Source organism: Scleropages formosus, chromosome 1 (assembly GCF_900964775.1).
Source record: "Scleropages formosus chromosome 1, fSclFor1.1, whole genome shotgun sequence".
In the NCBI taxonomy this organism is placed as follows: Eukaryota; Metazoa; Chordata; class Actinopteri; order Osteoglossiformes; family Osteoglossidae; genus Scleropages; species Scleropages formosus.
Window position 1 is genome coordinate 49,372,386 of NC_041806.1, and position 553,184 is coordinate 49,925,569.

A 553,184-nucleotide genomic window follows, 5' to 3' on the forward strand; every position below is an offset into this window, starting at 1 on the left:
ACATTTTCTAGCTTTGAATATTTTACGAAAACGCCAAACACAGGAAAGTGCGCAAGACAACCGAACGTTCGAGCCGAGTGCCGAAGACGTGTGATGCAGACTCTCTGCAGTCCTCTTGCGGCTACACTTCCTGCTGAACCCCGGTCATGTGGCACTTTGTACCCGCTCCAGGGAGTGGGCAGCGAGAGCCCGCCCACCTGATGACGTCTCATCTTATTAACATACAATTACCATACGCCATCCTGTTACTTTATTACTATAGTTCACTTTGGTTCGCAAATGAGAATTATAAAAGTAATTGAGAAGTGACATCGTCTTGAATTCATTTCCCCGCATATAGATTTTTTTTTTCAGCATTGCTGAAGTTACTGACTTCTAACTCTTGAGTGATATTTTGATTCATAACTCGACTTAAACACGTCTTCAGCAACGCACAAAACATCTAAGCACATTAAACAAGTTCAAACAAAAAGTTTGAGATTAGGTATAGTTTTGGCTGGAAAGTGAAGCAGTGTGTCATTCTGAATCTACAGAGCTTCCTGAGGACATCCATCCACATGGGGATTAGAGGTACCAGAGCAGGATGTTTGTCTTTCAGCTTTAATAAATTCGCATTTCAGTAAAATGCGATATCATAAAATCATAAAAACAACATACTCCATTTGTTTGTTTCAAATTGATTTGAAGCATACACAAACTTTTCCAGAATCAATAAAGACCTGTACATTTTATCTTCATATAAAAATGAACTGATAGTTTTTGATTGATACTTGCGGACACTTGCACAAGAAAATTCTCATTATAAAGATGCTCCAAACCTTAGAAAGATTCACGTACATTAAAGCATATAAGCAAGAAAGCATTAATTTTTCAGGAATTAACAAAATTGCAACTATGATTCTTAGATATTTGAATGCACTCAAACCACAGCATTCCTGTACTTAGTGTGCACATTGTGTTCTACTGTGTTGTTAATGTTACCCTGCCAACAAGGATGCAACAAGCTGCGATACCAACAATGCTCAATTTAAAAAAAAAAACAAAAAAAAACAAAAAACAAAAAACTGAGTGGACATACCAGTGACTCCCTCCATTAAATTATTTTGCAGCCCAAACAACAGAAGGCCTTGGTTACTTTATTCCAGAGTTCAGCACCTGGGCTCTGCATTGGGGTAGGGGCTTGAATGTAGTTCAATCTATGGACTTGGCATGTTCTCCCCCTCTGGAGGAGGAACCCAGAAGCTCTGAGGCACCAGTGCTACCCGCTGGTCCACCGTACACAAATGCTGGGGGGCAATTAAACTTGACTCAGTATTTGGATGACGCATCCTCACCTTGCTACACCTATTCATTTGTATGATATTTCACTTTTTCCTGGCACAAGTAACCAAATTCACAGCATAACCTTTAGGACAAATGGTAATTTGTATGTTCTATGAACATTTTTCAAAGTTCTTAGTTATGTTGATTTTTGTGTCGATTATGAATAGCTAAAGTTTAGTGATTACAAAAATACCACTAGCTTTTCTAGAGTGTTACTTCTGTCTAGGTACTTTACAGCTGTTGGAAAAGTACCAGAACATTCTAGAAAGCATCAGGTCCAAGAAGGTACTGGAATATTGGGTGTTTGGAGCCTGGTGCCAAAATTTACTAATTTCAAGAATGTGGAATATTGTCCCCAAAACTGACATATGGTACAAACTAACACCAAAAGGATGTTTAATCTAACAAAACTGAATGGAAAAGGCAAAAGAAAAAAAAAAAACGTTACATTGTGTTGTTTACATAAAGATAAAAAGACAAGAATTCTATATTTTATCTACATGTAGTCAGGATAATCAGTTCAGTTTAATAATTAGTTGGTATATATTGAGTGCATTTCCGGAGCTAAGGTAGAAAAAGGCCGCAGTCCACAATTTTACAGGGCTGCGTGGGTCTCTCGTTGGAGGTGGAAAGTGATTCCATCTTCTTCAAAACCTCAGAGCCGTCGATCGCTCGTCTGCAAGAGCAGGGACACACAATGCTCTCAGGAAAGCACAGTTTGCAGTCACTTGACAATTTGTTTAAAGACAAAAAGCTTGTTGCCACAGAGGCATTTTAGACCCGGCATAGAAACATACAAATTATAGTTGGAACAGGAAGCAGCGCGGAAATAAGATGGTACAAAACAACACGGTCGCATCGGTACAGCAGGAGCCAGTTTGTGAGAAATTTTGAACGCACCCAAAAGCCACGTAGCTCCTGTCCATCCACGGCGTGGGCTGCAGAGTGATGTAGAACTGGGAGCCATTGCTGTGGGGTCCCGCATTGGCCATTCCCAAGATGCCCCTCTTATTGTGGGACACAGCGAAGCTCTCATCTACAAGAACAAGGCACATGGGGAAACCATACAAAATTAGGTTTGAAGTGTGTAACTGTGGGGGCAGCAGAGTGGTCTAGGTCTGAATCCAGATATGGGATCCACTCCAGCACAGTGTGTGGGGAGTTTACACGTTCTCCCCACGGTCACGTGACTTTCCTCCGAACGCTCTGGTTTCCTCCCACAGTCCAAAAACATGTGATTCAGGTGAGTTGGTAACTCTAAATTGCTCCTAGTGTGTGTTTGTGTAGGGGGTGCGGTGGCGCAGTGGGTTGGACTGCAGTCCTGCTCTCCGGTGGGTCTGGGGTTCAAGTCCCGCTTGGGGTGCCTTGCGGCGGACTGGCGTCCCGTCCTGGGTGTGTCCCCTTCCCCCTCTGGCCTTACGCCCTGTGTTGCCGGGTGGGCTCTGGTTCCCCGTGACCCCGTAAGGGACAAGCGGTTCTGAAAATGTGTGTGTTTGTGTAACTGAAAGAGTGTTTCATTCCCCTGCTGTGGACTGGCATCCCAGAAATATATAAAGCTGAATGAAGAGTGAGAAGGATGGGAGAATTTGAAAACAATGTACATATACATTAATAGCTTTAACTTTTTTCACTTTCCAGATAATGAGTGTGTGGTAAAATATGAGGACATAGGAGGAACATACAGCACTTCACCTTCAAATGTGGGGCCATAAATGGACTCGCCACCGTTTCCTCTGCTTTCTGGAGAAATATCTGGAAGACGGGATTTCCCCAAAATATACTGTATTAATAATATCAATACAAGACTGGAAACTGAAAGATGATACATGGAGTCCCAATTTTAACACGCAGCTTTTACAAGAAACGCACCGAGCATTTTTCCATCAGTCCAACAGCTGAGAAGAATGACTAAATCATTTGAGGAACTGGACATTTACCTGGAGCAGTTCAGACGAAGCAGCCCTTGCTTGAGGGTCTAGCAGAAGTCCACTAGGATTCAAATGTGGAATTACCTCAAGCCCTTAATGACTATATTGCCTGTAAGAAAGTGGGCTTGATGTCTATAATTTCCACGTCCAAAATAGCCTAAATTCAGAAAGCGAGTGTAGTCAGAGCAGCTGCAGTCCTAATCGAATGGACTGCCTCCAAAGTCTGGTCCTAAATTATTGTGTTCATAAATCCAGCAACTTTTACCACTAAGTCACAATCAATCAAAGCATAATAATAGACTTCCCATTTTGTTTATGGGTTAGGTTCTGTAAAAGTCTCAGATATAGCCATAATAAATAACTTTATTATTATTATCATTCTTAACGTTGAGCTACAGTGAAACTATTTTAAATAATTCAGGATGACAATACTTTTGTCTCCATGAACTCCTGTTCGGGACCAATTCATCCTAAATGTGTCCAATGTTCGTCATCTTGTTATCAGACACTGACAGTCGGGGACACCAGATGTACGGAACATTGCGGAAGTGAGTTTCAATAAGATGGTCCTCCTCACGCTCCTGCTCTGCGTGGGTGCTCTTTACTGCCGTCACCTTGGTGGGAAAACACTGGTGGTTTCCTCTCCAACAAGCCGAGATTTTAGGCAACAAAAAGCACACGAAATGAAATAAAAAATGGGAAAGCTTTGACAACATGTAACTCTAACCCTAAATGTGTAAACTCACCGTCTGCAGTACAAGGAGCAGGTTATGTGCACGGTTACATCGGCTGCTCACCTCCACCTTGGATCCAGCCATTTGGAACGACTCGGTGGAATAAAGAGCCCTTGTAAGATAACAGGGTATTACTCTGGGACAACCCTCTCTCTCCAGTGCAGAGCGACTCGAAGTTCTTGCATGTCTTCGGGCAAAGGTCTGAAAAGAGCTACAGGCAAACCGGCTGATTTTAGGTTATAAGGTGCTCGTGAAGATGTGCTCATTCTCCAGGCCAAGCTTGCATTGCTCCTTTCTCTCCGTCTCACCTCGAAGAGTAACCGTCCGGCCGGTTCCCCGCCAATTTCAACGTCCATGTACACAAAAGTGTGCTGCAAGAGACAGCCGCCTTTCAGCGAGAGAATCCCTAAAACCATGTCCTTAGATGGCTCTTAGTCAGGCATATTAACTTCTTATAGCTTAGCGTGGTAAACCCTTAAAGAACCATGCCAGTTTAGTGTCACTGTCTGGGGAAACTGTAATGAATAGCACTATCTGGTGGTGCTTTTCTAACCACAGGATGGGACTGAACAGGAGTGAAAATGATGACTTGCCCCCGTGTTGAGCAGGTGTCTGCGGTAGAACTCTTGGGCGAGGGTCTGGCATTGCTCCTGTGGCCTGGACAAGGTGAAACCACACTGCTTCTCGGCCCAGATTGTGAGATCTCTCTCGTCACCGAGAAGCCGGTCGTTATTGAAACACATGACGGAACCTTTGAATTCCCACACTTCACCTTTCAGCTCCTTGTGGATAAGATCATTTTCAGCCAGTCTCGTTTAGATGTGATGACAAACGACTTCATTAGTCCAAAAATGAATATACCGGTTCTTGATACCAAGTCAGGATATATATCATTTTTCAAATGGATTTAAGAGAGAGCAGTTAGAAACGCACATGACAAAACATGAAAAAGTGTCATTTTTAGAACCTGTTTGAAACATGAAGATGCTGTATGTTACCAACCTGTTTCTTATTATTTAGATACACCAGCCAGTCAAACTCAAGCAGCGGGCGGATTATTGGGTCCCCGAAGGATGAAGGAAACTTCTCTTTCAGCTCCTGATGAAAATAAGCAGTTTCCTAAATTATTAATTGTTTAGAGAATTTGCTCCATTAAAACCACTCACTATTTCCGTTGGAGCAACTGAGGGTAGGTACTTTGGTCAAGGGTCTGACAGCAGTTGGGGGGGACTTGAACCCCAACTATAGGGTTTCAATTCCGTGCCTCTAAGAATCACATCACCTACAAACTTCCTGCCTTGTTCAGTGGAAGGGGGTTTTTACATAAATAATAATACTGGTCAGGATCAGTAACCAAAGTTTATGGTTTTACCTGAAAAAAGGTTTGAGCTATCAGTTAGCATTACAGTTCAAGATGTACATTCATCTCTCATGAAGGATATTAAAACTCCAGCACAATAATCTATCTTTTTTAGTTTGGTATGTTGGTAAGGCACCTCAGCTGTGCAAGCGGCCACCTGGAACGTGTGCTCTTTCGCAAGGCCGACCACCTCCAGCTGGCCTCCCGCCTCCATGACTGAGCAGACTCTGCGTTCGGGAGTTTGGCCTCCTTTTCAGACAAACACAAGCTGATCACTGCAGACCAACATCAGGTTCGAGCGCACGATGCTTTTCGGCCCGTCCGACGCAGCCTTACCTCCCTCTGAATTATCACTCAGACAGAACAGCACATCCGGCATGACGTCAAGATCCTCCATTGCTGCCAGCTGATTCTTGTTCCCCAGGTAGTTATCCAGCATGTTGATGTGGTCTTCAGTATCAGCGGATGCAATCTGGGAAAAAGCAATGCTACAAATAAAATCACTGGAACAACATGTTCATCTTCAATGACTTGCTACAGCGATGTTCCCGGAAGATTTCCCAGGGTTCTTTTACATTTCGAAACACACAGGCTATGAGTTCAACTCACGGGTTGGGAGAGGAGGTCTTTGTCAACATCGTCTTCCATGAGACTATCAAGAGCATCCAATGTGGAGTCTCCTTCATCTAGTGACTCACTAAGTAAGCTCATGTTTTCTGCACACCAGATTGATTTAGAATGAAAATACTGCTTTATAATAATAATAATAATAATAATACTTTATAAAGTAAAAAGTCGACTTACAGACTGATCCAGAACCTTTAAAACCTACTGGTGTGACTCTCTGAATGCTGTGGTTCATATATTATTGTTATAAGCACTTGTTAAAACGTCACACTTGAGTCTTGATCCGCCACTTTAGCGCATCACCGTCCGCCGCGTGTGGTGGTAACCATAGTAACGAGGCGCGACAAGTCGAATGACGAATCTGAATTGATGGTATTCCTGGGTATTTTAAATTGATATATATATAGAAAGTTGAACCGTGGCCCGAAGTTTTATTTTCCCATCACAGTAATGTCTGTATATAGAAGAGGAGGAGATTGTCATTTTTCAAAGTTTTACTCGTTAAGTGTTACTCGTTCTGTCTGTCATCCTACCCTTTCCGTGTCTGCCGGCTCGTGACGGTCACCTGACCGGAAGTGGTACCGCGGAGTGAAAAATATTGCCCTCAGAAATTCCTTTATGACTCAGATAGTTCATGAATTCATTTATCGGGCGTATTTTTTTCCAAAGCAGCGTACAACACAGAGTAAACATAATTTCATCAACAACGGACTTTAGACACAAACAAAGGATTGACACACAGCTTGCTCGATACCACCACGTCGCTGGTTCACATCCCAGCTGCCTGAAGTGATGTTCAAACAGAAAATACATACATACATAGACACTCATATTTAACTGCTCTAAGAAAACATTTTGTTTATAAAGTTGAAATAGCAGAACACAGAAGCTGTAGCCCGGGTAGCTCAGCAGTGAACAGCTTGTAAAAAAGTGCGATATTAATATGGTGTAGTACAGTGTTTGTGTGTGTGTCATTTACACCTGACAGACACATACACGGCACTTAGTACCTCGTTAAAATAATCATAATGTGAAAGTTATAAATGACTACTGGCATTAATGGATTTAAGCTATTATTAAATATAAGGGTATAAAACACCAATTAAGAACTTCCTTCTGTTTTACATTTATTAATTTGCCTGAGTTTTCTCCAAAACAACTTACAATTATTTACCCATTTATAGACCTGGTTCCTTTTTACAGCAAGTTTTAGGTCAAGTACCTAAAATTGCTCAAGGGTACTGAGCTATGATGTTGCTTTGGAGAAAAGCATCTGCTAAATTAATAAATAAACTACAGCTGGGATTCAAACTTCCAACCTTCCGTACAACGGTAGCAGCTCTAACCACTAGGCTCCCATCTCCCTCCTAGTGCTTCTTGAAGATATGTGAACCTTACAGGGATGGTCATTATTCTTGTACAAAATCTTAAAATAAACTTCACTAATTAAATCTAAGTCATACAATAAACTTATAAAATAAATAAATGTTGATTTACTCACCCGATTCTACTTAACAACTTGAGGTTCACCTATTTTTGCACCCGCTCTACCTGTATGTTCCTATCCCCCTACATGATTTCCTCTAAAGCAATGGAATTGCTCATTACACACCTATTATGTCACATGAAAAACATTTTTTGCTAAAACTAAGGGACACGGGGTATTCACATATTACCAAGCAGCACTGTACAAGGCAATGAGTAAGAAGCAACTAAATGAAGTCACTGATAAAATTCTTTTTTAAACAATAATTATTTCTACTCCAGCCTCTCAGCTTGCAAACACACTGGAAGAGACTGGAAGTATGTTCCTAACTCATTTTGTTTTAACGAAACTCACTTTTGCCACTAAGTCAAAATCAAAAGATTAATACATAATGAAGCTCAATATATTTGTCAATTTTGTTCTTCAACATTCCTGCATATAGGCATAATTGAATACTCAAGACTTTTAATTCAATATTTTTATTAACATCATGCCATCTTAAAATGATCACTAGTTTAAAATGACTAAAAATAAAAATACACTGTCCCCCAAAACTCCTTCTTTGCCATGTATTCCTCCCATAAATGTGCAACGTTCCCCATCATGTTATTCATCCCTAACACTCAGGAACTGCAGGCATGAGCTGTAAACACCGTGGAAATGAGTTGAATTAAGGTGGTCCCGCAAGTCCAGTCTGTTTAGGTGCTCTTACTGTCATCTACTGGCTCGACAGGTAAACGGTCAGGTAAAATTCATAACTTTCTAACAGCTGGAACCAATGTATTTGACTGTTAAATCCACTAAAACACTTCATTTACCATTACTGTTGATACGAACACGTGAGCCAATGAACGGGCTGTGAGCTGGGAGCGCCAAATGTTAAATGACCCCTTCTGGGTTGTATCTGGTATGTTTCAGTGCCAGGAAGCGATGAATTTTATGTTCGAAGTCGATGGGCCGCTCTCTGGGCTCTTTGTACTCCTGAGTCATGATGGAGCCGAGGTACGACACGAGCTCACAGTCCTCCTCGAAGTGCCGCAGCTTCTTCTTGTACTTGCTGCGGACGTAGTCGGACTTCCTGGGGTTGAACGCTGAAGGAAGATGACACGATTTCCCGCTGACGCCGCATACTTGAGATGCGCGAAATCAAACGCGGCACACGAGGTCGGCGGCGGACGCACCTTTCAGGTGGTGAGCCATGTAGAGCAGAGCAGATCTCTTGGCGCTCAGGAAGGGAAACTTCGGCTTGAAACATCCCACCGCTGTCAAAGCCCTTATCACCGCTGTAGCCACACCCTGTCGCCAGGCAACAGTGAGCACAAAGAGCTTCTATTTCCCAAGTGTAAAGGATGGGTACAGGTCATCCAACAAAATAGTTAAGATCCAGAAAAATGGCTTGGTCCTTGCCCTGCATAACGGGGCGAATAATAATTTGTATCTCAAGTTCATATTACATTTTCATAATGTTATAGAAGAGAGTTTACACCATTTTTAATGCAGGGAAAGGAGGAGTTTTTAAAAACAATGTTTATTGTGATAAGGATCAAAAACTGATCATTTACATTTATTCATCTGATGCATTTCTCCAAAGTTCCCTACAGCGTAAAGCTACTTACACTGATTTACCCATTTATACAGCTCTAGGACACTACAGCAGGAGGTGAGATTTGAACCCGCGACCTTTGCTTTAGCCACTACTGATCATGGCCGCTGCTCACTGATCATAGAAGTTATGGAAAATGCAGGAGGTAAACGTAAATGCTGCAAATAATGTCTTTGTTATGACCCCATTTCAGCTCACAACTTTACCTGTTCCAGGTATCCCAGCATGGGAAGGGATGTGAGCAGCACCGGTTCCTTAATGGGAGGGAGTTTGTGGGGAAGCTTCTGGTCCCAGTACTTCTCAGGTAACCTGTTCGGACGCATTTACAAGGCATCTCTTCCCAAGACTCAGTGTTCAAAGCTTTCCCGCATTTTACACCAGCTGTCCTCACTGCCTCGAAACGCTGCTATCTTACCTCAGAAACTTCTGGAGCTTTTCTTCGTTCTCAAAGATATAGATCCTTTCCCTGTATTCGGCGGCGAACTCCGAGTTCCCGTGTACCAGAGCCTCATACCTGAGATCGATCGCAGATGAAAATGTTAACGGAGGTTGTTTTTCTCCTTTAAACAGAAGTGTAATCCAACAGCACAGTGAGGTTTGCATCGCAAGCTTGTAGGGTCGGTTTGATATGGTGAGCCTGGCAGTTCTATTGCTAGGAAAGACCTGCAGACAGACAGTCATAGAAAAAATATGTTTATCATCACATTTATCTGACACTTTTTTCCAAAGCAACTTACAGTGTTATGGTACTTAGAATTATTTATCCATTTATACAGGTGGGAAATTCTACTAGAGCCATACAGGGTAAGTACCTTACTCAAGGGCAGCTCTGCCAGAGGTGGGAATCGAACCTACTACCTTTGGGTCCATAGGGAGCAGCGCTAACCACTACGATACCGGCTGTCCTATACGTTTTAGTAAGGCCTGCTGACTGGAAGAATACCTCTGTCCTCCATCCAGGTAGGTGACAGGGCAGTGGCCCTTCATCTCCACCTGCTGGGGGAACCTGGCCTTCACCTCCAGGGCTGTGAGTCGCTGCGGCAGCAGCTCGGGAGGAGGGAGACGATGAGGACATCCTGGGGACACGTACTTCTCTGGTGTCGCAAGGAATTTCTTTCAGGAGATTAAAAAAAACCACACATTGGCTGCGAGGTCAACGATGCCAAAGGGCCAAACAGAGCTGCACGAGGAGAAGGAGGAGAAGGACCTACTTCTAGAAACTCCCTGGAGGCCATTTTGTAGTAGCGCCCTTGGAACTCGGCCGCCAGTTCCAGGGAGGGAGAAAGGGAGCAGTCCACCAGCTCGTGTCGGAGGGCCAGGCTGACGGGGCAGTAGAGGCCAAATTCCCCCATTCTGGCCTGCAGCTCGGTGGGGGTGATGCACAGGCGGTCGATGCAGGCTGCCTGGCCTGGGTGGAGGAGAGCGCGTGAGCTCCGCCACGTGTCACGACGGCTCAAATAACACGAAGCCTCGGCGGCATAAGCGGAGCAGTTCAGCCACTCGAGGTCCTTAGGATTTTTTTTTTTTTTTAATTTAAGCAGCAAACAACAATGACACAGAACACAATACAAAAAAAAGAACATATCGTATTCTGCCACGGGGGGGCGCAGTGGGTTGGACTGGGTCCTGCTCTCCGGTGGGTCTGGGGTTCGAGTCCCGCTTGGAGTGCCCTGTGACAGACTGGCATCCCATCCTGGGTGTGTCCCCTCCCCCTCCGGCCTTACACCCCATGTTGCTGGGTTAGGCTCCGGTTCCCCGCGACCCCGTATGGGACAAGCGGTTCAGACTGTGTGTGTGTGTGCGCGCACGCGCTGCCACCATGTGAAAAAATGAAAAGAATAACATTAGAGGTACATATTTTGATATATATTCCTAATATATCTTTATTATATTTCTGTTATTCTACATTTTTAGCCCACTATATTTTTATTTTTTTAACCACTATATTTTTGTCTTACTCCATTTATTTCATTATTTATTCTATCCTATTTTCATCGTTATATATTCTTCATATTTTTGTGGTATGTTTCCAATGGATGACTCGTGGAATTTTGGAGTAATTTTTCTTTAGGAATTGCATTGATCACAGTGAAATGTTGATTGGAACTAATGGAAGGGTTGGTCCTTACCTTGTCGTATCCTCTCCAGGTAGATCTGGATGTGCCTCACACTGGCGAGCGTCTCCTGCAGGACATTGTTCCACACCATCCACTTGTTCCGGTGTCCGTCCACAGACACCCAGTTCTGGTAGCGCTCCTGGAAGTGCTGCCTCACGGCCTCAGCCTCACGTTGGTAGCAGGAGTGGCGAACGCTGAGGGCGTCAGGGCTGTCAGGCACCAGGTGGGGCCTGCAGGTGGAGAACAAGGAAGGATTCCCTCAACCAGACCTTTAAACCGGGTGTTCAACATGTGCAGAAGGTAACCAGAACTTTCCAGTGGAGGTTGATGGTGCTCTACACATAAAATTAGGACGGCGAGTCTGGTTCTGCTGGAGAAGAGCGGCGGGCAAACCTGGGCGTCATCATTTTGTCCAGCAGACCCCTCTTCAGAGACTCCACCATGTCCACCTGCAGCTCGATTATCCGGAAAGGGATGATGCCGCGACTCTCCATCAGGTCAGCTTGTCTCTTTGTCACGGGGAAGCCGTCGAGGACAAACCTACGGACATGGGTACCATGAGGTGCGTGACACGGGTCAGTTGTGGAATCGCTTGAGGTCGAGAACATAATTGACGATAAACATTGACGCTAAAGAGGGATCAGAGTTAGGGTTAAGGGTTAGGATCTGACTGAAAAACCCTATAGACAGTGAAGCGTTTACTTCTTTCTAGCAGACAAAAGGGAACAAAACTGACAGGGGATGTCTATGAAAATCTGAGATGCCCAGGATTTCAAAGGCCGTAAGAGTGAACCTTGGAGAACAGAACATGCATAAGAAAGCAACCATCACTGTGTCTACAGGTGGCCCTCGCCTTACAACACGCGAGACTTTACCGTTAAACATATTATTTTTCAATTCCAGCGTTTGCTCCGAACATCTAACCACGACCGCTCCGTCCACCGTAAGATAACACGGGCAGGCCGCACCACCCCAAGGCACCATATTTCTTATCGTTTCATATTCAACTAATGGACTTGCGACAGGATCTTGGGAAGGGGTCCCTGTCATAAGTCGAGGACTACTTGTACTTCGTAAGGCAGGCTGTCCACCTTGTTGGATAAATACAGAGTGTAAAACTGTTTGGCATAGTAACTGCTGTGGATAGAGGTACTAATGCGGTAACGATCCCTGCTAGGGGCATCTGAGAGCGCAGCGTACCCTCTGGTGCTGCAGACGAGGCTCATGAGCGCCACCTCCAGGCACTTAACAGCCAGCTCGTCGGGGACGGTCAGGCCCTGCCACAGGTGCTTCAGCATCTGCGCCATTAGCTCTGGGTGGCCCTGATTGGTCAGCACAGCCCTCATGGCACTGCCAATGGATAGACGCTGGATTCCGTACTCGCTGGCAAACTTCTTGGCAACTAAAACAAATGAACAAAGCTCATGACAAGACTTTCACAGCGAGGTGGTTTCCCGCAGATGGCGGCTTGACGTCAGCTGGCACTGTGACGTCACTCAGGATGCCTCGTTCCTTGAGCTTCACCTGTGGTTCTCCCGGATTTCGCTGGGCCAACGATGGCCACTTTGATCGGCAGAGATGGCTTGGGTCTGGGCTGCTTCAGGTACTTGATCGGGTTCAGCAGGAATTTGTTGCGAGTTTCTTTGGAGGCAAAGAAGTAAATGAACTGGTGGAAAAGCACAGGGAAGCTCGGGTTCGAGGGATCCTGTATCGGCTGCATCATCTCCCCTTCGCTCAGCTGCCAGATGAGAGAAATCCTTCAGTTACCAGCCACCACCAAGTCCGCCCAGTGCAAGACTGAACCGCAATTGGCTCCATCTTGGTGGTCCACCTCAACCAATCATAACTCACCTTGACTGGGTCCCACATCCCGAAGTTGCTGTAGTATTTGAAGGAGAGGTGCAGCATCCTGCGAGCCATGGTGAAACTCAAAGGCTGGCCCTTCTCAAACAGCGACTCACGGTACTCTATCAGGTGTTTCAGCTTGTTGTACAGCTGGTAACGGACAATCCGAGGCAACCTTCTCGCAATGACCAAGATCCGGGGAACCCTGTGATCCATCAGGGTATCCTGGAAGCAAAGCCACGGATTCGGGTTTCATCACACAGCTTTGGAAAACTTCCCCGCTTCACTGTCCCGGTCCTGTCAGAACTATGATCACATTTGTAACTCTCCCTATCCATGTGGGAAATCCAGACATGGCAGCAGATAATGGAGACATGCTCATCTCCATCTCATCTTGCAAAGAAAAATTAAAATGACTTTTTGAGCTCAGTGAAGATAAAAGCAAGCCATCCTACTGTGATCTTCTGGAGGTTGAGGTCGTCCGTCTGGAACCTCTCCCCAATTTCCACCTCCAGGCGCTCCACGGCGACAGCCTCCGTCTCTTCATCCTCCTCTTCGTCATCATCCTCGGGAGGGAGCTCCTCCTGCAACATAGCCTCCACCTCCTCCTCGGCATCTCTAAGCGCTTGCTCGAAGTCTTCATCCTCCTCTAGTTCCCGTTCTTGCAGCTGGGCAAAGCGTGTATCATGACGACATTGGTTTAGTGAGGGGAGATAGAAACAGAAACACACAGACACACACACACACTTTGGATGAGCTCTTGTCTTACTTCTGCTGTAACTTCAGCCAAGAGCTCAGCTCTTCTTTTAACTCTTGCTTCTTCCTGCATGGAAACGAAGACCTGTATTAGTATTGTCTTGTCACACTGCGCTATAAAGGATGAGTTCTCGCTGCCCCATTCAGGCCCGCCTGTCCCTGAACAACTCTGCCCATCTTACCCAGGCCTTGAGTCTGATTTCTGCCTCCTTTTTTCGTTGCTCGCGCCTCCGCTTCCTTTTCTCCCTCCAGCGTTCTAGGCGGGAGGGCAGCAGGCGGTGCACGACGTCTATCTCCTCCACCATCAGGATGACGGCTGCGTCCGGGAAGAGCAAGCGGTCCACCAGGTACTGCACGTCCTCCAGGTTCTGGGGGAACCCCTCAAGGATGAAGCCTGTAGATCTGAAGGGAGAGGATGGAGAAGATGGAGATGGAGAGTGGCGCATGGAGCAGATCAACCTGGATAGTCCAGTCGTGGGCTGAAATACATCCATTGCGCTTATGAGAGTTTGTACCTGTACTTCATCTTATAAGGCATTTCTTTGCACTTACAAGGGCCGTGTTTGGATTTTGAGCATCTCCCAACAGCTGAGCGGAGCGAGAAAAGACCCACCATGATTATATTACATTATTATATATTATGATACTTTGGCTCCTGCTCTGTTAAATTCTCAACATCCATTAGCCCTGTTTGCCAGTTTCACCTGTTTATAATCTTGGTATTCATGGCTCCCCGCGTCGAATATCCGAACCATGTCAGCTTCTTCAGTGAGTGTGAATTCATGCGCATTTTCATCGATTCCTTTCATATTTACTGCTGTGTTTCTGCGCTAAAAGCTGAATTTATACATAAACAACGTAATATGTACTGTAGGTAGGTGTGTTTTGTTAGTGAGCATTTAAGCGTACAGTACGTAAGATCACAGAAGGATGGAGGAAAAATGCAGTATTAAAGAGTAATTAATGAAGAGGAGCTGCTTGGTTATGTTGTGTTATGGTAATTAATGTTAAATATTGTAATAGTGTCCTTTTTAAGGGGATTTGGGGATATTTTAACATAAATGGGTGCGTAAACTTTGTTGCTCAGGAAAGGATAAATATTTTTACAGCCGAGACTAATGGTAGTCACTTTGAGTTATGAGAAGGTGGGAAATGCTGTACATTAACATGTATATTTATTCATTTAGCTGATACTTTTCCTCCAAAGGAACTTGCAATTATTTACCCATTAATACATCTTGCTGATTTTTTACTGCAGTAATCTAGGGTAGGTACTTCACTCTAAGGTACTACACCTGGAGGAGGGATTTGAACCTAGGACCTTTGGGTCCAAAGGCAGCAGTGCTAATCACTATGCTACCAGCTGCCCCCTGTTAGAGGGTCCTTTACTGTTTTCTTTACAGGACATTACCTGTAGGGCTCCTGCTCCCACCACTGAGGGACGATCCCGTCCAGCACCTCTGGGAGCAGCGGCTCGCCATCAAACAGGCAAGACTTGATTGCTTCCTCTTCCTCAGTGAGCAAAACCTGCCACTCAGCCAGGGGTCGGGGAGAAGACAGTTCATGTGGGTACAGATACAAAGTGTGTGCCGTCCTCACAGCAGACTGGAGAAACTGAGCGGAGCTGAAAGGACACACCTCCAGCGGAACGCCGTCTTCGCCGCTCTCCAGGGTGCGGAAGGTCATCTCGTCTTCTGATTCCACCTCGTCGCCGTAGGGGATCTTCACCTGGGTCTTGCCAATGATCAGCTCCTGCAGCCGCTCCCGGAACTGGATGTGGAAGATTCCCAGGCGGTCGGCCAGCCACCTGCCCTGGGTGGATTTCCCAGAGCCGCGCACTCCCAGCAGGAATACCCTCAGGGGTGGGGCCTGGAAAGGGTATTAATAAAAAAAATTAAAAAAAAAAAAAAATCAAATATACAGCAGACTGCTAGACCTTTATTTATGGGACACCAGTCCATCACAGGCCAATCACCCACACACTTTCAGCAATTCAGAGTCACTAGTTCACCTGCAATATATCTTTTCACTGTGGGTGGAAACCAGAGCACTGGGAGGAAACCCATGCAAATGTGGGGAGGACACACAAACTCCACACAGCCCGGACAAAGATGGATCCCACATCTGATCATACAGCCCCGGCACTGTGTGGCACCAGCGCTACCTACTGCACCACCGCGCCGCCCCAGTGTGTTCATGTACTTAACTTAATAAGGAATATTAAAAATTCTTACTGAATATTTGTATTGAAGGGGGGCGCGGTGGTGCACCGGGCTTGGCCGGGTCCCGCTCTGTGGCGGGTCTGGGGTTCGAGTACTCCTTGGGGTGCCTTGCGATGGACTGGCGTCCCGTCCTGGGTGTGTCCCCTCCCCCTCCAGCCCTGCGCCCTGTGTTGCCGGGTTAGGCTCTGGTTTGCCGTGACCCCGCTTGGGACAAGCAGTTTCAGACTCTGTGTGTGTGTGTGTGTGTGTGTGTGTGTGTGTGTGTGTGTGTGTGTGTGTGTGTGAGAATTAAAGAATTTGCAGAATCTCAAACAGAGGGAAGTCCATGTTATTAACTTTTTACTGTTTGTGAGACAGTAATAAAAAGGGACTTTGGATTTACAAACAAATTGACTTACAAACGCATTTCTGGTCCCAGCAGTGTTTGCAAACCGAGGCGCTGGTGTACTTGAAGCGGAACCACCGTGCTGAATAGCCTCTTGTAAATTCTGCCACATCTTACATTACATTTTACCATGCCCCAAACCTTGGATGGTCATTTTAGAGTCCCTGACCCCCACTAATGCAGCGCTCACAGGCACTGTTTGGGGGCAGTAACAGATGTTACCGTCTTCCTCCTCTCTAAGAACACGTTATTTCACCCACCACACGGCCCCCGATTCTCACCCGCAGCAGCTGGGTACTGGAGACATGCGCTTCTGCAGCGTGCAGGAACGCGTCCTTGGCCTCCGGGCTGGACAGGTAGTAGGTCTTCTCTCTGTACTTGACCGGGTGGTCGTCGCCACAGGGAAGCAGGACGAATTTCTCCTTCAGCACCACCGGGCAGAAGTGCTTCGTGTCTCCCATAATCCTCTTGGGCAGAGAGGTTTCCTCCTTCCCACAGCAGGAAGAGGAGTATTTGCGTAAGGTTACAGAAACACTGCCAAGGAGATAGAGTGCAATGGGCGGCAAGGGGAGCAGTGGGCACTTGACTGATTAAAGAAGAGGATTTGAAACCAGAACATTTATAGACGCTGCATTTAAATATAAGATCACGGCATGAAGTTGAAATTCATTCGCTGCATATTCAGGCACGATCACAAGGTCTGCGGGTGGATGGCCTTTACCTCGGCCTCCTGTTCTTGCTCCTCCATGTCCTCCTCCTCCTCCTCCACGTCCTCAGCAGTGATGGCATCTGCCATGGCCACGACGTCCTCTTCCTCCTCATACAGGTCCATGTCGGACAGCTCCCAGGCGGCATACCTGAACGGCCCTGCCAACACCGGTGTGCGATCAATGTGTGTGTGTGCGCACTCGCGCGCGCGCACACACACACAGTCCCTCACGGCTCCCGAGACACAAGTAACCTTCCTCCAGGGGAACACTCACTTTCCATGAGGGACAGCACCTCGGACAGAAGGTCTTCCGGAGACTTGCCGCCGATGTTGAGCGCTATGAGGCTGGCTTTCTTCGAAATCGGCATTTTCTCCCAGTCCTGATAAAACTGCTTCACGTTCTTTCTGAAGGCGTCCATTTCTGGGCTGTCGGGATATCCTTTTTCCCAGACCTCCGGCAACAAGACTTCTGGCAAGAGCGACACAGCACAGACGTGAGCTTTTCACAGTGTCGCTACCTTACGGAGTTCTCCGCTTATTTCTTCCTCAGTAGCGCTGTAAAACACCCATATAAAGTGACTGCATTTTAGAAAAATTGACAAATCGGAAGAAGCAAGCAGGAGCGCTACCCGTTGAAGGAATCACTGCTACCTTCAAAAGGTCACAAAGGTCACGGCTCTCCAAAGTGATGATAACTCACAATGACAAACCTCATCTTCCTCTGCATGGTAAAAGGGCCTTAGTTACCTTCCTCAGGAGCAGACCTCGAACCCTCCTCTGACTCCTCCGTGTGCCTCCTAGGGAAACAGGACAGTATCACAGACGCCTGCAGGGAGCAGAAGGTCCAGGGTGGGAGGTGTAACTATCAAGCTGTATAAATGCAATCGGCGCTCATATGAAAGGGTCCCGCAAAACGAAAAACGTCTCTTGAAAATCGATACCCCGTTTTCGAAACAGGTACTTTATTCTGTACAACAACTCAGATGCTTGCATGCGGTGTCTCAAACCCCAAAGGTTTTTTGTCTCTCAGCAGTGTCAATCTGTGTATTTTCTGGCTAAATCTAATTTAGTATCATCTACATTAACATGAAATCAATGATCACGATTGTACGCACTGGGTTCCAGTGCTCATGCGTGGACTCTAACATAGGCACTGGATGGAGACACATCAGCACAGTTACTTTTCTTCTATAAAAAAACCATTTATATATTTCCAACTGCTTCTCTGTAACAGGCACACCGACGGTCTCGACCAATCGCAAGCATCGATTACGATAAATCTAAATCATAACTGGAATAGTAGATTCAACGGCAACTTCCAGATATAAACTGTAAACACGTAACAATGAAATCAGTTATTTAAATCATACAAACAAAGCCATAATCTAGGATGAAATGGGATCATCTAACGTGGAATATTCATTAGAAACGCATTACAGCACCTCCAGTGACAGCGTCTGCATGTTTTGCAGTCATTGTATGAATTTTATTTCTTTATATCATAAACATTTCTGAGCCAAATTATCAAAATAAGTAAATAAATAAAAAGGATGAAAAGCAAAAGTGCGTTGGGAAAAGTTGTCATGCATAAAAATGCCTTTAATTTTGGAGTTTCCGCAAATTTTTTTTGTCTGGGAACCAATTATTTCTGTTCCCATAACTAATACCTGCAAGTCGATCCCGTAACAATGGAAAGTTATCTATCATGGGGATTTCAAGGAACAAATTAACTTTAACTTTTCATGTGAGCGTATGCTGTATAAATTACAATGACGTCCAAAGACTGTTTACTGCTCAACGTGTCTATTGCACTGAACTTGTCCATGTTCTCTTTGTCCAAGATAAAACTCACACTGACTCCTGACCCTTGGGACCTTCCTGGTGCTCCTGGGCTTCCTGGGCCTCCTGGTCCTCCTGGGTCTCCTTGGTCTCCTTGGTGTCCTGGGTCTCCTGGGTCTCCTGGGTGTCCTTGGTGTCCTGGGTCTCCTTGGTGTCCTGGGTCTCCTGGGTTTCTTGGGCCTGCTGGACCTCCTGGGCCTCCTGGGCTTCCTGCGTTTCCTGGGCCTCCTGGGCTTCCTGGGCCGCCTGGACCTCCTGGGCTTCCTGGGCCGCCTGGACCTCCTGGGCTTCCTGGACCTCCTGGACCTCCTGGACTTCCTGGACTTCCTGGACTTCCTGGGCCTTCTGGGCTTCCTGGGCCTCCTGGGCTTCTTGGGCTTCCTGGACCTCCTGTGCTTCCTGGGCTTCCTGGGTTTCCTGGACCTCCTGGACCTCCTGTGCTTCCTGGGCTTCCTGGGATTCCTGGGCTTCCTGGGCCTCCTGAGCCTCCTGAGCCTCCTGGGTCTCCTGGGCCTCCTGGGTCTCCTGGACCTCCTGGACCTCCTCGGCTTCCTGAACCTCTTGCCCCTCCTGGCCCTCTTGGGACTCCTGGGAGTCCCGGGAGTCCTGTACTGCTTGTACTGCCTGGGCTTCCTGAGCTTGGTGGGCTTCCTGCCTCCGTTTCTCCTGCATTCTCTTCAGAATTGCTGCGTTCACCTCCTCTTTTTTGGCATTGTATATCCGTGCCAGTATTGTCTTAGCTTCAGACAACATGAGAAAAACAAACATGCAAACCAATGTAATGCCTTTACAAAGACACCAACTCTAGGTAGAAGAACAATGTTTTGTAGCCTGTCTCATGCAGTCTTACCGTCCTCTGTATTATCTCTCAAGCAGAACAACATGTCTGGCATGATGTCATGGTCCTCTATGGCTACCAGCTCACTCCTATTCCTTGGAAAGTTGTCCAGCACCCAGCCTGTCTTGAGCTGCCCTGGGATGTCAGTGGACTGAATCTGGAAAAAAGCAGTTCTACAAAATCACTGAACCCAAGACAGCGGGGGGCTGCCAGATCTTTAACCACAGGAAAACAGCCAAAGACCTCAAGATGTTACACTGTTTCATGCAGAATGCTGCTCTGGCTTCGTACACTGGTTCTTCAACTTATGAACGCAACAGGGACGAGAAGTCTGTTTGTAAATCGATTTGTTCCAAAATCCAATGCCACTTTTGCCTCTAGGTCACAACTAAATAAAATACAAATTTTCCTTGATTATTTTTATTAATTCCTTCATTACTTAAGGTTCTGTAAAAGTCTTGGATATAGCTATAATAGATTAAAAAATATAAGAAGTCTTAATATTTGTATTAACTTCACACTGTGCTAAATTTACAACTAATTTAACATGACAAAGTAAAAATGCTGATGGTTGAGCAATTTATCCCATAAATATATGCAACGTTTCTCACTTTGTTATTTATCATCGACACTCAAGGACATCAGATACGAGCTGTAAACGGATGTTTGGATCCCTTGGTGAGCCCCTTTCCTACCCCTCCACCACTGGGGCACCTGGGACATGTCTTACATTTACATTTATTCATTTAGCAGATGCTTTTGTCCAAAGCAACATATATCGCAGCAAAAGTACAATTTATGCATTACATTAAGAGAAGGAGACATAGCTGCAGACATGAAAGTCTCAAGCAAACCTAATTCATTACCAACTACTTGCTGCATCAAGGTTCATCAATGTCTTATCTCATGTCAAGTGCTGTGATTCTTGCTTACCTCCCGGATGTGCTTCTCCAGCACGTCCACAAAGAGATCCAACGGCAGTGATGTGACATCCAGCTCCGCTGCCTGTAGAGCCTCCATCACCATGGCTTCAACCATTGGGTGACTTTCCGTTACTTCCATCCCTGGAAAGGCAGCACAACATCCAGACTACATTTACTTTATTCATTTAACTGACTTTCACTTTTCTCCAAAGCAACTTACAATTATTTACCCATTTATACAGCTGGGTAATTTTATTGGAACAATTTAGGCTAAGTACATTGCTCAAGGGTACTACAGCTGGAAGTGGGGATCAAACCTGCGACTTCTGGATCTGAAGTCAGCAGCTCAAACCACTACGCTACCAGCTGTCCCACTCCTAAACAGCCTCCCTTGGGATCGGTGGACCTCCGATATCCCTATTCCACCCCACAGACTGTGGTGCCATCATCCTCAGCGCTTGACATTTGGCTTCAGCTCACCATCGTATGCCTGCTTCTCTTGTGCATCTCCCTCCTGGCCGATGCCTGGCTTTGTGCTGTCTGCAATGACATTTTGAAAATAGCTGGTGTTCTGTGTGATTGTTTTATAAGCTTAATTTTGCTTTGCTTTGCAGCTTTCCCAACAGAACTGATGGAGCAGATTACCTGCCCTGCCAGTGGCCTCCACCCCTAGACTCGCCTTGACCTTTGCTATGGCAGTAGGTGTGACCTCCGCCCGGATCTTCTCCAGCATAGCGGCTCTTGCCTGATCGAGCGCGGGTCTCACCAGGGCCTCCGTATCCACCACCACGGAGGCATAGTGCTTGGCTATGAGCGCACACAGCGTGCTCTTCCCCGAGCACGGGGGTCCCACCACTGCCACCCTGCACGGGCGGCGGGGCATTGGCGGCAGGAGGTAGGGCCGCGGGTTGCGCGTGAACTTCAGCAGGGCCCACTGAGAACACAGCACGTAGATCTTATCCAGGAAGCTGAAGAGAAAGGGCAGATGCTGCGTCAGTCAGCACATTTCCCTTGAGTCCTTTCTTCAGCCAAGCTTCCCAGTTTCAGGAGCGCGTTTGACTGGCTAAGTGAGATGGGCACGTATGCATCCATCGGGCACCCAACGCTCCGCTCTGCTGTGAATTCACAAATTTACTGCAGCTACTACTGCGTTGGACTGGCGGGACGTCCAGGGTGTACCCCTACGAGCCTAGCGCCTAGTGATCTTGGGATGGGTTCCGCATCATCGTGACCCTGACATGGATTAATGAAAGTGAATGAGTGATTTGAATTGCATATATTTATTTATTTGATGCTTTTTTCTAAAGTGAATTACAGTGTTTAGTTACATACAGCGATTTACCCATTTATACCGATGGGTCATTTTCACTGGAGCAATTCAGGGTAAGTACCCTGCTCAAGAGTGCTACAGGAGGAGGTGGAATGTGAACTTGGGTCCTTTGAGCGCAAGGTGGAAGTTTTAACCACTGTGCCCCCGCTGCCCGATATTTCACTGTGACATGCCAAAAATCGGCTGTTGGACGTGGTCTGGAGGTCTGGGGTGCTCACCTGACGGCGAACTCTAGCTTCCCGCGGACGACCTTCCCCTCCCGGAGCGCCACGGGACAGAAACAGGCCCAGCGGCTGCGCCTCCAGCGGAACCCAGGGGCCACCTGCTTGCATATGGACAGGGTTCGCAGCAGCTCTTCCTGTTTGGGGAGACATGCTATGAATGTACCGCGGTACCTCCATCGTTGCCGTGCCTGTCTGCAAGCTCGGGCTCCCTCATACCTTACAGCTGTGAAACTACACTTGTTTTCAAAGCGGCTTGACTTCACATGGTAAATCCAGTCTATCTGAAACAGCTTGACATATAACTAAAACAACACAAGAGTGGTATTTTTTTCTAAGGATACCACAGTAGAGAAACTACTGGAACTGGAACTTGCATCCCTTCAGTTTCAAGTCCGCTTTCTTAATCTCTGCAGCACGTGCCACTGTTCCGTATTCCCGACTGTTCAATTTAACCCATTCTGTGCCAAGGTGGGCGGCTGCTCACGGTCTCCATCTCCTCCACTGGCTCCTCCTCCTCTGTCTGCATGAGCTGTACGGGCACCGCGGCTCTCCGGACAGCCATGGGCTCCAGGCGCGACATCAGCGACTGCGCACACAGCACCGTTTCATGACACCAGGTGAGCACGTGTAATACAAATCCATGGGTGGCTTATTTAACCACGGTATGGATCAAAACGTACCAAAAACAGCTCATCGGGGTCCTTATTTCCATCCAGCTCGAACTGGAAGAGCGGATCATGGCTCATCATGAAGTCCTGCAGATCAAGAACACAAATGTCACACACCGATATAACGTTAATACTGCTCTTTGTGCGTTGATGGGGAAAAAAGGTTGATAGCCACACATTTCTGGAACAGATGTCCTCCTCTATACGCCACAAATACTAGGAGTGAAAGTAAAGTCACACAGTTCAGTTGGAAGCGCAAGTCTTAGACTTGCGGAGTCTGAATGAACGGCTTTTCGGATTATTACCTCTAAGGGTCTGAGCAAAGTGTCTTTGAATAAACGGATTCTTCTGTAAACGTTTTCTGGGAAATTTTCCCCCAGTCGGACAGTTCGTGCGAATACGTCTCTGGGAAGATCCTTCTCATCCGACTGCGAAGAAGAGGGAGACGCCGCTTCAGAATCTGACTGAAAGGGATCTCTCACCTCGACCGCTGTGCTTCGGGACATCAGATGAAGTGAGAAAGCTCAGAAACAGACAAAAGCAAGCAAACACACACACACACACACACACACACACACACACACACCCATCATCTCAAGGGAAGAGCACCTCTTCCTCTGCCTGGTTGTTCTCCTTTCCCTCATCCTCTTCTCCCTTGGCTTTCTCCTTTTTGACGACGTCCCATTCCTCTTTCCAGGAGACCTCTTCCATTCCTAGGTAAAACCGCTGGCTGCAAAGACGCTGGATCAGGACAGTGTCGGGGATCTGAAACCAGAAGAGTGACCACACTTTGAGTTACGCCTTCATCGCTTTATACTGTAGTACACTTCATTACACAGTTATACTGTATACATGCATGCATAACACAGTATGACTTGATACAGGGTGTTTATCCTAAAATTGCATCAGTAAAATCACCCTGCTGTGTAAATGGCTGAAATATTTGTACACAGATTGTGAAACAATGTAAATGGCTTTGGGAAAGGTGTGACCTAAATAAATATCAACCTAAATGACATTTTACTGATATTTTAGTTCTGTAAAAAATACATCTTCGCCGAAGGGAGCAACAGCTGTGACCTTTCTAGAACATCCTAAGGGTGTGTGGGATAGAGCACACACCTTAAGATTTACAATGAAATCTGGTGCCATTTTTAGGTTTTTTATGGTCTCTATTTGTTCGGGTATCTTCAAGTAGTCTTCGTCCATGGAGGGCAGGCAGCTCAGCACATAACCTGTCGAACAACATTTCAGTTTAACCTAACTTTTTATGACCTGTTAACTATAGTGATAACATTACTGTAAATGATAGAATATATATTATATATTATATGAAAAATTGTGAAAACACACACAGGTTACATACCATAATGCTCCACTTCTGGAGACTTGAGCTTGTTGAGAACCATCTCAATGACCGTTTCCTCTGGAATGCTGTTCCCCCTGTTAAGGGTGTCCCTCATCTGAAAGAAAAATGCGAATCTTACAAAAACAGACAGTAATGTGTGAATAAACGGCTATAAGAGAGGACATCATGATAAATTCCTTAATTTATTTGTAGCATCAGTTGAGTACCTTCAAACCCAGTTCTGTACCATTGTTGATGTGGTAATTAAGAAGCTGCGTATCTGTAAGCGACAGGTCGACAGCAGTGAGTGTTCAAAGATTCAAGCCGCATTCAGTGGCAGTTGTAAAGCGACCAGATTGAGATACTCACCATCAACAAGGACACACCTAAAATGCTGAGCGATTCTCCTGGCAAGCATAGACTTTCCTACACCCTAAGATAAAGAAACATTTAGCCAGAGGTTAGACAGAGGCAGGGGTTTTTTCACAGCTCATTTCCATTCTCAAACACTGAGTTCAACTCACAGGTTTCCCAACCACAATGAAACATGTGGGTTTGGCCAGAAGGAACTCTTTCTCAGCCTCATCTTCAATGAGGTTGTCAACAAGTGGGTATGTGGTAGGGTCTCCCCCATCTACTGCTGAGCTCATCTCTTCTGTAAACGGACAAACCATTTAGAATGAAAACACTATGATCTGTGAAACCATACACAAAATAGCAAATTAAACTATCAAAAGAAACGTGAATTTACTGACTCGTTCAGAACTGTCAAAAATAACTCCTTATATAAGTCTCAGACTCATTGAAACCCGTAGTTCTCTATAGATTTACAAGTTACAAGCTACAGTATTTTTAAAAGCCGCGATTCTAGCACTCTCTCAGCTTTGGTCGCGTCCAGTAACCATAGCAACAAGGCGCGACGAGTCGATTCACTTACTCGAGTTGATGATGTGGAAATTAAAAATCTTGTGTTATTTATTTTAAACTGGGTTGTGTGATTTGTAAAAAGTCGAAAACAGCCGACTTGATCTATTTGGCCACTATGAGGTCTGAATGGAGATGGGGCTGTCATAATTTTGAAGTTTTCCTTAAGTGAAGTGACACACAGACTAGAGTGTGTTCCACTGATGTATGGATGAGTGACCCAGTGTTAAGTAGTGTATCTAGCAGTGTAAGTCACCGCGGTGAATAAGGTGTGTAGGCTGATAACACTACATGGAGTTCATTGGAAGTCGCTTTGGAGAAAGAAGAGTGTCTGCTAAATGAATAAATGTAAATGTAATGTTGGGGAAGCGCATTTTCCGACGTCGTTCTTTTTGGCTACCCGCGCTTTCTGTCTCAGCTGGGCTCGTGACAGTCACCTGGCCGGAAGTGGCCGCGCGCTGTCAGGAATACTGAGGGAACCGCTAGTTGTTCCGCGATTATGACACAGTGACGGGGGAGGGCAGTTAGTCAGGTTACCAAGCGTTGTATTCCGTCGTTCGCTCGGTATTTTCGACACAGCTTTGTAGGTGTTATGAGACGTTTGGTTTCCCAGTTCATTGGCTCGAAGAAGCGGGCAGTTCCGAGCCGGGACGCGCCTCATGCTCCTCAGGCTCCTCCACTCTCAGTCTCAGTGACACTGTGACGGACGCGACCGCAGGACCGCAGTGCGACTGCGGCTCTTTCTCTCTTCGCAGGGACCAAGGGCTCCATCATCATCATGCCCTCGTCTGCAGCAATTACCAGCGGAGTGCAGAGACTCGTGCTGTACGAAACCCGAGCTGTGAGTATCAATTTACTACAAAAAACACGCGAGGGACGTCGTAGAGTCTTAGCGAGCGGTAAACCGCGGCGTGAAAATGACTCAGGTAAAAAATAAATACGCGAAGGTAGCAGGTGTATAGCAGAATTATACTATGGCAACGAGTGTACGAACGAGCAGGAATGGCCTGGGAAGCACGAACGCAACGCAGAAGCACAACTACACGAGGTCCTCACATAACGGGGTTAACGTGTTCTGTGACGTCACGAATCCCCGTTGGGCGGATAAAGTCTGACTGAGGCCGGGCTTCACCTGATATTATTTCTTATGGCAAAAAATGTGTTGGTTCCCCCATGAAAAGTTTGTCAGGTAAGATTAAAGATATTGTTTACGAAAGGTAAAGCGCAGAGGTTCTGGTCTCAGTTCTGGCTCCGTTGTGGTGGAATGACCTCCCCCTCTCTCTCAGAACTGCTGAAACTCTGCCTACAGGAAGGTTCTGAGAACTCACCTTTTCCAGTCTCACTTCGCCCATGATCTCTTAAGCTCATGTATGGTGTAAATCAAAATGTTCACGCACCGAGATTTTATGATCATGCCCTGATAAGCCTTTACACAGCCGCTACTCCTGTGTCTCTCTTTCTCTAATGTAAGCCCCAAGTTCTGTTTTCTCTGAGATATACATTGCTTTAGAGAAAAGCGTCTGCTAAATTAATAAATGTAAATGTCTGACAGCTATAGCAACATGTTTTATAGTAGGCTACTTGTAATAAAAGTGATTGTTGCCAGACTCCTTTCCCTTCGTTGTCAATACCAGTGGTACTGCAGGCGGCACCGGTGTATCTCAGCACTTGGGCTGTTTGGTGCCGGGTTTTAACCTGGTTCAATGTCTGTGTGGGTTTCCTCCCGGTGCTCTGGTTTCCTCCCACAGTGCAACCACAGTTGTTTAGGGTGGATTGGTGACTTAAAATTGCCCATAGAGTGAGTGAGTGAATGAATGAATGAATATGTGTGTGGTGGGGGATATGAACTGTGAATGAATGTGGGGGGTTGAACCGGGATGTATCTTAACTAGTGTAGTACCACGTGCTTCCGGAATGTCCTCCAGACCACTGCCATCGGTTCCGTTACAAGGTATTATTAATAATGTATCTATGGAGTGTATTTTTCTCATTTAAGTGCTGATATTTATGGTAAACTTATTTGCTTTAGAATAGTAACCCCCATATATTTCCTTTTTATTGTAAAACAGTTTGAGAAGCTGCTTATAAATGGCATTATGCAATGTAAAAATTGACATTTGCATTTACTTTTATTCATTTAGTAGATGCATTTCTTCAGTTCACTATGTGCAACTCATAGTAAACAAAAGTGCATTTCACAACTGGGTATTATTATTATGACACTATTGTAAGACTCATTATGGCGATAGATGATGATGAAATGCAGGGAGGTAAGAAATGTCTCTCGTTCGAGCACCTGATCTCTGGGTTTTCCCCTTATTGGTTGCTTGCTTTGTAGTAAAGACATTACACTGCAAAAGAAATCTTGGAACCAGGTGTCCTTTTATACAATTTTTTAATGAATTAAAACCCTATGAAGGCACTGTTTGTATTTCATTGTAAGAAGTGCTGAAATTGAGTCCAGTAATGAATTAAACAGATATACTCAGTGGTGCTTAGAGCTGAAGTAACATGTGACCTGTTTTGAAAAATAAGCAGTAATTGAATTATTCAAATTGGCTGGCTGTCACTGATGGGGGTGACCTGTGATTTTTGGGAAAAGCACATTTGGTTCTCATTTTGTATGAATGTGTATGAGAAGGAACTAGTGTCAAATTGTGTTTATAAAAAAGGATTGTAAGGGTGGAACAAAAAGGGGAGTTAATTTGTCTTCAAGTAGAGTTTTACAACAGTGACTGCTGCTGTTCATTCAAATCTATTATTTTCGTTTGTAGATAGACAGGAAGTTCTTTATTTTCCACTCAAATTGTCCAAAAAGGCTCTTGTGAACATCTGGACCTTTCCATGTGGAGGCAGTAGATGGCAGTGATTGCTGGAGGGATGTTCTTCAATATTTGACACACATGCTGACAGCTCATTGTGTTTTACCAAGATGCTACCAGTTCAGAGAGGTTTAAATCCCTTAAAACTCCAGAATTTCAGAGGCAGTGAAAGTGTTTGTTTACTTAATTGCCTTGTGCACATGGTTTTTTAGAGATTAATATTACGTTAAAATAATCCCTATAGCAAAGGGCTCAGTCATCCAGGATCTGTTTAATAGACACCTGCACTTAAAATATACAGTATGTATAAACTTATGTTGTAGCAAAGCACATGGATTGTATGGAATATTATTATTATTATTATTATTATTATTATTTTTAAAAACTGTTTTGTTGTTTTCTGTGCTTTTATTTCCTGTGAATGAACACAGGTACCAGCTACTGCAGAATGTCTTTGAATATTATGATTAATCGACACAATTGGGTTGTATATGTAAGGGCACTTATGTGTGTAAATCTCCTAAGAAAAAAACTGGTGACATGACTGTATGTAAGCAGAACTCCAGTAGCATATGTGTGATAAATGTTCTAAGAATTGCTATAATTTAGTTAAATCAATTTTTGATGGTCTGTTTGTTGAGAAAATTGAACATTTAACTGACACAACGCATTACTGTTTTGATGTGAAATTTTCTTTTTGTCATAACTTTACGAAAACACATTTTGTCCATAGTGTTTTCCCGATGTGCAGCATTATTTGTTATTACACGGTTGACAATTTGTTTTCCAGAGGTATTTTCTTGTCGGGAGTAATGAGGCACAGACCAAACACCGGGTTTTGAAAATTGATCGCACAGAACCTAAAGACTTGGTGATTATTGATGATAAGGTAGGTGCGCAATGCTTTCAGAATATTCAGTGACTAACCCTTATGTAATATGCTCCTGGCAATAATATTGCAGCATGAATATTTGCATGAATAATAACAAGACCGCTCTCTTTATTATTGAAGTGGAGGCGTGAATTCCCATTATTGGAGCATCTGGCTGCTGATTTGTTTTTCCATGCTCACATGATCGAGAAGCATGTTTTAATGGAGCTCCGGGACCCAGCTCTGAGTCCTCTCATTTGTCTGATGTGACCAAGGGGAGTGTGTTAAATTTCCTTACGAGAGTTGGTTACGCAAAACGAAGCCCTAATGGGTCTGGTGGCACCTCGCTTTTGCAGAGCTTGTTTTACCTGTAAGAATTTTTTGTTCCTCCTCTAAATCAACGGTCAGTGAGTTCATACCACATGTATTGGGTACTATATCCTGAATTCCTTTGTTTATTATTTGTGAGTTTCCATTTATGCTGGTGAACAGCTGTGCAGGTATATACTTGAATTTGAGCTGTGGGTATATACCAAACTGACAGCAGCCAACTGGTGAAACAGGAGCAGAAACAGGGTAGTGGCATTCTGAAAGCACCTTGCAGACTGATGTACTTTTGCTTTTTCATCATCTGATGTGACCGAAAGAAAGAAAAGCCCTGTTATTGGACTCTTACCACAGTGAAAGGTGGCAGAGAGATTCCAGCTGAAATGCCCTGACATGTTGAATTGATGAGTGGCTGTGATAGAGGCACGCGGGAAAGGTCGTGGCGACAAGTCGGTTGACTTCCCTCTTTTCTGCAGCATGTTTACAGTCAGCAGGAGCTGCGCGACTTGCTGGATCGCCTTGATCTGGGGAATCGCACCAAAATGGGCCAGAAGGGGTCCTCGGGTTTCAACAGAGCCGTTTCTGCCTTTGGCATTGTGGGTAAGACCTGCTAAGCAGCACCTTCAGTGCTTTTTCTTGTCATGGGACTCTGTCCTCACGATGCATCATTAAGGATAAAAATCAGTGACAGTAATAATCCCTTCCATGTCTTGTGATTTTTACCTGGCTGCGGTACAGATTTGCTCATACAGTGTCTTTCTCAAAGGTACAACGAAAGCTTCTGCAGTTGGAACCGGAAGAGGACTGATTTTAAACTGTTTCTCAACCACTAAACAATTTGCATTTTCCTGAGCGCAGAGCGCTCTGAATATAGGACAGATGTCTCTTCTGCTGCGTTATTGATTTTTTTTCTTAGAATAATTATCTAGGAAGGTTTGTGTAATAAACCTAATTTCTTAATTAGTCACTAAAGCAGATTACAGTGATATATTTTTTTTCCATCGTGGGATTTGCTGCAGAGAGAATGATGGGGGCAGGATATTTCCTTCCAGTGTTAATGACACACTAAAGTGCTTTTAAATTGCGTTTAAATTTCTTAAAGTAAAATTTTGAACACAGACAGGGAAGGAGGTTAAAAGGCAGCAGCATGTTGGATTTGATTCTTGGAAAATGTAGCACATGGTTATGTTAATGAAAGAATAAATAAAAAGGTGAATACATCAAGTAGGCATGATTACATTTTGAGGTACATGAACCTGGATGATTTTGTCAAAGAAATTTTAATTCCCCAGGATTACCCAAGATCGTTACCTAACATTCGGAGCATTTTGATTCAGAAGACCATTTATCTGGGTCACTTGCCCCCCTCATTTGCGATCGGTAAGGAGTGCTCAAGGAGGCATTCATGTCCACTTCATGGGTGACGCGTGTTGGAGAGCTGACTCATTGTCGCCAGGCTGTATTATGGTGCTTGTTACGAACAGAGAGGGGGAATTGGATCGAACGGCAGGGCTTGAGATCACGAACCGGGCATCCGTTACTCTTGTTGGCCCGTTTGCTCCTCCAAGCGCACTTTCATCTTTCAGTTTTTGCTATGTTCTTTCCAGGTCCCCCAGCCTGTGGTGCCCGATTGTTGTGTGTTGTCAAAAGGGGGGTTGCAGGTGTTTTTTCCACTGTAGACTTAAGTATAATTGCTTGGATGACATAATGATGAGAGATTGTTGCCCTCATTGCAGGTGACCTACATTCGCAGAGTTTACACCATGACCCCCCCCCCCCCCACCCCATCCATATGCCCATCTCATGCCATAACAAGGACGGTGCTGGACTCCCTGCCGTCGCTCCCTCAGTGATGAGCACCGGTAACAAGGTGACTCTGGAAGGAAGTGGCTGCGACAAACAGAAGTGTGTCAGAGCTGCGGCTGTTTGACCCCCATGGTTTTGTCTCTTATAAGTTCAGGGAAGGGCATCAAGGTTAGATTCCACGAATATCCACTCTGGGGCTTTGAATAAAGGGGTCTTGGTCCCGTCAAAGAATGAAACAATTTAAAGAATAAGATGGAAGAAGAGAATTGGGGAGGGGGGGGATAGTGAAGTTCTATTAAACTGTTAAAACAGTACTGTGCTTCAGCTGTATAAAACAGCTGGACACTGCAAGAGAAACTAATAATTTAATGAAAATATTACTCAGAGTAGGGAGGGTGATTAAAACAGAAAGAATGGTATTGATGACAAAAGTTGATATAAATTCAGGGTGAGTGGTTTAAAATGATTGCTCAGGAAATTTTTAAGGGGAAAAAGTCAGCAACAATAATAACATAGCTGAAGGCAACAATGGGAAACGAGGCGAGAAACTCATTTCGATACTTGCTGCTGTAATGATTGTGTGGTGGTTCATGTAATTTTTCCTGCTCTTTGTGATTGGTTAGTATTGTGCCTTGTTGTTTATTTGCAGTTTTGCTGACACTTTTATCCAAAGCAGCTTACAGTAACCGACCCATTTATGCTGCTGTAGCCTGTCAGATACTCAGCGGTGGGGCCTGTAGGATCAGCGTTTTGCACCTGGCGCACACGCACACGCACACGCACACACACTACTGCTTTGTGAGACACCAGTTTGCATGGTAATTATTAGGTCAGTTTCCTGGAGGGATCTTGCTATTGTACCTTTGAGAAAGTGGCTCTGCCTACATTCTAGATTCTTCTGAAAAATATAGGTGCTTGGGAGAGTCATGTAGTGAAAGTGCTAATAAGTTTGGTTCGGCAGGAAGGATGCTGGTTGTAGAATTCACTTGAGCACCTGTTTCACACCTGAGACACCAGCTGGGATGACTTAAGTATGGACGTGGCTGAAAATCGGTACGTTTTTGCGCAAACCTGCAGGAGAGCACCAAATGAATATTTAAAATTGCCAGAATTTGAGGTTGCACGTGGCACAGAGCCCAATACATATGCAGCCTTCTGAATATTATCGGTTATTTCTCACAGATGTTGTATGAACCTTGAATGTGCTACAGACATACCAGTGTGCTCTTTGCGCAGGCTTTGTCCGCTTTCTGGAGGGCTACTACATCATCCTGATCACTAAACGGAGGAAGACAGCGGACATTGGGGGCCACTCCATTTACAAGATCGAAGACACAAACATGATCTACATTCCTAACGACTCTGTGCGGGTTGCCCACCCGGACGAGGCCAGGTGAGCAGGTTGCCCTCCTGTTGGGCTGTGAGCGCACTGACTGAACTAGTTGCCAGCAGGTCTCGGGTAACAGCAGATAAAATAAATCTGTAATTAAAGTGACGTCTGAACTGCAATAGCTGTAGTTGCCCCATGGTGCAGACACAGAGTGAGTTTCTTCCAGTAGGGGCAACTTTCTGCAGCTGCTCTGGCTCCTAACCACTGAGCGGAGAACATCGGCACGAAGCTCCATTATGCAGACCTCTGCAGAAACCAGAGCTGGGAGACGCATGGCTCCTGTAGGTTATATTGACCTCGGCGAGTCACGGACACCTGCTAGCCATCGGGAGGGGGTGTGGGATGGGGTGACGTTTTTTCCTGGAATGTTCTCTCTGCCCTCTTTAACCTGCCATGCATTGGCTCCTCGGTTGAGTAAAGGTTTAGAAAACGTACATTTGATAATGGAAGTCTTCTGGATTTTTGAACATGCAGATATTTACAGTTTGCTTATAATGACATTTTCTTCAGACACACACACACACACACACACACATACATGTACATGTGCACGCTGTCCGAAACCGCTTGTCCGAGCGGGGTCACGGTGAACCAGAGCCTAACCCGACAACACAGGGCGCAAGGCTGGAGTGGGAGGGAGCACACCCTAGATGGGACACCAGTCCGTCACAAGGCACCCCAAGCACAACTTGAACTCCATACCCCCCAGAGAGCAGGCACAGGCCAAACCCGCTGCACGAGCTGCCACATGGAACAGGAGCATGAGAGCACCTGAATTCAACCCCCTTCTTCAGTGTTCACATCTTCTGTCTGGTGTCCCAGAAAGTTCGTGGTCATTTCACTTTTTCATGGGATGGATCAATCAGCACTCCTCACTGAATTTTGTGGCGATGGCACATTTTTATTTTCAGGCATTTTAAACTTTGTTTGAATTTACTGAAAATATTTTAAAATCTTATTGAGTATTTTTAATTTATGGCAATGTTGCAGATTTTTAGAGTAACCAACCCATAAATGAATGGAGGAATGTTATTGTTATGCTTAACCCTATATTGATTGGTACTGCATGGTAAAATGGATTTGGAGTTATGAAGAGCCTTGTGATCATTTGCCGTGTTTACAAAAGCTTGCTCTGGTAAAATGTAACCCTCCTTCTTATTTTTTTGAAGATATGTAAGAATTTTCCAGAACGTGGATTTGTCCAGCAACTTTTATTTCAGGTGAGTTTGAGGAATTTGCCCTCATTTCATATTCTGTATCTAAAATGTACCATGACCTTAAAACCTTTAAGCTGCTTTTAACTGTTGACAGAGACTTAAGGCTGAAAACTTTATCGGTCCTGAATTTATATAAATTTTCTTAGTTTTGCTCATTTTCAGAAGACCATAACATTGTAGACTTTGGACAAGGGATGGATAACCTTTTCTGGCCAAGGGCCACACTTGTTTTATTAAAAAAAAAAAAGAAAAAAAAAAAGGCCAGAGAGACACACCAACTCTTAAATGTCTAAATTGTAAACTCAATATTTCGTTGTATTTAGGTATGGCATGTGTCTAACTGTAACTAGATAGTCATGTGATTCAATAATATATCATTTTTATGGCAGTTGTATATATCTATTAATAATTTTAAAATGTTCTTTGGGGCCACACATTAAATACTACCGCGTAACATTTTTGTTTTGCAGTTTCAGACGTGATTAGCATGAGGTGTTTTCACCTTGTAGCTGATTTACCAGATTCTTTTTGTGTTCTTATTTGTTTTTTATCTTATTTATTTGAGCAAAAGAAGAATATGCAGGAATAAAATTACAGAAGTATAAACAGAATGGGGCGGGGAGGTCAAAATACCAGCACGCTTTTCGTAGGACCTCCCCTGAACACGAAAGAAGGGTTAAAATTTGGAGGTGACTGTGGAAATGACATGAGCAGTTGATAAATAATGAACAGGCTGATAACGGAACACTTCTTAGACTCTAAAAGAATTCTTTTATACAGCATAGAATCTAATGCTTTATTCTTTGACTAAAGCTGTCAGTTCAAAACTCAGGAGTAACTCTCTGTTGTGAAAAAGTGGAGAAAATCGATGCCATTGTGGCTGTCATTACAGCTATAACTACGACCTGAGTCACTCCCTGCAGTTCAACTTAACTCTCTTGAGGAACACGTGTGACCTGGGCAAGACGGAGGACGTCCTTCCTCAGAGCCGCCAGGATAGCTTTGACATCTTTGAGGATGAGGGCCTGCCCACGCAGGGTATGGTAGCCTTTCCGTGCCGTGTTTTCGCAGCACGCCTCCACGCTTGACACCTGAAAACCTTTCCACGCCGCTCTCTCAGCTTTCGCTCCTCCTCTGATTCCAGTTGTTCTCGGGGTCAGGAGTGAGCCTTACGCCAAGTATGTGTGGAACAGCAAGCTGCTGGAGAAGGTCCAGGACACTCTCCACCCTGACTGGCTGATGTACATCATCCACGGCTTCTGCGGACAATCCAGTATCCTTCACGTTGCGGAGGTTGAGGTGTGCGGCGAGGTGTCGCTGTCTCCATGACAGTGGGCACGTGCATGTGGTGTCCTTTATTCACTGGTTACGTTCCATAAAAATCATATAGCTGCAATAAATATTTAATTTGCAAGACGTTTATTTAAATTTATTGTCTTCCAGTTACAATAAATCTCTTAAAATATCATCTCTGTAAAGTCCTATTCAGAGCCGATTGCTAACCTATTCATCGCGTAATCATCCAAAATAAATAAATAAATTAGAATATGCACTTTTCTTAACCAAGCACTAAGTGTTTGCTGTTCTCTAGCAGAACACTTCGATGTGAATGCTGTGCAGACAAACGTATCGAAGGGGTGCGCAGTTTCGTCAAGGAGGACTAATGATTACGGGATCTGCTTGCTGCAGCACATAGGACTCATACAGCGAGAGAGAGAGGCTGGAAGTAGGTCAATTAGGAGTTATGGGAAATAATTACTAGTTCACTTAAGATGCTTATCAAGGGTCTTTGGTCCACTTGTAAAACTGAGGAAAACAAAGCTGTCGCCGGCGGAAAGCACTGGAATCGTACACGTCGTCCAATTTGTACCGCGTTAAAAACAATGAGACCGTTGTGAGATGCTGTGTCCTGGGTGCTGCTGCACGTTTAGGTGTGTTGACCACTGCCGGTGCTGCTTCCTGACCACATTGCCTGTACTGTGGATAGGAGTCATATTGCTGGGCTGGGTTACAAAATAGGCCACCATGGGATGTGAATCAATCCCTCATTGGAAACCTGATTGTTACCATGGTCAGGGGGGAAAAAAAAAAAAAACATCATTTCTCCATTGAGGGGAGGGACTCATTTTCTACGAATCTCATGACATATGCAATAGGTTATTTTGCTTCATGGCAGTCGTGTGTAGTTGAGTACTAGCAGTACTTTCACAGTGATCTAGAGGTATAATTCGATCTTTTTTTTTTTTTTCTTTTTGACGGAGGTGAACAAATCTGTTAAACCTCATTAAAAGAATGTGAAAACTAAAGTGCTTGAAGTCACCCTTCTGTTTAGTTTTTTTATTTGCTCCTTTTTTCTGTTAACATATTTAGCAGTTCTTTGTCAGGTGGCTTTTTCGTTAACGTTCACTCACGTTCGCATTCTCCCATAGGAACGTCTCTACCGTCTGGCTTTCGGTTTGATCCTGAAGCTTTATGCTTTCTAGCGCTTCTTTTTTTGCCCCGGAGAGTGACTGGCTGCAGATAAAATTCTTAAGATGAACCGGTGTCCATGTTTGCAATTCAATTCGGTGCCAGGAAGATGAACAGTCATGAGCGGTCACCGGTATTACTTTTTTTCCTTTTCAATCATTTAATGATCGCCTGCGTTTTCGCGTACAGCCGCATCATCGTGTGATTGACGTGACTGAAGTGTGCGTAGTTTATTTTAAGATGAGAAAGCATTGACGGCGAGCCGGGGGATGGTGTCGCACAGGGTTGCTTACTGTGTCGAGAGGTAGTGGGTTTACAGGAGGAGAGATGAGTTTCTGAGAACTGGTCCTCCCTTAACCCTGTGCTTCACAGAGCTGCTCATCTACGGGAGGCCTGTCTACGTCACTTTGATCGCCAGGAGGTCCTGCCGCTTTGCCGGGACGCGCTTCCTGAAGAGGGGTGCCAACTGCGAGGTCTCGTATGCCCTCCGACTCCTTGTGTCGGCGTCCCTGGCTGTAGCCTACCTCTCATTCCATTTCCTTCCTTTCATCTTCGTATTCAGTGTCTAGGAAAGGTTGGGGTTGAGCAGGGTGAACGCGCTCAGCTTGTCCTGCTTTCACACGCTGTTGTAGCGCCTGGGTTGAGTTGAGGGAAGGTTTGGTTCTCTGGGTGTTTACTAGAAATGGCATTTCTGCAAAGCGAATGGCAGGTTTAGGGACGTAATTTGATTTATTACCCAATGAGCCAGTGAACAGCAAAACTCTCCAGCCTCAGATTGACAGCTACTGGATTTATGTCTGTGTGACCGACCTTGTCTTTGTGAAGGGGGATGTGGCCAACGAGGTGGAGACGGAACAGATCGTCCACGACGCCTCGGTGATGACCTTCTCGGCGGGGAGCTATTCCTCATACGTCCAGGTCCGAGGCTCTGTCCCCCTCTACTGGTCCCAGGACATCTCCACCATGATGCCCAAGCCTCCCATTCGCTGTGAGTCCCTTAGCCGTCCTTCAGAGTCCCGTTCGCTCTCCACATTGATTCCCCCCCCCCCCCCTTAAATGTACCTACTGCGGCGCTCCATATCTGCATTTTTTTTTTTTTTTTTACATAAAAATTCTCCCGCTTTGTGAGGACTCCTTTATTAGTCCTGTAATTTTCTTATATTTTTAAATCTGCAAGTGTTTGTGAACCGATTTGCGCCCCCTAGTTTGTAGCAACATTCCGAGGGAAATACGTAGTTATAAACTGTGCAGATAATTATCAAAATTGGACCACTTATGCCAGGGGGTTGCCATTAAAAGGAGAAGTTGCGTCCGCACAGCCCCAGATGCCTGCGGGGATTCGGTTATTCCGGGTCGCTGTACTTGCCATGACTTCTTCTCTACCCTCAAACTACTTTGCACTGGTAATTCATACCATGTCAGAGCTCCAGAGCTCTTTGGCAGCTTAATAAAGATAATTTGGTGCCAACTCTGACGAGTGGGGTATACGAGGTGGGATTTGAGGTTCTGAAAGGTCCCTTCAGGGGACGCTGGAGATGAAAGGGAGCGATGATAATCTCATCAGCTCTCAAGAGGAAGCATCTGCAGGGATTAGACCTGCACACGTTATTACATCTTCAGCAGGTTCCCACACAAGAACTTGTAGATTCTATAGGAGCTGGATGGCCCCAGGCGAACTACTGGAGTTCCCAGCTGCCTCGCTGTCATGTCTTAACTCGGTTGAGGCTTCTAGGGACCCGATGATAGCTCCGCGTGTGCAGTTGCCCTTCTACACCCACCTGTCCCTGCATGTACCACACCCTGGGTACATTAATTCTTGTCATCATTGATAATAAGTGGGTCACTAGTATAACATCTCTCCACAATTTCAAACACAAGTCACCCTTATAGGGCTCACAGCGTATAGCTTATTATAGCTGTATGTATTATGTGCACACAGAATGGCCTTGTTATACAAGATAATGACTTTTCTTCATGGGATTCAATTGTAATAAGGAGATGAATAACTGTGTTAGAGGAGCACTTTCTTAATGCTACCCTTTGCCTTTTAAAAAAGCATTATCGGATGTTTGAATAGCTGATCAATAGTGCACTGAAAATGTAAATGGGCTGCGTTCCAAACGTGGAGGAACAAGGTGGGCTGTGGCCTACATTTTTAAATGCTTTTATTTGTTTAAAGGCTTCAACAGAGAAACAAGATCAATTCTTTGACTTGATATTTGCTGTTCCAGCTTGCATTAAGAGGTCATTTTAAAATAGTCCAATTGCATTGACCTTTTCAGTACATTGCATCACATTGGCACTTAAGTCTCTCATCCTGAGAGAATCAAAAGGGTGGAGTGATATTGGTTCTTCCAACTGCTGGACATAAGGTCGCAGTGACCCTCTCACACAGGATCGAATTTTAGAGCATATTCGAGAAATGCAGCTGTATGACAAAGGAGATCCAGCAAACCATGTCCGAGCTGCTCGCCATGTCCAGGGTTTGAGTGTCTTGCTGTTCTTCCAGTGGACCAAGCGGATCCCTATGCGACCGTGGCAGCACAGCACTTTGACCAAATGCTGAAGAGGTTCGGCTCACCCATCATCATCCTCAACCTGGTAAAGGTGTGTATGGTGTCCAGGAGGTCGTAGGCAGGGGTGGAGCATCAGGGCTATAAATAGCTGCTTCCCCGTTTCCCCTCACTAAGCATGGTGACAGAAAAATCTTTTTTTTTTTTTTTCTTTTTTTCACTCAAATGAAGCTGCTTTTTCCTAATAGGAAATCTATTTTTAAGTAAAATAAGCGAGGTAATGTGCGCAAATGTTACATCAGTACATTTCACCTGATGTGGACCCACATCAATTTGAAACCTGGTACTACAAAGCTCTCAGTGTACTTGCCTCACGTGACTTTAACGCTTTTTTTTTTTTTTCTTTTCCTTTTTGGAGTGGTGAGGTTCTTTTTGTGCTCTCTGTTGGTCAGAGTGGGGAATGGGGCTCTACGTTGTTTTTGTTTTCTTTTTACAGTTACACTTATGTGACACTTTTCTCCAAAGCAGCTTACAATGTTAAGGTACTTGCAGTTCCTTTCCCATTTATCCAGCTGGGTAATTTTCACTGGAGTAATTTAGGGTAAGTATCTTGCTCAGGAGTATTAGAGCCGGAGGTGAAACTTGAACCTTTTGGCTCCAAAAGCAGCAACTCTAACCTGTATGCTTCCAGCTGCTTTTGTTTTTTTGGTTTTTATTTTTTAAACCATTGTGGATGCTGTATTATTATTATTAGTATTGTTGTTGTTCTTGTTGTCATCCTCATTAGGGGGAGCTGATAAGCATGTTGGATATAGCTGTTGCTTTTGAATCCGAAGGTTATCTGTTCAAATCCCACCTCGAGCTGTAGCACCCTGGAGCAAGGTACTTAAGGTAGAACAACATTGTGAGCTGCTTTGGAGAAAAGCGTATGATAAATATGTGTATCATTATTTCTTCATTTATGTGACAGTTTTCTCCAAGGTGACTTACAGTGGTTTGTCCTCTAAGTTAGAAATTATTTTCAGCCAAACAGCGACGGGCTTGAAGGCTTTTATTCTGTTGCAAGCGGCCAGTTTATTAACAAGCAAATTAAGTGAGCTCTTCGAGTGACAACTTCCATTTTTGTTTTCGGAATACTGGTGTTTTACCACAAAATTACTGGCTTTTTTCTGATAGTGCATGTAATCAATATGAACATGCATCAAAGACAGCAAGGTAGTTAAGGGACATAAGTCGCTGTACCTAAAATGAAAAACTTAAGTGAAATAGCCAACTATATGAATGGACAATATTTTGGAGCTTTTAAAGGAACCAAGCTGTTATAATAAACTGAATGGATTCATGGTCATTTATATTTGCTTAATTTATAATTTAGTAAGGATTTATACTGCCTGCAAATATGCGTTTGTTAAAAATAGTTTTCAGTAATGAGTAAAAGGAGGATTGAAATACTTATTTAGGTTGTAAGAAACTCCTATCAACCTGTAACTATATGGCCGGAGGCACGCGTGTGTGTGTGTGTCTGTGAGAAAAAGAGAGAGTGTGTTTTGTCAGGTGGGGTATGTTCCCTCTCACGTTGAAGCTCACGGGCATGGTGGTGAAACATCCTCCGTCTGGGCCGTACTCACACAACAGGGATGGGCATGTGACCCCTGGGTGGAGGAGGGGTTTGGTGGTGGGGGGGGAGGTAGGCTGCTGCTCTGGGAGCGATTTGTGTGTCTGCGGCTGCACATGGCCGGCCACGCCACATGGACGGAGCTTGTTCTTTGTAAACGAGCCTTTTTGCATGTGGATGAGTTAATTTGAGCTAATAAAAGTCGCGAGAAACCCCACCACAGGACCCCTGACCCCCCCCATCATTATTCCTCGGCAATCGCTCATCCAGGAATGATTTCAGTGTGAATCATTGGTTCTCTGTTGTTCGACGACTGCAGAGTATGTGTGTGCGTGCGTGCGTGTGTGTGTATGTGTGTGTGTGGGTGGGAGGGTAGGTGGGTGTGTGTGCCTGCGTTTCTGGATGTGCGTGTCCATGCATCTGTGTTTGGGGCGCATGTGCGTGCACGCTCCTCCTCGGCTGCCTGCCCGTGTGCGAACACACGTGTGTCTCTGTGTGCAGTAACGGCAGACAGGTAGTCATTACAGGGGTCGGGCAGGTGGGACTGCTGATTTGATTAAAAGGGTAAGGGTTCGAAATGCCACTTGACAGCACCCTAACTGCTTGTTATAAATGCCACATAACTCAATACCACTTGAATCAGAACATATTTAATATATATCAGAGGTTCGAGTGGCATTTCTAGCCGGTTGCACATATGCTGCTATTATGAATTAATGTACGTCCCAGATGTGTTTACGTTAATTACATATTTGCATGTGCATGAGTGTGTCTGGGTGTATGTATGTGTTTGGATGTGTGCCCCCCATGTGTGGGGGGGGGGCTCCACCCCCTGCTAATTGACTGTTGCCATAGAAAGTGTGAGTGGATATGAAAGGTCAGCCAGCTGCCTTTTCCTTTGAAAGTAAACGCCTGCAGAGATGAGAGTGGGGCCGAGCCGAGCCGCAGGTTCAGGAATGGTTCAAACAACTTGGTTTCTGTCACGTTTTACTGCTTTGGAGACCAAGTAGCCAGCTGGTGAAGCAGCCCTGTTTGTTTCTCTTAACTTGTACGTGGAATTAAGATGAATCTCTTAATTTTTTCACTACAGGGGAATTTTTTCCTATAATCTTGCCCTTCACAGAGGTAGGCAATAGAGCTGTTTCCTTGCAATGGAAGGACTTTTGTTTGAATCCCCACATCTGCTGTAGCACCATTGATGAAGGTATTTACTCTGAGCTGCAATAGTAAAAAATCACCGTTGCATAAATGGGTAAATCACTGTAAGCAGCTTGGTGTACAAATCTAGCTTTGTCAGCTGCTTTGGAGAAAAGGATCACATAAATAATGATTAATAATAAAATATTAGAAATGAGATATACATAGACCTGTACTTGACCCTTATCAAAAGCTTATTGTTGTGAACAGATATTGTAGGTACTGGTTAATATTTTGGATGTTTTGTCTTTTATAGAACCGGAGGCTTATGCTTTTTGCAAATTGCATACGTTTGTCTTGCATGGTTTGTTTAGGTGATGACCTGTTTATGTAACATCTTAACTTCCCGTACTTGATGGCACCCCCTTTGGACGTGGTCAGGAAGTGCAGGGTGAGCCATCCTGGAGTGACTAACCGCTATTGTGGTGATTTGAAGCGCAGAAACGGGAGAAGCGAAAACATGAAAAAATCCTAAGCGAGGAGCTCTTCCCTGCTGTGACCAACCTGAACCAGTTCCTGCCTCCAGACCATTGCATCGAATACATCGCCTGGGACATGGCACGGTACACCAAGAGGTGGGTCTGACTGGAGCTCCAAGTGCAGTATAGACACACAGTGCTCCTGCTGTGTCGCATCACACACACACACACACACATTTTCAGAACCGCTAGTCCCATACAGGGTCACGGGGAACCGGAGCCTACCCGGCAACACAGGGCGTAAGGCCGGAGGGGGAAGGGGACACACCCAGGACGGGACGCCAGTCCGTCGCAAGGCACCCCAAGCGGGACTCGAACCCCAGACCCACCGGAGAGCAGGACTGCGGTCCAACCCACTGCGCCACCGCACCCCTGTGTCGCATCACCTCAGATCAATTTCTGGTGCTCTATTAAGGAATTGTTTGCTTGTGTTGATTTATTTTTCAAGGCATCTCACAACTCATAACTCGTTTCCCCCACAGCAAACTGTGCAACGTACTGGACCGCCTGGGCCTGATAGCAGAGAGCGTAGTCAGGAGAACTGGGTTCTTCATGAACCGCCCAGACCTCCACTGCCACACCCTGCGGCCCGATGAGAGGTGTTCTGCTCCCTGAGGCTTTTCAGTTCATACTTGTACCCTTTTCCTCCTCTTTTTAGTTCACCCCATGTACTTTGCTGCTGACAATAGACCTACCTTCCTTGTCATGCGTGCAAGGATCCATTTTAGGTAATCTGTGAATTGCAATGTCTCCCATGCACATTAGGTGGGGTGATCTCGGAGGACACGTCACCGCCTATGGGCGCATGCAGGTAAGAGCCGCTGAAGGCAATGTGTGTCCCTTTCAGCTGGCAACGTTATACTGGTATGAGAGAACCTTCAAATACCCCTCCTCCCATCCTTGATCCTTTTGTCCAGATGTTGCTGGCGGGGAGCTTGGTCTGAGTTGGTTCAGCTCTCCGGCTGTGGTTCTTCCCCAGTGTGTCCCACAGCGGGGAAGTAGAGTAGTGCAGCTGTGATGCTTTTTTTCTCTTGTCCTGAAACAGACGGGTGTTCTGCGCACCAACTGCGTGGACTGCCTGGACCGCACCAACACAGCCCAGTTCATGGTGGGGAAATGTGCACTGGCCTACCAGCTATATGCCCTGGGCATGGTGGACAAGCCGAGGCTGCAGTTTGACACCGACTGTGTCAGGTAATGTCCTGCCTCCACATTGTGGTCACTTTGATGGGGTTCCTGGGGGGTATCTTGTGTAGAGTCATATGATAACCCTGGTCCTTCCTGTCCCAGGCTCTTTGAAGAGCTCTATGAGGACCACGGGGACACACTCTCCTTGCAGTATGGCGGCTCCCAGCTCGTCCACCGGGTCAAGACGTATCGCAAGATTGCCCCCTGGACCCAACACTCCAAGGACATCATGCAGACCCTTTCCCGTTACTACAGTAACGCCTTTTCCGGTTAGCCACCCTCACACATTTTACCTAAAACAAATACAGAGTGTATGTGAGGGGTAGGGAGGAACAACACTGCAGGCCCTATCCTGCACCCTTTCAGTTCATCTGACTCTAATATGATAAAGCATGTTATATCAACTTGTATCATGGAATCATTTATAAATTATTTCATAGCAGTGCAGATGTTGGGAAGGTTCTCTTGAGCATTTCCATCGAACTCATTTGTGCTGCTTACAGGAAGGGGATGCAAATATAACGGACGTGAATTTGGGTTCATCACAGGAGAAGAATTCATTACTATCTAATGCTTGTTTCCTGGTGGATAAAGCTTGCTGATTACAAGATGTTCTCAGACTTCTTGCTTGATGTGAAGCCACGTCCTGCTCTTGTTCAGGTTAAAAAAAAAAGAAAACAAAAGCACTGTATTTGTCCAAGTACAGCGCAGCTGCATTGCCAGCTTCCTGCGAGCTCTTTCTGTGGCTGAGTATGTGACGAATGAGTGTCGCTCCGGACCACCTGCTCGTCTCAGTGTGGTACAGTATGTGGACTTGTCGTGGATGGCAGGTCGTACCCTCCATTCTGGTGCCTCCCCATCAGCTGATGTGTTCCCAGCCTGTTGTCAGTGATGAGTGAAGAAAAGCCCAGCGACAACTGCCCATAGTTATACTCAAAAGTGACCGAGTGACCTAAAACCGGGAAGACTAATGGATTGCAACCCCCAGTCCTCTGCCACTGCCTCTCAAGTAAGAAGGTGCCGAATGTTCAAGTTGTCCCTCTCAGCAGGAATGGAGGAAGGCAATTACCAGCTAGACTGAAGAGCCTCCCCTGGTCACGGTGGCCTCAGCAGACGCACCGTCTTCTCTCATTCCGGTGATTACGTTTTTTGCAGCTAATACATTATCCCCTTCCCAGACGGACTGCCGTTCTCATTCACTGAATCATTTGATGCTTTTTGGGCTCTACTTGGATGACTTTGTTATTCCACCTTTGAATTTTCTTTTTTTTTTTTTTTTTTTTTATCCCACTGGTTGTGTTTCCCGAAATGCGCTGCTTTATACAGATGTTGGATTACGTTTTTTCCCATCTTCAGTTGAAAGAGATGACTAAAGGAAGAGCTTTTTAAAATTGCATTAGGAAGGACGCATTGGTAAAGTGAATGTTTCCACACCCACCGGTTGCCGGTTGTCAGCCAGAGGACAATATTTAAAATATATATATATATATATATATATATATATATATAGGAAAAGGCTGCTGGGTTCTTGGTATAAAAGCGCAATACATTCTTTTGGAGTTCGGGACTGAGGAGTGGGCTATTGGGACCAAAGCTGGCGGCAAAGAGATTTATGGGAACTTCCCAGCACAGGGCCCTCCATCAGTGCAGTGACACATTACCTCTCAAACAAGATGTAGAGCCAGAGCAGGCAACTGTCGTCATCACGCCCATGTAAAGCCTGTGTGTATTGTCCCAGGGTGCTGTGCTGTTTGTCTGGTGCAGTGAAAGCAGTAGAAAAAGGCTAATTTGTAGAGCCCGTCATACCAGCGATACATTTCTGAACTCTGTGCCGGGCTGCTTAAGGTTCACACAACTTTTGTATTGTTCTGCCAACTGTGAGGAACCTGTGGAAAAATATTTTACTGGCCTCTCAGCTTATGAACACAACAGGGGACCATAAATCTGTTTGTAACTTGCTTTGTTTGTAACTCCAAAGTCTCCTTTCACTAGAAGCCTTCCCTCAGTTTATTTGCTGATTAAGACCTGCAAAAATCTTGTATACACAGCAATTAAAACAACGCAATGTTTCATATTAAAATGAAAATTTCTTTAAAATGACTGGGGAGAAAAAAAAAACACCACAAACACCTGTTCAATGCTGACTGTTGGCTGATTCATCTAAAAAAAAATATGCGACATTCCTCATGTTGTCCCCCGATGCTCAGACATCAGGCATGAGCTGTAAACACTGTGGATGTGAGTTGACTAAGGAGTTCACACATACCTGTTCTGTTTTGGTACTGTATAGTCCTATCTTTTGGCTCAGTGAGTAAACAGGTTGTGTTTGTTCTGCTAGAGACTGAAATTTTCAAAAACAAATCAGTGAAGAAAATGCAGTGAAAAGTAAATAAACAGGAAAACGTTTCCATCTTCCGAAAACGTGTAACTTGACTGGTCATAACACAAGAAACCAGTGTATTCCTCAAGGTGTCTTCTTTGACCGCTCCATTTTTCATGGCTGTGTTTATTGTTACAAAAGCTTAAAATGTCTTTAGAAAGGTTGTGTGTAAGTTTATACAGCAGGATTTGTGACTAAAAGATTTTGAAGTTAACCTTCTACTGTCTCCCCTTACAGATGCGGATCGGCAGGATGCCATCAATTTGTTCCTACAGGTGTTCCAGCCCTCCGAGTCCAAGCCTCACCTGTGGGAGCTGCCCACGGATTTCTACCTGCACCAGAAGAACACGATGGTGCTGCCACAGGACCGCAGGAGGTACGCAGAGTGGCCGACTGTCTTACTTATCTTTGCCTTTGTATAGAATTTCTGCCAAAGTTCCTCCAAACTGATTCCCCCCCCCCCCCCCCCAGGCATAAATGTAATAAATTCCGACATTAGAACGATCATGTGTAACAAAAGCCATAATAATGAAAATCAGTCGTCATAAAATAAATTTGCAGAGTTAAAAACTCCCTCTAACCAGATACTTCTCATTTCAAACTTACATCCTTTAGAACCTGTCAATTCTGAAAGAATAGAAATTGTTTTTGAAGATTTTTCTTATCAACCAAGAAATTCAATTCAGTTTATTTTTATAGAGTGCTCTTCTCACACTGTGACACAGCACTGAACAAAGGCAAAAGGGCAAAGAAACAAATTTCAGTAAAATCAGTTTTTAAAAACTTAAATAGAAGTATGCAGTTAAAAAACATCTCAGTTCAATGTTAACAGTCTAATATGAAAACAGTCAGACCTTCATAGTTACCCACATAATGAATGGGAGGTCCATCATCCTAGCCTGAGGAATGGCCACTTATACAAAATCAACTATCTGCCACAGCATTATAAATAATTTAAATGCAGTGCAGTATTATTACATTTTCATGCTGCATTTTCTCTTTCATTTCTAAATCTACTCTTCCACAGTTTCTTCTCTGCACCCCCAGAACACTTGTGTTTCCGCTTGCTAGCCTTTGTTAAAAAAAAATGAATTGAATCACAAACAAAACACTTTGTAAGTAAAGCAACGTTTTAGTCAATAAAATGCAATCGGAGTCTGTAAGAAATATGGTGCCTTGTTGTACAGCAGGTGGAGCGCAATTTTTTAGACGTTACAACCAAATATTGGGACTCGGAAATACGGTAATAAGGTTGATGGGATGTCCATCGTAACTCCGGTGGCTGTAAGTCACATATGTCATAGGATGAGGAGTACCTGCAATTCACGTGCAGCATTAAGAAGATGGAATTTCGTATGTCTGCACCCCTCCCTCCCAGTGCCTTAATGAAAAGATGTCACAGGTCACAGTCTGACTTCGACCTACATTCGACAAGTCAAGGCCTTTGTGAATTGCTTGCATAATGGGTGTAATTTAATCAAGCAAATGACATGAAAGTACACTATCAAGTGAGGATGAAAGCTTTGCCATTATAATAAGAAAATGGGAAACCGGTTGAATCGGGACCATTGTGCCAGTACCGTATTCTCTCCACGTGATCGCTGCATGTCTTGCTGATTGAAAAGCATAGCCTTTTTCGTCCTCTTTATTGGATTTTAAATTAATTTAAAGTACTGCTACATGTCGCATGTGTCTGTAACTGTAAAAATGTTTACTCGGGGTTTATATACGTGTGTGTAACCCACTGTAAGGAGGCCAGGAGACTTGTCTTTATCTGCTAATGTCTTCAACCCAGTGTGTTTCTTTTTGCCCTGGTTTGCAGCAGGAGATGATGAAGTGTGTTACGTGTTGTTTTCCTCTGCAGTTACACGTTTTGGTGGTCAGATGGAATACTCTCTTACCTGCCTCTACCCTATGATGAAGGTACTGTCATTTTGTGAACTTGCCGAAACCCCGTCCTCTCAGTTGTGAAACTGGAAGTTGTGATGTAAATTGTGCAGTTGGAGTTTCTTTGTAAAGATGTTGAGCAATTACGGAGAGGAGATTGGGTGTAGAGCAGATCTGAAGTGATATGGGCGCTCGGAAAGTTTTATGGCACCTGCAGGAAAGAATCCTGAGAAAACGGTACAGGCTTTGTCACGAGGTGGACTTGTTGTGTGCTTTTCAGTTCTGTGCGAGGAGAACATGAAGCATGTGAGCCTAAAGAGGCTGGACCGTTACAATGAGAGCATCGACATCTACACAGAGTTCTTCAAGCCCTTCGAGTTGACCTGCTTTGATGACACATACTGCGTCACCATGACTAACTCTGCGAGGTACAGCTCACTTTGCCCAACGAAATACCCTTTTCACAGAAAAACCAACATCTCTGCCCTCTTAAATGAAAAAAGTGCCCTAAGAGTCTTTCCTTTTTGGGACTAGAGAAGATGAACCCACTGTTGGTTATGTTTGTTTGTTTAACATTGAATGGAATAAGAAGTAGTGGAAATGGTATAGTGACACATACAGCAATGGTGATAAGCCTGAACAATATTGATCAGTGATCTCACCACCACATCAACCTGCAGTTTTGATTGGTTATTGCAGTGATGTTTAGGATGAACCTTGAAGAAAAGGAAACTGAAGATGACAAAACACTATACACAGGTGGTTCTCAACTTATGATGGAGGTGCAGTACTTTGAGCGCTGTACTTTTTCGCAGTCTTTCAGATAAACCTTTTTGTTTCATGGCTTCACAGGGACTTCATGCCGAAGACCGTGGGAGTCGACCCAAGTCCATTCACTGTCCGTAAGCCAGAAGAGACCGGCAAGTCTGTGCTGGGGTGAGACTGTCTCCTGTGGTGATTAAACAGGTCGTCCATGTTGTGTTTGTGCTTCACGTTTTGTACTTGTAGGTGCTGGTAAGAAGTACCATCCTTTACTGTTGGTCTTCAGTAGAGGAATTGCAGAAAAAGACAGCTGCAGTTTCATTGCACGAGGCAGACTGTAGAAAGGTGCTTCGACGAGTATTGGTCGCTAGGCCAAGAGACCGGTTTCTGTACAAATAACTTTTGTTGTACACTGGTGCAACACGTCTCTTTGAGATGAATGGTTTTGAGGCATTTCCATTCACTCTTGTCCTGGGGTGTGTTGTGCCCGATACACACACTTTGCTGAACAAAGATATGGAGATACTTCTTTTGTTTCAAAACACAAATATACAATATTCAACTTGAAGTAACGTGTCATATAAATGGTGCAGAGACTTTCATTCAAAGTATTTTGCCCCTTTTGGGAGCCGTGGGTGTGTTTATGAGTTATGCAACATGGGTTTTGACAATGGATGTGTCTATATGGGGTCTGTGTGTGTCTGTACAAGCAATGGATGTGAAAAGGGTGTGGGATAACCACACACCCCGGGTGATGAAAAAGGGAAACCCGCAGTGCATTGCCAGAGATCGCCACCTTGTGCCCCCCAGTAGTAAGAGCAGCCGAGATGAGGCGGTACTCCAGCGTAAGACGGCGGCCAGCGCCCCTCCGCCCCACAGCGAGGAGGCCGTGTCCAGCAGCTCCGAGGACGACTCCGAAGACGAACGGGAAGATGACGGATCTGTGTCCCAGCGCTCCACCCCCATCAAGTTGGCCGAACCAGGCGATGGTGGACGTACCCAGGAGGTAGAAGTTACGAAACCACTAGAACGGGACCTTCTTTCCCACTCTTGTACTGTGCTCGAACTCTATACAGTGGAAACTGTACACTGTCATTGTCATTACATTCTTTTCAAAGTGACTAGCCCAGCTTACTGTTTTTATACTCATCTCTGTTAGGTTCCTCTTAATTATGCGGCATATTTGATTTTATCATGGAGTTGAGGTTAAGTACTTTGCTTGCAACAGCTGGTATTTCAAACCTCCAACCTCTTTGTAAAATCCAGAAAGAACTCAGTTTTTCCAGTTAGCACTAGACCTTCTAAGTAGTGGCCTTTCCTATGGTACAGCAGAAGGGGCTGGGATTTGAACTGATTTGATCTGGCAACCTTGGGGTTACAGGTCCAAAACCACCTTTTTGACCTAATTTTAATGGCATGCTGAGAACTTTTCAAGCCCCGTGTTTAAGTTTGGACTGTGACACGTATCACAGCAACCTGTGAGAATGGTCCAGGCTGGAGGAGGCAGGTCTGAGTAATGCCATTTCTACCAGTAATCATCTGTGGGTCGCATGCAGTGTCTGTTCCCGACCTCCTCTGAAAAACCGTACCTGTGCACTTACGGCTTTTAGAAATGGAAATATTTGCCTGTAGGCTAGATGCGACCAGCAGCACTGCGGCTCGTCATTTGCACAGGAGGATGAAGCTGAAAAATAATGACAAAGGGTGCATCCCTTCCACCCCCTTACAGCCCCCTCCTCCCTTTTCATGGAAATCTCGAAAGTAGCCCCATCTCTGTGTGACTCAAGGTCTCCAAAAGTTGCTATGGCAACAAGCAAATGTTTGTTTTGTTTTTTTTTTTTTCCTGCACATGAAAATAAGTTGAGGTTTCAAAGAGCTATATGCGTCTCACCCCTAAACACACCTTCGCTTACCAGCAGCGTGTTGGTAACACCGCTCACACTCCATGTATGATGGCAGTTCAGTTGATCAGTGTTTGATTTAGGGGCCTTATTTGAGTTTTTCAGCATCAGTTTCTTGTCATGTCCTGGGAATAATGGGGATATGTGAACTTTCGTGAACTGCTGCTAATAAGCGACACAAAGCAATACCCTTCGAAGCTTCCTACCAGCTTCCTGGCATTTATAAAATGCACCCTTCAGGTGACCGACCGTGACCAGGTGGTAACAACCACTCTGCTGTAAGTCAAGGACACACTGCTCAGCTGAGTGTGGTTTGTTTTATGTTGCACATTCTACAGAGATACTAGCATCTTACAGAAACTTCTGGAGCACTTGAAACATGTGAATGTGCATTTGCATCCGGACCCAGATGGAACCTCTGCTGACCCAAGGGCTTTGATCACGTTGGCGAACGGAGTTCCATGCAGTTTCCTCAGCTGATGCGGAGGGCCAATTATATGGCCCCCACTTCTGCACTCAAACACTTCACTTGCCGCCCCGTCTCTCTGTGTCTCTCAATAGATAATTGCACCCATTACACAAGAGATGATCCACCCCCATCCTCCAGTAGTCCTTTGCATTGTTTTGCTTTTTTTAATTTTTTTTGTTTTGTTTTTGATAGCTATACATATCTACCAAGACTCCATCATCGACAGCATGCTATTGTTAGCACCTCACACTATTTAAAAGGCCCATTTTCTCTGGCATTTTGGTTCTGGTGGCCAAAGTGCTTTCATTCTCTGTCTTCTCTGCGTTGAGCCTGCTATGAATATTTGGGCGAGTGTGGACCCCATGTGTGTATGCAACACGTGTTCCGTGTCCAGAGCCTGGAGGTGGGCCAGGGAAATGGTTTATTAAATATGTAAAGGGCTCGCTATGATCATTACCTGGCTTGCTGCGTAATTATACATAAACACACATTTTTGTGGAGTATGGCTGTGTTTAATTAACCAGCAGCTACTGCTTGTTTTTGTCCTTTTCACCAGCTCGGACAGGTTTGGTAACATCGGCATGTAGCTGAGCCGCATTTGGTCCAAAACATATTGTCACTTGAGATAAATCTATCTGTTTGTTGGGATTTTAATTTAAGATGTGAAGGTGGAACATGGATGTTATGTTATTAGCCCCTGGACTGTTAGCTTTTTATCTCGATTCAGTTTGGATTCGATTTGTTGAGCAAGGCTGCACTTAATCGATTGTACCTGTTTTGCATGTTTATTATCTTATTCCCAAGTGTGTACTGTATCTACAGGCTCTTTGGAGAAAAGCCTCTAGTGAAAGAATAAGATATAAGAAGATATAATTTGCTGCACCCCTCTGTATAGGTTTCATTTTCAACGTTAAACTTTATCCCTCTTGATCAACCGGAGCTTTGCTTTTAACACTGTGTAATTCTTGCAATAAAGTTATACACTCAGAATTGAGTGTAACGTGGAAAATATGGTATGAGAAGGATCAGAAGGAAGGAACAAAATCAGACGGAGTGGGCAGGTTTGCTGTTGGTTGTTGCTGCTGCGATGCTGTCAAAGCTATGCCACTCTTTTTAAAATATAAACAGGTGCACGTGTTTGTGTGTGTGTGTGTGTGTGTGTGTGTGTGTGTGTGTGTGTGTGTGTGTGTGTGTGTGTGTGTGTGTGTTTTCGTTCGCTCACTTTCCTCCTTTTATAAACCCAGATGGACCAGGCACAGGTGTTTGTGTTGCAGATGTAGTACTTGTTGCCATGTGGCACCCGCTCGTTTGGAGGACTCTCCCTCTGGTCTTCCAAACCCGTGTCATGTCCATTGTTGGCTGGATGCTGCAGGACCGTTCCAGCAATGCGAGCCGGTCCGCCGTTCCCAGCCGCAGAGCGCAGTCATGACTCTAGTCATGGGGAATTGAATACCAAGTACTCTGCTGCAGCCACAGGCACGTAGATGACTAATATCCTCAGTCCTTGCATTTATCAGTTTCGCCATGGCAACCACAGTCACGTGTCCAGCTAGGCCGAAGACCAGATGAGGGGGATGCGGTCTTGCGAGCCACGTGCTGTAAACTGTGGTTTAAATGAAAGTATATTAAAAAATGTTAATTAGCTTTCCTTTTCTTTAGGCCATTTAGATGAAGATTAAGCCCCTGCATCAGTCACTGAATCTGACAGTTTCTTAAACCAGCAAAAAGATGGACCATCAAATTGTTCCGCTTCAATTATTATTTGTCTTACAGGAGCTTTGCTTACTTATGTCGTGCTGTATTCCTCGTTTGTCCTGAAAAAGTGGTTCATGTCGATCAGGGGGGTAGGGCAAAGCTTGTTCCACATTTGGTCATCATCTCTTTGTGGTAATGTCTAGTTGAACTTTCCACCTTGCAGTTTGGGCATCCCACAATGAGGGGAAAGCAATGCCTCTAGTCAAGGTGGTAATCCTACTTTTTTTTTTTTAAAAAAAAAAAGTGCTTTAGAGATTCTTTTTAACTAGTTTCTCCTGGGCTCTGGAGCATTTGGGAGACATACAGTATAGTCTGGCTCCTCACCTGGCAAACACAGCTGGGACCTGAAGTCTAACTTGCTTTGTTTGTAACTCCACAATTAATTAGTGAATGGTTAATAGTGCAGGTGTGTCTAAATTTATTTGTTGGATATATCTATAATTTTCAAAATACTGCATAAGACTTTTTGACAGTTTTATTAGCCTTGAGCTACATTTGAATGAAACTAAAATTTTAAGTGACTGAAAATATCAGCACAAACTCCTCTTCAGTCTTGATTGTTGACTGATTCATCCAATAAATGTAGGCTGCGTATAAGATAAGTAAATGAAGAAAAGGCATTTGAACATTATTAATTAGCTAGTAAATGTTTGTATCCATAGAATTTGAAACTCCATGTTACGTGAATCCTGAGACTGTAGAAAATAGACATGCCCTTGCTTTTCCTTGGTCTTTGTTCAAAAACTCACCTTCTAGGGCAATGTTCTCACAGACCTCCTACAGCCTGTCTACAGTTCACATCCCTGTCATCTGCTCATTGCAGGACTATCCACGGCAGCCAGCCAGGGAGACCTATGGACTGAGCCTTTCTGATTTCCCCGCAGAGGAAGACGTCATGATCTATCATAGGTGAGCACGTGTGGACAGCAGAAGTGGGGAGATCTCAGTTCACAGCAGCATGCAGACACAGTGGGGAGGAACCCTTCATCACCCTGTTGAAGATGAAAAGTTCACACTTGTTTGCGCTGAGCTATTCTGTAGCCAATGGGGCTGTTAATGTTCTCTCGCTGGTTCTCCTTCATGTAACCTGCAGCACGTAGAGGTTGTGTCGTTTTACACTGTAAACACGGTGTCTTTTCCGCTTCAGGAGCAGAAGGATGAGTGACACTGATGCTTTGACAGATTATTCCGAACCGTCCTGTTGAGGGTCCCAGCTCTTGCTAAGTCTGCAGCAGATGCCAGGCAGACCAATGCAAAGATCAGTCTATGCTCAATCCAGTAAGGTGTAAAAAGTCTCTTTTCCTCAAGGGACACTGGAGTTTCCCACCTAGACCTGCTTCTAATTCTGTTGACCCACCCAAGACTTGCATTGTTAATTTCAGAGTATACAGTGATCAGCCAGGACCAGAACTGTGAATGTCTGCTTACAGGTCACAGGAAATCTGCTCTGGTTCCTGCAGGGACCAATCAGAGTCAGTGTGGCCCCCCCGCACCCTTTTCATTCTTGACTTTGAGTAGATGATAACCCCCCCCATGCCAGAAAGGCTCAGATGAACAGACTATGAAGTGTCTCAGTGTCTGGGATGCCCAGGTATCTGAAGCAAGGTAAACTTACAGATGCTGTTTTTACTTTTTATTTATTTACACTTCCCTAGCATATGACTCTGCCATCTAAATGGCTATAAAATGGTAAAATTGTAATAATAATTTTAGTACTTACACCTGTGACCTACTGGGTGGACCTACCAGTCTCATTCTTCTGATGACTCTGAGAGCTTGGAAAGAGGGTTAAATGGACTAAATGTAAGGAGTAAGTTGAGGGAGGTGGTTTTGTGGCTTTGTTGAAAGTAAGTGTACAGGATTGATGTTATGCTATAAGGTCTCCAAGGGCTAGAAAGGATGGGAAGGTCTGCTAGTAAGGATGTCATGGAGTAAAAGTCCTTAGTGTCACCACTGTTGTAACCCATCAGTAGTTACTTCCCAACGCTATCTCTTCCCTTGATAGTGTCTTGCTGATCTACCGTTTGCAATTTGATCTCAAGAACATGTGTGGAAAATCCTTAATTCTTTGTAGAAGCTGAGGATCCATGAGTGGTCCTCAACTGTGACCATAGCAGCACACGCCACACAGCACAGGTTACCAGAACTGCTGGTGTGTCGGTTCTCTGGACTTAAGCAACTCGACAGCCCTCACCTCCTCAGTTCCAAAGCTTTTTCTGAAACTCAGAGGGTTGCATTGTTCAAGTCATTTGTTTACTCAGTTTTGAAACACCCACAATCTCTGTTTAAGTGCTCCCGAGTTCAATGGTTTTTCCTTTGTATACAGCAGTCTGCTTCCGCAGAAGAGACACTCATGATCTGCTGTGTTTAAACACACCGTAAGGCTTGGCAGGGACTTCTGCACACGCAAGCGTGTCTTCCTACAATTCAGTGCTGTGCCAAACAGCACGTTGCGTTCACACTTTGTAGATCATCGCAATAATGCCACTAGGGACTGCCACAGGGCACCAGCCACACAAGAAACCAGAAAGTCCAGGTTACAGGTGTCCAACAACAGACTGGACAGTGATCACAAGTTAGACTGTAGAGAAATTATTGGAATGATTTACCCATTTTTAACAGCTGGGTAGTTTTTACTGTAGCAGTTCAGGGTGATTGCTTGATCAAGGGTACTACAGCAGGACCAGACATTCGAATCGGGGACCTTCTGATTCCAAGGCAACAGCTCTAACAACTACGCTGCCCACTGTTGCATGTAATGTATGTAATGGGATGCTTGGGATTTCACAACACCATGGAGCAATATAAATGAGCCTGTCTGTTTACAGCCTGGTTACTGAGTTTACTGTGGTTGTGTGTGTTTAGTGTAAAACCGTGTGTAGAGTATTAAACTAAATCCAGGTTCAAATTTTGTCATCTGTGTCTTTCCAGTTTGAACATAACAGTATGTAAACAGTCTTTCCTTCTGTTTATACATGTGCAGGTAGGTGTGTTCTGACCCGGTCAAACCTGGGCAGCAGGTCACTGGTCATCGGGCTTGGTTTTCTGGCTTGGTTTTTTAGTCTCCGTACCATGTTTTTCTCCGGAAGCTGAGCTTTGACTATAGATCAGGCAGAGAAGCCAGAAACTGCCCCACTGAGATGATGGAAAAGTCAAGTTTATCATGACTTGACTGGTGAGCACCATGTTGTTTTCCTGGGTTGCTTTTCAATCCATGCAGGGCTTGCCTTATTCGCTTCGTTCGCTGAGCGGCTCGGCATGCAGAAACGGGTCTCCAAGGCTGCTGCTGCAAGCTGCTCTGTCTCCATAGCAACGTGATGTATTTTCTTTCTGCCTCTTTAGAAATGCCACAAAAAGCATTCAGTAATTAGGCTTTAAAATTTGTCTTTTGTTAAACTTGTGTTATGTAGGAATACTAAAAAATCAGCAGTCAGCTTTTGAGGATGGTTTTTAAGAAAATACTTGGTCATAGTTATGGAAAAAGTTTTTGAAAAGCAGCACAGTAATTATTAATAAAATAAAGGAAAAAAACCATGAGCAAAAAAAGTTGAACAACAGTAGAGAGTGTTAATTTGCTAGGTAGAAAAGCAGCTACAGACGAAAATAGAAATTTTATAACAATTTACAATTAAAGGTGTGCGGTATGTATATTTGAAATAATAATAAAAGAAAAAAAAAACGTTGTGAATTTTCCAAACCCCAGCTAACAACTTCTAAGTGGTGGTTCCCACAATAGGGACAATTGGAATGTTCTGTCCCTCCCTCGATATCTCCTCTAGGGCAAAGTCTGGACGACTGTCACATTGGAGTATTAGATAGGTAAAGGAGAAAAGCATCTGCTAAATAAATAAATGTAAATGTAAAGGGCACCCAAACAGAAGTATTGTAATTTAGCTCATGCACAACATCTGCAGAGTTTACAGCTCATGGCTGGTGTTCTGGAGGGTTGGTGATCAATAACAAGATGAGGAATGTTGCACGTGTTTATCCATCAAGTCGTTGCTGAATAGAAGTTTGAGAGAATATGTTTTTATTTACTGTCATTTTGAATTTGTATTCAATTTCGTGTAACCTGAGTTCAGGTTTTTTTTTTTTTTTTTTTCTTTTATTTATTTAAATTCAGGTTGTGATTTAGCAATAAAAGTGACTTTGGAGACACAACCAAAATGAGTTATGAACAGACTGACATTTGACGTCAAGGTGGAGTTATTCGTTTCCTTCAGGGTGAAGTCACCTCTGGATGGTTTTTTCACCTGGTGGAGCTGCTGTACATCTCTAGGAAAACATATCCTGGAGGTCTATCTTCTAAAGTGTGTGTACTCCATTCTTTAAAGATCGTTTCTAATGAATATCTTATCCCATTGAAAGTCTCTTGATACAGAGTAACTTTCCTGCCTCTTGAACTGTATACAGGGTGCTGAGTTCAGCTAAATTATTTGCTTGATGCCCCGTTAACCCTTTTTGTCTCTTTTGTGTTTGTTCTTCATCACTCCAAGATGTTCTGCTGAGGTCTTCCGTTCTGAATACAATGTATGTGTTCTTCAGATTGCAGCCCCAGACCCTGGTTCCCACAATACACTTTGCCATCAAGCCTCATGCTGAGTTTTGCTTCCTTCCATCATCCTTCTCACATGGCCTCCTATCTCTGCAGGTTTGCCCATTTGGGTCAGAATCAGCACAAAGTGGAGCGGACGAGCCAACTGGCTGGCCCTAAACAGCTGGAGAGTATCATCAACCTGTGAGTCCCCCCTCAGCACTCTTGTTTTATGTTCAGACGATGTTCACCTATTGGTTTTGTGTCCTTTTGCACTTGCAGTCCATTCTGGTCCATCTAAGCTTTGCTGTAGTGGAGTCCCCATAAGCATCAGAAGTACAGTGTCCTGCTCTGCTTTTACTGCTCAGTGTTTTACCGCAGTCCAGGTTAAGTAAAGGTACAACGACAGGGACCCTTCACAGTACTTGACCGGATGACTCTATGATCCTTTATGGCCCACATGTACACCACATTGTCACTCGAGAAGTTTCTTCCCAGTAGCTGAACTTACTATGCTCATGGGAACTTCTCTCGACCTGTAGTGAAAAGCAGAGGGAGCGCTGATGGATCTGGACCTCTGGAGCAGTATTGTACTCTGTATAACCTCAGTTTGGGTAAAGATACAGACCAGGTAGATACAGATGTAGTCATCAATCTCAGGATCACAGTCCTGTGTAATGTAAATGGCAAGTAAAATCAATAAGCAATAGTGTGATGTAGTGTTTCACTAGTGATATCTGTCTGTGTGTGCGCACGCACGAGTGTGTGTTTAAGAATTCGCATGCTTTACTGTAATGTTGACATGTGCACCAGGGACATTAACAAAGTCCATTAACTGTCCATTTGACCTGACATCCCACTCATGTGAACTGTTATTCTAATATGATGAGCTTTCAGAATGCAACACGATCCACTGAACCCCATCCTATCCGGCGTCGTTTTGGGCTGAACGTAACCCTTTGGACCAGGACCCTCCGTCCTCTGCCAGATTTGCTCAGTACCTGTTAAAGCAGATAAAGGAGCAAAACCCCAGAGAGGCTGCACACCTCCTGCTCCAACACGTGTCCCAGCTACGTGCGCGCAGCCTGCAGCCTGCAACCGGAGTGCTGCCATTACCATCTTATTTGGAAGCCCCCGCCACCTACATCACACACTCCCCGCACACCCCCATTCACCAGGCGTTACTCACTGTCGCCCAGCTGTGCGTTCAGGCTTCACTCAGCCTCGTGATAATGCATTATTTGGGGGGAACGTTTTTTTAAAGCAGCAGGGCCGTAGAAGCGGCATTCTGCGGAAGTGCCCCCCCACCCATGTTCACAGCACAAAATACTGATCCTACAGCAGTGAGCTAAAGTTCCTCTGGATTGCACTATGGAGTCTGTTCTGGAATGAATACATACGTGATCATAAGCAATTTATCAAAAATGTACTTACCAGAAATGTGTTCGTTAAGCTTATTATAGTTGTGTCTTTTTATATGTTTATGGACACTGCTAAAATAGTTTGTTTAGTGGCTCTAAGATGGGGAATTTCCTGCTTCCTGAAGTCTCATCAATCCCCAATGTCTTATTCATGGGCTTAGTTCACTCACACTGTGTTTCTCGTGTTTGTCCAATGAAAAAAAAAATGATTAGAAGAAGTTGAGCAGCAGATGGCGTAGTGGTTAGAGCACCAGGTGGTTAGTCCACCACCTTTGGAGTCAGAGCCCTGGTTTAAATCACATTTTGATGTGGTTTGTTGTGGGTGGCACGGTGGCACAGCGAGTAGCGCTGCTGTCTCTCAGCACCTGTGTGGTACGAAAGGACATGGCTTCGATCCCCACTCAGTCTTTGTGGAGTTTGCATGTCCTCTGGGTGCTCTGGTTTCCTCCCACAGTCCAAAGACATGTTGTTCAGGTTCCCTCATAGTGTGTGTGTTCCACTGATGTATGGATGAGTGACCCAGTGTAAGTAGTGTATCTAGCAGTGTAAGTCACCTTGGCGAATAAGGTGTGTGGGCTCATAACACTACATAGAGTTCACTGGAAGTCACTTTGGAGAAAAGTGTCTGATAAATACATTTACATTTTACATTTAGTTAATGAGATGACTTTCCAAAGCTCTTTATCTCTCGGGGAATTTTCTAAGTTTTGCTTGGGATCCATCGCAGTTTTGGAGGCGCTCTTCTTATAACAAGTCACTTCAAAAGCCAGTTGCTATGGGAACGCTTGTTTCCTATTTGCTTTCAAGGTGATACGGGTGCATGGCAGTTGCATGATGAACTCTGTGCCGTTATTGTTCAGAAGGGGATTCAACACTGGCTATAATGTGTCTGTTTGTGCACTCTTTGTGCTAAGTTACATGAACATTAAATTCATCTGGCAGTAAATTAATTTTTGCAGTGAAATGGTAGCGCTGCCCTTCAGCTGAATAGCTCTGAGTAATTTTTTTTTTAAAGATGGGCCCTACATTGGGACACAGGTTCGAATCTGGCACAGTCTGTGTGGACTTTGCATGTTCTTTCCTTTTTTGTGTGCTCCTTGTTCCTCCCACAGTCCAAAGACTTGTGTTTCAGGTGAACTAGTGACTCTGAACTTTCTATTGTGTGAGTGCGTGTGTCAGGTAAACGCTAGTAAATAATCATTGTGTGTCACTATGGAGAAAGACGTTTGCTAAAGGAATAAATGTAAAATGTATTTTCCAAATGCTATTTCTAGAAACAGTGTGTACCATAAAGTGTAATGATTACAGTCATCCCTGTTCTCAGGAAGGGGAAAGAGCTTTGAAAGAATCACTCGGTCTTTAGATATGCTTCTCATTTCAAGGGTATAAATGTTTAATATTTGGTAGCATGATTGCTGGTGATGGTCACAAATAATGGATTCTGATACAGAATGAAAAAGTGTAAAATGTGTGAAATGCTTGTAGTGTACCAAAAAAGTACAATTCAGTAGTGTGCTTATATATGTATGTATAAATAAAAATCAGCTGTACATTTGCCACCGATTCCATTTCAGAACAGGAATTTCAAACTCTTTTTATACTGAAATGTTGTAACTCATCAATCATTAAATCCTGGGTGAGATGACAGTTAAATTTAAAAAAAAAAAAAAAAGTGACCATGGCCCCCCCATAATCATCGGTGAGAACCAAGGAGACGATGTGGGACACATGTCCAGTAATTTCCCCTTTAATGACATGTTTGTGTTCCTGTGTGTACTGTGTGTACCTGTCTGTGTGACCAGTCCTCGGCACCAGGACATCGTCTCCAGAATCACAGAGTTCAGGTAACCATAACATCACAGTACAAAGTGGTAACCAGGGTACCAGTTTCTCAGCGCAGTAGGAACCGTGGTACTGATGATGGTACAAAATAGTACCTGATTACAGCACAAAAAAGAAGAAAAGATGTACCACGGTACTGTATACACACTGTGCACTGGGCTGTACTGACTGACGCCTGCAGGCAAACAAATCTTCTCCCATGTTTTCTCCAAAATATTTCATTTATTGAGCTTATGTTCAAACCCGGGAAATGGGGGCATCATGATCTGGACTAAAGGCTGGACTGCAGTTCCCTCCTGGGCTTCCAGGAGCTGCCATTCTCTTTTCTCAACCGTAGTAAATGAGAAGTTAGATTCCAGCATCTTCTCTACCTGGAAGAATCACAGTAAGCATTTCCTTGTAAAATTATGCTTTATATACAGGTTCCACTGGCTGCTGAATTGTCCAGTTAACATTCTTGCATGCATGATGTGCAAACACACTTGTTGCAGTGTCTTTTCAGAATCAATGCACTTTTGTCATTGATTCAGAACGAATCTTAAAGGTGTGCTTTATGGAAAGGGGGGGGGGGTACGATAGACATTACACGGTCTGATACACACCCTCCCTAACAAACACATTTTCACTTTTACTTCTGTCCACTTCATTCAGTTAATTTTTTTTTTAAAAAAAAAAAAGGACAAAATGCCCATCTTGTTGTAAAACCTGTGTAAGTACACACCCATAACTCCAGGTTTAGTGTAGAGGTCTGTTTAAAAGGTTCTCTTTATATTTACTTAGACTAACAGTTGTGCTCATTTGGCGTCGGGACTCCATGATGTCACTCTCTAAAAACTGACGGAATTGTCGTGTAACCGTGCAGTCGACATCGCTGATCTGTTGGGGCCGGTCCGGGCCGGTCTCGGTCGGTCTGGGTCGGTCTCCTCTCCCGATTGTACTTTGTAAGGCCGAGGGGGAGCGCGTCTCACCTTCCTGGTTAATGCTTGGAGCAGATCTGAGCGTAACCTGCTGCCTAACAGGTGGATGTGAAACCCCTGGGTAGGTGTCACATTTCAGCCCTCGGAGCGCAGCGAATGGGGCTCGGTGGGGGGGGGACAAAAGGGACAGCATGCGGCTCGACATCGTCTTAGCAGGTTCTGTGCGTCTCGGGGCCACGGTCTCTTGAAAGGACCCTTATTACGAGTGTCACAGTGCCGTCACTTGTCTCACCACTACACCGGGAACAAGACATTAGTTACCTGTCTTATGAAACGCGCCGTATCTGTCGTCACCGAGGTTCACTGGGAAGGACGTAGCCGTCGTTCCCGGCTCTGTCACCAGTGGATAATGGCAGTCCTTTAAAAAGCCAGTTGGGTTAAGATTATGAATCTTGACTTGTGGCCGAAAAATGACAGGTTCACATCTCAAGACGGGAAGTGCCATCGCAGCATATAGAAATGTACACCAGCTGAGTTGCAGCAGTAAAATTATGGTGCTGTGTGCTAGAGAGGACATTACTATTAAAGAATGAATAAATCATAAAATGAACAAATATTATTATAGCAGTATTGTTAATAAATGAACAATTAATATTGTTGTAGTTGATGTTAATTTATATCTGACGCTCTTCTCCAAAGCAACTAACAATGTGAGATTTGTACACTAAGCTACTCGCAACGATTTATCCATTTTTACAGCTGAGAACCGTTTACTGTGTTCATTCAGGGTAAGTACCATGATCAAGAAGTGGGACTCAAAGTGGAGTCCTTTGAGTGTGAGGTTACAGCCCTAACCGCTGCACCGCCTGCTGCGCTGAGTTAAGAACAGATTCACAAGTTCATCACGTTTTCAGAAGGGTACAGCCAAGCTCCACTCAATAAATGATATATCGCTACTGGCAGAGAGGTGTGACAAATAAATAATGTATGTAGAACAAAAAATAACCAGGGTGTGACCCTACATCTGTGAGAATGTAGGATCTGATCTGACCAGAAGATCGGTTGCTGGTGCGGTTCCAGGTTTGTTGTCGCTATGGAGTGAGAGAGATATTTATCATGATCCTGAATTTTAAATCTAACTTTTCCAAGATGAGTGAAGTTCTGAATGCCCTTAATGTGGTAAATGTGACTGGAAGCCCAAGAGATGAGTCTAGCCCTAGATGAGTCGTCAGAGGAGAAGATGATCACTGAGAGGCTGGACCACGTCAAGGCCAAAGGCCATCGAAGGCGATGTATCCAGAGGAGGCTCCATCCTTTGCAGTGGTTTAACGAAATGACTAACGCACAGTCCTCCCAAACTGGGCCAGCGCACAACAGAACGAGAACGTTTTCGTTAGCGGACAGGGTCTCGGTCACATCTGCGCAAGTGCCATCATCAACATGCAGTGATGCAAAATATCTTAGCCGTCACCTCCCAGGCATCCACAAAAGTTCACAAAATAATTTAACAAAATAATTTCCTTGAAATTAAAGCCAAGTGCTTGAAGTTGGGCATGTTGCTGGAAGAGTTTTCTCAAAATGATTCTCATAACTAGTTACAGTGGTAGAAAATAGACCCTTAGTTGATTGACGATGCCTACTGCTTGTCCTGCTTACAAGAGGCCCAAAATCAAAAGTCCAAAGGTTGTCAGTTTTTGCCCTGATGTGGTGGAACAAACTCCCTCAGTCCTTCAGAGCTGCTGAATCCTTCATTGCATTGAAGAAGGGTTTCAAACCCATCTCTTTCAGACCCATTTCTCTCCTGATCTCCTGTCAGCTACACAAACGAGTCCAACCCCATCTGCTATGAGTGTCTCTGTGTTTGCTATTTGAATATCACTTCTACAGGCAGCTACTTGAGGGACGCGAACCAGCCACATGGTGGTGCGAGACAAAAGCTGTGTGTCGATAATCCTGTGTCTAAAGCTCTTCTTCTGTATTGTTTGGACGACTTCTCTGAGTTTTACAATTTTCAAATTGATGTATGTAAATTATTAATGAGGTCTGTTCTCTCTCTTCCTCCGTTCCCTTCCAGGTGCCCGGTCTCCTATTTCTCCCAGGACAGCATCTATGAGGTTCAGCCTCCTCGGGTGGACAGGGCAAGTCAGGAAGTGTTTGAGTGCCACATCCAGACAGGCCTTGGCCTGGGGAGGGCGCTGCACCGGGAGGACCTGCTCACGTACCGCGAGTACATTAAGAACCGTTACATGTAGAAGTCAAGAGCTCGCTCATGGAACGGACTTTGGAGAGGAAGCAGGGCTTGAACAAAGTGGGTGGGTGGGGCTAGTGGATGGAGGGTGTGGCTGGTGGCAGGGGGTGTGGCTTCTGGAATTTCACTTCAACTGAATTTGTAACAGGGTTGCTCCACAGAGTTGGAGTTCTGCTACTGTATTACAGTTTCCTGTCAAATAGATGTACAACCTGCTTATATTAATAAAAAAAAAAAAGAAAAAAACCTAGACTCAGATTCTTCAGTCAGCAGCTGATTGAAGAAGCAAACTGGTTTTTATATGAAAATTACCAGTGGTAAAGGTGTGAAATGAGATTGAGTTGGGAGGTGTATCGCATGTGGCCCGAGGAACACAAGCCCCGTGATTTGATTTCCTCGAGACAAGACGTCCCGATGACTCTGCCATCGAACCGTGGACTCTGTAATGACCTCGTAAAGCATACAAATCTGCTGCCTTGCCACTCTGTTGCCCTAATAAAAAAGTTTCATTGATACATTGATCATTAGCAGCAATTTCTAAAGCCAGAATTTCTGTTTGACACATGGGTAGTTAGGTAAGCAGTGCATTGTGGGTAACAGAAGGAAAGCAGGACTCTGCGTTGCGGCGTGTGCCGGTGCGGCTGTGCGGCAGGTGTCTGCCAATGTGAGGAGATGTCCTTTCTGCTGCTCACCCACCCTGCAGACGGTTGGATGCGAAGCCACAGCCTCGTGAGCCCCCCACCCCCACCGCACCCCTGTTCCCACATCCATCAGTGGCCCCGGTGCGCGCGCGCACACACACACGCACACTTGTTCATGCTGGGCTGACCGCTGAACGTCTTAGTAACGGTCACGTTTCGCCTGATCAGAACGTGATGGTAAAGAAACGATATAAGGTTTTCTGATTATCATTATTATATACTAATAGGACTGAGCTGTAGTGCAGCGGATGAGTAATTTTGTGACATAAACACGCATCTTTTCGGTGAAATGACACACCTGGGATGAAAAACCAGCGTGAGAATCGGCGCAGAAAGCCAAACGGAATTAGAGGGAAGCTGTGCGGTGAATGGCGAGAAATGACGGCGAGGGCAGGGCAAGCGGACGGTTCCGGAAAAGGGCCCGTAGCCGGAGGGGAGGGCGGCGGGGGGACGACAGGGTGTCGCCAGATGCTGCCTTTTGACATGGAGCCCTTTGTGATGCGCCCACTTATGTACGTTTTTCTCTCATTACAAATGATGTAATAACGGCATTGATGTAAACAAAAAGTGTTTTCCCCCCAGCAACCTTCCCGCGTGGGGTCGTCTCCCCAGGTGACCCACATACCAGTGACAACAACACCGCCCTCAGAAAAAACACGTACCGGGTTAGAATTACAAAAAACACTACATCTGGGTTAAATTTAGCTGCTCTCCTGGAAACGGGCGAATAGCGGCGATTCCAGTCATTTAGTGTTCGTCAAAACAACAACGGCCATGTGACATGTCGGCCTCCGCGCACACGGCACGGGCACGGTACACACGGGGTAAACGCACGCTGTGGGCGTGGCCGTGTCGTCCCCTGAATGCAAGGATCCTCATGGGCGCCTAGGGAGGATGTTCCCAGTATGTCAGCGCTGCCCCCTACAGGCAGTCCAGGTGCTCGGTAACCCCCCCCCGCGGTGACCCCCACTCCCCCGTTGGAGACGGTGACACTTGGCAGTTATGCTTCCTGCCAAGTCGCTGTGGGGACCTGCCATTGAATCGGGGGGCTCGGCCTAAGGGCCTGGAGGAGCGGCATTCTGGGGTCTAGTCTTTTCAGGAGGACGTTGGACCTTTAGGAACACCCAGCGCCCCCCGGATGATGGAGGTCGTCTCATGTGGATCGTCTGCCGGCGACGAGTTACAACGGAGAATCCGTTTAGCGCTGGACTTTCCTTTGACATTCCTCATCGAGGAGAAAATGCAAGTTGGATGGACGGTTGCTAGGATACCAAGGAGACTCGGACGGAGGTATTGTCCTGCTCAAGCATTTTGCCCTCATTTGGACAGGAAAAAAAGAGCTCGGTTACCTGGGACACGTGTCCTGCTGTCAAATTAGCGTTAATGGACGTGTTTTCTCGCTATACTTGTGCTTTGCTCCATCCAGGTGTCGCTCACCTCGGGTGACACGGGCTCTTCGTACTGCGCTGGACGGAAAGTGTCGGGCGTCTTTTCCGAACAGCGTCCTCTATCGGCACAACCTGCTCTGTCCTCGCTGCATCTCGAAAAACTCATTTTCAGGATGTGGTTTGTACACTTTACTACTTACGCTGATTTACCCAGTTAAACAGCGGGGTCTTTTTTTTTTTTTTTTTTTTTTACCATATCAATTAATTGTAAGAATGTCGATCAACAGCAGGAGTGGGATTCAATCCCATATCCTTCCATGACAAGACAATAGCAATAGCCCGCTGCTTACCCCCCTCCCCCTGACATTTTCCTACATGACTGCGAGAGCACGAGTCAGAAAGTATCCGCAGCGTTTCATAATAAACTTTATTGCCGCGGACACTTTTTCTCTCGGCGTAGCTTTCGTTCTGCTTGCGGCCCGAACGAGGTTTTCAGTCAAAACGTGACGAATCGTGAAATTACATTATTCCGTGTGTGTGGGCGTTGGCCTTTATCGTCCGAGTTATTATCGCGGACGTCTTTTGCCCCGCACGGATGTAAATGGTGACCGCCGAGTTTCCGTGACGAGGACGATGACAAGGGGGACATTTTTAGTGGGGGGGTCTCTACATCTCCACACGTTATTCTGCAGCTCTCTGCTATAGGTGGGGGTGGGGGTCTGAGAGGGGCTGTCTGGGTCACGCCAAACGCCCTCTTGGATTTTCGGTGTCAAAGCGTATCCTCGCAGGACAGGAAGCGTCCACTCAGACGATAAACCTTCGTGGCCCAGCTGCCTCCCAAAAGTCCCGACAAACACGTCTAGAAGCCAAGTTCTCCCACAATCCTTTGCGTTCTTGCAGAGCCGACAGGGTTTCTCTGGGGCATCTTCACCGAGGTGCTGCAACAGAGACGCACCGAGCGGCGCGGATGGCCGAGATCAGGGCGGCTCCCCAAGTGGGCCGACCGGGCTGGTGGGCGGGGCTAACGGGACCACGCCCACCCAGGTGGCCACTCGGTCACCATGGAGATGAGGTGTGTTGTGTAACAGTTTTCGCACCTCGAGGCGGATCTCTTCTTGCTTGATCCGTGGTGCAGGTGCTCCAGGGCTGCGGCGTGTTCGCTAAATGTGATGCCACAAAAAGGTGTGTGTGTGTGTGAGAGAGATCACAGTTCCTGTCACATCAAATCAGGTTTAATCAGCAGACCACCTGGCTACCAAGGCTGCGTCTATCCATTGTCACCCTGCACTAGAAGGTTCTTGGTTCAAATCCCGCCTCCTGCCGCAGAGCCCTGACCAAGGTGCTGAGCCTGAGCTGAAACAGCAGAAATGACCGTGCCTTGTAAATGGGTAAATCAGCGTGAAAAAGGCCCGACGTTCTCCATCGTCCACACTGACAGCCGGCAGGAAGTGAGCGCAGGTGTGGCCCCGCCCCCAGCACATCCCCCGAACCGAACCCCGGTACCAGGCTTTGAAGCCTCGCGACGTGAGTTAGTGACAGGAAGAGGTGGCAAAAGGAGACCACGTGACCCCCCTCGCCGTGTTCACGGAGGGGCCGCTGAGCTGTTCGTCACCCAGCGAGGCTCTTCTCCACCTCTCTCACGTGACGTGGCGTCATCGATCTGCAGGACCCCATCACCAATTTTTCTCTTTCTTTTCCGCACCCCCGAAAAATCAAAGTGAGCCGCCGACACGCGACACCACTCGCCGCGGAGCCGCTCCTCTGAGCTCCATCTCCTCCTTCTCAGCCGGTGGGTGGGGGTGGGGGGGGTTGTTGTTTGTGTGTGTGTGTGTGTGTGTGTGTGTGTGTGTTTGTGCCCCCCCCACCACCTCCTGACGTCATCTGGGTTTATTAAGGGGCACCGCGCGGCCGCCAGCGTCACTCGAGCTCCGCGCGCGGCTTCGCATGAGCATCAGCATCAGCATCAGCATCAGCATCAGTCCGATGAGCGGCCGGTGGAGGCGGGTTCGTCGCACAGAGTCGTTTTGGGAGGGAAATCCGCGGAAACACACAGGTGTCCATGTGAACACGGAGGTGGGAAACGTTTTCTTTTTTCTTTCTTATTTATCTTCTTTTTTTTTTTAAGCACGTGCGCAGGGACGCGCGCAGCGACCATAACGCGCGCAGCGGTTTATGCGTGAAGCGAGGTGCTTCTCCGCGTGTTCGCCTATGAAATGACCGCGCGCGTAATAATTCTCCAACACGCGCCGTATCAATATGTGGGCTGATTGATTGATCGGTGTGTTTGATCGGGCGATTGATAAGTACGTACGTACGTGCGCGCGCGTGTTGTGTCTGTGCTCATGGTCACGTGCCTCATGTTTTGTCCCTCATCCTGCATCTTCCTCCAAACTTGCAAGTCAGCTGAATTAAAAGATGTTGCTTTTGTGGTTTTTCTTTTTTTTTTTCTTTTTTTTTTTTTTGGGGGGGGGGTGGGGTCGTGCGTCTCCCTTCAGCTCCGCGTTGCGCGCAGTTGCAACATGCAGCTCTTCCCACAAAAGTGTGTCTTTGCTAAGACAGCCGACGTCTCTCGGTAAACCATCGCGGCCTCTTAGGGGTCGAGCCCCGCCGACGCTCACGACCCCCCGCTCTCTTCCGCAGGGCGACCCGAGCAGGCGGCCCTGACCATGAACGGCAGCCTGGACTCCAACGACTCGGCGTCGCCCTGGCCGGGATCCGGCGACGCCAACCGCACCCTGGAGCCGTCTTCTCGGCCGCTGGACTTCCCCGTGAACCCCTGGCACATCATGCTGTGCATGTCGGGCACGGCGATCGCCTGCGAGAACGCCATCGTCCTCGCCATCATATTCTACACGCCGACGCTGAGGACGCCCATGTTCGTCCTCATCGGGAGCCTGGCCACGGCCGACCTGCTGGCGGGCATGGGATTAATCCTCAATTTCGTGTTCCAGTACTTGATCTCGTCGGAGACCATCAGCCTCATCACGGTGGGCTTTCTGGTGGCCTCCTTCACGGCCTCCATCAGCAGCCTCATGGCCATCACGGTGGACCGCTACTTCTCCCTCTACAACGCCCTGACGTACTTCTCCGAGAAGACCTTCTTCTACGTCCACGCGATGCTCGTGCTCACCTGGGGCGTGTCCCTGTGCCTCGGGCTCCTGCCCGTCCTGGGGTGGAACTGCCTGGAGGAGCCGTCCTCCTGCAGCGTCGTGGAGCCCCTGACGCGGAACAACGTGACGGTGCTGGCCGTCTCCTTCTTCCTCGTCTTCGCCGTCATGCTCGTCCTCTACTTCAAGATCTGCCAGATCGTGTGCCGCCACGCGCACCAGATCGCGCTGCAGCAGCACTTCTTCAGCACGTCGCACCTGGTGGCCACCAAGAAGGGCGTCTCCACGCTGGCCATCGTCCTGGGCACGTTCGGCGCCAGCTGGCTGCCCTTCGCCATATACTGCCTCGTGGGGGAGCGGCACCACCCGCGCGTCTACACGTACGCCACCCTGCTGCCCGCCACCTACAACTCCATGATCAACCCCATCATCTACGCCTTCAGGAACTCGGAGATCCAAAGGTCTCTCTACGTGCTCTTCTGCGGCTGTTTCCAGACCAACGTGTCGTACCGCTCGAGGTCGCCCAGCGAGGTGTGACCCGTCGGCGGCCGTTTGTTCGAACCGCTCCCTTCCCCCTCCGAGTCCGGGGAGCGACCCCCGGAGCCCGCTGTCCGAAACTGTGAACAAAGCGCCCGGGACACGCGACGCGCGACTCCGCTCCGAACGTGTGCGTGCGTGGAGTACGTGAAGAAGCACTTTATTTCCTGTGTGTGTGTTTGTGTGTCGCAGTTGTGTTGTATAGACCCCCCCCCCAGCCCCGTTCTCTGTGTTCCTTTTATACCTTTCTAACGGTACCAATAAAACCGAGATGCCTAAAGCGGTCTCACGTGCCTCATTGCCGGGGGCGCCGGACCCCCTCCCCCTTTCTTTGCTCATTAGAGCACGGTAACCGTGGCGATGGATCGCTTACCTGCCACTTTTCTCCGAGGTGACTTGCAGTCATTTACCCTTCTGGGGTGATTTTACTGGAGCAATTCGATGTATGCGTGTGACCCATGGTGTATCTAGCAGTGTAAGTCACCACGGTGAATAAGGTGCGTGGGCTGATGACACTACATAGAGGTCGTTGGAAGTCGCTTTGGAGAAAATTCAGGGTAAGTACCTCGGTCAGGGTTACTACAGCACTGGGGGATTTGAACTGGTCACCTCCGGATCCAAAGGCAGCAGATCTAACCGCTACATCACCGGCTGTCCCGGGTTTTTGCGCCACGAGGTGTAGTGTTTACAGCAGTGCCCTGTATAAACTCTCGGGTGGAGAACGGCGCCGGTCCGGGTTCGAGGCCCTCTGGAGCGACCAGCCAGGCTGCGGGTCTGGTCGCGGTGCGTGAGTGACGCTGCGGGCTCAGTCGGAGCCACCTGAGCCACCGGGGTTGCGGTTCTGGACACTTCCGTCGCCTCTGCTTCCTGCTGCCGCCTCTCACCGTCATCGAGCTCCGGGCCAGCGGATGATCCGGAACATTCCGTGGGGGGGGATCTCAAAACGCTGAGCGTGGGTCAGTTGTTCGGGTGACAGACGTGCCCTGCAGGGGGTGTGATGCACCACCATGTGACAGGCAGCAGAGCAGGTTCTCTCGCTCGCCCCTGCTCAATGAGCCGCGGGGCTCTCGGCACCCCCTGAGGGTGACCTCTGACCTCCACCCATCCGCTCTGCCGAGCTCTTCTTCTGACACCGTCTCCCACGCGCTCCACCGCCGGCACGAGGCACAGACCCCCGTGGGAGCGTGTTTGCCGTGTCCGAGCGCAGGTCTGCGCTGCCGCGTCGCTGGCTGAGCCCAAAACATCAAGGAGAGGCGCAAATAAAGGGGTTTTATTACCCAGAAAGCCGAGCGTCCGCCACCATCAAAAGAGACTTGTCCTCATTTATATGTTTGATTGGGATCGACATGACGACTCTGCTCTTAGCAAGATGCAGCGCTGCGTCTCTCTCTCTCTCTCTCTCTCCCTCTCTCTCTCTGCACAGTTCAGAAATATGGTATCTGTGGTTCAGGCCTCCTGGGCGATCAAGGGGTACGGAAGTTTATTCGCTACGTCAGCAGCTTCGCCATCCTCATCGCTTGTGGTTTCCGACAGATGTGAGAGGCTCCTCGCTTCCGGGTTCAAATCCCACCTCCTGCGGCAGTGCCCTCGATCGTGATACTCGCCCCTGGAACTGATGCTGTGAAAATTACCCTGATGTGCAAATCAGCGTAACTTGTTTTGGGGTGAAGTGTCAGCTGACAGAATAAATGTACCGCATTTCCTTCGCCATGCGGAGAGGATATAAAGGGATGAATAATTGTAAGCTGCTTTGGAGAAAAGTGTCCGCAATGTGAAAAAGGTAAAATCCTCACACGGTGGCGTCTCCAGAGAGGGTGGCTCACACCTGGACGTGTTTACGTGTGACCGTATGGTGAGCTGTTTACCGCTGTAATTGTCACCGGGGCTGATGCTCATGAGTGTTTTTCTGATTAAGAGCGTTTTTTTCTGCGCTTCCCAGTGGGATCCTGCAGGTTTTCGCGAGGCTTGTGTGGCCTGGGAGTGAAGAGTAATTCCCCACACGACCGTTAGGGGGCAGCAGAGACAGGCGCGCAAGGAGGCTCCGCACGGCCTCTCTCTGCTTCCCTCTAGCGGTTATGTAAGGAATAACTCATCACTAAACCGGTGACCTCAAGGATGTCGCCGTGTCACGGAGAGTGAGTCCCAACACCCTGGGGAGAAAACTCATTTCGGCCGCTTGTATCCGCGACCTTGTGCTTTCGGTCATCGCCCAGAGTTGATGATCATAGGTGAGGGTAGGGACATCGATCGACCGGTAAACGGAGAGCATGTGGCTTATGGCTCAGCTCCCCCTTCACCGCTACTGTCCGGTGCAGCGACCGCATTACTGCTGCCGCTGCGACCGATCGAAATACTTGAACTCCTCCACCTGGGGCAAATTCTCTCCCCTTACCTGGAGGGGGCATGCCATCCTTTTCCGTGACAGAACCATGGACTCAGACTTTGAGGTGGTTGGGAAGGAACTCGGAGTAGAGCCGCTACTCCTCCGCATTGAGAGAAGCCGGTCGAGGTGGTTCGGGTATCTAGTAAGGATGCCCCCTGGGCGCCTCTCTTTGGAGGTATAGCGGGCACGGCAAACTGGGACGAGGCCCCGAGGTCGGCCCAGGACCCGCTGGAGGGATTACATCTCACGGTCGGCCTGGGAACGGCTGGGGGTCCCCCAGGTTGAGCTGGAGGAAGTTGCGGGGGACAGGAGCGGCTGGGCCTCTCTGCTCTCTCTGTTGCCACCGCAACCCTATTAGGGCAAGTGGGATAGAAAATGGGTGGATAAACCAGTAACTGTTTTATTTTACATTTATTTATCTAGCAGACACTTTTCTCCAAAGCAACTTCCAATGAACTCTATGTAGTGTTACCAGCCCACACGCCTCATTCACCGCGGTGACTTACACTGCTAGATACACCACTTACAAGGGGTCACTCATCCATGCGTCAGTGGAACACACTCTCTCTGTGTCACTCACACACTACGGGGGAACCTGAACCGCATGTCTTTGGACTGTGGGAGGAAACCAGAGCACCCATAGAACATGCACACAGGCTGAGTGGAGGTCAAACCCACGTCCTCTTGCGCTACCCAGGTGCGGTGAGACAGCAGCGCTGCTCACAGTGCCACCAATTTTTCAAAACTCACAAAAAGGCTTCGTATAAAACATTACATTTAGCTGACACTTTCCTTCAAAACATCTCACAGTGAGAAGCTGGTTACATTATTTACCCACTCATACAGCCGGGAAATGTTAGTGGAGCAATTCAGGGTAAGTACCTTGCTCAAGGGTACTATGAAACCTGCAACCTTTGGGACCAAAGGCAGCAGCGCTAACCACGATGCAACCAGCTCTCCCATGATCACATGGCAGTTTTATGGAAAAAGAACATTTGTTTAAAGAAAAAAAAGCCTTGTGCAATGTTCCACTGGGGTTAAAAATTTTTTGTCCATCAATCACACACTTTAGTGACCGAAGACCTGTTCCTATTTCTGTTCTAATGTCGCCCTCTAGTGGTGGAGGGACGTGGCGAGTCCAGCTGCGACAGCCTGGTGACACCTTTTGACAAGTGAGTTGATCGAAGCTCTGATCAGCAGTGGCTGTTTGACACTGTGGACACACTGCAGGAACCACAGGAAAAAGGTGTACGTGTATTCAGACTCATCATCTTACGAACGCTTTTGGTGCCGTTAATGACTTGTGACTCAAGTTCATTGATGGCGCAGCGGGTTTGACCCGGTCCTGCTCTCCGGTGGGTATGGGGTTCGAGTCCCACTTGGGGTGCCTCGCAGCAGAGTGACGTCCTGTCCTGGGTGTGTTCCCTCCCCCTCCAACCTTGCACCCTGGGCTTGCCACGACCCCGTTTGAGATAGGCGGGTTCAGACTGTGTGTGTTTGTAAGTTCAAAATCACGTTCAACACTCGCAGTTAATAACTCAGATGACCACTGATTTATTTACTAGTTATGCTCAGCAAAAGTGTACGATACAGCTGTACTGAATCACGCTTCTTAACTTCGAGTGCTGTTAAACTTATTTTTTTAATGACCAAAAATGAAAATGCATCATCTTCAAAAGACGATGCGTAAATTCAATGTTTATTATCGACCAGCTCCTCCCATAAACATGTGCAACGTTACTCATCTGGTTATTGATCGCTGGCGGTCTGGAACACCGGAAAAGCCGTAAATGCCACGGAAGTGAAATTTTACCCAGTCACAAACAGCGAAGCAGCGGACAGCTGTTTCTCCCTTTTTGGGGCTCATCAGCACTGCTTTGGATTGTGGGAGGAAACCAGAGCACCCAAAGAACGCGCAAACTCCACGCAGGCCGAGCGCGGATCAAACCCACGTCCTCTTGCGCCACCCAGGTGCGGTGAGACAGCAGCGCTGCTCACTGCACCACCAATTTTCCAATAATTTTCACAGCACTTACCGTTATTCTACCACGGCAGTGACTGGAAGAACTGGAATATTAATCCAAGCCAATCCGTTTGTTTGTGGCTAGGTAAAATTTCACTTAAAACATCGCGTAACCCCGATTAGGGGAGTGCTAGGTGCTTGCTCGATTGCGAGTCAACCACAAATGGCCGATCGGTATCGGGTCTCATAACAAAAAAAAGGGAGCAAACAATACTTTACGAACCATGGAAGTGAGTTCAATTAAAGCGGTTCTACAGTTCTGCTCTGTGTGCTCTTTACTGCCATCTATTGGCTTGGGAGATAAACACATCTGGTTCGCTTAACTGCAGCTGGAAATTTTAGAAAAGAAATAGAGTGCAATTAAACCAAAATAATCAAACTGGAAATGTTTATACTCTCTCCCTCACTCACAGTCCTTAACCTTTCATCCATGTCAGGATGGACCGGAGCTTCTCCTGGAAACACAGGATGCGAGGCTAAGCAGGGAACACCCTGTACGTGATGCCACTTGATCACAGGTGAAGGTGTTCGTATGCTGGAAAATTCGTAACTCGCACGTTTGTAATAGGAGGCATCAATCATCATCATCATCATCATCATCATCTTTTTACGCGTAGGACAGCAGGCGTCGCTATATTGATGAACTTGCGCCGTTGGCACCCAGTGACACACGGATGTAAGACTCGTGAAATGTTACATCAGCTTTTATTAATTCAAGCAAACCATTACAGCCATCAGTTACATAAGTTACACGGTTTACAGTATCTGGAAATCGGGGCTCACGTACAAACAACTAATCGTTAAGAGCGCAGGCAAAGTAGTACAGCACAATACATTCATGAGCTAAACAATATGTGTGATACAAACAATAAGGCATAGTAGAAGAAACGTAAGGACGACGTGCGTTTGGACTGCGGCCGCAGAGACGCCTGGTGGTCCTTCTCGACCCGCGAGGCCGCGACTGCGGTACGTCGTCCGGGTCGGCGCCGGTGGGATTCCGCACGGACCACCATCCGGCGGCTGGTAACCATCCGGGGCGGTCCGCTGATGACGCACCCGGTTCGGACACGGGGAACCTCGGGTCGCGGAGGAAGCGGAAGAATCGGACTCGACGGGTCAGAACCCCCACGCGCTTCGGGCTGCGTCGCTACAGTTCGGCACATCATCGTCCGCAGCGACCTTTGCAAAGAAGTTACCCGAACTAGCGTTTCACCTTGCTGTTACATTGACCATTCCTACTTCAAGCACCACACTTTTCTTTCAGAACAGGGAATTGAACATTAATATATTTTATTCTAACAGATATGCAGAACACTTCCGTCCTTCGGAAAGCACGATAACTGCAATTCGAGACGTATGACTTCATAACTTACTTCATTCCAGAAATAACAAGTCCTTCTCAACTGGTAATTTAAAAACCTAAATTTTTCTTCAGTTCCACTTCAGACCAGCAGAGGGCAGGACTGCACCAGAATTGATGATGGAAGCCATTTTTTTTTTTTTTTTTTTTTTTTTCCTCCCCCTCCTCCTCCCCCCCCCCATCTTCATGTGTTGTTCTGTTTTCTCTTAAAATGAACTTGGAAACAAAAAGCGGTTTAGTTATTTCACTTGGAGCTGTACAAGAAGAGCATTTTCTATGACTGAAAAAGATGCAATGTAGAAAATGAGTACAAAACATCCGCAAAAACACGTAATAAGAAAAAAAGAGCCGGAGCCCGAAAGTCGCCTCCTTGCAGGAACCACGAATGAGAACGGCACTCGGGAAGTGAACGAGGAGATGAGAAACGGGAAGGAGCCGAGTGACAAACCCCGCCCGCTCTGCTCCGCCCGGCCGGCTCATTCCATCCAGTCCACTTCGTCGAACTCGGAATCGTCCTCGGAGTCGCTGTACTCGACGGCGATGCGGCGCGACAGGATGGTGGCCACGTCGTTGCCCACGCGCTCGTGCTTCGCCTCCTGCTCCCGCTGCTCCTCCACCTTCCGCAGCTGGATCCCTGGGGTGGGGGAGGGGCGCCACACGTGAGTCGCGCGCGACGGGCGACGCGGAGCCGCGGTCGGCGGTCCGAGGCTCACCTTTGCGGATGGCCTCCAGGAGGACGCTGCGCGCGTCGCTGATGGCCGGCAGGGTGGACGGGTGGCGTTTGGCCTCGTGGGCGGCGTGCGCCGACGGCGAGGACGACGGGAAGGAAGGCACGGGGGGCGGGGCTGTGGGGCAGCTGCCTGGGACAGGCAGCGGGGGCGGAGGCGGCGGCGGGGGGAGAACGGCTCCCGCATCCCCCTGAGGGGGGAGCTGGCCGCCCTTGTCCAGGTTCTGCTGGAGGCGTGCCGGGGAGGCGGGGTGCAGGGGAGGGGCGATCGGGGGAGGGGCGGGATGCAGGACCCCGGGTGCGATCTGGAGAGGAGCGGGGGCCGGCGGGATGGCGGGAAGAGGGGGTATCGGGGGCGGCGGCGTGCTCCGCGCGCCCGAGCCCGGCACGGCGGACGGCAGCGGAGGCGGCGGCGGGGGCAAGGGGGGCGGGGGAGGAGGCGGGGCATTGGGGTTGAGGAAAACGGGCGTCCTGGCCGGGGACTGGGGGCGACTGTCGCTGAACCCAGAGCTGGAGCTGCGGGGATTCGGAAGAGCAAGAGAGAAAAGTCTCGCATTAATCCTCGTTCAATATCTCAGCCTTACGGTTAGAGTCTTGCGCACTAAAGAGAGGACAGGGCAACGGGGTCCCAGCTCTCTGGGACACTCCCTCGCCGAGGTCAGGGTTCAAGAGGGGGGAGCGAAGATCCGCCCTCCGTTTTCATCATTAGTGAGAGAGAGAAGAGGCCCCTCAGTCGATTGTCACGCCGTGCCCTGCGGGGGGGGAGGGACACGCGCGCGCACGCACGCTCCAGTCTCGGACTCGAGGGACCCACCTGATGATGGAGGACGCCTTCAAGTCTCCGATGATGTGAGCAGGCGGCGGGGGCGGGGGGGGCTCGTGGGGCCGGACGTACACCCTGTCCCCGGTCCTGCTCAGGAGTTCATTCATCTGACTGTAGGGCAGGGCGGCCAGGGAGAAGGGTCCGTCCACGTGGTCCATGTACAGGGGATGTCTGCACGTACACGCGCACACACGCACACACGCAATGATAAGCATCTCACAGCAGCGAGGACAAGACATACAATTTCACTCGACACTCCTGTTGGTGGCAGTCGCACGGCAGCAGACGGAGGGGACGGGGGGAGCCGTCGCCAGCGCTCCGAGCGAAGGCGCCTCGCACGCGCTCAGTCGACCCTGACCGTAGGCGCACGCGCACACAAACCTGGAATCGTGGTAGTGGGGGGTGCCGTTGGCGTCCTTGTGTTTGTGCGTGTCGTCGTCATCCTCCGCCAGCTCCACTCCCTGCGCCCGCTTCTGCCATTCCTTGCGCCGGTCAGGAGGGGGTCGCGGCACCTTCTCCGGCTCCTGCGGGCGGTCGATGTTCTTCAGCTGGAATGGAAGCGAGCGAGAGGCCGAGGGGGTCAGCTCCGCGTCCTCGCTACGCGCCGTGGGGGTTCGGGCTACGTGAAGAGCTGCAGCTGTGTTTTCACAACACGGGTGTGAAGACGTAGCAGCGAAACCGGACCGTGGGTTCATATCCCCGATCGTAACTCACCACCTCCCGTAAAAGTGCTCTCTCTCTCTTCCTCATCTACAGCGCTCAGTTCGCAGGATAAGAAGCAGAGCATTTCAGTGCACTGGCTCCTCATATTATAAATTCATTATCCAATGGCAAATAAAATTAAATTTAAAGGAAATCAGGTTGCGGTAGAGAAATCCTGACCTGTGTTTACTCTCTCAGCCAACAGATGGCAGTAAAGAGCACCTTAATTCATCTCATCTCCACAGTGCTGGCAGCTCGTGTCTGGTGTGCTCCGGTGTCGATGATCAATAAGAGGAGGAGGAACACGACACACGTTGACGGGGTCATTCGTCACCTGGCGCTGCATATCAGTCTGCGGATGACTCGTCACACACACGGTGGCTGAAGCCGCTTGTCCCGAGCAGGGGACTTACCGGGAAACACGGGGCGCAGGACTGGAGAGGGAGGGAGGGAGGGGACACACCCGGGATGGGACGCTAGTCCGTCACAGGGCAGGCGGGACTCGAACCCCGGACCCACCGGAGAGCGGGCGCAAGCCGAACCCGCTGCGCCACCGCACCCCCCTTTTACTTTTTTTAAAATTTGCTTAATTTTAATGTAGCTCAAAGTTAATGAAAATATTAAGTCACGCAGAGTACTTATTGTAGCCGTTTCTGAGTTTACGGAACATAACTGCAAATGAATTGAGTTGCGCATCTATTACTGACCTTTTGTGGATCGACTTTGGAGTTATGAAAAAATTAGTTGCAGGCGGACTTATTGCCCCAGTCTTCCTTACAGGATGAGGGGTCAGCGTACCATTTTTACCGTATAATAATTATAACGGGGGCACGGTGGTGCGGCGGGATCGGCCGGGTCCTGCTCTCCGGTGGGTCTGGGGTTCGAGTCCCGGTACAGGTGCCTCGCGATAGACTGGCGTCCTGTCCTGTCCTGGGTGCGTCCCCTCCCCCTCCGGCCCGTTGCCAGGTTAGGCTCTGGCTCCCCATGACCCCGTTTGGGACAAGCGGTTTCAGACAGTGTGCGTAACTATAATAACACTATTATTATTATGATGGCAGGGCCAATACAGCAATATATCAAATCAGATTCTTTGTTCCCATATCCCCGCAGTCAAACAGTGATATTTTCAGCAATGCTGGACCAATTGCCGGAATGGAAAAATCCGCAGGGGTTACTTCGTTGTCCAGTTGTCTGTCGCACATACCTGCCCTCCTGCCCAAACACCACCCCACCTGATGCTGAAACTGGGCTCTGCTCAGTACCACTGCTACTATACTTACTATAAGAGGGACACGGCTCAGGGCAGAGAGGACACGGGGCGTGAACCACGCAGCCCGGGATTCCCGTCCCGCGCTCCGCGTCCGTCTTCGCTCGGCTAATTCGGGTTAACCGGGGTACCGCGGTACGCCGAGCTCGTTTTCCCACATCTACTAACGACGGCCGGGTTCCTTCAGCGGAAGCGTAACGGGTGCGTCCGCGCTAATAAACAGCCAGCGATGCTGCCTTAAGTTGACACAATGTTGGCCAAAGCACCAACAAACATAAACGAGTTTAGCAGTTTCTCAGGGAACCGGAACATTATTCGACACGTTAATTTATGCGTCATTAAACTTAACGCAGTCAAGGAGGCATTACGAGCAATCGTTATTATTGCCATTATCGTTATCGTCAGCTGGTAGCGCAGTGGTTAGAGCTGCCGTCCCTGGACTCGAAGTCATAGGTTTGAATCCCACCCGCAGCCGCGCGTACCTCGCTCAAGGGTACCGCCCTAAATTGCTCCAGTAAAAATTACCCAGCCGTTTAACTGGGTAAATTATTCTAAGTACCTTAACATTATAAGCATCAGACAAATGAAGAAATGGAAATGAGGGGACAAAAACGTTCACTTCTCGTCACGTTCTTCACCCAATATCGCGAACGGAGCCGACGCGGATCGGCGACGTCGCCGCTCCCGCGTACACGTGACGAGCGCTGCTGACGAAAGCCGGCGCTCACGGCGCACGAGGAACCCGCCCGGCGACGCCGACCGATTAGGGCCGATTAGCTGAGCTCCATTACGCTGATTAAGTGCCGCTGGATAAACACACACACACACGCAAATGCCAATTAGAGAAATGATGTGAGAATTGCTTTTCGCTCCACACACACGTTGCGGGGCTCCCCAGGGGAAAAAAAACCGCGATTTAAAGAAAAAACGTGATCGAGTCAGCCAGCCCTTCCCCCTCCCACCTCCTGTTTTTTAATATCTGTTAGGACGAGGTGACCAGACGGTCGCCGGCTGAGCGCATCTCCCACCGCGGCGCTTCGCACTTTGCCGCACCTCCCGAAAGCACTCGGGGGGAAGTACCGCACAGGCGCGTAGCGCACGTAAAAAAAAGGAGGGAAAACTCGAGGGCAGACGGAGGAGTTGCGCGCGCGCTCACGGCGCTCGCCGTCTCGATCTTTAGACGTACCCGAGCTCCTCGGCCTGTCCGGCGTCTCCCTCCGCGTCCACCCGCGGAGCGAGGTGATGCCGAAAATGACGCGTTTTGACCTGGAGCGTTTTCGCAGGAACCGCGCGGCTGCTAATCGGCCGAACCAAGGAGGCCAAAATTTTTGTTTTTTTAAATGCACAACAATTCGAAATGCGTACAGTACGCCGTAGAAACACTCGGCCAAAACAGGCGGTTGTTATTTAGGCAAGGGCTGAGTGGTTAGTCATCGCATCCTCGCCGACACTACTTTTATTTTGCTGGGATTTACGTGAATACGTGTTTTTATTTTTGGGCAGCGCGTTCGGGAGGGAGGGAGGGAGGGAACGCCGCGATCAGCTGGAGCGAAGCTCCGCGTCACTGACATCAGTCAAATTTGAGGTGACTGGATGGGTGGGCATGAACGCACGATGACTCACGGGGAATCGGGCGTGGGATTCGTGCGGACCGGGGCCTTCGCAGTTACCGGGCAAAGCAAAAAAAGGGTGTAAGAATTGCGGTACGACGCTCTACGTAGGAGTCTCCGTCGACGGCACCCCAATCTGGACGGGAGAAGGAGAAGTCGGACGGGCGGAGGATCACTTTCCCCCAACGAAGCTCTTTCGTAAGGGTCAGAGCCGATGACCGCAATTGTCGTTTTCTTGCCCTTCCGACCGCAGCTCATGCGATCAGATGGTTACCCAGACTCTACCGGAACATCTCAAAGAGACACGTCGCCACGAGGACGCGTCAACAGCGCGACTCAACGAAACCGTAGCAAGTCGCGTTTCTCACGACCGCCGCTGAGCTAGCCGTCTTTCCGGCCTTCGGGTTTTCGACGACGGTTAAGTTTCCGGTTCACGTATGCTCTCTGGCAGGGCGTTGTTAACGTTACTGCTGAAATGAGGAGACGTCCAAAAATACACATATTTCATATATACCGAATAGAGGTCTACACTGGCACATCTTCTGGTTGCCCTGAGGAGTCTCCCTTTTTAAAATAAGTGTGCGTAATATGACCACATTTCATTTCGCTCATTACAGCAGTCATATGTTTCCAATTATGAGAACGAATACGACATTTTCAAACCATCTGGTCCCAGCGGCTACGCAGTGTGAATGCGAGCGTGTCGGATTAGCGCACGCTGCCTGGTGTTAGTGGTGGTAAATCGGGGAGGGGGGGGGGAAGGGGGTTAGGGTTAGCCAGTCAAAAAGTGCTGCGCTATAAATGGGCAGCGATGGCGGAGCCCACGACTCAGGTCTTACCTCCAGGCCAAGGTGGGCGGGGCCTGTGCGGGCACAGTTAAAGCCCTCTGACGACACATGAAGAGGAATTTCTGGCTGGAGTCAAAGACATTAGATCAGAGAGCTTGTGAAGAATAGTATGAGACCTACAGGAAAGTGCTGTGTGGGATATCCCACTTCTACCACCAATGGTGCACCAAGTAAGAAAGGGTGGTCGTCATCATCATCATCATCATCATCTCAGTTTCACCACCAAAAATGTGCTTTAGCAAAGAGAAACAGTCATCATCATCATCCCATTCTGACACCAACTATACTTCAGAAAGAAGGGGGTTGGGGGGGGTGGACAATCATGATTTAGCTTAACTGCTTTCCCCAAACCCACTGACACAACCAACTCTTTCTCCAACATTGACATATAGCAGTACGTTCCTGCATATGTAAATCTCCTCCCTGAACGATAGCTTTATTGCTGATTTATTTTAAAAAAAATTCTATAAGATAAAATAAAAAGCTAAGTCAGGTCATTTTTATGCCGGAAAGGCTCGGACTTACGTAAATCCCACTTTGTTGCATCTAGAGTGAAACCCTCTGTGAGCAAAACATGATTAAAAATGAAGCTGAGGGGGCTTGGAATATAACCTATGTATTTATAGCATCTATTTTCTAAATAAAATTTTATTTGTGTATGCTGTAAGCAGGCAAACCCGGGACACGTTATTGGGATTGTTGTCGACTTGCTGAGCGGATACTTTAATCTTTATATAGACGTAGCTCATGAGGCACCTGGATATCGGGACCGATTCAATTGTGCTCCCTTTCCTTGCGCAACACTAAGATCTCTCCGGGAAGTGGAACACGAAACCATTTCGCCACTTGTGAACAAAGACAAAAACACACACACACACACACACACTCCCTCCTTCTCACCCATGCACCAGATGAAACGAAGGAACCTCAGAACCTGCATGGCTCTTCAGTGCAATTCAACTCTTTCTCTGAGCTTGGGGACCCTGGCACCCAGAGCCTTCCTCCAATGGCCTTCCTTCCTCGGCGATGACCCGCAGCGCCCCGAACGATCGATAATATTTTTAATCCGAAATCCAGAAGTCACGACAACAGAGATGCGAACGTCCATCTCGCCGGCCGCCCCCTCTCACCTCGCCGCGGCCACTCTCCACCTGGAAGACGCGGCGATGCTCGGCGCTGCTCGTTTCCATGGCGACGGCACAATCAACCCAACGCTTTAGCCGGTACAGCTGTAAAGCGGAGGGGACCGCGGGGGCCGAGCGTGACGTTGAGAGGGCGGGGCATAGGTGGCAGCCATCAACTTCCTTTAAAATGACATTTTAAAACTGGACATCCTAAACAAAACTTCTCATTTGAGACTCAGAGGCTGTGGGTTCAAATCCTTTAAGGTACCCGCTACACGCTTGAGAAGACACTAACTGCTGTACTAAATATAGAAACTGTATAGAAACTGCTGCAAGGACAAAGATGGACTCTAAAAATAAGATAATTTGCAACTTTTGACTGACACTTTTCTACAAAAGGCTATTTATTTAGAGCAGTTTTGGGGGTATCTTTTTGAACGGTGAAATAGCCGCAGTTGGAATTCGAACCTGCAACCTTTTGGGGCAAAGGCAGCTGCTCTTACTATGACGCCGCCAGCTTCAAAAGATCCGGAGCCTAAGGTTAAAAAAAAAAAAAAAAAAACAACCAGTTTTACTTTAAACTTATGATCTACTTTTAAACAGCTGAACATTTTTTAGGAGGTGCTTTCAGGGCACCTTTTTGAAGGGTACTACAGCTGGAGCTGGGATTCAAACCAGTGACCTCTGGGTCCGAAGAAAGCGGCTCTAACCACTGCACCACCAGCTGTTCGATAAAGTATTTCTTCAGCCGGTGTACTGGTTATAACCGTAGCCTTGAAATCATCACTCCTGCCGCAGCAACAAAAACTGATACGGTAAAAATGACCTTGAATTGATCAATCTTAGTGTGCGAACCTACTATTTAAGTCAATTTGGAGAACAGTGTGTGATAAATTAATAAATAATTGTTTACGGGCTGCAAAGCAGGGAGTCCTGCACCACGTTCTTCTGTTGGTTGTCTCCTACTGTGACACCTCAGGATGCAGCGCTCCTCCCCCCAGGTGCCTTGTTCCAGGACACATCGTCCCAGATGCCCGCGGTATTCTAGGAAACGCGGTAAGGGAACGTGGGCCACTTTAAGGCCTTTTCCGTCAAAGTGTGCGAGCGCGCGCGTGTGTGCTGTAACCCCACGTAGGGCGACCGCTGGTGCAAACGCTGACGTGTGTGAAGGCGTGAGCGAGAACCCCTCCTCTGAGTATAAAACATTTCTTGTGGTTTTTATCATCCATTAGCCGGGCGTTTTGTTTTCTTGCCCTCTCTCACTCAGAACTGCTGAGTCCCTCAACATTCAAGAAGGGTCTCAAACCGTCTCTTTCAGACACACTTTTTGGATCTCGCCTTTCCGGTAAACTCGGAGTATGTCAATTGTCACAAATACCTTGCACTTCCAATCAATTCCATATGCGGCGTTCCAGCCAGCGTATGTTGGCTTAAACAGTGACATCAGAGAGCCTGGCGGAGCAGCGGGTAGTGCAGCGCTTAGAGCTACTGCTTTCAGATTCAGGGGTTACAGGTTTGAACCCCACCTCCTGCTGTACTGTCCAAGGTTCTTACCGTGAGTTGATTCAATTAAAAAAAAAAAAAAAATACAACCGCCCCTTATGTATAAATAGGTAAATCAGTGTAGTTTACCACCAAGTTCACCTAGAAGAAAAGCACCAGCTGAAGGAGTAAATCTAAGATAATGTCTTTATTGCTAGTGAAAATCTCAGCCTCTGAGGATCAGCGGCAGCCCCCCCCCCCCGACCCCCCGAAGCTGACTTTCCATCTATGAGGCCCAGCTGCTGCTTCCAGGGCTGCCCACGCAATACAGCACAGCTTTTCAATAAACCTGCTGCATATGTGATGAAGCCACAAAGGTCAAATAAACTGATTCGGGTCTTCGCTGCAATTTTTAATCCCATAATGCACTCTGGTGAGGTTTCAGATACAGGTCCGGATTCCTACCCAGGCGGACATTCGGTAAAAAGGTGTCGAGGAAGCGGAGGAGCTTCGCGGCCTGCAAATTTGCCGCCCCCGGCACTCACGGCTGTAATTCCCGGCACCTGCGTCACCGCTCGCGACGGCATCGCATGAGCAAATTGCCTGCGTTACTCGCTGTGGTCGCTGTTGGAAAGGGGGGGCATTTACTTTCCATCGGTTTTGCTCCTAAATCCGAGACATCCATGCAGGATCGGTACGGCCCGGCGCGGGGGTAGGGGTGGCACCTGTCTGCTTCCCCTTTCTCACGCAAGAAAGGGAGCGAAACCACGGTAACGATGCCAATTAATGAACGACGGAGGAAACTTTCCCCGACTCCGGCGTGCAGTTTTGTCCAATAAAGCCTGGCGGGGAAGAATGAGGCGAGGTTTGCCAAATAACCCCCGACAGCTCGCCGCGGCACATTACCTACCAGGGACGACCCAGCCTTTTTGCCTCCCCTCATCGAGACACGATTCTGCGGACATCTAGATGTAATCGCACGCTGAGGACAGGAGCGATTCCCCCTCCGAAGCCTCGGCGTTGACGTTCCCTAAGTGCGTGCAGACGCGCTCCCTCGACTCGGATGGGGAAGACGTCCCGAACGGCCGAGGACAGCGCAGCGGTCGTTAAGCAGAGGAAGATGGGTGTTCGTGGACATCTCTCTCAACAATAACCTCGCCCTTTAGCTTCGAACGGCCTGCCTTAAATTGGATGATGGGAAAGGTGGTCAGGCCCCCCTCCGCACAGCGAATGTACTCGGATCCATGGGGGGTGGTGTATTCCGTTTTCTCTCGATGGAGAACAAACTGAAGCTCCGAGTCACCTTGGTGGATCGCGGTCTGCTGGCGGGATCGATGGTACAGACCGTCATCGGATTGGATGGCCGGTTTTAGGGTCAGAGAGAGAAAGACGGAGAGAAAAATACATCCCGGCCATTAGCCTGGGTGCGTAATCTGCAATCAACGGGAGGCTAAATCTTTCGATGCGCTTGAGCCCTTAATAGGAGCGTCGCTCCGACGGTTAATCGCAAGACAAGCGGCCAGCGGCTCTCTGCGACGGCCACCGCAGATGTATGAAAAACCCGAACACGCCGCAAAAAGCGCTTTGTGCATAATTTGAACGGAGCGCTGATTTCCGAGTCCTAATCTGACCGCCCCCACCAGGCGAGAGCAGCTGCAGGAACGTGACTCCTATTCTGATTACAAAGCGGCACGACCGGGGAGCTGACGGAACCAACTGAAACAGCTACAGGGCCCTGACGACGAGGACGCAGAATGCCCGCCCCCCTCCCCCTCCGAAAAGCTCAAAGTGCTCGGATGCCCGCCGCTGTGACGCTGCCTTGTATCAACCCGCGGGGGGGAAGCTGACGAGCCCCAATCATCTAAAGCTTCGTGGTTTCATTCCAATCATAAATCATCTTCTCCTCTCTTTCTGGCAAAAGCTGAATGGCGGGTGTACAAAACATGGGGTGCGGTGAAAATAATTGCTGTAATTGCCGCAATAACTTCTGGCAGCCCCAGGGCGGCCTCCGTTGAGCTCGGCGGAAGGGCTCGAAACCCGCGGTCACGCTGCGGCTTTCAGGGCCCTTCACCATCTGCGACGTGGTCACCCGCTCCGTGCGAAGCGGAGGAAGGCTGCGATCCTGCGAGCGATGCTCATCGAAAAGCAAAGATGACAGGAGAGCAGCCGAGGGGAATCGTCAAAATTACTGGTACAAATCGAACCCAAGGACACTGTCGTCACTATCAGGAAACGAGACGGCTGCCCAGCAACCCGCCTCCGGCTTTGCGACAGACCCCGCCTTCCATTCCAGCCCAGGTTCCCTTCCCTCACCGTATGAGCCACGCCCCTCTCGTAGGCTCCGCCCCATTTGCAGCACCGACCACACCCCCAACCTTAGCCCCTCCCATGCTCCACATCATCCCCTACCCCTGGAGATGCTCCGCTCACCCTCTGCTTCCGCTTCTCCTTCCTCTTGTCCTCCGTGTCCTGCAGCATCTTCTCCCTCCACAGGTCGAAGAAGTAGGACGGGTTGGTGTAGAACTTGAGGCCCTCCTTGCCGTCATCCCTGCAGGACAGAGAGCGCCGGTGAAACGACTTCCCGTTTCACGGGACGAACCGAACGGGCGTTGTCCGGCCTTGACGCGGCTCGTAGTCCTCCTCGAGTCACAGCTGACTCCTCGACGCAAAATCACCGAGTTGTGACTTATCCAACGAGCTGTACGTTTCTGGGGGCGATTTTCTGAATCCATTCAGCAACAAACCTGCACGAATTCATCACGCTACCGGAGCCCCGGAAAACGCACGGCGCCGGTGTACAATTCGCACAGCATTAGCGTGGGCCAACGGTACCGCAGAACCCACTTGGTCTCCAGGAGGACTTCGCTCCTTTGCAGGAGCGCACCACTCATATCTATATAACTGACCAGCAGGATACAAACGTCGCTCTTTCAGCGTGGGAGAGCAGCAAAGTAGATCTGTTTTTTTTTTTTTTTTTTCTTTTCTCACATCGGCCGCATTCAAAAGACCGCCTGTCTGGGTCAGAGGAGGTCTCTCTCTCCATCCCCTCGTACGAGTCTCCTGTACCGTTAGTCGTTCTTCGCCCTCTGTCTCACGCAGCGATGGCTGCACCGCTTCGATTTTTGGAGGTCTCGATTTTTTGGATTCCGATAAAACCAGAGTCCACAAACGGCATTTGTAAAACGAGGGTCTCGGACACATTCCCACGGGTGCCACGCGAAGGCCGCGAGATGCGAATCCCTCCACTCAACGAGAGCTTGTCCTCCAGTCGGGAGGTCGCGGAGACGTGCGACACCACGGCCGACCGCACGGCACACCGAACGCTCCGTCGCTTTGGATACCGAGTTCCCTTCCGACGGATGCAGACGGCGGCCAGGAGCCGGCGGGAGGATCGGCACACGCTCAGTCAACAACAAGGAGCACGTGGACGAGGAGGAAGAGACACAGAGAGGGAAGTCGCGGGGTTTAACGGCGATTCGTCGACACTCGCGCTCCCCCCTCGGTGGGAACCGAGGGCCGCCTCGAGCGCAGCGGAGCGAGGGAGAGCAAGCATCGGTCGCGCTCCGATGGAAGTCCGTGTGACATTTGCCTGCGGAGGGGCTGCTGGGATGAAGGACTCCGAATTCTGTCAATATCGTCTTGCCGGCGTCAGCTCGTCCGGCACGGAGCCGCCTGAGATTTTCGGTGCGGCGGCTGCGAAGGGAAACGAGGAGCGAAACGCAAACCGCTGCACGATCGCACTAGACCTCGAGAGTGCGACCACCCTGCGAACCCAAACCGCATCAACTTCAATTTGTTATAACCACATTTATCCTGTTTTGTAAGTATCACGGTAAGAGAAACCGCTTAATCGCATTCAAAGCATCGTTTTACCGCAAGGGCCTTTGTCTCAAAGCCATTATATATTTTATGTGTATTTTAGCCCAACCCATCTCAAGATGAGATGTCTGACTGTGTGGCGATTCTCGTGGCTCATGATGATTCTGCCGGAAGCAATAATTGCGCAGAAGAAAAGGTAGCAATTATAACGCATAGTTACTTCCTGGCCCCCGACTGGCCAGGCAATAATTAAACTATCCAACGAATGAAAGAATAAACAAGTAATCTATAAATAGTAAAAAAAGAACTAAAGAGCTGAGTCTTCCCCATCCCCTGCCCTGGTGGACAGTGCTCTGCAGACAGCTGTGTTTTAATTCCTCTAATTACCTCACTGCAGACAAAAGGATAAATTTGTCTAATGAGGCGAATGATGAGCTCAATCACATTGTTGAGCGTTCGGGAGGAACGCGGGCCGGCGTAGAGGGCACCCTTGGGCCCTGAAAATCCTGCCGCTCTCTGGTTTCTGCCTCGGCAGGAGGAGCCAGCACTCACGGCGGAAATGCCATCTTCCTCCACTCAGTCGTTTCTCCCCGTTTGATTGACCGCAGAGTTCCCTGAACCCCAACGCGCCACAGGATCTTTTCTCATTAGTTGAAAACCTGTAGGAAGGAGTCATATAGGGCCAAAGGACCACATCCACATCACCGCTTCCGCACTAGGGAGCACACCTGGTGAGGGTCCTCTAACAACGGATCTCCTGGTCATCGCTGGTGAGGACATCTTCTAAAACAACCTATTCCCAAACTCATCCATATAAATCAACCAAACGATCGGCGAAGAATCTGACCTGTAGGGTGTGAGGATGTTGAGAGGAGGAGGCTGTTCGCACAGGTCAAAGGTCTCCTGCATGGGGATGGGCAGCGTCCGCCGGTCGAACAGCTGCTGGTCCTGGATGGTGGAGCTGCGGAAAGCCTTCCTCATGGTGATGTCCTGCAGGGACACTGTCACGAGGACAGGGCAGAGAGCAGAACTCACTTGGATGTGACCATATCATCTGTCAACCCCTAACTCTATGGGATTAAGGGGATCAGTTCCCTGAAAAAGCATGTTGAACACTGTATACTGTATTCTGGCTCCTCAATTTACACACAACTGGGATCAGAAGTCTGTCCATATCTCATTTTGTTCATAACTCCAAAGTCTCTTTTGCTACCAAGTCACAGCCAATAAAAGTTTAATAACGTAGATGCCCCTTGATTAAAATTAAAACCAATTTAAAATGGCTTTAAAGAAAAACAGTTTCCACAAATTCCCATTTCTGACAGATTCATCCGATAAACACGTGCAACGCTCCTCATCTTGTTAGCGATCACCAGCACCCAGAAACCCCAGACATGAGCTGTAAACATTGTGGAAGTGAGGTGACTTTCTTTTCGGGTGCTCTTTACTGCCACCTATCAGCTGGGAATGTAAATGCAGCTCACATTCCAACCAATGTCAATAACCGCTTGTCCGGAGCAGGGTCGTGGCGAGCCGGAGCCTCTCCTAGAAATACAGGACACAAGGCTGAAGGGGAAAGGGGAAATACCCCGGACGAGACGCCAGGCCATCGCAAGGCACCCCAAGCAGGACTTGAACCCCGGATACGGCAAAGCCATTGTGCCACCACACCCTCTCCAGCTCACATCCACTCAACTCAAAGTATTTTTATGAAAACAGGTAAATGAACAACATGCAATTAAAAATGAATAACCTGGGAAAATATTGTACCTTTGAAATTTCTTGACTTTTTGTAATTACAGCATCAATGTGCCAGTTTTGTACAGAAGAAAAATTCAGACCACAGTACATAGGTGTGTAAACCGGTCACCAGGGACTCATCGCTTCCCATCAAATCATCTTATGTTCTTATAAAAAAGACATAATGGCAGAAATGACTGTTACACAATGTATTACCAGCGCAGCGACTGAACGGGTGACTGGTAGTCGAAACTCGGAGTTTGAGGGTCATAATGAAGCCTGAAGAGTGGGAGGGGGTGGGGTGTATTTACAGGTCGTAAAGCAATACTTTGGCTTGCCATTATGCTAAACAATTTTTTTGTTTTAATTTGCTTTTAACCTAGGAGGATTTTATGTGCAGGCAAAAAAAAAAAAAAAAACACACCTCTTGCCAAGCAGAGGGAGAAAAAAGAAATAATATTTATTGTCTTCGGCTATAACAACGATCTTAACAAGAACAGAGAGTCACACACTCCTTCTGTAATTAGTGCTGGAAAAGTGTCTGGTTCATCATCAAATCATTGTCTTTTAGACACTGGAATCTTATTACAGTAATTTGCAGTAATTTGGTTAATTTTACATGCACTCAGCAGCCATCAGTGCCAAGGACACTTTGTCCACAGTGTTTGTCCACAGTAATTGCTTCTCCACCGAAACGACTGACATTTTGAAATGTGTAAAAATCGATGCTTTTCCGTGAATGACTGGTTTAAAATATAGCCTCGCAGGAAAACAGATAAAAGGGCGAGGGGGGGGGGAGCATTGCCAATCTGAAGCAGAGGGAAAAAAGATCTCCCGCAACCCAAGAACAAGGCAGACTCTCAATAATTTATACAAAGCCAACCGTAATCATCTCCGAGAGAGAAAAACTGGCTCTGCCACATCCGAGGGGGCGATTCATCACCCCCCGCGACACGTTATTGATCCGCACGTCAGTTATCATAACCGCCTTATAGTAGTTCTGCGAAAACCTCAGCGACGGAGTGACCCGTGACGACGGGTGTGATGTCGGCGTCCCGGCGGGCCGACGCAAACCCGGGGAAGCGGCACTGCGGTGGAATAACAAGCCAGCGCTCAGAAAGGCCATCGGAGGAGACGTCCTTCGGCGCTCAACCCGTTCATTATTTATTAGCGGCGCTCGCTCTCCTCCGGAGGACGGCCGTCACGCTCCGGGGTCTAACGGAAGCCCCCCCGCTGGGATCCGATCACAAGAAGAGCTCCACGAGCCGCGTGCAGCGCCGGTGCTCTGAAAGCGAGCTCGAAAGCCGCTGTCGAGAAACGGCTCATCTTACCGCTCGCCTTTTTAATAATGCATTTCTACTCAATATATCATGAGATACATAATTAACTTCTTTACAATTAATTCCATCAGGGCAAGCTGGATTCTTCCATTGCTCGATTTTTGTGGAAAATGTCAAGAGGACGCGATTGAATTTGAGCGACGTCTGAGGACATCAGGCCGATGGCCGCGCCGGGGACGTTGACTTCCCGCCCCGGCGAGCATCGCTGAGAAACCAAAGGCTCGAAAATAAAAATCAGCCCCTAGACCAAGAGCTACCGGTGGAATGAAGAAGATAAAAGACTCGTGACAAACCGTGTGTGAAAGGACCGACTGGACGGGAACATTTCGGGATGACTGGGGAACAACTAGGGAGCCGCAGCTGGGATGCCAGCCGAGCCAACCGGTGAGAGCCCATCAATATTCATAACTCGCCGAGTGGGGATAGTAACTTTTAAACTTATAGGAAGATGATGATTTACTGAAGGGGCAAATACGGAGAACGTGCCAAGGTCCGCCTCTACGGCTCGAACCCGGATCTGGCGTCGTAAGGAAACGGACCGCGACCTCTGCGGCCGAGGGTCATCCCGCCGTTTCCCGTCGGCTCCCAGATCCGCCGGTCCTCGGCAGCGCCAACACGGGACCCGCACCGAGTAGAAACAGCCCTCCGGGGGTACGCCGTCGATCCAAAGTGGACACGCCCACTGACACTTAGTACCTAGGACAAGTAGGTTGTTGCAGGCATCTGAGGACAAGAGCGAGCCGGAAAAGACCAAACTGCAGAGAAGGTTGATACTAACCTTTTAAAAGAACCCATCAGCAGCGTTTTGCGTGGACATTCCACGCACTTAAAGCCATTTGCCGAGGTCCATTTGCACGCCTCAAGCTTGAAACGCCCAGCTGTTCCGACTGCCACTGCGATTCTCCGTTCATCGTCTCAAGGTCTTCTTTCTCACGCTCCCGCGACATCGAGCGCCGAAGTGCTCAAGGACGGCAACGGACGCGGAGCCGGTCGTTCGGCCCGTCCGACGTCGTCCCCGCCGGGCGCTGCGGAACCCGGCTCCTTCACCGCTCCGCAGCCTTCATCTCGCAAACTCAGCAAACAAACAGCCGTCTACCTCGAAAGGCCAGCGCGCCACATAGATTTATTACCGCTGCTCTCGAGTTCTGCATCCGTTTCCCGCGTACGGGGCCCAGCAACTTGGGTTTCCGACAAGCTCCGTTTTCAGCGCTCACCGGGGATCTAAACCCAACATATTCCGTTCAGGTGTAGCATTTTTAAAACAAGCGTGCGTCCGCATTATGGGGTGTAATTTCGCTTCCTTCACGCTCAAACGCAGGCGATTATAGAATCAGGGTTGAGTGGAAAAGGGACGTGTGCGTTATGATTAATTTTCAGTTTTGTTGAGAGCTTCTCAGCCGCGGACACCGGTCCTGGTGAGGTTCTCGAAGGCGACTGCCTCACCGTGCTCTCTAGCCTGCTCCTTCCACCTGTCGAAATCCTCCCCCCACCCCCACCCCCACCCCCCATCTCCATACCCAGACACACACCAGCAACGCACACCCGCTCCATGTGCCGCGGCAGGTGAACGCAGCCCTCCCCCCTCCCCCCTCGTTCATCTGACTGAGACGCCGTCCTGACAGCTGCATCTCGAACTGCTTTGTGTTGCTTCGAGCCTCATTTGCAAGACAAACTGCGTTGACTGGAAACTCGAGGAAAACGTGTCCGTGGACCCCGTTCCAAGCTACCCACAATGCAACGTACCGGCGTCATCGACATGCAAATCAGCGTTGCTGGAATGTCTCTCCTCTCCAACAGCTGAAGTCCTCTCCTTTACCAAGTGTCTCCGAACACACCAACCGGCTTTCGATGTCCAGGTGTAACGTGGGATTTTTTTTCCCCTCCGTTTACCTTGAGTTACTGCTGTACAAACCTTAGCCAAAGGTGTCACGTAAATAAATAATTATAAAATAACTGCACGAGGGAGACCGACGCCACCAACGGACAGTGCTGCCGGACCACTGGAAGCATCAAGGACTGTAAGCAAAAGAGAAAAACCCAACGTTTCACTTAAATACATACATACATAAAAAAATAATATACATAAATAAATCACCCCATCTGTTGCTACATTCCTTTTGAATGCTGCGCACTTCAGAGGTCTTTGCTGTAAAGCAGTGAGTCAGACAGCCCTCCGAGTGCCGGAGAAGCGGGGGGGGGGGGAGACGGATACAGGAGAGCGTCGCCGGACCGCCACCGCCCGGCCTTCCCAGCAGGCACCGCAAACCCCGGAACATCACAGGGCGACCTCTTTTCAACGAAACTGAGAGGGAAGCAGAATCACGAAGCCAAACTTCCAGGTCACGATCCTGCAGATTCCAATCAAGTGTTTGACCGAATGGAAAATTTAAAAAAAAAAAAAAAAAAAAAAAAAAACCACTTCATAAAACATTACTGCACTGAAACAAGGTGTTTTTAATTTTCTCCTCTCTTCCCCCAGAGCTCGTGGGGATTTGCTGGTGGAATCCGCCATCGTTACGCCACCAGGGCATCCGGGTGATATAATATGGTCATTAAGTGTGTGATACGGGCCATTAGTTCAGCGGGGAAGAATGATATTGCATCCTGACCGGACAGAAAAGGCATTCTGGGAGAAAGAATCCATCAATCAGAGCGCACGGAGGCCTGACGAACGTCAAGGACGTCCTGGGGTGTTCCTTGGAGGACGGAACCATGCTGCACAGAAGCACTCTGAAGATACGGCAGTGCGGGGGGGGGGGGGGGGGTCCCGTAACGCACCGAGAGCCTCTGCTCCATCTCACCTTGCGCTACTCCTGATGAACAGCAGCCACGGCCCCGCAGCTCCCGGGCTCAGAAAAGCGACGTGCAACCTGATGGCACGAGTCAAAACCCAACGTACAACCGAATGCGCTATAAACGATGAAATAATTCAAAACAGAAACCCAAACGCAATATTAACACGATTTAAGACAAGACAGGGAACTAATAACTATGCCTTGACATAGGATTGACAGTTTCTTTTTGCCACGTTTTACACCAAAACGACATGGCACCGGCTCTGCAGCTCACACACACCAGGAAGTCTGTTCGTAACACCAAGGTCACTTTTACTACCGTCACAGTCAGTAAAACGTTAAAGGACACTTCCTTGATAAATTCATCGGCCTTCGCCAGTCTCAGATATAGCTATTTTAAATAAAATTGCACTGTAAAACATTTCAAGGGGGGGGGCGCGCTGGCACAGTGGGTTGGCCGGGGTCCTGCTCTCCGGTGGGTCGGGGGTTCGAATCCCTCTTGGGGGGCCTTGCGACGGACTGGCGTCCCGTCCCGGGTGTGTCCCCTCCCTCCCCAGCCTTATGCTCTGTGTTGCCGGGTTAGGCTCCGGTTCCCTGCGACCCCGTTGGGTACGTTGGGTTTTGACTCGTGCCATCATAAAACTAATTTGAAGTGACTGAAAAATTGTGTTCAAACTTCTACCCTAGTTCTTGAACGATTTGGACTATAAACTTGTGCGATATTCCCCATCCCATTATGACACTAAGGAACTAACGAACTGTGAACGCCGAGGAAGCGTGTTGAATGAAGGCGGTGCCACGGTCCTATTTTGTGCCGGTGCTCTTTACTGCCATCTATTGGCTGGGAGGGAAAACGCATCTGTTCCAAACAAAAAGCAATCAAGTGAAGAAACAACTAAAAAAAAAAGAAAAAAAAAAAAAAAAAAAAAAACTGGAGAATGTATCTGAAAACACACAGCTTAGCCGACCAACGGGAGAAGGTGTATATAACTATATATAAACGAACTCTCCACAGATGATGAGTCGCGAAACGGAAAAATTACCGCGAGCTCCATCCACAGTGCCGCGAGCCACGAGAAACAAACGATATTGCATCGGGACGATCCCCCCTCGTGCTTTCCAGCCAGCACAATAGAGCTTATCCGCAGCATATTGTGCAGAGGGTCTTCGTATTCAATTACAGGACAGGAGAAGAAATGCTATTAAAATGATAATGACCAGCTAGAAGAGGCGCGATACAGTATTTCTTTAATCCCCCCGAGCCGCAGCCTCTATCACCTGGCAGCGTTATCCTTTCTGAAGAGAACTACAATAGATTCCTTTCTTTTTTTCTTTTTTCTTTCCCTCGCCGACGAAACAAAAACCCATTCAAAGTGGGTTATTAAATCAATGACTCCCCAGATCTCCGGCTCCCTGTAACAGCGCCGAGTTCCGCCGCTACACGCCTAGATTCAAACGCCGCTACAAAATGAAAAATGACACCCGGTTTGCAGGTCTAGCTCACCCAATAAGCCTTTCATAGGCTCAGCGGAGCCCATTTCGCGCGACGGAACTACACGGTGTTTTCCGGAACGTTGGCCTTCCAACCAATGGCCTTCGAATACTCGGTAGGAAAAGAACACAAGTGTCATAACTGTGTAGATGGTGCACGATATTCTCTCTCCCTCTCTCCCCCTCTCCTTTTTCTACCGCTAGTGGTGACGTGACCCGGCGTTCAGGTTACGGAACGAGGGCAGCTCACGGCCCCAAGAAGGTATCTAGTTTGTAACCCTAATACAACAAAGAAGTTCGGACACATCCGTTGGACCACCGAGGACAGGTTTTGCCATGAAACACTTCAGTAAACGTGTCTGGAAATAAAAGTGTGAAGCTGAAGCATCTCTGTCAAAAATGAACAAACATAAATCAAAAAGGGAAACACTTTTATAGTCTCTTTGTACGGCTGAAGATGCAGCGTGGGGCTACGTCAATGAAACCTTTTGAAAAACGTATTTTATTATGAAGCCGTGGCCCCTTTTTAAAGTTCAAGTGGTGTTTCTGATCGGATCTGACAGCCGAACAAGGAAAACGGTGTTCAGATCTTCATCTTTCAGCATCTCGCACATCAAAACGCTCTCTCCTGAGGGCCTGTAACCATTTCCATGTTTCATATCTGCTCAGATACCAGTCACTCGCTGTAAAGACATCGCTTCACATAAGTGTTTTCTGGGGGTGTGTGCGAAAAAAAAATTAATACTGCGCAAACATATAGCTATAATGGGCCAAAGGCACCAGTTCTGGGTGCAGAACTTTTCCTGAACTTATTTGGTAAAAAAATAATGCTTATTTACAGTATATGAAAATAAAGTGTAAAAGAAATTATGTTGTGACACTGAAGTAGGCGAGATGGACAGGTACAGTCAGCCCGAGGTTCCAAGAGAACTCACTCTTCAGTTAATCATTTCTACTTTGATTGATGAACTGATTTTCAGAGATTTTCGCGTTTATTTGTTTTATTGTGGTGTCTTTCGCTTTATTGCATTGATCAACGAATGTTGAATATGACCATTAATTGGTATTCCCTGATGTACATTACTTCTACTATTTGCCCTAACATGAGTGAATTTTGTAAATCTGTGCTTTGTGGGTGTATTTAGTTTTTGTTTGCGTACTCTGTAAATTCTATTCAAAGTATAAGGACTAAAAGTGAGGAATGTTTGGAATATGTAAATCACTGCATCACAAGACATATTAATAATTATCTGAGAAGTACGACAGTTCTGGCTGATCCACGTTGGGAATGTCAGATTTTCCGGATTAAAGATTTATTTGAAAATTCTTTGTATTAATGTTAAATTAATATACTGGTTTTGACACTTGTTTCCTAAGTGGACTAAGTGTGGATTGAGAATTGTTTTTGGTTTTCTTTGATTATGGAAGGGAGAGTGTCTTAGCTTTAAATGTGGGATCGTTGTTTGGGAGAAGGGAGGGGAACAAAAAAGAAAGGTCAGCTGTGGCAGAGGTCAATCAATGGGGCGCGCCGGGGAGTCTGAGCAGAGCGAGTTGCTCTTTAATAGACACTCACACTCCTCTTCTTTGGGATCCAGCTGGGTGACGCTGATGGAGAGCCGGTCCACGCGCTCCTGGAGAGAATTCACCCGAAAGGAGAAGGAGTGCGCCTCATTGAACAGCTCCCCAAACAGGTCCTCCGCATACTTACCTGTGCGGAGAAAGAAGGGAGGATGAGTGGGGAGTGGGCAGGGGGGGGGGGGTTGAAAAGCTCTGGTCATTTCTTGCCGGACACACGAAAAGTGAATTTCAGAAGGGTGCGCTTCTCCGAGGAGACGGCACACATCCCCCGCTGTAAACATAGAAACCCCGGAAAGAGTTTCACGTTACCACTCTGAATGCAAATGAGCGTCTTCCACTGATCAAAAAAAAAAAAAAAAAAAAAAAAAAATACTTTGCTTTCCAAAATCAGGAGAAAATCTCACATGGGGACGGCCCACTCAGAGAGAGGCGGGAGGGGCCAGAGCTGCGATTGGTGGAGTTCGATCATGTGACTGCGAAGCGTGCGCCCAATTGGGTAGCGCAGGGGTCACTCACTGAGGCTGCTGAGCTGACGGATGACGTTGGCCAGGGATATGTTGGTCACGCATTCTAGCTCATTCTTGATGCCCCGAGGCAGCGCTGTGTGGCACAGGTACCTCGGCTCGATGTTCCTCTTCACCAACGGCATTCTGGGTCAGTGTGATGAGCCACGAGACCTGGAAAAAGCACAAAAAAAAAAAAGAGGAGAAAAAAACGGTGTCATTGCAGAGTTGCCTATCATTTAGCATGGTGGAAAACTAGCGCACTGGTTATGGCCCCAAGAAGCATGAGGTTTCCATGGGAACGGCTACTAGACTAGGTGGGAAGTTGCCCCATCTGCTTGGTACTGCAGTGTAGGCAGCAGCCGGCCCTCTGGGAGCGATCACACCCCTCGCACTCAACCTTCGAGGGTACGGTTCTCCAAGTTACCTCGGAACTCGCCGACCGCGACCGACCGCGGTAGGAATGCGGCGCCGCGGAGCCGAAACCCTAAAGTGCGACATTTCAGGAAGCATAACTCGCACGGGTGTTGGTTTGACATTTTCGCTCCGGTTCGGTGGTCCTTACCGAATTCGCTGGAGTCAGGCTGGCCATTCAGCTGCGCGCGCGCGCGCGCACACACACACACACACACACACACACACACACACACACACACACACACACACACTTTGTGCAGACTGCTGGCTAGCGGCTGATCGCTTTAGCAGAGTTTGTCCCGGGATTAATCCTCTTACAAGCTGCTCCTTTAACACCTGGTTCCCCCCGTCCGAGCCGCCGAACAAAACAAATATTTAAGCGCAAGTTTTCCGGAAACTTCAGAACTGCAGGAAACTTCCAACCACAAATCGAAACGATCGCTTTTTTGTACGAATTTACTGGGCGTAAGCCGAATGCTCGTACGCAGCCGGAGAGGACACGTACGTACGCTATAGCTGTGGTCCCCGCCCGAAGGTGGGCGCCCGCATATTTACGGCGGCAAAGTGCTGAACTTTCTTCCAGCAGAAAAATTAACCTTTGATCTGCACGATAATTCAAACCGGAGGAAACAAAAAGGGACGTGGCATTCATTTCTGGGAGGGGGGTCACTATACTGGCTATTTATGACTTCGCAGATTGTCCAACTTCGGTCGTTCCCAGACGGACACCCCGAAAACGGCTTATCTGCAGAAAAACAAGCGAACTGACAGTAACTTTGTCAACTGTAAGATTGAGCAGGGAGGTCTTCTATTTAACAGCAAGTTAAGAAGTTCGGCTCAGCGGTTCGAGTTTGAAGGCCCGGCGGGAGAACCGGCCCTGGGGGAAGCCACCGGAATTGGGACTTGCAGACACAGCCCATTGCCTCCCTCATCAGGACAGACGCCCCGCAAAGGTGCTCTGTCACCCCCAACACGTATCCACCGAAATCCTTTTTATGCCCATTTTACGGCGGGAAGTACGAAGCCCGCCAATGTCCAACGTGGCCTTTCTGAAGACTCTTGTGGCTTTAATTCATCACGATGGCCCCTTCGTGCGCTCTGAAAACGCCCATCCCCCGCAGCGCCCCCTGGAGCTCCGCGAGGGCCGTCCTCACGTAACCTTTGACCTCCCTCTAAGCCTGCGTTCCAACTCCGTCGACGCCTCCGCGTACGATCCGTCCTCATAGGGTGGGACCCTTTGCGTTCACGGGGATTTCGTGGAACGATGTGAAATTTCTGCAAACGGCTCCCTCTTACCCCATAAACACAGTAAACTCTAAAAGGAGGCCACAAAATACCAAATTGTGAACTATTTCTCGATTAATTCTTAGAGAAGGAAAAAGTTACACATAAAACATAACGGAATATTTTGAGAAAAGGTATTTCGCAAAAATACACAAGCATGAAGGGATCTGCATAGAATGTCACACGCAACCACGGTGTGACCAGATGCAGGACGGTCCCAATACAACGGCAGGTCTAAACACCCGGGATAAAACAAGAACGATCCCTCCTGCCTTGGAAGCTTCTGGAAGTGCTCGTCACAGCAAACACATCACCCTTGAACCCTGCCACTCGCACCCTTAACGCTTTCATCCAACGGAAAAGACCAGGTCAGGAAGCCCCGGTTCGGCCAGCAAGGTGGGGGTTCTGGCGCGGCAGGACCCCCCTCCGTCACGTTTACTTTACTTATGAGATCCGGGTTCGACCGCCTTTCCAGGATTTCTCCAAGGCTGAAATTACACTACCTATACCTGAGGAACTCAAACCTGGAGCATCCTGGTCATGAGCTCAGTGCCTTAACCTGCCAACACCCCCTGCCAGCCCCCAACCCTCACCTCCACCTACCGTCAGCACGCAGAAATGGTCATTGATGTACACGATTAAAAAAAAAATAACCGCATTTCTTCAGGAGCTGCAGAGACGCCAATGTCGGGGGACGGCGTGGTGACTCAACATGCAGATCCAGCCGGGTTTCACGCAATCCCATGATCCCACGGTCCTTTAGCCAATTTAGTCAAATCCCTTCGTGTGTGTGTGTGTGTGTGTGTGTGTGTGTGTGTGTGTGTGTGTGTGAGAACGCAAGATCGACGGGAAGGTGTGGAAACCAAGTCCTCGGCCGTGCAACAAGACTCCGATTTAACCCGTCGTTTCTGGAGCTCGGGCCGCATCTAATTCGTGCGCGAATTCATCGACGGTGTTCAGAAAGACGGGGTGTCGGGGCTGGAGACCGAGCGCGCGTCTAAGCGCCGTCAATGGTCCTTCAAGGTCCTGATTTTGTTTGTGCTGCGAAAAGATTAGATTACATGGTTTAAAAAAAAAAAAAAAAAAGAAAAAAAAAAAGGCGCACAAAAGGCACAGACCGCACACCGGGCGATACTTCGGGGAGTTTCGCGGGACTGCGCCGAGGACTTTGATGAAACCCTCGAGCATGTGAATAAAGTAATTAACAGCTCCATTTTACATGAACGCGCTCATAGGGCTCCGTCGTGCCCATTACGAATTCATTACCACGTTTATTAAGTTTAAAGTAGTGGTTCATGGGTGATGCTGACCGGAATGTGGGGGTCGGGGGGGGGGGGGGGGGGGGGGGAAATCGGTCGGTTGGTTGATTGTTCCTGCCAAACTCATTCTTCAGGAACAACCAGCCTAATGTAAAAAATACAACTATATGCAACATTGAAATGCTTTATTTTTGCGCCTTAAAATACAGATTATTAAAATTATTTTGGTCATGCTTAAGTAACCCTGCTAGGACTAAGTAAAGGGTCGGTACCCATAAATAAAGCAAAATAGTGCTTTATTCTGTTTTAGTTTCTCAAATGAGCAAAAGTGACATAAGAGCGCTTTGCCAATAGTTCATTTAATGTTTGGATTTTCCAATAAAATAGCCGCCTTTTCAGTTAAACACTGGGCTGTGGAAGGTGGCGATGGGAACAACTGGAAGCGGCGCACGTTCCCATAAGGAGGGAGGGTGCAGCGTGATTAATGGTTTGCGTAAAACTGAGCGTCACCTCTTCCATCCACCTGCAGGCGTAAAGAACAAGCGGAGGCAGAGTTGCTCGGGCGGCTACTGCCCTGATGGGGGGCACTTGTCTCGCACCTGGACAGGTGCGGGACCCACTCGGCGACACTCTGCTTGTCTTGGCCATGGGCCCAGTTCGAAAGCACCGGCGCGGCGACGGGCCCTGCCTTCCACCGGCGCTTTCCGCTAAGGCCGAGGACGGACTGTAATCTCCGCCAATTCTCCCTGAGCCCAGTTAGTGTTCCCGCACTCCTGGATTACCATGATAAATGTCATTACACTGTAAAAATTCCCCTCTAATTGGGGAGAAGAGGCATAAAGCTGCACCTGTGCTCTTTCGCTCAAGTGCTAGAAGTGAGCAGCGTTGACTTTGCCAGCTGAGCTGGCGGTCCTGTCCGGCAGCGGATCGGCCCGGCGCTGCCAGCGACTCCGCATTCTTGACGGGCGCACTGGGGAGAGAGGAAGAAGAAGGATGCAGGAGGAGAAGAGCACAGAGCCCAGATCCTCCTACTTCTCCTCCATGTGCTCGAGTCCCGTTACGGGTGCTGCCGGTGGCGCTTGTGTGGAACACGTGACCGCACCCACCTGGCACGCCTTGGCAGGCCAACTCCACCCACGGCTGCATGGCCCGCAGCTCTTCTCCCGTCTCCATGGCTACGGCAGCATTACGATGCTCCGCGATCACTGTTCCCCGACACCTCCCCCGACACACTCACACCTTCAGCCCAGCTGGGGTGCTGACTGATCCTCATTTGATGATGCTTCCTAACCCAAACTGCTTGCCCAACTCCCCCACCCCCAGGCTCCCCAGCTGACCCCAAGACACAAAACCCTGCACATCTGAGAGAGACACACATCAAACCACCAGACCCTCAAATGAAGACAATTACCTCAACTACCCCACACTCCCCCCCCGCGGCACAGCCAATAGATCATGAACTGCCGCTCCGTGATGTCGAAGTGCGGCTGGCGAAGGAGCAGCTGAGGCCGAACCTGCGACCGGGGCCAACAGCAGCTTCACACATAATGTACAATCAGGGGTATATAGGAGCACCGACACGCCCACGGTGTCGCTATTGGGCTGGGAATGACACGACTCCCATCCCCCACTACTGGCTCTGAATCCGGTTCCGGGCCTCGGCTGCACGTCGTTCTCTACGTTCAAGAAGGGGAAAGAAAGGAGGGGGAAAGAAAAAAAAAAAAAAAAAAAACTTAATTACAGAGATGAGAAAAACCCAGCACTCAGTTTAGGTCGCCTCTCTTCCCAGATCAGATGTGGATCTGAGAGCGAGAGCTTGATGAGGAACCAGATGGCGCCGCGGGGGCAAAGAAGTGGCGGGCAGGATGCAGGGGGCTTCCTCGGGGGGGGGGGGGGGCAGACTTGGGAGGGCGCCCTGCCTCATCGCAGCAGCCTGGCGATGGTGGATGCTGGCTTTAGTGAAAAGCAGCCGATTGTTGCATTTGTGTCTGACAGTTGCCGCAGCTGTGAACAGGTGGACGTTTAAAACTTTTCTGCGAGTGGAAAAAACACCTAAGATGAGTTAAAACCCATCTCAGCTCAGTCCAGCCCTCTTCATGGTCCGGCTCTGCTGTCAGGATCAGTATTAAGGCCTCTCTAGTGCTCTTAGAATAAGGCTCCCTTCCGACATCCCTATCATAAATCGAAAACTCCCTTTATACTTCATTATATAAACTATTAGGATATGTGGAAAATTAACATGCATGAACATTACAAAGTATAATAGGGCTTTGTTATATTTTTCATTATTCATATTGAAAAAACAGATGATGTGCTCAACAGTGTAAGAATCCAGCTAAGAGCTCGGGTGCTCAGAACCCTCTGGTGTACTTGAAACTAAGGTAAAGGGAGCATACACACACACACACACACACACACACACACACACACACACACACACACACACACACACAACCGTGCAAGTTTACAAAAATAGTTATATTTCTGGTAATATGATGGACATGTTTCAGCAGGATGCCTTCATCAGAGTCTGATCGTGCGCCAAGGATTAAACTAAGGAGTGTGATGGTCACACGAGTGCGAAGAGATGTGAATCGACCCACAGGCCAAAGCTAAGAACGAGGTAAATGACCCAGTGTCCCACCCCCAGTTGGCCAGATCCTCAGTTTGAATAATGTGGGCAGAGCAGATGGGCCTGATTAAAGGTTAGTGAGCAGTCAGAAAAGCCTGGTCAAAGGGTTTCACGCTGTGGTCACACATGGGACATTCCAACCCGGCACAGGTATTTCGCTGCCAACACAAATATTGGTTCACGTGACGGAGGGAATCACCGCGAGTGTGTGGTGTGCTGCAATCTGCTGCGTGTGTGTGTGTGTGTGTGTGTGTGTGTGTGTGTGGACTGTCTGCTTCCCTCCATTGAGCGATTGTGCAGTTCCATTTTCTTTAATCTTCCCATTACTGCTTTTTCTGTATAGATCACTTTCAGACAAAAGGTCTGCATATTACATTGTCAGCACAAATAATTATGCTGTAATATCAAACAAATAAAATTAAACAGCGGTCGAGCTGAACCACGGGAATCTTCCGCAAATGGTTCACCTTACAAAACACTGCTCGAGAACACAAGCAACAGTTTAATCAGGTATTCAGTTTCAGCAAAAATTACGTATTAACTGAGGGGGTCGCACAGTGGTGCAGCGGGTAGGGCAGGTGCTTCACACATCTGGGCTGTGCATTTGGGTTCAAATCCAGCTCGGTCTGTGTAGAATTTACTTGTTCCCCCGTGTTTGTGGGTTTACGCTGCGTGCTCTGGTTTCCTCCCACAGTCCAAGGCAAGTGTTTCAGGTACTTATGATGATCTCACCATTTCATACAGCGGTATTTACTGTTTCAAGGGTCTACAGTAGCAGTACAGGATTCAAAAGCAAGTCCTTCAACTACTATTCAGCCCTGCTCACCACTACACCACCTGCTGCCCCATATAATAAACAACCTGTATAAGCAGGTAATGAGTAATTAGTGGATTTAACACCACAATTAAAAACAAGATAAATTACTTCAAGCTTGGAGCATAACAGCAACTCAGCACGGTAATGTCAAAAGTGGTACACGAGAAAAAGTAAGCAATTTTACCGATTTATGTTCACTTTGTACTCGAGTGTTTGCCAACCAACTAAAGAGCGGAACATTAATGAGATGTTGAGCGAGGACCTCCGTCTGCTTTGCATTCTGCAAACACCGCCAGTCACCTCCTCCATCCCATGGCATTTAAAGAACACCTGTGACGTTCCATTCGCTCCAAAAGCAGACTGTTGTTATGGCAATGCTCTCCGTTGCTCTGCGTGGGAAATTTATTAGCCGTGAGTTTATTGTTAGGGATATTACATCCCCTCCTTCAAGGATGGAGGGGTGGCAAGATTCAATTAACATTTTCATTAGTGTCACTGGCTATAAAACGAGCCCCGCTTCGAATCAGTGCATCCTTCTGGAAACTCGTTGCCTCTTCCTTGCACTTGCAGCAGGGGGCGTGTCCTTGAAGACGCCAGCCGTGACCCCTGGGGTTCTGGAGCTACGACAGGGAGAAGGGGGTGGTGCTCTGGATTCCCTGCGACACCCCTGGACATCACACGATGCTCGGCAACGGCTGAGCGCAGACTGCGGGAAAAATCGATGTCAGCGAATTTGCCGAAGTGGGGCTTTGACGCGTCTGACAGCCCCAAGTCTCGCTCGTAGACCTCCACCTCCGCCCCAGCCCTGAGGTGCACTCGCCTTTTCAATATTCATAAACCTTTTCCCATAAATCAATTTCTCTTGCCCTGTTCTGATCCGTCGACTGGCATCAGCGGAACCAACTCCTTGTGCCTTAACCGCTCCAGACCATGGGATTTCTAAATTGCCCTCTTATCGACTTGTGTTGGTCTCTCCGCGGAAATAATCAATACAGTTTCACACACATTCCAAAGGTATAAAAATGAAGGGGAATGAATGAATGAATAGAAGATGGACTGCGTAGTCCAAGTTTGCTCTGAAATTTCAACTCCCGCAACGTCTCACTTGCACGGTCCGTGTCGTAAACGGCCTCACCTCCCGGGAGAACCTGCTGCACAGGCTTGGGATCACGATCGCAACCCAACAGCCGTCTCAGCGGAGACTCACCACGCGGGGGTCTCAACATAAATCTGTTCCTTTCATAAAATGCATTTGTAACTAGGTTCTGACATTACCCAACACACGATCCTGTTAACACTTTTGTGCTATGTGTATTATTGTGTGTCAAGGGCTCAGAGGGGACCTGCTACTAACCAGAAACCTTGTCAACTGAACCGAACTCGGATGCCCGCGACGCTCCAGCGCAGGTCCAAAATCAAAATCACAAAGGTTTAGCCCCGACGCGGTGGAATAACCTATCTTTCTGACTCAAAACTGCTGGGGATCTGAAAACATTCAAGGAGGATCTCGCAAAATGTCTCTCTCAAACTCACTTCCCCTCTGATCTATGTGCTCCATAAATGTATTATGATATCGGTTAAAGAAGGGGGAAAAAAAAAAAACTCCAGACAGCTACTCATGTAACGTATGCTGGTTTACATTGTGATACAAGATAAATTGACTGTTCAAGAGTCACATCGAGATCTCTCCATCTATCGGCATGACACACTTTTGTCTTTTTGTTCCCTGAGATTTAAGTCGCTTTGGAGAAAAGCGTCTGCTAAACGAATAAATGTGAACATGAACAGAATATGAATGCATTGAGAGGGTGTGTTACTGTGGGCAATGACCATGACACATCTCTGCTGGAGTGTAACTTTGAGCTGCTTTGAAAGGCACGCTGCAGCCCACCCCTCCCTTCCCCCACCACATCGCACCCCACCTCACCAACCCCCTGCTCCTGGAACAGCAATTGTAACTTGAGGAGGAGGAGGAGAAGATGAAAACTTTATGAAATGCAGCCGCCCCAGAAATGTCAATATCTCTGGGTCTCATTTCTAGGCTCCTGAATAGAACATTGTTACAATTCTGTGACAGGCCCTCCATTTCAAACAATTCCCATAATTCCCCATTCCTAGTCCACATTCCACTTTCAGCTTTTGACTAACAAATTTCTGCTTTTCCCTGCCTTGCCTCAGGGATAATGGTAACTCGACAACACTGCAGAATGCAGACCGATAACTCTTGGCAGAAAGGGGGTGGGGGGGGGGGGTAGTCACCATCTTCCTCCATTGTTACACATTCTTTTAATTAGTACAGAAGCAGCCTGTTGACTCCAATCTTGTCCAGACTCTGTTTACAAATCCAACTTGCCAATTTCCTCACTTGCTAGGTCACTAATTCATCTTAAATCAAGTATTTGGACTTGGGAGGAAACCAGAGCACCTGGAAAACACCCACATACCCACCGGGAGAACATGCAAACTCCAGTCTGAATGCACCAACACCACCCTACCTGCTGCACCACTGTGCTGCCTTATAAAATAAAAATTTAAAAAAATAAATGAAACAGGTTTACACAGCCCCAGCGCCTCATATTCCGACAGGAAATACCCAAATAATGAGATAATATGCTGAAGGACTGCAAAAGAACACACTGACAATCAAAAGGGCAGGAGGCAGTATATTGCCTGCACAGATACCGTGGACGTCAGTTGACTGCAAATCGGACACCAGCCCGTGTTTGTCCTCCACGGTTTCCTGCAAGCTGCGGAGAGACGCGGAGATCAGGGATCTCCTCAGCTGTGGCGTTGTTTGTGCTGCTGAGGACAACCCAGCTGCAAAACTACCGAAACACAAGAACAGAGCAGAAGGAGCCAGGAAAACTCCCCAGTGGCATGTGATCTGCCCAAAAAAAAAAAAAAAAAAAAAGAAAAAAAACCCATGTGAAGTACAAAAACCAGCGCTATAAATAATAAATCTGTGCCCTACATAATGAATGCTGCCCGTTTAGTGGCACAACAGCAGCTGTTTGTCTAACAAGCACGAGCAGAACAGTCTTGTTTAGTTTCGGTTCAGGCAGATCCAGAGGACACCAGAATCCCTCCAGCGGAGCTGCAGGGCTCGGCAGTTGTACAGCGGCCCGACACTACAAACCCTGCTCACTGCGCTAGTGGGACCATGGCTACTGGGACTGCTGGGAGACAAGACAAGGGCAAGTGAACGCATTATTGATTTTCTTCCATTTATCCGACTCCTTTCTCCAAAGTGACTTACGGAGCAAGGTTTGCACACTAAGCTACGTACACTGATTTACCTATTTGCACAGCAGGGTTACTTTTCACTGTCAGTTCTAGGTAAATACCTTGATTAAAGGAACTACAAGAGCAAGAATTCAAAACGCAGGACTTTCTAATTCCAAGGCTACAGCTCTAACCACTATGCCACCTGCTACCCTCAGTTATTAACTGATTAATCAATCAGGTCTGAGGAGTGCATTTATTCTCCTTCAAGCAGGGAATCTCATCCTCCACAGAGTCTGAATGCATTGGGAATTTCAAGTCAAACAGGAATTGAGGGGCTACGGTTTCCCCTCCCAGAAACATTCCAGCAAAAACGTCCGGGTGTCTGGCAGGACTGCGGTGCAGAAGCTGGTAATGCAAGGTTATGTGTCTACGCATGTCCGTGTGGTTATGCAAAGGTTACTCAGCGCTGTGGGCTGTACAGCTCAGCGGATGGATCTGTGCTGGCATCCAGAGTAGCGCTGCCCTCCTCCTGTAGATCTCTGCTTGAAGAATGTAATCTCGATGGCCAAACGATGACCTGACTGACTCCCACCAGAAGCAACATTTTCACGAGCCATCGACTGATTAGAACAGTTTCGAAAGAGGGCCGGAGCCTCAAGAAATCATCAGGGTCAAAGGCAGAGCTCATCAGCGATAAGCAACTGGTCTGCAGAGGAGCAGAGTTCTCCACAGAAGAGGGCTGCGCCACCCCATCGCAGTCCTACATCTCGTCGCACTGAAGCCCGTCGTCTTCGTCAGCTCTCTGAGTGACATCATCAGCAGCAAAGTTTCAAGGAGCATTTCATTCAGGGAATCTGGGACATGGCTTCTACGGCACCGGCTGTTGGATTCCTAGCCAGTACCACACTGGGGCACAACTGTGAGAAAACATTCAAAACACTTCAGCAAATACATGATGAAGAACCAGAGGCTCACTGGTGGAAGACAAAAACGACCCAAGGTCCTTTTGTCTCGCCCAGTGCTTGTTCTGTATCTTTGAGAGATTGTGGGGGAGGGGTGTAGGTGACCGCTGCTCATCTTTTCATGTAAGCAGCCAGGGAAATGTAAAAGGAGAGCTGCCACAGAGCATGGGTGTGAGGGAGAAGCTCTGATGTCCCACAGGGAACCAGAGAGAGCTCAACCTGCACACTCAAACTCATATGCCAGAATAGCAGGGTCCCTGATGGTTCAGATCCACACTTCACCTGGTCAGAAATCAGGGAAGAGACACTTGCTAGTAGCGTGAGCAATGAGAAAGTGCTGGCAGAGTAGAGCATTGTGGTTGCACTCTGGCACGCTGATTAAAAAACATGCCGGGCTTGGGGCTTATCAAAAATTCTCTTTCAATCTGCTCTGATATTCACAAAGAGCATAGTCTGTTTGAGGACTCCATAATGAATAGTGCACGAACAAGGCTGGGGAGTATGGGATGCATACCAATGTACAGTGCGTGGATGGGAGGGCTGCCTCAAATCACTTCTCTTCCTTTGAAATGGTGTTGGAGCAACCCGGTGCACTCCGCACTGGATGTCACCCTTGTAACGGCATCTCTCGAATTATGGGCCTCGAGGAAGCGGGATTCTGTGCCTCCACGGATGTTGGAAAGTGCAGAATGCACGACAAGCACTTGCACTTGTCGACACTCTGCAACCAGATGGATGGGCAAGAATTTTGCTTCCTCTCCTTGTGTGCGCCTCTCCCTCATTGAGTCTTCCTCTCTTGGTCTCCCTTTCCATTGCGAGTAGCAGCCTGGCAGCAGATCTGCAGACGTGACTCCCCACGACAAGTGAAGGAACGGGAATGGAGATCTACTTCTGCTACAGGAGGCTGACCGGATTATCCTGCTGGCCAGAGCCCAGCAGTGCCCCGCACGTCCACACCGCGTCTCACATAAAGGGTGCTCTCTCCACGAGCCCTGTGATCTCCCTAATGAGCAGTGAGGTGGCCACAGAACAACCAACTCCTTCCCACACACTCTAGATCTGTGGCCCACTGGGTCTCCACTGGCCCTCCAGCAACAGAGTGAACCCTAATCAAAACAAAGCCAACTAATAATGACATCTTAACCCTCCTCCCAATTTGGTCAATATATTTCTCTAGTCTTACAACACTTTCAAACCCAGTGTGCAACTACACAAAAGTGGTGCATCATTGCTGGGTGGAAGAGGAAAATAAGTGGGCAATTTGAGCAAAAACAGTGTCAACACTGCAGCACAGGTTACTACTCTGAGATGTGGCAGCAAGAGCCAATCCCCAGCTTTGAAGAGGAATAGCATGTAGTGCAGCGGTTAAAGCCATCTACACCTTACAATGTGGAGATCCTCCAATACTTCCAATCATCCCGATTCTTGCACACTCTAGATGTGTGCAAGGACTAGGAGCATCTACTAGAGGAAGCTAGAGGTGAAACTGGACAAAGTCAGACGGTATTTAGAGAGGCTGGCTGAGTCCTTCAGTGGTGCGATGTCCCCACCGTCCCCCTGAAGATGACAGGGTCAGGCACACAGAATGGACTCCATCACAAGGACGCACACAGCTCAGCTAAATTTTCCTCGTGCCTACAGAGAAGGTCATGTGAAAGCTCAATGTTCCCTTTGGCAGCAGGAAGACGGAACTACGCGCTACTGAATGGTGCGAGCAGAGCTGGAGTGGGCCCGCGATGCCAACATCCCATGTGGCACACCGGGCATCAGGGTGCCGACGTTGCTGCCCTTGACCTACCAGTAGAATAGTCATGAAAGCCGGCTGTCATTGCCCAGCCTGGAACGGCGCCGTTCATTCACCCGGGTATACAAATGGCAAGATTCCCTCTGCTGAGGGGGTGGAGTCAGACACAGCTGCGCAGCTCACAATGCGCAGACTGTTCCCCTCGTCATCCACCAAGCAGATCGGCACAGCTCAAGCAGCACCATTTCCACGGCCGAGCGCAGTAGAAACGATGCGGTCCTTGACAGGAAATATGAGGAACGGAACGAGTGCGAAGCACTGAGAGGTACCCGGTACACCGTCTCCACCCACCCAGGTTCGAGCTGCAGTCCTGGTCATTATATATATCACATCCATCTGATTCATCAGCTCAGCGATGGGCAAGCGTACACTATTCTCACACTTCCACCCCATCACACAGCCGAGTGTTTAAATGCCACAGTGTGAGGGAAGTACCTCTGCTCGCATTTGAACCTGCAACCTATTTGCCCTGTCTCACGCATGCCTGCCCTCAGCACTGTTCCTTCACAATAGTGGTCAGCAGGTGGCACAGCGGTTAAAGCACTGAATCAATAATTAAATGAACTGCGTGTATGACTACAAAGTGTGAACTTTTATTGTACGCTTGAGTTCTGGTGTAACAGTGAACACCATTAGAAGGAAAAAAAAATGAAATGTAGCACCTGGGAGTGGCCAGGTTTGCATTAAATAATGTAAACAATGTAATGTAATAAGGCTCTATTGCAGTTGGCAAAATGGCCATGACACCCGTGTGACCTTGTAAGGCCCGAGCGCAGACCTCGCCAGTAACACTACCAGCATGAGCAGAAACCCTAGCAGTGAGGCATGTCGTGACGATTCATAAAACATCCACCCAATTAAAATGTCTACAGCTAGCACCTTGTCCAGTTCCCCCCTCCAGAGGCAGCTTGAGGACCTGCTGAGTCCTAACTTACATTGGCAGAGTCACAAAGATCGCTCCAGTTCCACCACACTGCAGCAGTGCCGTTAAACTGCTTTTTTCAACCTTTGTTTAAGTCTTTCCAAATAAATAAAATATATAGATGACAGATGCCAGCCAAGTGGTGAGAGAAAGAAAGTTAACGTTGACATTGAAGCCACAAAAATCTCGGAGTAAATGGGGTAAAACCTGCAGTTTCTGTTGCCATGACAACTTACACATGGGCACAACCATTCAGTGATTTAGCCACACCCACTACACCTGCTCAGAAACATTCAGTTATTTTAGCCACACCTACAATAATTACCATGTAGTCTCACAGGTTCCATTTTAATGCGCTTACACTCAGCTGACTCAATAGAACCTTCATTTTTAAACACATATTAACTGTAATTCATTGATAAATGGCAAAAGACTAAACATTCTAACCTCAAGGAGTCACTTTTCATATGAAAAATGGTTTTGTAATCCATAAACGCCACGTTGTAATAATCGTCTCCCCATTAGTGGAACAAGTTCTAATTAATGCCAAGACGAATTTAATCTTCAAACAAGTGGTGAGAACGTGGCCCCGCCCAGCAGAACAGGAACTGGGGAAAGAGGCAGATACATGAAATTTTACTGTCTCTCAGCTTTTACAATGAGCAAAAACCAGAAAGCCAGGATCACACAGCATTGACTAATACTAATGACTGTAAGAGGATCCCTTTTTTATTTTTTGATGAGTGAAATACAGAGTGTGCTCCCCTGATCCCTCACAGCAAAGAGCGGAGCAGTCACAGCACTGACACCACCTCCCACAAGCATCCGCCCAGGCGCTCAGTCGCTTTCCATTCAACTCCACCAGCCCCACCCACCATTCGCACCAGGGGCCTGGGGAAGTGGGCTTTACAGAGAACAAAGCTCACATGTTCAGACAAAGCCGGGCCTTTCAGCGACACAAAAGACACGCCTCTGATAAACAACGCAACAAGCCCAACCAACAGCGGTGGCCGTGGCAGAAGAACCAGAAGATTGAGATGCACGCGAATTCATCTCATTGCTATAAACAAGAAATTGAAGTCAGGCAGCACTGTGGGAACACCGAAAAATAACGCCCAAAAGTGTCTGCAGGACAAGAAGCTCTGGGTGTTAACGAAACCAGTGCCCTTCTCCGTACTCATCTTGAACCGATACAATAAAAATTTCCGTGGTGTAAAACTAGGTACAACATTTTACATCACTTTGGAGAGAAGTATCAGCTAAAAGAATGACTGTGAAAGGTAATCAAGGAATATTTTTGTGTCGTTATTTCTACAATGCTCTACGTTTGCCTACACACCCATTTCCACCCCTCTGTCATGAATCGGTGACAGGAAATGCTGCAATTACGGTGGAACTCGTTCCTCTGGCTTTCCCTCCCCTCCTCACTGGAAAGAGAGCAGTTGCCCATTGATGCAGTGTAAATAAGAGGACATCTCAAAGTGACCTGCGCTCTGTCACAAACGGTCTTTTGCATAATGGGACAACTGCAGAGCTGGTTATGCAGGAACGGGCGTTCAGCTCCTGTGCTGTTCTGTGTCACAAGCCACATAGAGGAAGGCCACCTTTCCCGCCAGACAACGTCACATTCTGACCCGGCGTTGGTGACGGCAAAGCACGACGGCCATCTTCACAAGGAAACACACCCCAGGTGACAGGCTGTGGTACGACAGCCTCGTGCCACAGCCGACAAAACTAGCATGAACCCGCTTTTAGGCTGACCCCACTGCACAAGGAGATGTGGCGATACCTGTGTGCACCTGCTTCCAGAGGGACGAACCCAGCAGATGCGCAAACACACAGTCAGCTGCATTTTAATACCAGCACAACAACACAGCACGAGACACCTGGAACCCTGAACAAAGCTTCCATCGTATGAATGGTGACATCTGGGGTGAGAAGGCACTTTTCCCCCTCTGCAGGGTCGAGGGGGATGACACCTCAGGCCGGCACGGGGTCTACAAGACGTCCAGTTGAAGGACACAAGCTGAATTATACATCCGCTCTGCCTGGAAGGGGGACCAGGAACAAAGACCCCCACTGTGACCAGGAGATAAAGCCCTTCATACATCTTCAAATGACCACCAGGACATTCTTTCGGCTGCTTCACATTGGAAAAACGAGCAACCCCCCCGCTGGACAAACTAAAACCAAGAAAACAGAAATAAAGAGGATGCTGAATAATTCATGAAAGAGTCAAAAATACTGCCAAGGAACAGAAATGAGAACTTCAGAGAGAACAAGTTAAAATCATAAACTGGCATGACCAATTCACACATTAGAGCAGATTAATGTGGAATAGACAGACGAATGGCCTCAACTCAACAGAAGACTAAACGCATGAAAACCAAACTCCTTAGTCATACATGGTGGTCTTATATGCTCCACAGCTGATGAAATATTCACCAAGTGGTGTTCTCTTGACCCTGAAGGGTACAACACTCAAAGGTGTGCTTTAACTTGTTCTTAATTGCAACAGTGCACATTTACTGTTGTTAATTCAGAAAAAATAATCACTAACAAACGTCAAAATGTGTCTGTAAGAGGGATCTTCTGAGTCACTGTTAAATGGGAACAAATACATTTTCCCATGAGTCATGAGAGCTCAGCTATGTAGGATGAAGAAGAGGTTTAGTACTGGTACTTGCTATTAACACAAGCATATGATTGTACCACAGGAATGCCATAACTACAGTGGATGTCAAAATCACCTCACTGAATTGTGTGCATGTCTATATTTTTGTTTGTGAATTCCTACTAGGCACCTCTCATGTGCTATAGCAGCATAAACAAGCAAAATATCAATTAAATCTGTATCTGTGAGTGACAGAGAGAGTGTGTGTTCAACTGATGTATGGATGAGTGACCCAGTGTAAGTAAGTAGCGTATCTAGCAGTGTAAATCACCTTGGTGAAAAATGTATGTGGGCTGATAACACTACATAGAGTTCATTGGAAGTCGCTTTGGAGAAAAGAACTAAGTAAATACTAAATAAATAAATCTACTAAATAAATTAACGTAAATCTGTGTTCATTGTCACATCTGGGTGTGGCCACATCCCCATACGGACCCACTCTCATGTGACACCCTCCAGACTGTTGCCCGTCCAAGTGGCATTACACCACTTCAGTAAAGTTGCTCACAGAAGTGTCAAAACTTCTTTCTCAGAGAGTTTTGGCCATCATTTTTTCCACTGTATACATTAGAATAATTAATTCACCTCCATCAGTGAATGCAACAGTAAAGGAAACAAAGGTGGATTTTGGCTCAACTCAGGCCAGAATTCTAATTGGGAACACAAGACTGATGTTGTTATCATTTTGACATGTCACGACAAGGTCTAAATCTCTTGAAAAGATGGTGATGACTGGAAAAAGAAGGATGGACTCAACCACGGTGAAAATCGACACACCCCTTTCAATCCTAATGACACAAGGGAGGACAAAACATTCTGGAAGCACTATGTGGTGAAAAAGGTCGATACTGACAACAAGGCACTTAGCAACACAAAATGAAATGTTGGATTAGTGTTTCTTTTTTGTGAAACGCAATAAACCCAACAGGACTGCTTCTCCTCCTGCTCCTTACAAAGCCAAACAGCGGTTGACCAAAGGAACGCTCATAAAAGCAGGCCATATGAGTCACAGATCACCCAACAAGTCACTGCAGAGGCTTTGCGTTAAAGGCCACGGTTCAGCGGGGGTTGACCAGGGTTCAGTGGAAAAACCTTTTCAGGACAGTACCAAAGACCTCACGATGCTACTCTTTAAAACTTAGCTAGATATACAAGCCACCATTCTTTTCCTTAATTCTACAACTTGGAAGACTTCCTATTTTGGTTCCCTAAGCCTGACACTTTGTGACTTTCCTGTGATTTTTTTATGCGCTTCAACAACACTTTGTCACGCGTTCCTTTGATATTAACATCACTGTTCAAAAAAAAAAAAAAAAAAAAAAACCCCTTTTGTGCCAGCCTATTCTTCAAATACAGTTGCTCTACCCTGGCTTACTCAAAAACAAGAAGAAGGTGGTTTCATTTCAATCTTGACAGAGTTGGTTTTAAATACTGACTTTGAAAAGTCACAACTATTAGCCCACTTAGGCATCTTTCATCATCACAGAGGAGCTATTGACACAAAAAGTGGTCGTCTGCTAGTCAAAGGTTCCCTCGTAATTCTTCCTTCATCTGCCTCGCTCTCAAAAAAAGGGACTTGGTGCAATATGCCCCGTAAATGACTCCAGGTCAGCTCTAAACTGGGGCAAATTCGATAATTCTAATACAAAAAAAGAACATTAATAAGATGGGAAATTTAGTTCCAGCTAATGGGCATCCAGGAGATATAGGTCTTCCTTTAATGTTTAAAGAGACGGAACGGCAGGGCCTGAGCGGCCCTGGAGGTTTCTCGTGTCATTTCAGAGGACTGATCCATCCAACAGCTGCCACAAGCACGCGCACCAGTGAACCTTTTTATAGAAACGTCGCGCTTTCCACGCACGGCCCGGCTCTGCACGCAAGGAGGGATCGATGCCTCAGAAGCACCTACGATCACAATTAGTCCATTGCACGCACGTGCTCCTCGCACAGCGAGCGGACCCGTTTGCACAGACAGGAATCTCTTCCCGTTGGAAATTCACATGGGACACCATGCCCTGGGGTTCAACGGCGGTCCTGGGGGAAGCCCCAAAGCCACGTCCAGCATGCCGCAGATGGCTCCTCGTGAAAAATCACCGTGGTACAATGCACATTCATCACGTTCGAGATAAAAGCGCTAAGAACATACAGTGCTTTTATACTGACTATACATACTGCGTATTTTCACCATTTTGGAATGAAACAAACACTTCCCCAAACCGTAATGAGGTCGCTCTACGAGAAGGCCTTTAATAACTTTAATACCAAGGTTTGCACAGCCTGCGTTTTTAATTTAGCCCTGCAAAATAACAGCAGAAGACACAAAAGGGGGAACAGCTGATATTATACTACCTTATATTTTAAAACTACCACCATCTCATATTACCATAATGTCCACAATAAATAGGTGTATATTCAGCTATTCAATTTAGGTAATTTGAAATTTAACTGGGGAAACAGGAAAAAAAAAAAAAAGACTGCTCAACCTAGACAGTGAGTGAATTCGTAATTCGTAGTGTTTGTTATTTAAAGAATTAAAACTCACGTCCATTTTGGGACAATATTATACACATTACATATGATATGATATGTAACCAGAGGACATCTTTTCTTAGACAGTCATTATTTAGTATTTCTTACTTTTTTTACCTCAGACACACAATACTAGTTGTGTGGACTTGATGGCTTCCAACTATTTTGTGAGATATTAACATTAAATATGTAATTTTACCGTTAATTTTTATATATACTTACATTTATTTGCTAAACCGGCGTTTAGGTTAAATTTCACCACCGACTTCGTGAATTAAATCGGTCAGAAGTACCGTAAATGTAGCACCAGCTTAGTAATATAAACATACCAAAAGCCCTCGGTCAGAAATACTCCGGTATTTTAGAAATTTAACGACACAAAACCGTTCGTCAGGTACCGCAAGCGTCCGACCTGTGGCGCGCGCTCACGCGCCGAGCGCCCAAGGCAAGCGTCGGGAGCGCGCGTAGCCGCACGCCTCCTCAGCGCAGCACGTTGTAGACGAGTTACGGAGCAGAAACGGGGGGAGGAGAAAAACACGATGGACACGATGGAATCCGATCCTGCGTGACTCTCCCGCCTCCTCCGGACACTTCGAGCCCGGAGAGGCCACGCGCGACGACGGTTCCGCCCTTATTTGTGAAGAAGTGAAAAGGGGAAAAATCATGCCGATGGTCCGGAGCGACTGCAAACGCCGCCGGGCAGTAGTACGCGGGGTTTAGACTAGTTAACAAACAAGCAAGCAGCAAAGACAGACAATGACGGCGGGCGACGCGCTGCGTGTGCCACTCTGCTCGATGTGACACCTCGCTGGATGTGGCACCGCAGGCGGTACAATCGCAACGGACGGGGGCTTTTCGCTTTGTCTCCCCGGCGGTGTCACGGCCGCGGTCCCAGACTGAGCGCACAGACACAGATCCACCTGGAGTCGGAGAAGCAGCTCCGCTGTCGGACCACTGCAGGACACCTCCTCGTGGCCCCGTCACTCAGGCACAACCGACTACTGTACATTAAAAAAAAAAACAAAAAGGGAAACAAAATTACGTCAAAATTGCTTCCCGATATTCTAATAATATCGAATACTAACTGAGATGCTTAACTTGTTTGTTACGATTAACAACTCGGGCCAGTACCTTCCTGACTAAAAACTTAAAATTTCCAAGAACACATGCACATGCTGTCGAATATTTGTCTTCTGAAATTTATTTCGTACTTGGGTCTCGTATAAGAATTTCGAAGACGTCCTCGGATATTATTTGGCATAGAAAAAAAAAAACATTATTAATTAACACTATGCGTTTTATTAGGTTTTCCGCTCATCTGCATATTATATATTTGTCAAGATTGCACTAATTATTTGTGTCTTAATTTTTTGGACGTGGCTCTAAGGTCTTTTACGCATTTTACACACTACGTGCAATATTATAAACGGAGTGCATTGTTATTTCGCCCTTTTCACTAAACCCGTGCATCATGCGGTGGACAGCAGAGGCTCGCGGCGATGCGGTGGCCCGTCTCCAGCTGCCTCCATCCCGCACCTCCGTTTGCGCTCATTTTAATAATAATTGCACGGGGGCGGCGATGCCTCCCCCATCACACACAGGCACCGACATCATTCGTGGCTCGCGACCAGACGCGCGGCTCGGAGCGCTTCTTACACTAAGATTAAGAACAAGAATGAACGATCGCGGCACAGGTAGCAGTTTGTCAAGGTGTGTGACCACAGCGCCCGATGCAGGGGCGCTCACCTGTCAGCCGAACCGGGATCTCGTGCTACCTACACACACAGCATCACCTCCCTCTCGCTTAACAATAATCACACACACATGATGATCTGCGCAGGCAGGAAAGAAAAACCAAAAGCTGATCCCACGCAAAGAAGGCAAACTTCTGAAGGCGTACAGACGCACTCCTTCTGGAAACACGCCGAGTTCGGGTGTGGAGAGGACAGGGCCATACCTGATGAATCTTCTATTCTTATTTTCTTGCCATTTCTGTAAATTGTAAAACCTGGATGACCGTAGTCTCCGCAGGATCCTCGGGCTCAAATATGCACTCCCATCCCGCACCGTGGTTGTGTCAGTGGTGAGATGGGGGAAAAAACACTGGTCCGGGATAAGAGCGCAGGAACACTGCACCTTCCCGCCAGCGGGGGAAACTGGTTTAGCGTCCAAAGAACAGTGAGGCTCACATGAAATTAATGTTTTTCAGTCGTGTATTATAATAGAATAACATTGTCTTATCTACATAGACACCACACATATACCATGTTTTTCTTCACAACTGCAATACCAATGACTTTAATCTGATTAGTTTCACTCTCTATTCTTGAAGGTGGTACATCCCACTCTCCATTGTTGGAGGACTGCCCAAAGAGAACGCGACGTAATTTGCATGTCGTGTTCCAATTGAGCAGTTTTACAATAGACACGCCCATTTAACGTATGGGCGTCCAATCAAAGCTGAAGAGGCGGAGCGCGTGAGCGCGTTCTTCAACCCCATAAGAAATTGATCTGGTCGATTGTGTCATTCCCTCCAGTCTAATTACCCGTAGTAGCATATCAGTGTAGAGCAAAACTGCTGATTACTCGTGTGTATGACTGTTTTGTATTTATTTGTCTGTTTTTAGGGGTATGATCACGTTTTATATTGTAATTTAGAAGTATTTAATGTGTTTTGAAGGAAGCATGTATTATGATGATGACTTCGGTTGAGCTGCTACTGGGGGACAGTCCTTTTGGGTATGTTGGTGTGAGGAAGACATGGGTCAGTTATATTTTTTGAAGCCAGAAAGGGATTGTTATGGGAAAGACTTTGTCTTGACAATGTATTTTATGTAATGGTTGTTTAGTAACCTTGTTGACCAACTGTAAGAAAATGGTGTTGGGTTTGTTTGATTGTGGATTTTAATGTATTGTTTTAGTTGTGTATTATTGATAACTTTATCAAATAAAGTTTGGATTAAAAAAAAAAAACTGCAATTCCATTAGTTCTATTTTGGCTGTGACCGATATTGAAACAATTTCCAATTTTACAAGTTAAATATAGGCTTAGTTTATGTAGATAAATTGTAACATTTTGTATTTTTTCTTTAGTTTTGATGGATTTTAAAATGTGAAAACACAGTGAGTTATAATAAACCATAATTATAAACATATATGAATGTATTCTATTGTAGGGTGTCCTTTAGATAGTGCACCAGCATAAATTGTTTCTCTACTGTAAGTAGTAAGCTAGTGGTCTGTCAAGTTTTTTTCTATAATAATTTTGAAAAAAAATGAGCATGTGCGTGCCTAACGCAACACGAGATGCAACTATGAAAGCATTGTTGCAAAACCACCAGTACTTTTCAATAGGTAACATTTAAATCAACGGTTTGTGCTTTCTGCGTGAATTATTGTGGAGTATTAAAAGAGGCTGTTCGATATGTTTGGCAATCCCCGCTATGTTAGTGAGGATTATGGCACATTTGCTAAATTGTCTTTTTTTAATTTTATTTATTTTTTGTAATTTTAATATACAAGTTTACTGGAATCAACACCTTCGCCGAAAATATGGGTTGTTTTTCTCATCGATTATCCTTTTAAGAGGCTTACATGTAACTATTACTCCGTTTAGACCAGTCATTGGCGAGTTCGATGAGAATAGCGCTGGCCAACATTGTCCTAAACGAAACATAAAGCAAAATAATTGTTTGAGCGCATGTTTTATTTTCTGAAATATTTCAAAGTAGAAATATTCTTTATATAATATTGTCTTTTATTAAAATTTGAAAGTGGCTATCACTATAATTTGTTTTCTAAAAATTAAGATGAACCGCTATCACTAGTTACCTTTCAGGACGCTTCCGGTCCGGATATTCACAGTGTCCAAGATGGCGGCGACAGTTGGCTCCCTCGTTTCGTATGGGACGGGTTCTGACTCGGATTCGGATAATGAAGATCGGTCTAGCACGAGTCCAGAGAAGACAGATCCCGACGCTGTAGCTCATCTTCGTCCTTTGAGTTCTGGCAAAAAAACTTCATTAGCTATCCTCAATTCAGCCCCGGAGGTCGCAGTGAAGGTAACTTTGCCGAAATGCTAGTGGTACTAGTAGTGCAAGAATCACAGTCTGACTGAGGCGATAGCCGCGGCAAAATTAGACATATTTTTTGCCAAAAATTTTGGTTAATTTCGTAATTTCTGTCCTTTAAGTTTAACTTTTGGAAACGCCTGTTGCTAAATATAAATTTGGCGGTACACACACACAGTTTACTTGCATCATGTCTTTGTATGCAACATGTGTGTATGAGGATTTATCTGTGAGGTTTATAACTGCAAGGGTCAATTTACTATTGTTGATCGGGTCACCTCTGCTGGAGCAGATAGACCTCTTGGGTATTTTTTTATTCCTTAGTTGACACTTCTCCAAAAGGCAACATGCACTGTGTTTTTTGTATATTAAAGTAGTCATTCAGTTGAGTAACTACTCAGTACAGTACTCAGTAGTTACTCAAGTTTACCACAGCAAGAGTGGGATTCAAACCTGGGTTGTCTAATTAGAAAGCAACAACTCTTACTGCTACACCACCTGCTTTGTGACAAGTCAATAAGTTGTTTCCCTTCATTGCAGGAGGATGTGATGACTGGCTCTCATCTTGATCCTTCGGTCAAGGAGGTCACCTTCAACCCTACATATGAGACAATGTTCGCCCCTGAGGTGAGTGCCCTGTTTCGCACATGTGAGTGGATCAACTTTGTATGACCCGTGTCTTCCGGGTTGTGTCTGCGACACCGTTCATGTCAGCTGCAAGTGATGGTGGCTACTGTTCCTGTGCGTAACTGATTTTGCGCACACGACGACAATGACGCCCCGTTTCTTCTCGCAGTTTGGTCCGATCAACCCATTCAAAACACAGCAGATGGCAGCCCCTAGGAACATGCTGTCGGGCTACGCGGAGCCGGCACACGTCAATGACTTCATGTTTGAGCAGCAGAGGAGGACCTTCTCAACCTTCGGTAGGCGAGAGGAGCTGTGCCATTTAGATAGGGGTGGTTGGGTGGAGTGTGAAATGTGGTTCACGGTCATTACCCTGTAATCCCCATTTACTTTTAAATTCAGCGGGGATATCATAAAGATGTTGTTTTCTGTCCCTTTCCAAAGCAGTGTAGCTCTCACTCCTTTGGTTTCCATGGCAACAAAGTTTTAGAGGAACCAGTTATGGTAACCCTAACCGTCTTGTATTTGTTTGGAACTGTATTTGAAAAAGGTTTTCTTGAAATGCGATGTTGAATGCTGAAGGAGTGTTTTTTCTTTCCACAGGTTATGCTCTCGATCCCTCGGTGGACAACAGTCAAGCGTCCTCCAGCAGCTACATTGGAGACGTGGAGGAGGCGGAGAAAAAGAAAGGTGAGAATCTGTCTTGCTCATCCTATGGTGACCGAGGGTTCTCATCACGGCACTACGGGGCAGAGCACGGAACCTTCGCAGCATTACTGTCATGTAGGGTTTATCTGCTTTTGGATGTGTCCTCTTCAGTTGTTACAATTCGGTATAAATACTTGAATGCGGGTTGTTGCTCACATGTCTTAGTTTAATTTTTTAATCATGTCCTGAAATCCCAACAAAAAGCGATTGTGGACATTTTCTAGAAGATTTTTCTTGTTCTGTCCACAAACATATGTATCATTTAAAATCATAGGATCAGTAAGGTGAAGATTGAGCATTGTAGCATGTACTGTTTAGTAGATATGCGACTCTATGGTGCACGTGATAGTGGTGAATGATATGTATTTCTTCTGATATGCTAATTAGAATATTCCTTTGTCTCATTGCTTTCTGGGCTACAGATGCTAATTAGAAGAATTACCTCACATATGCCTTCTTTAAAAATGAATAGCAGGGTCTCAAGAGGATATTGATTTTTAAATTTCACATTGCATTCAAGATGGGATGGGCCACTATTGTATCCAGCAGCGATGGATATTAGTCTTACACAGTTATGTTGTCTGTCAGCTGCATATGTATACAAATAAACACAGACAGGTGGTCCTTTTTAACCCACTGCTAATTTTTTTTTTCTTGCCTAGGCCTCACTGTGTTTGAAGCGGGTGCCAAGAAGGGAGAGAAGAGGAAAAAGGTAAAAGGCGGAGATGCCTCCGAAATTGATAATTTCCTTGGACCATGGGCCAAGTATGTGGACGAGAAGGAAGTAGCCAAACCTTCAGAGGTGAGTTTGTTGTGCGGAGATGTTAGTCTTGAATGCACGCTGCTAACTGTGGATTTGATTAATCTGTTCAGCGCAACTGCCTTCAATGTGTGCGTCGTCTTTCAGGGGAAAGAACAGGTTAGTTGTAATTCAATGTGATTGTAGAGTCATATAAAACCTCAGTTTGATGTATGGATGGTCACAGTTGGGCGATGCTGGAGATTCACACCACGCTGTGGTCCGTTCTGCTGAAGTGGAAAAAATAAAGCATTTCAGATTCGCAAGCTTTGTTCTCTGAATGCAGTGTGTATTCTTTGAAACAAATCACGTATTTTGGCAGGTATGCCTAAGAGTTTATGATAAAGCAGTTTGCTTTCATTTTTGCTGTTGGTAGCTTAAAGTGTTGTTTGCGCACTTTAGCTGATGTTTTTGTCCAAAGTGACTTAAAATATGAGGATTGTGCACTGAACTACGTAGACTACTTTATGCAGCAGTGTAGTTTCTACAGGAAACTACTCTAGCCCCTGCTGTACCTCCTGGTTATTTAGTTGAAATGTTAATATAAACATCAGTTTATTGATTTTTGATTCATGTGGCATTAAAAGGTTGAATGGGGTGTTGATGTTGGGGCATCCAGCTAAAGTACTGTTGAGGGGTCAGAAAATGGACATATCAGTGAGTGCACAGGAGTCATTTCTCAATAGGATTGAGAGTGGGTGTCCTCGTCAGCGCTCTTAGAAATGATCATGGAGAGCTGTGCTACCTTTGAGTTACCTTTGCCATGTTGCGTGTTGTGTGTCATGTTTCAGTGGAGGGGCTGATGCTGCAACTCTGCGCATGAAGGTTTGCTGAAACATTGTTTTCATAACACTGAAAATGTCTCGTTGAAATATGAAATGCACTCAGTGCTGTCCAGTCCTTGCTCTGTTGGGAAGAATGCAATTAGAGCTTTAGGCCAGTGGGTTTCCTTTTGATTCCCCCCCGAGAGAGAATTTTTAATGCTGTTAAATTGAGTCTTTTACAAAGAATCACTTTGGAATTTTATTTTATCACCTTTTAGTACTACTCATGGTTGAAACATGGTCTCAAAAGTGATCGTTAATTCACGGTACACTGGATTGTAGTTTTGGTGGGTGTTCTGCACCGGAGCCTGTGAACTGGCAGGCAGGTTCTGACTCTAGGATGTGGTTATTTAAAGGACAGTCTTGTCCCTGTTCTTTTCCAAAAGGAGGAGCAGAAAGAGCTGGATGAAATCACCGCCAAAAGGCAGAAAAAAGGCAAAAACGAGGAGGAGGCCCCTGCAGAGGAGAAAACTGTTCTCCACGGTGAGTTGAGTGGGACTTTCGCTGTGGGCAGGTGGTTTAGGTGGGTTGGGCCCGGCTAAGCACTGCACCACTTGGCCCTCCCTGCCAGCCACTTACCTGTCATATCTGGAATAGGTAAAACCCCAGTTTTGGTTCTGTGTTTAGTGCTGACTTTTGGGAAGAATCCGGTGGGCAATCTGTTATTGGTGGATCTGTGTCCCACACATTGGCAGCTGTATGAAATGCCTGTTAAGTTGTTCTCATATACAGGTTGTTTGCACCCACTCAGGTATTGAGACTGAACTTTGCCAAAATTTTTTGAAGCACGCTAAAATTGTTAGCCTTCGGAAGGAGTGGAAAAAAATGCAAAACTGCCAGAGGGAAAAACAGTTACCAGGTGTGGTAGCACCTGAACTGTGATACAGATGAGTGTTAATTACATTCTGTATGATCTCTCATGGTAGTGGAGATTCTGGAGAATTTTTCAGCACATTCCTTCATGCATACTGTATGTATGTCCTCACACGGTGAACTGTCGACCTTCATTTTGTCACACCTGCGTGTGTACTTGTCTCCCGCAGTCAAAGACATGTACGACTACCAGGGCAGGTCGTACCTGCATGTTCCTCAGGACGTCGGCATCAACCTGCGTTCCACGGATGCTCCTCAAAAGTGCTACCTGCCCAAGAAGCAGATCCATGTGTGGTCTGGCCACACCAAGGTAAGACCCTGTCTTCTTTCTCCTTATTCCACTTTCTTTCTTTTGATTTTGACACATTTCTATGGTGTCAAATATTCTTCTTACCTTCCTATCCTTATAAGTCGCTTGTGAGCCCTTTGTGATTAGTTATGTAGATAACTTTGTTTTGGACTCTGAGAAATGGTTTTTTTGGTAGTCTCATAACACATCACTTCTCTCTGTGTGCAGATGGAATATGACGGGTAGTGTAGTTTTACCATGGCATTCAGCTATAGCTGATCTGGCTACAGGGGGCTCACCTCTATAGCACTTGAGTATGGCTGCTCAGTGTGCACCTCCATAATAGGTGTGTGAGAGACTGATATCAGAGACATGTCTTAGGTGCCATGCTTTTTGGCATTTTGCTTTCATTGGTTGCTCTGCAATGTTCTCATTTTGATGGTCAGCGTTTAGGTGACATCTTGGGGACTCTTTGTTTTGCAACTTTCTTATTTTGATTGTGTGGCTTGGTTAAGGGTCTCTGGCCCTGTGGAGAGGATGGTGTGTTGTCTTTTCCGCAGTTTAGCAGTCGCACAGATGTGTTAAAGCAAACTGCAGGGTGCAGTAAGCCGTGTGAGGTGGTGAAGTAGGTGCGGTACAGGCCAATCTGAACTGCTGCTGAGTGTTGTACTGAGTGTGCAGGAGCCGGAGCTGAGCTTTTCACAGCCTTCACAGCAGCTCGGCACTGCTGAGTTTGAGAGCGGGAAACAGTCACCCTGCTCAGCGGAATATTTCTACCAGTATTCCGTTTTTTAAGAATGGTTAAAGTGACAGTTTTGATGCTAATTGGGCACCCATTCAGGAGGTGTGAACTCTAGGGTGAAGAGAGAGATTTCCTTCTCTTTTAACTCACTAGAGCGCTCCTTCAAACCTGCTCTTCTCAGAGCTGGTCCTCACCGGAGGGTGGGCTGTGAAACTCATCAGACATTTCAGAGTCTGAGAACTGAAGTCCCTTACTGTGCTCTTTGAGCTAAAAGAGAATGCAGGCCAGAAACTGACCCAGTTTTTAGAGGTCTTTTTTTTAAAAAAAAAAAAACGAAGGGGGGGGACTAAGGTTTTGAAGGGATAGTGATTTTTCTCTCCTCTTTGGTGTGCTTCAGCATTCTCCCTGTCTCAATTTTGTGGTGTGTGGGTGTTTCTGGCGGTGTGTGGATGAGGTGACAAGTGTTTTGGTCATCTTGGTATTCAAGGTTATAAGTGATATGTCAACTGAGGATGAGGGAGAGAAGAGCTGTCAAGATTTTGTGCAGCTGGACATGACCCAGGGTGGTATAGTGATGAAGTTGGGTAGTGCTGGTGCCTCACAGCTCCTTTGCTGTGGGTTTCAGTCTTTCTCTGTCCTTCTGGAGTTTGAATGTTCTCCCTATCTTTGTGTGGGTTTCCTCCTTGTGCTCTGGTTTCCTTCTATACTCCAAAAGCATGTATTTCTGGATACTGGTAACTCTAAATGTCCTGTGTGTGTGAGTGAGTGAGAGAGTGAGAGAGAGTCCTTTGATGGACCTGTGCTTCTGGGATAGGCTTCAGACTGTTGAGATTGTGATAGACAAAAGCTTTTTGATAATGTATGGGTGAGTGACTACCCCCTTGGTGGCCTCTGCAGGCCTTTGGCTGCCATCCCCCCCATTTGCTTGGGTAACTTTGATAAACTGCCAAGCCATTCCTTTTTCTCCTTCTAGAATCTCCATTAACGTGGATACTAGTTGGGATTCTGTGGGGGAGGGGCTTTTGCAATCCATTAACCGCTTGTTATTTCACTCTGTACTGGTTTGGACAAGCTCCAGCTGGGATATTTCTGTAAATGCGACTCTCTTAGCTGGAACGAGGAGTGCGGAGGTGGCTGTATGGCGCACGATGGCTGCCTTGAGTCTGTGTGTAGATGGAGTCGCTGGCGTCACTGAAGGACCGTAGAGTGTAGGGGGCTGGAAGAGCATCCCGTCCAAGATCAGTTACGGGTATGAGTCTTAAGGGGGTGTCAGATATTCTTCTTCCCTTGGATTTTATTCTCAGCACACGCAACTACTGCTCTGGGCAACACGCGCTTGGAGAACAATGTGGTACTCGCTGTGGGCTGATGATGATGCAGGGGATGCGCATGGTGTGGCTTGGCTCCGGTCTCACACGGGTTCCACTAATGTACCAATCTGGGTTTCTTCTAGGGTGTCAGTGCCATCCGGCTCTTTCCTATGTCTGGTCATCTGCTGCTGTCCTGTTCCATGGACTGTAAGATCAAGGTGAGTGTCATGTGAGCAATGTCATTGGTTGGTCCAAATGCCCCTCAAAGTAAACTTTCCTAACACACTTATTGGGTTAAAAGTGCACTGAGACAGGGTTTCTGAAATTGTCTTACTAGGTGGATTACGTGAAGACCAAACGCAGGAGTGTTTGAGTGACAACCTAAATCTATTTTCTACAATTTCTTTAATGGCGCAAACAGAACCTATTTACCCACCGAGATGATAGACAGCAGTAAAAAGCACTGAAACAGAGTAGGATTATGGCACCGCCTTAATTGAACTCACTTGTACGGTGTTTACAGCTCATGTCTGGTGTGAGGTATGACAGGAAAGAGGCTTGGGGTAGAAGTGAAAATAATATTAGTAAACGAGAAAAGGGATCTCTGTACCATTAACCTTTTATTTATTATGACTTAGTTGTGAAAGTGAATTTGGAGTTACAAACAAAACAAGCTATGAATTGACTTCCAGTTCTATCTATGTTCACAGTGTACTGTATGGGAAGTAAATAAAGGAACTACATGTTTAGAAGTTACACCTTATTTAATATTTATACAGCACTATGGGAGCTGAAAGCACCTTTTTCCATCAAAGGAATTTTGCGCTCAGTCTGTCTTAAGACCAAACAGGAGTTTGTTAATGTCAGACCCTCCCCCCGTGGAGCCGCAGCTCACTGCGGAAAATGTCACTTTAATTGGCTCTCTTCGCGCACCGAATAAGTGGCCCGCATTTCGGGAGATGACCGTTTAGCCCATACGCCACATCGGCACATTACTGGACCCAGCTGGTCACCTGCCTTGGGTTTAATTAGGGGTCCTGCGCTCCATGAAGGAGGGGAGGATGTGAAACCCCGAGGCTAGCGAGCACAACCTAGATACACAAACCCTTTGCCTATAACGATGCTTTTAATCCTGTTTACGATGCAGATCATCAAAATGTCCCTATAATGCCTTTATGTTCTTTCAGCTGTGGGAGGTGTACAATGAAAGAAGGTGCTTACGGACATTTATTGGTAAGTATGCCTCACTTGGCTGGAATTGATGTTGGTATTTATTAATTTAAGTGTTTTTCTGTGGGATGGAAACAGAGTTATAGATTAATTTTGGGCCCGATGCGTGTGTTTTTTTTTTAAATATTTCTTTAAATTTTTTAAATAACTGCATAAAATGATGGAATACACGAGTGGTCCACTTGGGGATGAACCTGAAGGTTTTTGTCATGTCTTACAGAGTGTTAGTCAAAAGCCGAAAGCTTGTCCAATCCGCTTTGTGTGGTGGGTGACTGTCTTCTGTGATGCTTCATCTGTAAAGACCTTTGTGAGGGTCTTCTCTCTGTTCTCCCCATCATTTCTTGAAGCGTACACCTGCTGTGCATGGTAGTGGTGTCAGTAGATAAATGTGAACCACTAGGTGGTGCAGCGATTAATGTAACTGCTTTGTGACAAGATGGTTCTGGGTTTAAATCCCAGCAGGGAGCCTTATGATAGATTTTGGAGGTTTAAGTTGCAGGAAGAGGTTCAGCTGGTTGCAGGTTTAAGTCCAAGGGGGGGCCCTTGTGACAGATGGTTTGAGAACTTACATCCCAGAAGAAGCCATTATGAACAGATGAACAGATGGTGGCAGGTCTGAGGAGGAGCCCTTATGATGTGGAGGTTGCACGTTTAAGTCCCAGGAGGAACACTTCTGTCCAGATTTTTGCGGGTTTCAGTCCCTGGAAGGGCCCAATTGTCTGTGATCTCAGCTTAGCAGGTCTAGGTTCACTAAATACTTGGCATTTTGCATCTTCAGAATGCCCTTTACTGTGATGCCTCAGCAACAGGGACACAACTGTAACCAAATAAAAGGCATGATTTTGACTCCCAGATCTGCACATGGAGGCTAGTTTCTATCCGCCTGCCTGTGGACTACAGGGTTCTGCTGTCACCTTAGCGCTCGGGTTTTATGTCTCTCTTTACAGGATTTTCTCAAAAATACAACCCTGTAGTTGCTGAGATGCTCACTCAGTTTTACACTGTCATGAAATTACCTCCAGATCTCATACCAGCTGAAGTAGGTCACATGTTCTAGCAGATTTTGTTGGTCCCATAATTGCAGCTTCCAGCTATATTATGATTGCCTTCACAATTGCTTGTATTTGTGATTACTGAGGAGTGTTTGTTTGGTTTGTTTGTTCGCTTTCGTGCTGCTCTGTAGACGAAGTGGGGTATTGCCAAGGGGTGCACATTTCCTCAAAGCCACTGCAGGGGGCTTGTGGATGGGGAGGGGGGTGTAAAGAAGAGCAGTAGATGCCCTCCTCAGCGTCTTTCTGCAAGTCAGTGAAAACAGACTTTAATAAGTACGAAGGTAAGCTGCGCTGTGGGTCATGGGGTCACAGTTTACCATGTTACTCTCTCTAGTGTACTAACTAGATTGCTGTTTGCACACAGGCATTTTTAATCAGTGTGCACAGAGGGACAAGAGCAAAGTGTCCTGTAACTGTGTTTCTCTTGTCTAGGCCATAGTAAAGCAGTAAGGGACATCTGCTTCAACAACTCAGGCACCCAGTTCCTGAGCGCTGCCTACGACCGCTACCTGAAGCTTTGGGACACGGAGACCGGTGAGTTCCGCATCAGTCTTGTGACGGACGGCCCCCCAGCCTGAACTCTTGTGCCCAGTTCTCAGCACGGAGGTTGTCCACTCTCCCTGCCTCCCGGCTTCTTTCTACAGTCACCTGCTGTGGAAACCTGTCAATGGGAGTGCTGTGCTGGGGCGGGGAAGGGCCACTCGATCCTTGAGCCACCCTGCTGACTTTCCGCCACCAGGTGGCAGCAAACAGACAAGTCCTCCGAAGAGACACACCCCATTTTCTGTGTCAAGTCACTGTCTTTACTCTGTTGAGCAGCACCGCTGTGTTCCTGTGAACGCCACACAAGTGCTGCTCACACTCTATGCAGCTGTTACCAGTGAATATCAACATGGCAGCATGTCATGTGTGAGTTTAATTATATTTAAAGCTGTGAAAATGTCCTTTCAGAGCAGCATTGCGCAACTCTTCAGCTGTAACATTCCTTCTGAATGGTCGTGCATGAAGGCTGGAATTTGGCCCTGGGATAAGGCATAATGTCGCGGGCAGCGTTTACTTCAAGGATGGTTGTTCTCTCTGCCTTCTGTGGCCCCTCCCACTGTGGTGCAATCTGGCTCCCATCCTTGAGCTGGAGACAGTTTGCCCCTCGGGGAGTGGTGAACAGCTGGGGTCTGTTAGGTGGGGAAGTGTGGTCTCTCTTGCACCATTTCCACAGTCTCTCCCAAACAGGGTTCTTGTTTCTGTCGTGTATTGGAAAATGGCTGAAGGTTTTTTTTTTTTTTTTTTTTTTTTTTTGGTAAATTAACTGCGACACATCACAGAAGCGAACATGACATCAGGTAGTTTTTTTGACACATGCGCTTTAATTAAGTTTTACTTGTAAGCTGAAGAAACTTCTCCAGCTTGAGGTGCCAGGCACCCTGCCTTGAAGTGTGGAACAAGAAATATCAAAAGTATCTTTTCAGATGTGTCTTTATATGCCTTCAGGTTTTATGGTCTGTAACACCCGATGCTGGAGTAGGTTGGGAAACTGATGAAAGTACTGGGTTCTGTGGGAGACGTCCATCCGCACTTCCTCCTGTACTTGCTAACATGAGGAGTCTCTCTTGATTTATTTACAGACTAGTTTCTGTTCAAGTTTGTTACAGATATAATATTTTGTAAGTTATTTTAAGTTTAATGTTTTTATTAGCTTAGTTACATGAAAACTAAAATGGCAGAAAACAAATGTCCCCCTATTCACTGCCAGCTGCTGATTGATTCATTCCATAAACCTGTGAAAAGTTTCTCACCTTTTTATAATGATGACCGACACTCAAACACCAGACACAAGCATGTAAACACTGGAAGGAAGCCGCATTAAGGCGGTCCCACAGTTCTCTGTTTGGGTGCTTTTTATTGCCATCTGTTGGCTTGGAGGGTAAACTAGGATTGAAATTTACTGTGCTGCAGACAGGAGTTTTAGAAATTAAATAATGAAAATACAATTTTCTGTTAATTTTTAATTGCCTCAGAAAATTCACAACTTGTCTATACGTGGAGCTAGTGTTGTGGGTTCTGTGGGATCAGTCTGATCACAGCTCTCCCTCTGTCTCCACAGGCCAGTGCATCTCACGCTTCACCAACCGGAAGGTTCCTTATTGTGTGAAGTTCAACCCTGATGAAGACAAGCAGAACCTTTTGGTGGCAGGGATGTCTGATAAGAAAATTGTCCAGGTAGGATCAGGGTACTTTTCCTCGTTTCTGCTCCCTTTAATGTGTACTTTTTTTGTTCAGAGTTTTACCGGCATTCGTGAAAGATGGAACCATAATAGATTCCACCCTCTACACAGCTGCGTTTTGAAAGGCAACACAATAGAGTGTGTGTGTGTGTGTGTGTGTGTGTGTGTGTGTGTGTGTGTGGAGTACCAGGGCTACATGGGTCTCGGGGTCGCAAAGAGAAATGGATGAGTCTCTTCTCTCGCTGAGGCTGTTTCATCTCTTCTCTGAGACTCAGTGCCATCAGTACAATCCTTTTTTCCAGGAGTGAAGAGACCAGTGTATATATCTTTTTTTTTTTTTTTCTTCTTCATTGCTGAACTGTGAAATTGATGTCTCCCACAACTATTCCCATATCTTTTGAGATACAAGAACATGTTCATATTTTTTCAGACACATAGGCTTAGTTTTGCTTCCATGATTGCATCTAAGTAGCTTAATAAGTTTTCTTTGCTACCATTTTATAACGGTCATATTGGATTGATTGGACTGTGGAAAAACTTGTCTTTTTTTTTTAAAAAAAAAAGAAAAACAGATGTGTATGTAGTATATTTAAACATTGACATCTGTGTGCTGTGAATGAGATGGTGCAGAGGTGACGGTTTCCCATGATGCCTTTGCAGTGGGACATCCGAACAGGAGAGGTGGTCCAGGAATATGACCGGCATCTGGGCGCCGTCAACACGATCACATTTGTGGATGAGAACAGACGCTTTGTCAGCACATCAGATGATAAGAGCCTTCGGGTTTGGGAGTGGTAAGTCATCCCAGCCGTGCCCTGCTTTCAGAGGAAGGAAGCACTTTGTCCTCTGAAAGGGTTACAGTGAATATACTGAATGATACTCACCCACCCTCTGGCGTGAAACAACCAGCAGAGTTTCTGTGATGAGGACAAATATTTGGAAGCTTGATGGAAACAGGAGTTTGTCACGTAATGTGGTACTTTTAGTTCCTCTTGTCTACCAAAAGCTTGTGGCTGCACCATTTTGGAAAAGGGAGAGGAGCTGAGTGCCAGGGAATGTTCTCCGCTCTCTGGAGAACACAGACGCTGGGATCGCTGGCTGGATGTTCAATCTGGACTAGATTCACTGAGGAGCAATAAATATAACAATGGCTGTGCTTGCTTTGGCTCCAGCTGAAGTACATCTCCTGTAAATAGCCACAAAATTGTCTCGTGGCTATTTTTAGAACTCCCCAGCTCACTTCAGATGCTGTGTGTTGTGAATCTCTTGCTTCTTCAGCCCCTCCCAAGCTGCCCCCATGCCAGACCAGTGTAGAGAGGTGAGGGGGGGGTCACAGGGACCTCTTCAGGGCCCAGGCATTGGGGGGTTGGACTAGACTCCTCCTCCAGATGGATCCCTCGCTTTCCCCCCCATCTGTCTGGACCTGCTCAGATGGTAGGATTAAACGGCTCAAGTACCCGAGAAGTTGGGAATTATGACGGAATTAGGCTTGGAGTCTTACTTTGGTCTGCGATAGAAGGAACCGTGTGTAATCTGTTAAAAGAGATATTCTTTTTCGCTTTGTTTGTTAAGTTGAAATATGAGATTCATGGTCTTTAGTGTTACGTGTTAGTGTAGTAAAATAGTGCCTTTGAGTCTCTAGTGCTGCTACAGCTCTGAACTGCATGCAATTAGAGGAACCAGTGGACTCAGCAAGCAGAGATACACTCATGTTGTCCTGAGCCTATTTGTGATCAGAGAGAGTAGGGGGTCTTTGAGTGTTTGAAGGGAGTCTTTAGGATGTGAGGTAGAGGAGTTTGCTTCTAGGGGTTCAAATCCTACTGCTGCTTCTTGTTTGCTTGCAGGTGTGTTGATGCATTTTGCCCAAACTTGTGCAAACCTGTTCCATTATCATAAACACACTCAGCAGAGAGGCATATTTCACCAAAAAAGGTCAATTTTCCATTAGCTTCTTCATCTGCATAACCTTCCCTGTAGGATACGGTTCCGGTAGAGGCGGGTAGTGGGGGCAGGGCTTCTTGTGCCAACTGCTTTCATCCGGTGCGGTCTGGTTCGTCCTACAGCTGGCCTGTGGGAGGCAGACTGTGGATGGCGTCCAGGACCGTGGTGCTTGGAATTGTTGTTGTTGTCTAACTCCCATCCCTGTGAGGTGCCCTGTCGTTCTGCGAGAGTTACCTATCTAAGCCCCCTGTTCCACAAACATCCTCTGGCTCCAGGGAACCAGGAATTGCTCAGACATCCCAGAGTTTATTCTGCTTCAGATGATATTAGGTTTGGGGCCACAACATTCTTTACCGTACTGGAAGAGCACACTGACCGCTGAGTCCCTTCTAGAAACAGTAAAAGTTGGCTCAAGACACTCATCTTCAGTGACTGCGACTATTTTTGTTGAAATAACTGTGTAATGTGTCGGGGGGGGGAATGTTCTTAAAAACATTGCTGTCCATCAGGAAGGAGACCCACCAGAGAGGCTTCACTCAACAGTGAAACTTTAGTTCATGTTTCTGTTAAACTCTGCCTGGTAAATAACACCATGATGGGGCAAAAGAAATACCCAGCTGTATAAATGAGTAAATAATTGTAAGTAGATTAACACTGTAAGTCGCTTTGGAGAAGAGCATCAGCTAAATAAATTAACGTAAAATAGGGTCTAAGAATTAGGAGGGGGCCCAAAGAGTTTTAATGCCTTCTTTCCAGTCCCGTTTCTCCCAGAATGCTTTGCTCTTCAGCTTTCTGCTGAGGTATGGCTGTGTGGCACATTAAAATGGCTACAGTGTCTGTTGCTGCCACACCTCCCAGCATGACAGGTACAGTTGTCACACTGTGGTCACCACTAGTCATTAGCGTTCCCATTCAGCCTCCATGTTGTGCACCTTCCCCACCATCAGATCCCCTCGTGTTTGAATATAAGAGAAAGGGTTAATGGATCACACACCCCGGTATATGCTCTGCGGTGCAGTGCTGGGAACTGTCTCGACCCCCATGTTTCTCCACAAAGATGAATTCTTTTTCTTCTTAGGAACCTCAATGTTCTTTCATTTCCCTTCCCCCAAATGACGAGCTCTCTGCCCCACGGTGTGTTGTGCTCACCCAGTTTCTCTCTCTCTCTCTCTCTCTCTCTATGTGTGTGTCTGCAGGGACATTCCTGTAGACTTCAAGTACATTGCGGAGCCCAGCATGCACTCCATGCCCGCGGTCACGCTGTCACCCAACGGTGAGTGGGATGCATCTCCTGGGTACACACTATGTGAACAGCGTGCAGCTCTCTCTCTCACACACACACACACACACACACACACACACACACTCCCTATCCTTGTTTTAGTCTCACTTTTACATTGCAAATTGGGAGCTGCGTACCACCATTCATATCCATCCCATGTTACTAGCTGCTTTCCCAGGTGTTTAATGTGCTGACTCAACAGGGGATACACACACAACACGGGGAAGACCCCATCATGGGGCATTTTCACTTCTAATAAAGGTTTGAAGAAGTGTGGATACTGGAGTCATTTTCTTCACTCTGTGGATTTTGTATGTCCTCCTTGTGCTTATGTGGGCTTTCTGTCAGTGCTCTGGTTTCCTCCCATAGTCCGAAGATGCATTTCAGGTGAACTGGTGATCTTAAATTGATTGTGTTTTCTGTGTGTGTGTGTGTGTGTGTGAGAGACTGAATGAGTGTGTCTGGTCCTTAGATGGACTGATCTGCTTCCAGAATAGGCTCCATCCCACCACCACTCTGCAATGAAGGAGTGGTTATCTAGATTGAATTAATGCTGGACCTCCTAGTTCTGCAGGCTGTAACCAAAACCCCCCAGGCTGGTCTCCCAATGGCGTTGTACAGAAAAGTATCCAGTGAGACGTGTTGCTTGTGCACACTTTTCCACTAACTGCACACACTGTTTGGATGCCCTCAGGCAAGTGGCTGGCCTGCCAGTCTATGGACAACCAGATCCTCATCTTCGGGGCGCAGAATCGATTCCGCCTCAACAAGAAGAAAGTCTTCAAGGGACACATGGTAGCTGGCTACGCCTGTCAGGTGGACTTCTCTCCAGACATGAGGTATGGCCCCAAACCCTCCCTTCGTGCTTCAGTGAGTTCTCTTATCTTGGCGCATTTGCACAACTGTTGTTAGAAAAGCAGAGACTACAATCGAGTCTTTATGATGGGTTCAGGTTGGTATCCAGTGTTACTGCTTCTCTATCTTTGGTTGTAAAAGTGAGAACTCTACATTTTTATTGTATCATGCTTGTGCTAGAAAGTTTTAAAAACCAACTAATAACAAAAAGCTCCTCAGAATGATCGCTTTGACCTTCAGTGCTCAGCAAACCCTTTTATGTAAGAGTGTATACTATAAATCCTCTGCATTATTGTTTGGGGGATTTATTTTGAAAATGTGACAAGTTATGAATTTTTCTGCCCCTGCTGCATGGCGAGAGGGGCCGATTGGGAGGCGGTTATTGATGGTGCTCCGAGCGGGAGTCTAAATATAGGCCTGACGGGGAAGGTTAACGAGGACATGGTGAGCAGGATCCCCCTCACCCTCCCATAACGTACTGTTTGCCTCCTCAGCTACGTGGTCTCGGGTGACGCAGATGGCAAGCTCAACGTCTGGGACTGGAAGACCACGAAGCTGTTCCATCGAATCAAGGCGCACGACAAAGTGTGCATCAGTGCCCTATGGCATCCACACGAGACATCGAAGGTCATCACCTGCGGCTGGGATGGCCAGATCAAGTTGTGGGATTAGGATTGGGTGGGACAGTACTCCCACCCATGAATCAACTTGTTTCAGATTTAAATCTTTCCATTTGTATGTTCAGTTGTATGAATGTAAATGTAAATTTTCGCCTCTTTGTGACAGTAAAACTTTGTATATTTCCAGTAAGCCTTTACCTGTCTTACTTCAATGACTCACCTGTCAAAAATGGAAGTATTTGCAGAGCTACATCATCATTAGCAGAGGGTAAATAACCAACACGCATCTATTCTTTCAACACTTAAACCACGATAGAGTTTACACTGTTCGTCACCCACTTAATACCAGTATAATAACAATCAAAGGTGAGTACGCAGGACAGTATTTGTATGGGACAAACTGGACAGAAGAATAAGAGCGGGGCAACTCGAGTGTCCCACCTGTCTGGGAACTGCTGAAGGAAGAGCTGGGGAGACGGGGCGCCTCATCGAACTCGTTCACCAAGTGCCTTGTGAAAAGAAACAAGTTCCCAGCAAACGGATGCAAACTTTTCGGTGTGTGGGAGTGTGTGTGTGAGAGTGTTGAAAGTGAACAGTCCCAGCTCCGTATCCTGCTCAGACGCTGGGGTTGTGTTCTCCGTTTTGATTAAATGCACATGGAATCTACTGGCATCGCATCAAGAGCACAACTTCTGCTAAGCAAAGTATAACTTCCATTTGGTCGGCCAACACGAACGATTCAAAGGAGCTGTCAGCGCTGTCCTCGCTCCCCTTATTTTGAAACATCAAAGGATTATTTTTTTTCCACCCAAAAATGTTTAATTAAAAGTAAGTCTTCAGAATGTGGACCTTAATCCTCAAAGTACCCAAAAAAGCATCAGAGCTTCTTGATATTTCAGTATTAGTGACAAAGGAGCATGGGGGGGAGCTAATCCTTTCAGCGGCCAGCTTGACATTTTAATATTCAAAGTCCAACTTAACGATTCCTTGCCCCCGAGGAACCTGTTCTCTCATTTGAGGCCCAGGAACTCACCGAGGAGGGACTGTTCTTCAGCACATAATTAACCAAACTCAGCATGGCATCTCTTAAAGAAAATATCCCCTATATCTACCTCTCAGATGTCTCTAATGAGATTGTTGAGTATATCCATACTCCCTGGGGCGTGCAGTAAAAAATGACAGCATTTTTTCCACTCATGTCCGGTATCTTGTCTCTTCCGGATGAGTAGATGGACGGATCAGCCAAAACCAAGAGATATCTACAAATGACTGAACTTCGCCGCCGAGGACGAACTGGAGCCTCAGCTGCAACACGGTTTCCAAAAAGTGGCATTTACAGCAGGCAGAACCCAACTCGGCATCTCGAGGTTTGGTCTGCGCTTGTGAAAACTTTCTAGAAGGTGACCAGCCTGTTGTCCTGATGCCTGCTCCCCTTAAAGTCAAGAACTCGAGAGGTTAGTCCAAGTATTCGACTGACCTCGTAAAAACCTCAAGTCAAAACGGAGCAGCGAAGGCAATTACCACTTATCCGAACCCCAGAGGTCCAAGGTCAGATAAGGGAGGCTGAGCTGTGCCAGTAGCTGGAGGTCCAAGCGTGCGTTTTCGGTTTGTAAGATTTAGGTTTGTTTGTCGAAGACCTTTGCTTCCATGTGCCTCGCTTGTCGCTCCCAGAATCCAGTTAGAAAATATTAAAAAAAAGCCTTTGAGCCAAAATGCATAAGTTGATAAGTGCTCATGTTTTGCAGGAGTCCTACTGGATTTGGCTCCTCCCCACGGCTGTGTTCAGGACTCTTATGTGGACGGGCTGAAGGCAGTTTGCCAAATTCACGATGAAAATATTGAAGCAGACTCTCCAGTTGGAGTTTTCGGGTGCGTTTGCGCCAAGGCCGTAGCTGTGGCCAGCTGGCTAAGTACACTGAGACAACGTGAGGCCTCGGATGGGCTGAACGAGGCAAAACGTGGCTGCAGGCCACGCCCATAACTCATTAGCCAGTGAGGAGAAGACTTCTTTGATGGTAAAGCCCTCACTGGGAGAGCCAATAAAGAGCATCCAAACAATCTGTATGTTCTCCTTCAGCGTGGCCTCCACTTGGAGTTGACCCAGCCCAGAGTGTAGGCGCTAGTAGTGTTGAAGAGGTTCCTGTGCAGGAAGAGGCGGGGCCTGCCGCTGTACGCGTGGCTGTAGAACAGTCGGAAGTGGCTTCGCTCCAGCTCCTTCAGCAGGCTGTACCAATAACGCACCACCGCCGCATCGTCCCCGCCCACCTCGAACCCGGCCCAGTGCAGGTGGATCTCCACCAGAAGCTGCCCGATGTGCTCCAGGACGTCCTCCAGGATCAGGTTCTCCAGGATCTTCCACTCGGCACTCTCCATATCAGCCTTCAGCACATCGATCTGTACAACAGAAATTAATAGTTTTGGAGTGTCATTGCTGAGAAATGGTGCAAGTCTCCCTAGCGTCTCGTCCAGCTCAAGAGGACTCCAAAATCAAAAGACCATTGGTTCTGGGCTTTTGCTCCAATATGGTAGAACAAACTCCCTGTGTCACTCAGAGCTGCTGAATCCCCCCAGCATTCAAGAAGGGTCTCAAACCCATCTCTTTTAGAACCGCTTCTATCCTGACTTCCTAGCAACTCCAACACCATCTGCTATGATCATCTACGTATTTGCTATTTGAATGTCATTCCTATAGGAGCTACTTGAGGGATGTGAACCAGCAACATGGCGGTGTCAGACACGCAAGCTGACTGTCGAAAATCCCGTGTCTGTGTCTACAGCTCTTTGTCCGTTGTTTAACGCTTACTGATGTTCTCAGCTCGGCCTCTCAGTTGAGTTTTCTGCTGTTCTCTGATAGCAGTTTGAGCTTCGATGGAAATCAGCTGCCAACCAGGGAGCCACAAGATAAAGGACCACCTCATTCTTGGTTGGGCCCCTCAAGGTCCAGCCCAGGCCATGGTGCAGTAATTGGGCCACTTTTTTTTTTTAAAATACTTTTTTCTCTTGTGAAATCCATTCCCTATGTAAGCTGCAGGCCAGTAATTGTCTGTTCCACTTTCCCTTGACCTACAGCGGTAGATAAATTACCACTGCAGTCGGAACGTGTCACAAGGAGCAGCGGAGAGATGCTTGTATTTTTAACCGGTTACGGAGCGAACTCCACAAAGTCACCTTCGAAGTTCTACATGGTGCCCTTCAAGTGGCCAGAGCAGCTGAGCGAGAAGACACCTGGCGTAATACTGACCACAGACATGACAACCAGTGTCTTAATTTAAATCCCCAGACAGTTATTCATCCCTATGGTCCTCAAAGCACAGGTCATTTAACCCACGTGCAGTACAGAATTTACCACAAATTACATTGTTATGTTGAGAGTGTGTTCCACTGATGTATGGATGAGTGACCCCTTGTAAGTAGTGTATCTAGCAGTGTAAGTCACCGTGGTGAATAAGGTGTGTGGGCTGATAACACGACATAGAGTTTGTTGGAAGTCACTTTGGAGAAAAGCATCTGCTAATAAATAAATGTAAAAAAATGTAAATGTAATGTAATATAAACGGGCAGCGGGTCACGAGACCCTCCAGAGCCCACACTGCGGAGCACATCCAGGAATCAGTAACCATTGTGGTTCATGACTCATCTATACAATTTAGAAATAATCCGCAGTAATTTTGCTGATGTTCACTAAAAACGGTGGTGTTTTACACATTCCCGCTGAAACCAGACCCAGCTGGCTGAGGCCGGCATGTCCCTCGTTTCCTGCGAGCGCGGACGAGATCGAGGAAGACAGGAGGGCGAGAGCCACCACCATGTGGTAGGGAGGACATCCAGACCGGCCCCCAGACGTCCCCACTGGAGAGAGCGGCAATATTCAGCACCGCCGCTAACATGTGTCTTGTGAAATAATGTAAGAAATGTGACATTTTTATGCTGCGTCACCCTCTGATCGCTTGCACACACACACACACACACACACACACACACACACACACACACTCATCACGTCTCATCCTTTAGCCAATACAAAAATCATCTTTTTTCTACACATCAAATATTTCAGAGCCAAATGAGAATCATAATGACTTCAGGCTGATGTTTATGACAATAAATTACTTATTTTGACACACAGGACTCTCGGCCGACTGAGCATGTTTGCGCAGATGACCACCATTCACACACCGTCTGAGGCCGCTTGTCCTGGGTGGGGTCACAGCTACCCGGGGCCTAGCCCGGCAGCGCGGGGGACACGCCCTGGCTGGGACGCCAATCCATCACAGGGCACCCCAAGCAGGACTTGAACCCACCGCACCACCACACCCCCCAACCACCATTCAGCTTTGAATAAATTAGTTCCAAACTCATGAACCTTCCTGAAGACTCGGGGGAAAATTAAGCATTTCAATGACACAATGATCCTAAACTTCAAAGCTCTGAAGCAACAATCTAGGGTAAAATACAGTAATTTATACAGACCCTCCTGAGTAGCAGTCCATCACATGTAGCTTGTACAACAACTCAATATCAATCATATTTCAGAATTTCCTTGCAGAAGGAGACAACTGGTACCATAGCAGTTAAAGCTACCTTTGGACCTAAAGCTCACAGGTTTGAATCCCACCTCCAGCTGTAGTGCCCTTGAGCAACGTACTTACTGTCACGTCCGCGTCCACAACTCAGCTGACGGCACCTGACTCTGCTCCAGCACTTGATTAACTACTCACCCTTTAAAAGACCCTCCTCAGCTCCCATACCTTTGCGGAATCTCGTCAGAGACAGCCGCCCTCCCTCATGACGTCCAGCGCACACTCAACACTTGTCCTTCGTTCTCGTTTTCTGGTTTTCGTCCCTTCGCTTCGTTTCCCGACCACACAAACGGATCTTCGTTTCAACGGCGACCACCAATAGACCGACTCTTCCCTTCGTCTCCTGACCTCACCCACGTATCCCCGCTCTGACCCCGACTGCCGATCGACCGACCGTTCGCCTGTCCCCGACACCGACAACTTGCCTGATCCCCTGAATCCAACCGAACGACTCCGCACTTGGGTTCTGCCATCCCGGTTCCCTCGGCCGCCCATGACACTTACCCGAAATTGCTGCAGTAAAATTACCCAGCTGTATAAGTTGGTAAATAATTGCACGTCTCGTAAAGTTGTCAGCTAAATATATAAATAAGAAAAAAACTTACGAAATGGTAACAATACTTCATCTTGGTTGCATCTGCCCAACGGAAGCTGTGTTTTCGCACCTTGGCGCTAACAGCATTTTGAAAAGTTAATCGCAGTTCTATTACTGCAGAGTGCTGTTACATCACCATTTGATACCTGCCAGGACACTCGTTCCAGCTGGTCGCCGAAACACTTTTTGCATGTAATTATTTAACGCAAGAAAATTCACCCACAGAATGTTCGAGGAGAAGAAAAGATTAAGAAACTCTGAAGATCTGAACCCAGCAGGAAGCAGCAGCCCCAAACAAGACTGCAGGATAGCAGAAGACTGAACCACAGGGCAGGATGGGCCTGCATATTTGTTAATTATATATACATGCAGTCCTGGTTGAAAGTATGTGAACCCCTTGTGTCTCTTTGTTTGATCACAAAATGGGTATTTAATGAGAATCAGTCTTTGTCATATGACATAACAGGTGTGTAATGGTCAATTCCATGTGTTGTTTTAGAGGAAATCGTGTGTGGTAGAAACACGCAAGTAGTGCAGGTGTGAAAATAAGTTAAACCCATGTTACGCTGGAAACCAAGTAGGAAAGTAGAATCACACGCAATGTCTACAACCACTTGGGTCACGGAAGCCGGAGTCTTACCCAGCAATGCGGGGTGCAAGGCCAAAGGGGGAGAGGACACACCCAGGGCAGGATGCCAGTCTATCACAAGGAACTTCACTCAGGGCTTGAACCCCAGACCCACCACACAGTGGGCACCAGCTGAACCCAGCTGACCCCACCCCACCCCACCACCATGCCTCCATGCCTCCACACCCTCCCAGCCCCCTGCATTTTGGCATTGTGACTGAGCTATTAGTAACCGAAGCAGTATTTTTTACCCATCGGTATTTACCCATTCATGCACTTGGATTTCCTATGGTAAGTTACATTTACATTTATTCATTTAGCAGACGCTTTTCTGCAAAGCGACGAGCATCTCAGTTCAATGTAGGTGAGGTACTTTGCTCAAGAGTGTTACAGCAGGACCTCCCAGGTCTCAAAGCAAAACCTTTCAGGTCACAGCACTGTCAGTAGTGAAAAACTTGCAGAAAGTTGCCTTTTGCAAGTTTTTCTTGAAATTTCCTACAATGAAATTTTTAAAATGACCAAATAAGTCAGTGGACAATAGGAAACGTAAGGAAGATCCAAGTTCCAAATTTAACTTTGCGAAATATGAACACGCTATTGTTAGCCATGAAGGGAAGAGCTCAGGATCAAATTTCAGTGTTTCACACACAGCCAGGAAGCTTGCCAGGAAACCCCAGTGTACACCTGTCCTCACTTTCCAGGTGATGGTTTAATCCCGATTTAATGAGCACTGACCGCTCGTGCATTCTGCCGCACCTGTCACTGGTATGAGCATGTGCCGATTGGACGGGGGCTCTGCTATTGGATTAATGGTGAACTTGGCTCTGTTGACCCTTTACTCCATCAATGTCCGTGCAGGGATGGAAGATCCCCAGAAGAGCTACTGTACATTTATCACGACCTTTATAGTCCCCCAGTGAAGGACTGGGGACGTCCACATGGACAGTGAATTATCGGCGAGTTCCGGGCTCGGCGCTGAGCCAAACGGAGCCGAGCCGAGCTGAGCCAACAGCCGGCCGGCATTATAAAAACACGCAGAGCTCATTTGAGCCCTGCATGGCTCTCATGAGGAGCCGCACAACTTATGAGTCATTGTTTATTGGAATTTTCTAGGTAATTACTCCCGCAGCACCTCAACCTGTGGAAAACAGTTATAAAAATAATGAATGCCTTCTTTTACTGTTCTCGCCAGTAATACTGGGGGACGGGGCGGGGGGCTCGGAGATTTCTCCCACTGCGGTAATGTGGACGGCAGCAGCCCTGAAACCACCTTAGATTGTTATGCAGCTGCTAATGAAGCCTGAAATGAAAGTTGGGCACTTCATGAGCTCTGGTAAATGCAGAGCACCCAGCAGATGTGTTTCTTCAGGGCCTGCAGTGTCAGCCTGTATCTTATGTGATGTTTGGATGAATCCATCTGTGAAGCTACTAAAAAAAGATGTTGCACATGTCAAACACCTTGGCTGCCGGATATTAAATGAGGCAAGTTTAAAAGGAGGAAAAGCAGGACCCCTCCTGGGGAACTGAATCGACAGCAACCAAGTCACAAGTCCAATTCTGTGCACTTATCCCCCGTAATCTGGCCCAAATTCGTACTTGAAACCATATAATGAAATCACATTCCATTATTTCATGTTTGGAAGAATTATGATTTGTATCAAGCCCATCCCAGGTTCCCACCAACATCATGCTATGCAATGCAATGCAATGCAATTCCTACAACCACTTGTCCCAAGCGGGGTCACAGGAAGCCAGAGCCTACCTGGCAACGCCGGGTGCGGGGCGACGCACCCTGGACGGGATGCCAGTTTGTCACAGGGCACCCCAAGCAATGCTTGAACCCCAGGCCCAGCCCACAGTGGGCATAGGCCAAACCTGCTGTGCTACAACATCATGCTAAATGATGCTTACTATCATAATGAAAAAAGTCATGTAATGCATTAAAATAGAATGAATAACAAGTAATAACTATGAATGTAATTTTATTAAGGAAAAAATCATGATGAAAAGTTAGTATTACAGTCTGCGTGGACCGGCTTGAGGAAGACAAAGACCATATGGCTAATTTACATAAATGAATAATTAGAAATTGAAGCACTGTGGTGCATTACAGAGGGAGCACGGTGGCACAGTGGGTTTGGCTGGTGTCTGCTGTGTGTTGGGTTTGGGGTTTGAGCCCTGGTTGGAGTGCCTTGCGATGGACTGGTGTCCCCTCCTGGGTGTGTCCCTTCCCCCTAAGCCTTGTGCCCTGTGTTGCTGGATTAGGCTCCGGCTTGCCATAACCCTGCTGAGGACAAGCAGTTGCAGACGATGGATGGTGCAAAACAGAGGATCCAGAAGCGATATACAAACATGATTGTAGCACTGCTGAGAGTGTGGGTACATGGCTCCCATAATGCACTGCTTCTCACAGTTTCTCTCACACAGCTGTTATGTTGAATGTTGTTGCCCAGGACCTGATATCTCAGACTAGATACAAGAAAAATTCCAATTGATTAGCAATGACTGCAATTAATAATCACTGAGCAGATAAGGAGGATGGAATGAGAGGGGATATGTGTCCATAACAACAGTATCAGTTACCAGGGTAGAAGTTAAGGGTCATGGATTTTCACTAACGCATACGGCACCGAAGAAGGAGGAGGATCAGCGGCTCCATCGCTGAAGCTACAACGGACCATTTGCCTCAGTACATCAGGATTCTTCGTGGACTCATCGCAGAAACAAAACCCAATGACACCGGTGATAAAGAGTCAACAACGCAATCCTTGCACTTGTGAAGTGCCACTTGAGACGAACGAAGGGAGCACAATAATTTCTCTTCACTGGGGGAGAACAAGTCCATCCAGCCGGAAACCTGCACGGTGGTGCAGCGGGGACTCACCTCGCTGCATTCATCAATCTTGCTTTGTGACTGTCCCAAAGCATCATGGGTCCTGATCACCTAACAGGAGCCACATTCTGGACAGTTAAAATGCAGCGGCAACAAGGGGCTCAAAGAAAACAATCCCAAACAGCCCTGGAGAAATAATGCCTCAAATTCCATGCAAAATTAAAGAAAATTGTTTGGTCTACTTCCTATAATTTTCTCAGTCTTCTTCCTTTCTTCTCATTTCTTCTTCATCACCCGGCATGAGCGGAAACCAAGCACAAGGCATCTATGCAGCTGAAAGTTACCACTGTAACCAAGAGTATTACACCCTGGACAGGATGCCAGTCCATCGCAGGGTATCAGAAGAATAAGGACAACAATTCATCCATTACCTGGGTCCGTGTTAGGAGGTACCACAGTATATTAATACACTGCAGGTACAGAGGCACATTGCCATTCCAATGCCATTCCATTTACCCCAGCGCAGAGTAATTAAACGGTAATTAATGGCCATATCCTGGCAAGCCAAGGGAGCTCGGGTGGCTGGTGAACCAGTTCTGCCGCGCTGCCGGTCATACTTCAGCGGCCAGCGGGATCCAGCGGCCGCCAGCAGGCATGAGTCACCCGCGATTCTGATAATGAGCTCAAAGACATGCAGATTTCGACCTTTCGGATGATTCCGAGGCTGTTATTTCCTGCTGTCCTGCAAGGCGGAACAAATTACTGCGAAAGCCAAGAGCACGCCTGCTTTTTACACCCGGAACATGCAACACACACACACACACACATTTTCAGAACCGCTTGTCCCTCACGGGGTCACGGGGAACCGGAGCCTAACCCGGCAACTCAGGGCGTAAGGCTGGAGGGGGAGGGGACACACCCAGGACGGGACGCCAGTCCGTCACAAGGCACCCCAAGCGGGACTTGAACCCGAGACCCACCGGAGAGCAGGACTGCGGTCCAACCCACTGCGCCACCGCACCCCCTCGAACATGCAACATTAAGGCATCATTATTTGGGTTCCATGGGGGGGGCGTAGGGGCGCGGTGGTGCAGCGGGTTTGGCCGGGGCCTGCTGTGTGGCGGGGTCGGGGGTTTGAATCCTGCTTGGGGTGTCTTGCGGCAGACTGGCGTCCCGTCCGGGGTGTGTCCCCTCCCCCCTCAGCCTTGTGCCCTGTGTTGCCGAGTTAGGCTCTGGTTTGCTGTGACCACACTCGGGACAAGAGGTTGTAGACATTGTGTGTGTGCGTGTGTGTGTGTATTTGGGTTCCGGTGAGTCAGCACGATACTACAACAGGTCAGGCTGACTGCTGGGGTAATGTGCGCCATCCCTCAACCACTTTAACTTCCTCACTCTAGAACTTTCCACAGTACCCCCTCCCTGGATGAGGGGTGCCACTTGGAGGCAAAGGAAGCACAGGTCCTCTGAGCACCTGATGAACTGCCCTTGTGACCAGAAAGGCTACAGGTATTTAAGCACCCGCTGCTTAAAACGGCAGGAACACTGTACCTCTAATAGGTCGGAAAGTGTCCATCAAGCCAAAAAACTTCTGAAACGTTAACTACAAAGTTAAACTGCAAATCTGCAGCCGGCACGGCGTGTAAATGAATGCAAGCCATCTTTAAGCAGTGAGTCCCTCCCACTCAAGTTGGAGGATTAATTATGTGTGCAATCATTTTAATAATCGGGGGTTCTTGTAACTGGAAATGATCTACGATTGAAGAAGTACGATTCAAGAACTTGCCTGCGGGCAAATAAAAGCATGAATATTGAGACGACATGATGGTGACAAAGCATTCCGTTCTCCTCTCGGCGGCAGGATTAGGCCAAATCACATGGTTGGCGGCGCTCAGGGCAGGGGTGTTTGGGTCTTCCTGGCCCATTCCCTTAACCACTTTCATTACACTCCTCAAAGTCTAAGCTCGTAGCTTCCGATTTCTGATTTATAGGCCTGCTGTACTTAATCAGCCTTTTTGTAATTTGTAATTGTAATTTTTCCACTGCAATTTCTTTCCACAAGTTGCCATCAGTTATGAGCAAAAAAGAAACTGTGTACAAGGTCTTGGCACCGTTTTCCTTTGAATCCATGGAAAAGCATTCATGCACCTTTACTACTGCAGTGAAAATTCTGGAAAGGGTCCTCAGATGTGCTCATGTGTGAACAGCATTGGAAGCACAGCAGTGAGACTGAGGTTACCATATCACACTCACACAAACACTGTCTGAACCGCTTGTCCCGTACGGGGTTGCGGGGAGCCGGAGCCTAACCCGGTAACACAGGACGCAAGGCCGGAGGGGGAGGGGACACACCCAGGACAGGACGCCAGTCTGTCTCAAGGCATCCCAAGCGGGACTCAAACCCCAGACCCATCAGACAGCAGGACCTGGTCAAACCCATTGCGCCACCACACCCCCTCGCAAGAAGATTGGATTCTCTCAAAAAAATTAATTTTCAGGAAAGCTGAAGGGAAAAGAAGAAGACATCAACCAAATAGATGGACCCAGTCACAGTAACAATGGACCCCTCTTCTTGCATTAAGGACACGAGGAAGTTTCTGGAAACACTATTTAGGTTTTCGCGACGAGTCGACATTGACTCAACAACTTTTATTAAAAACATTTGGTACAGTATGACCGCGATAATATTTGGCGAGCATTTCAAACAGGTTCAAAGGGATGAGAAGGACAGGTGCATTATGGCCGCTAATCAAGAACTGACAAGATGGCTATCAGAAAGTCTTTTTAGAGACCGGAAAAATGGACAAATGATGAAAATTCATAAATACCTACTCCGGTACAGGATATTATATTAATTAAGCTCAGAAGTAAAAACCCTTGGCATTCTCCCATAAACAGACAGTTAATTTAGCAGTTACCATACAGGTTTGGTGGCACATACCTAGCAGGTAAATTCATGTAAACTGTAGGGACCTGTATGTAATCACACATCGCCTACGTGTCTCCTACACTCCGCACTGAAACAAAACATTTCCAGCACGTTCTCTTGGCAGGGGAGACATTTTGAGCCTTAATCATTTCTCTGGCAAGCGGCGCTTTGAGGTTCGGCCAGAGTCTGGGCTTGCTGAGTCCCAGAAATGTGGGCTCTGTTAAGCGCTCAGCCCCCGGGGACGCGTCCCTCCCCTGGGCTCGGAGTCCCAGCTGCCGAGTTCCTGAGCAAAGCTGGACCCGTGGTGCTCCATCTCAGCAGACGCGTTACAGCAAAATCTACTGCAAAAACAGCGACGTTTGCAAAGCAGGCGAGGTGCTGTGGACGTGGCGCGTGCCATGCTGAAACAGCACCAGAATAACGAAAGGACTTTCTTTGTAGAGGGCCTTTGGGTGCAATAAGCTCTCAAAGTGGTTGGAAGGTCCACCAGCAGGGACAGCTGGCCAGACCAGGAAGCTGGAGGGATTGTTCTTGACTAAAACCACCCCTGCATTCCCCCTCACCCCCCTGCCCCTCGCGCCCTCACCTTCCTGTGACCGAATTCACTGAGGATGGTTGCCAGCTTCTTGGTGGTGCCTCGCCGTCGAAGCTGTGGCACGGCGGGGTTCGGATCCCTCCAGCCCACTGACAAGCTGTGGTGCCACATGGCCGAGTCATGCAGGTGGGCTTGCGAGCCGCTGGGGTCGAAGCGGTGCACCTCGCACCCGACCCGCGCCAGGCTCAGCTCCAGAGCTCTGGCATCCATTCCCAGGCTGCGAACACAGAAACAGGTGAGTTTAGTGGGCCAACAGAGGAGTCCATCATTCACCAGTTAAAGAGAGGAATGTTGGACCCTACAGTTCGCCACCCAAAGTCAGACTGAAGATAGATGAACTAAGGCTCCTGAAACTTTGACATTCGAGGACATCTGCATTCTTTCAGCTCAACAATCACATCAGTACATCAAATGACATTGCAGCATATTCCGCAAATCCTTTATATAGTAATAAACCATTGTTTCACCTCGCCATCGATGCTCCCTCCTCTGCTCCTTCAACTGTATGCTTTCTGAAACAGGGCCGTTTCTTGAGTGCATTTCGGGTTATTGCCCTTTCTCCATCTCACACACTTGTGGTGAGGTACAGTTGGTGACATTTTGGGTGAAACACTAACACTGAGGGACATTTGCCAGCCCCAAGGGATCTGATCGGCTAATGCTAACACTATGGACTACTTGCCAGCCCCAAGGGATCTTACTGGCTAATGCTAACACCATGGGTGTTAGCTTGTGGTGAGGTACAGTTGGTGACATTTTGGGTGAAACACTAACCCTCGGCCACTTGCCAACCCCACGGGATCTGATCAGCCAACGCTAACACCATGGACTACTTGCCAGCCCCAAGGGATCTTACTGGCTAACGCTAACACCATGGGCTACTTGCCAACCCCAAGGAATCTGATCGGCTAATGCTAACGCTCTCGGTCACTTGCCAACCCCAAGGGATCTTATCAGCTAACGCTAATGCCCTCGGCCACTTGCCAACCCCAAGGGATCTGATCAGCTAACGCTAATACCCTCGGCCACTTGCCAACCCCAAGGGATCTTATCAGCTAACGCTAATGCCCTCGGCCACTTGCCAACCCCAAGGGATCTGATCAGCTAACGCTAATGCCCTCGGCCACTTGCCAACCCCAAGGGATCTGATCAACTAACGCTAACACTGAGGGGCCCTCGCCAGCTTCAAGGATTCCGATCCGCTAACAGCACTCAGGGCCACTTGCCAACTCCAAGGGACACTAACACTAACACCGAGGGCTATTATCAGCTACAAAATGGCTATGGCAGTAAACATGAATGTTGTGACAATGAGGCAAATGGGAAACGGAAGAGCAGCGGCAGAAATTTCTGAGCTAATCGTTGGCCATCTTGTTTTAATTACAGGCACAGGATCTGTTTGCAGAAGGGAATATCCACGGATGACATGCTCTCATCCCCTGTGATTCCCCCGTCTAATTAATCTACCACCACAGAGCTGGGGCCCAAAGGGACAAGAAATGAATATGGAGCACTTGGGGACTGTGACAGAGACTGAAAGGCAGGAGAGGCTAGGTTTGGCTACACCGATTAATAGCACATCTGCTTAACTCTTTCGTATGTAAAACATGTGCCTGGGGCAGCAGGTGGCGTAGCGGTTAGAGGCACCGCTACATTCGGACTTAGAGGACCCAGGCTGGAGTCCCAATCCCTGCTCTAGCATGCTTGAGCAAGGGACTAACCTTGAATTTTAACCGAGTAATAATTACCCAGCTGTATAATTGGGTAGATCATTGCAAGTCACTTTGGAGAAAAGTGTCAGCTAAATTAAAAAATGCTAATCCGAAGCATCCTAATGTTGTTGCCTTGATGGACAATTAAAGGAATAATGAACATGTTGTGCCAACTGTTAAGAGACAGTTTTAAATATTTGTTGGTAATTAGGAGAGTCCCGCCTTCTTCTTTCTTGGCCAATTGGGGAAGAGAAAGTTGACCAAACTCCACCCAATTGGCTGCCTGCTGCTCCACCCTCATCCCACTGGGGCCTTGGTCTCAATAGCTGCCCTCCAAAGTGCCTGACCACCAGCGGGACAGATAAGATCAAAGCCAAGTCCATATTTAAATTAATTAATGAAGCAAGCACGGCCCCCTGGTGTGCCTGGATTCTTTCTCGTGGACACGGGTCCCCGGTGTTTGCGGACCCCAGTGGGGCTGTGTCGGCGGGGAGCAGTGGAGGACAGCATGTGGGCACAGTAATTATTTAAACTGTTAGAAAGTGAAACCCAATGGTGTTGAGAGTATTAAAATGGCTAACACGGTCAGTGCATCTGAAGAGATTCTTGTTTGTGTGTTTACACAACGAGGCTGTTGCGGCCGCTATAACAGCACCACGCTGTGCAGAAACACTGAAGTTTCTTTAACCTTCCTCAGAATGTGGGAATCATGTTTTTTGGATTTGTCCTAAACTGGAGCCAGCTGTGTTACACAGAAAAGAAAAACATCTGCAGATGATTTTCACCTTCGGGGGAACTTTGGAGGCCTTGTCAGGGTTGATAGGCCGAAATGCACCTTCAAGCCCTTCAAGGCCAACATGCACCCTTCGAGCCCTTGCAAAATATGAGAGCTTCATTCGTCAGCATTTACAGAGATGCAATGGACCATACCATGGTAATTCTTAAAGAAACAGAGTGAAGGTTTCATTCTTTCTTTTGCTTTTTGTAATATGTCCACACAAGGAATTGCATAAGACACATGAAAACTGAGTGTGGTGGGTATGGGTGGGAAATTGAGAGCGGCACACAGATATGGTGATGCTCCCCATCACGCCAATGATACGAAGTCATCTCCCCAACAGTTGACGCACCCTCCTTGTCCTGCGGGGGCATAGCCAGTATTCAGATGTATTTAACTCATTTCGCTCTTTCCCTGATTTTGTATGGTGGTCCAGAGCAGGCCGTGATCTCACCCCAAGGAGTAGACGCGGCACTGCTTGTTCCCAATGCGCTGGGACAGGCCGTAGCGCTCGTCCAGACACACTTGCCAAGGTCCCGCTAAACCCTGTAGGTCGTCAGCCAGAGCTCCTCCTGCAGGAGGGGCACAGCGCACCTGCGGAGCAGATTACACAGCATCGTTAGAGCAGTTAATGGGAGGTTAGCTAGCAGCCAGCCAATGAGAGACGAGCACTGAATTTGACTCCCAGTGGGCGCTGCTCGATCCCCCCATCGCACCATTTCAGTTGCACATCTCCGACCCCACAGTTGTGGTGACAGGTCAGTTTGACGCACGGAAACATTTCAATAATTGTATTGCTCTCGGTGCCTCGGTTCCCATCAGCGCAGCAGAAACTCAGCAGGAGGTGAGTGAGTGACAGCATGAGGGGAAAAAAAGATTCACAGTCACCCATTCATCTCCACTTGGCTGTGGAATGTTCTGATTGGGAGCTACCATCTAATAATGAATGAGTGAAATGAGGTCCTCTCCAACGTTGTAATAAATGAGTGAAATGAGGGCCTGTCTGTCATAATAATAAATGGGTGAAATTAAAATGTGATCAGTGTAATAATGAGTGAGCGAAAAGAAGGTTTGTCCAGTGTGACAATGAATGAGTGAAATGAGCAGCTGTCCAGTGTAGTAATGAATAAGTGGAATGACGTCCTTTTCATGCGGTAATGAATGAGTGAAATGAGGACCTGTCAAATTCATTAATGAATTAGTGACCCGACGACCTGTCCAATCTAATAATGAATGAGCGAAATGAGGGCCTGTCCAACATCATAATGAATGGGTGAAATTAAAATTTGATCAGTGTAATAATGAGTGAATGAAAAGAAGGCTTGTCCGGTATAATACTGAATGAGGGAAATGAGGCTCTTTCCAATGCGGTAATGAATAAATGAAATAACGTTTGGAGGAACACCGCCTGCGTCGCCGTGTTTCGCACGAAGTCAGGATATGAATACAAATGGAGAGGAGTGCAGAAGTTCGCTAGAGAAATAGAGATCAATCAGCTGCAGAGGCATCCGGCTAGAACGCAAACCACTCATAGTAGGATTCTGGAGCAAACAGAGTGCACCTGACATTACAGAAGGAGACAGGATTTAACCAAGTTTATTTAACACACACACACACACACACACACACACACACACACACACACACACACATCCAGTTGACCCAGAGGAAGGGATGTTGTGAGGTCTCTGCCACAAAAGAATCACAAGGTAACAGCAGAACTCCTAAACTTCTTCCCTCACTCTTTCCTCCACTGCATCGAAGGGACAACAGCAGGGCCTTTGGTGGGTCTGAAACCTGTGACCTACTCGACATACCAGTTAGTCATTAGTCACATACCATTCAGTGCTCCATGAAGCAGGGTACTGGACCCTGCAGCTACGTAGGTAACACTAGAGCACTGTGGACAGACAGCATCGCACTGGAGCACAGTGTATTCCCAACTTGCCAGTGCTGACAAATGAGGGCGTTACCCCACAATGTCAGACGTGTCCCGCTCCAGCCGTTATAAACACAGTTCACAAAACACTGTCACATTCCGTTACAGTCACTCCCCTGAAGCAGTGACAGCGAGGGTCTGGACCCTATACTGATAGAAAACTGACTGTGGTTGGCAGAAATTACACTGTTTATTCACACATTATCACCGCACTTGAACCCTGAATTGCAGCGTTATTCAAAGATTAGTTTATATTCAGTATCACTTCTGTCATACTCCACCCCCACTCAGGGGTGGCATGGAGGTACGGTGGCACCGCGAGTAGTGCTGCTGCTCACAGCGCCTGGGTGGGGCAAGAGGATGTGGGTTCAATCCCTGTTCAGTCTGTGTGGAGTTTGCATGTTCTCCCCGTGTCTGTGTGGGTTTCCTCTGGGTGCTCTGGTTTCCTCCCACAGTCCAAAGACATGCTGTTCAGGTTCCCCCATACTGTGTGTGTGTGTGTGTGTGTGTGTGTGTGTGTGTGTGTGTGTGTGTGTGTGTGTGTGTGTGTGTGCACAAGTGTGGGCCTTCTTCACCTGGTAGAGGAGTGCTGCAAGCTGGCTGGATGAAGAGCTTGTATCTCACTGCTCAAAACCTATAGCCCACCTGCTGTCAAAGTCCCAAAATCCTGTGCATGTTTCTCATACACTTTCCACGCACCAAGAGCTGCTCTGTCTTAATACCAGAACCAAGACTGAGAAGTGCAAGGTAAACATGGTAAGGCCTTCTCAGCGTTTCCCCTTGTTTCCTCTTCTGCTGCTGCCGGGACACCAGGAGTCGTGAAAAACAAACATGTTATTGACCAAATACCAATATAAACACGCCGATCAACCTCGTTCTTTGAGCCTTATCTTTTATAAAGAAATATATTCTTCTTACACCTGTTATTTCTCTCAATGTTCCCGGCAAGATTTGCAATTTTCAGCATAAATTCCATCCATAACATTTTATGTGCCTTACATGCGAATGAAAGTGCAATGATTTGTGGTGTAATTTTATCCTACATTAATCCTGAAATTTTAATTTGTGTTTTTCTCCCTCCTGACTTAGAATAATAACCTCGGTAAGAAGTAATTTAAGGCCATTTAGAAATTTAAGCCCTTGGTGACACATCCAATTTGTTGCTGTTTTGCAGGAAAATTGAATCACAGACAATGTGAATACCTTGTAAAATATTTATGTGTTTTCTCAAGGCTTATGCAAGGTATACACTCGTGTCCCACATGATCATGTATCATATAAAAATTCTTATTTTTTTTTTTTGCAGCCTCTGCGTATAAACAAGCAGTCATGTGCCGAACTGTCTTTAAAAGTATTAAATAAGAGTTCAGCCTTAAGTATTGATTTCGGAATTCTGACTTTGTTCATAAGTAAACCACCCATTTCTCCGCGCTGAAGTGTTCCCCAAAGCGGAGCTCCTAAAAGTTTCTCCTGCTCCTCTTGGCACATAACTTAGGCTTTCAACTCTTTTCAGCTTTGAGGAGGAAAAACTTTCTATCTTCCCCCCCCCGAGGAAAAAGTTGTAAAATTCACCAAAGTAAATACTCTGTCCGTTTGCTGCTCTGGAACGAACATTTTGTTGAGTTAAAGTGCTTGAAATCGGGGGGTCATTTTAATGGGCTTGACGCTGGGAGCTGAGCAATTACCCAGAATGCATCACTGTGGAACGGGGGGCCGTAGTATGAGTGCTATAAATGGACACTGTCTCTTCTTACTTTGACTTTGAACTGGTTATCAAACTAGACCAAGGCCCTCGCAGGGTTGGATAAGGGGTCTCCAGCTCACCTGTGGGGTCTTTATGTATGTAAGGAACCGCATGGCTTCATCCTCCAAGCTGTGCAGAGGACCGGCCCAGGGCTGTAGGTCGATGTGCCAACGGACCGTCTGAAACATAACCGTGGACGTTCATCATTATAAAAAACACTCAGACAAGTTGAAATAAATATATACGCCATCTTCATGACCTTCGACGCCAAAAAAGGCACCACATGTCTAATGCTTGAAAACAATAAAATATCTCACCACACTTTACGCTCAGTGGTACAACCGTCGCCTGCGCGCACGGCGCTTGTAAGGCAAAGATTTAGCGCATCATAATTTGCACAGAGCTTTCAATATGCTCGCATGCATTAGGTATTTGCACATTACCACACAATCATACTGTCTATACCGGTGAGTCCCGGTAAAAAGGCTTGATCCTTCAGCCGAGGTTCCGTGCGCCACCCTCTTGCGGTGCTGTTGCGACCTATAATCTCCTGACAACGGCGGTGATTGGAGGAGCAACAGGAGAAGTGGGACGGCCCACTGTGACATCACTGAATATTTTGTTGCACCCAGACCAGAAGTGACCCTTAGAGGGAAAATTGTTCACGTTGTGGCTGTAGGCTAGAGAAGGGCTTGGGACCTGAACTGTTTCAGTAAATATGTCCAGCTGTATAACAGGGTAAAATGTGTAAGGTGTATCTCTAGCCTTGAACAGACAGAAGCTAACTGAACAACATAATGCAGTGGAACAAACTGCCGTCAAACTGTAGTTTCTCTGCTCACCCCATCATGACAAAGAGGATGGGGCTTTGTGGGATGCTTTTACCATTGCATGGGGTAAAACAAACCATAACAGCGGCTATACACCTGTAATAACTGGTCCATGTGGCCCTGGACCATAGGGGTTCGATGGGGTCAGGCTGCCCCGGCACTCCAAAGCGTGTCCCCCCCCAGTTGAACCGAAAGACACGAGCCACTGTTTCTGACAATGCGTGCCGTGCAAAGGGAGTGATTTAATTTCTGGCATGAATCTGCCTGCTTACGATCACAGAGGCCCTTGGTCCGTGCCAGCACTGCGAGGCATTGTTCGTTCCTGTCGAGCGAGGGGGAAGGATGACGGTTCATAAAAGGCTCCTCTTGTGGCAGACAGAGGCCTGTTTTCCATCAGCTCTTCGTCTCGAGTCAGCATAAAGGGCACCGTTTGCAGCGTGTTCCGTATTTCCGTGCGGAACCATGAAATTCATGCAAAAATGTCCGTATGAAGTTTGCGACTGTTCAGCTAAACTTGCAGCTTTTGGCTGGAAAGGAAAGAGTTTTGTCGTTTGTTTAGGAAGGCCACCTTTTTCACTGGGCTTTATGAACATTCCTTTTCATTCCAGTTTTAATCTTTTAATGAGGAACAAATGTCCTTACTGATGCCTTTTTAAAATTTTTGTTGCCTTCGGATCAGACATTGTACGGGGAATCGTGCAACGTACCGCCAGTCTTGTCCTCCGCGGGTTACAGGTTTGTCCCCATCAGGGCTCAGTCCTATGTCCCCCCTCTAAGAGCTGTAATTGACTGACTGAGTTAAAAACCTGGGTCCACCATCGCAGTGATTTTACACTCTCAGTACAGTAGTACACACTTAAATTCGATATCGTTCAGACGGTGCCTGTGACCTTCTTTCAGTGAACCATAAAAAATTTCCTCTATTATAATGTCATGTCATTATCTGAACCGCTTGTCCTATACGGGGTCACGGGGAGCCGGAGCCTAATCCAGCAACACAGGGCATAAGGCTGGAGGGGGAGGGGACACACCCAGGACGGGACGCCAGTCTGTCACAAGGCACCCCAAGCAGGGCTCGAACCCCAGACCAACCGGAGAGCAGGACCCAGTTCAACCCACTGCACCACTGCGCCACTGTGCCACCGCACCCCCCTCCTCTATTATAATTTCAAAAAATATTTTAACAAACCATGTGACTTGAGTCAAGCTCTACTGTGAAAATGTATAAAAGGCACCTACTAAGCGGCATGACCCCCCCTCCTTGTTGACCAGCCGGCCGCATGAATGTTAGGAACCAACTGGTGAACATTTCCATTTGTCCTGTGCTATGAGCGCCAGCCTCATGTCTACAGGACATCTCCGAAGCCATTAGTCAGATAGTGACATTTCAATTATTCCCTCTGAGCTTATCGACGGAGCCCCGTGATGTGCGCTGGCAAGCCAGGCGAGCCCCTCTTCACACTGCTTCAAATTCCGACTTTAATGAACACTGTGTTATGCCACTGCGTGTGCCTGCCATATTTTACATCCCATATTCAGCGTGGGATGATTGCAAAAATGATGTTTGACCGAGCTCACAGCTCAGTGTTTGAAATCAAGGTGGAACTACAATGACATAGTGCATAATACATTCACACACACACACACACACACACACACATTTTCAGAACCGCTTGTCCCATACGGGGTCGCAGGGAACCGGAGCCTAACCCAGCAGCTCAGGGCGTAAGGCCGGAGGGGGAGGGGACACACCCAGGACGGGACGCCAGTCCGTCGCAAGGCACCCCAACTGGGACTCGAACCCCAGACCCCCCGGAGAGCAGGACCCGGTCCAACCCACTGCGCCACCGCACCCCCCTGCATAATACATTCATACAGTAAATACCAGATATAAAAGTGATGATACAGATGAATACTGATGGTATGAAAGCACCTCTCACCCACCACCAGTACAAGAATAGGAGACAATACTATTATAACCTTACGATCATCACGGCAGGAAGGAGTTTAACACTCTTCTGTATAATTACAATCTAGCTTCCTGTTCACACAGAGCCTCTGCCATCAAGCAGCACATCCACAGCGGAACAACACACCACCGCGGCTTTCCACATTCTAAGGGGCTTACAGCCAACATACACATCACAGTAGGGTGCAAGAAAAAAATCCCGGGTCTGAATGACGACCGGAACCGTTGGGTCCGTGAGTTGCATGCAGGTGGAAAAGGGTCATCACTGGACAGTCTGTCTCAAGCATCTGTAACAGCTTTTGTTCCTCACCATTCTTCACTTGAGAAGAAGAGAGGGTGTAAAGGAAAGCGCCAGAGTAAATGTGGCAGCTGCTGCGGTAATGCTTGTGGGAGAAAGGATTACTCAGCAGCATTGTGGGAGCAATGGCGATGTTGGATGCCAGGGCCGACTCACACAAATAATAAATGCAAAGACAGGGACAGAGAGAAACGCAAAATATAAAACTCAAAGCTCCAGTCTACAGCCGGCGAGGCACACTGAGCCTGCTTGTCATGGATCTCGCAGCCCACGGGTACCTCTGACACGCTCGGCTGTGGCAGCTGTAGGTGCAACTGACAGCACTGCTGGCCTGCTTGGAAAGCAAATTATGGGTGTTTGCAACAAGATTCTACTTCAAGAACTTGCCCAAGAAAGGGTGAAGTTTATTTTCGACTGTGCCAAAAAGATCGGGAACCCAGTTACCAACAAATGGGTGTCCCTCCTTCCAAGAGGGTTGGGTAAGGTAGACATTGACATGGTTGAATGGGAACAGGAGATTAAGAGAAAGATATCGCTATTCACAGGCCCAAGTCAACTGGGAAGGTTAAACATTCATACAGGGGACATATAAGGTTTATGGATATATAAAGACAGCCATGGAAGAAGTGCCATTGACCAATCATGTGCCATTGACTAATTGTATCAGATGGATTGCCCAGGGGTGGGCAGAGTCTGGCGCTAAGGGGAAGGCATGTTCTAGTGACCCGGAAGCTGCTATCTGCACATCCCAGAGTGAAGGACAAGGATGCTTCTCACACAAGTTAGGTGCACCGTGCAAGCCGAATGGAATTGTCTTGTACTCGAAATGCCCTGCAAAACAATTCAGCATTAACCCCCGGAACAGTTTACCTCTGGCATTTTTAGCATTATTGTAACTTCCACTCTTGCTTTGGTGCTATAGTGTTCATATCTAACTGGAGTCTGATATAAATCTTTACTTTAATCTCCTCTTCTTTCATTGCAAATTGAATTTGGGACTGGCAGTCACGGTGAATATTGCTATATTGGTAATATTATGTCTCCACCAATGCTCAGCTGTTGAGGGCACTCAATCTTCTCAACAGGAAACCTAAGCGGCATTGTGACAGCAATAGATCCTGGGAAACAGATGAAGGTGTTTGGGTTAAACAGGTCAGTCAGGATGACCAGAAAACAAGATGATGTTGCAGGGTAAGTTAATGTACGTTTAAGTCAAAGAGTGAACAAAGAAAACATTACACCTCCTCTGGAAGTGTTCATATTGACAAAGATTTTGGAAAAACTTCTCTAGGTTTATCAGTGATCTTTGCTTAAATGATTTTTCTTTACTGTTTAAACATGTACTGCTTGGTTTCTATGACACAGTGTGAAGAATATCAGTACCATCCTAAGCCCAAGAAACCGTAAAGTTCTAAAAACTACTGAACATTGTTCTTAGGCAAAGTTTTTCTGTAATATTTGATCCCCTGGCATTCTTTATTCTCTTTGCATTGTGTTTTTCTTTGTGCTGTTTCTATTGTTGGGACATAAAAAGTCAAAGAGTAACCCTCTAAAGCTCATCTGCGAATAGACACTGCTTTCCAGAAGACTTACTCACTTGCCTCCTTGTAGGAGTCAGAGTTGCAGGGGTCTTAGTTTTCCCTATATTAGCACATTTGCTGTTTTCTGCTTTGTAATTCACTTTGCAATGCATGACATAAAGTACTTTGTCACACGTTGCTTGTAATGACATTTACAAAGTCAGTCTCAACTCAGCACGTTCTTTACTTAGAAGGACTGATTCAATTTTTAATAGAAGTTGACATAATAAAAGGCTGTAGACATATCAAAGATGCACCTTTCGTTGCCGAGCTCTCTTTACCCACTCATGTGACACTCACAAGGAGACAGTTTCTTTACTTTGCTTCTTGCAGGATGACAGAGTAAGAATGAAAGAGACTTTCTGGTGCTCGCTCATACTGACAGGAGGGCTGGAGAGAAACGATGTGGTCTGATCGGAAAGATCCTCTCACGCTTGTCCACATCTGGTCAGCATTGAGATTCTGATGCCCTGCCGACACCCGAGCCGGAAGTTTGAAGCTGGAGGCCTCCGTCTGAGTTCAGAGGGCTCACACCAGGCCACGTTGCGTGTCCTGGGTCTCTAGAAATGCAAGGCTGCACCTATCATGACATGCTCAGGAAGTCACCTTGAGGAGATCCCCATCCCTCATGAGCCTGTGCTTATAAATCACCTGTACAGACACGTTCCATTCTGTTGCTCTTGCACCGTATCTTCACTGGATTCCTTGTTCTGTGGCCACATGACAAGCAAAGCATGCAAAGCTCCTGCTGTAACATCACGAGCAGAACACTGGGCTTCATTTCATGTCTACAGTAGTTCGTACAGCTCACATCCTGGTGCAGCACCAAGACAAGGCGGGGCTCAGTATCCCGCTTTGGAAGGACAGTACAGCGTTGAACCACTGACAGCCAATCAGAATTGTACCATTCAATATTTCTATAGATTAACCTTTAACTGGCAAGTTGCAGGTTCCAACACCGAGTCTTTAACTACTACACTCTCTGCTGTTACCCAGTACAGACATACACAGTCTGAATCCACTTGGCCCAATTGAGGTTGCAGCGAACCAGAGCCTAACCTGGCAGCACAGGGCGCAAGGCTGGAGGGTGAGGGAACACACCCAGGAGGGGATGTCAGTCCATCACAAGGCACGCCAAGCAGGACTCAAACCCCAGACCTGCTGGAGAGCGAGACCTGGCCAAACCCACCACATCCCCTTTGTTACCCAGTAATCAAGTCAAAATGCTTCTTAGATTTTGCAGATGCTTTTCGCTAAAGCAACTTGCTGTGTTAATCGTCTATTTACAATTACTCACTCATTTATACAGCTAGATAATTCTAGTGGAGCAATTTAGGGTAAGTACCTTGCTCACACATACTACAGCTGGAGGTAAGACTTGGACATCCGACTGTTCGTTCTGAAGGTAGCAGCTCTAACCACTACCCTACCAGCTGCCCCATTTAAAAGATAAATACATTTTAATTTCAGATACATTTATAAATTCAGATGCATGAAAAGGGACAGCAGGTGGTGTAGTGAATACAGCACTATATTGTAAGTCGCTTTGGAGTGAAGCATCAGCTAAATGTGAATATATGCATATATGTAGGAATTCAAGTTACATGCGTGCTCATTGTGGGCAGATTCCCTGTTTGGAGGAAAAATTTCTGACTCCTGAGATTCCAGCACAGATTTTATTAATTTTCAGTTTGGACACTGTGGGGCCCAGAGCGACGGGCACCCACTGGCAACACGTGGAGGGACGAGGCGGTGGAGAAAAACAGCACTGCCGGTCAAAAGTGTTCCTCTCAAGTAGGACTAATGAGCCCTAATCGACGGGGGAGCACAGGTCAATCACAGCTATGTGGTTTCCTCCAAAGGAACGTGCGGCTGAAGGGTTTTGAGAGTTTCCCTCGCCGACTCAACAGCAGCTCGAGGATCAAATGGCGGTTAATATCCCTACAGCACGCAGCAGTGGACATGAGGTTTGACTCCAGGGATGGAGAGTCCACAGCGGGAAGACTTGTGGGATGTGGAAGGTCTACGAAGAGACAGTTCGAGGCTACAGTGGTGGTACAGAGGCTCAGTGGGTAGTGCTGGTGCCTCACAGTACCTGGGCTCTAACATCAGTTCAAATCCAGCTCAGTGTACGTGGTTTATGTGTTCTCCATATGTTCACATTAGGTTTCCTCCCACAGTGTAAATGTGTAATGTAAGTGAGCTCTGCCATATGTCTACATATGGGCAACAAGAGCTGGCACTGACTCTATGGCATGTCACAACAGCAAAGCAATAAAGGGCTGAATGAGACTTCAGTGCTTCTGATGGTTTCTACAATCCTGCTGGTCACCTTCTGACGCGGCCGCAAAGGGGAGCACGGTGTTGAGTGCGTTGTGTTTTCAAACAGCCGTGCAATTAGACCGCGTCTCGGAGCGATGTTTCGCGCCGTGCATTAACTGCATTACCTCTCGATTAGTTTCATTTCCTGTGTGATTCTCTTTCATAGGAACGGGAGAAATGGAGCGTTTAGCGGATGCCCCATGCCACGTCTCGCTTCATCTCTCGTCCTCTGATGAGATATTGACCGAGCCCTCGCTTGACCGCTGGGGTCTCCTGAGCGAAGAATTCATGAGCGACAAAGTCATTTAAGCCAAGGTGCTCCATCACGTTTGACCCTCAGGTGCCCACAGTGGGACTGGTCTGGGATCAGTGTTGGTCTCTGCGTTGACATCTTTTTTAGGCCAGAAAGGAAAAGGGTTTGAGATCTCTGTGTCAGCTCTTCAGGGCCAACTCACGATGTACTCCATTTGCATGTATCACTTCAGCACACACTTCACTCCAAAGTGACTGTTACACAGTATTTAGCTCAGCTGTTATCCAAGGTGACTTACACTGTTACATTACAGCAGACTCCCTACAGCCATTCACACACACTTATAAGTTTACATTACATTTATTTATTTAGCAGACCCATTTCTCCAAAGCAGCTTCCAATGAACTCTATGTAGTGTTATCAGCCCACACACCTTATTCACTGCTAGATACATTCCTTACAATGGGTTACTCAACCACACATCAGTGGAACACACACTCTCTCTCTGTCACTCGCTCACACACTATGGGTGAACCTGAACAGCATGTCTTTGGAGTGTGGGAGGAAACCAGAGCACCTGAAGGAAACCCACGCAGACACAGGGAGAACATGCAAACTCCACACAAACTGAGGGGGATCAAACCCATGTCCTCTCGCACCACACAGGTGCTGTGAGACAGCAGCACTATTCACTGTGCCGCCATGCCCCCTGGTGCATCACTCTTCATTATTTTTATACTTATTGAACTCTTCATAATAAAAACCTTAACTCTTGTATTTCATATTGCATACAGAAGGAGCAGCTGTGCAGCTGTCAAACTTTACCCAGAAAACCTTTCAAATGAGTAACACGTTTATAACTTTTTGCATGGTACGGTGAAGGCATCCTGTACTCTGGTCTTCAGCGTCTGAAAAACAGCCCGAGGGAGGAGATGATCCGAAGAGTCAACGACCCACAAAGTCAATGACTCCTCATCACGGTGGGGGGAGGGGTGGAATCCGACAGCATCCGCAAGAGGCTCTTTGAGTAAAATCGGGAGCAGAGGTGCCTTTGTGTATTTTTGTCGAATGTGGAAGGTTGGGTCAGAAGTGACCTGGCAAAAACTAAGTGGAAACACACTCCTGTTGCTGGTGCAATTGTGCATGTGGAGTACTGATCATCTCCTCGAGGTCACAAATTTTTCTGTGCATCCGTGGTCAGCTGTGACACTCGTTGGTTTACAGTCCATTTATTTGCTCTGAACCCTTGAAGATCAACTGCATGTAAAGGTGTTTTTGTAATTTTGTTCTGTAAAATCAGCCTGTTTGGCAAATTCCTGCTGTGATGGGCTCAAATGTCATTTGTTTGGAAATTTCTGGTTGCTAGATGAAAAATATATACCAAAAATTAATTATAAATAAGTGAATGCAATTCATAAAGTTAATAACAAATAAAAAAATTCCCAAATAAAAGCAGCGGCAAAAGCAACTTTGGATTTATGGACAAACTGAATTATGAACAGACTTTTGTCCCAGTTTTGTTTGTGAGCTGAGGAGTCTGTGTACGTCTCACGCGCTGGAAGTGCAACGCAGTGATAACCGTCACGTGCAAAACGGGTGTAAAGTTTCTCCATAACCTGCGATTCAAGGCCAGTTGTTGGCAGAGTCATCCCATAAATATGTGTAACATTTGTCATCTTGTATTGAAAACCCAGCGCTCAAGAACACCAGACATGGGCTGTAAACACTGCGGAAGTGAGTTGAATCAAGGCGATCCCACACTCCTGTTTACCAGTGCTGTTTACCACCATGCGCTGGCCCCGCGGTAAAAGACAGGTTGCATTCGATCTCCTGCGAATAAACAGATGAAGAAAATCGCGCTGAAAAAAAAGGAAAATATTTCACTTCTTGAAAATTTGCAACTCAACTGTTCATGACAGGAGGTGCCGGTGTGTTTTGTCAGCGGAGAATTGATTACCAGAATCTTTCCTGTGTCACACACGGGGTTCTAGACTCCAGAGTGTACAAATTCAACATCTATCGTACAAAACCATGGCCTGGAGGGGCATTATATCAAATCCACCGTAGTTAGTGTCCAAGCGCGTCACCGCGACGAGAAATAAGAGCTCCTTCTGCGGCTGAGCCGCGGAGAGCCGATACACGGAGACGGAGGAGCACGGCAAGCGTCTCTGAATTACAGAACTGCCGCGGTGGATAAATCAGCAGCAGACGCGACTGGAGTAACTGGCCGCGAACCAAATTCCACAGAGCGGTTACGAGAACGGGCCATGGATCAGTTATGCAAAGTGCAGGAAAAACCTCCCTTTAATCACACATGGCACAGTGTGCAGTGCCGCAATGCACAACCAGTTTGTAATCCCAACAGCGCCACACGGTGGCCAGTCTTGGAACATACCGACTGCCGCACATTAAAATCGCTGGGTTGCCACATTAAAAACTCCAGGTCGTTGGGTTGCGTTGGACGGGACCCTGAAAGGCACTTTCTGAGCAGGTCCTTCGACTCTTTAAAGGGACGAAGCATCTAGACCGTAATCCTGAACCCTGCTTGTCAGGACCCATTTTGGCGGCGCGCCCCTCTGCGCTCACGTCCGCGGCGTTTTCAGGCATGACAGCCTGGCGCCGGTCGATACGACGGTCGGTTCCCCTCCGGGTCCGTCTTCATGCCCTGTTCAGGCTGATGGGCCGCTTTGGGGGACTGAACCGAACAGCTCCCGACCTACAGAGCGGCTGGCAGGTAAAAGTCGCGGTGCAGCCATGTACGCCGATGTCTGAACCGATGACTCATAAAGGGGACCCCTGCAGAGATCATCCCATCTGTTTGTAAACACGGTGCAAGGTCCCGGACTGCGTAGCTCCGCTGGGTGCCACTGCAACAACAGATCAACTGCGCAGACATGCCTGGGTGAGTCACTGGGCATGGGGTGGGGGGGGGGGGACTCAAACACGTTACACGTGTCTCCTGTGTGAAATGTAGAACCACAGAGCGCGTCTCTCGCTTATTAGGGCTAAAAATTCATAACGCTCCTCTCTTTTCGTACCTGTACCTCCCACGGGTCAGAGGTCACATTGCCGTAAACCCCCCCCCCCCCCCCCCCCCCCCCCCCCCCCCCCCCCCCCGATTTACAGCTGTGTATTTTTTTACTGTTTTTTTTTTTTACATTATTCGATTTCTTGGAAGAAACTTTTTCCGAGGTGAGTCATATCCCATACCATGTTTACACCTCATTTTTTCCACAAACATTTTGTTTGTTTATCAGATGCTTTAATCCGGAACATCTCACTGGAGTTTATGATCGGACACCACGATATACAATACGACATTATTATTATTATTATTATTATTATTATTATTATTATTATTATTATTATTATTATTAGAAGGACGTATGTGCAGCTCAGTCGTAGAAAATGAAGCTGGGCAATTGAAACGCTGCACTCCGCTGTCTTATTTATGTATTCATATTAATTTTTTTTAACTAATTCATACTCTAATTAGTATTTTGCTGCTGGCAGTTTAGGTCGAGAACATAACGCAGACCTGCATCCCAGGACACGAACCTGCGCAATTCTGATTCTTTGACTACACCTTTTCCTAGCCCACACTGATCGTGCTCATGGTTCCCGATCACGGACCGCGGGTGTGATTGCTACCCATCACCTGCACCCCTCCACAATCCCCGAACTCTTTTGAGGTCTATTCCCCGTTCCCCTTTATGCATATTAATTAGGTGGACATCGAAGGCTCTCGGCAGGGCGGGATCCTCACCCAAGAACACCTGTGCATGTAACTAGAAAGGGGGGAGTGTTTCACACACTCGGACCAATCCGGTTTCATACAGCAGTTCCATGGCAGGGTGGTTATGGAGAATTCTAGAAAACGAACCCAGTGAACAAATTACCTGGGCAGGAAGCGGTGAAATGAATTAAGGAGAAACGGCTCTCTGACTAAACATAGTAAAAATGTCAACAGATGCAGCCCAAGCGCTTCCTCAGTGGTACAACAGTAGGAACCAACCTGGGATTTGAGCCTGAGAGCTTTTGGGCAGTTGAGCAGTTCCTTCACCGCTGCGCCACCTGCTGTTTGACACACCTAATATGGAACAACCCCCCACCCGGCTGTCACTCACCTTCTTGTGGGGCTGCAGAGCTGGGCCCCAGTGGGTGATGGGTTCGTCTTCACCTCTCTTGGCATCCCCGGTTCTCCTGCTGGTCCCCTGCCGTACCCCCCGTGCACTCCTACCAGTGGGACCTGACCCTACACCACCCTGTAGAGGGGGCCGTGCCCTCCTCCCGAAATCCAGGTAGATGTGGAGGGCAAAGCAGAGGGCACCGACGAGGAGACACCCTCTCAGTGCCAGGCCGTTCCACAGTCGATCCCTGGCCATGCCCCTGTCGGGGGCGGGGCTTAGGGCCTCGGAATCGGAAAGGCGGTGCCAGAGGAGGAGGAGGAGGAGCTAGAGGAGGTGGTACCAGAGCACTCCATGGCACGGGCCCCTCTCCTGCGCCTGAGCATCGCTGCCGATCGACACCCAGCCGCTGCGAGGCAACAGATAAAGTGCAGCGCTCCCTCTCAGAGCCTCCCCTCTTCTTCTCTGTATCCCTGCCTGGACCCCACCCCCTCCCGGTCCAGAGGCTCCGGTTTCACTGTAACTGTACACTCCAGAAGCCCATCCGCATGCAGAACGCCTCCAGGGGGCGGTCACACACCCAGTTGGAGGGCAGGGGGGACGAGAGTAATGGAGGAGAAGGGTGGGGGTCCGGTGTGACGTGGCGCTGGGCGATCAGCAGAAACAGTCCATCGTAGGTTCACATCCCCGCTACGATGTGTCCGTTGAAAAAAAAAACCTGGAAATGTTTCGTGTTCAGCACCGCCGAGCGCATAGTGCACACAGTGTACCACACTGACAGAGTAAAGAACTGGTTCCCCAGATGGATATTTAAGCCCCCCCCCCACAAGGGACTATAATCTCATAACCTTTAGTAAACGACCAAGTCTACATAAGATGCCACCCCCACCGCTCCTCTGTCAGCCAAACTCACTCCTTTCTGCCAAATTTGACACAATATGTACTCTGTCAAGACAAGCAATTTGTTATTTTACATCATTTACATAAGCAGTTATTTTACGTACATTTATTTGTAATCAATCTAGATGCAGAATGAGAAAATTAAACTAATACAATTTAAAATAATAAACGAGGGAGCAGTTTAGTCTCTTATTAGATGAGAACAACACGTTTAAATACATGAATAACGCAAGGTAAAACAAAGTGTACCCACAGACGGTACTACACTGCCCCCTACTGGAACTTTCTAGCACTGCAAGTGGACAAGAGGTGAGTTGCGGTCAAGTCGCACCCTGGGCCAACATGACGTGGCATACAAGCGCCCCCTGCTGGAAATAACCTGTAATTTCACAGTGGTGCACTTTTTTGCCCACATTTTCATAGTTTAGGAAAGTTTTTTTTTCCCAGTATGAAAACCTCAGAGAACAAATACTGTAAAGTCCCTGTTAAATATTGTACACCGATTTATTAAATAATGCGGTAAATTTGCACTCCGTGCTTTACAGCGAACAACGAAAATCCTGCCGGAATGTGAGTTATTCACCGTGAAGTTTGCACAGGATAAGGCCGAGTGCGTCGTCAATTCTCTCACAGTCCCCAAGAGGGGTTCGACTGGGTAAAGGTGAGATGGGACCGCGGTAAACACTGGGCCAGCTGGGTAAATATAGCGCAGTCTTTGAGCAGAGCATTCCAGAGATGGATCGGAGTACTGCTGTGCCAAGTGGCCTTCTCCTTTCGACCTGGTGTGCCAGAGCTCGATGGATTATGGCCGACCGGTTGCAGTATGTGTGTGTGTGTGTGTGTGTGTGTGTGTGTGTGTGTGTGTATGTTTGCTGTCTCACTTCTAGACCTGATATACAGCCAATGAAACTAAGTACAGGATGTCCTCAGAGTTCTGGTCACATGCTCATACACACTTACAAACAGTCCCTGAGGAGTACGTTGGGTGCACGCACACAGACACATGCACGCGGACACACACACACACGCACGTGCGGACATAGAGTGCAAAATGCAGCACAGTATTGCCTGTTCAGTGAAATTCAAACGGCTTTTCCGTCGGTCGAGGAATGTTCTCCGATGGAATCGGGTTATCACGGTGGAACGGGGTCACTCCCCTGAGCTCGGCACGCAAAGTGTCATCGAGAGACCATCTGGCACGGGTCTGCGTGCGCAGGAGCTCCTCTGAACATTCGAGAGCCGTTGCTGAACTTCTAAAAGCTTCCCTACTGCCTGCAAGGCGCTATGATTACTTGCCAAGTTTTCTAAACTTTTGACGGGATCTGGAGCCCAAAACCTACAGGACCCGATCATTCCCTCCACCGCAACAAGAGTGCTGAGCTCCTCCCTCTCTAGCCTGCTCAGAATGGGTTCCAATTCAGTTCAGCCTTCTGGTTCTTAGTTTTAGCCCAGTTATACTACAAAGGAGCTCCTTCTGTCCCTCAGAGCTGCTGAATCCCTTCACAGCATTCAAGAAGGGTCTCAAACCCATCTCTTTCAGCGCCGCTTCTCATTTGTTCAACGGCAGGAACGTGCAGCCGGACACTGGGTGGATGGGGACTGGAGAGAGCATGTCCGTCTTCATCCGGATGCCTGACTCTCCAGCTGCCCCCTCGCTGGTGTGACTGGGGGGGCGAAGGGGTCACTTCCCAATTTAGGGCACTGCAAGGGGCCCTGGGACCAGCATGAAAAACACTACTGCTTTGACAGCTGTTTGGACAGTCTGTGGAGTTCAAAGGGCAGTGGGATGTGCCCATGGTGACGCAGCGAGAGGTTTTCATCCCGGTCTAATGAGTTCTGTTTGCACCTGATTTTACTTTCAATACGGTATTTATCACCTGGGTAGTTAGGCTCCTTAGTACTGAAATATGTTTGGAATTGTCAGAGCCGGTGGGGGGCGGGGGTGGGGGCTTTAAATGTACCCAGTTAGGTGGTGTGTTTCTTAGAGTGATAAGTTTCTTACACTGATTTACCCATTAATACAGCTGGAGAGCTTTTACTGGAGCAATTCTGGGTAAGTACTTGATCAAGGGACTGCAGCAGGAGCTGGGATTCAAACATATGTCCTTCTGTTCCAGTGGAAACGGTTCCAGCCATGAGTCACCTTTCCGCCTGGGGGCGGACAGGTGCTGGAAGCCGCACGCGCTCCCTTCTCCAGCCTGTCCTTCATTGAACAGTCAGGTGTGTGAAGCTCCCAGGTGCCACGTGAATGAAGGGTCATTTAAATAAGGTTTGAGAGTGATTATGAAACACGGAGGGACCCGTGTCTACAAGGGGGGGGGTGCAGTGTAAGGGACAGTGTGTAATGATTAATGATTGACAGACAGCACGCGGCCAGAGGTTCACACACCACAAGTTAAACACACCTTCCCGTAAAGAAGGATGTGTGTGTGTGTGTGTGTGTGTGTGTGTGTGTGGTGCGTAGTGTGTAGTGTGTTCTCCTGGGAAGCAGTCGGCCTGCACCTACCCCCCCCCCCCCCACGCCCCCCTTGCCCCTCCCGACCAGTGGAGCTCCGGCTTCAGCGCGCGCTCTCAGTGCCTCGGGTCCGACTGGCGCGTGCGACCACCATGAAGTACGTCGAGCGCGTGTTCGAGCGCCTGGGACACTTCAGGAGGTACAGCGCCGTTATTATTATTATTATTGATTTGTCGCGTGGCCAGAGTCTGTGGCTTCATATGAATCATAGTGATTTTAGTGTCTGTGTTCGTTTCGGGACGCTTATTTATTACTGATCGATCCTTGTATTGATTTTCTGTAACTTTGTGTCACATGTTTATTACACGACTTACAAATATAACCGCGTAAACTTCCCAGCGCATCGTCTCCGTTCCGTCCGTTTCTAAAACGAGACGACGTTTCACTTTTTGAAACGCAACACGCTGCGCGCGCTGCTGGCCTCTCCTGTGAGCCACGAGGGAAGTGCGTGCATTAATTAAGAGTAAAAATAAAAATAATTAAAAAGTAAGTGTCACAGTGTCCACTTTGTCCCCCGTCACTCTGGACTTTTGGAAGCTGTTTGTCCACCGAATGAAGAGATTTTTCTCCGAAACCTCCTTTCCCTGTCCCCATTGGTCCCCCATCCCCATCTGCCCCCATGTCCCCATTTGTCCCCTCCCCCATCCCCCCTTTCCCCTCGTGTTTCATCCCCATCCCCTGTGCGCCTCCGTCCCCGTTCCTCTCTGTCCCCATACCCCTCTCCCCGCCCCCGCCCCCGTCCCCGTCCAGGTTCCAGGCCTGTCTGTACTTCGCCGCCGTCTTCCAGGCCGTCGCCTGCGGGATCCACTACCTGTCCTCCGTCTTCCTGGTGGCCACGCCCAAGTTCCTGTGCGGCGCCCCGGACAACATCACCGAGGTGCTGTACGGGAACCGCAGCGCTTCCTCCCTGGACGACGTGTGGCCCCACTGGGCCCCTGGCAACGGCCCCGTTGTGGTGCGCACGGCCGGCGGCGACCACTGGGAGCTGAGCCAGTGCCGGAGGGCCCTGCGCATCAACGGCTCCGGGTTCGAGTACCACTTCAACGGCAGCAAGACGGTGCAGGCCTGCGGGGGGCGCTTCAGCTACGACAGCAGCGAGGTGCAGCAGAGCATCGTGACCGACTGGGACCTGGTGTGTGAGAAGGAGTGGATGGCCAAGCTGTGCCAGCCCACCTTCATGCTCGGGGTGCTCATCGGGGCCCTCGTCTTCGGGGACATCGCCGACAGGTGAGCCTCGGGTGACATCAGAGAGCGTGTGCCGCTACAGGAAATACAGAGGACCGGATGCCGGGGGGGGTCGGTCAGCGTGACGCTGTCTTTCGGGACGCCGGACCGCGGTGGACCGCGGTGGTCAGTGGTCACGTCCGCCGTGTGAAGTTTAACGTGCACGTCCTGCTGTCTCCTGGGCTCCGCTGGAACGCCTGGGTGACACTGACGCCCATCCTACCGATGCGGGACAATTCGGTCACTCGCAGATGTTATTATCATTATTATTTTAAATTTACCATCACTGCAGCGCAGGTTGTTGACTGATTCATCCCGTAAAAATATGTGGTATCATTTTGTACGGAGAAAAATTACTGGTTGGTGGATGAAAAATATATCAGCAAAAATGAATAAAAACTAAGTTAATATAAGAAAAAAAAAATAATAATAAAATATTAATAAAAATACTCAAATAAAAGAACCTAACTAGTGAATATTTCGAGAAATTTCTGAGTAATTAGCCTTTTATTGATTGTAACGCAGTGGTGAAAGTGACTTTGGATTTATGAACAAACTGAATTATGAACAGACTTTTGTCCCAGTTGTGTTTGTGAGCTGAGAAGTCTGTGTACGTCTCACGCGCTGGAAGTGCAACGCAGTGATAACCGTCACGTGCAAAACGGGTGTAAAGTTTCTCCGTAACCTGCGATTCAAGGCCAGTTGTTGGCAGAGTCATCCCATAAACATGTGTATGTAACACTCGTCACTTTGTGTTGAACATGTGTTGAACAACGACGCTCAGGTACACCAGACACGGGCTGTAAACACCGTGGAAGTGAGTTGAATCCAGGTGGTTCCACACTCCTGTTCTGGCTGGTTGCTCTTTACTGCCATCTGTTGGCTGGGACAGTAAACGTGGGTCACGTTTGCTCTGCTGAAGACAAAAACGAGAAAAAGTGGCGAAAATGTATCTTTGAAAATTTATCATTAGAAAATTTTTGCAATGCGAGGAGCCGGGGAATATCGGTGTGACGTGGGTTCCCTTCCCTTTCTTCTCTACCCAGGTTTGGGAGGCGACCCATCCTCATGCTCACCAGCCTGTGCCAGTTCTGCTTCGGCATCGGCGTGGCTTTCACAGGAAACTACTACTCCTTCTCTGCGATCCGTTTCCTGCTGGCCATGGTCAGTGACCCCTGCAGGTGGCGCTGTCCGCAGCACCCGGGGCCTTCGTTCACTTTCAAATTACTGCAGTCGCTCGAGTTTTGTGCCCAAAAAGCACCAAAAAAAAAACCCTGAGTCTGGAACCCAGAATGTTCGAAGTCCAGCTTCTTAACTGCTACGCCACCTGCTGTACACATGTTGCAAGTACACTGAAGGACACTTGGAGGTGTTTGCAGCCCCTCAGGTGCCTGTCAGCCGGCTGCGTGACACGCTGACGCTAGTACTCTGTCCGGGGGGGTGCCGGAGGGGCGTTGGGTCGACCGCACTGAAAGGCCTTTCATGCAGCTGCACTCGGGCCCACACAGCGTCCCTGTTATTTTCTGACAGCGCGTCCGCACCCGCCTCGTTAATATGCACAGAATGAGTCAGATTGCTCAGTCGCGGAACTTTCCGGTCTGCGAGACGCAGGGTTCGACCGGGGATCCGATCCTCCCGCGTTCGCCGACCGCCGATCGCTAACCCTAAACCTGACCACATCGCAGCCTGGCGGGGAATCGCCGAACGGGGCGCGTGAAATTTGCAAACGGAGAGGGAACGGAATGTGGAGGTGAAAATATCGGCTTTCGGGAAAAGCCGTCACGCTGGCTCCTCGTTTTAAGATCATTCAAGCGGCGAGTTTTTCAAAGAGACAGATATTGGCTGTTCGTTCGTCGCGAAGTGCATCGTCAGCCTGTGTTTACCCTCCGAGTCCACAGGTGGCGCTAAAGAGCTCACCCAAAAATCGGAGTGTGGGACCACCTTCATTCAACTCACTTCCACGGTGTTTACAGCTCATCCCCGGTGTTCCTGAGCGTCAGTGATGAATGACAGCATGAGGGACTCTGGTTATGTTTATGGCATCGAAGAGAAGTTTGTGGCGATGACTTTTATTTTATAAATTTAAAGGTGTTCATTTTAACGAGGACAGAAGTTAAGAAGTTTTTTTGATGCCAGCTTTACCCGAAATATTTTACAGAACCTCTACAGCGAACAGACTGAGGCACATCCGCAGTAGATAGAGTCTGCATTTCTGCGGGCCGGACTTGGCTCCGAGGTGTCTGTGACCGTCTGTGTCGGTGTGTGTATGTGCCGAGTGTGCGAAACACACTACGCGCCTCACGTGTGCTCTGCTGGATTTGGAAATTGCGGACGGTTTCCGGGTCTTTCGGGTCTGGAATTCCTGAGAGCCGTGGAATACGAGTGGTCAGCGAAGCAAACGGTCCATCGCCACGCATGCACATGGATGGGGACACACACACACACACAAGTTGTGTCCTGGGGTGGTGGTGATGAAGACAGGGGTTTTAAAGGAGCCAAAGTCCTTTATGAAAGTATCAAACTGAGGTCTTCACAGAATTTGAGGTTTGTCCAGCAGGTGGTGTAGTGGTTTTGCCCGCCACAAGACACTTACCCTCAACTGATACAGGACAAATTACCCTGCTGCATGAATGGGTAAATCAGTGTAAATAGCTCAGTGCTCAAATCTCACACTCTAAGGCACCTTGGAGAAGAGCGTCAGATTAAACGGATATAGTAACAATTCATCCTTTTCTCATCGCGGACCTTCAGGGTGCGTAACAAACGACTGATCAGAACCCGGTCTCGGCAGGTGTCCAGCGGCTACCTGGTGGTGGTGTTCGTCTACGTGACGGAGTTCACGGGAATCAAGGTGCGCACGTGGACCTCCATGCACGTGCACGCCGCCTTCGCCGTCGGCGTCATGGTGGTGGCGCTCGTGGGCTACCTGGTGCGGGTCTGGTGGCTCTACCAGGTGGTGCTGTCGCTCAGCACCCTCCCCTTCCTGCTCGTCTGCTGGAAGCTTCCCGAGACGCCCTTCTACCTCCTGGCCAAAGCCCGGTACCGGGAGGCCCAGGACCTGCTGGATCTGATGGCTCGCTTCAACGGCGTGGCCCGCGTCAGCGTCTCGGACCTGGTGGAGCCGGGAACCGGCGCCGCCCTGGTGGACGGGGGGTCCGGGGCCACGCGGGAGACCCCCGAGCACAAGCTGAGCATCCTGGACCTGTTCTGCAGCTGGAGGATGACGGTCAGGACCCTGACCGTGTGGGCGGTGTGGTTCACCGGCAGCCTGGGCTACTACGTCTTCTCCCTGGGCTCCATCAACCTGGGGGGGAACCAGTACGTCAACCTCTTCCTGGCAGGTGAGGGGTCACCTTCTCCCCCCCGGCCCCCCACCCACATTTACACGTCAGGTACTGAAACGGGAGAAGAACATCCTTCGGTGTCGGGGATTCCGACAAATCGAGGGCGAAACGCGGGTCCTCGACTTACGACGGGCTGCGTTCCGATGACCCCGACGTGAGTCGGAAACGCCCTTTCGCTGCATCATAGGAACCGCGGAGACACTTAGAGAATGAACATGTGCGAATGATGTCGTATTAAGGCTTTGTTACATTTTTCCCACAGATTTTAGCTATGCTGTTGTGGAATAGCAACGTAAATGCAGTACAGTGTTACGGGTTCCGTTTTATTTTAAAATCGGACTCTTTCACCAACAGGATGCTCTGCTCTTCTCTTGCGAGCCGTTGTGCGGAAAAGTAACGTGGATGGAATCGCAAACGAAACTTTCTGTAAATCAAGCAACGTTTTCGGAAGTAAAAGCAGTGGCTCACAGACACGCGGACTGGATCGACGAGAAACGCGGTGCGTCGTGGCGGCGCGACCCCCTCATATCGTACGGCAGATGGAGCCAGACGGGACCAAACATCAGGACTCGATATAAAAATATAATACGGTTGATGGGGCGGCTGTTGTAAGTTAGGGTGACTCTAAGTCACAGGTGGGTGGCGCAGCGCCTGGGTGGTGCGAGAGGATGTGGGTTCGATCCCTGCTCAGTCTTTGTGCAGTCTGTGTGGGTTTCCTCTGGGTGCTCTGGTTTCCGCCCACACTCCAAAGACATGCTGTTCAGGTTCACTCAGAGCGTGTGTGTTCCACTGATGTATGGATGAGTGACCCAGTGCAAGTAGTGTATCTACCAGTGTAAGTCACTGTGGTGAATAAGGCGTGTGGGCTGGTAACCCTGCATAGAGTTTGTTGGAAGTCTCTTTGGACAAAAGCGTATGCTGAATAAATAAATGCAAATGGGGGGTGTTATGGTTTCCGCAGAGGGAGGAGTTACAAACAGACCCAGAATGTATTTTTACTCCACAAACACGGCTCCCTAACAGCGTTGCCGTGTTGTCCGGAGGGACGCTGGAGGGAGCGTCCCATGGTGCCACCCAACACCGCACGGTCAGGAGCGTAGAGGAGTCGTCTGGCCCGGTGGACCATGCGATGGACCGCTGTCCCGAAAACATGGGTCTTCTTCATTGCGGTCGCTTTTTTTTCACTCTGCCATTTCAGTTTCTGGGGAAGATAAAATACCGCAGTATTCTAATTTCAGCGAGTAAAGCAAGTGGGCTGCTGTTCATTCGGGTGAGAAGTTACAGGGCAAAGGGTCTCCAGGACAAACAGGTGACTGATGAGTGACAGCCATTGAGTGGAGCCTTAATGCCTTATTAATAACAATAATAATAATAAGAAGAAAAAGAAGAAGAGTGAAGAAGAAGAATATTACAGATGTCTCAATTTTTTAACTGGTTTGGTTCTATAAAAATCTCAGATATATAAGGTTGCAAGACAACATATTCATCTTTTTTAAAACTTTGTCTATATTAAAAATGGAACTGCTTCAAAAGGACTGAGATGAAAAACTCTGCAAACGTGTTGAGCACCAGTCGCCGGCCGATTCATACCAAAAAAACTTAAGCGACGCTCCTCATCTTATTGCTCACCGGCACTGAGGAGCGGCAGACGGAAGTTGTAAACACAGCGGAAGGGAGTTGATTTAAGGCGGAACCACACTATTTGGGTCCCGTTTGCCGTCATCTGTTGGCTTGGAGGTTAAATCCTTGTCGCTTCCGCTCAGCAAGAAGCAGGAATTTCAGAGAATGAATGAGGAGCAGGTGAGGAAAGTGCAATTATAAATAAACCGGACAGGGTTCGTGTCCGGTATCGCATCTGTGTGCTTTCGAGAAACTGAGCACGCCGAACAGCAGGCGCTCGTGGATTCGTTTGTGTGGATTTTTACATGAGAAAATCACTGCGCTTCTCAGATGCCGAGACATCTGTGAAGAAACGGTGTCGGCCGCGTCCGTTCCCCGGGGTCCGGGGTGCTGACGGCCCTCCCTCTGTGGTGTCTACCTGTCCCCAGGTGCCGTGGAACTGCCCTCGTACATGGTGGCCTGCTTCGCCATAGATAGGCTGGGCCGAAGGAAGACCTCTGCCTCGGCGCTGCTGCTGGGAGGCCTGGTCTGCATGCTCATCATCGTCGTGCCCACGGTGTGCTCCTCTTGCACCTGCTCTCGGTATAATGATGCCGAGATACACTAACCCTGATCCGTTCGCCGTCCGCATGGCAGATACCTGCAGGTTACTCTGTGAGCAGTAAGACTCATTAACACAGCAGTTTACTAGGGTATCTGAGGTGTGGTAATTTGCTCGAACGGTCAACAGGAAAAAATCTTTATCCTGAGACCTTTGGTCAACTGCTACACCGCCTGGTGCCTCCAACATTACCTTCTGCATCATGACCTGAGCCATCTTTATCTACTTAAACTTCCTGGTACCGAATCACCGTTCTTCTGACCTCATGGAGAGTGTAAGGGGACCCAACCTAAGGTCGCAGGTTCGATTCCCACCTCCGGCTGTAGTACCCTCGAGCAAGGTACTTACCCTAAATTGCTCTAGTAAAATTACCCAGTCGTACAAATGGGTAAATAGCTGTAAGTACCTTAACATTGTAAGTCGCTTTGGAGAAAAGTGTCAGATAAAAAAGCAGAACCTTCAAACCCAACAATTAGCAAATCACAGGAAAACGACTTGCTGGAATGTAGAGGTTCCCTGGAATGAAGGGTAAATCATACATGCGCTGATAGCGGAGTGCTCTGGAGGTCAGATGGTAAACAATCAATCAGTAGCTAAGATGCTCGGCTGGAACAATGACCTGTGCTCGTACTGGCCCTCCTGTACCGGGGTCGCTGTAGTAACCAGGATCTGACCGGCCAATTCCAGCCCACGATACCTGATGGTCCTGGTTATTTGCATCGTGCGGCTTCTGTTGGCTGAGACCGCCATGGATCTTTCTAGTTTCTGCACTCTCGGGTGTCTCTCATGGCACCTTGAGGTCCAGCCAGACGTACGATCCTGGAGCAGACAGGTCGAGGCCCGTGCCAACGAGGAGCGGAAGGAGTTCAACTCGCACGGTCTTGATCGGTTGGTTGTCTTTCCTTCTGCTGAAAGGCTGTGGACGCCCTCGCCATCTTCCTGAGCATGACGGGAAAGTTTGCCGTCGCCATCGCCTTCGGCATCATCTACCTGTACTCCTGCGAGCTGTACCCGACCGTTATCAGGTGTGTTATCAGGAGCGGTATTGGGGTGGCGGGTGAAGGACTGTAAACAAACACGCTCAGATTACCGCGGGAAATCTCCTCCCAGGTCGTTGGCTGTCGGCAGTGGGAGTATGATGTGCCGCATCGGCAGCGTGGTGGCGCCGTTCTGCGTTTACCTGTCCGACATCTGGATTTACCTGCCGCAGGTAAGACTGCGGGAAAGGCGGTGCTCCATCTGAACAGAAAAGGCTGACCAACTGTATGGCAAGAGTCTAACTTCTTGTCTTCTCCACCAGCTCATCGTGGGTGTTTTGGCCTTCACCGTTGGCCTGCTGACCCTCCTGCTGCCGGAGACCCTCGGGAAGCCACTGATGTCCACGCTGCAGGAAGCTGAGGCCTTGACCTCCTCCACCGGCAGGCAGCAGACGCAGAGAAAGGAGCCAGAGGAAAGCAGGGAGCTGAAGGCCACGATGCCCAGTGGCCTGAAAGTGTGAACCTGGACAGCCTTCCAGACCGTGCCCAGTGTGTATGCTCTTTGCTTGAATTTAATTTTCCGGTTTGCACCCCTTTCCTGCATTCTTTAGTCATGACGGGTTACCCAAATCTTAGTCTGCCCAAGGAAGCGTGGCACCCGCCAGCTCCGGGCACGCTCCTCTATGAATGTGCACAATTGGACACCGTTGGAGAAGTGACATTTGGAGAACATGCAGTTCCAGGGCCATCCTCTAGGTGTCACTGTGGGCGGTGAGGGGGAGGGAAACCCGCAGCAGTTTGTTGAGGACGTCGCACGTGCCGAGCTTTTTAACTAGTAGCAGCAACATCTTTCTGACATTCTGCGGCTGAGGGTGAGTGGGAGTTCTGGCTAATTTCGATAGGGTAGTTCCTGTATTGCCCCCTAGAGGCGGGAGGGTTCTCTACGCCGCAGCGCTACACCTCGGGGTTTTAGGTGGATCATTCCGCACGGATGAACTCCGTGGGAGTTTTGATGATTTGAGGATGTGATTTTCGTGTTCGGTCACCTGACAGCCAGGCAGGAATACTCCCGGCACCCGGGCTTTTACTATTGCCCCTTACTAGTGGCTCACACACCAAATGAACAGGGCACAATGTGTGTATGGCACACAGCGAGATGTGAAAGCTTATGTGGTGTATGTGCATATGACTCTGTTGCGCTGCTGTGTGTGTGCAAATTCGGGTGCCTGAAGATGTCACATGAACCTGGAAGTGGATCTTCCCTCCTCTGTTTCGGGTCACACTTGTGACGTTGCCATGGTAACAGCTTTGGTCGTCTCTGGATCTGAGCTCAGGTCTAATTGAAGTCCATCTCGCCCAGAGACTCTCTGTACTTTCTTTGCTTCTCAGGGCAAGTTTCACGATCTGAAATGAATGAAAGTGCTGACATTAAGGAACTTGATATTTTTAAATAATTAGCAAGCATAAAATTTGTCGTTTTATGTATTAGACGGTCATCTTATATTGATTTTTATGGTCTCATAAATTAGGTTATACTTAATCTCATATTGATTTGTATACTCTTATAGATTAGACTATATACAGTCTAATATGGATTTGTATGGTCTCGTATATTAGATTATATATAATCTCATATTGAATTCCACCTCTACTTACTACATGGGTGTTATGCTGCTGTCTGTCTACCCAAGATTCACATATGAAGGTTTTACCTGCTCCCACCTCTTTTATTTCTCTGATGGACAGAATCGTGCTGCTTTCGACTCCTTTTCCGTGCTTCATGTTCTCGCACACTTACACCATCTTTTACGCTACCTTTCACACTGCACTGTTGCCGAAATGTGTCACCCGGCACATCGCCAGCACATCTGGAAACAGAGGTGCTCGGTGACTGGATCCAATTTTCAGTTGCTCTCTTGTTGATTTCATTGTTGAAGTCAAGAAATGGAAATCCCTGCATATACTGTAGGATTCACTCGATGTGTTCTAGAATGTTCCTTCGGGAATGTACAGGTACTGATGTTTTGGACCAAAGAGGTTCCCGAGATCCAGGTTTAGGTTTTTCACATGGTCGAAAAAGACAGAATAGCCATGGAATGGGACTGTGGTGAGAATGTTACACTTAGAAAGGTTAAATGCTGTAAACATTTTCGTTTCTGCTTGTAGGGTTATAAATAGTGAGCGTTATGACGCGCTGGTGAGTGTTTGTCTTGTGTTCGGTTTTCGTTTAACCGGAGAAAAGCAGGTTACACACCTTCCCTTAATATGAGTCTGCAAAAAACATCTATGTGAATGATCTAAAGAAGTTCGAGGGGTTTTAGAGATAATGAAATGATGACATTGTGTGTTCGTTTCAGTTATTCTTCAAATCTTGCACACACACGCACACAGAGCCCATATTCCATTACAGAAATGCTCCTGACCCTCTGCAGCTGAAACTGGGTTATTTTTATTTGCACGTAAAGGGTGCATAGAGGTTGTAAGGAAACTCTGAACCTCGGGTATGTGAGCTCACTGGCGCCCCCTGTCCCCACCTCCATCTCCTTCCTCCCCCATCTCCTGCCCCGCAGCTCATCTACACTTCAAACTTAGTCAGCTGCTCAGTGGTTCGAGTTTCTGCGCTACACCACTTCCCTCTCCTTTTGGTACCGGGGTCGTTGCCCTCATCACTCACATGTCCCGCTACCCCCTGGGGAGGCCCCAGCGTGGCCACAGATCATCTCTCCCCACGACACGACGCACATCGTATGTTTTCGTTATATGGGGAACGACACAAACCTGAGGTTGCAGTCATTACAGCTAAAGGTGACACAACAAGCGACCAATCACGAAAAGGCAATGACTTTCTCGCACCTGTGATCGTCCCACGTTTCGCTGCCTTCCACGCTAAGGAAGCGGCGTTAACACAGCTCCAGTGTCGGTCTTTCTCTCTAAGGCTCCATTCATAAACTGCTGTTGTCATATGTTAAAAATCTGGAAAAAAAAAAAAAAAAAAAACGTGAAAAATTGCAAGAATCCAGCATGGGAAAGAGCGGCTGGTTTCAAGGTGCGTATCCACACACCTCATAGGGTCCCGATAAGGCATACACACCACCGACGCACTCTCCAAAGCGCCGACTGAGGGAGGAAGCACAGGTGGAGTGTCGGCTCGCCGTTGTGTTTCTGTATTCCTTATGTCTCCTGATTAATATGACCCATCTTACAAATTATTGTAACATTTAATATGTTTTACAGTGTTATGCGTGGATGTGTTTTTATTTATTATGATTACTATTAAGATTCTTAATATGACAGTGTGTGGGATACAGTCCAGAAATGTTGGACATGGGCTCCTCCGAGGCACCTTCACGTTAGCTGCAGTTTGTCGGGTAACAGCACTACTCCGGATTGACTCTTGTAGCTACTTTTCAGTTACAACACACACACACACATTTTCTGAACCGCTTGTCCCATACGGGGTCGCGGGGAACCGGAGCCTAACCCGGTAACACAGGGCGTAGGGCTGGAGGGGGAGGGGACACACCCAGGACGGGACGCCAGTCCATCGCAAGGCACCCCAAGCGGGACTCGAACCCCAAACCCACCGGAGAGCAGGACCTGGTCCAACCCACTGCGCCACCGCACCCCCCCATTCAGTTACAATAAATGATTCATATTTGTCTGATTAAAAAATAAAATAAATAAAGCAATGAATTTTTATGGCTATTGAAAAAAACGCCTTATTCGTAACACTGAAGTTGTTGCCCTTCATATCGATCGGCAACATTTTAGCGCTCGGATGGATTACAGGGAGGGAAAACCACAGGTTATCAGAGGCGGTCTTTCCACCAGGGGGTATCTCCAGGAAGTGATTGGTGAGCAAGGATCTGACCCCAGTCAATGGGTATCGCCAGGAAATGGATTACCCCAGATTAGTCTGAGCTCTGTCCCCAAAGGTCACTAAGATTCACTGCATCTCCATGGTAACGGGAGATCTCTGTTCAGTGCGTTTGCCCAGTCAATAGGTAATCTGGTGCTTTAGCCACCCTGCAGGTTAAGAAATCCACAAACCTGGCTAATTTTTTGATACATTCAGATATCAAAAGAAGTCGATACCGTCGAATCGCGATGAAACGAAGCAGGGTGCGTTACCAGGGTGCAAACTGTTTGGGAACTGGCACCATCTGGCCTGACCAAAGGGTAAACCAATGTACAAACCTGGTCGCCTGGTGAAATAAACACTACATCCATGATCAAACTGGATGTCAGTCACCCCAACTGACCAACGTACGAATACAGAGAGCGGCGATGAGCGAGCGTTCACTTTACACCCCAGTGAGCTCGTCCTCTCAGTGATGGCCTTTGTACTACACAGTCAGTGGATTTCTGAGAAAGGAGGAGGTTAAAAACATTTTGCAAAACTAGACTTTTTTCCTGAACAAGTTAATGGAATTGGAATTAACATTTTAGCAGTAGCGCCATCTGCTGGCCACATGCAGGTATTCCTAAAATAAAACCAAATCGTGCATAAAATATGAAAAATTAGTGTGTTCCAGTGGATGGGAAGGAGGACAGACTATAAAAAGCGTCAGTGAACGATGTAAAATGTCTCATTTATCCCGACGTGAGAGAAACAAGTTGAACTTCACCGAAGAATCTGACTGAAGGAGGAACAATTCCAGCAGTAAGAAGTTTTTATTCCGATTATTTTCTATTTAATGACAATTTTTATGCATATGTCATGTAGAAATGGGCCCTAAACAGAGCAGAGGTTAATTGGAACATTAAAAAAATACAAACAAACACACACACACACACACAGACACACACACACACACACACACCCACACCCACCCATTTAGACGCTAATTACAAATTGCCGTCTTACCGTAACACCTTAGATGCAACCAACAAAACCAACATTTTGTTCATTTTTTTTTCCTGAGAAACATATCTGGAAAGCATTTTATGAAAGTAATAAATTACACGGTCAGAACACAGTACAGTTTTTAAATAAAAGTAGCTGTATATTGAGCTGGCAGACCCACTACGTGCACTTCTGTTCACGGTCTGAACCCAAACACCACCTACCCGCGTCAGAGCTGCCCCAGGATGTTCAAAAACATTCAAAAAAATGGTGCGAATATGATTCAGCCCAAGTTTCTGATATCGATCCAACCTTCAGTGCAGCTGCTATTTGTCTCCTACGATGGTACAATACAGTACAATAGCTCCTCGCGACACGACCGAATTTCAGACTGTTGAACATATGAACATTGTACATTTATTCATCTAGCCGACACTTTTCTCCAAAGTGAATTTCAATGTTAATTTACTTACAACAATTTATACAGGGTAATATTTACTGCAGCAGTTGAGAGTATCTTGCTCAAGGGTACTACAGCAGCAGCTGAGATTCGAAGCATCAGTTTTGGATTCAAAGAGGAGCTGCTGCCCCTGGTTAACGATATTTTTTTAATTATTATCATTATTATTGTTATTGGTTATTTGCGTTAACTTCACTCACTTCGGCTCAAATCCATTTTTCTGAAGTTTCTGTGTGCAACACAGTGGATACAACCTGTGTTTACCCTCTGAGTAAAGAGCAGTCGATCAGAACGGGAGCCTGTGCCTTAATTCACGCCTCAATAACCGCCTTAATTCAACTCACTTGCACAGTGTTTACAGCTCCTGTCTGCTGTTCCAGAGAGTTCCTGACCAATGATAACATGAGGAATGTTGAAAGTAAATATTCTTCACTGCCCTCTGTTGCTCGGACAATCGTGCAGATTAAAGTCCGTAAAAATACGTAAGCAAATTCCATATTTTTTAATGTATTAGAACTATAACTTTTTCGCTGAGATTTTTTTTTTTTTTCTCCATAACCTAACAATCAAGGGGCATCTGTATTACTGACCTTTTATTGACCGTTACTTTGGAGTCGTGAACAAAGCGAGTTCAAAACAGACTGCATTTATAAGTTGAGGAGCCATTGTCCTGAATGGGCAGAATTCATATTCCGGGACCTTTGTCTTAAGTTCCAAAGCGCTCCTCGGCGAGCGGATCTCGTCCTCGCTCAGCCACAGTCCTCATGCATATGAACCCATTGCTCCATCCACTACTTCTAGTGGAGGATGGTGAGGGAGACAGCATGAACATGTAGACCAACACACCTAGGTACGCCCAAAGGTGCAACACAGGGGTCTGACCTCACAGAGCCACGCCCACTTGCTCGCAGGTGGGCTTCCTGTCCTTCTCGGGGCCGGTTGGGACAGGTCCGAATGACGGTGGAAGGGACACGACTGACCCTGGACAGAATGTTCTCTCAGACCCGGGTACGATCCCAGAAGGCCTTGCAGCGACCGACGAACCCCCTCGGAGGGATGGTTTCTCCCATCATTACCTCCAACCGACAAACCGTCTATTGATGAAAGTTCACGGTGAACGAGCTCTTTGCCGTCCAGACGGCTTTTGGCGAGTTGTCGCGGGTGTCGTCAACAGCTAGCAAACTCCCAACTCCTGGCAACCAGGGCTGGCCACGCCGCATTCTCCATGGCAGCGCTCAGGGATGCACCAGCCAGCTGTTTTCCTCCTCCAGCTCCTCGTCCTCCGGTTCCTCCTCCTCCTCCTCCTCATCCAACTCCAGAGGCTCCTGGGTCTTGAGCGCCAGGTCCCTCAGGAAGCTCGGCTGCCGGGTCGGGGGCGACGCCGACTTGAGCCCGATCTTCTTCTTGAGCAGGTGGAACTGGTCCTGGACGAAGTTGTAGAACTCGTACTCGTACCTCATTCGCTGGTAGAGCACCTGGAGGGCCTCCAAAGAGGGGGTGTGCTTGCGCACTGTGCCCGTCAGGTTGCCCATCTTCCTGTAATCTACACACACACACACACACACACACACACAATATTTGGCCATTATTTGGTGAACCGGAGCCTAACCCGGCAACACAGGGCGCAAGACTGAAGGGGGAGGGGACACACCCAGGATGGGATGCCAGTCTGTTGCAAGGCACAAAAAGCAGGACTCGAACCCCAGACTGACCAAAGAGCGGGACCCGGCAAAACCCGCTGTGCCACCACGCCCCCCTTCTTTGGCCATTGTTAATTTGTTAATGACCATTATTCATTTCACTCTTTTCTCCAAGCCAGCTTACAATGTTGGGTCTGTATACCAAGTTGCTTACCCTGATTTACCCTGAGCAATTTGTACAGTATCAATTCACGGTAAGTACTTTGATCAAGGGGACTAGGGCAGGAGGTGGGATTCCAGTCCGGGTCCTCCGACTGCAAGGCGGCAGCTCAAGCCCCTATGCCGCCTCTGGTACGCAGAATGGGCGGGGTGTACAGGATGGGGCGGGGCTAGGCAGGGCTGTCTACCTGGGCTCTTGTAGATGGTGAGCACGTCGGAGAAGAAGTGAGGCAGCAGACGTTCCAGCAGCAGCAGCACGTCCTCCAGCTCCTCCAGAACCCCCACGAGCAGGAAGTGCTCCAGTACGTTCTGCTTGGCCCGCTCCAGCGCCCACACCCCCGGTTCCCTGTTTCCAGAGACAGACAGGATGGTGCCCATGGAAGGGAGTTAGTCACACATTGAACCACGCTGCACGACCCCTCCACTCCAAGGAGAGAGAATCTGGGAAATTAACCAGGTTTTTAGTTTCTTTTTGGCTTCGGTGCGGTCGAGGTACGGTCGGGGTGTTACCTGCACTGGGGGTGCTGTCCACAGAAGTAGGGGATGATGTAGAAGAGCCGGGGGTTGGAACACTCTGGGTAGCTCTCCAGAATGCACACGTTGATGTCCTGAAGGAGGGGGATGTCGGTGAAATGTGCACAGTGTAAAATTCTAAGTTGTTTTCAGTAGTGAAAAAAGCCTTTCCCTCTTGTGCAATTACACCTTCAAGCCACTAGCGGGCAGACTTGCCTTTGTCCTTGAAGGACGGCAAAACGTGTCCTGCTGGCAAAATTTACGCTCACATTTAATTTTCACTTTTCTCCAAGGTGCTACAGAACTCAGAGTAAACAAAGTGTATCAAAAACAGATGAGGCTCTTTAGACACAGGGTCGCCGACGCACAGCTTGCGTCTGATACCATCACATCGCTGGTTCACATCCCTCAAATAGTTCCTATAGGAGGAACATTTAGATACATAGATACTCAGAGCATATGGTGTTGGACTCATTTACGTAGCTGTCAGAAGATCAGGAGAGAAGTGGCTCTGAAAGAGATGGGGTTGAGATGAAGGGATTCAGCAGTTTTGAGGGACAGGGGGAGTTTGTTTCAGCACATTAGGGCCAAACCTGAGAACTGGTGAGTTTTTTCCCCATTTTAGATTTCTTATGAGCGGCACCACAAAGCAGCCAGAGGTGGGGGAGCACAGCGCTTTTACTGGGCTGTAGGGAGCGATTAGGTCCAGTAGTTGCGGGGGTACAGATCCTCTGACGGTCTTTTAAAGCAGAGTCGTCAGCTTGAAGCCACTGCACCCAGCTCTGGGAGAGAGAACGGTCACAACGGCTTCCTGGAGTTCGGCTGAGAATTTTTCGATAGCCACAAGGTGGCTGTACAGCTGTAGGGAGCGGAGTCCCACATCGACCGCTTTCACCACGCTCTTACGTAACGCCAGCAGATGGTGATGGATGGATCTGGACCTCCGCTCCCCAACAGAAGTATTTCCTCCTGTGTTCCCTCAGGAGCGCCATAAAGGAACTGTGACCCACGAGCCATTTGGACCCCATCACGCAGCGTGAAGCCAACCGCAGTTAACGGTCTGTGGTCTCCCCCTTCTGACTGGCGTGGACCCCCGCCCCGGAGCACGTGTGGAATGTAAACACATCTCTGCACGCACGGACACCTCGACGAGGCGCCTCACATCGCGATTTTCTCATTTCCGAAAACACACGGGACACAACAGCAACGCTTATGTGAACAATGGAGAAATGCCCCGCCGGGCCCAGATACGGGTTCGAAAACGCAAACACAGACAAACAAGGACGCCGCTGAGACACACTGAAACACACACACACACACACACATTGCGTGTACACGCCCCGCCGCCCCCCCCTCCGAACAGGTCCAGTACAAACTTTTACAAGCCACTTTTCCATATTTCACACAATGTTTGTGTTGAGTTACAGCGGAAGAACAACAAACATTGACATTAAACATTTTTAATATTCCGCCAGTGAATTCTCAGCAAAGCTAATAACTTTCCTGCTGCATCACAGAGGACCACTTATGACCGGGACTAGAACAACACCCCACTGTGTGTGGCCCAGAGCCTCACACACCGCACACCCACACACACACACACACCTCATAGGGCACCACTTTTCTGCAGTACCCTCACCGTGCGCTGTACCGTATGCTACCCATAATGCAATGCAGGAACGGGTTCCAGTGCAAGGAAGCGCATTACCGTTACTTTTAACTGCACCTGGAGACGAATTTCCGGACCCGTCTGGGATCAGCGGAATGGCATGGGGGGGGCGTCACCGACGCTCGCTGGCCAGAACCCTACACACGAGTAAAATGCTGGCAGCGCTACGGGAAAACCAGGCTGCTACCTTCCCAAACCAACGGACACGGCAAGAAATTCAACGTTCGTTCCCAGTTTTAGTCAGCGGGTCTCCACATTGACTTTTGTGTGTTTGGTTGTCCACAGGACAGGTATTCCATCAAAAGTTGCATCTGTGCAGATTCGGAGCACTTCGGAAGGACAAAAATAAGTAGAAGTCCTGGTTTAAAGCACATTTCAATGGGCAGGAGCTCAATGCAAATATTTATTGTTCCCAGGAGGTGGAGACCTTCTCCGATTTGGACCGCTGGTCTTGGGGGTTAGGGCGACGGCCTGTCACCACAGTTCCCAGAAATCCCCGACCCCAGCATGTTCGGGGGTCTCCTGTCCGTCCCCGACCACGAAAGAGGTTTCTCTCCATCGCTGGGCCGATAGACACCCTCGTCGAACCCGTATCCTTATGTGCCCCAGGGGTTTGCTCAGTGCCCCCGCTTTCCAGCTTGTTTATTTAAACTCGTTCTTCTCTCGAATCAGGAGGGGTTTGTTTGTTTACGTAGCTTTGCTGCGTGTTCCCACTTTACTGCCCATCTGGACCTGCCAGGCTTCATCATGCGGCCTCTCGGGGAACGCAGGAAGACACGCAAACCTCAGGGAGTCCGGGAGCACGTCGGAACCTCGTTCAGGGGAGACGAACACGGACCGCATCCTTGCTAAAAATATGAAACGGCGACAAGCGGGGGGCGTGTCGAACCCATTGGACCAGTCAGTCCACTGGGCTGGATCTCGAAATGTGGAGGGGAGGTGAAGGACCACACAGAAAGGGGGGCCCAGGGTAGCGGGAGACAGCGCAGGGAGTGAGGGTACGGTAAGGGATGGAGTGTGTCCAGCGCAGGTTCTTAAACACACAGCAATGCAAAGACAGTTCAACCAACATGGGTGGCACGATAATAGCGCTGCTGTCTCACAGCGCCTGGGTGGTGCGGGAGGACACGGGTTCGATCCCTGCTCAGTCTGTGTGGAGTTCTCGTGTTCTCCCTGTGTCTGTGTGGGGTTCCTCCGGGTGCTCTGGTTTCCTCCCACACTCCAAAGACATGCTGTTCAGGTTCACCGAGAGAGTGTGTTCCACTGATGTATGGATGAGTGACCAAGTGTAAGTAGTGTATCTAGCAGTGTAAGTCACCGTGGTGGATAAGGTGTGTGGGCTGGTAACACTACATAGAGTTCATTGGAGAAAAGCGTCTGCTAAATAAAAGTAAATGTAAGATAAGCGAATGTGAAAGGGTGAGTCTTCAGCAGTAATGGGTAATAACAGGGTGGATATACCCTGTTAATTGTACTTAAGGCAATTTCTGGAGAAGTTTTACGGACTCAGCTGCCCCAGCAAGTGAATGTATGAGTGAGCAAGTGTGTGATGGCCTATACACACACAAATCACCTGAACCGCTTGTCCCATACTGGGTCGTGGGGAGCCAGAGACTAACCCGGCAACACAGGGCAAAAGCCTGGAGGGAGAGGGGACACACCCAGGATGGGACGCCAGTTCGTCACAATACACCCCAAGCCGGACTTGAACCCCAGACCCACCAGAGAACAGGACCCAGGCCAACTCACCGCGCCACCGCACCACCACACCACCACACCCCCTCTGATGGCCTATCATACACTGGCATTTCATTCAGGATGAGCCCTATGTATTGGGGACAAGTTGCAGACCACCACGACCCTACACTGGACAAGTGTGATTGATATTGCCTGAGTAACAGTACCTAGCAGTCTGTGGCCTTTCATTTTTTTTTTGTATTCACTGTATTTTACTTGGTTAAATGTGGGTCAGTTGATAACGGATTTTCCGGACCCATTTCGTCCAAGATCTCTTCAACTCATGTACGGTGTAAATGTTCATGCAGCATAACTTCATGAGCATCACCAGAAAAAGCCTTTATTCAGCCACTACTCCGGCATTGTTTTTGCTTGCTTGTGTATCTTATAATATTATTTTTAAAAAAAGCAAGTGGTAGGCAACAAACTAGGTTTACTTGAGTCACATGTCTGCAGCTATGTCTCTTTCTCTTAATTTAACGCATAAATTGTACTTTTGCTGAGATGTACGTCGCTTTGGACAAAAGCGTCTGCTAAATGAATAAATGTAAATGTAATAACAGTGGTTGGAGCTGCTATATTTCGATCAAATCTCACCTACTGCTGTTGTACAACTGCCAATCAAGGTATTTACCCTAAACTGCGCCAGTAAAATTATCCAGCTGTATAAAAGGGTAAATCATTGTAAGCAGCTTAATGCAAAATCACTTTGGAGAAAAGCGACAGGTAAATGAATAAATGTAGCGAAAATATCTCACTTTCATTTGTACAAGATTTAACTTGCTGAAAAGGTAACGTAAATTAATTTTTTCCACGAGTCAAAACTGAATCTTGAAGCCGCTAATATTGCTAGCAGTTTGGAACAATAAAAAGCTTAATTCGAATCAAAGTGAACTGATACTTGAGCAGTTTTTGGTCTAATTTGTTGTTTTACTACGCTGGATTTTTGGGCAAATAGGCTACTTTGACTTGAGCAAATTTGAGCAACGGTTTTTCATTCCAATGTTCAGTTTTTAACACAATCCGAGCACTTTTTTAACCAAATTGTGGTCTTCAGGGAGATCTTTGGGGTTTCCCTGCAGTTATGGGCAGAAATCAGCCGGCTCACGCAAGCGCTAACGCTAACGCTAACGCTGATGCTAATAATGTTGTAATGATGTAGTGTTGTAATGATGCTAATAATGTTGTAATGCTAATAAGGTAACGCACAAACTGTATTTCTCTGAGATGTACGTCGCTCTGGAGAAAAGCGTCTGTTAAACGAATAAATGTAAATGTGATGCTAACGCTAACGTGTTCAAGTGACCAAAGCAAACGCCGCCAGTGACTAAAACAGCAACGAAAACAATTGCGAAAAAGCTGGTTATTTGGTTGAAAGAGCTATATTAAATTCGTTTCACTTGACTGTGCCCTCTAGGAATTACATAAATCAAGATTTCACGCTAACTGTTGCGCGGATACACAGATGGAAAGCATACCGGCTTACTGGAAAACTGCCGTCAACCGTGCAAAGGGTACGTGGGTTTGAGTCCAAACTAGGCCACACTGTACTGCGACTAAGGTGAAGGGAACACAAACGGTCCAGGGTTCCTTCGGGTGTAGAACAACGGAGTCCCTACTGGGTGAGTAGTTTTTTTTCTTTCAAGAATGTTGCTTCTCCCATATAGGAAGTGTCCAACCCACCGGAGACGGTCCTTGCGTTGCACCACCACATCAGGTTAAAGTACGCCTTACCAATTCATGATGCGAGTTACCAAACTTCTTGAGAGGAAATCGAGGGGCTCACCAGGTATCGCTCATCGTCCTTCATCCCAGGAGTCCGGATCAGGTGATTCTGCTCACCCCTCCAGTCGCCGAAGCGGCGGAAGAAGTAGTTGGACAGAAACCGGCTGATTGGGTCCCGTATGATGTTTATGTACACGGGCTGCTCTATGCTGAACCTGGAACATAAACCATTTATACGACGGGATTTTAGGGGACCTTTCTGGAAGTTTCCTCAAAGCAAACAGAGATTTTCTCACCTGCTAAAGTTTAGAAAATGAACATGTCGGGTGTAGAGGAATGGCTGGGGGAGACTGCTGATGTTCTTCATCAGGTCCATCTGGAGTTGCAGAGGAGAAGATAACATGACTTGGTCACCACATAACAAAACAGGAGACATTTGGACCTGGGTATACCCTACATCCTTGGTCAATACATACCACGGCCCTGAGGCTCAGCTATAGTCTACAGCACAGTATAATCCCAAGAAATATTGCCATCACAGCCCAATCTCATACCGTGGTACCAAGAGGAGAGACTATCATACTTTTGCTGCTGCGATTTGTCTGCCAATAACAACAAATTCAGTCTTTTCAATGACTACATAATGTTCTCAAACTGTGAACTTGTCTTTGTGCTGATGTCCATGTAGGGAACCGAACATGAACACCGAGAGGAAAAAAGTGAAAATCGTGGAACGGGGAATTGAGACGGATCGACCGGTGCCTCGGATTACAAAGCCGGGAGCTCAGTGACGCCATGTCAACTCAATGTGGAAAGTATGTTGGTCATTTCGAGAGCGGCGTCATTATTTTAACATGGCTTAATGAAGGCCACATGTTGGGCCCCTGTTATCGTTGATAAAGCCCAGAGTCGGTCCAGCAGGACCAACAGTCAAAACTAATCATTCCTTCAAACCTTTCCATCAAAGAGAAAAATGGGGAAAACCAATGGCGATGGCTTGATCCTAATGCACCGAGCTCATCGGGTCACGGTTTTACACAGGAAATGATGGTCGGAGGACCACAGCTACCACCCTCACTTTCTGGTTGACACCCAAGACATAATCTCCTACTGGAGCTTCTAACTTAACACCACTTGTGGTCAATCATTGATACATTAGCACCCTTCTGCAATCCACGTCTATAAGATGTCCTACAGCGCCCCCACCTGGATCACATTCCCTCGACTCAACACAGGTTTTTTTAAAGAAAAAAAAAACGTGTGGTGGTTGAGGGTAAGAACTGTTGTTGTGCCATGGAGCAAAAAACCTCACAATCATTCATTATAAAATCCAGCTGTGTAAATGGGTCTCTTTGGACAAAAACATCACATCAACATCTCCTTCCCACACTTTTTTCCAGAAAGAAGTACTTGAATTCTTGTTGACTTTGGGGGTGAAGCCAGTGTTAGCTCTTGCAGCTCTGAGGCACATTCGCATTACAGGGCCGACTCGCCAATCTGCATTTGCTTAACATGAGTGTAAAATTAATTTTAGATACAGCTGATTTCAGCTGCAATCTGTTCTGGAAGTCGGCTCTGCCAGCACTTGCTGGCGGAGTCATTAAACCAACAGAGCCGTTGTTTTCCGCCACTTCAGAACACAAACCATTTTATGGAGAATAAAGCATTTCGCACAGCAAGCAAAGTGGATCGCCTCCATTCTGAGGGTGAGGGGTGTAAATCCTGCGAGGAAATGTCATATTAAAGCTTTTATGGTGTGCGTCCATTAACCGCAGCTCCACTTGCTGGCCTCCCAGTCTGCTCACCTGCTCCTGCTTGGACAGTCTGGTCTTGTTGTGGATGTCTGAAGATACCAGGGTAAACCGGTGCCTCTCAGCCAGGATGCGGAGGAGCAGCACCACGGTGCGGCTGCCACACTTGCCCACTCGGTTGTAGAGCACCTGGCTGGGGAAGGGCAGCACCTGCACATGGAGAGGAGCAGCATCAGCAGCACCCTCCACCTATTTCCGCTGATGTACATCTTCTTCTGATGGCTTTCCGGGTAACTGCTGCCCTCAAGGGTTCAACGCCAGGTCCTGTCCTGTGATTTGTTTTTTGTCAGCGGTGGTACAGATTCGACTGTGTGTGGGTGTTCGATCAGCGCCACTGGACTGCAACAGCGTCGCTAAGACCCTGGGATGTGATGCGTCTATATGGAGCTGAGTCCTTGATGAGCTGCTCATTTGAACCCTCCCCGTGTGGCCCCAGCTGTTGGACCTGCGATGTGAAAAGAAAGCCATCAGCTTGGCACGGTGTGTTGTGAGAAAACACTGCACTCGGTTACCCAACTACACACGTAACTGGGTAACGAAAGGTCCGTGTCAACGTGTCCAGCCTACTGCGGTAGACGACGCTTGGGCGGGAGGGAAATGTTGCAATGCACCAAAAATGTACCTGAGAAACCGAACCCCCAAGAGGAGAAAAGCAGCCTCTCCATTTGGAGTCAAAGGTCACATTCAGCACACAGATGCCACAGTAAAGGAAAACGCCTTCAAGGTGACAAGGCGCATAAAAACAGTTCCTGCGCGTCAGTCCAGTAATCTCTGACCTTTGCCGTTCCTGTGCTGGAATGTCTGACTGAGGAGTGTCAACAGTGGAGTAACTCATGTGGTTGCCTACAGCCGACTGTCTGCCTGGAACATTCCTCCTGCACAGGCTTGTCAAGACAGCTGGAAACCCTCAACCCTCCACTTCCAGTTTGTTGTTCGAATTCCTATCCATTTTTTCCTTCACTCCTTGTCACACTGGTTCCCATTAAGTCACTCAAGAAGCCTCGGTCACCCGGCCTTGCAAAGCAAGAAGCGATTGGGTTTGAACAGGGACCGAACAGGGACCAATGGGGTGCAACTAGGATGCAACAGGACCAATAGAATGCAAAAGAGATGAAACGGGGACCAATGGGAAGCAAGAGAGTTGTAAAATTATCCAATGAGATGCAACAGAGGCCCAACAGGGACCACTGGGACATAACAGATGTGCAACAGGGATCAGAGGGATGCAACATGCTAAAGGGGACCTGCGGGACATAACAGGACCAAGAGGAAACAGCAGAGGTACAACAAGATCAAAGGGATGGATAAAAGAAGAGTGGGACAGATTGAAGACGTCCTGCAAGACTGAACACGTACAAGCTGTTCACTCGGAATCGCTCTGTGAGCACTGCACTTTTTACCGAATAAAGACACAAAGACCAGGTCCTGTGTCCTTCTTTATCCCATACAAACCATACAATCCAGGGCCAGACCGATTCCAGTGCAGAATGGGCAAGTCATCATTACCGTAATGACGCATCTCCCTGAAGTCCATCCACTACTGTAGAACCGGACTTCCCAACAAAGAACAAACCGTATGACCTCTGTGTAATAAAAGACAAAGAAATGCTGCTTGGCTGTGGTGGATGCACGTAAAAAGTGCACTTCTGCAGTTTGTCTGGGTAGATATTGGGCAGCTGTGCTGATGCTCAGACCTTGCTGTGATGAGCACTCCAACGGTAAAATCCTCGAAGACTACATGCACTGTCTATGTCACTGTCTAAATGTAATGTAAATAAATAAATGTAATGTGAATGTATTCACTGCTCTAGATTAGAAGATTAGCAGTGCAGAGCAAGGAAGTTAGGTAGGGTAGTAGTTAGAGCTGCCACTGCTAGGCTCTGGGGTCTCAGGTTCAAATCCCACCTCCTGCTACAATACCCTTGAGCATAGTACTTCCCCAGAATTACTCCAGTAATAATTACCTGGCTGTATAACGGGGTGAATTATTGTTGCTCTGGAGAAATGCAAGTCTGTATCTGCCAAGGGTCCAGGTCTTCAGGGGTCAAACATCTAGACATTTTCTGACAGTATATCATGCACAGCTGTGTAACTGCACTTCCAACACGTTGGCTTTAGGGGCAACCTGTGGATAACAGCTCTCCTAGTGAGCTCCTTCTTTTGGTTTAATAACCTGGTGAAATGGTCAATTTGCTGACATCTGCCTGACTTTGACCAGTATGTATGATTACTGTGGGTGTGTTCACACCAGCTGGTACTTGGGTTTGGGGCGACTTTGCCAAATGGCAGTGAATGCCAATGGAGCATGTTGGCATGTCTTTCTTTGACTGCCCTCTCTAGGTGTCCCTCTGCAGAACAGCAGCTGTGGTTACTAGCCCTGTGGAAGACCTCTCACTGAGTGCCATTGGTAGCATGAGGACCTCAACCCCAGGATGGCAAATTAAGAGACGAAGGACTAAAATGATGATCGTTAGAAGATCATCTCTTCTTTGATACCCCGGATCCCAACCACAAATCACAATTAACCAACAGCGGATGGCAGAGATGTTGGCTATGGATCTTGCTGGATGTCAAGAAATGACCAAAAGTCAGCGGAAATAGACTGGATGATGTTTCTCAGACCGCTTTTCCATTGAGATCATTACTCTTCACTGCGGAGGAGTCTGAACTCTGGCCTTGTCCTTCCCCTGGCAAATGGATGGCATTTAATTTGGGCTGTGCCCAAACCAAAGCTGTTGGGATGCCACCTGTTTGCCACTATCTCCCAGTGAGGCTGATGAAGGACAGAACTACCAACAGATGCACACAGTTACACCACAACCCAATGGATGAATGGAAAGTTAATATGAGAGTTTTAACTATGACATCTACATGTTGCCGTTGAACGCGTTGGTGCACCCATCCAGATTTCCAGTCACTGAGTTTTGAAAATTTCAGATGCCTTGATTTATATCTCGCCCATAATTGACACCACATGGGTTTTTTTTCCCTCCAAAAGGTTCTCATTTCAGCTGAGTTTACGCTCCTAATCAGTTTTAACAGGCCGCCTCAAATGGGCCGCTTCTGCTTAATGTGGGTATGTTCTAAGCTAACAGGAGTGGATGCTACAGGAGGTCTGCGTTCAGCTGCACAGCAGACGAGTGCTAGCAGAGTCTGGGTCACTAAACCTGGAGAACACTAGAAATGATCACTCTCCAGCTGCAGACCTTCTAAGGGTTCCCTCCTACATGGCAACCCCCTCCAAACAGCTCCAAAACTAGTTGCAAACTACTGAAAATTGACTGTTTCCACTTAGTGTTCCTAAGTATACGGGGTCCAGATCCTTTAACATCCTAGATGACGGTCAATGGATCTGATCGCCTGACACCTACAGGACCTGGTCACTCCCTAAACCTCAGTAAGACCGCTATGCAGCTCCACTTCTGGCCACTTGGTGGTTCCGTGCCCAAGAGGTAAAAGAGCGAAAGTCTAAGCTCTCGGTTTGACCCCGGATGTGATGGATCGAGCTCCCTCTGCTCCTCAGAACTGCTGAATCCCTACAACATTCAAGCAGGGTCTCAAACCCATCTCTTTCTAACTCTGACATGGCCTCCGGTATGAAGTCTTTGCATGAAGGACACTGTTCGAAAAGGTAACATGAACGCTCAACACAGGAATTCACGAGGGTCACGCGGCGCAGGAGGCTCCAGCAGCCTTGCTTCAGCAGCATCCGACCAAACACTTTCATACCCAAAACTCCTCGACTCAAAGGCTTTCCGCAGAAAAGCTCTTCAAAAGAACTTGCCAAAGGAACACGCAGCACGTGTTTTCAGACTTCACTAGAATGCTTAGCAGACAAACGGCCAAATTTCGGTAACCGCTGCCACACACTCCCAAGATGCGCATTCCACCAAAGAGCTGAATCCATCTCGCTCCCCTTTTCCTGCTAAAGGCTGAATCGGTTTTTTGACGTGAGAAAAACACTTTTTCGTGTTGCAAAGTCGAGCTGCAAAATTACAAAACACTTTGAGTGTTGCTTATTCTCAGCGGCATAGGCTAAGGAGCAGACGTGACCCTCAGCAGACGGCAGTGAAGTGTTCACAAACAGAATGGCCATGTGGGACCACGGTAATCCAAAGCACGGTCTTCACAACTCATGCGTGGTGGTCCTGAGTGACTGTGGTCGACGACAAGAGGAGGAACGTTGCACGTGGTCATGGGCTTTGAGCAGGAGTTTGTAGAGAAGACATTTTTATTTTCAATCTTTAAATCTGTTTTATCGTAGCTCAAAGTTAATAAAAAATAAGAAAATTAAGCAACCTATGTTTTTTACACCTGTATCTGGGACTTTCACAGAACCTAACCTGCTAATAAAACGAGGGAAATTCGCTGAATTATTATTATTCTTCTATCCTGGGGCAACTGACAGCGTAATGTTTAGAGCTGCTGCCTTCAGATCTGAAGTTCACTGGTTCCAATCTCACCTTCTACTGTAGTAGCCTTGAGGAAGGTACTTAAGCTGAATTAATAGGGCAGCATGGCGGCACAGCGAGTAGTGCTGCTGTCTCACAGGGCCTGGGTGGTGTGAGAGGACGTGGGTTCGACTCCTGCTCAGTCTGTGTGGAGTTTGCTTGTTCTCCCCGTCTCTGCGTGGGTTTCCTCCCACAGTCCCCAGACATGCTGTTCAGGTTCACCCACAGTGTGTGAGTGACACAGAGTGTGTGTGTTTCACTGATGTATGGATGAGTGACCCAGTGTAAGTAGTGTATCTAGCAGTGTAAGTCACTGCAGTGAATAAGGTGTGTGGGCTCATAACACTACATAGAGTTCATTAGAAGTCGCTTTGGAGAAAAGGGTCTGCTAAATAAATAAATGTAGTTGGGTAGTTTAACTTGGGTAGTTTAATGTATTATTTTTGACATTGTGATAAAAGTGACTTTGGAGTTGTGAACAAAATGAGTTGCAGCTGTGTTCGTAAGTCAAGGAGCAGGTAAACAAAAGCAACAAGAATGAATCAACAGTGGAGGGATGGAGTTGGACTGTGCGCCGGGTGGGACGAGACCTAACAACTTTTCGTGGATGTAGGTGGACCATACTTAAAGGAGGCCTCACTCTTACCTTGGCTGGGGGTGGGCCATGATCATCAGCAAAGGTGGACTCCCCTGATGAGAGAGAAGAGCAAAGATCATCACCGAGCAGCAAGACTTTGCTCCTTATGAAAGTGTTTGGAGCGCTCAACCGCCTTCTTGCTACCTAGGTGAACATTTGAAACAGAGCAGACCCCCCCAAAAAAAAATCATATTTGTGGGAAAAAGTTTGATAAAGCTGAAATTTATTTAAAATGCTTCTGCAACACTTATACAGATATGCCTTGTATATATAGCTTATACAAGGCAGTGCCTGGAAGCACAGGGCGTGAGGCTGGATACAACGTAGATGGGAGACCAGTTCATTTTATCATTTCATTAAGATGAAGCCACATTAAAGTGCACTTTAAAATGACTGAAAATAAAATATGCAATATCCACAACCTCCTATTAAACTCATACTGCCCTGCTTTATTCGTGCAAGACAGCGCCGAGGTCCTCCTACGGATCAGGTGGCACAGGGGAGGAGAAAGAAGGGAAAGGAGAACGAGTTCCAGCGCAGTGGTGGAACACAGGAGGAGAACATATTAAATAGTGTTTCATCTTAAATACTGACTGCGTGTCTCACTTGAAGGATGAGAGCAATTCATCACAATCACGTTTGTCGGCATCCGGTCATTTTCAGCTTGCAATGAAAAAGTGCAATAAAAGTGCAACGATCACAGTGGTCTGTGAGCGGCCCTGGTAACCGGATAGTGATATGAGCAGGCAGTGTAGTGCATCAAAATAATTTTTAAAAATATTTTTCAGAATTTCAAGGACAAGTTGAGCACAAACATTAAAAAATACTTTATTTCTCTATTTTAAGTGGTTTACTCGCTTAAAAATTTCCTAAATGAAAATATTTTATTATAAATGCCGATCTTCCAACGTGGCGACATGATTATTAGTATTTTTTTTGTCAAGCGGTTCATTAATTGTGGAAATACAATGCAAATTGTTGCAAAATGCAAAAATAAAAAAAAAAAAAAACAGTTTAATTATTTAAAGTGATTTTAAAGCGTACACTTCTCACTAGAAAATTTTTTTTTGGAAAATGCAGAATTGGAAGGAAAATATCGCATGGGCTGGGGACCCATGTGCTCTTCTTAGAGCCTCATATTTCTGCTGTGGAAAACCTACGGAAGATTCTAGAAAAGGTCGGCCAAGCACCATAGCAGCTGCTCAGGACTGACATGTTACTCTTTAAAATTTCCCAGGCTCCACCTGCTGCCACGCAAAGCGCCACCCTGCAGAGGTAGACCCCCCCCCCCCCCCCCCCCCCCCCCTGCCCTGCCAGCTCCACCCACTGCGCCCCACATCCTCATCGCGTTGTCATGGATACAGTTTCCTGTCAGCAAACGAGAAGTTTGAGTTCCTCCTCTAGCCGGGTGGTCGCGCAGATCTCACCCCCGTACTCAAGCTGCCCCTTAATAGTTTGTCTATTTTTGCCCCAGTGTCAGTGGGTGCGGTTCCAGGGCGAGTTGTGGTCACAGCCTTTCATCCGTCCTACCCTAGAACTCAGACTGAGATTACAGGCTAGCTGTCCTCCACCCGCGGCCTGTAGGGCGGCACCGGTTCCCCCCTCGACCCAGCAGGCCGTGGACCCGGGCGGGGCACCGTTGGGCAGGGCACGCTCGCTGCGGGCTGGGGCACCCTGCCCGGCGTCTGCAGCACAGAGCCAAGAGCGAGTTCACTGGGTACATGACATGAGAAGACAGGGGGTGGCACGCAATTAAAATATATAGACTTATACCCAGAAGGTTGTCAGGTCGAATCCCAGGAGTGGTACTGCTGTTGTGCTTATATACAGATAAAGTCATATCCAGCCTGGACTTCTCCACTATCTGACCCTGGTGTATTAACGCAAGAAACTCTAATTTACTTTTAATGAGCGCTATACATTTAGAAAAGCATAGAATTAATAAAAATGTTTGCAGAGGTGAATCCATGACCTCCTTCCTCTGAGAAGAGCGGAGAGGGAAGACGAACTTCGTGGACCGAAAGCCTGGACTCAGAAACAGAACTTTGTTCCCTCCGGCGACAGATACACAAACGGCACATTGAAGGTGTAACCTGATGCTTGAGGTACCTCCTGTGTACCTGTAAGGATCTGCCCTTAACTCGACGCACTTTGCGCCCTAATCACTGTGGAGCCCCCAGCAAGGGTTCTGTGCTCCTCCACATGTGGTTCTTTGATGGTTCCACTCACAAAGGATCCAGAATCGAAAGGCCACGGGATCTTAGAACACCCACCCCCACTGTGGTGGAATGAACCCCTCTGTCCCTCAGAGCTGCTGAATCCCTTTCAAAAGTCACGAAAGGCCTCACGTCCACTTTTCTCATGACCTCCTACCTGCTCCATGAAATTGCACGACATCATCTGCCATGATCTCCTCTGCATTTCCTCTCAGTAATACTGTGCGTAGCTACTCCTGCAATGTACATCTTCACCTACATTTATTCATTTAGCTGATGCTTCTCACCAAATCAACTTACAATAAGATACTTAAACTATTTACCCATTTATACAGCAGGGTAATTTTTACCGCAGCAATTTGGGCTAAGCACCTTGCTCAAGGGTACTACAGCTGGAGGTGGGATTCAAACCTGTGACCTTTATGATCCAAACATGGCAGCTCTAATCACAACCCGACGTGCCACCCCTACTGGGAAAGACACTTTTCTTTACTCCGAGTTGTATGTCACTAAATGAACAGTGTAAAAGGGGTGTATGATTGCGGTGAAACCGCCACCACAATGAGAAAGCTGGGCAGAGCAGAGCTTCATCTGCTGCCTTCACATGAGTCGCTCTGACTCAGTGACCACGGAGCCACGTACTCGCACTTCACCACAAAGACGTCGTTCGCCCGGCACTCTCACACCGACTACACATCACCGTACCCTGGTGTGACCACGCTGTGCAGAAACGCCACAAGAACACTGCGCTCCACCAACTCTGCCTGCTTCGTGGTCCCATCCACAAAAGGTCCAAGACCAAAAGCCGAAATGTTGTTGTTTCTGGCTCCACGATAGCGTAACGATCTCCCTCTCCCCCTCAGAACTGCTGAATCGCCCTCAACGCTCAAGAAGGGTCTCAAAATGCATCTTCCGGTCCAACATCCCTCCTTGTCTCCCATCTGCTCCGTGAACTTGCATCACACCACCTGTCACCATAACTCGTGCCCAAAAGCGCGAGCAAACGGGCCGCCGGTTCCCCAGGTGAGCTCTTGTGTCTCCCTGCTCTCCGGAAACCACCAGGCTCCTGAGGTTGAGCAAACTCCACAAGTCTTCACTTTGTCTCACTTCTCATCTCCAGCGTGGGGTCCAGACTTAACGTTCATCCGGAACATCCTTCCTGACAGTCAGGGCAGCTGAAGGGCTACCAGGTCCATTCATGTGCAGGCAGTGAACCGACAACCATCGTGTCACATGTGCAACCAGCAGCTATTTGGCCACATGATACATTTAATGTAGCAAAACATAACTAAAAAGCTGCAGCCCGACTGCAGATGGGTGTTATATTTAATAATGTGGACTGACGGTGGGCGGCCGGAGAGCCGGGTGGGGTTGGGGTTGGGGCTCGCGGCACCGGGGACGCATTTCTGCTGACGTCCTCGCAGTCATTCCTCAAACACCACAACTGAGCTTCTTTGCGCAACCCTTCCAGGGTGGGTCATCAAAACCACAGCAGTTCAAACAAAAAAAAAAAAAAAGGAACTGCGCTGGTATAAATTAGGACAGGAAGTGAAACCACAGCAATCGTACTAATTTACCATAGTACATGCGAGTTATTGTCAGTGGGGTCCCCAAGGGAAAACTTTAATCAAGAGTAACTGCACTCTGCACCTAGACAAGCCTTTATGCTGGAGCAATTCAAATTAAGTGTTCTGTCAGGGTCCTTTGTGGGACTCGAACCAGCGTCCTCCTGGTCACATTTCTCTTGCTGGCCTGGTTGGCTCATGCTGACCTGCTCAGGAAATATCTTTTTCTATGGGCTTCAGTGCATGTGTTGTTCCAATCAAATACAAGGCAACAAGATACCAAAATCATAAATGGGTAAATCAGTGTAAAAACTTCAATGCACGAACGTCACATTTTCTCTCACCCTGGAGAAAAAGGTCCAGTCATAGATTGAAACAACACCTGGACTCAACCCCATCGGACGGAGATTCTAAGCAGTTTAGCAGCGATAAGCGTCTCCGAACCAAGCGGTATGACAGAGCTGGCAGGTATTACAGCACCTGAGAAACGAAACCGGAAGGACATTGGTTTGAGCCCCACGAGGGGCCCCGCTGAGCACGGTCTAAACTGCGCCAGCAGAAATCCGTCTCTATGGCTGAGAGGCCAGGTACTCCGGACCAATGCATTCCCTCGAGGATGCTAACACGGCAAACGATCACGGTCGCCGTGGTTTCACTTGCTGCCCCGATTTGTTCCGGCGCAGTTCCCTTTTTTATTTGATCTGGGAAATTTTTACTGCATCCATTCAGGATTACCTTACTCAAGGGTACTACAACAGGAGGAGGCTTAAAACCCAGGTCTCTCGATTTCAAACTACCGGCTCTGAGTACTACACCAGCTGCTGGCCCCGAAGAGCGTAGAGTCCCACCAGGGGGACGGGACCACAACCCCACCGTGTGCTCACGGTGACACACTGATGAGACCCCGCAGCCCAGACACTGAGTCCAGTCCAGGATGAAGGAGCCAGACACGCTCAGCTGTCCTCTAAATCCCCCACACCCCACCCTCACGGACCCCCGACATGACCAGTGTGTGACAGGGTCGATCCTTTAAGCCCCGCCAGCCAATGGGACGAAGCCCCTCGGTGCGCAAACAGGAAATGCTGCGGGGGACACCTGCTCTGCACAGCGGTGCCATTCTGCACCCGCCATTCAGGCCGAGAGAGGCGGTCCATTCAGCGCCAGATGAGTGCCCCCCCGAGCCGCCCAGGGGGCCACGTGCCAGGGTGCCGCAGCGCATAAAGGCGGCTTGTTGGGGCAGAAAGCGCTCGACCGCGACCTCGTCGACACACGGGAAGCGGAAGGCTGTCTCGCACCCCGAGGTCGCGGCGTCCTCCAGGGGGCGCTCTCACCGACCGGCTTCCTCCCAGGGCAACCCGCAAACCCTCCGGAGGCCCGGCTCTCAGCTCCCCTCCCGTTCCAAACAACACGCCCATCCACATCTGTACGGCAGATGCGCGGTCGTCCCAAAATAGGACGCTGCTCGTAACGAAAGTCCTCCTCTGGGGTCCGGCGCCGCAAAAACAAACACCGCAAGTGCGCACCAGTGAAGACCTACGCGATGTCAGCAGGAGGACATGTCCACATTTAAGGTCCTTCGCTGGAGACGGCGCACAATCGCAGTAAAAACACTTTAAAGGTATCGTGGGGTGGGGGAGGGTTCATACTAAGCGATCACGCAGCTGCATTAATAAGGAACTGAGCTGGACACACCTGCATGAAGCCGTCAACGACACACCATACTGTCACTCCCAAGGTGCTCATCTTCGAGACATAAGACGAGGCCCAGTGCCCTCGCGCCCAGAGCCTCTGGTTCCTGAACGTTCACGTTACACGTCTGCTTAAGACACAATCCACCATCTTTTCAAAGACACTCTGTCTCAATTCAATATATCAAAGAAGCACTTTGGGTAATAAAATCCCAGTTGCATGTAATGTAAGAGAAAAAAGGGGGAAAACACTCAAACAAGTATTACATTTAATAATTAACGTCACGCTTGTCGTTCTCCGAGATCGAGAGCGAAGTGAGGTCGGCCTTTTTTACCTTAATTTTTTTCCAAAGCTACCGCTCGAAGATACTACGCTGGAAGGTGGGATTCAAACCTGGGGTCTTTTGAGCACAAAACGGCAGCTGTAACCACTACGCCACCTGCTGGCCCTTTCAGAGTAACACAGTCCCTAAATTGCCCAGCGCAGTGGGATGGCCTGGCAGGGAACCTGCGCTCATCTATAGGGTCGTGCTGATCTCTCTCTGCGAGACAGGAAACAGCCGGTAGCGCTCGCCTGGGCCCTCCTGGGTCAACGTTCCATGAGAAGGACAGAGACGCGGTACTTGAACACCGGAAAGGGATCGCATTCGGGTCTGGAGCCGAAGACCTGCCGGCGTCCCCGCAGGTGGGTCTGCGGAGGACAAACCGACAGCAATAAGAATGAAGTTACGAGTTACGGGAGAGGCTGCCGGGAATTGCTCTGTCCCTAAAAGCCTGGACGCCGACATGCAACGAGAGCCGGGGCCTCGAACCCACCGACGCCACGCATCGGTTGGGGGAGGTGTACACGTTTGCGTGGTTTACTCCCGGAAATACCATGGGAATTACGGGCGCGACACGGGGCAGGGGCAGCGGGCGCACGGCAACAGACTGCCACTGTCCAGCACCTCACGGCCCACGTCTGCGGGAGGGGGCCACTCGAACACACACACACACACACACACACACACACACTCATTCTGAGTCACATTTCTCATAACCTGTGTCCTTTAAAGAGCACAGCTCAGTCCACTCCTTCACAGACAGGCCATCAATCAGGTGTCGGGTGACGGTGGGAAGGTAAGGGGCGGTGGTTCGATTCCCGCTGCGGTCAGAATCGGAGCCACCCGCTGAAATCCACCTTAAAGCCACGGGGCCAAAGCCCGTCTCCGTCCCCGAGATCACGGCCCTCGTTGCGCCAACCGACGCGCGAAGAGCATCACGGTCCAGCGTAGGATGGGATGTCGCAGTTCCCGCAGCTGTCCGAAAACCCCGCGTTTCTTCCAGAAAGTTCTGAGTGACAGGACCGGAGTGAAAGCGCTGTAAACTGGCACGTTCGTCTTCTCGCCAACGCCCACTTCCTGGAACACACGTGCGAGCGCACTCTGCAGAACCGCTTAAAGAAGCGGTAAGTGTGTCGGGGCGTCCCAGGACCGCGTGCCGGAGGAGCTTCCGGACATCGACCTTCACGCTGCCGTGAGCCGCGGGCGCCTGGGTTCGGGAGAAGCCTCCTATGCACGCAGGAGACCATCCCTCCCCTGCAGGGGGTCCATCGGGACACGCTACCCCCCAACGGTGAGACATCCCGATCGCCTCCTGCCCAACCTACGCGCCTTCAGACAGGAAGCGGCAGCAGGAAGCCAGACATCCGTTTCACGCGTAACAAACACGACGCCTCCGAGGAGGCCGCGTCACAGAAACTGCTGCGTCGCAATTTGTCTGAACTCATCCGGGTCGGTCGGTTTAAGAAAAGCTGATTCAGGGGAAAAAAGTCGGGGCCCGAGCTGCACGAAAGGCACCGCGGACGAAGCCTTTTCGAATGTTTTAATGCCACCTGAAGACACAGGAGGATCAACGGTTCGCATCCTGGCAAAAAAAAAAAAGCCCAAGTCACCTATGGATCAGGACAGCAAATTAGTTTTTATTTCATTTTATTTTATATACTTCTCTTGTTAGGGAAAACAATGAATGTACACACATATGTTGCGAGTCAGATATTTCGCACATTTTTCCCCTTTAACCGCCCCCCCCCAAAAAAAGAAAATAAAAATACAGTGGAAAAAGGATATAGATTCCTAATCAATATTCAATATGATATCTTAGGTACCAAGAACAGGTGACGGTCTTGTGCTCTTGGGAAGAAGAGGCTGCATTTTTAATTCTTATTCATTCTCATTAAGCGATTAATGTGGGGGAGGGAAGGGAGGATGGGGGGGTTGGGTGTTTTTCAATAGGACAGTATGGACCCCCCCGGGTTCAAGACACCTTTTTGGTGAACCTCCTAAAGCTGAAATGGTAACTTTTCTAGCAGGAGAAAGTCGGACGTGTGCGAGCTTGCGGTTGACCCACTTATTGCCCCGGTAGCGAGTAACATTGGCAGAAAAGTCCCGAGTGAGCAAGAGGAGGGGACCTTCCGTTGTACCCTTGAGCCAAGATTTATGTAAGAGGCAGCTGTAGAGATGAGAACTAAGCGGAGGGAAACAAGTCGGCGTTGAACTACTAAGTCGCAGAACTGGTGTCGGCAGATTCGGAATCCGGAAGATTCTGGAATGCGGAAGATGTCACCCTAAACGCGGCACGGGGGCGTAACGAGTTCACGGTGCAGTCCAGACGGCATCTGCGCCGAGAGGGGACAGCGTGGGAGTCGCGCGCTCTCCCTCACTTATTCTGCGGTTTATGTTGGCTGCGGTCACCTTGTGGTCCACCTCCCCGCTCGTCGAGGAGGCGCTTCGCCGACACCACGGATTCGAGGCGTCCCGTTCGCGCACAGGTGGAGATCAGGGAGGCCGACGGGTGTCGCGCGACCAGAACTGCCGCACGCGTTTCACCGAGACTACAAATTAAAGACGCGCGGATGCGGAAGCCTGGAGTCGACCCTAAAAAGACACAAACAGGCCGGACGGAGAGACGTGGAGCCGCACATTAAAGGGGTGCGAAGTCTTCTGCGGTGGGAGACCGCCTTCCACGAAGCGAGATCACAGCATCAGCAGAGTGCCACCGCGAACGCGACCGCGAAAGCACGTCTCTTGCATAACCGCGGGCTGTGCTGGCGTGTCCAAACAGCACAGAATCGCCACGGTGGGGAGGGGAATGGGAACGTTGAGGACATCAAAGGGAGCCGAGAGGCGTTCTCCTCATAAAGCTCCTGGTTCCCTCCCCTCTGCTGTACTACGCTCAACGAAGGTCCTTACCCTGCTGTATAAATGGGTAAATCGGGGTACGCTTCATGATCTCTCACCGTGACTCTCTTTGGACAAAGGAGATCAATAACTATAACGATAAACCGCACAGAAGAAAACCAAGAAAAAAAGCCTGGAGGAATTCTGGGAAAGACACTCTTAGGAGATCATACATTCGGGAGTGCAGTAGTTAGCGCTGCTGTCTCTGGACCCAAAGGTCACAGGTTCGATTCCCACCTTCAGCTCTAGAACCCTCGAGCAAGAGACTTACACTGAACTGAACAGCAGACAGCTGGTAGCATAGTGGTTACAGCTGCTACCCTTGGACTCATTGGTTGCAGGTTTGAGTCCTACCTCTGGCTGTAGTGCACTTGAGCAATGTACTTACCCTAAACAGAAGTACTCCAGTAAAATTACCCAGCTGTATAAATGGGTAAATAATTGTAAGTTGCTTTGGAGAATAGTGTTGAGTAACTGTTGTATTCATGATTGTGTGACACCTTGCAGCTTTTGCACACATTTAAAACCATCGGACGCAGGGGAACGAACAGCAGTCGCACACACAGCCTGTCCAGCTGTCTCTCTCTCTCTCACACACACACACACACACACAGTGGGGGGGGAGAAGCTGCAGAAAAAGGAGAGCTGAGAACAGACAGCACCTGACCCTTGACCTCTGACCCCCACCCCAGCTCCAACGGGTGGTGTAATCCTCTAACCCGTGACAAGCTGTGAGACCACCTGACCGGCCACCTGCACACATCTGCTCTCCATGAGAGCTCAGCGCCGCCGGGAACCAGAGAGTGGACCTTAGAGTGAACCGCAGCACGGCTCCGTAAGGACCCAACGGAAGGTTCCGGAAAGAAACCGGATGCAGACTGAGACAGAAAGGTGGACACCGGTTCAGAGCCGTTCCAGCTGGTCCGGGTTTGCGACGAGTGACCGGCCAGGTTTGGACCCGAAGGAGTTCGCCTCCGTCAGTAACCAGGACGGGTTCAAACCAGCAGCAGGAGAGCGGAGAGCCACCCTGGAAAAGCACTGGCTGCTCGCAGAGAATCCGAGGACTTAAAAAAAAAAAACTGAAAGTATGCAGCCCTCATAGGCCGCACGGCGGTTTCGCACCCTGGGCCGGACATGTGCAGCCTATCTGCTCGCCGTGTGTTTAACACTTCTATTTTGGATGCTGTTATTATCGTTTTTTTTTTTTTTCCCCCTTCAGGGGCTTTGAACAAACAACCCGCGCAGCGTCCAGGGTGGACACGTGCTCTTCCTACCCGCGTAAAGATAGACGAGGACACCGGGCGGCGCTCCCACCCTACATTTCCTGAAAATATCCGACCGCACTTTCCATGCAGGGAACGATCAAGGTACCGAACCGCAGCGTAAGCGTACGCGCAATAATAATAATCGTCTAATTTAAGAAACGGAAAACTCAAGCGACGTAAATAGCTGCTCCAGGGAGCCTCTTAGCCGCATTTAGCGATGTGACGTGAGCAGGGAGCTGCTGTTGTACCCTGGAGCTAGGAGCTCCGCCCACTGAGGTTCTCTCCGTCTGCCTGGTTGCCGACATGAGGCACCATGAAAGAAGAGATGAACCATAACTCCGGAGCGCAGATGCCCACCGATACTCGCATGTCAGCGGTTTGAAGGGGTAACTTTTACTGTGTCAGTTCAGGTTAAGTACCCTGATGGAGGTGGAATTCAAACCTGGGTCCTCTGAGTGTATGGCAGCATCTCGAACCAACACACCACCTGGTCCTCCTCGTGTCCAACCACATTGTGGACGAACGCAAGTCAGGCATCACTTCTCGCTGCGGTCACCTGGGTCGGGTTCCGCTGAACGTAAGATCCATCAATCCGCACGATTATTTTTATTAACGCAGCTGATGGAATTCGCGCACCTCCACCCACCGGGCGCTGAAGTCTGAGGAACTCAATGAAACAGTGCGGTCCTGTGAACCGTCGTCACCGGAACCCGGACGTTTCGATAAAAACGGCCCAGTCCGCTCCGAGGACGAAGCGCGACCCCGGTCGTACCGTGTTAGTTCGCAGCTCCGGCCCCTCCATCATTCGGCAGAAACCCACCCATCTGGCGACACACGGGGACACGTGGACCGCGTCAAGGTGACCGCTTTTGAAAGTCGCAGCCATAAATGGCACTCGCCGATTGTTCCTGAAGAAGGAGTCTGACACAGAGGCTCACTGTTAAAAAGCTGGCACGTTCATACGGCCTTTCCTCTCAGGATATGGAATGGAACCCAACCGTCTGACATTTGTGCGCGAAGCGCCCCGCACCATCCCCGCCTCCGTTTCCCAGGGAGATATTCCGCAAGATTTAATCATTGCTCAGCCTCTGGCCCCCGTCGATCACTATAAATCCAGCAGGGTGGGGTCATACCATGCGGCTGCTGCCAGACTCGGCGAGGCCCGCGACAGCGCGCAAACTTTGGAACCTGGATCGGTGGGATTGTAATGGTGAGTCAAGTCTTCGGCGGAGGCTCCTCGAACCCGTCCGAGCCGAACCGTGCCGGTCTCGCGCGACGAGCGCGTGTGGATCGGACAGCACAGCGGGTAGCGCTGGTGCCTCACTGCGCCTGGGCTGCGAAAACCAGACGGAAGTTCGATCTCCTCTCAAGGCCGTGCAGAATTTGCATGCTCTCCACGAGTTCTCTCTGCTTTCCTCCCAAAGTCATGTTTTTCAGGTGGACCGGTGACTCTATATTGCATATTATGTGTGTGTGTGTGTGTGTGTGTGTGTGTGTGTTACATTGCTGTGCTGTACAACTGTGTCAATAACTGCAGGGAGAGTTTAATGTAGTCACCTTGGACAAAGTCGCCGGATAAATATTACTTAATTATTGTGAATCACCTTGAATAGAAATAGAAATATAAAGGCCCATCATTGGTCTCTGGAACGATTTTAAGGCCCCTGCCTCATCCCATCGCTATCATCGTTGTCGTAGCACCTGCAGGCTGCTTTGCTTCACGGTCCACCATCGACTCCCCGAATTATCATAGCAATGTGTTATGCTGACAAGCGAGAAGCGTCCGCCCCACACGGCCTGGAAGTGACCCCCCCAGGAGGAGGAGGAGGCGGAATCACCGCACCGAGAGCCTCGGTCTTCGTCACCCTGCTGATACGCATAAGACAACGCAGAAGTGAGACCGCAGTCACGCACGTTGGACTTCCTTTACTAGCTGCGGCTGCTCGTCTGAGGACACCGGATAGTGTCTCTGAGCCAGGGATCAGGAATAACCGGTTCAATAAACGTAGCGAAATGCCAGATGTTTACCGCCATACAAAGCCTTTAAACCTGAACGTGGCTGAGGAGCTTCGCTGGAAAGAACTTGACATCATAACCGTTCTCCGCTTTAAGCGCAGCTCTTTCCTGCAGACTATACAGCCATTATACAGTTTATTCATCCACTTTCAAGTTAAATGTCAAAAATGTGTCTTTTCCGGAGTTCAAGTCACCACCGTTTCCACGTCCTGATGTTAGCTGGCACTAAAGGGCACTGAAAAGGAGTGGGAGTGTGTGACCGCTATCATTCAGCTCGCTTCCACAGTGTTTACAGCTCGTGTTGAGCGTCAGCAAACAGCGATATGATAACAAGCATCGCCAGTATTCACGGAATAAATCAGTCAACAACTGTATTAAGTATGAATTTATGGAGACGTTTTTCTTTTAATTCATTTTAAAGCACACATTCCTGAACCGCTTGTCCCATTCGGGGTCGCGGGGGAGGGGACGCACCCAGGACAGGACACCAGTCCGTCGCAAGGCGCCCCAAGCGGGACTCGAACCCCCGACCCACCGGAGAGCAGGACCCGGCCAACCCGCTGCACCACCGCGCCCCCCTCATTTTAAAGGAGCTCAAAGTTAATAGAATATTAGAAGAGGTCTTACTGCATATTTTTAAAAACAGCTGTATGTGAGACTTTTGCAGAAATTACCGAGTGAATAAACTGAGGTGTGTCTCTGTTAGTGTACCTTTTCCGAAAGCATGGTATTCCCTGCATCACAGAGCATATTTCCAGGGCGGGCTCTGGAACCCAGCAACTGTGCGTGAGACAAATGGTTGACAGAAGTTTCACACATAAAGGCTTGCACCACATTTTTAATCCACGGCAGCTTCACCTGAAACTTTTACGGAACCTGTTCTAAGGGATGTTAGTATTATTGAGTTTTCGTTAAATGTAATGCGGTGTTTGGATTTAGAAACAAATCAAATTAAGAAGAGACTTCCAGTCCCAGTTGTGTTTGTAAGCTGAGGACCAGGAGCATCTCAAAAAACAAGAGATCTGCATGAAAACAAAACACACCAGAAGACCCAACTCATTACCATACAGTACCGTGCTCTCTCCACTGGTACATTTACATTTATTTATTTAGCAGACGTTTTTCTCCAAAGCTACAGGCATCTCAGAGAAAATACAATTTGTGCATTACATTAGGAGAAAGAGAAATATAGTTGTAGACATGTGATTCTTAAGTAAACCTAGTCTGCTTCTTTCCACTTTATGCACCGATGTTCATCGCACAACTAGCTGCATAAAACTCAGAACAGACTATTCCTGATCACGTTCCTACATTTTTTTTTTTTTTAAACAGTGAAAGCTGATTTTTATATTTGTCTTATTTGCTTATCGAGACAATTGTCTTAGCTGTCCGGTTGTGATTAAATTGTAGAAGCTTTAACAAAATGGATTTGCTGAAATGCTAATATTTAAATCTGTAATTATTCTATGGACCGTTGAGGAGCACAAAAATTAGAACTTGGTAAGCGTGCATAAATAATCAGCACACTTTTTGTGCTCCCTATAGATGCACCTCCACCAAACCAGACCGGAACAGCGACACACATGAAAGCCAGTCTGAACCTTAATAGGCAACGTGTGTTTCACATGATGCAATTTAAACCAGCAGGATGCGAAACGCAGCCGAGCAGAAAATGAGACAAGAAGCAAACTGTGAAGAGCAGCATGGGGTGGGTGAGAGGTCATTCGCCGCTTTTCTTATTATCACCAGTTGGCTGCTCATCACTTACCTGCAGCCACCTGGTCAAGTTGACAAGTGTGTCTCTGGAATATTCACAAGGCAGTGAGGAGCGGGGGACACACTCTCATGACCCCACAAATCCACCTAACACTTACAGAAAGGTATAGTGTACATCCGACCCCTTCAGAATAACTCACGTACACACACGTTGACTGAAACCACTTGTCCCAGGCGGGGGTCGCGGCGAGCCGGAGCCTAACCCGGCAACGCAGGGCATAAGGCTGGAGGGGAAGGGGACACACCCGGGACGGGACAGGATGCCAGTTTGTCGCAGGGCACCCGAAGGGACTCAAAACCCAGACCCGGAGACCGGGTCCTGGCCAAACCCGCTGCACCACCGCACCCCCCCTCAGAATCACTCATTTACCTTGAAGTCGCTCTACCGTTCAGAAAGGGATTAGAAACTGGGGAGTTCACCTGTTTAGCGAGACCATCCAAGACTGACAACCGCTTATAAAAGTCTCTTAAAGCAAATTAGCTGTCGTCAGTTTGACCCTAGAGAGGCTCAATCCGCACTCGTGTCAGAGACACATAGGGACGCGCTGCAGAAGACAGTGGTGAACATTCTAGAGAAGAATGCCCCTCTACCTGCTGTTTCACACAATTGAGAATGCAGTTCTTACATCATATGTAACACAGTAAAATCTGGTGATACAATATAATTATTTTTCATTAAAATTGTGAAACAACCTCAGATGCAATGCAACTAGCTTTAAATTAAAATAGTGAAATATTGATTAAAACAGTGGGGAAAAAACTGTATTATTTTAATCACTATTGACAATTGAACTGCGCTCTTTTAATGAAAGCTACATTGTATCAAAGGTGTGTGACAAGTCAAAGATCGTTACTTCGCAAAACAAGCGCTCTGGTGATACATTGATTGTTGTATCTTTCATTAAAACAGCGAAACAGTGATTTAAAAAGTACAATCAGAGATTGTTTGACAATGTAACGATCTTTGATTAGTGAAACAACCTCTGATGATGAAATCTAACTACTATCTTTCATTAAATGAAGCAGCCTCTCAAAATGTAACTACTGATTAAACGGTTAGTGAACAACCTCTAATTATACAATGTAGCAATCTTTGATTAAACGATGAAAAATCCTCTGATGATACATCATGTAACTTTCAATAAGTGTGACAAAAGTCTGATGATACATTGTAACTTTGAAAGTAAACAGTGTTAACAATCTTGGGATGTAACATCTGAGGGTCTTTCCTATTGAGCGCTGTCGTACCGCAGTACGTACTCACACTGTGCGATCTTACCGCGGTAAGATTCTTACCCAAGTAGTGCCGGATGTCCACGAGGACCCTCGGAGGTCCTCCGTCTAGCTGGTACATCAATGATCCGAGAGTGAGAAGCAGCAGAGCGGCTGTGCAGAACCCGAACCCCCGCAGGGAGAGGAACCAGGCATGACTCCTCTTCATCTTCATCTTCTAGTTCTTCTTCTTCGTCGTCGTCGTCGTCATCATCATCATGATCATCATCATCATCTCCCCTTCCTCCTCATTCTTCTTGTCATCACAGAGAGCCGTTCGGGGCGATGATCACCCATTCGCTTCTGCACTCAAACTTTCCGCATCCGATTTATTCAGACACGTGCCGCAGTAAAACGAGGTAAATCTCGCGGAGGGCAGACGAGCTTCTCCTCCTCCCGCGTCCCGCGCGCGCCTGCACCGCGGAGCTCGCGGAGGTGGGACCCACTCCGAGCACGACTCGCGTTACCGTCCCGAGGAGGAAGTTGGTCCTGGTGACAAACAGCGCCCCCTCGCGGCGGATCACGGAACCAGCGTTTAAATCCCCGTGTAGCAAATTGTCGGGTCTTAATTACATTGTTGACCTCACGATATTAACGGGCGTTACAGTTGTATTCATCTGTACTGTAGTAGGATCCTTGATTTGCATTCAGTTTTGCAGAAAATTTTTTGTTCTACCATTCGAAAGCTGTCATCTGAACTATTAAACCGCGGTTAAACTGATCGATTTATTATACTAGACTTTAAAAAAAATCACACTTCTTTAGCAAAAGAAATTCTGCCACTGAACTTAGAACTAATCGCATTAATCGATCACGTGCTAAAACGTACTAAGTAGATAAAAGAGATTTGTCAAAAAAGAAATTAAATACATCTGCTCATGATGAGGGAAAAGGTGTAAACCCCATCTCATCCCATCCCATCCCATCCCATCCCCCCGCAATGCATGATGGGGAATGTCACTGTATTTCACCTACAAGTTTGGAATCAATGCCAAAGAAATGAAAATATACATATTGCAGGCAACCCGGAGAATGAAATGCTGCTCGAAAGAACATGAACTCTATAGGAACTGTCATCATTCTTGTATAAAGTATTAAAATAAACTTATAAAATATAAATCTTAAACGTATAAAATAAATAAATGACTATGATTTACACATCTGATTTTACTTACTTGCTTGATTTAACCAATACAATTGACACCTGCACTACCTGTGTGTTTCTACTACACACACGATTTCCTCTGAAGCAACATATGGAATTGTTCAATACACACCTGTTATGGCACATGAGAAAGACTGATTCTCATTAAATAACCATTTCATGGTAAAACCAAGGGACACATGGTGTTCACATACTTTCAAGCAGCACTGTAAAACCCTTTATGTACTTAAAACATCACAGTGTAAAAAGCAGTCACTGCTCTGCTGTGGCCCATGACCAGCTGGACACATCTATGAACGACTAACCGAACCGAAATAATTGAGCAGGATATGATTCGAAGTTATATTTTCCAAATAAAAGATAACAGGCGCACATAAGCGACATCGTAAAACGGTCCGTTCCCACGGTGACCCTGAATCCGACCTCTGGGGCCCAAAAGTCATTGCACCTACGTACATTATTATAATAGATAAAACAAATAAATGACTAAGAAGCTCAAAGGGATGCCAAGAATTTTTTTTTAATTATATTTCAGAAGGACAAATAGTTCTAGACATTTTATGCTTCAATACACAGGCATATCTTTATAGACAATCATTAGCTAGCCGGAACTGCATAAAATAATTTGTACACGTATATTATACATACATACCATAGCTTTCCACTGGCTAAAGCAATAAGTAAGAAGGTATTGCTATTTGTATAGTACAGTTAATAATTACATTTGATATGAAAAGCAAAAAAGGAAAATAAGTTATTTAAATATCAATTACACAGAATGTGCAACATTTGTTAGTCATTTCATATATTTAATTATGTTTCAGACAATGCAAAAAAAAAAAGAAACAATTGGAAGTAATGAAGGGGCACACAAATCAGTTAAGGACTCATCGCATTACAAATGTACACGGGTAACTTGGCATGTTTGGGAATTGTACAATCAGTCTGACAAACTGTCCATCTCTGCTTCGATAGTCTGAATATCACGGTGAACTAATTTTTTTCCTCCAGTATAAACACTGTTTTTTAATTTATTGACTTAAGGAAGAGTTTTTAAAAAGCGATTCAGATTTAAAGTGCTTTCAGCAGTGACCTTTGTTAAAAAAAAAATGGAAGCGTTCCTCCTCTCCGGAGCACCAGTATAAACCTGAAGGCATCGAGCTGGAGCTGTTAACGTACTACTGTAAAAGCATCTTTAAAAAACACCTTGTGCTGTCAGATCTGAACACGACTGCAGGATGTACAAAACGTGTATGGATTTAGGAGATGTTCTGAAAGGAAGTGTAACCCTGATGAACTGGTGCAATGACTGCCCATTTATTCTTGTATACGGCCGTCTCCTAGGCGGCAGGTTCATAAAGTGTGGCTAAAACACTTGAGCAGGGTTCCTGAATCAGGGGGTCCGCGTCACCGACAGACTGACACGAGGCTCATCGGGACCTCTGCCGTTGACCTGCCTTGGTCAATCTTTACGCAGGCCGCAGAATGCTGACCCTTCTGGGTCTTTCCGGAACGAACGAAGATCGGATCGGCGAAACGTGGCGGGACCCGGACCCGGCCGCATCTCGACCTCGGCTGGCGGAAAGCGACGAGTCCCTGATTGCGGAAGCTCCTTGGCAGAGCGGACGTGGATCCCAACTGTTCGGAGCTCCCGGAGGGTGCAGACCCCAGCCGGGCCAATGAGAGGCACTGTCCTCCTAATTATCCTGCACCTCGATAACTGGGACGATAAACCTGCCGGCATCATCGTGCCCGTTAAACCATACTGCATATTTCAAGTTCGCACACATATGTAAACATGGATTTTATAATGATGAAGATCAAACACATACATATACATATTCATATCAAGTTTATGCTGTATATTGAATTATTGAGTGACATCACTGTGCCCCTTGTGCTTGGTTGTGGACCTGTGCTTGGCTGAAAGAAACCGAGTCCAAAAGGACCGCTGTCGAAATACGACTCGCGCTGCTACCGTTTTCTTTACGTTTGTTGGAGCCGGAACGCGAGAAGTTGGAAAAATCACGACCCTGCGAGCCGAGCGACGTTCGTTGGGATGAAAACACCGTCAATGCGGGAGCACGTGAAGAAGAGCTCCAGATGTGTCAAACTCGTAAGGCAACGCAACATCATCCGCTTAACGCACCGAGATACGGGACAACTCCGTCTTGGCACCGATCGAGGAGGCGTGGCTTAAAAGGCCCGAACGCTGAAGGGCCGAGTTCAGCCGTGGAACAAGAGGTTCCGAAAGGGACGTCGTCCTTCCAGCAGAGCCGCCGGAATGTCCTCAGACACGATCTCAACTGGATCCAGGTCATCCCATGATGCTCAGTCACTACACTCTACATGAGCTGGAATCACAATCGGCGTAGAAGGCCGACCGTGGTCGGTAAAAGCCGCTGCGGTCGAGGTGCGGGGGGCTCCTTCTGCTGTCTTAAAAAAAGAGACGAAATCAAGCACTTAAATTTTAGAGGACAGTTTTTTATGTTTCTTTACGGTATAAAAGCGCGCTGCGGCTCCAAAGGCAGCTTCCCGTTCCGGCGCCGCCCCCTGAGAGTCTCTTCAGTCTCATCGCAAACATCCGAAAGTGTGGAAGCGGGGAGCAAGGAGGAAGTAAGACGGCGGAGGAGAATTGCGTGAAAGGTTGCGGCGCCATTGCCGACGGCACCCGTGTCGGGGTCTTTCGCGCAGGTGACGCAGCCGGACGATCCTTTGCGACGGCTCTGCCGACCGCAGGATGTGCGTTCGCGTCGCGGCCGTGCCGCCGTCTGCGCTACGAAAGCTGCGCCCTGCGGGCCTCCTCCAGCAGCCAGTGGGCGTGGCTCTCGTCCCAAACCCCCACCTCCTGCAGCGACTGCTCCGTGAGGGCGGAGACGCTGGCCACGGAGTCCAGGCCCGCGGCGCTCAGGGGTCCGACGTACATGGGCAGCCCCACGGACACCAGCCAGTCCGCCACGGGGACCACGCCCCCCGGCAGGGAGGACTTGCGGCTTAGATCAGCCAGGCCGCCACACGGGATCTGTGAGGGTGGAGGGAAGTTGGTCAGAGTGGATTCTGGGACAGACACGTGCTTTTATTGCTAATGTAATTTCTCCTGCACCTTCTTCAAAACATGCAGCAGCAGACGACTGCCGTGGTTCAAGCCCATACACCAACTGGTGCTGATGAACACACACACACAAAGCCTGAGTAATTGTTTTAGCTCCTCCCATTATTGCTAAATAATCATATTTGCCTATACACCGGCTCCTCATCTTACTAACAGATGCAAATGTTCAAAGATAGAAACATTACAGTTTATTTATTCATTTTTAATAGCACTCGGGGGGGACGCGGTGACGCAGCGGGTTTGGTCGGGTCCTGCTCTCTGGTGGGTCTGGGGTTCGGATCCTGCTTGGAGTGCTCTGCGACAGACTGGTGTCCCGTCCTGGGTGTGTCCCCTCCCCCTTCAGCCTTATGCCCTGCGTTGCCGGGTTAGGCTCCAGTTCACTGCGACCCCGCTTGGGACAAGCTGTTTCTGTGTGTGTGTGTGTGTGTGTGTGTGTGTGTGTGTGTGTGTGTGTGTGTGTGTGTGTGTGTGTGTGTGTGTGTGTGTGTGTGTGTGTGTGTGTGTGGTGAAGCGAATTTAGCCTGTGTTTACCCTTCAAGCCAGTAGCTGGCAGTAAAGAGCAGCCAAATTGACCAGGAGTGTTGGACCACCTTAATTCAACTCACTTCCACCTTGTTTACAACTCGTGTCTGGTGTTCCTGAGCATGGGCGATCAGGAAGAAGATAACTAATGCGGAATAGCTGGTAGTGTAGTGGTTAGAGCTACTGCCTTTGGGTCCAAAGGTCGTGGGTTCGATTCCCACCTTCAGCTAGGTACCTCTCCCAAAATTACCCAGCTGTATAAATTGTAAGCTTATAGTAACTGTAACCTTAACATTATAAGTCCCTTTGAGAAAAGTGCCAAATAAATGTTTTTTTGTATTTTATTATATCTTATGAGAGGTTTTCACAAACCTAACCAGTGAATAAACGAAGGGACGTCTGTAATATTGATCTCGTATCAATTAGCGACTGAGTTGTAAAATGACTTTGGAGTTACAAACAAACCAAGATACAAACAGCCCTCCAATCCCAGTTGCGTTCATAAGTCGAGGAGCTGGTGTTGCTGCAGTGGCTTGGTTTTGTTCAATAGAAATCTCTCTATGTATTATGTATTGATGGATGGTCGCTGCCAGGAGGCACTCACAGCCATTCGGTGCTGTCGCCGGAGCTCCCTCACTCGAACCCGGTCCATGGCGGATGCCACTTCGTCAGCGGGCTGCCCCAACTCCTTGGCGTATCGCTGAACCAGGGCTTGCGGGACTCCCGAGCGGCCGTGCTGCAGGGCACGAGACAAGGTATGAGCCGTCAGTCCGAAGCTCCCCGCTATGACCGCGAACCACACCAGGTTGATGAAAGGCCAACGGGAGGTGAGGGGACGGGATTTCGGGTTTCGAGCGGTCGAGGTGAACCGTCGGGGGACTCGGCTCACCTTGTCTGAGTACGGCTCCTCCGTCAGGTCGATGCCCTCAGACTCCAGTCTCTGCTCCAACAAGGACTCCAGGTCGACGGTCTTGCTGTGCGACACCTTCCTCCCGGGGAGGTCGGAGAGCCAGGGCGGGGGCGCCGCCGGCGGGGAGCTCGGCTCCCCTGGGGAGGGGGGGCTGGGCGTGGCCGGCGGGGCGGAGTCAGCAGGGCCGGGCTGGGTCTTGTCGGGGTGCGACAGCAACATCGGGTGGCACAGCCCATTGGGGAGACGTTCCCTACACTTTTTGACAGGCACTGGGGGGGGCACAGGCGACTTCTTCACCTGAGTCCGTGTGGCCCCCCCACTGTCCGTCTCACTGGATTCTCGGGGCTGGGGCTCACAGGGTGTGCCAGCTGGAGAGGACAGTTCTGACAGGTGGGGTCCTCCCCCACCTCCATCCTGACCCAGACCGGACGGTGGCAGCGGGTGTGGTTCAGGGGCGGCGGGCAGCTCAGGGAGCTTCTTCCTGTCGAAGGCCTGTTCCCACTGCAGGTCCCCCAGAGAGTGGGAACGCTTCCAGGGCTGCTGGGCAGGGGCGGGGGGCATCGCCTCGTCATCCAGGCCCTCGCAGCTGCGGCTGGGGTTCATGTGCACCCGGGCCGAGCGCCTCCTCAAACCCTTGAGGGAGAGCTTGAGGGAAAAGGGCCGAGCAGCACAGCGCTCCCTCCTGGTCTGCTGCAGGGCCTCCGTGGAGCGGGTCATGGGCAGGGTCGGGAAATTCGGAGACGGGGGTTGGCCGGACTCGGAGCCCCCCGATGACCTGCAGGAGACGGATTCCTTGCGGGCCTTCCCTGAAACGACACCACAGACACACACACACTTGACTCAACATCGAAGTTACGGTAGCGAGGCTCCTATTGGTCTTAGGGCTCTAACACACTGCTGATCCCAGAGTAATTTCCAGCAGAGCCTCGGATTACGAACAGCGGACATTTAGGAGTTTTTATTATTTTTAAATTTATTTTCTACACCAAACGTTTGTCTGGAAATCCTGCTTGTAGCGGAGGGACCACAACCTGTGTTTACCCCGACTCGGCAGATGGCAGTAAAGAGCAGCCAATCAGAACAGGAGTGTGGAACCGCCTTAATTCAACTCACTTCTACAGTGTTTACAGCTCCTGGCCGGTGTTCCTGAGTGTTGGTGATCAAGAATAAATATGAGGAATGTCACACACATTTATTGGATGAACTGAACTCAAACTCAAGGAGTTTGTGGAGATACTAGTTTTAGTTATTTCAGACTAGTTTTAACTTTCATATATGCCACAGTAAATTATGGTAAAGTCATACTAACGTAAGCGCTTTATTTAATATAGTTGTATCTGAGATTTTTACGTCACCTGCCCAGTTAATAGATCATCTTACATCTGTGTTAAACTGATTATGATTTTTTTTTCTGGTAAAAGTGACGGAGTTATGAACAAAGTGAGTAATGAACACACTTCAGGCTTCACTGCACCCTCTAATGTGACTGAAGAGCGGAACCTGATAAGAAACGAAGCCACAGGATTCCACGGTTCGGGATATTTGTAGGACTTCATCTGCAGTTGACTTCTCGGCCCGACCAGTTGGCGCACTGGGAAAGGGGTGTGGTCTGGAGCTCCGACCACAGGGGCTGCGACAGTAACGCTATTGATGGAGAGCGGCTGGTCGCCTAGTGTTGGACCAACACCTTGGGAAACTGAAAACATTATTAGGAGAGCAACACAAAGGGCGGGGGGGGGGGGGGGGGGGGGGCACATTGTGTCTTGTTTATTTTTTTACTTTACCACGGTCTGGAACATAACGGTATGAGTTAGAGAGTTTATAGGCCAGCAAGAGAGCGATTAGGAGCCGACTCCACCGGGGTCCTGGGAGTGGAGGGCGTCCAAGTCTCGTTTTTATGAAGTCTGAAACACTTTGCCGTTTCCTTTCCAAAATAGTACAATATACTGTGTTTTATACTCTCCTTTATGGAACCACAACTGCAAATATAATGTCGGTGACTTTGTTGTTTTTTTTTTTTTTCCCCTTCCCTGGGCATGTGACGTAACTTTTAGAACAGCGATCAGGAGCTTATTGCCAGCCAACCCCCCCCAACACCTGTGGGCTGATGCGGAACTTTAAGCCAGACTTCAGAAGTAGCACGGTGGCACAGCAGGTAGCACTGGTGCCTTCTGGGCTGCTCGGGCAGACATGGGTTTGATGCCTCTGCAGTGCATGTGCTGTTTGTATAATCAGCCTGTGTTTCTGTGGGGTTCTTCTAGGTGCTCTGGTTTCCTCCCACAGTGCAAAGACATGTGTTTCAGGTGAATTGGAGACACTGAATTGTGAATAGTATGTGTGTGTGGTGACCATTTTTATCACCCCGCTGATACATATCCAAGGAGGAAAGTGGAAAAAATAAAGACAACAATCGCCATGTGCTTAAACAGAAAAGGATGCAGAATCACAGCAGGACACAAAATTGACAGACTGACTTAATATCCTGTGTGAGAGCAGTGGGGGTGGGGTATGCATTGGACCATGAAGCAAGAGGGAGGAAATGGCAGTTGGAGAGTCCAGAACAGGGTTGGGTGGGTCGTTCAGAGACACTGTGTGCAGCCCATGGAAAAGCAGGCAGTGACAGAGAGAGACAACGAGGTTATAAACTGAATTGCAATCGCAATCAAACAACTGCTGATTCCAGCTGCTCTCTAAACAGTCACATACTGGTTTATTACCTCCTTCATCTTGACACCTGAGCTCCCCGGATGGAAACGTACAGGTTCAAAAGCAGCACCTTCTCACCATCTGCACTCACTGATCCACAGTAGGTCACCTGCTGACCAGGTAAGACTGGGAGGGGGTGTGTGTGTCCAGGTGACCACCTGATACCTCTCAAATTCACCTGCGTAACACTAACACATTCTGCTCACTACGCACCGTTAATGTGCCGGGGAGGGGAGCAGATGGTAAAGTGACTTAAAAATGTTATGCTAATATTTACAATGATTTACCCCGTCACGGAGCTGGGACATTTTTACTGTATAACGGGTGCTACAGCAGGAGGTGGGCTTCGAACCCCAGGCCTTTTCAGCCCAAAGGTGGGAGCTCTCAACTGAGCCAACTGCTGCACCTTTGGCGCAGTTACCTCTTTTCATCTTCTTGGATTTTTATTAGGAAAAATTAGGTTTTTACTATAATGATTTCATCCATGAACTGGGTAATTTTGACTGTAAATTCAGGGTAAGCGCCTTGATCAAGGGACCTACAGTAGGATCAGGGATTCAAACCAGAGTCCTTCAAATGCAAGGTGATGTCTAACCGCTACTCCACCTGCTGACGCAAGTGTTTAATGACATCATTTCTGTTAAAACTGCTTCTCGCGTCTTCTATGCCGAGTGCTCTGGGTCAATGTGCCGCGGCGGATAAAAAGAGCTGTAATAACTATTTTAAATGCTACTTTTATTTTTTTCCTATTTATGCTAATAATAAATTCATTGTTTCCTCTATCGTCTATTTATTCTGAATTTTAATTAATTAATAAGCGAGTTTGCAAACGCAGAGGGAAAGAGAAAGCAAGCAGGCGCAGGTCAGTAGGCGAGAGGACAGTTTATTGCACGTCGCACGGGTGAGGGCGGCTCGGGTGCGAACCGAACACCGAGTTCGCTCCGTCACCGAACAAAGACCGACCAACATTCTCAGCTAAAAACACACACTCACAGCATCTCAAACACACACTTCAAAAACGGCACAGAAGGAATAGTCCTGCATCGGAGCACAAGAAATAGTTAAAACTCCAGTGAAGACACTGATTTAACTGTTTTAAAAAAAAAAAAAAAAAAAAAAAAAAAAAAGCATTGCTATGATCTTTTAGAGATATAAAAATACTGTGTAACATCAGTGTAAAAGTAAGACAGTACCGTGGAATCCCTGAGACAGTCACGAGTGGGGGGGGGGGGGCGCATACGGGTGAAACAGCCATACAAAAGTAGCGTGCAGGGGGCCAGGAACACACACAGCATGGAATCAAGGAACCCTAAAATAGTAATTGTGGGATGCGACCTCCCTCATCACCATGACAACTGTCGTCCATTTGTCACGCGTGTTGGACCAGCGTGGGCGAAGCGGTAGAGGAGTCCTGGCGGGGTGCGCTGATGATCACCGAGCCTGATGAAGCGGAGGACAGGTGGAGGGGAGGAGCGAGAGGGACCGGGAAGCGACAGCCAGGTCCACCCCCAGGAGCGTGGCAGGTGGAGGGTGGGGTCATGAGCTGGTGGGTGGGGCTAGAGGAGGGGTCATGCAGATAAGGCGCTCTCGTTACCATGCTGCAGGTTCTCGCTGCTCTCATAGCACCCCGAGTCTCGCGGGGACTCTCCCGACGCCGTCCGCTCCTCCGACAGCAGCAGTTCCTGGGAGCCGGTGTGGCCACCGCGCTCCGGATCGCTACTGCCTGGGGGATCACGAGTAGGACGAGAACGAAAACGAGGATCACGTGGCGTGCCCGTGCACATAGGTGTGTGTGTGTGTGTGTGTGTGTGTGTGTGTGTGTGTGTGGTGTGTGTGTGTGTGTGTGTGTGTGGTGTGTGTGTGTGTGTGGTGTGTCCTCGTCCCACTCACTGTCATACTCCTGCAGCAGCTCCACGGCCGTGAGCAGCACAGCCCGGTGCTGCGGGTCCCGGATGTTCAGCTCGTCCAGGTCCTCCTCCTCCAGCAGCTTGAACGTGTCCAGGTCCTCGTAGCCATTGAACAGGAAGGTGGGCATGTGCTCCTGTGACAGGAAGAGACACGTCAACCTTTGATCTTTTCCACCAGGGCAACGGGACGTCCCGCAGACCGACTCCCGCCCTTCAGAGGGACGGCCCCGAACGCTCGCCGGGTGCGGCCGTCGCTCACGGGTGTAATTATATCGAGCCGCAACGACTGCGCGTGGCTCTCAGAGCGGGCGGGGGCGCTCTTTACTCAAGCATCGCCACATCGTCCGGTGCGGCCCGTGTTCTGCTCAGCAGCACGACTTCACTCGCTGCTATTTTAAAGAGACCAAGAGACAGTGTTTATTTCAGTGGGGGGAAAGTACGAAGAATAAGGCTGAGCGTCACACACGAAAGCTGCACTCTAATTTTACCGCCTTTGTGAGGCACGATAAACCACCTTTGGACAGATGGGGCCTGAAGATAGCGATGCAGGTAGGGAGGCCTTTTCAAGGGTATAACAGCAGCTCCTTAACCACTTTGATTTCTTAGTCAGCTGCTCTGTGTAGGGAACAGTGCAGGTTTTCCATCTGTATGTTCCCAAGAGTAGGGAAGCAGATGGAATGGCATTTCCACACATGAATTCTCTCTCTTTCTCTCTCTCTCAGCTTGAGCAAAATCCTTCAACAAAGCAAGATGCTGACATTTGATGAACACGAGGGAGATCCTTGTCTCCTCTTTAATGGTCTTCAACACACCCGGTTGCCATGACAACCAGAGGATGAACACGATGCTTCCACAGGCCTGGTTTCCTTTTGGACCGGACATGTGGAGGGGACCCCCTGCAAAAGGCCGCAAGGACTCCGAGGAGTCACTCCTCAGCACCGAAGCAAACATCTGGTCAGAAGGTTCCACCATTGATTCTTATTTTGGTCCCTTTTGGCTCTTCAATGAGCAAAATGCGCTTCCAAGCCACGTTTCAGATGCTTTCACTCTTTAATCTGTTCTCACACTATCCAACTCCTAGTTTTAAAACTTGGCATGTTCCAGCTTTTGCTCTAAATGTAGAGCTAACCTTAACCTTTGAAGTTCGACAGCATTAACTGTTTTTAAGGTGGACCCATTCCTATCAGTTGGTAAAATATGTCAAAGAATTACAAAGACACCTTAAAGAAATAAATGGTTATTGACACTATCGTTTTAGACACCAGCTCTGAAAACACGTGTTTGCAAAATCCTGTCCTTGATTGCAATGTTGCCAGTAACAACACACCAACTCATATTTACATTTAGGCATCCAAATGACTCGGTGCGGCATGTGGGAGGGGCCTAAGGTCCACATGGGTGTGGCTACAACGTAATGTTTTATGGAGATACAAAGGGCATCTAAGCAGGGAGGTATGGGGTGGCCTTGTGACCATGCGATGCTGAGCCGTGAGCGGGCAGTTTCCATGCCGGTGCCTTGAGGGGGGCGGAGCCAAGGTTTCGCGCTTACCTTGAGGTTGACGCGCTCCAGAAGCTCCTCCACGGAGCTGGGCTTGGGCGGTCGGCCCTTTTTCCTCCTCCTCACGGGCCTCTTGGGCTTCTCCTCCTCTTCATTCAGCACGTCCACGTAGATGAACTTGAACGTGCCCACCTTGTTGTTGAGGAGACCCATCCAGGTGCCCATGGGGGGCTTACTGATGATGTCGATCACATCCCCTCGCTGAGGGAACAAAGAGAAGGGCAACGCGTGGGTTAAAAGAGTGACCTGAAGATGGACGCACCAAACTCCGCTGGTGTGTGTGCCTGTGTGTGGGTTTACATGAGAAGAGTCAAAACCTTGAGCTTCAGGGAGTCCGTGTCGTAGGGGCTCGGGGTAAAGTCTGTGTGCACTCGGGCACGGCCGCAGAAGGGACCCCTGTACGGCGGCTCCTCCTCATCGCCGTCTTCTGACTTGACGCTCTCCCGGTTACTCGCCGACGAGTCCGTGGTGCTCACCGTCTGACCGCCTGAAACACACACATCAGATCCTGAACCGCTTGCCAGCAGAGGACGCAGCCACCAAATACATACGTCTCCACAAAAATTTACTACAGGTGAGCTTGGTTTTTGATGTGGTGGAAAAACTATCCGCTATCCCTCAGAACTGCTGAATCCCTCCGTCTCAGACCCTTCCATTTCAGAGCTATTTCTGTCCTAATCTCCTGGCAGCTCCATAAATGAGCCCAATACCATTTGATATGATTATCTATGTAGTTGCTATCTGAATGTCACTTCTACAGGTGCTACTTGAGGGATTTGAACCGGCAACATGGTGGTGTCAGACACACAAGCTGTGTGCGGATAATCTTGAGTCCAGTCCGGCATGATCTTCAAGTCCAACAGAACTACAATAAACTCCCCCCCAAAAAAAGAAAAATCACTGGCAATTTTCAGCATCAGATGCCACAGAATGATCTTCTCTGGCTAGAATGGCGAAGGAGCTGCTCTCGCAGATCCGGGACAGAGTGTTTTGCGATCCCCTCATCGGCCCCGGCGGGGGGGGGGGGTTCTGTTCCCCCATTGCGCGTCTGGATCCAAGTCTCGGCTATCAGCGTGGGAAACAACTGCAGACACTCCTGCAAAATCACTAGCATGTGTGCAGACGGAACATCGCTGGTTCGACTCCAACGGGGACGTTCAGGAGCCCAGATTAAACAAGAACTTTCTGTATTTGCTGTATTTCAGTTCCAGTTCTGTCGACTCGGAGGAGCTGAAGGTTTCGGTTGAAACAAGTGTTACGTTGCTGGGCCCCAAGGCTCGGAACTGGAAAACACACGTGGGTGTTGCGAACAGCGACCATAGAAGGGCCCATGACCCTACCGGACAGTGTACCGCGTGTACCGAGGATAACGCGGTAAACATTCTTAACTACTAAGCTTTATTTATATCACACTCTTTTCCCCAAGGCAACTTACAGTATGGGTTTGTACCCTTTACCTTGATTTACCCATTTGTACAGCTGGGTCATTTACTGTATCAGTTCTGGCTAAGCACCGTGGTTCGGGGTATTATGGCGGGTCGGGGGGTGGAGGGACTGAACTTGGGTCATTGACTGAAAAAGAGCTCCAACCACTGCTGCCCCCTGCAACTATTCAGATGGTTGTTGGTTCAAATGCAAGAATCACCTTGTGGGATTCTTGATTGTGCTAATGACTCTGAACCCTCGCAGTAAAAACATGGTATTACATGCCGGTCAGGAACATCGGTTTGATTGAAGGAATTTACTGAGAAAATGGTGCGACAAGTTTCTGAGGGCAGACTAAAGCACATGGGTCTGTTTGTCTGTCTCTCTCACTCACACACACACTTACTCATGGAGCTCTGGCCACTCAAGGAACTGCGGAGGCTCTCCACAGACCCTCCGGCCTTCAGCTTGGGTGGTTTCTCCAGGGAGTCCGTGTCTGGCTGGGGGGACTGCGGAGAGCTGGGGGTCACGTCAGGACTCGACTGCACAGAGAGAGAAAGAAAATAAAAAAAGTAGAGCATGTTCAATTTGGACTTTCTTCACATTTATTTCATAAAATTTCACTCTCTATCAAAGCAGACACCACATGCGTTTACTATCCCAGCAGATAGGTGGCGGTAAAGAGCAAAGTGTGTGGAACCACCTTAATTCAACTCACTTTCACAGTGTTTACGGCTGAATCTCCTGACTGCTGGTGATGAGCAACACGATGAGGGACATTGCACGTTTGTAAAAGGAACCGGTCAAAAAAAAAAAAAAAAACTTGCACTGGCTAGTTGTTCCTACAACACATTTTTAATCAATATAAACGTGTTTAAACAAACAGTAATGCAGCTCAAAGGCTTGAAAGCGTTCGCATTAATTATAGCTGCATCCGAGAGTTTTACGGAACCCAAGCAGGTTCGTAACATCTGAAGCAACCTGCAAAGGGCCGCATTAAATATACCGTCGCGCGGTTTGAGGCGTATATTCCGAAACCGCTTCGCACACACAGGCGCGCACACCTGCTCAGACACGGAGCTGCTGTACTTCTTGGAGATCCTCTTCTTCATGGTCTCCTTCACAGACTTCACCTTCTTGCCCAGGGAGATGCGAGAGGTGGAGGGAGACTTCACCACATCCCTGTATATCGGCTCCTGCTCCTTACCCTGGGGTTACACACGGACAGCAGGGGGCGTAGCGGTCAAGGTACTGAAACAAGGTTCGGAAAAGGGATAAGAACAAAGAAAAGGCGATGCGGGGCTTACGGCTGTTTCTCCAGCAGTACTGACGACGTGGAGAGTGCGGTTAGACAAGTCGAATCCCCCGAAACTGCAGGTTCTCTGGGAGGGGGGGGTGATTAGAAAGGGTGAGAAATGACCGATAAAACCCTCGCCCCCTTCCCCAATCACTTCACCCAGTCACTCATGCTTGGCACAAAGATGGAAGGAAGCTGGTTCATGGGAGAATGGGTCTGTGCCTTCAGCTCTGAGGACCCGTACAGCAGAAGAGCACAGTAAAGTCCATCTCGGGGCACCACTTAATACAGCGCCCGCGACTTTCATCAGCACTTTTGACAGAGGTCACACACATGCATTCCTCAGGTTATGAGCACGGGAAGGAGAAGTGTTTGCAACAGCCGTCGCTCTGCGTACGTAGACATATCGACTTTTTCACGTATCATCCATCGGTATGCTGCTTTGAGCCTGTGCTGTGCAAAAAATTTTTAAAAAAAAATGTAATTTAAATTGGAATTGTTTGTAATGCCAATGCCAGTCAATGAAAGGTTAATACAGACACCTCTCATTTTATCAGCTGGATATGTTCTATTAAAAAAAAAAAAAAAAAACACTCAGCTATAACTGCAATAAATAAAAATATGTTATGACCAATCTCTTGCTACATTAAAAGTAAAGCTTAAAATAATATAAAATGTCATCTCCAGCTGAATGCCGACTGCTGATTTTATGCTAGAAAAATCTTCCTAGGATAAAATGCCTATTATAAAAATGCCCCTAATCTTGTTATTGAACTCCAAAGCAGTTCCTGTTTGCTCTTTACTGCCATCTATTGGTTCGGAGGATAAACACAGGTGACATTCCCTCCATAACAAATTCGAGGAAACAGATAAAGCAAAGTACTACTAAAAACAAACCAGAAAAAAATTAAGTTCATAACTTGACCCTTCATAGCACGAGAAGCCAGTGCATTCTGCAACACTCTTCATAGTAAGACCTAACAAGTTTACAGACTGTCACGTAGTTTTTTTTTTTTTTTTTTTCCCCCCTCCCTTCCCCCCTTTGGTGGGGAGCATTCCAGGTTTGGTACACTGGACCATGGGTAGTCCCCCGTGGTGTCACTCTTCCAGAAAAATCCAGGATGTTGTAAATGCTGTCTGGTCCAGCAAGGTCAAAGATCATTATCCAGCATGAAGCCATCACTGAGCGCCGGGGGCTTCGGCAGGGAGGGAGCGCAGCTTTGAGAACAGCACAACGAGGTCTGTCCGGTACAGTTCACAGGCAGAGCGGATGTTTGATATCGATGAGATGGTCGCGCATGCAGAAATTATCTTCCACAAAACACGAGCGTCGCCATGCCAACCAAGTCACAGTGGCCAAAAATTAAATAAATAAAAAACCCATAAAAAGAACTTACGGATGAGCACATTAAGGCTATGGATGGTCACCACTATCACCGAACACGACGGCAGAGCGACTCGATTTCCACAAGGTTGCAGAAGAGCGCCGCCACATGACCACTTCCTGCGTCTACAGCAGCTCTCAACTTGCATAATTTATCTCAAATTACTCTCCAATGTGACTTACAATCTCAGGGTTGTACACGATGCTTACAATGATTTACCCAGTTGTACAGCAGGGTGTTTTTTGTTGCATCGGTTCAGGATAAGCGCCTTTATGAAGGGTGCTACAACAGGAGTGAGATTGGAACCCGACACCTTCAGACTGCAAGGTGGTGGCAGTTACCCTCAGGAAACGGTGTACTCTGTGACCAATCTGGACAGGAAGTCCTTCCCTGACCGTACCGCTACGTGCAACCGGGGACAGCGAGGAAGCTGAAACTCATCCGGAACCCGCCTGCGTCACGGGTGATGAGCTAAAAACCCCGTGGCATCACTGCCTATGACTGGACCTCTCCTGCAACCTTGTAGGAAGTCCCCCTGGGGGGTGCCATTCCCAACACACTCACAGACTTCTGCTGAATGCGCAACAGAACACGCTTGGTACAGCGGTCGACGCTGGCCGCCCACTTCCTGTCCGACTCGCCGTCCTCGTCCAGCAGGCGACGCCGCAGGTCGTGGCGCTCGGCCCTTCCCAGGGTGCGGTCCGCCACGGGTCGGACCAGCTGCGACCAGCTGAGGTGGCCATGAAGGCTGCGCTCCACCACGTAGGTGATGTTGAACTCACTGACGGCAGTACGGCCGCGCAGCCGCCGCGGGGGGAACGCCCAACCGCCGCCCCTTGCTTTGTCCCGTTGGAGTGGCGCATCGCAGCGCCCCGGCGGGGACGGCGTTGGCGAAGGCTTGGACCGCGACCGCTGATGGAGCAGGTGTTTGGTCGAGTACGAGTAGTTGGGGTCCGGCGTCCTTCTGGGCCGCGCTGCCCTGCGGCCACCCTGCCCGTCCTCTAAGGACACAAGGAAGCGGGGCCACGCCCGGGACACACCGGGGCTGCACACGCCACGCACGCTCTCGCTACTCACCCCGTGGCTGAGCGAGGAGAGCGCTCTCCGCATCTCGCCGTCCGTCATGGAGCGCGTCACCCGGGGGTCATCCTCACCGCCACCCTCTGCTTCCGAGAACGACGATCCGCTGCCGCCGACACCCGCCCCTTGCCCTCCAGGTTTGCGTCCCTGATGCACGAGGCCTTGGCTGCTGCCCGTGCGTCCCACCGCCTTCACCAGCCTGTGTCCGCTCCACGTGTCCAGGCTGCTGGATGAGGGCGACGTGGTGAGGCTGTCCGTGTCCCCATCCAGAAAGAGCTGCTCCTGGAATAGGCTGGATAGAGACTGGTCCTGGGGGACGCTGGGTTTCTTGACGCCAGCATAGAGAGCTGCCTTGTCCTCGCACGTCGGGGAGGCCTCGAACCCGAGCGCATCTGTTGCGGCAAGAGACGGAAGAAACCACGAGTCACCGAGACAGGAGTGCGTTCAACACCTCCAGCTGGCGTCAAGAGCTCCCACCCAAAGAAACGTCAACATCACCAAGGCAGCCAAACACCTCCCGCTAATGAATGGCTGGACAGTCCCCGCCCCCGGCACATCGCTGCCTCTCCGTCCGTACCTTCAGAACCCGGCCTCCGCCCCTCCTCCACCTTTATGAGCTTCTTGCGAACCCGGCGGGTGGAGCTGACCAACTTGTGAAGCCTCCTGAACTTGAGCGAATCCTCGGCCTCCTCGTCCGACTGCTCCCGTGACTGCAAGGAGGAGGAAGGGAAGCGTCAGGATGGGGCCAGGAGCGGGGCTCTGCCCCGCGGCATTATGGGAGCAGCCCATAATCAAAATTAATCAAGGGCATAGCGTGTTAGCACATCCATGTAGCATCATTTCGGAACCAGATACTGTGCTGACGAGTGGAGCAGACCCACATCCAGAGAGCTGCGCACACCGATGCCCCCCAACCGTGAGCCCCCCCGCTGTGTCTACCCCTCAGCCAAAGTGACATTGATCAGCATTAATGATGATTAGGATCACATTAGTGACAGAATATTAGATGAGTTTAATGAAAGGGTGTTATGGCACACAGCAGCATAAACCCTTCCACACTACTGAAGTAGAAAGCAAGCGCGCGCGCACACGCACACATACTCCAAACAATGTTTAAGAAGGTTTTTTCACTCCGATTCTGTACTATAGAACTGAAGTCTGTCGTTGAGGAGCGGTTATTTCACAGACAAAAAAAAAAAAGACAGCGGGTGGCACAGAGCCATCACCTTGCAATCGGAAGGACGCAGGTTTGAATCCCCCCTCCTGCTGCAATACCCTTCAATGTACTTAGTGTGAACTGATGGTTTTTTTTTTTTTTTTTTTTAAAACCCTGCTGTGTAAATGAGTAAATCAGTTAAGTACCAAACCAAGCACTATTAAGACACCTTAGAGAAAGGTGTCAGTTAAACAGAGACAAATAATTAGCTTCAGATAAATAAATGTAACATGTGCAAAAACACCTGGGGGTTTCTGGGAACTTCATTTAATTATGTCAGTGGAAGTGACCTTTTACAGCTCAGGTCCTGATGTAAAGATGTCAGGTGGCCGAGGACAAAAATAAACGGTTATGACATCACAAGCACTGTGTGTACGTGCTGTGGGTGGCTGGGGGGTGGGAGGGTCTGTTTGCCATCAGCTTCACTAGAACACGTGTCCCATTAAGTGTAGAGATGTATTTAGCTGGTCCCTTCCCAAAGGAGCTGGGCATGGCACCGGGATGACTGGGTTCGAGTCGCACGTGGAAGTGATGCTGGGCCATGTAGGAAGGGGTTCCAAACCTGAACTACTTCCAGCCACAATTAGAGCAACTGAGATGCAAATAGGTCCATGTGAGCGCAGAGCATGACTTTGCAGCGCAACTGTAACCGCGAGCATCATGACCACACGTAGTATAAGCATGGAGTCGGAGCCATTTCAGGTGGGGGCTGTGAAACCACTCAGACATAATAGACCCTCGGGGGCCCAACTGAGCGATGCCTCCCAAACACACACACACACACACACACACACTTGGGAGCACAGTCTTTTTTCAAACTCTTGCAGTTATGGTTTATTCCTACACTTAAAGGTTCTCTCTAAAGCACCTTAAAATCCTAAGTTTTTTTACTGTGATTTACATATTCAAACAGCACGGTAGTTTTTATTCTATCAGATCAGGTTTCATCAAGGGTACTGCAGCAGGAGGTGGGATTTGAACAGCTCTAACCACTACGCTGCCCGGTGCCCCTTCTCTGACTCTGACCTTTTGAAGATGCGCCTCCACAACCTACCGATTCAACCCAACTCATTAGGCGCTGCTCCACCTGCGTTTCTGAGTCATGTGAGCGCACCATGTGGGAGCGTGTGCATGGCCCCTCCGCCCCCGAGTCCCGAACCATACGTTGCTTTCGGGAGGCAGCGGGGGAGGGTCTCCTCCTGACCCCAGTGACCTTCCTACATCCTTAATGACTGACAAAGGAACGTGGGAGGTGCAGGGGAAGAGAGTTCCTGTGACACACACCCACTGGGAGGTGCTCTCTTCTCCCTGTAACCATCCAGGGTGCTAGTTCTCACACACACACACACACACACACACACACACACACACACGACCTGAGCCATGCCAAGCGGCGATACAATTTCTATCCAACAGCCAGAGTGCCCTTTGACCTCTCCTGAGACTGCCCCGTGTGCTCCGTGGTTCCCTCTATCTACCAGCAGGTGGTGTAGCGATTAAGGTTACAGGTTCAAGTCCCTGGAGAAAGCAGACAGCAATGGACACCCTTAGACCGACACCACCTTAGGCCACGTAACGCGTTTGTGGGGCTAACTGGAAAAAGCCAGCGGAGAAAACTCCACATCTTCAGTGAGATTAGAACCAAACGTTGTGCGGTCGTGTGACTGAAGGCAGCAGTGGGGAAAACCCTGCTCAGAGCTTAGCTCTGCCCGCTGCGATCGCACAGTCGCATTCGTTAGGGTAGTTTTTCCGTTTCCTCGCTCAAGGGTACAGCAGCAGCTCGTCTGCCGAGACTTGAACCCACAACCACGTGTCCTCGACCACACCACGCTCCGCTTTCTACAGGTGAACAACAGCGGTGAGACAGACAGCTGCCCTGCGGCGGGTGTTCCTGGACGTCTCGGGCCGGCACTGGTGCGAGGAGGCGGACGGGGGCGGTACTTACGTTGCAGTTGGACGACTCGTTTACAGCGGGACTCGAGCCGTCCGTCCACTCTGTACTGCCTGTACCGGCGCATTGTCTGCTCTGGGCCTCATACTCCTTCAGCTACGGAGAAGAAGAGGTTGAGAGAGGGCGCCCTCTCCTACAGCAGCGTCCAGCACAGAGAGCACAGCGACACATTCGCACCCTTTGTCATCATCTCCACCTTTCATTATGCTTGCAAATGAGGGGGCGGGGTTTCCCATCGGTGGGAGGAGCATTCACTTCTGATTGACAGCTTCCCAGCACTTCTGATTTGTGGGGAGCAGGGAAGGAGAGGAGCCAAGAGAGCATCCAATGGAGACGCAGCGCTACCCCTCCGCCGCAGAACCAACATCCCCCTAGTCTAACAAGTAGCCTAGCAGCGCCGGTTAGCGTGTGAGGAGAGAGGAAGACGTTATATGAGGTTAAGGCGAGTCCTTTTAGTGATCTAGAAAGGGTTATGTAGAGGACAGGGGCGGAGCAAACAACAAAGGGGCGGAGCAAGCCGCAGATGGGGGCGGCGCAGGCCTCGGAGAAGGGGGCGTGGGGTCCTACCCGGGCCAGAGCTTCCTCCACTGTGATCATCTTCTCCTTCACCATCATCATCAGCTGAATGCGTTCCTCATCACTCATGGTGATCTCGCTGGCGATGTAGCCGACGTCCTCCCCTGGGGCGGAGAGGTCAGAGGTCAGCAGACGCAGGGCGAGCGGAAGGCAAACCGTTCTCCAAAGGTGTCCTGGGGTGAACAGGTGGACACACCGTACCTTTGGACGTCTGGCGCGCGATGCCTTTCTGCGACTTGCGGAAATTCTGCCAGAAGGACTTGTTCTTCTTCTTACCGTCCCACTTCCCTGGAGGGTCGAACCCAGGAACAAGACAGGTGAGGAGCGGACGGGACAATGACAGGAGCCCGAAAGGGTCGGGCAGGCACGGGAAGGCCTGCGATAAGACTCCGCGTGCTGTCTGTACACATGTGGCACAGTGGTTAAGGAGACGAAGGTAACCTGAAGGTTGCTGGTTCAAGGCCCCGTTGCCATTCCTGCTGTAGTACCCTTGAGCAAGTTACCGTTTGACCCATTCAGGCTACAGGGGAGGTCACTTGGGATTACAGCGTCATCTCAGCAGCGAGCCGTTAGCATTTCGAATTCTATTACAAACAGCCGAGTTACGACTTCTGCAAGATATGAACATTTTTCCCCCCCATTTATTTTCCATCTCCGCATTTTCTAGCATTTCTGTCTGTAGCAGAGCCAACAGATGACTAAAGAACACCCAAACCGAACAGGAGAGCGGGACCGCCTTTGTTCAACTCGCTTCCGCAGCGTTCACGGCTCGTGTCCGGCGTTCCCGCAACTCGGCGATCAATAACGGGACGTGGAGCGTAACGCACGTTTATGCGATCAATCAGACGATCGACGAGCAGGGAATAGTACCTTGTGTAGATTACCTTCACTTTCACAGTTTAAATTAGTTTTATTTGCAATATCGTTGGAAGTATTAGAGTTGAGTTGTCGGTGGTAAATGTGACAACTGAAAAAGCGCCAGGTCGCATTTCCAGCAGGAAACAGAGCTGTCACGACACGACACGACGGTGCTCACATGCACCCAGAGCTCGAACCTGCAGCCGAACGGTCCGCACATGGGGAGGACCGATTCCCCTCCCCCCCAAAGTGAGAAAAGAAAGAAAGGAAGAGATACTGACCTCCTGAGCCATCTTCTGAGCTGGACTTGTGCATGGACAGGGACAGCCTGAGGAGGAGAACACAGGTTGCACAAAAATATACATGCAGAGCCCCGTAACCGTGGCAACGGTTAAATGACATCCCCCCACCCCGCTGACCTGCTCTCCAACATGGTCCTCTGCATGGTGACACTCACATCTGACACGTCTGCTGCGACTCAAAACCAGACTGAATGGTTTTGTCCTGTTTAGCGATGCTACGTACCCCCCCCCCCCCCCCAACTCTCCGGCACAGTCAGCCAATCAGAATGAGGGCTGACAGGACTCGGCCCCCTCCCCAGAACAGCAGGCCCTTTCACAATGGATGGGCAGCCCTGTGTAACTAGCGTTACCCCCACCTCCCACCCTCTTTCACACTTGTCACAGCAGTTAGGTTGGCGGGCGTTTTGTGTGCGAGAGCAACGGCGCTGCGCAGGTCGACCGCCAGATGGCAGCAGCGGCACCGGCAGCGCGGCCGCAAACAGAACTCCTGAGAAAGCAGCCAAACCGCAGGGAGGAGCCGCTGGGACGTGGCGGGTCTCGATATATAACCCGCCGGCTCGAACCTCGCTCTAGAATGCGCCGGGCAGCTGCGAAGTTCGCCACCAGAGGGGGCCGGCGCCTTCTGGGATGCGCGGTACGTAAAGAGCCGCTCCAGGAATGCTGCGGTTCTGCTTCTGCTGACGTCCCCTTTTCCGCGGGCACAAAACAAACACCGAGCCGGACTGGGTGAAACGGCTCGCCGTTAACAAGCCGGGCAAGGTCACTTCCTGTCTAAACAAGGAACGGCCAAGGCTCAACAACAGCCAGCGCGCCCGACAGCCCCGGCCCACGCGGCGCCTGTTTGTGGAACACATTCTCGAACCATTACGGAGCACCGGGTGGCGGTGGCACAAAGTACTGCGTCTGGGCCGGGATCGCATCTCCATCTGATTCGCACATGTTAACTCCCCCCGGAGACCCCCCCCCCCCCCCCCACACATTATCTACGCACATATTTACTTTGCGCATTTTAAATTAAGTTCTCCATGAATTCAACCGCAGGGAGCCACTCACCAGGGGTTCTGGTCATAAATCCCAAGGCCTTAACCACAGCACCACCTGCGGCCCCAAAGTTACTATAAGAACCAGAGCAGGCGCGGTGGGCCGATTCCGACTCGGACCAGCCCCTGCGGTGAGAAAGGCACCCCTGGAGATGCCGAAGCTGATCAGCGACGTTAACTCCCGCAAGGTGAAGCGGGTCGGGACCCACACAGATACTGCAGGCGGCCACCATCACCCCCCTTACCACCACAGCCCAGCCCCAACGTGTCCCCTTCATGGCTGGGAAGCATGTCCGCCACATGAAGATGAAAGCGAGCGCCACGGCGATGGGCACGGCCCTCCTGGCCGGGTAGGTGAACGCAGCGTTCCGATTGGTGCTGTGCAAGTGGGCGTGGCTCTGTATTAACCAGGATGCTAAAGGAACCCGGGGACGCAGCGCTTGGCCGACAGTCTGTTTTCCACAGACTCTACAGCCTGCCAGTAATTACAAGCAGAAGTATATTTAAATACATTCACACTGTGCGCTCTATGCGAGCGCCGCTAGCTACCCCAGTTATCGGTAAACTTAACGGTTAAGGAACTATTTATTAGGCCCTTAAATCGCCTTAATTGAAACATCCAGCTGTTCTAATGTACTTTTGCGACTCTTGCGACTCTTGATCTGCAGAAGGGAACAACCGGGCTACTCTTGAGCGCTGGAGCGGTTTGCTGGGCCTCCAGCCCATTAGCATATCACTAGGTTGCCACGGCAGCCACCCTGTAGGCAGCGCCAAAGGTCCTGCTCCTTGCCAGCCAAAACAACCCCTCCTCAATCGCCCGCTTCCCTACCCCCACCTTCACCGGGAGTCCGTCGGAACGGCCAAGGGCTGCGTTCTGATTCGATTACGCTGAAACATCGGGCTGTCGGGACCCCCCCCCCCAGTACACATCAGGCATTTTTTACCCCCATTTGGTTGAAAGTGAGGCTGCTGGGGTGTGGCCGCACCGCACAGGTAGGGGGTGCAGTAGCTACAGTGCCTTTCCATACAAATCCCGGGGCTGCCGAATAGCCTGCCCCACCTTCCTATTGGCTAGTGGAGGATAACCTGGACTCATCTGGTCAGCAGGGGGCAAAGCAGTTAATTAACTGAGGGAATTAGGTTACCTATGAGATAGCAGGGTAAATTAATCAGTGCTGGGAATTAACTTGACCGCCTCCCTTGTGACTGTACCCAGGCAGGGCGCTTACTGGCAGCAATGACATCGCTATGACGACCGTTATCGTGGCATCGCCAACTTCCCGTCAATCCGGGTGCTGACGACGTGACCCGGCTCAAGTGTTGCGTGACAGCAGCATGCGGGTGGGAGGGAGGGAGGGGAAAATACATCTCCTGGTACTTACAGCATTCAGATGGGCATGGGGGGGGGCATATTCACCCCCCCCCCCCCCAGTACATACAATAGGTGGAAGTGTGGCAGCGCAGGGAGCAAATGGCAGCAACAAGGAGGTCAAAAGGAAACATTAGCGGTTCCTTCCGGTCCCTTCCGGTCGCTCCCAGGGGGGACAGAGACGAGGATGCGGTCACAGCGAGATTTCCGGTTACATGTGGGGACCAGCGTGGATGAATGGATCCCGAGGCATCGTGGGACAGGCCAGTCACTTCCCCTCATCCACAGTCATCCAGAGTGGTCATCCCGAGGGTGCGCAGTGGGCTTTGGTCACATCAAGACCACCGATGTGACACACACTCACCCCCCATCCCCATCCCCTCCCCCACTGGACGTTTATTCGGATATTATTCACCCTGCCGGAATGTAACTAATGTCATTTATTGAGTGCCGGAGAAGGTTCATCAGGGGTCGCGATCCCAGGTGAGTGTCAGATGAGCGTACCAAATGGTGTGTGAAGAGTTGTCTCTCTGTCTCCTCAACACACACACACACACACACACACACACACACACACACACGTTGATGGCGTCTCACTTCTGGTATAATAAAGAAAGGAGTCTTACTTTCTCTCGCTCTCCGGGGTCGACACCGTGCTGCTGAGTCCCAGTGACTCCTGCAGGCAGAAACAGTATTGCGGTCATTGCTGGGTACGGAAGAAACAAAACCTCACCTACGTACCCACACACACACACACACACACACACACACACCTGGATCTCTGAGCGTAGCTGGAGTGAAGAGGGGACGCCTTCTGTCTTCTCCTGCAAGACGGCAAAAACACACAAGTTACAAGACAGAAGTTAGAAAGAGCGCCAAACACACACACACACACACACACACACACACACACACACACACACACACACACACACACACACACCAGGTGACCAGGCCTTTCACAAACATGGTCCTGGAATAACGTGGTGAATAAATGTGTTTCAACTAAAGGAAGAGGATTATAGGAACCCCACTCGAACATGGTCTCGATACCCAGGGATGCGACACCCTGATGGACTCGCTCTGCCGACAGGGCGGTGTGATCTCGCACCTCAATAGGAACGGTCCTGCCTCTTGGGGGTGTTGTTTCCTCAGAGGTGTGCGAGGGGCAGGCAAACAATATTTCAATGCAAAGGAGGCTTTACACCCAGCGGGGGAGGGGGGGGGGACTGCACCCCACCCTCCAAACACCAAGTGGCTCCAGATGAACCGCAACTGGTTCACATTTATTGGTCTGGCACTCATCTGTGAAGCAACTGACAGCATTAAGGTATTTAAACTAATTCACCCATTTATACAGCTGGGTCATTTTTACCGTATCAATTCAGGGTAAGTACCACGATCGAGGGCACGGCAGCAAGAGTTGGGATTTGAACCTGCAACCTTCGGGTCCAAAGGCAGCAGTTCCAACCGCAACACTACCGGCTGTGCAGAAACACGTACAAATGCTCGTTGAAGTTTTGAGATCAAGACGCTTTGTTGCGTCTCGTTGCGCCTAGAATTTCGCAGCAGGACACCAAGGACAAGTCGAACCCGAGCCGCCCCTGAACCTTGTCTCGGGAAGCGATTAAGGACTCCGGCAGTGGCATCTTGACCCATCGGTTTGTTTCGTCCAGTTGCTGTCACAGTGACCGTGGTGTCACGTGTGTCCCCCCCCCCAGCTTCCCATTTTCACTACTTTTCTCACTCAGGGTAATGGGGGAGGGAGGGAGGGCTATTCAGAAAAACTCCAAATTTCATCATCACTTCTTGGTGGCACTTTCAGTCCTGGGGGGTATCATGTGTTTCACTGTTACTCTATTCTGTACTTGAAGGAACCACAAGCATTATTATTATTACTAACAGCACTTTTCCTGTAAATGACGTATAAAGCTTGGTAAATATACTTAGAGATTTTCCCCCATGGCACGTGGCGCAGAGGGCTTTGCCGGGTCCTGCTCTCTGGTGGGTCTGGGGTTCGAGTCCCACTTGGGATGCCCTGTGACAGACTGACGTCCCGTCCACCCGTCCACCCACCACGCCCTGTGTTGCCGGGTTAGGCTCCAGCTCACCGCAACCCCGCTTGGGACAAGTGGAGTCAGGTAATGTGTGTCTATTTTCCCCCATGTATACAAGTGGGGGACATTTTTCATTTACTGTATCAATTCAGGGTAAGTACCCTTCATCAAGGGTACTATAGTAGGTGGTGGGATTTGAACCAGCAGCCTTCTGGTGCGAGGTGACAGCTCTGCCCCCTGTATCTCCTTCTGCCATGTAGAAGAGAGGTGTGAGGAAAAGAAAAATCTCAATATCGAAAAAAAATGTTTTTGACCAGAAGGTTTAGAGTTAAGACTCCAAAGGGCTACAGCTCTGTACCGCGGTACAGCTGTGACTGGGCACAGAAACAAAGTTCAACTGAGTGTTTCCACCCACAGTAGCCACATTGTCCACCCAAGAGCATCATGGGGCCCCCACGGCAGAAACCCTCCCCCTTGGGAGCGAGCGCCTCCCAGCTTCAGGTCTGTAGCCTACAACCCCCCCCCCACCCACCCACCCACCCACCTTCTCCAGCCACTTCCTGTCCAGCCGACCCCCCCCTCCCCCCAACACACAGCCCCTGCCGAACAGCTGAGTTCAGCACTGAGAAGCCATAAAAACATTACAATATTTCATAACACAGTTTGCGAGTGTTTTTGAAGGAGAAGAGATCTATCTGGTGGAGGAGGGGTGGGGGTCTTCCTGAAAACCCAAAATATTATTTTACAGATGGTGGTCAGAAGGAAAGGAACGAAAACAGAAAGAGGCAGAAAAAGAGGAATCCGTCCTTTGCAGACAGTGCAGCGGAACTCACTGGGTTTCCAGATGAGCCCTCTGAGTTACCCCCCCCGCCCCCCCCCGCCTGACAGGAGGAGGTGCAGCGGTCAGAGTCGTCACCTTACAACCAGAACACCCTGAGTTTAAATCCCCACTCCTGTAGTACTTCTGATCAATGTACTGACCCCAACTGATACAGTAAAAATTACCCTGCCGTATAAATATGTAAATCGGTGAAAGTAGCTTAATTAACTGCTTTGAAGAAAAGCAGCAGTTGAATAAGTAAATTTAAATATTAATAAACCAGGTATTCATTGGCAGGGGGGGGTCTCAGTGAAAACATTTAAGCGTCCTGTGCTGGGAAAAGCTGTTTTTACTCTGTTTATACATATAACAGAGAAACAAAACCTCACTTGCAGACAAATGTCTCCAAACCTCCGAAGAAAAGATTCCTCCAGGTGACCACGTGATCCGAGACAGCTGCCTGTCCTCTCTTGTCCCTGCCTGTCCCACCACAGCGCAACCCTATACCCACCCGGTTTCTCCCTGCTGTGTGGTTTTCCAACGGGAGTACAAACATACAGGACTTCCTTAGCAGCCGTTTCCCGCTCTTGCTGGACCACTCTGGAACGCGCCATGAGGTCGGTCCTACACGAGTCTCCATCAGACACCTTGGGGGTCACGCCTCTAAGGGCACAACACTAGCGCTTAGTGCCCCCCCCCCACCCTTAGAGCCGGGGTGGGGCTCCACTGGGCGTCCCCAAGTGACTCCTGCCCCCTATTGAGGACCCCGGTAGGGGGACAGGGTGGTTCATAAGCAAATGGTAACACCATGTCCCAGGGCTGAAAAATTATTATGGGGAATGTCATCCTATTGGCTGGTTGGTCTGTCAATCAACTCAATTTCCCTACTGGGTATAAGAGGGGGCGGGTCTTTTCAGTAAATCCAACCCAAACTCATTCACCTCCAGGTGACAGCTGGGAACTGACACACTAGGAAGTGAGGTCACCCCTCCAACCTTTACAGATGACAAGAAGCCTAGAGGACAAGGTTCCACACACACACACACACACACACACACACACACACACACACACACACACACGGAAGGTTAAGTGGATCTTGGGAGGGACGGTCACCTTCCCTCCATTCCTCCTCAGACCCGCAGCTGCGGTGCTCGTTGGTTCTGAAGAACCAGTAAAGTAGGCCCTTCACCATCTGAGGAGCCATATAAACATTTAACTGGCACCGTCTCCAAACGTGGGTCCGACTGGACGTTGTTCAGGGAAGCTGGACTATGTCACCCAAACACCCCCCCCATCCCGTCCCAATCTGTACAGAGAGAATCACCCAGCAGTGGCTCCGGGGCTGTAAATTCCTCCAGCCCCCCTCCCCCAGTGCTGCGGTGCAGAGCAAAAACTTACACTGATTTACCCATCTACAGAGCAGAGAATTCTCCCTGTATCAATTCAGGGTCGTTACAAGGCACCGCAGCAGGATTCGAACCCAGGAAGCGAACCCAAGCTGATGGTTCCGACCACTGAACCACCTGCGGTCCCGTTACCTCGAGTACACATCGTAGCCCCGGCAAGTCCATACCCCATATCCCAAATTCCGGGGGACAACATACCCCCCATCCCCCAGAAAGGGGTCAGCGAAACGCAGAAAAACACACAGACACACAGGGGGCGCGTGTTTTCACCATCGCTGCCAGTTGCTAGGCAACCCCTCCCAGTGTCCCAGTGGCCGACATCTCCCAGAGAGCACATTCGGAATGACAATGTGGCTGGGAAACAGCGCCCCGCACAGGGACGTCCAATGAGGACGGACGCAGGTAAGGGGGGGGGGCGGACGGACACTTACCATGTCCATCTCCTGGGAGACGTGTCGCCTGCGTAGCTCCTCCATCCTGTCACACACGTCGCTGAAGCAGGTGTTGTAGTATTCGGCGTATTGCTGCGCCAGGTCATCAATGGTCCCCAGGGAGCCGTCCTGCGGGGGACAGGACACACGGCACCTCAGCACAGTGTGGTAAACAGTGTGGCAAAACACGCCGGTAGTGTAAAAGGCCCTGGGCCCGGTGACCTGGCACACGAAGGGCAGGTACTGAGGGACAAGGTCAGAGGCATCCAGCCCTGCGATCACTCACAGAGAGAAGAGCAGAGCCCATACTGCACCAGAAGGGTCATTGTTCAAATCTCAAAAGGCCTTTGATATAAAACCTCATTTACTCCAAAGTGACTCATAGTGTTTAGCCACTTACAGTGATTTACTCATTTATGCAGCTGGGTCATTTCTACTGTATCAATTTCTAGATCAAGGGCATTACAACAACGGGACTCGAACCAACCCAAGTCCGAAGGCATCAGTTCAAAGCCCTTGAGTTTTCCTAGTATATTGAATATGTCTCTATTGTCGCGACCCACTTCTGTTGTGTCACCAACTAAATAAAAATGTCAAAGGGAGCTGCTGTGGTACCTATGAACGAGCCACACGAGTCTAGAAGAGGATCTGCGGTCCTCCGTAAGCTAAACGCCCACAGCCTTCGCACCCTGGACCCTGACGGCAGTGAGCTGCGAACCGGACGCCACTCTGCTGACAGAGGATCCTTTCTTTGCACATCTGAGCTGGGGGGGGGTAGAGTTCCTGCAATTGTGTTCAAACACCTGGAGGAGGGGAGGTGTACAGTGTGACAGCCAACAGTCAAAGGGCAGTGTGACACCCTTGGTGTCGATAAGCCCCGCCCACTTGCCACACAGACAGACCACAAGCCATTGACAGGAAGTGATGGCAGACACACATCCTGTCCTAAACACCACCCGGTGCCGAACCCCCCCCCCCCCCCCACCCTCTCGAAATCACTGTGGGGTGGGGGGTCAGCGATTTTTGGAATGCCCACCCCCTTCCAACAGTCGCTCTTTGCATTCCAGGACCAGTGGGGGTGGGGTGATTGGGAACAGCTGGAGGGGCACCCCCCCTTATACCCCCTCCAGGCCCGATTCTGAATGGAGAACCTGAGAGGGACCCCCACGGCGCGGGTGGAGACCATCTGCCCTCGGGATGGTCCACTGCGGAGCAGGAGGCATCGAAATATCTCTCATTTCAACATGTGGTCAGCTGGGGGGGAGGCATCTTCAATTGAGGTTCTGCAGCTGTGTGACCATGGCAACATGCCATCTCAGAGAACTGCAGGCAGGACAAACGCTCAAGCTCCGCCCCCTTTGGGTCAGCGGATGACCGCATCGTTCCAGACTGCAGGGAGAACGCAATGGAAACATCTGGAGAACCTTCAGGTAAACCAGACAAGCGAGAAACGCCTCCGCCGAGGCGACGGACCGTAACCACGATTCCGAGGAGCACTTTCGTAAGGGTTTCCCGCATGCCCAACCAGCACATGTTCTCGGCAATTCTGTGAAAAATTCTGTGAGAGCGGTCGCTCCGGTCCTGCCTGTAGGGAACACCCTTTTCGCAGAAGGGCCACAGGAGGACCGCAGGGGGTGTGAGCGATGGGGTCGCCCGTCACCGTGATGGCGGGAAACCATTTATCATGGACAGTTTAACAACGCTCCCATCAACCCTACAGACAAGCACAGGTCTTCACGCTGCAGGTTGAGTGGAGTGTGTGTGTGTGTACACACACGAATCTCCACACCCGAGGGCAAGAGGAATGCCCTGTACCTGCCAGAGACCAAACAAGTCTTCAGACGAACCTTGAGCCAAGACTGCCGGGCGCTCAGTGAAAGGAGCGTTTGGGTCTTGATCTCAACACCCGCAAAGAAACGAAACTGTCCGACGTGACCGAATGGGTGGAGGAGGAACACAGCGCACAGCAGTGCACTTTCACCAGCTGAAAGAAAACAGCAACCAACCCCCGCCCCCCCCCCCCATCCAAACAAAACAGTCCCGAAATACAGACTCATTGTGTCTGCAGGAACGTGCGGGATAAGCATCGCATAGTTGCAACACACACGCGCGCACACACACACACACACACACACACACACACACACACACTTCCTGCTCCTGCCTGCGCAGTCAAGGTAAAAGGAGGGATTTGTCCAGTTTGGCACTTTCCACAGTAATCTGACAGGACACCATGATGATTTTAATTAATGCATCGTCTTCCAATGTTATTTTAGTTATATTTGTCAGAACAGGTTACTTGCACCGATTTACCCATTTAAACAGCAGGGTAATTTTCACTGTATTAATTCATGCTGCTACAACAGGGAATGGGATTCAACCCCGAAACTTTCATACTGCATGGCAATTGCTCTAACCACTGCGCCACCTGCTGGCCATTTAAAACAAAGTATTAAGTGAGTGCAGGTTTGATGATTCAAAGAACTGCAGTTAAAGGTCAAAATGCCAGCATGAAACACACACACACACACACACACACACACACACAGTGCTAGCATGCAAAAAAGGTGGGTGTCTTCCTGAGGAAATGCACAGAATTCAAAGAAAGCGCTGCCATAGCAACAGCTACGGAAACCTGCGAGGCTCAACACCCCACCTCCCCAGGAAGGAGCTCTGTTGCTGGGACAGACATATGGACATGGATCGCACTGAGTTGGACTGTGTGTGTATCACTGAACTCAACTCACCAAGGAAAGCCCCCCCCCTCCATATATACTTACAAAACAGCTTGGGGCTCCGACTCAACACCTTCACCTGGAGAAATCCCAACCCAAAGGTGCTGCTTGGCTGCACACACACAGGGCGAAGCTGTCCTCGTCCACACGGCCGGCGGAGCAGTAGCACCGAGTGGCGTTCCGACCCAAACACACACGCAGTGCTGTTCCTGAGCGGGTGTGATGGGCGGGGCGATTCCCAAACACACACACGAAACAAAGAGCGTACCGCAGAAAGGGGGAACGCCCTGGGTGGGAGGGCAGACCCCTGAGGTGTGGAACAGGTGAGACAGGCTCGCCTCTCTCTTACACACACGAAAAGAGCACAATGACAAGTGGAACACACCCTTAAAGAGACACCGCACTTGAACGATCCAATAGGTTAGGAAAGTAACTCCACTCCAGCAAAGCGGTTAAGGGCCAGGTCACGTGACCAAAAGAGGGACTCGTACCCCTTAATTCAGCTAAAATGAATCCATTAATAACTTTGCTCCGTGCGACGACGCTGCTGCTGCTGCGAAGGTGCTCAGTGTCCACACCCAGGGTGGTCTCCCTCCCGGGCTCTTTAACGGACCCCCGTTGCGCCAGGAGCCAAACAGAAGCGCGTTTGAGACACGCGGCCCGCCTGGTCAGCCCGGCATCCGGAACGAGTCAGAACACACACCTCCCCGGGCTCGGCTGCGTGTGAAGGCAGGAACGGAGAGCACTTGATCCGCCATTCAGACCGCAAACGACCGTGTGCAAAGATGTTGGCGTTTTAGAAAACGGAGCCGTTTCCTTGAAATTTGAACGCCATGGGTTCGAATCCCTGCCGCTGCAGAACTTGCCCTGAACCGATTACACCAAAAATTACACCGATTCACCCATTTATACAGCAGAGTAAAATAGCTTAGTGTGCAAACCCAACCCTAAAAGTCAGACTGGAGAAAGTGTGAAACAGCCAATAATAACGGACCGCGTTCGTGTCCTGGTGCACTCTGGGTGGCAAACAGTCTGCCCTATCTCACCACAGTATCTCCATGCTGGTCATAAAACAGGACTGTTAAAGAGGACGGCAGCTGGGCGCTATCTGAAAAGATAAGGTCCACGTGGCCCGAGTGACCCTGCCAGGGGTGCTCCGCTGAGGTGGTCGAACCCAGAACATCTCAGGATTCCCAACCCAACATACAGCACGGTCATAAATCTCAATTATTGACATCAATATGACATCACCACCTGAGAAGCATGATTGTAAATTAACTCAAAACACTTCAAGCGTGTGTAGTGAGCAGTGTACGGTTAGGGTTCTTTACTCTGGTTAAACAAGTTCTCCCAGCTCGGTGCTTCAATTCCGTGGCGTGGAGGACTCTGAAATAACACGAACCGTGAAGGTGAGGAAACATCTCCCTCGGCGAGGGAGGAGCGGGCACTGCGCATGCGCGCGGTCAAGCCTATCAAAGAAGCGGCGTCTCGTAATAAATAACGAACTATAAAACACTGTATCGAATTGTAAATCAGTCTCCCAGCAAAAAAAAAAAAAAAAAAATTTTATAACTGCATAAATGGGTAAAAACTAAGTAGCTTAAAATTCTAAGTCGCTTTTTGGAGAAAAGCGTCAGCTATATAATTGTAATTAACTGTTTCGCGATTAAAACGGTATAACACACACTGTGACTGTATCACACTGCTGCATCATCATCATCATCATCACGATGTCTTTGAAGTGTGTTTGCAGCACACGAAGTTTGTTTGTACACTTTTTCACCAAAAGAAGAACTCTCAGTTTTTTTTACCCATTTTTGAAACAAACTAAGCCCGAACTTTTGTTTGCTTATTTCGGGCCCCTCGAACCGCGGTCAGAACGCGGTCCTGCAGGTTTCCCCGCTTTTCTCCACAGAGCCCGAACCCTGTGGGACAGTTACCTCTGTAAGGCGCTGCTGGGGTCCACGATGAACAGAGACCATCTATCTCACCAGGAGCTCCGCGGGAGAAGCCTGCTGCGATCCAGCCGAGGCGAGGGTTCGAGCTTCGCGCGCGCCCGGCTCACACGCACACGTACACGAACCAACAGAGACCAAAGCGCTCGCAACGGACAATGAGCTTCTTTTCAAGCACACCGGTGGTGAAAAACCTTGGTCACCTTCCTGTTACCCCTCCCCCATCTGCCCCACAACACCCCCTCCTCCCCAACTCACCAGCATCCCCATGACATCAGTCCAGAGCTGCGAGAAGGAGTCTGTGGGAGTGTCGGGGTTCGAACCCCCTCCAGCCTGGTCTCCCTCCATCCTGTCGGTGTGTCACTTGTCCCGTCTGGTCCCCACGGGTCTAACGAACGAGGAGCGCACTTTCTTCAGGTCCCCCTATCACCATGTCCCCCCATGAAGAGCCACGGCGGCCGCAGGTCCGAGGAAAGGAAACCGATCGGCAAGTTCTAGTACACAAGTAACTTAGAGAGGATCTGCGAGGAACCAGTACCAAACTTCTACTGATCTTCTCCAAAACCAGGTCATCAGACAGAGCAGCTGACGCTCCCGGAGTCCGAAAAACAAACTGTGCAGGAGGAGGAGCTCGGAGGGGGAGGGTCCTAGTGAAGGGGGTGGGGGCGGGGGACGGGGGGCGTCCGTCACCCCTGCTCGCGCGCTCACCCGCAGAACGACGGAGCGGAGCGTACAAAGGGAGTGCGAGCCGGGGAAGCGGTGACGTCACACTCGGGAAGAAGCGCAGTAGGCAAGCGGAGTCGACACATTGTAACACGCCGGACGCTCACATGACCGCGCACAGCGACAGAAGACACGAGGGGTTACGGCCTCACACCAATGTTCAACTGGGGATGGTGGTGAAATCAGTCCTAATTCACGCTGAGATCCGAACCCACACTTTTCACACACAAAATAAATACTCCCTTTCATCATGACCAAAGTGTTCTGCAATGTAAGGCAAGCAGCTCCACAACGGTTCGCCCATTTATACAGCAGGGTAAATTTTACTGCATCACAAGGTAAGTCCCTCGATCATATATGTGTAACAACTACCGAGGCCCCACCCGCATCTCACAGGTCACTGCAGGCCTCTCGAGTTTCTCGCCTCCAGTCTCCGTGGTACATTTAAAGTAAGGTTATTCATATTTCATCATTTATTTTGTTTATTGAGTCATGCAGGTGATAAACACCCCTCCTGGGCTGTAGGTTTGGACTGGGATTTGAATCCAGCTCAGTCTGTGTGAAGTTGGACGTTCTCATGGTTATGTGGATTTCCTCCTGGTGCTCTGGTTTCCTCCCACAGTAGAAAGACCTGTCTCAGGTGAATCGGTAACTCTAAATTGCCCATAGTGTGTATGTACGTGCGTTGCGCTGCTCTGCTGTGCAGAAGTGTGAATGACGGGAGGCAGGTTACTGTTGTGTATCTAACACTGCAAGTCAAATACTATTTAATAACCACGGAATGTCACCATGGAGAAAAGTATCTGTCAAATGAATAAACATAAATGTACAAGTAAATGAGAGTACAGATTCTTTTGGAGAGTTGAAGCGGACACACAAAAGATGAGCCACCCAACAGGAGCTGGGGTGCAAACATTCCGACCGCGCTCCAAGAATGTTCCAGCAAGAACGACTACGATGTAAAAACGGTTAAAAGCACCCAGCCCTAGTGCCGCTGCAACGCGCTTCCAAACTATGTGAGCGATGGCATCGGACCGTCCCGTCCAGCACCCCCACCCCACTGCCAGCAGCATGCATTCCCCGCAGACAGGCCCGCAGAGTGGAGCAGCTGCACAGTCACGTGACCCCCGACCACAAAAAGCAGACCATGAGGACCACAGTGTCACTTTCTCCCGCTCTACTCCAGGGTTACACCTGCCTTCAAACTTTTACTTACTCAGTTGCCTCACTCTCTTCTGCAAGGTAACTTACAACATGAGGGTTGTTCACTAATCCACTTACGCTGCTTCACTCATTTATACAGCTGGGTAAATTTTACTGAGTCAGTCAAGAGTACTTGGGGGGGCGCGGTGGCGCAGCAGGTTTGGCCGGGTCCTGCTCTCTGGTGGGTCTGGGGTTCGAGTCCTGCTTGGGGTGCCTTATGATGGACTGGCATCCCGTCCTGGGTTTGTCCCCTCCCCCTCCAGCCTTACGCCCTGTGTTGCGAAGTTAGGCTTCGGCTTGCCACGACCCTGCTGGGGACAAGCGGTTTCAGACGATGCGTGCGAGTCAGGAGTACTACGACAGTAATGGGGATTCAAACCCATGACCTTCAGGTGACAGTTCTAACTACTATGCCACTTGCTGTTCTTGTGTTACTTCTGCCTTACTCCAGGGTTACTCTCACATTACCCCCGTTTCACAGCGGCTCACGAGACCCCAGCAGATCGAACCCGACACTGTAGGGCGCAGCAGATTTACGAACAGCTGAAGTGGATCTGCTAGGGCCTGGGGTGGCTGTGTCAGAGCAAATTAAAAGTGTTGATTTCTTTGGGCCCTGAAGTGTAATCGGTTATTTGGAAAAATATGAACAATGTGATTCTATACCATCTCCCGCCGCTCCGTGACCAGGGTGACCCACCGCGATTCAAATGGCTCTTCTGATTGGCTGCAACAGCTGCGCAGCCGTGTCCTGTTTAGAGGGGGAACTAAAAAGGGCCAGCAGGTGGCGCAGCGGTTAGCGCTGCCACCTTCGTCTCGAAAGACCCAGGATCGAGTCCCACCTCCTCGATCAAAGTATTTACCCTGAATTGATACAATAAAAAATACCTTGCTGTGCATGGGGTAAATCACTATAAGTTCAACGTTGTAAGTTGCTTTCGAGAGGAGTGTCGGATAATTGAAGGTAAACAGCACCTCTTTTCGTCTTCCACCCCCGTTCCCCAGACTCCACCATTACAGTCATGGCCTTTCCACCACCCAGGAGTTCCTCTTGCCCCCTCCCCCATCACACCTTGGGGGCGATAGGCTATCAGTACTTTAATTAAGACGTGGGGGGGGGGCACCTCCTCAGAGGCCTTCTCATTATAACACCCACCCGAAGCACTGGGGGGAGCAGGCGGGGGTGGGGGAGAGGTGTAATCGCCCCATCTCACAAAGTGCCACGCCACCAGACGTAAACAGCAGTGACAGCCGGGGCGGCAGACTCCCCCCGCTGGGTTTGCGTCCCACCGCTCCTGTGTGGAGCCGTATCGACACGCAAACACGCGAAAAATCACGACGCGCTAAAACCACGGTATCACCGGGGTTATTCACCGAAAACTGAAGCAATACAGTACAACTTCATTTCTCTGTGGAAATGGGGCCGCTGGAGACGCGCCGCCGGCCCACACCTGCTCCGTTAATGGCCGTGTTGTCCCCGCGCACACACAGCACCTCTATGTGGGGGCCATTGATATTCCGCAGCCCGGGCCAACCAGTGGCAGCTCTCAAAGAGCCCTGCTTTCCCATGAGCCCCTGCGCTCGGGCCTGGAGGCACCCGCTAAGAAAGCGAAGAGCCAAGTCTGCGGTGGACGGCGAGGACGGCCACCTGGAGGTCCAGTCAGAACCGGCAGCCGTGGGGTCACATCGGGTCATTTACCTGAGCGCAAGCTCAGCTCCTCGCAGTGGACTTAACCGTTTTGGACTGCGGATATGAATAGAATGTGACCGCAGTCACCCAGCAGCAGAGGACAGCGGCGAGGGAGTGGATCCGAACCCACACCCAGCGAAAGTGACCCTGAAGGTGAACAACTTGGGCCTGAAAATAACCAAGGTGCTCTGACCCATGGTGAGCCTCTGACGGGGAGGGGGTTTTGCGAGAGGACAGAAGCAGAGCCCTGCCAACGCTGTCACGGGAGCGTCCAAACACGCAACCTGTGTGTTATTTTTTCAAAAAAAAAAAATTAAAAGAAAAATTAAAAACCCATCTGTCATGATTATAGAGCAGACGTGTTTTCCGCCCACTAAGTGAGAGAGCAAACAACTCTTAAAGTAACAGTACACTCATAATTCGGAAAAACCGTTTGTGCCGAGTGAGGGAATTAAAAACGGCACCTTAAGACCCCCTAATGTGTCATCAGTCACTTGGCAAAATACGAAACATGGATTTTGCAACGAGTCTCAGCCTCAGAACCGAGTCGACCCGCTGGAATGGGGAGGGCTGTTCCGATTGGCTGCAACAGCTGCACAGCCCTGTCCTGTTTATAACGGAAAATAAGAAACACAGTCACACACGTGCTTTTTTTAAAGAAAAATATTTATAGTCTTTGCCTGCTTGTGATAATGATGTTTTGAGCCGGACCGGGAAAACACTGTCCACGTTTCCAGTTATTTACAGTATTTCCTACATTGTTTTACCGTACGACACACTGCAGGTTCGAACTGGCCGTCACAGACCAGAGACCCCCTTTAGGGTGGACGTGCAGATTCCCTGTGCCGGAGGAGACCACCTATAGCAAATATCACCATAGCAACAGCCTGGTGTCCACGAGATCAGACCAGTGGGGAGGAGGTCTCACGCAAAACAACAACAACAACAAACAACAACGACAAATCAGCTAAAACTGAGTCCAGATCAGATCAGACGTGCTGGATGACACACAAACAGACCCAGCACCCGCACCAGTGTCACGTGATGGAGATGCAATGGATTGGCAGAAGTTTGACCCGTGTACCGGGGTGTTCCACGGGCACCACAGTAAATGTGAAACAAGAGTGTGAAACCGGGTTCAAAGTCAGCTGGGATCCCTGACTGGACCCTGATGGGGATGCTGGACGGGGAGGGGGTGGCATTCACACAGGTGCAATACCTTGACGTCATACTGTTACCGCACCGAATGGTCCGAACTGTGGACGGTATGTTGCGCAATGACAGAGGTTTATGGGCAAAAAGTAACGTAACCTAATTTCCATCAGCTGCGACATTAACTCGGACAGCAACTTGACGGAAAATGGAGATTCGGTACTCTTCGACACAGAGGAAAATACCATGTTTTTCACCTTCTGGGTGAACTGCTGCTACATTCAGCAAGGGCGCCCCCTGATGGCGAACCTGCAAAGTACCAAGAGCAGTGAGCTCAATGGCAGAAAGGATACCGAATGACACATGGCAACACATTAAACGCAAAAAAAGAATTGAGCAAAACTTTTAGGAAGTGTCGGAAAAAGGTCACTGACGGATCGTACCGTGGTTATTGTGCCCAGAATCGGAAAGTAAATTTTGTCGCTCGGAGAAACGGAGGACAACGTGGGTGGTCCAGGGCCTGCAGACCCACAGCACGGGGGACCCGTTCACCAGCCGAACCCGTGCACCCGCGCGGCCCGGCAGGGTCACCGGTACCGACAAGCCAAAAAACCTCACTGTGACAGGGGTAGAGGCTCTGGACAGCGGGCTCCACACTTTTACCCCAAACACGGCCAAGCAGTTAATCCGCAAACGAACAAAATTCATTACCAACAATGAGCTGTTGCAAACAGCGTGAATTTGTCTCATTGTGACCGTGTCGAACATTTGTGCTCACGAGTTCCTCTCGTTACAAACCGCAGTATGATGCTTTACGCTGGACCGTCATCGCCGATCTACCTCCCCCACCCCGCATTTCACGTAGCGTACACGCTCCCTTCAGTCCCGGCACCTAGCGATCAGCTTAATAATCGATTAATAAGCAATTAACGATGAGGCCTGGGGAAGCAAGAGCGTAGGATCAGCTGTGAAGGAAGACCCTGCCGTCACGGAGATGGAGAAGATCTGCGACACGGCTGTGGCTCTGTGAAGAGCGGCAACGGAGTACTTGTGGAAACAGTGATGTCATCGCGAGAAACAAACAGACACTTTTAGCACAATAACCACAGAGAGGCTGCGGAAAATCCAGCGCGGCAGACAGATACGGAGCGCCTGCAGACGACGCGCCGCCTGCCCTCCGGCTGCTCCGGCTCTCATAGCTGTCATAGCGGCTATGGCAGCAGCTGCTCCCCGGTCCACCGGTGACCGCAGACTGATTTGTTAGAAGGCAGCTCCTGACTTGGGTTCACACTCAGATCCCCAAGGGTTAATGGTTAGAATTGTCCCCTTTCACTTGAAGGACCCAGGTTTGAATCCCACTTTCTGCTGTCGTACCCTTCAGTGCGCTGCAAACATGAGGTGTGCGCTCAGTATTTTCGGGGAGCTACACAATGTTCACGTGGGCCCGGTTCATGGAGAGCACGGAAAACCCACGTTTAACAACGGTTTCCGGGTAAACTGTGAGCTCCCGTTCAAGAAGGTTCTCAGACATCTCCTGCAGAGCCACTTCTCTCCTGACAGTTCCATACATGAGTCTGCTCTAATTACCTATTTGCTATTTAAATGTTGCTTCTATATGAGGTAATTGAGGGATATGAACCAACAACATGGTGGTGTCAGACAATAATCCCATGTCTGTCTAAAGCTCAATTTCTTGTTGATGCGTTTTGTTCACTCTGAGAAACGCGTCTTACGCTCGGCCTTTGGACGGACATAGGACGTCGGTCTGTACCCGGTTGGCTCCTTCCTTCTTTCCAAACATACAAACAAACACTGTTCTGTCGTCCAACCCTGGAACAGCTTCTAGGCTCCGGCCAAGCAGATGAGGGGAAGGTGGCACGACGGGGCCTGACCACACTTGCTGACAGCGGACCGCACGCTGACCGCCGCTACGCTCTTCTCAGAAGGGCCCATTATGGCGGACGAATCCTGCTTACGGTAGCACAATCCGAACCGGACGCCCTGGATCGCGACCGCAGTCCGGAAACAGCAGTGGCGCAAACGTTAACCTCTTCACTGTCAAACACACACTCAAGGAAGAGCTGGTGTCTCTCGCTTCCGTGTCGCACTGATTTACGGCGACTGATTTTCCCCAGGACCGCAGAGCACTTCGGGAGGGAGCGGGAACGTGTGTCGGGGGTGATTCAGAGGTTTGCGTGCACCGCGTGGCCGCGTCAAGGCTGTAGGTGGCACCCTCTACTGTTGGCGTGGCTGTGTGGCCACACTGCTGTTCAGAAACCAGGGGCTCCACAGCAGGTCCCTGGGGATAAAACAGGGTAAAATTGTGCTCACTGCAGGGAGGAAGCCCAACTGATCACTTAAGGGTGACCGAAAGCCCTGTAGCGCCCCCTTCAGGGAAGAATCGGAGACCACAGGTAACCAGGATCTGCAGTGGATCAGAGCTGATTGTCTATACCATGTAAACAGAGCCGTTACCATGGTGATGTGGACAACACGGATCTTAGCAGAAGCCTGTTCTCTTTTCATATTCTCACCAGCGACACCATGACATCTTCACAGGAAAAAGCCATCGCGCCTAGAATTTATGCCCCTTTTTGGTGGTTTCCATGGAAACGCTGCTAGGAGGTCTGGTGTTAAGAGGCGGTCATGTGAGGCGTGCAGTTTTGCTCCGCCCCGGGCGGCAGTTGGTTTGTGTGTTCAGGGCCGAGATCCGTGAAGAGACCGTGGTTAAAAACAGGACAGAGGACACGGCTCGTGTACGAACCCTCCACCGGGGTGGTGGTTTAGCGGAGAAGAGCACAGAAGGTTATAGGATCACGTGCCGGAAACTGCTCCGCCGCTCATCCGTTCACTCTGGTAAACGTAAATAGTGTAAAGACAATAAGCGGACGGTTTAGACCTGCTGTCGCGCATCAGCAAACTCTCAACCACTGTTTGCACAGTTACAAACTTCCACATCCATTTATTCAGTACAAACAACACAGCAATCAAGGATATGGCCGTAGGACCAGAAGGTTACAGGTTCATATCCCATTTCTGCAGTAGCACCCATGATTTTCTAATGTTTTTTTAAGGAATAGCTGATAGCACAGTGGTTCGCACTGCTGTCTTTGGACTAAAAATCCAGAAAGCCCAATACTGGAGCAGTACCCTTGATCAAGGTACTTATGTTGAAGTGATAGAGTAAAATTACCGAGTTGTATAGCTGGGTAAATAGTAACTTAACACAAAGTCACTTTGGGGAAAAGTGTCCGCTAAATGAATAATAGTAAATAATAATCTGGAGGGTGAGCACAGTAAATGCATTAGAGTGAAACCATAGGTGTGGTAAAATGTGGTACCGTGCTGCTGCCTGGGAATATCAGGAGTGAAACCTGGGCAAAGTAGCGGCTTCATTACAGCTCCTGCCTGGTAGCAAAAGCTCATCTCCAGCCACAGAAGCCACGTTTTTGAGATTTAAGGGTCCGAGACGCCTGGAGGGACCCGGGGCGGTCCCAGTCACCTTCCCTGCCGCGTGTCCCGCCGGAAAAGGGCGCTCTGCCAGTCATTAACCGTGTTAAAACCAGGGTAGAGCAGGGACGGTTCTCCTCCACGGTCAAATGCTCACCCCGCGGTCCGTGTCCAGCGGGCAGAAAAACAACCGCTCATCTGTGCAGTTTCAAGTTCTTGAGTCAGATGCCGCTCGAGATCTGGATGTCTGGTACTACTCAACGTCCACAGGGCAGGAGGGCGGCAGTGAAACAAGAGCCCAGCCAACTGTATGGGGGGGGGGGGTCTGAACACACCCCTCTCAATAGAAAGACCTTTGTGTCCCTGCAGAACTCAGGGCTGGAGAAATGCAGTGTGGCTTCTGGGGGACACTAATGACAGGGTGGCTGCATCCTGCATACCCCCCCCTCCCTTATCCCAAATTCGAGCCCGAAATGCTCCGTTTTCATGCTCGTCGCCTCGTGCTGCGGAAGCTCTTCGCTCGTCTCCCCCCTCCCGCCGACGACTGTTCTCTCTTTTTAATTCTCCTGCATTTTCACGTGTCGAACACATGGAGTAGTACTAGTGCCCCCCCCCAAACGACACCGAGTCGGTGCAGAGCGAATCAGGAATTGCGAAAAGCCAGAGGTCACTGCCATTGCGTGGATTGCAGCAGCCCGGGGAGGCGGGATTCGAACCCGGGGCCTTCGAGCGCAAGGCAGCAGCTGTAACCCTGACGCCTCCTGCTGCCCGCACCAATGACAGCGAAGTGCAGCTGTCGCCACACGCGTGGATGGTCTCGCTGTGTCGGACGAGCCGTCGCCTCGGTCGTTAAGTCAATTCACGTTGAATTGTGTAATTTAAAGAAGTTGACAACACTCCACCTAACATACTTACGACATGTTTGCGCGTAACTAGTTTGCGGCGTCCAGTTTTATTTGCCATTGTGAGAGCACTGGGGTGGTGCTCATGATGAGCCGTCTGGCGGGGGGGGGTAGCTACGTACGGCCACAGGACCGACCAGGAGACAGGGTCACCATGGCGATGACCGAACGGTTGCCACGAGCAACAAACAGGAAACTAGGCTGCCTGTTCAATTTGAAATGCGGACAGGGAGAGCGGTGCGGCGTTGTCATGACAACAGGCAAAGCCATGCTTCCTGAAAACCGGGGGTTTCTCCAGGGTCCAGCGTAGCTCTGTGTGACACAGCTGCAGGTGCGAGTGAAACGCACAAACACACACACCACAGCAACACATCATTGTTGGAGTAAAAGGAGTAAAATCAGTCACTTCCTGTGGGCACAAGGGAGTGTGAAGTTTATAGGAAGAAAGAAAGGAAACACCCCCCCCCCCCCCCCAATACTTTTCCGAGGAGAGCATGGAAAACAAACAGAATGGGGCAGATCGCCTGGACACACTTCGTTTCGCACCACGCGCCGCGTGTGCGTGCGTGTAAGAGCAGTGATCGGGACTGACCCTATGTCTAACTGATCCCAGGAAGCTCCACGTCGTCGCTCTTTGACGGAGCTCGTGATGACAAAGTGTGTAAAAACGAGGTGCCAGCAGGGGGCTCCACTTTGTCACACGCTCGATGAAATAACGAAGCACCACGTGTTGTAAAAGGCCCCACGCCAGGGGGCGGGGCGCACTTCCGTGATGGGGGGGGGGGGGGGTGGCGTTACAGCTGAGCCCCACGTGTTCTTGATGGACCGGCGTTTAACGAGTGACCAAACGCGATTGCGTTGTGCTCCACGGTCCCCCTTCCTGTAGAGAAGGATGGGGCCTCAGAGGGTCGGTTCAGCGCCGCTTCCCTCGCCGCCACACGAAACGCACAACAATGGCGCCTTGTTCCCGCTGTGGTTCTGCTGGCCCCCCCCTCCGGATGCAGGAGGTCACGACCTGGACCGTGTCCACGCTGTGCATATAGATCCAGGGACCACAGGTACAGAACCAGAGAGGATCCAGATCCTTAATCGCTATGACACCTACTGGCCGCACGCGGCATGACCTCGGTGACGCACCCACTCTCCTCGCCAGCACACGAAGAGCAGAGCTCACAGAGGGAGAACCAAGCAGCTGCACCAGGGAAAACATTAATGGGACATGAACCAATATACAACCCCGGGTTCGAGATTTACCGTCGTTCCTGAGGCGATTATTTAGGTTTGAACCCGATCGAGGATCGAACGGATCAGCGGACACCCGGACATGTGAAAGGGACGTGAAAAACGGTTAACCCTTGGTCCGCTGGGCTCAGGCTCCAGGATGAGTCGGGACCCCATGTCAGCTGCAAAAAAGCGACCGCGACCCCTCTGTGCCGCCCGACCCCGATCGAGTCCGAAACCCCTCCGGTGCTTTAACCTACTACACACACTCCAATAATCGGAACCCCAAAGCCCAACGGCAAGCGGGTTGCGACACCAGACCACAGACACCGTGTACTCACCTCTTGGAGCGTTGTCTCCCCACGAGGTCCCGTCCCTGGAACCCGGAGCTGCGGCGCTGCGCTACGCTACATGTGGAGAGCGGAGCAGAACAATGCCTGCTTGCTCAGCGTCCGGATGGACTGGGGGGGGGTTGGAGCTGACGCACTGCTGGGCTGGAGGGCGCGGCCACCGACTTGGACGCCAACAACACGCACTTTTCCTTCCCTCCCCTCTCTCACTCTCTCTCGCTCCCTGACCGTCGTCATGGTGACAGATGTGGCCACGCCCAGGACACACTTTCGGACTCACAGGGTCACAAACTCAGCGAGTGTCCAGTGAGAACCTGGGGCTCCTCAGTGCAGACCCCCCCCAGTACACGGAGGAAATCGGTGTGGGGGACTCGGGGGGGGGGGGGGGGGGGGCGGTAATCTGACCCAACCGAACACAGCAGCTGAGTGACTCATTCGGTTGGGTTTCACTGCGTCGCGCCGACCGGCCGGGGTGGGGGGATTTGGGACTCCCCAGCGGGAGCACGGGGCCGTGGGAGAGAGCGGGGCCGGACACGGACCAGGGGCCTCGTCCCCATGGCGAGCTGGAGACAGGAAGTGGCCTGAAGGAGACCCCCCCACAACCCCCTCTCGGAAGGAGGTTTTCGAACAGAGGAGTTACTGATTATTAGTTACTTAGTTTCCCCTTCATCTGTCACTCTCCTCCAAAGCGACTTACACCGATTCTCCCAGTTAAACAGCAGGGTAATTTTTACTGTATGAATTCAGGATAAGAACCTTAACAAAATGTGTTACAGCAGGAGGTGGGATTTGAGCCCAGGCCCTTTGATTGCAAGGCAGTGGCTCCAAACACTGCTTCACCAGTTCCCAGTTTACCCAGTTTTACCCATAGCGGCATCAGAACCCAGTTAAATGAGTTGATTTCATCACCGGGAGGTTGCAGGTTTGAGTTCAGAAGGCCCTTCTGCTGAACCTTCAGAAAGGTGCTCAAGGTGAAGCGCTTCCGCAGGGACATTTGGACAGTGGGAGGAAACCAGAGTACCTGGAGGAAACCCACATTAACACCAGGAGAACACGTGAACTCCGCACAAATTGAGTGGCATTCGAACCCACATCCCAGGCACCGTGAGGCACCGCACTGGGACGCGAAGCAGGAAACACGGTTTCCAAAGCACATGTAGGGAAAAGTGCGGCGGCACGTGGGGGTGGAGCGGAACCCGGGGCCAACAAATGACAAGGGCGCACTGCCTGCAACACACACACACACACACACAGGATAACAACTATGTGTGTGTCAGGGCCCCTGATTTACATGTGCTGTTAAGGGACATAATGAGGCCCTTTTCTAGCGGGCAGCATCACTCATCGCGTCCCGCCGCAAGGCCCCTGGGACCCAGGACCGAGGCCCCAATAAATCTCCGCCGACTTCCCCTGTAAGTGATTTCCGACGGGCCAATTACATCGCCGGGGTGGAATGGCCTCGCATGTTAAGGCCTCGGAGAAAGCAGCTCTTACTGCAGCAGTGGCGCCACTTTGTGGTAGGTTGTAGAGCAAAGGAGTCTGGGAATGTTAAACTGGAGCTCAAACCCACAACCTCTCTCAGCCATCAGCGAGGAAGTCATCAGTTCTGGAAAGATCAAGCTTGGATTCCAGAATTGGTCATTCCTTCAGCTGGCAGCTTAACGATTTGAGCCGCTGCCTTTGGACCCACAGGTTGTGGGCTCAGATCCTACCTCCAGCTGTAGCACCTTTGAGCAAAGTACTTCCCCTGAAGTGCTGACGTAAAAATTACCCAGCTGTGTAAATAAGTAAATAGCTTCACATTGTAAGTTGCTTTGGAGAAAAGCATCAGGTAGCTGTAGAAAATACTTCATAATAATTATTTATTAATTCATTTTACTTATTTCTTTCCTCCCAAAAGCAACTTACACTGATTTACCCATTTATACAGCTGGGTATTTTTTTTTTTTTTTTACAGTGTCTGTTCAGGGTAAGTACCCTGATTGAGGCAACTGCAGCAGGAGCTGGAATTCAAACCTGGGTCCTTTGAGTGTGACGGAACAGCTTTAACCGCTACGCCCCCTGCTGGCCCTGGATACCCAGATCATTGCAGGGTGACACACGTTACAGCAGCACCTTTCATCAAACACCGCCTGCCAGATGGAGCGAGGTACCTGCTCACTGCGGTAAAAACACCCGGCTGGGAATGGCAGGCGATTTAAACTCCCGGTGTGTGACTAATCCTTCGTTTCTCACACCGCGTCGCACCATAAATCATTCTTTTCACACCATTGCGACTGACGACAGAAGAATGTGCTGCGGCGCGCCGCGATTGGTCGATGGATCAGGATTGGTCGGTGCGCCGCAGTTGGTCGACACGCTCCTCACAAATCAGCGTCTGTGGAATGATTTGCTCGCAAATCTGTGCAGAGTCAAAATAAAAAGAAAAAAGAAGAAACACCAGAAGGGCAGTAATGAGGGCCTGGATACTTTCTGTACCCGCCTTCATTAGCATAGACCCACCTACTTGGGGATCTCGCACTGCAATCCCATGACCGGATGGGTGTTCACCGAGCTAGGAAGTGAGGACAGCTGGAGGTGTAGTGGTTAGAGCTGCTGTCTTTAGATGTAAAGGTTGTAGGTTTAATTCCCACCTCCAGCTGTAATGCTGCTGAGCAAAGTACTTACCCTAAATTACCCAGGTATATAAATGGGTAAATAATAAGTTGCTTTGGAGAAGAATCTCAGATGAGCCTGAGGGAATGTTCATGAAGGATACACTTAATACTGGGGTGCTATGTTGTCAAGCTAAGTTACTCTTTTTACCATGTAGGACAGCAGGTGGCACAGTGGTTAAAACTGCCACCTTTGAACTCAGAGGTAGTGGGTTTGAATCCCACCTCCTGCCATTGCACCCTTGATCAAGGTCTGAAACTTTGTAAAAACTGCACAGCTACATATGTAGGTAAAACACTGGAAGTTGCTTCAGAGAAAAGCATCAGCTAAATAAGTACATGTAACAGGTAAAGAAATATCACCCAGAGTGCTAGTGTCCCACAAGTCCCACATCTCACCTACTGTGGTAAACCACCATCCTAGCATGGCTTAAACTTCTAAACACAGTGGTGAGTGAGTTCTGAAAGAGGTGCCTATTAGGGGATAACTCGGGGACTTCATATTAGAGCAATTAATATGCAAATGTGCGACAAGTGGCGGTGCAGCTGATGAATGGAGGCGAATTAAAAGTGTGCTCGTTGACCCCAGGTGACCTCCTTCCACTAACATAGACACTCGCTAATGAGCTGCTCCCTTCAGCAGTGGGGACCTCCGGCCACTAGGTGGCAGCAGAGTACTGCACTTCCTGATCTTGCCTTTTTTTTTACCCAAGAAATGTCCTTCCCTGCTAAACCAACAGTTCTTGCCCACCCCCTCCAAAAAAGCAGAATAAGAGATGCGCGCACGCACACGCGTCTGGTCTGTTATTTTCCACACACCACACCAGCGAAGGCCGCACTGCGGACACTTGTTGGTACACAGGAAGGAGTGGCGCATGTCTTATACATGAGGGGTTCGCGACCCGAACTGAATGAGGAAAAGCTCCGGGTCCAAATCCAACACATCACTGGTGGAGACATGACACAGTATACACTATATTTACCGCAAACAGAACGTAAATATGATTCATGTGGGAGACGCTGACATTAAAAGGATGATTTTGTCTCCAGTTGATGGGGTTAGTGTGTCTAGGTCTAATGGGACACCATGTTACTTTCGACACAACGCGTTGGAATGGTGTTTAAAGTTTGGTCCAATTCCCCCCGCTGGTTTGAGCTGCGCTGTACCGATGAACACAGAAAACTGGGAACCAGGTTTTATGGTGTCGCTGCAGGCCTGACCACATGGTCACAGTGACCACAGCCCAACTGCAACTGTCCCCTGCAGGACCACACAGGTGTTTTCTGCCCTTCTTAAAGTGTCCAATTCCAGTCTGGCAGAGGAAACAGCAGACATCATGGTCCTGCTGTACCTCCTAATCACTCCCAGGTCTGGCATGAATACAAATAGGTTGTTGGTTCACATCTCATTAAGGGCCTTTCATTAAGGTACATAAACTGTGTAGCTATAATGGGATGAAATTATAAAGGGCGATAGTGCAACGATGTGAATGTGGCGTATCGCTCCGACTGCTGGAGCCCGAGACGGACTGAGAGCGGTCATAATGACCGTGGGGACGACTCGGCGCAGAGGTTCCACCTTCTGTCCACCGGGGCCACGGCGGTTATTAGAGGCCTCATCTGGGTGCTGTGAGGAAACGGGAGCGGGCAGAACGAGCGGCTCCAGGGCTGCCGGCCGACCGCGGTAAACAAGAACAGTGGCGTGACATCGAAATTGGGTTATTTAACCAATTAAGCCTTAGCTGCCGCAGCTGGGTTCTCGATCTGTAATTATTAGGACGCTCTCGCACCGGCGCTGGCCGGGATTGCGACGTCAATTAAACGATGTCGATTAGGCTCCAATTTGCGGGGACCGTGGAGTCACAGCGAGCAGGACTAACAGGGAAATAAACATGAGAAGAGCAGCCAGTCTTTAACCCGGGAGCCTGGGGCTGCCGCTGCAGCGGGGGGACAGGGGTTCGGGTCCCGACTGCATTCTTCAGCATCACATCTGCGACTGTCGGGGACGCTGCTGGGACAGGATGGAACAGAAACCCCTACAGAAGGGTTCATATCCCTCAACAGGGCTGAGAGAAGCTCCGAACCCGGAGTCCCAAAGGAGCAAATAACAATGGGGAATCAGAAGGTTCTGGGGTCTGAGTCTGGAATGGTGTCATAATGAGAAAACAAATCAGAACATACAGCAATCGATACTTGATATTGATATTGCTATAAAAACAATTGTCTGTGTGTGTGTGTGTGCGCGTGCGCATGTGGGGGAGTAACAATATGGGGATTTACATATTTTTAACCCCTGTGCTGCACGGCCAGCAGAGCAGGAATTCCATTAGATCGGTTCTAGAGCAGGGGATTATGGGGCGGCGGCAGACGGGACATGCTTGGTGGGCTTGGGGCGCGGAGGGCAGTCGGGGGGGTAGGGGGACTTAAAGTCCTGCTATGTGTCCTTCTTGTGGCTCCGCCTCCATCTGTATGAAACTAAGGGTATTGTTCACATGGAGCGACCAGCTCTGTGTGTGTGTGAGAGAGAGAGAGAGACAGGGGCGGAGCACTGTGGTAAACGCTACAAGAGTGTGGAGATGGAAAACTATCGAAGGCTTTTTTCAGCACGGGCTGATGGGTTCTGACACCTGAGCCCCGCTCGGGTTTGACCGGGAAGGAGAGAGAGAGAGAGAGAGAGAGAGAGAGAGAGAGAGACAGAGAGCTCGTTCACCCATTGTCTCACAGAGCCAGAAGGCCGTTGGCTCGTTGCTGTTCTTTGTTCTGCAGTTACAGAACCTCGATCGGCCCCTGGGTTCCCCACGGCGGTCCCTGTCGAGGGGGGACGCGCTCCTGTCCCAGGGTACGAGTCACATGCTTTTCAAAAAAGCTTTTATTACACCATGGTGTTTGCGGAGGCCACATGCCCAGTGCGACTCATCCACACTGACCGTGATTCACCCGTTTATATAGTTGGGTAATTTTTACTGTATCCGTTGAGCCACAGTTAAGTTCCTTGATCAAGGGTACGACAACAGGAGGTAGGATTCGAACCTGGGTCCAAGAGTGGTGGAGCTAACCACTGCGCCACCTGCTGTCCGAACCCTGAGGTGTTGGCGCACATGCGTGTGTTTGGTATCGCCGTGCTGTCTATCCCACAATGCAATGCAGCGCAGGAACCCTAGCGAGGCGGGACTGATGAACGCTCCCGTTGACCTGCTGGCTGAAAGCCTCTGGCCCAAACCGGGGCGGACGGCACTGGCGGACTCCTCCTCTAATTACCTACTTCAGATGTAAATGATTTACACTGTTTTAATTGCGTTGGTTAGGTGGTTAATTAGTGGTTAATTAGTGGTTAATCTGAAGGGATTTGGAGGATCCTGTAGGATGAGTAACATCAACACATCCACACCAGAGCTCCATCCATCAGGCTCCCATTGAGCTTGTCTGGTCTTTCTCCTCCCGGAAGGGTCACTTGTGTGGTGCCTTTGCGCAACCAGCCAATTAGATTCCACAATGTCTCCATCTAGCCAATCACAAGCCACCGTAGCTTGGACCAGTCAATAAGGCACCACAGCATCCCAGAGCCAACCACTGACTTCCCACAATTGCCCAGGGTGCCAGACACAACACACCACTCTGCAGGCTAGCCAATCACAGTCCACCGTCCCCCAGAGGAGCCAATCACAGCCCACCATCCTCCAGAGGAGCCAATCACAGTTCACCATGCCACCGAGGGGACCAATCACAGTCCACCGTGTACCAGCGCAGCCAATCACATTGCAGTGTACAGTGTCCATGTGACCACTTTGAGCCTCAGCTCACCTACTAAATGGACTCAAGGGAGGCATGGGAGGATGTAGACTTGGACAGAGGTTTAAATCCCACCTCCTACTCTAGTACTCTTGATCAAGAGGTACTGCACTGGAACAGTAAAAATTACCGTGTTGTATAAACACGTGAGTAATGACCCCACGGTGCTCTTGGCTCTTTATTCACTTCACTGGAGATTTTCAAGGCCGCATTCCGGTGGACACACTACGGTTCCCTTGTGTTCATTTACATTTCCTTGACCCAAGTGGACCAAACCTGGACTTCAGGGTCCAGACACCAGATGAGACGGTAGAGAAGGAAGAAGAGATGCAGCGACTCATGGCCCATGGTACGGCTGGTCTGGGAGCAAAACTGTGTCACGCTGGACTGGATCTGAACCACGTGTGTGTGTGTGTGTGTGTACATAGTGCAGGTGGGGAGTGGGGGCGAGCACGGGGAGGAGGGGGTCCTGACAGGTCTGTCAAAACACAATTTCCAGGTCCCTGATAAAATATGAATCCTGCCATTCAGCCACGGCACAACGTTCTCGTTGGGTGACTTTAATTATAGATGGAAGGATAATGTGGGGGGAGGGGTCATGGAGGTGGAGGTGGGGGCTGGAGCGGAGCGGCACAATCGCTGTCGATGCGCACCCACCGGTGATTGACGGTCTTGCCATTCAGACCAGACAGGCAAGGTGGTGGGCGGGTGGCAAGAGGTTAGCGGTTAGCGGCCCTTCCCGACCCCAGCGGCACAGGGACACTACGGTCCGTGCTGCAGCCCTCCCCTCCCCCCGGTCCCAAATGAAGAACCGGCAACCGGCGGGGCCGTTTCCGAAAGCACTGCACGTGGAAATGCCGGTGCTGCCCGCTGGTCCGGAAACGGCTATTAATAAAGATTAGCCGGCTTCCCGAAGAGCCCCCCCCGTTCGCACCCCCCTCCCCCCACTTCAGCAGCGGTGCGATTAGGAAAACGGCGGGAGACGTATCGCAAAATATCCAGAGAATTTTTAATGCAGAGCCCTCTTCCGAAACAGTGGAGCTGAAGGAGTTTCCGATGGCAAACGTGAAAGGCTTATTCAATGCATAATTAACGAACTGGCTGGAGGGACTGGGGGACGGGGGGGCTTCGACGGGCTGCTGTCGGAGCTCGACTCAGAGCCACCGCTCGGGGCTAATTGGGAGGAAAAACCGCAGGTACACCCCCCAACCCGCAGGGGTGCCGGTGGAACGCGGGCGTAGCGTTGCTCTACCCCACCAGCAGGGGGCGCTCTGGACACCGGAGCCCATCGGATGACAATAAGAAGCATTCCTCTGCTCCGACTGGCCCTCTGGATGCCGGCACAGCAGTGCGGTGAAGACAGCGCCACCAGCAGGCCGGTAGCCTGTGGTGTGTGAGCTGAAACATCCCGATCAGGGTCCCTAAAGAGGAGCTGCTGTTGAACCCTGGAGCGAAACACTTAACCCGAACCGTTCCAGGTTAAACATCCGGCTGCGTAAACGAGTCTGGCGTGTCGCTTCCAATAAAGTCTGCGAAAGAACACAACTGCGTGTATTTTTACAGCGCGCTCAGAAGCACTAGGTGCGCTCATCCCCTCTGGCGCTGACCGCAGGGAGGGGGGCTCCGTTTCCACCCGCACTCTGCCCCCCTCGGCCCCGGAGCGGCGCCTGGCGTGGGCCCCGCGAGTGTGTGTCACCCGCGGGACGCGAACACACGGGCAGCGTCGCGCTCGTCACTCGCGGGGAGACTAATTGGAGCGACGCGTCTTCGAGCCGCTCTCCGTCTCTGGGAACGGTCCTTGCAGGCGGCTGGTTGCCATGGCGATGCCAGGATGCGGTTGGACCCGTGGAGGCCGTTTCCAGCCGACAGTCATTTCTTAAAGCGCACCGTTAAATAAATAGTGACTAAATCCCATTAGGCTCCCGATGGGGATGCAGGCCGACGCGTCCCGGCTTTGTGTGCCGCAGATGCTCGTGCTTCAGGAGCATCATCTGCCGCTCGCGCTCCGAGGACAGCGGCGTCGTCGTTCAGCGGGATCAACGCAGCAGCCTCCGTGCATACCAAAATATAATTTTATAACGGCACGACAAGAGGGTTGTTAAAAAAACACGTTAAAACGCATAAAGAAAGGTTTGGGCGGATTTAAAGTCCATGGGGAAGGTGATGGAAAAAAGCCTCAGCCCACAGAATGCAAATACATCATTTACCTCAAGACCAGAGATGCCATGAAAAATTTAAAAGGAGCTCATAATAACAATAATAACAATAATGATAATAATGATGATGAATGATGGAGAAACAAAGAACTGACGGGGGATCTGCTATGGCTGCCATAGCGGGTGCGGTGACTTAATACCTGCGGTCAACAGACCTGCACGGGGCGGGGGGGGGGGGGGGGGGGGGGGGGGGGTCCTTAATCCTTGAATAACTAACAGCCCCGCCGGGGGAATTGGGAAAGCGGGGTACGTCGAGGCACGGCGAGAACACGCTCCGCTCGGTCCTTCCGCCGACAGGGTTCGACACCTTGCCCCCCCCGACCCAGCAGATGGCGAATTATTCACGCAAGCGGCAGCGGACAGGTACGCCGGTGACACGGTCTCCTCCGATTGGTACGAGCGCTGCCCCCTGTACGAGCCCCGTGTCACTGAATACCAAACAGGGTTCGCTTCCCGCCGCCGACACCTGTGTAAGCAGCGCCGTTCCGGGAGATCGGATAAGCGAGCGCCGTGCGGCAGGCAGGACCGCGGCACGGGGAACAGGTGGTCTCTGTCCGCACCCCCACCCTCGACGCGCTCGACAAACACGCGGCGAGCAGGGCTGCTCCTGCGTAACACGTGCGGCTGTCTGCTGACGGGGGGCATCTGAGGCTCGAAAGAAGACGGATGTCATGTCGTGTCAAGCGAGCGGCGGAGGCCTGCACCGCCTGGCTGGGTGTCGGGCACCGACTCACTTCCTATTTACATAACTTGAAATTCCCAGCCGGAGAGGAAGTGTGGGGGGGGGTTGAACAGCAAAGCAACAGAACAAGAACAACTGCAGCAATTGCAATCGCAGCCTTGGGCCAGCAGGGGGCGTAGTGGTTAAAGCTGTTGCCCTTGGACTTGAATGACCCAGGTTTAAATCCCACCTCCTGCTGTATTAGCCTTGATCAAGGTCCTTATCCTGCATTACTATAGTAAAAACTGCCTGACAGTGTGAAGGGTAGATTGCTGGCAAGGAAATGCACTTTTTCACTGTTCTGGTCCATGATATAGTTGCCTCTGTAAAAATGCGGGAGACAGCAGCGTTTAACTGTCTGACACTGGGAACATTTGATGACGGTGACGAATCGGACGGGTTCCGGAACGCGCGGACGGCCTTCTGGAACTTACTCAAAGCGCAAGATGATGAAACCTGCGAAACACTGTAACCTTTTGACCTTCTGCCCTTGTTTTACGTACGCGGAGCTATTTGCCATTTCTCCACACGCTGTTTCCGCCTCCCTGGTGCAGTGAGCCATATGCTCATAAAACGATGATGAAAAATATCAACAAACAAGTACGCACAGACTATTCACTAGTGACGGATAGATAGAATAAATAAATAAAATAAATACATAAATAAAGGAAGAAATAAACGGGTAAATCGCTGCAAGTTGCTTCTGAGAAACATGAAGAGAAAAACATGTTACTCTTCCACGTCTGCGCACTTGGTGGTCCCACGTACGAAAGGTAAAGCTCAAAGTCTCATGGTCCCGGCTCTGTTGCGGTGGGACGACCTCCCCCTCTCACTCAGAACTGCTGAATCTCTGTCCACATTTCAAGGGTCTTAAAACTCACCTCTTCCAGACTCACTTCTCCCATCATCTCTTAAGTTCAAACAAGGTGTAAATGTTCATGCACTGTAACTTTAAGATGATGCCCAGATAAATCTTTACGCTCCTGCTCCTGTATTGTACGTAAATGTGTGTCTCAACGAAAAAAAATACTATGATGACGGTCAAGAATCGTCGATACTCTGAGTTTTATGCAGCACTCGTGTGATGAACACCGGTCTGTATGGTGGAAAGAAACAAACTAAGTGCACCTAAGAATCGCACGTCTGCATCTAAGTGTCTCTCTCTCCTAATGTAATGAACGCATTGTGTTTTCTATGAGATGTACGTCGCTTTGGAGAAAAGCATCTGCTAAATGAATACATGTAAAGGTAAATGTAAAGAAGTAAATTAAAACATCGGTGCCAGGAGGGGCAGCAATCCGCAAAGCCAAAGCGATATTGCTGGGCGCAGTCCCCTCGGCAGGGTGGCGCTTCCTCCGCACCATCGGGTTTAGATGAGGCCTGGGAGCACCGGGGGGGGGGGTCCTCCACCGAGCCGGACGAGAACTGACGCAATCAAATAGAAGCCAGTGTCGTCGGAGCGGCGCTGGGTGCCCACGTAGGCGGCGGGTCGCGCGACACGGATCGTTTCCCGCCTTCGTTCCTGCGGCGCCCGGCTGCGGGGGCAGAGGGAGCGGCGGAGCGCGGGCCGTATCTCCCGCCTCGCACCTCCATCCCATCCTGTCACTTCGGCTTTGCGATTATTGGCTAAACGACCCCCTCTTAACGCTCGCGGGTCCCGTTCCAAATAACCGCGGGAACATGTTCATTATCTCCGCGGGGACGTCTCCGAGGCGCCGCTGCCATTTCTCATCTCGACAGCTGTTTGAACAGAGGCGCGGAAGCGGCCGTCACCGTGATGGACGGCTCTTCGGATCGCGCGGGACGAGCGACGTACCGGATGCGCGGCGCTGCGGCCTAATCTATTAGCCGCGGCAAGGGGGACGCGCGAAGCAGCGCGTGGGGACGGGGACCGGGCCACGGGCGCACAGCTCATCAGAACCAGGGAGTCGAGTGCATGGAAACACTATTAAGGTATTTTCCGGAATTTTCCATTACAAAAAAAGGTGGCGACGTGGAAAACTGTTCAAAAAAAAGTTTATATTTCGATATTTGAAATTAATTACTTTCAGAAAACTTCTAATAACACAAAAACATTTTATTGAAAATGCAGGTTGACATTTACTCATTTAGCTGATGTTTTCTCCAAAGCAACTTACAATTTTTTACCCATTTATACAGCTGGGTAATAGTACTGGAGCATTTTAAGGTAAGCACCTTGCTTAAGGGTAGTACAGCTGGAGATGGGAATCAAACCTGCGACCTTCAGGTCCAAAGGCAGTAGCTCTAACTAGCAGCTGTTACAAAAAAAAAAAAAAAAACACTTTTCTCTAAATCGACTTGCAGTATTAAGGTTCTTACACTCATTTAACGATTTATACAGCTGGGTGATTTTACTAGAGCAGGATTAGGGTAAATACCATGCTAAAAAGCACTACAGCTGAGGTGAGATTCAAACCTGCAACTTTTGGCTGCAAAGGGAAGAGCGCAAACCATTGAACAGAAGTGTCACAAACACTGCACCTACATGGCATCGTGATCGTTTCTATTTATTCACTTGAGTGTTTGATTAATCGGTGAAAGGAAACCCAGGTTTTTAAAATAATCATTCAATTTAAATATTTAAGCACGTAGCTGTCAATCAATCGTCAACAACCGCTGGTCTCGACGAGCTGGAGCCTAACCCGGCAACAGAGGGCATGGGGCAGCGAGGACGGGACGCCAGTCCATCACAAGGCACCCCAAGCGGGACTCAAACCCCAAACCCACCACGCGGCGGGCACCAGTCGAACCCGACCCGCCACCACACCCCTCGCTCTCGAGACATAATGGAAATATTTTCTGTAAACACAGACCTGTAAGAAATGGTCACCTTTTGCATCAACCTCCTCCCTCTTAGTAAAACCAGCATTAATATTTCTCTCCCGTGGTAGAATATTGGGTAAAACGAAACACACACACACTTTCAGAACCGCTTGTCCCCTACAGGGTTCCAGGGAGCCAGAGCCTACCCGGTAACAAAGGGCGTAAGGCCGGAGGGGGAGGGGACACATCCAGGACGGGACGCCAGTCCGTCGAAAGGCACCCCCAACGGGACTCGAACCCCAGACCCACGGGAGAGAAGGACTGTGGTCCAACCCACTGCGCCACTGCACCCCCCACTAAAACGAAACACAATTACCAAAAAAAAAATTGACATATTTCATCAAGTACTTTGCACGCACGTCACTTGAAATACATCACGCGCATTTTTTTTCTTAAACTTTAAAAATAATTCTGAACTCCGTTTCGAACTGTTACGAAATTTTAATGAATTGTTAAAATAAGGGGGGTGCGGTGGCGCAGTGGGTTGGACCGCAGTCCTGCTCTCCGGTGGGTCTGGGGTTCAAGTCCCGCTTGGGGTGCCTTGCGGCGGACTGGCGTCCCGTCCTGGGTGTGTCCCCTCCCCCTCCGGCCTTACGCCCTGTGTTGCCGGGTAGGCTCCGGTTCCCCGTGACCCCGTAAGGGACAAGCGGTTCCGACAACGTGTGTGTGTGTGTGTGTGTGTGTGTGTGTGTTAAAATAAGAACGTTTACTCTGCATTCAATAAGATTACTTTGTTACTCAGCTGTATAAATGGGTAAATAATTTAAGTACTTTAACACTGTAAGTCGCGTTGGAGAAAAGTGTCAGATAAATGAATCATTAAATGTCTCATATATCAAAATTGAGAAGATTATGAACATGATGCACTGCAACTCCGCACTCCAGTCCCCTTCCACTAGTCCTGAGAAGGCGAACTGTAATAAATCTGCTGAAAATGACAAAAGATGATTTTTGACTGTCTTATAAGCAGAACGAGAGAGGAGGAAACTGCAACCGCTGCACCCCGATGGGGGTCTCGCCGTGCTGCGTGGGTGGTCTCTCCTTCCATCAGTGAGAAGAGCGAGAAAGTCAAGTACCGCACCGGTGTAAACTCTACAGATGCTTGGAACGGGTCCGAGGTGCCGACGAGACACCCCGTCGGTTCTCAGCGCTCACCATTTGCACAGCACGGAAACTCCCCGTGAGGCTGAAGTAGTGCAGCTGATGGAGAAAATCACACACACACACTTTCAGAGCCGTTTGTCCTATACAGGGTCGCGGGGAACCGGAGCCTACCCGGCAACACAGGGCATAAGGCCGGAGGGGGAGAGGACGCACCCAGGACGGGACGCCAGTCCGCACCCCAAGCGGGACTCGAACCCCAGACCCACCGGAGAGCAGGACCCGGTCCAACCCGCTGCGCCACCGCGCCCCCCTCGGAGAAAATCATATTATTCATATACCGATTTTCAGAGCTGGGCAATTTTTACTGTATCAAGGCAGGGGAAGTAGCTTCATCGGGGTGCATTCAAACGTGGGACTTCCAGCTTGGAAGGTCAAGACTGCAACTACTACGCCGCCTGCTGGCTCTTACGATACATACAGCGAGACAACCTTGTCTCTCCACCAAGGACTCGGGGGGGAAAAAAACCCCTCAGCGCACCTCACACGCACACAACACACACACGCGTTCAGCTGCGGTGCATCCAGGCCCATGCGGAGGCGAACGCAGTCAAGCCCTTCATCGGAGCGGATTCCCGCTCCGGCTCCTCAGCTACGAGTTTAACCCAAAATCCCGTCTAATCAGGGCCTGGCGCTAATCCCCCTAATGCGGCAATCCTCCCCCGAGCTCCGCAGCGCCATTCCGGGGCCCGATTCATTCACTCCCCAAAAACACCCACTAACTTTTTAATTATGCAAGAATAGAAACTCATTAAAATTGAACACAATATGACCTCGTTTCAAGTTCATTAATCAAGTCGATCTGCCGAACAGAAAAGATGTCGTGCGAGGTGCTGCTGGAGAAAAGGAAATAGGATTTGGCTGAAAAGGAGGACGAACGAAAAAAACATTCCGCTTTTTACACAGCAGGACAGAAAATAGTACGCGTCGAGCCCCTGGAACCGAGAACGTGTCGGCCGGCGGGAGAAAAGCAACCGACGGACACGCGGAATGTGGAACTTCAAGGAGCGCCTCGGAACAGGAAGGTCTGCTCGGTCCTAATGAGGCCCTGCGAGTCCCGCCACGGTCTGTCCGCGGGGTTCTGCGGATCTGGTCCAGCGCTGCATTGCGAAGCATGGGGAACACTTTTTATGAATGATCATTTTTGGAGCTGCAGACATTCTTCACTTTGATTATTTTTCACTGCATTTTTGTCCCTAAAAGTTCGGCCTGGGGGGGGGGGGGGGGGGGGGGGGGGTGCAGTGGCGCAGCGGATTTGGCCGGGTCCTGCTCTCTGTAAGATCTGGGGTTTGAGTCCCAGTTGGGGTGCCTTGCGATGGACTGGTGTCCCATCCTGAGTCTGTCCCCTGTGCCATGTGTTGCTGGGTTAGGATCTTGGGACAAGCAGTTTCAGACTGTATATGTATGTATGCATGTATGTATGTAAGAGAACAGGAGCTGTATTTTCCCTCCGAGCCTCCAGAGGGCAGTATAGAGCACCAAAACTGAATAGCTGGGGCGGAAACACCTTAATTGAACTCACTTCCATCAGGAAAGCATAAGGGAACTGCTGGCTCACAGCCTGGCACTTAAGGCTGCTACTTTTGTCGAAATCTGACACCGCACAGCGAGCAACAGAAACGTGCCCTGAAACAAAATGATCTTCACCTCTGAATCCGCCCAATTTTCTGGAAAATTCCACACAGACCAAAACTGTTTCTAAACAAACCAGACGCCTCCGAACTCCTCGGTCTGCTGGACCACAACTCCTCTCACACCGGGAACCCAAGACGAGGCATGAGAATGGTGGGATGGTACAGCATCAGCACGAGCAGCGCTCCACATGTGGCGAATGGAAATCGCAGCCAATGAGCGGCCATCACAGCGTGCGACTCTTCAGCAGATTCCCCACATCAGCCTGGAGAAACGGTCATCAGCCGGGGCTGTGGGAATGTGGAGGTCACGACCGTGGGCTCGGGGTCCGAAAGCAGGAAGGCAGGTCGTGTTGGAGCGTGTGTTTATATTGGCGCAGCTCCTGTAAGAAACGAATGAACTGGCAACGCGAGAAGGGCCAGTTGGCCACCAGTCCTCCGAGCCTGAGGAGCCTCTTCATCATCTCAGCTGGAGCAGCTGGAAGGTCTCTCCATTGCTCCTCATTTCCGCTGCTGCTCGGCAGGCCTTGGCTGCTGCCTCCAGCCCGGAAGATGATGCTCTGCGCGATGGAGGACAAACGCAGTGTCCCACATCCTGGGGTAAAAGACCTTCTCCACCTCGGAGAAGGAAGCGCACAAGAGTGCGGCATCATCCTGACCACCTTTGATGAGATCATAGATGTCAATCTACACGTTTCGCCAAGGTTGGATGATGAGAACCAGCTGGGAGGTGAGAAGGAGCAGTGTGACTGTGCGTCACGTCTTACTCAGAAAGAAGGCTTTGCTGAATAACAATGACACACATGGCCCCCGGTGGGGTTAACACCTATAAACTTCAGCCAGGTCTGAGACTTGTGGGGGAGTTGGTTAGGAGGGTCAGAAAATCCAGATGTTTCCTATCTGAAACGGGCCAAGAAGTGATGTTTTCTTCTCCCCAAGAGTCAGGAGTGGAGGTGCCCTCACAGGCTGATCGCAGCCAAGATGCTGAGAGCCTCAGGAGAACAGCTCGGTGTAGCACCAGTTTGGATCTGGTAGGGGTGCTTAGAAAGGAGCACAGTCTGATGGAAGCTGCTAGAACTTTCACACCATTAGAGAGGAACCACTTGTCTGAAACTGTCCTCTAAGAACCAGGAACCTGATGCCACCCAAATCCCATCAAAGAGAGTGAGTAGGGGAGGGGACGCCCAGAAGCGCAGCCCTGAGATGGGTAGAAGGTCATCTCTTGAAGCCAGTGAAGTCCATGTGGAAGGACAGGAGAAGAGGAGGGAGAAGAGGAGTAGAAAGAGCCACTTGAGCATGTCCACGTGAACGAGTCACCAATTGCTCCCCGGTGATGATATGGTTTCTGTGGCTCTCTGATAAGAGGTGTCATTTAGTGACCCCTCCCCAGGCGATGTAGATAAATGGTGTGTCAGACCTCCACGTCCACCCTCTGCCTCCCTTCCTTCAAAGGACAGAGCAGTTTGTACCACGGCCTTCCTGAGGAGCTGAAACCCGATTGGTCAGTGGAGGGTAAAGACAGGAATCGATTAGTTCCACGTGTGAGTACTGGCTCCTCCCACATCCACCTGGGCAGCTCCTGGTAATGGGAAGTAACACGCCATCATGGTCTCACAGTGCTGACAGTGGAGGGGAGGGGAACCAGGAGAACACCACAGAAGAAAGGGGGGGAAGACACTCGGTGAAGCAGGTTCTCGGCGGGTTCTGAGTGGAATCTGAACGCTGCTGAAGGCCTTTCGCTGACTTACGGCTGCTGTGAGCACATTGATGGGTGTTTGTCATTGCTAATTGATTTAGTTAATAGCAGCAATTACCCTGCCAAAGCTGTCTGTCAGTATCCCGAGAGGCTGGCAGTCAGAGGTGTATCAGCATGGCATCAGCACCATGTTAAAAAGAACAATAGGAGAGTTATCAGTTTAAAAATCAGAACTGGAAAATGGTCTCTTATCGGACCTGTTTTTGACCAAGGGCATCATTCCCACCTACATGCAGAGTTCACTGTCTCCACTGTGTATTTGTCTGACAGGGATTTGAAGAAAGAACCTTCAGCTTCCAAGGCAATAGTCTTAGCCAGTATGCCACCTAGTGGCCAAGAGACCAGTCAAATCAGCATTGGCACATAATCCATCAGCCAGGAGCTACCAGCCACATGACTGTCTACTGCAGACATTTTATTGTGATGATATCAGTTGTGTTGAAGGACACTATGGTAAATATAAGACCATGCTCAAGGGTACACCAGACATGCTCGTTCAGTGGTTTCGAAACCAACCGCTACATCGGCATGGTAATCATACGCTGGCGTGAGTCTTTTTGTTCACAGAACCAGCCTCTCAGTCGCGTCCCCAAGTGGGCCGCTGCATTCCACCTTGGTCCCAGAACCCGGGAACCGAATCGGTGGTCATGTGGACTGGAGAAGATGGTCCGGCTGGAGACTGGGAGGTCTGTTGGCCCTGCCACCACGTGCCTAAAGCTTCTCAGACTATGAAAAAATGTTGCTTTTGTGGGCATTTTCAGCTCGAACCATGAAAAGAACCTCAAAAGAAAGAGAGGACAGATGGTCTGAGAATGTGCGTTATTACTGACTGAGTCACACCTTTCCAAATCAATCACCTCTGTCGGTAAAACCCAGGTTTCATCTCGCAAGCCGCGCTACTCTGCCAGGAGGCAATTTCATGGGCCGAAGGGGGTACCTTAACCTGTCTGTATGGGCCTTCGGAGACCAGTAGCAGATTCTTCTGCTGCTTCTGTCGAGACCAACCAGCCGTGTCGATGGCTTCAAAGTGTTTCCTCAACAGACCTCTCACTGCCGTCAAGCCAATTAGGGCCCAATATTCCCCAGAAACGAGACTGATTAATCACCCACAGCAAAAATAGAGCTCATATCCATCATTATAATAATATTCCTATTTAAATGCATGAGCGAATGCGATGCTGCAGGCCATGCGAGGTGACAGCAGAGGCAGCGGGTGATGTTCCGACTGGGCTGCGGGAGTCTCCGCTCTGAGGAACGCAAACTGGCGAACAGGCAGGGTCTTTGTGATTCTCTCTCGACTGAACATCTCACCTCCTGGTGGCTCCAGTGTGGCTGATATTCCGATCTGTCCTAGCCGGTTGGCACCAAGCTGAAGCGGCGGCCTGGAGAACTGCGCCACAGCCTCTGGAGATCAGCCTCCTGCTTCAACGCGGCACCCCAATCACCCAAAGACGCCCGTGAGGGACAGGTAATTTGTGAAGAAGAACGACCTTCTCCTCAAGGCATCTCTGCACCGCTCCGATTCCAGTCACGAGTCTGAGCTTTGCCCGTACGCAGGATAAGACGTCGTCCCAGTATCAATTTCACGCTTCTTTTCATCTCTGCAGGCTTATTTCAACACATAAAGAAGACACATTTCCCCATATACTCCTCAGAAATCCCACCATGGATCAGTCCATCAGAGGTAACCAAATAAACATTTACACATCTCCTGCTGTAATGACTCACCAGAGATGTTGAACAAAGTAACTGCAGAAGTTCATCTAATTTTTAGTCCAATAAAAATATCTATGCTATATATAGAACAGGGTTGTATACATATTTCTGGGTGGTAAAGACACTGCTTGCTTTAGTGTCCTTTTACCTTTTGCCCCAGGTATCTATAGATGATGATACTTCATAATCAGTCTGTCAATGACCGTCTGACTATTGCTGACCTCCTTCCGCCTGGCAGACCTGAACGAGCAACGGGAGAATCAACTGAAAGCCAAGAAAATGCAAATCAAACAGCGCCAGTCCTTGTACGGCTGTTTGGACTGAATAAACAAAACAAGTAAGAACAGTAATCCTCTCTGTACTATATATTAAAATGGACTTTTGAAAGCAGGGTCCCCAGAAAGCCTGGAAAAGACTAGATACCGAAAGTTTTTTGAACGAGATCGGTCTCAGTGGAGACCATGTGCGTGACTAACATGGAAAATAGGAAATTTGCTATTGAATTTCACTTGAAAGTGGATGTGTGTGGACACCTCCTCTGAGGGTATCGGAAAATGTCAGAAACAGGAAATTCCAACAGCAAAGTGGCTTGAGTCAATGCGCTATGAGTCGCCATAGTGGTGTCAGCGATAGTATCATTCCTTCGAAAATCCGGAGGCAAAAATCCAACATCAGAGTCCAATTAAATGCTCCTTCGGTGACATCACACAACACCGATCTGTCCAGTCAGGTGATCCATGGGTGACAACAAACAGTGCGCTGCTTTCCATTCGGCTGCTCCGTCATTGATATTATGATGCGGTTCATTACAGTTGATACCTCGGGAGACAGGAGTCCTTTATAAGTAGGTTACGGGGTTGGTGCCAGTTCAGGGTTAGTCGTGTTAACCTTCAACGTTCTGCTGCCAGGTCACCAACTGATAGGGCTACTAACCTACTGTGTCCATCGGCATTTAGCCCACCTCAACTAGATAATAAGGTGAATGACAGTTTCCACAACTCCATGTAGAAATGGCCTGAAGAAGTATTCAAGAGTGCTAATCAGCCCAGCGGCTTCCATTTGCAAAGGATGTGGAGGATCTTGCAGAAGCGCTATGAAAGGTTCAGAGTGAGTTCAGCAGTGTAATTTTTACAGTACATAAGGTCAGGGAGTCGAGCGGGATTTGTTTCACATTAATTCAGTGCTCAGTGCAAGTTAAATTCCTCACACATCATAGCACTATTAGATACCCCGAGATCGCAACTTGGAGTGCAGTAATCACGGCAACTCCACTCAGAGAAGGAAAAACGACTGAGGAACTGGACGCTGTTGTTGGAGACAGAAAACCCCACTGTTTCAGACCCCCACATAAGTTTACAGTGAGGGTCCCAAACGAGTTACCAACAAGGCCTCCAATGTTGTCCCCCATTTGGTTTCAAATCAAGTCCCCAATGAAGTTCCCAATGAGATCTCCAATGAGACCCGCAAATAAGTTCCACAATAAGGCCCCCAGTGTAAAACCCAATGAGCTACCGAGTCCCAGTTAAGTATCCAGCATGGCTCCCAATAATGTCTTCATCGAGGCATCCGTTGAAATCCCTGGAGATGCCTGCAGTGGAGCCCGTAAAAACTGTGGGGAAACAGTGCTGCAGGACCGCTGCGGTTTTACTCCAATACTAGCAGCCTTCACTGGGGTCTGGACCCTTTGCTCGTCTGTTTCCGTGGAATCTGCCAGCACCAAGGGCGGTACAGGTGGGACCATCGTGCAAGGCGGAGCAGGAGATGTGCTCAGCAGGGCAGAAAGGACAGCTCGCAGCATCAACACTTTTCCGTTCAAATGATGCAAAACGACGTAACGCTTTCTATGTCACCGTCTCTGTCCGAGGGCAGCCTCATCCCAGCATGCACTGCTTAAGAGGAATAAAATGAAAGAGAGAGACAGAATGAGGCATGGAGAGGAGAGAGAGAAAGCATATTCTCAAGAGAGCACATTTTAATTAAGTAGGCACCATCTCCACTGCCGACCGCGGTAAAAAAAGCTATTCCCAACAGAGCGACTGCTATTTACCGCAAATCTATTGGCTTTATACGGAGGTGTGTAAAATATGCGAGATCACAAAGGAGCAAATCCACAGCCTCTGGACGGCGGATTAGTGGGAAGGCTAGGAGCAACGGGGTCCATGCGCGCCGCTGCCGTGAGGTTTGTTACACCGGCCGCCACGTCCCCTCAAGTCCGCTCGCTTTACGTTCCGCCGTTGCGTGACGGTTGATTTGTCGTGAGAGGCTCTGCCCTACGGTCGTGTTGGTGGATTCCCGCACGTACACACACCAAGATGCAGCATTGTCAAAATGTCTGGCAACGCGACGTGGCTCGTGCTCTTCTGAGGCATAGCAGACCCCGTTGAGCGGATCAGCCAAAAAACGAAATAGAAACTGAGCCGCAGAAATGGGGGAATGCGCATGAATGGCGAGCATCAGATAAAGAAGTGAAGCAGTGAAAGGATGGGTGGAAAAGAGAGCGTCTCAGCTGCACTGGCCTGAGGCAACCGTGACCCCATTGACCCCTGAGTCAGCAGAGGCACTTTCTCTTTCAACTCACCCCTTAACCAAAAGGGACAGGTGACAATTTCAGTTCCACCGTCACACCAACCTTCACACTCCCAGCCTCTGGGTAAATACTGGAGGCGGCTACAGCAGCCCTGGCAACGGTCGGAATGTCACGGTCACCGCATGCGGACGTGGGGGTGTATCTGCGATTCTGTGCCGAGAAAGCTTTATGAACCACACGCCGCCTTTTCTTCTGGCTCAACATAGACTTGATGTTACACATGTCCTACACTTCCTGCCTATCTAACACAGCCGGACGTTTTATTGCAGCAATTCAGGCTAAGAACTCGCTCAAGGGCCCAATAGCAGAGTCCCACCTGGGCCCTGAGCCTAACAAATGTGTAAATCGTGGTCTTTAATCATTGTTGCCCTTGCACTGTCACGGGTGGGTGTTGCCGCATCGGTGCATCCCCGGGGGATCCTCTTCGGACCACCCAGGGGAGACAAGTCAGCAAACCACATCCCCCGGCCCACCCCAACCCATCTGTGGAGAACAGCAAAAGGGGCGGGGGGGGGGGGGGGGGTATAACTGAAAACTGAAGTGCAGTAATTCAAAGTTAATTTGATTTACGATGCAGGGCTTCGCAGCGGACCTGGAAACACCTGCCCCGTGACGCCTGGGGCAGCGGGGTCTTTAACCACAGGTTAATTAGAGGAACGGACGGGCAGCGACAGCTTCCTTTCTTAGGGGCAACTCGCCCTTCCCCCTCCTCATCTGGAGGGGGCAGGAGCAGAGGCCTGGCTTGAAGTACAGGAAAGAATGGGGCCCATTAAGCCCATTTGGCCCCAAACTGCACTGCCTTCCTCTCTCACTTGGCTCACAAAACCGCAGTACATAACCTTACAGCTCCTCTCCATCACCACCTTCCTTCAGCTGTCATACAGTATGTTGACGAACTTCTCAATGTACACAGGAGGGGTCCTCATGACAGCAGAAGAGCAGCAGTTGAAGACCTGGATCTGTGACGATGATGTGTTGTTGTTGTACCCTAAAGCGATGTACTGACCCATAATTGTCTCAGTAAAAATATATCATCCACCTGCCACGTAAGTCACACGAAATAAACAAGCAAATAAACGATGCAAAAATAATCAGCGGTGCCCCAAGGGGTGCTTGTCTCATTCACGTCTCACTTGCCCACTCTGATGTCAACAAGGCAGGGTTTGGTGCGGCGCAGAGCTGCGGCAAGCGGAGGGAGATAGGTTTCAAACCTGGCTGCACATCAGCCCATCCAACAGTAACAAAAGCATCCGCCTACATCTCTTTTATCTCCCAGTCTCTTCATAGAGGAGGAAAAAAAACGCACACGCGCACACACAAAACCAGAGCAAAACCTCATTTATATGTAAATGATGCCGCCGGCGAACACGGGTTTTTGAAGTTTGTGATGAGGCTGACAGTTAAAATGTGATTCACCAGCAAACCCGATCAACACAATACGAGCGAGGTCAATCAGCACGTATCCGACAGGCCGCGTTCCCCCGGGTGGCGGTGAGCGTTACGTGGGGCGCCGTCAATGCCACCGGGCTCGGGGGGAGCCGCTGGAGCTCAGTACCGAGTCCGTCTGGTTTCGAGACAATGGCAACTCGCACAACCTCGTGGCGTCTGAACGCTGCAATGCCGATGCCCAAAGACAGGCCCCTGAATAATGGATGGGTGAGACAGGTCCTGCCACTGAGGTGCTAATGCAGACTGGAGGCAAAGAGGAGGGGCGGGAGATCGGCACCAGGGAACACAGGTGATGGTGGGATGCAGGTGCGACCTGACACTTCCGAAACAAAGGTTCGGTCCCACCATCGCTGGGATCGGGAGCTCCTCTTTCACGCGACGCATGCAGAAAACCAGAAACGGGGCGAACGCGCCCAGAGGCAGTTCCTGGGTGAGTGATCCAATCAAACGGCAGACCAAAAACAGCCGCGCGAATGTTAGCCAGAAAAAACGACGACGACAGTTTACGTATTATTCAGCGGCCATTAATCACACTGCCGCGATTGGTTCCCCGAGTGTCGGAGGAATTAATTATTTCCAGCCGGGCGTGTTGAATGAGGAACCGCAAGAACCGACTCCGAGACACTTCAACGCCCAAACACACAAATAGAAAAGGGCCCGAGGCCTTGACACACACATAAACACATACTCACGGGCCTCATTTACTCTGCAGAGGCGTGCCACCATGAACGGGAGTTGTAGCGAGCGAGTAGTCAGAGTCTCGCTTTGCCTGCCTGTTCGATATCTACCCACAGCTCCCTACCGCGAGGGCAAGATCATGGCAACCGCAAGCTGAGAGCGTTACACAGCCGACACCTCCAGGCGCCAACGCACATCCATCTCCCGGTCCAACCGGGCCTCCGGCACCTCTTCAGCGAGAGGAAGGATTCCTCCTCGATCAAAGGCCATTTACAGAGAACCCACTTGTGTAGACAGGCATCCACGTGCACTTTGTACATGAAGAACTTTGATCCCCTTCCTAGGATTTTTCCGTCCAACATTTTGGCGATCAAACCTGAGGTGAGAAGCGGCCCCTAAAGCTCTTTGAAATGCGTCACGCATATTTCCGTCATCAATCCACGCTTCGCTGAGCGCAAGCACAAATACGTTCTTCCAGTCGTGCCAAGAGCAGCGGGATCGATAAGGGTGCATCGCGCTGCACTCGACGTACCCGTTCGCATTCTCTTAATGCTTGACTTGTCAAGCAGTCTGTGGGTGTGGCCAGGAATGACCACGGAGCAACAGCCAAGTCCTGCGGGCACTTCCACAAAAAAAGGAGCGGAGAGCGTTGTGTAAACTGGGGTTGGGGGAAGGGGGAGTCGCTCTGTCAATGAGCAATCAATAGGGACGCCTTATTTGAGGACATTGTGCCATTCCACAACTCCATTTCCTATTTGCGCTCTATCTGTAAATAATCGAGCCCCTCCATCCTTGCACCGACCCCCTTCCAGTCATTGAACCCTCCCCCTCATGTGTCTGTAGTAGCTGTCCCACTTTGAATCGGGATCGCCTGGTTCTCCGGAGACCTCCTCTGGTAGCTCTCCTTTGGAGCGGCCACTCCAAGTGGCAAATGCCCGGACGAACACGGAGAGCAATCTCCAAACTGCATAAGTAATGCCTCTCTGGACTGGCGCGTTTCAATATCGGCGCCTCCTCGGTAGGAATTTATTAAACATAGCCACCGATGCGTTCATGGAGTCTTGGGAAATGAATTATGCAGAGGTGGGTTGTTGGGCAAACCACTCCACCTCAAAAAGGCTTCAGTTTTATTTACTCAGTCTGAGTAAGAGTGTGCAGGAGAATGGCTACAGAGAGCTTGAGGAAGCACAAGAAAAGTATGCATATTAATTTTTTAATGAATATTCAGTATCAGTGTTCATGCAATACTGGCAGCGCAGTTAGAGAGGCAAAAACTCACAAGCTATAGTGTTTACTTTTCGTTTCTGAATGGGAACTTGACAGCTTACTCTCTAGATACATGGTGCATGATGTGTGAACCAAGGAGATGCTGTGAGATGGTAAGAACAAAGCTAATTAGATGTGTTGAAGATCTGAAAGTCCAACGATGGCTCTCAGGAACGCTGCCATCCCTCGTCGGGGACACATGTGACAACGGCGGGTGTCGAGGGACTCGGACGCGCGATTGAAAGGTTGTTAACCTCAAACTTTTGAGAGGAAGAGAGAAATTGTCAGCTGCACATGTCCATTTGGACAAACCGATTCCCAGAGTAAATCTCGCCTGAAACATCGTTCCTCATTTTTTCATCTTTCCGCTGTACGTTAACCGGCATGTGAGCGTAACGCAGGAGCAGAGGTGGGGAAAGTGGTGCCGGAATTTCCCTTTTCCTGCCGTTTCAATAGATTGTGACATAATTCATAAACACTGGCAAAAAGCCACTTTTACACGCTGATGCTGGAAGGAAACATTCAGGGAGGTGAAAATGACTCCATATGAGTCTGAATAAATTCAAACAGTCAACAGCTGACCTGCCGTGTCCCCTGTTATGTGATTTTTAAAGATAAACACTTTTTTGGCATTAGATTAAAATTGACATTAAAAAAAAAAAAAAAAAAAAAAAATTTACTTGGGTGACTCTTCTCCAAGACAGCTTACCTGTCACCCTAAACCAGCATGAGTCTTACACTACTTATGTGAAGATAAGCTGGATGGACTCGATCAGAGTGACAATGGATACAGCCTTTTACATTTATCTACACCAATAAGACCAGATACTACATTTTGATCTCAGCCAAAAGGCCGAGAAGCCTCCTTTTCAACCTAAGGACACAAGTGGCGGACGGAACTTTCCAGAGACACTCTATCTAAGTCGACATGGACTTGACGGCACTCACCGACAACAAGGACGAGCTATTAGATTTCAGGTACCTCTCCTAGGAGGTTAGCACTCTATGTGTTTGCTGCCAGTGTTTCAGAAGGACAGAGTGTGAGAAGTGTCTGAACTCCCCCTTAGCAATAACCCCTGAGAGACTCTATTTCCATGTTGTGACAAATTACAGGAGGGTTCCATCTCCCAACCATAGGAATTTTCATCCAGCATCAGACCGAAGCCTTTCGTCCCATCATCTTCAGCTAATGAGCTGCCGTAAGATGGAGCCCAAAGCTGAGGGAAGGGGGGGGGGTCACATGCTCTTCATGTCTCTGGGGTGCATTTCACACACAGAAAAACAAGAAAAACACTGAAATCACTTGAGAGATCACAGTGCAATTTTTAAGTGAAATGTCTGAGTGACTGCAAATGAGGAGAACTCGATTCTGCCTTCAGATATATTAATGCTTAATTAAGTGCAGAGGCTGTGATTAAAGAGTCATCAAAGGAAACTGTGTATTTATTTATGTCTGGAAGTGTATAACCATGGCATAAAAAATGAAGAGTATTAGCAAATGCAGACTTTCAAATTGTACTGCTCCCACCAAACATGCCTGAAGACATGAACCAGCGAGACCAAAATGGGCTTTGCTCCCGTGATGGGACTAAAACTAGTTCCACGCGTTCCAGACGCGTGCTCTGGGACCAGAGCCAGCAGCAGCAGGGCTGGCACACGATGTATGCCGACTCAGCCTGTGGTTTGCCCCGAAGAGCCTTTGCGTGGGAGCGGTCTCGCGCCTGCCTGCTAGCTAGCCATAGCAACAAGCTAACGGGTGTAGGCTGAGCCTGCGAACGACTTCTATCGCCCTTAATTGCACTGCCATTAGAGTGCGAGCGCTGTGTTAACAAGGTGGTCCACAAGGTTGGCTGGTGCAGTAATGGACTCTGCATGGCCAATTAAAATACGTTCAGAATCGATCCTTTTTTCCTAACAGTAAGCAGTTATGGAATTCCTCTCAAGCATCAAGCGTTGGTAAGCTTCGGATCAGGCTCAGCAAAGCTATATATTAGGTGGATGCTATAGATTTTATAAAGGGCAGCTAGCGAGCTTTGGCAGAAAGAAACCCAACGGACGGGTGAGAGACACGCTCCGTTTTCCAACCCGCTGACCTTCCCGGTGTGGACTCAGTGGGGGTCAGGAAGGTTTTGACGGCCTCCAGACAGGCAGCACTTGTCAGAGGCTTGCTTTCACTTCAGGCCTGTGCGGCTGGGTTAATGGATGGCCCAGCACGCTCCCCCTTTGCCTCCCCTCTCTGCCTCGATTATTTGGCTCGGCCCCATTGGACCGGCGTTCCCCATCCGTCACCACAGCTCCACACCAAATACATTTTGTCTGTTATTACCACAAGAGGCAGGAGAAAAGTGTCCACCAAATGAAAAAAAAACCCACTCAAACACCTTTCAGCCGCTCAACTGCTCATTTCACCATGCTGGTGTTTACTTGCAGACACACCAATTTGTTCCGAAAGTAAAATCTAACATGAAGGGCCATGACAAGCCTTTGCCGTCATGTCTGCCGTCCGGCTGCATGTCTTGAGCACTGGAATGGTTATTCGGATATCCACTCGGGGCTCCATTTGCTCGCAGAGCACGAGCGCACGAACCATCTGAGAGGACATGCAGCAGAACAAGCGGGAATATTAATGGGGCCCCGTCTCTCGCGGCAAAAGGAGGAACACATGTTGTTATACAGGAGAGGCATTCAGCCTGCTTCAGCGGTTCGTGCGGATTTGTGCGGCTGCCCTTCGGTATGGCCGGCGCGCCTGCAAACCCCCACGCGCATTCCTCTTCTCCTCACACAATCAATACCGCTCATGCTAGTGCTACCAATAACATGGTTTATGGGCTATGATTAAAAACAGGGTCAGCTAATCGTTCTCCCAGAACAACGAGGACTCGGTGAACAAGGGATAAATATCTGTCTGGACTTGTCTGGAGGTAGACGAGCGGATGATAGCAACTGCTATTTCCAGCAAGTGAATGCACTTTCTCCCGCAGCGGGGATAACATCTGAAACACGCTGTAGGATCAAAGCATTTTAATATATTCTTTCAGCAGCTAGAGGCCTTTAAAAGGTCCTGCATTTCAGGGAAGAAAGGCAACTGTAAGATGTCAGTGAGAGAAAAACTGCACATCAAGTTGATGAGGGGGGAAAAAAGAATCCACCATATACTTTAACCATTTTACTTTACAAAGTTGAAACAAGTTTGAACAGCAAGGCGAAGAAACGGTTGAGTCGGCATTTCGCTTGTGCCAGGGTGCAGAGAGGCCGGCCGGCTCGCAGCCTGCTGTGGCTCCTGCTTCTCCTGTACATGTGGTCACTTTGCAGCTCCAGCGCTGACCACAGATTAGTGGATATCGCTGTCTGGCTCGCCGAGGGCCCGCCACAAGGAATTAAAAAATAAGAGTGGATTTTGCTGGGCACAGTGAATCCACTTATTGAGCAAAATGCTTGGCGTTCACTCGTTACAAACACCGCATCGTTTTTACATCTCTGGAGTCAACCGGTCTCAGCAACTTGACATGCGAATGCTTGATGAGAGGTACACAGACTGTACATATCCCAGCTGCATTATTACACTGACATGAGAAATAATCATCATTTTCAGATGTATATTCGTCCCTAAATGCACACGTAGACCTTACTGTACCAACCTGTAGAGAACAATGCCCTGTGATTATCAGTGACCTATAGGCCAATGATTCCCAGAATTTTCTGGTGACGACCCAACCTTACGAGCCGGTCTGCTGACCCTAAGCACTGATACACATTGGAAACGATGTATAATTTCGATATCTTGTGTTTATCCATTTGGTTTTCATATGGTTTTCTTGAATAAATTACACATAATTTAACAATTTTCAATTGGATGAAAAACAAATTCACATGGAAATGAGACTTAACTCCACAATCAGAGACTTTCTCGGTGGTTACCATGGTACTGCCTCATTTAGTACGTGAGCTCCTCTAAGTCTGCTGAAACTACAGCATCATTTATAATATCCCATTCAAATAAAAGCGCTTGGTAAAGACGGGCTCTTCACTGATGCGCTTGACGTACCAGTATTGGACGTGAACGGACTCAAACATTATTACATTAAGTGTCAATGGATGCTATATCGTCCACAACTATTGTCTTTTATTTACTTTTCCATTAATCTTTTATATTATGCCATTCATGTAATCCTCTTGCAACACTGTGATTTTCTTTGTCGACGAACACCTTCACAACCATCCATGGGGTCGCGACCACATTCAGGGACAATACTGTTCCTTAGACACGGCCTTCACGCCAACTGCTGGGGACCGTGTTTTTACGCTGTTCCGGGCCTCTCCCGGTAAGTCCGTCCTCCTCCTCTGTGAATCAGCGCCGGCGTCTCGTCACACTTCGGCCTCATTAGCAGCGGAGACGCAGCTGATTTTATGACGGATATTTTTGGAAAAAGTAGCCTTTTATTTTAATGCAGCTTTGTGAAGATGAAAGGGAATAGAGGAACATCTGCGTGGGAGGCCGCGTCTCAGCGGGCCCCTAATTACACCATCTGTCATCCTTCCATCACCAATCAGCTGCTTCCGAGAGACCGAAAACAGCAAGAACTGTGGGCCAGACAATGACCAGGAGATGGGAAAATCAGGCTGCCATTGTGGACGGAGCTCTGCGTGTGAGTGTGTTCCTCGTTCTGCGTGAAACACACGTCTGAAAAAGACCCGTCACATCTCAGCCATCACACAGAACACATGGGGAGGGTGTAAATAAAAATGTGCGGTCACACCGTCGCGGAAGCTGACAGTATAAACAAATAAGAGAAGAGGGTCTCAAGCCTTGTGCACACATACAAAGAGCGGAGCGCCAGAAAAATACAGTATGAACACTGTGAGCGGAGGAGCTGTAATTCAGGAGAAGGAGCTGAGGGGGAGGAGCTACAGAAAAGGGGGAGGAGCTTATTAGGCAGGTAGGTACCATGTACCAAATGAAATCGCCTACATGTAAACTGTGCTCTATATATGTAATGGGGAAAAGATGATAACGTATGAAAAGGATGCAGGGATGACAGCGATGACTTTGACGCTAACAGGCTGCCCCGACAGCGCGGTTACATAAACAAACGTGCAGATCACACTGAGAATGTCATACCTGTGAGGCACCAGTGACACTTGCTGCACCTTTCTCCTGCCCTTTTTTTCCCACTTCTTGACTTGATAAAATTTGTGTTTTGTAGCTAATGTGACCTGTGTTTACCCTTCGAAAAGAGCAAAAGAACATCCAAACTGAAGAGAAGCGTGGGACCGCCTTAATTCAGCTCACTTACACAGTGTTTACAGCTTGATCCTGCTGTTTTTCAGTGATCAGTAATAAGAGGAATGCGGCACATGTTCATAGGATGAACCAGTTGATGACTGGCATTGAACAGCAGTTTGTGGAGGCAATTTATTTGTTTCAATGTAATTCAACTGCAGTATGTTTCAATGAGGGGGTGCAGTGGTGCAGCGGGCTTGGCCGGATCCTGCTCCCTGGTGGAGCTGGGGTTCGAGTCCCGCTTGGGGTGCTCTGCGGTGGACTGGCGTCCCGTCCTGGGTGTGCCCCCTCCCCCTCCAACCTTCTGCCCTGTGCTGTCAGGTTAGGCTCCGGTTCGCCGTGACCCCGCTTGGGATGAGTAGTCTCAGCCAGTATATGTATGTTTCAATGTATTCTGAAATTAATAAAAATATTAAAAAGCCTGACAAAGTATTCCTAGCGATTATAGGTGTATCTGACTTTTTTACCAAACTAAGCCTGTGAATAAATCGAGGAGGGTCTGTGTCATTAGCTTTTTACTATTTTGACTCAGTGCTAAAATTGACTTTAGAGTTGAGAACAAAACGAGTTACAAACAGATTTCTGGTCCCACTTGAGTTCATAAGGTAATGCAAATGTACTGTGTGGCTTTATGTACCACATCCTCGTGTGATGTGGTGGAGAGCATGGCGCTGGGAAAAACGGGTGAGTGTGTAAATCAGCCCCAGATGGATGTGTACAAGAGGCTGTCTCTGTCCCTGGGACACAGAGAGCGCAGTGTCAGAGGAACGACTGCCTAAACCCACATGGAACATCTGCTTTATGGCAACGATCGCACCCTCTCCCCTCATCCAGCCCCCCAGGGCAGCAGCATTACAATCAGGCCCTCACTGACATGACAGCAAAGGCCACTGGGAGCCGCTTCGCTGCGCGACCTTTTTGAGATTCTCCAGCAGTGGTGGCGGAGCCCTTTGCCGGAACGTTCCGTGGATGTCATTTACCAGCCCCGCGGGACTCCGTTTTGGACGCGGTCGCTGTGTGAGCAGCGGTGCAGATAAGCCAAACAGCTTGAGCCTGCTCATTTGCTTTGCTTGTTTGTTTCGTTTGTTTGTTTGTTCAGATCAGCCTCTGTTAACCCCTCGTTAACTGGAGGGTTTCAACGCGCTCCTTGTGTCAGGTGTCAGAGGAGCAACTTCCTGCCGACTCGTCCCCAAGGCAGCGAGCAGATTAAAAAAAAGTCTTTAAAATACCAGCCTCACTGAAAGTGTCCAAACAAAACATCCACTTACATTTATTCCCTCTTAAAAATAACACTTTTGCAAAAAAAACAGCAGAATTTTTATGATTTTCCCAGTTTTGTCAAGCAGTTTCATAAGAAGGCAGGAGGTGGTGTAGTGGTTGGAACCATGGCTTTTCAATCAAAGGGAACAGGTTCGAATCCCACCTCCTGCTACAGAATTACAAGGAAGTCGACTTAGGACGGGGCTGTGGGAATGGAACCATGTCGTAAGTCCAGAAATATGTGTGAGTTTAAAAGAAAAAAAGCAGAACATTTTTAATGAAAAATTTCCTGTCGGGTTGGAGAGATGCAAACTTTTCAGTTGTGAAACACCAGTAAAAAGAAACAGCCGCGTGTGCTTTAACAGTTTCCTCCGGTTCGCCCTTCAGCTCCAATGCCCTTTGGGTCTGGAGGACCTTCCTCCGAAGCTGAGAGCGTCTCTCAGAGGTTCAACTGACACGCCGCGCCGCCGCTCGAAGTCCCTAATTTTGGCACTTTGTGACTCTCTAGGCGGTCACGCTCAGACACACGCCTCCCCTGGGGGCGTGCAGAGTGTTTCTTCATGCTCATTTAAGGCACACGGGGCCAATCAGCTTCGCTCTAAACGACACTTCTCTCCCGTGTTGCAGATAATGTGTAAAACCCGTGTTGGCAGAGCCAAGGAGGGAAAATGATACGCCGGTCGTCTTCGAGGAGCCGCTCCACTGCGGCACAAGTACAATTGGCATTGTTGTGCAGTGAGACAAGGGAGCGGGGGGTCTGGTGGTCCTCCTACACACTTGTGAGGTGCCCCCGGGACCTCAATTGCACCAGTAGGCACTCTATCGCCACCTAGTGCTGAATCGCCCGCAGTGTGTAAAGACAGACGTCCATCTGGCAGAGCGTCCACTGAAAGCAGAACCAGGTCAGCATGGACAGTGTGTGTAGAGTCCCAAACCGGGGAAAGAGAGACCAAATAAGTATAACATAGTGCAGTTGAAGTCATTAGTTCCTCATCTGTAAAATGATTTTTAATTGACAATTTATTATGAGATTTCTACTAAATCACAACACTATTTCCCCATTCATACAGCTAGTTAACTTTTTTACCGGACTAATTTAGAGGAAGCACCATGCTTAAAGGTACTACAGCTGGAAGTGGGATTCAAACCTGTAACCTTTGTGTCCAAAGGAGCACCTCCAACCACACTACCAGCAGCACCAACAGGTGGCACAATGGTTCGAGTCATCAAATTGCAACTGAAAGGATCCAGATTTGAATCCAACTCCCGTTATAGAACCCTTGGTCACAGTATTTATCGTGAATGAATACCGTAAAAATACCCTGCTGTACAAAAGGGTAAATTATTGTATCATTACATCAGCGAAAGCTGCTTTGGAAAAACGTGTCAGATAAAAGATTAAACGTTAATGATCTGTCTCTGTGATTCCTTTTTTCCTTTATCGGGAATGTTTGGGGATACAGTCGCTCTAATTAACCGCCTTCGGGGACCGATGAACATTGAGCATGTCCTCTGGATGAAACCCCCCTACCACCACCCATAATACGGATTGCGGCTGCAAACCTCATTAAAGTCTCAATTCCTTTGTTTTCACAGGAGCGAAGCCCCAAAGGAGGCCAGGTACTGTACATACACTCGACACTGTTTACACACCGCTGAAAGTTCTGGAAATTTCTGCGTCAGCATTGGCCAACTTGGCCTGGATTTGGGAACGATTGAGGCCGTTCTCCCGCTGAGCCGCCATGATGCCTCTCGTTAGCATCAATTACAGGAAAAAAAACACGGCGATATCAGCATTCCCCGAAAACGTCCGGTTCCCCAGATCTACAAGGTGTCCAAAGAGGGCACCTTCAGCGTCTCCACTGCTCACCACCAGCTGGAAAGCTCTCATATCGTCAACAGCAGTTTTTCATTAATAATGACTTTCCAAAGTACAAAGGACAGAGCGAAGACCTCCTTACGCAGAGCGGACATCGTCTTTCTCGCAACGAACCCTGATTTTCCACCTGTATGACAGAACGCTTTAAAGATATGAATCCTGCTGCCTCCTGCTTGGAATCCAAAATTAGTGCTCAGAGTTTTACATTTATTTATTTAGCAGATGCTTTTCTCCAAAGCAACTTCCAATGAACTCTATGTAGCGTTATCAGCCCACACACCTTATTCACTGCGGTGACTTACAGTGTTTACACTGGGTCACTCATCCATACATCAGTGGAACGAACACACACACACACACACAATGGGTGAACCTGAACAGCATGTCTTTGGACTGTGGGAGGAAACCAGAGCACCAGGAGGAAACCCACACAGACACAGGGAGAACATGCAGACTCCACACAGACTGAGGGGGGATCAAACCCATGTCCTCTCTCACCACCCAGGTGCTGTGAGACAGCAGCGTTACTTGCCGTGCCACCACACTGCCCATATAAGCCCCTTGCTCAAAGATACCATGGCAGCAGGTGGGATTCGAACCTGTGACCTTGCGGCTCTAACCACTACACTACGAGCAGCTCGTGTGTGGTCTTCCTTGACTCAGAGAGGGTTTCCTCCCCTACATGAAAATGTATAATTTCGCATGAACAGCCGTAACACCTGCAGTATTGTGCAGCAAAGAATGAACAACGACTGGTACGCGGTAGACGAGAGAGGTATAAGGTGTAAACTGCAGTGCTGTTGTCATACAGGAAGGATGTTGCAATACAGTGTAAATACAAACGCTTGGAACTTTGTTCTGCTACAATGGACAGCGCTGCAAATAATCTCAAGAAGTAAAAATAGAATAATTCCAACAGTTAGCTTACAGTATGTGTCTTCGAAAATTGTGTCATTTCCACCTCTTACGTGCAGCAGAGTAATATTCACTGCACCGATTCGGGAAAAGTACGCTGGCTGAGGGTACTACAGTGGGAGTGTGGATCTAAACCGAGGCTTGGTGATTGGAAGGCGATGACCCTAACCAGTACGCCACCTGCTGACCCAATTCCATCTTTTGCGAATTAATGAGGACTAAATCCGAGAAGCAGAAGCAGCCCTTGGCGTTGTGTTTCCCACAGAATGGCTGCATCCCAGAACGGCTACACCTCGAAACCCTTTGGAAACAAGCTGCTGAAAAGCATTATAGGTTCTAATCTCCACCCTGAACCCTATAGATCAGAATGTAACAGCAGTCATAAACTGAGACAAACCAAAGACACCTGCTTTCTTCCCGCTAGCTGCTGCGATGCGTCCCAGAGCTCATCGTCAAACTCTGGTATTCGCATCATAGATAGAGGAAATCGAAATGCGGGGCGGCAACGCCGGACGGAGAGATTGGATCCCAGCACGTTCCGGGGTGAAGCCCAGCGGAACCCAGAGAGGGGGTGCTCCGATCAGGTCGATTGCTTCCAACACCTCCCCGCACACACCCGGATTTCAAACGGCGTCGTATGATTCAGAGCACGGCTGGAAAACAGCGAGAGGGAAGATCGTAGAGCGAGGTTCCATCGAACCGTGTGTGCGCGCCCAGACACCGGGGGGCGCAATCCTTTCAAACAAATAATTAAAGCTGAATGTCGTTCGTAAACACAACAAACAACACCAGATTTCCTCCAGGAGATCACGCTGCACCGACACGGCACCGCTGTTTTTTTTTTCCCCCCCATCTCACAGGATTCGAGCGTCTGAATTCGCACATATCAATCTGCGGCCTGTTAACAACATAATAACAGCATCGATCGCCGTGCTGGACGTGCCTCTTCGGAGATCGTTTACAGCGCACCGACAAAATTACCTGTTTTTTTTGTAGGCTGGAGAAGAAAAAAAAAAAAACAGGCAGGGTAGAGGAGACATCGGTGCGAAGGATCGATCCTCAGATCTGTCCCTAAGCAGCGGCGGGTTAAATTTTGCCTTAATTACAGCCCCACTGATTGATCTGTGCGGCGGCTGCAGTCGGGTCCATTTACGGTTCCCTCCAACCAATCGGACGCGGATCCCGGCAAATCAGAAATCCGTAGCGCGGCACCCGGGCCGCACTGAACCAAAACAAGGAGAAAACACTCAATAGTTGGACCGCAGGTGGTCCCGAGGCATCCCCCGCCGCCCCCCCGCAGCTCAGCTCATCGGCACACGCGGTTCTGTCGATGATGGCTGTGACGGAGGAAGCGGACTGTGGAGCAGACCCTCAGATTTGTGACCGCAATGCAAGCAGTCAGGTTTGAGGTTAGGTTTGTATGTTTATTATTATTCATACACTTATTATTTTTTTATCTGACACCTTTCTCCAAGGTTGTTGGCAGTACATTGAGCTCCTTACCACGACTTACCCATTTACACAGCTAGGTAGTTACTGTTTCAGTTTAGGGTAAGTACCGCGATCAAGGGCACTAAAGGTACAACAGTGGGAGCTGGGTCCATGATGAGACTTTCCTAAAAATGGTCCTGTCCTTGAGAGAAACAGCACGCGGATCCCAGGATGGACCTTCTGGTGCTTTCCTCTCGAGTGAAAACATTTTCATCGATCTAATAAAGAAAGGCGGTTTCCGCTCGACCCAATCTCAGCCCTTTGTTGCCACCTCAGATGGGGGTTCTGTTTTCAATACCCGGTGAAGAAGGGTAGTGCCCCGGGTTGGGGGGGGGGGCGGTTGGAAACGCAATACCAACGCTGCGTTGAAACGCTCTGTAGCCGTGGGATGTCAAAAAACAGCGGCTCGTTGGTGCCAGAAGTGGGATTTGCTCTCATTTATGATGCATAAGCTTGTTCGGGCAGAGAAAATCCAAACCTGCGTGTCCTTCTTGACAGAGCGCTGAGTTTTGTTTGTACAGCATGTGTCATGAGTCAGCTGCGGATACCTGACGTGCAGGTACGCGCGAGCGGCGCGGAGAGGCTTGTTTCAGCAAAGGGAAGCGAACGGAGAAAGCGCCAACGTCAGCTCTGCCTTCAAGGTAAACGTACTAATTAGGACGTCTCCGACCGGCGCGGCCCGATGCGCTCGACGCATCGCCACGCGTGTGCCTCAGAACACCGCCAAATCGAGAGTCTGACTCGATTGTTACAGATTAGCACCATAACAGCTGAAGACGAACGTCAGAAAGGGCTTGCAGCACCAGCGAGGCGGAAAAAGCCTGGAACTATAATGACTACCTATAGAGATGAACCAAAGGAAGAAAGAAAAGGAAGAGATTGTACATATAACACACTGTACAAGGCAGGAGACATAAGACATGACGTTCCGGAACATGTCTTATTAATAGAACATGAACGATGGCATATTTTTAATAATGTAATCAAGCGCTTCCATATGAATCTGACATGCATAATTGATAGATATACAAAGAAAGAGCTTTTTCATGTCCGCCGCTGCGATAGCCCATCATTATCGATGCCATTTTAACTTTCATTATTTTACATTTATTATTTAATAAGTCGAGCGGGAGTCGTCAGATGAGAGCTCATGGGTCTAACCTGAACGTACAGATGGACTGTGGGGTGAGGCCTGGAGGAGGCACTGGTGGGTTCTCATACTCACTCCTTCGCTCCCTCAAGACTCCCCCAGGGCTCCACTTTGATGGATGAAGGGCCTTTGAACAGCTGGAATCTGCCCTGTCCAAGGTGCTCAGGACAGACACACACACACACAAAATCCCATTTACCCTCAGCTGGCCAAGGCCCCCCTAGCACCCCATTATTTTCCAGGAAGGTCATCTGCAGACCAGCAGGGTGTGGGGGTGACTGTACAGATCCCGCAACTCGAAGCACTAAGGAGCTTCCGGATCCTTCCGCGTCGAGCCATCGTCATCCCCGCAGCAGAGGTCAACGTAGATCAGCGCCGGTCCCTTTAGTCCAGACCACTGCCCTGAACGAAACGCTTCCGCTTCCTCCTCATTTTGTAACCTTAATCTAATTACAGTTCGCTCTTAAAAGTGACCTACAGTGTTAAGGTACATACACTGATTTACACACTGGGTAATTTTTACTGTATCAGATTAGGGTAAGCACTTTGATCAAGGTTTCTACAGCAGGAGGTGGGATTCAAACCTGGGCCCTTCATCTGGAAGGCTGCAACTCTAACCACTGCGCCACCTACTGCTCCGGGATTCGGGAGGATGCGGAAAAGTCCGGAATCCAGCGCGGACGTGCACCGAGACGGACGGTAACCTTTCCTTTTTCGGCATGAGCGAAGGCATGAGAATGGCTGGCTGAGACAAGCGCGGGTGCGACCCTTTTCCATTAGCGCCTTTGTTGAGCTCCAAATTGATTTTACAGGGCGGAACGCGGCCCTCCATTGTCTCCCGCAGAACCGCCAACATCAGTGCTGGTTTTCGGCACGTCAGCACATCGTGAGCTCTTAGAGTGCGGCTGGGGGGGTGTGTGTGTGTCTGTGTGTGCGTGGGGGGGGCTTCCAAGAAAATTGACTGCAGCTCACAAAAATGTGACACCGCGGTTCAGGCCCGATGATCACCGCGCTGGTGTTTGGTTGGAAAATAAAGGCCGGTTATTTCCACACCTCGACGAACGGAACCTCGCTGGGTCACGGCGCGCCCCGACGTGTGCCGGCTGACGCTCCGCCCCTAAATGACGCAGTCGCTCGTGCCGGACGCATCAGGCGGCTCCAGTTGCTCCGGCCGCATGACCTCGCCGGCCAGGCTGCGGCACGGCACCCTCACCCTAACCCTGGTGTTACCGAGGCAACTGCACCTCGCAGCACATCTGGATGACTGGGCTGCCAATCAGGTGGGTTACCATGGTTATCCTGCAGGGGTGGACCAGGCCAGCTCATGCCACCCATCTTAAGCGCGTTCTCATTTGCTTGTGTCGTTATTAAGCACAAGAGATTTTTAATAAAACCACAGTAGTTACATTAGGAGTGGTGATTAAACATTTATAAATGGGTAAATTAGTGTACATATCTTACCACTGTAAGCCACGTGGGAGGAAGCGTACATGCGATGCTCTTGTGAGACTTACATCAGGAAGGTTCAAATCTGTGGTGACTGAGTGCAGTCGAACCCTTGGCCAAAAGCTCATGCGAACTGCCGAAAGGAGAAGAAACAGCGGCAGAAAACGGGCTGTTTGGGGTAAAACTGTCTGCTAAGCAACTAAATAACGAACGTAATAATGTCGGCGGTCGGGGAAGACGTTCCATCTGCGGTCAGATCCGTCACGCGCTGCTGCGGCACGGCCTCTGCTGCCAGGCTCACCCAAACGCTGCCAGATGGACGCGATGCTCTCGGGGGGGTCCTCTCGAGAGACAAGAAGCCACCAGAACCACCAGCTTCTCACACACACGCACAGTTTGGAGTCGCCAATCCTCATAACTTCGGACGGTCAGAGGAAACATGGGGAGAACATGCAAGTTCCACATGGACTGAGCTGGATTCGATCCCACATCCAATTGCAGAGCCCAAAAGGCACCAGTGCTACCTGCTGTGCCACGCTGACTACTGACCCACACGCTGCTTATCTGGGCTTCACCGAACGGTCGAGGTGGGACAGCAGCAGCCTGGGGCAGTTGACTTTTTAGGAGACCTCACCCTAACGGTAGAACCTCCATACACCCGGATGTCCAGTGGAGGATCGTGACCCCTGAAACTGGTCCAAACAGAGGTCGTCAGAGGTCATCTGCCAGGTCAATCCCTCAACCTGAGTGGCTCGAGAGGCACAACAGATAATTACCCAGAACCCCCGAAAAAGCAGCGCAGAGTTGGAATGCTGCCACATGCTGAAGTGAGCGGGTTCGCCGGGGGGGTCAGAGGCAGCAGGGCTTCATTAGGCTGAGGGGGGGGTCGTCCAACCGCAGACAAGAGGCGCTGTCCTATTTATGGGGAGGGGCTCTGTTTCAAAGAGCAGATTCCAGATTCCAGCACACATGTGTGCAGCTGCTGCAGGACACGTTTCCTGGAATAACAGGCCAAACGCGCTGGACTGAGGGCGTCTGCCGGTTTACTACGGTTTCCTTACACCAAATGGAAACAAACATACAATAATCGTGTAAACCGTGTTTCAGAAATAAAAGGCAACATGACTTCCTCATGATCAAAAGTAATTACACACTTCAAAGTTTTACAGTAATAATATTTGCTGAAGTTATTGGCCGGCTAATGTTCGAGATGTTCGAGGCTCGTGCTCAGACGCTGCGGTCGGGTGCTCAGCCGGTAGCACTGGTGCCTCAAAGCGCCTAGGCTGTGCATTTGAACACGGGTTCAATTCTGGCTCAGTTCATATAGGTTTCCTCCTAAAGGTGTGTTTCAGATGTGCTTAATGAGAAATATCAGTGATGTACAAGAGCACCTCCTGTGGATGGTACTGCATGCAAAAACCAGGTGGGAAATTTCCGGAACCTGGAACAAGTAGGGTTTCAGAAGGGAGGTTGTGACAGAGACCAGCTGAGGAATGACAAGCCTTTGGAAGAAGACGAGCGAAGCCCCGCTTGCATATGAAATGTCCCCAGGCAGACAGCTTGCAAGGTGGGAACGGTATAGCTGTGCTGTGATCTCCACCCACTGCCTGCAGGAGGTGTAACTGTTATTGAAGGTGTCCTGACGAAGACACTGTAACATGACAAGAGATGAGCTGCAGATGGGGAGGTGGATCAGTCTGGGAGATAAACCTGACATCGGTGCCACCTTTAGATCAAGGTCCTGGCTCCGCCTCTGTGACAGGTAGCCAGCCCTGCTCCTCTCGGAGGTGCCTTTGATGCGCTGGGAGATCACGGGAAGTCAGAAGCAGTATTCAAATAGCAAATACATACATAATGGTAGCAGATGGTGTTGGACTCATTTATGGAGAAGTCAGCAGAGAAGTTTCTCTGAAAGAGATGGGTTTGAGATTTATTGGATGTTGAAAGGGATTCAGCAGCTCCGAGGGACAGAGGGAGTCAGTTCCACCACGCCGGAGCCTTTAGTTTTTGGAGCCCTCGTGACTGGGACCAGAGCTATGCGCCCTGTCTGCGGTGTAGAGATGACCAGGTCCTGTACTTGGACGGGAAGTTGCCATCAGCGAGGAGACACTTGCAGGAGGACCCACGTCGCTGGGAAAGAGTGTGAAAAGAGAAGCTCCAGATTATCAGCACAGACCTCCTGATCCGTCACTCTGCCCGAGCACTTCAGTTAAAACCTTAATACGGTCTAACCCGTTGAACCCAACGGTCCTGCTCCGCGGCTTAAAAGCCTGGCGTCTGTTTAGTCCCAAAATGACTCAACTTTTGAACTTTTAAACCCTTTATTGCTGCAGTTTGAGCGTAAGCATATTAAAGAGCCACCGGGAATCTGAGTGCAGAGGATCAGTCTGTATGTTTACTACATGTTAGCGATGACAGCGGCGGCAGATATTGTCCTCTCGGCCCCAGCAGGGTGCGGCTAAGAGGCTTCGAGGGACGTTGTGTCAGTGGCAGGGGGTCCGGTGCAGAATCCGAAACGTCTGGGTCACGACCCCGCGACTCTTTATAAACAGCGCTCAGCTCAGCTCACATTAAAACAGCTCCCTCAGATAATACTAACAATAATAATTATAATTTACGTTTATCACTTTATGTTTACGGAACTATTATTATTATGTCTAAACATAAATAAACCTAAACTATCATTATTATTATCATATATTAAAGGTAAATGAATAAACGTGCGTTATCATTTGGCCGATACCTTTGTCCAACGTGACCCACAGGGTTATACAGTAATATACCCATTTAAACAGCTGTGTAATTTTTACTGTATGAGCTCCAGGTAAGTACTTCGATTAAGGGTACAGCAGCAGGAGGTGGGATTCGACCCCAGCACTTTCTAAATGTAAGGTGACGGCTCTAAACATTGCGCCATCAAAGCACATAGAGTAAACCTCTTAACCTTTAACAAACCGACTGTGATTTTGTATGATTGTTTAGCTGGTTACCATGGTAACCCGTACACTGGTCAGCCCGAGAAGATGCCGACACTAATCCGACCCTAATGGTCTGTAGTACCAACACAGTGTTAGTTTTCCAGGGGTGTGAAACAGTGGAACTTGTGCTATTGTGCATGCAGAAGTGTGAGTGTGCTGTATGCGTTACATGGCTGCATACACATGGTAAAAACATGGTAAAACATGCACCCTTCATAATAATTGCGACTGTTGCATTTCAATTTCAGTGAGTTGGGGTTTATTCGGCGATGAATGGACACCTGCCCGCGAAAACGCCCTAGAGGCCAATGGGAGCTCTGTGCTCGCCATCCAGCAGGGTACCTGCAGAAGCATCCGGTACGGTAACTGGATCCAAACTGGATTAGAGGAGAGCAGACAGGGAGCAGCAGTTAGAAATGTGAGACTTGGACTCGTTCCAACTGGTGGCTTCGAACCCGCGGCGCGTTTTCCGCGATTGGGTCACGACGGCACTTTTTCCCCACGTCCGGTTGGCCACGAAGAGAGATCGGCAAACAATCTCCTCAGCCGCACACCCGGTGCCTCACCTGGAGGGGCTGAACATTTTCAATAACGATGTTTAGGCGTATGGCAGCCCCCCCATCCCGGGGTCAGCCACCGCAAGAGATGATTTATGGCGAATGCGCCACCAGACGATCTAAATGTCAACACCTGAGAATCGATGTCTTCATTTGCATTTGCATGGCGCTGTCCACTTCTAATGATTTGTACATGTCAGTGACTCTCCTTCCAGCGACAGCGCGTTCGACCGCACCGCGAACAGTTATCGGTGGTCACGCTGGCATGCTCCCATCTGCAGGAAGCATACACACACACACACACACACACACACTCACACATTCATCTGTTCTCAGATCAGCTCAACATGCTGCTGTGGTGGCTGGAATGGTTCATATGGACCGTTCATCCTCACATGTATCATTCAAATCAACACCTTTATTTTTAAATGGTTTTGACATGATAGGAGCCTTGTCATAAACCAATAAAAATCACCATAAATATTTATATTAGGGGAGGTTTTTTTTTTTCGTTTTACAAACCAGGTTTCGTTTTACTGATTAACCAGCCACTTTTTCCCATTTTTTTTTGGAAGTTCGCCAAAACATTAAAAAAAATGTCTGGTCGCTTGAGGTTTGGTCCAACGTGACTTACAATCACGTTACAGTCTTAAGATTTGTACCCTGACATATAATTTATTACAATATTAAAAAAGAAATTTGTCTACAATTGCCTTTTTGTTATAATAAACTGTTATTTATAGGATCCTTCCAGCCAAGGTCACCTACAGCGTTAAGTTTGTCCTCAAAGTTATTCACGCTGATTTACCCAATTACACAGCAGGGTAATTTTTGTTGTTCAGGGTAAATACCTCGATCGAGGCAACTGCAGCAGGAAGTGGGATTCGAACTCAGGTCCCGCAACCGCTCTAACCGCTACGCCACCTGCTGACCACGAGGTGTCGTTTGCACGCCTCGCTCTCAGCTGAGCTCGAGAGCCGTGCTCTAGGGTCCAACAGCTGAGGCCTCCTGGGAATGAAAGCTGCCACATTCTATCAGCCCACGTCCTTTCTGTCGTGGCGCGGAGGCGACTTCTCATCCGCTGCCTTGTAACAACCTCAGACTGGGTGAAGGCAACATATCCCCCCACGCAATCTGACCTTGCCGGAACAAGCGCGCCGTGGGATTGGCGTCGAGGTCGGACGTCGACCGCGGGCCCTTGACGACGAGAGCCTGCTGTCTCCGAGCCCTTTTGAACACCGAAAGCCGATAAAATAGCGTTTCGCCTCTGAAACGGAGCTCCAGCCTTGAAAAGCCATTAAGCTTTATTGTGTAACGCCACAAAAGAGAGTATTTAAGTGCTCCGTCATGCGAGTCCGGACCCGCGGATTACAGGATTGGCTCAAGGAATAATTAAGAACCTTTGTCCGAGTTATTAAATATTAAAGCTGTCGGGTCAAGTTAGCGTGAAGCAGGATCTCGACTTATTGTTTCAAATGCAGCAACAGCTGCCGAGAGCTGCAGAATGCGAAACGAAATCAGAATCGGAACCAGAATCCGATTTATTTGGCCAAGTACTACGCAAGCACGTACGGGGAATTTGGCTTCGGTTCCCAATGGCTCATAGAGTAGACCAAAAAAATAACATACATGTACACACATATAAACATCCGTACATACATACATACATACAGCAAGTGCAAAGATGCATTGACTGTGCCGGAGAATGAGGGAAAATAATGAGGGATGGAATAAATAACAGGGGGCGCGGTGGCGCAGCGGGTTTGGGTGGGTCCTGCTCTCCAGTGGGTCTGGGGTTCGAGTCCCGCTTGGGGTGCCTTGCGACGGACTGGCGTCCCCCCCCCATCCAGCCTTACTTCGTGCGTTGCCGGGTTAGGCTCCGGCTTCCTGCAACCCCTGAACAGGACAAGCGGCTTCAGACAGCGTGTGCGTGGGTGTGTGTGTGTGTGAATAAATAATGAGGGAGGCAATAAATAAATAGAATGAATAAGTAAGAGGGAGAAAGTATTGCACAGTATATACAGAAAGGCAGACATATTCATCAGCGTTGCAGACGTTCCGGATGTTTCCGCACAGGAAGACAGGCCTTCAGAAGGATGCAAAGTGTGAACGATGAGGTAAAAACACGGAGCTAATTAATTATCCCCACCTGGGAAGCAGGTCGTCACAATCAGTTGACGCTAAGCGTAGTATTATAGTATAATAACATGGTAAATGTGTGTGTGTGTGGAGCTGTGTTTGCTTGACAGCGGCGCCACAACTGCTTTCTTCCCCCCAATAACCTCATTCAATAAGGCAACAGTTCCGCATTAGAGCCGCTGTGCATATTAAGACGTTACGCTGAAAGCAAAGTAACTCATTAAAGATTGAAGCGTAAAATTTGCCATCAAACTAAGGCGAAGGGCTTTCGAAATTAAACGTCCAATAAATTCCACATATCGCTTCCAAAAATACCAAACGAACAAGAAAACACATCAGCTCTCAACGGTGAAGACTAATCTTCAATAAAGCACACAGTTAAAACAAAGAAATAAACGTAATTGAGACAATGTAAAGCCAGGTCTGGGATAAAGCGCCTATTAGTAATTAATTACCAATTAATAAATGATTAATTACAATCAAGAACCAAAGCAATGGACCAGGCCCTTTACCTTACCTCACGCCAGCACTGTCTATCAAACCCCCCCCACAATCGCCTTGGAGATGGGCCAAACACATCATCAGGTATCTGTAAAACAGAGTACTTTACAGCATCTCTTTGAATTCACTTCATGCACGTCTTACCAACATTTTATATGAGGAGCGACAATACAATGTATCCTCAGAAGATATAAGCGACATGCTTGAGCGACCCCATAACCCCTACATTTTTGGATGATGCCGAAATCTGCCTCATGTCTATTTTATATCGGGAGCCCTTGCGTTAATACCCAGGAGTATCAGCAGGCCGAATAATACGATCAGTTTGCACCCGTGTGCTGCTAAACATACACGTAGTGACATTATTATTAGTTAATTTGTCATTGATCAATTGATCGTTCATTTATTCATTGATCTGACCTGTTTGTCCAAAGTAACCAAAGTTAGATTTGTCCACCAAGCTCCTTACTATGATTTACCCCTTAACGCAGCTGGGTAATTTTCACTGTATAAATTTGGAGCAGCACGGATGACACTGTCTCGCAGCGCCTGGGTGGTGCAAAAGGTTGTGGGTTCAGTCCCTGAAGTCTGTGTGGAGTCTGCGTGTTCTCCCTGCGTCTGCATGGGTTTCCTCCCATAGTCCAAAGACATGCTGCTCAGGTTCACTCATAGTGTGTGAGTGACAGAGAGATTGTGTGTGTGTTCCACTGATGTATGGATGAGTGACCCAGTGTAAGTAGTGTATATAGCAGTGTGAGTCTTTGGGTGCTCTGGTTTCCTCCCACAGTCCAAAGACATGCTGCTCAGGTTCACTCATAGTGTGTGAGTGACAGAGAGATTGTGCGTGTGTTCCAGTGATGTATGGATGAGTGACTCAGTGTAAGTAGTGTATCCAGCAGTGTAAATCACCATGGTGAATAAGGTGTGTGGGCTGATAACACTATGTAGAGTTCACTGGAGAAAAGTGTCTGCTAAATAAATAAATGTAAATGTCACAGTGAATAATAAGAAGGGGCGAGGCCCTGAAAATCAGTTTGAGAATCGTTTTGAAAATTTCCCGATTCAAACCCTACGTCACACTGGGAACGACTAATCTCCTGCAGGGATAATCTCTGGTCCATCGGTCCATCGTCCAAACGGGACACCAGGACTTCTCCACCTCGCAAACTCACTGCCAACAACAAATCAAAATGCAGACTCCGTGTCACATGGCGCTCCACATCAGCCAATCGGCCGCCGCTCTGTGAACGGACAGCCCATTTCATAAATGTTCGACACGCAGACGCTTTTCGCTGACGGCAGCACATGCTTGTGCACGTGTGGGATGGGGGTGCCTGGGATTTGGGACCTTCCTGCTTTCCTTTTCCTCTCCGCATGTTGGCCACACGACACCAACCGCGTGGTGTCAATCGGTGACGCCCCGGTGCAAACGGCTCTGACGTGGCCAGGCAATTATCGCTGTTTTCTCAGCGGGATCGGTTTGCATGTTCTCCCTGTGTGGCGAGCAGCACCGAGACCCGCTGGTCTCCTCACCTGGATGCTCTGCACTGTCCCTCGTACATGTTTGCGTGGAAATAGCAGCTCTGACACAGGACAAGCTGTAACTCAAAATGGACAAACAGATGGCTGAGTGTCACCATCCATCTGCATCCATGACATGTGAAACCCAGATGTTCTGCCTCCTTCCGATGCGCTTTCCATTCCCAGTCATTTCAAACTAGCGTGTCCCAGCAGGTGCTCTCCTGATTGGCTGTCGAGGACCCGGGAAGCTCCTCCCTCTGTGACTCAGAGCGCGGTAAAAACAGGTCATCTGAGGTAAGCGGAGGTCGACACGGAACAGCCCCGGACAGTCTCGTCCCAGCTGCCCGACAATGTTTTCAAGACGCATCACTTCACGAAGAACCGATGCGACATAAGCAGAAGGACACAAAACAGGGTCGTGAAGTGCAACCGTGTGGGGTCAACCGCCGCCAGGAATAACGGAGCCCCGTTCCTCGCAGCTGCTGAGATTCCAAGAAGATCTCATGGAGTGAACGGGGTTTGGTTTTACATTTATGAATTATTAGAGCGTTCGGGAGATAAAGCCTCGTCGCTCCAAGTGAGTCCTACCCGCTTGGATGATTCCGGAAAGCTTATTCGCGTCACCGCGGAAGCGCTACTCGGTCGTATCAGAAAAATCGCGATCGCTGTGAATTACATACCGGGCCGGACGTCATTTCGGGTCAGCGTCACCCGGCCAAGAGATTTTTTTGATGATCCACTTTGAGGGAGAACATCCAGGGGTTGTGACCCCACCCGGTGCTCCTGCTCGTCCACCAGAGAGCGATGGACTTCTCAACCGGTCACCTTCTGCCTACTGCTCTTTAACCGAACCTCGGCCACAGGATGGACTCCGCAAGCAAGCGAAAATCACAAGCTTGGGGGGGGGGGTTGCTTTGAGGTGTCAAAGGTCAATCCACCTTTGGAAAGCCCTCAGGAAGCTACGTGAGGGCGCTGTACTGACACCCTGTAGACACAGCGGAGGAGAAGCCTCTTGTCTTTTACCGCAAACTGGGGTTCAGTGCTCATTATGACCCGAGAACAGTAATATTGTGGTGTCACTGCTTTTATGAATCTTTATGAATTCTGGACCAGGTGTCTGAACATCTTTCAGGTATGATGTTGCTGTTCTGGGCAGAAGGACAAAATGCGCAGGAAATGTATGAACATGTGGGTTTAAACATGCAGAAACACTAACAACGGGACCTTTTTGGTCATATGGACCTGTACAGGCCTGGTTACCTGTGGGACACACAGGGCAGCTTGTCCCCATAGGCTTGTTTCATCGACCACCGCAGACCAGCACTCGCTCAACAAGGGGGCGGGATTAGTGTTGGCGCAGCGTCTCAAACAAAGGGGACTTGCTGTTCGCGGCTCATCGGTGACCCCCCCAGTGACAGCGCCTCCCTTAGGAGGTCTCGGTAAACCCGCCACGCTGACCCACCGTCAAGAAGAGACCCTAACGTTACTCCCGCTGTTCTCTTAGCGTGTGCCGGAAACACGGGAAACGCACGTAGGACCCCCCACTTAGTGCCACATCGTCCCACGAGGCCTGGAAGAGAAGGGGGGATCAGTACTGACACTCGGTCATATTGATTCTAACAGCCCCGGTGTCTCGATCCATCAGACACCCATTCTCTCACCAGGGACAGGGCTGTGATTTATTGGATCAGACCCACCCCCCCGAAAAGCATCCCAAAAGGATTTACAAAATTTCAATAGAACGCCATAGGTATTACAAGCTGGTACGCTTAGGAATTTTTTTTAAACTTCTTTATTAAGCCCAATTCCGTAATAAAACTTGAAAACACCAAACAGAACACAGTCCATAAAACGACCTCCGTTACAGCAGCACAGCCGCCCACCGAAATGCACTCCCACCCAATTTTAAAGGCCGTTAATGCACTCGTAAGTGATAAAGTCCACAGCCAGTCGGAGATGGGCAGATAGATAGATAGATAGATAGATAGACAGACATGGTTCATGATTTTAGCCTAAATCCTCCCAGTGGGGAGGGAGGATCGAGCCCCATACTCCGTTGGCACACGGAGGGGGATGATCACCATGGCTCTGCTGCGCTTTGCATTTTCTCACGGGATTATGGGTCACCACTGGAGCAGAGGGGTCACGGAGGTCACGCAGCTGGCAGAGCGCACTGAGCCGCCGCTATCGGGCCCTCCGTGGGACGGGCACGGAGAGGGCACCGGGGTTGGCACGCTACGTGAAGCACTGCGCATCAGGGTCAGATACGGGGCGGGGAAAACACGCACAAACGGCACGGCTGTGCACTCCAAGGCCGTCGAAGCGAGAGAAGGCACACGATACGATAAATGGTGTCGATTGTGACATGTATAATTAAAACAGCTGTAAGTCCCATTAGCAGTGCCTGGATTCTCATCAATAGTTAATGGTCCTAAGCTGCCCCCCCCCCCCTCCCCCCAGCAACTGTTTTAACCTCTCGGCACAGAAAACAGCAGGAATGCTGGGAAGGGCTGTAATGCGTCCTGCTGCCAGGTTGGCGGGGCTGATGGGATTTAAACATTCGGCGTTGCATACGGCGTTGGGGCAGAAGATGGCATCCCTGGGGGAGGGACAGCGGGGGAAAGGGTGTCTCCTGAGCCTGCAAACCAGAGAAGGTTCCAGCAGCTCGGTTTCACGCAAACTCCACGTGACGCCGATGGCCCCCAAGATGAACTGATCACACCTCAACTGCCTTAACCGGTGCCTTAACCGCCTTAACCAGGGCATGTGGAAAAGCTCCTGTCGCTATGAGAGCAGCAGCATCGCCACGGGGACAAAGCCCCAGGCGCAGAACCTCTCTGTGCCATTTAGCTGTATGCCGGAGCCTGGAAAAATCCGGAATGTCACATAAAGTTGAAACAGCTGAAGACCAGCGTGCGTGCATGTGTGTGTCCCCCCTCCCCTCTGCCAGCAGCTACAGAGAACATTCTGGAATGGTAGTGCACTGTGGGCCATCAAGTTCCCTTCCCTCCGCTTTTCATTTAACTGCCTCTTGGTAAAACAAACACGACGCCGCCGCTGCTGCGCCGCCTCGATCGAACCCTGGGAAACATCGCTGTCATGTTTCACCACCACTGGTAACACACTGATACACAGCAGGGTAATCGCCGCACGCACTCAATCACCGCACGGCCTCTGCCAGCATCTCGGGAAACAGTCGTGAAATTGCAGGGCTGATGCTGCGGGGGGGCGTGGCCTTCATGGAGGCGTGGCCTAATCCGCCGTCATCCTTTGTTGTCGCAAAGCACCTTTGGCAGGAGGAGGATCCTTCTGGGGCGGACAGGTGGTAGGACGCACGCGGCGTCACGCACCGAGCGGAGTCACGTGACCGGCCGAGCATTGTGGGAACGCCGTGGAGAGGGTGCTGGCTGACGCACAAACGCTACGGAAAGCACCCCCCGTTGCCCCCTCCCTCCACGCAGACAGTTTGTCCACACAGCAGAGGGCCCCTCCTGATTCCGTGTCATCCGGCCCCCCAGCAGACTGTCCTGCGTTAATCCCCCTCATTGAGGGAGGGGTCCCTGCAGGGCCTGGATGCCGACCTGGTTTCCTATCACGTGTGTGTGTGTGTGTGTGTGTGTGTGTGTGTGTGTGTGTGTTTCCAGCCTCCGCTCTCTCTGCCTGGCAATTCACTTTGCAGAGGGATGATCAGCAGTCGGGGGGTGAACATACTGAAGCCCCCCCCCAGGATGTGTCCAGGAGCAAAACCAGCCCCAGGAGCCATTTCTCCTCTGTTATCACGACTTCTTTAATATCTATATTCTTCAAACGATCATCTCTTATTACATAATTTCTCCTACTGTAATTTCAGGTCACTTTTTCCAAGAGATTATTTATTACGCAGGTCCCCTTGGACAAACAAATAAAAATAATATATAATCACACAGCATTATACTGTAGTTTTTCTATTTTTTTAAAAAGAATTTTATGTAATACTTCTCCTTCTGTTCCCTGCTCAGTCACTGCAGGAGAGATGTGCTATCCAAAAAAGTGTTATTTACACTCGGCTCCATTATGCTCTGCAGCGCCGGTGTGCACCAGGAGCGGATTCCTCGCATCAGTACCCACAATGCACTGCACGGCTTCGGACGCCCGCGCTCTGAGGAGGCCGGCGGTGCCGTCGTTCCGATTCCGCTCGTGCCCAACAGAGCGAAACGTGATTCTCAATGTATATCCACTCACTTTATTGCAGCCTCATGGTGTTTAGGAGGCGGAGCCTCAATGCTCAGCTCCTCTGATTGGCTCTTAGAGTCACAAATTCAGATTGACAGCCAGTCAAACCAATCAGGTGCACCGGGCTCCTCCTTCCAGTTCCAACAGTGAACAGGGCCTGTCCAGTGGTCCGTTAAAGCTGGTCATGTGACGTGTGGGAGTCAATAATATATGGGGTCTCCCGGAGACGGTGACGGTCAGGTCAGAGGTCCAAACATTAGATGAGATGAGATGTGAGGAGATGAGATGAGATGGGAGAAGATGAGATGCCAAAGTGCACCACGTTGTTTCCATCTGCTCCGCACACCGGTCCCTGCGAGGGGCGACGTCAGGCACACGGAACCCGAGGTCGTCACGTTGGTTCCGGTTCATCGCCCTGCTGTTGGACCCTTGAGAAAAAGAATAAAGTGGACGAAAAGATCCACTACATTTTCTATGGATGGATGGCAATGAGGAGAGCACTGGAAACACGTGCGCGGTGCAGAGCGGCGCAATCGCCCCGTATGACCTTTCCCCTGACCTCACCAGTGTTTACTGTTGTTTCACTCCGGTCCCAGATGAGGGATGAGGGAATCGGCGTACATTTAACGGATGAGTAATAAGAGCGTGTGGTGCTGTGACAGGGGCATCCTGGGACAGAAGGGTCAGGCAACAGCAGGGGACGGTTGCCGTGGCGATCGCTGGTCGTGACACAAAGTGAAGAGACAGTGCCTGCTCACGTGGATCTTGGGTCTCATCCCTCTGGTGCTGCAGGTGCATCATGGGAACGACAGAAAGCAATTCTGGGTTCCCGAATGAGCACAACGGGACCTTCGCTGTGGAGGTCCACGTGTCGGATGAAATATATCTGTCCTCTTGAGGACGGATGGAGAAGGACAGAAAGTTGAACGAAAACATTCCGGATGAGATTCGAGCTCAGAGCCGCAGGAGAAAAGGATCTGAAAGAGGTGAACGTCAAACCCGTCGGCCGCTCGGCACAACGGCAGGATGAAAAGGCGGCGCCGTCCTGTGAAGAGCAGGCGCGGCGATCGACAGGCGGAAATGCGATGGGAGACGAGGGACACGGCTGCGGGGAGACTCTGCTGGGGCTGGGTTTGAACTTCGCTTTCGTTAAGATGAGAAGAGGAGGAAATGAGCGACGGAGACACTTCAATGAAGAGCCTCAATTTCTGCAGCTCGTCTTTCTCTTACCGATGGTCTGCGCTTCCAGTGGCCACGGTGATGGACGTCCGAAACGTCCCTCAGTCTCCTCCGCAACCCCACACAACGACCTGCGTCTTCGGGGACTCGCTGGACTCGTCAAAGCACATGGGCGTGACCTAAACCCAACTGCGGGACCAAACAATACCCCGTGCGATGTCTCGGGTCCCACCCACAGCGGGGACCCTGTCTGATCAGAGGGACGGACGTCAGGCGTCATTCGTTGCCCCAGGAGACAAAGGCGTCGCGGTGAAGGACGAGCACGTCCTCTCGGCAGGTTTTCCAGTTACGCGAAACGTCAGACTGGCTTGAGGTGTGTTTCCCGGTGGGCCGAAGGCCCTTGTGATCCCATGAGCCTCCTCGCTGCCTCCGGACCGTGACGACCCTCGACCCCATGCGGGATCTCGGTAAGAAGAAGGACCCCCCCGAGGCGCGTCCACCACCTGGACAGGTGTAGACAGCCGTGACCAGCCTGCCAGTCCACTGTCCAAGTGATGGGCACGGCGCCAACCAACTGGAAAAGTACCCAGGTTCACATGCGCGGCACGTGTGCCGTGGAGCGATGCCTCTGAGTGTGTGTATGCGCGCGTGTGTGTGTGTGTGTGTGTGTGTGTGTGTGTGTGTGTGTGTGTGAGAGAGACAGAGAGAGAGAGAGAGAGAGAGATAGCAGGGCAAAGTGGAACATGTGATATTCTTCAACCCACTGGTCTGCCTGCAGCTTTCAGGGACAGAGGAGGACGGACTGACTCACCAGTCTGCTCACTGTGGTCAGACATGGGGGTTGCAGCGTGAACACACACACGCACACTCACATTCACACTCACACACACACACAGACTTGGCTGTGGGGGCTGCCTCAAGTAGTTGAATTTTAATCTATTTTGAATCAATTTTTTAGCTACTGTTTAACTGAACAGAATGACTCAGTCTCATGAACCAGTAGTCCAAATCAGGGTCATCGTGGACAGGAGCCTACCCTGGGCAATAGGCTTGGAGGGGCACACCCCGGATGGGATACCAGTCCATTATGTGACCAAAAACAGAATTATTCCAGTAAAGAATGAGCAGATTTCATAGACGATTTGTTGTTAAATATCTGCTGCGACGAACCCCCGGGCACTGGACCAGCAGGTGGCAGAGCGGTTAAGGACCTGGGCTCGTCACTGTCTGCATCACACAACAATGGGCATTTGGTGGAAGAAAGCCCCCAAAACCCCCTTTCGCTTCTGCATCTGTCGCACCCGGGAAACAGCTGCTGCTGCAGGCGGGGGAGCAGGCAGAAGAGAGAGACCCCCCTCTGGCTCGCTCCAGAAGGAAAGGAAGGAGTCCGCTCTCCATTACCGCTTCATTAGCTTTAATAGAGACGCTGTCAGGGCTGGCGGGTGGGGGTGGGGGTGGGGGGCGCGGGTGCGATTGCCGGGCCCAGCGGAGAAGCAGCCAATCCGCCGCAGCACAGCAGGAGATATGTGACGGACGGGCCTCGACCGCGTTGATTAAGGCTGCATGGATCCAACGGGCCTGGCAGACCGGCGCAGACAAGGTCAGGATCCCGCGACAGGGTGGGTCTCTGAAGGACCCGCACACACCCAGACAAAAAAACCCGAGTAACTGGTGATGAGATGCCCCGGGGGGGGCCAAAAACAGAGCCAGCAAAGAAGGTCGACGGTCAACGAGCACAGACAGCGATCAATAAAGGACGACGCACCAAGGAGCAGCTAACAGGTTCGCATATCCTGGGTCAACAGTCACTGGGCCCCATGTGTTTCCCAAAACCCGGTGCTTCATTCATTAATCATTTATCATACACTCTTCTCCAAAGCAAAGGACAACTCATAGTAAACAAAGTGCATCAAGAACAGACAGAAAGCTTTAGATTCAGGATTATCATCTGATACCACCATGTTGCTGGTTCACATCCTTCTATACATATACATATACATACAGATATACACACATATATATATATATATATATATATATATATATATACATACACACACACACACACACACACACACACACACACACACACACTGTCTGAACCGCTTGTCCTATACAGGGTGGCGGGGAGCCGGAGCTTGACCTGGCAACACAGGGCGTAAGGCTGGAGGGGACACACCCAGGACGGAATGCCAGTCCATCACAAGGCATCCCAAGCAGGACCTGAACCCCAGACCCACCGGAGAGCAAGACCCGGTCCAACCCACTGCGCCACCGTGCCCCACACCACATCCTTCTAGTAGCTTCCTATAGAAGAGACATTTATACAGCGAATACATAGATAATCATAGCAGATGGACTTGAACTCAGTTATGTAAATCAGGAGAGAAGTGGCTCTGGAAGGGATGGGTTCGAAACCCTTACTGAATATTAAAAGGGATTCAGCAGCTCTGAGGGACAGAGGGAGTTTGTTATAGCACATGAGGGTCAAAACCAAGAACCTACAGACTTTCAGTTTGGGACCCCTTTTGAGTGGAACCACCAGGCAGCCAGAGGTGCAGGAGCACGGCGTTCTTGCTGGGATGTCGGGACTGATCCGGTTCTCCAGCTATTGAGGTTCTGATTCTTTGAAGAGTGTAAACGTGACGCTGCAGAGCTTTTCAAACCAGCGAAGGACCACAGATGGGAGACGCAAGAGCGTGAGGCTCTTCCCTCCCCCGAGGAGTTCTGCCTTGATTCAGGTTCGGCCAAGACTCGAGTTTGGAGCGACCGCCCACGGTCGAGCGACGGCGTTTGTTCCCATTTTCGAAAAAGCGCGTCTCCCCACGTGCGGCGAGAGAAGAAGAAAGCGGCGGGAGGACGGCGACGGTGATCTCGGCCGCGGGCGACGCAATCAGCGCCAATTCACTGTGGCACAACACAGAGAGACGATCGCTTTGAGCGGCTCGCAAACGGCGCCACTCGTCCTTCTGCTCGACGGCTCAAAGTGGGTTGCACCTGCGCCGGCGCATTTGCATATGGCTGCCGGCGCGAGTAGCTCGGCACCGCTGGCATCGCAGCTTTGGCACTGCAGCCTTTCGCATGGTCGCTGCCATCGACCCTTCAGCTCAAGTCGACCAGAAGCTGTTGACTGTTTATATCAAGTCTGTCCGTCATGGAACAGATGAGGTTTTAAAGGGCTGTGTGCGCAGAGCCATGGTGTCCCGCCAATGCTAACCTGTTAGCCGCTTCCTCCGGGAACATGGCGGATCATCTCCCGAAAGACCAGAAGCGCTCCCAGATAATGCCGCGCCCGTCTCGTGCTTGAACGTGAGCTCATCTTAAACAAAGGAGCACGAGAGAGCGGTAGCGGGGAACTTAACCGCCCCCCTCAAATCACACCGAGCGGAACACGCAAATCAGCCAGATTACGGATCCCCATCCTGTGGCGCCACCGGGACCCATCTATTCCCCCCAGCTCAGATTTACGCCATCTTCAGCAAGGTGGCGGGTGGGGCCGCGGTTGCAGGTGAAAAAGTAGCAGCTGCGGCTGACGGGACAATGGCGAGCGATGATGGTGTAACGCGACAGCAGGTGGCGCAGTGCTTAGAGCTGTTACCTTTCAATCACAGGCCTTGGGTTTGATTACCCCTTTTACTGTATATAATTAATGGGTAAGTGGGTAAATCATTGTAAGTAGCGCAATGTACAAACTAAAAACTGCAGGTCACCTTGGAGGAAAAAGATAAATAAAGATTAATAATCAATAGTTGGTGTGACTAAGGTAGCAGTTACGGTCCTCTGTGGATCGGCCAAAATGGAACGGAACCATACGTCAGATTCAGCAGATGGTCGGCCCGAGGCCAGCTTCACCGGAGAGTGGGGGAGGGGCCTCCTCCCTCATAACAGCCTCCTACTGACCACCCTGGCAGGAACCCCACCCTGGGCAGCACAGAGCCATGATTGAATATTGACTCTAATTAATCAGATGGGGGGGCTTTTGGAGTTCCCGCCCATTAATCCTCGTCAGTGTGACGAATGGGTCTCAGAGCCCTAGTCAGTCATTGGGGCAGCGGGGGGTTAGACTGGGACAAGAATGGTCCGTAGCCTCCGGATGGGGCCAATTTAACACCCAGGTGGGGGATGAGGGATAATACAGCACCCCCCAAGGACAACCCTGGACATGATCGTGTGCGCTGTTCACCTCCCCGGCTACCGCCTAGCTGATGAACGGTGAGCTACCAGTGCTTTTGGAAGGTGATGGGTTCGATGGCGAGGGGTGCGGTGGCGCAGTGGGTTGGACCGCAGTCCTGCTCTCCAGTGGGTCTGGGGTTCGAGTCCCCCTTGGGGTGCCTTGTGGCGGACTGGCGTCCCGTCCTAGGTGTGTCCCCTCCCCCTCCGGCCTTACGCCCTGTGTTACCGGGTAGGCTCCGGTTCCCCGTGACCCCGTAAGGGACAAGCGGTTCTGAAAATGTGTGTGTGTGTGTGGGTTCGATGGCAGGGTGGAGGAAACACTGAGAAGTTAGATCAGATGCTGAGAGGTGTTTGAACGTCATGCAAAGACGGACACAAATTCATCTGAGATTGAAGCATTTCGTTCACTAAGTCTCCGACTGGTTCTCCTATCGCCAAAACAGAAATGAATTGTGTAAAACTACGGAACAGTTCCATTTAGAAACAATAATGGCTCTAAAAATCAGAGCGGAAAAACAAGGCTCCGCCTCCGGAGCTAATATGCAAATTGATGATGAAAATAAAAAATAATTGCAATGAGATCACGTCATTACTCAGCCAGAAACGAAGCACAGTGACACAAAGGACACTCATCTCAGCTAAATGAAGTCATCTGTTGCTGAAAGGTCAGTCTGCTGAATAGCAAAGAGTGCGGTGCAACCGCGAGCAAGGCCACCAGTCAATAGGCCTGGGACTAGTCCGGTGGTCCCGGACCAAGAAAGACTGATGATGCGGCCTTGTCCTGGAGAACAAACTCACTCCTGTTTACATCTTACTTCTCCGCACTCCTAGTAGCTCGTGTACTATCAAGTAGAACCGCTTCCTATGCTGTTGTAACCTCGCGCAGTGCCGAACCCAGAGCAGCGCGAGAGAAGCATGCGAACCTGTCGGAGAGGCGCAACAAAGCGGCGGCTGAGACGTTCAGTCACAGTGAGTCAGGAGATAAAGTGCCCCCAGGGGTCCCTGCGATCCGCTGCCTCTATTTCTGACGGTAAAGCGAGCAGAAAGATTTCATCAGCGCAGATTTTTGGAGTGTTTAAAACAAAAGGTTCGGCGTTGGCAAAGAGCGGGTCCGAAACGTGGAGGAAATTACAGCAGCACTTTTTTGCGTCCCAGCGCAGGCAGGAAAGGGCAATAAGAATAACTGCAGTAATAATGGAGAATTAGTGAAACGGCCAAATGCAGACCGTCCACACACCCCGGGCTGGCGCAGGCGGGAACGCGGGGTCGAAAGGCAGGGCTCCTGGGGGAAGCACACGGAGAAATTAATTCACCGCTGACAGGTTATGAAAGGGGGCTGACGAATAAATTACCCTCCGTGTGTAAATCAGGCCTCGTTCGTGGGCCGCGGATGCTTCCGGAAGGGCCCCTCGGACACCCTGGCTCAGCGCTTCCCCCCGACTTCCTACGCGCGCAGCAGCTCCGGCGTCGCTCCGGCGTCACGACGGCGCGAGGAGCCAAAAATGGCCGAGGAACGACAGCGAGGTTTTGTCTTCGCTAAACCGAAAAGCAACCGCTCAGGACCGCTGGCTGCGTGACGTTATTTTTCAGCTGCGGTGTATTTCTTGCCTGCCTCTACAAATTCCTTTGAACACCAAGCCACTTATTATTCTAACCGTAGACGGTAAATAAAGCGTCTCCGGCCGGCCCCTTCCCCGCAATTACCGAGGAACGCCAGTGCTCCTTCGGCACACCGCGAGACACTTTTGTCTGCTACACTGAACCGTACTTTCGTGGTCCCGCACTGCTGTTTTGCATCGTAATTATGTGGACGATAATTAATTTTTTCAATCATGTGGAAGGTAGGAATGTGTGAGCATGAGGTTTATGATGTGCAGCCTGTACTGAAAAGGTAGCAGAACATCCTGCAAGTGCGCACCCCGGGCAGCAGGTGGAGTGGCGGTTAACGGTGCGAGTTTGGAAACGGCAAAGGATCGGCGATTAAATAACGAGCGAGTTCCCTGTAAATCAAGCTCTTATTATCCCATACGTTACCACGATTTACCATGGTCCGTTCATTTATTTGTTGGTCGCTTTTCTCCACAGTGACTTACAGCGTTAAGATGCCGCAAATGATTTACCCATTTATAGAGCCGAGTCATTTTTACTTATCTTGATTAAGGAGGTGGGATCTGAAGGACCCTCTCAAGGTCCTTCTGGCGCAAGGCAGCCGCCCTCACCGCTGCGCCGCCTGCCGACCCCTTTAGCGTCTCCAAGGACCACGCCACCTACCGACACATTTTCACGTATTCATTCAGCGGACGCTTTTCTCCAAATTGACATACATCTCATAGAAAATACAATGTGTTCATTACATCAGCAGAAAGAGACGCTTAGATGCAGACATGTGATTCTTAAGCGCACAGTTTGTTTCTTTCCACCACATGAACCAATGTTCATCACGAGTATCAGAATATCCATGATTCCTGATCACCGTCCTATTATTTTTCTTTTTTTTTTTGGAGATACATAGAAACATTTACATTACATTAGAGGAGTAGTTGCGTGAAGGGTTATCGTTTAACAGGCATCATCTTGAAGTGATGATGGGAGAAGGGAGTCCGGAAGAGATGAGATTTAAGACCCGTTTTAAATGTGGACAGAGATTCAGCAGTTCCGAGGGAGAGGGGGAGGTCGTTCCGCCACGACGGAGCCGGAACCGACACGGGTCGTTCCGCGACCTGGGGACGGAGAATAAGGACGCGAGCAGCGTCCGTGCAACACGCGTCCTGGTTTCGTTCGCCAGTTGTACGTCTGCAGACCTTCCCGCCGTCCCAGGCAACCAGACTTGGCAGTCTGCCAGAGAAATATGAAAACGGAGGCGGCGCGCACATTAAATGCAGGAGATATTGTGACGGAAGGTCCTGGAGATTTACCGAGGTACAACACCACGCTCGGAATGCTTGGAAAAGCGCTTGAAGGAGGAGGAGGAGGAGGAAGAGAGGGAAAGACGCCGGCGATGTGAGTAACGTGACACCGGGCCGCAGGGAGGAGGCGAGGAGGCAAAGTGCTGAAATGATGCGTTCGCTAACCGGCCACTGGGGAGGGATCATTCCATCGCCACGTCAAGTGTGGTCGACATCTCCACTTGACCCCTCTACCGCTGCGGGCAGCGGGGGAGGGGCGGGCGCGCAAACAAGCTCCCAGTGGGAGGCGTTGCTGTGCCGGACATCGCCGGTTGAGGCCCAGGGGCCGAGAGGGCGTGGCGACCGCAGACGAGCGGAACCGTGGCGTTCGAACGGAAACGCTCCCCTGTAGCTGCATCTCAGCAATGACCGTGAATATATAATAATATAGAGATCAATATTAATAATAACAGCCACTTGACATATTCCAATGAAGTGACGTGTGACCTTACCGTTAGTTTTACATTGATTTTATGACGCATTTTTGAAGATTTATATTACTTTCTTGTTCCTTCACAAAAAGAATAATTAAATGAATTTGTTATTTTTTTCTTCTTTTTTTATTTTACTTTCTCTGTTATGAGACCTCAGGGGGAATCGTGGATCACGATTATTTTTTCAGTTCATATGTTCTGACGTAGGGGGTGCGGTGGCGCAGTGGGTTGGACCGCAGTCCTGCTCTCCGGTGGGTCTGGGGTTCGAGTCCCGCTTGGGGTGCCTTGTGACGGACTGGCGTCCCGTCCTGGGTGTGTCCCCTCCCCCTCCGGCCTTACGCCCTGTGTTACCGGGTTGGCTCCGGTTCCCCGTGACCCCGTATGGGACGAGCGGTTCTGAAAATGTGTGTGTGTGTGTGTTCTGATGTATCACAGTTCCTGGGTTGAATTTAATAACCTTTTTATGTGAAATAAAAAAAAAAAAGAAATCCTCAGGAACACGGAGGGTTTTAAATATGATCGATTTATTGACTTCACGTGTATTATTTGTTAGTCATTTCACTTTTAAACGTGACATGTGATTAGTGGTGTTTAATGGACTTTACTTAGTGCCCGTTGTCGACGAGCTTCACTTACTGCGTGTGGGTGTTTATTTTTTAATTTATGCAAATTTTGTTTGCAACTGCAATGATGTGCTGAGTGTGTGTGTGAGTATCGCCGAAGTGTGTTGTGAGGAGACAAGCAAAAGGCAGGAAAGGTGTACAGCGGGGTGCCGCCCTTCTGCAGCGGCAGAGCTACCGTGGTAAGTTTCCTTTTTAACTAGACTTATAGATCTTACAGCCCCGGGGTTTGGATTTTAATTCGTTTTTAAACATCTGTCATGTGACATGTGTTGGATGGTTTTATCGTACGGGTTCTAGTTTATGTATGACATAATGGCCAGCAGAGAACACGGGGGTTAGACTCGTTGCCTTTGACCGTGGGGGTTTGAATCCCAGCTCCTGCTGTGCTGCCACCGATCAAGGTACTTTTTCTGATTTGGTACAATAAAAATGACTCAGCTGTATAAATGGGTAAATCAGTGTAAGGTGGCCTTCTCTACTGGGTAGTGGGCACAGTCTGGGAGCACTGAAAGATCACATCCTGGTTCTCCTCTCTGGGTCACTGTTAATAATAATAATAATAATATCATCATATATTTCACCGACTCCTGTTCAAAGAGATCGACGATGTTAGACAATCAAAAATACCACGATTCCCTCCCTTGTACACCTGGGTAATTTCTACTTCAACACTTTAGGGTAAGAACCTTGATCAGGGGTAGCGCAGTAGGAGTGGGGATTCAAACAAACAACCATCGGACGACAAGGCAACAGCCCTAACCGCTACATCACCAGCTGCACCCTCACCGGGTCCCGTCGCGGTCCGGCCGGTCCGACTCACCTTCGGCTAAGGAGCCCCGCCATCCCTGCCTCTGGCACCCCGTCCCGCCCGCCGGGGGCGTCGCCATCGTTCATTATGGAGGCGGCAACACAGCGCTGGCACTCGCCACGCGACGCCTTCAATTTTTAAGTACGGAACCAGAGCTGGGCCTGTAAGCGATCGCGGGCGGCGCGCCGACACGTTGTTTGCCTTAATATTTCATTGGAGACAAATCGGGGAAGTGAGATTGTTCATTTGCACCCGTGTTCAGAGAAATGTGGGGGGAGTGGCTGGAGGGGCAACGGTCGAGGAGTCACCGACCGCCGCATCTTTACTCCTCAATGAAAACAAGCGGCTATATGGGGCAGACCGGGCCAGCCGTTTCTCCGGGGATCCCCGTCCCTCCGCTCTGTCCCGGTGACGCATAGCGTCGCCCCACCTCCCAGCCGGAGTCCTGGTGCATGCTGGGCCGTGACGGAGACGGGAAGGAGCAACTTTGCCATAAGTAGTTTAAGAACGGGGGGCATAGTGGTTAAACCTGCCGCCTTTGGACTCGGAGGACCCGGGTTCGAATCCAAGCTCATGCTGTAGTCCTGTTAAAGAAGGTACTTTTGAATTGAAACAGTAAAAATTACCCTGCTGTATAAATGAGTAAATCAATGTAAGTAGCTAAGAGGAAAGCGTCAGATGGACATGTGAACGCGACCCCCGCACTGTGCGCTTCCATAGGAACAAGGACGTTGTGCACGGCGGCATCGTGGGAAAAGGGGTAGAACCCAAAGTGCCGTCACAACTCTGACCAACACACACTGTACTTTCAGGACGCACAGTGCGCTGTAAGACGCCAACTTAACGAGCTGGAACTCATTTCCACCGGGCGCCATTTCCCATAATGCCTCAGGGGCTCTGCAGCTCACCGCCGGACTCACGTCTCGCAAGAAGCCAATTACCCCACATCGGCTAGCCCGTCTCCCCTTGACAGCTGTATGCCGACCAGGCCGCCCCGCCGCCGCCGCCGCCACCCCCCGTCTCACACACACACACACGGCTCCGCTGCCCCGAACCCACTGGGGCTCAGTAAAAAAAAAAAAAAACCTGGCACCATCCCTCATCCCCGGGCGGAACAAGGAGGACAGGTGATGGAGAAGGAGATGCGAACGCCGAGCCCAATCAAAGGGGGGGTGTTCACAGCTGATGAGTAACATCATAAGTAAAGAGCAGTCCTCATTAACTTGATAAACTCATGGAGGTAAAGACCTTGGGCTGGCCATCTGAAAGAACCAGGTTCGAATCCCACCTCCCACTCTAGTACCTTTGAGGAAGGAACTTCACCTGAACTGATACAGCAAAAATGTCCCAACCGTATAAGTGAGTAAATCACTGTAAAGTATCTTTGGGAAAATCACTTTAGATCACTTTGGGGTCCAAGTGTGTCTATGGGTTGCAGGGTGGAAGACTGAGCCCCTTGGGGTCTGTCATCCTGGGGACCAGAGGCAACGGGCATGGGGAACAAGGGAATGGGATTCAAACCCAGAACCTTGAGATTATATAGCAGCAACTACGCAGCTGAAGGAGCAGAGACCACCCTACAGTCCATCACCAGCCATGGGGACATGACCATGGACCATCCTGGGGCAGTGAAAGAGGTGAAGAACCTGTGGAGTCCAGGGTGATCTTGGTGTCGCTATCGACCTAAAACTGTACTGATGCTCCAGGTCAGACTGAAGGTTCATCCCACGTGATTAACCTGTGACCCAGGGGTTCGATTTAACATGAATCTAAACAAAGGTGACAATCCCCGACAGGGCGAGATCTCCGGGTCCGAGGTCCAAACCACAACCAGACCCTACTCTCCGTCAGGATTTTGGTTGAGAAACGGCTTCAGGTTCAACGTGCACTGCTGCAGGAAGTAGGATTCGACCCTCAGTCCTTCAAATACGTGGCGGCAGCTCTAAGCACCGCGCCCCCTGCTGGGAGGGGACGGACGCGGCACAAGCAGATGCCAAAGGTCAGCAGAGTTGACAAAAACTCACGAGCGTTTCATCATAACATCCGCGGTACACAAATACACAGATTAGTGCTGCTTCACATCTGCGGTTGGATGTTAGATCCAGTTCATTGAGCAAAAGCTCTGATCACATGTAATCTCTCGCCCCCGAGGTCACGCACGCAACGCAAACCGCCCTGTAAACAGGATTTGGATTAAGGCAGCGAGCGGGACCCGCACGGGGACGCCCGGCCGGACAGCCCGCGAACCGACCGCCTGCTAGTGTTAGCAGCAGGCTAACAAGCGTACCGAGGCGTTCCCCGTTTGGGTGAACCCCAACCGTAACGGTCAACGGAGTCACGTTATCTTCACCAGTGAGGATCTCTCGGTGGACAGCAGCTCTTCCCCCCCCCCCCCCCCCGACAGGATTCATCCGCTTAAAACAGGCGTCTGCTGCTGGGCATCCTTCTAGATGCGGCCCAGGTGGGTGTTGCTTCTCAGTGGGTGAACCTGCCGAGGGACGTCCACCTAGCCACGACACCAACGGACACAGGGGACGCAACCCAACACACTACTGGACATATCACCAACAAACACAGAGAGCAGCAGGTTTCATACCGGTTACAGCTCCAGGTTCGAATACTACTTCCTGTTTTAGTACCCTTAAACAAAGTACTCACCCTGAATAGAGTAAAAATGACCCGGCTGTATAAAAGAGTAAATCACTGTCAGTATCTTCACACCATAAGTGTCAGATAAACACATAACCAAAAAAAAACAAATTAAAAGGGACACCGATCACACACACTCCATCAGCAAAGGACTCGCTGTGTTATATATTATATATCTTAATCATATTCGTAATTGTATGTCCATCCTTTGCGCCATAGCTGTTGTCATGGGAACCAAGCAGGGCAAACACTGAGATTTGAGGGAGCTGATCTGCTCTCCTGTACAGCACTAACCGTGTGTGTGTGTGTGTGTGTGTGTGTGTGTGTGTGTGAGAGAGAGAGAGAGAGAGAGAGAAAGAGCGCAGCTCTGGAAGAAGTCCTCACACTCCGCGCCGAGAGCATCGCCGTTCCCACAGAGGCCGACACACTCCCAGCGGGCCCGTCGCCCGTCCTGCCACCGCCGAGCGTCAAACCGCGCCGCCCAACTCACCCGCTCGTCTGTCAGATTAAGACAAATTTTCTCCCAGCAGGATATTCAATTAATGATGATTAAAAAGCCCTTTATGCGCTCGCAGAGAGGCGCCGATCACCTCCGCATGTCGCTCGGCGTCGCGGGTTAATGCGCGCCACCCCACTGTCGGAAAAATCCCGTCTGCGCGTTCGTCACGGAAACGGGAGGCAGAGGTGGCGTTTGCGGGATGTGACACGAACCTGCGACGCAGCAGGGAGACGGTTAACGCGTTTCCCACGATTCCCTGTCTAGAAGCATCAAAAAAAGTGCTGTCATTGCAGGTTTCATGGTAATTTTCACAGTGCGTGCGTGCGTGCGGTAGTGGTGCAATAAAAGGAACTACCTTGTGTGGGAGGGGTCACATCCACCAATCAGATATGAAGTCCAGCAGGTGGAGAGGTGCTCAGAGCTGTCATCGCCAACTCATAGGACACGGGTTCAAATCCCACCTCCCGATGTAATATCCCCGAGCAAGGTACTTACCATGAACTGACACAGTAAAAATGACCACTGCATAAATGGGTAAATCGCTGTCGGTAGCTTCAACATTGTCAGTCTCCAGATGAATAAACGAAGAGAAGAACGATGCCAGCGAGTGCTGCGATACCTATGCAGGGCGAGACCCGACCTTCCGCATAACGAGGCCTCATCATTAGCGCACCCTGGGCTCCGGGGGAATTAACTCTCTGATTGGCACACAGGCGATCGTCTTAATGAGCTCCTCTGCAGGAGCCAACGGGGGCAAACTGACCGGCTGTCGGCACCATTCCCCACTTGGCTCTCGCCGCAAGTTCGGTGGGTCCAGTCCCAGCCAACAAACTGCAGCCGAGCAGCGGAAACGTGCTCAGAAAGGACTGCTGTCAACTTGTCGTCTCCAACGTCCACTGTGAGGTAAGATGTTATATAGGACAGAAGGGTGGTCTCTGATGTCCACAGTGAGACATCCTATAAGACAGAAGGGTGGTCTATGATGTCCACGGTGAGACCTTCTATAAGACAGTAGGGTGGTCTCTGATGTCCACAGTGAGACATCCTATAAGACAGAAGGGTGGTCTCTGATGTCCACGGTGAGACCTCCTATAAGACAGAAGGGTGGTCTCTGATGTCCACAGTGAGACATCCTATAAGACAGAAGGGTGGTCTCTGATGTCCACGGTGAGACATCCTATAAGACAGAAGGGTGGTCTCTGATGTCCACGGTGAGACCTCCTATAAGACAGAAGGGTGGTCTCTGATGTCCACGGTGAGACATCCTATAAGACAGAAGGGTGGTCTCTGATGTCCACGGTGAGACCTCCTATAAGACAGTAGGGTGGTCTCTGATGTCCACGGTGAGACATCCTATAAGACAGAAGGGTGGTCTCTGATGTCCACGGTGAGACCTCCTATAAGACAGTAGGGTGGTCTCTGATGTCCACAGTGAGACATCCTATAAGACAGAAGGGTGGTCTCTGATGTCCACGGTGAGACCTCCTATAAGACAGAAGGGTGGTCTCTGATGTCCACAGCGAGACATCCTACAAGACGTCCACGGTGAGACATCCTTTAAGACAGAAGGGTGGTCTCTGATGTCCACAGTGAGACCTCATATACGAGAGCAGGGTGGTCTCTGATGTCCACTGTGAAAGCTACTATAGGACAGCAATGTCTGCTGATGTCCCATCTACAGCTCTGTCCACAGCAGTGGGGACAGATGCTGCTAAATACATAAACCAGGGCAGGAAAACTCAATTTCAGCACGTGGGAGACAGGAGAATCTCATTTGGAGAACAGGGTAAAGAGGCTGGAACATCTGTGGAGTCCTTAACTCTGTCACATTAGTCTCTTTCACATGTCCATCTCCATTTCTGGCTCACACTTTGGGGGTAATGCCCTCAATGATCAGCGCACGCACACACACACACACACACACACACACACACACACACACACACACGCCTCCATATGGCAGGTGACGTGGTGCAAGTCCTCGTGCGCCAGATGAAAACAGACAGGTGTGTCCCTTCGTAAGGAAGATGAGCACTAGAGTGGGTTCCGCACACACACCCCACCCCCGAGCGAGCGACGCTGAGGAAGAAGAATGAGCTTCGAGTGTTCAAACGCCCCCCTCCCGTTGGCCACTGTATCCTCCCGCCTTTAAATATTGAACAGGTATTAAGGGAAGCATCCGGCTCATTAGCACCTATTAAAGGAGCATCAGAGGACCAGTGCAGTGAGACGGGCAGCGAAACGACTCGGTTGATCACAGCAGACAAGCGCTGACTCCACCGCCCGCATGCGACCACACACTTCAGCATCCTGGTGTGGGGGCACCATCCTGAGCGAAGGAGGGATTCCTTTGGATGCGCATATTGCTAAGAGCTGAGTGATGAATTTTCAAAGATATTAACACTTTCTCGGTTTGCTTTAATTTCACTTTACATACATTTATTTATCAGACGCTTTTCACCAAAGCGACTTCCAATGAACTCTATATAGTGTTACCAGCCCACGCACCTAATTCACCGCGGTGACTTACACTGCTAGATACACCACTTACAAGGGGTCACTCATTCATACATCAGTAGAACACACACTCTCTCTGTCACTCACACACTATGCGTGAACCTCTCCAGCATGTCTTTGGAGTGTGGGAGGAAACCAGAGCACCTGGAGGAAACCCACACAGACACAGGGAAGACATGCCAACTCCACACTGACTGAGCGGGGATCGAACCCACGTCCTCTCGCACCACCCAGGTGCTGTGAGACAGCAGCGCTACTCGCTGTGCCGCCCCACTTTGTTCACTTGTCTGTTTTCTCACATTTCCTGGTGGAGAGAACGTGACCCCGTGCTTACCGACCGACCTGGCGGATGGCGGCAAAGAGCACGGAAACAGCGTGGGCCACTTCCACGTTGTTTACTGCATGTGTCTGCTGTTCCTGAGGGTGGTGATCAACAACAGGACGACGAACGTTACCGAGAAGGAAGACAAGCGAGCCGAGCCAGGACCCAGCGCCGGTACCGGGCTCCCGGTGACGGTTCATCGCCGGCAGTCGACGGCTGACTTTGGAAGAGCTGAAACAGTGATCGGCAGCGATGCATCCAGGTGCATCTCTGCATGCATGTAATAAATATAAAGTAGCCCCTCCCACACAAAGAGGAGAAGTGATGCTCGGACCTCCTCCTCCCCCCCCCCCAAAGTGTCCCTCGGGCTCGTGGAAACAGGCAGCGCATTTCGCACAAAATATATTCCGCCATTTCACTTGTAAATAAGCCGTCTGCCGGTAAATGAAGACGAATGCCAAGTGGTGTTAGTTCTCAATTTGTGTCATAAATCAAGGTTAAAAACAATTTGCTGGGGCCCGCAGGGTCCGCGCTTCTCGCCCAGCACCTTACAGGCTCTAATTACCCTGAAAAATCACCCCGCTGACATCGAGGCCGTCCGTTCGGTAGTCGCGCGGCACGGCGACGACCCCATGCTCGCATCCCATTGGCTCGTAATTCCGCAAATCTCATCGCTATTGGTCAAATACGGTCGAATTCCGGTCAATTTTTTTGCATTAACATGTTGCTGACTTTGTAAATCAATGCTGGAGCAATGATTATCACAATCGATGACAGAAAATGGATCCAGCACTTATTACTAATGGACTTTTTATCTAATTCTGATAACGGATAAACAGCACAAAGACACCCAGACACCTGGAGATCAGTCTTTTGGAACGTAGAGCCTCCTGCTTCCTGGCCCTTGAGCTCTGGCTTTACTCCCATCCACCCATCCTCAAAGCTAAGGAATGTTCCAGAAATCACTGATGGGTCTCAGGGACCTCCAGAGAAAGGATTTCCGGAACTTATGGAAGGCTCTTCGGAACCTCGTTGGCACTGCCCTCAGAGAGACAGCAGGGCCTTGAGAGTCTGCAAAAGGAAAAGGTCAAGTGGATCCTGGATCATCAGCGTCTTTTTCTCAGGAACCAGCCATTGCCATTTCACTGACCTTTCGCTTCCTGTTCCAAGGAAAAGTTTCAGTTCCAATGAGAGAAAGGAGACCGGATCCTCAGCAACCCAGGCACCGCACTCACCGTTCCCCTGGGGCGCTACAGAACCCAAAGGTACCCAAGCAGGCCAAAGAAGAATGGGGATCCCCCAGTATAGGAGCGTTAATCTTTCAACATCTCATAGTCTGAAAATGGAGGCGAGTGGGGGGGGCAGATAAATATCGGGTGGCAGAAGATGGGAATCAATGGAGCTTGACTTGGAACATAAGAGGTAAACACGCAGTCGCTTGGGCTCTGCACTCTCTAAGTCGGAACACCTACTGGGGGAAATTCTGGGATTAAAACGGAGGGAGACGTTCCAAACAGCGCGCTGCAGGACTCTGGATCGAGACGAACACACATCTGCTGACGATTTGCATAAAGGACATAAAATGTGTTCAGCGTGTCGCGCTGCAGATTTTTCAGGAGATTTTTGCAGCTTCCACAACGTATGCACCAATCAGGGTACTCCACGGTGAGAGCCTGCCAATCACGGAGCAGGAAGCTCGAAGCGGGCGGAGCCTCGGAGCGGGTCCTCGATAAGCACGCCTGCGATCGGCTAGAATAACATCCAAAACTTGCACCGGGGAGCACGTCCAGAGAAGGGAGCACACAAAGATTTGAGCTTTATATCTTAACGAGTTAATTAGCGGGATGTGGCACTTCTATCTAATTAACTGAGTAAACTAAAAACTGTCCATCAAACGGTAATTGCCATTTTTTTTTGCTGCCCGGTTGTAAATGTGACGGTAACCAAAGCAGCAACCAGCAGCAGAGAGCGAAACATGCGGTCAGATGTGTAAAAATTACTGCCCCTTCACAGTCGATGACGGGTTGTGTCACCTTTAGCTGCAACGACTGCAACCGAACGCCTTGCTGTACATCTTCCATTATCTTCTACACAAAAACAATACTGTCGTTTTTCTCTCTCCGGCTCGCATCGAATACCGCTGGAAATGATCAATTTAAAGTCCGAAGGCTGTAAAACTGAGAAAAGCGCAAAGTTTCCAGCACTTTTTCACAGCAATACAGGTCTGACTGTTGGGTGGATCTCGGAGGGTTCAGCTGTTCTCCGCAAAGCCGGAGCTCAAGGACCTGCTTGGCATCACCGCGGCGACGGCTGGCAGCCGAAAGGCCTTTCTCGGCGAGGGGTGCCAAGGAGGGGTGCCAAATAAGACGGGTGAGAATAAACACTCCGTTCCTCCTTTCCGGGAGAGCTTCTTCGCTGGAAGCTGTGCGGAAGCAGAGACTCAACCTGCATCTCATCCCATCCGTGGCAGCGCTGAGCTCTCCCTCTCCCCGGAAGCGGAGTTCAGACTGCGGATGATCAAGTTAAAGAGGAATCGGTTCTTCCGCACGAACCGCGCTGAAAGGGAGAACGAGGAGAAGCAGAAGGAGAGAGACGACGTCACTGCCGATTTCTCCTTTGACCCCTCGATGCCGACTGACGTGCAGGGAGGATGACGACGGGATGGGCCTCAGACGGCACGAGGCGTCCCGCGAGAGCTCCTGCGAGACATGCGGACGGCGCACGAGCGGAACCCGCCAAGGGACCGAGACATCTGCGTCCGGTGAAAATCGCGAGAGCGAGACGCCACCGGACATTCGGTCGGTGCTCAAGAAGGAGATTGGAGACGCTCATCGGAGACACGTTAAGAGTGCAGGCTCGTCCAGCGGCCGGCTATTCACTCAACAGACCCGCTGGTCAGCCGGTGAAGACTCACCTATCCTGTGCAGATAGTGACCGCACACCTGGACATTAACTTATGTACATTTATGTATTTAGCGGATGTTTTTTCCAAAGCAGCTTACAATGTTAGTCTACCTACAGTTATTTACCCATTTATACAGCTCGCTAATTTTACTGGAGCAATTGTTTTAGGGTGAGTACGTTGCTCAGGGGTACTACAGCCAGAGGTGGGGAATCGAACCTGCGATCTTCGGGTCCAAGGGCAGGAGCTCTAACCGCTACCAGACGTCCCTGTGTAACCGCATGCATATGCGTTCATTTACTTGACAACTTCTTCTAAAGATTTAATTTCAATAACTTCTTTCCAGTGTTTTTTTGGAAATTCTGGAGAACATTTTTTAAAAGATTAATATTGTGATACACTGGACTGTCTGGTCATTTTACTATCTGCTCACCTGAGCTCCAGTCATGTGTAGATGAGCTGGATTCATTTATCCATCACTTTCCCCTTGATTTTCATTAAGATAAACACAACTCACCCACTTATGAAGCTGGGTAATTTTTACTGCTTCTCTTCAGGGTAAATATGTTGATCAAGGGTACTACAGCAGGAGGTCTGCTCCAAACCCATGGCCTTCGAGTGAAAGCGGACACCACTAACCACAACGCCACCTGCTGACCCCTACCAGTAGGACCGTGTGATTCTGGATGATGAGGCCCGTCCCCAACCCCTCCTACCGGCACCACCGGCGCGGAGGACAGACGACGTCCACGCGGGGACCCTCGTGTCGACAGCAGACCGCCAGCCTTCATCCTCCAGGGGTCTTTATTTAGCATCACCCACGTCACGCTAGTCCAGAGTGTTTACAGCACCGGGTGCCGGAGAGCATCGCGCCCATTCGGAGAAGATTTACTGCCGCGGCTTCGTAAATTATGGCCGGAATCGGACGTCGGTCCCTCGCCGGCCAGATGCTCGTATCTCTGCGCTAACCCCTCGCGGCTGAGCTGCGGCGTCGGGGCGGGACGAGGACGGCTGCCAACTGTTGCTGGGAGGCAGGGGCAGGGAGGGGGAAAAACAGGCGGCGGTGTGCGTCGATGCTCCTGCGCCGCGAGCGGCGATAATCTAATGAGGCGAACTCACGGAGGATCCGTTAAGCCCTAATTAAAATCGCTCTCCGCTCATTTGTCAGGGAGGAAAAAAGACTTTGCTGAAACAAACAGAAGTTTCTCTTCGTGCTGCGAGCGACGGCCGAGCTGCGACGGGACAGAACGCAGACACACACACACACACACACACACACACACACACACACACACACACACACACACACACACAAAACGCAGCTCAAAAGAGTCGCACACACACGCACCGGACCTCGGCGACACGCAACGTAGAACAAAATATTTCGGAATGTGTGACTGCTCTGCGATGGACTGGCGTCACGTCCAGGGTGGACCCCGTCTCACGCCCTGTGCTTCCGGGATAGGCTCTGGACCACCACGACCCTGCAACGGAACAAGCGCTCATAGCTAAAGGAGAAATATTATTATTGGCTCAAGTCAGCGGGGGGGCGATGAACCGACAGAAAGACATGAGGTCAGATGGGTGGAGTCGATAAAAATGCATGAAGTCAGAGGGGCGGGGCTGTACTCGTGAAAACCCAGGTTAGGTGATGTGAAGGGTTAGGGGACAAACACCGGTGTTGGTCAACCTGAAGCTCCTCCCACTCAGTGTGTAACTCATTAACTTGTCCTTCCTGCCCCAGGAGCTACTCTGCAGGGGCTTGGATTTTGGCTCCATTCACACCCCTCCCCTCGGGTCACGAACTTCTCTGTGGACGTTCGGCGCCGGAGCCGACGTCCGGCGGGTCCGGCGAGCCCCGGGGACGCTCCGTCAGCTTCGGACCCCGCCGTCTGCCGCCACGCGCCCTCGACGTGGGCGTGGCCCCGAGCCAAAGGGGCTGTGACGACTTGGGGGTGCTGGGGGACAGGTGGCCCCGCAGCATGGAGGTGCGAGACAGACCTGCCCTGGACAATTTGCACCTCCAAGGGGGGGCGGGGACGACGGCAGACCCGTGAGCTCCGTGCCCCCCCCCCGGCTCTGCGCCTCGGCCAGCGTTAAAACACGGCCGTATAGTAAAAACGTAGCAATGTAATGTGAAAATGTGATCTCTGAGTCACAAGGCAAAGAGTAAAACTTTATTTTGAAAATTATCTTTTCCTTTATTAAGCAAAATACAATAAATTGCAGTCAGACGTGTCCTCAACGTCATCAAAAACCGTAAAAACTCACCCCCCCGTGTTAAAAAGTAGCGTCATACTCAACATGTTAATCTCACTGCAAACCTAAGAAACAGTTAAAACTGCAATAAACTTTCCCATAACACAGTAACTGTACACCACAACACTGTAAAAATACACTTCAAACAATTAATCATTAAAATCTGTGCGCTTGCTTTAAAAGTCCTCCACTTTTCTCAGACTACTTAGAGCGACTGAATTATTTATACAGGGAGGTAATTTTTACTTCATAAATTCAGTACAAGTACCTTGATCAAGGGTTATATCACAGGAGGTGGGATTCGAACCTGTGTCCATGGGTCCAACAGCTGTAACGCTACCCATTATGGAACCAGAAAACATAGACAAAGCAGATATCCCACAATCCTTTGCTGGTAGCCATCAGGTGAAGGACCAATCACGGAGCGCTGTGGTCCACTCCCCGTTACCCTGGTTACTCCTAAAAAGGGCCGCGTTCCATAACGGGTAGAGTGAAGCGGAGCCTCTGAATGGAGGGGGCACCACAAGGCCGCCCCAACACTTCTTGTACAGGGCAACCCGGTGTCACCGTGAGGAAACGCGAGCACTTAAGAACCCCCCCCCTCCCCCAACAGAAAAACATGTGTCACCCCCCAGGCAGCAAACAGTAGAGCCCTGGGGGGACGGCTCTCTGGTTACACTGCATTATTCATCACTTAGCAGATGCTGTTATTCAGCGGAGCTCACAAACAGTCGGCTCTCACCTTGCACTTTCAGCCAGTCGGAGCAAAGGTACATTAGCACCAAGGGCTGCCCGTTCCGGGACTCGAACCAACAACCTGTAGGACACCAGTACAGATTTTGAACCACCCTTGCAAAGGAGCTCCGGTCGCTTGCCCTTCCAGAGGTGAGATGTACTTTCGACCCGGAGCCACGGCACGGCCCTCTCCCGGGGGCGCTCTCGTTTAATCGCACACGCGCCCTGCCCTGCCGGACTAAAGACGCATTAGGAAAAATGGAATAAACGCGTGCGCATAAATATTCACAAGCACTTCTTAATATCTATATAGCACATGAAAGATTAAAGGCACGTTGCATCACGTGAATTATGTAGCAGTTTATGAATTCTTCAGGGCCCACGGCAGGGGCTGGGGAAGCTCTCCGTCACGGCCGAAATCCAAGAGCTTCGCGCTGCCGTAATTTTGCCGGAAGCGAGGACACCGACGTCCTCTTTCCCAGAGACACGGTCTCCATGACTGGAACACGAACCCCTGCTGGGGGGGAAAGGCTCGGATCAGAAACAGCAAAGAGGGTTAGGTGTGTGAATGTGAACGCTAATGGAGAACACAGCCGGAGCCACTGATTTGCTGTGGACGGTAGGTGGCGCAGCGCTCAGAGCTTTGGAGGTCCTAGGTTCAAAACCCACTTTTCCTGTAGTACCTTTGATCGAGGTACGTAACCCTGAATTTACATTTATTTATTCAGCAGACGCTTTTCTCCAACGAACTCTACGCGGTGTTCTCAGCCCACACACCTGATTCACCGTGGTGACTTACACTGCTAGATACACTACTTATACTGGGTCACACATCCATACATCAGTAGAACACACACACACTCTCTCTGTCACTCACACACTATGGGTGAACCTGAACAGCATGTCTTTGGACTGTGGGAGGAAACCAGAGCACCCAGAGGAAACCCACGCAGACACACAGGACAAACAGGTCAGATCAATGAATAAATGAATGATCAATTGATCAATGACAAATTAACTAATAATAATGTCACTACATGTATGTTTATCACCACACGGGTACAAACCGACCATATTATTCGACCTGTTGATACTCCTGGATATTTAGACTGCAGCAGTTCAACTTAACCACGCGACTCAAAGGCTCAACGACAATCTCCGGAACGGACTGCACGTTTTTTTTTTTTTATTTCTTTATTTAGCTAGGGGGTGCGGTGGCGCAGTGGGTTGGACCGCAGTCCTGCTGTCCGGTGGGTCTGGGGTTCGAGTCCCGCTTGGGGTACCTTGCGACGGACTGGCGTCCCGTCCTGGGTGTGTCCCCTTCCCCCTCAGGCCTTACGCCCTGTGTTGCCGGGTAGGCTCCGGTTCCCCGTGACCCCGTACGGGACGAGCGGTTCTGAAAATGTGTGTGTGTGTGTATTTAGCTAATGCTTTCCTCCAAGACGTCTTACCCTGTTAAACACTGATTTACCATGTTTACACAGCTGGGTAATTTTTTTTACTACATCAATTCAGCATCCTCGCGGTGAACTGTGTTCCCAAGGCTGTTCGCGACAGTGGTCCCCGGAGCAGTCCAACCCCTAACTCTAGGAATTCTGGCTGCCATAATGACATCGCTCCTCCCCGCTGTGTTTTCTCTACCCCAGACAGGACACCCCTTCTCCAGTGTCTCAGCGTGAGCCGCGAAGAACCGACTCGGCGGGACCCGTCGGTACGCTTCGCCGGCGGCAGCCGGAGTAAATAAAGGAGGGCGGGGGGGGGCAGCGACGCGCAGGCTGGGATGTGATCGGAGCCCCTGGGCCAGCGGAAGGCTGCGTGTCTCCCAGAGCTCACGCTGATGGTAATGCTAACGCAGCCTGGAGCAGCAGGGCTCTGCAGACTTTAACTAAGGAGGAGCCGCATGCCGCCGTAAGCCGACAGCGCGGAACCGGCCCGCTTCCTGAGGCTGGACCTCAGCGGCCGCGCCTGTCCGCGAGGCCCGGAGGGGGTTCGTTTCCCACCTGGAGGGGTCTGCCGACGTTACCCTACGTGCTCCTGCAGCTTTTTGCACCTATGGCCACATGCTTGTGGACAACAGTGTGCGTGTGCTGTGCGTGCATGTCCATAATCGACAGGGCAGACCACCTCAAAGCCACGACGTCCCGCCCTTGCTTGGCGAGACACGTGGATCCACAGCGACAGATGGACAACAGAGATGGAAACATCAAAAAAAATGACCTGACCAAGTTCCCCACACGTGGTGCCAACCGAGGTCATCCGAATACATCGGCTGCCTTCAGGTTGCACCCTAGTTCCTCTGAAGTAAACACGGGTTCTCTCTCACACACACACAGCTTTATGGATCCCTCTGAGGGCACAACTCTAAGGACCTACCATCTATTTCAGGTGCCCATGAGGAGCACCGAGGAGGTACTTTTAGGACTTGGTGAAGGAAGGTGCAGGACCCAACATCACTGCACTGTGAGGAGGACCATAAGGAGGGATGACTGACAGATGAACCTAAATCTATCACTGACTTTTTTCTAAAGCAACTTACAAGTATTTACCCATTTGTAGACCTGGCTAATTTTACTGGAATGGTAGGGTGGTGAGACTTGAACCGGTGACCTTTGGGCCCAAAGGCAACAGCTCTATCTGCTACACTATCAGCTGCCATGGATGGAGGGATGGATGGATGGATGGATGGATTGATTCCAGCTACTGCGTCACATGTCACTTAAAAAAAGAACGTCCCTTGGGGGTGTGGTCACATGGGACTTGTCACAATAAAAAAATTTTTTTCTCATGCTGTTTGGGCTGCAGTGACAGTTACTACCCAGTGTTTTGAGCTGCATGTATGAAAACCCGTGAGCAGCAACACGCTCGCGGTAAAGAGGGATGGGGCACAGTCCCTCTCCAGCGTGCGTGACGGCGCTGCGAGCGGTCCATGTGCGCCGTGTTCCACGCGGCTCTGCGCACCAGACCCGGCAGACAAAAGCAGGGAGGGGGGTTCCTTTGCCAAACCCCATTCGGTGCCTGGCCTCCATCCGGAACCTTCTGTTCCGAGTTGCCAGCTGGCGCATCCCGACCCAGCGAATGTGGAGAAGAAGCTGCGTTCGAGGTGGGGCTGGACTGCATGAACACTGACTGAGAGCAGTCTGCTGGGGCACCTGGGACTGGACGGTTCAGAGGAAGGGCTCAGGATCTTCACCGGTGTGGGAAGGAGGGCTTTATGTGGGTCTCGGGACTCGTCTTGGGGATGCAGGTGCTGTAGCGGTGAGATCCACCGCCTTCGGACTCAAAGGACGTCGCGTCACGAGTCGCACCTCGCGCCAAACGGCCGAGAACCCATCGTCAGCACAGCGTCACCCAGGAGAAACAAACCCGCTGACCTTAATTTCCACTGTTCTGGTCTGACCTAATGGAGCACGAGGCGCAGCAGGGTGCGAGTTCTCGCAGGACAGGAGCGGGAGCCCGAAGGCGCCGTGACCCCATTCCACGGGCCGTGCGGGATCTTATTCCAGTTTAACAGACGTCTGGGTGAGAAATGACTTCTGACACAGGCTCCCGGCTGGCGAGGATCAGGGAACAGACCATCTGGATGAGGAAGCATTTCCTTCCAACTGGAGGCTCTGGAGCTGAAATGGTTCGAGGCTTCGCGGCTCATTTTGGGCTCAGAGGAGGAGGGACTTGCCGCCCCGTTGACCCGAAGACTCTCCTGCGTGGCGATAAATTCGAACAAAACGAAAAAGCACGCGGTTTCTCCTGGCAACAAACAATAAACAGACACAGGTGGCTCCCTAGAGGTCCAACGATGAGGAGAAACTTCTTAACGAAATGGGAAGATGTCGTTCGCGCTCAAGTCCCGATCCCACTTAGTCATGGAAAAGACCAGCGTTTCTAAAAAAAAAACGTGTTTAGAAGCGCTTTGGGGGGCCTTCCGTTGCACTCCCGTGGTCTTCGGTGCCTCGTGTGCCACTTCAGCAGAAGATGAGCCCTTCAGGAAGGCTGACGTGTAAAGAGCAACACATCGAGGGTGCAGAACCCAGCAGCTCTGCTGTCAGGGTGTCAGCAGGACCTCCGGTCTTCACTGCCCATCATCATCGCTTTAGCACACGTCTAGGACAAATTATTTACACTTGCGGGATCTATTCGGGCACGAGCGCCACAAAGAGAAGCGTTTGTCGCCCTTCCGTTGGTGTCATCGTCTCCATGGGTGAGGAAAGGGGGGCTGATGGGAACGTCAGGCTGGTTGTGGGAATGCCAAACCAGATGTGGGAGCAGCCAGCCAAGCGTGGGAATGCCAGTCCAGAGGAGGAGGCTGTATGGTCCCCAGGCGAGGAGGGGTGTGATGCTCACGGGAAGGAGGAGCAGGAACCGGCGAGTTCTGCGGGAACCTTGAGGTGTGGCGTCACTCCAGAACCCCTCAGAACTCCTCCCTGAACGCAGGTCTATGAACTCCCCCCGCAAGTCGCTGTTTACTGGTCTCGCTCACCCTCAGAAGATGGCGAAGGTAATCCGGACATCTTCTGGGGACTGTTATCGTGATCTGGCGGCCCCGAGACACGACCCAGAGACCGTGAACCCTTCCTTATCCCTGAGGAGCCGTGAAAAGATTACATCACCTCTGACAACAGATACAAACAAACCACTCCAGGTTTATTGCTTCGCCTTGCGTTCGGCTGTCGTCCAAGGAAGGGGTTATCTAGGTCGTCTGGATGCTGCCGGGAGGACCGGCAATGAGGTCGTCACAGGACACCCTGACATGGGAACCCATCGCAAGCCAGCCTGCATTCCATCACAGAGAATCAAACAAGGGCGCCATGGAAACCAAACATCCACCGCACACCCACTGGAAACGGATAAAGAGGAAATGATTGGACAGCGTCTAGATAAATTCACACGTTTACATCTTCGGAAGTGCGGCAAATGTTCCGGATCAAATTCGAACCGCGGTTCATCCAAGTCAATTTTCCACATCGTCTTCGCGTCCGAACGCGATGCAGGGCCCCGGCGAGCGAGTCGGGGGTCCGCTGGAGTCGGGGCGTGCCGAGGAAGGGCTGACGCTGAGTTCGGAATGCGTCTGCCGTGTGCCGGGATCCATTCCCCGTGTCACTAACCGGACTTGCCAGTCAAAACCCAAGAACCCAGCAGCAGTGGGCCCTAAAACCCACTCCTGCAACTAGCACCCAAACCACTTTTGGACCCTCTGCAGATGCATCCATCCAAAGCAACATCCAACAAGCAACATCCAGCATCCCACGTTGACTGTGTAAGCGGCAGCGAGTCGGAGCGGAGCTGGGAGGCAGGGACAGCTGGTAGTGTAGCGATTAGAGCCACTGCCTTCGGACCCAAAGGTTGCAGGTCTGATCCCCAGCTCCAGCTGTAGTGCCCTTGAGCAAAGTACTTACCCTAAATTACTCCAGTAAAATTACCCAGCTGTATAAATGGGTAAATAACTGTAACCTTAAGTCGCTTTGGAGAAAAGCGTCAGCTAAATGTAAACGAGCTGCGCGTTACGGGACACGTGTGGAAATAAGGTAGAGCCGCAGTACCAGACCTGCTCCGTGGTTCACCTTCTGGGTCATGATGCACCTTTACCCGCAGGCTGGGATGTAAAAATATACCAACTATAACTAACTGAATTAATACCATTTCATTTGCCAGTACCTGGAATAGACGACCTAACCATAACTTCACCAGGCATCCTGACTCCCGGAGGCAGCCCACCTGCCCTGGCACCTGTCCTCCTCTAAACGAAGAGTCTCACTCCCCCCCCCACCCCTCTCAGTGATGACTCTGCACCTGACCACACAGCACTAAGGCATCACCGCAACGCGGTTGCAGGAAACACAATAAAGCGCACCTCCCCCCCAAAGGGCAGGCGAGCTCTTTAGCGTGGACCGCCGCCACCGAGCCTGCTGTCCTCCGCTCTGCGAGACAGCGGTGCTAATATGTCCCTAATTGGCTATCACTGTCAACATCTCCCATCCACACATGCCTGCACAGGCCAAATTAATACAGGCGCCTGCTATCTAATTGGCTTAATTAACATCCGTCTGCAGCGTGGCAGAGCACCCAATCAGACAAGCAAATCAGCAGCACGTTCCCAGACGAGTGTCAAAACAGATAAACGTCTCACGGAAGGCGCTGCGCGGCGCCAAGAGCTCGGGCTGCCAGGGTGTCGACGGAAGCCGAAGTTCGGGGGTTCGCCTTCGTCCGCAGCTCGACGCTCAGGGACCGGTAATCCGCTCGGATTTTTATAGACGGGTACGGTCTGTTCCAATGGACAGGTGGATGGTACATTAGGGTAAAATACTGATGCAAAATGACTTATCATTAAAAAAAAAAAATGGCGTGATGTCATCTACATTTGGTTTTGAAATTGTTTTCTTGCTAGAAAGCACCTGAATTTGTCAAAAATAAAACTAAATAGCCCCAATATTTTGCTATTTTGGGTGATTTCTTTTAAGGGAGCGCTAATAGTAGCAGCTCTACATAATCAAAACGTCATACAAATTATGCCTGACAGGGATGAAGCAGTCTGAAATCTGTTTTTTTTTTTTTTTGGAGGGTCCAGTTTGCAAAAAAAAAAAAAGTGGAAAATGACAAAAATTATGAAACGTGTAAGAATATCTGTATCTTCGTGGACGGAATCGTTTCCTGGTGGCCTGATACGAAGCACCTGCAGAAGCTCACCTGAAGTGGCTGATAAAAAGTCGAATTTTTTTAAGAGGCCAAAATACAGCATATTCATTGGGGACAATAAATTTTTGCGTCGAGCCCCTGCTTCTTAAGGGGGTATTTTAAACCAGGACTTTTCGTTAATCTTCTCTTTAATTTTGCCGATATGTTCCAAAAACGGACAGGTATGACATCTGATGGAACAGGTAAAACGGAAAAGATACCCGTCCTGTGGGCAACCAAACGGTAAATATTAAAGTCGAGCCCTGCCGTCATTTGAGAGCTCCAGGGTGCAGAACCACACACATGCCGACTGTCTTTAGGGATCCACCAGGAATGTATTAATGGTCCTTAATGAGGGTTTTGGGGGGAGAATGAAGACCCGAGCTCGTCGCACCAGAGCGAAGGCATTCGGCTTTGTGCTTAATCCCCGAGGGGCAGACGGTTGCAATCAGGTAGCGACAAATCAGCGGCGCGGGGCTTTCGAGATCAAAGCTTTCAGCGCTGCTTCAATAGCGTGGAGCAGCTCCCTGCTTGTCCTGGAGGCGCTCCAACAAAGGGGCGAACGCGGTAATTACAGCCTGTCGGTCGATGGCTCCCTGGGCCCGGCTTCCCCGCGCTTGTCGCTAAGGGCCGACCGCGACCGCAAACCCGCGTTCTTTCAACGCAACGCGCAACCCTCTCAAATCTAGAGGAACGATAAGAATAAAAGGTCCTGGGGTGGGTGGCAATAAGGTGGCGCTCCACCTTCGACACCCCGAACACGCTTTCATAAACTCATCTACGGCAGCCGGTCCCACGCCTGCCAGCTCAGAGCGAGCGGGGTGCGACACACGTCGACCCGTCAACCCGTCCAAACTGTGACCTGAAGGGTGGGGGCTCCCGCTATCCGGTTCCACGGCGTAGGTCTAGAGCCCGAGAACTCGTTCGAGTCAAACCGGGGTCAAATGTCGTCGAGCTGGACGGCATAAATGGAGATCACCTCCACCAAGGCAGCGACTGAGGAGGCGAAAGCGTTACGGCGACATCCTGGCTTTAAGGGCATTTGATTATCGACCCTGTTTTCGGCGTGACTCCAAAAGACCGGGGAGACAGCTGTTGAGTCACGCTAACCGGAGGGGAACGCCGCAAACAGACCGCAGTGACAACCGGTCACGAACACGAAACCCCCGGGAGAAACCACTAGCAAGAGGAAGAAGGTTCACATCACCCCTACAAGCTGGATGTCTGCAACCTCTTTAAGCTCCCATGGGAGATGGGGAGAAGGAACTCCATGGTATGGTGGGATTCAGCGGTCCAGGCCAGGGGTAGCCCTCAAAACATTGGAGCAGCAGAACACAGCATCATGTCAAGAGTCCATGAACATCCACCCAGTAGGAGTCAAACACTGTCAATTCATTCGCTCATCTTGGACCTTCCATTTTTCTCATATCAAGCCATGGAGGTGCATTTAGCTACTCGGCAGAGGCTTCTGTCTGAACCTGTTTACATTGCTTTCACTGTACATCCACGTAGCGGCACATTTTCCTAAAAATTACAGCCGAAGCACCAAATTACCAGGGTTTCAACAGTACAACCACACACCCCACACTGGGTCTCGAACCAACAACATTTTAGTGACATCTAAAATTCATCAACCACGACTGCTCTGCTGGAGGTCAAATGAAGAACGAACCAAGATCTTTGTCACCCATTTGTAAGTATAAAAACACTCTTGGTGTAACAAAACTCATTTCAGTCAAGTATTGCACCCTAGCATAATGCGGCAGTTCTCTGGTTACGAAGGGTTCGAAATTTGAAGCTCGTCAGTCCACAGTCTTGGCCTTGATGTTGCCAACAACACAAACTCCCCAAGTCCCCCCCCCAGCATTCAGAAAGGGTCTCAAACCCATCTCTTTCAAAGCCATTTCTCTCCTGATCTTCTGACAGCTACATAAATGAGTCCAACACCATCTGCTATGACTATCTGCCTATGTGCTGTTTCAATGTCACTTGTATAGGAGGACTTGAGGGATGTGAACAAGCAAAGTGTAAGGACCAGTGAGCACAAGTGATACAGACCTTAACACATGTAGCTTTCTCCTGTTTACCATCACCGAAGTAATAAAACCAGTGCGCCCTCGCAAAAACCTTCAATTCAAACAACCCACCTCGTACCGCTTCTCATAAGCATCTACTGTCTGAGAATACGTCAAAGGTTAAGCACAGCACAGTCATCTGATTCAACAACACCACGCATCAGCTCTGCCTTCAGCCACATGATGAGAAACGCATAAAATGGAATGGCTCTCAGGGGCGTGCTGAAAGTCCATTGAAAGTCACCCACCAGAACACATTTTATCAATGGCCATTCAGCGCGTCCCTTTTCTTACTCCCTGGGAGTAATTTCCCCAGCGGGGTCAGTGTTTACGTGCTTCTTTGTCTTCCTGAAGCGAAAGAATAAGCACCTAACAAATAAGTGCGATGAATGTTGTCGTCCACGGGGGCAGCAGGTGGTGTAATGGCCATAATTTTAGGAAGGCAACTGCTGATATCAGCTAGAGCAAGGATTACCTGCCAAAACCACCCCGGTAAAAACCCAGCTATAGAAAGCATAAACTTGCAAAATGTTTACAGAAAAAGCTTTTCAAAGCAAACAGGTATTACATAAAATATTGTGACCGAAGACGAACAGATGGGCAAACCCAACTGGCAGCTCCTTCCGGAATAATGTCAATGTGCCCCAAACAAGAAGTGGCCCCAAGAACTTTAGAAGGCCATGTGGAAACATTGTATGTTATGGATGAACAGCAGATATCATGTACATGTATGCGCACACGCGCACACACACACACAGGCTGAAACTGCTTGTACCAAGCGGGGTCGCGGCAAACCGGAGCCTAACCCAGCAACACAGGGTGCAAGGCTGGAGAGGGAGGGGACACACCCAGGACGGGGACACACCCAGGACGGGATGCCAGTCCACCACAAGGCACCCCAAGCGGGACTTACACCCCAGAACCACCAGAGAGCAGGATCTGGTGAAACCCGCTGTGCCACCCCCCCCCGCAGATATCACTGTTCTTCTAATTTATCAAAAGTATGAAAGTGATGGGTTGACATGAGAGACATTTAATAGTTTGGGTTCAACATTAATGAGAAAAATTCTAAGAAGAACATTTGAGAAGTATCCTGACATACAAACATATTCATATTTTGTCCTATATTTTGTGCATCCAAGTGAAATCAGGAAGTGAAGCCAAAGAGCAACTCCTGTCTGTGTGCCATCAGCATTGGACTGCTACGGGGCCATGTGGAGCCACACTTTCACAGAAGAATGAGAATCAGCTAGAAGCCTATTTGCACCCAGCTGGGCTATAATCACCAGGATAGACACATTAGATTTGACTTCTAATCCTTCTCCTCTTTACCGCATTCATATCTCTGCCCCATTATCGTTATTGCTCTGCCCTTTGGAGAGAAGCGACTGCAGTTTGCGTTGTTTATTTTGAGTTTTGACTGCATCAGCTGGTCTCCGTGCCCAGAACGACGGCCCCGTCGGAGAGCACCGTTCGGCGTTGTGAAACCAGAGCATTGTGTTTCAGCTGCAGCCAGGCACTCGCTGTGGACCGGAGGGGTATTTTGGTGTGCTGTGGGTGCTGTGTAACGGTTGCTCTAATGTATTATCTGGAGGCACCAGGTGTTACCCCATGTTTTCCAGTTCAGCAATCCTAGCCCCCATATAAAAACATACAGAGCATGAATTCCCCCACTTAGGAGGGTGAAGCTTGCGCTCTCAGTTCAGTCAACCTCATAGGTCCAGGAGCATTTTCCAAAAATAGCTGAGAATGTGCTCCTCCGCACACTTCGGCTCTTATCAAAAGGGTGCCCATTACTGCTTGACATGCTTTCTGTGTTATCTGGTCAGAGTCTGGGACACTGGAAATGCTCAACTCTCATTGGTTGCTGGGCTGCATGGATTTTCTGCGAGAGAAGCATTTAAGGCATTTACAAAATGATTCATGTCAGCTGTAAACAGGAAGAATGCGGTTTTACCCAATAAAACCGAAGGGTATGCTGACCGATTGATACAGGCCGTGATGCCCTGAGTGGAAACTCTCAAAGAAGATGGGCAGACAGAATGCAGTAAAAAGACAATGGCTACCAGGTTGCTGGGCCTGCTAAATCAGTATTGTCACGTCCTGCTTTCTAGGCTATTTGTGATTTATGGCCCTTCTGTCCCAAGTCTTAGTCTTGAGGGATCGACTATCGTTTCTCAATTTCCTCCGCTTAATGGCGTTTTCATCCAAACACCATCGTTTTCTCCCTTGACACTCACGGATGGCAAGTGCTCCAGGAGGGTCACAGATGGTGTCGCATGTCCTATCACAGGACGACATGTTCTAGGTCTGGCTCGGACCTGGCTGTCGGACTGCAGGTGCCCACTCTCACCAGCGTCTTGCAAGATAAAGCATTACAGCTCGACTGATGAATGATGGCCATTTTCATTGATTGCAAAGTGTGAGCCTTGGGGTTCTGCCTGGAACAGGGAGACTGATTACAAGGTGAGAGGATTAACGGTGCATTTTCTGAATCCAAAGAGTTGACAGCAGACATTCCCACTCCACCAAAAGTGATCAATGTACAGGCAAGGTACGAGCAGTTGCAAACCTAGCGAGATCTACAGAGCACCACATACAGTGTGGTAGTATTCAGCCATAGTATTCGAATACTCAGCCTTCCTGAGAACATCCCGAGAACCTAGGCTGGCGAGCTAATCCACCATTTCATTTTCTTCTAATAGATTAGCTTCATCCCCAGCAAGGAACTGTCATCACCCTGCCTTTTGGTGACATGGTGGAATAAAACATAACACCACTGAAACACTCCACCCTGCCACGCCTACGTCGTCAGCATGACAGGACACACCCGGGGCTCGACGGAGACGTAAAAGGCAACGGCGGAACGAAGTCGGACGAGGAATCTTGTTCGCCGAACTGCTCGCTCACCGAGTCAGCCTTCGCTTCGCCTTCATCGTCGCTCTTGTCCTCGTCCCGTGTCCCTTCTCTTTCCTGAACCCAGATCGGTTTTCTCGTGTTTGACCTTCCGCCTGTTTCCTCGACCACGTTTCTGGATTGTCCTTGTGTACAACGTTTGCCGATCAAAGACCTTCGCCTGTCCCTGACCACGCTTCCTGTTCGTCCTTGAAATAAACTCCTGTCCGCTCTGCAATTGAGTCCGACAGTTCCTTCCGGAACGAACCATGACACACTCTGCCACTGATAGACATTTCAAAATGTACAGCTGGGAGTTTTCTCCTTATTCAATCCTTAAGTCTCTTCCCACTACCCGTGTTTCTTGATGCCCTACAAGGGCAAGGGAAGCGGATGATGCCACGAAGCAGAAATGAGGTCAGTTCAATGCCTCGACCCGTCACCCCCGGCACCATGAGTACCAACCCAAAACTAAAAAGACCCTGTGAAGTAAGTAATGGCATATAAGACCTCATGAGACCCAGCCTCCACTGCTGTCTTGCCTCCCCAAAGCACTGCAGTAACACAGATTTGGCCTTGTAGTGACCCGAATTGAAGACGACTGGGAGGAGAAGAGCCATGGAGACACATGCACACACAGCCATCAGCCCTTCCCCACCCTCCCTCACCCACCCCCCCACCACACACACAAAAGACTCACTCCAAACTGCCAATCTTCTAATTTTCACACAGAAGTCCTCTCTGTGCTCTGCCCTCAGGACATTCGCAGAGGAACAGAGCTTTCCGGAGATCCACAAGGTAACTGGATTGAATTCACTGGAGAGTCGGGCTGCATTCAGCAACATCAGCTAAGAAAAAAAACCCACTACAACTGATGAAAGACTACAGAATAAACAGAAAAGACCCAACCGTTGACGTAAATAAAGAAAACACTGATGACGTTTGACTTGCACTTTGTCATCGGAGCGCGCGTGATGCAGAGAGTCAGGGATGTCCGTTTCCGACAACCCCGAGTAGATGTGAGCGGTGCCAAAGCAGACCGCAAACACAGACTAATAAAGACAGGTTGGGACTCGAGAAATACTTCAGGACGGCAGTGTGATATGGTATCAAGTCACAACAACATTCTAACGTACTCCAATAATCATTAGGAGGGAATTACGGTTTCCTGGCATTCACTTCATCGCTGTAGGAAATTTAACTGGGCTGCCCTGGGTGGGTCTCCAGGAGCCATAAACGATTCATATAACTTATCTTTTTTCCCCCCTCCAATTAGAGATGATTGAAATGCAAAAACTGAAAAATGACAGAGATTTCTGCGTTACACAACCATCCCACGGCACTTAAATCGCTAATGCGTCACCACGAAGCCCAAAAGACATTGTAGACACGGCATAGTCTTTGAAGTAAGAAAAGCCCACCCTCAATGCTTTTCTCCACACAGAGGACTGAAACCATGGTCGGAGACATCTGTGTCAGCAACCGGGGATGGTTAAACTCTGGCATCAGCCAGAGGCCTAGATTCCTATAAAAAAATCCAAAGTGACATGATCCATTTGACCCAAGACACTCTTCCTGGTATCAAATGCCAATCATACCTCAATCATACTTGACCTGGTCTTGGAGGTACATCCACAGCGGTAAGACCCTGTGAATGAACAGAGTCCTACATGCCCCCTGTGTTTTCATCAGCTTTTTGTTTGCAATAAAGAATCATTATTCAGATCAAAGAGACCATGGATGACCACTAAAGCAAAGAGATGGATCCCGGATCAAATGAAAGCGGAACTCTCACTGGAAGCACAAATTATGAGACTGAGGTGGTCATAACTTGGACACATCAAGAGAAGGTTGGATTCTCCCAAAGATGGTCATGCTTGGAAAAATTTTGAGGAAAAGGGAGAAGAGATCGACCAGCAACCAGAAAGAAGGATTCCACCACAGTGACCATGGACAAAACCTTTTCAAACCTAAGGACACAAGTGGAGGACAGAACTTTCTGGAAGAACTCTATGTGTTCAACAGCAGCTAACATGGAGTCAACGGCACAATTTCATTTGCATACTTCACTTAACAGCAGCAACAACTGACATCACTGACTCAATAAGACGAGGCAACCTTGTTGGAAAAGGCTCCATCAGGTCTGAATGTCACATTTCCATATTTAAGGGCAGCAACAGTGGTGGACTAATGATGGACAAGCTGTAGGTTTAAAGACACAGCAGGGAGTCTGCTGTTGTACCATTTAGAAAGGTACTTAACCTGAATTGCTTTTGAAAAGTATCCAGCTGTGGGTAAGAGTCTCCAACGGTGAGCTGCGTGGGGCACTCTGGATAAGGCCTTCTGAATAATGTAATGTAATGCACTGTAATGTAATGCGCTGTTTCACCACGGAAGCCGCGGGTTTCGCCAATCTCTGCGGTAAGCGGCAGTAATGGCACAGAGCCCGGGGGGGTCACTTTGGGGAATAATCCACCGTCCCACCTCAGAGAGGTTTTACTCTCATCAACACAGAGCGATAAGCGCCAGACATCCCCTCGGAGTGCCAGACAGCAGAGGCTTCGTGGAGAGGAGCAGGGGTGCGAGAGACAGCTATCTGGGCCCGGGACGCCCTCAAGACTCAGAAGGAACAAAAACGTACAACAGCTACTGAATGGAATCCTCCAAGATCCAACAGCATCCTGAAAAATGAGGGGATGAAAAATATGTATAATACTTTGCAATATCTGAAAAAACTACAATACCCAACAACACCTTGCATTACCCTTCAATATCTATCAATACCGCATAACACCATACCATAGGGACATTGCCTGTAGTTGTAGGAGTTCGTGGTGGGTGGAGCTATCACCATGCAACTTAAGATACCGGGGTTGAATCCCACTTCTGGGGCAGTACCTATGATCAAAGTATTAATCTTGAACTGATAGAGTAAAAATGACCCTGCTGTATAAAATTGTCAATCAGTGTAAGCAGATTAGTGTATAAACCTAACATTGTAAGTCACCTTGGACAAAGGTGTGACGTAGATAAATAAACGTAAATAAACGCCAGCTGGAGGTGAGCCCATTGTTCTGGAAAGTTCCATCATTCCAAACGAGGAGGGGATCCCCGCGAGTCCGAACAGCGCTCGTCATTTCGGTCACATCAGCAATCACTGCTTATTATGGGTTCTGCAGGAACAAGGACCCCGATGACCTCGCTCAGTGACAGGCTGAATTACTGCCAACCCCACAACAGGTCGACCCGCCCATGTCAGTCCTGGCCTCACTCACTCACTCACACTCACACACACACACACACACACACACACACACACAGTATAATCACAGCAAGGAATCTATGCGGTCCAGTTCTCCCTGTCTGATCTGTCCATGTGACTCGAACCGCTGTGTTACCATGTTGCTACCGGGGCAGCTGGTGGCGTAATGGTTAGCGTTAATGCTTTTGGAAACCAAAGGTTGCAGGTTCAATTCCCCACCTTTGCCTACAGTGCCATTGAATAAGGTACTTCCCCTAATTTGCTTCAGTAAAATTACCCAGCTGGGTAAATAATTGTAAGCTTGTAACAACCGCAACCTTAACATTGTAAGTCGCTTTGGAGAAAAACATCAGCTCAATGAATAAATGTAAATGCGCTACTGTCACGACCCACAGGGACAATACAGAAGCAGCAAACACTAAGGCAAGACTGCAGGTTGTTGTTGAGTGTTCTCTCGTGATTCCCCTTGCCAACGTTAGTCACTTATTTCCCGCCTTTTGTCCTCCTCTCTAGGTCCAGTGTTTCCAGTCCAGTATTTCACCACACCTCCGTGTTCAAGTCCCACTCCCAGATTCGCGGTTCACGTTCCACCTCTGTGCGGACGCGCTGTGCGTCTCCTTGTCCCGCGTTCGTCGTTTCACCCCTGCTCCGCACTTCCCAGTTTGCGCTGCGCACTTAGAAACACGCTCTGCACGCGGGGCCATTATACTTTACGTCCGTGTCGAACCCGCATCCGGATGCGACAACTGCTGCTCTTGGTCCAAGATTCTCAGTTACACGACCTGGGAGCAGCTTCTTGTTCCCAGCTCTGATGTGTCCCTCGACATGTAGTATATAATCCAAGGACCCACAGGCGACCCCGCTGCCTTTCTCACCCGAGTCATATAAACTGAGAGCAGCTTTTTTTTTTTATTCATGTATTTTGCTTTTTATCTCACATCTTTGTCCAAGGTGACCTACAACGTGAGGTTTGTATGCTGCGTTAGTTATTTGCCCGTTTATACACCGGGGTAATTTTTACTGTATCTATTCAGAGTTAATACCTTCAAGGACACTACAGTAGAAACTGGGATTCGAACCTGAGACCTTAGGTTGGAAAGTAACGACTAACTGTAACTGTACCAGAACAGGAAGGAAGAAGGTTTTAAAGCACTTTTTCTGTTGTCCTTTCAGGTGGAGACAGGACAGTAAGGCTGCAGATCAGTAGACCCCCACCCCACCTCCTCTTTGCTCTGGATGGGGGGGCACAACATGGCTCGAGGGGGGTGTTAAATCCTGCAGGAGAAATCCCAAACACTTGTAACCATGGAGACAGCAGCACAAAGGACCAGACCAGTTGGATAGGCCAAGCGGGGAGGTGCGGTGGAGACCACGTGTCCCGGGGTCCCCGGAACGGTCCGGGCCGCCTCGTCTTTCACGCGGACAGATCGCGAGACGTGTCTCCTGCAGCGAATATCAACATGTAGAGCTGAAGGAATGCGGGGAAGCTCTCGGGGAATGCGGAAGGAGAGGAAGGAGCGTTCCCAGACATGTGGAGAGTATCGCACTAGACGTGACCGAAGGGCACCTTTCGCAGGAGGTCCCGGAGTCGGGCGATGCCGTCTCCCACTCCGCCTCGCGGTCAACGCGACCGCAGCATCCGCCAGCTGCCCGAGCTTGTCAACGACACGTTCGTCAGCTGCCCTCTCCATTCTGAGTAGAAAGCGCAGGTCAGTTTACATTGTGGCGGTTGGAATGAGAAGCAGGGGTTTGGGGCGCTTACGGCACGCCTCCTCCGAACGGTCGCTCCCTTCAAAACGCCCGAGAGACGTTATCACAGGAGGCAGCATGCGGCCTCCGCCATCGTAACGTGCCCACGGCGCAGAAAGGCAGAACCTGGGAAGCGGCGCGTCCGCCATAGCCCCCGAGGCGAACGCTGAGACAGACTAATTAGTCTTATTGATTGGTTTTAAGGTCAAACTTAAATACCGCCGGCGCGCACATGAAAGGTGGCCGCGTGCTCCACCAGAGCGTCGGCGCTCGCCCTGGAGCCCCAGCAGAAACACTTCTGCTTTGAGGAACCGCCGGCGTTCGCTCTTCGCCGAGGACCAGGTCGGCAGGGGATCCGGCGCTTTGCTCGAAACCTTGGCGAGATCGCGTCAGGCACGTCTCGTCGGATTTCGGAAGAGATCCGCCGAGACCCTGTCGAGACGCCGTCCCGCATCCGTCATCCGTCCTCTCCAGCTCATCCAGAAAGCACGACGTCCTCGCTGCGAACGCACGTCTCCTCCGCTCTGGTGTCTCCACGGCGCACATCAACATCCTCAGCCTGACCTACGGGTGCCCATGTGGCTCCGCTCCTCTCCACCTTCACACTCTCCATCTCTCCCTGACATCCACCACTTGAGCTCTGCTCCAGACAGTGGAATGAACTTCTCCATGAGCTCGAGCTTCCTCTCAACGGCACAGCACACGCTCCTGGTCTCTAGGAACCTACTGAAGAGCCAGTTCTTCCCATAGCGTGTCAGATGTTGACTACCTCAAACTCAAACATCATTCACTTGTAGAACGAACACACACACACACTCTAAGGTCAATTTAGTTGCCAGTTCACCTGAAATACATGTTTCATTGGACTTTAGAAGAAAGGTGAACATTAGAAAAGAAAGGCAGAATATGATCATAGCAATAAAAGTGTGGACCACAGTGACCCTCCATTGGACAGACGCTTATTGATGATGGATGGATGGAGGGAATAAGAAATTGTGGATCTCACAGTAATAAAAAGAACAATGAGGGAGAGCGCAATGAAAAAAGAGCAAGAGATCAAAAGATGAACAATCGGATGAGTCACGCACATCTCGCGTACTGTATAAACACTGAGTAACGTTCCACAGAACTGTCAGAACTTAATTACAGGTGCCGAGCGAGATGGAATGATAATTGGAACGATAATTTACCGGGATGGAAATTTATTACGATCATAATTTATCGTACGAGCCGAACCGTCGGGGGCAGCAGCGGAACCCGCGAGCCGCTCCGACTTTTTCCCAGCCTGCCCGCCTCGCGTCTCGGAATGACGGGCCACCCGGCTCGGCGCCGCCCCCTCCGGGAGACGGGAGACTCCGCCAGGCGGTTGAGTCACGCACGGCGCCCCGTGCGCCGCCGCCGCGGCCCTGGAGCTCATTTCCCACAATTCCGAGCTCTGGATGGCGAACGGCCGCGCGATCCTTCGGGCTTCCTCTTTTTCGAAAATGTACAAAGGTTGCGCCGCGTACAGCAAGGACCTCAGCTCAGTAAAAGGTTCACTTTCCTTGGGAGGGGGCATTTCACAGCCGTCCCCCACAATTATTAAAAAGCGCAGCTGCTCCCAAATGTAACATGAGAGATGCTCCACCGACTCCTCGACTGGGAAATATATCACCATCGCTGAGACCAACACTTCCCAAGGGGCCTATGTGCAGTGTATAATGGTGTATAACGATGTATTTTAGCAACAATGGGGCTGCTGGGATGTCGCACTGAGCTCTAAGCACAGTACATCTCCTGTGCATGCGTGTGCGGGCACACACACACACACACACACACACACACACACACACACACACACACACACACACACACACAAGCATTCTGTCCCATTTACAGAGGAGTCCCAATAACAGGGCACCGGGGGAGGGGTTTCCCCCAGCCCCTCCCTGAGTGTATGCTGTTGGGCCATGTGCAACTGTTCTCCTCCCCTCAACCCCATACACTGACCCCCCCCAGATGTCCCTGCAGCCCAAACAGCTCCCCGCGCCCATCCCATCTCCTGCTCCCCCGGTGCCATCAGACGACCTCAAGCGCAGAGTCGCATTTAACAAAGGACGTTCCCACACCGGTGCGTTAACCATCCCCGGCGGACCCCCACGCTTGGTGCGCTCGTTGTCCACATGTATTTAGTTTGGTGTTTAGTGTTCTTTTTTTAGTTACTGCATGTGGGTGTTGCTTACAGTATATCGAGTGCGTTTTTCGAGGGCGTCGTGCACTTTGAGACGCTTTACTCGGGGTTCCACGTGTTACGCGGAAATAGCCAAAGAAAGAGGGTAAGGTATACGGCGCCAGCCTGAGAACAGGCCACAGGGTATGGATTTTAATTTGTTTTTAAGCATCTGTCATGCAACGTACGCTCGGATTCATTAAAGGAGTTTTTATTGTGTGGATTTCGAGCCGCACGTGACAGATTTCGACGGTTTGCTCAATAGACCTTTAAATTGAAACGGATGTGATGAATAGAGAATCGATTGGACAGATTTGACTCACCGGTCCTGGGCTTTGCATGTCATTTTTGACCTGGACAAAAAAAATTTTAAATTTAAAAAAAAAATAAAGAAAAACTATTCCTCCCCCGCTACCCCCCCCCCCAGTATGATGCCAAGGGCTTTAACTCTCACTCAACAAGGTGCATTAAAGGGGTGAAAAAAAACACTTGAAATGTGGAAAAGTAAATGAAAAGCTTTCAGAACAACAACCATCCCGGTGGATGAGTCATGACAGAAGCTCTTATTCACAGCCCCAGGCAGGGGGGTGGGGGGGTGGGATGGGATGGGATGGGGTGGGGGGTTGGGAGGATCAGCGACCCCCTCCAGGCTCAGGTTCTGATTCTGGGTTCCTGGTCTCGCAGCCCTCCCCGTTTCGGGCCGCGCCGCTCAGAATGTCAACACGCAACAGCGACCTTTTAAAAGGGTTCCTTCTGAAGGGTTCCCGTGCGCCCGTCGCGCACGGCGTGTGTGGGCGTGCGTCACGCATTAAAGTTTCGTGGCTGAGAGGCCACGCCGAAGCCCGGTAGGCAGGGAGAGAGGGGCAACAGGAGCGTGCAATACACCACCCTAATGGACTAATGGACGGAGGAACACGGGGGGGGGGGGGGGGAAATCGGTCCTACGCATGCAAATGTGAGCAGTGAAGTTCCATCAGTGGGTCGAGGAGCAGGTGGGTGATCCTCATCACTATTCATCATTTCACAGCCAGCATCTCAAGTAGAAATAACAGTCTGGACAAAGAAAGAAATTTGCATATATTATTGCCATAGGAAGTAACATTCAAATATATTATTTGTATATAACTGTGTGTGTGTGTGGAGGGGGGGGGGAGTGGAATTAATTCAAATTTATAAACATATCCTTGGACTGTGATAATCACTTATTTTATCCAAATTGTGCTCATTTTGCAATTTAATTAAGCATGTAGATCGAATGCAGCACCGCACTTAGCGGCGACGTAAATATTTATGAGTTCCCGGGCTGAGCGGCAGGTCCACCTCGTAGCCTCGTGTCTGCCTACCGACCCGGGTGCGACTCGTCACCCGGACAACAAGGTGCCTGCTCGGACCTGCTCGGTTCAGCCCTTTCGGTTACGAATGCCGAACGTCCAGGTCGAACCAGGTCAGATGCTCCTTGAAAGGTTAGCGGAGAGGGACGATGTACCAGTAGGTGACGGTCTGTCCCATCACGCTGTCAATAACATGGTGCAGATCACCTTCCAGACCCAGACAGGGACCCGGTCGCTTGAGGAAGAGCACGTCAGCCACCGCCAGCCAGCTGGAAGAACCTCGGAGCCCTGAGCCAAGCGCGACCCAGCTTTCCGAGTTGTTCCAGGCACGCAAACGAGGGTCCGGCCGAGTCGATACGGACCAGAACTTTGCGGAGGAAGAAAAGCAGAAACGGAGGAATGGAATTACACAAATCCACCGGTATTACTGACAGTACCAAGTTATTACCGCTATTAATGAGCTGCCAGACTCTCCCTGTTCTGCCTGCTGGGTGGAGGGGAGGTTGCGGTTTCCTTATTTCCTTATCCTCAAACCCCACTTCTCTGCGGACAGAACCGGGACAACCCTAGGAGAGGTGCTCACAGATGGATCCGGTGAGGATGTCAGAGTTATACAACAATCCTTAGCCAATACGGAGTCCACAGGGCCTGGAACTCAGTTTGAACACAAGAGGGACCCAAACGGGACTTAAACAGGCCAAAGCAAAACCAAACTAGAAACAAAGCAGAACCCAACCGGGATCCAATCAGGATCCAAACATGGACCTACCTAGAAACTAACAAGGATCCACCCAGGTCACAACCAGGATTCAACCGGAGCCCAACTCGGATCCAACTAGACCACAACCAGGATTTAAACGGAAAAAGTAGAACCTTACCAGGATCCAAAACAGGACCCGAGCAGAACTCATCCAGGTCCCACACCATCGTGGACACCGAAGGCAGAGAAGCGTCGTTTCGGCGAGGTGCCACCGATGACTGCCGAACACCTCACCGGTGGAAGAGGAACAAGGAAATGTCACCTCAAGTGGAAGACTGATGTCGATGTGAGGTTTTACACTCGAGAACCTCCCTGTTTGATAAGAACCACTCTGCTCTACCCCGATCACAGCATGCTAATTACAGGGCCGCTAATTATAATTACAGATTTTGTTTTGCGATTCCTTCATGCATATTAAATCTGTTTTTTTCCCCCCACATCTAGATGGTAAAACAAGGTCATATTCTACATTCTGAGAGCAGGAATGCCGACATCCCCGGCGACAGGTCTCACGAGCTACAAACCTCAGCGCGATTCCTCCACGCCCAAAATCACCAGCTTACCGATAACTGCATTCTGAATGATGAGGCCTCCGCAGCCTGGCTCCTTAGCCACAAAAAAATGGGACAATCACATTTTGTGGTAAAAATACCAAATATATCACTGAATTCCGTAGACAGAGTGAATTCCATGAAAGACATTGTTGATCATCGCTTTCACGCAACTTCACCTGAATCACAACAACCGTCTAACGCGAAGGGTTTTTTCACAGCGCCATAAATATAAGCACACGCACACACACAACCTATATCTATATATAATTACATCCTCCGAGGGCGCTTGTCTGGCACAGATCACCGTCTGCCGTTTTGATTTTTCCTGCACACGCTGCATGGCTCGACCCCCGTGGAGAGAAATCAATAGACGTATACAAATAGAGACGGGAAAGAGGGACTAGCCGAGACGGAGTGAACACGGAGAGGGACAGCGGGTGGCCTGCAGAGGACTGACTGGGGAACGGCAAGAAGGTCCAGCAAAACAACAGCACCGTAACTACTTCAAGGATGTAGCCTGTAGACACACACCCTAGATAGGGGTACTATGACTCAACACTCTGACCCACCACATGATCCATCGTCTCCAGTTTAAACACAGTCTGTCTGAGGCGTTGCGAGAAGGGAATGACCAGTCGCACACTGAACCACAAACCCCCACCAATGACCCATCACTGAAGATGAACACAGAAGCAGCCATAACAGGTGGACCTGAGCTCAAAGGTGTCCTCAATGACTCATTCAGTTCCTCCCATGTGACCAATCAATCATGATGACAGACTGTTGATCCATCAGCGATTAATTTTTTACCTGTTTGAAACTTCAGCCAGGCTTCCGCCAACTGTCAGTCAACTACCAGTCAACCGTCATTCAACTTTTAGCGCTCAGTCAACTTTCAGTCAACCAGAGGTCAACAGTCAGTAAACGGTCAGTCAACCATTGGTCAACGTTCAGTCGAGTCTTTCAGCCTTTATTCAACAGTCAGTTAACCTTCAGTCAACTGTCATTCAACCTTCAGCACTCAGTCAACTTTCAGTCAACCAGAGGTCAACAGTCAGTAAACGGTCAGTCAACCATTGGTCAACGTTCAGTCGAGTCTTTCAGCCTTCATTCAACAGTCAGTTAACCTTCAGTCAACTGTCATTCAACCTTCAGCGCTCAGTCAACTGTCAGTCAACCATTGGTCAACGTTCAGTCACCAGTCATTCAGGCTTCAGTGAACAATCAGTCAATCTTTCATCAGCAGAGTCAACACTCAGTTAACCTTCAGCCAACTGTCAATCAACTTTCAATCACCCATTAGTCAACCTTCAGCCATGTTAACCTTTATTCAATATTTGGTCAACCTTCTATCAATTGTCAATCAACTGTCAGTTAATCGGCCAACCAACAATCATTCAGCCTTCAGCAAACTTTCAGCCAACCACCAACCAACCTTCAGTCAATGTCAATGAACCTCTCCGCCACGCCGCTGGCACTGAGCTGGAGTCACAATAAGGGCGACAGATGGCAGAAAGGGCAGCAAACAGCGAGTGTTTATTTCGTAGACACAGCAGCCGGTAGCAGAGATTGCAGCGTAACACTGGAGGACACCCACAGCCACACACGCACACAGAGTCAGGAGTTTGAGAACGTGCAAAAATCCATTCTATCCAGTCATCATGGGCTGTTGATCATTTTTACATTTTGAACCCCTGCAGTGCCTGATGGTAGGTGAACAACCAGTCAAACCTTCTCCAGCCAAAGCTGCTCGTTGACGCGGTTCGCAGACCCGCACGGTGCCGAGCGGTCGTTCCTCCGCCGCTTTGAAAACCTCCGCTGCGGGATGGTTAACGCACCCGTAGAGGCCTCCCGATGACACGAGACCCCTCGAAGTGACCAGAAGCCATCGGGTGACAAGAAGCACAGCCAGGTCACCCGTTTACAGTGGGGTAAACGCCATCACTTTGTGAATTTCTGAAAATTAATTTGCACATTTTTGTTTGTTTGTTGAAACCATTTGATGTTTGATTCATTTACGCAGAAATATGTCAAGTCACCGACTGCATTAGAGCAAGGATTCTCAAACTGCATGAGCAAATTAAAAGCAAAACTATACATGAAAAAACTGATTTATTATAATTCGTTTCTTCACGGGTGATTTTATTTGACCTATTTATACCAGCGGATATTTTTTACTGCAGTAATTTGGGGTAAAAATGCTGGTCGAGGGTATTAAAGCAGAAGAAGGGATTATAGGCTGTCTAATCATCACATTTCATGCTTGCAGGAGAAGAGGACAGAATAATCCTCACGGTCATGTTCTGATCATCATGGTGACACGTGGATGGATTGTGGGTCCATCTCCTCCTGCTTCTTCCTGCCTCTTCTTCTACCTTCTCCTCTCCTCCTCCTCATGTCCTCCGCTGTCACGCAGCCCCACAACTCCTTTCTCCAAGGACTCGTTTCTCATGAACCGGCTGAGCAGCTGATGATCCGGAGCCTTTAACGCGAGGCGTGGGCTCCGGGAGTTACCTTCGCAAGCAGCTGCCGACCGACGATTGCACAAACCTAATAAAATCGTTTTGTTCCCTCTAATGTTATTTTTTCTTCCCAAACATAAAACAGACAACCGTTTATAATGAGATAATGAAATCGCTCTCAGCAGGCGCGCGAGAAGAACGAACCGTTGGGCGCGATGTATTCGAGACCCGAGACGCTTCCAGCATCCGTCCCCCTTCGGAGAGGCTCTGTGATGGTGAAGGAATGGACGTGGGCTCCCAAAAAAAGGAAAAAGATCCTTTCACGCAACAACGCTATTAACAATCTGTGAGTCGAACAAATGACCTTCTTTGCATTTGGACCGCAGTTTCCACAGGAATGTGGAGAACTAGTCTTTTCAAACACCTGTGACGCTGTGAATTTCCCAACTTAGGCCCCTCTAAGCTCAGTGTCCTCACCTGTGATTGGTTCATCACCCTCTGCGTTTGACAAGGCTCGCACGTCAAAGCTCCTCTCCATCCGTCCGTGCATCCATCCAATTTCAATAACCATTTGTCCTGAGCAGGGTCGTGGTGATCTGGAGCCTATAGCGGAAGCATTGGGTGGAAGGCTCGGGGGGGGGGGGACCCCTTGGTCCATCGCAGGGTTCCTCTCCATCCTACATCCTTTTATCAATTATCGTTTACGAATTTAACTTACCCCTTTCTCCAAGATGACCTACAATGTGACTTTGGAGCACTAAGCCACTTAAACTGATTTACACGGCTAGGTCATTTTTACTGTATCAGCTCAAGGTAAGCGCCTCGATTAAGGGTACGTCAGCCAAAGCAGGACCTCGAACCTGGATCCGACCGGTGGACGCGCAAGCGGTCCGCCGCTCCTGGAACTGGCACGCGGCCGGCTGTCGCCGCGCTCATCGACTGGAGGGTCCGACACCCCCCCCGCACCCCGCACCCCGCTGAATGGCAGGAAACCGAAAGGCCCAAACAACGGCGCAAGCGGGAGAGGGCCCCCCCGGCGGGTAACGACCGACACACAATGCAGACGCCTCGCTCTGTTTGGGTTTCGAATTCCGCCTGGGACGCCGGGCTCGGGTCGCGAGCCAAAGCAGCGGGAGCCTCCCTCCAAGAACCGTGTCCGCCGTCATCGCCGTCACCGGGCAGAGCCGCATAAATACGAGCTCTCGCATTATTACGCGGCGATTTCAACGGGGCGCTAATGACGCCATTTTAAAGCCCAGCAGCGTTTCGTCCGTTAAATACCGCACGGCTCACGCGTTGGTCTGTCCTCCTCTTTCTCCCCAAAAGTCGACTTCTTAATATCGTTACCATAGAAACATCAATGCTGCCCGCGGAGCTCTTTGTAGTGCCTGAATGGAGCGGCGCAGCGTGGAACCAGCCATCAGAACGGTGTAATATCTCCAGCAGCCAGACCCCGTGCGCCCTCCTCCCCCCAACCCCCAACCCCAGGTGGAGGACTGGACGCCCGGCACGCACACGAACCTTCCTGTGGCCCGTGCCTCCAGAAGAGCGGAAGGTGCATCGAAAGAGTCCCTTTCATCCACGCATTCGTGGTTCTCTCATCGCCCCTCGAGGAGAAGAACACCTTTAGTGCCACCTGCACTTGGGCACAGCGCCGGGGGCCCCCGGGGGCCCCATCCAGGACAAGTCACTGTTTACCGGGCTCTTAGGTCCCGCAGCCACCCAGCGGGAGGTTGCCATGGAGACCTTATCCGAGCGTCCATTCATCCACCCGTCCGTCCGTCATCCATCCAGTCGTCGGCCCGTCGGTCCGCCCAACTAAACCGCGTGAGGTCATCGGCACGCTGCCGGTCTCAGGCCTCGAGGGCCATTCCTGGAGTCAGAGAACCAAAGCCAAGTCCACACACACACACACACACACACACACACACACACACACACACACTGCGCAGCGCCACCCGGTCGAGGTTTGAGGGGAAACACCGGCCAGTAATTCCATGCGACAAGAGCGCGGCGTCCCGGGGGAATTACAGAATCCAGCTCTACTGTAATTACGTTCGATGGATTTAGAAACCGTATTTTCGGGCGTTAATGTCGTCCTTCGAGCCAGACAATGTGTTCTGCTGCTGGGCTATTTTTATTTTGGGAGATGGACCAGGAAACGCATTCTGCCCCCTCGCCTGTCCGTCTGGAAGGTCCACACAATGGTCTCGGGCTCTTTGCAAAGTCAAAGTCTTTATAATACCACAGTAATATCTTCTAATCCTGATGGACTGTTGTATGAATGCAAGTCCTCATCTATTCGACATCACGTACGACCGGTAATACGCTGACGGAACGCGACCGGGAGTCCAAATCGACCGTGCGCAAGCTCCGCTCGTTCTTCCATCTCCGGAGAACGCATTTTTTTACCATACCAGTACAGCGTAAGCAGTCCGGTCAAAGGTACAGCAGCAGGCGGTGGGATTCGAACCTGGCGGCAGCTCTAACCTCTACGCAATTGCCGCCCCGTAATTATTATCCATTTGTCCGAATTTTTTCTAGAAGGAGACTTAAAATGCTTGGTTTGTGCACTAAGCTACTTACCCTGATTTACCCATTTATACAGCGAGGTAATTTTTACTGTATGCAGTCAGAGTTAGTGCCTCGATCGAGGGTACGACAACACGAGTGGGATTTGAACCAGCCCCAGAGTGCTGGGACCTGGGCGGGGGGGGCACCTGAGAGAGAGCCGGTCTCAGATGGGCTGTGCGAACACGCTTCCGTCTCTGTACCACAGTAAAACCAAAAGGTCACCAGTAAACCATGAACCACTTGCAAGGCACTTAGCATTTTGTAGCCTCTGAATTTTTTATGGGTGTCGGGAGGGGGACGCCGAGGCCGGGGGGGGGAACCAGTGTCCCCGCAGCACACTGTGGGAATGTCACCGGGACTGCGGCAGGGAGAAAACAGGGTAAAAGCAGGAGCCCGTTGAATAAACACAGTAAAAGACAGATTAAATGAAATTAAGGCTCCGGGTGGTGCTGTGGCTCCAAATCCCGCTTCACCGACCGATCGGGCTAAAGAGCTTCTTTAACCACAGGAGGCGAGGGGGCGGAGCCACCGGTGGAGGGAACTCCGCCCCCCTGTTCCTTGACCCCTTTGTTTGAGTCCAACTCTCCACTAACGACACATTTATTACAAATGTTTTTGTTTTACCGATATTTTCGCCGCACTCCGGAGTCACGGAGCTCTTTCCTCAAGATTTATGCGCTCCTTTTATGGAATGGAACAGTATCCTGTGTTTTATGGAGACCTCGAGACCATTTTGTCAGTATTTACATTTACTGTCCAAAAAGCTTTTACACCGGTACGCCACTTCACGGGGGGGTTCGGCGTAATGGACGAACGCAGCTTTATTCCGCCAGGCCGCTCGAGACTCCGGGACCCGCGGAAACGCGAGGACGACCCGTGAGCGTACGACCGATTTCCCGAGCGGACGTGGCGGTGTTTACCCTGTTTTACATTGTTCTGCAGGGAATCGCCACCGAGCAGAGTGAAGAAACAGGAAATTAAGTCCCCTGCGAGCCAAACACCACGGATCAACAGAAACAGTTATTGCTTATCAATTAATAACGTCATGAGGACTGCATTAGCGCGTGTGTGTGTGTGAGGCAGTAGAGCACACACCAACGCAGCATTTCACAACGAGGGTCCGGCAAACGGCGCTTTATGAACCACGGAACCGCGGAGCCGTTAAAACCCCACCTGCCGTCTCTGTGCGTCCGGGATGTTGCGGGGTCTCGCGCCGCTGACCGAGAGGCCGAAGAGGCGCGACGCACCCCCCGCAGCCCGCGCACTCCTACCAGCGACGCAGACGCACACCACAGTCACCCGTGGGGACGCTCGCATCTCCGGCTCCGTATTAACGTTAAAATAGCGGGTGGTGTAGCGGTTAAGGAACTGAGCTTCCACCCCTGGGCGGCTGCCCTTGAGGTATTGCAGTAAATTACCTCGCTATTGCAAGCGGGAAGAGTGGAAACTTGGTGAGCTTCTCCGAATAAATCAGCCGAGCAGCTAAATAAACAGAGCAGGGCCGCGAGCCGGACTCATCCGTCCCCCGGCAGGACCCAAGCGAGACGCGCCGCCGGCCTCGTCCCCGCGCCCAGGGAGCGTCTCTATAAATGGTGCCCATCTCTACCGCGGCAGGAAACGTCTCTTCAATACTTCACATCGGAGCGTCGCGCGCATCAGATGAGTCTTGTTCTAATGCCGGAGACGCTTTTATGCAGGAGTGTCCCGAAAACCCAGCGACAAAGTGGACGCGGTCGGACCCGCCCCGCCCCGCCCCCCCCCAGAGGAGACGAACCCCCAGGATGGATCCAGAGGTCTCGCTTTCCTTCCGCTGCGACCGTTCAGGGACTGTTTTCAGCTTCGCTTTGCTCCGAACCACACCTGGAGCAGGAAAGATACACTGGCTCCTCCATGGTGTAATGAACGGTTCAGTGACACATTTCTGAAAAAACAAAGAATCTAAAACACCCTTTAGTTCAACAGCTTTTTTTTTCTCCACTCCTTTACCTGTTTTCTACTATTTGACCGGTCTGACCGCGACCTGTGTTTGCCCTCCAAGCTGACAGATGGCTGTAAAGAGCAGCCGAATTGAACAAGAGTGTGGAAACACCTCGATTCAACTCACTTCCACAGTGTTTACAGCTCATATCTGGAGTTCCTGACTGCTGGTGATCAATAACGAGATGAAGAACGTTGGTTGTGGGGCAAATCGGTCAACATTTTGCACCGAAAAGGAGTCTGGGGAGAAAAAGGGACCGAAAACAGAGCAGGAGGTGGAGCAGCAATTAGAGATGCTACCTTGCAGTCAAATGACCCAGGTTTGAATCCCCTCTCCAGCTGTACTACCCTTGATCAAGGTACTTACCACAAACTGATACAGTAAAAATGACCCAGCTGTAGGGGAAATTCATCGGCAACAGCTCAACACTGTAAGTCGCTTTGGAGAGAAGCATCAGCTAAATAAATAGAAAAAAAATTTCAAAATACTTCAAAGTTAATAAAAAGCACAACAATATTTTAGAAAGTTTCTTTTTTTGTAATTTATTCAATATCCCTCAGATTTCTACAGAAACTACCCCGGGAACAAAACGAAGGATGTCCTTTACTTTGTCGTAAAGGTGACTTTGGAGTTATGAACAAAACAAGTTACAGACAGACTTCTGGCCCTAATTGTGTTCGGTTCAAAATTACGGTAGCCTTGACCGTAGGTGTGCTGTTCGCACAGGGTGTCGACGGGCCCTAAGAGCGTCAGGAGGAAGCAGCACGACCGCACATCGCAGCCATTCCGCTGCGGTCCTAGAGCGGCGAGTCCAGGATGGTTTTACTGCAGCCAGATGGCAAACGATTCAATGTTTGACCGTCACTGCCGATTTAACCCCGACCGCTCGGTGAGACCAATCACACAGAGGTGTGCACCTCCGCGTGCGGTCTGAGCTTCATTAATTGAAAATTAAGACAAAACGAGTGAAGCTGCAAGCCAATCAATTAGTCAATTAGGAGAGTAAGTTTACCCAAAGAGCAATGTAAACTCATATTCAAGAAAAGAAGAGGATGGTCATCAACAGTCAACCATGAGGTTCCAACTGACATTCCACTGAAGGTTTCCACACATGATCGCCACTGGCAGATGACCGTAAACAAGACCTGTAAACGCTGATCTGCGTTCTCCGGACGCTCAAACCGAGTGCGGTCCGTTCTGCTGAACGCAAACCCTCACGGTCACCCAAGTCACACATTCGCTGACCTTGGTGAACTATCCGAAGTTCCAGGTGCGTGGCACATCCACATCACGTAGATGCCACATTATCGAGACCATGGTCCAGCGCAGGGTAGGACGACACCGAGTGTTGTCCCCACAACCACGGCACAGGACTCCGGTGAGAAAGACCTCTGTAAACTGGTCACCTGAGACCAAGTATCTCCACCTCCGTCATCTGGTCAAGTGTTAAAGACAAACAGGCCTGAGAAGGCAGCTGTAGACCAACAGCAGCCGGCTGAGATTTTCCATAAGCATCACCTGTACAGAACTGTTTGGTACCTTCAGGACGGTCAACGATCTTCTCGGCCGAGTCGGTCTACATTCGGTCGCCGACCACAGGGTCCTCAACCGGGCGAAAGCTCCCGCACCTCTGAGCACCGGCATCGGCCAAAGTTCAGCTCCAGATCGAGCGTGTGGAGAGTGGGGTGAGCGCCAGAGCTTCATTCCAACACTGGCAGGGGGATTTCACAGCTCATCACTCACCGTCCGTCCGTGCGTGCGTGCGTGCGTGCGTGTAACCGAAGCACTGAAATCTCATATGGTTGAGGCCGTCAGACTCGCCTTCGTGAGAGCATCCCTCCCTACTGTCCCCCACACACACACACACACACACACACAATCAACTACCCTGGCTCTGCATGTCCCATAAGGATGTGACATGTATGACAGGATATAAGACAATAAATGAGGGCACTTGAGGGCAGAGGAGTGCGGCTCACGACGCCGTTCCAGCGCAGCGCTCCTCACGCCACGCACCCGTAGCCGATCCCGCGTCGCGTGCCGTATCGTTCCCCCACGACGCATCTCGCAAACCACGGCCCGCATGGGAAATCGCACACATTTTCAGGTTGGAGGTGGTTCTCGCCGAACTGTGTCCCTGCTACAGAACGCCACGGACGCTCAGATTTGGGCGCGGATCAAAACCGGACCTTTCTGATTGGGCAACATTCTGGTTACAGCCTTCTGATTGGATGACAAACCTATCAATGCCATCGTGTTTGAGCTCACCTGTGGCACAGGTACAGGCACTTTGACCACAGAGCTGGGGCGGGACTCAGAGCTGCTGACCCCTGACCCCGTTGCAGAGGATTCTTACCTTGTTTGAGTAGGGCGCCTTGCTCAGGTTAATTCCATCTCTGATGAGCTTATCCCTGATCATGATCTTCAGCTTCAGCTTGGGGTAAACCGCGAGTTCCTCGCGATGGCCGAGGGCGACGTTCCGACCGACTCCCTGGTGGCTCTGGCCCCCGGGCTCCCGCACGCCGCCCGGCTCGGCCCACGACTTGGATCCCCGCAGCTTGCCCTCGTACTGCTCCACCATGTGGCTGGTGTAGACCTGCGAGCTCAGGGGCATGGGCTCCAGGGTGAAGTACAGCCCGGAGGCGCTCTCCTTGTCCTCCTCCCTCAGCCTGCGCACGGCCTCGTGGATCCTCTGCCGGTGGTGGGGGATGAAGACCCCGATGGCGTCCAGGTCGGGGTCCCCGATCTGCTTGCACACCTCCAGGTCGTCGTAGCCGTTGTCCACGAAGGCCTCCACATAGTGGCACAGCTGCAGCGTTTTCAGCCATTCGTACACAATGGTGGGACCGCTGGTCATCATCGTGGCCGGGGGTAACCGGGGTAAACTACCAGGGAGCGCTGTGCCCGAAGGCGGGGCTCTTAACAGGTAACGGGATGGACTGAGAAATCCAGACGTGTCCCCTAGAGCCTGGAGAAATACCCCCGGGAGCACCGATGTGTCATCCTCAAGAACAAGGCAGACGACGTGCCTTGTTTGCTGTGGGGTCGAGTCCCTCCCCTGCGCAGCCCTGCTATTGGATCAGCGACACGTGCGTCCCGACGATGAGACCCCCCGGGGGAGCCGCCAGAACGCGCAAATTAACAGGGTGTCTGCACGGAGAGTCTGCAGATCGGTCACATTTTGGAAAGAAGCGCCGTCATCCCATCGAGGTGCTTCGCAAAGGTGTCTCTCTTTCTCTTTCTCTCTCTCTCTCTCTCTCTCTCTCTCATACACACACACACAGAGAGAGAGAGACGCGCGCGGCGTGAATATTCAGCAGAGACGCTCGAAGTTGCTCAGTCCCGTTTCCCGCGCGCGTCACAATGTCGCGCCGACCGATACATTGTATCTCTTCGGATCCGTTTCCCGCTCGCGCGGCTCTCCGGGGGTCTCAGCTGGTCTCTCCCCCTGACAGCCCGCACTTCTCTCTCTCACACATTCCTTCGCTTTCCTTCTTCCTCCTTTCTTTGCCCCACGGACGAAGACCCACGCGCGTGCTCACTCTCTGGCCCCGTGGGCAGGTCCGCGTGCCGGAGTGGGAACGGGCTCGAGAACCCCGAGTTCCAGCTCGACCTGTGCCTGTATGTGTGTGTATCGAGCTCCACCCGCGGTGTCTCGGCGAGGAGTCAGTCCTCCCTCCAGGCGCAGGTCGCTCACACGTCTCCGCTCATCCTCCTCATCCTGTCCCTCGGCTCAGTCCTCGCTCGGTCCTCCTCTCCCTCCGGCCTGTCACAGTCAGAGAGCGCGGGCACGCGCTGCATGGGGGACGCGCCTCGGGGACGCGCTCCGAGTGACGGCAGCGGACCGGTCCGGCCGTCGGACCTGTTTGAGACCCACTGGCTTGTCCGCTCAGCTCTCGGAAACTCGAAGCGCTCCGTTCCGCCCCCTTCGCTCCGACCCCCTCTGGCTGCGCGCGCGCTGTCCTCTGGCGCCCTCTGCCGTCCGTCTCCCGTGGGAGCGCTGAGTCCGGGGTCCGGGGTCCGAGTCCGGAGTCCGGGTCCGGGTCCGGAACCACGCGCGGTCACGGGCTCAGACTGCAGCTGAGAATCGATGCCCAGACGGCGGGAAGCAGCGCAGAGACGGAGAAACGAGCAGAAATAAAGGGGAAAATAAAGAGCAGCTCGCGGAATTCCGTCATCGCCCCTCCCGTCCGCCTCAGCATCTCTGGCAGGATGAACATCTTCACTGATCTTCCGTTCGTGACTGAAGAAGTTCTCCTCCTTGTTGTGTTTACTCAATAAACACACTGAGAATGATATTGTTAACTGGCACGTAGCCTCGTTTAATGTTCACGCTGAGTTTTCACAACCATGCCATGTGCCTTTTTTTCGTATTCCTGCTAAATCCGCTTCCTTGCTACCTAGGTATCCTTCCTGTACCTACCGAACACATCTACCCTCTATAGGTAATAACAGAAACAACAACTAATCACCACACTCCTCGAACCCTGACTCTCACCGGGGGGGGGGGGGGGTCCACTTTGGCGGAACCTCCATCAAGTCCATAACGCGGGTCTTTTTCTTCAGCTTCTGCATCAGTCGGGTCAGGGGTACGAACATACGCCCCCTGCTGGTGATGTGTAGCTCCTCCCTGTGTCACTCTATGAACATGGATATTTCTCTGGTGCTGGGTGCCCTGCTTAATGCTGCAGGAGCAGTGTCCCCTTCAAAGTGTTTTACCGTGTTAAATTATGTTCGTGTGTCTGACTTCCCTGCGGTCTGGAGTCGAGCAACACGAAATAACTTGGCCCCCTGAGTTCCGTCCACATCGCTAATGCTCTTTCCAGCTGTACCCCCAGTCTGTTGTGAGGTCGGTGCTGGTCCAGCAGCATCTGGTTGGGTCAAAGGGGTCATAGTTCACAGCTTCCCTCTAGCCAGGGTCCCTTTGGCACTTCCTGCAAATAGGCGACTCGCTTTCCAGAAACTTCCGAGCGGGAACCTTTTCAGAATGAAAAACCTACAATAAAATCCCGTTTACGACTGAGTTACTCTGTGAATACGGGGGGGGAGGAGGTGTCTCTTAAGGTCTCTTTAGATGATCGCACAGTAAAACCAAATTGGATCGCATCCCTTTGGACGGAATCGTGAGAAAAAGGCCGAAGTGAAGCCGTTTCCGTTCGACCGCCGGGGTCATTGCAGGGATGTTGGCGCTGCGGCTGCAGAGCCCTTTGTTTGCATCTCTGAGGACAACCAAACTCGGGGGCGTAAATACCCCCCACCCTTGCATCCACTGATTCCGAGATAGGCTCCGGACCATCGCGACCCCGACCGAAACAAGCGGTTATTTAAAGAGAGACTGAAGTATAGGTACCCCTAATAGTTCCCGGGGGGTGAGTAATATTGAGCCTGTTGCGCCATCTGCTGGAGGGCTGTACACAACATTTTTACCTTCGGTCTGTGGGAACCCCCTGGGCTCTGACACAAGCTGCTGAGGAAAGGATTTTATAGATTTTGTTTTATTTAGTATCATTTATACACTTGAAATTTACTGGAGCATGCACACATGCACGCACACACACAGGCTGAAGCCACTTGTCTCAAGCAGGGTCGCGGCGAGCCGGAGCCTAACTCGGCAATGCAGGGCATGGGCTTGGAGGAGGAGGGGACACACCCAGGACAGGACACCAGTCTATTACAAGGCACCCCAAGCAGGACTCGAACCCCAGACTCACCAGAGAGCAGGACTTGGCCAAACCCGCTGCGCCACCACGTCCCCCTTTATTGGAGCAATGCATAGTTAATTGTCACGGAAATAGAAAGCAGCACCAAACATAAACTCGCTGCCATCTCATCACAAGCACACAGGTCTTTGACCGCTGCGCCACCTGGAGTCTTCATCGGCGCAGCGTCGCACAGCGTTCGTCAATCGGCAGCATTTGAGCCACAATAAGGAAAGAGACAGACGCCAAACATTTGATTTTTCATATTTATTTTCCATTGCACAGTAATTTCTATCTACAGAGTTTCTAAATTGTTTGTGGCAGCAGATATTCATAAACATCCATGTGAAATTTGCATAAAACTGTACAAGAAAATTGGCTACAATGAGAAAATACTGCGACCCACTGGCAACGCGTTTTTCCAAGACAGAAGATGGCGAATGAGAGAGAGACGGAGTCGCCGGATATCTGGGTAACAAATGCACAGAAAACTGCAACGCAAAGGAGGGAGAAGAACATCCGGGACACCGCGGTACACGGGAGGAGTCGCTGCCAACATCCGCATGACCAGGTGAACTCAGCGTAGGAGAGAAAACTCACCTGCAGGTACGGTCCGCTTTCGGGACGGGTCCAGAGTAAATGGAAAGGCGAAGGTGGAATAAAGCGAGCTCAGGAAAACGATGAAGGGCGTCGACATTTGTTAGGAAACACTGAATATCATGCGTTGGCTATTGTGCAAAAAACGACCACTGATACACCTGGCGGCTTCCCAAAAGGACGGATGACACACCTGGCAAACACACCTGGCACACACACCTGACTCCCAAGATGATCACTGACAGACCTGGTGGTCTCCTGAGAAGACCACTAATACACCTGGGGGATACACCTGCCTCCTGAGAGGACCACAAACACACCTGGCGGCCTTCTGTGCGGATCAAAAACACTCCTGGGGGATACACCCGCCTCCTGAGGTGACCACCAGCACACCTGCGGATACACCCGACTCCCGAAACAATCACTAACACACCTTTTGGCCTACTGCGAGGACCACTGACACACCTTGGAGATGCACCTGGCTCCTGACATGACCGCTAACACACCTGGCGGCCTTCTGTGCGGACCAGTAACGTACCTGGGGAATACACCTGACTCCCAAGACGATCACTGACACACCTGGCGGCCTTCTACAAGGAACAATAACACACCAGGTGGATACACCTGGCTTTTGAGATGCCACACCTGGCAGCCACCGAAGTTCTCCCGAATCAGCAGTACTTCCCAGCAATACTTGTCTTAAATGAGGACGAAACAACATCAGTGTTTATAAGCTCACTGTCCAGCCGACACCCGTCGGTCCGATATACAAACACATTTTCTTACTATAAACATGAAATATTCACTTTTGCTTTATATATGGACAATATACACACCCTTTATACGCGCAGTTCATGTTAGATATCTTTAAATGCAACATTTTTAAATTCTAAAGTAAAATTTATCAAATTTCTTCAAATTAAAGTCCTTTTTTTTTTCCAAATGTACAAATATAACAGATTATCAATAAACCGAACGTGGACACAAATCTGAAAGTGCGGTCAGACCTCATGAGCGACCATCGTTCATGAAGAGTTGGTCCTTTTAAAGTTGAAGAGAGAGAACAAGAGCAAAGAAGAAATGGTCACCTGATCACAAAATGCAAACGCATGTCTTAAATATGAAATTAACTTTTACCCACATCACAAATCAACACTGTGAAGCCACTCATTCGTGTGACACTTGAACCGTGGGATGGACCGTATGAGCGGGATGCTCCCATGAGCCGCGTGGGGCCTCATTCACCATCATGAGTTCGGATGCAGTTAAACCTCCCGGCCACACGGGGGCGCTGTGTTATAAGTCACAACTGACTCAACTGACGACTGTTTCTCACTCGAGCGGGACAGGGGCTCGTTCCGGCTCGGTCGCACCGCGAAAGACCACATTTGCACGGCAAAAACAATTCTTTGGTGTCGAAAACAAATATGGCGGCTGACCCGTCTCGCTGGACACGGCCGGGCGAGCACTTTCAGATTTGTCTCCCGTCGTCCCGCTATTTACAACCACATGTAAAAATTTGGCAGAAATCCCAAGGAAAAAAAGGTGTGGCGTGATGTTCTCCTACGATGGGACACAAGTAGCAGCTTTTCGCACTCGATAAGTTAGAAGAGCAGGAAACCGACAGCAAGAGCACGGTGGAGGAAAGACACTTGAGCACTACATTTCACCGATGTCGATGCGTGGGGGGGGGGGTCAGTCCAGAGGAGGTCCTCCCCTGCGGTCTTCCAGCCGAGAGGACGAGCGAGTGAGAGAGAGAGAGAAAGATGGCCATGGATGGCGGCGCAGCCCTAGTTCGGTATCGGAGGGTTGGGGGGGGGGTCCGTCTGCGAAGAATGGCTTCGTGAACGAGGTTCCGGCCCTCGACGGACCCGTCCAGCACATCTGCGGTCGGGACCCGAGTGCTGCTGAAGGACCCTCGGCCCCAGCAAGAGGAGAGCCGTGGCAGCCGGCACACAAATTACATTTCCCAGCATTCCCGTCTACTCAGGTGTGGGACAGCTTGTTCAGGACAGGAAGCCACACGTCCGGGGTGTCCCTGAGGGGTTGGGGGGGGGGGGGGGGGGGCGGGCATGGGGCATCGCTCGACAGAACGTTCCCCAAAAGACTACAGGCCTCTTTGCAACAATTCCCTTCATCTGCATTTTGTTTCTCTCGAAAATATAATAATAATAAAAATAATAAATTTCTACATATAATGATTAATAATTTCACTGCTCTTAACAAAAATAATGTGGCGTTCTTTAAAAGTGCTTCTACATGCCAGAGGCACGTAGACGGGGCACGGGTTCGACACCCAATCTTCGAACGGAGGAATATGGAAAACGCGCCAAATATGGAAAGAAGAAGTGGAATTTTACCTGCGGTAAATGACCGCACTCTTGCCGCACCACGTCGGGACACAAAACCACCGGATACGATACATACGTCACGTGCGACACGCGAGGGGAGACGTGACGCAGACGCGTGCGTGCGGGACAGGTCGTTTCACTTGCCCAGGAATAACGAGAAAACACAACCATCCACACGTGTCCATCGAACCCGCGTTCAGGGGTCTCCACCTCCTTCAGCAGACTTCCCAGCATTCCAAGGGGCGCAATCCCTTACTCTGCACCAGCTCCTTGTCCTCCACTTTCATTTGATGGCGAAATGCAAACGCAGTGTCGGTTATTCATAACTACAGATACACGTTCGCCTATTTTTTCCTGTCGTTTATTTTACACCTCTTGTGTTGCTGTTTATTTTTCATTTGTCTTTTAGCTCTTGACCCGGGGGAGGATGTGACAGCGGTAGCAGAGTGGCACACGACACTTGGAAATGGAAACTTAAACCCCCCCAGAAAGGGCACCCCCCCCCCCCCCCCCATGAAGCCTCCAGGTCTGAGGAGGGACCACTCAAACAAAATAATAAAGAAACAAAGAAACAAACAATCAAAGGAAAAGCCACCATGGAGGTGATTCCTCTCCTCTGCGTTTCCCTCAGTCCGCCTCCCAGCAGAAGCCACGGTGTTGGAGGGCAGAATCTCAGTGCTGTGCTGAAGCAATCCTCTGGGGGCCTGCCCTCGCTGTCCAGCAGAACCAAGGGAGGTCGGGAGGTCGGGAGCTAGGGAGGGGGTGGGGATGGGGGTTTGGGGGAGGCGCTGTGTCCAATGGCACGGAGTCCCCTCGGCTCCCCCTGCCCTCATCAGAACTGGTACCACTTCTTGTCCTTGCACTTCAGCATCATCTGGGGAGGGAGGGAGGGGGGTGAAAGGTCAGGGCGTGTTTCAAATGCCCGGTGTGACACCAAGACGCTTGACCAAGACACCGGTTACGAACGGTCCAAGAGCAACCTGACAGCAGCAGTGTGGGACCACCTTCATTCAGCTCGCTTCCACACTGTTTATGGCTCGTGTCTGGTGTGCCTCGGTGTCGGTGATCAATAACAAGACGAGGAATATGTTTATGGGGGGAATCGGTCAACAATCGGCACTGAAAAGGAATTTGTGTAAATTTTGTTCTCACTCATTCCAAATTCATTTGTATTATAATGTTGATAAAAGTATTATCCATCCATCCAATTTCAATAACCGCTTGTCCTGATCGGGGTTACGGTGGTCAATTCACAGTCACCAATCCACCTGGACAAACTACTCTTTGGACAGTGGGAGGAAACCAGAGCACGTATAGGAAATCCACACAGACATCGAGAGAACATGGAAACTTCACATAGACTGAACGGGGATCGAAGCCACGTCCTCTTGCGCCACCCGGGCACTGGAAGGCAGCAGCCCACAAGTATTATAGCATATAAAATAAAATCTTTTTATAACACTTTTTATTTATTATAGTATATATTGGTATATTAGTATATGTAGTATATATTTTAATTTATTATTATATTTTAACAGAACCTACTGTATCATCATTACTGACCGTGACTTATTGACAGAAGTGAATTTGGAGTTACAACCAAAATGAGTTATGAACAAACTTCAACTCCAGCATTGACATTTATCTGATGTTTTTCTTCAAAGCAACTTACAATTATTTCCCCGTTTATACAGCGTGGTAATTTTACAATTTTACTGGAGTAATTCAGGGAAAGCACCTTGCTCAAGGGTACTACAGCTGGAGGTGGGATTCAAACCTATGACTGCTATGCTATTGTGTGTCCCTAAAAACATGTGTTTGGTGCTCCGAGCAACTCCAGAGCCGCTCCCTTACGTCGTGGGCGTGTTTGGAGAAGGAGTCTGCGCTGGCCATCATGGCGGCCGTCCTCTCCTCCAGCTCGCTAAGTTTCTGCCCCCTCTCGTCGAGCGCTATGCGGGCACGGGCCAGCTCCCCAACCACACCCGACGCCGCCCCCTTCATCCCCTCGATGCCGCCGGGTCCCGGAATGTGCTGAGCGAGACTCCGAGATGCCTTCCCTGCCGCAGACTCTCCGACTGAGAAGAAGAAGAAGAGTGGAACAAATCACGAGGGGGTCGCATGGACCTCGTGAGCCGGACACACGCGCTCCAATTAACATTAATTCATTGATCAGATGTTCAGCTCGTGTGTCTGAAACCAGCATGTTGTTGGTTCACATCCCTCCGGGACAAGTGACATTCAAATAGCAAATACATAGATAATCGTAGCAGATGGGGTTGGACTCATTTATGTTGCTGTCAGGAGATCAGGAGAGAAGTGGCCCTGAAAGAGATGGGACCCTTCCTGAATGCTGGGAAAAACGCAGCAGCTCTGAGGGACAGAGGGAGTTTGTTCCAGCACATCAGCATCAAAGTCAAGAATTTGCACACTTTGTGTTTGGGACGCTTTTGGGCGGGACCAGAGACGCATGTGAAGGACACACACTGGGGAGATACTCACAGAGCTCCTCCCGGTCCAGGGACTGGGCTCCACCCCCAAACAGCCCCTTGAAGAAGCCTCTGTTGGGGGCTTCTGGTGTCTCCACAGGCGTGAAGAGTTCACCAAGCATCTCCTGGAAGAGAAGGACATACACGTACACACACAGGCGGGACATCCCACACACACACACACACACACACACACACACACACACACACACACACACACAAACTACATCAAGACACGAAAGCACTGCGAAGTGATAGTCTGTAGTTACAGCGGTAAATGAGAGCTCTTTTTACCGTGTTCTCGCTCCACAGTACAAACGTAAACACGGTGCCACAAAGTACATTGTGTTTGGTTCATCGCAAGTCTTTACTCCTCAGCGTTAATTTAAAAAGGGCTGAAACGAGCGTGAATGAGTGTGTCAGACACAGTTACGCACTGGTTCCTGAGATTATGGATGTTCAAGGTGCACATTTTGGAGATACAAACATTTTCCGGTCTACTTTTTATTTTAATTGCATTTTCTCCACTTATGCTTTCTAGCAGAGCAACTGCAACCTGTGTTTTCCACCTGAGGCCACAGATGGCACTAAAGAGCAGCCAAACTGAACAGGGGTGTGTGACCGCCTTCATTCAACTCACTTCCACAGTGTTTACAGCTCATGTCCGGTGTGTCACCGTGTCAGTCATCAATAACAAGAAGAGGAACGTCGCACACGTTTACGGGGCGACAATCGGCGCTGAACGTTTTTATTTTCAATCATACAGTTTTAATGTAGGTTAAGATTAAATCCGAAGTGAAAATATCAAAATCCATATTATTTATTTATCATAGCCATGCCTGGCATTTTTACAGAACCCGATGTGAATGTGGCAGCAATAAAAGTGAGTTACAAACAAAATGAGTTGAGAACAGACGTCCAGACCGAGCTGTTTGTGAGTTGAGGAACGGCTATATTTTCTGCGGAGAAACCGTCTCACCGCCGCCCAGCACCACCGGCGACGTGAGCCCCACCCACCTGCAGGTTCTCGCACGTTTCCTGGCTGTAGGTTATCCTCTGGATCTCCGTGGGGGACGTCAGGTACATGGCCTGCCCGTTGTTGCTGAAGCAGAAGGTCCTGGCGATGCGCATGTCCGTCAGGGGCAGGTAGTTCACGTCCAGCAGCGGTCTCAGACTCGGCAAGCTGAAGGGCGACGGAGAGAGAAGCCTCGGCGTCAGGGCGCCCCCTGCTGGTGGCCGAGGGGAGCGCGGCACGCGAGCCGTCCCTCACCTCAGAGCCATGATGTGGCCGTTCGCGCAGAAGCAGGTGACGCAGACGCTGCCGCTCATCTGCACGACGTCGCTGCGCAGCACGAAGGACGTCTCCGTGATGTTGTGCTTGAAGACGCAGGACTGCGAGGGCAGAGCCAGCACCTTGGCCTGCTTCTCGGAACACACGACGGCGTAGTGGATCTCGCCGAGCTCCTGGGAGGCCGAGGGCGACACGGACACGGGCCGTCTCTTGCGTGCCTTCTCCCGCTCCTCTCGCTCGTCGGGAGCGTTGGGCTCGTACCAGGCCTCGTGGGCAGGGGGGAGAATGGCACCCACGCTGTCCAGGAAGGCCATCCTCAGGATGCTCCCTTTCAGCCTGATCTGCGTGCCTGGTTGGAGCACACGCATGCACGCACGCACACACACACACAGAGAATATGATGCATTATCACGGAAACAGTGATATGATCACAAAACACATGATAGGACAGAATTGAAAATAGGACTGGACAGGACAAGACGGGAAAGGATACAATAGGACGGGATATGATACGATATGATATGATATGATATATGATATGATGGGACAGGTAGGGTACGGTAGGATGGGACAGGGTGGTACTTTAGTGATCCCTGCTGGGAAATTAACACACAGCACCTCCATATGACATGTAGTAAGTGAACAGTTCTGCCCAAATAATGCATTTCAAGAACCTAATTAAATAACTAAATCAGTAACTGAACCAACATTTGCAAGGCACTTTATAATAAATAATAATGAAGAAATAACACTTTCTTATTATAAGTATTAACAGTAATAACGCAATGCAACAAAAATTTTCTTCCGTATTTTTTTTCTGCATCTTTTATTCAGTTTTGTTACTTTGTACTTTATGTCAGTTTTAAGAAAAATATTATACATTTTTGAAATAAGCAAATTTTGGCAACGGGTTCCAGGTTTCGGTACTTTTTAGAATGTTCAAATGCCTTCTACAATCTTCCAATGGCTGTTGTTTTAGTGCTTTTCTAGAATGTTGCGGTGCTTTCAAAAATGTTCAGCAATGTTCTGACACAGGCAGAATATCTATGTAATTCTTTTTGCTAATAAATAAAATAGCAGAGAAACCCCAAAAGCGCCCTACAAGCCCCGGCGCTCACCGCTCGGCGACACGATGACAGGCTGCAGTAGCCTCTGCTCTCCTGCAGGGGGCAGGCTGAGAGCGACGGCCAACACGGTGCCCAGAGAGGTGCCCACCCAGAGTGTGGGTGCGGCGCAGTTCTCCCCCTTGCGGGCGAACGTGTCGGCGAAGTGCAGCGCCGTGATAGCCTCGCGTGCCTCCTTGTCGATGCTCGTCACGCTGGAGCTGCGCGAGCGGCTGAAGGAGGTGTCCCGGGCGTCTGGGGGGGCGGCCCGCAGAGGACATACAGACAGGAGGACAGTGGGGAGACAAAGGAGAGAGGTACAGCACCCGTCCTGGACTGTCCAGCAGGCCCACTGCTGGGCAAAACCGCGGACAGCTGACCACGTTAGGACCGCCTGGCGCACGCGGTCAATGCATCACCCCCTAAATACCGTCCTCTGTGTGAAGAAAGGTGACCGCAGTTGACCTGAAGGGAAACCTGCCCTCATGGACACGTCTCAATGGACTCGCGGTTGAAATGCGTCGGGATGCAGAAGATCAGAGAACGTGGGACGGCAGCACGTGACGGTCACAAACGCAGGATGTCCGCAAGCCGAACCGCGTGCCGCGACTCAAGCATGTGCCGTTTGGGGTCAGGAGAAGCTCCTCGGTCATCTGGCGGCAAGAAGGGCACCGGCAAGAACCACAATAGGCGGCCTTGGGGTCGAGCGGGATTTATGGTACATTACAACCTGACTCATAGATGGCGCTGGACATCCTGGACGCGTCCCACATTCCGACTCGGTTGTCTCTCGCGTCGCGCCGCACCTGATTGCTCCCAGCATCTAAAACGGGTCGTTTCCAAAGACCCATGCGTTAGAAACACGGAAATGCACATGGGTAGCGCTTCCGCACCAGGGTTAGAATGGGATTCGCCCAATTAGCGGAGGCCACGCCCACTCAATGGCAACAGAGGTGGGCGGAGTCTGTGCTAAAACCCCGCCTCGCTGCGGATCACCTGCCTCCACCCTCTCTCCATAAGGATGGCCACGCCCCTACAGGTGAGCCACAACTGGTGCTCTCGCTTGTACGCCTCACGGTGTCCCCAGACCGTCCCCCCAAAGTTGTCTCCCCACTTCCTGTTGCCTTCCGTTTGTGAACCTATAGCCTTCCGGCAGCTTCCGGAGCGTTCGACCTGGACGTCCGAACGTGAGAAAATCACGGACTTTTAAGGCACAGCAATCGGAGAGGTGAAGCAGTGGGGATCTCCCCCTACGTAGCTAAAGTTACATTAGAAAAAGAACAAGGAGACGGAAACGAGGAATACAAACACGAAGTTAAGGCTTACCCAAGTCTGGCTTTAGCTCAGTAGGCAAACTTAATTTCCGTGACATCTTAGCTGGAAGAAAGAAGAGATCCCTGTTTACCAAGACACGTCTCGGCGGTCAGACACGTCATGCAGTGCGATCGGGGATGGAACACAAGACAGGGGTTGGTGCGTGGGCCCCCCCCCACGGACACGCTGCGGAAACGGGTGACGGCGCGCTGGCAGTCGCACGCTAAGGGACAATCGGGCGTTAGAGGACGGCATGCCGGACAGAGCCATGAGGGACAGCGTCTGGTCCGCGTCGGCCTGCGGGGACACGGTCAGACACACAACACGGTCATTCACACAGAGGTCATTCAGATTTCCATGCCAGGAACATGCACCAGACAGCAGGACAAAGAGGGGTGCGGGGTGGGGGGGGACGATCTCAGTCCTGGGAGGCGGGGTGTTTCAGGCCAGGCTGCGAGCTGCGGACGGGCCTCTGCGCCGGCGCGGCTGCGCATCGTCGACTCGGGATCGAATCGAGCCGTAGAAAAATCACACTGAGATTCGGTGGAAGGTTCCGGAAAGCAGCGGTGAACTCGGAAGAAACGAACAGGTGTCTCCACATCATCAAAATGGAAAAGCGCCGGAATAAGAAACCACCTGCGGGGTTTGGTCCGGGGGGGCGACAAGATGGATATCATCAGCAAGTGGCATTTTTGTGGGAATCCTATGGTGCGTCGTCATGGTTACGTCACAACAACACAGGCGGCTTGGCCTGTAATGCGATGTTTCGTCACATGGCCAGTCTCCGCCCGCGTTCCAAGCCGCTTGACCTCACCCCGAACGAACGCGGTGGCGTCTCGGAAACGACGGCCGCTTCTAACCGCTCATGCGGTCTTCTTTTGGAGAACCGCGAGGGGACCGAGGCTCCGCGGCGACGCGGAGGACACGTTCCTAACAGCCCCGCCTACAGCGGAACACAGGGACAGCAGTTCACAGACAACCACGGCACAGACAGAGACGCGAACAGCGTGACCACAGACGAACCGGCACGGCCGGTCTCAGGTGCAAACAGACTGTCAATCAAGTGGCTGGAGGGGGCGGGGATGGGGGCGGGGCCATCGTTCAAGTGGATAAACACAATTTCCACAAGCACATCTCACAATGTGAAAGGCGTGACGGCGCACTAGACGTATGTAGCATGCAATGACCTCCAACGCGGCGCAGGTCTGTCCTTTTTTTTGTTATTATTGACATTATCGTCATTATTATTATTATCGTCATCATCATCTCTGTGAAACTTTGTTTTGTTCTGTTCCGCCAGTCGGTCATCGGCGTAGCGCCGATGACGTCACGGAGAAGTACGAGTACAAACAAAACAGTGTTTACGTCGCGGTGACCAGCTCGACGCCGCCGCGTCACTCGAATTTCGGACCCGTCTTACCTCCTCTACCGCCGCCATTGTGGAACTGCTGATGGTTTGACGCCAACACTTTTGGGGAAGTAAAGTAAAGTGCAGTTAGAAACAGTCGTGCGCTTTGACACATGGCTTCACCAACATCCTCTGCTCCAATATCGCGGGACCCAAGGGTCACGTTCCCCTCCTCCGTGGTTCCAACATGACCAAGCTGCTCCGCACGTTGCTGCATACACACACTTCACACGTTTCATTTAAAACAGCTCGGCTTCCAAAGGCGGTTTCCCAAACGGTCGAGGGACACATGCTCAGGCGCAGATGTTTTCCACTTCACTTATTTTCTCTTTATTTATTTAATAATTTTTCCTTCACCTCTCTACAGCTTTGGCGTATTGGACGGTGACCGCGACCGCTGTTCACCCTCCGAGCAGACAGGTGGCAGCAAAGAGCACCCAAACAGAAGAGGACCGCTGGTCCACCTAAATTCAACTCAGTTCCACGGTGTTTACAGCTCGTGTCTGGGGTTCCTGGGCATCGGTGATGAACCATGTTCAGAGGTCAACAATGAGCGTTGAAAATGACTTGTGGAGACATTTGTGTTTTAGTTTTCATGTCAATGTAGCTCAAAGTTAAAAAATATTACAGAAATGTCATACAATGTATTTATTAATCTATGTGATGTTTTTATCCAAAGCAACTTATAATTTTAAGGTACTTACAGTCAGGCACCGATTTATACAGCTGAGTAATTTTACGGGAGCAATTTAGGGTAAGTACCTTACTCAAGGATACTAGAGCTGGACATGAGATTTGAATCGGTGACCTCTGGGTCCAAAGGCATCAGCTCTAACCACTATGCTGTCAGCTCTTTATTAACCTATTAAGTTATAACCTATTAAGATTATAACTGGGATTTTAACAGAATGTAACCAGCGAACAAATGCAGTTTTTACTACGTTTATTATGACATAGTGGAAAGACTCTCTGGAGTAAAGAGACTCTCAAGTTATGAACAAAACAAGTTATGAACAAAACAAGTTATGAACAAATGCAGAAGTCCCTGTGGAGTGTCTCAGCCTGGGGGGGGGCTCTGTATACACTTCCGCTCACCAGCTGGATACCAATCCAATGAGTGCGCGCGCGCGCACACACACACACACACACACACACACACAGAGAGAGAGAAAGCTGTAAATAACCCTGTTCATCCCATCTACTTGAGACCCTTCAGTAGCACAGGAACTGAACCCCCCCCCACCCCAGTAGAAGCACTTGGTGTGGATGCACAGACACTCGGCGAGGATCATACACGGATCAGACCGGAAGATTGACGGAGTTCTGAAGTGCCTCCCCACAGCCCGTCTCACCAACCCGGCCTCCTTCACTCAACTCACTTCCACAGTGTTTACAGCTCATGTCTGGTCTTCCCAAGAGCCGGCGATCAATGACCGGATGCGGAACGCCGCACACGATCATGGGATGAACAAGTCAACAGATCCACTGAGTAGGAATTTGTGAGGGGAAAAAAAACGGTCATTTTAACAAAGTTTTAATTTGAAAGTGGGTCAAAGGTAATAAATATACTAACATAGAAACTGTAAGTGTACCAAGCATTTTTACACTTTTGTAGTTATTTCTGAGATTTTTGCAGAATCTTGTCAGTGAATAAACTGACGGATGTCTCACCTATTTCCGCTTCGCTTACTGGGGCTTATGGTACCAGTGACTTCAGAGGTACGAACAAAATGAGTTACAAACACAATTCTGTGTTTGTATGTAGAGGAGTCGGCGTACACCCATCCCATCGCACCTAACAGGGTCCCGATTGGTTCAGACAGCCAGCGTTGTAGCACTTTGATCTCCCATGTTGCCCCACACTAAAGTTCCCGTATATCAATCATTTCACTGTCTTCTGGAATTTTCTTAACATTTCCTGTGCGTATTTATTACATGTTTACTTTGTCATTGTGTCGCATGTCTGCGCTGTTGTGTCATCAGGAATAACCTACAGGGGTCTGACTGCGTGTGTGTACTTGGACCATCTGATGCTTCTTTGACAGGACTGCACTAGGGACGTGAATGTAATTAAAATGACAGCAAAATGGGCAAAAATGCCACTGCATTATTATTATCATTTTTATTATCATTAGCCTGTTGTATGAGAAAATGGTGCATATTTTGAAAAACCATTACAGCTACAGTATTATAGCTGACCGTTACTCTGGGTTTTTGTTGTACAGGACCCTGTTATGTGGGTTTGGGACCGTTTAACATTATAGAGATCTTGACTGCAGGTCTAGAACCAATAAGGTACCGATGAGACACAGAGCTTTGTCTCCAGCTGTGTTGCTCTCAAGAATCCTTGATGAGAAGCACTGCCTGTGCGGCAAGCGAGAAGATTCCAGGAGGTTTCTCTCAGCATTGAGAACAGCCGTGGTGCTGTTCGCCTCCCCGTGCAGGATGTGGGAACACGGAACCACCCCCATCCCCCCACGTTGGGATCAAGGTCACTTTTGCATCACTTTTGCGGTATTATGGTGTCTTTGCCAGGTAACGGTCAGGTGCGCTTACGGCACGGCTAAGAAGCACGGCTCCGAATGTCAAGAAGAGCCAAGCAGGGAAGTAGCGCCACCTACAGGTCCACTGCAGTAGCGGCCCTCGCACACAGCTGGCGAAGTGAGCAAGACTGGCGTGAGGAGCTGATCCTATAACCCGGGGCTTGGAACTTACACTGGATGGGTGACCGACCGTCACTACCCCCATCCTCCCCCCAGGGTTCAGGTTCCCCACTTTGACATCAGTCGTGATGTTTCTCCTGCTTCCTCCTCGCGACTTCACTTCATCATCATAAAGTACATCGCTGGCAGCTGTTTACTGCACTGTTCATTCATTTGTTCATTCATTCGCTTCATTTATAAAAAAATAAACAGTTTACCTGAAGTGGGAGATTTGCAGCGGTCCTCCGAGGTGGTCGAACCCTCGCTGATGTCGCACAGACCTGTTGGCGCAGAAAGCGAATCAAGCGTTCAGGTCAAAGGTCACTGAGGTCACCATTAAGGTCAAAGGCCCTGAGCCAGGAGAGGGCATGAGGATCGGGTGCCTACTGGGACTCCAAATTCACCAAGGGGCAAAGAAGCAGCAACACATGCAGCCGGTTTTCAACGAACCAGGCAGTATTTTACATTTATTTATTTAGTGGACACTTTTCGCTAAATAGCAGCTTCCAATGAACTCTTTGTAGTGTCATCAGCCCACACACCCTATTCACCGCAGTGACTTACACTGCTAGATACACTACTTACACTGGGTCACTCATCCATACATCAGTGGAGCACACACACAAGATGGGTGAACCTGAACAGCATGTCTTTGGACTGTGGGAGGAAACCAGAGCATCCAAAGAAAACCCACACAGACATGGGGAGAACATGCAAACTCCACACAGACTGAGCGGGGATCGAACCCATGTCTTCTCGCACCACCCGGGCGCTCTGAGAGGCCCACAGGGTTCTCATCGTGTGATCGGAGGCGGAGTTGAGATACGGCACCCAGTTCGACAGCATCGCTGCGCATGGGCTCAAGGCCGAGCCGCAGCTCCACGGTCCCCCGGCAGGTGGAGCAGAGCAGCAAAAACAGCCGACTGGCAGAAATGTGAGCAAAGACCTGGTGCTCAGCGGTCGCTGACAAAGCAACGCAGGGCCTAAAGTGATCGTCCTCAACGATCCTCAGGGCTTTAGGTTTAATACGTCGTCGCGATCTGATGTATCGACGACACGCAGAGGACACTTTGCAAGGTTAGGACGGTTGCACAAATGGACCACCGCTTCTGCTCTCTGTCTCTTTCGCTCTCTCAGACACGTACACACGCACGCACGCACGCACTGTTTTAGGTCAGACGGATGGACGCACTGAAATGACAACCGCAAATCAGAGCAACTCAGAGTGAAGTCAAAGCGCAGCTCATCCGCACGTAACGAGACCTCGAGTGACCTCATCGACGAGACAGTGCAGCGCGTCCATCCGCAATATTATTTTTTCTTCCAAAAAGAAGGTTAATCAGTGAAGTGAGACTCAGATGTAAATATGTGACATGATTTCAAGCATAAAATCCATCAGAAAGTATTTCTGTGGAAATGCAGAATTGGGAGGAATCGCATCCTTGGCTATTTCCGCAGAACAACGTCACTATTGTATTATTACCCTCCAATATGACACGTTGGAGCGACCGGTCAATCGCTGGACCCCCAATAGTGCGGTCAGACAATCGGCTACGCGATCCCACTTGTATTAGAGTCGAAATGAAACCTTACAAAGATGACATGGGGAGCAACGGAACCTGTGTCTGTGTCCCCGGCGGTCGTCGCCCCTCCCTGGCCTTCGATCGGCCGCCCCGCCCCACCCCCCCAGCGGCGCACTGAACGAGGAAACATACAGTGCAGTTACTGCCCACCCCAGTCGGCACGTATTTTACGCAGTGACTCGTGGCTCGAACCTCTGACTCAGTCCCATCTGGCTGTGTCACATCCTCCGCATCGACCCTCTCAGTTTACTTGACGCGTCTTCCAGCAAGCTGAGACGTTACAGCGAGCGCCTTGTGCCCATGCTGCCCCCACGTTGCCCCCACATTACCCCCATGCTGCCCCACCCCGCACACACACCAGCCCCACACGACAGCACACCCAGTGAGTGCCACAGCAGGCCGAACGCCCCAGACGAAGGCGCACCGGCCGCTGCTGTAATCAGGAAATGGGGCTGAAAAAAATCCCACAGGGAGTCCCTCTCACACACACACACACACACACACACATCACACACGCTAATCAGGTTCTAGAAGGTGTCGTGTGACACGCTGACAGTGTGTGTGACAGCGGCGCACACAAATATTGGCTTTGAGCGAAAGAGTCAAACCACCCCACACATAACTAAATATTATTATTTTACCTACGTGGGAGACAGCACCTCTTCACAGCCTCTCCACGGGGGGTGGGGGGGGTCATGCCAATGAATCATATACAGGATTTTTTACGTTTGATATGACAGGAATCTTATTACACAAAATGTGTTTTTTTAAATGGCGTAATTTGTCAAAATAAAACAATAATACACATTTTAACAGTAATTTAACTGAGAGGTTATACATCTGAATTCATAAAAAACTATCATTATTATTTTATTATTATTATGCTTTCTGCAAGTAAATTACTTAAAATATTGAAAAATCTGCAAAATATTTTCAGCTCTATTGTCACTCACAGTGTCTTCAATTCTTCACTGGTGGAGACAGTTAAAGCTCCGCAGTGACGAATGCGGAGACACGGGTTCGAATGTCACCGCTGCCGGTTCCTTACCTCCGGAGGGCTGCCTCGATTTCCGGGGCGATCGCGGCTGCCTCTGGTAGGGGTCGTTGGAACCGTACAGCTCGACCGTCCCCAGATTTAGCAGAACGGTCTTCTGAAGGTAGTCTACGATGGCCAGGCCGTTACTGTTGCCGAACGCCATGCTGTTTCACAGAGGGAGGCGCTCGTCATCATCATCATCATCATCACCACCTCCACATAGCCACCTTACACAGCGAACCCCTGTAGGTCCGCTCAGGTGCAACTCGGTGCAAACACACATATCTTTCTCCAGGCCCCTCCCACCAGGCCCCGCCCACCGGGCCCCGCCCATTCAACTTACAGCCCGTAGGAGGAGTTGACGGCCAGGCTGGTGACCTGCTGGGGCGGCTCTCCGCTGACCCACACCAGCTGCACCACGAGTTCCACCTGGTACCCTGGTGACTGCTTGAGGGGTGCGCTGCGGACCCTGGGGCAGAGAGTGGGGGTGGGGCTAGGAATGACACAGGCTCCAGGACCGCCCACAGTGGGTGTGGCCTCCAGCTCGACTGCAGTATATTCGCACCATGTGCGGCGAATAAGAGAAGCTGCCTCCCGTTTTTTTCTATATCACCTAAGTTACTGCATTAATGAGCAGCAGACGTACCGCAGGTGGCGCAACATTACAGCTGCTGCTTTTAGACTCAACGAACCCGGGTTCAAATCCCACCTCTTGCTGCGCTGCCCTTGATCAAGGTGCTTGTCCTGAACTAATACAGTAAAATGACCCTGCTGTACAAAAGGGTAAAAAAACCACACACACACACACACACACACACACACACACACACACACACTTTCAGAACCGCTTGTCCCATACAGGGTTGCAGGGAGCCGGAGCCTAACCCAGCAACACAGGGCACAAGGCCGGAGGGGGAGAGGATGCACCCAGGACGGGACACCAGTCCGTCGCAAGGCACCCCAAGCGGGACTCAAACCCCAGACCCACCGGAGAGCAGGACCCGGTCCAACCCACTGCGCCACCGCGCCCCCGCGCCCCCGTAAAAAAACCATAAGTAGGATAATACTGAAAGCCATTCTGGAGGAAGGTATGTGGTAAATGAATCAATGTAAATATACCAGATTTTTGCATGTATCTATTTTATACTTATATGATTTTCATTTAAGGGTCCTGGATCACATGGCAGGAGTGTTTGACAGAATTAAACCAAGTGGCTGTTAAACACTTAAACTGACTGTTTACCCTGAATTGACAGCCGTGCAATGTAACGTCACAGTTATAAATTTGGATAAAAGCGTACTGTGGTAAAATGACGAATGGAATGCAGGTGAGCTACGAGGCCAGGATGGCTGAGCTCTGCTTTGCGCTTCCGCGTCACGTCGCACGTACTTGAGGCAGGGCACGTTGTCCCGGATGCCGTCTGAGGAGCTGCTGCTGGTGGACGGGTGTGAGGGCGGGGCGCTGGTCTGGGGGCTCGACGTGCTGCCCGGGAGCGACTGCTGCTCCGCCGCTGTCTCCGGGGAATCGGCGTCGTTCAGTTCGTACTGCAGCCGGACCTCCAGGAGCTGCGGATGCAATGCGCAGAAACGGATCTCAAGCTGCAGCCCACATAGCCCTGCTGTACTGGGCCGGAGCGCGATGGAGGGCAAAGAACACCGGTTCTTACAAAGCAGAGAATCAAGGATTCAAACAATTCTCATCATTCAGTCCTTTTAAGTTGCATTTCACTCTGTAGCACAGCAAACGTGAGCTGTGTTTGGCCTCCGAGCCACCAGATGGCAGTAAAGAGCACCTAAACGGAACAGGCGTGCGGGACCACCTTACGTCAGCTCACTTCCACAGTGTTTACAGCGCGTGCCTGGTGTTCCGCAGTGTCGGTGATCAGCGAAAAGATGAGGAATGTTACACATGTCTATGGGATAAATCGGTCAAAAATCCGCACTGAATAGGAGTTTGTGGGACAAAATTTATTTTCAGGTATTTTAAATTCGTTCTAATTTTAATGTAGCTCAAAGTCAATAAAAATGTAGAAGTTAGGAAAATCCTACAAGGCGTATTTGTAGCTCTCATAGCTATATGTTAGGTTTTCACAGAGCAGAACTAAGGAATAAATCAAGGGACGGCTTTCATTTATTGTGACTTAGCGGCACAAGTTACAAACAGACCGAGTTACAGACAAGCGTCAGTTGTGTTCGTCAGTCAGTGCACACGACCACCCCCCCTCCCCCGAGTCGGTATCTAGGGACGGCCAAGAAGCCGTGTCAGAGCAGACAGAATCGCAGAGAGCTCTTTTCGATCTGCAGAGTCAGGTCATGAGCTTGTGACCCCAAAGAAGTAACGTGAGACCACAACCGACCGCACGGTGAACGCTGGAAGACGGACCCGCCGCCGCTGTGTGCAAACCACCGCAAGGACGCACGGCCACCGTCCCATACGACTCGCCGGCACTCACCTGCACCACCTCCGTGGTCACTTCCTGCTTGCTGAAGCGGTAGACGATGACGTGCGCCGACACTCCCGCCACACACAGCATCCTGCTCTCCGCGCACCAGGACATGATCTGGATGGCGAAGGGGTCTTCGTCCACGATGTCCGTGCAGGGCTTGTCCTCCTTGTTCCGGGACTTCTCAAACACCTTGGCCGTCTTCAGCTTGTACAGCACCTGGAGCATTACTGGGAGAGCGACCGCGGTAACCAGGTCAGCCCGTCACTTCACGTGGCCTCCAGAGGGGACGGGACACACGAATCCGAGTCGGTCGCGCCCTCGACCCCACGGCTCGGCGCTGAAGCCAACCCCCTCCGAGCCGTGGGGTCGAGGGCGCGACCGAATCACAGCCTCCTTAGACCAGGTTAGTCACGGGTTGATCACGCTTCCGCTCACGTGTTACATGGCTCCACGTAGGGTTTATTAATGCTGTATGAGGTCATCGTTCACCTCCTCCATCTGGGTGTCGCAAGTCATCGGTAGGGATGACATGTCAAAGTCAGCAAGTTCCCATAACCCGCAGCAGGGACCTGTCATCCGTGTCCCATCCCCTCCTAGTCCTTTTACATTCTGGCACGTGGAGACACATGAAAAGCACACAGCAAAGGGAAATCTGTCACACGGGAACTTCACACTGCTGCCACCCCCAGCCGGCGCGACACCAGTGACGGCGCCGTGCCACTTTTAAGCATGTAAGTGAGCGCGCTGCGACCGAGGGACCCGGGAAGAGGCTGTCTCACATAAGCTGGACCCTGACAGATGTCTGGAGTGGGGATTTATGGGAAAACCAGATGTCCGTTCTCCGCGTCGTCGATAAACGACCTTCCCGGCGCACATCTGCACTTGAGCTTTACAACAGAAAAAAAACGCCAAGGATGCAAGTGCACTGGCTGAGGGTTTGAAACTTGCTGTGTGGTTTCACTGCCCCTCCCCCCTTGCTTCTGTCTAAATATCTTAACCTATTTATTTATTTCGATATGTTTCATCATTGTATGTATGTATATATATTGGATGTTGCTGCAACCTAAAGCAGTTTGTCTCTGGGGATCAGTAACGTTTTCATTCATTCCTTCATTCATTCATGCAAATAGCTGTGGAGGACAGGAAAAATACACAGAATTTAAAAGTATGAGCCCTTCGCACCATATTCCCATGACCATGACTCCTAAGAATCTATATGTAGGCACAGTATGTATGTTATACATTTATTCATGTTAAATGTTGTATGTTGCTGCAACCCAGTGTAATTTCCTTCTGGAGATTAATAAGGTATCAATCAATCAATCAAAAATCAGTGAAGGTGATGCATGGGAAAAACACACACACACACACACATTGTCAGAACCGCTCGTCCCTTACGGGGTCACGGGGAACCGGAGCCTAACCCGGCAACACAGGGCGTAAGGCCGGAGGGGGAAGGGGACACACCCAGGACGGGACGCCAGTCCGTCACAAGGCACCCCAAGCGGGACTCGAACCCCAGACCCACCAGAGAGTAGGACTGCAGTCCAACCCACTGCGCCACCGCACCCCCTGATCCATGGGAAAAACAAATCAATTAAAAATATGACCCCACATCATCCAAACCGCTTGTCCCATACAGGGTCGCGGGGAGCCGGAGCCTAACCCGGCAACACAGGACATAAGGCTGGAGGGGGAAGCGGACACACCAGGATGGGATGCCAGTCCATCACAAGGCACCCCAAGTGGGAATCGAACCCCAGACCCACGAGAGAGCAGGACAAGGTCCAACCCACTGCGCCACCACGGCCCCCTAAAAATATGACCCTTTTGCACTGAATTATTACACCATCGTGACTACTACAGTTCTGTATTTTTGCATGTATATGTATGTTATATGTTGCAGCAGCCTAATGCAACTTCCTCTAGAGATTAAATAAATTTTCATTCATTCATTCATTCATTCATTCATCCATTCACCCGTTCATTCATTCATTCCTGCAATCACAGAGCTGCGCTGGATGCACTGGAAAAAAAAAAAAAAAAGAGGAGCGCAACCCCTTCGCAGGGGACCCCAGTACGGTACTTACTTGCAGATGCGTCCCAGAACTTCACCGACCCGTCAGCATGTCTGTTGTTGACACAAAGAGAGAGCAAACAGCGCCGCCGTCAGCTTCGCCGACATCTCGCACCCCCAGAGGACCCACGCGCCTCCGTAGCGTCTCCCGGCTGTCAGCCCGAGAGCTGCTCCTCTGAAGGGGAACATCTAACACTGGCACAGCTGACACCTTCCGCTCCTCAAAGGCATTAGCGACCGAGCACAGAACGGTTGTTCGACATGCCGCAAGCGATGTGCAGTGCGGTTCACACCTCTCTCTCTCTCTTTCACGCACGCACACACACAGGGCCGCACGCAGGCAAGCAGGCGTGGCAACAAATCCAAACCCGAGAAGCTCTCCCGACAGCCATCGGCAGTGTGGTGGACCCTCACCCTGCGAGCTCTGACCAGGCACGGTCACACTGTGACATGTCGCTTGCCTGTTATGTGACCGAACGACAGCATCGATGACGCGTACACACGGGGCCACGAGCGCTCCGCTGAGCTAAATTGCTAAAGCCGTCACCCTGGACATGAAAGCTGCCTTCAATGAAAGGCCAGCTTTACCGCGGTGACAGGAATGCGGTCTGGCAGAATAGCGAAGCACATCGTAGGGCAGATGTTGAGAGCAACATAGCAGGCCAGTGACCGCACGCTGCTTGGGAGACCTCATAGTGGTTGTGTGCGGTCATCATATGCGACCCCATCACTCCCATCTCTGCAGGACAAACACAACCGGACAGCGTTTTTGCAGTTGTTCTCATTCGGCCCGACCGGCTTCCATAGTGCAGCTTCCCTACGGCGTACCCTACTGTGGTCAGAGCTGAAAAGCATGCTGGGAGGTCGGCTCAAGACTTGCAAAACTGCCACGGTGTGTGCGCGCGCCATGGTCGCTGTGGTGGGACCGTCAAAGACAGTTACGGGCTGATTCTGAGCCAGACCTTCCTGGACGCCTCCACCGGATCTCCTGTCCAAGTCAGAAACTTCTACCTTAGTCAGAACCATGTGACCCTCCCTGTCTGAGCTGGAGACGCCAATCTCTTCCTACAGTACTTCCTGTGAGGCCTCGAACCCCCCGCCCGTCCCCACAGACCCCACCCCTTTCCGCCGACACGCCCTTACCCGGTGATGATGATCTCTGGGTAGCTCTGAGTGCCAAGCCCCCAGTTACCACCACTTATGGGCCACTCCTGTGAAGGAGAAGGAAATGAGAATTACTGCTCTCAGACACACGACATGCAGCAATTAAAGCACCGCTCATGACCGGAGCTCAGCTCACTGGGTACTGGAACGAGCAAACGGCACAGTGCATCGCATCATTTTTAATATAGTTTCAGAACGAAAATGGGAAAAAATTAGCAAAGTGGAAAACAATTTATTTTTTAAACATCACTTTATGTCAGTATGTGACGTGATTTACTTGCATTGTTTATTATGGCACCGCATTTATTAATTTTGCTATTCGGTTACCATACCAATGTCTATTATATTTTCTTGCCATATTACACAACCTGGCTAACACAGGTAGGTTTTACCATGTAACCTCACTAGTAAAGTTAACTTGTAGGAAGTAATCTCTCCCATCCAGTCTCACTAACTCCGGTAATTTAGATGGTCCAACCCAGCAGCACAGCGCAGGCCGGAGAGTCACGGGGATTGAGAACTGCACATTTCCCAAAGGAAAGGTGCAGTAACATTTATTTATTTAGCAGATGCTTGTTTCCGGAGTGACTTCCAGTGAACTCTATGTAGTGTTATCAGCCCACACACTATATTCACCACGGTGACTTACACTGCTAGATACACTACTTACACTGGGTCACTCATCCATACATCAGTAGAACACACACACACTCTCTCTGTCACTCACACACTATGGGGGAACCTGAACAGCATGTCTTTGGACTGTGGGAGGAAACCAGAGCACCCAGAGGAAACCCACACAGACACAGGGAGAACATGCAAACTCCACACAGACTGAGCAGGTATCAAACCCACATCCTCCCGCACCACCCAGGCGCTGTGAAACAGCAGCGCTACTCGCTGTGCCACAGTGCCACCCCATAGTTCTGAAAAGAAGGTAGAAAGAGTGGAAGAAGGGTACCTTTTTACTGTAACCTTGCCGCTTCTGTCTTGACCCAACAGAGTAAAGTGCAGGTATGATGTCTACGGGACAGTCAGCAAAGTATTCACAACACGTCACAGGGGACTCGTGGATGGTCAGCGGATACGGGTTCTCAAAAATCGGGTAGCTGGGGAAGGACAGAAAGTAACGGCACGCAGCTCTTGGTAAGACGCCCGGACCGTGAGACGGACACAGACTGACATTAAGCAGAGATTCACGCGACCGCTGGAAAGTCGTGCTCCACCTGAACCCATGGAGACGTTAACCGCTAACAGCGAGAACAACCGGGTTTAGCATGCGGTCGCTCTACATGCAATCGTGGTGCTCATACAATATTTAGCCATTTCCCAGCGCTTGCTCCACTTTCGCTCCCTCTAATTGCGAGTTGCACCGGACCGATTCCCTGTGCAGGGAGCACGACGGACGAAGGACATGGGCTCCTCCAAGGCATCTTCACGATGATGTCGACAGTGTCGGTCCTCCCAGAAGGTCAACGGGAGCTGCGGTCAGCCTCCGGGGCCTACCTCTGTCACCACTGGGCAGCGACACAACTCAAACTGCGACGCGACTCGAGAAGACGGCCTTAACAGACAAAGGGGCGCGGGGCCCCGTGCTGAAATATTTCTCATGTACCCTTTCATCTAGATCGCAAAGCTGCGATTGATTTTCAGTCCATTAACGACAAACTCCTTGGTTAACTTGACGGTTAGTCACGCTATCTGTTTTAGCCTCGAGCACCAGTTTCATAAAATCTGCAAATGTGGGAAGGAGGAGGAAAAAAAAAACAAAAACGCTCAGACATACCCGTTTTGAGCGAGGTCGATAACTACTAAATCCTTCTCGAGGAGGACCACGACAGCGTACGGTTCCTGAAAATCTGTGGAGAGAAATTGAAATTACTGCCATTCGATCACGGTTAAATTCCGAGCAGTGAAATATCAGCAGGGAGGCGTAACGGCTGCTTATGATCCAGTTATGATCTTACACAAAGTGGCATTCGTCCACGAAAGCAGCAGCACTGCGGCGTTCGGGTCCTGTCAAGTAAGACTCGCTCACGAGCGCTGTCACACAGCGACGGGGGCGTCCCGTTGGTCGGGGTGGGGGGCATAAATTGGCGAAGTGGACCCAGTTCTGCGGCGTTCACAGCTGTCTGCCCGCTTGCATTAGAAGCTCAACAAGGCCCCCCTAGTTGGCACGCCCGCCATCGCTAACGCTAAAGAAGCATTGCCCTATGGGAGAGGCCTTGGAAGCGACCTTGGCAGTCTCTCCAAATCAGTTTCTTCTTTCCTTGGTGGCAAATAAGAGCCAGCAGTGGCGTTACATCGTGTGTGTGTGTGGTGAGGGCACCAATAACCTTCAAAATGAAACTTTGCGTCGCGTCGCTTTTCTAATCTTCGCGGCGAAAATTAACGGAATTAAATATTTGCGCGGAGGATGGCGACGCCGCTCTCGGTGTGTTACACAAACGAGGCAGCCCGAAATGAGGCCTGTCCTCGAAGAGGGAGCAGAAAACAGAATTACATAAGTGTGCCTCCAAAGGTCGGGAAATGAGCTCGAGAGAAAGAGCCAAACGCTGGCCGCGAACGAGTCGCGTGGCCCAATTGCGTAACGGAAAAGCCTTCGTTGAGCTCCAGAGAGGAGCCGCTTCCCGATGTGGCTGCTGGCATGTAATCTCTGGAGAAGTGTGAAGGCTCAGCTGGGGAGCGACAGTCTTCCCTTTGCTCTCCTACTTCAGCACCTACTCTTTCGCAGACTAGTATTCCGACTTCTACTCCGACTCATTCTTGGACTATTGCTCTTCCTCTGAGTCTTATCCAACCGCCTCTAAGACTCTTGCGTGGACTCCTGCTACAACTCATATACCAACTATTGCTCCAGGTTCTTTGACTCTTGCATAGAGTCCTCCTCCAAATCCTCCATTGGCTCTTCTGGGAGTTCCAACTCTTAGGCTATTACTCCAACTCTGTCTTCAACTCTTGCTTAATCTCCTTCTCTGACTCTTACTCATGACTGCTCTTCCTCCATTCTCTCACTGACTCTTACTCCAACTCCATTTTAGATTCTTGTGTGGATTCCTACTACTACTCATACACCAACACCTTCATAGACTCTTGTGTTGACTCCTAATATGACTCATATACCAACTATTACTCCAGCTCCTTCGATTCTTGCATGGAGTCCTTGTCCAAATCATGGAGTCCTTGTCCAACTATTTCTCCAAATCCTGTTTTGACCCTTGTGGGAATTCCAACTCTTACACTAACTGTTACTCCAACATAGCGATGTCTGCTACGTCTCTCGACTCTTTGTTCAGCACTCCCTGCCACTGTGTGAGAAGTGTGCTCCATAGAACTCCATTGAATTGAACTGAACTTTGCTTTGGTTCCTACTCCAGTTTTTATTCATGCAACAACATCAATTCTTGACCCTCTGACTCTTACTCCAAATCCATCTCAGCTTCTTGTGTGGACTCTTACTACAACTCATGGTCCAACATTTACTCCAACTCCTTCACAGACTCTTGCGTGGACCTCTACTCAGAACTGTAATTATTATTCCAAATCCTTCTTCAGTTCTTGAGTGGACTCTTACTCCAACTCCTACTCTTACGCCAACTCTAATTTCCATTTTTGCTTGTGCTCCTACTCCGACTCTTATTCAATGCAGCACCGTCAAAGACGGGACCTGAACTAAAGGAGTGCTACAAGTTGTTTTTTCAAATTAACTGGGGGAAAAAAACTGAGGAGAGCATCCCCCAACGTTACAGGAACCGTCTGCGGGATGAACGCAAGGATCAACCAGAGGAGATTCTGCACAAAACCGTCACCACTTTACATAACTGCAATCATCATGCTTTAATCGGAAGGGAGCCTGAAGTTAATCTCTTTGGCCTAAATCGGACCGAAAAATTTGTAGCTGGACCAACAGGGAGAGTGACAGTTACTCAATTACATAAATACTTTACCATATCTGCCAAAGCCAAGGCAAAAAGAGCTTTTAGAAGTACTGCATCCCTTAAGGTCACTTTGGTCATGCTTTATATAACCTCTGGTCGGGTATACCTGGTTCCTTCATACGCAGTACTCATCTCCCAGTAGCTGTGAAGGCTGTGCCCTTGTGTTAACAGATCACATGCATGTTGGCAGTTTTTCCAAGACCACAGCACCAGGCTAATAGGTGGGAGGAATTAAAGAAGCTTTGGGACTATTATTAACGGAGTCATATATCAGAAAACATCTAATTTCTTCACAGGAAATGTTGGGTAATTATCAAAATTAATCTACCGTGAGTAACCAAATATTTCTGACATAACATTTCCTGGGTTTTTCCTGAAGAATTGGGCTCGCTCACCGTTGGGGTATGGTGTCTCGCACAGCGTCAGGAAGTCCACAATGGGGTAGTCCATCTCAAGTACAGCCGTACTCTTCCCATGCATCACGGTGAGGCAAGGTCTTCTACCCACCGTGTCGTAGGACAGACCCCCGGACAGGATCATGAAGGGGTCCCTGAGTGAAGGCAGCCAACATGTCAGTCGGGCAACAGCTCTTTTGTCGCTCAGGCTCCACTCCTTCCTGCTACTTTCAGAGTGGTGGGACCCCAGATTCCATGCTTACCCGGCTCTGGTGGTCTTGTACTCCACCTTCAGGATGGGCTTGCAGGGTTCAGGCTTCTTTCCATCCTTTGGCTGCTTTCCTGAAATGGACCAGTCCCCCGACACGTTCAGTATAGGGCTTTTTAAAACATTCGAGAAGTTTACTGCCATCTAGCATTCCTGGGCCACACCCTTATCCAGTAGCATGAGGGTTTGCCCTCTGACACACTATTTATGCCTGTTACATTTACGTTTGACTTATTTATTCAGCTGAAGAGCTTTAGATGCAGACACGTGGATGTTGAAGCACAGTAAGGGTGTCCAATACCACCGTTTTAATCGGCACACGGTACAGGAGTATCTACATATACAACAAAGATAATTGTGAAAGATGATCTAAGTTCACAGAGATGTTAGGAGATCAGGAGAGAAATGGGTCTGGAAGAGATGGGTTTGAGACCCTTTTTTAATGTTTAAAAGGATTCAGCAGCCCTGAGGGGTAGAGGGGACTCATTCCATCATACCAGAGCCAAAGCCAAGAAAATGCAGACTTTTTGATTTTGGACCTCTCATGCACCTAATGGCCAGAGGTGCAGGTGCACGGTGCTCTTGTAGGGGGGAAAGGAAACGGTGAGCTCCTGTGGGTACGAGGGTGGTCAGAGCATCAGACGACCGACTGCGGCCCAATCAGCTCAGCCTGGCTTCTTTTGGCTGAGTTCCAGAGCCCGCGTCATGCTCGGCACTAGAGAATGTTCATTTCTGCACCTTCCCCGTGAGCTGGTCCTCGTTGCTAGGTCTGCTATTGTCTCCAGGTCACAACGCAAGAATCGTGTGTTGGAGGAGCTAACGGCTGCGCTGGGGGACGTCACTGCAGAGCCCCCCGTCTCCTGGGGAAATGGACGCCTGCATGACTCATGTTCCTGTCTGCTGCTGCATTGTCGCCACACTTGAGCAGTAAAGGGTACAGCGCACGCTGAAACACACTTTCTGTCTCCTAATTGAGTCTGAACTCATGTTTGCTTTTGAGATATCTGCCTTTTCCTTTTCTCTTTCTCTGTTGCCCTTTCAATCTTCCTATCTTCCAGTCACTTTTTAAAAATGTCTATTTACCTTCTGTTGTAGACACAGCAAGGGGGAGATCAAGGAAAAGTTTAAACTGATATCCAGACCACATTCATCACGAGTATCCCGGGCAGCAGTCCTGAGCCCTTCGGTGCCATTTCGGCTCAGTTGCATCCACAGCCTATCCAACTGCACTGCTTCCTACTGCAACTGGATCCTCCAAAGACCCCACGTTCAACCAACAGCGGTCAGCTCTTACACGTCAATGCTTAATCTACACAGAGCTTCCAGAGAGAGGGGCACTTCCGAGAACCCGGAACGCGAAAGGGAATTCATTGTCTTACACCTCATAGTAACAAAGACAACATCATTAAATGGTAACGTACTGTATAACCCTCTCAGTCCCTGACACCGTGGGGGCTTATTTTCTCATTCAAAGATTGTGACTGGCAGAGGAACAGTGGCAAAAAATATGTGGATTTGTAATGAAGAGGATTTCTTTTAATCCAACGTACTGGTAAAGTCAGCAAAGGTGCGCATAAAAATTGGGATGAAAGTTTGCAGTTGTGCCCTGATCTCCGAATGTGACCTAAAGGCCGGAAGATATGAGTTGTTCAAACAAACTCTGTAGGCCATCGAGTAAATAAGAACCAAGCCTGGAGTGGAGAAATGAAATGTTACCTTACTTTGAAAGAATGTACCTTTATGTTTGGGAAATAAAAATAGCAAATTCGAGACAAGCTGCCTTCAAAAATCCATGCAAACAGTTTAAATTTGGCTATTAAAACAGGAACAAGTGTAATGTTTCCTTATGAAACATCCTGGCTAGTGGAAGTCAGAGATTAGTCATGCAGCACTGGGTCCATCCATCTGTTTTTCTGGACAACCGTGGGTGTAGACTGGAAGGCAAGAAAGCGTCTCTAATCCATGTTTTGAAAAAGAGAGAGAGAGAGAGCAGTGCGGGGAGATGGTGTGCGAAACATCTCTAAGCGAAGACTGACCACACAGTCTCGCCGTGCGAGGTGGGTGACTGCGACACGTCTCGAACTCACCGTGTGGGGTGATTGTCTGTGCGGGCTTGCCAGGGGACTTGACATTCCATATGGTCAGCGTGCCGTCCGAGTGGCTGCAGATGAACTGCTTCCCTTCATGGTGCCAGGCCACTGAATGGATCGCCTGCAGGTGCCCAAAGAGGAGGAGCGATCAAGTAAGGATGTCTAATAACTGGGTAATTGACTATAACTATTTTAATATAGCAGATAACCATTCTGTCGAAAGGTGAACAACGGAAATTTCAAACCCTTTGAAACAAGTGCAAAAGCCTCACAGGTGCCGTTATCCCTATTAAAATTGCTATTCGGCTGATTTTTGCAAAAATGTGATGAAAAAGGTTAACTGCATCCAAAGAGGGAGAACCCAAAAAGTCCAAAGACGCTGCATGGGTCGAGGAATAGGGGTCACTGATGTAGAAGTTAGGAACCCCCCGGAAAGGGTGTAAATTGCACTTAACACTTAAGCTACAGCAGTAATAAACTGCCTTCATTAGCAGGTACAGGCCAACAGTTTCCTGCCAAATGTATTCCATCGCTGTTTCCTGCTGCAGACCCGTACAGATTAATGGGCTCCAGACGAGACGCCGGGGAGACATTCTTCAAAAAACAATGAAAGAATACCCGACCCAACAGCTTGGTGCCATAAGAGACCACCCAGACACCACGAGGATCTGTACCTGCAGACGACCGCCTACTCCCCACCTCCCAGCACTTGGAGTGTCGGCTTACGCTCACATTATTACTGTGGGCTCCTGAGTCGAACGTGTCACTGTCGTAATTAAAAGCAGCAATCTCTCCCGATCGCAGTGCTCCTGGCTGCCCGAAGAGAACACCCTTGACTACTGCTTCTCCATCCTCGAATTACCACGGTGGGCAGTAAGAGCGCTGAGAGTCTGGGTGCAACAGGTTGCATGCCCAGCGCCAGAATCCAACCATCATTATTTTTTAATTAAGTTCAGTCTCCCCTTCCTCAGCATAATCCAAACAACTCTTTCTATTTCAAACTAAGAGAAAGGGCTAAACGAGCCAAACAACAAATCAATGGTAGAGCTACTGCATTATTAATAAAACAAACAGGAATGGACAAGCTTACTAATCTTCAGCCCATTACACCTACACACAGAGCAACAGAATGATTGTGGGAGTGAAGATGTGGGAGACGGGTAAATGAAGGAGGAGTGATTAACGCTCCTACACATCTGTAAGAGGTGAGAGGTTGACGGTTACATTCTTGAGGGTGAACAGCATCAAGAGACGTTCTGCACTTTCCTGGGTTAAGAGATAGAATTTAAACTCTTCCGTCGGTACCGGTTAGACACCTGTCATACGTACTTGAGGAGTCTGAATATATCATTTGTGCAGATTAGCATGAACATTTAAAGATGAGAAATGACTGTTTAGATTCATGGTAAGCTTTTGAAAAAAGCTAGAAGTGGTATTTCTGAGGTCAGATTTTTCTCAAGTATATGTAAATTCAAATCGTACGTCCACGAAAAAACACTAATAACATGTACCTGAGTAGACCATGGTAATAAAAGCACAAAATGTATTAATTAATGCCGATAAAGAGACTGCTCAGTTATGGCAACAACCTGTTTGTTGAGAATCACATTTTCTATGACAACAAGACAATCGATGCTGGTGTACTGAGTAAGGAAAACAAAAGAAAACAAAACAAAAAAACCTTGGCGAGTCCAAAGGGTATTAATCTTAATTGAAACAACCCATATTAACTGCTGTCTATGGACAAAGAAGTGGGAATCACAGGGCCAGTAATGCACAGGGCCTGACAGCATTGATCAACATGAAAAATGGATCAGGGAGCTCATGCCAATTAGCAGCACTCCGCAGTAGTGGGGGGCAAGGGTGGGATGGAGGGTAATCACCCATTGCTGTATAATGCACGCTAAATGTATCTGGCAAACACCCATGTGACCGTTCATTCAAACCCAACTAGCGGTGTCTCTCTCAAGACAACAAATGAATGGTTTACACATGTACTACGCAGCATTTTTTGTGGTTTGCATCAGGTGAGACCCCTCTGCTCTTTCATATCAGCAGAGGAAATAGAAGACAAATGCAAAGCAAACACACTGGCTGATGATGCTTGACTAATTGGAGGCTGGGCGACTTGTATCTACCTACCTACCTACCCGATTGCTCTTGCTATTTAACATTAACTACTTAAAAAATAAAAAAAGGGATGATTTAGAGGTGGGTACCAGTCCACACACACACACACACACACACACACACACACACACACACACACCTGGTAGGCTGCATCAGAACCAACGTGTTGACCACATGCCAAAAATGACACCCCCAAGGCAAAAGACCCAGGAAGAGGGAGCATGATTCAGATGTTCAGGTGTTCGTCGAGCTTGGCATTCAGACCGCAAACGTTTCATCACCAGTTTCATCAGATGATGTCACCTCGGCTGGTGATGAAACGTTTGCAGTCTGAATGCCAAGCTCGACGAAGACCTGAACACTTGAATCAACAACCCAAGCTACGAACACCATCAATCTTCTGTACCATTTCTAGGGAGCATGATGGGTTTCTTAGGATGAAACTCTCACACACACTGCTTCACTAAGTTTTACTAAGTAGGCGGCGGGTGTCCTCTGGTTCGATTCCCTGTAGAACTCCTGCTATACCCCTGAGGAATGTGCTAAACACGGACTGTTTAAAAGAACCTTCGGCTATGCAAACGGAAGAAGTGTGATCACAAGCTATGCAAGTCGCTTTGGATAATTTAAGCCATGTAAATAAGAGTGTTATGTAAATACCACGCTTTTCAGCGTTTCTGCGACTTTTAAAAAATATGCTGAAACAATTGCCGTGCTGGCGATGAGGACCGCATTATTAATTTGAATTAACTGCAAAGCTGCTCCTGCTGTTAACTCTTCTGTGCTGGTTTCGGCAGCCCTGCTTGCTTTCTATTCAGTGTCGCGCACAGCAAAGATTGTGCCCTTTGCAGGAGGGAAGAAAAAACAGTGAAAGGAAGGTGCTGTTAAAAAAACATGTAAAAGCGACGTTCTTTTCATTTCTCCTGCATTGATCATTCGCAGAGAACGCTGTAAAGGAGTGAACTCACTTTTTACATTATATACATCTATCATTATACCATATTATATTTGTATTTATTATATATTATATTGTTTTCCTTTTGCTGTGAACTGCATGTTGTAGAAAGTTCTAGAATGAAAGCACCTTTACAACTTGGTGAAATTCCATTAGCAGGAACTGGAGGCTAAAGGAACGTCAGATGGTTCTTGTTTTCGGTACAAGAACACGAGAAAAACACGGGACGCGCGGGTGAACTAACATCGGGTGTGTGTGTTACTCCCTTACAAGCGCGCGCACCAGTGATGGATAACAGCTGGCGAAATTCTGCACAAACGGCAATAAACCACTTTTTAAGCTTTACCACGTCTCGTCGTCGAATCTCCGAAGAACGAGCCGTCTGGAAAAAGATCAATTCCAAAAGCTGCCGGTGGGAAAGAAAACTATGGAAGTTTCAAGGCAGAAAAGCAGCCGGCGTGGATCAGGGTGACGGCGGCTCTGTCCATCCGAAAGGTGCCCGGTGAGGGGGAATGAAACGCAACCCCGTCCATCAGCGTGAGCGACGTTCTGGACCCGCCTCGCTAGCGTCTCCCTGAGGAGCCCCGAGGCCCGGTTGGACGGAACTCCACCTCCAGGCCTCCTGTCAGTCAAAGTCCTCCTCGCTGGACCTTCAGCTTCACGGATGATTAAACAAATGATTTAAAATGCAGTGTCCCGGGAGACCCTGGTGAGGACCAGTCAATCAGGTCTACCCTCCTAAACACGGTAGTCGCTTTTAAGTTTCCGCTCTGGGTAAATCAGGGTGCTCCCTGGCGCAGTTTCGCTGGTACACTGGCTCCTCACGTTACACATGCAAACGTGTGCTGTGAATTCTCGAAGAAACAAACCCTCCAGTTTACTTATTAACTGTATTTCCTTTACTTGTGTGTAGTCTAAAAGTTTTGCTTGTAGGACAGCTGGTAGCGTAGTGGTGAGAGCCTTTGGGCCCAAAGCTTGCAGGTTCAGTGCCTTCAACTGTAGTACCCTTGAGCAACGTACTTACCCTAAGTTGCCGCAGTAAAATTACCCAGCTGTATAAATGTGTCCATAATTATAAGCTGCTAATAAACGCAAAGCTATATTATTACACACTTTCCACTTCGCCCATGACTCTTAAGTTCGTGTAAGGTGTAAGTGTTCATGCGCTATAACTTTAAGATGATGCCGGACAAACCTTTACACAGCTACTCCTGTAATGTAACATAAATGTTTATATATAAACATACCTTGAGAACTTTTAACTGAGTTTTGAGATTGATGATTATAATTTATTATATGAGCGGCAGGGTGGCACAGCAAGAAGGCCTTTAAAAAGTACAACTGACCTACATCTCCCACACACCAACAAAACCATGAAAGGACCGTCCCCCATTAGCAGCCTAACTTGAAACATCATATCTCACACACACACACACACACACACACACACACACACACACACACACACACACACACACACACACACACACACTACCTGAAACCGTCTGTCCCAAGCAGGGTCGTGGCGAACCGGAGCCTAACCCGGCAACACAAGGCACAAGGATGGAGGGGGAGGGGACACACCCAGGACGGGATCCCAGTCCGTTGCAAGGCACCCCAAGCAGGACTCGAACCCCAGACCCACCAGAGAGTAGGACCTGCTGCGCCACCGCACCCCCCATATCACATAAATGCATCTCTAAAACATAGAAAATTCTTCATCTATAATACGATGTAAAACATTACCAAACCCCCTAAATGTCACTCACACACTACGGGTGAACCTGAACAGCATGTCTTTGGACTGTGGGAGGAAACCAGAGCACCCAGAGGAAACCCACGCATACTCAGCGGGGATCAAACCCACAGCCTCTCGCACAACCCAGGCGCTGTGAGACAGCAGTGCTACTCGCTGTGCCACCGTGCCGCCCTGTTGACCTTTCAGTCACTTCAGTTCTAATTTTAATGCCTCCTGAAGTTAATAAAAATGTGGAACGTCTGACATTATGTATCGCATTGGTACAAACGCGGTCGGCGAGGCGCTAAATGTTGGACAGGCTGAAAAGAGACGGAGGGGAGCTGCACACAGCACCGCTGGAGACTCGGCGGGAGGGCGACGCTCGGCGTTTCTGCAACGCCACCTTCCAGCAAGCTGCCACCCGGCGAAGGGGCACGTGGAGCGGCGCGTGCGGCCGTATCGCCCGGCGATAGGGCCCATTAGCCGCGCTCCGCCGCCCGCCTGTCAAGTGGCTTTTAGAGCCGTTACGAGTCCCTTTTACGTGACTGGAGAAAATCTCTGCACATTACGCTTGTTTTTCTGTTCTCCGTCTTTAAGGGCCACAGCCCATCTGAGAGTGAAAAGCCATCTACGGGAGTGGGGGTGTTGGGGGGGGACTTAGCTGCGGCCACACTAATTGCTGCGCACGATTCTGAGGTTAAGAGCTAAAAGGAAGCGCAGTGAGCCATGGAACACCGATGCCCCCAGGACCACCCAACTTCAGCGCCTTCAGACAATACTCTGTGTGAGGGCGGGGGCTCCGAGGCCTCACAGAGCTCCGGAAAAACGGCACATCGAAGACAAGGCCACGGAAGCAATGAGGCTAACTCGGGTGGCTGGGGGTCAGCGGCGCTCAAGGCTCTGCCCGTGCCCGACGCTGACCTCCACACTGGCGCTGTGACCTACTGCTGGAGATCCATCTCCCAAGGGCAGGAGCTGCAGATCTCAGGGGGGCAGAGAGTCATCGCCCCTGGACTTGAAGGGCACAGGTTCAAATCCTACCTCTTGCTGTAGTAGCCTTGAGCTTACCCTCACTGTACAAAACACACACACACACACACACACACACACCATCTGAACCACTTGTCCCATATCAGCTCATGGGGAGCCAGAGCCTAACCCAGCAACTCAGGGCATAAGGCTGGAGGGAGAGGGGACACACCCAGGACAGGATACCAGCCCATCACAAGGCACCCCAAGTGGGATTTGAACCCCAGACACACTGGAGAGCAGGATGAGGTCCAACCTACTGTGCCACCACACCCCTCACCATACAACTGCTGGAGTAAAAATAACCCGGCTGTATTAATCAGAGTAAGGAGCTTAACACTGGAAATCGCTTTGGAGAGTCAGACAAATAAACGAAATAAACAAATAAAAAAATAAAGCGAGCATGTTGTGGACAGGGAAGAAGGAAAAAAAAGAACACATGGCAGCACACGCTTCACACCAATTTCAGGGCACCCGAGCGCCAGTGTGATTCCTAGCGACTCCATGCTGGATGTTGCAGGGATGCTGAGCGAAGCCAGTCGTGCTTCGGGAGACCGATCTCAGGTCAGATATATCACCACGGGTGGCATCGACGCGGGCTGTGGCTTTGGCCGCTCTCCTCGGCCGGACATCCCCCTCTGCGGATAATTCAGTGTGCGAGGAACGAGGGCAGATAAAAAGAAAACAGAGAGGTGCACCGCGAGGCTGAGTACATGAGCACGGCCCTGCCCCCGGGTGCATTCTCATCACGGAAAATAGGTGGCGCAACGACTTCGCTTACAGCTTTGCTCTCTACTCATCCGAGTAACTCGCTCAAAGGTCCAAGAGCAGGACCTATGTGATCAACTTCGCACGGTAAAGGATGGGAGCCTCCAACCATTTGGCCTGGGAGCACATACACACTCTTGCATACATACACACACACATGCGCGCGCACGCATGCATCTCTACTGGCTGCAAAGCGTTTACTGCCGTGTCACAGAAGATGACCGCATCAGCATGCAAACTTGCCCAGCTCACCACATTTCTATTTCTGCGCCGGTGCCATGAATATTTCATTCCTCTGCTTGTACTTTTGCTTGGCGTTTATTAAAGGCAGGTCTCTCGGAGGGGCCCGCGATGAGCGCTTGTCTCCTTACCTCGTCGTAAGTGTAACGGTAGTCAGCTTTCTTTGATTTCAGGTCCCACAGCACCACGATGCCGGATTCAAATCCAATTATGAGCTGGAATCATATCAAAAAACAATGAGGGGTGGGGGAGGGGCGCAAAGCTTTTTATGGGAACAGGGATGGATGCGGATGCTCTCAGTGCGGAGATGGAGGTGAGCTGTTAGCACAGGAAATGCGAGCTGTGGGTGGCGTGCAGCTCAACCTGAGTCAAGATCACCTCGACGGCAGGTGAGCTTCTCGCACGGACGGTCGGGTTGAACGCATTTGATGAGAACACGCAGCGGTTGGTACAACGTCACGGAAATCCGAGCCCAAAAAGGCACCTTGGAGGAATGACAGAGCCCCCGAGTGACACTAAACAGTGGCGACATCATCGGAGATGTACGCCAGTGTTTCTCGAAGTTGGGTACACGCACCCCTGGGGGGCACGCAAAACGTCTTCGGCGGAGCTGTGTCACATAAGGCTCTCGAGCGTCTTCTGCCCTTCCTTGCTTCATGTTTTCCGATATTCTGTGCTAGTTCACATGGAGGCACAAAGCGGCACCGTCTTATTGTCTCATTGACGTGGAGGGTCACACATAACACTGCGTTTTGTTATAGAAAAAAACATATATTTAATTTTTTCATATTTGTATATATTTCTTATTTCTTTAATAAAAAACTATTCTTTTTAATTCATTATTATTTTTAGTTTTTTTGCATTAACTATTACAGGCAGTCCCCCGGGTTACAAACATCCGACTTGCATACATTCCGGAGTTACGAACAACCCCCTTACTGACCAAAAGTTAATTTGTCAGCCTTAAGTAACAATAGAAGAAAAACTTCATAATTAAGGCTATTATATTCAAAATTCCAGTTGCCTACAATGGTGTGGAATGTCAAACAGGCGCTACTTTGCGAGTACAGCGGTTCGTCGGCTCGTAGGCGTGCGAGCCTGAGGTAAGACAAACACTTCCTTCTTTTCAGTCGGACCACGTTGCTGTTAACAGTGTGTCGTGTGTTACTGTATTTGGCTTTAATTTTTTTTTGTTTTTACCCTCGTAACCATGGCACCGAAGCGTACGTGTGATGCAAGTGATGGCGATGCATCAAAGAAAAGGAAAACGATCACGATTTAAACTAAAGTGGAAATAATAAAGCGAAAGGTGAAATGCCGACGAACGTTAGAAAAGCGTTAGGCTACAGTCGGTCAACGATCGGGACAATTTTAAAGGGCAAAACGAAAATAATGTGGCATGTAAAGGCTCTGTCCCGATGAAATCTACAATTATCAGCCTTACGTACAAATTCGACTTAAGAACAAAACTCGTTCGTAATCCGGGGACTGCCTGTATTTCTAATGTAATACAAATGTATAATGGTCACAGTATATTAAGAAATAAATACCACATTTGCCCTAATCTAGACAAAATAGTTTTACCACTCTGTTTGGGTGGCCTTGGCCCGAAAAGGGTACGCAGGTAAGATGAAAATATCAAAGGGGTACGAGACGATCGAAAGTCTGGGAGACAGTTTGGGTGCTCGAATGAGTCCTTCATCCTGAAGTGGAGGAATAACTGGGGACTCGAAGGACTGCTGTGTGCAAATGCCATTTAATTTTGGCAGTTTAAAAAGAAATCATCTTTTATTGCAGTTGTGGAGATACATCTGCAACTGAGAGCAATGAGAAGCAACTCTGTAGATGTCTACTGGGAGGTACACTTTTCCGTAATGGCGCCTCTGTTTTCCTCCAAACTGCTCAGGAGCCCTTAGGGTGCTGGGGATGTCGGTGGGGATGTCGGTGGGGCTGGGTTGGGGGGGGGGGGGCAGTCGCATTTGGGCTGGGTGGGGTACAAATGGACCAGTGACAGATTTCATGGTGGTAAAGATAGGCTTTTTCTACCTTCCCTTCATCCATGGGATTGTCGCTTATATGGACCACCGGTCCGGGGTGGGCCTTAGAAGACCTGCAAGAGACAGAAAACAGGACATGTGAGTTCAGTGAGCGTCAGCAACATCAGCGACGCACAGAGACGATACTCACAAATGACGAGGGAGACACCCCCCCAGCACCCCTTAACCACTCTCAATAGTGCTTTTTTTTTTTGTTTTTTTGCAAGCGAAGGTTTTTGACCAGACGCCAATCTCCGGCTGGCCGACCGCCAGGGGAGTACAGTGCTGACAAGTTCTTGTGAACGCTGTTTGAGGATCCACAAGGTCGTGGGTTCAAATCCCACCGGGGCTGATGCGGAATCCCTTCGAAAAGAACTTCAACTGTGTCAAAAAGCAAGAAAGTGGAAATATGTAAGGACTCCTTCCTCTGCGTTCATACCCAGAGAAGCCTCACCTTCAGGTGTCCGGTTATAATCCAATAACACAGATTTCAGCATGACCAATATAGCAGGGTTCGCACGCTCGCTCTGAATGGAGATCTTAACTGCTTTTGAATAATCACAGCCTGGTGGACAGAGGGGCACAAAATAGAGTGGGCCCACATAATAGGATGAGTGGACAGGGGCCTTAACTGAATACAGCCACAGAGCATCTTGGGGGCCCTTCCTGGGGTCCAATTTCATCGTGTCTCACTCCCTCTGCAGGTCCTGGACACTGTGGATCACTGGATCAAAACCAGTGATGGTAGAGCAGCACAGTGATGGTAATGACAGTAAAAACATGGGAGTTCCCTCCCCATTGACCACATGTCCTTTCTCAGGCCACACAAGCACCTCCACATTCTACACACTCCCTTCTCCAGTATCCAAGAACCCCTGCTCATCCTCTAAAAGCCTATCAATATCTATGTAATACTCTGTGATTTTACACCAATTCCATCCTATTCCCCACAAGCCCCTCCCCATTCTCTCACTAATCTCATTCCACAAAAACACTTCATCATTCTACACACTTCATTCCCAAAAAGCTCAAATCTAGTCTCCATAGTACCCTTCTATTTTACACAAACCCCTCCCCGTGATAAATAAGCCCTCCTTTGTTTTCAACAAGCTCCGCCCCTTCTCACCACTCCCCTCCCCTTCATTTAAAAAAAAAAAAAAAACAGCATATTGAGTGTGTGAATTATAGGCATTGATTGACTGCAGATGACGAACTGGCTCTACTCAGCGAGCGCCGAGGAAAGGCCTTTACACACACGAGAGCAGGGAGTGTGTACAGAGAAGAGCCTTCAGTGGTCAAAAACTGAAACACACCGCAGAGGTATAGAACAAAGCGACGAGGAGTGTTTTGTGTGGTTAACAGCGGACACACATGGTGCTGCGGGACACGCCCAGGCTGGGAGGCGGTGATGTTCTACCCATTTTTTGGAAAAATGCAATTAGGAACGTCACGTGTTTACCAAAACGAGTGCCGATTGATGTTACTGGGCACTGACATTAAGTCAAGGGTGGGTGGCATGGTGGCACAGCGAGTAGCGCTGCTGTATCATTGTGCCTGGGTGGTACGAGAGGATGTGGGTTTGATTCCTCCTCAGGCTGTGTGGAGTTTGCATGTTCTCCCCCTGTCAGTGTGCATTTCCTGCGAATGCTCTGGTTTCCTCCCACACTCCAAAGATGTGCTGTTCCCCCATAGTGTGTGAGTGACAGAGAGAGTGTGTGTGTTCCACTGATGTATGGATGAGTGACCCAGTGTAAGTAGTGTATCTAGCAGTGTAAGCCACTGCGGTGAATAAGGTGTGTGGGCTAATAACACTACATAGAATTCATTGGAAGTTGCTTTGGAAAAAAGCACCTGCTAAATAAATGAATATAAATATAAGGGTAGCCAATCAAAGCAGTCCAGATGGGGTGGTGATGGAGAGGGTCAAAGGTCAGCATGGGAACATGACACAGGACAAAGATATGGGAGGGTGGAGCCCAGAGGGCCCCCGCTGCAGTGATGGGACCTGAATCCATAACCTTGTGGAGTGCAGGCAGACCCAAAACTGCAAAGAGAGGCTCAAGAGCAACAGCTGCCTTAGATTATACATCAAAAAGGGTTCATTTACATCCTGTCAAGTTAAACCGCAACCACAATTAATTCACTGTGTTCCCCTAATGCTTCCATTTCACTGGAAACAACCTTAGTGCGGGAGTCTGCAGAGATCCGACCACGCTGTAGAGGAGGTTGCCATGGCAACGGGACGTGGAGCGGAGGACGGCGGGCCGCACCATCGAAGAAGCCCGGCGTCAAACGCGGCGCCGCGGTCGGGATCTGATGTCTCTCGGATGGAGGAGGTTGGCAGGAAACGCTTCACGCGTGCGACCGTGGACAGCTGTGTGCGCTGCCTGCCAAAGATGCCCCTGCATGTGTGTGTGTGTGTGTGTGTGTGTGTGCGCGCGTATCCTGTCTGATCAAAGATTTCTTTCCCCACTCCTTTATTGTTCCGCAACACATAATTGATCATTTATGCATTTCTGATGGAATCTTCTCAGGAAAATCTTATTTTGCACTCGGCACGAAGACAAATTATCTCTGCGCATCATGGGAGCAGAACCAATCAGTCAAACGTTACGGGATGTGCGGGGATTCCGAGAGAGAAGGACGAAGACGGGCGACAGCAGCTCTGAAACGGACTCCGAGCGCAGCCTTACGACCGTGTCCCCCTGGCTGTGGACAGCACCGGTGGGATGAACCGCAGGTGGCACAGCGGTTCAAAGGAACAAGTTCATGAAAGAGACGAACTTAACACGAAGCTATTAATTAAAGACTGTAATTCTGCTGTTTAGATGGATAAAAGGTCTGTCTGGAAATTCATTTAAAAAATTAAAAGTTGGAGATGTTAAGGTTAGGCTGCCTCTTGACTGAGCAGCAGGGGGCGCAGTGGTCAGAGGTGTTGCGTTCCACTTGAAGGAGCCAGGTTTGAACCGCACCTCCCGCTGTAGTACCCTTGAGCAAAGTACTTACCCTGCACTGGCAGAGTAAAAATGACCCAGCTGTATAAAAGGGTAAGTCATTGTAACTTAACACTGCAAGTTACACTGGAGAAGAGCATCAGAATCATCTAGCTGCTCAAACCCTAAAGTGTCAAACTGTAAGAAACGGTAAAGTGAGATCAAACTGGGAGCGAACGGCATCTCCACACCTTTAGCAGGGTAAAAACACCCTATTTTAATGAATGCCCCCCCGCCCCGTACTGGTGGCGACTTGGCACATTGACTCAGTGTGGGGCATCGCCATCCAAGGGCATTGAGAGTGACTCACGCAAATGAGGAGACACATGTAGATAGGACAGTTGTCAAGCAGCCTCCAAAAATAGACTTGAAGGTGTGTGTGTGTGTGTGTGAGTGTGTGAGAGAGAGAGAGCTCAGCTATTACTATCCAATAGTGACATGAAGGGCAATTCCATCATCATCTCCACCACACCCCAGGCCTGCCTGCTTCCAGGACACCAGAGTCCTACCAGTGATCGGGGACCATCTTACCCTAGTACACGTCCCGCAAAAACTTTGGACGAGAAGAACCTTCCAGGCCCACCCCCACCTCCACCCCCCCATCCGCCTTCAAAAATAGAGCACGGCGCTATTCATCACAACCAAAATTAGCGTCCTTCCTCGAAACCCTTTTGAGTGCCATTATTCCGCCATCGAGAGCCCAACGCCGATCTTGACTCCTTTTAGTCTTTTCTCCACGACGTGACAGGAGATGCTTCAAAGAAGCGGCACAAACACCAATAACGCGTCTCCAGGTATTTTATAATTAGCAATAAAGGGAGGCTGCGAAGAGCAGAAAGCATGTGCTGCTCTGGACGAGCGACATCAGTCCTTGGTTCTGTCCGGGTTCTGTCATCTGGAGGTCTGGGTCTTCCGAAGGGTTAACTCCAGGATGAGGCCACTGAAGAGACCGGGTCACTTCCTGGGTAGTCGCAACCCTAAAACGGCCCCAGTGTGGTTTCCAGTTGAGCGCTGATGCTGAGGATATCTCATTTTAACGGTACATCAGCAGATATCCGGCGCGATCGCACTGGTGCTTCTACAGCACGACGGCTCGACCGCGACCGCACGGCCGATGAAGACCTCGAGGAAACGGTCATTTGCGAAAAGCACACTAACATGCACGCGTGTGTACACCCTTTTCCTGTATTGCCGGTTTCTATCGCAACCCTTTGGGCGGGCTCTGCGGAGAGATGAGCCTGTCAGCACTCAGACCCCACGCAGATCCCAGCGGTCCCAGTCAAATCCTACAGCGAAAGGACCGCATGTCATAGCATGGGTGTACTGGCAAGGTGCTCTGTGTTTTGGGGGTGGGGGGTGGGGGGTGGTTATACTGCCCTGATGGCCCCCAGGTGCTGCAGGTGGATATGATGTGCATATTGGGGGAGGGGCATAAAGAAGCTCCGCTATTGCAGAATAGAATCCTTCTACGTCCCTGAACGAGGGTGTACAGTCTTGTACTCGCTGGGACACCCTGGAAAGGGTCATATACTTTCCACACGTGTACTTTTTAAGGACTCTTTCACAGGTTCGTCGGGGTTAGCGATTGAGGGTTGGGGTTAGGGTTAGAGGTCGGCCTATGGATAGGGTTAGGGGTTGTGATACTGGTAATTTTCAAGATGTTCATGTTTTCGTTAGGAAGCTGATACACCATCTGTGGAACCTTCCAGACTCCAGCGCATTTCTCCTAAAGCTACACGAATGACCTTGACTGCACACACACGCGACCTCCATTGCACCTACTAGGCGGCATGTAGGAAAAGTGAGCTCTGTCACAATGACCGGGGTGGATACTTGTGAACTCGGTCATTTTGAGTGTTATATTCGTAATTGTAATTTGTATTTGTATCTGTAATTGCCACTGTGTTTCCACTTCGAAGAGTGTTTAGTCGATCGGTGTCAGAAGTGCTGCGATGTTGTAAAACAGTAAAGCATGAAGAAGTACGGGGGGGAAGGGGTTGCGAGTACTTTTTATGGGTGCTGTCAGCGTGAGGCAGTGAGAGATTATGAGCAGGAAATGTCAGTCTGCGAGCTGCCTGCCGAGCTGTCGCCCATAACTGGCACTCGCCCGGGTGATCGCCGCGCTGAGACTGACGCAAAGGGAGAGGGGAGGGAGGTGAGAAGGAAGGAGAGCGGAGCCGCCCTGGCTGACCACTCCCCCGGTCCAGTCCAGACATGTTGCCCTGGGGGGGTTCAGAGACCCCAGAGCACAGCAGGCACCTGCTGGAAACGTCTCAAACAGAGAGTGGACCACACACACACACACACGCACGAGAGAGAGTGGACTAACATGCAGCAAACTGTGGAAGAGAGGTTTCTGGGTAGGTGGGGTGGGGGAGGGATGGGAATTGGTGGACAACCTGCCTGCACAGGGATCTCCTCCACCAGATGGATGAAAAGTGTCAGTGTGATGTGTCTCATCTCCGTGTTCTGTGTGCGTGTGTTTGTATGTATGTACGCAACCCTCGTAAAACCCAGAACACACCTAACTGTCTCGTCTAAGGCTGCAGGAGTGAAACCCACGCGGACATGTGGAAAACATTCAAACTCCACGGGGACTGAGCCGGATTCTGATCCTTGTCTGAAGCCACAGCCCGGGAGCGGAGGCACCGGTGCTACCCGCTGTGCCGCCACGCTGCCCAAATAATGACACGCGGTAATGAGATGCGCACTCGCTCGCTCGCTATCGTTAACCGTCCGTCCAAGTCGGGGGTCACCGTGCTCAGGAACTCATCCAGGAAGCGTGGGGTGGTAGGCTGGGGGTCGGGGGGGCAGCTCATGCCAAATACGACCAAGTACACGTGACGTACAGGTGAGAGTGACGAGAAGACGCACGGGAGGACGCACTCACAGTTCGATGGCTTTGTTCCACATGATGACGTAGCCTGAGAGCGTGAAGGACTCCACGTTGACGATGTGGATGTTGCCCCTTTCCGTGCCGATGTAGAGCCACTTGCTCTGGAAAGGCAGGTGGCAGAAGGTGATCCTGTGGAGACCACACACACACACACGCACACACACACAGAATCAGTTAAGAGGTGAGCACCTCAGCCATGTTCACACTGCAAACACACACAGACACACTTGCAGTGTTAAAGTACTTACACTATTACACCCATTTACACTGCAGGGACATTTTTACTGTACTAATTCAGGGTAAGTAACCTTGATCAAGGGACTAAAGCTGGAGGTGGGTTTCCAACCTGGGTCCTCCTAAGCACTGCGCTACCTGGTGTCCCAGAGAGGCGCAGAAACCTATTAATATACAAGTATTTATAACTGGGACCCTACAGACTGACCGCAGACGAAAAGCAGGCGAACGTTCATCATAAAATATGCGCAAGTTCATTTTGCTGTAAAACTCAACGGAAGACAAACGTGAAAATGGTGCGACTGCACACAGTCACACACCTGGTCTCTCTCTCTCTCGCTCTCTCTCTCTCTCTCTCTCTCTCTCTCTCTCTCTCTCAAACACACACACACACACACACACACACTTTGGACAGAGGCCAGTTTTAGGGAGGAAGTTCAAAAATCTCCACAAAGCAACATAACCGGCCGAAGGCCCACAATCTCCCGTCTTTTGAATCACGCACAGTCCTACGGCTGGCGACACTTCGTTACCACGGCAACCGTCCATCGCGGGGACCAGCGGTAAGAAGCGCATACTGATGGACGAAGGGAAAGGATGGCTGCGAAGGTAGGGGGGAGACCATGTAGGGATGGTGGTAAAATCAAGGTAAAGAGGAAGGCAACAGGGTTGTACCAAGAGGCCGGCGAGGACGGACAGAGGGAAGGTTTTGGGAACGTGGAGAGATGGAGGACGGCAGTGCGGCGCTGCCCGAGACGAGGTGGCTCTGAGGCGCGAACCGTGTGCCGACATCCAACCGCAGAAGCTTCCCGCCAAACCAGAGACACCGAACAGCGGAATTAAGAGGCTTAAAGCAACTTATTAGTGCGACGCTCCTCTAATCCTGGGATTAATAAAGAACGGCCGAGGGAAACACTGAGGTGTGAAATTGCCCCCATCCTGGGGGGTGTGTGCGGGGGGCCGACCGGAACGAGTTTACAAACACGGAGCGCGCCACGTTTACCGGGGACCGGCGTTTCCACAGACGCCCCATCCCCCGCCCCTTGGGACATGAGCAGAATCACTGCTTACTGCTTTGAGCTCTAGGTTCAAGGGGTCCGCGCTCATTTTAATTAATCGCCCGGCGTGACGGTGCCTCCGGGTGCCATCGCCCAATCATCGTACATCACGCGCCGATCGTGCGCTGCAAACAGCTGCTCCGTCGGGACGTGATCTCATACCCATCTCCCCGGGAGCACCTCCAGCCTTGAGCGCCCATCCCTCCGGAGTAACGATACACGTCTCCCAGCAGCCTTCGCCCACCGCGGTTTACTGGACCAAACTTATCCACAGACAGAAGGTGGCGCAGCGGTCAAGGAGCACAAACTTTCAGACAGAAGGTGATGGACTTGTGTCCCGAGATTCATTCACAGAATTACTATTTGTGGTGGAAAGGACAGAACCGCACCACAAACGTGTATGTGGGCCATGACCCAGTGCCACCTGGTGGCCCCTCACACACCACACTCAGCACCCCATGTTCAGGCCCCTCCCGATTCCAAGGGAACCACTGGAACATCGACCACAGTCCATCCTTACATGACGCCGCCAATGGGGGACGGGGGTCCCGCCATGAAACCGACCGATCATTCGAATGCATCAGTTACAGGATTTTTAAAAATCATTTGAACATGACAGTAATATTGTGAATATACAGGTGGTCGCCGATTTCCGGTGGTCCGACTTACGATTTTTTTCGACTTTACGATGGTGAGCTGGCGATAGACGTTCAGCAGAAACCGTACTTCAAATTTTGATTTTTTCCTAGACAAGTGACATGTGGTGCGATACTCTCCCGCGATGCTGGGCAACAACAGCGATCCACATCTCCCATTCTATCACGCAGAGGTGTGTATTAGGTGTATTATGTGCATTTTTGACTTACGATGGGTTTTTTTAAATAAATATAATAAAATATGTACATAAAATATATGTACCTACAGGTGGTCCCCGACTTACGATGGATTTCGCGGAATGTACCCCCATCGTAAGTCGGGGACCACCTGTATGTACATATTTTATTATATTTATAAAAAATACTTATTTGCATGTAAATCAAATGTTTTGTTCAAAAACATCTTTTTATTTAGAATTTTATGGCTGCAAACCAATTAAATACTGAAATTTCATTTCACCAGATATCCTCCTACATGGGAAGAAACTGGAGTTCTGCATTTTCGAAAAATATAATGGATCATGTTATGTATGGGGCAGCTGCCAGTTGTGCAGTTAGAACTGCCGACTTTGGACCCAAAGGACATAGGTTTGAATCCCACCTCAAGCTCTAGTGCACTTGACCAAGGCACTCACCTCGAAATGCTTCAGTAAATTTACCCCGCTGGGTAAATAATGGTAACTTAACATTGTAAGTTGCTGTGGAGAAAAGCGTCAGATAAACAAATAAATGTAAATGTATATTATGTAAAAGGAAGGCGCGGTGCCACAGTGGGTTGGACCGGGTCCTGCTCTCCAGTGGGTCTCGGGTTCGAGTCCCCCTTGGGGTGCCTTGCGGCGGACTGGCGTCCTGTCCTGGGTGTGTCCCCGCCCCCTCCGGCCTTACGCCCTGTGTTGCCGGGTAGGCTCCGGTTCCCTGCGACCCCGTTTGGGACAAGCGATTCGGAAAGTGTATGTGTGTATATTATGTACTGAGAGATGAATCTTTTAAAATTTGGGCTTTATTCTGCCAAAGAACAACCACTTTTATTCTGGAGAATGTATTTTCAAAACAATACTCTTATTCAGGGGGTGCGGTGGCGCAGTGGGTTGGACCGGGTCCTGCTCTCTAGTGGGTTTGGGGTTCGAGTCCCGCTTGGGGTGCCTTGCGACGGACTGGTGTCCCGTCCTGGGTGTGTCCCCTCCCCCTCCAGCCTTACGCCCTGTGTTACCGGGTAGGCTCCGGTTCCCCGTGACCCCGTATGGGACAAGCGGTTCTGATAGAGAGAGAGAGAGAGTGAGTGTGTGTGTGTGTGTGTACTCTTATTCAAAGGGGGTGTGGTGGTGCAGCAGGTTTGGCCAGGTTGGTCTGGGGTTCGAGTCCTGCTTGGGGTGCCTTGTGATAGACTGGCATCCTGTCCTGGGTGTGTCCCCTCCCCCTCTAGCCCTGCGCCCTGTGTTGCCGGGTTAGGCTCCGGTTCGTCGCGACCTCGCTCGGGACAAGCGGCTTCGGACAGTGTGTGTGTAAAATATTATTAAATTTAATCTAGCAGTTAAATAGAAAACGCTCAGTGTTACAAAGAGATTACAATATTACAGATTCGACGGACTGTGACTGAGTGGTAGAAGTGACTTTGGAGTTATGAACAAAACGAGTTACAGACAGACTTCCTGACTGAAATGCGTTTGTAAGCCGAGAGATGCTCTTCATAGAGTTGGGAACTTTAGGTTTGGGACAGCCATCATCCAGGAGACCCGGACAGGTGGTCTCGACCCACGATGGAGCCACCGGGACCCCCAAACCAAGATCAGCACAAGAGGAACCAGTCCTGTTACCTATGTACCTAAAATCCTCTTTGTAATTTATTATTTCATTAACCGCCTTGTAATCTGTTTGAAATATGAGTAATAAAATAAGCTCCTTAAAGCCGTTCCACCCGAGCAGAGAAGAACATCGGCAGATGTCAGGAGAACTGAGAGCGGTCGTCTGCAGCTCATCGATCACTGACACTGGACCTGCCGGACAGACGGATGCGTTCGAGCGGGTGGGTCAGTGCTCCGGAGTTGGGTTACGGGGTGGATGAGGTTGTCCGGAACTCCAGCATATTTATTCATGGAACGAGGTGAATTCTGGGACTTGAGAAGGAAATGACATCTCGCTGTTTTATGATGTTACGGAGGTCAAAGGTCGTGTCATGCAGATCACCAGTGACGGCTCCTCACCTCTCCCTGTTGAATTTGAGCGAATGAAGGACCGCAGGTCGCTTTTGCCTCAGGTTCCAGAGGTGAATGCTGTCGTCTGCCAGGGCGCTCACCAGCGCCCCCTGTGGGCGGACAGAACAATCAGCGATGAGCCTGCAGGGCGGCGCACTACACTGAAAACATGCAGCAGTGTAGCAGGGAGAAGGGAGCAGGTCTCCTGAAGGCCTCGCTGCCGATCTGACCGCCCTTGTGGTGAAAGCGCTGCGAGAGATACCGCGTCGTTACTTAAGCTCAGATATGATCTCTGAGCCGAAGGCGCGGGCGTGCGTTGGAGGCTAACAGCAAACAGGCTGCTTGGGGTCAAGCTGGAGACTTCCTGCGGAGGACGAAGCCGATCCAGAAGGGCCGCAAGTAGCTGCTCCATCTCCGCTACGCGGGGGGTAGGGGGGAGAGGGAGCTCCTCCAGGGAATGAGTCAGAGGCAGCGAGGCGGTGGGAGACACACTCCTTCGACCAGGGGTCCCGGTGCAGTGGTTGAGTCACTCATTTAAACTCACACACATACACACACACACAGATACACACACACACAAAGACACACACGCGCACGCGCTATCGACCTCAATCCAAATGCTTCTTCACTCAGCCAATAATGGAAGCAAACAGCAGGTGATCTGACACCACAATGACGAGAATAAGGAGCCTCATCACACATTAGTTTATAGAAAGGGAGAATATGATTGAAGGTGCAGGATGGGTCTCTGGAGGATTGTGAGTATGACTAGATGGTGGTGTGGCTGTGGCCATGGGAGGAATCAGAATGTGCTGCAGGTGGGGGAGGTGCCAGTGGATGATGAGAATGTGGTTGCTGGAGAGAACATGGCGGGGGTGATGTGGGTGTGGGTGTGGACAGGGTTGTATGGGGGGAGCTACTGGAATGGCCAGGGATGTGTGGGTGTGGCCATGGAAAGTACTACTTGATACCATGAAAGGGCCATAGGGGTAGCCAGGACTGATGTGGGTGTGGCTGTGTCATTGGCCAAGGGTGTGGGTGTGGCCATAGGAGGTACCAATGTATACATGAAAGACTTTGTAGGAGTGGTCAGGATGGATGTGGGTGTGGCTATGGGAATTGGCCAGGAGTATTTGGGTGTGGCCATGGGATCTACCACCGGATACCCTTAAAGACATCATGGGGGTGGCCAGGGATGATGTGGGTGTGGCTATGGCATTGGCCAGGGGTGTGTGGGTGTGGCCATGCAAGGAGCCACTTGACACAGTGAAAGACAGTATGTGAGTGGCTGAGAGGTGGTATGTTATACCGTATAGAGCCACTGAAGGATATGGGTATGACTGTGGGAAAGACTACATGTGTGACCATAGTAGAGGACACCCAACACAGTGGATACAGGTATGGGAGGAGTTACCTGGTGCAGTGGGCGTGGCCAGAAGCAACTCACCTCATTGATGAGGAACTGCAGCTGAATCACTGCTGCCCCGCTGTCATGCTGGCAGTAGCATTCCACCCCGGGACGGCCGAAGCTTCAGTTCTCCCCGTCAAGGAATGCTGTCAACACCTGGCTGTGACCCCGCCCCCCCGCCCAACACACCTGGTGCAACATGCTGAAGACCAAAGGCACCAAAGGACCAAAGGCAACACCTTTCTTCGACCTCCTCGCTAAAAACATTCCTTATTCTCGCTTTAAAAATGTAACAGCTTCTTAGCATGATGCTGCCCTTAGAAAAACACTGCAGTTCAAGTGGAGAATTAAATAGCTGTAAAATAAATAATTTGTGGCTCAGAGATGGACCTGGACATTTGTTCGTTTTTATTGTTACGCAGTATTTACAGCTCTTTACTGGGAAAGGGACCAAAATACAGACTAAGGAACCACCAAGGATCCCGGTGCAAATCCCCTCCTGCTGTAGCACCCTTAATCAAGGTGTTTACCCCGAACCGAAAGAGTAAAGATGACCCAGCTGTACAACAGGGTAAATCAGTGTAAGTAGTTTAGTGTACAAAGCTCTCGCTGTAAGTCACCTTGGGGAAAAGAGTGAAAGGCGTAACGACGGATGATAGTCGGCCTATAATCGCTCTGGAATCGGGACGAAGGCCTGATCCCTCCTGGTGAGAGAAGCTCAGAGAACACATGGGGGGTAAAAATAACCGGACTGGTCACTGCACTGTCCATCACAATAGGGTGAAAACTGTGTCCCAAGAAGCACCGGTTGAGTGTTTCTCAGCCAGTTGCAGGCCCCAGTGTGTGTGTGTGTGCGCGCGCAGCGACACAGACCCACGCACCTCCACACACTCTCGTGCGGCAGGAGCTCAATAGCACAGGTGTCACAGCCTGCAGCTGGAACACCAAGAAGAATCAGTAGCTCGGCGTTTACTTGTTGGGCCGGAGTCCATCTCGGGAGTCGAGCTTCCGAAACCAGCCTGGGTGCAACCTTTGCGGTTACGGCCTTCGTGACTCCACACACGTTCGTAGGTCCACTTTCCATATTCACACACCAAGGAACCGGGGAAAACACCAGCTCAGGTGTGTAATGTATGAGGCGGCCCTTTTGGAGGAGACGGAGCCCCAGTGGATACGGACGTGGTTGAAATACACACTCACCCAGCCAGACGCCACCGTTCCGCCCTCAGGAATCTCACTGTTGGGCCAGCGGGGGCGACGGGCTCCTTCCTATCTTCATCCAGTCCAGCAGAGAAGAAAAAGTTCATCTGGGCAGCAATTACAATGAAAAGGTGGATCATATCTCCGGACAAACACCTAGATCGCTCTGGACTCGTTGTCCCAGCTCCGTTCGAAGTGAGAAAGTACGATTCGCGGGGACCTGGCCCAGGAAATACCCAGAAGCCCTTGGAAAATGTATTACTGGACTGTTTCCAACAATCATCGCAGTGTTTCTGCCACACACCTTTTACCTGCTTCCATATCGAGGTAACCTGAGTCATTATCGGATCCGTGTGTTTGACTCTGTGTGTGTGTGTGTGTCACCCCCACTGGCTTCCCCTGTCATTTACGTTTTGAGGACTACTTGTTTCGTTTCGCCTCCCTGCCACTTCGGCGCACGTCGCCATGGAAACCCCCCCACCACCACATCATCCGATTGTGTGCCTCCGGGCTGCGCGCACGGTCCGCCCCCCCGGCAGCTGCCGCGCGACGGCAGCGCTGATTGGAAGACTTCGCATCACATCAGTCTTAGGCAGACAGGAGAGAAGAGATGCCTCAGAGCGGGTGGGGGGGGGGGGGGCGGCTCTGAGGCCGGTCCTGCGCTGACGTCAAAGCGTGCCCGGCCGTACGCGTCGCCTGCAGATGCAGAGTGCGGAGGTGGGGGCTGCATAAATCCAAGGCAGTCAGGGACTAGAAAGGATGACGAGACAAGAGGCATCTAGAGCAAAGAGCGTGAGCGGAAAAGTCCTGTTTGACATGATGTCCCCAGTGCGATGTTTGTGCTGCCAGCGTGTTTGCATTTGTACCTGCGGGACCAGCAACGACAGCATCCCGCTGGGCCGTCGTGCCACCAGGAAGTCCCCCCGAAAAAGAGCCTGTTCAAGCCTTCCAGCTCAGCCCTCGGAGAGCAAGAGGAGGGTGGAAAGGGTTACAGCAAAGCCACATAATGATAATAATTATTGATAATGATAGCCATTATTTGTCTGACACCTTTGTTCAAAGAAACTCCAGACTGCTTGGTTTGTATGCTGAGCCACTTACTCTGAGTTACCCATTTACACAGTTGGGTAGATATGTTGATTATCAGTACTAATCTAGGAGAGGAATTCGAACCTGGGTTCTGCAATTGCAAGGAAGTGGCTGCAAGCACTACTCTGCTGGCTGCCACCACACGGCTTGCCAAACGTTTTGTTTAGCAACAGACAAATGTGCATTCATCAGGCGGTCTCATCATATTCATGGTACTGAAGTGATATAAAAGTGAGAGCAAACAAAAGTGTCTTTCACGAGAGAAGAGTTGAAGACGAGCTTTTCATGCACACACCTGAGTGTTGATGGAGCCAGTGCGTCCAATAGCGTTTTTGCTGGTGCACGTTACATACAGAATATAGAACTGACAGATAATACAGAAGTGGTGGTGACAGATGGTGTGATCAAGTTCAAGTTCAAGTTGTTTTTATCGTCATTCCTCTATGTAGCTTGTATACAGCGGAACGAAATGTCATTTCTCCGGAAACCAAGCGTGTGTGTGACCTAGCGTGTGATGCAAGTTGATGGAGCAGATAGGAGATCGGGAGAGAAGTGAGTCTGAAAGAGATGCATTCTGAGACCCTTCATGAATGCTGAAAGGGGTTCAGCAGCTCTGAGGGACAGAGGGAGCTCATTCCACTACAGCGGTGCCTTAAACAAGAACCAAGAAAAATTAACTCCATTATGTGCTCAATAGCTGTTTCAATTCGACAACTTGCAGATCCCACGCAAACTCTGCCTCTGTCCTGAGAAGATCCATCCACCAACCCTTCTAGTATCTGAGAGAGAAACATGCTAACTGACCCTGGCACACCTTTGCCTCCTGACCGCCTTCATGGGAACTATTTATTCTAAACAGGCCCTATATGCTCATATTCCCAAAAAGTGCTCCCCCTTGTAGAGCACCTGTCGGAGTTTGATTCTAAAGCAAGTGCAACTTCACGGAGAGGCAGCAGAGCTGTCCGCCAGCTCCAGCGGCCATTAATAACACCCAGCCGCCGGCTAATTTTAGCAGGGCCATTTAGCATCCTGTTAGGGGACGCAAACTCCCCCCCATCGGAGGAATAGGCGCCAATGAAGTAGGGAAAAAAAAAAAAAAAAAAATCAGCATAATGTCTGCCCAAAAGGCGTGCAGATGAAAAATAAGCCAGATAAGAAAATAAGAAAGAAAACCTGCAAAGACAGTGGCATGAACAACACGAGTGGCATGCTCATTTATGACATACCTGACCTCAGCATTAAAAGAATGAAGCCTCCAGTTCAAAAAAAATTTATTGCCCTAGGGATATACTGGTAGTTGTTACCTGTGGTCACACAGCCCGCATCAGACCTCCACATGTAAGAGTCTGCCTCCAGAGATGCACCCACTCCTCAGAAAGGCCACACCAACATACCCTTCAACTATATCTTAGTCAAGTCCATTCGGTGGTGTGTGGAGCCAAACGCAGAGCGTTCACGAACCAGACACATAGTCCCAACTTACCAAAAGTACCAAACAGGCTATTCAACAATGGAACATGCAGTCTCAAAAGTACCAGAGATGTTGAAGAATTCAACACACAGTCCTAAAGTGCCAATAGAACCAAACAGGATCTTTAAAACTTGAAACACTCTCCCAAAAGTGCTGAATACTTAAGAACCCAACACACAATTGGAGTACCAAACATGGCGTTAAGGACCCTTGACATAGTCCTAGAAGTTCGAAACAAGGTCCTGATGAACCCAACATGCAGTCTCAAAAGTACTAGAGCTCTCAAGAGCTCAACACACAGTCCTAAAGTACCAAGGGTACGAAACAGGATCTTTACGACCCAGACACACAATCCAACAAGTACCAGAGTTCTCGAGAACCCAACACACAGACTGAAAGGAACAAATGCCTAGGCATAAAACTCAGGCCTAAACAAACAGAGAGAAACTGACACTCAACTCTACCAGTTGGTTCCACAAGGAATAGCTGGAATAATATAAATCCATGTGTATGTATTGTTCCTTCACCTACAAGTCTGCAAGAGTAGTGCCAGACAACAAGAAAACCTGCTTGAAAAACTGGTTGTGTTTAAGGTTCCTACAGCAATTCTGCTCTTGCGCAGACTAAAAAAGAGAATGTGAACGAGGATGAACGTGAGACAGAACAGTCTGGGGGCGAAGGAGACTGGGGTGTCACTCGGGGAAGAGACAGAAATGGATGGGCAGCGGTGAGACCAAACGATTGGGACGTTCTTCTCTCCTGACCTGTTAATGATGCATGAAGCAAACGGAAAGGCAGCGCATGCATTTAGCTACGTTAATATTTTACATCGACCAAAGTGGTCAAAAGAAACTATTAAAAATCACGCAAATGTCAGGAAGACATATCGAAAAGCAACTCGTGACCCCACGGACCAACACATGGTTTCAATACAGTAACACAGACATTCATCCTATTAATACATGCAAAGGGGCAGTCAAATAGGCTAAATAATTTAGAAATGGATACAGATACAGAATGACATACAGCTTGTTCATTACTCATTCACATAAATATAAATATATCACCCGGAGCAACCGCAGCATCTGGGCCAGCTAGGGTAACCAAGACAACTGCTGCCAGGGCAGCTTGGCTTCTTATGACCCTGCCCACATTTCCCGATACACACACACACACACACACACACACACACACACACACACACACAGTCTAGGGGAGTCCGGCCCTAAAATGTATATTGACCCTTTTAGCTTACAGTCCAAATGGCCATACATCCAAAACTGACCCCTGAAGTGAACACTGCCCTTTGACCATGACCCAGAATGCCATTCAGGCCACCATAATGCAAGCTGGCCCCCAACTCAATGAGGAAGCCCAACTGGTAAGCGGTGGGCTGCGGTGGGGTGGTGCAGATAACAGATCAGCAGGTTCAGACTCTCAGGTCTCACATCAAAGATGGTTCTCACTCCCCAGCCTGGAGTCCACTGTGATATGAGCCGAGAACCACCTCCCAACTGCCCTTAGGGCCAGACAAAGCTTATCCCAGCAGTGCGAGTAAAACCCTGGAAGGCTGGTTCAGCCCAGCCAGAAGTCTGTAGCAGATGAAGTCTATTAACAATAAGGTCTGAAGGCAGGAGAAATGAAGGTCACAGTTCCCAAAGGGATCTGAACGTCCACAGAAGAAGCCCTGGTGTGTAAGAACAGGATGCACCACTGATCTGGAGACAACACAAGCCTTATCGTGACTGGAGCACAGAGGCAATCAGAACACAGAATTCGGCAGCACTGGAAGGTGGCTGTGTTGGTATAGCAGAATTTATGTATCTCACCTACAACAGAAGCAGGGAAAGCAAACTTGCTCCCCTAACTGTGTCCATGTTTGTTGGAAAGATTCACTTCACAGACTGCAATGCGCTTATCGAAGGAAGGACATCGACGTGGTGCTGAATCAGCCTCTTTTGGAATCACTCTTCGGGTGTTTCCCCAGAAGGCTCATCGAGAATCAGAAAAGGGTCTGAGAGGAAACATAATTCTAAGGACTCCATGCAGTTACAAAGACCTTCTCAACTCTACGGCACAGAGAAAGACGCAAAGACTGACATGATAACAGCACAGAAAGCGAAAACTCGACCGAGTGATTAGGGTTGCGAGTCAATGATCTGAATCTAGAATCTGAAACAGATGCTTAGCAAAGCCCTTTATGGCTTTCTATCCGAATCGGATCGCCTCCAAACACTTGACTCAACCAAGGCGAGGACTGACTGCTGATAAGCAAGTTTTGTGGGGTGAAACTGTAAAGAGGAGTTTTTGTTTTTTGTTCTGACAATGGTGCATCCTTTGAGTGGAAGGCACCATGTTTCAGGCTGTTGAGAGGCAGCTTTGTTTATGTGATAGGCTGAACTGAACCTTTGGAAGGACCCCTTTGTAAATATGACTCCCTCCGCAGGCAGTGGGTGGCACAGCAATTGCAATCTCCAGGATTTACACCTAGCTCACAACGCAGCCCACAGATACATAGGTCTCGAAGGCACGGAGCGTGCTCCTCTGCTATGAGTCCAGCTCAGCTGGTGTCTTTCTTTACACACTTCTGCTCATGTCCCAATGTCCCTCCATTGTTGATCTCCAACTTGGCAGGTGCAAGATACATTGCAGACTCAAGACCTACCTCAGTCCCTAGAGTAACAGTTACAGGTGTTTTATCTAACTGCAGCTAACCCCGGCATTGCTTCCGAACGGCAACACTGGAGGTAACCGAACTCAACGTACAATTCCGAGGCACAGACAACGTTTCATGGGTGATCATTTCCATTCTAGTTTCAACCAGTCTGTGTCATTATTCAGAGCAATCCTGGGAAGTAAAATTATCTCCTGGCACAGGATTTGATGTACTGCGACAGCGCAAGCCTTGCTGCAGTAACAAGCACCAAGAGTCGAGGACACTTGGTTAAAAAATTGTCTCGGATACCACAGTCAGAGTTTTGTTTTGGCAAGGGACCAGCTGGGATTTTACCAAAGCACCAGAACGTTGCAGCTGGCATGGCAGAATCACACACCATCATAATCACTAGAAATGCAGATGGACTCAAAGATGGATCCTCCATGTGCAGTCTATCATGTGCAGTCTAGTTTTTAATCTAACCCTGATTGTATAGTCATGGCCTTATCATGTAAGAGGCATCTGAGCCTCTGCAGTCCTGGGCTTTGGATAAGTTTGCAAGAGTAGTGTTGTCACACAGACGCCACAGTGCCTGGGCCCCCACCAGCGACCTTCTGCTCGCATGACAACAACTCCAACACCCGAGTCCCAGGCGACCGCAGCCCAACAGATGCCCACACGATCAGTCATGAGCGTGTCGGTCACTGAGGCCAGCTGATTTCTCAACCCATGTGTTGGGCAACAATATTGTACCATTTGGTTTAATCCACTAGACACACCCCCCTACACACCTAAGCACACGGCAACTACAGAAAATGACATTTTGATTTCCATTTTATTGCATTACTTGAAGACCAGCTGCCAAAGACTTCAGTTGCTAGAAGACCAGTAACTGGCTCAGCAGCAGCAAAAGATCTGGAAAAGGTCTTCAAATTTACTGACATATCCATGTGAATGGAGATTACAATTTTTTGGTATTTTGTATAGCACTGAATGGATGTTAATGCTGCATTTCAAAAAAACAAGATAGAACAAGTATAGACTCATATGAACTGTGGTGCTGGCAGAGAATTATAAGGACACTATGGACAGCCAGGAAAAGAGATGATTAGTGGATCCAGACAGGCCAGAACTCTCACTGGAAGTACAACTGATGAGACAGAGGATATCATACTTTGGAAAAATCATGAGAAGATCAGATTCTCTAGAAACAAGTGGTGCTTGGGAAAGCGGAAGGGAAAAGTCAACCACCAACGAGACAGACAAACTCAACAACAACAATCCCAACAACAACGGATGCAGGCTTTTCAACACTAAGGACACAAGTGGGAGACAGAACATTCTGGGGGGACTCTATTTTTGTAGACTCCAAGAAATGACTTTGACTCATCAACATTGAATGGGGACAACATTCAGCTGCCCAGCATGGCTTACAGTTTTATCCACTTGCACAGATGTTACCATGCAACTCAGCAGCATTGCTAGTTGTTCAGTGTTACTGTTAGCAGGCAGTAAAGTGCGAGAGCCGCTTGTTTCTATACACCTCGACTTTAAGTCAGTTGTTCACAACCGTTTTTACCGTGCAGCCCAGCAGCAACAGGGCTGGCTGTTAGCATGGAGCTCAACAGTAATGCCACTTCAATACTACAGTTAGCATAAAACTCTGACAAATTTAGCATTCAACCTAGAAGCAGACCTTGTTGCTTCAATACTACTTTTCGCATACAACTTAGCAGCAACGCTAGCTGTTTAATACCGTTGTTGGCAAGCAGTAAAGCATGCAGCTCAGCTTTACAGTCTGTTGTTCGCAACTATTTTTAGCATGTAGCACAGGGGCAGGGCTGCTCAGCAATACTGCTAGCTCTTCAATATTACTGTTAGCATGCATTTTTAGCAGTACTGCTACTTGTTCAATACTGCTGTTAGCATGTTGCTCAGCAATACTGCTAGTTGTTCAATATTAGTTCGCATACATTTTAGAAATATTGCTACTTGTTCAATACTATTGTTAGCATTTAGCTCAGAAATGTTGCAAGTTGTTCAATATTACAGTTAGCATGCATTTTAGCAATATTGCTACTTGTTCAATACTGCTGTTAGCATGTTGCTCAGAAATGTTGCAAGTTGTTCAATGTTACTGTTAGCATACATTCTAGCGATATTGCTACTTATTCAGTATTACTGTTAGCATGTTGCTCAGCAGTACTGCCAGTTGTTCGATATTACGGTTAGCATGAATTTTAGTAATATTGCTACTTGTTCAATACTGCTGTTTGCATGTTGCTCAGAGGCAGGCCTGCTTATTTCGCTACTATTATTAGCATGGAGTGCAGTGGCAGGGTTGTGAGTGCTGTGATTTCGTCTCACAGTCCAAAGACAAGTGTTTCAGGGGGAATGGTGACTCTAAATTGTCCGTAGTGTGTGTGTGTGTGTGTGTGTGTGTGTGTGTGTGCGCGCGCGCGCACGCACACGTTACACTGCTCCGCAGCACAGATATGTGAATGATTGTAGGGAGTTTAGTGCGGTGTATCCAGCACTGTAAATTACCTTGGACAAAGATGTTAGGTACTACTAGTACTACTAAATAATCATAGTATTGCATTTTGGGTAACAGCGTCAGCTAAATTAATAAATGCAAATGTAAAAATGGCCACAGCACTGTTTATGCAGAGCTCACATGAAGACTGCGGATGAGAACTAACACTGCTCAGACTTTTCATTGTCCGTGGGTCACGCTGGCTTTCTTGGCGATACACTCAATGTGTGTTTCCGCCTGCTGGAGGACATTGTGGCTGCTGTCGGCCTGTAGGTTTTTGCTGCCAAGGGTCAAAGGTCTCAGCAGGTGCAGAATGAATCCACATGGAGCACGCATTGCTCGGACTCATCCAGGGCCAGCGGTTCCCAGAGTGATGCCCCACAGCCCCTCAGCTAAGGTCACACAACCACGATAATGTAAACAACATTATATTTCACTATTCTGAGGAAATTAGTGCAATACAATGGTGAAACAAAGAACACACAGGCTCACTGAAGCAAGATGGGTGATAGGAGAACCCCATCAATGCTTTTGTTCACCACAACTCTGACTGCCCCGGACCGTGCAAGACGACGATTCCAGGAAGGTCGAAGATGTTCATCTGTAGCTTCCCCATGTCTATTGGCTATCGACTTGTGAGCGGGCAGCTAAGCGTCACCCTCAGAGGCGATAAACAGACAAAAGAGCTTGAACTGCGGTCACACACAGCCTGCACTTTCGCAAACGGACATTTCGCAACCAAAACCCATGTCCTGTGCAGAACTGCAGTTCAAAAGCAAAGTAATCACCTAGAAGTTATACTTTTCACTGCTCCGGGTTTCCTATCCTGACATGACCCCAACCGATGCACATGGATGTTGTTAAAAACGGAGGGAACTGCTGACCAGGAGCTAATAAGTACGGCTCAACTGCAACCATAGACTGGAATGATTCACTCTATTCGAGCTTTCTGTTCAGCTGATTGACAGAGTGGTCAGCTACACGACTGTAGGGTTGCTTGACACTCAGAGGCCGTTGTCTGTGACGACAGCTTGCCCTACACTCTTCCGGGAAAGGGAGGCTGAGCTTACAGGCCCCACGGTCGCAATCCGCACGGCACCGAGGAATCTGCTCCGGGAGTCAGCTGTTCATATTGTTGTATTTAGACGAGACGAGATTTTGTGGATGATGGAGAGCAGGACCGGCTGGAGCAAGAGGGCCTGGGATACGAGACTCCGCTCTGGTGCTCTCAGCCTCTCGTCATCTGACATCTCAGCCAAGCTTCCGCTCAGCGTTGTCGTGTCACTTGCCACCCACACGCCGTCCTGTGTCAACACCAATGTCAACATGGCCCGTTAGATTGTGGTGAAAACAGTGGCCTCATCCTCTATCACATGAATGTACCTACTGCACAGGGTCTTCCAGTATGCAGCCGAGATCCACAGAGCAAAGATCTGCACAGAATCAAGAGCCACGGAGCATGAACACATACAGCCTAGATCTGCACAGGCATAATCCATAGGACCAAGATCCAAAGAGCTGAAATTCTTAGAACATAGATATGCACAGCTGGGATCCACAAAGCATAGACCCATACAGCCTAGATTTGCACAGGCATAATATATGGGACCAAGATCCAGGCAGCCAAGATCCATGGAGCTGACATCCTGACAGCATAGATCTGCACAGAATCAAGAGCCACAGAACATATACCCATACAGCCTGGATGTGCAGAGGCAAAACCAAAAACCTGAGAACCATGCAGATATCCATATATCTGAGGTCTGCATAGCTAAGATCCACAGAGCACAGATTTGCACAGCCTCGATTTGCAGAGCTGAGATCCCCAAAGCTGAGACTTGTGCAGCTGAGATCTGCACAGGCTAGATATACAATGCACAGATCCGTTTGGTAAAGATTCACATGAACTGGACATCATGCGCTCACTGGCAGCACCTCCTAACTGCAAACTGCCTACTTCTGCCCTGTAAACAATGGAGTAAATTGGCCCAACTGCCCACAGGGTGGAAAGGCAGTCCGGCAGTTCCGGCTGCCCTCGTCTCCATTTTCACCTCCACAGGACGGAGGCAATGTTGCGGAGGCTGCACTATGAAGGCGACGCTGTGACGTCTTCTACGCCTCCTCACTTGGCTCAGTTGACAGCCGCTGCTTAACATGCAAAAAGAAACAATGGTGCAAAAGACACGAAACATTGCAGAAAGCTCACGGTATTTATTGTGCCACAAACAAGACTATATGGCAGTCTAGTACAACGATGCCTGAAAGCTTGACTTCAAAAAATGCTAAAAAAATGTATAAAATACATAATTTTAAGCGACGTACCGAGGCAGGCTGTCCCTGTATAATCCCAGTGGCTACAGAGCAGCAGCCTTTCCATGAACCCAGCCGTAACGCGGTAATCCAGCTGTGAGGACGTGCAGATTAACACGGGGCCGCGAGAAGACACGGCAGCGATCGGCAGCTTTCACACACCTCGCCGGGCTGCTGTCTGGTTAAGTTCCGGAGATGTCCATCAAGTTCACCGGCAGCAGAGCCGATCGATGGCACTGGATAAAGCACCGGTGATTGGCAGCCTGAGTAGGTGGGGGCAAGATGGGTTCCAGGTGTTACACAGGTGAGCTCTGAAAGCCTTTCTAGAACGGCTTCTGAAAAAAGAACCTGTAGGATGGGGGTTCGAACCCTGGGAATTACAGGAAGTCTGTGATCGAGGTTTGCAGCTTCATCCATGATGCACATCTGTGCCGACGTGTGGGCGCTGTCTGCCCATCACCCAGAGGATTTACTCTCCTGTAACAAACATTCAGCTCTGTCCTGCTATCCTGAGCCAGGACTCGGGCACAGGAAGCACTACAGCACGGTGAAGTAACAGAATGTCCCTCTAACGTTTCTGTGAGCTCTTCTCAGGAAAACCGTGAATCGGGTGCGGCCTTCAGCAGGAATGTCAGGAAGGTGGCACCTCTTTTCCACCACGCCGCAGATCAACACCAACGGTGGAGGTGAGCAAACAGGTGGGGGTGGTGGAGCAGCGGCAGACCGTTTCAGTGGGCGTTGCCCCGATCGCGACCGAGGATGTATGAGATCACGGTCCAACGGAGCAACTCCTACGTGACTCGGAGACCCCGGCAAGGCTTCTACAGGGCAACCGCACATTAAGCACAACTAGATACGAACGCACTACGAGGCCTGGCTGAAGGTGGTTCCGCTTGGCCTGGTTCAACCTCAGTAACCCTCACAGCGCAGGGCTGTGCAGCACAGCAAATAAAGGCTAAAGCCTACAGGGTATCAGGGTTGTGGAGGGGGAGGGGGACAGGGAACGTGCACTGCCCTCCCCACCCCGCACACGGATGACGCCGATGCCGTTCTGACGACCTCCCCATTGCGTAACCACAAACCATGTCCCGGGGCTGGGAGTGTACCGCAGAGCGCGCTCCTCCAAAGCGCTCAGCTTATAACCCGTCAAAATGCATCACTGTTTGTTCATTCCCTCCTGTTTGTGTTTACCGAGGTTCTCGAACCGGGAACAAACGGCACCTCGAACCCAAAGCCCTGGGGAAAAAAAAACAAAACACGAGGAGTTCTCCTGTTTGGCGGCATCACGGGTCCAACTCGCACCGCTGACGGACGAGACGAAGCAGGACTGGCTGCTCAATCGCATCGTCTCAAGTAATATTTTTAACCCTCCATGCAGTACACAGAGATAAAAACACGGTATCTTTATATCTGACCCAAATCTAAAGACATGATCCAAGTGCACGGAACATGCCGGCAGAAGGGATGACACGTGGCTCTCGGCAGGTGAATGCACCGCTGGGACGGAAGCACAATTTCTATTGCTCGATTTGAATACATTATGATAAAATGTGTTAATATTCAACAGAACATGTGTTTCTCAACTTAAAATATTTCCCCGAAAATTATATTTTTAAAATATGACCTTCACATAAGTTTGTTACTTTTCACTGCCGTTGCTTGGCTCGTAAAACAAACCGACAGGAGCCTGAACCACAATACATGTAAGGTATGTCACAAATACATATGTAACAGAATCATACATAGAAACACAAATATAAAGTACAGTATTTAATACACAAAGCTACAGTGTTGATTATCCTATTTCACTGAAGCTGTGAAATTTGCATTTCATTTTGGTTTATTTGTACAACACAGGCCAATCTTGTCCCTCTCTTACTTCCTTCCTTCCTCCTGTCTGCAGTGTCCTTCGGGGGCATCAGAACCTCCACATGACCTCCTTAATGGACGGATGAGTCTCACGGCAAAATACTTACATTTATTTATTTGACACTTTTCTGCTAAGCAACTTACTGTGTTAAGATACTTACACTGATTTGCCCATTTATACAGCTGGGTAATTTTTACTACATCAGTCGAGGGTAAGTACTTTGACGAAGGGTACTAGAGAAGGAGCTGGGATTTAAACCTGGATCCTGCAAGACCAAAGGTGGGAGGCTTTAACTGCTACGCCACCTGCTGCCCCAGGTAAAAACTTAACATATGTAAAAACTTTAAGAAGTCTTACATCACTTAATATTTTTTAAAAATTAGGCCACTATAATCCCAGCTCAGTGCCTTAACCACTTTGCCACCTGCTGCCCCATCTTTGGGCAGACTGACATTTCTCCCGGGTTTTGCTCCTCCTTAAGTTACACGGGTATTAACCAGACACAAGGAAACCCTCAGTAACGGCCTCCACTCAGGATAAATCCCTGGAGCAAAGAACTCGCTGAAGAGGAATTAGCGAGCCGTCTTTACCATCTTTTACACGTTTACATGTAAAAATCCTCACTGTCCACCACGTGTAGCACCACACCTGATGGTCGACAGCTGTTATTGTGCCGCGGTCTCATCAGCGCCAGCATCAGGGGTCTCCCCGGAGGCCCGCGGCCCCGGCTGCGTCGCCGGCCGTCCCTCCATTTACAGCAAAGGTCTCTCCGGCACCCGGCCGCGTCCCACCAGGCGCCTTTGTCCCGAGGTGGGAGGACAGGCAGCGATCAAAGGCGCAGTCCCTTCACCCCCCGGGGCCAAACAAGGAACAAGAGACCATGGTTCGAACGCAGGCGGATGCTAGGACCACTGCCGTGGCCTTTGGGAGAGCAGCTCCCTGCCAGCACCAGACGGGGACACCGAGCCCTTTGGGATAAAGAAAGGGGAAGTGACTGCAGAGAGAGCAGGTCACTGAGTCTGTCCATTGACACGAGGAACAGAGGAAACAGAACCACTGACTGGACCCCTCAAATGGACCTTCACAGGACCTCTGGAGGTGTCAAATCCAATTTAAAACTGTATCATTATTATTATTATTATTATTATTATTATTACACACACACACATTGTCTGAAGCCACTTGTCCCGAGCAGGGTCGCGGCGAGCCAGAGCCTAACCCAGCAACACAGGGTGCAAGGCTGGAGGGAAGGGGACACACCCAGGATGGGACACCAGTCTGTCGCAAGGCACCCCAAGTGGGACTCGAACCCCACACCCAGCAGAGAGCAGGCACAGGCCAAACCTGCTGCGCCACTGCACCCCCACTATTATTATTAGTGACTTATAATACAGCAGGATCATTTTTACTGTATCAATTCTGGGTAAATGCCTCAATCAATGGTAGTGCAGCAGGAGGTGCAATTCGAACCCTGGACCTTCAGATTGCGAGGTGACAGCTCTAAGCACTACACCCCCTGCTGGCCCATCCTCCACAGGCACGTCATTTGAACTTCCCCAGGAAACATGGAGGTGTATAAACAGGTGAAACGGAGTGTCTTTTGGCTAAAGAGCAGTTATTTGATAATAAATCCACACAATGTTTCATAGTTGAAACTCAGAACAGTTTGAAGCGGGTCTCTGTCTCAGAACACTGAAGGCAACCAGAGCGACCAGAACAAAGAGGATGATGAGAGAAGCTTATTGAGGGAGGGGCTATAGGGCAGGTAGAGTGGCAGAGGGTGGGGTCAAGGCACTGAGGGTGTGGCTTTAAGAGTTACCATGACACTGAGGGTGGGATCATGAGAGAGGGAGGGGCTTTAAAGGAGGCATCCTCGCAATGAGGGAGGGGCTGTAACACTGAGGGAGGGGCTTACAGCACATCACACCTCAAGTCACTCATTCTTCACAGCACCCTCCCCCCTCCCCCCCTAGACGTGACCGAACCCCGGACAGCGAGGCTGACAAAGACCCTACAGCCCTCATATACGGCACCATTGGCGAACGCAAACGACAGCTCATACTCAGCTCGCCAAACCCACACTTTTCACGAGCCGCACGATGAGCAAAGCAAACACAGGGGCTGCATCATGCGCCAGGAGCAGTGGAACAAGGAGTGAACCGCGTTTGACCCGGAGTCCAGATCAGTCATCGACGGACGGGCTCTGACACAAAACCCGCCTCTTGACATCCCTGCAGAGCAAAGTCAACATACCTGGAGCGTGTGGACGGGATGCCCTGTGGGACACAGCGCGGTTTTAGGGAAAGGATACAGCCTGAGGGCGCCGGTCTGCGTCCCGATGGCCAGGATCTTCTGCACAGGGTCGAAGGACATCGCAGACGGTTGATAGGGGAAACCATGCCTCACGGTCTGACCGCAACATCCGTGGGATGGAGAGCAGCAGGAAGAGAAACGACAAAGTTCATTCAGACACGGAAGAAGAGCTGAAAAGTAAACACGGTCACGTGAGCAGCTCAGTTAAAGACCGGGAGTGTTTGCGTTCAAGTGTGGGGCTCAAGTTCATTTTTAATATTGACACAGTTGGTCTGACAAGTTTGAGTATCATTCGACAGCCCCTCTGTGCGTTCGCATTTCTCACTCATACACCACATGCCTACAGCACGACTCGCGGTACATTTTTTAAAATCTGAACTGAGGGCACAGCCACCTTACGGCAGTTAGTGCGGTTCCTGAGGTATGGAAAATCTCTGAAGAAATCAATCGCAATATTTTAACTCAAAAAGCAGCATGGTGGCACAGCGAGTAGCTGTGCGGGGGGCAAGAGGATGTGGGTTCGATCCCCACTCAGTCTGTGTGAAGTCTGCGTGGGTTTCCTCCGGGTGCTCTGGTTTCCTTTCACACTCCAAAAACTTGCTGTTCAGGTTCACCCATAGTGTGTGAGTGACAGAGAGAGTGTGTGTGTTCCACTGATGTATGGATGAGTGACCCATTGTAAGTAGTGTATCTAGCAGTGTAAGTCACCGTGGTGAATGAGGTGTGTGGGCTGATTACATAGAGTTCATTGGAAGTCGCTTCGGAGAAAAGCATCTGCTAAACAAATGTAAAAAGGTGCAGTACAGGAAGCACATAAGCACACACACAGTTTCGGAACCGCTTTTCCCATACGGGGTCGCAGGGAACCGGAGCCTACCCGGCAACTCAGGGCGTGAGAGGGAGGGGGCACACCCAGGACGGGACGCCAGTCCGCCGCAAGGCACCCCAAGCAGGACTCGAACCCCAGACCCACCAGAGAGGAGGACCCGGTCCAGCCCACTGCGGCCCCTACAGCACATAAACAACTATTGCTATTATTAATTCTTTGCTGACACTTACTTGCAGTATGAGAGAGAGTAATTTGGCTCGTAATTATGTACTGGAGCAATTGGGATGAGTGCTTTGGTCAAGCGTTCGACCCCGGAGCTGCAAGTGGTGCTCGAACCTTCAACCTTCAGGTTACAAGAGTGTTTCCTTAACAGCACTGCAGCCCCATCCTTTTATTTCCACGGATGTCTGTTCAGAGGCGCAATTAAAGGCCAGACGGTATTATGCAAGAGATGCCGGCACCATGTGGGGCTTGGGGTCAGAGGTCAGCGTAGCGTCTCTGATCATCTTCTACAAGGACAACGGGACCCGTTTCCTGTCACTGTGCCGCGCTGGTGTGTTTTCATTAACCGAACGTCAGACGATGTGCAGGAAGCAGCGGGAAGGCGGACGGAGGGACACGTCAGCGCACCACGATCCTCATGTAACACCTCCTTATGTAATGATGCCGAGCGTCCCCATGGCTGAGCACCTCCTCCCCAGCAGGCCTGCCCACCGCTCAGCTTCTCGTCGTTATTAAAATGAGCATCAGAGCGCCTCCAAACAGCCGACACACACGGTTAGAGATTCAGCCTGACCGTCCACACACACACCCATAAATAACAGAATAAACAGTGCAAAACAAACAGTAGCAGCAGCTGCTTAAGGGGAACGTGGTGAACCAGGGCTCTTGCACATAGGATGGGCGAGAAGAATCACCTGTGTCATATTCCTATCAAATATTAATGCGCCGTATGAAAAGGTGAATGTGTCCCAGAACAAAAGCGGCGCGAGATAAAGCAGCTGGTTAAAGAGTATCTGACGTGGTTTGTGTTCCTCTGAATTTCCCTTTTAACGTGTCAAAGTAAGTGGTCTTTCGGGTGGCGTGTGGAGAACGGGGTTCGGAACGGGGTTCGAGGGGCCGACCCCCCCGGTGTGACCCCTGTGTGTGAGCTGGTGCGTGAGGATGGGCCTTTCTCAAACATCCCGACACGCAGTCCCATAATCGGGTGCACGTCCCTCTTTCTGCTTCCCGGTGTCAGGCACATGGTCCCTTTCAACAGAATCCCCTGGTAAAAGCAGGTAAAAGCAGTCGACTCAAACAGTGTCCAGTCTGAGGTTCGAACCTGATCACGTGGTCACTGACCAGTAGGAAAATGGACTTAATCACAAACCTCAGCCTTTCACACACATTAGAGCCTTGACAGCAAATGAGGAGAAACCAACTAAACCCAGGATCAATGGAGTGGGGAGGGGAATCTTCGAACCCACAGCCTCCATGTGGGATATAATAACTGGTTATGTACAGTGGCGTCCATACACACAATCCACATCAGCTCCTTCACTGGGTTTATTTCCACCTGTCAATCATTTGCAGGAAAATCTCCCATGAATTAAAAAAAAAACTGTCCGTTTGCACCTGTCGGACTGAACACACACACACACACACACACACACACACAGCTGTAATAAGAAAGAACTGACTGGCTGATGATGATGGTGCAATGAAAAACGCAAACAGACTGAGTGTGTTATGCGCGCGCGTGTACAGGTACATGAGGACGTGTACTATAGTAAGTGTCAGGAGGCGGATAAGCGGAGCGGAGCGGGATGTATCCAGTGAGCAAGGAAATAACTGGGATCGTTACTTTATGACTTGTTTGCAATTTTGTGCTGCATGATGAGACGGTCGGTGGAGGTGCGCGCGACACCGGACCGGGTCACCGCGTCTCTGTTCGTGCGTCGATGTGCGGCCGAGGACGGGAGCTGATCGTCGCGCTGATGAGGACGAGAGATGAAGAGGACTCGTCCCTCCGAGCGCTCGTCAACATGCATTGCATGCGTGTGTGTGCGTGTGTGTGAGCGCGCGCGCGCAGATGGAGAGATGAGGGGCGGCCGGCACGTTCTGACCGATGACCGGTGTACCTTGCAGAGCTGGAAGTGCTCCGACTGCAGGCTCTCCGGGATCGCGTCGTTCTCCCGGGTGCCCGGTGGGGGGGGCGCGGAGGATGAGGAGGAGGAGGACGCGGCCGTCAGGCCGTCCAGCACCTTCCTGATGTTGAACTTCTTCATGGCGACACGGCGGAGGACCGGGGGACGGGGGACAGGGGACAGGAGACAAGGGAGGGGGGGGGGACGGGGGAACGGGGGGTCGGCCGAGCAGCACGCGCACCGAGGAGCTTCTTCGCGCGCGCACCTCACATCGCTGCCGCTGCCTCTGCTGCTGCTGCTGTCAGCGAGGGATCCATGTGTCCTCGCGCCACGGTCCCGCTCCGCTCGTGTCTCCTGTCCCTCCGATCGCTGCTTTTCGGCCCAGACGAGGCGATGTGATCCCGCACAGCGCGCGCTCCGCAGCGTCTCTCTCTCTCTCTCTCTCTCTCTCTCTCTCTCTCGCTCTCTCTCTCTCTCTCTCCTCCGCACCCCCGACACGGAAACGCGACTGCGGCGAGGAGGAGTCCGGCACCCGGATGTTCTCCTCCTGCTCCCGATCCTCCTCCTTCTCCCCTGATCCTCCCGATCCTCCTCCCGCCGGCCGATGCGACCGTCGCTCCTGCTGGTGGAGCGCCTCCCCTCCACCCTCAGCCTCCCCCACCCACCCCCACCCCGGTGCGGGGGATGCGGTGGTACCAGGCGGGGAGACGGGTGCGGCAGACGGGCTCCGGAGCCCTGGGACACACCCACCAGTCTGTCTCTCACACTCACGCACTCGCACAAACACACATTTCTCCATCGCCTTATTAATTATAATATGCTGCATACTCTCTCTGCGACACGCGCCGTGAGTTCCTGCAAACCGCGCGAGGCTCTTCTGATATAAAAGCGCCAATAAAAATACTGCATTTGTAATTTCTCCCTAGAATTCAATTTATTTTTTATCTATGACCAAGAATAATTAATTGTGGTGCGTATATGTAACTTACGTACATACTGTTCGCGTTACATAAAATAATATCGAACTTTTTATGCAAGTTATATAATTTAAACTACTACCATAACATATATAAAACTTAAATGAGGCTTATATTATGTTTAAATTATACAAATGTATATACACACAAAATTTAGCAATAGTGACTGTGTTTAATTGCGGCGACACATAATTACCGTGTAGGCGGTGACGTCAGTGATGCCACGTGCGTGTTTGTGGATCGAACCATCGCGGCTGTAACTTCAAACTTTCGCGCTGCTGCTCATCTGGCTCATAGTCCTGTGTCTGAAGGCCGGTGAAGGACCCGGATCGGGGTAAAAGGGGGTAAAAAGGGGCAGTTCCGATACTGTGGTGAGGAAAATAAAAGCGCGTTTTCATATCCCTGACAGACAGGGGGGGGGTGTCGCTGAGGAGCACCGGCGGTGCTGGGACATCTGTCCATCCCGGGTGAGGGACCCCCCGGTCCCCTTCAGTGTGACTCTGTCCATCCCGGGTCAGGGACCTGCGCCGGTCCTCCTCAGTGGGACGCCTCTCCCTGCTTATTGGATACCTCAGTCCATCACAGTCCTGGCTGCTCTCTGCTTCCTTGCTTGTTCCTGTGAACTTTTCTTGTGTCATCGTTTGGTGTCGTGATGTTTGCTCTGAAATCTTTCAAAGAAACACAAATTTCCCCAGATGTTTATCATTAGGGGGCGCAGTGGGTTGGACTGGGTCTTGTTCTCCAGCGGGTCTGGGGTTCGAGTCCCGCTTGGGGTGCCTTGCAACGGACTGGCATCTTGTCCTGGGTGTATCCCCTCACCCTCCGGCCTTACGCCCTGGGGTAGTCTCCGGTTCCCTGCGACCCTGTATGGGACAAGCGGTTCAGAAAGTGTGTGTGTGTTTATCATTATTAATCACTGTTTATCTTACTCCTCTCACTGGGTTGACTTCCAGTGTTTGCTTTGCATATTAGTTCACTTACAGTGATTTACCCCTTTATACAGCTGGGTAATTTTAACTGGAGCAATTCAGGATAAGTGCCGTGATCAAAGGTCCTATAGCAAGACGTGGGATTCGAACCCCACTGATTGATCACAGCTATTCCCCTTTTTGCACCGAGTCACTGTGTGTAACACACGTGCACTCAAATGACCCAGACAATGTCCGGTGTCCGGGTGACAAATAAGGGACAGCTGAGACTGGCGTCCGGCTCCATCCTCCTGGGGAACTTCCTGTTGGACAGAGGTCGGGTCAATGGGCTGAGGACCACAGCAGCAGGTGAGCGACATCACGGATCCCATTGTCTTTCTGCAGGGGAGCTGGATTTCCCAGCATCCTCTTGGTCAAAAGCAGTCCAGCGGGAGCATCGCAGCAATTGGGTAGCCCGTGACCTGAAGGGAGCATCACAAGTGATGGAGATGATTTTGTTGTTCTTCTTTAACCTCCCTCACATCTTAAAGGTTTTCCTTGATCCATCCACCCATCTGGCTTGAATAACCGCTGTTCCAGTGCTGGGTCATAGTGATCCAGAGCCTATCCTGGAAGCACAGGGTGTGAGGCAGTGGACACCCTGGATGGGACACCCTAGGCGGGATACCAGTCCGCCACAGGGCCGTCACACTCGTTCGCTCATAATTCTCCTTGATTGTATTTTTTGTCTTAACTGTTGATGTTCTTCATGCGAATGTCGAGCTCCTGCCGACCAGAGGCTAATTGGGACGCGTCATCCTTAAGAGCGTCGTCGCCTCTGACGTGAGTTCGGTTATTTCTGAGCCGAGCGCAACGTGCAGGCGGTTCATGTGACAGAGGAGCGAGAGGCCTGACTCATGCGGCGCTGCCTGGGTGGTCCGATAACGCCTTTGAACGAGGAGCCGCTCCTCTGTTTTTTTACTTAAGATCAAGCGGCGACGGAAGCGTCCGGAGACCTGCGGTGCCAAGGCTGCGGCAGTTCGTTACGTCCTTCCTCTCAAGTTTTTAAAAACTCTTTGATATTCGTTCACAAAGTCCCGTTCTTGCGAGAAACGAGTTCCCGAAGCACATGCACATGAAAAACACAGTAAAAAAAGATGGTAAGATGATCAGCAGCTGCAGGAGGCCCCTTAACTTAAGCTGCGCAGTGATGCCTGGGAGGTCCGACCAGCAGGGGGCAGCATTGTGCAGCTGTGTGCATCTGGACATGCGGGGCAGAACAGAGTGCAGACCGGTGCTGCTGGGGGCCCAGGAAATGGACATAAATTCTGGGGTAAAAAAATCCATAAATACATTTGAAACACTAAAAATGAATCTCGGAGCATGATGTTGCAGTGAGAAACAGGAACATCATTTTTAACAATAATCATCAATCTCTGTCCGTGTCATTGCATTGACCTTTCTGCTGTAATTCATCTCACTTTTTGGTCACCATGACCTGTTCATATGTCAGTACTGTGTTGGGTCCTCCTCTTAAGGCCCAATGAATTCGGAGACATGACTAGGTGTCCTCAAATGACCTTCCTGTCCTGTCTGTGACCTCACCACAATGCCCCCCTGCAGATGGTCCGTAGGCAGATCCGTGGGGGTGGGGGGTGCTCATTCGGACCAATGCAGTCCGACAGTCCCTGTTCACCAAGCAAAATGAGGAACATTAAATGTGAACATTTGCCTCCTTACAAAGAACAGGAAATTATAATATTATGTGTATATATATATGTATATGTATATTCACATTTGTTCATTTAGCTGATGCTTTTCTCCAAAGCGACTTACAATGTTAAGGTATTTACAGTTATTTACGCATTTATACATCTGGGTAAATAATTTACTGGAGCAATTTAGGGTAAGTAACTTGCTCAGGAGTACTCCAGCCAGAGGTGGGGGAGGCAGAAGCTTTAAATACCACCCTGCTGGCTCACCATATATACATATATATATATATCAGCACTAAGCACTTTTAACCATGTTTCACGCCTTGGGTCAGTGTAAAATCAGCCTGCTCACAGGATTTGTTCATTTTCAAATCAATAAAAATGTTTACTGCTTTTTTACCACATTAGTCCCCCGTTTGTTCAATCCCACCCTGAAGACAGAGGTTCCTCATTTTAAGGCCCATTGCAGTCCCTTCCGCAGGACCCTGGGAATTGAATCAGCGTGTAAATGGTGAGCGGAGAAGGACCTAGTACATTACTGCACCTGTTTAGAATGGGAGAATGAACTGGTCGTCACCGGCAACGGGACTCATTGCACTCATGTGTCCAATAACACTTACACACGCAGATCAAATGCAGTTAACGGTAATGGGAAGCAATGATGTTTTGATTTAACAGCCCTGGCCAAGGCACGACCTCTCATATCCAGAGTAAAAATGATGTTTTTTCACTTTATTTACATTTATGTGTTCATTTAGCAGACGCTTCTCTCCAAAGCGACATACATCTCATTGAAAATACAATGTGTTCATTACATTAGGAGAAAGAGACATAGCTGCAGATGTGTGATTCTTAAGTGCAGTTTGTTTCTTTCCACCATATGAACCAATGTTCATCGCACAAGTAGCTCCATAAAACTTTATACGAATATCAACGATTCCTAATCACATTCCTAATAATTTTTTTTTAAATAAACATTTACCTTACAGGAGTAGCTGGATGAAGGTTTATCCACTGTTAAACAATTATGATCTCAACATTATAGTGCATGAACATTACATTTATTCATTTAGGTTTTCTCCAAAGAGATTCACAGCATTAAGGTTACAATTACATACCCTGGTAATTTCACTTGCACAATTTAGGGTAAGTACCTTGCTCAAGAGTACTATAGTCAGAGGTGGGGATTGAACCTGCAACCTCTGGATCCAAAAGTGGTAGCTCGAACCACTACGCTATCAGATGTCTACGTAAGACACCACTTAAGAGACCATGGGAGAAGTGAGTCCAGAAGAGACAAGTTTTAAGACCCTTTTTAAATGTGGACAGAAGTTGAGCAGTTCTGAGTGAGAGGGGGAGGTCGTTCCACCACATCAGAGCCAGAAGCATGACACAATGAGCAGGATGGCTAATGAACCCCCCCAGTGTTTGTGTGTATACATACGTACGCTTGTGTGCATGTGTTGGAGCACAGCTGGGACTGGATGGCTGTTTGTAACTTGATTTGTTTGTCACATACTTTACACATTCTGGTCAATGCTGGGGGAGATGGTGTGGCAGGCTTGGCCAGGTCCCACTCTCCAGTGGTTCTGGGGCTCAGGTCCTGCCTGGGGTACCCTGTGGGTGGTGCACAGTCCTGGGTGCGTCCCCTCCTCCTCCAGCCCTGCACGGCCAGGCCTCCGCAACCACACTCGGGACAAGTGGCCTCAGCCCCCCTCTCTCTCTCTCTCTCTCTCTGTCTCTCTCTCGTGTGTGTGTGTAACATGGGCTGCATCCTCTCTAGTCTCTCTCTACAAACAATTGGGGGAGAGTAATGTTCATTATTCACATAAAGTACGTTATCATAAAAATTAGATTAAAAATAACTTGCTTTACTCTTCAATTTGAAGTTTAGTTTCATGATCTGTAGGTACATACCTATATTTGAAATAAATACAATATTTTACCGTGTATGCTAGCACATGTACTACGTGTACTTTTATTAGTGCAGAGAGACGCCTTAGGGACTTATTCCTGCCCAGAGGTGCGGGAAATACTGAATATTAAGATCTTGGAATTATTCTGGAAAAGATGACTTCAGCAGTCATGTCCCGTGAGATGTTTCCTCGCGTCTGAGGCTGAAGCTGGAGGTGCTCTCTGCCCTGTCCTCCCTCCCGCTTTGGTCAAACGGGTGTGGGGACTGAGCCAAGGATTGCCTCCTCAGCACTTTGTTTTCAGACCGGAGCGCCGGGCTGCCGGTGGGGATGTGGAGGTGTCGGATTACTGCGGTAAAACCCCATGCCACTCTAACCCTTGGGCATGAGGCCCTGGAAGGAACCGGAAGCTCTAATGACGCGCAACACAAAGCAGGTGTTTGGCAGCATGACGACCTGTGGACATTCTACCTGGTGAGCATCACTAGAAATGGGCCACTTTGGGCTCCCGGTTCCAGCTGTGCACCGACGCAGAACCAGTTCCTCCAAGCCTGACCGCACGGTCAGGTCACATGGAGCGCGTCTCCGTTGTGGTCTATTGCTCCGGGTTACATCATGCCTCCATGATGATGTTCTGAAGACTCTAAAGTCTTTCCTTCACGGGCTTTTTGTTTCAGGTTCTGCCACAGGAAGACAGAGAGCAAACATCTCAAAGGGTGGAGACTGCGATGACAGGATGACCAGGCTAAAGTAGACTGAAAACATGGTAAACATCATTGTATTGGATCAGAGCCCCAATAAGAGCCCTACACCGAACATCCTTCCACCTCTGGACACTGGGTGCTCCCACTCACAAGGGGTCTAAAACTGAGTCTGTGGGTTCTCAGTTTTGGCCCCAGTGTGGTGGACCCAACTCCCTGTGTCACTCAGAGCTGCTGAATCCCTCCAAGATTTAAGGGCCTAAAACCCCTCTGTTCCAGACCCATGTCTCTCCTGCTCTCCTGACAGCTCCATAAATGAGTTCAACACTATCTGCTATGATTATGTATTTGCTGTTTGAATGTCACTTCTATAGAAGCTCATTGTGGGATGTGAACTAACAACATGGTGGTGCCAGACACACAAGCTATGTGTCAGTAGTCCTGTGTCCGAGTCTGGAGCTCATCATCTGTTGCTGATGCACTTAGAGTTGTAAAAGCTTTGTAGAAAATTGTCAGGTCAGCACATAAAGACAAATATAAATGTAAATATGCGGTTTTATTTTTTTAGATCACAAACCATATTGTGTTAAAACCACCACTAGGTGGCACCATCATCATGTTTTATTTAATCATGTTCTCATTTGCGTGAGACAATTTCATCCACTCAAGTTTCCACGATTAAGACTTTTTGGGTTCCTGCTCCATAACTTCGAAAACATTTGTAGTATGTTATTTGCAAATGTATTTAATCAGAAATTAGTTGGTGCTCAGAAGTCATGTTTTATGAAGCACTATAATATTGACGCTTTAAAACCATTAATATACACGGCTAGATATTTGACATTTGGGGTGGAAACTCGTGCTGAACAGCTTGTTGAATGTTTACACTTACATTTACTCATTTACCAGACACTTTTCTCTAAAGAAACTTCCGGTGAACATGATACAGTGATATCAGCCCATGCTTTCTCCATGCTAGATAATACACTACTTGAGGTGTCACTCATTTATACACCAGTGAAACACTCTCTCACTCACACACACACACACACACACACACACACACACACTAAAGGCAATTTAGAGTCACCAGTTCCCTTGAAAGTATGTCTTTGAACTGTGGGAGGAAACCAGAGCACCCAGACAAAACCTCCACCAACCTGGCGAGAACATGCAAACTCTACCCAGACTGAGGGGGGATCGAACCCATATCCTCTCACCCCACCCGGACACACTGTTTCGCTGCAATGAAAGTCAAAACAAACTCTGTTATAACAATGTATAACCCATGGGGTTTCCCCTTTACAAATGACACCCCCAGGCAGAATTGGACCCTGGAAGGTGGCCTTTCAGAAGAAGGCTACATGAGTTCAAATCAAAACAAAGGGGTTTGTGACCTGAGGTGCCCCCTAGTGGTCGGAGCGAGACCTCAAAGACCCCAGACAAAGGCAATCAATGCAGCAAGCGATCCTCCCTCCTCACGGCGCTTGGGTTTCATTGATCCGTCGATCACATTGATCCTCTGACCTTCAAGTGCGAGGCGGAAATAATGGCAGGCCATGCAACAACAAATGAAAACAATTAAATGCAGAAGAGAAACTTCTTCCCTTTTTCCTGAGAGAAAGATTGTCCGCTGGATGCCGCAGAAATCCTGGGGTTTCCGACCTGTTTTGTTGTTTATTGAGAGCAACTGGGTCACGGCAAAAAGGACAGAAAACAGTCTGGTGAAAAACAGAAAGAACATTCAGTCGGAGGTTAGTTATCAAAAGAAAATCAAAAGACAATGTGAAAGAAAAGTAACTAGCGAAGTAAGTAAATAGAGTGCAGTACAGTAAAGGTCACAGGATTCAGACAGGTGCTAATGCAAGTTCCCAAAAGGTGACCAGACGCTCCACAGTGTATTACAACCGCAATGAAAGGTTTACTTTTGTAGTGAAAGAAAGAGTGTTACTTCACTGAGCCACATACTTGTGAAGGGAGCTTCTGCTACTGAGAAAATAACGACATGATGCATTTTCACAGTAGTCAGCCTACACTGAGCATCTTCCTCAAAAACAATTTTGTTTTGAGGTTTTACAGGTATACAAAAGGAAACAAATGATCGTTTGAAGAGCTGAACGAGCACCATCTTCCACAGTATTTTAAACGTTGAGAATTTGAAGCACGTACATGAATAGCAAATTAGAACAAATCGCAGGTTTCTAGAATGAAAATGACTAGTGGCGGAAGAGCAGGCTCGTACTGGGTGCATCCTCAAAACGGAGAAGAACTATTCAAGATGGGCAACTATGGCATTGCTGTGATCCGCAGTCCTGGACAAATCCAAACTGAAAGCACAGGTCCAGCAAGGGATCAAGGAAAAATAGACAAATACATACAAGGCAGAGAATGTCTGTTAGCCTGGGATGAGCGAGGACCTCCATCATGTCAAGCTAGTGGGGTATGTTGGGGAAGGTTCAGAATGTATGTCTGTGACATGTTATTTCTTCTTGCCCGAGCTTTTGGGCGCCTTGGCAGGTTCAGCAGCCACTGGCTTGGCACGGGGCGGCTCCGCCGGCCGAGGCACTTCCTTATCCACCTTCAGCTCCTTCCTCCTGTGTTCTGGCTCCTGCACCTGGCTCCGATGGCGCTCTCTCAGCTGTAGGATCTTCTTTCGCTGTTCGTCCAGGAGGACCTGCTCAAGCCCATGGACAGAATGCATTTCTACTGAGGATACGTCACCGTGGGTTGTGAACCAATGACTGACATTCTCACTGTGTTTATTAACACATCATTTTATCACTTGATCCTCCGTTAACACTTTGCTTTGTTATGTTTATTAACACACACACATGTTCTTAAACTCTAAGGTCACTGTTATCACCGAAAAACATTCATGAAATGGCTAATAATATGGACACTCCCTCATTTATATATTCGTTAGGTTATGTGAAAATCTCAGATTTAACTATAATAAAAAACAGGATTGCAAGACTTTATTATATGACATATACATTTACATTTATTTATTTAGCAGACGCTTTTGTCCAAAGCGACTTCAAAACTTCCAATGAAGTCTATGTAGTGTTATCAGCCCACATACCTTATTCACCAAGGTGACTTACACTGCTAGATACACTACTTACACTGGGTCACTCATATACATTATTAACTCTGAAATAAAAGTAATTTAAAATGGCAAAATAAAAATCTGCCCTCTCCACAGACTCCTATTGATTGTTGACTCATTCATCCCATAAACACGTATAACATTTGTGATCCTGTTAGTGATCACAGATGTTCAGGAACACCAGACACAAATTGTAAACACTGTGGAGGTCAGTTGAATTAAGGCGGTCCCAAACTCCTATTATATTCGGCTGCACTTCACTGCAATATATTGGCTTGGAGGGTAAACAGAGGTAACATTTGGTCCAATACAAATGTACATTTTAGAAAACAGAAGTAAAGAATAAATGATATAATCCATGTTTGTATCTTGGGAAACTTGTAATCTGTACATTTTTATTTGTGAGTTCAGGTCCATCTTTGGCTCTATTGATTCCCTGGGGAAGCTCTTTTCAAAGACAACAAAGCATGGCTACCAGCAAAGTGCTGTGTGCGCCTGTGTCTGAACCCCATCCTCCCCCCTGCATCCACCTGCATTTCCTCGTATATCTCCAGCTGTTTCTTCATCAGGGCCTTCCTGGACTTCTCCTCCTGTTTTCTGTGTTCCAGGATGGTGTCACGGATCAGCCTGAAGCTCTGGATCTGCTCTGCCTTTGCCCTCTTCTGTTCCTCTGCAATGCTGTCATCCTTCAGTCGCAGCTCCTCTAGGCGCCTCCTGACCAGGGGAGATGTTCAGCTCACGTACTCCAGCCTATGCTCTTATTCTGACAAAAAGTTCTGCAGCATGCTGTTCATCTCATTTGATGGATAACAGTGGGCAGGAAGTGGTTTGAAACTTCCCACAGACGTTGAGAAATTGTCAGGCCCTTCAGCCATACCTTTGAGTGAGTTACTCAAACATTTGCTCAGAATATAATCTTTGAAAGCTGTGCATTGTGCAAGTTTCTTTGGACAGAGCTGTCTGCCTTATAACTATTCACAGGTCCATACATCCATCATCGATAACTGCTCATCCAGTGCACGGCTGCAGTGGTCCAGAGGCTATCCCAGAAACACAGGGTATGAGGAAGGGTACACCCGGGATAGGATGTCAGTCAATCACAAAGCAATCACATATGCTGATTTATTTACACTATAGTCAATTTAAAGTCTCCAATTCACCTGAAACACATTTCTCTGCAGTGTGGTGGGAAACCAGAGCTCTTAGGAGGAAACCTTTGTAAATACATGAAGAACATACAAACTACACATGGACCCACATCCAAAGCCACAGCCCAGGACCTGCAAGGCAACAGTGCTACCAGCTCTGTCTTCATGCTAGGCCAGTTCACAGGTGTCAAGGTTAAATAGACTCGGGAAACTGTCCAGGACAGATGGCATATGGACTTGTATGTGATCACATGACCTAGAAGTCAGCAAAGCAATTACACTTCATACCAGCAACATTTTCCCATGGCTTTGTCAGAGTCTAACTCAGATGTTTAGAGGGTATTTGAGGAAAACCTAGCGGGAGCCGAGTTATAGAAAATGACATTATCACCTAAAGATAGGGCCTCTGCTTTTTTTAGACCGTGCTTCATTAAGACGAGGGGCGTTGGGGTGGTGCTGTAATGGGAAAGGTGAAACGACGCACACTAATCTTGACTTCTCTAATAGACTTGCCAACCACTGGCCCGTGGTGTGGTGATGGTAGTCATTAGATGGAGAGATAAGGGCACAGAGGGGGGCTCCCCAGGGAAGCACAGCTTGTTCTGCCCAAAATAGCTCCCTAATTAATAGGCCCAAATTTCATACCATTAAAGCAGCAACAAGAGCTGGAGAACAGGGGGCTTCCACCTTCAGCGTACCCTTCACATACAATACAACACACGGCCTGGCGGCAGGACACGAGTCCTCTGCTTGTGTGTTACGATATGCATACTGTGCCTAGTGAAGGTATCAGACAACAACAGGAACATACAGGTTCTCTTCCAGTGCACTGGGGTCCATTAGACACACCACTTAAGGAGATGTACACAACCCTTGTTGATTGCCCTGGTCATCAGTCAAAGGTCAGATCAGTGTTTCAGTTTTGTAAAAACAGATGAATTTAAATGCTGCATCTTAACACAGTTGTTCATGGGTTTAAAAAATCGTTAGTCCTTTTCCCGGTGACAATGTGCTAATCTTTTTAAGTGGGTGTGAAAGCCTGCTAGCAGCACAAAGAATTGGTCAAGGGAGACACAGGGACAACGTGCAAATGTAAGTTACAACAGCGAGCAGAACAGATCTGGATGGAGCTGAATGGGAGACTGACATTTTGGAATGAATCCTCACACACGGAGCTGCAGACTGCAGCCTGACTGATGAAGTTCAGACTGAACCAAGAAACACAGTGTCCACAGGGTAAGTAACACTGCTTACACTACCCTCTGGTACAATTATGTTAACGGAACTTAAGGAAAAGTATGCAGTCAACAGTGTATGTTGTTAAGATTCCTGCTGGGTGCCATGTGTGTTTCTGACCTGATGAAAGGGGTGAAGTCCATGGGTATGTGGATGATGGACTGGGGTGGTTCTACCTGGGCAACCTCCCCTGAGAGGGGGCTGAGAGGTACATCTGGAGAACCTGATAGAAGAGGGAATAATACATCCAACAATAACTATACACACACACACACACACACACACACACACTTATATTTACATTTACACTTACTCATTTAGCAAGCGCTTTTCTCCAAAGCAACATAAATCTCATAGAAAATACAATGTGTTCATTACATGAGCAGAAAGAGAGAAATAGATGCAGACGTGTGATTCTTAAGTACAGTTAGTTTGTTTTCACCATATGAATCAATGTACATCACACAAGTAGCTGCATAAAATTTTATCGGAATATCCATGATTCCAAATCACCTTTCTGGTCAATTTTTTGAGATATATAAAAATACTTCCTTTATGTTACACAAGGGCATAAACTTTCTCACAATAAAAAATTAAGGTGAACATTTTTAAAAATTATGAGGCTTAAATTACTGACAAACATGGTAAGAAGGGCAATAACCTCTTGACAGCAAACAACAAAAATGTTTTTGGATGTATTGTTAGGATTTCTATGAAGTCACATGGGTCACCTGAAGTCCAAGCTGCCCCCCCAAAAGTGGTTTCATTTAAAAGCATACAATTTGTTTTACAGGGTGAATTAGGAGTGAGCCTTAGAATCTACATATAAAATATATGTGTTATCGATTAGACAAATACAAGTGGAAGGATCTCGGCAGGATAAGACTCCTCAGCACCCCTTAGGTGACCCCTAGCCTTACCCTGGGTCCCCTCTGCTCGGGCTTTGTCCAGGTGTTTGCTGATGAACTGGAGACGTGCTTGCATAGCCTAGAAGCAGACGACAGCAATGAGACTTCAACACAGCAGAAGGACAGAACCAGATTATTCAAGACAGCAGAGAGGTCAACAGAGTTTTCTATAATCCAGAGCTGGGAAGAACTCAGAGCCTGGTTACAACAAGGTTTCAATGAGCTGGAGAAATATTATTAGTGTATTTTACCCACAAACACAAGAAACTAAACCAATGAAAAACTAGTGGATGCTGAAAGAGCACTAGAATGTGGAACAAGGTAAAACCAGCACCTTGACGGACCTGCCAGGTTCGGCAGCCTCCCACGCTTGCTTCATGGCCCTGATCTCATCGGCCCGCTCTGTGTCTTTCTTGACCTCCGCTGAGTCAGTATCACTCTGATCACTGACGAACCGCAGTGTCCAATGCGGCCGGCTCGTGTCCAGGCCCTGCCACAGACAATAGACTGTCCTGAAATGAGGTTCTCGTTCAGCCACACTACATTCTCAGATGAGGGATACACTCTCTGACACAGCAAATACACACCGTGGGTTTGCTTTCATCTCCCACCCAACAATACAAGGTATGGACCTCACAGAGGACATTCTGTGCTTTTAACTTATTCAGTGTGTTTAGGGATTGGGCTTGGACAACTTCCTATAAAATCCTAGAACTATATTCAAAAACCTTTTTTGCAGGGTCTCATGAGGTTACCTAACTACATTTACACATTTAGCTGACACTTTTCTCCAAAGTGACGTACATATCTGAGAACAATACAAAAAGCGCATTACATCAGCAGAAGGAGAGATTTGGATGCAGGCATGTGATTCTTCAGTACTGTCCATTTGTTACATATCAAAATACTAACCAGTATACATTACACGAGTGTCTGAATATAGTCACACACACACACACACACACACACACACACACACACACACACATTTTCAGAACCGCTTGTCCCATATGGGGTCACGGGGAACCGGAGCCTACCCGGCAACACAGGGCGTAAGGCTGGAGGGGGAGGGGACACACCCAGGACGGGACGCCAGTCCGTCGCAAGGCACCCCAAGCGGGACTCGAACCCCAGACCCACCGGAGAGCAGGGCTGTGGCCCAACCCACTGCGCCACCGCACCCCCCTATAGGCTATTTATACAGTAGCATAATTTCTACTGCATCATTCAGGGTCCGAACCTGTTGTGATGCAACGTTCCCTGCACCGTCTCTTCTCCGGTGACATGGATGACATGTGACTCTGGTAGTGGCCAAAGAGGGCAGTGGTATCAGGAAAGTGAGTGAAGGTCCAAATGCGCTCACCTGCATCTCCAGCTTGGAGGTGGGCTTGGCAGCCGGCTTCTCCTTCTCTTTCTCTTTCTCCTTCTCCTTGGCCTTGCGGGTGGACTTCACTGCGGCGGAGTTCCGGCCCTCGCTGCCCTGCTTGTCTGTGCCTGTGGGCGTGGCAGGGTCCTCCTGCTTCTCAGCTATTGGAGGTACAGCGGTGTAAAGTGGATCAGGGTGGGGACGGGTGGCGTAAGGTGGTGCAGGGTTTAGTAAGGCAGAACATGTCACGTCAGGGTTGAACAGGTTGGGACAGAGGTGCGTTCAGAGGTTAAATCTCCAGCTGAACATCATTTTATTTATGTATCACTGCTTGAATATTGTGTGTCATTTTAGCCCATTGCACATTAGATCAAACTTAACAAATATTTTAATGACAACATCTGTTTATATCTACCATTAGCAAGATGACATCAACATCAGGATTGCATAACCCGACAGAGAAACAATACGTGGGATTATTTAGACTCTGTCCACTTGCTTAACTGTTATGTATAACTTGGTAATAACTAATTATTGTTAGACACTGCCACTACACTAATACTTATTACATAATATATTGCATTGTGGCATTAAAGTCTTCAGCCAGCAATCTTTACGTTGCAAGTACTGTTCAAATCAGAAAGGAAAATAATATTTTTATGTAAATTGTCTTAAAATAAACCAGAATATCCAAGCTATGATGAACAGTTATTGAACAGTAAGGGTATTTTGTTGTGGGTGGCAGTGCGGGGCTCGGTGGCAGAGTTGCACATAGTAGCTAGGAGGCAGAATTGCTCTGTGTAGAGATCCAGTTACATTTAGTATTCAAATACTGCACCTTATTTTATGTTAGAAACTCACTAATTAGTTACCATTATACTGCTTAAATACATACCAAACAGGTATAATTCAGATTCATGTGCTTCATTCTAAATGACCATGACCCTTTACAGTACTTGATGAATGTGTCAGATTTTACCATCTAGCTGATTTCCATTTAACTCATCTTCTGGTTCAGACTTATTCTTAAAAAGACAGACCACACAGTAACTTACCTGTGTTCCTGTAAATTAAAACAAACGCATCGCTGGGAAAACAGGTAAAATAAGGGGAAGAGATGACATCCACCTCTAAGAACTGATGCTGGTGCTGGTGAGCTCTCACAGTGAGATTCTGAGCTCGGCCACAGCGCAGGGACCATGGCCATCCCCTCCAATTTAGCCCTGAGAGCTATGCAAATTAGGTAATTAAAAGCATATTGATCCTCTCTCCTTCAGATCCATTTCTCAAGGAGCCAAGAGGATGGACAACGGCCTCCTTTGACTCCTTGATGACCCATTTTTGATATCTCAAGAGAAAACGAAGGCCACAAGGCCGCTCTCCTCATCCAACAGGGCTTCACAAACATTGTGGCTCACATAAGATTGTACAATATGCATTTCAGGAGCTGCAGCTCACTGAGGATAAGCAATGCTGCCGTCAAATAACCAGATAATGCTGCTATTACCAATAGAATCATTTGCTCAAGAGATACATTAATTTAAAGTAACTAAACGTTTTGCCACTTATTGCCCTAGTAAAGATAACCAGACAGCTCAAACATACCAGCACTTGATGGCTGTTCATGTTTTAATCTAATGTAACATAACATAATGAAAATATACTTCCAGATAAATGAGACAAAGTGCTAAGAAAAGCACAACCCAGTTGGCAGAGGCAGGTCGTTCAACTGGCTCTGTGTGCTGAAATTGTTGTCATGGGCCAAGTCCCGCACACACATACACACACACACACACATGCATGCACTCCTCAGGACTCTACCTACCACTCCAGCTGAGTCTCTTTCCACCAATGAAGGGCTTAACCATGAGGTACAGCCATCAAGGCACCTGCCTTTCCTGACTGCTTCAACCTGGTGGTTGGGCTATGTTCAAGGTAAACTAAAATGACTGAAAATAAAAATACGTTGTCTCTACAAAACAGGGGGTGCAGTGGCGCAGTGGGTTGGACCACAGTCCTGCTCTCCGGTGGGTCTGGGGTTCGAGTCCCGCTTGGGGTGCCTTGCGACGGACTGGCGTCCCGTCCTGGGTGTGTCCCCTCCCCCTCCAGCCTTGCGCCCTGAGTTGCCGGGTTAGGCTCCGGTTCCCCGTGACCCCGTATGGGACAAGCGGTTCTGAAGATGTGTGTGTGTGTGTGTGTGTGTGTCTCTACAAACTCCTACTCGGTGCTTATGGAAGACTGATTCATTCCATAAATATGAGCAGCGATTACCAGCATTTTTACTCCATTCCAGGAGATCTTAGTTAAGTAATTAGAGCTGACCTGCATTGAAGACAATAAAAAAGAAGCTTAGATCTCACCTTTGATCTCGTTCTTCTCTAGGTCTCTCAGTGTCTGGATAAAAGCTGCATGGCTCTCATCCAGCGGCCAGCTCTTGTGCAGCACCTCTGCCTGGATGATATACTTGTGACTCTGAGGAGCCAGAATAGAGTATGACAAGAGGACACGATGGTGAAGAGCAGGGAAAATCTGCACATTCAAGTGTATATTACACTGTTGCCATAAGTTGGCAGAGAAAAGTAACTCAGATCAGTCACAACTCAAACACTTCTGCTTAGTCCCCAAAAGAATATATGTGTGACAAGCAGACACATTTCCAGTGTTTATCTTTCCCAGTAAAAACAGGGATCAGTGAGGGTAAAGGAATTTCAGTGAGATAAACTCCCCCCTCATTTACACTTCGGCGTGACAGCTAGAGCGTTTACTCCACATACCACATCCACTCTCTTAGCTGGCCTCACAACTCATTTATTCACTCTTTTACTTATTTCTGTGTTTATTTGTTTCTCTGATGAAGCCACCAACACTTTGAACTGAGCTACATGGAGAGATTAAAGCTGGATCATTAACCATGGGCTTTATAGTCACTGCGCTGTGCGGATGTTCGAGTGGCAGTTGGGCGTCCCTAGAGAGCAACACCTGGTTCCAAATGAACCGAGCAGTGAGTAGGATGGGAAGGCCACTGCTGAGCCAAGAGGGGGGCAGGAGGAGGTGAAACCAGAACACCAACTTGTCCAATCAACAACTGCCATGAAATGCACGAAGTGCAACCAGGCTGGTGTACTTTCCTACCAAAGCTTTACAGGAGCCTCATATCAATGTTTCTTGTTCTTCCTTGTGAGAAAGTCAAAGTGTCGATGCAAGATGACGGGTCTGATACCAGCGGGCCTGTGGTCAGCTGGTCGGTCGTGGTGGAGACAAGGCTGGATGTAACCTCCTCCGCTGTTTCCTGGGGAGACTCTGTCAACTGGACGCCTTTCTGAGTGACAGTCCTGTCGCTCTGGCCTTCCATTCTGGGCCCCAGGGCTGCTATCAAACCAAAACAGGATGTTGACCCATGTCAAACTGGAAACACGGGGGTGTAGAAGGAGAAAGCAGAGCAGACATGCACCTAAACACCCTGTGACCCTAACCCCAAAGGGAGCGCTGCACATGTCAGAAAGTTTTCTGCAGCTTTGACTACGAGACCTGATGTGGGAGAAGAGATAAACTTTGTTTTGGTCGTCTGCCAGCTTGGCTTGTTGACCTCGGAGACATTAGACCGGAATGTTCTGTCACAGAGGCAGCCATGTCAATCACTGGACCTCACAGATCAATTTATCCGTGCATTTGAAACCGAAACCATACAGGTAAGAATAAAGAAGCATCATGAGCCTAGTTGTTCTGAAGTCAAGTCTGCAGCGCAGCTCACACTTACCCTCAGGCTGCTCATCTAGTAGGAACCAGAAGACAGGGATAATCACAAATCCTTTCCCTGAGCTGCTGGCCACCTCCACCTCATGGTCCAGCACCACCAGCTTAACATATGCATCTTGTTTGGACGTTTGTATCTGAATTGTGGCCATGTGATCTTCTGTGACCTTCACAGAAAACCTGCAGAGGAGGTGATCATTAAAAACTGAAGCTCCAGCCAGCCAGCTTGGACATGACAATTTGTAGCACCTTACCTGCATATGATGTTTTTGTTGTCGGGGATGTAATAACCCTTGAACTCCTTGGTGGCAAAGTTGCACACTGGTGTGTCCCTGCTGAAGCTTGAAGGTGGGTCACATGACCCAATCAGCCGCAACGTCCACTTCCCCCCAGATATGGGTGTATCACCAGACTGTGCTTCAGCCAGAAAGGTGTAACCCTTCTGAAAAAGATGTGATTTTATCCATAGGTTAACTCTTGAGAACCACACATGTAACCACATATACAAGGAGTCTGACACTGGTAAGCATCAACCTGGTTTGGCTTGTAGATGTGAGGTTCCACCCTCTCAAAGACCCTTGGAAGCTCCTCTCCGGTGTCGTTGTCAATAACGTGGAGGATGCAGGCTGGGATGGGGGAGTACACTTTTGGCACCAACAACATTTCGTTGGAGACAAAAAGGACCTCTCTGTGGGTTGGGAAGGTTAATAACAGTGCTTTAGCTGTTATGGAAGAGAGCCGGTGTCAGGAAGGATAATTTTATGATTACAGGAAGTAAACGTGGCCCTGAGACAGTGACAAGTGGCGGGAACCTGTTATACCGAAAGATCAGGAACCAGGTGTTGCTGGGCTGGCTAGGAAGCATCACTGAGTAGTCTCTGAAGAAAATCCGGCTCTCCACGTCCTCATAGCACGGGTACAACACTGCCGACCTCTCGCCATGACTGAAAATGTATCTGGGTGGAAAACGCAAAATGACAGCAAATCAGGCTACCGCCCACCTGCTGGGTGACCCATAACCAACACTAATATTATGCCCTCCACACCCCCGAGCCTCACATCAATGCCAATGGGTTCTGTGAGATGTGCACTGGCAGCCCCGACACTGCAAATGTAAAAATAAATATCACCTGCCACAACATATTGGCCTTACAGTCATTCGGGCAGGAAGTGTGTGCAAGTGTGGGAATGCTGCTTGCACGCAGAGAGCTTGTCGTGACGGCATGTGGCGATGGCCAAGCAGAGGTCACTTTGGACCCGGACTTGGTGCACTGGAACAAGCAACTGTGCAGAATCACTCCTTCTGCAAGGCATAGAGTGTGGGTAAACCCCTCATCCCTTGGAGGCAATGTGGAGCTCAGAGAGGGGGAAGGCGATATTATCGGTGCAGAACAGAAAGCGGAACGAGCCAACTGTCAAAAAGAAAGGGGGCCAAGCAACGTCGGAGAAACTCAGAAAACTCTGCCTTAATCTTTCCACAAAGTACTGTCTGACATAGCAGCACAACAGTGTCATGCATCATTCTGAGTACACCTGTTTGTACATTTGAAGGACAAGGAATGTTTGTAAGTATACACAGAGGGGACACCAGGTGGCAGAGTGGTAAGAGTTGTCATCCTGCAGTCAAAGGATCTGGATTTGTCACAGATTCCTGCTTTGTCACAAACCCAAGGAGGTCTGCGGTCCAATAATAACAAAACTCCATCTTCAGTACGGACAAACTGGCTCTCGGCACACCTGCTTCACATCAGCCCCTCCAGTGGTAGTTGAAAAGAAAGCCAACGGAAAGGGGCACCACACCTGGTGTTCTCCTGCTTACCTGGCTGTTACCGTTATCCGTCACCTTTGTAATTTCAAGTAATTTGCAACCTTAGTCTTATTTTGCATTTCAATTGCATTCAAAGCATATACTTCATGTCTGAGTCCACCACAATTATCTGTCCATGTGTTGTTGACACTCTCCTGCTGTAGTACCCTTGAGCACGGTACTTATTCTGAATTGATACAGTAAAAATCGGAGGGGCAGAAGCAGACTCATAAGGCCCACTTGCAGGGTTTCTGTTGTAAGGTCAGGGAAAGGAAGTGGTTTGCCACTGTCTTCTTCTATGCATGTTCGTGAGGTGCAGACAGAGAGAACAAGAAAACTCCACATGCCCTCACCTGGACTCAAAGTCTACATCCACCAAGCAGCAGGACATGTCAGACAGGGACTGGCATTACCCCCTGTGCCACCATGTCCCTCTACGGTAAAAATTACCCTGCTGTATCAATAATAATTGTAAATAGTGTAGATAAAGCTAATAAGGTAAAGCACACACACACACACACACACACACACACACACATTTTCTGAACCGCTTGTCCCATACGGGGCCGCGGAGAACCGGAGCCTAACCCGGCAACTCAGGGCGCATGGCTGGAGTGGGAGGGGACACACCCAGGATGGGACGCCAGTCTGTCGCAAGGCACCCCAAGCGGGACTCAAAACCCAGACCCACCAGAGAGCAGGACCCGGTCCAACCCCCTGCGCCACCACCCCCTAAGGTAAGGCAACTTGGAGAAAAGTTTCAAATACAATTTAAGAGAAAGTAATAATAGTAACAGTTTTAAAAATACCTTAATAAAAACAGAGCATGTTTCTGTGCGCCTGACTCCACCAAAGACCAGATTTCTTGCAAAGTCTTTGAAGCGCGACTGTTCTCCACGGTGCCTGAAGAAATACACAGCTGTGAGTTCACCTTGAATCCACCAAAGTCAAAACCAGTCAAGTACCTGTAACTTGGCAATATTCAGTTTTTCACCATAAAAATTTTCACTGCCAAGTTCTGTAATGGGGTTCACTGAACACATAGCTCTCTTTAAAGAGACAGACAGTATGTTCAGGGTCCTCTCAATGGAAGATCACAGAATAGCGGAAGGAGCTAATCCTCTCTGGCTACTTCAAGAGACTCAAGAGGCCACTTGACGGCAATTGAAAGATCCACCTGAAACAAACTCATCTGAAACATGCTGCTGGGGAACCAATGGACAGTAACATACACCTTACAACTCTTAACTTTCAAGTGCAGTTGGGAAAAGAAGTCTGTTCATTACCTGTTTAGTTGGTAAATCCAGTCACAATCAATAAAAGGTTAACACAGATGTTCCTCAATTTATTCAGTTTTTTTTGTGTAAAAATCTTATATATAGCTATGCTATACTAAATAAAACATACTTTTGAAGACACTTTCTTCAAAAGTATGTTTTATTTACGTACTCATTATTTCTTAAACTTGTATAGTGAAATTAAATCAAATTTCAAACTATCTGAAAATAAAAAAACAAGAGTTAATTGCTGACAAATGACAGTTAATTGATTCATCCCAAAAATGTGCAACATTGCTTAGTGTGCTGTGACACCTGCACTCAAGAAAGCAGACATGATCTGTAAACACTATGGTAGTGAGCTGAATTTGGGTGGTTCCACTTTCTGGTCTGTTCTATTGTTCTTTACTGTATCAGTGGTAAACAAATTTGCGTTCACTCTTCTGTGGATAAATTTTAGAGGACTGATATGTGAATAAAATGCAATTAAAAATGAACACATAAACAGGAAAATATTTGTCTCTTGGGAATTTCATAACTGGAAGACCCACTGTATTGTGGTACAGTCTGGCTGCTGATTACTTTCACAGCTGATTTTACTTATACATTGTTTTGACATTCCTGTATTGCCGTTTCAAGTTTATCTAGCATTGTTAATTCTCCTGCCTCTGGTTTCATTCACTTCATCTTTATGTAACGGGATTCGTTCATGTCTCTTCTCCTTTGTGACTCCCTTTTATTGTGTCAAAAAATAAGTGTATGCGAGGAACGGGGTGAAGTCCGACACCAGTCCGGTGTTTGCTCAGGGGCAGCTGGAGTGCGTCTGAACTCAGACTCCACTGAACTCATTGTGCTACCCGGTGATGAGCCCTGGCCACATCAGCCGGCAGCCCGGGCAATAAATAGAGCGCGCCTCGTGTCCCCCCATCCCCCCACACCCACGCCCTTGTGCCCCCAAGCAGCTCTGTGCAGCGCCTGGAAACAGGACGGCTGTGATGCATGGCAGACTATCTCCCAGGCTCCTCTCCGCCTCACCTGCCAGGATAAATTGCTGTCATCGGCGAGACAGTCACGCTGCCATAAGTGTGCCTCTGGCCACAAGGCCAGCCTGGCCTCGCCAAACCTAACTGCCAACGAGGGGGTGCTTGACAGCACAGCCACTGCTCAACACTACTGAAGAAAGCTAAAGGAGACACAGTTTTTAAAAACTCTTTACCCTTCAGATTTTCCTGTGCAGGCAAAGTGGATCCACTCCACAAATGTAACCTGTTGCTCTGATTTGTACATGTCCTGTATGGAGAAAAACCTTGAGGTAAGTTTTCTCCATCAGACTGGGACTCCAGCTCAGGGCTCTAGAGGTTCTGCAGATGTGGATTGTGGAACACCACAAGAGGTCAATGTGTCAAGGCATTTTGTCGGATGCGAGGGCTGTGACTAGAAACAACTTGGCCACATTACGTCTCGAATGGTTTCTCTGCCTACCTGGTTTCCTGGCGCGGATGATCTTGCGCACGTGCAGACCTTTCCAGCCTGCTTGTAGAACTCTGGTGGCCCAGACCTCCTTCTCAGTGGGCTCTCTGTCCTTCCACTGCTGCGGAACTTCAACCCTAGGGGCTACATCACTTACACATCATCACACAGAACATAGAGGCACAGGGCACACATCATCCTCACTACACAGAGCATGATTCACACCAAGTGGAAAGATCTGCAGGTGCAAGAACTGTAAAAAAAAATTATTAAAGCCTCTGGCCAGCTGTATATATATATATGTGTGAAGTGTTTCTGTAATCAGGGAAAGTGGCTTTGGGTGAAACGATAAAAGCATTCATTACGTGAGATGTGTTCTTGGGCGTCAGTCCCAATATAAGGGTCAGTAAGAAGCGCCTGGACTGCAAACACCTCCTCTGCAGTTAGCCTTCGCTCCAGCATTGCGGTCACCATGTGGAACACAGCCATGTTGAACACCTGCGGAGGCAGACGATGTCCTCAGCCAAGCTCCAGTGCGTTGGGACACAGATGGTCTGTGAGGACGGACTCATGCTACCCAGCCCCTGCGCCACCTTGAAGTGCTCCCATCGCGCCCCTCCAGTGTCCAGCCAAGGAGGGATGTGGGCAGAGTCCAGCTCCTTCATGGCGGATGGAAGCTCGTTTTTTTCAGAAAACACGTTCACCACTCTCCCCAGGGCGTTCAGGATTACCATGGCTTGATCTATGAACCGCAGGCTGTCCTGTTACGAGGGACATTTTGGTCATTCCCTGCCATGTTCACCTCTCCCAAATACTTCAAACGGAGATCAGGCTAGTATTGTAACAGCCCGTGTTCTAAAAGAGGCCACAGACTCAAATGTTACATGTCTAAGTGGCTTTTATATCCTATGGAGCTAAATATTTAGATTTCTTTGCTTACAATTACAGTCAATTAAATGTGGCGGGAACAAGAAGGTGAGGACGGAGAGAGCAGGGGAAGGGGGGACAGATGTTACCTTGCTCAGGTGTGGCATGACGACCTCTTCGTTGCCACAGACAAAAGGTGTCATGCTGCACAGGTGGATGTGGTAGGCCAGAGGGGCCCAGCTGCTGAAACATACCACGTGGTGCCTAGCAGGAAAAGGAGTAGCCGGCAGCACAGGTCAGACACAGGCTGCCACTAACACAGGCGCAAACAGCAGAGACACACACAACCCCCAAAACACACCCACAGGTAACTCCTGCCAAAGCCAAACCTGGTCCTCAGAAGCAACATCTGAGCTGACATTGTTTGGCTGATATTAGGAGGCAAGATAGACAGTTTCCTGCCAAACTGGGATTGCATCTACTAGGCCTGAATGGAACTGACATGTCGGCAGGAATTCGGAGAAGTGAAGGGCCCAATAAACTCTTTCTAGGAAATTGCTCTTCTCACACACGGAGACACGAGGGAACCCCATTTGCAGCGGTGATCTCTCCTCATTACTCTACGTAATTGCGGTTCTGTGTCTTTTCTGCCTGACCTCAAAATCTAGGCATACTTCTTCTAGGACAGGAACCCATTTATAGACGCTCAGCTGCCACATTTATTAGCAGTATTCCTTAGGCACAGTTCAACAAGTCAAAGTTTTAAAAAAATCTTAATTTGTGTGTGTGTGTGTTTTTTTTTTTTAGGAAATTTAGGTGTTCAATCAAATAATATCTCCAGGGTACACATCTAAACAATACAATCACCTTCTTGTTGACCAAGTGAATTCCTTGACCAAATTGCAGTCTAAATGTGTATTCCTCCACAGAGAGCTGTGAAGTAAGAACTGAAGAGCTTGACCTTGCACCAGTGACCAGAGTGTTGCTAAAGTAAATGATGGGTGGGACTGCTGTTGTCACTTTAAGCAAAGAGCTTCACCTGAACTGCAGAATTGAATATTGGACAAAAGCAATTGTACAACCCGTTAAACCAGTACCAGGAACAACAATGTTCTATAAAACAACACCAAGAGAACGAGATAGACACCAGCACCAGGAAAATGAGTTTACACACCACCGCTAGAAGACAGCTGTTGGCATAGCGGTTAGAGTTGACAGTTTACAACCGGAAGGTCTGAGACTGGAAATCCTATTGCAGTTCCCCTAATGAAGGGAATTACTCTGGACCAATTAACTCAATTAACTGAGCCAGAAAAAATTACCTTGCTGTATACTTTTTGACACACTGGACAAAAACTGGGAGACAAATAAATAGTAAACAACAGGTGAATGAACCTCCCACTAATGACAGTGAATGTGAGCAACCCCTGAAACTGACCCAGGGGGCAGGGAGAGCACAGCTGCCTTGGTGGAGGCAGTCTGGATGTGCAGAACAGGGAGCTGGGACTTCAGGCTCTTCCAGGAGAAAGGTCTGGCCACCAGCAGCCCCAGGCGGGGGGAACAGCTATCCTTTCCTGCAGAGGATGAGGCTAAGATTGAGAGAAAAACATACTAAATGTATATCATCCTCTGGCATAACCTCTCCTGCAGTAAGCATATGGCATACATAACAGAAAGTGTCTTAAAGTCAGTTAAAGCAACCTAAACTGTCTTTGTATTATCAATAGTCAGTTTTTTAATCATTCTTCCTGTACCAATTCATCTTGTACACTTCCACGCACCATGTTCTTTGTGCATGTCTCCACCTGGCTCAAAGAAAAGTGAGAAACCTTTGCTGATCAGTCACTTACGCTCGTCTGGGGCTCCCCCCCAGTGCACCAGCGAAGAGAAGCTGACTAACACATCTGTGGGCATCAGACTGTCCACAAACAGGAAGTGGCAGCTCTTTTCGTCTCCTACCTGGAAACACAAGCTGTGTCACTCATCAGCATGCCATTTATTTCTCCTGGGTGCACCAGATGAAATACGAAACAGGTGTCGAACCCATATTGGACACTCTGGGGACTGTTGCTGGGGACAGCAGCTTCAAAGAAAAAAGACTCGTGATTTTTTCTAAAGCCTGACAATTCATATTTATTAAAAAAATAACTACCAGGGTTGAGTGCATTGGAATAACCATGAAATGCATGGAAGTAATGAAATGCGCCTTATCATAACTAGTAGCTCCATCTGTATCTTACACCTGAATGAAAAATGAGAAAAAATGGCTGACAAGGACAAATCATTTGAACAATATCCAGTGAAAGAATTTCCTGCAAAGAAAATCTTCGCTGATCTTTCTCTGACTGTCACCTGTCGATTCTCTGATGAGCTCATTGCTTTTCGCCTTTGTTGCTCTCATTAGAGGCAATTACGTACGACCAGTATGGGGTTGACTGGCAATTTCTGTGTCTTTAAAGTGCTTTACTCATCCTCTGACACTGCTAGCACGTGTGCACATTGACATCGTGTGTGAATGTCAGTTGGGGATTTCCTCCTTTTGAAGGAATTCAAGTCACCACACATCGACATTTTTCATTTAGAGGTGACGCAGATGGAATGACTTGTTAAAATACCACACATTTCAGTGCTGTCAGGCATTCCAATGCATTCATTATCACTGGAACAACCCTTGTAAACTTCTGAACTAATGCTTTAGGCACTCAAGAAGTTCTCAGACAATGACAGGTTCAAATGAATTGTCTGATATGCTCTAGTCCCATGCTGACAGGCTGATCCTTGCTGTACAGACTAAGTGGAACATCCATACCTGTGTAGGCCCAGGTGTAGTGAGCGAGGCCTGCTGCTTGGGCGGTGCAGCAGAATTGGTCACTGCAGATGTGGGAGCAATGGAGCTCTGATGGAGAAAACACAGTAACCTTCCTGCTCTGATTTAGGCAGTGTATCTGACAAGATAGCTAATGGATGCTTTCTTCACGGCCCTTGGGACGATTGCACTGCTATTCCATTTTGCTTATGTGTAATTAATGAGCCTCTTACCTTAAAATAGGACTTGCGGTAGTGATTTGAATATATGTTTGGCTTATGAAAAACTAGCAGTGTCCTATAAGAAAGAGTACACATCATGAGGAATTTGTACGAAGAATTCGAAACCAGAGTCAGGCAGGTGCCAAGGTCTGTTCAGGAGGACCTACTGGAAACATGTGGTGAAGTGGTCCAGGTGAATCCAGACCTCCTGACTTCCAGGCACAGTGCTGCACGACTCCGTCGCTCTCTCTCCTGGAAAACCCAGGGATTGAACACTGTGAGGAGGTCAGAATCATACCTTACCTCCCAAAAGTACTACATTTCTCATTAAGCTTCAGGATCCTCAAGTGTTTTTTTTTTTTTTGCCAGTGTGTGTGGAGCAGATGAAGACCTGAGAGAGGGCAGGGTTGGCTGCTGAGAACAAGATCCACACAGATCCCTCAATGCTCTGATTAGACATCGGTGTTGACGTGTGTGTGCAGATGGCAGAGGAACTCTGGTGCCCAGAGAGGGGATTTAGGAATGATGCCAGGATACACAACCTTGGATAGAGTGTCCCAAACCAGACCAAAACATGGCAACACTAACTTCTTTGTCAAACACCACTGATCCACACTAATAAAAGAATGGCAGCCATTACTAGGCAGCAGAAAAGCAGCACCAGAAAAATAAGACTGACTTCGCTGTGAAAATAAATTGTTTTTACACTCCAGTTCAGCCAATCTTTACATCTTTTATGAGAAACAGGTGTAATTCTAAAACTGAACCTTTGACTCTATTTCTATACCACTGTCTTAGCTTCACTGCACACCACACACATCATATGTTTGAAACTGAGAAAGAACAAAACCTAATCCCTGATTAAATCTTTTTGTATAACTGTAACACACAGGCTACTGTGGGTTACTGTGTTTTCATATTTCCTCAGAGCAATGAAAATATTAACTGCTGCAGCAGCAGTAATAAAAGGAGATGACGACGAGGTCAAATCATATAAGCATAGAGGCAGCAGACCAAACACCACTCACCGCTACTGCTCTTCTCTTCATTTTTTTTGTTGTCTTTGGTCACCTGAGAAAAACCAAAAACAAGTAATGTACACTACAATTATTATAAAGTTATAGGAGTGGTTTTCTCTAGGCTGTGCCTGCAGGTCACCAGAATTATGAGCAGCTGATGTAAATGCCCATTAAAGAGTTCAGATATATTTTATTAATAACAATACTGTTGTTACTGTGTGACTTTGTCTGCACAGTATAAAGAAATAAAACTTTGCAAAATGTTCTTTATTGTAATTTATCGCATTTATTATATATATGTGTATATATATATATATGAAACTGTGTCTGCCAAAATACACCATATCCCATGCAAAAAAGTGTAAATAATATAAGGACATGACCGGGATACGCTTCAAAGGAACATGTGTATGTGTTTTGGAATTATAAACAAATTGGTTTTGCTTTTATATTCCTCAGCCGGATTTCTGCAAAACTTCAAAACCTTTCATTATGAAGCAATTATCTGGCGTTGTGAGTGGAATTTTAGCGATAATGGCCAGCTCTTGTGAAGCTCTGCCAGCCAATGCTTGAGATGACTCATAGCCTTCATGAATCACATGAGGAGCAGCCGTGACACCACCGTGTCCTGTCCCATGGTCATCGCATTTGACTCTCTTCTGAAGGAACAAGCCTGTTTACCACCAACACGGGCCTCCCGTGTTTTGAACCTGGTGTGTCGTCTGGGGGTGATGGCCTCCTATCAATCTCTCTGTTATCAACATACAGGTTCCTGTGCTCACTAAGAGACAGAAGCACGATGAACGTGTCCCCCCACGCTGACAAGAGTTCACCATCAGGAACATGATCAGGAGGTGGTCTTTAAGGACAATGTGGCAGACCACCCTTTTGTCAGTACAGCTGCTTTTTCCCTGAATCAGATGAAGCTAAGTACTTCACTCAAGGGCATTTATTATAATCATATTCATTTATTTGCCTGGCAGAAAATTGAATCCAAATGATTTAAATAGCCTATAATTGTTTCACACCTACGATTTTCCTCAGTGAGATACAGCAGTTACTGAAACTATTTATCTTAAGTGACGTGCACAACCCACTCTAGGACTCAGACCAGCAAACACACTGGTTACCAGTTAAGCAAGTTAACCACACAGCTGCTAGCAGACCAAATATACACTGATTCCTCACCTTACAAACACAGTGGGGATCGGAGGTCAATTTGTAACTCGTTTTGCTTGTACTCCAAGTCAATTTGACCCTTTTTATCAATAAAAGCTTAATAATACAGACTTCTCGCCATTTTTTCTCTAGATAGGTTCTGGAAAAATCTCAACTATAATAAATAAAAAATATGATAAATAAAAATGTGATAAGATATAGGAGCTACCGTAAAAATGCTTTAAAATGGCTTAAAATAAAAATACATGGTCTCCTCAAACTCCACATGCAACATCAGACATGGGCTGTAAATACTGTGGAAGTGAGCTGAATTACACTCCTGTTGGGTTCAAATTCTTTTTACAGCAATCTATTAACCTGAAGGGTAAATGGTAGTGTTGTTCCATTCACTACAGAGAGAAAATTTCAAAACTAAATGTAAATCCAAAAAATTAAAAGTTTTTCTCTTCAAAAATTCATAATTTGAATATTTGTAATTCGAGGAACCAGTTTAAGGCAGAAAAAAAACTATTTACAGTCATTCCCTGAGACATGCCATTTACAAGAATTCAGTTTCACGAGGAATTTCATTTAATACTCCCTACTTCGGCTTATGAGGCATTTCTACACATTTACAAGGATTGAATTTGGATTTTCTATGCCTCCCGACAGCTGAAAGGCAAAAGATATTTACATTTCTCCATTTAGCAGACACTTTTCTCTAAAGCAACTTAGAATGATTATAACTGATATTTAGCCGGTACCTTTATCTAAGGTAACTTACAGTGCTAGACACACTGCATTAAAATCCTACAGTCATTCATCCATCTGTACAGCACAGCTGTGTAACACACAGTACAGGCAAACAAACATGGGAAGAACATCCAAACTCCACACAGGCTACGTGGAGAACAAACCCACTGTGCTTCTTACAGAAGAGCTGAAAAAGCACAATCACATAGAAATATAGTATTACAGAGTAATGAAAGAGTAACAGATGAAAGGAAACTACCTTGTTAGCTTGTGTTATGAAAACTAATGTTAACTAATTATTTCTATTCTAATGGGATTTGGTGATATTTTAACATTGATGGGTATCAATTTTGAGGCTCAGAAACGCATAAAAACTTCTACCATTGACAGTAATGGTAATACTATCTTTAAGTTATGAGAATTCACTTTAAGACTATATAAATTTATGACATAAGTCTTGTGTTTATTCAAGTAAGCTAAGAGACGAGGAGAAAAAGCCTAACTGCTTGGTGTTGTCTTCTGAGAACACACATCTGGAAGGACTTTTCAGGCCAACTAAGGGACAGCAGAGCACAAAATTCCTTCTGTTAAAAACCAATTAAACCATTAAGTCTGCCTAATTCTGATTTAATTCAGATGAGCAAGAGAATGGATTTAAGGATCATCTGACATTTGCCATATGACAGTAAAGAAACATTTTTGGAGAAAAACAGTGTTATTCCATATGCGTGACCCACATACAGCTGCCAGTCAGTCAGTTGAGGATTCAGTGATATCGCTCACACAGCTGTACGTCACAGGTTATGCAAGTGGCAATTATTTCTGTCTCTCAATGAATCGTAATGATGCCCTGGGGATGATACACAGATGAGTAACAATCTAATTGTTCTTTTTTAGCTGCCAGAGTGCACGACCCTTCCCTTTATATATCTACATGCTGATTGGCTCCCCATGACTCACTGATGGACCTGTCCAACTGTAGTGGGACCGTTGAAATCTAGAGATCCTCCAGAAATCCCCCAAGCACTGTGGTGCTGGGTCATTAAGAGCTGTGCACAATGTGGCAACCATACCTGTGCCCCTAGCAGGTGGTGTGTTGCTTACTGATGTAAAAGTTATGGGTTTCAATCCTAGGAAGGTGCCTTTTCCTTGCAGTTTTCCAAAAAGCTTCTTATCTTCCATTCTATCCATTTACTATCAAGGTACCATATTACATAATGGTACATTATCAATATATTATTTATCCAGTGCAAGGTCACAGAGGTCCAGAGCCTATCCCAGAGGTGTATGGTGTACAGGGTAAACCCTGGATGGGCAAGTAGCTCATTGGCAGGGCTATTACGCACACACTCACTAACTCACACAGGCACAAACTATGTACCATTTATAGTTACTTGTTCCCCTGAAACATATCTCTGGGCTATGGATGGAAAGTCATGCAAAAATAGGGAGAACATAGATGAGTTGGATTCAAACCCATATCTGACTACACAACCCAGAAGCCCATACCTGCACAAGCAAAGAAACACACACATACACACACAATGACAATGGAGTAGCCACAGACAAACACAGCACACACTACCAATTCCTCTACAGACTATGAAGCCACGTTTGTGTTTTTTACGCGTCTGTCCAGGTTTGCATCCCCCGAAGACAATGCTCCACACCATATGGGTTGCAGTTATGAATCCTCAGGCAGCAGTAAGCTGGCCTCATTTTGTGATTACAACACACAGAAGCTGAACCAAGAAACAACTGCAGTCAGTGTAATGAGAGCTGTGTTCACAAACACTGTAATGGTGCATGCTATCTGCTCGACGGAAACCCCCCAAGCAGAAAACATAGACAATGGATGCTGAGGAATCCACAGAGGAGTAAACACAGAGGATCCTGAGGCCGAGCAGAGTTCCAATCAGCACTCAGCTAGATAAGGGCAACTACTTCTCTGGTAAAAATGCCCCCTTGGCGACAGGGCAGGGGTAGAGAGGGTTCCTCCATACGGACTGATTTGGCATTCAATCTAGCACACGCCTCTGGGGGGAGTACTATGGTAAGTAGCAAGTTCGCTCTCATTACTGCATAAGGCCTTTGACTCAATCTGGGTCAAGTGATGAATTTCCCCTTGTTGCCCACTACTCAGTACCACTTCCTCCACTCTAAAATACTCACCTCCCCAGCAGGTCCTGGATCAAGAGGGCGTATAGCACCAACCCCTCTGCCTGCGAGGCCTTGACTCTCCGCCCCCTCATGCTCTGTGAGGGAGGCCAGCCGTTGGTCTCTGTTTTCAGAGAAGAGGACCAGTGTTGGTCAGAGGTTTGCAGTTAGGGCTGGGGAAAGGGTAGCGGGACACCGATAAAAGGAAGGGGTGCTTGTCACTTTGCCCACTTCCTGACTGAAGCCTTAATATGCGACACCATCGTGTCAAAGAAAATTATGCTTGGCTCAAGGTCACCTTACTGCTGACCGATACTTGAAGAAACATGATGCACTTACAACTCTGGGCTGGTAGGGACTACTATTGGCCCGTAATTCACAAAGGGGCTTGAGACCTCAATGAACTGATCATGCTTTTCACTGGGTATTTCTGTGGAGAAAGGCGACAATGTAGGCACTAACAATACACCAGACGTAGCTGCCAGTGTTCACTGCTGTGGTGAAGGTACAAAACAACTGACACTGAGTCCACAAATCTTCAATCTGTATCAGATATGGTGCATCATAATTTAAAAATGCATGTCCAGCATTTCACTAAATTATTGAAAACCAGGTCTGATACTGAATCTGACATATGACATATCTGAGCTCCCCTTGCCTTTCTGCTACACACATGAAATGTGCTCCATTTAGATCGACGTCTGGCAAATCATTTTGAGTGCACCCCATCTTGGGGACCGCACTGAAGCCAAACACATCTTGACCCCTGCATGACCATATTACTAAAACTTAAATTTGTGAAAGGAGGTGTAAATCCCACACAGCAGTTATGGCAAACACTGACAGCACAACCATAACCACACAACAACGCATCCCCCAATCATAAAACTTCCCCCATGCCAGACCTTTACCTTTCTGTTCATCGGTGGTAACCCGCTCTTTTCTTGGTCGCACGAGTTTCCATCGAGGGACTGGTGGGGGCCCCGGAGGGACCACAAGGGGGCCAGCCCTGGTTCTGGTCACCAAAACAGGGTGGCTATAGAGCTGGAAAAGGCCGTAGTGTCGGAGCTTCTCAGAGGCATCTGACTGAAGGTATGAATATGAACATGTTGAATGAAAATGCACTCGCTGTAAAAGCAAACATACCAAGCAGTCTAGTGCACTGAGTGCCACACTATGGGGTTAAGGTGTGTCTGCCCAACAAGTCACCTTTTGATAGCATCTGCACAAATAAAACCCTGAAGCCTAATTCACCTTCTTGCTTAAAATTCAGTTCTAAAACCTTTGGCAAGTTTTCACTAGAATGTAACTGTCCTGAAAGTGTTGAGTGCAGTTGTCACCTCCACCAGCCTATAGAGACAGTACTAATGTGACTGAAACAGCCCTCAGTATGGGTGGCAACATGCACAACATTATAGAATCTGGAAAGTTTCTAGAACAGTCTGTGTATGAGTCACTTTGGTAAGAATCAGGGTGAGAATTAGGATAAATAGAAGCCGTAGTGTACCATCTGTCCCAGAAGAGAGGTCTTCTCCAGCAGGTGCAGCGGCTGGTAGCTGGCACAGATGACCATCTGCGGCATTTGCAGCTCTGCATAGCCTACACAGACAGTGAAGACCACACCGCTCTGGGACTTGCATTTGCAAACTGAAAGGCTGCTGGTTTGAGCCCCAGCACTCAGCATGCTGTAACCCCCCTTGAGAACGGTTCCCACGCGAGGCTAAACCAAACCAAGTAAGTGTATGACTCTGAACAACATAATCTGCTTGAACAATAGCATCTGCTGGGCAGCTAGATAAAAATTAAATAAAGGTGTTTTTACTCTCTGGTCTCAACTGTTGAAATTGCTGCTATGACTAAGTACACGGTGACCCAGCTCTTGCCATAGTATACATATATTTGATATTTATTATTATGACAGTATGAAAACAACAGGGCAAAATTAATTTCCACAGATGTTTGATGACTAATAAGCATATACAGTATTTAACAGTAATAAACAGGCTTGTACACACAGACCAGACTTCATTGCCAAGGAAACAAACCAAATCGAAAAGTCAACAGCACTGGAAGTGTGGGTAAAGTAACAACAGAGCTTGTGTTGCATAAGACTGAACTGAATTTGGGAGCTTCAGGAAGGTTAACTCAAGGAGGTCAGTCTCCAGTAGTCCTTATTACAGCACAATCTTTAGCCTGAACTGCTGAAAACGAATTGAATAAACGGGGAAATGTTGTTCTGGATATAACAGCCATGACTGTGCTAATGGCAAATATTAGTGAATGTATTTTATGGAGGAGGGCGCAGTGGCGCAGTGGCGCAGTCCTGCTCTCCCGTAGGTCGGGGGTTCGAGTCCTGCTTGGGGTGCCTTGCGACGGACTGGCGTCTTGTCCTGGGTGTGTCCCCTCCCCCTCCGGCCTTACGCTCTGTGTTACCGGGTAGGCTCCGCGACCCCGTATGGGACAAGCGGTTCTGAAAAATGTGTATTTTATGGAACATTTGTGGAAAAAAAGATGGATTTCATTAGCGCTGAACAGAGCATTTAGTAAGTATTCAAGTTCTAGAAGTATAGGACAATTACACTATATTTTAAATCATATGACTCAAAATTAAATTACATTCAATAATCCTTGAAAATGGCCATCATGTCTTATTTATTCCTACTGCTTACATTAAGTTATTATTTTTTACATTTTAAATGACAAAGTTAATGGAAATATTGCCATGGAGGAGCAGTGTGTCAAAATAAAGTTAACAGTGCACTTCCTTCACACAAGCATGCTTGGAATGAGCATGAGGTATCTTGGATGGCAAGAAGAGATCTCTACAGGGGGAAGTCTCTGCTGCATGGAAAATACATGTAACCAAGGTACAACTCTTAACCCTAACCCCCACAAACACACACAGTCAGAATGGAGAAGAGGCATTAGTCTCTGCTCAGAACTAAAAATGCTCTCATAACATACTGCAAATGAACACTCTAGTAAAATATACTGCTTTAATAACATAATACAAGGAAGAGCCTCAGACAGATGCATACACACATAAACACATCCCAGTGCTAATACGCACGCACACAGACACCTGCTCATGACTCACTTTCCATTTCATTTCCCATTGGGTAAGCTAGGTCTGAGGCGTGCTGATATGTGTGGCTTGACTTTCTGTCCTTCTCCATGTTTTACCTCTTTTCTTTCCCAAATCTTTGCCATCATTTTTATCTATGAAAAATAGTAATAAATCTATGAAATAAACACTTCAGATCAGCATGACATGCCTCCATGACTATCAGTGCATAGACATTTGATAATTCGGGCTTTCATTCAGAAAGAGACATTCTGAGATCACTGATGTGGCTGTTGTATTAACACCTGGAACACTAATGTAGTGGAAACACACTTGGAACACAAGACAAGATAAGACCCTTCACCTCAGACACCAAATGCACTGCAATGTTCTTCTGCCAGCAGAAAATAAGTCTGTTTTGTTAAAGCCAATGAAACACTTGTGAGTGTACAAGGCTGCCTGGTTCTGTTCCTCATGCAATGTGCCAGTTTGATGAAAGAGAAAAAAGAAATTAAACAAAAATATGTGGAATTAGAAATGTGGAGATTCAGAATGAGAGCCATCAAGAAAACTGATTTACCTCTTACATTGTGTTTTGCAATCTGTAATTAGACACAATCCAAAAAAGATTAAATTAATGCTAAAATAAAAACACAAGAAAGTTCTTAACAAACGTAAAACACAGTCAAATGTACTGAATTATGCAAAAAGGACAGGATGTGTAAAGAGAAGGTTGTGCATCTTCCTAGTGAGAAGAGTCTCCATTAAACAAATCCATATGTGGATCTCCCATCCCAAAGCCCACCTTTTGCTTTTTCTGGGCATTTGCTCGCTGCTGAAGACTCATTCTTGCCCTCCACAGGCCTGGAGCTCCACTCCTCAGCAGAGCTGCATGATGACAGCCTCTCCTCAGAACTGTGCGCTTGCTGGAACCTCGGAGCGGTCTCCTTTAAGAAATCCCACACTTTATCCAGGTACCGAGCCCTGAAAGATTCATTCACGCTGCCGTTAAACAGTAAGAATTTAGTGCTTCTTTGAATTACATTACCTGACTAAAGAATTAATAGTTCAGTTAGTTGTCTAAGCCTCAAGAGCCCTTCCTATAACACACCAGGCAAATGGTTGTAGCTGCTACAGTCAGCGAGTGATATAATGCACTGCTCTAATGACAAACAGTAAGCAGAAAGTCAAACACGTAGGATAACAACAAATTCTGTATTAATAACGAGTACATTTTTAGACAAAACATGCTTGTAAACTTCTGCATTACCATTACCATAATTCACCACCAAAGTCTTGAAAAAATATTCTACATATTTTAAAACTTCTTTATGAAAATATGCTTTCACTTAAGCTGCAAAGCAAACTTTACAATTTTAGGTAGCATTTAGCAAACTTTCACCATTAACTAAGATGAGAAAAATAAATAACTTATTAATAAGCCACAAAATACTGCAAGTAGCACTGCTGCGTGACAGCACCTGAGTGGTGCAAGGGAACGTGGGTTCGATACCCGCTCAGCTTGTGTGAAGTTTGCATGTTCTGCCCATCTGCATGGGTTTCCTCCAGGTGCACCAATTTCTGCCCACAGTCCAAATATGTGCAGTTCAAGTGAACTGGTGACTCTCAATTGCCTTTAGTCTTTAGGATCTGACTCGGGGGGGGGGGGTGGGTGTGTGTGTGTGTGTGTGTGTGTGTGTGTGTGTGTGTGTGTGTGTGTGGCTAGCCTGCAATGGACTGGTGACCCCTCTCAGCCTTACACCCAACATATCTGAGATAGGCTCCAGATCACTGCAACCCCGATCAGGACAAGCGGTTATTGAAAATGGATGGATGGATGAATAAGCCACAAAATGCTCACCCGCTGTTTTCACCAAACAGGCAAAAAATCCTGCCTTATCTTTTAAACACGGAGAAACTCAAATTCAAAACCAAGTTCAGAATATAAGACACACTAGCTAATGATGCAGTTCTCATAATATAATTACTGCCATGACTCATGATGCTTATAGCGCCTTTCTAATGAGCTATTCGCAAAGTATCATTAGCGATAACTGAACAGTAATTCGCCAGGTTTTAAACTGATGGGCAAAGATTTGCTTTGCCTTTTTTTCTTCTCATCTTTAAGACCTTCTCTAAAATACTGGGGTTTTTTTCCACTTTATAGCTCATTTTAATGATAGATGAAATCATCACAAGATTTATAAAAGATCCTTCCAAGCAGACAAATGCTTCCAAGACAACATAGATGCACAGGAGAAGCCACACCCCACATTGGGGGACTGCTCATCAAAACTGATATTTTGAACTGAAATTACTGTTCTGGTGAGGAATTTCTTGTAAATGTGAGATGACAGCTTGCTATGCAAATTTTAGGGTACAAATTAAATGTGCTGCAAAGTGTCGAGTGCTCGAAATATAAGCACTCCTTGTGCAGGGAAAAAAGTTCCCCTTTTAAATAGATGATAATACTCACTGCAGAGGAACATGCTCCGGGATCCAGCCTGTGAGGGCATGCATGACACTGAAGTCCCCCAACTCTCGGCCCTGTTGTTGGCCCACTCTGAGACACACAGGAAACACACAGGCCAAGGGTAGTCATACACCCCACAGTTCCACAGCCTAGCAGCAGGGAACCCAAAGCTCTCACAGGAGGATTAAGAAATATAATACTTCAGCACAAGCAATTTTGGTACTAAATTCTACATTTTCAAGTTTTTTGTTGCGATATAAATTAAATAGCAACAACAAATAATAACAATGCAGTGACTACTGAAGATTTAGTGTAATAATATAACCAGGATATATGTATGATCTGCTGTGATGACTATGCTGTGCAGCATGTTTTTATTTTCCAACAGAGACATTTAATTAAACCTGCTTATCATGTGGAGAAGTGTATTGTTCTCCAAATTTAAATGTATCCAAGTCAGAGGCAATTCAAGGAAGCCCTCCTTTTGCCAACACAATCCTCCCAAAACACATCTACTTTCTGCAATTAAATCAGCACTGAGGGGGCCTGTTTTTCCACATGCTTTTGGGCAAATGGAATATAACCAATTACACTAAACTGAAACAGGGCTTATCATTCACACCGGATGAGGAAATCGCTACTGAGTCACAGTGGTGCTCTCCCAGCCTTAATGGCTGGCCATTTCACAAGTGGAGCACATGAATATTAAACTCACTTTATTATCATATGCACTTTACAGCATTGTGTAAATGATAACTAATGAGAGAAACAGTTCAGTCTGTGAACTGAAAAAGGACAAACTGAACTCAGTATTGCCTCTGTCATCTTGTGTATTCAGTCCATAATATTGCATGATATTATTTATATTTTACACAGTATGTATACTAGTTTCTTATAAAATTTGTACTGGAGTGCATTTTCAACAAGGAATGAGAATTATTTGGTTTTCCATACTGGAAAAGGCCGGGTCCTGTTCTCTGGTGGGTCTGGGGTTCGAGTCCCGCTTGGGGTGCCTTGTGATGGACTGGCATCCCAGCCTAAGTGTGTCTCCTCCCCCTCCACCCTACGCTCTGTGTTGCCAGGTTAGGCTCCAGTTCGCCACGACTCTGCTCAGGACGAGCAGCTTCAGCCTATGTGTGTGTGTGTGTGTGTCTGCGCATACTGCAAAATGTCCTGGTTCTGCGGGTTCTGTTCTCATTCCTTTCGATTAAGTTCCCACCCCCTTGTACAGCAGTGTGCCAGGCTGTTTATGGGGGCACCAGCAGGAAATCGCCAGTGTCCACGGAGAGTCCACAGGGCTCACTCTGTGTTTGCCAGCTTGATGATGGCTTTTGTGAGCAGCGCAGGCCACAGCTCTGCCCGCACAGTCGTAGCAGGAAGCAACAGGTTGTTTCCCTCATCGAAAGGCAGGAAGTCGTCCACCGTGATCTTCCTCCAGCAGCCCTGAGGAGAAGAACACACAGATCCACTGGATAATCCGTCACTGAACACAAAAACACACGGTTAGATGTAACAGTGGGATTTCTAATTTCCTTCATTAACACAATGTCAGCACTATAACCCAGTCCCATTTATCCATCTGCAATCTGGTGTCATTTCACATGGACAAGTTACTGGCATTCACATCTCTGAGACAAAACAGGTAAAAATGACATTTAAGCAAAATACAGCTTTAAAGCAACAAGATTTTGATTGTGGCAGTAACAGTACATGGGACACCAGGTGGAGTAGCAGTTACAGTCATCCTCTTGCAATTGAAAGCAGAGTTTGAATTTCCTTCTACTGCAGTGCCCTTGGGCAAGGTACTTACCCTGAACCGATAGAGCAAAAATCACACTGCTATATAAATGGATAAATCAATGTAAGTAGATTAGAGTGTAAATCTAACATTATGAGTCACCTTGGAGAAAAGGGTCAAATAAATTAATAAATATACATAATACAGTAATATATGGAGGGGAAAATAACGGCATCTGAAATGTTCTCCACACTCCAGGCTATAGTATAGATATTCCATAATGTGAAGCCTCACACACCAGGGATATGATCTAGTCCTTGAGAGTGATGGATATCTCTTTAAATATGTAATGCAATATTCTGGAGCTAGCAAACCCCTGCACATAACACAGTTCCCTGTCACACCCCCTCTCCGTTCAATCCCCCAAATCGCAAAACCACAGCATCCTTTCTTATCCATCAACTCACACCCCACCATTCTGGCTGTCGTAAGACCTCTCGCTGTGCTCGTTTTCCCCACCAAGTTTTAGACACAAGCTGTAATTTGGAGAGCTGCTTCCAGCTGCAAGTCTGCTTGTAAGGACCCTCGCTGTGAAGAGGCGTGCGTCATCAGCAAGAACCAGCCTCCCAACACTGCATCCACAGCTTTGTTGGGATATTCTCTAAAACTTTATTATTTTTAACTAATTGAATGACTCTTAATTAACTGCATTGTATAAAAGGAGGTTCAGTTGATGTTACACTGCTGTCTAGCTGCTGTGCCTGTCATGATTTTCGAATCCTGAAACACATTTGACATAGTGACAACAAAATGATACCCAGCGTTAGCTGGCGTTGACGGTGGTTCAGTACCCTTAATCACTGTAAAGCCTTAATCAATGTAAAGCCTGTACTTCACTGTCTTAAAAAACCATGCGAGGCACGCAAATTCCCACAAGTGCTGACGATCACTTTGGTGGTAATGCCCTTGAAACAATGCATCTCTGCAACATTTTCTCACTTTTTATGGCTTATTATTTTTATTAATTTATCTAACACAGGTCTGTATAATAAGCTACTTAAGGAAGTAATGTGCCCGTTAATACAGCGGGGTAATTTTTATTCTATCAGTTCAGGGTATGTATCTTGATGAAGGACACTGCAGCAAGAAAGGGATTTTGAATTGGGGTCCTTTCGTTGGAAGGTGATAGCTCCAACTGCCACACAACCTGCTGCCCCAAGTAAGGGAAGGCAACAGAAGACAGATTAAACAATACCGATGCCTCTCATATTGTTCCTACATCACATCCCCTTGAGCTGTTAAATTTTACAACACTAGATCAGACAATTATGCCAGTTTTAAATCAACCACTTCCTCAATCATAAGCCATATTGACTTCATTGTCATTTAATGAACAACTCTGCGCCGCCAATTTCCCCTCAAAGCACAATATTCCTCTCCATATTAACAAACAGTGGGGAGAAACTAAATTTCACAGAATATAAGATGTATTACTAGTGATGCGGTGTGGAATGAGTGCCACAATAAGAAGTTTAACCAGTCATTTAAAGAGATGTGTTTTTTCAAAGTAAACCCAGTGACAGGGCTTAAAGACACTGTCAAGATTAAAAGTAAAAGGAGGTTAAAACCAGCTTGGTAGGTAGCAAAAGAATCATTGTGTGATGCCGACATCAAGTTAATGCCACCTAGCAAGTTAATTTTAAAGGAACACTTTTCATTGAACATTTGGTGTTTGATCTATATTTGCACATCATGGGATTAGAGAACAAGCTGAGGAAACACACACTTACAGACACAAACACTCAGGTATTTCCTTCATGTGTTAATGAAGTATAGGCTCCTGAGACCCAGCAAAAAGGGTTAATATATCTTTATGAAATGTACATTTTTATATGTTTATGCATGAATATGTTTAAAGTTTATATATTTCAAAGGATAAATTGCTAGGATTTTGTGAAAGTCACCCAAGTCCCATTCCCAAACATGTGTTATCATTTAAACCTACAAACTGTCTTCTACTCAGTATAGTAGTGGGTACAGTTTAGAAGACGCTTAAAAAAATTGTCCACTAGAGAAGAAAAAAATGAACAGGTCTCCGGAGGACAATAATGCCGTTGCAGAGGCCCGTTTTGAATGAGCAAGAGTTCAAGTTATATGACACAATATGCAGGGAGGTGAAGATGTAGGCATAACCAACGCAGATGCAGTACAAGTCCAGATAAAAACAGAATGAGGACGTTTCTGCAGAGAGATGAATATTGCTGTGGACTGATTAACACACAGTATGTGACACAAGTCAGCTCAAGTTGACCTCTTTGGGTAAGGAAGGCAAACAGAGAAGATGGTGAAATCAGGAAAGCAGACAACTTTATGCAAGATTTTGTGCTGTGTGTGACAGAGTGGTGTCGCAACTCAGAGTGAACACTCCATTGGTACAACAATGAAAAATGTTAAATTATCCTTGATAAAAAAGCCCCACCATGTCGTTACGTCAGACCAGTAATCCTTAGATTAGTGGCAGAGCGAGAAGCTCAGTGTTACAGTGGTAACTGCCAAGCTGCTGTCGGATAATCAGTCATGCTGCTCTGTTTATTAGCCTGGAAACTGGGCTTGTGGCTTGACGAAGAAATAAGCGAAGGCTGCAGCCATTGCCAAGGTGTTTATTAGAAATGCCACTACCTGAGCTCACTGCGAGAGAAAACTGGATGGTCAGGGCATGTTTGCCCTCCCCTTCTTGATGCTAACATCCAGCTAATCTTGTCAAGAGATCGTGCTTGGGTGCACAACGTGCAGACACGGGGCCATCTTTTTGGGAAAAATGTGTGAATACAGTAAATCCACTCTGGTTAGCTGGGGGAGATGGGGGTGTGTGGGATAAGCATCTGAAATATAAACAGATTAATTCCAGGCATTAGCAGGCAGATTACATTTGAGCAGCGGCAGGCTGTGACTCACCATCCAGAAGAGGCGAACAACATACTTCCCGTAGGGGTTGTAGAGGGGCACGTGGCCCTTGGCCGCCTTGCACAGGGAGTAGATATGCTCCCACGGCCGCCATGTTTGAGAGCCCGCCTCCGGAGACACCTGCTTGTCTTTGCTGGTGGTCCCATTGAAAACTTTCCACAAAATGTAGATTTCACTGATTATCCACCTTACAAGCTACAAAATGAAACAGACTTTGTGAGACTCCAGTACACTTTTTTCCCCTCAATGCCAGTGCTTTTCTGGATTTTTTTAAACCCGGAAATATGCATTAACCATTATAATTTTCAGTGAATTTAGATGTATGTCCTACACACCTAGCAAAATGCAGACGGAGGTAAACAGTAGCAAGTGAACCATTTTTTAATGTTTGTCCAAACTGAGCACCAAAGAAGGGGTCCCCCGTATTGCAGTAAATGTACAAATAGACATGCTATTTGGCTTATTTCACCCTAATACTATAGATCAGACCCGCACCTATGGATGACATAAAGTCTGAGTGGCAGGAAACACATCATTCAGATTCTCTGTGGCTGAAACCAATGATGTCATGTGCAGGAGACAAGGTAAAAAATAAAATCGGAAGCAGGCAGGCAAAGGAGCAGCACTAACCTCACTGCACAGCAAATGCTTGTTGGCTGACAAGAGGTCAAAGGTCAACTCATTCTCCACCATGATGGGGGCCTGACATTTGTATACACAAATTTATATCCTTACTCCATAACGTTCATACAAAAGTAGATTTACAGAACTCCAGAAAGAGATGGCCCCATGTTGACACACTTCAGACTGTGAATGTAGTTTCCCACCTTTTCCTGGATGAACTCGACAGGGCGTCTCCAAGAATGGATGCTCAGTGACTGGGGGAGCTCAATCTTCCCCTCAGGATCCTCAAAGAACTGCTGCAAGGTTAAAGGAATACAAAAACCTGCTTACCAATGACTGCATGTATGTGCATTTCGAGCATGGAACTGTGATTTAGGGTAATATATCCGTTGTGCTAAGAGGTGTAAAATGTAAAATGCTAATCTAAAATAAGTGGCCCACATTGACAATAAGCATGCATAGTATGTTACTGTGTACATACAAATAAAACATCTACACATACTGTATAAAAGCCACAGTCAATCTGTTTTCATGTTGCAGGGCTGAGGTTTGACAGAAATCTGAATAACCACATGTATGTTTAGGTGCAGCAGGGACATCTGCTTTGTTACTCACAGGACATGGACTCTTCCCAGTTTTCGCATCTTTAGGCCCTCTGGAGCCGTCCCACTTCTCTGCGTTGACCTCAGCTTCGCTCCACTCAGGCCACACCGGGAACAGCCCCCCTTTGGCCTCAGCAGGCCCCTCGGAGGCACTGCCCACCCCCGAAGACACACTGTTTTCCACACCAAAGAGTGGAGAGTGCATTATTGTATTAATTTCCATAGCATGATGTAGCCAAGAGAGCTGGGAATGTTAGTTGGAGTTTTTATTAAAATTTTTATCAAAATCCTGCAGTTTAAACCATTTTCAGAAGGGATCTACTCAAATATCATTTCAAGTGAGAGCAGATGACTTTAATCTTGATGAAAATGTATGTATAACATTTCCACACGAATGGAGATATTCTTTACTTCACAGAACATTGTATAGATCATGGGTCAGGCAAGACAATACTGACAATACCAAATACTGACTGATAAAGACAAATACTGGCAAACTTCTTCAGTTCAGACATTTACAGGACCATTTGATCATCACACACACACACGCTGGCTGAAGCCGCTTGTTCCAAGCGGGGTCGCGGCGAATCGGAGCCTAACCCAGCAACAGAGAGAGCAAGGTCGGAGAGGGAGAGGACACACCCAGGACGGGATGCCAGTCCACCACAAGGCACCTCAAGTAGGACTCCAAACCCCAGACCCGCCAGAGAGCAGGCCCCGACCAAGCCCGCTGCGCCACCCTACCCCGCCCCAATGATCATTACAGATAATGACAATTTCTTTATGAATAATACTTTCAGATGCTAACTACTGACTCTCGCATTAGTCCAGGTCCTCTGCTTTTAGTGGTCTATTACGCAGGTGTGGTTTCAACTTCGTTTACATACAAGTTTAACCTGAGCTGTTCTGCCTCCTTTACCAGCCACTGGAAGTGTGTTGCTGTAGGCAGTGAATAGGGCTAACCAAAATCACACTAAAGAGAGGCGTTAAAACAAGAAAAGTGTTCATTTCACTCGGTCTGTTGCCACTCTCTTACTCTTTAGCGGACGCCTGGCCCTGGGACGAGGCAACTCGGCTGGACGAACTCTCTTTTTTCTTTGAAGACGCCTTCGACATCCTTTAAACTTCGCTCACTTTGCTCGTTTCGTTCTGGCTCCGCTCTACAAATGCCACGTTTTTCTGAGCTATTTCTCTCTCTCTACGGTTCGTTCACCCGCTTCCAGAAAGCAAAAGAACCGAATGAAGAGAAGTTAGCCGAGGACTCGTTGCCTAGCGACGCGCCTAGCGACGCGCCTAGCAACGTGCCGAGTCACGCGCCTGAAGACATGGCGTCGCCCAGCTCTGCAGGTGAGATCTCTGAACGTCGTAGAAACTCAGCTCTCCAGGTGGACAAGTTGGATAACATTAAAGCTGATTTATCTTACGTTTATTTATGAACATTACATTGATGAACCTGAAAGAACGAGTGAAGAACTTTGAACACCGGGGCCTCGGACATCACAACCGAACCGGTTTTGTTTTTGTTGAAGATAAGAGAAAACGTATGTTTATTATGGAAATGTATCTTACTGGTGTCGTCTGCCCGATGGGCTCGTTCTATTACATGTGTCTTGAATTTCATCCACTAGAAATACAATCATTGGACCTACGTCATAAGTCTAAGGAATTTTAATGATTTTCTCACCTTTTTTGGAACTTCTTAGTGTCAAATAACCGTCCCACTAATACCGTAACCTTTTGCTTCTGTGATGCATTTATTAGCTCATTTTTCACAGCGTATTATGATTCCATTTTTTGTCTTCCTGAGGTAACTTCAACACAGCCTTCGCTATTCTTTTGTAAGACTTTTTTTTTTTTGCTTTTCGTCTTTTCCCGCTCTTTTTCGCTATATATTTTTCTTTTTGCAGATGTGATATTCCTGTGGATAATGCAATTTATTAATCTTTACTCTAATTTTAATAAACCGCCGTTCAGTGCTAGCGCGGCTCGAGGGCACCGCCACTGAAGCTGGAGCACGCGCTTCCCGCGTCACTGGCGGCAAACCAGAAGCTCGGGCTTCCCGCGTTTCGCCGGTGTTGGGCGCGAGCCTTGGGCGCGAGGCATTCGTTCTTCAGACGTCAAAACTCAGTTTATGACGCACGACAAATTTAGTATAATAATCTCACTTGTATGTTTTAAAATATATCAAGTTTAGATGGAACGCCTCAGGGGCTCAGAAGTTAATCATGGGAGCGTATGAAATTTAAGTAAAACATGGCGACACCTCACCTTCATCGTCCTCAGCCTGTGTAGACTGTGACAAGTAGCTCCTTTTTGTGTCATCATGGTTCCTGTACTAAAAAGCACATGAATCTGAAATAAACTGGACAAAGCAGACATTTTTATCAATCAAGGTTACTGAAAATGTGCAAGTCATCGTGAGGACAAGATACACCCTAGGGCTGCTGTACCTGTGAAGGACATTGCACTGTGAAGTGTATGTGAGATAATCCCTCGTAATGAGTGACCCCTTGTAAGTAGTGTATCTAGCAGTGTAAGTCTCCTTGGTGAATAAGGTGTGTGGGCTGGTAACACTACATAGAGTTCATTGGAAGTCGCTTTGGAGAGAAGCGTCCGATAAATTAAGAAATGTAAACGTAAGAGCCCCAACACACAACAACGGAATAAACAGAATAATAGTGAATAAGAAACTCCAAAACCCGCGTGTTACCTCAGCATTCCCTTTCCAACGTGAGATGACACTTCAGATTGTGCTGTTTTGTGTTCCACCAATGCATATATTTTAAAATACTCTGTAGTGAAAACTGCCACAGAATAACATCAGTATCCTACACTGGTGGGATTTAATACTCCCTTTTCCCGATTACCATGGGAACAGAAGAACAGATTTGTGCTTGGTTGAAATGAAGACTTGACTTAACTTATGCCCAACCTGAACTGTGTTTCTCCTTGTATTAACTCTGGGAACAGTGTAAACGAGGCCCGTGTGTGACGCACCCCAACCAGAGACATATGTTGACGAGAGTGTGTTTCCTGATGATGGTGTGAGAGCTAGAGGTCTGGTGACTGTCACGCAGCAACATTGCGGGCAACACACACCCTGGGGTATCGTGAACCTATTCCCAGTGGTAGCTGTGTTTGACCCTAGTGGATCCCATGAAGAGAAGCAAAATGTGTTTCAAACCCAAAGAAGTATTAACATCTCTGCATAATCTTAGCACGCACGCACACACACACACACACACACACACACACACACACACACACACATTGGCTGAAGCTGCTTGCCCAGAGTGGGGTCGTGGTGAGCCGGAGCCTAACCCAGCAGCATGGGGCGTAGGGGACCGCTCAGGATAGGGCGCCAGTCCGTCACAAGGCACTCCAAGTGGGACTCGAACCCCAGACCTGCTGTGCCACCGCACCCCCTTTAGTCTTAGTACTTACTCCCATATCAGTTCTGACTGAATATATGCTATATCTTCACTCCTGAAGATTAACCCTTCCACGATACATGGGGTCAGCAACCATGGGCCGGGATGCCAAGCGTAGCTTCCGCAAACTATACCGCTGCCGGATAGATGTGCCAGTCTTTTGTATTAAACATGTCCGCACAGGTCCCCTGGCACCACAGTAGATTGCCCAGGACGGGTGGGCAGCCATTGGTACTTGGACCCCCAGAGGTTTACTTTTTGCCTTTTTCTTCATGTTTGGGAGTCTTTTGTTTTCCTCTCTTCAACTTCCAGCTACCAGTAGTATTCAGCCCTCTGTGTCACCTTGGTGAAAGCTATAAAAATAAATAGAAATCATAAGCCAAGAGCTCATTTCAAATGGAAAAAATAGTGTTGACATTGTGAAGTCAATAATAAGAGAAAGAAACAAGCTGAGTTCACGAATCCAAACAAAATCTATAACCACAAAGCTGAAAAAAGGCCAAAAAGACAGGAATTTTGAAATTCCCTTAAATTCCATGTGCTGATGGTGCTGTAGATTTGAAGACAGAGCAAGTGATTCGTTCATGAGAGACAGGGAAGGGCTGAAGCCACAAACCATCACCCACATGAATATTTAGGACTTCACAAGTAACTAGTAAAACTGGATTAAAAAATATAAATCCCCATGACTTTAGCATTTTATCATTGTGAATAAAGAATCAGTTTAAAAAATATATAGTGACAATTTAATTTGTGATGGGCATTTGAGGAGTTTCAAGACATTAGTGTTTAATTATTTCACTGTACTTCTTGGCTTAGAGGCTGACATTCTGGTATATAGAGAAGTTATACTATCTGCGTAGCGCTGGAAAGACTTTTAAATCATACACATAACGCTGAAAGAAATGACGACATACCCCCATGCACGTCTGACCTCATGACGTACAGTACATAAAATCCACTCTTGCAAAATACAGTAGTTTTTTGACAGGTTTAACCAGTCTGTCTCCTTCATTGAAGAATGTTGCTGTAAAAATTTTAGTTTCGAATCAGTCGTATGACACCCTGGAGTCACAAAACCAACTTATTTTGGTCATCATTCTGGCTGTCATAGCTTCCAGCAGCTGTCGGTGCCAGATTTAATTTCTTCTCAGTTTATACAGATAATTGCTTATAACAACTGATAAGAACACTGGTAATTAATAATAAATTTCTGTTTTCCACAAACTGACAGTAAAAGATAAAATGTCAGACAATATATTGGATACTGAAAAATGATTAATCAGTTTTAAAAAACAGTTCTGTTATAAAGCCATATATGCTGGTACCTCATGTTACGAACACACAAGTTATGAATTTTCAACGACACAGATATTTCACAGTATATTTTAAACGCATTTTCTTAAGAGTTCTACTTTCTCAAATTGCTCTGTTGCAGAGTGAAAATGATCTGTGTTTCCACTTGCGTTCTCCGCGATGCTCGCATTACATTCCTGTTCCTCCCAATGCACCGGAGGAACATGGTACCGTTTTAAGCGTATAAAGCAGAACACACTGATTAGGAGGTTTGGGAGGTGCATTTTTGTAACGATTCCAATTTTAATGTAGACTAAATTTCAGTCTTGTTTTCATTGAATAAAAGTTCCAAAACTCTGAGTTCCCCATCCACAGAGCTCCCTGCCTCATGCCCAATGTTTCCAGTAGAGATGCACACCGACACCCTACACTGGACACACAGTTGATGAGAGTTAAATTAATAATCTAACAGTGAATTTTAAAACCATTATGGCTTTTTTTTTTTGTTTTTTAAAACAAATTCCAACCCATGAATAAATTGGGGGCCATCAGTATAGGATGTGCTGGTTGGACTTATGAACAATTTGAGTCACAAACAAAATTCTGTTCACGGTTGGGTTCACCACTTGAGGTCCAAGTGTATGTGGCAAGAAATGCAGTGTTCGAAGGTGCTGGCTGGACCATGGTAAGCAACATCACATAGAGAGCACTGATGGAGGGTAGTAAGGTCCACAGCGTTTCCATAGCGATGGATACAGGAGTCCCGGAAATTTAGTGGGCAGCACTGTGCTGGCCAACTGGTTCAATGCACTTATGTGCAGATTCCCAGAGGTCCAAGTTCCACTTCAACACCGACTTGTGAAACCTCTCCTCAAATTTAAACTCTCAACGGTTTCAGCATGGCATTGGGAAACAGGAAAATGTTTTCTCAAATATGTCAATTATGTTAAACCTTATAAGCCATTAGAGCAACAATACTGACAGTCAACTTTGAAACAGGCCTGTAAGTAAATATGAAATGTTTGTACAAATATTTAGGAAGAGAAAACATTTTACCCAAAACACAGAGAATTGTGAAAATAATACATAATAAAGTTTGAGAATAAGTGCATATGTTTGTTTTTTTATTTCCTTCTAAAAAAATTGCTTGCTAACATGACCTTTGATCTCACATCCCAAAAAATTACAATCATTTAATTTTATCAAAACATTTTTATCATTAAGCAATGCCAAATAAAACAAAAAAGTTTCGGTCCATCACTGGATTGTTCACTACAATGTGTTTTAATATTGTCATAATATTGAGTACAATACTGCAATGCTCACCGTATCAAAACTTTTAAAATAATTTCTCACAACTGAGTATACCTCCAATTTCTTTTCCTTTTTAGATTCAAAGTCCTTCATGTAAACTTTGCTCTGTGACACGTGAACGAGCGAAAACAGATTATAGTGTTACAAAAACCTGTTTTGGAAACATTTTGTCGTGACTTTTTTTTTTTTTTTTCCCTCCCCTCTTCAAAATACATCTCAAACAGTTCGTGACACTTTTGAAAATTGTTATTACCCAGAATAAAGAGTTAAAACCACCACTCTAAAAGTAGAACGTGTTATCAATCATTTGCAGCAGTGGATCGGTAGTCAGTAGACCTCTCCAGCAATCCCTGAGGCCTTCGTACGAATCATCTACGTAACCAGAGTGGGACAGTTTTGTACAAGGAGGGCTGTGTGGTGGATGGCTGCTGGTGAATGGCTGACGTTCACCGCCCTGTTGTGTTACCGTGTGACAAACGCACCTAACCCTGTCTGAGAAATGCAGTGGTGACGAAAATCCAGGAGAGAAGATGTGGGCTGTCGGTCCAGCTCGGTTGGCCCTGGCGTCCTGGTTCTCGCTGGGGAAGGCGTTCGGGGGGAGGCCTCCTGGACCGAGCGCTGGAGACATTGCTGGTGCCGGACCACCGTCCTTGACCCGGTGCCTGAAGCGCAGCACCACTAGCAGCACCCGGACTTTGTCTCCGCCACCGCCGTGTCCTGGTCCAGCTTGACCCGGTCCCCATTGCTCTCCTCGTACGGTAAGCCCTTGTCATTGGCGAGGATGTTCTCCACCAGGAACCGGGCCGCCTCCTCCACATTGATGTTGTCCTGGAGACGCCCAAACACACGGCGAGATGAGACACGCAGTGGGAAATACCGTGGTATGCGCCACAGAGTCAGACACACAGAGCTCCTTTACATCTGAGGGCTTGTCTGAAGCAGATAATACGGTTACGGATCTTTTCCCACACGGACTGAGTCCTAGAGCCGAGATCTGAACGTGGACTTTGGAATGGAGGAGGAACTGCCGAGAGTCGCGTGTCGCCTTAGACCTGTTACTGTGCAGCGAACCATGGGTGTTCCCTGTTTCAGTGTAAACCAGGGGTTCTCATCCTGGGGTCCATGGAGTTATTTTTAAAAAAAGACTTGTTTTAAAAATAACTGTAAAACTAAATAAAAGATGAAAATAAAAAAATTACGATACCATTACACTCGATGGCCTATTTCAGTGTGAAGGTAGTATAGTGTGTGAGTGACAGAGAGAGTGTGTGTGTGTTCCACTGATGCATGGATGAGTGACCCAGTGTAAGTTGTGTATCTAGCAGTGTAAGTCACCGCGGTGAATAAGGTGTATGGGCTCATAACACTACATAGAGTTCATTGGAAGTCACTTTGGAGAAAAGCAGCGTCCGCTAAATAAATGCATGTAAATTTAAGGTAACATCGAGTTTCAGTGAAATGGATTCAGTGCAATATTTTCTCAAAATTTCTTTACAGACATGTTTCTAGGAGGGCATCCCGGCCTCTGCTCTAAGGGGCCCCTGTGATTTACCGGTTTCCGCCGCGCACTCGTCTCCAGTGCACACCGTCACAAAGGATCGAGAGGCCTGGCTTCGTTTCAACAAGGTACTCGACCTGAACTGCCGATCCACCCGTTTAAGTGGCGCTTTAGGAACGTATACAGTATAGAGTACATTGGCGGTTTAGACAGCAGCACCTGAGATAAACAGCTAAACAGTTTAATGCAGTGCAGCCACTTGGATACGGAGGTACTCTGAAAATGTACTTTAAAGAGCCATGGTTCTCTCCGGCAGGTGGTCTCTCCGTCACAGAAGACGGACTGTAAGGGGCTGACGCTCTGGGGTTGGGGGAAGGGGGGGGGGGGGGGGGGCACCCATCCTCAGTTTGACCACCTGCAGGATTATTCATCACCGGTTTACCGACACCGCTCTCAGCACACTGCTCCGTCATCGACATTTACACGTGTTCATCTAGCAGGCACGTTTCTCCAAAGCGACTTACAGCTCAGAGAGAAATAGAGAATTCATTTCATCAACAGGAGATTTAGATGCAGACATCTGATACTAGAGTACAGTGAATGTCACATTCCACCATATGAACCACTATACATTACATGAGCAGGTGCATGAAGGTTTACCCTTTATTGAACAATTCTAAATAAAAAAAAAAAAATATTAAACATAAATATTTACATGCATATCTCTCATGAGGGGTGTCAATGAAGTTCACTGAGCTCAATTTACCACTTTTGCAGTGATTTTGTGAACAAATCTCAGCGTCTTTACTTGCAGCGAAATAAATCACTCTTCGTATTCAGGCCGTCGTTCACAAAGCGAAGCCTGTCGTTTTGCGGCTGAGGAGTGGTTTTTTTCTCCCCCCCAAATTACAGTCGCCGATTCAAACGGCGACCGAGCAGCCGAACGCAGCCTGGCGGCTGGAAGAGAAGGAGCCGCACTGCGGGCCCCGACTGGGATAACGCTCTGCGACGAAACAGCCATAAACCCGAGTGAGAACATCAGAACATAAACAGCGATGATGTGGAGGATGGAGGTCGCGGTGGGACCAGATGCAGAAGGACAGTGAGTGAATCTCGTGCACCGGCGCAACGGAGACGACCACAACTTTATTAGTGCTTTAATAGTGGAAATTGCACTTGAATACGGTGGGATAAATTGATTAAATAAATTTAGAGCGCAATACATTTACACACACACACACACACGTGTACATATACACACTTACAATGTGAATAAAAAGAATGTAAACCCTAGAGGGATTGTCATTATTCTTGTATAAAATCTTAAATGTATAAATTAATTAATTTATTATTTATACACCTGATTCTACTTACTTACTTGGGTTAATCAGTTCAACTTGGGCATCACTTATTGTTTCTACCACACACACGATTTCCTCTAAAACATCATATGGAATTGGTGATTACACTCCTATTATGTCACATGAGAAACACCGATTCTGATTTTTTGCTAAAACTAAGCGACACAAGGGGTTCACATACTTTTAATCAACACTTTTTGTGTGTGTGTGTATATATTATATACACACACAGTTTTAAATATAAGGTGTTCATATCTTAAGCACTTCAAGGTTTTTTATTGGTTTTATGAACATCTCAGGGTCACAACAACATGGTAAAAACAGGACACCGAGAAACTGCAAATAAGCCCACGTACACAGAGCGATGGGTACGATCACGCTGGATCGCGACGCTTATTCATTATTGAATTAATGTATAAATCAAAACTCAAAATGGAATGAAAACAATTATGAGAGTTTAACGCCTATTCAAGCCGAAGGTGCAGCAGAGCAGTTCTTGAGGGTAATTTTATTTTTCAGTGCTCTCAACATGGAATGGAAATGTGACGAGGATCTGAAAATGCGACTGAGAACGAAAGATATCACGCACACGTGCAAATGTTCACAAAATACACCGTTGAGGAACACGAGCAGAGTGGGGGGGGGAAGCTGAGCTATTTTGGGCACAACTTCACTGCACCGTGACGTTTGCATGTGTTTCGGTGGAGAAAGTGAACGCACAACGCAGGTGGAAGCGAGAGCACCACAGGAGCCTGTTCACGCTGCACATTTGTTCCATCGTCCCACAACTGGGCCCATCGTACTGCGGCGCTTGCTGGAGGTCACGTGACTCCCACGAACACTGAATCGCACCCCCCGCTCCAGCAGCGTCCAGCACCAGGACTCAGAAAAGCATCCGCTTTGCATTAAGCGAGTAAACGAAAACGTTTCCTACGTGTGGTCGGCCTATTTTGATTTTCGGGCTGCGTCCTCAGCGGCAGAGACTTGAGCGCCGGTTGGGTTCTCGGGTCAGCGTCACACCAAGTGGAGTGTGTCACACAGCGAGGTTGGCGGCAAGAGCCTGGATGACACAGGGTGCCAGACCATGTGACCCAAAGTCACAAGCCTTTTGATCCCCTCTTCCAGAGCCCCACCTCACCACACCTTACCCCATAACCCCTACGAAACTCGCGAAAAACCGTACAGCACAAATGAATGAATTGACAGGAATAAAAACTAAAATATCTCCTTATGAATATGCAAAATACATATATAGCAAAAAGTGACAAAATATTGATAATAAGCTTATACATACACACATCATCTGAAATCGCTTGTCCCATACGGGGTTGCGGGGAGCCGGAGCCTATCCCGGCAATACAGGGCGCAAGGCTGGAGGGCGGAGGGGACACACCCAGGATGGGACGTCAGTCCATCGCAAGGCACCCCAAGCGGGACTCGAACCCCAGACCCACCGGAGAGCAGGACCTGGTCAAATCCTAATAAGATGATATCTTTTTAAAAAAAAAAAAAATGTACCACTTGAATTGCACCCTTGGCCAAGATGCGGAATCTGAACTGCAACAACAAGCAGCACCAGGCAGCACCAGGTCCCTGTACCTGAAGGTTAGCAAGTTTAGGTCCTAATCCCACAATCATAGGAAACATCTAAAGGCCAGGCTCCCTAGAAAGGTACCATAAACCCAAAGACATTAAAAGGGGTGAAAAACACACAATAATCCACATAAATTTATCCGAGTGTCGGAGTTGGAACTCCAGGAAGACCTCGCCGCTGCACTCTTGAGCACGGTACATTACCGCCATCGCTCCTCTCGAACTGCAGCTCTACGAAGGGATAGAGAACACGTAACGTATCAAACGGAGGTTGTCAGTCGCCTCGGGCGGCCAAGGGATGGAGGGACGGATGAAGGGGGACATCGGTTCGAGAGGCAGCTCTCATCTGACGTGAGTCAATGTGCCAACTGTCCGCTGGCCTGCGCATCATTGGCTGCTGATCTTTGCTCCGAATCTCAGCTGCGAACCCTTTGAGTGACGAGTTCATTGTTGTCCCAGAGCTCTGCCATAAAGGTTTAACAGGTCACATTAATAGGCTAAAGAGCAGACTGGGCAAAAAATAGCTCTTTTTTTTTTTTTTTTTTAAATCTGCATGTTATAACATACGTGTAACATATATGGTCATCGGTTGTTATTTACATCTCGTGTGTATATTGTCCCTGGAGTCATCAAAGCGGAAGTGACTCACCGCCGAATTAAGTCACGACACAAAAAACGTGATCTCAGCTGTAAACCACCCCCTCAGCCGGTCACGCTGACATTGTGGCACAAACAGCAAACAGAACCGTGGAACTCGGCCGCCGACGACGGGCAAAGGATCTAAATCACATTTACAACGGCAGACCCGCGTCCGCTGGTGTTTATCAAACGCATCCGGGCGATTATTTACAGCTCGTTCGGAACTCTAAGCGATAAGATCTAGGAAAGTTCCCTCCGACAGCCAAACCGCGACGCAAAACCGGAAGGTCACATTTACAGAGGAAAGTTCCGGTCTTCGTGAGGAATCATGAGGTTTCCCACCGAAGGGCGCGAGTCTCTGCGTTCCGCCTTAACGGACGCATTCCTAGGGATATTCAACTTAAAAACACGCATCCTTCGAAAAGCAAACAAAAAAAGTGTCGTATCAAAAGGAAAAAGTGTGCGAAAAAGCGGAGCGGGCTGCTGGAGGAGCAGATCTGGTCCGGGGGTGGGTGGGATGTTTCTAACTTCCTGGACTGGAATGTGACACTGGACCTCGGCCACTTTGCGAGTTTCTCAGTCATCGCTGACTGTTACAGCAAGTCACCCACCCACCCATCTGAGGTACAGGAGCGTTCCCAGAACACGGTTTTACTCTTTTTCTCTTCCCGTCTCGTAAAAACACCGGAGCGCGCGGCAAAACCGGGCGTGACCCGCCTACAGAACAACCCGGACGTCACACGCGGGCGTGCGTTTCCTCTCACGTTAATCGCCACTGTGACCCATTTCCCATATTTCTGCAGGTCACTCCGGGAAGGAGCGAGATCAACGCATCCAAATGTATTCGAGACAATAAATGCGGAAAAACAGAAGGGGGGGACGGGGGGCCTGCAGCCTCTCTCTGAGACAAAAGGCTGCGCCTAAACTAGCCGTTGCCAAGGTAATCGTTTCCGTATGGAGGCCGGTTTTGTTTCTCGGCTCCGACTTTTGCGCCGAGAACACACGAGTCGCTGTATCGTCATCCTTTTAACCCAGCGAAACATCCAGCTGTACGGACGAGCGGCTCCCGGAGTCGTTCTGAGCAGAAGCATCAATTAAGCGATAATGATTTTGCCACGCTTTGGTTTCGCTCCGCTTTCCGCGGCACGACTCTCGGGCCCGCCGAGATTCCGGCGAGGAAATTATGCAGCTGCGCTGAACTCACGCGCTGGTTAAGAGGACAATCGTGCACCGTAACCAGGCTGCTCCCCACGCCGCGCTCACCGCTCTTACCTTGGCTGATGTTTCGAACCAGCCCAGGAAGCCCGTCTCCTTGCAGAAGTTGTCCATGAGGGTCGGGTTGCTGCTGTTGGCGTCCTTCTTCTGGTCGCACTTGTTGGCCAAGAGCACGGAGGGGATGGGGTTCCCGTTGGCCAGCTTCACCTTGCTGTCCAGGTCGTGCTTCCACTTGGAGACGGCGTCGAAGGTGGAGCCGCGCGTCACGTCGAAGACCACGAAAGCGCCCACCGCCTCCTTGTAGTACACCCGGGTCATGTTCCCGAACCGCTCCTGACCTGGAAGGGCACACGACGAGCTCACTTACACCGGAGGGAGCAGCGCCGGAGTAACGGCACCTTGATCTTCTCCTCCGAAGGACTTGTTTAAGCACCGAAACAGCAGCCGGTCGCCGCATCTCCATTCGCAGCACCAGTACGAAGGCAGTACAGAAACAGGAGCTACAGGGATAGGAAACCCCTGCTGGCTCTGTGCACATCTTCCCTGAACTCAGCTATGGTTTAATCTATTGTTTAAAAAAAAAAAAAAAAAAAAAAACAGAAGTAAAATAGGAAAGGGGAGAACAGGACACAAGGGGAAACCGACACACACACATTGTCTGAAGCCGCTTGTCCCATACGGGGTCGCGGGGAGCCGGAGCCTACCCGGCAACACAGGGCGTAAGGCCGGAGGGGGAGGGGACGCACCCAGGACGGGACGCCAGTCCGTCGCAAGGCACCCCAAGCGGGACTCGAACCCCAAACCCACTGGAGAGCAGGACCCGGTTAAAGCCACTGCGCCACCCCGCTCCCCAACAAGTAGAAACCCACTGCACAATTTTTTACACTTTTTTTCATTTTAATTAATTTATTACCTACAGAACAGTGCTGGGTTATAGCAACACAGCGACAGGACCTGCAAATATTAATTTCTCCAGTGGAAGACAGTAAAACACTTTGGCTGTGTGCGTATTTACAGTACAGAGGTGTAGACCATAACAGTAAAATACTCCTTCTTGCCAAGTTTATAAGAGTAATCGGCCCGCATTGAATATGTTCGGCAGAAACGGATCTGGGTTGTAGTTTTGAAAGAAAAAAAAAAAAAAAAAAAAAAGTGTGATAAATTCACAATTATTGATTTAGCTAACACTTTTCTCCAAGGCAACTGTGGGCGGCACAGCAGCACAGTGAATAGCGCTGCTGTCTCACAGCACCTGGGTGGTGCAAGAGGATGTGGGTTCGATCCCCACTGTGTGGAGTTTGCATATTCTCCCTGTGTCTGCGTAGGTTTTCTTCGGGCACTCTGGTTTCCTCCCACAGTCCCAAGACATGCTGTCCAGGTTCACCCAGAGTGTGTGTGACAGAGAGTGTGTCCCACTGATGTATGGATGAGTGACCCAGTGTAAGTAGTGTATCTAACAGTGTAAGTCACCGTGGTGAATAAGGTGTGTGGGCTGATAACACTACATAGAGTTCATTGGAAGTCACTTCAGAGAAAAGCATCTGCTAAGTAAATAAGTGTAATGTACAATGTTAAGGTATTTACAACTATTTATAGAGCAGGGTAGTTTTACTGGAGCAATTTAGGGCAAGTACCTTGCTCAAGGACACTACAGCTAGGGGTAAAATTCGAACGTGAAACCTTTGGGTCTAAAGGCAGCAACTCTAACCACTACAGGGACTCTGACTGCTAATGGTCGCATCATACAGCAACACCTAATAAAAAGGAGGGGAGCAGGGGCTTTGTGTGGGGGGACCGAGAGGATGGAAAAAAGACACACAGGGTCCTGCGGCTGCGGTTCACTGGACTATGGACACTCCCGGTACAGTAACGGACGCTCCGGAACCCTAGAGGGACACGTCTTGCTGTGATCGGGTCCAGTCCCTTCTCTACCGAGTGACGAGGACAGCGCACTCTGGATGTGCAGCAGTGGTAAGTGGAGGATCAGGAAATGAGCCAGAAGCCCAAAAACCACACTATCCACAACCGGACATGACAGCAGCTCTTAGCGCAACAGTCGAGCGACACGTGTCCCGAAGGGAAGCTGCTGCATGCGCTGCGGACACGAGCCGTTTGTCACACAGCTCATACGATCCTCGACGTCAATACCAGCTCCAATGTACCTACATTTGCGAGATCCTATGTTTAAATAAGTCAGAGATAAATTTTATGCAGTTCCCCAGTAAAGTCGATGCCAAATCGTATTTTTTGCTCAGCTGTATCCACAGGGACACTTTCATCAGTTTATACGTGTGGGTATTTCTGCGGAGCAGCTCAGTGTAAGTACCGTGCCTTCCTCGAGGGTACGGCGCCGGGGCCCCTCGTGGGCCCTCAGCAGGGACCCTCGGTTTACAAGCACGCGTGCAACCACTGCGCCGCAGTGCGTGTTTTAATCTGCTCAACGCAGCTCATCTCCATGGTGACCCACTCGTGACCGTCCAGTCCCGGAGCTGTGGCGCTCAGCAATCGGAGCAGAGATGCCCGGGGCTCCTCCCTCCTCCGCCGGGTGGGCCGTGAGGAAATAAATGAGAAGAGCCGGCTCTGCGCGCACAGGCTCCCGTGACTCTTTCCTCATCGCATCCAGCAATTCTCCTGCCAGGTGCAGAGCTTATGGAAATAAACCACTAAACGGGTCAATTAGATCAGACGCCGGCAATTACGGCGGAGCTCGGAAAGGGCCCCTCTCCCACCGGCGCTCATCAAAGCCAAACAGCCTGTCAGACCGTTGCCCGCTTTCGCATTAAAAAGGAGTCTTTATCACAGCAACCTTCCTCTTATATGGCCTTAATCGAGATGTTATCTGTGGGCGGGTTTCCATGGAAACCATCCAAGACGGGAGACACGGCAGGGCCCCGTGTGCCGCGAGGCGCCGTCTCGTGTCGGCCGCATTCCTTTGCGCAAACGCATCGCACCGGGACGCTCGGAGACAGGGACGGGCAGGAGCGCGTGATGTTTGTCCGTCTCACGTTGACGTCGCCGTTTCGATCCATTCACGCTTCGATTTATTCATTTTCCTGACACTTTTCTCCCAAGCGACTTAAAATATTAAGATACTTACAGCGATTTACCCATTTGCACGGCTCTGTAATATTTAATGCATCATTTCAGGGTTAGTACCTTGATCGAGAAGGGGGTGCGGTGGCGCAGTGGGTTGGTCCTGGTCCTGCTCTCCGGTGGGTTTGGGGTTCGAGTCCCGCTTGGGGTGCCTTGCGATGGACTGGCGTCCCATCCTGGGTGTGTCCCCTCCCCCTCCAGCTTTACGCCCTGTGTGCCGGGTTAGGCTCCGGTTCCCCGTGTCCCGTGTGGGGCGAGTGGTTCGGATGGACGGACGGACGGACCTTGATCGAGGGGACTAGAACAGGAGGTGGGATTTGAACCCCCATCAGAGTTCACGGTACACCCACCGCAGCCAACAAGGTGTGAATTTGGACAAATAAGTCACCGCTGTGGGAAAACGGTCACGTCCCCTGCAACTCCCTGCTCACACACTCGCACAGTGTGAGACACCAGCGGGTTGTACATTCCTTGGGATCGTCTAAATCCTTGGCACCAGGGACGGGCTTACACCGCAGCCGAAGTCATCGCACCGTGCTCAGACAGGCCTGGCGAAACGCTGCTATTTCAGGGGATTGGTGGGGAGGGGGGGTTAGGGGCGGCGCACATTTTAGCTGAGCCTGATTACTGTTGCTTCATTCACAATGGACGCGATTATACACTGTGGAATTTGGCAGTGAGAATAAACCCCCTCAGCGTCTCCACAGGGAAAGGCCTGTTACTACAGCGCTGTCGTCAGAACCGCCTGAAGCTCGGACCCGTTCTCCTGCACGGGCACTCGGGCGGATCCCCCTCCCACCAGCTGGGGGTTGAACCCCATCTGAAACTAACTTACAAAGATTTCAGGGGTTTGAAGGAGAAATGGTTACAAAAGGGATTGCTTTCATGCCCTCCTTGAATGCAGGATGGGAATCAGCAGTTCTGAAGGACAGAGGGAGTTCCTTCCACCACATTGAGAACCAATAAGCTTCAGATTTTGGGGCCTGGAGTATATTCTGGGTTATTCTGAAAAGGTCTAACCACGTGTAGGTGGGGCAATGCATCCTGGGATGTGACCATGCCCAGATCTAGAGAAGATGAAAATGTACTGCAGGAGACCACGCTGTCCCAGCTGCCGTACAAATTTAATTTGGGTCTTTCGGACCCACAACTGCATACCAAGTAACGCTGAGGGAACACCTGTGGTGACTAATGGTCTGGCGATGGACTCGGCGTCAGCACGATGACAGGAACAGGCAGCTCCCAACTTCACATCTGCTGATCAGTTGGAGGTGCAGCAATCAAATACCTGGATTTGCGTAACAGTAAGGTACTGGACTACTTCAAAACACATTGTTTTTTTTACAGTCAGATAACAACTGGGCCACATCTGCACGAAACGGAAATAAAGTCCATTCCGTAAGGAAAGACCAGGCCGCTGGAAATGAAAGGGAGCTTTGGAATGCAGAGCATCGACAAAAGCCAAAAACTTCTGTTAGAGTTTTTTCACACTGTGTGCAGCTACACACCCATATTAAAGTACATGTACATATATATATATATATATATATATATATATATTTACATGTACGTAAACAACTGCGTACAAAATGTACATGCAGATACATATGCTTGCATAAGGAAGGCCAGAGGTCATTTGTTTGCTCGTGTCTGAACATGTGACACAAACACACCCTTTCATAAGGACCCTTTCTCCTCCTCCTCATCATCTGCACCCCAGACTGGCAAAGTGATCCTCTGCTGTAGTGCACGAAGCAGCACACTTGTAGGGATCAGCCCTTCCGCCGTGCAAATCCCTGTGCCATTTCAGCGGCTTTATCCAGACATTCCTGCTCCCAAAGGCAGATTCATACTTCAGTGTATTTTCGGTTTCGGAGGAGGCGAGAGATTAACAGGGGCGGAACGACAGAGCTTAACCGAGAGGTCCGAAGACGCACTACGATGGCACGGCCGGTGGCGTATTCCAGTCAAAGCATCAAGGATTGAATGCCTGCTCCTGCCGTCGTACCCTTGAGCAAGGTAACTAATACAGTCAAAATTCCCTTATTGCATTAAATAGGTAAATCAGTGTAAGTACTGTATACAAACCTCAGTTTCACATGAATTAATTATACACAGTAATAACTGTAAATCCACAGGCCTCTTGGCATTTACGCTGGAGTTTTTGGTTCTTTATTACACCATAAACATCACCCCCTGTCCCCAAACACAGCCTCTGTCACTGTGAGCTGGAGGAAATGTGTTGGGACTGTGTTCATGGAGTCCAGGCGGTGTATAAACGTGGTAGACACGCTTTTAGTGTCTGGGGCCTGGTCAGGCTGCTCTGCTTTCACTTCCTTCCAGCCACTCCTCACTGTTTCTTAAAGGGGCAGGGAGTGTGAGACATAAAGTAATATGATCTAGACTGAGATTAGAATAAACTCATTTTAAGAACAAAAAAAAACAATGGTAAACTTTGTTTGTGAATCACTGCGGAACTGATTTTTTTTTTTTTTTTTTTTTACAGTTTATTTTGACTAATGGAAATGGACTACAGCTATGGCATAATAGTGACCTACATTCCACCAGCAATCAATAGAAATTATGAAACAGCACTGCAGTGAAATCACACACGTTATAATACGTATTATACGGTCAAGTCGTAGTGTTTCTGAATCATTTCCACTGTTTTTTTTTTTTTCCTTTTTTAAATACGAGTTGTGTAAACTGTCCTCAGATACACAAGGAGGAGGTAATACTGGGCTTGAGTGTACACGGAGGGGTAAACCATAATACACCCACACTACACTATACACACACTAAACTAATCCGACTGTCTGCGCAAAGAAAAGAGCAACTTCACGCGATCCTTCGATAACTTTTGACTTCGCCAACACCTCAGTAACGAAACGAAAACAAACAAACAAACGTGGCAACACGATCAAGGGACACAGAGTGACACTTTAAAGTGCGAACGAACTTTGTTTTCGAAACAAAGAAGCTGTTTAAACTACTTTGTAACAGTTCGTTCGGAACAAAGGAACTTCAAACGCACCGCGACATCGCGTCGGAAACAATGTGACTTCACTTCAGAAGGACTCGGAAACTTCACAGCACGCGCGGCGTTAGTGACCCCGAACGGCCACACGCGCAGCTCGCGAGCGCGCGGGCGCGTGCCCGTGGCGGTACCTGCGATGTCCCACAGCTGCAGGCGCACGAGGGTCCTGCTGTCCCAGTTGATGACTTTGAGCGCGAAGTCCACGCCGATCGTGGCCCGGTAGTGCTGAGAGAAGAGCTGGTGCACGTAGCGCTTGATGATGCTCGTCTTGCCCACGCCGAGCTCGCCGATCACGAGCACCTTGAACAGGTACTCCTTACACTCGGACACGGAGCCGCCCGCCATGATCATGAGCCCCCGCTTCCTACTTTCTCTCTCTCTCTCTCTCGCTCTCGCACACAGACAGAGACACGCGAAGAGACAGAGCGACTCGAGGGACCGAGCGGGAGGAGCTGGAAACTTCCCTGTTGAGAGGAGAGAACAGAGACTGGAGGGAGGGAAGGAGGAGAAAGAGAGAGAGAGAGAGAGAGAGAGCAGCGGTCCAGCCTCCTGAAGCACCTGACGAGTCACAGGACCCGGAACTTGGGCACACACTGATCTGGGAACGGATTACATTCCCCCTTTGCAGTCCAATCTGCCGCCCACATAGGGGTCACACCCCCCTCTACAGTCCAGTCTGCAGTCTACACAGGGATCACACCCCCCCTCTACAGTCCAATCCACAGTCCACAAAAGGATCACCCTCTCCTCTACAGTCCAATCCACAGTCCAATCTACAGTCCACATACTAGGGATCACAACCCCCTTCTACAGTCCAATCCACAGTCCACAAAGGGGTCACCCTCTCCTCTACAGTCCAATCTACAGTCCACATAGGGGTCACACCCCACTCTACAGTCCAATCTACAGTCCACATAGGGGTCACACCCTGCTCTACAGTCCAATCCACAGTCCACAAAGGGGTCACCCTCTCCTCTACAGTCCAATCTGCAACCCACACAGTGATTACACTCCACTCTACAGACTGTAAAGGGGTTACACTTCAGAGTCCAGCCACAGGAACCCCGGACACTTGCATCTTCCTTCCAAAAATACACACTTTTCTCTTTCTATACTGTACTTGTTTCTTTCTTGCCTGAAAATTACTTGTTGATCACAGTGCCCTTGATCAGAATTCCAGCGTTTCACCACCGTTATTCTTCCCGACCCAGCAAGTGGACCAACAGACGAACTAAGAGTACGCGGTACAGCCAGTGGTCAGAAAGGGTTAAATAGAGCAGATGCTTGTGATCACCTGACTAGTGTCGTATACATTTTTACAAGAGTTTCGCACACCAGGAACGATTCTGTTTTCTTCTTGCTGGCTTATGATGCTTTTCTGTGTCTGAGTTGTGTTTTCCAGTGTGAGGGAGGATCAACCAAGAAGAGAAGAAATAACAGGATTCCATGACTTAACTGAAAATTTGCTCTTAAGGAGAATTCTTCTTAAAAGAATTGTTAATTACCATTAATTTAAAAGCGAAAAATAAATAACGTGTTTCTGAGCCACAAAGGGTTGACCCATTATCTCCCGAAACACAAAAGTTCCTCCCCTATTATTTAAACACGGAAAATCTAAGCCGATTTAAAAATATAATGCAGTGTATTTATTTTAATCACTGGTAACACACAGCTCCTCTCTGCTGATCTATTCATAAAGAATCATTTGCGTAAAAGAACAGTAAATCAAATAGCACAAAGTTATTGAAGTCATAATGGAAAAATTTTAAGCGCTTCATCACTTCAAGATTTAAACTGATTGTAAGACATGTATAAAGTTATGTGGTGTACAGTAATTCGTATACAGCAGATGTTCCAGCCAGCTGGGAGTCCCCAATGTGGGGTCCATGGGGGGGGGGGGGGGGGGGGTCTGTTTTGTGACACACTGTGACCAGTGAGCATCTGCTCAATGTATTGTAGTTAAGGATGAGGAGGCCAATTGAAGCCAAAAAGGTTTTTAACTTTGTATGACCTACAGGAAATTCTAAAACCCACACAAGGGAGGACACACACTTTTAGTTAGAAAATATTTATTGTACAGAATAATTTATTCTGGAAGAAACATATTTCACCTGTTTCTAGCCTTGACCATGTATATCACATGACTGTCTTTTTACCGCACATCTTACAAATAACTCTGTTCTCAAACGGCAAACACTAGTCAACTAACTAAAATCCAGTAAAATTACAATATTCAGCAAGATTATGTATCTATATCTGGATAGTCCCACATTTTAATAGATAAATTACTATTTAACTTAGAATCAGTTATTTCATTACAACTGTCAATGATAGAATTTTTTTAAATCAATAAAGGCAAACTTTAAACGAAACTTCTCACTAGCAGCTTCTACAAACTGGTAAACTTTGAAATTAAAAAAAAAGAGATAATTACTGACTTCTAAATTTACCTGAAAAGGTAGCCAAGTTCAATGCAAACATGAACCTATTTCACAAAGTTTTTTAAGACAAATTGTATACATATTCTTATACCGTGTTCTAAGTACAGAAGCAGTAAACAATGTATAAACACAGACCCTCCGTATGAAAAAGGAGACAGATTGATGGAATACAAACTTTAAGAACATTACTACAATGACTAAAAGACCCTTGAAGAAATGAAATATAATTTGAAAAGAGTTTTTTTTTTTTTTTTTTTTTTTAAATGTCTTCATTTTTCAAAAATAAGTATCCGGTTTGTTTTACTGCATCGGTACAATCAGGTTGGAAACTCAGCAGCCTCATTCACCTCACAGAAACAGCCTGGAAAGGGTTCAAAATATCCCTAAAGTAACGTGCAAATTAGTAGAGTCAGGCTTCCGTGTTCCGTGAACAAATAAATATGCAGTTTTCAGCGAAAACACAAACGTGACACGTGAAAATATGAAAGCCCACTTACAGTCCCCACTGTCAGTCCTGGTCCGAATCACTGCCTTTGTCCTCCAAAGCTCTTCTTTTATTTGGCCCAAATTCCAATGTACTGCAAATGCCAAGTTACTGGAAAGTTTCGGGAACTGCAGCGTAATTAATACCTATTTTTTAACAATATCATTTGTGTCATTTTTCATTTTAGGATAATCGGGAAAGTAGAAGAGGAACAGAAAGCTTTTACTTCCTGATTCCTTTGTCCAAGGCCACTTAAGATGCTTAATGATGAGCCTTGCAGTGATTTTTTTTCCCTTTTATAAAGAAAGCTCATTTTTCCTGTATCAGTTCTCGGTAAGTAGGGTAAATACCTTGTCCAAGAATTGGGATTTGAGCTGGGAACTCAGATTGCAAGGTGACGACTCTAAGTGCTACTCCACTTGTTGTCCATTTTTCAAGAAATGTGCCCAAAATAATTGTCACCTTCCAAATCAGGGCTGAAGAGCAACATTTTGAGCCAGAGCTTGATGGGATCAAAGCCGCCACACACCTGTCTCCGGACACGACCTTGAGACAAGTCTGCCTGCGGCCTTGTTCGCGTCTCGCTTTGGTCTGGAAATAAGCGGCTTGATTTCAGTGGCGAGAACAGAAGTGAATGTTTAACGCGGGTGATGGGAGGAGGAGCTCAAATTCACTAATGGCGAGAACAAATGGAGGTAATAAAAGCGGTGGAGGTGCAGCGGCGGCGGCAGCGGTGGCACACATTGACTTGCATGCATCTGCTACAAACGTGAGGGGCCCCTGTGTGGGTCCTTCGTCAGAGGGCATTGGCTGCCATTTCACCGTGTGACCAGGAGGGCGGCGCTGAAGACAATTGATTTTTTTCTGGTAAATGGTTGGGCTCTCTTGCCTGCATCCTCCATGTCCCAGGTTCCGTTTCCCAAAAACAGGCTGGAGCAACACCCTCTACAGGGACAGGAAGTTATAACGAAGAGGCTGAAGAAGCAGGCGGATGCTGCGTGAGCCCGTCAAGCCTTCACAGGGTGGAGGGGCTCCGCCTGTGGTCAGGCGTGGTGCCGGAGGTGTACGCCACACCGGGTGGAGTGTGCGCTGCGGACTCGGACCCCGGGGAACTAGGGGGTGTGCGGCCCGATGCCACCGAGTCTCTGAAGGGGGATGGGGGCGTCAGGGCCGGGTAGGGCTCTGGAGTGAGTCTGGCCGGAACCAGCTCCTCCAGGTCCTCCGGCTCCTCCAAGTCCTCCTCCTCCTCCAGGAAGTGAGCCGCATCGTACGCGTGGCCTCCTGTCGGGCCTAACCGTGCGCCTCCTGGCTCGTCCCCATGCGCCCGGAGTTCCCGCAGGGTGGGACCCGGTCGCTGGCTGGGGCGGGGGGTGTCAACAGAACCCGGAGGGGAAATGACATCATCCACGTCTCGCTCACCTGTCATCTCTGTGAGGTGCTCCATGGTCGGCGTATGGAGCATGGAGCAAGTCCCGAGGCACTCGTGAGCGTACGCTTGCCCCGCCCCCTTCGCCACCGCAGGGGGGCTGTCCGGCAGGGCGGGGCCATGCCATCCGGGATTGCCCTCCTCCACCTCTGCCGCATCGTACAAAGCTTTGGTGCCGAGGTCCGAGACGCTGAGCTCAGTTTCGGGGGCGGTTTTAGTTAGGGGTCTGATGACCGCTGTCTGACCGCTGCTGACTTCCTGTCTCCTCACATGCACTGACACTCTGTGCCACAGGTGCTCCACTTTGACCGGCTGTCTTGCACCTGCTTCAGACCATGACACAGACTTTCCATTAGAACTAAGAACAGAATAGAGACGGCCGTTACTCAGCAGGAACCCAGGGAGCGACAGGAACACAAACAGCATGTCTGGTTTGCGTGAAGCAGCCCTGTCAAACTCGGCCCCTGGTGAAACACGCGCGAGTGTGTGCGTGTGTGTGTGTCTGTGTGTGTGCGCTCGCCTGTGTGTGAGTGGTGCAGCTTTCGAACCGTCTGATTTAACTGATCCACTTAGCAGCTAATCATATAAACTGTTTAGTCCAATCCAACCCCCCTCCGCTAAAACGTGGCTACGAAGCAGGAAGTGACCCTGAAAAGTTTGCCATGTAATTTTGAAATCTTAAAAAATGACGACCGGTTGAGTGATTGATTAATTCACTGATTTATTGACTGATCGGAGAAAAAACCTGCATAAACACAGCTCGCTGGGAGCTGAGCTTGACACGAGCTACTTCACACCCCAGCACCCACAATGCACCATGTTTTCTTAGAGCAATGGAGAGCTGCTGTTGCACCCCCCCCCCCCCCCCCCGGGCAGGTAAACATGAATTGCTCAACAAGGTCCTGCAATAAAATCCACCTCATCAAAGGCACACTGGCAACTCGTGTCCCGAATTGTTGCAAATATGAACTGTCTTGTTTACTTGTTTTACTTATTTTCAACTTCATTTCTTACACTTATTTTCTAAAATTGCCGTCTATAATAAAGTGGACGCAACCTGCGTTTACCCTCCGGGCCAACAGATGGCGGTAAAGAGCAGTCAAAAGCAACAGGATGTGGGGCCGCCTAAATTCAACTCACTTTAACAGTGTTCACAGCTCATGTCTGGTGTTCCTGACAGACGGTGATCAATAACAAGATGAGGATCGTTGCTCGTGTTCATGGGACAAATCGGTCCGTAATCAGCATTGAATAAGAGCTTGTGGAAACTACAAGCTTTGATTTTTAGGCATTTTGGAGCAGGGTTAGTGTGGTATGACGCTAATTAAAATAATCTTAAATATTACAGAGAAGTAACTTTGGAATTTCAAGCTAAACAACCTATGAATGCAATTCTGGTCCCATTAGTGTTTGTGCGTTGAGGAGCCGGTGTATTTCTCAGCACCCACCGCCTCCTTATCCGTTTAACATCGCTGTTCTACACCATTTATTTCCACTTCCCTCTGCCTTATTTGAATATTCAAAACAGATTGTGACCATCTGTGATTTTTTTTTTCTAACTTTAGCTTGCTGACGGTCACAGATGCGTCTGCTTTAATTATCGACATGGCTGACTGCTCCCTGAGATCAGGATGAAGCCCGAAGCCAGAGGGAACCACAGTGCAGCAGGTCCTTTAGCTCCCCGTACCCCATCCCCACCCGACTCCACAGGAGCCCATGAGATGGAGATGGAATCGTGCCATCAGAGCAGCGCTCAGTGGCATCAGGTGGATCGGCGCCTGGCTGGCGCTAAAGCCAGTCGACACCCTTCCTTACAAATGCGGTTAAAGACCCTAGTCTGGTCTGCGGCCCCCTGACGCGAACTCACCTGGCCTTTCCCGGCCCGTTCTTCTTCCTGCGGAACATGCTGAGCAGGCTGCTGCTGCTGCAGGCCACCTTGCCGTCACCCACGTGCATGCGCACCACATCGGAGGTGGTGAAGGCGCTGCGCACGTTGCGCTCGGGCTTGGCGATGATGATGTAGATCTTGGGCGTGAACATGCAGCCCAGGGCCACAGTGGCACTCAGGCTCACGGAGAAGGACGTGGTGATGATCTTGTAGTTGCTGCCGAAGTAGATGGGCACAAAGGCCAGCCAGATGATGCAGGTGGTGTACATGGTGAAGGCGATGTACTTGGCCTCGTTGAAGTTGGCCGGCACATTCCTCGTCTTGAACGCATAGTAGGTGCAGCTCATGATGAGCAGGCCGTTGTAGCCCAGCGGCGCCACCACACCCATGTTGCTGGTGTTACAGATGAGGTAGGCTTCCCGGATGCTGGGGTATGACTTGATGGGCTCCGGCGGCTCCAGGATGATGAGCGTGACCTCCAGGGTGAGCTGGACGCTGACCAGGAGCGATGCGATGACCACCTGGGCCCAGGCGCTCATGAAACGTGGCTTCCGCGTGCAGATCTTCTTCTTGCTGCCGGCCAGGATGCGAGCGATGCGGTTGGTCTTGGTCACCAGGGCCGAATAGCACATGGCGGAGGAAAGGCCCACTAGGAGGCGCTGCAGGTAGCAGGAGACCACGGTGGGCTTGGCAATTAAGGTGAAGGGGCAGACGTAGCCCAGGAAAATTCCAGCCAGGATGATGTAGCAGAGCTCGCGGCTCGAGGACTTGACCACTGGAGTGTCCCGGTAGAGGACGAAGATGAAGGTCACGAACATGGTGACCAGGATGCCCAGGCAGGAGAAGACTACGGCCACAATGGACTCAACGTTGCTCCACTCGAGGTACTTCAGAGGGATCGGCTGACAGCCTGCGGGAGGAGAGAGGAGGTTGTCTGAGTGGCTGGAGAACGTACGAGAACGACTTCAGAACAGAAAGGAAACTGTGGAAACTGTGACCCTCTTTCTTAGAAGCTGTTTTCTGATGATGATTTAATGGATGATGCAAAGTGCTTTTAACCCCGTGCTGTGCCATGGTGCCACCCAAGAATAAGAGAATAAAAAACAAAAAAAAATAGAAAACGGCAATAAGATAAGAGGAGAAGAGGTTCGAAAAAGGAGCGACAGTCAAATGTGAAGGTATACAGTTACAATTTGAAGTTGTGGGTCTTAAGCCTGGATTTAAGGGTGTTCCGAGTAGTTTGGATATTCTGGACTTGGACTGAATGAGATTTTCAGTGTGTGTAGAAGATAAGGCAGGAATGTTGCGTGTTGGTGAAAAGCAGGTGAACCTTTTTTGGCGCAGGAGCACATTATTACTAATTTTTCCCACTTAATGGTAATCAGCTGTAATTGTAATTCACTGTAATGCTCTTTAAAAGCAGAGGTACAGAAATAAACGATGTTTGTTACGTGAGGGATGCCTGCATTTAAAAATGTTTCCCTGAGAATTTTGGAGAACTGAATACTTTGCAAAAAGGCTTTATAACACACACACTTTCTGAACCACTTGTCCCATTCGGGGTCGCGGGGAGCTGGCGCCTAACCCGGCAACTCAGGGCGTAAGGCCGGAGGGGGAGGGGACGCACCCAGGACAGGACGACAGCCCAGCGCAGGGCACCCCAAGCGGGACTCAAACCCCAGACCCACCAGAGAGCAGGACCTGGTCTAACCCGCTGCGCTACCGCGCCCCCCCGGCTTTATAACATCCCTGCTATAAACTCGATGTTTATTACACCTCTAGGGGACGTCGTCTCGATTGGCGGATTGAAAGCTGTGTCTCACAAGGGACCAAAGGTTCCAGATTCCAGCGCTTTTGCGAAAGAATCTGAGGCCTGTCGCTGCCCAAATAATCTGATAACGTGGACCACGAGGTCCGGGGTTGGCATCCGTCGAGGAGAAAGACCACTTCGAAACAAAGCCTAACAAACTCCCCTGCGGACTCCGTCGCCATGACGACGTGATTTAATTCACTGCGACGTGCAGCCAGCGTGGAAGGCATGCGGCACGTAGAGACACGGGTTTGATGCTCACAACAGGCCCGTGACACGGAGCTGCTGATGCCCCTGTTGGCTCCGCCCGGCAAACACGCGCATGGCGTTGTGGAACAATTAATCCGTCCCAAATGTCCCGTTTAAAACTGTCAGATGATGCATGGCCCGGAGATCAGACTCCAAAAGCACACGGAGCCGAAATGCACCCCCCCCCCGCTCACACGAGTGCAAAACCTCCTTCCGGTGCAGGATGTGAGCAGCACACCTACGTGCAGATAGTTTCATAAGGGGGCGGTGAAGATGGAGCGGTAGTTCATGCAATGGTTCTGCAGGTGGCGTACCTGCCAGCTCCTCATCTGGCCACCAGCCCAGGTCGCAGGCCTTGCAGGTAAACTCATCTTGGACGAACTCGTTGTCCTTGCAGGTGGTGCAGATCCAGCAGCAGCTCACCTCGCCTTTCCTGATCACCTGTGGACAGCCGACCAATCACAGCGCCGCTCGTCAGAAAACTCACACGTCACGGCTTACGCCGCTGTTCATAACGGAGGGGCCGCGCCTGGACCCCGGTGATCTAAGCGCGGGCGGTCAGCTTTGCACTGAGGTGACACTCCTGACCGGCGGACACACCCGGGCGAGACGTGTCTCACCTTGATCTGCCCCCTGGAGCAGGGCTCGCTGCAGACGGAGCGCACCACCTCGCTGCGGTTCATCTGGATCCTGTAGTCGTCGATGGTGAGGACGCCCTTGTGCCACGAGCCCACGTTGATGTAGTCGTAGCGAGCACCCCCCACGTACTGCAGGTTCATGATGTCGTACCTGTCAGAGAGACGAGAGCGGCAGGGGTGACGGGGCCGAGCTCTGCCGCCGGAGCTCCGAGATGTTTCCGGATCAAGAAACCTGCGCTGGCGCTTACGGGTCTAGGAAGTCCTCACCTGCCGGGCGAGTCTCCGTTCTCGTCGAAGTAGACCTCCTCGCCGGACACGCCCGTGAAGGAGGTCTTGAGCAGGAAGTCGAGAAGCTTGCTGCCGTCCATGGGCCGCATGGCGTCGCACAGACCCGGCCCCCCGGGGCAGAGCACCCGCTGCATGTCGTGGATCCCGTGAGCCATGGCGTAGATGGCATTGATGACGAAACCCATTTTACTGTCCTGGACATAGTTCTCCTCCAGGGTCTCGTTACCTGAGTCACACAGAGGTGGAATGCGCGCGCGCGCGCACACACACACACACACGACTGTGTTAGAAACCAATTTGTTAGCTAACGGATGGTATAGGGGTGAGAGCCCTTACTTTGCCATTAAAAGGACCAAGGTTCAAATCCCCCTCATGCTGCAGTACCCTTGAGCAAGGTACTTACCCTGAATTGATACAGTAAAAATGACCTTGCTGTACAAGTGGATAAATTAGTGTAAGTAGCTTATTGTAAAAGTAGTCAAATAAATGAACAAAAATAACAATGAAATATCTCCAGGAGCTTAGCAGACAGACACACACACACACACACACACACACACACACTGCAGAGGACAACCGTCATCTTAACACTGGGATCCTTCCCAACACTCATAATGAAGGATGATGTTCAGCTGTTTTACTGGTGTTGTCTCCCTTCATTCTCACACACACACACACCGTATGAGACCGCTTGTCCCCAGTGGGGTCATGGGGAGCGGGAGCCTAACCCGGCAACACAGGGTGCGAGGCGACACACCCAGGACGGGACGCCAGTCCATCACAAGGCACCCCAAGCAGGACTCGAACCCCAGACCCACTGGAGAGCAGGACCTGGTCCAACCCACTGCATCACTGCACCACTGCGCACCCCCCCCCCCCCCATTCATCGTCTCCCTAAATATTTCTGAGCCTGTCATAAGAATATGTCATAAATATCATAAAACAAACAAATTTACACGTATCTGACTCCTGGTTGTTTTTACTGTATTCATTCAGGGTAAGTACCTTGCTCAAGGATACTACACGGGTGATCCACGGTCCCAGGTCGATCCCGGGTTCCTCCTGGACCCAAATGCAGAGGGCATTTTTTACCACAGTACCACATACCGCTGGTTCTGGACATCAGCTTTACTGTTAAAATGTAAGTGGAACGATCCAGTAATTACTGACACCCTTTGAGCGGTTTACTCTTTGTTCGTTTAATGAGATAAAAACTCAGCTTCTGGACACACAAAGAAAGAGTCACGTCCAAAGCTCATGTATTTTTTGAAGAATTTAGGAACTTTACAAACTGGAGCACACAATGCGCATAAAGCTGCGTAATTCTTTTCTACGCTAAATAAACTAAGTGCATTAAAACTGTATGTGAAGGAGACGATTGCCGGCAAACCGCTGAGGTCCTCTTACTGCGCTTTACTCATTATTTATTATTTATTTTTATTATAAGAGTTGTGCTGGCTGAGCACTGTCTCCAAGGGGTTTAGCATCCAGCTGACAGCAGGGGGCGCAGTGGTTTGAGTCACTTCCTTTCGACTCGAAGACTACAGGACTACAGGTCTGAATGCCACCTCCTGCCCTCGATCATGGTACTTACCCTGAAGTGACACAGTAAAACTGACCCAGGTGTATAAATGGGTAAATCAGTGTATTTGCGGAGAAGAGCAGCAGCTGAGTGAACACATGTGAACAAAGACCATGGAGAAGAAGGAGGAAGTGGAGTCATGACACAATTATACAAATGACCGGGTCTTACACGACCGCTACTGACTCAGCGTTGCCCCCCTACCCCCACCCCCACTATGCGAGACCCGAGCAGGTCGCGACCTCAGCAGCACCTGGCACGGAGCTCCTCCCGCCCATCCCCTAACTGGACCCCTCTGGCCCGCCCCCTCAACCACTGCTGCACCCCCTCCTCCGGTGCCGACACTTCCTGTCCCTCCACCGTGTCTGCAGGAGCCACGCTTGTGAAACCGAAGCAAAGGGGAACACGGAAAATGTGCAGAAAAATGAAACGTGTGAAAAGATGTAAAACTGAGCGGCTCACACACGCGCAGTCCGCTAATTCCCCCGGTTCCCCCGGTCCCCCTGGAGCCCCGGTGCCCCTGGCGCCCGGCTCACCTGTACACGCTTTGCGGAAGCTGCGGTTCTCGGTCGGGTGCCCCGCGATGCGGCACTGGAAGCGGTGCTGCCAGAACTCGGCGAACCACGGGTTCCTGGCGTTGCTGTGCAGCCGCAGCTTCAGGAAGTAGTCGTTGAAGGACGTGACCTCGGCCGACTGCAGCTTCATGGTGATGCCCCCCTGGGCCTCCTGCTCGTAGCCCTCGACCACCTCGTCGCGGTCGGCCCAGCCGTCGCTGCAGGGGGACGCGGACAAAGCCGCTGAAACACACGGAGCTGTAACGCTGCGACGCTCCGTGTTTACCGCGCTCGAGGTCTTCGCCTCTGAACCGCAGCAGGACACCTGGAATTCTGGGTCTTTCTTTCACGGCTTTCTTCTCGCATCCTCTCATCTGGGACAGCAGGTGGCGTAGTGGTTACTGCTCTCGCACCCAGACTGAAGACCTCTGCTGCAGTGCCCTTTATCGGGGAACTTACCCTGAATTAATACTCTGCTGTATAAAAGGGTAAATCACTGCAAGTCACTGTGGAGAAACGTGCTGGATAGAAAACGAGCAAATAATGATGTCGTGTTGATTGGTGCAGCCCTGTGGCGCAGTGCAAGTTCACCGGCCAAAAGGGGGCATACTGGCTACGGCCGTCACCTTGAAATGAAAGGTCCTGGGTTCAAATCGCTGCTCCCACTGTGATAACACGGATTACCCTGAACTGATGCAGTAAAAAATATGCTGCTGTAAAAATGGTGAAATCTGCGTAAATAACGCTGTACGAAGCCAACACTGTAAGTTACCTTGGAGAAAACCCTGAATACATGTCTACAGATGTTCACAGTGCGGTGAGACCAGTGAACAGCACAGTGGACTCCACCCTGGAGACGCGAAAGGCCCCACGAGGCCTCCTATTCTGGGGATCTGCAATGTACTCTGGGCCCTGAGGACATGATCCCGAGGCCTGTGGATGGAGACAGAGATGTACTTGTCTCCGTCGGTCAAATTGGATTTTCACTCGGCGACACGAGAATCGCGTTAAACTCGGTCACTTTCATCCCCCTGCCCGAGAACCGTCGGGGGATTAAAGCCCAGCGAGGCACTGAGAACAAACGTCTGTGTGTGTGTGTGTGTGTGTGTGTGTGTGTGTGTGTGTGTGTGTGTGTGTGTGTGTGTGTGTGACACAAAGTCATGCTGTCACACACTCAAGCCTCAGACAAAGGTCCATCCTCTACTGTCCCCACACTTTGTCCAGCAGACCTAGCCGGTGTGCAGTCAGCCGGGAGCAGAACCGAGACCGAACACACACCTGTTCCGCTTGAAACGCACATCTCACACGCGGACCTGCAGGACGAGAAGCGTCCCAACGTGACTCATTAACTGCTCCCTGCAGAATATTCCCCCTGTAAATGCCAGCCAATCAGAAACCGGCAGCGGGAGTGACCCCGCCTCCGCCCTGTGGAGCAGCCAATAAACATGCGCCAATTAGAATGATGCGGGAACCACAGGTATGACATCACAATGAAGGGCGACAGCAGCCAATCGAAAAGACAACTGATGAATAGTTGCATATATATACTGTATTAAATACAACACACACACACACACATTTTCAGAACCGCTTGTCCCATACGGGGTCACGGGGAACCGGAGCCTAACCCGGTAACACAGGGCGTAAGGCCGGAGGGGGAGGGGACACACCCAGGACGGGACGCCAGTCCGCCGCAAGGCACCCCAAGCGGGATTCGAACCCCAGACCCACTGGAGAGCAGGACTGTGGTCCAACCCACTGTGCCACCGCACCCCCTTTAAATACAACATATAAATATAATATAAAATCTAATATATAAAGTGCCATCTTGATCTCCTCCCCCTGAGATACATATTTTGAATTTACACAGATATATTTTACACATATATATAGAGGGTAGAGGGGGGTGCGGTGGCGCAGTGGGTTGGACCCCAGTCCTGCTCTCCGGTGGGTCTGGGGTTCGAGTCCTGCTTGGGGTGCCTTGCGGCGGACTGGCGTCCCGTCCTGGGTGTGTCCCCTTCCCCCTCCGGCCTTACGCCCTGTGTTGCCGGGTTAGGCTCCGGTTCCCCGTGACCCCGTATGGGACAAGCGGTTCTGAAAATGTGTGTGTGTGTATAGAGGGTAGAATGGGGCAGAATTTTTTAAGTATATATATATACATATATTTCTATGAATAGTACATTTATTGGAGATAAATTATTTCTTCAGAGTAGAAGGCAAGGTCTGTTTTACTGATTCTCTGTGACGTTCCAAGTGCTCCTGGAAGAAGGTCAGACCAGCAACGCGGTGAAACATGTGTTCACAAATGGCCTGTTGCTCTGAACGTTTTTGCTCCAGATGCTGTGTTTTCTTTGCCGAGCCGCACCGAGCAGAAGGACCCCTGGTGAGCAAACACTTGTCCTGAGTCCAGCCTCTAACGAGCGCTGCGTGACCGTGTGCGCCGGACCCGCAACAAACTCATCCGAACCAGGTTCCTGTAACTTTTTTTGTAATATTTTGCATATCTGTGGTGTTGCGGATATGGGGTTCGAGTCCCGCTCGGGGTGCCTTGTGATGGACTGGCGTCCAGTCCTGGGTGGGTCCCCTCCCCCTTCAGCCTCGTGCCCTGTGTTGCCAGGTTTGGCTCCGGTTTGCCGCGACCCCGCTTGGGACAAGCAGTTGCAGACATTGTGTGTGTGTATGTGTGTGTGTTGTTTTTGGAATCCATCAATTATGCATTGGCAAGAAATTCCATAAAGGGCCTGAATTATGGTGTGTGATAAATACAGAAGTGTTTGTTATTTGGCTACATGGTAACGGGCATCTGAGAGTGTGTGTGTGTGTGTGTGTGTGTGTGTGTGTGTGTGTGTGTGTGTGTGTTTGTTAACAGACGGTACCAGGAATGGAGAGGAGGTCCATTTGACCGCTGCGCTCCGCCGACGAGAACAAAGGACCGTTTGAGAGCGGCCTGACTCTCCAAGTGCCCCTTCCCATTTCTCCAGTGAAGGGAAAGACATGGGATTAGTGACCTGATTAGATTTCCCAAAGTTTTGTTAATGAAGGAGAGTCCCGGTCCGGCACCCGCACCGCATACAGCTTTTTTGGCCCAAACTCCGCTGTCCCGGGGGTGGGGTCTTGCCCTGGATGGAGTCGATCAGACACCCAGTTGCACGGTTTCAATCTGAGGAAGCAGCACCGTGACCCTGCTGGACCATCCAACTGCCCCATTCCACACTCCTACTGATGTCATTCACACAGAGAGGAACACGAGCTGAACCGAGGACTAATTCTGACGCAGGACAGTCCGGGGGGTCGGGAGGTGGGGACTCATTACAAACTGCCCTCTTCGACATCCCCCACCCCACCCCACCCTACCACCCCCTCACTAGTTATGCATCATCTCCAGTCGTGTGTCACATGTGCTAATATACAACTGTGTGTGGTAAACACAAGACATGTGCTGCTGACACCTCTGCTGACTCCACCCACTTTTCACACAGCCAATCAGAAGAGAGGAGGGACTGGAAGGGGTGCGTAATAATAATAATAATAATAATAATAATAATAATAATAAAAGGGGGCATGGTGGCACAGCAGGCTTGGACGGGTCCCACTCTCTAGCGGGTCTGGGGTTCGAGTCCTGCCGGGGTGCCTTGTGACAGACTGGCGTCACATCCTGGGTGTGTCCCCTCCCCCTCCACCCCTACGCCCTGTGTTGCCGGGTTAGGCTCTGGCTCCCTGCAACCCTGTATGGGACAACTGGTTCAGATGGTGTGTGTGAGACAGTAATGTTACAGTTTTGATATAGAGCAGGTCCCCAGGTTGAGAGCAGAGGAACACGATCCTAAAGATCCCGAACGGAAGAGGCGTGACAGGAATGCTTCTCGAACGCATCAATAAGCCCCGTGTCAGCAAACACTGCCAGTCGCACCCAGAGCACAGAACTCTGTCGATGACCCTGATCCTCTCAGCACCTCAAATCCAGTTCCCTTCCACTGAGATGAGGACCCCGGGCGGTCATTATGCGGTCACCCTGTCTGAGAGGACCTTCATGGTGAGTACTGTGTTCCAAAGCACCGACGGGTGTCCATCTGCTGTCAACCGTCAGAACCGCAACTGCTGCTGTGCCGCGCCGTTCTTCCACTAAGAAGCTTGAAAACCGCCGTTCTTTGGAGTGATCTGGAGAACATGGTTTGGGCAGCCGCTGCTGAGCACTCACGGTAGTCCTCCCTCGTTCCAAATCTGACCACTGGACCGCAACATGGCGAGCGCTGCACACCTTTGCTGACCGTCCAGGCAGTCACCAGTCCTGCCAGAATGAGCCGCTGACATTTCGAAGTTCGCACCTCCAGTAATCACTGCAGTCGCCATCGGCGCATCCGCGATCCTCACAGACGGTCACACGCCAGCTTTGTTTCGGAGGACGGTTGTCATCCAAGGACTCCGTCTGCCAAGTGTAGGGGGAGAGCGGTCTAATTCTGAGTTGGCACAGTAAACGCCTCCCCCCGCACACCCGCCGGTGCACTAACCGCCGCTATTTTTACCCCTCTTTGTACCTTTCTTCTCAGAACCCACCGAGTGGCGCCTCGAGACCGTTCGCACTCTCGTTGAAGAACCACAGCGACCAGAGGGAGTAGAAGCAGCTCCTCGGACCGCGGTGGTGACCTTTGACCTCTGGTCAAGGAGCGGTCCAGGGAGGAGTCCTTGGTCGAAACACTGGGCCTCAAGGCACCGGGTGGAACAGCCAGTTGTGTAAACGTGTCTGAGGAGCAACGTGAGGACATCGGGCAGAGTGCTGGGTCCCGACAGCGCAGCAGCTCGGTCCGACCGCAGGCACCGTACAGCAGCACGGTTACATCCGGGTCGACCACTCGATTACGGCTTCCCGTCGACGACACGGCGCGCCAAACACGGCAAAAACACGCGTGTTCATTTCCTAGCCTTTTTTTAAAGCGCTACACACGTTGCTGGCAGAAGCACGCAGCACATCATGGGTTAGTGATGCAACAGACTATGGAAATTAATAAATGCGCTGTAAAAATGACAGATCCCATGATGTCTAGCGACGGATTTCAGGCGGACCGCATCTGCGCTCCCGGCAGCCGAGGTGAGGTGGGAGGCGACTCGTGTTTCCCCAGGATGACCCCTCTTACCTCTCTCACCAACTTTGCGGCAACGTGATGCAACGTGTTTAGCGGACGTCACGCCGCCCTGCTTCCCTCGTCCCGTTATGAACGGCCGCATGACCGGTTTGAATCGTTTTACTGATCCTTTTTCGAACATTTCTGCTTGTAGCCAAGTTAACGCAGCTTGTTTACCATCCAAGCCAATAGGTGGCAGTAAAGAGCAGCCAATCAGAACAGGAGATTGGAACCGCCGTAATCCAACTCACTTCCACAGTGTTTATCGCTCCTGTCTGTTGTCCCCGAGTGTCGGCGATCAATAACAAGAAGAGAGACGCTGAGACATTTCATGGGGTGAATATCAGTCGACATTCGACCCCGAACAGGAGTTTCTGGAGATTTCTGGACAGGGTTTTTATTTCCAGTCATTTTAAATTTGTTTTCATTTTCATGTGGATTGGATTTAATAACATATTAAAATAAACGTGTTATTGTTTTTAGTCATTGTAGCTATATCTGAGATTTCTACAGACCGTAATCCTGTACTGTTAACCTGTTATTGAGTGTGAATTAGTGGTAAACGGGGCTTTGGGGTTAAGAACAAACTGAGTTATGAACAGACTTCCAGTCCCAGTTGTATTTGTAAGCTGAGGAGCAGCTGAGTATTATGAGCTGATGTGACAGTGAAAGTAACTCTAAGTCCAAAGACCAAAGTGGTCCTCGGTTCTCGTGACCACGTGACCGTCCAGGAACGCGGTCCGGCAAAGCCGCGGCTCCTCCCTGCGGCGCTCCCTTTGCCCCTTGGCCAGGGATGCTCAGCCAAGGCCGCGGTGCCATGCAGAGCTTTGCCTCCCGACACTTCCCGCAAATGTTGGCGTGACCCGTAGGTGCTCTGTGTTTACTCGCATGGGGGGGCTATCCTGCCAGTTCCCCAGGAACAGAGTGCATGCTGGGAGTCTGGGAGGGTGCCACCGTGGGAAGGATACAGAAATAGTCAGAAATCACAGGCCTGAGAGCGGAGAACAACATGGGTGGGGTGACAAATAAGGGCTCCGCGAGCAGGAAAGAGAGACAGAGACGGGGTGGGGGGGAGTGTAATACTTTTAAACAGCCTGAAAAAATGTAAAGAATCACTGAAAAATGTGATGGGAAACACGTATTATTTGTACCCTTGTTTCCTAAAATCGATCCCAGTTTCCAGAAAATTCTGTAAGACACAGTGGCCTGGTACCCTATTTATTAGGGGAAGTAGAGAGCATGTGAATGTTCAGCACAGGAGGAGGGAAACACACACTGCTGTTGTTACTAGCTGTGTTATTTGCTGGTTAGACTTCATTATATTATTATTTTTAAATTTTTTTTATTTTTGTATTTTTTTTTTATATACCATATATATTTTCATTGTTACTATTAGCTTCGGGGGGTGCGGTGGCGCAGTGGGTTGGACCGGGTCCTGCTCTCCGGTGCGTCTGGGGTTCGAGTCCCGCTTGGGGTGCCTTGCGACGGACTGGCATCCCGTCCTGGGTCCGTCCCCTCCCCCTCCGGCCTTACGCCCTGTGTGGCCGGGTTAGGCTCCGGCTCCCCGCGACTCTGTATGGGACAAGCGGTTCAGCCAATGCGATGATTATTAGCTTTCACACACACACATTTTCTGAACCGCTTGTCCCATACGCTTTCATTTCAAAATAATTTTTTCTACAGGACAGTTTTTCCCTCTGCCAGTACAGGTGAATAAAAATGTGTTACCCTGGTAAAGCACACTAAATGAAATGAAAGGGTGTGGGGGGTGCAGAGAGGTAGAGTCAGCGTGCAGAAGGGGGACTTGAGCGTGTGCGGTGAGACCCAGAGCGCGAGTACACCGACAGTCCGCACCCCTCCCCCCAAAGCTGTCTCTTTAAGAGAGGCCTCCTCAGCCCCGGGGACGACGCCAGGCGGCCGTCCTCTCGTCTCCTGGACGGCAAGTCCCCAAAGGGCAGCGCTCTTGGCACGGCGCAAACACAGCCTGTCTGCCTCCATTCCTCGCGGGGTGTGTTTGCAGGGTCGGGAGGGGGATGGGGGGCAGCGGACAGCGCAGTGCCGGTGTGGCGCCGGACACGTCGTCCGCTTGAACCCACGTTTGGTTGTGCCTGTCTGGTGGGAATTGGGGACGGAACAGCTGTGCTTCGCCGTCTCATTTATTTTCCCGAGGACAGAGTCCAGCCCACAAATGGACAGTGTCAGTGATGTCACTTCCTGGGTTCAGTGTGGTCACTGTGACACAAGGACCCTCCGATGGCCAGGAGACACACACACGCACACGCGCGCGCGCGCGCGCACACACACGCACACACACACACACACACACACACACATCATCTGAACAGCTTGTCCCGTACGGGGTCACGGGGAGCCGGAGCCTAACCCGGAAACACAGGGCGTAGGGCCGGAGGGGGAGGGAACACACCCAAGACGGGACGCCAGTCTGTCGCAAAGGGCGCAAGCGGGACTCGAACCCCAGACCCACCAGAGAGCAGGACCCAGTCCAACCCACATAATAATAGCAGCACTGTTACTGAGCTGGGATGAAAAGCTGAGCCACACAGTATTATTAGGGTCAAATCCCAACAGCACCTGAAAGAGCAAACTGCCCTGGGCTGGCAGGGTCCTCGAGGTCAAAGGTCAAAGCTCACATTTTCGGGTCAGTCTGTAGGGAACTGGAGTAAACACATAGTAAACAGTAGAGCTCATGGTAAATACCATGATCAAGGGCACCGCGGCAGGAGGTGGGATTCAAACCCAGGACCTCTGACTGCAAGCCGATGGCACTGAACGCTGTACCACCTGTTCCTGTTGTATGTGCCGTACCATGAAATGGAGTAAAATTCCTGAACCCCGAATCACATCGCTACATGTCCAAAGACCATATTGACACTTTCTGAGTGTGTGAAAAGGCAAAGTACACACACACACAAACACACACACACACACACACTGGACCCGTTCATGAAATATGTGTATGCAAATATTCACAAATAACGGCAAACACTTCTCTGCAATTTGGACATTATAAAGTGTTTAGGAGTCATTAAGAAATAAACTGCAGTGACGTCTTCAGGAGAAACACACACACACATCATTAAAAACTGATTAAAAGACTGTGGCTGATTTAATTTGCATATCTCTGTGAAATAATTCAAAGCAGGTCTCTTAAGGGGAGTGCGAGCGCTCCCCGTTCTCTCGCCTCCTCCGCACGTCAAGCACGCGTGCGGCCGAGACGCAAACCGCCACGGTGCGAGAGCAGCCTTTGCCGGCGCGCGACGGGTTACGGTCATTAAGGCAATTTTTTGTTTCGGTCGATCCGTTTGAAATTTAAATTTCTGATTTTTAATTTGTCACATTAAGGCCACTCGCAGCGTGACGTTCGAAAATAAGATGCTTACAATGTTTGACCCCATTCACAGCAGAGTAACTTTCACTGTATGAATACAAGGTAAGTACCTTGATCAGGTCATTTGTGCTGGAAATCACACCAGGTGGGGCAACGCTCAGAGCTGCTACCTTTGGACTCAAAGGTTACGGGTTCAAATCCCACCCCCTGCTGTAGTAACTCTAATCAAGGTAAATACCTTGAACTCATGTGGTAAAAATGAGCATGCTGTATAGCAAATTCGTATAGGAATAGGAAGTTACTTTGAAGAAAACCATCAGGTAAATGTCATCTTCAGCTCAAATTACTATGGTAACTCAGAGGGGCAATCAGCACTTTGTACCAGAAACCCACTGGTGGAGCTCTTGTGAGTGGATCGACCGCAGGACCCCACCCTTCTTCTATTAGTGAAGGAATGTTCCGGTTCTCTAAGAAGCAGGCAACAGATCCTTTAACTGGAACCAATAGCTACCAGAACCTTCCTCTCCCGGTCCATTTTAAGGTCTGTCCATATTCACCGCCTTGACCCCCCTGAGCCCCCGACCATAACGCACTTTGGAGGAAAGTGTGTGTAAAAAATGAGTGAGTCAGCAGGTTCGGGACACGGTCCGAGCATCTCGTCCGGACCGGCGGCAACAGTGCTTTCCGATTTTTTACGCACATAATATATCAGTAATATCGGTTTTTATACATATATGAAAATTCCTGTTGCTCTGGCTGATTGGTGCTGCTGATAAAACCCACAGTGACCAAAGAGGAGCCACTGGAGACTCAGCGCTACGTGCAAATTAATTCCACTAAGGACAATCTGCTAATGCCGGAGACGTCTAGCACACCCCCTCACCCGGGGGTGGGGGTGGGGGGGCAGGAGGGGAGGAGCCTTTCCTAGTGAGCTCAAACCCGACGCTGTCGGCTGCAAGTAACACTTGGAGGAACACGCATGACAAGCATGCGAAGCACCCTCTCCCAGACTCTCTCTCTGACCCAGAAATCAGCTGACCCCCCCCCCCCAGCCGCTGTTCCCCCCTTCGCCCGTAGGGACCGCTGAGTGGTCCGGCTCTTAAAAAAAGTCCCTCCGCTCCCATGGACCATCTGGGCCTGATGTAAAGGATGGAGCTCCTCACAGGGACCTTTGAGTCCCTCTCCAGTATCCTCAGGTATCATGAGCTGAAATGGGTGGGCAGGCAGGAAGGTCACGCCGTTCAACCCACCTGTTTCCCAAGTGTTAAATCCGGGTAAGTCCATCTGGCCGAAAGCATCAGTCCCATCAGGCGAAGAACAGAGTCCAAAAAGACAATGCTGACAACCAGTATCAGCACCTCATTGTCAGCAGGCAACACCTGTCCACCTTCCTCCAGCCCGTCTCGTCCCATTTACAGTGGAACCCCGTCTGTAGTCCAGTCGCAGCCCCTGTCACTTGTTTGCTATTAAAATAACCTTTAGGGTTAGGGTTAGGGTTAGGGTTAGGGTAGTGGTTAGAGTTAGGGTTAGAGTGAGGGTTGGGTTATGGTTAGAGTTAGGGTTAGGGTTATGGTTAGCGTTAGGGTTTAGGGTTGGGGTAGGGTTGTGGTTAGAGTTAGGTTAGGGTTGGGGTTAGGGCTAGGGCTAGGGTTAGGGTTAGGGTTAAGGTTACTGAAAATCAGTATGAACCAGGAAGCAAATGGGGCCTGAAAACAACAAACTTTACCATCCAATGCGTCCAAAAACATCTCCGCTGCAGGAAGTCCTGAATCTCCCATGGACACGGGAATGTGCTGGAACACGCCTGTTCATGGGCACCAGGAACGCCTCGCAGCAGCTTGTATAAAACGCCAGGAGCCCGACAAGCTTCAGCATGTCTCCGTTTCTCCAAGAGCAGCACGAAGGGCTGGGAACATTAGCACAGCTGAGCTGGTCGTGGTCTTCCTTCCCTGGGCTCTGTCCCAACACCCAACATCAGTCAGCCATCCTGTCCAACCAGCAGGTACTTTCACTTACACATATTCAAACACACACTGATTTCTCCATTTCTACAGCTGGAGAATTTTTACGGCATTACAACCTTGATCGGCATCGCAGTCGGACGAGAGCCGTGGATCTCGGACGAAGTTCACCGCGCCTCCCGACATAAAGGCTCATGAAACGTTTCCAGGCTTCCCAAAGTTGAAGCGATGTAGCGAGTGAACGTTTCAGTCCTAGAAAGTCGCAAAGTGACGCCACGGCCACCGGACCCTCCGAGGACCTTCACTCATTTGTAAGGCGCAAAAGTCCGGAGATACAGGAGACTTTCCGTCACGCTCCTTTCAGTATATTAGCGTGACACGAGCACTTAGCTCCAGGGTCACGCTTTCTTGCAGTGCCGATCTAGAAAACATAGCTACAAAATATCGATTATCGTCGATTCATTTCAACGACATGATTACCAAACGTGACTGACAGTTATTTATCTGTTTGTAGAGCAGGGTAATTTTCACTGTGAATTCAAGGTAAGTACCTTAATGAAGAGTTCCGCAGTAGGAGCAGCATTCGAACCCGGGTCCACCAATTAGAAGGCGACCGCGCTAAGCCCCACGCCACCTGCTACCCCCATCCTACGCGGCTGCAACTTTCCGGAAGCGGCAAATCAGGATTTTGCTGTTCGGTTGTCATGGAAACATAACAGTGGCTGACAAAGGAATTGTGGGCCTTCGTGTACCTGGGTTTTCATTCGTTTAGCCACCAGCTGTTGTCCCCAGCGGAAAGTGCGCGCGCACACAAGTCGAGCTGTGTGTCGGCCCAACGGACACGAGACGCACACTCGTGTCGGGTCTTCGCGATCGGCGGGTGTCTTTACGCGCACAAAAAGTAAGCGCGGAAACAGAAGACGTGACGAGTTCATTATTGCAGTTTCACTTATTATTTTCCATGCAGCTCCTCCTCTGTCTGTGCTAATAAAGGTACAGACGAGGGACTCTGATCAGCGGGCGGTTAACGCGCTGAGTCCGAACCACAACGGCCGGCGTTTCATTTCAAAGGTACAGATGGCTTAATGAGAGACCCCCCGTCGTCGCCGCGCCATTACCGCACGGTTACCGCGCTGGTCTCGTCCCTCTCCGGCCCGTTCTGAACACGCGAGGATCCCGAGGCACCGCGGGTCTCTGTTCTCCTGGAGCGTCCACTTTTCATGTGTGTCCTCAACCCTGGAGCTTCATTCATTATATTCAGCACAGTGTGTTGTAAGTGAGACAAAGGGACGGCGGCAGTGGCGGTGGGGGGGGTGGTGGTCAACTGGGTTAAATGTCCAGGACGCGTCACGAGGCGGAAACGGGCTAAAGGTGACGGGAAAATTAGACTTTTTAAAAATCGCACCTGGCAGAGTTTGCTCAACTGCGGAAAATTATAATCACTATCATTTATCTGCAAATTAAATTTTAATATCAGGTTTGATACTGAGCTCCTCACTGTGATTTACCTTTTCATACAGCAGGGTCATTTTTACTGTTTCTTATCAGTTCAGGGTAAGTACCGCGATCAAAGCCACCACAGCCAGAGAAGCAACGTGAGCTCACAGCTCTAGTGATGATGCCACTTGCTGGCACCACGAAGTACATAAATTAAAACGGCGACAACAAAACACCTCAACGATGGTCTGAGCAAGAAAAAAATAAACTCCAAGACCTTACAAGTGTGTGTTTTTCACAGGGTCTTGAGCAGTTCTGCTTACATCTCGCTTGCAACGACTTTCATTCCATGTTCGTTCACACTGAGAAGAAACAGAACAAATACTCGCGGTGGGACACAATTAGTGCAGAACTCCCATAATTCCCGGTTGGAGGCGACCACAAGTGAAAGGTCATGAGAGCCTCTTCCCAGACATAGAGAAGATGAACGTTTCTACGAGTCTATGAACGTACGGCATGGACCGCGTATCGAGCACCACGGTTTCCCTCACAGTCGTCGTAGATTCAGCTGCATAGACACTTTTCTCACAGACTCAAATTTATGAATCTCAGAGTCGCCGGATCGCATCAAATCGTAAAATCATAACTCGCATCGGAAGCAGTGACGGTGAGGTCGAGCTTAATGCGCTTTGGACCCATCACGAGGAGGTTAGAGAGAAGGGGATGAGCAGCAACCAGATGGATGGACTCAACCGCCGTGACAATTGACACACCCCTTTCAACACATGAGGGGGCGGAATGTTCCAGAAGCACTCTGTATGTGGTCAACAGAAGTCAACCGTGGTAGAACTCTAGGCTGGGAAGGAAGCACTACATCTTCACCGCAGTGAAGGGTTTGGATGAGAAAGGACGGGCGGACACTGGCGTGCCGTACCTGCCGACGAGGAGGAACTCTCCGGACACGCCCAGCCGCCGCATGGCCATGAGGAGACCGCGCACGGTCATGCCCTCGCAGAAGCAGACGACGACGCGGGCCTTGGGCAGCCGTTCCCGGAGCTTGCGGAGCAAACGGTCAAAGTGCTTCTCGCCGGCGTTGCTGTAGATCTTGTCCGAGTGGGCGATGCAGAGGCCCTCCTGGGCCGCGAGCTCCTTGAAGGCCTCCATGCCGCTCTCGCCATAGTTCCCTGAAAGGAGACACGGAACACAAAGTCACTGTCACCGCGGTGATGGCAATCTCGCTGGGGTCCGTGTGCCAAACCCATCCCGGCGGCATGGACCTTCAGTCTGCACTTCTATAACGGTGCCTCATTTAAACCTTGGTGGAATGAGCTCCCTCTGTCCCTCGGAGCTGCTGAATCCCTCGCAACATTCAGGAAGGGTCTCAAACCGGCCTCTTTCAGATCCGCTGCTCTCCCGATCTCCTGACAGCTGCATAAACTTTAACCACATCATCTGTCAATAAAATGCCCCTATCGATGGTATTGACCCGATTCCGCTCTCTCTGTGGTCAAATGCACTTTTATTGACTCTGAGTTTCTTTGGAGAAAACCATCTGCCAAATGAATGAACGTAAAAGTAAATCTGTGACGGGGGCGCGGTGGCGCAGCGGGTTTGCCTGGGTCCTGCTTTCTAGCAGGTCTGGGGTTTGAGTACCGCTTGGGGTGCCTTGTGACGGACTGGCATCCCGTCCTGGGTGTGTCCCCTCACCCTCAAGCCCTATGCCCTGTGTTGCCGGGTTAGGTTCCGGCTCCCCGCGACTCTGTATGAGACAAGCGGTTTCAGACTGTGTGTGTGTGTGTGTGAGTAAATCTGTGGATGACCAAAGCTTTTTACAATGTTTCACTAAATAAATTAATATTTCCTCACCATGACAATTCGGAGGCATTCTGGAATGTCTGGACCGCCTTCCGGAACGCATTCGGCGGTGCTGTGCAGTCATACCTGTGACATGCTGTGACCCTTTGACCTTCAACCCTTGACCTATGTGCGTATGCGAGTTTGCCCTTTCCCTTTCCGGTGCTCATCATCAAACTGAAAAAACAGCGATGAAGTCGTCTTTCCATTTTATCTGTTTAGCGGGACACGTGAGAGTGGAGCACAGGTGACCCCTGGATCATGAACACAGTTCACAGGAAGGTGGGAGGCAGGGAAAGCGCCCCCCCGGGGCTTCGGCGGAGGCACATGGCACTAAGGTTCTCGCTTCACCCTCCGGCTAATTAGACCGAGACGTTTCCGCTAAAAGGCAACTAACAAGAGTCTCATTGATAACCCCCCACCCCCCTCGTACACGGTGTCGCCGCGCTGCGGAGCCTCACGGCCGCTTGCCGTCGCGATGCGAAATGTCATAAAGTCGATAGGATGCAGCTTGAGCGGATGAGACGCTTCTCCCCGCAGGCCTTTCGGAAACGCGCCGCGTCCGCCGGCACGCGGGGCCGTTTGTTGCCGACGCTCGTCAGCGGCAGGGCGCCCCCACCCCGCCCCTCCCCCTCCCCCAGACAGACTGTCACTTCCCCTCGTCGCGAGAACGCCGCTCGGCTTCGCCGCATTAAACCGCAAAATCGACAAAGGCGCGGCAAAAGCCGAAAGCGGGGCCCTCCTCTCGTGTCAGATGATTCAGATGGAATTCAGTTTAGAAACATGCAGAGTTATAAATAATAATAGATTCGTAACAGCAGCAATATCAAAACACACACAGTCACTCTGGTCCCTCCTGTTAGGAAGAGCCGAGTTAGGAGTTTTCCAAAATCCAGACATCTTCCGCTTTTCGGTCGTGTTTTCCGCGGGAGTCCGATTTCCGAGGGTTCGCTCTTTACCGCAGCGAACGTGAGCTGCTCTTCCCCTCCTGGCTGATAGGTGGCAGTAAAGAGCACCCAAGCAGTAGAGCAGCGGGACCACCTTCATTCAACTCGCTTCCACGATGTTTACTGTTTTTGTTGCGCGTTCCCGAGTGTCCGCGATCAATCACGAGACGAGGAACGCCGCACGTGTTTACGGGACGGAACAGTCGACAATCAGCGCCGAACAGGAATCGGAAGGTATTTGTAGGTACTTTCAATGTGTCCCACAGTAAATAAAAAGAATAAAATAAACAGCAGTACACAGCAATTACACCGCTACGTCCAAAGTTTTTCGAGGAGCGAACCCGGCGCATAAATCGAGGAACATCTGTATTATTGACCCCTTATCGAAGCGACTTTGGAGTTACAAACAAAACGAGTTACGGACTTCCGGTCACAGCTGCGTAAATGAGCTGTGAGCGACTGTTCTGTTAACGATATCGTTTCATTTTTTCATTTTGACCGACCATATGGTCCGGTTTCAGGACGCACACAACCCTCGCACGCCGACGCCCGCAGTTCGCGTCGACTTTCCGTCCGCTTCCGGCCTTCGCGTGCATGTTTTGGAGTGGATTTGCTGCTCTTTTGGAGGAGACCTGCCGTAAAACTCGTTTGGTCTGTAAAGCGAAGCCCGGTTCATTACTACAAAGTCGGGTGTGGGGCCTTTGGATGACGAGGACTCGGGTTCGAGTCCCTGCACGACTGGTAACCACCTGTGCCGCGGAGGCCCGGGAGACACAAAGTGACCCGGGTCCCTTCGGATGGGGGAGATGGCTGGGGATGCTCCCGGCGCCACCCTCCAGGCTGCGTGCGTGTGTCCACCTCTTCTGAGGTTGATGTCAGTGTAGGAGATGCATTTAAGAGGCAGCACGCAGTAAAACTGGGTAATTTGCCATGAGCACATTCAAAAATGGGGTAAAATGGAAAAAACTAATACTAGAAAGTGTTTTAATGGGCTCAGGTAATTTATTCAATCAGATGGCTTACACGGTTGCTACGGGCAACTGGCACCAGACCTCCAGCTAAGTGTCTAAGCAGAACGAAGAAACATTTTCTGCCGATTTATCCCTGCATTGTTCTAAAACAAACAGGACATGGAGTGTTGTAATAATTACAGTCGGTTATTACGCTGATCAATATTGCAGCAGTCACGGGTGTAGGAGGAGGAGCACCGTTTCCCCCTCCGAAATTCTGAAGGAAGTCAATCATCCGTCTTACTTATTTCCGAAAAATTACGTCTGATGTTTGATACCGTCGTGGCTTCCCGAGACCCGGCACAAAAAAGATTTTTTGGATATATTTCTTTGATTTCCAGGATGCTGTCCAAACCCAAACCCAAAATATCATTTAAAAGCACAAAATGTCCTCTATAAGTTGAATTAGGACGGTCTGGAAGATAGCCTTAAAAGCATCGTGTCCTCTAGAGAGGACAAAAATGAATGGCTGGGTCTCTCGCATATTGTGTAGCAAATTAATCTTCAAAAAAAAACTGTTGGGAAACCATGAAGTCACTCTGAGGTCACTCTAAGGTCACCGAGGTCACCGAGGTCACTCTGAGGTCAAGGCCTTCAAAATTCCATTCTCACTCCACTGCTTTCACCCCAATTGCATATGTGCGCATACAAGAACTCCTCTTTTACCCAGAATTCCCTGTGTCGTGATAAATATGTAAAGTGCCCATTTAATATGGGTGTTTTTACTGCTTGGAGCGAACGGCCTGCGGCGGAATTCGTAAGCGTGATATTTCCGTCTCCAGCCTCACACTTTGACGCCGATGTCTGGTCCAGCGCTAATAGGACACGGCGATTGCGGTGGCTGCTGTGCGGAGCTCTCTCACACACACACACACACACATGCACACACTGCACGCAAGCCCGGGGACGGGAGACAAGTCCTATAGGCCGTCCCCCTGAAGACAACACCAGGTCCCCCCGTCAACGTCGCAGCATCAGGTTCACAGCAGCTCACGCCCTGCTGGGAAGCGGTAGAGGAGTGCCGTTCGCGAACGAGTCGAACCCCGAGCCCTCATTTGTTAATCGTGGTCGCCTCAGTCACGCAAACATCCGAGTGAACTCTCGTCATTATTTTTAATGGAATAAAATTAGCATTGAATTAAACGCCAACAGAGATCGAAGGCCGTTCTCCACACTCCGTGTCCACGTGTGTTTCCCGTGTTTTCTGTGTAACAGCTCACGTTTACCGCATTTATACCTCACACAGCACCGTCCAGCGATGGGCAGACTTTACATTGCTCACTAGCGTAAAGTAGGTGTTCCGGTTCAGCACACCGGCTCTTCGACGTACGCACGCATAAGGAGGTTTGTTCATAACTCATTTTGTTCATAATCCAAAGGTTACTTTTGCCACTAAGCTGCAACCACTTAAAGGTTAAAAATACAGTCGTCCCTCAATTTAGTTTAGGTGCGGTAAAAATCTCTATCAGATGAAGAGCCAATAAATGAAAACATGAGAATATTTTCAGTTTTTATATCATTATGAACTTCAAACTGTCTCCCCAAACTGGTATTTAATGCCAACTGCTGGCCAGTGAGTTGAATGGCGGAGGTCCCAGAATTCCCCCTGTTCTCTGGCTGCTCTTTACTGCCATCTATGGGCTGGGTGCGCAAACACAGGTCACGGCTGCTCCACCGGACGGAAATTTCTGGAAAATTACGGAAGAAAGTACCACTGAAGATGAGTAAATAAACTGTAAAATGTTTGTATCTTTGACATTTCAAACTTGTTCAGACTAGGAGCCAGAGACGCCGACTGTGGAACGCACGCAAATCCACTCGTTGCATCATATTAAAGACCCGTAAAGAGAATCTCTTCTACTCCGTCTGATACACTGATGTACCATGTTCTTACCGTGGCACCAAGCACACCAGTCACAATACTGCTGCGGTAAAAAATCTTTAGTATTCATATTTGTTTATGATTACGAAAGTGAATCAGTCTTGAGCACTTAGTCCACCACAGAACACACACACACAGAGACACAGACACACACAGTAGATGTCAGTGCTGAGCTGGGCACCACTCTGTGCACACGCTCCACAGGCGTTCTGGACTCGAGCCCCTCGCCTCACACCCTGGACCACAGAAGCGGGACACAGTTTCGTATTAATTATGTAACCGAAACCGTGTTTTTTCATCGTGGGAACAGGGCTGGAGCGAGACTGTCGCCGTAACGCAGCGCGTGACGATCGTGGTTTCGTTATAACTCCTTAACACCAGTAAAATCCTAGACTGCCGAAAAAGAGCGCAAACACAGGGCTCGGCTTGGAGCGAAATGAGACGGGTGGAACCCGTACCGGAGCACGAAGGGAGGCCACGTCGCTCTGCCCCTCGCACGCACACATCCCTGACGCTCCCCTCCTGGCTTTCCAAGCCCCGCAGGGTTCGGCACCCGTTTTTCGGCCGAACGTCCCAACGAGATCCTCGCGAGAGGTCGGCGATCGGAGCCCAACGTGACTCGAATCTCCGGATTTATTAAACTCGTACTTTCCACGGCGCTCTTAATGATTCGCTTTGTTATTTGCGTCTTTTTTACACACGTCTGCGAGATGATGGAGCGCCGGGGGTCTGGTGCAAAAACGCACCCGTCAGCTGCGACCCCCTCTGCTGAGCGCTGCCAGCCTGGACCTTGCTGGAGAAACCCGAGGAGATCCTCGTCTCACCTGAGTCACTGCCTTTCACCTGAATTTACCACATACACGCACACACGCACACACACACACACACCCCATGTCTCCGGGATAGGCTCCGGACCAGCGCAAGCCCCATCGAACAAGCATGATAATGGATGGGCCGATGTTCATAGGTAAATGTTATTGTTTCTCCTAGTCAATAGTTATATAATTTATACGAACTGCACATTTTTGATTTTCGATTTTAAACTCGGAGAAAATTTTTAAGAAAAGAGAGTGGGTGTTACTGAAGAACAGGCCACTCGAGTGCTGCAAAATTTCGACAGTAAAACTCTCTGAAATGGAAGGAAGAGGATAACACAGACACACACACGCGCACACACGCACACAGACACCCGCGTGGCACATGTTCACATTCAAACATTATTATTAACGGATCAAAATGACACCGGTGACTAGCGACCCTGAACGGTCGATAGGATGGTGAAGGGTGCACGAACGGCACCCGTGCGGTGCAAATCGGTGTACGTGGCTGCCGGACCGCGGCGCGTCACTCACCCTCGGTGTGCACCGCGGACACGTACGTCCAGTTGTAGCGCTTCACGATGTCCAGCATGGCCCTGGCCTGCAGGGTGTCCGAGGGCACCACTCGCAGGAAGTACTTGTACAGTGTTTTGTCGCTCAGGTCGATGCTGGTCGCCGAGTACGCCACCTGGGGGATGTTGAAGAGCTGCAGTAAGTTCTGCACCTGGATGGCCACGGAACTGGAACCCGGGCCGATAACCCCGGCGATGGGCTTCTTGGAGGCGGGGGGGTGATTCGAGGGCGCGCCGTCTACGCACCACTTGGAGCCGTCCTTCTCATCCCTCGTGGAGATGAGGGAGTCCCGGATGAACTCGATGCTCTGCTCCAGAGCCACGGACGAGTGCCAGCAGGAGTCCCTGATCTCGCAGCCCAGGCTGATGTTGGGCAGGAGGTTCGGGTCCGAGTTGATGCGGTCCAGCGTGTGGAACATGGCCTCCACCCTCTGGATGCCGTACTGCTCTCGGACTTCTCCGCACTTCCTCTCGGCCACCTTCTCGGCGGACGGCTGGTGGTGGACGGAGAAGAGGGCCCCGATGATGATGTCGCCGTCCATCCTGGCCACGGAGCGCGACACGGACTTGGGTTTGAGCGAGCGCTTGTGGACGTTACCGGTGACGGCCAAGAGGTCAAAACGCACCAGAGGGAGGAGCAGCAGTGCTGTTAATTTCATTCTTAAATTTCCCATGGCGCCAGCGCTCTTCACAAAATCCACGTAACTTCGGGCCGGGGCAGCGGATCAGGGAAGGCAGCTCTTCTCATTTACCTCCAGATTTATAGAAATAACCATGATTTTCTTTTTTTTGGAGGGGGGCTTTTCAGATGATTCCAGTGTTAAAACTCCTGCCAAGGAAAATGAGAAATAATGTAAAAAATTTGCGGTGAAAGCATAAGAGAAAATGTACTGGTGCTCAACCACAGAGGTGCTGGAACTATGAAGCAGTAACTTCTGGAATGAAATATTAACATCCAGAGGCTGATGTCACTTTGAAATGATTTAGCACCACAGCTGAACGCCCTTCTAACGGTGTGAGCTGAAGACACACACACACACACACACACACACACAGAGCAATCGCAAACACCGCGTGGAACATTTCACACGGCAGGAAAATTGGACACAAAGAGAGCAAATCAAAGTTGCACGCGAGAATCTAATATTCGCACTTTTATCATCAGAATCATAAAGAGAGTCCGATACACACTTCCGCTCGGGAAAGTGCGACTACAAGTGACAATGAAGTGTGTGTCGTTTGGTGTGTTTTGCCGGACTTTCTTCGTCAGTGATCCGGTGTGTGTCTCGGTGTGCGTCCGTCGGCCCTTCCTGCACATGCAAGCACGCTGCTCGCTCACACACACACACACACACACACACACACACACACACACACACACACACACGCCCGCTTGCTGTAATAACGGTGCTGTTATTAACGACTCGCTCTTGCGCGCCGTATCCCGAGCTGCGCGTTCAGCACCGCGGACAGCGCCGACGCTACCCTCGCGCACACACACACACACGCACACGCACACGCACGCGCACACACTCGGACGTGATCCCACATGTGTCCCGGTGTGTGTGAAGAAGGTGTGTAACCGAGAGACGCGCTGCTCGCATCGCTTCCCGTTCGGTACCGCCAGAGGTGAAACGCGCGAGCCGGAAGGAAGGAAGGAAGCGCGACGTCTGCGATAAAAGTCCGCGTTTTGCGTTCGTCGATCGAGCGAAAAGAGTGGAATCGAAGTGGAAGGAGAAGAAACGAATGGAACCTCGTTCCCCGTAGTGAGCAGTGAAACGCCAAGACACGGCAATGACTGTGACTGTGAGCAGAATGACAATAATAGCAAGAGTGACAATGGAAACTGCGATCAGTGGCAACAACGTATCGTATTTGTACACAGTCGGCGGTAACATCAAAGGCAACAATGGTCTCTGTCATGGTGACGGTCATCGTATGGTGAAAAGAAGAGGAGCAGCGGCAACACCGTGCCAGCGGCGGCACGAGTGGCGACACTGTCTCATAATAGGAGTAATTCATAAGAAGTGCGATTCATCGGAGCGCGCGCTGTGGAGGAATCCGCTCGATCGTCTCGTCCGTCGGAAGGGAAGCGGACCGCGCTCGTCTCCACTCAGCGCCACTCGCAGCGCGCACACACTCGCTCTTGACACTCACCCGCGCGTGTTGTTGCAGCCGTCCTGGACCATCACGATGATGGTGGTGATGCTGATGATGATGATCATGGTGCTGATGATGACCATTCTCTCCGTCCTTTTCTTGCGCACCTGAGTTTGTGCCGCTCCGGCGGATCCTTCTCTTCTCTCCTCTCTCTCTCTCCTCCTTCTCTCTCTCTTTTCTCCTCCTTCTCCTCCCAGTGAGAACACCACCCCCCCACCAAACCCCCGCCCGTGTGTCTGTCATTCAGCCCATCAGGACCCGGGATGCGAGTCCCCATGTGCGGGAAGGAGGAGTGTGTGTGTGTGTGTGTGTGTGTGTGTCTATCTGTGTGGCAGCAACAGTCTTTCTGCTCAGGTGGAGGAACAGCTCAGATCCCTCGTTAAACTACATCTCACTGTGACACACACACACACATTAACACACACACGGAGCTGTGTTCGCTGGGAATAATGGAAACTCCAGTATGAGGGAGATAATGGGATGTTTTGTGGGGTCACGGGGGACGTGGTGGGTCTGGGGTTCAAGCCCCGCTTGGGGTGCCTTGCGACGGACTGGTGTCCTGTCCGGGGTGTGTCCCCACCCCTTCGGCCTTGAGCCCGGTGTTGCCGGGTAGGGGTCTGGCTCGCAGCTACCCCGCTCGGGAGAAGCGGTTGTTAATGGTGGATGGCTGGCTGGCGGGGTCACCCCACGCCAGGCCTCAGGGCCATGCTGGGCTCTCACTCCGACCCAGTCAACTGGGCAGAGTGGATTTTGGAGAAAAAAGAATTACTTCCACCAATTATCTCCACCACCAGCAGTTTGAAAATCCCTTGCAGAAAAGTAGCAATCAGGACCTGCAAGTCAGACTATAAACACCTACACCACGGCTGTTTCACCTCAACCCCACTTCTGCAAAATTACTAAATGCAAACATAAAATCTAAATGAAATTAAATGTCATGGCTGAAGAACCCAAACACACCACACACTGGCTGAAACTGCTTGTCCCGAGTGGGGTCGCGGCGAGCCAGAGCCTAACCTGCCAACACAGGGTGAAAGGTTGGAGGGGGAGGGGACACACCCAGGACGGGACGCCAGTCCATCACAAGACATCCCAAGCGGGACTCAAACCCCAGACCGGTCAGAGAGCAGGACCAGGCCAAGCCCACTGCGCCACCGCGTCCCCGCTGAAGAGCTCATTTTAGTTCATATTTCTGAGAGAAAATATTGTTTAAAGCTTGCCTGGTGTCATAAGTATATTCTTTTGAAATCTGTTTTTCTGAGAACAAAAAACATGAAATGATGGTACCTGAGACTCAGCATGTCCAAGGTCCCCATACCCATTGCAGAGGACATGTCGGCTCTGGTCACTCCTGGAGAAATTCACCTGAAGAGTCTCTATGCGCACGGTCATCTGCGGTTTGGAACCAAGGAATGGATAGCACCATGTTTTTTTAATCACTTTCGAGGGACTGACCCCATTCAGGAGCCTAACGCATTCTGGCGCACACTGTAGCCATGATGTCGGGCTGAACTCTTGCTTTGTCTTCTTCTGTAGCTCCTTAGTCTAGTAAGTGCTAATGCTCCTCTCCACCTACCCTTCCGCCCCTGCCCTACATCTGCTCGACCCCTGTGCCCTCCCTTTCACATGTGTATGTTCCCCTTGACCTCTCTGAGAGGTCACTTACTGTCTACCCCACCAATTATCCAGTGCCCAATACATTGTCCCCATGGTGAACAACCCACAGCAGACCCCGCCGAACCCCCAGATCACTACTGTGGAACTGCAGTCCTGGCTTAACTTGCCGGAGGAACCTGCATGATAGGAATGCATGAAAGGTCAGGGAGGGTCACAAAGGGCTATGAAGGGCTATGAAGGGCTATGAAGAGCTATAAAGGGTCCAGGAAGACTCATGAAGTGCTTAAAGTTAAAGAGTTAAAAAGGTTAATGAAGACTCATAAATTGTCATAAAGGGGCTGGAAAACTCATGAAGGCTAATGAAAGGCTATTAATGGTAATGAAGGGCCATGAAGGGTCACAAAGGTCGATGAATGGCTATGAAACGCCATGAAGGGATATTATGAAGGGCCATGAAGGACTAAGAAGGGCTATGAAGGGCTATGAAAGGCTACGAAGGGTCACCAAGGACCATGAAGGGCTAAGAAAAGCCATGAAGGGCTGCAAAGGGCCATGAAGGATTAGCAAGGGTCTGGAGGACAAAGAAAGGCCACGAAGGGCCATGAAGGGTCTCCAAGGGCAAGGAAGACTCATGAAGGGCCATGAATGGTTAAAAAGGTTCATGAAGACTCCTGAAGGGTCATAAAGAAGATAGAAAACTCATGAAGGCTTATGAAAGGCTATGAAGGGTAACCAAAGGGAATGAAGTCTCTCCAAGTGCCATGAAGGTCCTTGAAGGGTTATGACGGGACATGAAGGGTCACGAAGAGCTATGGAAGGCCATGAAGGCTCAACCCCAGCTGTTGATCATGAGTTCTGAAGGATCCCCCAGCCGAGGAGCCTTCAGCCTGGAGACGGCCCTAAACTGTGTATCCATCATGATTCATACATTTATGCTAATCTCTTGGATGGAAAAGAGAAAAAAATAGATCTGAAATGTTGACATATATGGCGAAGCTGAGGGGAGGGGCCGAAAATCAGCAAACAGTTACTGCAGCCCGATGATCACGGTGGGAGGAGGGGGTTGGAACAGACAGCCATCTGCGGCGGAGGCGGGGCGGAGAGTCTGTTACCCTGTCGGTGATTAAGCGCGGGTGTCAGAAGGAGTTACCCTGACGGGACCCCCCCCACGCTGCGCGTACTCCATCCTCTGTACTGCTTGTAGAGAGCAACTGACAAGCGTGACCTTGGAGTGGAAAGGAGAGCAGAGGCACTGAGGCATCAGCACACGTGTGCGTCGCGTCCCGGGAGCCGGGAGGATGTGAGGACAGGGAGAGAGACGCTACGCAGAGCGACGCCGGCACAAACAGCTGCACGCTCTGATTTTCACACACGCAGACAGAGCCCAGCTGTGCATCGGGTCACTGAACCCAGAACCGTGCGGTGCTGCTGCGCCCCGGACCTCGCACTTCGTATGCGAGACGCGATTCCGGAAAACGCAGCGAGCGACACGGAAAGAGGGGAGCGGTGACATCGACGGCCTGATTCCACCACGGCGGCGTGAGAAAACGGATGACACGTCGTTGTGCGTGTGTTTGTGCTTTTAGGGACGTCCGGCTGCCGTATCCTCCCCTTCGACAAGCCGTGTTCCAGTCTCACCTTAACCGCTTTCCTTCATTTATCTGTCCCCTTTATTCCAGGTGACTTATGGTGCTAGATAACCAACTTTACACTGATTTACCCACTTACACAGCTGGGTAATTTTTACTGTATCAACTCAGAGCAAGTACCAAGAGGTGGGATTCGAACCTAGCACCTGCTCACTGCAAGGTGACATCCCTAACAACCACCTTGGCAAACCCTCCATCTCACCACATTGGGTCCTCTGGGTTATAGAGGTGGGCTCCAGGCCTCCCTATCGGTGTATCATCAAACCGCTGTGTCCTCAGGACATGGGTTCAAGTCCCACTCATATGCTAACAGCCATCAGTGGTGAACAGACTGGTCCCTGTTCTCTTGGGTGGTGGGTGGGAATGAGGGGCAATGATGAGGTGTGTTACACCCAGAAAAACCTGCAGTCTTTTGCAGATCACTGTGGGTGTGGGTGTGTGTATTTACTCCAGCTAAGTCAGTAAAGGTTCAGGTAAAACCATGGGTAAAACATGCAAGCAGAATCCACAGGTAATGCAGCTGTTAGAGCTGCTGCCCTCCCCCCCTCGGCCCCCCATGGGGCAGTTCTACGCCCTCCCCATTTTATTTAATACCACCTTACATGAATCTTAGAGCGGCAAACAGAAACCAATACCAGCATGATGGAAAAAATTCATTTCCTACCAGCAGCCATCCTCTAATAAACACCGCAATGGCATACCGCGGTAAAACACATTTGATCCTGAGCCATGGAAACATCAAAAAGCGCGTGTGTGTGTGTGTGTGCTGGAAGGGAAACGCACGCACACACAGACGATTTACCACATTCCACGGTACTTCCACGTTGTTGAGGCCGATGAGAGGAAACACCAAGTCCAGGGCTCCTGGTGTCATTCAGGAACCTCCTCAAGAACATCTCCTGCTGCCTGGGCTCTTCGGACACAGAGTGACAGCGCCCCCTGCTGTCCCTTCAGCGCAGTACCACAGACAGCTGCATTTCCCACATATAGCATCGTGTGGGGGAGCTGGAGGTTTAGTTTTCGTGTTGGTGTTCAGTGTTCTGGTCTGCAGTGCTTCTGTTTATTGGGTCTTTAAGTGTGTGTTACTGCGCCCTGTGGATGACGGCAAACTGTCCCTGCGGGACACGAGCTGTAACGTTCAGGGCAGCACAGTGGCACAGGAAGTAGTGCTGCTGCTGCCTCCCAGTGCCTGGGTGGTGCGAGAGGACGTGGGTTCGATCCCTGCTCAGTCTGTATGGAGTTTGCATGTTCTTCCTGCATCTGTGTGGGTTTCCTATGGGTGCTCTGGTTTCCACCCACAATCCAAAGACATACTGTTCAGGTTCCCCATAGTGTGTGAGTGACACAGAGAGAGAGAGTGTGTTCCACTGATGTATGGATGAGTGCCCCAGTGTAAGTCTTAGGGTGCTCTGGTTTCCTCCCACAGTCTGAAGACATGCTGTTCACCCATAGTGTGTGAGTGACAGAGAGAGAGTGTGTGTGTGTTCCACTGATGTATGGATGAGTGACCCAGTGTAAGTAGTGTATCTAGCAGTGTAAGTCACCGTGGTGAATGAGGCGTGTGGGCTGATAACATGACATAGAGTTCATTGGAAGTTGCTTTGGACAAAAGTGTCTGCTAAGTGAATAAATGTAATTGTTCAGCATCTGTGGCCTTGGTCTTAGCGCATGATGCCTTTCCCACTGTAGATGTGCATTAGTTTTTGTTTTTCCTTTATGTTTTTGTTGCATCATGTTTTTGTTTCAGCCGTTGCAGTTATTGATAGGCAGCCTCGCGTTTATTATATTCGCCGAAGTAACAAGACCGTGTTTGTAATGTCACCGATGCGTTAAACATGATGTTACCGGATAGTTAATGTGAGCGGATGCGTGTTTGGTTCGTTAAGTGTGTATCGAGTGTAACGGGACACCGTTGCTCTTGTTAATGTGACTCAATGACTGTGCTGTGTGTGTTTGGATTGCGGTGGAGGGAGAAGTTTTGTGGGTTTGTAGGACGGGACTCGTTTTGCAGCTATTAGTGTAAGACTGTCGATTTTAATGAGAATTTTTGGGAGTTCTTCAAGTGTTGTTTTTAGGTGGAACGTCATCTTCGTTTTGGTTTTAATCCCTGTATTTGGGGAAAACATACATAAAGCAAAAAAATGAGTGCAGTGGGAGGGCGGGGCGACGCAGGGCAGGACCACAGAGCATAACCGTCTCCGTGGCAACCGACACTCAATCAACGCACTGAGGGGGGCTCTTATTGCCGGTCCTCTCCATTCTCTGTGTGATGACGTGAAGAGTTACACCGCAGTATTTCTGCCGTTTGCCCAGCTTCGGCACCGAGGTGAGGAGCAGACCACGTGGCAGAGGTCTTTTCGCGTTCGCCGGGGACGGGACCAAACCAGCCCCCGGGCCGCGCTGGGGTTCCGCCGCAGATGACGCGGCCGCGGTTTGACTCAGACGCATCGGCCGGGTCTGCGTGCGGAGAACGCTGGGACGAGGGAGCCCGCGACCCGCTGCGGGGCACGGCTCTGATACTGATCCAAACAGCGTATGACAGCGTTGTGGGATGCGGCCAGGGCTCTGCACGCTGACGCCTGGCAGGGAAAAGCTGCCCGGGCCGCTCTCAAACCAGGGACGTAGAGGACGGGGGCGAGTGAGATCTGCTCCGAACATTCTCTTGTGTAACGGTCTCGCGGACAAGTCACCTTGAAAGGATTCTTAACGGCACGGACGGCTGTAGGGTCATTGCAGTTTGAGTGCCAGGTCGAAGGTCAGCCAGGCTTCCGGAACCGTGTCTCCTGACAGGATCATCGGCGCGAAGGTGCTCAAAGGAGACCCGGAACCGGCGCAGAATCCGGCAGCGTTGACTCCTCCTTCCATAAACACAGCTGAATGTGTCGCAGATTTGGGATACGAACCCAACGCCAAGGCAGGGGGGCGCTGGCAGTCGAGGCAACAGCTGCAACAGAGAATTAATGATGGAATGCAAACGATGACGCGGTAAGATGATCAACCGTAAAGGTCAAGCGACATTTGCTGAGCGGCAGGGACGTTCTCGACCACGGCGATCCCGCAGAACTCCTAGACCGCGGCGGTCACCCCGTGATCCGCTAACAGGCCCACAGTTTGTGTTTCGCACTCTTTGGCTACACGCTAAGGACAATTTACAGCCACCATTTGAGCTGAAAAACATTGCTTTTGGACTGTGGGAGGAAACCGGAGCACCGGGAGGCGACCCACACTAACACGAGGAGAACAAGCAAACTCCACACAGACTGAGCAGGATTTGAACCCACATCCCATCACGCAGGTCAGGTGCTACGGGGGGCCAGCACCACAACATCCAGCAACCTTCCTAAATGGATGATGTTTGCCTTTTCTTCAGGTCTCAGAGCAACGACAGTGACCAGCTCTCTCTTTAGCTGATATTCAAATCGGAGGCCCTAAGAGGGGCATGCTCTGGGCCCTAGGGTTCGCTACAGGTGATCGGTGTGCCCGGTGCAATCCGCATAGAGACATCGAGCAGCAGCAGTGCGAAAAGACCCGTGAGGCCTGTACCCGTCTCGCCGGCGAAGTCGCGTGAAACGCCGTCGGGAAGGAACCCGAAGAGCGGCCTCCTCACGCTGGATCATCGTGAAGTGACGAGCGAAGGTTCAAGAGCTCGGCACCAAGTTCCCCACGTTGCTCTTCACCGGCCGAACAGCAGCACCTCACAGGCCACGAGCTTTAGAGAAGGTTACGGCTGGGATCCCTCCGGGTCGGGAAAAGAACGACCCTGACCGGATACTTAAGCCCGGCAAATACAACCGGCTGCGCAGAAGGACCCATCTCGGGGACTGTGAGTCGCCTTGGTAACCAAGCGCCGACTGAAATAAGCACTCGAACCAGAGGTCGCTCACTCGCCTACCTTGGCATTCCCAGGATGCTTCAGGACACTTAGTACAATGGCCATCGCTGAAGGCCAAGCCAGCGTAAAGGCAGAGTTATACAGACGAACAAGAGGCCAGTGCAGCCCTAAACACGGAGCGACGGAGAGCCCAGAATAAATAGAAACCCACACGTGGTGACGAATCATGACGAGTTCATTAATCACAATCCCATGGAAGTCGTTTGTTATAATAACTGTGTCCTGGCTCATTAGTGCTCTGTTTAGTGACTCTCCATCTGGAGATACGAGGCTCAATATGGGCGCGTCGTTCAAGCCAAGGCCTGCTACCATCGCAGCGTCTGCTCCGGGGGAGATGCCGGCGCCTGTTTCCACAACATGTTTTTCCTCTTTTCGGCTCGGTGCGATTCGGAGCCACCGCACCCCCCCCCGCCTGCTCATTAGCCCGGCCGGAGCGCCTCCGAACGAGCCGTAGCCGGCTGCGTCTTCCCGTTTCCGCGGTAACCGACGAGACCTGGCAGCGAGCGCGGGATGACGGGCGATAGGAGACGCATCTAATGAGAGCCTCAGTTTCCACGGAGCCCGAGTGCCCTTTGCCTGGTTTTGGATGAAACTAAACACCCAAAAACCTAAATAAACACTCATAACTGTCCAGACAAGAGTTTACAAATCTTTCCTTTACATTACATTTGTCTGACACTTTTCTCCAAAGCGCCTTGCAGCGCTGAACCACTTACAGTGATTTACCCCTAAATATGCTGGGTAAATTTTACTGGGGCGGGTCAGGGTAAACGCCTTGATCGAGGGTAGAGAAACAGGGCGCAGAAAAGATAGGGCATCCGTCATCGTTTTGGACTCCTGGCAGGAAACAGGGTTTGTTCTCATCCTGTACAGCTGTGCTCCCAGGGTAGCCTTCAGTTACTGCTGTATTTAATATTTACTTATTGTACCACAGTTAGTTGTTTAATATGTCTTTACTATACAGCGTGTGATTACAGGGGGGGCGTGCTGGCGCAGTGGCCCAGTGGGCTTAGCCAGGTCCTGCTCTCTGGCCGGTCTGGGGTTCGAGTCCCGCTTGGGATGCCTTGTGATGGACTGGTGTCCCGTCCTGGGTGTGTCCTCTCCCCCTCCACCCTTGCCCCCTGTGTTGCTGGGTTAGGCTCCGGCTCGCTGCAACCCCGCTCGGGACAAGCAGCTTCAGCAAATGTGCGTGTGCGTGTGTGTGTGTTTGTGAGATTACTCTACAATGGTGCACAAGATTAATAGGAAGCACAACCTTCTGGGATAGGCTCTGGACCACCATGACTGTGCCCTGGACAATTAGGGTGGCTGGACTACAGTCCAGTAGTTACATTTTAAGTATTTAGATACTGTAATGTAGTCATGAAAGTAAGGTTACTCTTATCTTGTGGAGTTCGGGCTGTTGGTGCTCAGCGCCCTCCTTAGCAGCGGCCTCAGGCCACGCGAAGAACAAGACAGCAGAACAAGTAGCGCAGAGTCACGAAACGAGAGCAGCTGCATCACCGAAACAAATCAAGGGATGCTGTGAACTTGCCACCACCTTCCCGGTGAGACGGAGGGGACGGCGCAGCCGAACGCGGAGGAGACGGAAAGCAGACCCGACGCGGTCGGCGAGGAGCCCCGAGCGCCCTTTGCCGTTCGACCCCGGAGCCAGCGCGGCGGTACCTCCGACCGCGTGGCCCCGACACCCGGCGTTCGAGGAACGGCAGTGAGTCCCGGCACGGTGACGGAACGTGGTAAACCCGCGGTCTTTGCCCGGGAGGATGTCTGGTGAACCCCCAGGGTACCTCAGCCCATCCCCAGGGTGTCGGGACGGTCCGAAACGACGTGCGTTCGCGGCACGCCGCACGTCCGCCGCACACCTGGCGAAGGCCGTGCGTGGCCTTCGGGAGGCCCGACCTTCCGCGGAAGCTCAGCCGGGAGAACTTTGTCCAGGTGACGAGGGAATTAGTCAAGTGTGCGTGCGTGAGAGACATGGCTGCACAAAAACGTCATCCTCCATCCTCCTCTTCTTCTTTGACCGCGATTCCTCCGCACAACTGCATCAGCGTTTACCACACGTGGCGACCAGAGAGTCAGACGAAACGATGCGGCCTGACGCTCGCTGTGCATTTCGCACTGCTTTTTCCTTTCTATTAACTTAAAAAAACAGCAATTACAGAAGTGAGGACTGAAAACATGGACCCACATCCAAATATTACAGGGAATATACATCAAAAAGAAAATGTCTAAATACATACAACCAGACAGGTAAATAAAAATTGAAATACAAAAAGTAATATAGACACATAAATGTACAAAAAAAGTAAATAAAGACTTCATTCATCACCAGTGGGGTAAGACGTTAATAGAGGCTCACTTCTCAAGGTTTTGGGAGTTTTAGAAAGTAGAACAGTGAATAGTTTAATGTTAAATTTCTACAACGGGGGAGAGGGGAGCTTTGTGTTTGCAGTTGTACTGTTGTTCGTTCTGGAGTCCGTCATGACGTCACACAGCGCGACGCAACAGGCAGAACCGAGCGGGCTCTTTAAACGCACTTCCGGTGACGTATACGTTGTGCGTCATGACGCAGCACGGCAGCGACCCAGCCTCGCACAGTCAGATGCCGACAGGGGAGCGAGCGGTTGGGGATTATTGGACGTGAGCGGTGGGAACCGGGCGAGTCGGCGGGAAAAAGTGGGGGATAAAGGCGAGAAGAAGGAGCCGGAGGGATCCGGGGACACGGCGGAGGGGCGTGGAGGGGGCAGCGGGTCGAGCCGCCGCGGTGAGTGGGATTCGACGGAGTGTTTTTTGGGCGGAGAAAAGTAAGTTGTGAGAGAGAGAAGTCCGGCGGCGATGACAGCCAGACAGGGCAGAGATGGAAACAACAAGAGCCGAAAACGTAAACAAAAATAAACTGGGTGAGATGATAACTAAGTGAATTAACAACTGAGTGAGAGGAAAAACACAGTGTGAGAGACTGAGAGTGGTGGCGGATCTCAGTTCCGGGCTTCGACCCAGCATCCTACTGGTGCAGCCACCCGACAGTCAAAACAACAAAAATAACAACGAAAGGGGCTGGGCTGCAGGGAAGAATAATAATGATGATGATGATGATGATGGGGGTATTGATGATGAATGTGTCTCCATCAGTCTGCATACATCCTCCTCCTCAGGTGGACTGGGGGGCTCCGGGGGGGGGTGTGAGAGACTGGCCACAGGATGGTGATCCTCATCAGTCATCACCTGTCACCACCTGTCAGTCAGTGTCACACTGAACAGGTGGCAGGGCTCGGAGGGTGTGATCTACGCTGTCTCACAGCAGAAGTACTACAGTTTAGCACTAATACTTTGTCATTCTGATTCTGATTCTGATTTACTTTGCCAGTGTGTTGTTTGTGTCGCCATGGTGATGCATCTCGGAGCGCGTGGACGTTTATATTTATAGTCAGCGCTCCAGGGTGATGTGTGGGGAAAGGGAGTATTGTACTCCATTGCACAGTAGTATTACAAGTTCTCTCAACATTTACTCTAATTTACCGTAACTGTGGGAGTTTCGGTCCCGTTGCACCGATCAACTTACAGCTCTGGAAAAACTGACTTTGTTACAGATTTTTTGTTGCATTATTTAAATTATGTTGCACATTTATCCAGGTTAACCTGCAGTCCTGTTCACCACAGGCAGCACTTCTGGGAAATGTCCCCTCCTGGGTCGTGACCCCATGACATTGAGGGGTTGCTGAAAAACACACCGGCTGTGGACACAGAGCCGGACGGTGTAAAAATCTGCTCAGAAGCGACCGGAGCTCTGCGTACGGAGTGGCCGCTCTGTTACTTTACCGTGGTATCAGGGCCAGGCCAGGAGGAGTGGTGGGGAGGGGGGTCATCACTGTGATTTACTGCCTCTTCAGCCTGACTGGAGGAGGCATCAGCCGAGCGGATGCGTTTGTGGATGGCATTTTCGAAAAGGGCACCGAACAAACTGAGCGAAACGTTTCGCCCGCCCCGCGCTCTGGTACGGTGACATCATCACTCCCGGCACACGGTGGCTGTCGAACCCCCCCGTGTTTTTTAATTATTGCTGCAGGTATTAAGACGGCGCTGTCAGTAAACTCATGAGCACATCTTACTTTTATGGGATAATAATTATAATTTTACTTCCTTCTTTCAGGGCGACGCTGAATATGGAAGCGGCCTGTGACCCCCAGAGGAAAGGTGGGAAAAGACGAGTGTATTTGCTTGTCCGCAAAATCCAGTTCTATCCAGTTTGGTTATACGTGTTTTTCTTTTTCCTCTTTCCCCCCCAATTCTTTCCCCAATTTCGGTTTTCTTGCCATGCTGCAGAGTGCGATTTTCCCGCGACGGAGACGCGGCACCTGCACTGCGAGGCCTGTCTGAACCGGCGCTGCATGGCGAGGCCCGAGGTGGGCGTGGCCTGCGAGCTCATCGGCTGCCCGCTCGTGTGCGGAGCCGTGTTCCACGCGTGCAAGACGGACGAGCACCGCCTGCTGTGTCCGCTGGAGAGGACGCCATGTCTGAACAGCGCCTTTGGCTGCCCCTTCACGGTGCCGCGGAACAAAGTGGCCGAGCACCTGGAGGTGTGTCCGGCCAGCGTCGTGTGCTGCACCATGGAGTGGAACCGCTGGCCCGTGGGCTACGCTGACCGCGTCTCCTATGAGAACTTGAGCAGGGACGTGGACCAGACTGAGCAGCTGGACATGGCGCTGGCCCTGCAGGATCAGCAGATGCTTCTGGAGTCCCTCAAAGTGGCCACCATGATGCCGCACGGCATTCGGGAGCAGCGGGGGGTGAGCGAGAAGGTGACGGCGGTACAGAGTTCGGCTCAGGAAAAGGTCACTAATGGAACCGGCCATTTGGGTGAGGACCTGGCCAACGGGTTTCTGTCCGAGGGGAGAACCGACGGTGACGGGGAGCTCCACGACGATCCGCGCCTCAAGGCCCCGCATTTGGATTGTGTCGTGTCTGACCGTGACCTTGGGGCGGTGGGGGGAGTGGTCCGCGCGGTGCCACACGCAGGGGACCACGCAGGGGACAACAGGCATGCAGAGGAGAATGGATTCTCAGGGTTCTTGGAAGAAGTTGCGGGGAAAAAAGAGGCAGCAAATCTGAAGACAAAGGACCAGGGGTCCCCCCACAACGGTTTCCATGGAAACGGAGCCCCGGACCAGGGACGTCTGGCTGAAAGGGATTCGGGGGCCGGAGAAGCGCAGCACCCGGATGCTAATGGGTTCTGGGACGCGGTCCAAGCAGAAAAAGACCAGGAAATTCAGAGTCATTCCATAGCTGTTGAGGTCCAGGAAGGCTCGAGGAGCGAGAGGAGCACCTTGCTTCCCGAGGACACGCGAAACGAGGGACCGCGGGACTCGGCACCGCATTCCTTTGACGGGCGGGTCGGGGGCAGGGTGCTCCCCCTCCCCGGAAGTGGGAAGGCGCTCTTCTCCCAACCGTTCCAGGTGCGTGTGGAAACGGAGGACAAAGCGGTGGACACGTCGGATCTGGACGTGCCGGAAGGTCCGGAGGGTGTCCACGGAGTGGACCTGGTCACCGCGGCTCTGCTCTTCTGCCTGGGAGACTCTCCTGGCGGGCGCGGCGGTGTCTCCGAGAGCAGCCGCGTCCCCATCCTACGCGCGGACGCCGCTACGCAGACCTTCTCCTTCCCCTCGGCCATCCTGGCCACGAGAACCATGGTGGGCGACATCGCCTCGGCGTCGGCCTGCGACCACGCCAACCCGCAGCTCAGCAACCCGAGCCCGTTCGGCACGCTGCGCCTCGACCTGGTCCTCGAGTGCGTCGCACGCTACCAGACCAAGCAGCGCTCCATGTTCACGTTCGTGTGCGGGCAGCTCTTCCGCAGGGACGAGTTCTCGTCCCACTTCAAGAACGTCCACGGGGACATCCACGCCGGGCTCAACGGTTGGATGGAGCGCCGCTGCCCCCTCGCCTACTACGGCTGCACGTTCTCCCAGCGGAGGTTCTGCCCGTCCGTGCAGGGCTCCCGCGTCGTCCACGACCGCCACCTGCGCTCCTTCGGCGTGCGGCCCGGTCCGCCGCCCGCGGAGCAGATCGCCGCCGGGCGACCCGGTTGCGACCGCCTGAGCGGCCTGCCCTTCGAGGTGCTCCAGCACGTCGCCGCCTTCCTGGACGGCTTCAGCCTGTGCCAGCTGTCGCGGGTCTCGCGCACCATGAGGGACTTGTGCTCCAGCCTGCTGCAGACGCGCGGCATGGTGGTGCTGCTCTGGGAGAAGAGGCGCGGCGCCCCCTGCTGGCGGATAAAGAACAAGGTTGGAATGTCGGCGGAGATCGCGGCGCCCTCTGCCGGCGCGTCCGCTCCCGCCGACTAACGGCCGCTGTCGCTCTTTCCCGCGCAGGTGTGGCGCTTCAGCACGGCCTTCGGCACCGTCCGCGAGTGGAAGTTCGCCGACATCGCCAGCATGGCCGACCACCTGAGGGAGTGCCGCTTCAACGCGGTGGAGCGCCGCCTGGAGGCCGTGCCGCTGCCCTGCATGTGCTTCACCAGGGAGCTCACGAAAGACGGCCGCTCGCTGCGCTCCGTCCTCAAGCCCGTGGCGTGACGCCGTCGCGCTGCCCCTACAGGCGTAACACACGTGACCGTTGCGCTCCTTAATCTATCGGCGTGTAAATAAACGACTTTAAATTTATTTTTATACATAACGGGTAACTTCTCTGTAGCATCGGCGTGGAAGCAGAGCCTTAATGGAGGGAGGGCGGTTGACTCGTGCGTCCTGCCCCGTCCCGCGCGACTCGTGTCAGTGTGACGTCATTGTCCCCGGTGAGCTTCGTGACGAAAGTGACGCTCCGGGAACAGCGTGTTCCTTCCTTCTGATGGACTGAGCAATAGGAACGTATTTGTGCGCACTTCTGGGTTTTTTTTTTTTCTTTTTTTAATTTTATTTTATATTCTTCTCATATCACATCATCTCTAGTCCAGCTTCATGGACCTTTTCGAGTTTGTAGGTCTCACACACACACACACACACACAGGCGTCCAGATTTCAGCAGGAAATCTGCCTGCGGCCGCCGATTCTATCGCTCTTTTTTTTTTTTTTCTTTCCCGGTTGCATCAGGTTTATTTACCGCGAGCAATAAATAAATGTTTGAGTGTATTGATCACTGGCACTTTACTCCGGAATGGACCAGTTTGAATTTTGCTCTATTTCATATATATTTCACGCGCGCGACACTAATGTTAAACTGCTATTCTGTAGAGACTCTGCGGCTCCACGCGACGCTGCTTCCTGCAGGAAACACGTGAGAAACACTTAATTGAAATGGGTTCCGATATTAATTGTCCTCCCGGTGGTGGAGGGCGGGGGGGGGTGGTGTCCCTTCGCTCCGTGTGCCTTCTTTTCTCCACGCGACGGCACGCGCTGGGTTCGCGCTGCTCGAACGTGACGCCTCCAGCGCGGCCCCGCGTGGGACGGGACGGTCGGGAGGGTCACGTGACCGCCGTCCATTGAGGGGACCGCCCCCCCTCCTACGGACACAGCCCTGGTCTGTCCTCCACGCGTGAAGTGGTGTTTAATAAAAGTGGAAGATGACACGGTGTGTCGTGCACGCGCCCCTCATTGTCCCTTGTCCAGTCTCGTCGTGTCACGTGTCTCTCTCTCTCTCACACACACACACACACACACAACTGGTGATGAACTGCGGCCGACCTTGGGCTCCTCGACACCCTCCTGCTGTAGTAGTAGTACGAAGGGAATTTACACTGAAATGTAGAGTAAAAATGACCCTGCTGCACAGACCGACACACACTGTGAGTCACTTCATGATTATTGTGAGACGTGTGTGTGTGTGGAGGGTTAGGGTTACTGTAGGGCTCAGTTAATCTGAACGAAACACGTCGGGGGGGGGGAGCGGAAACGCACGTGGCACGGATTGTCCCCCTCCAGCCTCGGTAACGGGGGAGGGGGTGCAGCGCGAGCCGTCCGAGGACACACGGTAACGAGGTAAAAGGCGGTGAGAGAGGCCAGTAAAGACAGTAACTCGGCGGTGTACACTGACTGACTCGGAGCACAGTAAGAAGAGTGTAAAAACAGGGTGATAGCTCGGTGACCCTGCAGCTGACTGGCTGTCACACACACACACACACACACCCACGTGTGTTTTACTCCGTTTTAGTCCGCGAGGACATGCAGCTCTTCCGCTTCGGGGTGATCGTCTCGGCGCGCGGCCGCCATACCGAGGTGCTCGTGCTCGGCTCGCGCGACGAGCTGGGCCGCTGGGACCCGAGCCGGGCCGTGCCCATGACGTCATCGCTGCGCGAGGTGCCGGCGCGCGAGCCCTGCCTCTGGACGTGCGACGTGCTGCTCGGGGAGCCGCACCGCGAGGCGCACTGGTTCAAGTTCGTGCAGCGCGTGGACGGTCACCTGGTGTGGGAAGGTAACGTTACGTCACCCGCGTCCGTGATCGACAGTCATCGCACCGAAAGCGCCACGCTGACTGACTGCGTAACGACTGTTATTCATAAATTGCTCACTTTACTACATTAATTACAAACGCGCCGCCAGTATTACTCAGCGATAAGTGCAAATTTAATTACTGCTGCCGCTGTACTGTCTTACAACTCATTTTAGGTTCATAAAAGGCAGACGCGTAAAAATGAAAATATACACTTGTTTATATGAAACTTTCAGCTTCCACGTGACATGCCGCGTGTCTGTGGAGCGACGTAGCCGGTCGCTGTGGCCGCTGGGTGGCGCCAGAGAGTCGTATTCGATGAGGGTCGCGACGAGGTATGAGTGGAACAGACACGCGCGCACATAATACACATAATTTCACGTGGATCGCGTCACGGCGTCACTGTTTGCGTTGATCTTCTGCGGACCGGTTCGGAGGGGCTGTAAAGTGCAGGTGCCGAAGGAGGGACACGGCGCACAGCATGGTAAATCAGAGCATGGTGCGGTACGTCACAGTGGTGGAAGTCTGTCTGTAACTTGTTTTGTTCGTAACTGAAGTCACGTTCATCACTAAATCACAGTCAAGAAAATGTTAATGAAACAGATGCGGTCGCATGATTTATTCACTGCTTTGAATCAAGAAAAATCTCATGTGTAGCTTAATAAAAAAAAGAATTCAGACTTAATTTTCATATTTTTCTTACCTCGCGCCTACACGAAAGTTAAAACTAATTTTGAAAGGCTGAATGTCTCCACGAAACTTTATTTGATGCAGCACGTGCGTCGTTCCTCATCTCGACGCCGATGAGCGACGCTCTGGGGCCGTAGACGCCGTGGAAGGGAGTCGAAGGAAAGCGGCGCCTCGCTGCTCTTGACCGCCATCCGGTGGCTCGCAGGGTTATGGTCGCGCTGCTGGGGACGAGTTCCGCAAGGGATTCGTGAAGAAAATTAAGTTAGGTGTGGGTGCGTATCGGGTAAATTGTAACAGAAGCTTCAAAAAGTCAACACACTCGCTCAGTTTGCGAATCATTAACCCATTTCAAATTATGCAAGTGATCTTCTTTCTCGTGTTACAGGCGGGCGGGTTCGCCGTGACGTCATACCTCATCAATACTTCATCGATACCTCATCAATAGCTTGTCAACGGCAGCTCTCTTGAACGGCGTGAAACCGCCGATCGGCTCCGTCGTCGACGGACCCCGCGAAAAGGCCCCCGGCGCGCGTAGCATAATTACTCCGATTGCATCTATTATTTATTCTCCAATTCATAAATGAGCTCGCGGCTTCGTCCCGGAGCGAGTTCGCGTTTCGGAACCGAACATCTGTGCGATTTATCTCTCCTGAATTATGCAAACGACGTCCTGACTCGGTTCGAGAGTCGCCGCAGTAAATATTTTTGCATCTCGCGACCCGGGAACGATGTGGCGGGATGACGGTGACGACACGTGTGCGCCGCGGGGGTCCGCTTTGCTGAGCGCCGCGACCGCGACCGCGACCCGCTCCTCTCCATGTTGTGAACTTAACGCTTCCGCACGTCTCAGGTGCAGCTGTAATCAATGTAAAAAACGAATATTTTTGAATTTAACCTACATTAAACTTGAAATTAATTTTAAATGGGGCCACTTTAATTCATTTACAGCTCATGACGTGTGATTGATGACCGATTCATCCCATAAACATCGATCGCCGACACTCGGGAACAGCAGGCAGGAGAGTAAACGCTGTGGAAGCGAGTTGAATTACGGCAGTTCCACACCCCTGTTCTGATCTCAGAGGGAAAACACAGGTCATGTTCGCTCTGCTATCATCTGCTCTGCTGGCGGGTGGGTGGGTGTGTGTGTGTGTGTGTGTGTGTTCGTTCCCCTCCGACCATTGCTGTTCTGCGCCTATTTTCCTACTTGCTTCACTCACTCGGACAATAAATCACAGAATTTCATTCTCACGTTTGGTCCTGCTAACAGGCTGCGAAAAAGTGGCGACGCAGCGGGAATTAATACAGTTATTAAAATCATTTCCAGCGGCGGAACGGTCCGGAAACGAGTCCCCGCCGAAGCCGGCGAGACGTGACGCGTCCGTTTAGAGGAAGGTGGACGTATGAACGAAAGGTCACGTTTGCTTTATTGGGGGCAAACGCTGAGTGTGTGTTTCGAAAGGAAGCGGAAACGCTCTGTTGTACTACGGTATTTATATTCTATTATACTGTGTTGTACTCCATTGTATGTGAGCGTGGCCCCGCCCACCGCGCCCCCTTCGTCTGTCCTCGTCGGGTTAATTAGCGTCCGCATTGCTGTTTACGCCGGGGTGAACGCAGCTCGGTTACCGTGCTTTTACTGCACCGTTCCGTCTCCAGGCAACGGTCCTCACCACGACCGGTGCTGCGTGTTCGACGAGAGCAACATGGTGGACGGCGTTTACTGCCACCCCATCGGCCACTGGATCGAGGCCGGCGGTCACACCGACGAGATGCGCCACACCACGGACTTCTACTTCGGCGTGGCCGGACACCAGGCCATGCACTTCTCCAGGTAGGGCCCCCGCGTGGGTTCCAAGTCCCCTCGCGCCGGAACCGGCTGCTCTTGACTCGCGCCCCCACCTCTCGCCTGGAGGAAGAGGTCCCCCGTCGCGCAGATTCGTCCCGCCCTTCTTGAGACCGCCGGAGCGGGCAGGAACCAATGGGGGCGGAATTCGGCGCCGTTTCCATTATTTTGTCCGCCGGTCAAATCCAAGGTTTTTCACCGTTAAAAAAAATCTCAAGAGGAACAGAGGGGTCACACGAGGTCACGGGGGTCACGCACCGCAGGGACCCGGAGGAAGGTGCGGCTCGCTCCGGTGTCCAAGGGCAGCCCCCGTTCCTTAACCAGACACGGCCGCCGGTGTGTTTTCGGCTCCGAAAGTGTCTCCGCAGACCCCACCCCCTCCGAGCGGGACGGTCCGCTGAAAAATGGGCGGACGGTCCGGCGACGTCATCGTGGCGCCGCTCTTGTTTCTGGGCTGCGATCAAAGTGCGCCGTACACACACATTCTCACATGTCTTCGTGGTGAACGCAAAGGTGGGACGTCCTGTGATGGCCCTCGGGAAAAACACACACACACACACACACACACACAGGTCTTTAAGTGCAGAACCGGTCCCCGACCCCATGACCTCAACTCCTCAGGATGTCGAGGCTCAGAATTGCACCGGGGACATGGGGGGGGGGGGCGGTCACTCGTCTGTTCAAAGGCAGGAAGACTGGAAGTTTCCGAGACTCTTGATAGGTTCTCACACACAAACACTTCCGCTTTATCAGAGCCAAAGTCTCCACAACCTCGTTTCCCGTGGAATCTATAAATGAAATTGGGTCCCGACTCAGTGGAGCCCATCCGTCCCCAACCCGGGACACGTCCAAGAGTATAGTTAGTGCAAATAGGACGACGTACCTGGTTCGCACACCTGCGCTCCCGGGATTCACTGTGTTTTTACTGCAGACTCTGCACTCGGACTTCGGATGCTCCAGCGGATCCCGAACCGCAACCCGGAGCTCCACAGAACCGCACGACCCCGGTGCTGCGAGGCGGCAGCTCTAACCGCCGCGCCCCCTGCTGGAACGTGAACTCTCGACTCGTTTCTGTTTGAAACGTTTCCACGCTAACAGTAGCGAGACGCTCAGGGGAACCGATACTTTGCTCCGGGTTTCAGCGCCCGGCAGATCGAACCGCGGCGCTGCTCTCGCTCGCCCCGCCCACACAGCTCTCTGACACGCGGCGTTCAAAGGCGGGCGCTCGCTCGCTCGCGGTCCCAGTGGGGCGAAGGGCTCGGACCCCCCGCGGCGTCGGTGTGGAGCGTCTCCTCCTGCGTTTGAAGGCTGCCGCGGTGCCGGGATAACGAACGCGCGCCAGCAGCTGGAGCCGGGCGAGGGAGCGCCTCGCCGGGGGTCCCGATTTAGTTGATGTGAGTCCCGGCCCGCCGGCGCCCCTCGGGGTTCGCCCTCCGCAGCGACGCGCCAATTACGGCGCTTCCGAGAGCGACTCGGCGACGGGTTCGTGCCCCACGCGCGCACCGCGCACGTGCACCCGCCCTTTCATTCAGCGCGTCTCCCGCTGCGGGCGTTTGTTCCGCCGCCGCAGGGAACGAGGCCTAAATCCGGATCGCGGCCCCGACTCTCGCAGGGTCACGGATGTTCACCGCGACGCCTCCCGGTGGAACCGCGGCTCCCCGGGCCTCCCGTTCTTGACATTTGGAGCAAGGCGGCGTAGCGGTCAGAGCCTCTGCCCCGGGTTCGAGTCCCACCTCCTGTTGTCATACCCCGGGTTAAGGGTCCGTCGGAGGAGCTTTTGATTTTGTCTCGCCTTCATGTTTTCTGTAACAGCTTGATAACTTTGCATCAATAGGGAGCGTTCCGCCACCTCGTAGCTCAGCGCCGTTTGTAGCCACCTAAACGGGATGCGTTTAGTTGCCTAGCAACGCAGAATGTTACCAAAACGTATCAAAGGGAGGGAGGATTTGGCACAACAGAGTACAGTACGGTATAATACAGTACAATTTACTGTCCAGTGGCACTCAGTCACTTCTGTGGAATTAATCAACAAACAGACCATTGTGTGTAACAGAAAAGGACAAACACATCGGTAAACATGGTAAATAGAGTAATGGCCAGTTTACCGGTGTACTTTGCCTTCACGAAGTGCTGTTGAAGTGTCCAGCGGTGTGAGCTGCGCGAATGAATGCGGAACGTGTAAAAGTGAGGTGCTTTACCTGGGCTGCTGCGTGGAGAGGGGCAGTTTGCCGAGCAATCGACCGCAAAGGGCCCCGTGTGATGACGCCGCCGCCGCCGCCGCTGCCCCCCCGCACTCCCCTCCAGGATCCTGCCCCAGCTGTGGTTGGGCAGCTGCCCCCGGCAGCTGGAACACGTCACCGTGAAGATGAAGCACGAGCTCGGCGTCACGGCGGTGCTCAACTTCCAGACCGAGTGGGACGTGGTCAACAACTGCCAGGGCTGCCGGCGCAGCGCGGTCCAGGAGGTCACCCCGGACACCATGGAGCAGCTGTACGGGGACTGCGGCCTCGTCTTCGTGTGGATCCCCACGCCGGACATGAGCACGCCAGGTGAGCCCGGCGGCCACGGGACGGAGGGGCACGGGTTCGAGGGGCGGGGCGGGGCGATGCCCCTCTCCCCAAACGAGAGGAAACCGTAACGGTCCCGCGATGTGTTGATGATGCTGCCGAGCCCCGGCGGTTTGCTTTAGCTCGTTGTTTAGCTGAAGCTCCAGCCCAGAAGTTGCTACCAGGAGCTCGCAGGCACACGTTCCTCAGCGGCCCCGCAGTAACCGCAGGGTCGCGCAAATGGCAAACGGCCGGTGGCGGAAAAACAAACAGCAGGAGCACGTTACCCGCATAAACACAACCGCGCACTCCGACCGCGAACCCCGGGAACCTCCAGAGGTTCGAACCCTGTACCGCCCCCAACCCCCAACGTGTGCGTGTTTGTGTGTGTCGCCCTGCAGGTAGGGTGCGCATGCTGCCCCAGGCGGTCTTCCTCCTCCACGGTCTGCTCGCCAACGGTCACACGGTCTACGTGCACTGCAACGCCGGGGTGGGGCGCGCCGCCTCCGCCGTCTGCGGCCTCCTCATGTACGTCCTGGGCTGGAGCCTGCGCAAGGTGCAGTACTACGTCACGGCCAGGAGGGCGGCGGTCTACATCGACGAAGAGGCCCTGGTCCGCGCTCGGGGTGACTTCCTTCGCAAGTTCGGGAAAACGCAGTCGGGCTGGAACCCGGGGCTGTGAGCACCCGACCGTAGCTCGTCCCGCTTCGCGAAGAACAAACGCTCATTTCAAGAACGTGGAGAGTATTTTTGTGAGATGTGTCACGTAGTACAAACTCACACCGAAAATATGTTTAATGTAACAAAACTGAATGGAAAATGGAAAAAAAGAGAATTTTTGTTACATTGTGTCAGTTGTGTGACACTTTGCTCCAGGGTAATTTACACTGAGCTACTTACCCCGATTGATAAACAGGGTCATAGTGGATTCAGCCTTCATCATAACGGGGTCCCGTCCAGCGAAAACCGCTACGGTGGCTTATGAAGAGTGCGCCCGTTTACCACACAATAACTGTGTTTTTCACTACAGTACGGTGGTATTTTTCTTACAGACTCTACTCAGGAATTTTCCTCGTCGCCAGCTGTCGTTCACTCCGCGAAGCTTCACGCTTCCGTAACGCAAGCAGCTGCGCCGGCTCCTGCCGTTACAAACAGACTATGGATTTTCGAAGGTAGACGTTTTAAAATTTATTTTGCGCTCAGTTGTATTTTTCCTCAATCGCTTCGTGCTCAAAAATGAGTTTGTTGCAGTGGGCGTCGCCTGCGTTTCCCTGTCCTGCCTTTAGATGGCAGTAAAGAGCACCCAAATTCAATAGCGGCGTGGGGTCGTTGACATCTCTTGTTGTGCTTTTATTTATTGCGTAGGTAATAAAGCAAAATGCCTCACCTCAGTGTATCCTTGGTACGTTCTCACAAAACACGTAAAGCGAGGGGAACGACGACGTCTTGCCGCTCTCGCTACCGGGCACCTGCTGTACCATATATGCCGCTGCTCCTTAAGGCCTGGCAGGGTCCTGGTAACTGAACTGCTTTTCAATTCAGCCCTTTAATTCATATTTATACGTTTATATTCGTGCGCTCCGTGCAGCCGGTGCAGGGCGGCCGCGCTTCGCGCGAGAACGGACAGCTGGGAAGGAGCGGAGGAGGTAAACCCCCGTCCTCGGAGCGGATCCGTCCGCAGGCTGCCCTCGGTTCCCGGCCCGCGGGGTCACCGCGAGGTTCTCCTCCACGGCTCCTTTCCTCATTCGGAGCAATTATTTGCGACTCGTTGCCGCTGAGAGACGATATGGGTATCCCTTGTATACGCGCGCTGCTCCGTGGGCGGCTGTGACGAGGCCGAGCCCGTTACCCGGCGAAACCGCGCTTTAAAGGACGCTTTCAGAAGCGCGGTGCTGAAGCGCATCAGATGCCGGCAGTTAAATTGGACTCTGTGTGAACCGGGGCGGCCGCGAGGACGCCGTCCTTCTCCGAGCAGACAGGTGAGAGGGACCCGCGAAGGCGTCGCCGCCGGGACACTTCAAAGGGAAGGCGCCCAAATAGGATAAAGGAAGCGCGAAGGCTGAACGTTTCCGCTGCTCGGCGACCCAGCCGCCACCCCCATCAAGTGCGGAAGCTTTGTTGTCGCGCAGGTGCGGCGCCGCCCTGCTGGAGACCGACAAGCCAGATGGGACCGTTTTTTCCTCATCTCCGTTGCGACGCAGATTTTTCTCTTATAATCGACCAGCTACGTTTGGAAAGCGAATCACGGACCGTTTCCAAACTCTCGTTTTGATGTTTCCTTCGGGATCGTGTCGATTCTCTGCCTAGTCTGATCCAGCTTCTGATTGGTCCAACCGCTGCACCCACAAGCCATTAGGTAGCAGACACCATTAACAGAGGCACATCACACAGCAAGAGCTTCAACTTGATGGACTTGAGCTCAAAGGGGGCGGAGCAATGCAGCTGGCGCCCGAGAATCTGCCAACGCGGCAAAGCCAGGTTCTCCAGCCCGTCGGTTTCGTCCCACCTTCTGGACCACTGGTTACAGGCTGCTTCGTGGAGGCAAACACACATTTTCTGGCCTTTTGGCTCCTTCCCCTCTTCATCTTTGAAGCAGCCAGTCGAGATTTTCCGGCCCGCTGGTTTCTACTCACCTTCCAGCCCATTGGATCCAAGTCGCTTCTTAGCAGCCCATCCAGATTCTCCAGCCTTTTGGCTCCTCCCCACCTGCCCACCTGCCCACCCCCTGCCGCCGATCTCAATTTCCTGCTCCGTTCCATTTTTTTCATCATCTGGCCCATCGCCTTCAAGCTGCTTTGCGGCAGCAGGTCCAAACTCCCCGGCCTACTGGCGCCTCCCCACCTCGGCGAGATGAGGCCAGCTTCGGTCCGTCGCTGGAGCGTCACCGTTCGCTGTCGGGTGGAGATGCTGGGAGCCGAACGGTTCGGCTCAGCGGGGAATATTTAAAAATGAGGGAAAAAAAAAACAAAAACAGTTTATTAGCAAGGCAGGTGGAGGCCAGCTCCTCATCCTCCACCGACCATCACCTGCAGTAGGTGAGCGGTTTGACAGCGCGCCACGCGGTTCGCTTTTGTTCCCCTCGTGAAGCCCATGAACTCCAGACTCGAACCCGCACGCTCCCGGCCTAATCGTATTCCGGGCCGCCGCAAGCCGAATGATTTACGGCGCCGCGAACGGAGCCGGTGCCACGGTGGACCGCGGCCACCCGCAATTACATCCTGGAAGGGCTCAAATGAAGAGCTCCTTTTGTTTATTGGCTCCGGGGCGCCGCCGCTTTGCTCCGCCTGGCGCCGCGCTATTACTCTCCTCTCTTTAGAGCGCGTTCATTTATCTGATTTAAGCCGAAGCAGAGCCATTCTTCTGCAGCGGCGACCGCGGCTTAACTCCCAATCTATTTAGCAAATGAAGTCATGAAGACAGATAAGGTCTCTTAGGAAAAGGAGCCTGCGGCCGAATCCAGACTTTACGAGGGGTCCCGCGCCGCCTCGTTTATGGGATGTGGGGGGCGAGTGTCGACGACGCCCGGGCTGGGGAGACGGCACCGGTTTGCCGCCCTCGGCGAAGCGCGGGCCCGGAGAGAAGGGTGGATCTTCGGCGCCTTCGGTCGTCGTCGTGCGGAAACATCTCCGCCGGCGACCGAGTCGGTCGCGGAGTTTGTTCCGACGGCGAGCGAGACCCCGCTTCCTCGGAGAAGCTACTTGAGCGTTAACGTCCCGACGCCGCGGTCGCCGGGATGACCCGTTGGCGCGGACGTGAGGTTCGAGCGGCGCTCCGGTCGAGGAGAAGAGGAGAGGACGAGCGCGCCGAGCGAAGGGGGGCGCTCCGAAGGCGCGGAGCCGGCGGCGACTTAATGAACGTTCTCGGAGAAGCGCCGCTGCCGAAAGGGCGACTTCTACGCCGAATAAATGATGACGGGCGGAGCGGAGCGCTCGACGGGGCGGGGATTCCGCCCGAAAACCGCACGCTCCTTCGGGTCCCCACGGAGCGGAACGTTCGCTCGCGACCCCGGCATAAGGGAGCCGTCATAAATCCGTAAAACACGGCCGTTAACGCAGAACGAGGGGTCCGCAGCAGGAGCAGAACCCCCTCCTCCGCTGCAGAGCCGGCGTCCACCTGGGCACCATGTATAAAACAAGGTCTTTTACACAGCGTACTGTGGGGTGGGGTGGGGTGGGGTGGGGTGGGGGGGGGGCATGTAAAAAGTGAGGTAAAAACAATACGAAACGGATCTGTACACACGGAGAGGAGCGGACGTGCGTGACTCGCCCCCATCGTCCCGTTTCAGCAGCTCCCAATTAAAACTGGAGATGGGCACCTTAATTAATTCTTTATTTAATTTAGTCGCTCGGCAGATGTTTCATCCGGTCCGATTTACATATCTTGCAGTTTTAACCATTTTAATTCATGTATTCATAAAGATGAATATTTCACCGCAGCAGCGCAGAGGAGCACCTTGCTCGTCGGCACAGAAGAGTCTAACCAGAATCCCTGCATGTCTTCAACCGCGGCGCCGACTCGTTTTAACCACCGCGCCCTCCGCTGTCCTCCTCCAGACTACGCTACGGCCTTCCGGGTGTTTTCATAGTATTTCTTCTCATTTTTGGGAGAATCTGGACCTTTTTTATTCGGCTCAGCAAACAAACTCCTGCTTATAACACAACCACGGCTTCAGAAGATGTAGAGTAAATAGACAGTCGTAGCAGATGGCGTCGGACTCATTTATGGGACTCTCAGCAGATCGGGACAGAAATGGATCTGAAAGAGATGGGTCCGACACTATTCTTGAGTTCTCGGGGGGATTCGGCAGCTCCGAGGGACCCAAGCAGTTTGTTCCCCCACACTGGGGCAAAACCGTCTTCGGGTTTTCAATTTTGGACCCCGTCGCAGTGGGACCGCCACGTGACCAGAGGTGGAGGAGCTCGGCGCTCTTGCTGGGCTCTAGGGACGAACGGTTGTTTACGTTTGCTCTCGACTGCAGCGAAACGGTCTCCCGGTGACCGTAAGGACCGTAGGGCTCTGCTCCGGCCTCCGATATCCCGGCTCCGCGGCGCGTTCCTCATCGTCCCGGTATCCGGCGGAAGCGCGTATTGCTCAGCCGGGACATTTCGTCACAGGTGAGCGGAGCAGCTGATGGAAGGTGACACGCTCGCGGCCTCCTCTGTCCGCCAACACGTTTCCCACGGTGACTCGAGCCCCGTCCGCCCACCCGCTCGCCCCGAGCATATTTTTAGCCGTCGTTCCCATCTTTACAAATTCCTCATACATCTTACAGGAGGGTCCATTAGCTCGCAGCTGTCGGGCGCAGACAGCCATTCATCACGGAGACACGGAGCGACCGCTTCCTTATGGCGACGCCGTGGATCGCCGCGCTTTATATTCGCTCTTTCGAGCTCCAGCCTTCGAGGCGGCTGCCGGGCGCCCCGTCGCATCGCTTCGCGTAGCGGGACGGCCCGCTGAGGACCCGGGTTCGACCAGCGGGCGGGAGAGAAGGCACCTTTCCAGCCAAGGCCTTTTCTGATCCTACTGAAAAGCAAAGGGTGGTTAAGGTCCTCCTGCTCTGTGCCAGGCTGGCGCTGGGGTTTTTGGCACCCCTTAAACTTGTATCTTTAAATTAACAATGGTACAGATACACACAGAAAAAAATTTTATATACTGTACATATATAGTCCACTCAAAGTATTCAGACCCCTTAATGTTTTTCCAGCTTTTTTATTTTTAATAATTTTGCAAAAAATTCCTAAAATCCTGTTTTCACTTTGTCACTGTGGGGTACTGAGTGTAGATTGATGTGGGGAAAAAACTAACATAAACAATTTTAGCATAACGCTGCAGCATAAAAAAAAACTGAAAACAGTTAAGGGGCCTGAATACTTTCCGAATGCACCGGTATATCCTTTTTTTTCCCCTATGGGAAAAAATTTCGACACCCCGGGGCAATTCCTCGGGCCCGTATTTGTAAAACGGCCCCAGCTGTGTGGCGTCACTCGGCATCACGAACAAAAAGCTTCGCCGAGAGCAAACAAAGCCAAGTTGACTAAACTGGGCCGAGCTGACAAACGGCACCCGCCTTCGCCGCGCAGCTCGTGTCCGGAGTTCCCGAGTTCTGGTGATCAGTAACGAGATCGAGAGCATTACGTATTACCGTCGGAACGCAAGAACGTAACGCTTTACGACTGCGGGCATGTGGTTAACGGCAACATTGTGTTAAGGTGTTTTTTACTGCTATAAAGCAGATATTTGCTCCTTCTCCGCCACCTCTTACATGGTGTCAGAAGTGGGATCGCGGGAGTTTCTGCAATAAACTTTGTGTCGATGATAAACGTGAGCATGTTTACTCCCTCTCTGCCACCTCGGGTTCGATAGAAACCACTTGAGTTTTAAGTTAGAGACAGACTTGCGGTTCCGGTCGCGCTCCTACGAATCCTGGGCCTTTCGATCGCCGAGGCGGCGGCTCCGAGCGCCGCACCGCCCGCCGCCCCATAAACGAACAAAATGAGCTCATTAAATCACACGTTCATATTTTGTTTTCCCTACAACATTTTTGTTGTTTCATGCATATTTAGTACCCCCCCCCCCCCCAGCGTACAGCAATTTTATGCAGAGTGTGTGCAGGAGAGAGGAAAAAACAACACCGGCAGAGCAGAAAACACTGAACTTCTTCACAAAAAGGCCCCACGAGACGTCGGCCCTGGAATCCGCGCTCAAAATCTATACGTCGTCGATGAAACGCGTCGTCCTCCACCCTACAGTTGACCGGGGTTCATCGATTAGGGCAGAAAACATGCTGTAATATGGATGCGAGGTGGACTCATCTCAGCAGCCTTATACATTCCCTGCCTCCTCCCTGCCACCCCCTCCCCCACCCCTACGCCTCGGCATTGGAACGACCGCGCTTTCATTCCCCTTCTGCTCCACGTTCCTCCGTGTCTCTTTCCGGGCTCCGTGAGTCACACCCCCCCTCTGTAAATCCACCGCGGTGCAGCCCTTGAGGGTTGAACTTCCCACGATGGCCTCCTGCTTCCGTACTTGAGCCCACAGCCAGCGTTCGGTCATTTACCGCAAAGTCTCGGGTCGCGACCGGGTCCTTTTGTTTTCACACTGAAGCCAAAGGGAGGAAAACGGAATGTCGAATTCGAGACTCCGAGAGCCGGGATCAAGGTCAAGACACCGGGGGGCGCTCTTGCTTTGTAGCCTGCTCAGAATGAGTCATTCTGGACTCAGAGTGGACCTACACCGAACCCACAACTCCCGTGGAAAAAAGCCGCCGTGTTCCCCGTGTCCTGCCAATAACACCCCTGTGCCGGATTCTTTTTCCTTTCATCATCAACACAATAATAATAATAATAATAATAGTTGTTGTTGTTGTGTTTTGTTATTACTGCATTAATATTTGTTTATTATAGGGGGGTGCGGCGATGCAGTGGGTTTGACCGGGTCCTGCTTTCCGGCAGGTCTGGGGTTCGAGTCCCGCTTGGGGCGTCTTGTGACGGACTGGCGTCCTCTCTTCCGTGTGTCCTCTCCTTCTCCGGCCTTGCGCCCCGTGTTGCCGGGTTAGGCTCCGGTTCGCCGCGACCCTGCTTTGAACGAGCGGCTTCACCCCCTGTGTGTGTGTATTTGTTCATTCTTGTGCGCGTGTTTGTTATTATTCATTTTCTTTCTCATCCTGATTCTCCTTCACCTCGTTCAGCACCCACGTCACCCCATGTTTACCTTGCACGGTGAAGCCGGCGTGTGGTCCGGGGGCCCGACGGAAACTCGGCCGAAGAGCGCGAGAGAGACGTTACGCAGAGAGAGCAGCAGCAGACAGAACTCATTATCTTCCTCTTTCTTCTCATATCTGGAAAACAAACTCCTGACGGAGCGTTTAACACGGTAATCATCTCAGCGGAGGACCTGTTCCTCACCCAGTGTGTGTTACGCCACATCTCAGCCACTGAGTAATACCTGTGTGTGTGTGTGGGGGGGGCTGTATCCCACGGTGTCGGAAGGACTCAATTATGAAGCACCGCTTCTTACAGCACTGAAGTCTTTCACACCTCAGTGGCTCTAAACTGTTTGTCTATAAACACTTTAAAGTGATTTAGCTTAAAAGAGCATTTTGGGTACAATGCATTGCATTACTAATAATTATTAATAATAATTTGCAGTTATTAATAGGGGGGTGCAGTGGCACAGTGGGTTTGGCCAGGGCCTGCTCTCCGGTGGGTCTGGGGTTCGAGTCCCGCTTGGGGTGCCTTGCGGCGGACTGGCGTCCCGTCCTGGGTGTGTCTCCTCCCCTTCCGGCTTTATGCCCTGAGTTGCCGGGTAGGCTCCGGCTCCCCGCGACCCCACTTGGGACGAGCGGCTTCAGACTATGTGTGTGTGTGAGAGAGCTATTAAACATTTTTACTTTTACCTGACTCCACAGCAACTTATTTGGATTTGCAGCTTTATACCGACTTACTCAGAGTAAAAGGTAAGGCTTTACAAAGGTGATTGATTACCTTACAGCTGGGTAAGGTACCTTAGTTAAGCGTACTACAGCAGGATGGGATTTGAACAAACGACCTTCGGGTTACGTTCTGCCACCTGTTTTCAAGTAGCGCCTGATCCTGAACCGATCCACCACACTTGTGTGTTTGAATGCTAGACCAGGCGCCCCGTACCTGACGGCAATGAGATCTCAACCACGTTTTTACTTCAGGCCTTCCGAGGGATCGTACCCGATCCTTCGCCGACAGCCGGTCGACATGGGCTGCAGGACCATCGATCCGGTCACATGTTGAGCACAACTCTGTCTAGCAGGTAATACCCGAAGCCAGGCACCATTTCTATGGTCTTTGACCACGTTCGACACCTTGGCGCATGAATGCCGAGTGATGCCGTCAGCGTGCGGAACGGTCACGTTCCACGAGCTCTGGAGGCGCGGTCGTGCGCTGTAACCGTCTCCGGGAGCGGCAGGGCGACGGCACCGCGGTGCAGGGTGCGTTGAAAGTAATTACGCTGTAAAGTGCGATGCGTCTCTGAGGACATAAAGTGAACGGCGCCGTCCTCTTGGAGACGAGAGAACATGTAGCGAGTTCATCGACGTGGTTCACGTGCTCCGTTCGCAGGAGCACCAAGAGCTCTTTACCACATTTACCGCGCTTGAACACGGTACGGATCACCGAGCACACAGGGAAATGGCAGCGACGTCCATTCTTGTCAATTTATGGAAAAATCGTGAGACGTAGGATTTATCATATCTCCAAGCGAATGAATGAATATATGGTGAATATCTGAAAAAAAATCACGTCGCAAGTAAAGGTGAGAATTTGCTGTTGCTTTACACCACGTTTTGTGTATCATCTATCATGTGAGATGTTTAAACTGTCGAAAAATTTTACGACGCCGCTTCTGCAAACGGCACCTAAAATTAATGGACCGTCGGGCTCCGGCTGAAGCGTTTCCTGGGAGTCCCGATGGTCTCGGTCAAACTTCTACGAGTCGCGATCGTTCCGGTGCTCCTGCAGACGCCGATGGCAACGGAGGTCACGGCGGACGGGGGACGTGCCGTCTGCCGCCCTCATCTCGTCCACAAAGCACACGGGGCTGAGGGACCTGGAGAACAGCTACGGAGGAGATCGTGCGAGAGCCCCGGCGCCGCGCGCACGTATGACGACGTTTCCGTGCGTCACGCGCGCCTGCGAGCGTCTCTGGTCCCCGCTGGACCGCGAGGCCCCAGCCGTCTCGCGGTCCGACCTCACGCGCACGAGTCCCTCTTAGGGGAGGGAGGAGACGCTCTGGGACGGGCCCTCGTCGACGGCGGTGCGGGTGGCAGCCCGGTCCTGGGCGCCGGTTCCAATTTCGTCCATCCCTCGTTTGACGGAGCCCAGAAAACGGACACCTGCGCAGCTCGAGCGAGGCACCGGCAGCGGGGTCGGTCTGTTGCTGGGGAAACTGCGCCAGCGGGCGGCGGCGGCGGCATTTCTGACGAAGACGGTCGGGTTTGGAATTGTTGCTGTGATGTGACTCGGAGGCGGGACTCGGAGCTCCCGTCCACCCGGTCCCCCCGGGCCGCTTTATTATTTCTCCGGTCCATCTTCCGCGCCGCAAACCCAAGCGCGTCCACCGAACGGTCTGCGAACTGCGGGAGCACCGGGCCCTCAGACACCCCCCCAGCCGGAGAATTTACCCACAGTATTAGTATGAAAGATTGTTTTTGAATTTTTAATGTAGAAATAGAAGAGATTCATTCCGGGGAGCATTTTTCTGGCTACGGGGAAGTGCTCCGAGCTCTTGTTTGACTCCAGCACGTCGGTTCGAGCGGGTTCACGCGGCGCGGGAGATTGCGGGCCGGCGGCGCGGAAGCACGAGGCAAGAGCGCTCACGCCGAGGGCTGAGATTAAAGTCGACACGGAGCCCAAAGCCGCGACCGATCTCCGCACGGATCGACGCTCTGTCGGAGGGAGGGGGGCGCCGCGGAGCCCGTATCGATCGGCGTCGTAAAAGACATTAACCGGGGCCTCTCGCGCCACGTGCGGACAATCGGCTTCGGCGCGCTTTACGGCCACGTGCCGTAAACAAGAGCCGAAGCCCCGGACGGACGCCCGTTCAGCCTTACCACCGTAAATAGTAAACGGCACGGATAATAAAAGTCAGAAGAGGCCACGGGCACTTTGGGACAGGATAGGATGGCACTTCGCTAATCCCTGCAGGGAGCAACTTTGCATGCGGCAGATCCACACCTCACGCAGCAACAACGAGGTGCCCAGACGTACTCGCCCAAGTCAATAAATAGCAAATAAGAAATAATAAACAGCACAACGAACAACTCAATCTGCAGTTACAGCCTACGGCGACAGCAGACGACTGCGGTACCCAAGGCACTTTCCTGTGGTAAGGAGCCGAGACCCCGGAAATGCCTCTCTGTGGTCTCTGACGGAAGGATCCGGTGACCGAAGGCGCTCGGGCCATCGCCTCGGGGAGCGGTTGCGATCCACGGTGCACAGTGGACTCCCAACTTGCTCCCCATCCTGGTCTCTGCTGCTGCCTCCGCTGAGTCGGGGCTCGTACCCAGAGCCAGATTTCCCAGTATGCATTGCAGGCACGGTGCCCAAAGGCCTAGAAAATTTTTAGGACCTATGGAGGAGGGGAAAAATTTAAGAAGCAGAAAAAATAAGGACAAATGTAGGAAAGGTGGTGAGACAAATATAATGCGATGTAATGAACGTAAT

The 553,184-nt window shown here is 49.4% G+C and overlaps 18 protein-coding genes across 45 annotated transcripts in view; 6 read left to right on the forward strand and 12 right to left on the reverse strand.

Moving 5' to 3' along the window:
• cd164 (CD164 molecule, sialomucin) overlaps positions 1-152 on the reverse strand; it is a 7,704-nt gene extending 7,552 nt beyond the window's left edge. Inside the window, exon 1 of the mRNA XM_018730386.2 lies at positions 1-152. This exon is cut by the window's left edge and continues 66 nt beyond it. Coding sequence (XP_018585902.2) covers positions 1-4 — 4 coding nt within the window. The 5' untranslated portion in view covers positions 5-152.
• A 626-nt stretch (positions 153-778) lies between these two features.
• On the reverse strand, positions 779-6,252 carry ppil6 (peptidylprolyl isomerase (cyclophilin)-like 6). The gene is made up of 11 exons (XM_018730420.2): positions 6,150-6,252; positions 5,955-6,061; positions 5,682-5,817; positions 5,482-5,594; positions 4,988-5,083; positions 4,579-4,767; positions 4,294-4,356; positions 4,049-4,196; positions 3,016-3,075; positions 2,224-2,359; positions 779-1,999 (listed from the first exon to the last, which is right to left on the reverse strand). Exons 2-11 carry the CDS (start codon positions 6,054-6,056, stop codon positions 1,888-1,890), a joined length of 1,155 nt encoding a protein of 384 aa, XP_018585936.1. The 5' UTR covers positions 6,057-6,061; positions 6,150-6,252; the 3' UTR covers positions 779-1,887.
• Positions 6,253-8,007: 1,755 nt separating this feature from the next.
• ak9 (adenylate kinase 9) lies at positions 8,008-25,152 on the reverse strand. Its single transcript, XM_029254978.1, has 35 exons — positions 24,994-25,152; positions 24,790-24,920; positions 24,635-24,698; positions 24,493-24,545; positions 24,284-24,380; positions 24,040-24,152; positions 23,527-23,682; positions 23,223-23,345; positions 22,930-23,004; positions 22,734-22,835; positions 22,244-22,383; positions 21,341-21,663; positions 21,176-21,235; positions 20,706-20,836; positions 19,785-19,929; positions 18,948-19,674; positions 17,843-17,892; positions 17,370-17,564; positions 17,108-17,253; positions 16,668-16,874; positions 15,191-15,648; positions 13,962-14,181; positions 13,793-13,846; positions 13,479-13,691; positions 13,030-13,248; positions 12,703-12,916; positions 12,379-12,580; positions 11,572-11,718; positions 11,191-11,408; positions 10,273-10,469; positions 10,005-10,174; positions 9,477-9,575; positions 9,268-9,370; positions 8,640-8,754; positions 8,008-8,549 (listed from the first exon to the last, which is right to left on the reverse strand). Exons 2-35 carry the CDS (start codon positions 24,913-24,915, stop codon positions 8,338-8,340), a joined length of 5,874 nt encoding a protein of 1,957 aa, XP_029110811.1. The 5' UTR covers positions 24,916-24,920; positions 24,994-25,152; the 3' UTR covers positions 8,008-8,337.
• A 470-nt stretch (positions 25,153-25,622) lies between these two features.
• fig4a (FIG4 phosphoinositide 5-phosphatase a) lies at positions 25,623-63,262 on the forward strand. Of its 2 annotated transcripts, none has more exons than XM_018730339.2 (23): positions 25,623-26,030; positions 28,802-28,900; positions 29,686-29,809; positions 32,252-32,408; positions 33,575-33,625; positions 34,515-34,660; positions 34,767-34,895; positions 36,464-36,564; positions 36,917-37,079; positions 38,601-38,698; positions 41,858-41,991; positions 42,378-42,494; positions 42,661-42,706; positions 42,941-43,089; positions 43,186-43,352; positions 45,701-45,839; positions 47,328-47,386; positions 47,631-47,778; positions 48,203-48,286; positions 48,923-49,118; positions 53,061-53,146; positions 56,889-56,975; positions 63,026-63,262. In XM_018730339.2, exons 1-23 carry the CDS (start codon positions 25,968-25,970, stop codon positions 63,201-63,203), a joined length of 2,721 nt encoding a protein of 906 aa, XP_018585855.1. In that variant the 5' UTR covers positions 25,623-25,967; the 3' UTR covers positions 63,204-63,262. The 2 variants fall into 2 exon arrangements, with proteins under 2 accessions (XP_018585855.1, XP_018585856.1); XM_018730340.2 differs by having other exon boundaries at positions 48,926-49,118.
• A 3,880-nt stretch (positions 63,263-67,142) lies between these two features.
• On the forward strand, positions 67,143-69,035 carry gpr6 (G protein-coupled receptor 6). Its single transcript, XM_029256705.1, has 2 exons — positions 67,143-67,361; positions 67,929-69,035. Exon 2 carries the CDS (start codon positions 67,955-67,957, stop codon positions 68,930-68,932), a length of 978 nt encoding a protein of 325 aa, XP_029112538.1. The 5' UTR covers positions 67,143-67,361; positions 67,929-67,954; the 3' UTR covers positions 68,933-69,035.
• A 4,996-nt stretch (positions 69,036-74,031) lies between these two features.
• On the reverse strand, positions 74,032-117,145 carry wasf1 (WASP family member 1). 5 transcript variants are annotated; one of them, XM_029251201.1, is made up of 11 exons: positions 117,030-117,145; positions 100,356-100,477; positions 96,561-96,721; positions 96,040-96,174; positions 87,948-88,101; positions 85,712-85,829; positions 80,667-80,741; positions 76,630-76,796; positions 76,240-76,419; positions 75,412-75,941; positions 74,032-75,332 (listed from the first exon to the last, which is right to left on the reverse strand). In XM_029251201.1, the coding sequence occupies exons 3-11, from the start codon at positions 96,691-96,693 to the stop codon at positions 75,175-75,177; spliced, it is 1,650 nt and encodes a 549-aa protein (XP_029107034.1). In that variant the 5' UTR covers positions 96,694-96,721; positions 100,356-100,477; positions 117,030-117,145; the 3' UTR covers positions 74,032-75,174. The 5 variants fall into 5 exon arrangements, with proteins under 5 accessions (XP_029107034.1, XP_029107032.1, XP_029107036.1 ...); XM_029251199.1 differs by lacking the exon at positions 100,356-100,477 and adding an exon at positions 115,993-116,073; XM_029251203.1 differs by lacking the exon at positions 117,030-117,145 and adding an exon at positions 115,295-115,310.
• Positions 117,146-118,938: 1,793 nt separating this feature from the next.
• Positions 118,939-134,706, forward strand: cdc40 (cell division cycle 40 homolog (S. cerevisiae)). Its single transcript, XM_018730400.2, has 15 exons — positions 118,939-119,133; positions 119,683-119,769; positions 119,939-120,068; positions 120,373-120,459; positions 121,140-121,279; positions 122,487-122,583; positions 123,144-123,283; positions 125,458-125,532; positions 126,502-126,547; positions 128,029-128,130; positions 129,698-129,813; positions 130,479-130,612; positions 132,956-133,032; positions 133,736-133,880; positions 134,391-134,706. The coding sequence occupies exons 1-15, from the start codon at positions 118,945-118,947 to the stop codon at positions 134,566-134,568; spliced, it is 1,743 nt and encodes a 580-aa protein (XP_018585916.2). The 5' UTR covers positions 118,939-118,944; the 3' UTR covers positions 134,569-134,706.
• Positions 134,707-136,571: 1,865 nt separating this feature from the next.
• mettl24 (methyltransferase like 24) lies at positions 136,572-164,651 on the reverse strand. The gene is made up of 5 exons (XM_018730401.2): positions 164,226-164,651; positions 152,927-153,025; positions 149,618-149,757; positions 146,665-146,890; positions 136,572-136,910 (listed from the first exon to the last, which is right to left on the reverse strand). The coding sequence occupies exons 1-5, from the start codon at positions 164,481-164,483 to the stop codon at positions 136,590-136,592; spliced, it is 1,044 nt and encodes a 347-aa protein (XP_018585917.2). The 5' UTR covers positions 164,484-164,651; the 3' UTR covers positions 136,572-136,589.
• Positions 164,652-167,670: 3,019 nt separating this feature from the next.
• Positions 167,671-178,415, forward strand: slc22a16 (solute carrier family 22 member 16). The gene is made up of 8 exons (XM_018729198.2): positions 167,671-167,779; positions 168,391-168,867; positions 169,911-170,028; positions 171,656-172,205; positions 174,257-174,384; positions 175,345-175,454; positions 175,540-175,639; positions 175,730-178,415. The coding sequence occupies exons 1-8, from the start codon at positions 167,733-167,735 to the stop codon at positions 175,925-175,927; spliced, it is 1,728 nt and encodes a 575-aa protein (XP_018584714.2). The 5' UTR covers positions 167,671-167,732; the 3' UTR covers positions 175,928-178,415.
• Positions 178,416-180,746: 2,331 nt separating this feature from the next.
• usta (uronyl 2-sulfotransferase a) lies at positions 180,747-210,566 on the reverse strand. Its single transcript, XM_018730376.2, has 8 exons — positions 210,155-210,566; positions 195,124-195,167; positions 190,021-190,176; positions 188,512-188,591; positions 188,277-188,430; positions 183,082-183,179; positions 182,760-182,917; positions 180,747-182,255 (listed from the first exon to the last, which is right to left on the reverse strand). Exons 1-8 carry the CDS (start codon positions 210,303-210,305, stop codon positions 181,948-181,950), a joined length of 1,149 nt encoding a protein of 382 aa, XP_018585892.1. The 5' UTR covers positions 210,306-210,566; the 3' UTR covers positions 180,747-181,947.
• A 1,235-nt stretch (positions 210,567-211,801) lies between these two features.
• On the reverse strand, positions 211,802-358,825 carry sash1a (SAM and SH3 domain containing 1a). Of its 8 annotated transcripts, none has more exons than XM_029249978.1 (20): positions 357,319-358,825; positions 239,227-239,355; positions 235,283-235,333; positions 235,136-235,185; positions 232,080-232,126; positions 231,142-231,228; positions 230,932-231,044; positions 230,359-230,460; positions 227,775-227,907; positions 227,195-227,589; positions 224,743-224,817; positions 224,500-224,643; positions 223,842-223,977; positions 222,328-222,497; positions 222,002-222,211; positions 220,436-220,586; positions 220,140-220,268; positions 215,819-216,645; positions 215,534-215,665; positions 211,802-214,317 (listed from the first exon to the last, which is right to left on the reverse strand). In XM_029249978.1, the coding sequence occupies exons 1-20, from the start codon at positions 357,820-357,822 to the stop codon at positions 214,072-214,074; spliced, it is 3,831 nt and encodes a 1,276-aa protein (XP_029105811.1). In that variant the 5' UTR covers positions 357,823-358,825; the 3' UTR covers positions 211,802-214,071. The 8 variants fall into 8 exon arrangements, with proteins under 8 accessions (XP_029105811.1, XP_029105800.1, XP_029105812.1 ...); XM_029249967.1 differs by having other exon boundaries at positions 226,682-227,589; XM_029249979.1 differs by lacking the exon at positions 357,319-358,825 and adding an exon at positions 254,596-254,702 and having other exon boundaries at positions 226,682-227,589.
• Positions 358,826-363,993: 5,168 nt separating this feature from the next.
• On the reverse strand, positions 363,994-428,553 carry stxbp5a (syntaxin binding protein 5a (tomosyn)). Of its 2 annotated transcripts, XM_018730367.2 has the most exons (27): positions 427,642-428,553; positions 424,688-424,785; positions 409,284-409,365; positions 407,846-407,946; positions 403,691-403,825; positions 397,818-397,881; positions 395,903-395,986; positions 388,909-389,032; positions 386,817-386,895; positions 386,554-386,708; positions 384,007-384,079; positions 383,182-383,329; positions 382,200-382,267; positions 381,070-381,110; positions 378,986-379,206; positions 377,923-378,098; positions 376,876-377,001; positions 376,545-376,696; positions 374,132-374,194; positions 371,224-371,271; positions 369,816-369,866; positions 368,505-368,783; positions 367,366-367,735; positions 367,113-367,278; positions 366,109-366,220; positions 365,464-365,684; positions 363,994-364,483 (listed from the first exon to the last, which is right to left on the reverse strand). In XM_018730367.2, the coding sequence occupies exons 1-27, from the start codon at positions 427,786-427,788 to the stop codon at positions 364,442-364,444; spliced, it is 3,426 nt and encodes a 1,141-aa protein (XP_018585883.1). In that variant the 5' UTR covers positions 427,789-428,553; the 3' UTR covers positions 363,994-364,441. The 2 variants fall into 2 exon arrangements, with proteins under 2 accessions (XP_018585883.1, XP_018585884.1); XM_018730368.2 differs by lacking the exons at positions 369,816-369,866; positions 371,224-371,271 and having other exon boundaries at positions 368,505-368,744; positions 427,642-428,452.
• A 6,538-nt stretch (positions 428,554-435,091) lies between these two features.
• On the reverse strand, positions 435,092-471,633 carry adgb (androglobin). 8 transcript variants are annotated; one of them, XR_001965025.2, is made up of 36 exons: positions 471,418-471,633; positions 470,395-470,554; positions 469,983-470,075; positions 469,786-469,857; positions 469,147-469,350; positions 465,757-465,896; positions 464,457-464,543; positions 462,786-462,964; positions 460,424-460,515; positions 459,828-460,002; positions 459,256-459,346; positions 458,932-459,040; positions 454,858-454,900; positions 453,997-454,081; positions 453,842-453,905; positions 453,612-453,698; positions 452,653-452,761; positions 452,241-452,391; positions 450,952-451,066; positions 450,529-450,696; positions 450,301-450,433; positions 449,948-450,079; positions 447,998-448,091; positions 446,203-446,337; positions 445,916-446,069; positions 445,636-445,823; positions 445,386-445,561; positions 444,849-444,997; positions 443,989-444,100; positions 441,626-441,789; positions 440,597-440,752; positions 440,275-440,341; positions 439,475-439,577; positions 437,501-437,684; positions 436,240-436,535; positions 435,092-435,582 (listed from the first exon to the last, which is right to left on the reverse strand). XR_001965025.2 is itself a non-coding variant. In XM_018730268.2 (35 exons), exons 1-35 carry the CDS (start codon positions 471,495-471,497, stop codon positions 436,341-436,343), a joined length of 4,428 nt encoding a protein of 1,475 aa, XP_018585784.2. In that variant the 5' UTR covers positions 471,498-471,633; the 3' UTR covers positions 436,062-436,340. The 8 variants fall into 8 exon arrangements, 6 of the variants coding, with proteins under 6 accessions (XP_018585784.2, XP_018585779.2, XP_018585782.2 ...); XM_018730268.2 differs by lacking the exon at positions 435,092-435,582 and having other exon boundaries at positions 436,062-436,535; positions 452,241-452,376; positions 469,983-470,072; XM_018730263.2 differs by lacking the exon at positions 435,092-435,582 and having other exon boundaries at positions 436,062-436,535; positions 469,983-470,072.
• A 4,602-nt stretch (positions 471,634-476,235) lies between these two features.
• rab32a (RAB32a, member RAS oncogene family) lies at positions 476,236-489,262 on the reverse strand. Its single transcript, XM_018730270.2, has 3 exons — positions 488,990-489,262; positions 482,786-483,066; positions 476,236-477,250 (listed from the first exon to the last, which is right to left on the reverse strand). The coding sequence occupies exons 1-3, from the start codon at positions 489,207-489,209 to the stop codon at positions 477,101-477,103; spliced, it is 651 nt and encodes a 216-aa protein (XP_018585786.1). The 5' UTR covers positions 489,210-489,262; the 3' UTR covers positions 476,236-477,100.
• Positions 489,263-492,164: 2,902 nt separating this feature from the next.
• LOC114911305 (metabotropic glutamate receptor 1-like) lies at positions 492,165-493,227 on the reverse strand. The gene has a single exon (XM_029255015.1). It carries the CDS (start codon positions 493,225-493,227, stop codon positions 492,799-492,801), a length of 429 nt encoding a protein of 142 aa, XP_029110848.1. The 3' UTR covers positions 492,165-492,798.
• A 115-nt stretch (positions 493,228-493,342) lies between these two features.
• On the reverse strand, positions 493,343-519,962 carry grm1a (glutamate receptor, metabotropic 1a). The gene is made up of 8 exons (XM_018730269.2): positions 519,131-519,962; positions 513,020-513,269; positions 500,201-500,436; positions 498,062-498,308; positions 497,777-497,945; positions 497,471-497,597; positions 495,077-496,007; positions 493,343-493,535 (listed from the first exon to the last, which is right to left on the reverse strand). The coding sequence occupies exons 1-8, from the start codon at positions 519,840-519,842 to the stop codon at positions 493,424-493,426; spliced, it is 2,784 nt and encodes a 927-aa protein (XP_018585785.2). The 5' UTR covers positions 519,843-519,962; the 3' UTR covers positions 493,343-493,423.
• Positions 519,963-531,059: 11,097 nt separating this feature from the next.
• LOC108920459 (F-box only protein 30-like) lies at positions 531,060-536,152 on the forward strand. Of its 2 annotated transcripts, XM_029253594.1 has the most exons (4): positions 531,060-531,250; positions 532,637-532,680; positions 532,810-534,767; positions 534,855-536,152. In XM_029253594.1, exons 2-4 carry the CDS (start codon positions 532,650-532,652, stop codon positions 535,056-535,058), a joined length of 2,193 nt encoding a protein of 730 aa, XP_029109427.1. In that variant the 5' UTR covers positions 531,060-531,250; positions 532,637-532,649; the 3' UTR covers positions 535,059-536,152. The 2 variants fall into 2 exon arrangements, with proteins under 2 accessions (XP_029109427.1, XP_029109422.1); XM_029253589.1 differs by lacking the exon at positions 531,060-531,250 and having other exon boundaries at positions 532,287-532,680.
• A 19-nt stretch (positions 536,153-536,171) lies between these two features.
• Positions 536,172-543,501, forward strand: epm2a (EPM2A glucan phosphatase, laforin). Of its 7 annotated transcripts, none has more exons than XM_029253612.1 (5): positions 536,172-536,263; positions 536,629-536,889; positions 539,257-539,431; positions 541,748-541,992; positions 542,391-543,501. In XM_029253612.1, exons 2-5 carry the CDS (start codon positions 536,640-536,642, stop codon positions 542,669-542,671), a joined length of 951 nt encoding a protein of 316 aa, XP_029109445.1. In that variant the 5' UTR covers positions 536,172-536,263; positions 536,629-536,639; the 3' UTR covers positions 542,672-543,501. The 7 variants fall into 7 exon arrangements, with proteins under 7 accessions (XP_029109445.1, XP_029109437.1, XP_029109439.1 ...); XM_029253604.1 differs by lacking the exon at positions 536,172-536,263 and adding an exon at positions 536,371-536,525; XM_029253606.1 differs by lacking the exon at positions 536,172-536,263 and adding an exon at positions 536,371-536,488.
• Positions 543,502-553,184: the final 9,683 nt, after the last annotated feature.

What these genes read in the sequence shown, in the direction of transcription:
- rab32a (XM_018730270.2), bottom strand. Translation starts at nt 489,209, where the DNA reads ATGATCATGGCGGGCGGCTCCGTGTCCGAGTGTAAGGAGTACCTGTTC. An exon ending in GCAGCTGTGGGACATCGCAG is followed by an intron (nt 483,067 to 488,989) that starts GTACCGCCACGG and finishes GTGCCCTTCCAG; the next exon opens with GTCAGGAGCGGTTCGGGAAC. An exon ending in GGTTCGAAACATCAGCCAAG is followed by an intron (nt 477,251 to 482,785) that starts GTAAGAGCGGTG and finishes GGGCGTCTCCAG; the next exon opens with GACAACATCAATGTGGAGGA.
- adgb (XM_018730262.2), bottom strand. Translation starts at nt 471,497, where the DNA reads ATGTCGAAGGCGTCTTCAAAGAAAAAAGAGAGTTCGTCCAGCCGAGTT. An exon ending in TGAAGAGAAGAGCAGTAGCG is followed by an intron (nt 454,082 to 454,857) that starts GTGAGTGGTGTT and finishes TGGGTTTTCCAG; the next exon opens with GAGAGAGAGCGACGGAGTCG. An exon ending in CCGAGCAGAGGGGACCCAGG is followed by an intron (nt 439,578 to 440,274) that starts GTAAGGCTAGGG and finishes CTCTTCTATCAG; the next exon opens with GTTCTCCAGATGTACCTCTC.
- cdc40 (XM_018730400.2), top strand. Translation starts at nt 118,945, where the DNA reads ATGGCGGCGACAGTTGGCTCCCTCGTTTCGTATGGGACGGGTTCTGAC. An exon ending in AGACAATGTTCGCCCCTGAG is followed by an intron (nt 119,770 to 119,938) that starts GTGAGTGCCCTG and finishes TTCTTCTCGCAG; the next exon opens with TTTGGTCCGATCAACCCATT. An exon ending in GACTTCTCTCCAGACATGAG is followed by an intron (nt 133,881 to 134,390) that starts GTATGGCCCCAA and finishes TTGCCTCCTCAG; the next exon opens with CTACGTGGTCTCGGGTGACG.
- ppil6 (XM_018730420.2), bottom strand. Translation starts at nt 6,056, where the DNA reads ATGAGCTTACTTAGTGAGTCACTAGATGAAGGAGACTCCACATTGGAT. An exon ending in AAGACCTCCTCTCCCAACCC is followed by an intron (nt 5,818 to 5,954) that starts GTGAGTTGAACT and finishes GCTTTTTCCCAG; the next exon opens with ATTGCATCCGCTGATACTGA. An exon ending in ATCTAAATAATAAGAAACAG is followed by an intron (nt 4,768 to 4,987) that starts GTTGGTAACATA and finishes CTTATCCACAAG; the next exon opens with GAGCTGAAAGGTGAAGTGTG.
- grm1a (XM_018730269.2), bottom strand. Translation starts at nt 519,842, where the DNA reads ATGGGAAATTTAAGAATGAAATTAACAGCACTGCTGCTCCTCCCTCTG. An exon ending in CTTCCGCAAAGCGTGTACAG is followed by an intron (nt 498,309 to 500,200) that starts GTGAGCCGGGCG and finishes TGTGTGACTCAG; the next exon opens with GTAACGAGACCCTGGAGGAG. An exon ending in GCTCCAGGGGGCAGATCAAG is followed by an intron (nt 497,598 to 497,776) that starts GTGAGACACGTC and finishes GGCTGTCCACAG; the next exon opens with GTGATCAGGAAAGGCGAGGT.
- slc22a16 (XM_018729198.2), top strand. Translation starts at nt 167,733, where the DNA reads ATGAAGTACGTCGAGCGCGTGTTCGAGCGCCTGGGACACTTCAGGAG. An exon ending in CGTCAACCTCTTCCTGGCAG is followed by an intron (nt 172,206 to 174,256) that starts GTGAGGGGTCAC and finishes ACCTGTCCCCAG; the next exon opens with GTGCCGTGGAACTGCCCTCG. An exon ending in TCTGGATTTACCTGCCGCAG is followed by an intron (nt 175,640 to 175,729) that starts GTAAGACTGCGG and finishes CTTCTCCACCAG; the next exon opens with CTCATCGTGGGTGTTTTGGC.
- usta (XM_018730376.2), bottom strand. Translation starts at nt 210,305, where the DNA reads ATGAAGATGAAGAGGAGTCATGCCTGGTTCCTCTCCCTGCGGGGGTTC. An exon ending in GGACATCCGGCACTACTTGG is followed by an intron (nt 195,168 to 210,154) that starts GTAAGAATCTTA and finishes CTCTCTCATCAG; the next exon opens with GGGAGTCCACCTTTGCTGAT. An exon ending in AGGACGATGAGCGATACCTG is followed by an intron (nt 183,180 to 188,276) that starts GTGAGCCCCTCG and finishes CCCCTCCTTCAG; the next exon opens with GACATCAACGTGTGCATTCT.
- sash1a (XM_029249967.1), bottom strand. Translation starts at nt 357,822, where the DNA reads ATGATGACCAGCGGTCCCACCATTGTGTACGAATGGCTGAAAACGCTG. An exon ending in AGCTACGCTCAGAGATCCAG is followed by an intron (nt 235,186 to 235,282) that starts GTGTGTGTGTGT and finishes TTCTGCCTGCAG; the next exon opens with GAGTCACTGGGACTCAGCAG. An exon ending in TGGAGCGCGTCAACCTCAAG is followed by an intron (nt 220,587 to 222,001) that starts GTAAGCGCGAAA and finishes TTCCTGTCACAG; the next exon opens with GAGCACATGCCCACCTTCCT.
- LOC114911305 (XM_029255015.1), bottom strand. Translation starts at nt 493,227, where the DNA reads ATGGAGCACCTCACAGAGATGACAGGTGAGCGAGACGTGGATGATGTC.
- fig4a (XM_018730339.2), top strand. Translation starts at nt 25,968, where the DNA reads ATGCCCTCGTCTGCAGCAATTACCAGCGGAGTGCAGAGACTCGTGCTG. An exon ending in TCATCCTCAACCTGGTAAAG is followed by an intron (nt 38,699 to 41,857) that starts GTGTGTATGGTG and finishes TTTGAAGCGCAG; the next exon opens with AAACGGGAGAAGCGAAAACA. An exon ending in TTTGACACCGACTGTGTCAG is followed by an intron (nt 43,090 to 43,185) that starts GTAATGTCCTGC and finishes TTCCTGTCCCAG; the next exon opens with GCTCTTTGAAGAGCTCTATG.
- LOC108920459 (XM_029253589.1), top strand. Translation starts at nt 532,581, where the DNA reads ATGAGCACATCTTACTTTTATGGGATAATAATTATAATTTTACTTCCT. An exon ending in CTGTGACCCCCAGAGGAAAG is followed by an intron (nt 532,681 to 532,809) that starts GTGGGAAAAGAC and finishes GCCATGCTGCAG; the next exon opens with AGTGCGATTTTCCCGCGACG. An exon ending in GCTGGCGGATAAAGAACAAG is followed by an intron (nt 534,768 to 534,854) that starts GTTGGAATGTCG and finishes TTTCCCGCGCAG; the next exon opens with GTGTGGCGCTTCAGCACGGC.
- epm2a (XM_029253595.1), top strand. Translation starts at nt 539,001, where the DNA reads ATGAACGAAAGGTCACGTTTGCTTTATTGGGGGCAAACGCTGAGTGTG. An exon ending in CAGGCCATGCACTTCTCCAG is followed by an intron (nt 539,432 to 541,747) that starts GTAGGGCCCCCG and finishes ACTCCCCTCCAG; the next exon opens with GATCCTGCCCCAGCTGTGGT. An exon ending in GCCGGACATGAGCACGCCAG is followed by an intron (nt 541,993 to 542,390) that starts GTGAGCCCGGCG and finishes GTCGCCCTGCAG; the next exon opens with GTAGGGTGCGCATGCTGCCC.
- wasf1 (XM_029251196.1), bottom strand. Translation starts at nt 96,693, where the DNA reads ATGCCGTTGGTGAAGAGGAACATCGAGCCGAGGTACCTGTGCCACACA. An exon ending in CCCCACTACCACGATTCCAG is followed by an intron (nt 76,420 to 76,629) that starts GTTTGTGTGCGC and finishes GTGTACGTGCAG; the next exon opens with ACATCCCCTGTACATGGACC. An exon ending in AAGGCGTCCTCCATCATCAG is followed by an intron (nt 75,942 to 76,239) that starts GTGGGTCCCTCG and finishes GAATCCCCGCAG; the next exon opens with CTCCAGCTCTGGGTTCAGCG.
- stxbp5a (XM_018730367.2), bottom strand. Translation starts at nt 427,788, where the DNA reads ATGAAGAAGTTCAACATCAGGAAGGTGCTGGACGGCCTGACGGCCGCG. An exon ending in CAGACCGGCGCCCTCAGGCT is followed by an intron (nt 409,366 to 424,687) that starts GTATCCTTTCCC and finishes GGAGAACTGAAG; the next exon opens with CTTCGGCCGTCCCGGGGTGG. An exon ending in ATCGAGGCAGCCCTCCGGAG is followed by an intron (nt 374,195 to 376,544) that starts GTAAGGAACCGG and finishes CTGCGCCAACAG; the next exon opens with GTCTGTGCGACATCAGCGAG.
- mettl24 (XM_018730401.2), bottom strand. Translation starts at nt 164,483, where the DNA reads ATGGCCAGGGATCGACTGTGGAACGGCCTGGCACTGAGAGGGTGTCTC. An exon ending in CATACATAAAGACCCCACAG is followed by an intron (nt 149,758 to 152,926) that starts GTGAGCTGGAGA and finishes TCTGCTCCGCAG; the next exon opens with GTGCGCTGTGCCCCTCCTGC. An exon ending in GTGAATTCGGTCACAGGAAG is followed by an intron (nt 136,911 to 146,664) that starts GTGAGGGCGCGA and finishes TCTGTTGTACAG; the next exon opens with ATCGATGTGCTGAAGGCTGA.
- gpr6 (XM_029256705.1), top strand. Translation starts at nt 67,955, where the DNA reads ATGAACGGCAGCCTGGACTCCAACGACTCGGCGTCGCCCTGGCCGGGA.
- ak9 (XM_029254978.1), bottom strand. Translation starts at nt 24,915, where the DNA reads ATGAGCTCAGCAGTAGATGGGGGAGACCCTACCACATACCCACTTGTT. An exon ending in TGGAGAAGCACATCCGGGAG is followed by an intron (nt 19,930 to 20,705) that starts GTAAGCAAGAAT and finishes GCTTTTTTCCAG; the next exon opens with ATTCAGTCCACTGACATCCC. An exon ending in TGGCTGAAGTTACAGCAGAA is followed by an intron (nt 13,692 to 13,792) that starts GTAAGACAAGAG and finishes CGCTTTGCCCAG; the next exon opens with CTGCAAGAACGGGAACTAGA.